The following is a 505,146-nucleotide window of genomic DNA, read 5'->3' as shown; positions in this document are numbered from 1 at the left end:
TGAGCCAAACCAGCTAGGGCTAAAAATATTTTTATTGATTTGCAGAGAGGAACAGAGAGGGAGAGAGTAAGAGAAGGATCGATGTGAGAGTGGAACATAGACCTAGCATGCCCCCTATCAGGGATTAAGCACAACCCAGTCATGTGCCCTGACTGGAGTCAGGTAGAATTGGGTTCAAGACTCAATTCTTGCATCTGTATAATGTGGCCATTTAATGAAAAAGGTAAACTCAGAAGAGTGTCTTAGTGTTGCTGCCTCCTATTAAGGAGAAATGATGATAAGTAGAAGTTTCTATGGTTCTTTTACTTGACAGTGTAATAATAGAAAGTATAATAACATAACAAAAGTGGAATTTTGTAAAATATATAGTTGAAAGTACCTTACTTAAACTTTTTTCGATGTTTTTACATATGCCACATATACTCATAAGGACTCTTGAGTGCCAGTAACAGTAATATTAGTTCAAACTAGCTTAAATAAGAAATGGAATGGCTTGTCCCTCAAAACTGAAAAATACAGATGTAAGGCATGTTTCAAACTCCATTGCTGTGGATTCTCTGCTTCTCCCCCATATTGCCCTAGTACTGGCTTATGACAATATGGCTTCAGCAGATCCAGACCTCTCATCCGTATAGCACATGGACACCCTCTGCCATTGAACCAGAGACCTGAGCTACATTTTGATTAGGCCAATCTCAGATCTTACACCCAGCCCTGAACCAGTCACAGTGGTGAGGAAAACGGGAGTCAGTCGCACCCCAATTTCACCAAATGAAGGCAAGTTGGCTGCTGGGGGAAACCCAAAGTCATTTATAAGATATTATATATAATGTGTTCATAAGAAAACAAGCAGAAAATGTGCTAGTTATTGTTCCATTCTTAACCTCTCTTTGAAACTATTGCCATCTGTGTGTTTTGTTTTGTTTTGTTTTAAATAGCCTTATTTCAAAATATTTGACAAGGATGGTTTGATTCCTGCTTTAAAGATATGAAATTCATCCAGCTGGTGTGGCTCAGTGGTTGAGCATTGACCTATGAACCAGGTCACCTATTGAGATCATAGTTCAATTCCCGATCAGGGCACATGCCTGGGTTTTGGGCTCGATCCTGGTTGGAGGATGGGGGTGGGAGACGAGCCTGCAAGAGGCAGCCAATCAATGATTCTCTGTCATCACTGATGTTTCTATCTCTCTATCCCTCTCCCTTCCTCCCTCTAAAGTCAATAAAAACATTTTTTTTTAAAAAAAAGTTATGAAATCCTAAGGGTTTAGTCATATGATTTGGGTCTTCAGCAACTCACTTCTGTCCTAGCAACATCAAGATCAATGTTTTAAAAACTATGAGTCTGAATTGCAGCATATTAGATCTAGTGATTGTATTTGGAAGTGACATTTGGCCTTCCAGCATTGTTAATGTTGACATCCTTTGAGGGAGTCTTGTACATCAATGCCATACCAAAAATGTTTAAATATGTATTTTCTTACAAGAAAGCTTTGCTGCTTTTCAACTTAATGTAACAACTATCATCTTAAAGTTGATTGATGTTCTTATGTATAATGTAGCCTTCATAATATGATTTAGGCTAATCATAAGGTGTTATAGACGAGTTCAGAAATATAATGACCTCTTTTAACCTGCAAGTCCTTGCAAATAAAGTCTTAATCGCCTAATGAAATAAAACTGAGCTATTAATGCCAGAAAATCTGTCAAGAAGGGTTTTATTTCTATTTTAAGTATACAGATTCTGAAGAGTTGTTATAATTCCTTTTTATAGGTCTTATAGTTGCAATTATATAATTAAACCTTCCTATCATGCTTAACACTTGTTTCCTAAAAAAAACTTTAATTTAGCACTGAAAATAATGCCATGCCTTATTGAGATACACGAGATTTCTAACTCTTCACAGGATCACAGAGATGTAGAAAATATATAAACTTTACAGCTGCAAATTTTGTGTTCCCTTTGTTGAAATTATCACCTCCCCTCCTTTCGTAACCTTTAGTACTGACTTTTCTACCATTAACGTTTATTCTTATTGCATGCAACTTATAGCCAAGTACGAACTAGAAAGGGCAAAGATATTTAAGATCCCCTCCTCAAGCTAAGGTTACTCACTGTAAGAATGTCCTTCATAAATCAAAACTGTGCATTAACTTCCTTGAAACAGCCTGTTTCCATTTCCTTGGGGAAGATGAAGATGACACAGCTAGCTTAGAGACTTTTCATTAGACTAATGCTCTCTAAGTTGGGAAGTGATGCCATCTCTGCCGCTATGAAATAGGGAACAAAGAAAAACTGAGTAAGGAGGGAGGAGAGAGAAACCTGATGACTTTTTGCATTTCCTAAGTGTAGGATGATTTAGTTTAAGTTTCAAGTATTATGAAGTCTCAAATCAGCAGATATTGGGTTGTGCTTTCCAAAGCATCTGTGTTGAATGTTTTGAGCAGAACTTTAGGGAACTTTTTTTTTTTCTTTCAGCCATAACTGCCTGGCTCCTGTTGTGACTTTGTGAAGTGGCCGTGTTAACATCTGGGTGCATTTTGGGGAGGTACACATAACGTTTGAGGTGATGTTGCATCTCGTCAGGGAGAACGTTACCTCATGCTTCTGTACCCTCTGCCTACAGGGAGGGCAGCTGTATTTGGTAATGGGAAGTGGAACTGCAAAATGTGCCCATCTTATCGCTTCTGTCTTCATTCACCATGGGAGGGAGGACTTTCCAGCCTCCCCTAGGAAAATCTCTGCTGCTGGTTACGAAAGTACAAATTTACTGTTTATCCAATTGACATTATTTTTAGGTCTGAAAAAGTAGATATCTTAAAGTTAAACTATTCTGCTTGGAATGAATAATATTTACTTATAAATACTTCTTTGAACTAATGCTGCATTTTTATGAGAGACTTTTTTCTTAGAGGAAAACTGCTTCTTTTTCTTTCCCTCAGGAATGTAATAAGACATCTCTGTTGCTCTGTGAGCAATCAGACATGCAAATAGCCCCTCAAGAATCAAGCTAATTTTAAAGAGGACTTACTTAGAAACACCGGAGAGTGTATCATGAAGTTCAGACTTGAGGGGAAAGAAAAATGCCAACATAGCTTGAATTTACTAAATAAAATTAAGAACATGAGAGAATTAGCAGAAATGGTAGATGTGGTCCTCATAGCAGAAGGAGAGACATTTCCTTGCCACAGATTGGTCCTGGCTGCCTTTAGTCCTTATTTCAAAGCTATGTTCACCTGTGGACTAATTGAATGTACTCAAAGAGAAGTCGTGCTCTATGACACCACAGCAGAAAGTGTGTCAGTGATATTAAATTATATGTACAGCGCGGCGCTGGAGATCAATAATTCCAACGTACAGACTGTAGCTATGGCTGCCTACTTTATGCAGATGGAAGAAGTCTTTAGTGTGTGTCAAAAATATATGATGGACCACATGGACGCCTTCAACTGTGTAGGTATCTATTATTTTGCAAAGCAGATTGGAGCTGAAGATTTATCTGATCAAGCCAAGAAATATTTATATCAGCACTTTGCGGAGGTGAGCTTACATGAAGAAATACTAGAACTTGAAGTGCACCAATTTCTGACGCTTATTAAATCCGATGACCTTAACGTTTCCAGAGAGGAGAGCATTCTGGACTTAGTTCTGAGATGGGTAAATCATAACCAAGAATTGCGCAAAGAGCATCTTGTTGAGCTTTTGAAGCAAGTCAGATTGGAACTTATAAATCCTTCTTTTTTAAGACAAGCCCTAAAGAGGAACACGATGCTCCTATGCGATGCAAATTGCATTGACATCATTCAAAACACATTCAAAGCCTTCAAGACACCCCAACCACACCCTCTAAATCTCCGTTACGGCATGGAGACGACTAGCCTTTTGCTTTGCATTGGCAACAATTCTTCGGGAATCAAGTCAAGACGTAGGAACTATGGGGATGCCAGTTTTTGTTATGATCCCGCGCAACGGAAGACCTACTTTATCTCCTCTCCCAAGTATGGGGAGGGTTTAGGAAGCGTGTGCACTGGTGTTGTCATGGAAAACAATGCTGTAATTGTGGCTGGAGAAGCAAGTGCCTCTAAACTCTCTAGACAAAAGAACAAGAATGTTGAAATCTATAGGTTTGTATCTAGCACTGTAGTTATGTTTGTTTTTATTATCTTGCTTTGACATGAACAACAGTGGCAGAAAATACAACTGAAAGAATGATCATATCTTAAATATCATGTAGTCAAAATTATCCTGTAATTACACATTTTACATATATGTAAAACTCATCATTAAATCACCCATACTTAAAAAACTTTTCTCTCCATTTGTTAAAAACATATAGTTGAATTTGCATTAAGTTAAATGTACGTTGTGATTCCATTGTATATTTTCATTCTTTCCTTATTTATCAATATACAATACTTTGTTTTTGAAGAGCGTGATATAATTTTTAACCAGAAGAAAACTTTATTTCTACTGATTCCTTTGAGCTAATTTATTTTAGTTCCTGCTTCAGAGTACTAATTTTTTTCTCAAACAAAAATTACTAGTTATATGTCACTTTTCATTCTTATATATCATATAAGAATGAAATCCTTCTCATCCTTAATTTGTGGATCTTCCCAAAACCTCCAACAGTATAAAATGTTTGTAGCCCAAGTAAGAGTGCTTCAATCCAAGAACTGTAAGAGGAACAAGAATGTCTGCTAAGAAGTAGCATATCGCTTAGGTCTTGTATGTGAGGACACATACATCGGTTTACTATTCATTTGGCAAGTATTCCGTGAGTATTCAGTTCCTACATCTAACTGGGTAAGTAATAAATATGCACATAGAATACATACTGGACAGTAAAGCTCTCCTTCAATATCTTTCCCCTCTCAATACTCTCTTACCAGGGTTTGTTAAGACTTTTCCATCAGAAAGTAATTCTTCTGGACTGTGAAGTTTCGACAAAGAAAGAATCTTATCTTTCTGTCACCTCTTAGCATCCCATGTCTCAAGCTATAGACCTGCCCCTTTTTCACATTCATCCTTTGGAGATGAGTTCCATCCCCCTTAGTAGAGAGAGGGAAGGGAATGCGGAGCCCTGGATAAGTGGCCTGGGCCTGTGCCCCTTGTGGCAGAGCATGCCACGGAGCAGAAGGAGCAGCCTTCTTCAGAATTACCAGGTAACGACTGGAGAGCCAGGATATCCATTCCTACTGGAGAGGAAGCGTTGGCTTCCCCAGCATGATTCTCATAGTTCCATCCACTTGTTCTATTTGGTCTTGGTTAGGTGCACTTCTTTCCACTTGAGAGCCTCTTGCTAAAAGTGCCTCAGGTTCTTTAAATAGCTCCTTTCTTCCTGATCAAGATAGTCCACAAAACTGCCATGACAATTTTTTTAAAATTTATTGTTGACAGTATTACAGATGCGCCCTTTGCCCAGCCCCAGCTCCACCCCAGGCCTTCCCTTCTGTGTGCATGGGCTATGCATATATGCATATGTGTTCTTTTAATAAATGTCCAATCCTATCAAAATGTGTTTCTGTTTTAGTCCTCAAACATCTTACCTCTTTACTTTTTTGAAAGCCTGCTTTCTTTCTTACAGCATATATCTATCTTATCTCTCTATCTTGAACTCAACCAGGTTCCCATCACTAACCAGTTCCTCCACATGGGTCAGAATTAGGGTAAAAATATCAGTTACCCTCTTCATTTCTTTCAATAATGAAATTGTCAGCAAGGCAAATAATGAAATTATCAGAAGCACTGCTTTGGGTTTAAATGATACTTTCAGCAGTTGTCTGAATAATTAAAATCTTACAGCACTTCTGAAGGTCACTTTAGTGCCAATTTTGTGAGATGTATAAGAAATCAATTGTGATATATTCCTGCTATATTATCCCTGTTTCTTAACCCTTTTATATTTTTTCAGATGCTCTTCAATTTGTTTGCACTCTGTACTTCATAGATTTTCATGCAGATATATATATATATATATATATATATATATATATATATATATATATATTTTTTTTTTTTTTACTAAAAAAGAAAATAGATTCATACTCTAGTCAGTCATTTCTTTTCAAAAACATATACCTTTCCATCTCCTTTACTTATTTTCCATACTTCGATATACAGCTGAGGTTGTGTATTGTTTTTAGACTGCCAACCTCTGAGGACATTGAATGTTTTGTCACTATTATTTTCTTTTTTATGTATTACCCATTTTTTCTTAATAAATTTTAGTGTTTTTTTAATTTTTATGATTTTATTTGAGCCAAAACTGATAATTGCTAGGAAGCAAGATCTCAATCCTCCCAAATTTTAGTTTTTTCTGGGCATTTTTTTCTCTCCATTCCCAGTTCAAAATGTTAAAAATCAAATTAGCAAGTTGCCCAGCAAACATGTACATCCCAACCTTCACGGGATGTTTTCTTGAATCATGTCTCAGCAAACCGAAACGCATTTTTTAGTTCTTCATGTATATTCATTCATTGGCTTTACTTTGGTAGCCCCCCTTTTTCTTATAAAATCCAGTACAATTTAAAATGGTTGGCGGGGGAGGGGGGTGGAGATATCTGTAATACTATCAACAATAAAAAGTATATTAAAAACAATAAAATAAAATAGTGATTCCCCTGTGATGCTAGGGGCTCTGGTTTCCTACCTAAAATTTCATAGAAGTCAGCCATCGTGAGGTTTGATAAATGTCTGTGCTCAGTTTGGACAAGCCAGCCATACTCTCTAGGAAAGGAGTATAAACTTCCAACTTCTTGGTTAAGCTTAAAGTAAAAAGTCATTTCTGGGGGAAAATGAAAGAGTTGACCTTAAACAATAGAGAAAAACTCCTATCAAGTTGACATTTGATCATATTTATATATGATCAAATGCCAATGTTTGAAGCAAAATCAGTAGTCCATACCTTAAAATTGTATTCCAATTCCAACACAAACATAAATTTTTCTTTGTTTCCAAACAGAACAACTTTTTTTCTTATTTTCTATATTTTATACTTTTCGTTGTTTTGTTTTGTTTTAGCTTTGAACACATTCTGGATTTTCTAGGACAGATCTAATATCACACATTTTATCCCACTGTCCCCATAAGTACTTTTGTCCTTAGACTGTCCCAAATCAAGTTTGACTTACCACTATCAAGAGGATTGACAAAGTATAGCCACAAACTCATATATTCAGTGACTATAAAATGCTACACAAGTGCACGCACACACACGTACACACACACAGATAATAATTTAAAGTGTTGGACTTCTGGAGGAATTGAGAGATCATTTATCCTAATGTCCCTATCTCCCAAGATTCTTCTCAGGCTGACATAATTATTCATGGAAAAAATTACTGAAATTATCATATCTAAGGGATTAAAATAGATGTTAAATGCCCAACAGACGCCTGCAGGAGGATTTCCATACACCTCCAGGAGCTCTTGATGCTGTTCTAAGCCAGTTAGAACTGCAAGAACAATCTAAGTCTACACATCCTACATCGTCTCATTAGAAGTCATTAAATGGAGATATTTTCAGATTCTCTGCTCTAAAGCTTATTTCTTTAATGTAGTATTAAACTGAAACTTCCATTCCACAGAAGAGACTTTTTTTGTGTTTATTTTTACTTCTTATTCTCTTATGGCAAAGTTACAAATGATTTGCTGAAAGACAATTTCCTGTTGTCTGTGTGTTAATCCTCATCAGAAGATATTTTTACATTGATTTTTAGAGAGATTTGAAGGTAGGGGAGAGACAGAGAAAGAGAAACACCGATGTGAGAGAGACACACATCGATTGGTTGCCTCCTGCAAGCTCCCCCACCAGGGCCGGGTGTTGAGCCTACAACTGAGGTAGGTGCCCTTGACCAGAATAGAACCCGTGAACCTTCAGTCTGCAGGCCTACACTCTATCCACTGAGCCAGACTGGCGAGGCCTCCTGTTGTTCTTGATTTTCTTCCCCAGTCTTAGGAAATGAAGGCTAGTCCTGGATATTCTGAACTTTTTCAATATATTATTTTTCCTAAAATTCTGCCGGTAGGTGTGGTTGTTTCGATGCACATTATATTTTGTTCATCAGTCCTTGCAAAAAAAAAAAAAAAGCAAAGCAAAAAACACACCAAAAAACCTGTATCACTATCTTAAATTGATTTTTTTCCCCTTTCCAATTAGAAGAACTAAATCATATTATCTTAGTTGGAAAAGAAACTTAAGTGTGTTTCTTGGGTAGTTGTTTTCATGTTGACTCTAATCCTGACTTCTCGCTCTGTTAACTTACAGGTATCACGATCGAGGAAACCAGTTTTGGGAGAAGTTATGCACAGCTGAATTTCGAGAGCTCTATGCTCTGGGCACTGTCCACAATGACCTCTATGTTATAGGAGGACAGATGAAAATTAAAAACCAGTACCTTATCACAAACTGTGTTGATAAGTACTCCGTAGAACGGGACAGTTGGAAAAGGGTGGCTCCCCTTCCACTCCCATTGGCATGTCATGCTGTAGTGACAGTGAACAACAACCTTTATGTGATTGGCGGCTGGACCCCTCAGGTTAAGACATTTCCTATGTCCCAATTGGCATGGCTATGCTGAGTCTGGCTGCTATATTGGAAACTGTTGTGGCTGTTGTATACTAAAGGAGTATGACTTACTTTTTTTTATATATATAAAATATTTTTATTTTTCTAGAAAACTGAACTTAAGATTTTAAGTGTTAAAGCAGTTTAGGAGAGTGAATTTTTAAAATGTGTTATTCAGCCGAAACCGGTTTGGCTCAGCAGTAGAGCGTCGATCTGTGAACTGAAAGGTCCCGGGTTCGATTCCGGTCAAGGGCATGTACATTGGTTGCGGGCACATCCCCAGTGGGGGTTGTGCAGGAGGCAGCTGGTGGATGTTTCTCTCTCATCGATATTTCTCTCTATCTCTCTCACTTCCTCTCTGTGAAAAATCAATAAAATATATTAAAAAACAAAATATGTTATTCATAGACATGACTTAATTCAGTATTCATGCTGTATTCTTTTTTTTAAAAAACATATTTTTATTGATTTCAGAGAAGAAAGGAGAGGGAGAGATAGGAACATCACTGATGATAAAGAATTATTGATTGGTTGTCTTCTGCACATCCCACACTGGGGATCGAGCCCGCAACCCAGGCATGTGCCCTAACTGAGAATCGAACCGTGACCTCCTGGCTTATAGTTCCACACTCAACCACTGAGCCACACTGGCTGGGCTCATGCTGTATTCTTCATGATGCTTCCCATCTTTCTAATAATGAAAGATGCTTATGTTGAGGGATTATCTGTGGGGAGCATCTAAGGAGGAGGCAGAGAAACTGGGTCCTCATCCCAGTACTGTCTGCATAACTGCTGTGTGATATGAGGCAGGAACATTTTAAAGGTCTTTTCCACATTAAAAATTCCTACTCTAAGAGGGAAACCAGAATGCTCATTTCCACCAAATATATTGTGATTTTAAACACTTTGTGCCTTTGCTGGGCATCAGCAGATGGAGAAATCAGAATACTGTTTGTATTGAAGCCCCATGAAATGCTGGCAACCCAAAATTGGAAAGTCAATGGGGTGTGACCGCAGTGGTCGGTCCTTTATCTTCCCTTGGGTGTTCCTCGCAGTGCCGTGGCTCTCACAGGAGTATCATATCACTCCAGCTGCCTTTTACCCTGGCCATCTAGTCTTCCTAATAGAAATAAATCTTACGAACTCCTTGTCCACCCACATAACGTAATTGAATTTATTTTTGCCTATATAATTTATTTCTCCATATTTGCTTCACGATAAAACTGATGCTTTGCATTTATTTCATAAGCTTGGACTTTGCCATGCATATAGAATATCGTGCTCATTTTAAAAACTTAAGCTTTACATTTTAAATTTCACGCTCTGTATCAAAAAGACATACGGGTTTCATCACAAGTTATCTGTAATTACGTTTTTTCATAACTATTCATTACATTGTTAATTTCCCATGAATAAGCTCAAAAAAAGACAACTTAGAAGCTTTTCTTTACTTTTCTTTCACTATATTTGGAGATTAAATACATTAAAGGAAATACATTAGAAGGAAAATTTTAAGAATAAAATTAATATTTAATCATTTATATTATCTTTGAACAAATGGCATGTGAATATTTGTTGCATAACAGAAGCTTTTGCTAGTCTGTACCTAATACTATACATTAAATTGCAAGGTAACAAGGGTTTGTGATTGTAACCATAGTGATCATAACTCTTAATGCATTTAAAGTAATTAAAATTAATTGCACACAACTTTCACAAATATGGCAATTATTTCTGTGTTGAACACCTGCATCCTAAACAAAAAACAGAAAACACTTAGCATCCTTAGCCTGAAGTCATAGAAGTTCCTGACATGTTATAAAAAAAATTACTTCACCTGAAGCTTATGAGAAGACACATCTGTGTAAGAATAAACAGTCATTCAAGTTGTACTATCTCTAGTCAATAAAAAAAATAGATGTAAATAAAATAAAATAAACTGCAAATAATTTATATTAATCTATATATTTTGAAAACTGAATTCAGACCATTCCTATAAAGGTCATAATTATGGCGTTGAAACTATAAAGTTTTTGTAATTTTGTTCAACTTTAGAAATGTATTATTGATATAAGTAAAAATACCTTATAAAGTTTTAAAAATTGGGATCTCACTTATATTAAAATCCACCACTATAAAGTTTGGCAAAATAAAATTATACTTTAAATACTGCTTTAAAAAGCTTGGTTTCATTTTTTAGATGTTGCTTTTTTTAAAAGTGCTGTATTTTATTGTCTTATCTTTTTTAAAATATATTTTTTTATTGATTTCAGAGAGGAAGGGGAAGGGAGAGAGAGATTGAAACATCAATGATAAGAGAGAATCATTGCCTGGCTGCCTCCTGCACACCCACGCCCCTTTACTGGGGATTGAACCCAGGACCCTTCAGTCCACAGGTCGATGTTCTATCCATTTAGCCAAACCAGCTAGGGCTGTCTTATCATTTTTAATGCTGTATTTTATTGTCCTACTCCTAGATCATGGATGATTTGCTGTAACCCAATGCCTTAGCCCCATTGTTACAGAATAGAAATTCCTCTGATATTAACATGTACTTATAACCCCATACATATCATGAGATATGTATCTGTTGGAGAGTTTCAGTCGCTACACTTAACTTCTGTCTTTTGGCTATTTGATTTGATTAATTGCATTTATGTACTCACAGAGATCTTTAAATGGTGTATTATTATATTGGTTGTCATATCTCATGCAGATGGATCTTCCTGATGAAGAACCTGATCGATTAAGCAACAAACTGTTGCAGTATGACCCCAGGCAAGATCAATGGACAGAGCGGGCAACCATGAAGTACTCAAAGTATCGATTCAGTACAGCTGTAGTCAACAGTGAGATTTACGTCTTAGGTAAGAAGAAGCAGATTGCTAAAAGAATGTAACGACTTTTTCCCCCTCAGCAGTTTGCCTCAGTTAAAATATTCTCCCTTCCTTTTGCATTCCAGTTCAAATATGTACCTACTGTAATGAGTCAACATTTTTCTTTTATTTCTTGTTTTCTAGAGCATAGTCAGATAATAGTAAATGAAAATCTATTGACTTATTGAATGCAAAATTATTTTTATGGAATTTTTAAGTCCCTTGGGATGTAAGACTAGTAGTGATACATCCTTATATATATACTATTGATACCAGGAAAAAGGAGAAACAATTGTAATAATCTGAGCAATAAAGATTTATTAAATTAAAAAATACATTTTATTGATTTTTTACAGAGAGAAGGGGAGAGGGATAGAGAGTTAGAAACCATAGATCAGCTGTCTCTTGCACACCCCCTATTGGGGATGTGCCTGCAACCAAGGTACATGCCCTTGACTTGGGACCTTTCAGTCTGCAGTCCCGCAGGCGGCAGGCCGTCACTCTATCCACTGAACCAAACTGCTTAGGGTGAAAATGAGACTTTTAATAACATTCTTGAGAGTTGGCGTCCATGGTAGGCACACACATGAGGCAGGGAACATAGCCTATTTACTTAGTTCCTCCTCCGGTTCCTCATTGGCTGCATCCTATGAGACCACCTGGTTCCTCATACTTCGCCTAGGTCTTGCTCTCTTCTTTGGGCCATTAAAATTTTGGGCTGAGGCCTTTCTAGCTGTCTCCACCTTCCTTTGTTTAGGGGAATCTTTCTGGAAAGTGCGTTATGGGCCTCGTGCACAGCTCTCATGCCCTCTTCCCGCCCCCCACATCCTGTTTGCTCTGGGGAAATTCAGTAACCGCCTTGCCACATGCTGTTTCTTTACCTTTTTGTTTCTTTTCTATGAAGATGAATCAGAGGCATGTTTCTTACACACAGTTAACTAATAATTTAATCTTTGCAACAATTTATGAGATTGGTATTATTATTCTTAACTTATAGATGAGAGCATTGAGGCTTAGAGAAATTATATTGCCCAAAGTTGTCCAGCTAGTAAGTGGTGACACAGGCATATGAACCAGGGACTGTCTGTTTCCAAAAAGCCTGCATGCTTTTCCCGTGACACATGCGAGCCTACAACAGAAAATATATTTGCTAAATCTTGTTTCTAAAGCTTATTTAGCAGTGTAAGCTGCTTTAGGAGCCTGTCAGAATGATTACAAAATCCCCCCCTCTTCTGGATGCTTGCTACCTGAAGCAACCCTCCAGTCAGAAGGGCATCAAAACAGCACCAGAGTCTTCAAGGCACCGTGGATGGCAAGTCCTTGGAGCCAGTCAGAACAGGACAGCTTCTCCCCTACCCTCAGCCAGCTCCCTGCCAGGTTTTTCATGGGGATAGATCTCCCCAACACCTCACAGAAGGGATAGACTCTAAAACAGCCAAACACTAGAAGAGCAGGTCTTTATCTCTGTAGAAATGATAAAGAGAAGGGGGCCTAGTCTCTTTCATAACCCATCACACACACCAGGAAAACACTAAGGTATACATTTAGCATTTGAAGTCAATTTGGGTATGACTTTAAAAGGTAATTTCTATTCATTACTCTGTACTGGAATAAAATCAGGCTCGGGTCCTGATAGCATATTAATTAAAGATGTGGAGTTTCTCATTAAAATTCTAAAGACATACTGATCCTACCCTAGGATTCTTCTCATCAAGAGAGTTCTCTTGTAGTGCTGGTGCTGACTTATTAACAGAGATCATGCTTTTATTTGATTATTTATCTAATCAGGATTCTCCTCCAGTTTTAGCTCATTAAGTCTGCTGTTAATAATCTTGCTGAAAGTGTACTTGACTGTGGAATTACATCCAAGTGAGAGAGAGAATGTGTTCAGATATTAATGGTCAGAACAAGGACAGAACGCCTTATAAGTCCATGTTGCCCTGGAGTAGAGCATGTGAACAATCTACCAACCAAATAAAAAGGGCACATATGTAGCCCTGGCTGGGTGGCTCAGCTGATTGGAACATAGTTCCATATACCAAAAGGTTGCAGGTTCAATTCCTGGTCAGGGTACATATATAGGTTTGATCCCAGTCGATGTGTGTATGGGAGGCAACAGATTGATGTTTCTCTCTCTCTTCCTTCCTCTCTCTCTAAAAAGCAATAAAAACATATCCTCAGGTGAATATTAAAAAAAAAAAAAAAGAAGAAGAAGAAGAAGCCACATATATAAAAGGTTGGTTTTGAAGAGTAAGGGCTGACAATATATTTAAATACACTCAGTAACAGAGAAATAAAATGACAAGCATTCTAATTAGCCAAAAACCAAGAGATTAATGCCCATTCTTTGTATGCATTATGTTGGAGGAGCTTTTCTAATGGGCTTTTATGTGAAGCTTCTGAATGCATTCAGAATGTTGGTGCTCAGTGTTTGTGGCCTAGCTTCCAGGAACTTGTACGGTGGCTGTAATATGAACAGCAGAGCTCTGCAGTTCACCGAGGAAAGCATGTCCCTTCCTTGGAAACACTGCGGCTCAGACTTGGCACTAAAATGCACTAAATTATTTATCCAGCAAGATAAGAGAGAAAGTAGCTAAAAGCTTCCTGAGTTTTTAGCCTCCGTCTCTAAATTCATATTGAGATAGGAAACAGACCACCCTCCATCAGCAAAGAGAAAAAAAAGATTTCCTCCAAAGTCCTCTTCCATCACGGTTTATACCTGGCATAAGTCCCAACCATGGCGACCATCAGCTGTTCCCGGCAGCCTTGGCTTCGTTGAGTACTGAGTGGCAGGCACTGTGAGATCTAAGATGTGTAAAAAGTGGCCTCTGCCTTGAATGAGCTTACAAATACATTGCTTGGACAGACTGAGAGAAAGCATAGGAAAAGTTACGTTCCTCATTCATCACAGGTGTCAGGTACAGAGGATGCAGTACTGAAGTAAGATAAAAAATGCAGATGATGATGCAAATACCATCTGACTAGCGCAATGATAGATGAAAGGTGTTAAGTAACAGTATTCAGTAAGCGCCATGAGATCAGAGCAGCTCTTAGTTTAGCTTTGATACTGCTATAAACAACACAGCTAAGCACCAAGGACTCTTCCAGGACTCTCTCTACAGGAAAGAGAGCTACTTTCACCTGAGGCCAGCACTTTAAAGCCATTTTGTTGTTGTTGTTAATCCTCACCCAAGGATATTCTTCTCCCACTTATTTTCTTAGAAAGAGTGGAAGGGAAGGAGGGAGGAGGATGAGGAAGAGAGAGGCAGACAGACGAGAGACAGACATCACTGTGAGAGAGATACATCCATCGGTTGCCTCCTGCACACACCCCAACAAGGGTGGGGCTCCTGATACATACCCTAGACTGAGCATTGAACCTGCAACCTCCTGCTCCATGGACTGGTGCTCTAACCACTGAACCAAAATGGCCAGGCCCCCTTAAAGTCTTTTGAATTGATCATGCTGATCAGGGATATCAGATTGGGTATGCGTGGAATGAAGTCACTGATGAGAAGAGTGTCTGCAAGTGCAGGAGCAAGGAATTCACCTGTCTCAGGAGCCACATTTCAGGTCAGGAAATATGGTCCTGACATTTAAGAACTTTCACTGTGGGACTTCGGAGGAAAGAACAAAAATGATGGCCTACAAACTTGTATTATTATTACAGTCCATTAGAAATTCTTACACAAATACTTTTCTCAGAGAGGGTTGTACTGAAAGTCATACTTATGTACGTGCTATTTCTGTTACTTGTTATAGTCTCTGGACTTCTGAGTTTAATTGTACCTCTTTTAAGGTACCTGCCATGATAACCTCCATTTATTTGCATACATGGCTCTTTCCAGCCCAATAATTTCCTTTTTTAATATTTTCTTTTTTATTTATGAATGATAACATAAATGGTAACTTTTGTAAAATAAAACATTATTTGGATGAGTTCCTACTAATGATATATAAATTCTAATTGAATAAAAAAGAAGACCTTCACATCAAATCATGTCATGTGAGGGGAGTAATAACAATATTAGTCATTATTATTTAATGAACATGTATCATACTTCTCCATGGTGCTTATTCTTTGCATTTATTTGTTTGCTTTTAAAAAATTTATTCTTCATAGCAACCCTATTAAGTGGGTAGTATGTGTAATTGTTAATGGCTTATAGATAAGAGAAGTGACAGCCCATTAATTTCTTAGTGTCAAGAAAGATGCCTTATTCATCTTTCTAAACTCCTTATCACTTAGCACATTGCTGTTCATATATTAGGCAATTAGAAATTTCTTTTGAATGAACTGTATTATCCAAAAGTGGAAGATACACTGGGCATTTGGGTTTGAACCTTCTTTTTATCCCAAAACTTAAATTTACCAAATAATGGCCCTTTCCTAATAGGGAAATTAAGAGAACTCATGCAACTTAAGAAGAGAGGAAAAGGCTTGCAGTGAGGAATGGAAAAGACACACCCCTAGCCTGCAAGATTGGTGAAATCATTGCTAATGATCAACAGGAAAGCAGATGCCAGTCAAGTCACCCTCACATTCAAACCTGGAGTTCTTTTTTTTTTTTTTTAACATATCTATTTTTATTGATTTTAGAGAGTAAGGGAAGGGAGAGAGAGATAGAAGCATCAATGATGAGAGAGAATCATTCATCGTCTGCCTCCTGCACAAAGCCAATACCCTGAGCATGTGACCCGACCAGGAATGGAACCTTGACTTCCTGGATCATAGGTCGACGCTCATCACTGGAGTTCCTGTTCTAAAGGGAGTGCTCATTGTGTCAACCAATGTTGGATATTGTAGAATATGAAGCCTGCAATATAATCAGCCTCATGCATAAGAACAAGCAGATGGAACACTATGAATAAAAATGACATTAAATTTGGCTATGGAATACCTAGTTGATATCACTATTGCTTAGAAGTAACATCAGGCAACTCACAAATTTCTGATACAAACCATAGCAGGAAGGGAGTGCTATCCATATTGAAGTGTTTGTTCTTAGCTAACTCATTTCTGTGTATCATTCTCTACAGGTGGCATTGGCTGCGTGGGTCGAGACAAGGGCCAGGTTCGAAAGTGTCTGGATGTGGTGGAGATATATAACCCTGATGGGAACTTCTGGAGAGAGGGCCCACCTATGCCAAGTGCCATGCTTTCTCTTCGAACCAATTCCACCAATGCCGGAGCAGTGGATGGGAAGCTCTATGTCTGCGGGGGATTCCATGGAGCAGGTACTGATATATTTTTAAATGTTTTCTAACCTCCTGTGTTGATGATTGAGCTTCTTAACAGACCCAGTCACCAAAGAATAATCCTAAGAGCAATATGAGCACTGGCAAAAGCATGAATTTTAGTGTTCAGTGACCTTGAGCAACTCACTAAACCTTTGAACTTGAGTTTTCATGTCTACAAAACGGAGCTACCACCTCCAAAGGATATTGTAAGAATAAAATGAGATTTAGTTTATAAAGTGAATATGAGGAGAAATGGGGGAGGGAAGGCTAATCTCTGATTATAGGACTGAATAAGAAATCTTTTTTTTCTTTTTCTTTTTTTATTGTTGACACTATTATAGATATTCCCCATTTTCCACCCCTTTTCCCACCTCCACCCAGCCCCTGCACCTCCCAACCCCCCAGCCTTCACCACACAGTTGTCTGTGTCCATGGACTCTGCATATATCGATATATTCTTTGGCTAATCACTACATCTTCCTTATCCTTTAACCAACATCCCCCTCTCCTCTTCTATGTGTCAGTCTGTTTCACATATTCATGCCTCTGGTTCTATTTTATTTGTTAGTAATTTTGTTAATTAGATTCCACATATGAGTGAGATCATATGGTATTTGTCTTTCTCTGATTGGCTTATTTCTCTTAGCATAATTATCTCCATGTCCATCCATGATGTCACAAAGGGTAAGAGTTCCATCTTTTTTACAGCCACATAGTATTTCATTGTGTAAATGGTCTACAGTTTTTTTTTTTTTTTTTTTTTTTTTAATCCACTCGCGTACTGACGGACACTTGGGCTATTTCCAGATCTTGGCTATTATAAATAACACTGGGATGAACATAGGAGTGCATAAATTCTTTCTGATTGTTGTTTTGGGATTCTTAGGATATAGACTCATAAGTAGGATCATTGGGTCAAAAGGCAGTTCCATTTTCCCTTTTATGAGGAAATTTCATACTCTTTTGCACAGTGGCTGCACCAGTCTGCCTTCCCACCAACAGGGTGTCAGTATTGCCATTTCTCCACAACCTCACCAGTACTTGCTTGGCTAATGTCAGGCACTGCCTGTGACAGGCGTGGGGCTGGCTATTTGGAGCTACAAAGTGATCACAGTTTGTGGCTGTCGCTGCTGTGCCTGGGTGTGTGGGGGAGAGGCCAACCTGTGTAATAAGTCTGGCTTCCACCAGCTCCAAGCCTGGAGGCCTCTCAGCAAAAGGCCCACGGCACCCCCATTTCTGCTTTTGCCTGCCAGCTGTCAGTGAGAGCTTCTGGTAGCACATGTCTTGTTTGAGATTGGTTCTCGGTGAGTCACCAGGTAGCGGCAAGTGGTGTTCACCAGACTGATACAGACTCAAATTCGGTGCCCGTGCTGGGTCTGAAGTCACTCAGCAAAAATCCTAGGGACACCTATGCCAGCTGCCACCTGCCACCTGCCAGAAGCCTGGTGACCTTTATGGTGGGACAGAGTCTCCAGGAATCATCAGGATGAGGTCAGCAAAGTCCATTATATTCTAACAGACCAAGATTTGGCCGTGTGAAGGGGAAATGGCTCTCTCCCAAGCAACACAACTCAGTCTCTCCCTGATCCTGCTTGGACCTTTTTAAGAACTTTCCTAGAGCTTTTTTTTTTTTCTTGGTGCACCGGAAAGAGGCGGTCCTCTTTCTTTGCCTAAGGCAGCCATGGCTCGTGGTCCCAAGAAGCATCTGAAGCGTGTAGCAGCTCCAAAGCATTGGATGCTGGGTAAACTGACCGGTGTGTTTGCTCCTCGGCCATCTACCGGTCCCCACAAGCTGAGAGATTGTCTCCCTCTCATCATTTTCTTAAGGAACAGACTTAAGTATGCTCTAGAGGAGATGAAGTAAAGAGGATCTGCATGCAGTGGTTTATTAAGATTGATGGCAAGGTCCAAACCGATATAACCTACCCTGCTGGTTTTATGGATGTCATCAGCATTGACAAGACTGGAGAGAATTTCCGCCTGATCTATGACACTAAGGGCCGCTTTGTTGTTCATCGTATTACACCTGAGGAGGCCAAGTACAAGTTGTGCAAAGTGAGGAAGATCTTTGTGGGCACAAAAGGAATCCCTCATCTGGTAACTCATGATGCTTGCACCATCCGCTACCCTGATCCGCTCATCAAGGTGAACGACACCATTCAGATCGATTTGGAGACTGGCAAAATTACTGATTTCATCAAGTTTGACACTGGTAACTTGTGCATGGTAACCGGAGGTGCTAACCTGGGAAGAATTGGCGTGATCACCAACAGGGAGAGGCACCCTGGTTCTTTTGACATAGTTCATGTGAAAGATGCCAATGGCAATAGCTTTGCCACCTGGCTCTCCAACATTTTTGTAATTGGCAAAGGCAACAAACCATGGATTTCCCTACCCCGTGGAAAGGGTATCCGCCTCACCATTGCTGAAGAGAGAGACAAGAGACTGGCGGCCAAACAGAGCAGTGGGTGAAGTGAGCTCTAGGTAACATGACTGGAAAAGTCTTTGTACTTTATTAAAGATAATACAGCATGAAAAAAAAAAAAAAAAAGAACTTTCCTAGATAGTCTGCATCATGAACTCAGGCTAGCTATAGCCAGTTGACTCCTCTGCAGAGTGTGATGGCAAGGAATCAGGAGGGTGGGGCTAGTGCATTTCCTTCATCAGATGCCTATGGAGGGAATGCTGGATGCAGGAAAAATTGGGCAGTATGAGAGGAGGACTCAGTACAGGGAGCCTGGTGGCTGTCCCTTCAGCTCTCTTCCCAGAGCCACACAACCCAATCTCTCCTTGCATGACTACAATCCACTCTGAGCCACCCTCCCTCTCTTGGCTGCAAATGAGATTTTGTGTGCTGGACCTTTAAGAGGGTGGCTGGGTTTCTTAGCAGACTTGGGTCTCTCTCTGGCAGACAGAATCCCCACTGATGTTTACAGCCAGGTGTTATGTGGGCTCTTCCCAGCGCTGGTACTCCTGGCATGGGTATCTGGTGTGGGCTCAGAGGGGACCTTTGCAGCTGAGCTATCTCTCTGGATTCTCAGCTACCATATTGTGTGTGTGGCCAGCCCTTTTCACATTTCTGCCCTTCCTATCAGTCTCAATTTGTCTTCCTTCTATAAATCCTTGGTTATGAGATTTATGTTCCTCTAGTCTTCAAGTTGATTGTTCTATAATTTAGTTGTAATTCCAGTTTGGTTTTGGGAGGAGGTGATTGTAACTTACACCTACTCTGCTGCCATCTTGTATCCCTGATAAATTTATAAATTATAACAATTTATATTTACCTAATAACAGACTCAAAATGTGTACACTAAAAGTTGATAGGAGAGCCCTAGCCAGTTTGGCTCAATGAATAGAGCATCAGTCTGTGGACTGAAGGGTCTCAGGTTCGATTCCGGTCAAGGGTCTGTGCCTGAGCTGCAAGCTCCATCCCCATTATGGGGCGTGCAAGAGGCAGTCAACTAATGATTCTCTCTCATTGTTGATGTTTCTATCTCTCTCCCTCTCCCTTCCTCTCTGAAATCAGTAAAAATATATTTTTTAAAAGTGGGTAGGAGAAAAAGACAATTCCATAATCTTACTGGGATGTTTTTATTGCAACTCTCTCAGTAACTGACCAAACCAGCCCACAAAAATCAGTGAATGTGAGGAAGAGTAGAATAACATGACCTAATTAACACATATGGATTACTACACCCAACAATTACAAAATACACATCCTTTACAAGCACACATAAGCCATTCATTTTTATATGCCAGGACTGGACACTTTTTGATATATTATGTCCTCTAATCATAACACAGTTGTGAAAAAGACAGCTGGGCTGGAACTCTTTCATTTGCCCCTGCAGACTCACCCTGTCCTTCTCTATCATGCAGTCTGTCTTTCAAAGCTAACCTGTATGGATTCCATTCATGGCTCCTTTCCCCTCTGGCTTCTGGTTAGGTTCAGCCAATTGGAGCCTATGTATTCTCCCCGCCCCCTCCCTGCCGAGGATGGATGCATCCCGTCTTCCCCTCCCTAAATCTGCCCCTGCCAGGCAGCACCCTCCAGACAGCTGCCCTCTGCAAGTCCCAGTACCCATTCTCCCCTGGTGCCTTCCATGTGGCAATGGCCCTTGCTGTTGTTAGTCCTGGGGTGCTGTGCCATGCCCGTGGGTCTTCTCAACATTGCCCACACCTTCCCAACAGGCCCTTTCTAAACTCTTCAAATTACCCAGTTAGAGTGTGCCATGTTTCCTGCAAGGACCCTGGCTGTGTATTAGCATCTCTGTCTGCATTTAAGAAAACATAAGCTCACCCTGGCTGGTTTGGCTTAGTGAATAGAGTTTTGGCCTACAGACTGGAGGGTCTCGGGTTCAATTCCAGTCAAGGGCACATGCCCCAATTGCAGGCTTGATCCCCAGTGGGGGGTGGGCAGGAGGCAGCCAATCAATGATTCTCATCATTGATGTTTCTCTCTCTTTTCCTCTCTGAAACCAATAAAATAATTTTTTTTTTAAAGAAAGAAAATGTAAGCTCAAGGAAGTCAATGACTCACACAGGTCATATGACTCCAGCTATACCTCCTTTCACAGGTGTAGAAATAGAACAGTTTTGTCTCTTGCCCTCAGCATCAATAAATCATTAACATAACAGTGGAACAGCCTTTCAACTTTAGACAATCAGTGTGTCTTCAATAAATTTTTAATGTCAGTTGTAACTTGGCCTTTCTTCGTTTCTTAAATGTCAGGAAAACTGTCTTCCATTTGTACCTTGATTATTTTTGTTGTTGTTGTTGTTAATTTTTAGTCTTTTAGAGAAAGTTATTTAATACAGTGATTATGAATTCTGAATTTAATGCCCCTATAATATTTTATCTTCCCACTTTGCTGTTTTTCAGATCGCCATGAGATTATCTCCAAAGAAATATTGGAGTTGGACCCATGGGAAAACCAGTGGAATGTTGTAGCTGTCAATGTCCTCATGCATGACAACTATGATGTCTGCCTGGTGGCCAGAATGAATCCTCGAGACCTCATCCCCCCACCTTCAGATTTGGTGGAAGAAGGCAAGGACCACTGAGGTCAGCATTGTTACAGATCCTCTGTTGTGTCTGCAAAGGAGATGTTAGGAATGGAGAGAGCTCATGGGCATCCATACATGTGCTTTGCATGCATAGTGGCCCGTGTGCAAAGCAGCTTGTGATGGGCACTGCAAGGAGGAGTGTGCAGAGTCCAACCTCAGGGACCCCCACTTGGTTAGGGTGGACAAGACATTACAAAGACTGAATGTGGTGATGTCACAAGGGGATAGAGGGTGAGTGCCACAGAAGTGCAGGGAATGGAGGACTCTCACTCTGCGGGGGACTCAAGGACAGCATTGCCAAGAAGCAGGCCTTCATCAGCGCCTCGGAGGATGAGGAGGAAGCAGGCCCATGTGTGCAATTGATAGTGAGATCACAGATAGCTGAGTGAAGGCCAGAGGTGGGCCAGGCTGCCTGGACCACTGCCTTTGCTATAAAGGTTAGAAAGTTAGATTATGCTAAATGACCAATATTTGGAAGACCAAGGCCTTTGGTCTCTAAACAGGGAAATGATCTCAAAATAGTGATGTGAAGGAAGACTTGTCTTTGTACTGTGTTCTGGCTTCAGTCTTATAAAGACTGTCTATTCTCATGCAGAATACTCTTCGCTGCAGAAACATTGTCCAAAAAAGGGCTAGCAATGGACTGACTGTAAGTTCCTAAGAGCCCAGGCATTCAATCCAACCACAGTGAGCAGAGGAATTCCACCCTGGGCTGGGTCTGTATCAGTGAAGAAGATACAGGGTTCTATAGCCATGGTCCACTCTTGGGTTGGTACAGAGGGTCCTGGATTGGACCTACTCAAGCTGCCCTTGACTAGTTCTCAGACACACAAGGCTTTCCACAGGCTGGTACTGGCTGAACACAACTGGCCTACACCATCCAAACCAGGCACTGACCAGTCTCTGGAGTAAAGAGAGGAAGCATACCTCTTTGGCAGCCGGCTGCCCTCTTAAGGCCAGTCTTTGCACTAGCTTTCCCAAGGAGGAAAGGGAAGGATGGAACCTCCTGCTTCAGCCCGCAGTTGAGCATAGTTAGAAAATGGCCACTCCCGAAATACATCTTAGGGATGACATTTAAACAACAGCAGGGAAATCCATCTATTTTACTTACCTTCTATACTTCTGGAAGCACGGTGGATTCAAAGGATGCATTTTGATCCCTGATCTTTGACAACTTCTCCAGAGTTTCACCTTACACAGGCTCCCTTTTAAGTAGGAGTGGTTAGTAAATTCCCTAGAACTTGGCTTCAGGCAGATATTCTTAGATGAGGATAGTTCTTCTCTGGTGTAGAGTTGTGTGATTTTTGTGACCTCTCTTCCATGTCCCCAGGTTCTAGCCATTAAACTAGGCAGGAGGGATGGGTCCATGGATATGAGCCAGTTATAAACCTGCTCCTGCCACCATGATGGGGGGGGGGGGTGGAGTGCCCAGTTAGACCCAAGGTAGGTTGTCCTCTAGTAGGCTAGATAGGGCAGGAGCCATGTCTGTTTCTCTACAGTTGTACCCAAGTGCCCACTGCAGTGCCTGGCACAGAGTAGCAATTCTCAGTCTGAGGGCTGGGTCTCTGAGCATTTCCAGGAATCTGAGGTAAATGAGTTGATTCTTCTCCCTGGTGGAAGGTCTTCTAATCCATGGATTATTTTCTCGCTGAAAAGGCAGAGCAGTTCTTCCCCAAGGGCTGTACTGGCTGGTGGTGTTCATGGTGGAGGAGCATCCCCACAGGTCGCTGCTTGCCTAACCTCCTCTTAATGGGACCCCTGCACCTGCTCCTATTTAAACAGAAGCTGTCACATTTCCCTGGATCAAGGAGGCCTTGCTAGCATGTCATGACACATTTCTAGATGCATTGGGTTTCAGATCTAGGCTTTAGTCCCAACTCTACCTAGCTAGCTGTGTGATCTGGGGCAATATAACCTTTCTAATGCCGTATTTTCCTCATATACAAAATGGGAAGAAAAATGCCTTATAGGGTTGGTGTGAGGATTGAGTGAGAAAACGCTGACCAAAGTGTGTGTAAGACACTAAAACGGTAAACATTTATTAGCTGCCATTATTATTATCATCATTACTGTTGCACTCAACATTTCCCAACGCATAGTGCCCAGAACAACCTGGCGCTTGAGTGCAATCTCTTGGGGTTCTAGGGAGAGATGTGGATGTGGTTTGAGACAATTCTTAATTTCCCAGACCCAGCCTTTTGGCTCCTCCATATGGCGTGCTAAACAAACAGGGTTTGCTTTAGTGTTTTCTTAAGCTCTGGTGTTTCTTGACTGACTTTCACATTTGTAATTCAAAACTAGACCCTTCTGCCCTCCTGTTGTTTCATATTGGTAGAGATTCATCTTTGAAACAACATTTTCCTCTCAATCCTTTTTCATTTTAACTGAATGCTGCCCAATATCACATGGAGGGCTCTTGTAAAACTTTGGCTATTTGCTAGTTCTTCTCTTTATGAAGCAGGATTGCTTAACACTGAGCAATGTATCCTAAACGGGAAGTGATTTGGATGCTGAGGCTGATAGAAGGTTGCAGCTGTCAAGCACACCCTGGTTCAGTTTGTGTTCATAAAGAAAGCATCATTATTCTCTCTGATTGACTTTATAATGAGCCAAATGCTTTGAATTTGAACTTACAAAACTTTACCAATAAACGATCACTTTCATCTTATTTTTTCTTATTGCAAATCCATGTCAGTTTCATTTGAAGAAGGGGTTCCTATGCCCAAGATGTGCTGAGCATCTCCAGAGTGGGCTAATGACCAGCCAACAGAGCATCAGGAGCAAGGCAACTGGACAACTCAGGCATAGTTGCAGCATCCTACGGGAGGCCACGCCCACCCTGCAGCATTAAGTAACTCAGCAGTAGATAATCTCCAGTGGCATGAAGCACAGGGAAAATACACATGTTGGAAAGAGTAGTTGAAGCTTCAGATCCCAGCCAAACATGAGGCTTTTCACCAGCAAGGACACTTCCTTCCCATCAGAGGCATGATTTAAGGCCCAGCAGCCTTGCTGAAAGCTCATTTCTCTGCCCTCCCAGTGCTGTGAGTCTTAGAGCAACGTTACCAAAGGGAATAGTGCCAGTCCTGGGTCTGCTTCATCCCAGGGGGTGTGCCATGCGAGAGTGGACCAGGGAGAGGGCAGAGGCCCCCTGGGGCATGGATCTGACAGCACCTGGCTCCAGATAAACGTCACTCTCTCCTCCTTTCCCTATCTCTACTCAATCCATATAGCTGCTCAGCCCCGAACTAGGCACTACCAGGATTCCCAGAATAAAGCTAGAGAACATCTTGCCGCTGCTCAGAGAGAAGACATGCAGGAAGAAGATCAAGAAGCTGGTCAGTTGAGCGCTTCCTCTGAGCCAGGCACTGCTCAGGGCAGAGAGACGTGATACAAGGCCGAGCTCTCACCCAGTTCACATCTGGAGAAGAAAAGAGATGTGCAAATACAGCGACATGGCACCTTGTGAGAGGTTAGAGTCTAAACCCACATCAGGCAAAAATGCAGTGTAATTATCCCTGCATTTGCTTCCTATTGCTGCCAAACAAATCTTTACACACTCCGTGGCTTCATTACAACACACACTTATTCCTACACTTCTGCAACTCAGAAGTCTAACGTGGATCTCTGTGAGCTGAAACTGGAGTGTCTACCAGGCGGCACTCCTTCCAAAGCTCTGGGAAGGGTCTGTCCTTGCCTTTTTTAGGAGGCCGATGGCATTTCTTTTTTTCTTTTTCTTTTTTTAATTATTATCTGTGTACATGTTTTAACATTGCCCTCCCCTCCCATAAATATCCTCCCTCCCCAGAGTTTTACATGCATATAAGTACAACCGATGGCATTTCTTAACTTGCGGCTCCTTCCTCCATTTCCATATCCAGCCATCTTCTTGCCCCGCCCTGCTCCTGCTATCACACTCCCTGTTGGACTCCCTCTCCCACTTTGTTGTTGTTGTTAATCCTCACCTGAGGATATTTTTCCCATTGATTTTCTTTTTTTTTTTTTTAGAGAGAGTGAAAGGGAAGGGGAGAGACAGAGAAAGTAAGATCCTTGAGAGAGAGAGATGCATCAATTGGTTGCCTCCTGAAGGTGCCCGACCGAAGTACGTACCCTTGATCAGAATCAAACCCATGACCCTTCAGTCCACTGAGGAAAAGAGGCTCCTCTCCCACTTTTAAGGAGCCTCTGATTACACTGAGCCCACTCAGATATTCAGGATATCCTTCCGTCTTAAGGTAGGCTGACCAGTAACCTCATTCCCCTCTGTCACAGCGACTGGTTCCAGGACCTCCCCGTACCAAACTCTGCTGATGCTCAAGTCCCTTATTAAAGTAGACAGTAACTGCATATAACCTATGGACAGCCTCTTGTTTACTTTGAAATCATCTCCAGATCACATACATTACCTAATACAGCGTAAATGCTGTGTAAATAGTTGTTATGCTGTATTGTTTAATGACGAGAAAAAAGTCTGTACTTGTTCAGTACAGACACATCATAGACCTAACTACAGAGCACATATCAGTAACAACATAACATTTCTTTTTTAAAATATATCTTATTGATTTTTACAGAGAGGAAGGGAGAAGGATAGAGGGTTAGAAACACCGATGAGAAAGAAGCATCGATCAGCTGCCTCCTGCACACCCCACACGGGGGATGCATAGCAAACAAGGCACATGCCCTTGACAGTAATTGAATGTGGGACCCTTGAGTCTGCAGGCCGAGCCAAACCAGTTTCTGCACAACATAACATTTCTTTTCTTGAATATTGATCCGTGGTTGGTTGACTCCATGGATGTGGAACCCGCAGATATGGAGGAAGGACTGCACATTACAAGTTCCATGGATTAGGATGTTCATTTGGAGAAAACCATTATTCTGCCTAATGTCTAAGACCACCATGATTCTCCTGTGCACAGCCTGTGCAGAACTTCATGTGGACATGGAAGTTTGGGTGCCACCACAGATAACAACGGCAAATGGACATGCAGGTGCTCAGTCAGAGACCATCTCAGAGACCCCTGTGACATCCAGGGGGCGGGCAGTGACGAGGAAAGGCTCCTGCCTACGGGGTGACCTCCAATCTCCTTTAACATGAAGCCGTGCATGCGTTCCCCGGAAGTCAAGGAAGTGTGTGACACTAAACACGAGTCCTCACACAGGTTAGGTGGTTCTCTGGTTCGAGCAAAGTGGCCCAAACAGCGGAAGGATCCAGGGGGGGGGGAGGCTGTAGCCTTAGGGAGCTTTGGTGGGGCTCCCCTCACAAGCAAGTGACCAAGGGCTTGGGTTTGCTGGTCCTCAAACTTTTTAAAGTGGGGGCCAGATCACGGTCCCTCAGAGAGCTGGAGGGCCGGACTATATGAACTACTAATTCCTACTGTAACACCTCGGCTGCGCTCACTGCCCAAAAAACCTGGCGGGCCGGATCAGACTCCTCTGCGGGCCGCATGTGGCCCGCGGGCCGTAGTTTGAAGACGCCTGTAAGATGAACACGAAAGAGTAAGGGCATTCCAGGTGCAGGGGCAGCCTGTGCAAAGGCCCTGGCCTGGAAGAGGCCTGCTGTGCAGGAACGGAGAGCAGCTTTGGGCGGGCGGCTATATCAGCAGCCTGAGCCAGGCGGGGTGGGCCCTCATGGAAGCCAGGGTGGGACTTTATAAAGGTCATGCTGGTGGCCACACCTCAGGGTGGACAGGAGCAGGCAACCTGGTAGGAAGCTGTTGGCAGAATCCAGGTGGAGGCTGAGTGGGACAAAGGAACAAAGAAAATGAACTGTAGTCTGGCCAGTGCTGGAGTGGAGTGGAGTGGAGTGGAGTGGAGTGGAGTGGAGTGGAGTGGAATGGAAAGGACTCAGGACCCCTACACCCTGCTGCCTGACTGTGGGCTGGACCCGGCAGGCGATTCACTGCTGCTTCTGCATTTGCTCACCTGCACCACCTCCTGGCGAAGTGAGGCCAGGCGCTGGAGCTCCTGCACAGCGTCAGGCAGGATGAAGTGTTCTGAAGCCTTCCCGCTGTGGCTGCCAGGCAGGAGGTGAGAGGAATCAGATGCCCCAGCCATCCGTCCGGTAGCTTCATGCTGTGTCCTGAGACCTCCTCTCCCCACACCACCAGGGGACGAAGGTATGCTCCTTGGGGTCCCGCGGCTGCCCCTTTATTTCCCAGGGCCACTACATTAGGAATTTCTTGTCCTTTTGAAAAGCAGGGGACAGACTATAATTTCTCACTTTATAAAAGCAAAACTATAGGGGGGGGGGGGAACCTCAGAAATCACTCTCTGGTTTCTTTGCTTACTCAAAAGCAGAAGGAATCACCTTCCTTTCTGCCTATGTTTCTCGGTCACGTGCATCAAGAGTTCCCCTTGCTCCCGGGAGATATTTACACGTCCAGTAATTAAACCCCAGGAGGAATTTGGAATCTCCTGTGACTTCCCTGCCTCCCTTTGCACAGGCTGATGCTGCACCTGGAATGCCCTCGCACCCTTCCCAGAAGCGTCCCTACCGTGGCCTTTACTCTGTGTAGTGTACCAGCAGGGCTCACTGAGCCCCGTGCACCAGTCCCGGGCACAGAGCTGGCCATGGTGAGGAGGGGAGAGGTGTAGCAGAGAGGGCATCGGGGGTCTTCACGGAGGTGTAGAGGGCATGGATTGGGGGGTGGGAGAGACCAGGAAAAGGTTGGAAAATTCTGGAACTGCGTGGGTGCAGAATTGTGCAAAGAGAAGAATGGAGTGAGTCCCGGCACGACAGTTTGGCCAGCCCCGGTCTCAGCACCTGGGGCACCAGGCTGCCAAGTGTGGACTTCCCCAGGTGTCCAGACTCTAAGACAGGGAATGGCTGACAGGACTGGGATTTGGAGAGATGCATGTATGGAGGGGAGGACAGGGAACCCTGGGCAGAATATCCTCTACGCCCCAGCTTCACTGGGCCCCTTGGCCAGTCTCAGGTGGGGAGAGCGGTCAGGGGAAAGGCTTTATGACATTGAGGTACGGCTCCATCTCAGCCCAGTTTGCTAAGTGACCTAGGGGAAAACACTGGCCCTCGCTGAGCTGCAGCGAATGGCTTCTCTTAAAGGGGCAGATAGACCTAACCCCCTCTCCTCCCCACTCCAGGCCCTACATCTCACTCCAGTGAGAGAAAAGGCAACTGATGCCTAGTATCCAGAGGAGGGAATGAGGACTCAGGCTTGGGCCACATGTGCTGTGGAGAAGAGCCAATCACGGGGCTGAGGGAGAGCCAATGGACCGTCGGTAGATAAAGCAACTGGGCCTGTGCACCTGCCCCAGGTACCACCACCCTCCCCGGAAGGGGAGAAGGACTCCTTGCTGGAGAAGCCAGTGGCTTCAAGAAAAGACACCCCTCTGGCATTTCTTCCCCTTTTGGATGTCCCCCTGCTTCTCTACTGCCAAAGACACCTCAGGTTCCCTCAGGAATTCTGCTGCAGCCCAAGAATTATAAGGCATTGACCACCACCCCCTGTTGAGGGAGCCTGGCTGGATGGAGCTCTCCTGCTGGCTCCTGGGCCCAGCAACACATGGCCAGGGAGGGGAGCGGAGGCTCTGGGACAGCTTCTGCCACCTGGAGGAAATAGAGAAGCATTCAGCCTGGAGCTGGCTGGGGCCAGGAGGGTCAGCCACCGACAAAGCTGGTACCGTGAAGTGGAAATACACAGCATTTTTATACACCAATAATGAACTCTCAGAAAAAGAAACTAAAAAAAAAAAAAAAAAACCCTCCCATTTACCATTGCAACTACAACAACAACGGAGATACGTGAGAATAAACTTAACCAAAAGAGGTTGTAATTCTGTATCTTAAGATTCTTTCTAAATGCCACCGTAAAGTGTCCCCAAAGTGTGCGACTTCCATTTGTTCATGTTACTCGATGCTCAAAGAACCTTGGCAAAGTTCCTTAACCCAAATTACAAAGTTCTTTGCAAAATGGGGTTAATGGTACTGTACTTTCTTCCGAGGATTGAATTAGTGCATGGACTGCTGCACTGCCACCCCTAGGTGGCGCCATCCTCGTTAGATTCCGTGAGATTGGCCGCAGGGGAGCTGGGCAGCACAGTCTGCATAGCCATACCAGGCGCCTAACAGAAGTGGTAACAGGAAATGCTCAGTAAGTGGTAGCTAGTGTAATAATTACATATTCTTATAATAACTTTTTCTTGCAAGAAAGGCCAAATTGCCTCTGGATGCTACAAAGAAGCTTTAGTTAATAACAACAACAAAAATTAGCAAACATTAGACTTTCCGGATCAGGCATTTTCCTAAGGTGTTTTCACATGCGTTATTTCACTTAATCTTCACCACAACTGCATATTATCACCTCTCTTTGATAGATTAAAAAAAACTGAAACTCAGATATTTTAAATAAATCAAGTTGACTATTAAATATTTGAGCCAAAATGGGAATAGAATGGGAATGGAAGTCTGTTGGACTCTATATCCAATGCTCTTTCCACAGTGGCAAGCTGCAAACAGGTGTGTGGGGGGGGGGGGGGGGTGAGGAGAGAGGGGTGGATGGCTGCATTCTTTCTTCTGTAAGTAGCTCCCTGATTTTCCATCATAGATATAACCTCCCCTGGGACATTCTCAGTCCACATGATTTGGATGAGATTAATGGCCAGTCAACTTGTTCTGGCCCCTATGGTCACAGTGATGGTTCAGGAATGAACACTTGGACCAAGTCAATTTGATTAAACTCAATTTCAGAACTTCTGTGAGAATTGTGTGGAAGACAAAAGCTCTCCGTCTGCTAGACTTTAAACTATAAAGCCTGGGACTTTTGAAGGTCACTCTGAGGAGGGGCCTATATTCGAAAGACAACAGCAAATTAAAGGAGAGAAATTGGGTCTGACATTTCCTAAGCCCTTAGAAAATTAGGTCAATCTGTTTAAATCTATGTGAGCTAAATAATTCTAGATTTTTTTTTTCTCAAACCTATTCAAACTGTCGTGTTTTTTTGTTTTGTTTTAATCTTCACCCCAGAATATTTTTTCCATTGATTTTTTTTTTTTTAGAGTGGGAGAGGGGGAGAAAGAGAGAGAAAAACATCAATGTGAGAGAGACACATCAATTGGTTGCCTCATGCAGGCACCTCATTGGGGCTGGGGATTGAATCTGCAACCCAGGTACATGCCCTTGACCAGAAATCAAACACAAGACTCTCAGCTGAGCCAAACCAGTTTCGGCTTTATGTACTTGGTTGTTTTTTTAACTTGATAAAAAAAAAAAAAAGATCAGAAGATGTAAAAAAATATATATATATATGGCATTAAAAAATAAATTAAGCCCTAGCTGGTTTGGCTCAGTGGATGGAGCGTTGGCCTAGGGACTGAAGGGTCCCAGGTTCAATTCCAGTCAGGGACACATGCCCGGGTTGTGGGCTCGATCCTCAGTGGGGGGCGTGCAGGAGGAAGCCAATCAATAATTCTCTCTCGTCATTGATGTCTCTCGATATCTCTCTCTCCCTCTCTCTCTGAAATCAATAGAAATATATATATTTTAAAAATAATTAGCCGAGTCCGGTTTGGCTCAGTGGATAGAGTATCGGCCTGTGGAGTGAAAGGTCCCGAGTTTGATTTGGTCAAGGGCATGTACCTGGTTGTGGGCACATCCCCAATAGGGGGTGTGCAAGAGGCAGCTGATCAATGATTCTCCCTCATTGATGTTTCTAACTCTCTCTCTCTCTCTCTCTTCTTCTATGCAGAAAAAAAAATAATAATAATAATAATAATTAAAATAAAAAGAGCAGTTCCAGCACAGAAAAGGGAAAAAGAATGAAATCTTTTGGGTGCCTCTCAGATCCAGCATCTTATTCCTAGACTTGTATCTGGTGATGTCAACATCCTATGCCCAGGCTTTGGAATTTGGATTAAGCATTATAACAGTGAGTTTTATGTGTCAACGAGGTTAGGATAGAGTACCCAGTTGTTCAAACACTCATCTAGGTGCTGCTGTGAAGTTATTTTGTAGTTGTAGTTAACATCTACAGTCAGTTACTTTAATTTTAAAAGATCATTTTCAATAATGTGAGCCTCATCCAATCCGCAGAAGGCCCTAAGTGCAGAACTGAGGTTTCGCTGAGGGAGAATAAATACTTCCTGAGGACTGCCTCCTTCCTTCATCCAAGAATTTCTAGTCTGCTTGCCCACCTTATGGATTTCAGACTCGCCCAGCCGGACCCCACAATCATATAAGCTAATTCCTTGACCTAATTGCTCTATTAATAGTTAGATGATAGCTATCTAGATAAATGATAGATAGATATCCTACTGGTTCTGTTTCTCAGGTACCCTTGCTGACCTGAGCAGTCATGCCTTGGGTGTCTCTTGGGCATTCTCTGATCTCTGATGCCCAAAGTGGAAAAGCCTCCTGAATTCTTCCCTGAGAGGCCTCCTCCTGCATGCCTTCCTTTTCCTACCTTCTTTCCCTTCCTTCTGAAGAGCTTCTGCCTCAGAAACATAGAATGCCTATATCTGCTGAGAGAACCATGTTTCCTGGTCTGCCCAGTTCAGCATACATCTGTTATATATGGAAACAATATAATCAGAGCCACTTTAAAATGGAGCCAGAGCTGCTATGCCAGAGGAACTGCCTTGCAGGACATACCTCAAATCACTGGAATGCTTTAAAGCAGGGCAAAATATTTACCTTTGGACTGAGCCTAAGCAACCTGGCAAAAAAAATTTGTATAAAGATCACAAAAAAAGTAGACAGTTAACTATTGGACTGGAAGCTTAAAACATTGTTTAGAATTAATATCACTGTTAATTTATCTGCACCAATAGAAATGCCTTCCTTCTGTTGAGAATTTGCCCCCTTCCCCTTCTCATAAATATCCAATGCTTTGTCTCCTGGTTGGAACACTATTTGGGCTTCGCCTGAATCAGTGTGCCCAAATAGCTATTCTTATTTATCTAAATAAATGCTGCTTGCCTCTTGCTTTGAAAGGCCTTTTGTTCTTAGGTTAACGATGTTAACAATCATGAGGAAGCCTGGTTTCTCCAATTATATTTCCATTGCCTCTTTCTCTTCATCTTTGTCCAAGCCCACAAGTTTACTGTATTCCCTCCTCTCCTTTCTTCCAGGGTAATTGTGATTTCTAGCCAGCACATAACTTTCCATAATAAAGCTACATTTCTGAGCCTCATTTCAAATGTGTGGTCATAGGCTAGGTTATAGCCAATGAATGGGACATGAGCAGAAGTAATGTGTTTAACTTCCAGGTTCTGCATTAAAAGGAAAGATGATGAGCCATCCTGGATTTTGTGGATCACAGCACCACCCCTACGGGAGTGGAGCAATAAGATATACTGTCACCTGAACTTCATCTGGTTTATGATATTGATTTTGGGGATTTCTGCGGTAACATACAAATTTTCATCCTAACCAGTATGCCACAAAACTTACCAAAGGAATAAGCTACTTAATTCAATCATCTACTTCTTTTTTTAAAAAAATTTTTTTATTTATTTCAGAGAGGGTAAGATAGCATTAACGATGAGAGAGAATCATTAATTGGCTACTTCCTGCAAGCCCCACACTGAGGCCTGAGTCCACAACGAGGGCATATGCCCTGACCGGGAATCAAACTGTGACTTCCTGGTTCATAGGTCAACGCTCAACCACTGAGCCACGCTAGCCAGGCAACCATCTATTATACTTCTTGAACCATTGAGTGTCCTGTTTCCTGACTGCTTCTCCTCCTTCTCACCCTTAACCATGGGCGACTCCCTTACTCCCAGGGTCTTCCCCTAAACCTGGTTTATTTATTTTCTCCCTTGGAAATCACATCTACACTTATAGACGATAACTTCACACTCTTCTAAGCCTAACTCATCTCTAAGCACCAGGTCTGCTTATGAGATCTCTCCTGCCTGACCAATTGCTAGCAAACTAAATTCTGTATGTTTAAAATCAAACTGACAGCCGAAACCGGTTTGGCTCAGTGGTAGAGCGTCGGTCTGCGGACTGAAAGGTCCCGGGTTTGATTCCGGTCAAGGGCATGTACGTTAGTTGCGGGCACATCCCGGGTGGGGGGTGTGCAAGAGGCAGCTGGTCGATGTTTCTCTCTCATCGACGTTTCTAGCTCTCTATCTCTCTCCCTTCCTCTCTGTAAAAAATCAATAAAATGTATTAAAAAAAATAAAAATAAATAAAAATAAAATCAAACTGACAACTCTCCCACCCCCCCCCCCCCGCTGGAGCGCTCTCTCTCTCTCTCTCTCTCTCTCTCTCTCACACACACACACACACACACACACACACACACACACACACACACCAGGGGTACATGCCTTTGATGGAATTGAACTCTCAACCCTTCAGTCCGTGGGCCCACGATCTAACCACTGAGCAAACCTGCTAGGGCCCGAACTACTTTTGCAGCTCCAGCACTTCAAGCTCTCCATCAAGGTTTACTTTTCATTACTTAAGTTGCAGATGCTTTTTTTTTTTTAATCCTCACCCAAGCACATTTCCACTGATTTTAGAGAGAGGAAGTGAGATGGAGAGAAAGAAACATCAATCAACTGATTCCCTTAAATGCCCCAACCAAGGATCAAACCCACAACCTGGGTATGTGCCCTGACTGGAAATCAAATCCATGATCCTTCGGGACAATGATCCAACCAACTGAGGCACACCAGCCAGGACTAACTTGATATTTGGTATATGACAATAAATAGTTTATTGAGAGAAATATTAACTACTTGACTTAGATCTTGTATTGCTTTATCTAAAATTAATTAAATTTGATAACTTAGTGCCAAATTCAAACAATTTTTTCCCAAACTTTTGGCTAAAACTCCAGATTCTTTCTAGCATTACAATGGCATTTTTGTACAAAATCCAATAATTTTTTTAAAAAACTGTTGTAAAATATCTCAATGACAATATTGTGGAAATATTTTTCAATGAAATATATTTTTGGCCCTCCAACTAAAGTTCAATACATTATATTCAATGTGGTTCTAAGTGCCATAAGTTCAAGAAAAAACAGGTTCTTCAAAATCTTGACATATGTATTTTAAGCAATTTATTTTTTATTAAATATTTTTATTTTTTCCAATTACAGTTTACATTCAATATTATTTTATATTCGTTTCTTTTAATTTACGTTACCCTTGATTGTAAATGCATAGAAAATAAATCCAAACTTCCCATCTAGCATCCTCTGACCTACCCATTGGTGTACGAACACTAAATCTTATTATTTTCCTTCACATGGCCACACAGGGCTTCTTTCCCCATAGATCTTAAGCAGTCACACCATGTCTTCCTCACAACGGGTTCCTCATGTTAACAATCTGAGAGCACCCTCCTTCCTTTCTCCTCGCCAGAATCCGTCTGCGTCTGGCACAGAAGCAACTGGACTACTCAAGCTCTTAGACCAGACCGTTTCCTTAGCTGCCCCCGCTCTTCGCTGACTGTCTGTCTGTCTCTCCGTGCACTCATCCTATTCGTCCCGATGGCAGAGCTGGGCAGAAGTCATTTCTGGCGTCCAGGACAGGCCCCGGAGTTTGCTAAATAACTCTGCCAACGAGGATGTCGGCCGATGAGCCGAGTATCTACTAGGTGCCAGAATGGTTAGCGCTGGGACACAGTCTGCTCAAAGGAGCTTACAGTCTATTCACTAATTCAAAAATTGTAAGTGCTGTGAACAGCAAAGAAGTGGCCCGGACTCGGCCTCGCTCGCAGAGCCGTGGGCGCAGGAAGCGTCTACCGTTGAGCTGCGACCAGTCATTCCTTCCCCTCCAGCTCTCGCGTAACCAAGTCCGTCCAGCCACACACTCCCCGTCCCGGCGTGCCCCGCGCCGCTCTCCGCGGCCCCACCCCGCAGGCTCAGCGTCCTATTCCGGACAGGCTCCGAGGGCCCCGTTGCATGCTGGGAGTTGAAGTCCCCGCGGAGGCGGCGCGGCGCGTGGGCCAGCTCTCAGCGCGTGGCAGGAAGCGGAAGCGGCCTGCGGCCTGCGCCCGGTCCCGGCTCCGCCCCGCTCCACTCATCCCAGGGCTATCACTGACGTGTCTCTCTCGGCGGAGGTGCTGCTCCCGGGCTGCTGGCTGAGCCGCGGGCAGCGTCGCCTCGCGCGGAGCGGAGTGGAGCCTAAGCAGGACCCGGAGTCCGAGCAGCCGCCGCCATGGCGAGTGAGTCCCTAGGGGGCAGCCCTGGTGGCGCCCGGGTGGAACCCAGTCCCCCTTTCCCCTCACCGGTCCGGGCAGGTGCCCGCCCACCGGGCCTGCCCCGATCCCAGGCCCTCGGGGTTCCCATGAGTTCTGGTACTCGGTCTGCTCCCCTGCCCCCTACCTCCTGCCCTACACAAGCTGGGCGGAAGCTTACCCGGGTAGCGCGAAAGGTTCTCCCAGCCCTAATTCTTCTTTTGTGGTTTTGTTTTTTTCCATCAAAGTCAAGTTTCTGGAAGTCATCAAACCCTTCTGTGTCATCTTGCCGGAAATTCAGAAGCCCGAAAGAAAGGTAAGTCCCCAAATCGCTGTCAAAGGAGGCTTTGTGAAACTGGATGCTTGAAGTTTACAGTACAATTAAATATGGCTTCAACATGCCAATGGGAACTCTCTCCCTTCTCTTTCCCCCTAGACTAGAGTATAGTTGTATGTACTCCTGAGCTTTGTCGAAAGGTGACCTCCTTGTGTGGGAATTTCCACCTAACCCATCGTGCTTTATCCAGAGCATCCTTTGTGGATGTTACTCCTGTGAGCAAAGTCTCGATTGTGCTCTGTCCCCAAAATTGACCCTGGCAGTGAATGAGTAAGGCCTCAAAAGCCCTAGGATACTCAGGTTCGGTCACCTTTCCCTCTTCACCTCCAACAGGAGCAGATACAGTTGGGTTTTTCTAGGTTTTTGTAGCCAGCTGCTAAAAAGCTAAAAGCAGTCACTTTATTCCGCTCAAAACTTTTTATGTAGGCTGCCAAATCACCTGTGAGTAAAGGCATTTTGTGAGCCCTGCTTTTTACAGCAGGTACACTAAAACATGGAAAAATAGAAGTGTGGACTTATATTGCATCTTTGTCAGAATTTCTGCTGCTACATGGATAACTACAAGATAGTGAGTGTTGCCCATGTAAGGAAAGCTGTCATTGGGTTCTTAAAGAATAGGAGTATATTTTGTCTTCACATTCTTTTCAGGCTGTTGTTCATGCATTCACATATATGTACTTGACATCAACATGGACACTTGGGTTCTTGGAGTCTTTTCTGTGTGTGGTCTTTGTTTTGTACCCCTTTGATGGGCTAATATGCAAAGCTCTTCCCTTGGCACCCCACCCCCACCCCCAACCCCACCCCCCAGCATGGTAGAAAGGGCTTGGCTCTGGAGACAGGCAAACCTGGGACCCACCCTTCCAACAACCTCTTACTAGCTGTGTGACATTGATTGGCCTTATAGCTTACTAGTAAGTGTGATAGACGGAGTAGTGGAAATATGGGCAAGATACAGCAATGGCTTCAAAAGGGGTTAACTCCGGAAGATGTGATTTCTGATGGTGGTTTTGCGGGAAGAATAGAAATTTTCTGGAAGCAAGGGAGAGGAATTTCAGGCGTAAAGAATGTGTAATGTGCAAAGGCAATGAAGACAAGCAGGTTGGAACTCAGAGGGTAGGTGGGAAGCAATCGGAGCCAGACATTAGAAATTTGCCTTGAAAGCAGGGTAGAGGATTGGAGTGGTTTAGAGGCTTTTGCAATAGAGAGTGATCTATGGGAGTGGGCTAGGAGGTAAGGATAGATTTAGGAGCTGTTTAAAAGATAAAGTAGACAAGACTTGAATAAACAGCTTTTGATGTTTTCCTGTTAAGTTTGGCTGCATTCATGAAAGACTTGGTTATTAACAAAAGAGGAATCTTGTAAAAATTGTCCACTCGTTTTTCCCATAAAAAATCATTTCAGCCCTGGCCAGGTGGCTCAGTTGGTTGGAGTGTTGTCCCATTCACCAAAAGGTTTCAGATTAGATCCTGGTCAGGGAACATATGGGAGGCAACCGATCTGACCCAACCGACTGATTTCTCTCTCCCTCCCTCCTTTCCTCCTTCCCTTCCTCCCTCCCTCCCTTCCTCCTTTCCTCCTTCTTCTCCACTTCCTACTCTCTTTTCCTCTCCCCTCCCTTCCTTCTTCCTTTCCTCCTTTCCTCTCTCTCTAGGAACTAATGGAAACATATTCTCATGTGAGGATTAAAAAAAGAATCATTTCAAAGAACAAGTTTTGTTCACTTAATATTGTAACTCACAAGGCATTTCCGCATAAAGATCCGTATTCTGTACAATATTACTGTGTTTTTAAGCCTTTTAAAGCTATTCTTGCAGTGTAGGCATCAAGTACTAACAAAGACACTGAGTTTTAGAAGCAGAAGACCCAGAAGGATTCCCACTTAGTACCAGAGGCGCCCTGGGCAGGACATCTAAACTTTTCTCATGGTTCTTAGTAGTCATCTGTAAAATGATTCTGAAATGTAAACCTATTCTACTTACATACCTGAAGAGATCCCCCTGTTTGGCATCATGTCTTCTTTCTATTGGATAAGACCCTTTTTATTGGAAAAGTCCTAGATCGATGCTACTAGTAATTAGTGAATGGGTTGAACTTGCAATTCTCCTTGTCCTCCTCCCCATATTGTTTATTACATTGTTTTATCCTTAATTCATAGAAAATATACTGCGTATTAAACAATCACAAATTCCAAATTGGCTGACTCCAAAATAGCAAAATCTCTTTCTATGGCAACATTCTTTGATCTCGAACTTGAACTTGATCCTAAACTGTTAATACTAAGGGTTAAGAGCATATGAAACTCACTTCAGCCTTTCTAAAATCAATTTTCTCATTGTTAAATAAAAATAGGAGCTATGGAGTGCAAGGGTCCACTGAAATGATGCATATGAAGGTCCTTGCATATAGAAAGCCTATATGTATACAAGTACTTGTATTTTGACATGAATATTTGGTACATGGTTTGGCGTATGAGGCTTACTTTTTAAAAATATATATATATTGATTTTTTTATAGAGAGGAAGGGAAAGGGATAGAGAGTTAGAAACAACAATGAGAGAGCAACATCAATCAGCTGCCTCCTGCACACCCCCTATTGGGGATGTGCCCACAACCAAGGTATATGCCCTTGACCGGAATCGAACCTGGGACCATTCAGTCCGCAGGCTGATGCTCTATCCACTGAGCCAAACCGGTTAGGGCACGGCTTACCTTTTTTTTTTTTTTTTTTTCTTCTTTTTTTTTTTTAATATATTTTATTGATTTTGTACAGAGAGGAAGGGAGAGAGATAGAGAGCTAGAAACGTCGATGAGAGAGAGTCATCGATCAGCTGCCTCTTGCACACCCCCTACTGGGGATATGCCCGCAACCAAGGTACATGCCCTTGACCGGAATCGAACCCGGGACCCTTCAGTCCCCAAGCCGACGCTCTATCCATTGAGCCAAACCGGTCTCGGCACGGCTTACCTTTCTGATGAACAGAAAAAGAGCTCTAATCTGAGTTGATTTCTCTTAATTTGCTTATGAAAGTAACTTCTTGCCTTATTTCTTTCTCTTCTACATAGATTCAGTTTAAGGAGAAAGTGCTATGGACCGCTATTACCCTCTTTATTTTCTTGGTGTGCTGCCAGGTAAGCCAGATTTCCCGTTCCTGTATCGAGGCGGGGAGGGGGGAGGTCAGAGAGGGCTGGAGATAAGTGTGCTGACGCCTTTCTGTATGCTTGTTTCCAGATCCCCCTGTTTGGCATCATGTCTTCAGATTCTGCCGACCCTTTCTATTGGATAAGAGTGATCCTCGCCTCTAATAGAGGTGGAACTCTAGCTCTCTGCGCCTCTTTCTGTACAATGTGGGCTTAACTGGCCTTTTTTAGTTAAATTACAGGCTTTGGCTGTATGTGAAACTCAGAGTGTTTGGGAAGAATGTCAGTGTGCTGTGCTGAATAGCCTTAGTACAGTAAATGCCGAATTCAGCATCGAGGCATGTCAACGTATTCAGAATTGCATAGGAATGCAGTGTAAAACCTGTAATAACAAGATTGAGTATGTCGTAGAGAATAGGAAAAACTAGAATGTTTTTTCAACAACTGAAATAATAATATTTCTACCTGACTTTCTTGTGTTTTGATAACCTTTAGAATATATATTTGTTTCTCAGCTGCATCTTTTTCATATCTATAGGTTATATTGCTATATGTATAAAAATATCTAACAGTGTTTTATACACTCTAATTACCCGTGGGGGTGGGGGATTTTGAACGTTTATGTCAGTACCACTTTTAATTAACCTATTTTTTAAATATAATATAGTTCAAATAAAATCAGTTGGATGTATTTAGCCGTAATGAAAGTAGAAGTTTATTCACAACTAGATACAATTGTATAGGCTTCCTTTTCAGACTTGGGGATTATTTGAATGTTATCCTTTTTAATAACTGATGAAGAGACAAACCTTATCTCTGTAAAAACAGAATGAATCTGTTTATGGTGAATTTAATGCAACTATCTGTTTAAAAGCCATGTGACTTCTGATACAGAATAAGATGTGGTCTGGCCAACTGAATAGAATGAATTGAATTACACTGTAATTGTTTATATTTTGGGGTCATTCTCTAAATTAAATGCTGCTAGCAAACTGAAGCACACTAGTTTTGTGTAAGGGTACACAGTCAGATTTTGCTCATTCATTTTCTTAATAAAGTGTTGTTTTTCCAAACTAATGTGGGCTGTTTTGCCTCCCCTGTCCTCAGGCACATTGATGGAGCTGGGTATCTCTCCCATTGTCACCTCCGGCCTCATCATGCAGCTCTTGGCTGGCGCCAAAATAATTGAAGTTGGTGACACCCCAAAAGACCGAGCCCTCTTTAACGGAGCCCAAAAGTGTGAGTGAGATTTTCAGTGATGTTCAAATGTCTAGTGGAGAATTTGAATTTGGGACATCAAAACAGTTTTTCTTTGTACAGTGTAACTTCATTGCCCCACCAACCCTGCAGGTGCTTCGTGGCTTGTGTTAGCAAGAAAACACTTCTCAGGCCGGGCCATTGGCTGGGGCCTGTGATTCGCTGATTCAGTTAGGAGCTCAACTGTGGCCAGTGGCCTGTTATTTTTCTGGGCACCTCTCCTCCAGCTGCCCAACACTGGGTGCCAGTAGTGTGGCCCAATTCCTCTTGTGCGTTTGGGCACTGCTCTGAGCAGTGTGTCATCCTTTAAACCAGAGTATGGGTGGGCTCTATTGAGGGGAGGGGGAACAAAACAAGAAGAAAGTGGAGGAGGTGCTAGAAGAGAAGGAAGAGGACTATAGTGGGCATAGTGCTCAGCCGTTGAAAGGTAATGGCAAAGGTGGGGTACCTGCTAGAGTGGAAGGGGTTCGCAGATGAAGGTAACGCATGGGAGCCAAAAGAGAACCCGGATTGCCCCAACCTCACAGCTGAGTTTGTCTAGTCACAGAAAACAGCATATGAGACAGAGAAGTGAGAGGGAGGCTAACTCTGATTCTGAAGCTAAGAGAGGAGAGCAAACAGAAGAAGAAGGAAGAGTCAAAAGCCCCGAGGCTTTGCCTGGGGTTTGGAGCCAGAGCTGATTATTAGAGCTGCAGAATCCAGTGGAGAACTCATGTTTGATGAGGCTGACCTGGTCCCTGCCAAAGAAGCCACTGTCTAGTGCCCCCAGGTTGTCAAATCCTTCTATGCTGATGTGGTATTCCTACCCCTCAGAAGATCATGACAAAAACTCTGCTGGTACCAGCCCCTGTCACACCTCACTGTGGGTTTCAAGTGGGAAAGGGAAGGAGTTCTACTTGTCTTGAAGCTACAGAGGCGCCTTGAGAAGATGTCCTTTGAAGAGCCAGCCTAGTTTCTGTGCCCTACAGTAGCCCAGTGCTTTATTTTTTTTAAATATATTTTGTTGATTTTTTACAGAGAGAGGGAAAGAGAGAGTTAGAAACATCGTCGAGAGAATCATCCATCAGCTGCCTCTTGCACACCTCCTACTGGGGATGTGCCTGCAACCAAGATACATGTCCTTGACCAGAATCGAACCTGGGACCTTTCAGTCCGCAGGCTGACGCTCTATCCACTGAGCCAAACCAGTTTCGGCTAGCAGCCCAGTGCTTTAAAGCTGTTCCATGCCATAACAGTTTGCACACCCATTTCAGTGGAGGGGAAGAAAGATAAGTGTTTCAAGGCAACACATTCTGCACTTTGGGGAGAAAAGCAAAGGGCCTTCTATGAAGGGAGAAAACTTACAAGCCAAGGGGTTCCCAACAAAGAACTAAACCAGTTGATAAGTTACCAAAACTCCCATGTTGGGGGATGTAAACTGGTTGAGAAGGGAAACCCTTTTCATTGGAGCATATACCTAGATTATTCTTAGAGATGTTAATTCTTTTTTTTATTTTTTTTTTATGAATTCCACAATTTATTGTCACTTCCGTTTACAAAATGAGGGGGAAAGTCTTTTGTATAACTAATATCTACCATTCCTAGTGCTCTTCATGCCATTGTGTGGTTCCAACCTTCTATCTGTAGCCTTCTGCTATAATTTTTCTTTGCCTCATAAACTTTTAGTATTTGAAATGCAGGTTTTCTGTGTAAATTGCCTCAGCTTATTCAAAGTATTTCACTTTCATTCAAAAGGTGCTTTTGCTGCATATAGAATTCTAAGTTGATGGTCTTTTACTATTTAAGATGTTATTTTTTATCTTTTAGTTTTCGAGGGTTTCTGCTATCTATCATTCTTCTTTCCTCTTGTTCTCAACCTTCTTTAAGATTTTTTTTTTTCCTCATTGGTTTTTAGCATTTTGGTATCTAGATGTTTTGGTATGGTTTTCTTTATTATAATTATCCAAATGTTTTGTGTGCATTGAGCTTCTTAAATCTGTAGGCTTTGTCGTTTTTATATTTGGATATTTTCTGACCATGAATCTTCAAATATTTTTGTTCTTTCCTCAGTCCCTCTTTTTTTTCTGAGAGTAATTGTGCAAACTTCATTTTTTCATCTCATTATCTTTAAGTTTTCCTCTTCTTGAACATATGAAAAAAGATGCTAATTCTTGAAATTGACAAGAAGACCTTTTTCTAATTGTGAAATTAGAAATATTAGCTTATCCATCAAAACCATTTGGCTGAGGTATTTGGGGAAGGGAAGAAGGTAGCATAAGAGGTTGAGGTTTTTTCTTACTGATTTTTTGGGAGGGAGCAGGGAAGAAGAGAGAGAAAGAGAAACATCAATTTGTTCCACTTATTTATTCATTTATTGGTTGCTTCTTGAATATGCCCTGACCAGGGATCGAACCCACAATCTTGGCATATCGGGATGACACTCTAACTAACTGAGCTACCTGACCAGAGCGCCTCTCTGTTTTTTAACATTGAACTAGGAAATCATTGGCGGCAGGGTTCAGGTCAACAACTGAGCCACACCAGCCAGGGTGGCAGTATTAGTATTATTCATCTTTGTTCTTAGTGCTTTGTACAGACTAAGTGTTCAGTAACTGTTTCCTCTATGACTGTGTAATATCCCACTTTGAGAACATAGTTTTTTTGTGTTTTTTTTTTCTAGTATTTGGCATGATCATTACCATTGGCCAGTCTATTGTGTATGTGATGACGGGAATGTATGGGGACCCTTCTGAAATGGGTGCTGGAATCTGCCTGTTAATCACCATTCAGGTAATTGTTATGCTGACATTCTTCCCATCTAAGTAGCTCCTCACACTCACTCAGACTTTCCAAATGGCAACCCGGAACCATGCATAAAATAAACTTCTATGGAGAAGGAGCCACAGCACCTGTGTTGGCCTCTTTAAACTCAACAGAGGAAGGCCTTGCTGTCTGTTGTCTACTCAGCCTTCAGCATTTATATCAGAGAAGCCCCTTTTCCAGGGGAGGAAAGGGCCACGCCTGTAGGGAACAGGAATGCAGCCTATTTGGGTTTCTTTACTTTCATTTTTTTATTTACAGCTCTTTGTCGCTGGCTTAATTGTCCTGCTTTTGGATGAACTTCTGCAAAAAGGGTATGGCCTGGGCTCTGGAATCTCCCTCTTTATTGCCACTAACATCTGTGAGACCATCGTGTGGAAAGCATTCAGCCCCACCACTGTCAACACTGGCCGAGGTAAGCGCCCTGGGATCTCCGAGGGACAGGGGTCGGTGAAAAAATGGCCATGTGCAAAGCAGAAGACCAAAGAGCCCGTTCCAAAGAAGCAGCAGCTGCGTTTTAGGTACATTTCTTCTGATTCTTCTGTGTGTATTTTTAAACACGGGCTTCTGCTCCCAATGATACGTAACTTACATATTCCATGTCAGAGTATTTCACAAATGTTTACCTTGCCAGAGTACGGAATCCTGCCTCTTTTTTCTTGGCAAGGATGAGCAGCATTTATTGAAGTAGTCTTCCGATGGACATGTAGGTCATTTCCAGTTTGGGTTGTTACTGCAACAGAAACAGTGAACAGCCTCATGCATTCATGTTTCTGTATTTTGGCGGTTGCTTTCAGTGAATAAGTTTCTACAAATGAAATCACTGAACCAGCCAACTCTCTTGGTCATGCAAGAAGCAACTTTGTGTAAGAGACCTGAACTTGGCCTTCACCTCCTGGCTGTTCCTGTTAGGAGTAGATAGTGGTTTGGGGCAAATCTCTCTACCTCGCAGCCTCGGTTGCCAGGATGAAATGAGAAATAGCATGAAATGGTCCAGGAATAGCGAGCAGGAGGAGCCCAGGTGTTCCACCATCATGTGTTAGAAACATGAGGAAAGTGCCCTCGTGGGGCAGTATGCAGGTGCCCGTCACAGTACTGATATCAGGACCTCCCACCTGCCCACAGAGCACAGCTCTGGACATGGCTCCCTGCAGGAGGCCAGATTTTCATTGTGGGAGAGTTACACTCTCCTCGGGGAACATAGAGCAATACAGTGCTCCTGCTTCTTACTTTAGTTGGGGGTTTAACTTCAGTAAGTTCTTGAAATTTTATAAGCTTTCTAAGCCCAGCTCCCCAACTCCCCCTCACTTGGGTCTGCTGCCTAATCCTCGGGCCATGTACCCATTCTTGCTCTTGATTCCTTCAGTCCCTCAGTAAGCTGCTCTGCTTCCTGGCTCTTTCAGCACCCTTTCCTACGAGTTGTGTACTGACTGAATCAGGCTCTGTGGTAGGCATGCATGTTGTCCTTTCTGCTTGTTCATCAGTGTAAGGAGCAGAGAAGTCAAGCCCATCCCCCCTTGTCAGAGGCAGCCTGAAAGCTGGGGATGCTCTGCTGCCTGGGATTTTCCGCGGAAATGAGTGGGCAGCTCCGAGCCACACTTCAGTGTAGGACCTCTTCAGCTGGTCTTGCTTTGGTGGTTTTATAATTGATCATCATTTCACACGTCTGGTGGCCATTGACTCACATGCTAACAAAGTGAGAACTCAAAAGGGTAGACTAGCGCCTTTCTGCAGGTTGAAATCTCTACTGAGAAATAGAAATGAGGAAGGAGAAAATGCCACTGTACTCCTGTGGTTAAAGGAATAGGCACCATGGATCTCAAAACTAACTCTGTTTTCCTCTCTAAGAAGCTGTTTGTCTCCTTACCACGTGTGTCCCCTCCTTTACCGACAGGGATGGAATTTGAAGGTGCCATCATCGCACTGTTTCATCTGCTGGCCACACGCACTGACAAGGTCCGAGCCCTTCGAGAGGCCTTCTACCGCCAGAACCTCCCCAATCTCATGAATCTGATTGCCACCATCTTTGTCTTTGCAGTGGTCATCTACTTCCAGGTGCGTCCAGACCCACCACAGGGAGACCTGGTGGTCCGGTTTAAGTTTTGGAATGTCTTGGTGTGTGCGCCCTCACCCGCACCCAGGGGGGTGTGCATCACTGTATAGTATTGAAGTGATGGGATGGCATCTGAAAGGAGCAGGCTTCCATGTGAGCTGGGCAAGTGTGTTCCATCGAGTCATGGGGACCTGCCTGAACTGGACAGACTGAGGCAGATGCAACATTTCTGAGATTACATGCTCCTTTGGGTTGGGCACAGCAACAGATAAAGAAGATAAATCTTTTAAGTTCCTAGTTCAAGAGAAGTGAAAAGTCATCAAACTCTAAAGCTTCAGCACCATCTTACCCAAAGCTTATAGTGTATTTGTAGGTCGTGTCATTCTAGAAAAGGCCCTTCCTCTTGAGAGTTCTCAACCTTCAAATTATTAGCTCTGCCACTTGCCTGTGAGTAAGAGACCTGAGCTGTCAGTTGCTCTTCGGTAGTTAGATTAGTCTTTATATTTACTCATCAGCCATTCTGATAATTATTGAAAAGAAGGGATGGCAATGGAAAAGACAGCTTAGTGCTTATAGGAAGGTCATTATACCACCAAGTGCTTTTTCTGAGGACCAGACAGTCTGTTCCTTCAGCTGAGACTTAATCAGATGCCTAATTAATAAGCTTTAGTGCACCATAAGCTTGGTGTGGGTATTTGAAGTTAGGTCATTAAATTTTTATTTTATATATTTTATACTGAATCCTGTTCTAGACACTTGGAGTATATAAAAATAATATAAAAGAAAACCTTTCTATTCTCCAATGGTTTCAGAGGGAGGGGCTGTATTCATAGAAAAGCTTAGCTTTTCTGTTTATGATTTAAAACATCGGAAAAGACTGCTGTGGGGTGTGAGGTGGAGGCCATGGTGGCCGTGTCCTGAGGCCACTGTAAGAGCACAGGAGAGGCGACCACCAAAGAGACCACTGTTAGGACTTACGGGGCACGTGTCCTTCAGGCTCTTCTATGGTCCACATTGGTGCAGATTTAATGTGATGGACTTCGGGTTGCTTGTTTGTTTGTTTGTTTTTGACAAAAATGGGATTATTCCAGTGTACTGGGCTTTGGTGCATTTTGAAGCCTTTCTGGGAACCCTCAGTTAAGTGGCCCTGAGGGTAGTGATGTGTGAGGAAAGGACATGCGAGCCTGGAACCAATGTAGGTCCTGCCATCCCAACCGGGCTGCGTCTGTGCAGACACCGGCATGAGGCATGAGGGTGCTCTGCTTTGTTTGGCTTCTCAGGGCTTCCGAGTGGACCTGCCCATCAAGTCGGCTCGTTACCGCGGCCAGTACAACACCTACCCTATCAAGCTTTTCTACACCTCCAACATCCCCATCATCCTGCAGTCTGCCCTGGTGTCCAACCTGTACGTCATCTCCCAGATGTTGTCAGCCCGCTTCAGTGGCAATCTGCTGGTCAGCCTGCTGGGCACCTGGTCTGTAAGTATGGCTGCTTGAAGAAATGCATTTTAATGCTGTAGCTACTTACGGTGGTGTGCATCCAGGTGCCTGCCTTGTGACCAAACATTTTACCCAAAGATATTTCCTAACCATGCCTTTTACAATTTAATTCAGCACATTAAGTTCTCTTTTCAATAAGAAAATGGCACTGTGGACACTTGAGTAAAATTGTGTCCCTTTTCATCTGCTCAGAACTACTTCTGTCCTTATACTAAGGTATAATGAAACAGCACTCACCAGCTCTCTGTGTGTTCTTCCCAGGATACATCCTCTGGGGGCCCAGCACGAGCTTATCCAGTCGGTGGTCTGTGCTATTACCTGTCCCCCCCAGAATCTTTTGGCTCCGTGTTAGAAGACCCTGTCCATGCCGTTGTATACATAGTGTTCATGCTGGGCTCGTGTGCGTTCTTCTCCAAAACATGGATCGAGGTCTCAGGCTCCTCCGCCAAAGATGTAAGTATAAGTTACAGTTTAATTAAACCAGGAAGCAGTAGCTCTCGCATGTCACTGGTGTAAGTGGTCTGTGAACACCTGCAGCCACTTCCTCCTCATTAGGCCGAAGCGTTTACGGCCATAGACGAGCCCAGGGGTAAATTAATGCTCACCTGGGGAGGTGGAGCCAACTAAAACTAGACTTCTTTGGAGCAGTTTTTAAATTGTCTGTGTAAGTGTTACTAGTATGCTAAAGAAGGAAACCTGTGTTTAGAGCCACTATGGAATGTCTACCTGGCCGTCAATTTCAAACTTAAAACTGAACATTGTCTTCTCTTTGGGCATCATTCAGGTCGCAAAGCAGCTGAAGGAGCAGCAGATGGTGATGAGAGGCCACCGAGAGACTTCCATGGTCCATGAACTCAATCGGTGAGGCTGGCCCTGGGTCCTAGTGGTTTTCTCATAATTGTAGTTTTCTTACACATCAAGCATCTTGATAGGGCTTAGAGATTTCTGGTTAATTAAATCTTATCCCGGGTAGAAAAGATCCTTGTGTCCACAAGAAAACCAGCATTGCCAGTTTCAGATTGTTTTTTTGATTCCTAGCAGGAACAGGAGACAATTTTGTTCATTCTCTTAATGAGAATTCTCTAGATTTACAGCACATTGTTCAGGAGAGATAAAATGCAAGCCGCTTAAGAACTCTTACATTTTCTAGTAATCACATTTTAAAAAGTAAAAATGTGTAATTAATGTAAGGAAAATCATTAGATATTTTATGTTTTTGTCTTCAAAATCTAGTGTGACAACTTTAATATCTCAACTTGGACTAGTCATATTTCACTGGCCACATGTGGCTTGTGTGTCCACTTACTGGACAGCAGTCCTAGTCTAGACCTAATGGTATGTGAGCATTAAAGTTTCAAGAAGGTAGCGTAATGACCTCTACAGGAGTTAGGTTCCTAAATCAGAGGTAAGTAGGCATGTAGGCTGAGTCAGAGGTGGGCCATGCTAAAGGTATTTATGTGGTGGCACCTTGCTGACTCATCTCCTCCTCCCCAGGTACATCCCCACTGCTGCTGCCTTCGGGGGGCTGTGTATTGGGGCCCTCTCCGTTCTGGCTGACTTCCTGGGTGCCATCGGATCTGGAACTGGGATCCTGCTCGCGGTCACAATCATCTACCAGTACTTTGAAATCTTTGTAAAGGAGCAGAGCGAGGTTGGCAGCATGGGGGCCCTTCTGTTCTGAGCCATGTCTCCCCTGGACCAGGAAGAGAAGCCATGCTCTGGAGTTGCCAAGGAAGGGAGCAACGAATCCAGCACGGGGTGCTGCTATGGCATGTGGACCTTTAATTTTTTTTTTTTTTAATTTCATATTCTTTCATTCCACTTTGTAAAGTGCTAGAAATTTCCCATTTGAAATTTTGCTTTCTATTCTGGCATTGGCAAAATAACTATAGAAATGAGGTTTTATTCACCTGAAGGCCAGAGGTTGGGAGGATAAATGACTGTACTCATGTGTCCACGTAACCTTTGTTTTAACCTTTGCACCTTCTCAGTGCCATAGGCGGCTGCAGTGGTCCCAGCTGTTCCCTACAAGGGAATAACTTAGTGGTTAGAAGCACAAACATTGTTGAAAGGACTACATTTCATTGTGGTAGTAGGTGTGAGGCTGGGAGCAGACCATGTGTTTTCTGGCAGATGTGGAAGACTCATTAGCATGTCCCCTCATGGTCAGGGGTAGAAACATCTACTTATAACTGGTTCTCTGGATGACACAATTGTCTTCTCCTTTAAAAGCAGTTTTTAAAGAGGGATGAATTTCCTGGCAGACACTTTTGGGCCATCTTTTTATCCTCACCTGAGGATATGTTTATTGATTTTTAGAGAGAGAGAAACATCGATCTGTTGCCTCTCGTAAATGCTCCAACTGGGGATCAAACCCACAACCTATTTGATGTATGGGACAATGCTCCAACCTACTGAGCCACCAGCTGGGGCGAGTTGGGATTCTTTAGCATATGAAGTTGTGCCTGGCCAAGCTAGGCAAACATTGTGTGGTGAATCCCTGAAGTGATGTCTGTCTAGTTCTTCCAGTTGTCACTGGACCTGCTTCCTCGTGGTTCCTTCACCCCCCACTCAGCCCGAGCAAGGGGAGGCACAGTGGCAGGTGCTCAGACATGGAGAGACAGTGACTTACTTGGTTCACAGGTCACCACTCTCTTCCCTCGGCTTCCCAGAAAAGAAGGGCTTAGACCTGAGATCTGTGAGGCAGTTAGGGTCAGAGAGCTTGTAAGTTGCTTTGATGTTTGATATAAAAGACTTCTATTATGTATAAAATGAATTTTGTTTGCAATAACAGGGGATCTAGATCTTAGGAATTGGAACGTTTTTTAAGAAGTTTAGGGAGGTCCCTCTGAAGGACAAGTGCCTGGCAGTGTCTGGCAGTAAGGCACTGCAGGCCTGTGGCATTCTCACTGGAGGGAGCCCCAGTTCTAAGAAGGGAGCACCAGCCCTGTGGGGAGCAGTGTCCCTCCAGCACAGGTACACACTGGCTTCTGAAGCACAGAGAGGTGGTCCTGAGTCAGTAGACGTGGCAAACTGGACACCTGAGTCAGGAGGCTCCCAGGAGTTCTCACTGGCAGTACAACCAAAACATAGACTGACCAAGGGACAAGAAGTAACTTGCTTAAAACCTCCCGGCAAGTCAGCCACAGAACCACGAGGGGCCTGTCCCCACCCCCAGTCCAGGGCATAACACCATGTCACACGCGGCCTTGTCAGACCCAGTCCTGAGCCGAGACCTCCGCTATACTTGGTCTCCTCGGCCCCACCCATAGGAATCCTGCAGCCTCAAGGCAGGAGCCCCACATCCCTGCCTGCAGCCTGTGGTCATCAGGGGGCCCTATGGGCTCAGGCTCAGGCTCTGGTTAATAACCACAGTGGGTCAGGGCTAACCTCAGCTTCCAGGGACTGTCACTGTGGACGCCAAAATGGCATAACTGAGATAAGGTGAAAAGTAACAAATAAAGCCAACGTTTTTACAAGCCATTTGTTCATGTCTTTTGGTTTTCAATACCCTTTCATTCCCAAGAAGGCCTGTGAGAGAAGACACCTGAGGCTTAGGCTTGGTAGGGTCCTGATTCTTTGCTTTTTTTTTTTTTTTTTTTTTTTTTTTAATACATTTTCATTGATTTCAGAGAGGAAGGTAGAGGGAGAATGATAGAAACATCCATAATGAGAGAGAATCATGGATCGGCTGCCTCTTGCAAGTCCCCCAGTGGGGATCGAGCCCACAACCCAGACATGTGCCCTTGACCGGAATTGAACCTGGAACCTTTCAGTCCGCAGGCTGATGCTCTATCCACTGAGCCAAACTGGCTAGGGTGGGCCCTGATTTTTTACAAGGTGCCCAAGGCCTCCCCTTGGTGCAAGTTCCTCTTCAGAAAGACATTTTGCCTGGAAAACTTTCTTCCGGTGGTAATATCAATCACTTGCTCAGGATTTCGGTAATTTGAAATACAGGTGATAAAGCAGGAATCCTGATTCTTTGTCAGTGTTCAGAAAAGTCTTCCAGTGGTTTTCACTCGGAGCCCAATGGCAGACTATTTCCAGGAGAGAGGGAGAAAAAAATTTCCCACTCACCCAGATTTCAAAGCTGACATGCTTTCCCTGAACCAGGCCTCACCAAGCCTCCTCCACCACTCCGTGATCCATGATGGAGGCCCTGAGGCTGGAGCCTCGCTGAGGAGGAGGATCTGCCCACCTGTCACCATCTCACTCGGGCGGTATTGGCCAGGGCACACTGTCCCTCTGGGGCCACTTGAGGGACAGGTGTTGGGGCCTGGCCTTCCAGAGGCCATGTGCTGTGAGCAGGACAGGATGTGCAGCCAGGCTGCCCAGTGCTCCCTCTACACTTGTCGGACAAAGGGGATGGCTCAGAGATGCAGGCAGGAGCCAACAAGCCAGCACTGCAAATTGTGGAGACAGGCAGGTGTTCTTGTTTGGACCTACAGGAACTCAGAAAACCTGCTCCCAGGGAAGCACCCCATCTCTTGCTTGTGCCTGTGGCCAGACAAACCTCACCTGGGAACAATCAAACAGAACCCACCTGTGAGCAGCCACGAATATGGTTTTGGTTCCAGGCTCTGTCTTGGCTCACTATGACACCAGGCTGGCCCCTCTGCACCTCACTTCCCACCTGTGCACCAGAAGTTGAGCAGTGACTCCTAATCATCTGGGAGTAATGATTCTGTGGGGCAGGCATCGTGATAGCTACAGAAACATGATCTTTCCACCACTCCCGTGCCCCAGCTGCGAGAGGCCTTGGGAGGAAACCTTGTTCTGGTTTTATGGGTGCAGAAATAGAATTTGGCCAGAAGTCCCACAGCCACGTAGCAGCAGAGCCAGGACAAAATACTCAAGGCCGTCTTCCTCTACTCCAAGATCCTGCTTGGCTGCTGGGTCTGTCTGCAGGTCCCTTTGCCATGGGCCTGGCTGGGAAAGGAATGAACGGCTCAGGGAACATGATCCACTCCTAAGGGCCTCCCCATGCTGCCTGTGGCGGGGTCACTGCAGGAAAACTGCCTTAGCGTGGGGGCCCCGCTTCAGTCCCATCACTTCCCTCTATCTGCTGACACCCACTCTCTATGTCCCTCCCAGCAAGGCTGTCATTTAAAATTAAAGGCAAGATTAGGAATTTCCCAGACAATGAAAAGTTTAAGGAATTCATCACCACCAAACCAGTATTAGAAGAAATGTTAAAGAATTGCCAAAACCGGTTTGGCTCAGTGGATAAAGCGTCGGCCTGCAGACTGAAAGGTCCCAGGTTCGATTCAGGTCAAGGGTATGTGCCTTGGTTGTGGGCGGGCACATCTCCGGTGGGGGGTGTGCAGGAGGCAGCAGATGGATGTTTCTCTCTCATCGATGTTTCTGATTCTCCCTATCTCTTCCTCTCTGTAAAAAATTAATAAAAAATATATTTTTTTAAAAAAAAATCTTTAAGCCTGGCTGGCATGGATTGATGATTGAGATCGACCTACGAACCAAGAGGTCAGGGTTTGATTCCCAGTCAGAGCACATGCCTAGCTAGCAGACTGATTCTCAGTGGGGAACGTGCTGGAGGCAGCTGGTCTATGATTCTCTCATCATTGATGTTTCTGTCTCTCCCTCTACTTTCCTTTCTGAAGTCAATAAAAATATATATTTGATAAAAAGAACCTTTAAGAAGAAAAGAAAAAACATAAACATGAATAATAAAATGGCACTAACTATGCACCTAAAAATAATCACTTTAAATATAAATGGATTAAATACACTAATCAAAAGACATAGGGTAGCTGAATAGATAAGAAAACAAGACTCATTCATATGCTGCCTACATGAGATCCTATTCAGATCAAGAGACACACAAACTATAAAGGAATGGAAAAAGGTATTTTGTGCAAACAAAATGAAAAAAAAAAAGACTTCTATTAAAAAATAGACTTTATAGGCTATAATAAAACACAAGCACATTACATAATGATAAGAAATCCAGCAAGAGGATATAATCCTTGTAAACATTTATGCATCCAACATAAGCACCAAATATATAAAGCAGATATTGATGAACATAAAGGGAAAAAGCGACAATAATACTGTCATAGTAAAAAATTTAACACTCCCTTGACATCAGAAAGTCAACAAGGAAACAGCAGTCTTAAATGACACATTAGACCAGGTGAATCTAATATTTTCAGAAAATTTCACCACAAAGCTGCAGAATATACATTCTTTTCAAGTTCACATGGAACATATTCCTGGATAGACTATAAGTTAGGTTACAAAACAAGTCCCAATAATTTTAATAAGGTTGAAATCATATCCAGCATCTTATCTGACCGTAACAGTATAAAACTAGAAATCAATTACAAGAAGAAAATGGAAAAACACACAAACACATGGAGACTAAATAGTATGTTATTAAACAATGAATGGGTTAACAATGAGAAAATAAGAAAATCAAAAGATAACTTGAGACAAATTAAAAACACAACAACCCAAGGTCTATGCGTCACAGTGAAAGCAGTCCTAAGAGGGAAATTCAGAGCAATACGGGCCTATAAACAAGAAAATATCTCAAATAAGCAAGCTAAACTTGAAACTAAAGCAACTAAAAATGAACAACAAACAAAAACCAAAGTAGAAGGAAGGAAATAATAAAGAGCAGAACAGAAATAAGTAAAATAGAATTAAAAAAATACAAAAGAGTCCCGGGTTTGATTCCGGTCAAGGGCATGTACCTTTGTTGCAGGCATATCCCCAGGAGGGGGTGTGCAAGAGGCAGCTGATCGATGACTCTCTCTCATCGCTGTTTCTAACTATCTCTCTCCCTTCCTCTCTGTACAAAATCAATAAAATATATTTTAAAAAAAAAGAAAATACAAAAGAAAGATAAATTAAACAAAGAGCTGTTTCCTTGAAAAAATAGACAATATTAATGAACTTTTAACCAAACTCATCATGAAAAAAAAAAAAAAAGGTGAGGACCCAAATAAAATTAGACATGATAAAGAAGTGACAACTGATACCACAGAAATGCAAACAATTATAAGAAAACTAGAGGCCTAGTGCACGAATTTGTGCACAGGTGGGGTTCCTCGGCCTGGCTGGCAATTGGGGCTGTTTGGGGCCATCTCAACTAGTCCCAATCAGGACCCATTGAGGCCAGGGAAGGGGGGGGGGGGAGGGACCATAGGAGGTTGGCCGACCACAGGAGGTTTATTGATGTCTTCAACTTTGAAATGAATAAAAATGATTGGGTAAAAATGGACTGATGGCTTGAGGAGAAGGATGAGTAGTTTCTAGGTGATAGGTATGCAGATTGTCACCAAGCAATTCCTGCAATGTTGAAAATTTTCATAAATGCCGGGAATGTGTGTGTAATAACACAGGACATCCCTGGAGAGGTGCACCTGCTGTATACTTCAGCTTGCTTCTGGAGAGGGAAACAGGATGAGGGCAAGGGAAAAGGAGATTCATTGTACTTTTACGTTTTGAACCATGATGTAAATTATCCATAACCTTTTTTCTTTTTTTTTAAATTAGAATCCCAGCTCAGGAAGCTTTTCCTGACCGCTCTTTTCCTATAGGCATGTTGGGGCACGTTGGCTCCCCGCCCCTGCCCGCCTTGGCAGTCTGGATTGCAGGGAAGGGAGCCAGGGCTGTGGCTAGGACCCCAGACTGCACTCCAGGATTGGTCACGCCCGGGCCCAGAGGTGTGGCCCAGCAGGTCCCCAGGCACGGGATGGGGCCGAGGTGTACGCCTCTTTCCGCAAGGGGGCGCTGTGGCCCCGCAATCACTGGAGCTGTGCGGCCTCCAGGCCAGTAAGGGATGGGAGTGGGGAGGGGGCGGGGAAGAGACCACGAAGACCTAAGGGTCTGGGCTCTGGAGGAACCGGCGAGGGAGAGGCCGTGGGCCTGCAGCGGATAGCCTTTGATCCCCGCCGCCACCGCATTGACCTTGCCCATGACCCCTCGGCCACTCTAACTCCTCGGGCTCCGCGCCAGCCTGTCCCTCCTGCTCAGCCCCCTGTCCTAGTCCTAGACGGCCGGCCTCCCCGGGCTCCGGTTACCACCCCTGGAAGCCCTCCTGCCCCTCCTGGATCTCCTGGCGCACGGTCTCTCCCGGGCTGTGGGTGATGGGGCCTGTGGCAGGCTCTTCTCCCCGAGGAGAGGCCTGGGGGCGCGTACCACCGCGGCGTCTGTGTGCCTCGGGGCTGGCAGGTCCCACGGCTTCTTTGCAGTCGGCTGGTGTCGCGCAAGCCAAGCCGGCGCATCAGAGGGCACCCGGCGCCGGGGACTGTGAGCTGAAGCCGGGCACTATGCAAGGCGCCCCTCCGGGCCTTGTGATCTGTCCCTTGGGCCATGGGAACCTAGGAAGGGGTTTTGAGCAGAGGCCTGACTTGGGCCGTGCGGAGCGGCCCTGCAGCGGGCGAGCAGAAGCCCGGGCCAAGCAGGTGCCATGGTGGGGAGGTCCTATGAGCTGTTCCCCACCCCAGCGGTGACGGTTCACGGTCGGCCCGGGTCACGCAGGCCCTAGGTGACCGCCCAGGTACACCGGAGACACCTGAGTGACCCCTCTGTGCGCGCTGTCCGGGCACATACTTGCCCTTGCGCCTGTGTCCTGCACACGAGTCCTGGGCACCGCCGGCCCCGGGCACAGGTGCTGTGAGCGCACGGTCCAGACTTGCACCGGCCGCCCGGTGTCTCCTGTGCCGCGCACACCGCGCCCGCTGGCCAGCACGCACCCCGGGGCCTGACGCCACCAGGTCCCCTTGGTGCGGAGTCCGCGCCCGCGCCCCGCCGGCAGCTCCCCGCGTCCCCATTAATCATGCGGCGCAGACGGCGCAGACCCGCGCGCAGGCGGCGTGTCGGTAACTGCGGGTGACGGAGCGGGTAATCGGCGGGCGCTCATCGGCCCATCTTATCGCGCCGGCCCAGCCGCTGCCTGCCGGGTGCTGCCCATTGATCGCGTCGGACAGGGGCCGAGGGTCAGCGCCGGCCGGGCCGGCCTGACAGCCACATCCATCGCCGCCCAGACGCATGCTGATGGCAGAACAGGCAGCGAGGCCTGGCCATTAATCACCGCACCTGCCGCGGAGTGACAGGGAGGGGCGACAGGGTCAGCCTGCTGACAGCCAGCCCCTGCTTCTGGTCCATCCCTACCCCCTCTCCCAGGCCCGCTGCAAGGTTCTCCCGTCCCCGCCCCCTTCCCAGGGGCCCAGTCACCCTGACCAGGCCTATTCTCGTCCCCACAGAGCCTGCTGTCCCAGGAAAAAACGGGAGTGGGAGTGGGTTGGGGAATGGAAGGGTGAGCAGCAGGTGGATTGAGGTGAACACTGTTCCAGCCTCTCAGTAGCGGTTTTCCAGGCCAACTGCTTGGCTGGGCGGAGACAGCCATTTCTCCCTTCTGGCTGCACCAGCTCTGACTACACCAGCTCTGGCTGGGCCTCACTGAGGATGTGATCCCAGGGGCCCAATGAGGGGTCTGTCCATCTCTCCAAAGTTACTTGTAAACCCAGAGGACAAAGCAGGTTCTCTTCTTTCTGCTCCCAAGCTTGTGTGGCCCTGAGCCTGCCCTTGTCCCTCAGCCTAGGGGAAGGGTTAAGCCAAGAGGTATTTCTCTAGGGGCCTTTCCTAGGTCTTTGCAAGGGCCATCTGCCTGGGACAGGGAAGGGTGGAGCCTAGCAGGCCTCTGGCTCCTATTGGACAAATAGTGGCCTCTTCTTCCAAGAGGGACAGGGATTGGGAACTCTTCACTGAATTCCAGTATCTTGAGTACTCTAGACAGCCACACATCCCCTCACCATGTCCTATCTGGATATGTGGGAGAGTGCCCCATCTTAAGGATGAGGAAACCAAAGCTCAGGACCAGAAGGGACTAGCCTCATCAGGACCACGTCCCTACCTGCCATGCCCCCCGGAGCAGGTTGCTCCACTTTACCACCTGTTGCCTCTGCCCAGGGCCCCCGGAGATCAGGGACTGCTCGGGTCCCTCTGTGCTGATACTGGGAGGGAAAGAGGATGTGGGTGACTAATGTCTACTGCTTTCCTGGCAGCAAGAAGCCTGCTGGCCCTGAGGTCTGAGACACGGAGGCCAACAGGGAGTGACTCCCATCATTGTGCAGCTCCGATTATTAGAAAAATGGTTGAAAAAGATCTGCTAACCAAGAAGTGACTTTCTGGTATGATACCACCATCTGTTTAGTCCTAAAAATCAAGATATCCTATGAACCCATCTAGGGGTGTGTCTGTGAGCCCTTCTGGCTTCCACAGTGAGCCATTAGCACAGGCTGGGATTTGCATGCAAACACTCCCTCGGCCCACCCAATCAGCTTGCCCAATCAGTTTGTGGGGAGGCACCTAAGAGCTTGGGCCCAGGGCTTGGAATATCAACCATTTCCTATGATCATCCCCCACCCTGCCTCACTTTAATATTACAACAATTTTTCACGCCAGACCTGAAATAGTGCAAAAAATGGGGCTGCTATAATTGTTGGTAGATTGTGTGTCAGCCTGATAAGATGTAACAAATATTTTCCTCCCCACAGGGTCTGTTTCCCTCTTGGTAATGGATGGAGAAACTTCTCATAGTCAGTGAGGGATCGGTCGTAAAAACTTCGCATGGAAGATTAATGTAATAATCACAGGCCTTGCTGGAAAAAATAGGAGGAAAATTAAAATATCGCAACTGCCCCACTTATCCAGAACCATCTCCCTCACTTTGGAGGCCAGATGAGTGAGGTGGGCCACATCTCTGAGCCCGAAGGAGCAGGATTCCTGAGGAACAGGTACCGGGGCTGTAACCACACACACACACACACACACACCCCTCCCCACCAACTGCTCTGGACATCAGGGCTTCCTGAGCAGCTGGGGGACTCTATCCAAACTGCAGGTTAGCCATCACCGCTGCCTCTCTGCTGCTCCTCAAGTACTGAGGGAGGTTTGGGGACTGGAGGAAGAAGTCCAGGCGGGCAGAGCCTGGTCTTGTCCTCTGGGGTCACACCTTAGGAAAGTCACCTTCCTCATATCTACTCCTGCTTGCATCATCTGCATGGGATGGTTAATCTTGAAGGCCCCTCCCACAACTCAGCACAGGAGGAAGGTGTGATAGCCATAGGGGATTGGTGCACGGACTCCAACCACTGATTCCAAATCCTCCTGGTTCGGTCTCTTACCAGCTTGGCAAGTGACACAACTGGCACCAACATCACAGGGTTGTTGTGAGAATATGAAAAGAAATATGAAGCATTAGCATAAGCCCTAGCCCATAATAAACTCTTGCTACACTGATATCAGAGGTAACACTATTGTTTTTTTGTTTTGTTTTTTTTAATATTTTTGTTGATTTTTCAGAGAGAGGAACATTAAAGATGAAAACCATTGATTGGCTACCTCCTGCATGCCCCCCACTGGGGATTGAGCCCATTACCCAGGCATATGCCCTGACCAGGAATCGAACCGTGACCTCCGGGTTCATAGGTGGACGCTCAACCACTGAGCCATGCTGGCTGGACATGGAAAAGGCATTGTTGAATTCTCAGGGAAACCAGCTGCTCAGAAAGCTCTGGACAGATGCTCTGGAGAGCAAGCTCCTTCCTGCTAACCACATTTCCTCAGTTTGTGACTGTGGAGCCCATGGACCAGTTAGATGATGAAGAGGGACTTCCAGAGAAGCTGGTCATAAGGAACAAGCAATTTCACAAAGAGAGGGAAGCAGCCACATAGATCTGCACAGGTTGGCTCTTTTGAGCATGAGTATGCCATTGAAATGGAGAAACAGCAGCAGGACCACGTGGACTGCATCAAGGAAGCTTGTGAAAAACTGGAGATGGAGATGGAGGCTGCTGCCATGCTAATGAGGCATCAAGAACTTTGGAGGATGGAAGAGCTACACAACCAAGAAGTTCAAAAGCAATCGAAGCTCAGGCAGGAGGAACACAGGCACAGTGACAAAGACACGTGGCAACAATGGAAGGATTCAAGGGAAGGGGACCTTCCCTGATGTGAGAGAGCAGGAAATACAAGATGGGCCAGATGGCTATGAAAGATATAAACAACAGAGGTGCCATGCCCCTTGCTCCTGTGCCTGCTGGCATCACAGCTCCTCCAGGACCTGCCACTATGATGCCAGATGGAACCTTGGGATTGATGCCACCAACTACTGAACACTTTGGCCATGCTGCTCCAATGGAAGGAATAGGGGCAGGCAATTCAACCATGCAGCTCCTGGAGCTGAATTTGCTCCAAACATCAATGAATCTAATAAAATTGCAGTCTTTAGTTTCCCTAAACCCTTAAGAAAAGGACCTTCTGGGACTAGATGGAATTCTACTCTGAAAACGTTTTAGGGATTCCTCCTAATAGTTAGGTCTTCCCTGCCTGTACTACTCTGGGGAGTATGCTGAAGGCAGAGAGCAAAGGAGAGGCAATATTTTACAAATCATTTCTGGGTGGTATACTGTTTAATCATATCTGCATGGTGCATTCCTGAAGTGTCGTGATTATTGAAGGCCTGGGAGGGTGGGAACAATGGCAAAGTGGATCCAGTTAGAGCCCCCATTAATCTTGATCATCCCATCCTTTTGTTTATCCTGTTCTATTTGTGTTCTCATTCTTAAATTCCCCAACCCGAGACACTGCCATATGTACCGCTAACATCCCCCAATGACTTCAGCCCCATCACTTCATGAACTCCCAGGTGGGAATTCAGGCAAATGACTGCAGAGGTCACAGACAACATACATACAGTTTTATTATAGCCCACAGATTATTTCTTCATGTCCTAAAGAAGACACTTTCTCTTAGAAATTTTCATTTTAGTATACCTTTTAAAAAATCTGTGTTAACTTGCCTCCATTTGGTGGGGTGGGGAGGGAAGAGTTAAAGATCACCCAGGAATGGCCCTTCTGTGTCTGATGTTTCTGTTCAGTTTTTCTTTTTCTTTTTTTAAATATATATATATTTATATAAATATCAATTAAAAAAATAAATTTTATATATATATATATATATATATATATATATATAAAATTTATTTTTTTTAATTGATTTTTACAGAAAGAAAGGGAGAGGGATAGAGATTTAGAAACATCGATCAGCTGCTTCCTGCACACCCCCTACTGGAGATGTGCCCACAACCAAGTACATGCCCTTGACCAGAATCGAACCTGGGACCCTTGAATCCGCAGGCTGATGCTCTATTCATTGAGCCAAATCAGTGAGGGCCACAGTTTTTCTCGATTGGCCTAGTAAAACCTTGAGAACGAGGTTGCTATATGCTGAATGTCAGACAGTAGCTCTTAGCCTTGCATACATATCTTAGTTATGCTGTGCTTTTTTTTTTTTTTAATTGGTGTACCATGTTTGATTTGTCCCTGATACCTTTAGAATTTTTCTGGGGGGAAAAATGGAGCAATAATGCAGCATCAATTTATTAAAATATATTTTAATCCTTAAAAAAAAACCCACAAAGGTACGTTTGACAGAACACTACCTGAACAGCATTGTGAAGGTCATTATAAACAGGAAAGTGTAAAGAACTGTCATAGCCACAGGAGTCTAAAGGGAAATTTCAACTAAATGTAATGTGGGATTCTGATGGGATCCTGGGACAGAAAATGTGAATCAAGTATAATAATGCATCAGTATTGGTTCATTAACTGTGACAAATGTATCACATACTACTATCATAGCATGTTAACAGTAGGGAAACCAGGTGTGAAGGATGTGGGAACGTCCTGTACTTCACAACAATGCTGTTTCTAAAACTGTTCTAAAATACAAAGTGTCGGGGTTTGTTTTTCTTTAATTAAAAGAAGAGATATCATCAAAATATTCTATAAGGATTTATTAGAAAACATGCTAGGTGAGGCAGAGCTCCTTCAAAGCAACCATGGGAGAAATTATAACTTAAAAAACAACACAGCACACTGAACTTGCCGTTAGCCACGCCAGAGGGGGAACAGAATCCGAAGGCCAGGGGTGAGCCTTGTATCTGCAGGCTGTACCCAGGCCCAGGCATGCTGGGAGTGTCTCTCTGCAGAAAGACTCACTTCATGTACTTATCCTGCTGGTCAGCCAGGATCTTGGCTGATGACTTGGCATCATAGAAGAGCTCACTGATCTCCTCAACGTGCTCTTTCTCGATGCTGTCCTTCCCGTTGATCTTAGCAAGCAAGTTGGCCGGGGTCAGCAGCTGCACTGAGTACCTAGAGTGGACGGGAGCCAGGGCAGGAGTGAGGTGGTGGCCACAGATGGGAGCCCTTCCACGTGCACAGGAGCACTGGCAGCAGGGGCTGAGCCCATGCTGGGCCGTTAGAGCTGCTGCAGGTACAGCAGATGAGGAGGCACGAGAACTGTCGTTTCTCAAAGACTTGTGGGATCTCACTGAGGGGTCAGAAGTCACCAACATGACCAAGTCCCACTCCCCAAATCTCTGTTAGTCTACAAGTTCTTCGACAGATTCCACTGCTGCTTGAAAGGGAGCGCAAACTTAGTGGCAGGTAATGCCACGGGCCAGATCAGGACTGTGACAATGGCAGGGAAACGAACACCGCCACTATAAGCACACGCCCTCTCCAAGGGTACAAGCATCCAGGAGATTTAAAAAGCACCACTCTACCCAAACAAAACATCTTGCAATTCTGCTTCAACCTTAGGAGGGGGAGAAATGGGGACAGGAGCGACATCCTGATTTCACAGGGAGCCAGGACACAGGCGGGACATCCTTCACAGGCACTGGCTTTGAGCCAATGAACAGTCAGAAAAGCAGTCCATGTCTGCACTCCTCCTCACGCTCGCCTACACACACCATTCCCACCCGAGACACGCCAGGAGGACAGAGCCAGCAGAGCGAGGGGTAAGGAGGTGAGGGAGGGCCCAGCTAATGCACTCCCTGCTCTGGACCCTGGTCTCTAGTCTGTCCTTTTCCTCTACTATAGAGGGAAAAAGGGGACTGCCCTGGCGTCAGAGCCAGCTGTCCATCACAGGAATGCACCTGTTACAGGACAAGGGGACGACACCTGTTACTCTAGCTTTTAAAACACCATCATTTAAATATTCTGCGCTCCACATCACAGTGTCTGGGACAAGACCCATCATACCAGTAAGAACAGACATGGTCCTAAGCCCTGAGAAGGGGCCTGCCTTTAGGTCCCCACAGGCCTTGCTGAGAAGGCACCAGTGGGGTCTTGAGCAGCTTCAGGGGACAAGTGGCTCACCTCAAGGTGGTCTTGGTGCCGATCTCCCCCAGGTGGTTCAGTGCCTCCTCACTGATGTTGATTCCCTCTGTCTGGGCACGGATTTTAATGATCTTTTGAGAAGAAAAACCATGATTAACAGTGAGCAACCTCAAGATTCTCATTTATAAAGTGCTTTAAAAACAACCTGATTAAGTGTTTCTCATCCCTTCATTAGAACAGCAGAGGCCCAATCCTGAGCTGGTGGGGCAGAGAGCCAACCTCTCCCTAGGACTGCACTCACCCGCCTCTGGAGGGCCATCTGCACTGTGCATGGCTTTACAGCCAGGGTGTTACATTCAAAGTGACTGAAAGCAGCTGGTACTCTTGGAGGAGTCAACCAGGGTGGCTCAGCTTCTGCCTCCTGGTCCTTCCCATTCAATCCCCAAAACCAGAAAACAGGCCTCTCCGAAACCTGCCCAGGCTCCCGCACAGGCTCTCCCCTTCCTCTGCAGCATGGACACCACCACCTATAAGCACTCAGGTAAGAAGAATGATTCTTTATTTGCTTGATAAATACGATGGCTGAATAAATCACAAAAAGTTACTTTTAAAGATTTACCAGCCCTCATAACATCACCCAAAGGTATCTAATCTATCAAGAAGAGGCTGAAGCTTGCTGCAGTTTGAAGCTCCAGTAAAGTTGGATGGGAAATAAGCTGGCAGTATGGACGCAGTAACACAAGCGGCACCGGGATCCTGCAGGCGCAGCAGCACTGAGTGATAAGAGGCAGCTGGGATAATGATGTTGTGTGTTGTGAAGCTGAGATAACTCGAAGACTTTGAGCCTCATATAATACAGGAATTTTTCACTTTGGCAGCTTCGTAAACAAGATATCAAGAAGCCCTTGTTTAAATTAAAGCCATAAAAACACACCCGAGTTGAGGCGTAGAAAGTAGGATAGACTGAGCAGGAGCAGAGGTTTAGGATATAGACATTTCAAAACTGGCCTTTCAGCTCTCAGGCAGAGACCCTGAGGACAGGAACTGCAGGGGGAGGCAGTTCAGTGTCTGGTGGCTCTGATAAGGGGCCCAGAATGTTACCTGCTTTGAATGGGAAAGGTACTGCTCAGAAAGAAAGCCAGGCTCAGGGCCAGGGCTGCGGCTGAGGTGGCTAGGCCAGCAGCACACATCAGGGGAGGTGGCCAGGTGCTGTCAGAAAAGACTTTTATTCTGTCAACAGACACTGTACTCAGTTTTGTATGAAATGTCCCAATTTCTAAATGTTGGCAACTTGTACAAATATTTCGCACTGCACCAGCTACATTAAACCTGCCTGTTCAGCCAGGGTATGACCTCCATCAAAAGAATCTAAGCTTGTGAATGAGGGGTTCTACCACCTGGGGTCCAAAGCTAAATGCAGCTGAGCAGGGAAGGTCCTTGATGGACAAAGGGAAGGCAGAACTGGAGCTCCCTGCTCCCTGCTCCCTGCTCTCTGCTCCCTTGCACAGGACTCTCCTCTCACCACACAGTTTGTGCTCCGATATAAAAAAGGGCTTCTCATTGCCAGCTGGGGACCAAGGAAACCTACAGGTCCTGTCAAGAAAAATATCCCCTGCAGTCTTCAGAAACTTGAGGGCGATGCAAATATTTAATCCTTGAGCCTGCTCCAGGGGAAAGCTTCAGCCCCGAGGATTTCATCTTTAGTGAACTGCACTGATTTGGAAGTTGGGCTCCAGGAATGTCAGGGACACTACTCTCACTCTCTCTAGAGCAGGTCAGAGCTATCCCAAGAGCTCCTGTTTCAGACTACTTGGAAATGGACAGTTCATAAATTAGATCTTTAATCATTTAATAACCTGCTGGGATAGTTTATGAGGGTGTCAGCACTGATGGCAGAGTACACAAGTTACATTCGCTCTGCTTTTTAAAAACTTACCCCAGGCTCCATCCAATAAAGATGCTGAGGTTCTCCCTTGAACCCGCAAGAACAAGGCAATGCCCATGCTGGCAGTTAGTCAGTCCTCTGCTAACCCAAGAGGAAGCGTGGCTGAGCCAAGATGGAATCAGGCTGGGAGCCAGCCAGCAGTTACTGCTCTGGAGGCACAGTTGCAGAACATTCCAGGGAGATCAGACTGTGTGCTCCAGGGTCCAATGGAGGAACAAATGTGAACTGGCTCTGAGTGGGTCCTAGCTCTGCAGCTTATTCTCGTGATCACGGGGCCCTATTGTTCCAGAGTCCTAAAACCTGGTTATGGAAAGCTGTTGTAAGGATCCCAGCGGATCTTGTGAAGCACCTGCAAGCTGGTAATAACAGTAATAATTACTGCAGTAGGAAGGGATGGTATGCCCTTCCTATTTCTCCAAATTATTGTCACTATCTCGTTTGGTCTTCACCACAACCTTGAAAGGAGGGAGCAGTTCTTCCAGTGAACCAGGAAGGCCAAGGCTCATAGAGGTGCACCAAATTGCTCATGTCAACTCAGCCAAGAAGTGCTCTGAGTGTGCAGGGCTGCCACTCCCAGCAGGCTCCGGTCCCACAGAAAGGATGGGGAAGGGACCTATTTCTCCTTTGCTTTACTTCTATTCCATGAATGCCTTGACTTCAACCTAGCATTCATCCAAGAACAAAAAACTATTATTTGGTGGCATGGCCTCCAGTCATGGAATTATACAGTTGCTGCCATGAACTACAAATGTTTCAGGTATTCTGTCAATGCTGGGTATGGAGGGAGACCTCTGCTCTATGCACCCTGGCACTCCTGGGTACTGGTCAACAACAAAGCTGGCAGGGCCACGGAGACTAGGCCACACATAAGCTAAAGGGCAGCTGGAGAGAGCCCGGGAGAGGCCCTCAGAGCTCCAAAGGAAAGGCCCGCCGATGAACTGCCAGAGGGACTCCACCCTGAACTGAGGTATTTCCAGCAGATGGGAAGCTGGTGGCACAGTGCTTAGGAACATGGGCTTCATGATTCCAGTTAGTCAGGCCTGTCACCTATTAGCCAGTGACAAGCTTAATAACTTCGGCATTACATTAGCCTAAGTCTCAGAGTCTTCATCTTTAAGAATGATAAGGATAATAGTTCTCCCTGCCTCATGGTTCTGAAATTAAATGGAATCATGTCCATGGGTTTAAAAAATGTCCAAAAAACAGTGCCTGTTCTCTGGTGAGAAGAGAGAGTCGAGGCAGAGCCTGTCAAGATGTCAGTGCTGCCCTGGTCCACTCTATGTCCCAGCCTTGGCCGTATGTGGACCTCAAAGTGACAGACTTATATCTTGACAGCGAGACCATCTGGGGCACCGGGAGCAGAGTAGGGAAAATAGCATAGCTCTTGCTGTCCCAGTGGGTTAGAAACCTATGGCAATGAGTAGATGGCCTGGGCTCTGCAGGGCAGACTGGCTTGAATCCTTGACTTGCCACTTCATGACTCAGCCATCAAAAAGAAAAGAGATTATGACCATAACAACTGCTGAAGTACCAGTAAGGGGACTCGAAATTCTAAGTGAGCAGTGCTTAGGCACACAGTTGGTATTCCAGCTCCAGATCAAGCAAGAGGCCATTCCTGTGGGGAAAACTAAGACCGTGTCCCTTGGGGTAAGGCACAATCTCATACATGTTGGCACCCCCACCTCACCCCCAAACTTAACCCAAATTCAGCTCATGTGGAATTTTGAGCATGCCCTCTGTGTCAGTGACTGAGTTAGATGCTTTTATGTATATTTCCTGCAAGCCTCTCATTATAAGGTTAGTTTTATGACCTCCATTCCACGTGTCCATCTAAGCTCTGTGACTGCTTCACCATCATCTCTACAGCCAAGGCAACAAACCTATACACCACCCCGAAAAACCTGCCACTAGTCAGGCTCTTTACGGCAGCCAGGCTCTGCTAAGACTCAAGTGCTTACCCCCTCCAGCTCCTGTGCCCTGCTGGAGCTGGCTTGCTGTGGGTTCTGATGGGACAGAGTGCCTAGTTTTGCCCACTGAGCAGAGACCTTGGACAGGGCCTGGCCTGGGCCCAAAAGGCTATTGCTAAGTCATATTTCATTGCCTCTCCTAGAGCCAGTGGCCTCCCTAATGACCATCATCAAGTCAGTATTTTTCACCATCCCTTTCCTAAAGTTTAACAGAAGGGATGTAGGCAAATAAAGTTTTGTGACACTTCAGGCAATGTCTAGCTGGCCCATCCGTCCCTCTGATGGGGTATTGAGGCTCTGAAGTGACTTGCCCAGGGCAGCAGCTAAGTGGCAGATGGTGGTAAGAGCCAGGAGCCTTTCTGCACAGCATCAGGGAACACTGGGAGCAAATGAGGGAAGAGAGCGAGGAGGTGGGAAGGCAGACTCACCTGTTTCATTTCCTGTGGAGTGTACAGCATGGTCCGGATGATCATCACTCGGTCCAGAAGGTCGAGAGGGATGCCATGAGGAGAGGTGATATCCTCAGTACCCCTGCAAAAGCCAGAATAAGCACATCACCCCGTGCTCTTTGAGATCAGACTCTGGACACTGAAAACATGGCTGAGGTTCTCATCATGACAAAACAGCTAGTTTATATCCTAAGAGTCAGAGCCAGGGTAAACAGACTAACATTGAGGTATCATCAAAAGCAACTTCACTATTTGAGAAAATATCAATACCATAGGAAATTTGGGAAGGAGGAACAAAACAAAAAAATAAAATAAAAAAATAAAATAAATCACATTTTCATACATATATAATAGATTTTTATAAACTACACTAAGTATATAGGTGTGTTTTTTGTTTGTTTTTGTCTATGTTACGTTAGTTTTAATCTATCAGGCATTTTATAAAACCCAAACTGCTGGGCATTTAGGTAGTCCCAATTGTTATTTTTTACTAATGATGCTTTGATAAACACTTTTATACAGTCAGTCATGAACATTTCCTCAGAAATTCTAGTAGTGCCTGATACAATCCTGAATATCTATTTGAATGGATGAATGAATGTTCTAATTTACAAAGCTACACAAGTGATCTGATCGCACTGCATTATAGCCAGCACTGGGCATTCTAATTTTTAAAATATCTTGCTGCTTTGATAGCAAATAATTTAGAAAACAGAAGGGCAACACTTTGTTTGAATTTGCATTTCCTTTATTCATTTGAATGCTTTCCCTTATATGCATTAGTTATTTTATTTCTTTTGGGAAACTGTCTAGATCCTATTTTCCTCTTGGATCCTTAGCCAATTCCTAGGAAGAACAGTCCAGAAGAGGAGCCCTGTTAAACCCACCAGGCTGCCTGCCTGGCAGGAAGCACGTGGGACAGACCTGGCAGCCCACGGGGCCAGGCTTCAGCCACAGCGTCTGGAAGCCTCAGTCTGGGAGTCACACAGCAGGTCTACCTCTACACCATATCTGGTGTCAGATTAAAATCTATGGTCATCACTTAGCAACATAACAAAGAACAAGAATAGGTCATTTGAATTTAATGGTTAATATCAGAATACTCGGTTTCTAGTATAAGTAATTACTGTAGAAATAAAACTTCAGTAAAAAAATGATCTGTTGAAATTCTATGTGGCCAATTGAAGTGTAATGTATAGTTAGCACTGCAAGAATAAAATGCTACAACAGCATGGACTTCAAAAACATAGTAAAAGAAGCTAATTATAAAGGGGCAAATATTATATGATTCCATTTATAGGAAATATCTAAAAAAGGCAATTCATAAATACAGTAGAATAAAGGTTACTAGGGATGGGGTAAAGGGAATATGGGAATTACTGCTTAAGGGGTACAGAGTTTCTGTTTGGGGTGATGGAGAAGATTTGGAGATGGATGGTGGTGATGACTGTAAAACACTGAATATAATTAATACCACTGAATTGTATACTTAAATGGCAAACTCCATGTTCTATACATTTCACTACAATAAAAATAATCCAAAAAAGAATAAAATGCCACATTAATGAACAACTGTTAAATATAAAAAAAACTAGAGGCCTGACGCACAGAATTTGTGCAAGAGTAGGCCTTTCTTCCCCTGGCTGCTGGCACTGGCTTCCCTCTGCACCGGGAGTCAGGCTTCCCTCCTGCCACCAGGAGGCACCCGGACTTCCCTCGCAGGCCCGGCTTCATATGGAAGGTCATCCAAGAGGACATCTGATCAAATTAGCATATTAAGCTTTTATTATTATAGTTAAGACTTTTCAAAATAAATGGAGGAATAGAATAGCAAATACAAATATTATTATTATTGCTTTAAAAAATATTTTTATTGATTTCAGAGAGGAAGGGAGAGGAAAGAGAGAGAGAAACATCAATGATGAGAATCATTCATCGGCTGCTTCCAGCATGCCTTCTACAGAGGATCGAGCCTGCAACCCGGGCATGTGCCCTTGACCGGAACTGAATCTGGGATCATTCAGTCCGCAGGCCAATGCTCTCTCCACTGAGTCAAATTGGCTAGGGCTCAAATACAAATATTAAGATAACTTTGGAGAAAAACAGATCTCTTCCACCAACAAATAAATTTTAAAATAATAACAAGTAAAAATTATAAAAATTAAATTCTATCATGATTCATATATTGATATTTGGTTTTCCCACAATCTTCATATTAAACAAAATAACCTTTAAAAACTATATTTAATTTTAGTTACGGTATTTAATTATATTTATGCCATAAGTTTGAGGTTTCTTAAGTCCTATTTTGGAATTCTCTTAAGAATTCTTGGAAAATTTTTTAAAAATCTCACCATTACCATGTTAAAATATCCCAAATTCTGTAATGCTCATGATAAATCATCTTTAATTCAGACATAATAACAAAAGCATAGGTATAAAAAAGAATTTTTTATTGTTTAGAGAAAAGTGACTCCCTAATCAAACTTCAAAAATAACAGAATTTCCAAGAATGTATAAGAAAACTTCTTATAGTTTTAAATCCATAAAATTAAAAACTGAAACAAAGGCCTGCTTAAAGACTAAGCGGTTTTCCAGGAATTAAAGATGAAACATTTTTTTAAATTTGTCCAAGCTATAGACCTTAGGTGCAATTTCTTTTAGAAAACATATCAGTGAAAAATGGTTTCTGAAATTCTCTTCTGCATAGAGAAGCAACTGCAGGAGAAGCTCTTAGTGTGGAGCAATCACTGTTTGACAGGGTAGCCATAATAGCCATATTACATTATAAAACTGCTAACAATAAACTGAAGTAATAATTACATTTTGGCTAAAAGTGCAGATTTATTCTTATACCTGGAAGTTCATTACTGACTCTGGCCTCAGCCTAATACTAATTTCATCATTATGCCATTTGACAACTGTTCAAACTATGTTAATGGTGTGCTTCTGCCAGATGGGTGTGAGGCCACAGACAGAATTCTCCTTGGAATCCAATATGGTATATATGTAGGAACAAGAAATTGTGCGTCTAAAAAATTATCCTATAGACACACTTATATGGTGCAAAAATAGTAACTCAAGAGTTCCTCCACTGTCACACTGACATTTTGGACCAAATATATTTTTGTGGAGGACTATCCTGTGCATTGTAGGATGTTCAGCAGTATCCCTGGCCTCTACCCGCTAGATGCCAGCAGCACCTCCAGGCAAGACAAATAAAAATTTCCCTGGCTCTGAATCACTGCCTGACTGGTTGTTTATATAACCTTGTAACTGCAGGGACACAGATAACACAAGGCTTAAAGCTTCTATGATGACAAGAAGCACAGTAAAGTATACTTTTCTGGGTAACATGAAGGGTAACTCCCATAAGTCCACTGAGCCCTAAGAAGAAAGCCATTTGATTTTTTGATGAGGCTGCCAATTCAATAAAGTAAGAACAGTCTTTTCAACAAATGGTCCTGGGACTACTGGGTATCCACATGCAAAAGAATGAAGTTGGACAGACCTATTATTCCTTATGCCACACATAAAAATTAACTCTAAGTGATCAGAAACTTAAATGTCAAAGCTATATTAGAAAAGTCTTATTAAAAAAAAATCATAGAGTATAACTCTTTGTGGCCTTAGATTATGTATGAACTAGAGGCCCAGTGCACAAATTTGTGCAATAGTGGGCTCCCTAGGCCTGGCCTGCGGGATTGGGCCAAAACCGGCTCTTTGACATCCCCCGAGGAGTCCCAGATTTTGAGAGGGTGCAGGCCAGGCCAAGGGGCCCCACTGTTACATGGTCCAGGGCCAGGGAGGAATGCAAGAGGTTGGCCAGCCAGGAAGTGACTGTGGAAGGGCTCCAGGCGATTCTGTCCCATTTTGCTCAGTCCCAATTGGCCAGACTCCAGCAGCAAGCTAATCTACAGGTCAGAGCATCTACCCCCTAGTGGTCAGTGCATGTCATAGCAACTGGTCAACTGTTTGCCCCCCGGGTGGTCAGTGCACATCACAATCATAGTGAGCAGTTGCTCAGCCTTAGCATATCATTAGCATATTACACTTTGATTGGTTGAACAGCTGATCAGTCAACCGGACACCTCGCATATTCGACTTTTATTATATAGGATGATTTTTCTTAGACATGAGACTAAAACACAGGCAACAAAAGAAAAAAACAGATCAACTGGACATCAAAATTTAAAACTTGTGTGTCAAAAAAAAAAGACATTGAGTCCTAGCTAGTTTGACTCAGTGGGTAGAGCACTGCCCTGCAGACTGAAGGGTCCCAGTTTCAATTCTGGTCTAGGACACGTACCTCAGTTGCAGGCTCCATCCCTGGCCCTGGTGGGGATACATATGGGAGGCAATCAATTGATGTGTCTCTCTCACATTAATGTTTCTCTCTGTCTCTCCTCCTCCCTTCCACTCTCTCTAAAAATCAATGAAAAAACCATCCTTAGGTGAGGCTTAACAACAATAAAAAAGACAACTGACAGAATGTGAGAAAAATATTTGCAAATAATATATTTGGTAAGGGTCTAGTACCCAGAATACATAAAGAATAAAAACAATAATAAAAAAATACAGCCAAAACCGATTTGGCTCAGTGGATAGAGCGTCAGCCTGTTGACTGAAAGGTCCCAGGTTCGATTCCAATCAAGGGCATGTACCTTGGTTGCGGGCACATCCCCAATGCTGGGTGTGCAGGAGGCAGCTGATCGATGTTTCTCTTTCATTGATGTTTCTAGCTCTCTATCTCTCTCCTTTCCTCTCTGTAAAAAAAAAAAAAAAAAAAAATATATATATATATATATATATATATATATATATATTTTATATAATATATATATTACACACACACACACACACACACACACACACACACACATACACAAACTACAACCTTCATAAAAAAAAAATGGGCAAAGGATCATAAACAGATAATTTCCCCACAAAGATATACAAATGGCCAACAGGCACATGAAAAGATGTTCAGCGTCACTAGCCATCAGGGAAACGCAAATCAGTATCACAATAATATACCCACTAGATGGCTAGAATAAAAAAGACAGAAAATAATAACAATTGTTGAGAATGTGGAGAAATTGGAACCCTCACACTCTGCTGGTGAGAGTGATGAAGCCACTGTGGAAAACAGTCTGGCAATTCCTTGCAAGGTTAAGTAGAGATACCATTTAATGCAGCAATTCCACTCCCAATGTCTGTCAAATGATGAACAGAAAAATGTGCTACTAAATTTTCCATATTTTAAAATACTATTTATTCAGCCTTAAAAACAAGTAAGTACTGATGCATGCAATAACATGGGTGAACCCTGACATTACAGTAAGTGGAAAAAGCCAGACACAAAAAACACACACACAAGAATGTATGGTAGCTTTCAAACAGGAGGACAGAAAACCAAAACAGCAAAAAAAGTGCCAATTATGGGATACTGACATTGAGGCTTACGAGCTGGGAAGACAGTGTGCCCTCAGGGCTTACAGGCCTACAGAATACTCAGAAGAAAATAGTTTATCAACCAAGTCCCTGTTCCAGCGCTGGGTCCATCTTGGCAGGGAAAGCATCATATGAGCATTTGCCTTCCAGGTGTTAACACCTTCCCTTTTCAAAGGCAGAACTATGGGAAGAGGGGTGAGGAAAGGCACCAGTGTGGCTCCAAAAAGTTTTGGAGAGAAAATTCTGGTTTTGTTGCTGGTCTCACTATGAGAAAGTCGTGGGTTCTCATTCTATCTTTATGACCACGAGCAAGTTAAGCTACCATTCTGTTTTCTCATCTGTAAAATGAAGCCAAAAATATTTACTCCCAGAGCTAGTATAAGATAGAAGGTAACATATATAATATCATCCAAGACCAGCCTGTCTGATCTTATCTTTGCCCACTCTACCTAAATGACCAAATCATACCACACTGTAACCTCAGACACCCACCCCGTAGGAGGCTCTCATATTCAGTAACAAGGTAACTGTTGGCTTTGGTGACCATGACGGATTGAAGTTGACACGTGAACTACCTTTGAAGGCAAACCACTTTGGCATGTTTCTCTCAAAATGAACATAAGTTCCCTCATCTCCAGCCTGACTCATGATTTAATAAAGTTTAAAGAGATCCCAGAGGAACAAGTTAACCAGATGGAAGATGGAAAACACTCGTGGCTGGCAGATAGCCCCCTACCTGATCACACAGTTGCCTCGGTTAGATGCAAAGATGACGATGGGGGCGATAGAAGATTCCAGGGCCCGGTGCAGGTAGGTGAAGCACTCGATGTCCAGCATGTGGACCTCATCAACAAAGAGCACACCTGGAACCAGCTCAGCAATGCCCTGATCGATGTACTTGTTCACCACCTTGTTAATCTCCCCTCGAAGTTTGTCTAGGAGACAGCAAGGGTAGACATGCAAGGTCAGTACCAGGTGGGGAAAACGGTCACCTTTTTCACCTTTTCTCTGCTCCCCACACCTGAATTCAACCCAAACCCAAGTTTAGATCCTGGTTTTCTGTTCGCTATGTGACCGCAGGTAAGTTGTGTCCCTACTCCAGGCTTTGGTTTTATCATCTGAAAGTAGGAATAATCACACCAAAAGTCACAAAATAGGCAACTCCCTAAAGATGTGCTTTAAGTCCCTCTCCCCACCAGATCTTATTACTCACACCCCAAACTTAGCTCCTGCCTGACCCCATAGATCCTGGAGTTTGGGAGCCCTGGATGAAATGAGTTTCCATATGCAAATTCTCCTATGCTGCACTGGTAAATGACCCTTTCTTTTGGCCCTGTATGACAAAGCTTAGGTTAATTAACTTTCATTCAAGTGGCTGGACAAAGAAATGAATAGAAAGCATGTGTAGAATCCTCTGTGGAAGGAAACCTGAGGGGTATGAAAGGTTCTGAGAAAAGGTCCAATCTCAGAGTTCTAAGATGGATGAGTCCCTCAAAAGTTAAAGAACCCATCTAAAGACACAGTTCTCATCTTCCAAACCAGATCCTGTGCTATCATCTGGAGGGAGCTAATCATAAACAGAACATGAAGATTTGATACAGCATCTCCCACCAAAGCCATGATGCAGGGATGGTCAAAATCATGTTAAAATACAGAAACTGCTCTTGGTAACTAACAGAAAGGCCTCAGATCACTCCGCTAGCTGAAATGTTAAAGAAAATAAGATGCTTTAATGTTTAACACTTTAAGGTGACAAAGATATTGGGGGTAAAATAAGTGAAGAGAGAGATGTACCTGTTGGGAAGGAAAACAAGGGAAACTAAAAGTCCATAAGGGACCAGCAACATTCTTACCAAGCTCTAGGAAGTGCTAAGGAGGGTGAGCGAGTGGAATGGGGACCCCTGGCACCCAGACAGCAGAACTTGCTGTGCTCAGGTGTGTTTTGGCCAGAGCTGTCCTACAGAGCTGGGGTGACAAAAATCCACCTTTCTGGATCCGGAACCTCAAAGGACCAGAATCTGTGACAGTTTCCATTCAAAGATGAGTGCCAGGATACTGAGCAGTCAAGAGAGGGTGCTAGCAAGCAGGGTCAGAGGACACGCGATATGCTTTTGGCCCTCTAAACCAGCCACAGACTATTAGCACAGAGTCAGGCTCTTCCTCAGTTTGGGGGAAGAGTCACTCACAGAGCCTCTCACAAGAAGCATATCAGAATGCAGGGCCCTCCAGCTCTGCTTCTGGCTCACGGGCCCTGCTGTTGTTCTTACCTGTGATTTCTGTCTTCTTTGGCTTCATTAACTGGCCCATCATAGACAAGATGTCTTGTCCCCCCTGTGTAAGAGAAGACTTAACAGAGTCAGTCCTGCTTCCTAAGGCAGCTGCAAAAGCATCACCCGTCCCCACTCCCTCATCCCACCAGACCCAACTTGACGGGGTCCTAAGATGTACAGACCCTGAACAACTCCAGTGGAAAGCTTAAGAAGCTTCTAAAACAGGAATTCTTAAGAGGTTTCCCCTGACTGTAAGAATAAAATTAAGTTGCTTCATGGGAAGTACAAGCTCTGTGGGGCTTGGCCCAACTTTCATCTCTGGTCATATCACTTTCCAATCCCATACTCCTTGATTAGCCACATAGGACTCCTAACCATTCCTTGAACATCCAAGTTCTTTTATGACTCAATGCTTTTGTGTATTCTGGTCTATCCGCCAGGAACCACATTCTCTTTCCTGGGAAGCTCCCAGTTATCCATTAAAGTTCAGGTCAAAGGTCCTCTGTGGGGTGTCTGACCCACTCCTGGTGCTCCAGCTCCCTTGGGGACACTGTTCAAGTAGGTATAAGGTGTTCTTAATTATGTCCCTGTATTTCCTTTCATTAGACTCAGCGACACACTCGCATTAACTTAGTCCTAACCTGGAGCTGCTCAGAGGTGGTGAGCCCATCCCTGCGTAACAGTTGGCTCCTAATAGACTCACCCGTGCCTGAACCCTCCCCACTAGCTCCTTGGGGTGCAGTCAGCAAGAAGCTCCTGTTTTGTCATTTACCCAGCAATTCATGATAACCCATTAGTTTCCAGACCCTGGTACACAGAGGCGCTCACTAAATGCTCACTAGTAAAAGGTAACAAATGTTTCCTGAGGACTTACAACATTTGATCCTCAAAACAGCCTTGCAAACAGGAACTATTATACTCTTTTCACAGAGGAAGAAACTCAAAATCAGAGAGCCCTAAGTCACAGAAAACCTGGAGACCCAAAGTGACTAATTAGCAAAGCTCATCAGCATCACAGCAACACTAACCCTAACTTGCAATTCTCAGCTCTGCACTCTCTCCAAGTCAAAGGCTCCTAGAAGGTCGGTTTGGGGACAGCCTTTCCACAAGCAGAGCAAACCTGTTGGTCCACAATGTGATTCTTCAGCAATCTCTTGGCCAAGGCTCCAAGGAACAAAACACCCAAGGATCCAATTTCAATTTCGAAAATCCATCCCCTCTAGAGGAGAGGTGGCCTCTCTTGGGATGAAGAAGAAAAAGCAAACTCAAAGACTACCAGCAGGAAAGAGTTGGGATTTTAAACTGCACATTTCCCAAAGCTGTTATAAAGTCATACTGTATTTTCCCACAAAGTATCCATCTTCTACTCAGCATGAGCAGCACATACAGGTCCCACTCAAAGCTATAAAACTTGGGATTTTGCTAAGCATAGGGAAAGACACTGCCTTCTCGGCCTTTCTAAACTCCTGCAAAGTGCTTCAAGAACACGCCTGTCCCCCCACCATTAACACCCAGAGAATCCCAGGTGGGAGCTGCTGCTGGAGAGAAGCCACAGAAGCTATACAGTCAGGGCCAGAGGCCTGGCTGGGATAGGGAACAATACATGTGAAATCATCTGTGACTAGAGCATTTGAATTGGAACAAAGGAGTCCCTCTTAGCTCATGTCGCTGTTCACTGCTAAACATTACAGACACAAAAGGACTTGTTTCCCTAAGAAAAGGCAGCAGCAAAGACTCTGACAATTCACTCCCAGAGCTTCTGTGCACATGCAAAAGGCTTGTGTGCCAGTTCATGCCCTAGTAAAGGCAGTTACCTGGGGCCGTGCGTTGGCCACGTCTAAGTCGTGCAAGGTCACATCCTGGATGATTTCTTTCTTCTTGTGCACATCCCCCTTTGGCAAGGGGACATACTCTTCAGCTTCAAGGTCGAATTCTGTGGCATAGGTATCACACCTGCCCTGCCTCTGCAAAGGGAGAGAAACCTGAGTGCCTGGTGAGTTTTCACTGCCAAGTCCCCAAATGGCACATTGCTAAGTGAGATTAAAGTCTCAGTTCCCAAGTGTAGGCTTGACAGCCTGATACTCAACTAACTCATACTCGACCAACTCCAAGCATTCCCCACTCTTCTGCTGCCAAGAGAAGGAAGCTATCTGCTCATCTCTGGGCTCCAAAAACCCAGTTGAAATACACCTGATACTTTCTCCAAGAATATTTTTCCTCCTCTCTTTTAACTGTATGCAATTCCCGATAAAGGGCAAATCCAATAGATTAACTGGAGCCGGAGGGAGTTGTTCAGACTCTTTTGTAGGTGGGTGATTTATTGTATGATATGAAGTATTATGCACATCCATTAAACAGTGAGGAACGCTGTACAGGACACTGAAAATCAGATATAAAAGGAATGCCAACTAATGCAGCATTCCCTTCCACACACATATATCTTGAGAAGAAAATACCGAAGAGATAAAAGGAAGATTAAATACACTGCACATTTCAATTTAAAAATGACTACAGTTGTTTTGCTTCCTCACCCTGTACTCCCCCCTCTAAACAGGTTTTAGTATTTTTCTAACAGACTTTTTAGAATGAAGATAAAGGGAAAGCAAACTTTATTAAACACAAAGGGGCAATTGCTGACCTTCCGTCAGCATCGCACCAGACACTCCATACCCACTCCCTAAGAAAGCCACTTCCTGGTCACCCAGATCTCCCCATAGCAGACAAATCATGCATTACATTACCTTCACGGCTCCACTGTTGGCTTCAATGTAAATCACATCTCCAGCCTCTACTCGCTCTTTCTGCAAACTTTCAAAAATGCTGGGGTCCAGCTTAAAATTAAAAAAAAAAAAAAAAAAAAAAAGTGAATCAGAAAGTGTAATACATATTGTATTTATTTCTGACAAACTGTAAGATATCTTTCCATAAGGGATTTGAGATAGCTGATGACTATATGGAGAAAGCGTATTTGTGTGCATGTGTCAGTATTAGAATGTGTGAGGCTGGCTCTGAGGGTTTGAGTGTCCTAGAGAGAAAGCACAGAGTGAATGTACCTGTGTTCCCAGTAGAGAGGGACATAAGGGAAAACCTAGTCTCCTTTCCCCCTTTACTCCTAAAGCTGCAAACTGGCAAATATGGCTCTGCCTACTTTTAGGTGGCCTACACTGTTTTTGGAGGACAGGCCCCAACACCCCTTTAAAGGTTCAATCCCTCACATTCCTCACCTTGGATACTGACAGAACCTTCTGCAACTAAAGCTTTCTTTTTGTAACTAGCATTTTGTGGGCCTATGACTTGGGACAAGGCTACTGTTTCTTCATCTATATAACAGCACCCAGATGTGATCACAGATGTGTAAAATTCAAAGGGAAACATAAACCACGATCTTTCAAGCCTTTTGATTAAAATCTCAGTTTTTGCTCCCTGCTTGCCTACCTGTCTATATCTCCAGGAAAGTAGCATATTTGGGGAACTACTGCTTTTCTCCAGATTGTTCAGATTCAGGCTAACCCTGATGATCAATATTCTAGGACAGCATCTTTTATAAAGAGTTAGCCTTTAGAAATGTTTCTCCCAGTTAAACTTCATTTTATAATGTGAAAAACACTTGAGTTTTGTCTCAAACAATATTAAAGAGTAAAAGCCCAGGATTCAGTGAAAGAACTCAGACACAAAAGAATACATATTGGCTCTAACCAGTTTGGCTCAGCGGATAGAGCGTCTGCCTGCGGACTGAAAGGTCCCAGGTTCAATTTCGGTCAAGGGCATGTACTTTGGTTGTGGGCACATCCCCAGTAGAAGGTGTGCAGGAGGCAACTGATCGATGTTTCTCTCTCATTGATGTTTCTAACTCTATCATTCACTTCCTTTCTGTAAAAAAAAATCAATAAATTATATTAAAAAAAAAAAAAGAACACATAATGTATGATTCCACTAGTATGAAATGTTCAGAAAAGGCAAATAGTATATAGAAACAGAAAGTAGATTAGTAGTTGCCAGGGGCTATGGGTGAGAATGGGAAGCTACTGTAACTGGGCATGAGGTTTCTTGGGGTGATGAAAATGGTCTAAAACTGGTTGGTTGCAATGTTTGTACAACTCTGTAAATAGATCTAAATTCCTTGAGTTGTACTCTTAAAATGGGTGAGTTTGTTTGAAATTATATCTCAATAAAGCTCTTGCTAATGGTAACCATAAAAACAAAGCTCTGCCTCTCTGGCTGGTTTGGGGCCTGATGGCCTCCTGGAGCACTGCCATGGGCAGGAGGGACAGTGGTTGGTCAGCCTCTGACACAGGGTATATGATGAGGGAGGCACTTGATACTGATTGCAAATAAGGTATTCTCCTTCACACTTAAATATCCATGAGTACTTAAGCCCCATCTATCCAAATTCCTTATACTCAAAGCAGCTAGAAGTACTCATTTTAAAAGAAAAAATTCACCTCTCCCCTATGTCATTTTCTAAGGAAACTGTGCAAAGCAGCCTCATGGATAGCTGAAATCTAAGTTGCATGCCTTATTTTATCAATCATACATTGAAGAGCACACACTATGTTTTGCCTTAAGCATTTTTATATCGGTTAATTTCCCAAATGAATTGACTGAAGATGTAATTATTGGAAGGTGGCAGGTCCTACTAAGAAATCTAATTAATACAGAATGGGAGAGATGAGGGGCAGGTTTAAAAGAGATTATTTGCAGAGGCATGTCCCTAAGATGGAAACCCTGTTAGGAAAAAGAAACATGGCCCTTTGAAGAAGAGACATTTTTATGATCTCCATAAAGCAGTGACCAAGAAACCACCTCACAGAATCAAAGAACCATGAAATCACAGATGGGAACAAAGATGGAGAAATTATACTGCAAATTGTGATCATCTATTGCAGTTAACAGATGGGAAAATGAAGGTCCAGAGAGCTCAACTGATTTCAAAAGGTCACATAGTAGGTTGGAGGGTGCTCTACCACTTAACTAGTTGTATGATTCTAAGATAGATAACTACTTAACCTTTTAATGAGACTCAGTTCCTTTATAAGTGGAAAATTATACTAGTACAAAAAAAAAAAATATATATATATATATATATATATATATATATATATATATATAAAATATTTGTTGGAGCACTTAGCACAGGGCCCAGTACCTACAATAAATAAGAGCTATGATGATAATGAGATATATATATATATATATATATATATATATATATAATATTTTGATTTTTTTTTCTTTTATAGAGAGGAAGGGAGAATTAGAGAGATAGTTAGAAACATCGATCAGCTGCCTCCTGCACACCCCCCACCGGGATGTGCCCACAACCAAGGTACATGCCCTTGACTGGAATCGAACCTGGGACTTTCCAGTCCGCAGGCCGAAGCTCTATCCACTGAGCCAAACCAGTTTTGGCATGATGTTAGATTATTAATAATAAAGCCACTCTGGCCAGCGTTTCTAAGTGGTTACAGCATTGGCCCATATACCAAAGGATTGAGGGTTTGATTCCCAGTCGAGGGCACGTACCTGGGTTGCAAATTCAATCTCTGGCCCTGGTTGGGGCACAATGGGAGGCAACCAATCAATGTGTTTTTCTCACATCGATGTTTTTCTCTCATCTCCCCCTCTCCCTCCTTTTCACTCTCTCTAAAAATCAATGGGAAAAAATATCCTCAGGTGAGGATTAACAACAACAATAAAAAAAAATAATAAAGCAAAGCCTACAATCTAAACTGCTCCATTTCTCTAACTGAAAGCTCTGACAATAACATCCAAAGCTACCACTTCTTAGGTAACTAGATGCCACATCCAAAGCTACAACTTTTATCCTTAAAAGAACTCTGTGAGATAGGCAATTTTTTATTCCCATTTAACAGATAAAGTCACTTCCCAAAGGTCATACCATTATCAGCAGCAAAGCCAGAATTCCCTTTCAGACTCTTAACTCCAAATTCCATGCTCTTCCCACCAGGCACCACTGTTGCCAGCATTCTGACATATCCCTGCTATATTTGGTTTCTTGAAGTCAACTCATCATCCATTCTCCAACTCTTACCAAATTATTCAATGCCACTGCTTTTTGTAAGCATGAGCACTGTAACTGAAAATACATGCCCAGGTTCAGAGTAGCTCAGGGCCCTGACAAATGGTCATAACATAAATAGGTGGCAGAAGGTATACTCGAATAGCCACACAGCTCATGTTTTAACATATATAACTTCCTTAGAGTAAATAAGAAAAAGCTATCTTTATTAAGTCCCTTGTGTACTGACCCTATACTTGTTACTACTTTATACACATAGCATCCTCAGATGGCCCCATGATAATCATCACCCACAATGTACAGACATGGAAACTGGAACACAGGTTATACCACTTGCCCAAGGCCACACAGTGCTGAGGGATTCTAAGGCAAGAGAAAGAGTCCACAAACATGTACTCACTTTCAATTGTTTGGTTCCTTTGGCTGTTTTGAGTCCTATGATTACATGACTAATGGTTTTACCATACCCTCCCATGGGGTTCTCTGTCTCACACGGAGTTAGCTCTGTGACTTCACCTTCATAAACCTCCTTGGTTTCCTTTATCCGCAGCCCTGGAAGAGATGGCAGATGAACTCTGGTCAGAGCAGAATTTTCTTACTCCTTAACAACTTCTATTGCCACAAAACTTCCATGTCACAAGAACTGACTAGTCAGCCTTATTGACGTACATTCAAGGGTGTATTCCTGGGTGGAAAAGCACCACAAACACAAATATAACATCGCAGAAAAACAATTGTATATCAGCCTTTCAAAGGGACTTCCTCGATTCTAATCTAGAACTAAACAGACAAGCTATAATTTTCAAAATTGTTCAAGGGGTGATAACAATGAAATACTACTCTACAACCTCCAGAATCACTAAAATTAAAGGCTGATAATCCCAAGAGTTGGTAGAGATGCAGAACAACAGGAAGGTTACACTGCTACTAGAAGTATTTATAAAGTAAACTGGTATAAATAAGAACAAAATGGCATTATTTCTTAAAGTTGAATATCCTAGGATTCTGCAATTCAACTCCTAGGTATATACTCACTAGGCACGAGTGCACATGTGCACCAAGGGATACAATACAGCCAGGAGTAGTCATAAAAGCATTGTTCTTAATTGCCAAACCCTGAGAAAACTCCACTGTCTATAAACAGTGGAAGAGACAACTGAATTGTGGTTTACTCATACAACAGAATATCACAATGCAATGAAAAAGAATTATCACCACATGCAACAACATGGATGAATCTCAAACATAACTTTGTGGGAAAGAAGCCAAATGTGGTAGAATATATACTGCAAAATTGCATTCATTTGAGGTTTAAAAACACGTCCAACTACACTATAATGTTAGATTCAAGGCAGTCATTAATTTGACAAGGAAAGGAAGGATGGAGATAGAGGAGGACACAAACTACCCTTTAGGGTATTGGCAATATTCTTTTTCTTGACTGGGTGGGTTTTCAATTTATGATAATCAACTGAGCTCTATATTTATGATACATGTACTTTTCTGTATGTCTGCACAAAATTACCAAGTCACCTTAAAAATATGTAAATAAATATTATATTAGTGGGACCTAGTAAAGGAAGAACACTGATGGCTTAGGTTTAGGGAACACTGTTCTAAGCCTTAGCTGAAGTCTACAGTCATGGTTATTAGCTTTTAGAATCACCTGACGAGCTTCTACAACTCCTTATGCCTTGGCCACACTCACAGCACTTAGCTCCAAATCTCAGGGGTGGGGACGCTGCCATTACTAGCTCTCTAGATGATCCCAATGTATAGCCACATCTGAGAACCACTTATCTAAAGAATAATGAACTCCATTCTACTCAAATGTGAGCCATAAAGTACTTCTGACGGCAGGAAGCCCTGATATGGTCTGGGTGTCCTCATCATGGAGCCACGTCTGTTCTGATATGGGAATACCCAATGACAAAAAGAAACTCTGCCAATGGTGTCAATCATTTCCCACTTTTAAATGTGGTCATTATCTTAACACTGGGGCGGCTGACTTCTTTCCTCAGAAACCCAATTTGGGCAAAAACTCTCTCTCAGATAGTCAAGTGAAGGAAACGTTTCATTCTACCTTCACTCAATCTGATAGCCTACAAATGGAAGTTTTGGAATAGCCCCAAAATAGAGGTTGCATTTCATTTTTACCTCACCAAATTCTTAGTTCCTGAACATCATGTCAAAATTTTCTAAATAAAATGAATGTATCAGAAGATTGTGACAGGGACTCTTTGAAATTCTTTCCCCCTCCCCATTTGGGAGTCTGTATTTGTGCTTCAATAAATTTCCACCTTTACTAAAAAATAAAAATAAATAAGACTGCGACAAACTTGGAAAATTCTGTACTTTTTAAACAAAATTTTGATTTTTTTTAACCTACATGGCAGACATGATTTCTTTTATTGATTTCAGAGAAAGAGAAAGAGAAAAGAGAGAAGGGGGCAGGGGAGAGAAAGAGAGAGGGGGGTGAGAAATAGTGATTGGTCACCTCCTGTACGTGCACTGACTGGAGATCGAACCTACAACCTTTTGGTGCACTGGATGATGATCTAACCAACTGAGTCACTTCACCAGGGCTCACCTTTGATTTTTTTTTAATTCAACACTTTCATATCCCAAAGATAAATTCCCCCAAATGGAATGTTTCCCTATATTTACTGTTATACAACTATGACATGAAATTCCTCATGTGGGGGAAAAAGGCATTCCCATCTCTCACTAGTTCCATATTTGTTTAGAAGTTGCTATGTGCTGACAAGCTGACAGGGGATATGGTTGACAGACAATGAAACAGGCTGTTAGCCAGGAAAGGGACTGAGCTGGCACTATCTCTGGCAACAACAACGCAAATGACACAGGTTTCATCTGCTGGCTCAGGTTTCTAAATCCTTGACAGGGACCTTCATCACATCAAGGAAATAGCACAGACTCCTTGCTTTTTATTTCTGGTCAGCTTACTGCTTTCTCCCACCCCCACTGTCAACATCACAGAAACTCAAAGGCAGAGAAAGATGGGCAGGGTTCTTTTTTGAAGATTGTCAATGACCTGCCTTTTTATTCGGTGGCAGGATCAAGAAATTTCTCTTCACCTGGCTGCCATCAAAAGAACTGTGCTGCTCCCCCCACCCCTTCATCCCCCAACCCCCACCAAAAAAAAGGGCAAATTACAAAACTGATGCCCGGGAAATTTATCTTTATTTTTTCCCCCTCAAATGTTAAAGCATTTGAATTACCTTTAAGCAACCTAAACACATACACTCACGTAAAGGTCAGTTTTGTCAGATTTTATCAATGTCAGTAAAATATTTTTCAAATTTGTAAAAATGCATTTTATTAGTACACATATTTGAACCAGTTGTAACATCTTACAGGTTATCTCCTTAATTAATGAGTTAAGTAAAATCTATGATACGTGTTCATTAAATTCTTTAAAAGTTCTCAAAAGATTTGAAAACTATGGCATCATAACATTCATTGAATGCCTTTCAACACTTCATGTAATAACACAGGCTAAACCTTACAAATGCAAATGTTGCTAAAAAAAAAAAAAAAAAAAAAAGCAAGACGTGCCCAGCTGGTGTGGCTCAGTGGTTGAGTGTCAATCTATGAACCAGGTGGTTAGGGTTTGATTCCCAGTCAGGGCACATGCCCAAGTTGTGGGCTCAATCCCTAGTTTGGGGCATGCAGGAGGCAGCTGATCAATGATTTTCTCTCATCATTGATGTTTCCTATCTCTCTCTCCCCCTCCCGTCCTCTTTGAAATCAATGAAAAGATATTAAATAAATGAATGAATGAATAAATGATTAAAAAGTCCATATTCCACCCTGGCCACATGGCTCACTTGGTTGGAGCATCATTCTGGGCAACAAAAAGGTTTCAGATTTGATCCCTGGTTGGGGTGCCTATTCAAGGCAACCAATCAATGTTTCTCTCTTACATTGATGTTCTCTCTCCCCCTCTCCCTTCCTTTCTCTCTAAAATCAGTAAAAACATATTCTTGGGTGAGGATTAAAAAAAAAAAAAAAACACAACACAACACAAAGCAGCCTACACACAGTTCACAGTGTGTCTGGTCTAAAGCAAGAGTCCCAAACTCCAGGCTTACTTAGACCTGGCAAGGACCATTGAGAAGCAGAGCAAACCGCACAGAGACTGGAGCAAGCTGGAGTGCAAGCCTGCTCTGAACAGGAGAGAACCACTTAGCTTTGACCGACTGCTGCTAGGTGGAAATGAAAGCTTCTTTCGAGCCAGAAAGAAGAATTTTATATGACATCTCTCAATCTCTAAATACTAGCAACTACATAACTCAAATTTCATTTTTAAAAACTGTTTAAATCAAACAGAATATCTATTGCCAGACACAGACCAAGCGCTATCTTACTTTAGCTAAAGGTTGTTTTCTCTCTGCTTTCCGTCCACCCCCTTCTCTCACTCACAAAAACCTCACTGAGCACCTACTGTGTGTCAGCAACTGGGGCAACCTTCATTGCCCCCATGTCTATAACAGACATTTAATGAATATCCAATCTGCTCCTTCCCATACCTTCCAAACTCCCAAAATGACAAAAGCTGGGAAAAGAGGGTGACATCCTTGCCTCCTTTTCTTTCAGTCCCCAACACCTAATCCTTCAGGAAATCCTGTCAGCTCTATCATCCAGATATATCCCAAACCCATCCATTTATCACCTCTACCATCACCACCCTTGCCAAAAGCTTTCTCCATCTTTTTAAAAAATATATATATTTTATTGATGTTTGACAGAGAGGAAGGAAGAGGGATAGAGTTAAAAACATCGATGAGAGAAAAACATCAATCAGCTGCTTCCTGCACACCCCTACTGGGGATGGGCCCGAAACCAAGATACATGCCCTTGACCAGAATCGAACCCGGGACCCTTCAGTCTGCAGGCTGACACTCTGTCCACTGAGCCAAACTGGTTAGGGCTATCAACATCTCTTTCTCAGATGACTTATGATCTCTCTACTTGTACCCGCCCTCTTTACTGTCTACTCTCTATACCCCAGCCAGAGTCTTATAAAACCAAAACTATTCTCCAATTACTTCTCCTTTCACTCAGCAAAAAAGCCAAAGCCCTAACCATGGCCTAAGACCCTATAGGATCTTACCCCTAAACTAGTTCTGAGGTAAGGATCCTGGGTTAGACAAATCTATTCTTGCTTAAACATTCATATTTTCCTTGAAACTTTAAAAAAACAAACATATTTTTATTAACTTTAGATAGAGGGAGGGATGGGGAGAGAGAACCATCGATATCAGAGAGAAACATCAATCGGTTGCCTCCTATATACACCATTACCAGGGACTGAACCTGCAACCTGGGCAAGTGTGATCATCAATAAAACTGGGGAACTTTAGGTACATGGGAAGACGCTCAGCCAATTGAACCACACCAGCCAGGGCTCCTTGAATTTTTTAGTAAACTTCCTTCTTCAGAATCTCTATCTTTGACAAGCAAAAGGCCTGGAAAATGATGGAGGCACTGACAAGTGTTCATAACCCATGATGACTCAGCAAATAACTATTTCCTAGAGACAGACTCCCACACGTACAGAAGCATTAACTATTTCTTAACAGCTTAAAAGGAATAAACTATTTCTACAAGTAGATGTGAGAGAAGCTGAGATTTTCCCAGAAGTAGGCCAGAAGAAATAAGGACAGGAGCCTGCCCCACAAATCCTAGCTGGCAAGAGGGAAACATTCGGAAGAGGTTATTCTCTTCTCACAGCAGCTCTTCAAAGCATGGGCTGTAGAATCAGACAAATTAGGTTAAAACTAGAGCTCTGCTTCTTACTAGCTGGGTCACTATGGACAAGTTATTGCCCTTTCTGAATCTGTTTTATAAGATGCTAAATGAGACTGAGAGCTTCCTCTCGGCATCAATGGAGGGGCCTGGCACATAACAAACACTCCATATGGTGGCTCCAAGCCCTATGAGATTGCCACTGCCAGCCTCAAAGCTCTGCCAGTGACCAAATAGTATCATCACTCTCTGACAGGCCACAGTTCTTCTGGCTCAATATCCAGAACCAGGGGCTTTCTGGCAGCCTGACACACAATTCTTTTGGCTTAAGTCCAAAACCTTTCCAATGGAAAGTCATCTCTAAAAACATAAAAAGGCATCTAGGAAAATCTGATTTTTTTTAAGTACTTTTTTCTTTAAATATGTTTTTATTGATTTTTTAGAGGAAGAGGGAGAGAGAGAAACATTTATGTAAGAAAGACAGAAACACTGATCGATTGCCTCCCACAAGCACCCCAACCGGGGACCAATGCCACCACCTGGGCTTGTGCCCTGACTGGCAATCAAACTGGCAATCTTTCTGTGTTCGGGACTGTGCTCAACCAACGGAGCCACACCCGCCAGGGCCTGCTTGTTTCTTAAAAATCACTTTATAGCCACATTTATTTTGTCAGGTTAATAACCCCAGCCCCATAGCTAGGGCCCACGTTTGTTGCTTGTTAAAGCACCTCAATTAGAAAGTTGGGTTTTTGTTTTATTTGCAAAGATAACACTAATGGTGTCAAAAGAAAAAGAGCAGTACGACAAATACAAATCATGACGTCTTTTTCACAGCCAGGAGGCTTTAGTGCCCCGCACAAGTGAGCACTCCCCCTCCCACAAACACGACACTCACCAATGGCCCTGCGGAAGTTCTCCATCAGCACTTCTGTCTTCTTGATCTCCGTAGAGTAAACTTCACTGCCCACCATGGGGCAGAAAGGCACCTTACTGCCCAGCTCCTGAGCAATCGCGAGAGCTAGAGCGGTCTACAGAAAACAATGAAAATGTACTTGTTTTACTTCTTGAAAATATGATCAATCAGAGACATATGCTATCAAAAGAAGTTATAACCAGAAACAACTGAAAATCTAGTCCTTTTAGTTTTAACATCAATTGGCATGTTTCACACAATAAATGTTTGATGACTCTTCTGTATTTATAATCTAAATGGCATTTTTAATCATCCCTGTAATTACAAGTTATCATTCATTGAGACCCAGTGCAGGCCCAACTCTAGGGATTCACATGACCTCCCACTCACCCTATGTATCAGATACTACTGCTATCACCACTTTACAAATGAGGAAACTGAAACACAGAGAGATTAAACAACATGTCCTAAGTACCATAATCTAGAAAACGGAGGAGGGGAGACTTAAATACTTGTAGCAGGGTTACAGAGATCATATTCCCATCATAATTAGTATAGTCTTCCAAAACTGTTCCCTCAATATTAAAACAGGGTCCTGACCTAATCACTCAGAACACCACTACTGGGTCTTTGAGATAATTGCTGCCTAAAGACAACTCACAGGAAATGAAAAAATTACATGATGTTCACTTTATATTAAGTGGCCCACACATCATGAATACATGAGGTCAGGTTCTGAAGCTATGAACCGGTCTTAAATTATACTTGAACATGCCTTAATAAAACTACAAGTTGATTTTTAGTAAGATAACCACAGTTGTCAAATGCTAAACAGAAGCAGACTTAACAAATGTATGGTCAAACATCAAGTAGCAAAAGCCAGACTTCTAAAGCTGGTACAGGACTGAGAAGTGCCATGACCTTTTAATGCCATCTCATCTTCCTCAACAAGAGTCTGAGTAAGGTCAGTTCCCAAGGTGTATGGGCTAAGGAAGAAATCAAGCTTGGCTTGGTGTGGAAGAAAAACAAAGTGGCTTGCTCTCTCCTTTTTTTTTTTTTAAATATTTTTTTATTGATTTCAGAGAGGAAGGAAGAGGGAGATAGAAACATCAATGATGAGAGATAATCACTGATTGGCTGCCTGCTGCACGCCTCCTACTGGGGACTGAGCTGCAACGTGGGCATGTGCTCTTGGCTGGAATCAAACCCAGGACCCTTCAGTCTGCAGGCTGATGCTCTATCCACTGAGCCAAACTGGCCAGGACAACAAAGTGGCTCTCTGAGACAGTGTTATAAAATTGGCCCAGTAAAAGTTTGGCTTAGATTTTCTTTTCAATGCTCCTTTGGTGATAGTTTTTGAGACACTAGAATTCTCTAGAGAATCAGCATATAGTGTCCAAAAAGCACTGGCCTGAGCAGCCTATTCTCCTGTACCAAGAGGTCCTTTCAAAGAACCAGGGCTGAGGGGGGACTCTGGGGTGTTTCAAATATCTAGCCAGTCCCTTTACGGATTCCAACAAGATATACATACTGCCTCCTCTGACTGAAAGGCCCCTTTCTTCCTTGCAAAGCCAATTTTCTCCCCACTCTGCAGGGCAAATGTCAAGATCAACCCTTCCAGTTTTACCAGCCCTCAGTGCTGCCTCCTACTCAACTTCCAGCTGCATTTAAGATCAATCAATATCATGCAGCTTAGTGTTCAAATAAAGCATTTTGTGCTGTCATGGTTTCCTCTCTCTGCCCTGAATGCCCCTTGAAGATAAAAATCATGTCTCCAATTCCTATATTCTACCTGCCCTCCTCCCCCCCCACCCCCCAACCTCCCATCTCTCACACAGCCAGAGGAGTACTGGATAAAGTTAGCATTCAGAAAAATGCTTGCTGACTGGTTTTCTTCCCTCCTCAAGTAAGATGTCACTGTGAAGATTTTACGAAGCCCTAGGCAAACAGAAATGTATTTCCAAAGCAAAGGAGCCTCGAAAGAGATAGGAGACAAATTCTAGAGACAATGAGACCTTCACAGACTTCGTTCTCTCTTCTCTGGAGGTGGTCCAGGATAATCTGGATTTTAGAAACTCAATTGTATAATTGCACATTGGTTTTAAAAAACATACACCGACCAATTTAGCTAACAAAGACTAGTTAAGACAAAAACTTAATTTGGCTTAGACACTAAGTTCATTCTCTTGGGTAGATTAAAAAAATGAGAGAAAATGAGTACCTTGCCAGTTCCAGGAGGTCCTGCCAACAAGACAGCTCTTCCAGCCATTTTCTTGCTTTTGATTAATTCTACTATCACGCCACATGCCTAGAAACCACAATGGAAATAATAAATCAGTATTAAAATGTTGCACGTGGGGAAAAGTCCAGTCTCTGGCCCAAACAATTCACATATTCATTCAACCAACACTGAGTGCCAATACACTGCAGGCACTGTTCTAGGTGCTGGAGGCCATGGAGGGCAAGACAGAAAACCCCTGTGCTCATGGAGCTCCTATTCCAGTGGCAGAGACCATCACAAAAACATTGCAGAAGATCACTACCATGAAGAAAAATGGGTAATGACGGAGCCAGTGTCTGAGGCACAGGTTAGTTTAGAAAGAGTGATCTGGGAAGGCCTACTTGACAATATATTTGATATACTGCAAAGTTCTAGCATATCTGGGCAGGAGTCAGTGTTGCAAAGGAAACAGCATGCCCACGGAAAGACTACAGTGACCAAAATACAGGGAATAAGGAGCATGGGTAGATGAGGTTGAAGAGGCAGGCAGGGGCCAGAACTCAGAACAGAATTTTAGTGTCCAAATTAAAGTTTGGATCTTTGTAATGGGAAGCTTCTGAGAAGGTCTTCGGCTATGTGTCATGTTACGATGATTTGTTTTTAAAAGATTTTGATGGCTGCTGTGTAGAGAATAGACAATTGTAGTGCAAATGGGAGCAGTAACATTTAGCCTGGGGACCAGATATAGACTCCAGGAGCCCACACAAGACCTGAAATTGAAAATTAAATTGGAAAGAAAATTATGCTTATATGTTCACATGTGCATATTTTGATTCACAGTGTTTATCAGATTCCCTAATTAACCCACTAAGGGTTAAGAATCAATGACATACACTACTAGTTGGTATCAGTTAACTATCCCAGGATCCTGCAAAAAATGTTGCAGGTGAGGTTAAGCCTGTGGCATCATAAGATTCATTGAATGCCTTTCAAATTCACAAGTTCAAATTTCTTGCCTTAGCTTTACCAGCCCTCAGTGCTGCCTCCTACTCACTGCTGTACACTATTGACGGGTCTTGTGAATACATCTTATCTTCTGTACCACTATTCCCCATAGACTGTGGAGAGTATTTTGGAACCACACTTAAGACAGTCCCTCAAAACTGTGGGTTCAAGGAATGCATGTAGATATACTTTATACCACTTCTGATTCACCTGGAAAAGCACGGTGCTCTTAATACAGCCTAGGAGCTATTCTTCAGATGCTGCATCTCTAAAAGATAACAGAACCATTATGGTCTTTCTACAGAGCCTTATGTAATAATCCTCAGCATTAAAAGTCTTTGGGAAACTCAAAAGAGGTAGAAGAGACTTTCCAAACCTTGGCTATGTACTCTTATTCACAGACCAGGCCTCTTCCATTCACTCTTCCTCAGTTTAATTCCAAGTTCTCCCCAGTAAGGTGTGTTCAGTGAATACTAAAATTTACAAAGTAAAAACTGGAAGGGCCTTTAAAAGATACCTAGTTAAACTCTCTCCTTTTTTCAGATGAAGATATTAAGCACCTGCAAGAAGGCTGATGTGACCAGGCATACAAGGACCTGGTAGCTGAGTTGGGATGCCTATTAATTCAATAAATACTGGACCCCTATAATGAGTATTTAATAATATTACTGGTCTCTATCCTCAGGAAGCTCATAGTTGTACAGAGGCTTAAAGAGTTACCGGGTTGCAACCCGGCTTACAGCATCTAAGTTAAGAGCACGGATTCTAGATTCAATAGACTTGGGTTTAAATTCTGGCTCTACCACTACCAGCGGAGTGACCTTGGACCTACCTACCTAAGCTCTGTGAACCACAACTACCTTATCTGACAACAGAGTTCCTAATAGCGGCACACATGCTAACGGATTTAAGGGTAAAGTGTACTACTGTCTGCAACTTACTTTGAAATGCAAAAGTGGATTGGTAGATTGATAAATTAACAGATATATGATAAAGCAACAGAAAAAAATGTTAATTGTGGCATTTAGGCACACAGGTATTCACTATATAAGTCTTACAACTTTTTTGTATGTCTGAAAAGTGTCATGGTAAAGTGGGGGAGAGACATTAGGGTGGAGGGGGGAAACAAGACAATGGAGATAAAGCTGCTTAGTATAGTGCTTGGCTAACTCGACCAGTGTTGGCTATTTGCAGTAGCAGGTCCTCAGTAAGCAGAAGCTGTATGAAGAGAAATTTGAAAGACACCTCGATCATGTCAACATTGTCTTTTAGAAAAGAGTGCTCACAAAGGAAGCCAGAGGCTTTTCTTTGGCCCTTTCTATCAGCACAATTAGGCTAGGAGGAAACAATCTTAGTCTTGTTATTAGGGTTTCCATAGCTGCTAAACCACAGCAAGGCCCAGGGGCATGGATCTGACCCTGGAGCACAGCCAATGGACAGGTGGATGTAAGGTCATAGACAGTACTGAACTGGGAGTCAGAATGACAGGTAGGTTCAAACTCCAGCATTGCCACTGCTAAACTGAATGGCAAGTGGTAGGTGAAGTGACCTCTCTCACCCTCATTTTTAATCTGCAAAAATAAGACTACAAAGAGCTCAAGTAACTCTGTGATTATAATGTAGGTGAAAGAATTTGACATCACCGCCACTTTAAAAAAAAAAAAAAAAAAGTGGATTGAATTGGAATGGTCAAAAGGATGCTGGGAGAATTGGAATGGTCAAAAAAACAGATTGCTCCTCCCCGTACGGCTCACTTCCCTCCTTCAGCTCCCAGGCCCTGGAAATCACAGTAAGCTTCTTAAGATTGGTCACTCCCCTTCTTTAAAATACTCATAGATAGCATTGACAAATATCCACAGTTCTTATCATAGCCGGCAAAGCCCCGCAAGGAAGTGGCCCCAACAAAATAGGATAATCATTTTCTTTACTGATTCACTAGTAAATGTTTATCGTCTGTCTCACTAAAATGAAAGCTCCGTGAGAACAGAGACCTGATTTATCTTGCTCCCCGCTGGATCCCCGCGAACAGAGCACGGCGGGGGGAGGCGGTTCACTCCAGATTTGTGGTCCAAGAGGTGAAGGAAGCAGTCCACCTCCCCAGTGGGGTCATCACCTGCTCTGCTGGGCCGCCCCACTCCCGTCCCAGCGAGGCGCCTCCCCGCCACCCCCATAGCCAGTTCTCACTGCCCTGAGGAAGGAAACTTCAACGGGACACCCCAGCTCCCCGCCCCTGCGGCCCTGCTCAGCGCCCCGACCCCGGCCGCCCGCCAGCCCACCTCGCGCGCGTTCTCCTGGCCCACGAGCCCCGAGGCCGCCTGCTTGGCCAGGCCGCTCTCGTCCAGCCCCAGCCCCTTCACGTGGCTGTGGGAGGCGATGCGCTGCGTCTTCGTGGTGCTCTTCACTTCCTCGATCTTCATCTTGTACCGGCCAGGAGCCCAGACCAGCGTGGGAAACCAGGAGCGTTAGAGCAACCCACGCCCGGAACCGCGGTTACCATGCGGCCGTAACCAGGCGGTTGGCCAGGGCCCGCCTCATCCAGCGCTCTATTGGCGGAGGCGGAAACGCCTCCGCTCTCCATTGGCTCGTGGCTGGCTCCGCCCCACCTACTTCCGTCTGTGTTCACGGATTTCTATTCCCCCACACCCGGCGTTGGGGCGGGGTAGAGACGCCCGCTGCAGCACCGACTGGCCAGCCAAGCCTGGGGTTGGATCTGGGGCTGAACCATCATTGCCAGGAGGTCAGAGTCATAATCATGCCATCGTAGACATATTTAGTATTGGAACGTCCTATGCTTCAGCGAAGCTCACGTAATTACCTCCGCTTGGATTCGGAGAAACAAATTTAGAGAGTTTAAGCTTTGGCTTTTGCTTCCTTTTCCGACTTCCACGCTTTTGTGTCTCTCCCTAGGGAAGCCCAACTCAACCAGCCAATCACTCTCACCTTGCAACCCGGTAATCAAACTCATGACCTCCTGGTTCAGGGTTGACACTCAACCACTGAGTCACACCTGCCAGGCTGGAAGTATGTTACACACTGGATATGAAGGGATTTGGTAGTGGCTCCGTCAGTGAATGAAACCTTTGGCATTTTTAGAGCCTGAAAAAGCAGAAGCAAGGCCTTGGAAAGTGGAGGTTACTGCTGGCCTATAATTCATTAACTCTATAATTTTTACCTCTAGGTCACTCCAAAAGATCACTTAACATTTCACTGACTTATTCCTGGTCATTCAGAGGCGAATAGTAATCCTTTCACCCTATGGAGGAGGGAGTCTTCCATTAATAGTGAAAGTGAGGCACTCTGAGAAACTAACTTCTTTGCATATTATCCAGTTAGGATATTTATTATTTTAAGCCCCAAACATTGGCACAAAGTAAAGAGAAAGGTTTCCTTTCAGCCAAATGAGCAGGTGGTAGGATGACTTTAGAGCCCAGAGGAATCTGTAGGAGCACTTGGTCCAGTGGTTTTCAAACACATCTCCTAGAGTTATAGAATTCTTTCATGGCCAGTATGAATGGGGAAGGGGGAAGACTGAGAGTATGGGATACTAATTTCAAGCCCCTATCTTCCCTTCCACCAAAACTCTTCCTTTTTTTTTTTTCTTCTTCTTTTTTTTTTTACTGCTAAAGAACAGTTCAAAAATCACTGATTTGGCCCTAGCTGGTTTGTCTCAGTGGATAGAGTGTCAACCTGCAGACTGAAGGGTTCTGGGTTTGATTCCAGTTGGGGACACAGGCCCAGATTGCAGGCTTGATCCCTAGGGGGGGTCGTGCAAGAGGCAACCAATCAATTATTCTCTCTTATCATTGATGTTTCTATCTCTCCTTCTCCCTCTCTAACATCAATAAAAAAAATTTTTTTTTTAAAAACATCACCAATCTGGCTTAGCATTCTCACTTTACAGGTAAGGGAATTGAGGCCACAAAAGGGAATGGAAATTGTCCAATGTCACAAATTGATCAATTGCCTGACAAGAGTCCCAGACCCCAGATCTGGGAGGCAAAGAAGCTGGACCTGGGCAGCCAGTGTGGCTCCATGGTTGAGCGTCCACCTATGAACCAGGAGGTCATGATTTGATTCCCAGTCAGGGCACATGCCTGAATTGCGGGCTTGATCCTGTGTGGGGTGTGCAGAAGGCAGCCAATCAATGATTCTCTCTGAGCATTGATGTTTCTATCTTTCCCTCTCTTCCTCTCTGAAATCAATAAAGAAGGAGGAGGAGGAGGAGGAAGAGGAGGAGAAGAAGAAGAAGAAAAGAAGTTGGACCTGGTTGCAGATCCAGACAGTGCCTTTTACTTAGACTGCTGTCTGTGTGGTAGGCCAGTGTCTGAGATACACAAGCTGAATGAAGGGCAGGTGAGGTCTGCAGTAGTAGACATGGGTTATTTTGCCTACCCAGAATCCAACCAACTTCCTCTGGCTCACATCGCTAATTTTTTTAGAGAACCACACACTTTGAGTCTAAGTGGTTTGGATGGGTTGACTCCACCTCACAGGATTGGTTCAGGAATGGATGCAGAACCCTGGCCTATCAACGTATCCCATACTCCTGGACATGGAGATTGGCTTGAGAATTCGAGTGGGCAATCCAATGACAGTCCCAACAGTTTTATATTTTATATTTTTTATATATTGGTTCGTAGGTGTCCAAGTGATCTTTGCTACTTCATGGGAAGACTGCCTGAAAATGGAGCCAACACAGGAGGAAAGCTGATAAGGGATTCCTGATGAAATCCTTTGCATTCCCTTATCCAGCCTTGCCCACTTGCAATGGAATACAACGCTGAAATTGGGGCTTGAAATAGTTTGAGTTAGGTTTTTATCTGTGGGTACTGAAAAGCCGTATTAGTTGAATGGTGCATATGCAAGTAATGGTGTGGACTGCTACATTCCAGAATTGTGCCGTGTGAAAACCCCAGGACTGCCAACTCTCTCACTCCCATGACCCTTGCTCTTTAACCTCCAGTTTATCTTTCTTTTCTCCAGTCCAAGTAAGTTCATTTCAGCCACTTAATTTCCAACCCTTTGTTCCCTCCTGGACTTGACTTCTTTCACACTTGACCTTTGGAACCCACAATCCCAGGTCAAGCCTACCTCTGCCTTATCCACAGCCTCACGAAGGCTGCTGTGTATGTCAGCAGATAATTATTCAGTGGCCCATTACACCCTTATGGTCTCCAGCTTGGGCTGAGCACTCAGAGCTGCCCAACTAATGATTAGTTAGTTAAGATATTCCCACACATACTAGTACCTTCTGTCCCATGGTCCAAGATGGCTGCTTTAGCTTCTCCTAAAAGACTATGTTTGAGCCAGCAAGGAGAAAAGGGGGAAGGGAAGGTATGCTCCTTCCTTTTAACCTTGACCTTAAGTTACACCATCACTTCTACTTATATCCCAATGGTTAGACTTAATCAAATAGCTGCAAGGGAGTCTGGGAAATAGTCTTTAGCTGAAAAGATATGTGCCCCACTGAAAATTCTTTTCCTGTATAAAAAAGAGGGAGAAACTAGATTGGGAAACAATTCTTAATCTCTATCCTAAATTTCTATTTGCCAAGCATTGCTGGATTATTCTTGTATACTGATTTAAGTACAGATATGATCTTCCTCCTAGTCAAGGTAACTCTACTAACTGGCTTTCAGATAACAATCTGGGCCCCACTTTATCTGTCATTTATTTCTCAGAGGCCTAATACACCCATTATCCTCCTTTTCTTGTATTTCATCTATTTTCCTGGATAATTCCCCACAGGATATAAACATACTAAATTGTTTCCATCTTAAAACACATTATATTCAATGATAAAACACTGATTTTTTCTTCTTCCTAAGATCAGGAACAAGACAAGGATGCCTGCTTTTGCCACTACTATTTAACATAGTAGTGGAAGTTCTAGCCAGAACCATTAGGTAAGATTTAAAAAAAAAATGAAATAAAGGCATCCAAATTGAAAAGCAAGAAGTCAAACCAGCTCTCTTCTTAGATAACATAAATTTTTAAATTTATATTTATTGTTCAAAGTATTACAGATGTTCCCTTATTTTCCCCATTGACCCTTCCGCCCTGCACCTGTTCTCCCAGCCTAACCCCCTGCTGTCCCAGGTTCTACAAGCTGTCCACATTTCTGGGTACATGACCTTACATCTTCGAAAAGAGGAATGGCTGATAGAGTTTTTCTCCATATGTCATTTCTCTGGTTCTGACCTTCCTGTCTTCCTCTTAAAGGACTCTTGTGATTATATCGTAACCAGACAACCCATGAATCTGGGCTCTTTGTCACTACTTGAGCCAATTGAGCAGAGACAGGGTTGAATCAAATATGAGTGCTTATTCCAGTAACCCTGGCTGTATGGAAGAGCAGCAGGTCAACCACAAAAAATCTGCTTTCCAACCCCCCATAAGCCAGCTGGTTATATTGGGTAGGACAAAGATTACCTGGCGAAGTAGGCAAAAGGAATAAGAATGGGTTTGCAAAATGGGTTTTACAGGCACTGGGAAGTAGGCAGTTCATTCTGGGGCAGTACTTTGTTGTTTGGGCAATAAGATTGTTAATCTTTCCATGATAATAGGCAATTCTTGATTGGGAATGAACTGCATTCCAAGGTTGACTCCTAGGTCCTTGGTTGACTGTCAGGTACGACCCCCAGCCAGATTAAAATGCCTTTTCTTTAATCAGAACAAGGCAATCACAGTTAACAGAGCAGGATTAGTATTTCTTATAACTATTGCTAGTTCCCAATATTCTATTTTTGCCCCTAACATTATCAGGCTCACAGGATAGTCTGTCTCCCCATATTAAGATCCTTCACTAAATCACACCTACAAAGTCCCCTTTACTATGTTGGGTATTATACCCACTGAGAGATCCTCCCTTCCCCCAACTGGTGGACAGAGTATGACATAACCTGCATCTGTAGCCTGGACATTTCTGAGCACCTAACCAGGCATCTTATATGGACCAGACATTGAACCACCAATCAGCACTTGCCAAATACCCTAAGCTTTTGATTCCTAAATACCTAAGTGCCTAATCATGTGCCTTATATGAAACCACCAACCAGTGTATGCCGAGTGCCCTAAGCCCCATCCCTTCTCATTCCTCCCCTCAAAAGGCATGTTCACCTCTGCATGTGTGCCTGTTCTCCTCTTGCGAGACAGCTCGACAGGGCCCTTCTCCCCTAATAAAGCTTGTAGTCCTGTTTTTTCAGCCCCTGTCTTATTCTTTCACTCACAAGTGCCAGGATATGGACATCTTTGAAAGGCTTTTATTCTGCCATGGCTAGGCTCCCTTCCAGGGATTCCATTACAACTTATTTACCCAGCTTTCAATCCAGTGTCAGAGGGCACACTTTTGTATTGCTTGCTCTGGACAAAATTCCAGGTTTTTCTCCCATTACGTGAACTTGGGTTACATGCTCACTACCAGTCCAATTGCCAAGACTAGTGGAATGGAGTCTCGGGCTCACGCTTGGGGCTATAGTGGGGTCAACACACACAGTGACACAGAGGAAAGGAAGTGAGATATCTCCTAGGAGAATCTTACAGAAGAAGGGGGAGTGAATGCTGACCATTACAGACCATAATGATCTTGCAAAATATGGTTACATCCATATGGAGATGGAGGAAATGGTGAATAGTTATCATGGAGTAGGGCCATGATTTGAACCTGCATGGAACCAGTTCCTTACAGGACATCTCTTTCTCATCATGTGACCAAGGTGGCATTAGCAGCTCTGTTTAGTGCCGGGAATGCCATGAAACATGGCTGGTGGCTTGGGTGACAATCTCACCCCAGGTTATTGTGGGACATATGGAGGAAGGTAATGGTTAACACAATCACTGGCAAGGTAGATACCCTCAGAGAAAAGGGAAATTTCCATTTCACTCCTAAAAGAATCTTTAAAGGCAAAGCTCAAATCAAAGAGCAAAGTATAATAACTTCCTCTGGGTAAATTTATAATTAATCCTGGATTAATTGGCTTTAATGAAATTGAATTAATTACTAGCTGTTTGTAAAGAACTTTGAACTACGTGAGTACAAAACAGCATTAAAGAAACAGAAAGGAACCAGCATCACATTAAGAACAAATCCCAAATAATCACAGTTCTGCAGACTGTTTCCTGTCAGTCATTTCCCAGGGACTGTGCACAGCCCATGGGACTGTGTGACCCAGGAGTCTACTATAGAGGAGGTATTTTTGAGCGTGAATACTCTTAAGGAAGAGTTATGGAACATTTGCTAGTCCCCAGCTATCAAAGATGTGCAAGGCCCTGGCCAGTGTGGCTCAGTTGCCTGAGGTGAGGGTGGCGGGGGGTGAGGGTTGTGTGTGTGTAAGAGGCAGCCCATTGAAGTTTCCCTCTCACATTGATGTTTTTTCTTTCCCTCTTCCTATTTCTCTAAAAAAATCAATTAAAAATCTTTTTATAATTGTGTAAAGGATCCTCAGCCTAGGGGGAGAGCATCAGAGCCCCAGTCAAGCAATCTTGACTCAGCGTAGTAGATGCCAGGATAGAGATAAAAGACACAATGAAGGGGAGTGGTGTGAGCTGGATTTTGCTGGCAACAGCGCTGTTTCAATAGCGAGTCCCCCCTTTCCTTCTGGCTCTTGGAGTGAGCTTATGACTTATGCCTGGCTAGGGAGAGCATTGTATTTCTCTGCTTAGTGCTGGGCACAGGACTTCATCGAAGACAATGACTTGAAGCGGACGTCATGTGCAATTGCTGAGGATGCAAGCTTGGAGGTCCTGACAGCTATCTTGTCACCATGAGGAGAGAGCCTGCCTAGGAATGAAAGCAATCTAGAGGAAGGAGGAAAAGAGTCACACAGAGAGAAACAAAGTTGGTGCTATTGTGTCATCATCAGAGCCCTAGCTGAGGCTCTGGGTTATCACAAATGAAGCTGCTCTAAACACGTATGCATTGGTTTCTGTGTGAACATGTCATCATTTTACTTGGCTCAATACCTAGGAGTAGGAATGCTGGGTCAATTTTAAAAGAAACTGCTGAACTGTTTTTCCAGAGTGGCTGTGCCATTTTCCGCCCCCACCCCCTCCAGTAATTTAAGAGCTGTTTTGTTTTAATTTTAACCTTTCTAATAGGTATGTAGTGGTAGCTCACTGTGATTTCAATGTACTGAAATCATTTTTCTGCATCATCTCGGCTCTCCTATGGCATATTCTCCATATAGAAACCAGAACAATGCTTTTTACACATAAGCTAGGTGAAGGTGTAAACCAATGATGCAATGATGGTCTGTCCGTACAATGGAATAATAAACAGCGATAAAAAGAAGTATGCACTGCAGTTTCTGGTGGGCGAATCTCAGATGCACTAAGTGAAAGAAGCTGGACTCAAAAGGCTATCCATTGTGTGCTCCTATTTACATCATGTCTGGGAAAGAAAAAGCTTGTAGGAGTAGAGAATATAGATCAGTGGGTTCCAGGGTTTAAAGGTGTACAAGTGTTTGATCACAGAGGGGTTCCTTGGAGGGTTGTGGAACTGTTTTGTATCCTGATTATGGTGGTGGTTACATGACTGTGGATTTGCCAATGCTCATAGAACCATACACCAGAAAGAATCAATTTTTATTGCTGCAGGTACCCAGGTAAGAGATGATGGCTTGGACCAAGTGCTAACAGCGCAAGTGGTGAGATGTGGTTGCTTTCTAAGGGTAAAACCAATGGGATTGGTTGATGAATTGGATGTGGGATATAAAAGGAAGAGAGGACTCATGGATTGAGCCAGGTTTACTGCCTGAGGAACTGAGAATGTAGTTCTCCATAAATGTGATGGGGGCTGTTGGTGGAGTGAGGACACAAAGTTTGAGATACCTATTAGCCATTCAGATTGTATGCAGTTAAGAGAAGCCTGGTTAGAGATATCCATTTAAAAGTTGATGGCTCTTAAAGCCAAGACAGGAAAGATCATGAGGGAAGGAGTGAGGAAGGGAGAGAAAGAGGAAATAAGAGGGCTGAGCCCTGGGTCCAGGGTTTTGATTCTCTGTGTATTCTATGCAGTTCTAGCTTTGCAGTGGATGGCAGGATGGAGTCCCCAATCTCAGGTTCCTCCATGCTTTAGGTGGGAGGTGCCAGGTGAGCAGCACTGTATTCGAGTCCCGTCCTGGGCCACCCTCCTCCTGCGCTGTGTCTGGCGGTGCCCATAGGTGCAGAAGGCGGAAACTTCGGGGCCGGAACTGGAATGTCTGTCGCGCGGGTGACGGCGGGGACAGCTTAGAGGATCGGACTGCAGCGGCGGCCGCGGGAGGGGCGAACCGGCTGGTGTCCCGGGCGGCGGCGGCATGGCAGGGGTGCGGGTGAACGTGAACGTGGGCGTGCTGGGCCACATTGACAGCGGCAAGACGGCGCTTGCGCGGGCGCTGAGCACCACGGCCTCCACCGCCGCCTTCGACAAGCAGCCGCAGAGCCGCGAGCGCGGCATCACGCTGGACCTGGGCTTCTCGTGCTTCTCGGTGCCGCTGCCCGCGCGCCTGCGATCGGCGCTGCCCGCATCCCGCCCCGCGGCGCCGGAGGCCGGGCCCGAGCCGGGCGAGCCGCAGCTGCAGGTCACGCTGGTGGACTGCCCCGGGCACGCCTCCCTCATCCGGACCATCATCGGCGGTGAGCGCGGGCGGGGACGGGAGCCGGCGCCGGCGAGCGCCTCGCTCAGGAGGTGGGGCCAGCGAGGCTTCCCCAAGCCCCGGGCTTCGCTGGCCTTGGAAGCTTTTCCCACCCAGCACAGCTGAGCAGGAAGGTGCTTTAAAAAGTTTTTGAGTTTTCAGAAAGTCAAGATGTGTTTGTAATACTGAGAAAACTGAAAAGAGTTCAAAAATTATATTCGTAAAAAAATGTCACAAATAGGTCACCACTCACCTGTCCTTTGGTCGCCCTGTTCCCATTCCCAGAGGCAACACTGTTCCCAGTCTTGTGTATCATTCAGAAAAACTCATATATAAAGACAGGCATATCTGTGTATACCTACATCCCCCTCCTTTTTTACTTCTTCCTTTTTTTTTTTTTTTTTTTTTTTTTTTTTTTTTACAAATTGGTAACAACATCTACACTATTTTCTAAAATATATTTATTGATTTTTTACAGAGAGGAAGGGAGAGGGATAGAGAGCCAGAAACACTGATGAGAGAGAAACATCAACCAGCTACCTCCTGCACACCCCCTACTGGGGATGTGCCCCCAACCAAGGTGCATGCCCTTGACCAGAATCAAACCTGGGACCTTTCAGTCCGCAGACCCACGCTCTATCCACTGAGCCAAACCGGTTAGGGCAACATATACACTATTTTACTTTAAGGGTTCCATATGTCTCATAAGATTGCGTTGTATACTTGCACCAACATTTCTTAACTTTCTCCTTTTTTTCACAAAAGTGGAAATTTATTGAAAACAAGTACAGACTCCCATATGAGGAGGAGGAAAGAGTCCCTTCTTAACTATCTCTTGATGGATATTTATTCGTTTTAAGTTTTTGCTAATGATGCTTCAGTGAATTTTCTAGAACAGAAATCTCTGATGGATGTGCTGATATATCTGTAGGATAAGCTCCTAGAACTGAACTGGCTGGGGCAAAGGGCATGTGTATATAGATTTTTAGTATTTTTATTTATTTCAGAGAGGAAGGGAGAGGGAGAGATAGAAACATCAATGGTGAGAGGGAATCATTGATCAGTTGCCTTCTGCCTGATTGGGGATTGAGCCCGCAACCTGGGCATATGCCCAACTGGGATTCAAACTGTGACCTGATTCCTAGGTTGACCCTCAACCACTGAGCCACTGCTGGGCCAGATGATTATTTTTTATTGAACATGTTTAACCCGCGGTTCTATAACAACAGTATCTTCAGAGATTTATTAAAAGGGATGACAAACAGTGACATAGGCATAGATTTGAAATATATCAAAGAGCCCAGCTGGTGTGGCTCAGTGGCTGAGTGTCGACCTATGAGCCAGGAGGTTACGGTTTGACTCTCGGTCAGGGCACATGCCTGGGTTTCCGATCCCTAGTGGGGGATATGCAGGAGGCAGCAGATCAGTGATTCTCTCTCATCGTTGATGTTTCTATCTCTCCCTCTCTGAAATCAATAAAAACATAAAACAAGAGAAATCAAAGAATTTTGAAAAGTTCTATGTGGGGAGGAGGATGAGCAGGGGCAACTGGAAGTAGGGCCAGGCAAGCGAAGGGAGTTTCCAGAAGTATGTTCTCGGAAGTATTGATTGGACCCATCAGTGCAAATCCCAACTTGTCTTCCACATGGACTCTGACATGAGCCTAACGTGGTCTGTCTTGGGCTGATGGTTTTATTGGCCTAGTGACGGATGGCCTAATTGGTCGATGGGCATAGTGAGTGTGTTAGTTGCTTTCATCATTATTACTGCTTAACTGTCCTATGCTGTAGGCAGTCTGAGATACTAGTAACTTCCCCCATTTATAGTAGAGGAAATGGAGGCTCAAAGAAGAGAGGGGATCGGCCCAAGATCATGCTGTCTAAAGTCTGCTACTCAAGCCATATGTATATTTCAGTCATAAAGGGGCATGTGACCTCTACCCTTTTCTCCTCCCCTTGTAACTGAACTCTGGTCGCATCCAAATGTATTTTAAGGCATGTACTCTGAGTCAGGCTAGGTTGGAAGTGGAAGAGACAGATTTTAAAAAAGAGAGACAGAAGGAAAATTCTTAGTCTTTTTTAGTATATAATGTAAAGTGGTGAAGGATGTACTTTTGGAGTCAGAACTGGGCTTAGGGCCTGGCTTTCACTCTTACTAACTGTATGACTTTAGAATCTAATTCTGGACCTTCCAGACACTGGCAGATAGGAGTAACTACGAAGCTCTTTATTGGCATTGCTTTTGTGGCATGTTTGCCACTTTCTGGGCAAACCCTACAAAAAGTGTGGTGGTTACCCTTTAGCAGTTGAGGTAATTGGGATTTAGGATGTTGCTAATAAGTGGCAAGCCCAGCTGTGCTTCACTGCAAAGCTTCCCCCACGCTTCCTCAGACCACTTTATACTGCCACTGCCCCCTTCTAACATACACATTTAGAGAGAAGCTTTTGATAGGACACAAAGGTTTCAGATACTGCCCTGATTTTATGTCAGCAATGCCTCAGGAATTAGGCAAGTCCTTGGTCTAGATTATAACATTATAGAAGAAAAGAAGAGGAATGTTTCTCTTATAGGTACATTGTGACTCTTTTTATTTTTCTCTCACCTCCTGAGTGAGACTTTCCTATTCATATTACAGGCATTAAGATGTGACCTGAGCACATTGGAATGGTGAGACCATGGCTGCTAGTATTTATCCATAAATAGGTCAGATTCCTACCCTCCTTTTCAGGGAAATGAGAAAATAAGAGTGTTTACTTTTGAGGGAAGGCTGCTCACATTTGAGGTTCTACTCTGACCCAGGCCCATGCCAAGAATTTGATTCTAGGCAACAACCTCAAGGGGTAGGCATGTAGTGGGAATATTGGTCCTATTTTTCAGATGAGGAAACAAACTTGGAGAGTAAAATACCCAGGGCTGATGTTGGAACCTGACTCTGCTGCCCTCAACCTGGATCTGGTCAATGTCTTTAGTTATCCTCATGATCCATAAGACCTTGGATATCTTCGCCTTCTTGAAATGTCTCCAGAGGCCAAATCCTGGCTTGTGGCAGCTGGACTCTTACAGTTCTGGACTTTGTTCTTCCTCTCCTAACCACTTGCACTCCTCCTCTCTCTAATTTATTCTCCACATAGTAGACATGTACTCGTCTTACAAATGATCATCAGATATTGCCAACCCTTGGCTTCAAGACTTTCCAGTGGCTTCTTATTGTGCTTAGAGTAAAACCCAGCTTCCTTTTTATAGCCCACAGAAAGAGACCCTCTTTATGGTCAGGCCTTTGCTTTCCAATGAGCCTCATCCCTTCCTTTCCCTATTTTCAGCCACACTGGCTTTATTTCTATTATACTTACTGAATGGGCCAGTCTTTGCACCTGCTGTTCCCTCTGTTTAGTCATTTGGCTCCCCATCATTTACGTCTCAGTTTGAATGCCACTTCAGAGAGGCTTCCTCTGATCTTCCTATCTAAAGTGTCTCCACCTCTCTTCTCATACTTTCTCGTGTCCATATTTTGTTTCCATATAGCCCTTTTTATTTTCTGATATTCTCCATCTTTTGACTTGTTAGTTGTCTCTGTCCTCCAGTGTATTCTCACTTTTTGGTCCAGAGCTTGCGGTATAGTAGGCACTTGGTAAGTTCCAAGTGAATGAACCTGTGTACCAGCTCCTGGGCTAGCTGGTTATAGTGAGCAGAGAGCAGTCAGTCTGAAGTAGGCACATCATGCCTGCTGGTTCTTTTTCCTTCCTCTGGGAGCTGACCGCAGAGCCGCTGTCTCATGTGCAGAGTGACCTGTTAAGCTCTTTGCACATAGGACAGTGGTCAGCAAACTCAGCCAACAGAGCCAAATATCAACAGCACAACGATTGAAATTTCTTTTGGGAACAGATAGCTGACTTCTGCGCAGGGGCCACGAAGTTTCAGTTGCACTGTACATGCACGCCCGCATGTGGTATTTTGTGGGAGAGCCACATTCAAGGGGCCAAAGAGCCACATGTGGCTCACAAGCCACAGTTTGCAGACTGCCGACATTTTACAGAAGCAGGAATAATTTAATTTGCTGGGGGCAGGGGTGGGGGAGACATGATAGGGAAAGAAGAACTTTCCTGGTAGAGAAAATACCTGGGCAGGGCTGGGAGGCTTAAATATGCTGTCTTGTTTGTTTAGAATCAGAGATAACAGCTGGCATTTAGGTGCAGCTGGAAATCAGCTTGGTGTGTAGGGAGGTGTGCCAAAGATGAAAATAAAATGTTGATGTGCCAGATCCCATGAGAGTGGTGTTTGGCTTAGATTAGGCCCTTAGTTTAGGTTTCTCCTAGGGGTACTGGGAGGCTTTTAAAGCAGGTTTGTGAAATGTTCAGGCCCAAACATTAGAAAGGCAAGATCGCTGGGCAGGGCCTCCTACTGGCACAAGGCACTGCACCTATCCCTGGGATTGCTGGAAAATTGGGCTTTTGTTAGTGTTCCCAGCCTGTGTGAATGGGTTAGACCCCTTGCTGAATACATTATTCTCAGTAGAAGGAAATTAGAACTATTGACTGAGTTCCATGATGATATCTCTGAAATTTAATGTATCGTAAAGCTGGCTCTCATTAATCCTGTTGCTCCCCTAAATACTTTCATGTACAAAAAGAATTATTTCTTAACTTAGAGAAAATTGGGTTTTATCTCCTTGATCTATGTGGCCATAGATAAAACTCCTAAGTGGAGCTATGGGGTTAATAACAACAGTAGTACTTCCCATTTACTTAATGCTACCCTCGTGTGTTTTTGTTGTTGTTGTTGTTGTTTACCTTCGCAGCAGTTGTGTGAGGGAAGAGATATTCCAATTTTACAGATGAAGAAGCAGAGGCTCAGAGAGATCAGGAAACACAATTCATAAATGGCGGGGCTGACTGAATTGTTTATCTGACCACACAGCCTGTCCTCGGGCATTCTCAGTGTGAATGACGAAGTGCCCATCCTCTCCCATCCCTGTAGCGGTGTTTCAGGGCAGCATTTTTCTCTCATCCATTTGGAGTATTAACCTTTCAGGGTTAGAACTTCGAAAAGATTCAGTAATGTATGTTTTAAAGACTTGGGTGGGGATGAGGGACTTGGACCCATCCTTAATCTAACTCTGGCAGGAAAGAGGAGAGCTGAAAAATGCTGGTATATTGGTTTGGCAATTTATAGTCCTCTAGCGGCTGCTAGGATTAACAGTGTATTGTCTCCCGGTCTTTTGTTCCAGTAGTTAATGAACAGCAGCTCTTCTGCTACCACTTGTTGCCCTGATCTCTTGCCTCCTGTGCCTACCATTTATTTAAGTGGCTCTTCCCGCGTGGCTTGGACCATCTCAGGTCCCCCTGGACACAGCTGATGAAAGCTGCCAAAGCTTTGTAAGTCTCACTCAGGGCTCGCTCTTTGGAGGAAAAACAGTCAGCAGCCCCCGGATTTTTACCTCTGCAGCCCGAGAAAAAGCATTGTTTGTAAAACAAGCTAATTTGCCTTCTGTTTTTCCAGCTTTCTGAGCTCTTGGTGCCAATGTGGAGAAAGTGCTTGTCCCTTTGTCCTGTTTTATCAAGGGGTATGCCTGCAGTCTGTCTGAGTTTTTTCTTTGGCCCCATGAAACAGGGTGTTTGTGTGTGTTACTGAATGTGTGTTTTTAACCAGATTTAAAAAAAATGATTTTAGAGAAAGGAAGAGAGAGAGAGAGAGAGAGAGAGAGAGAGAGAGAGAGAGAGAGAGAGAGAGAGAGAGATTTGTTGTTGCATTTACTTATCCATCTATTGGTTGATTTTTTTATGTACTCTGACTGGGAATGGAACCCTCAACCATGGCACATTGGGATGACACTCTAACGAACTGAGCTACCTGGCCAGGGCTCAATCAGCTTTCTGATATTAATGTGTGGGCATCTGCATCTAATGCCCAGAAAGCCATACAGGACAAGCAGAGAAAACAAACTGGGGGCCTAACTATTTGAGATATTTGGATGTTATTCTAATGCAAAACCAACCAAAGGAAAAAAAACCTACTTTCGGGTTTTCTTGTCCCTAATTCTTCTTATGAATCTGTGTAAAAATACTTTGTGGTATTCATATATGTTTGCCCTAAAATATTGAGGCATATACATATTTATATTTTAATTCTCATTGAGGACATTTTCCCACTGATTTTTAGAGACAGTGGAAGAGAGAGGGAAAGACAAAGAGAAATATCGATGTGAGAGAAGCACATTGATTGGCTGCCTCCTGCCCGAGCCCTGAACTCGGGACCCTTCAGTCCGCAGAATGACGCTCTCTTCACTTAGCCAAACTGGCTAGGGCTACTGAGGCATATTTAAAGGAGCCTATATAAGTGAAAATGTTTCCTTAACCTTAACTTCTTTAATTCCTAGAATCTGCCAGGTATAGGTTCCCCGAACCTTAGTGCTCATCCAGGGAAAGCTGCCTTTTATTTATTTTTTATTCTTTGTTGAAAGATGTGCACCATATCAAAGATTCTTCTCTTTAGTGCCACTTACATTTTAAAAATTTATTTTATTAATTTTTGGAGAGAGTGGGGAAAGGAGAGAGAGAGAAAGAAACATCATTAGGCTGCTTTCTGCACTGAGCCCGCAACCTAGGCTTGTGCCCTGACTGGGGCAGTAACCTTTTGGGGCCGGAATGACACCCAACCAACTGAGCCACACCACCTAGGGCCAGTGCCACTTTTGTGATGTTCTCTGCTGGTGTCTCTTGTTTTAACTTGCTTTAAGCCTCTGTATGTCCAGATTGGAAGTCGGCCTTCCTCAGTGCCAAGTATGTTTCTTTCTATTCAAATACAAGTTTTCCTGTTTTGTCTGCTACCTTTTCACTCTCTGACGCCACCTGATCTCCATCCAAGTTGGAGTGCCTTTAGCCATCTCTAGGAGAGTCTTAAGTTGAGCTGTGTCTGCAGTACTTTCTGCTGGAATTGGACAGCGGGTGACTTTACTTCAGTTTTGATGACAGTGTGGGAGTAGAATAATATCAGAGATGCAGCTCTGAGTTTAAATTAATGCAGAATATTTGAACAGGAACCAACAGGAAAGAAAAATGGAAACAGGTAGTCATATTTCATTCTGTTAGGGTACATTTTTCTTCTCATGGGGCTTGCCCTTGAGAACAAAACATATCAAATGTTAAATCAAAGAATATTTTTGTAGTCATGCTAGGAATAGAAAATAATGCAAAGACTTAGCCTTCTTAAGGCAGATATTTTTGCTGGAAGGTTATAATCAAAGTCAGAAGGAAATCATAGCCATAGCTTTTGGTAAAGCTGTAATCATTTAAAATTAATTGTTTTTAAACTTTTCACTTAGCATCTCTTTTGTTTTCTCTCAGCATGTCTCTTGGGTTTTTCTTCAAAGTCAACCCATCCAGGATGGAATAAGATCTGAACAGGCATCCAAGGAAGCAACTCATAAATTAAGCCCTGGCACATATCCCCATCCCCCTACTCCTCACCTCTATTCCATGATGCTGTCATCCTTTGTTGGCTGGAGCCTCAGCTGACCTTGGACTTATGCTGAATGAAGATGACAGTACAGTGTATGCAGCTCTGATGCTTTAGGTAACCCCAAGGTCTCAGTCCTGATGAGGTGCAGCCTGTCATTTCTGAGGTGGCCTCAGGGTGGAGCTGGAAGTGGGAATGGGCCCATGTTCTACCTCATGCTTCCACTCCTCTGTTGCTGGCTGTCTTCCAACTGTTGTTCCCATTAGCTTCACAAGGGGCATCACAGGACAGAGACATCTGAATTACTTTGTGTGGGCCAGGCACATAGTAGATATTCAATAATGTTTTTAAACATTTTTATTGAGATATAATTCATGTACCATAAATTCACCCACTTTAAGTGTACACTTTACTGTTGTTGTTTTTTTAGTATATTCACAGTACTGTGTAGCTGTTGCATAGTCTAAGTTGAGAATATTTTCATCACTACAAAAAGAAACCCCAGCCCTAGCCAGTTTGGCTCAGTGGATAGCCTGTGGACTGAAGGGTCCTGGGTTTGATTCTGGTCAAGGGCACATTCCCAGGTTGCGGGCTTGATCCCCGGGTGTGCAGGAGGCAGTTAATTTATGATTTTCTCTCTCACCATCATTGATGTTTCTATCTCTCCCTCCCTGTCTCATCCTCTGAAATAAAAAACTTATTTTTAAAAAACAGAACAACAACAACAAAAAACCCCCAAAGAAACCCCATACCCATTAGCAGTCACTTTCCATTCTCTCCCCCAGGTCTAGGCAAACACTAATCTACTTATGTCTCTATAGATTTATCTTTTCTGGACATTTCATATAAATGGAATCATACAATATGTGACCTTTTGTGTCTAGCTTCTTTTACTTAGTGTACTGCTTTCAAGGTTCATCCATGTTGTAGCATTAACTATATATACTTCATTCTTCTTTTGAAAATATTTTTTTATTTTTAATTGTAAAGTATATATTACATGAAATTTACCATCTTGACCATTTTTATGTTTACAATTTGGTGGCATCTATATCTAGAACTCTTTTCATCTTACAAAACTGAAACTCTATACCCATTAAATGATAACTCCCCATTCCCCTTACCCCAGCTCTACTTCATCCCTTTTCATGACTGAATAGTATTCCAGCTAAAACCGGTTTGGCTCAGTGGATTGAGTGTCGGCTTGCAGACTGAAAGGTCCTGGGTTTGATTCTGGTCAAGGGCATATATATACTTTGGATGCGGGCACATCCCTAGTAGGGGATGTGCAGGAGGCAGCTGATCAATGTTTCTCTCTCATTGATGTTTCTAACTCTCTATCCCTCTCCCTTCCTCTCTGTAACAAATCAATAAAGTATATTAAAAATAAAAAAAATAGTATTCCATTATATGCAGAGACCACATTTTTGTTTTTTAAATCCATTTATCAGTTGAAGGACATTTGGATTATTTTCACTTTTTGGCTATTATAAACATGAATGTGAGATGTTTATAATAGCCAAAAAGTGAAAATGGGAGGCAGTGATTAATGTGAGAAACATTGATCATTGCCTCCCATTTGTGTCCTGACCAAGGACTGGACTGTACCTGCAACCTAGGTATGTGCCCTGACCAGGGAATGAAACCTGCAACTTTTTTGGTGTTAAGGATTTTGAATATTTATGATCATCAGGGATATTGGCCCATAATTTTCTTTCTAGTGTCTTTATCTGGTTTTGAAATTAGGATAATGCTGGTCTTGTAAAAAGAGCTTGGAAGTCTTCCCTCCTCCAGAATTTTTTGGAATAGTTTGTGGTTGATAGGTGTTAGTTCTTCTTTGAATGGTTAGTAGAACTTGCTTGTAAATCTGTCTGGTCCAAAAATTTTGTTTGCTGGGATTAAAAAAAAAATGTTTTTATTGACTTTAGAGAGAGAGAAAGGGAGAGGGAAAGAGAGAAACATCAATGAGAGAGAGAAACATTAATCAGCTGCCTCCTATATGCCCCTACTTGGGTTTGAGCCTGCAGCCCTGGCCTGTGCCCTGACTGGGAATCAAGCAGGTGAATTCTCGGTGCAATGGGACAACACTTAACCAGCTCAGCCACATGGGTTAGAGCTGCTGGAAATTTTTAAATTACTCCTTTAATTTCATTAGTTGTTATTGGCCTATTCAGGTTTAGAGATTCCTCCTGATTGAATTTTGGAAGATTATATGTTTCTAAGAATTTGTCTATTTTACCCAGATTGTCCAATTTGTTGGCATATACTTGTTTGTAATATTTTTTTTTATAGTCCTTTTTATTTTTTATTTTTTTAATATATTTTATTGATTTTACACAGAGAGGAATTGAGAGGGACAGAGAGTCAGAAACGTCGATGAGAGAGACATCGACCAGCCGCCTCCTGCACCCCCCCCAACTGGGGACGTGCCTGCAACCAAGGCACATGACCTTGACCGGAATCGAACCCGGGACCCTTCAGTCCGCAGGCCGATGCTCTATCCACTTAGTCAAACTTGTCCCAGCTATAGTCCTTTTTATTAGTTTGGTATCAGTTGTCACTTCATCTCTTTCATTTCTGATTTTATTTATTTGGGTCCTCTCTCTTTGTTTCTTGATGAGTCTGGCTAAAAGATAATCAATCTTGTTTATCTTTTTGAAGAACCAGCTCTTGGTTTCATTCATCTTTTCTATTGTGTGTTATTTATTTATTTTTAGTCTCTATGTCATTTATTTCTGCAATGATCTTTATTACTTCCTTCCTTCTACTTCCTCTGGCCCCTTTACTTATTGTTGTCTTTCTAATTTTTTTTTAGTTGTAGGGTTAGATAATTTATTTTAGCTTTTTTTGTTTCTTGAGGTAGACCTGCAATGCTATGAACTTTTTTCTCAGGAATGCTTTTGCTGAGTCCCATAGATATTATGTTGTTGTACGTTCATTTCACTTGTTTCCAGGAAGTTTTTTTTAATTTAAAAAATATATATATTTTATTGAGTTTGTACAGAGAGGAAGGGAGAGAGGTAGAGAGCTAGAAACATCGATGAGAGAGAGTCATCGATCAGCTACTTCTTGCACACCCCCTACTGGGGATATGCCCGCAACCAAGGTACATGCCCTTGACCGGAATCAAACCCGGGACCCTTCAGTCTCCAAGCCGACGCTCTATCCATTGAGCCAAACCGGCCTGGCTCCAGGAAGTTTTTTATTTCATTTTTTATCTCATTGGTAACCCACTCATTAACATACTATTTAGTGTTCATGTATTTTAAGTTTTTTGAATTGACTTATAGAAGTTGATTTCTTGTTTCATGCCATTGTGATCTGAGAAGATGCTTGATATGATTTCAATCTTGAACTTGTAAAGGCTTGTTTTGTGTCTTAACATGTGGCCTATCTTTGAGAATGTTCCATGTACATTTGAGAAGAAGGTACTATGTTCTACAGCTTTGGGATGAAATATTCTATAAATGTCAATTAAATCCAATTAAGCTTCAAGTGATCCACAGCTTGTGGCTGCCTCCACTGGGCTTAGCTGCCCATGGGAGGGTCCACACTGAGCTCCTAGGCCTTCTTTTTAGCTGCACAGCACCCGAAGGTGGGTCAGCAAACATTCAGACTTTATGGAAGATTGGGTTATTTAGCTTTTTATTAACAAGTTGTGAGAGTTCTTTTTGCATTCTAGAGACCAGTCCCTTATTCGATATGTGATTTGCAAATATTCTGTGGGTTATCTTTATTCAGTAATATTTGAGTTAAAGAAGTAATTTAGTTGAGTTGAATTAAATAAATATATATTGACAAAATTAAATGTTCTCAACACATTATTTGGCCTGTGGTAGGTGTGTAGCAAATGCCATTTGCTTGTTTCTGGAAAGCCTATTGGGTTCTCTCCTGTTCTCTTCCTGGATCTGCCCATTTCTGTCCATTGTGCCTTGCAGGAGATAGTTATCTGACTATTCATCCCTTGGTCTCATCCCACATTAGGGTCTTGTCCAGGTCTGGCCTGCAGATATGTTTTTTGTTTTGTTTTTGTTTTTGTTTTTACAGAGAGGAAGGGAGAGAGATAGAGAGCTAGAAACGTCAATGAGAGAGAAACAGCTGCCTCTTGCACACCTCCTACCGGGGATGTGCCCGCAACCAACGTACATGCCCCTGACCGGAATCGAACCCGGGACCCTTCAGTCCACAGACCGACGCTCTACCATTGAGCCAAACCGGTTTCGGCTGCAGATATGTTTTGATGGCCCATATAACAGTTAAAAAATTTTTTTTAAATCTCATCATTTAAAAGTCAGTATTTCTTTCTTTTTTCCCCCTTTTTTTATTTTATTATTATTAAGGTATTATATGTGTACATATCTTACCATTGCACCCTCCCTCCCCAGGATTTCTTATATAACAAAGATTCCTGGATTGTCTGGAAACAAGGAGACTCTTGTATCTATGGAGCCATGCTCCAGCCTGTTGGCACTGTCCCGAAGCCCAGTAGAAGGAGTGGGTATATGTGCTTCAGAATGCTCTTCTTTGTCTTACATGCCTGGGCCCTGGGGACATTTGGGCTTGTATTCAACCATTTATTCAATGATTATGCATTTGTTTGAAAGTGACGGCAAGTGTCTGTCTTCAAGGAGCTCCTAGTCCTGAGGCTAATGAAGAGTAGGGGCAGTGTCAACAGCCAATTAAGTATGAGATGCAGAGTTGTAAGGGTTTTATGAAAAGGAGCATAAGATATGCACACCCTAGTAGGGTGGTCTGGAAGTTTCCACGCAGAAAAAAAGAAAGGGCAGAGCTGACCCATGGCACACACTGAATGGTCAGCAGCATGAGAGCGTACCTGGCCACAGAAGAATAGTCAGTAGCTGCCACTTTCAAGTGTGGGGGAAGTGGGAGGTGAGGCTAGGGCATCAAAGTAATGGGTGAATGAGAAGGAGGAGTGTCTTATTGACACTTTGAAGGATGGTTGAGATTTGCCAGTGGAGAAGATGGGAGGCTTTCCAGGTACAAGACTAGAAGTAGACAAAGATACAGCCAAGATGAAGGAAGGGCTAGAATGTGATGTTCACAGAGGAACCATTAGGGTGTTAGAGCTGCAGAGGCAGGCGTGGCCCAGAGCTCAGGAATTTGGAGAGCCTCTTGTGTTTACTGGCTTTTGAAGAGTCTGAGGAGCGGGCCTATGACAAGTAGTCTGGAGGTTGGACATCCCTCTCCCCATTGTGACTGCAGCTTTCAGATCTGCTGGAAGAGGGAGAGGGAGAGTGATACCACTGGCAGAAGGGCACCATCAGAAGGAAAGCGTGGCTCCAGGGGTGTGGATATAGGAGACTGCGTAAAGGCTGAAGAGCCATCTGCCACTCAGAGGGAGCGAAGCGGAATGGACATGTTTAAGAACAGCTCCTGTCTGCTGGATACTGTTCTAGACCCTTGATCATCTTACTGCGCCCTGCAATCCAGGCTCTGAGGATGGCGTTTCCCCTCTATATTACGTAGCCCATGAAAACAGGCCAGTGGATGGAGCAGTTTTAACTCAGTCAGATTTCTGAGCCCCTGATTTGTCCATGAGCCACTCTTTTACTTTAGCCCCATCCTTGCTGAGGAGTTTATGGATAAGTTAGTTTGTCAAAAATAGAGATTTCTGTTTCCATTCTCTCCTGGATTATTGGAGTTGTTTTTTGTTAATTGGGTCTTTTATTTTCTTGTGCTGTGTGATTAGGCTTGGCTGCTTTGAAGTAGCCCTAGTTGGGTGGGGAGGGAGCGGGAAGGACTTAGTTAACATGGTGATCCTCTCTTGGCAAGAGAAGAAACAAGTTTTACTGTTGAGAGAGAAGTTGACGTTCTCTCTTTTCATATCTCTTGTGTTGTGATGATGCCTCTCTTGTCTTGGGGCCTTTAGGAAGACTGAAATAATTTCCTTTGTCTCTACTCTGCTTCCTGAGGATATTTATTTGGTGGCATGCACAGGTGCTACCTAAAGATAAACATGAATTATTAAAAAAAATAATTTTTTTTTAAATTAGGGCTTTTTTAAAAATTGCTAGCATTGACCTACTTGGCCTTAGGAATCTGCCCTGGCTCCATCCTTTACCACAGATTTATTTGGGTTGCTTAAAGCTTTGGGAGGATCAATGGCTTGTTCTTGGTCTTCTGACCCTGGGACTAAAGCTCTGTCTTCCCAGTTATATTGTAGTGTGTTGCTTAAAAAATAGTTCTGCTTGTGGTCATTTCCAGGTGAATTTCAGGGCTTGTGCCACAAGCACCAAAGACCCTCTTGTATGTGGGTGTGCGTGCTCAGTGTTCTCTATGCTCTAAAACGATCTAGGACACATTCAGATATGGTCCTCTGAATTTCTGCTCTAGAGAAAAAAGACTTTATCTAAGAAGGATTCTGTTTTTTGAGCACTTGCTGTTTAATGTCCACAGACAGTAGACCATGGAAAGATTGGGAAGGAGAGCTAGTTTTTGCCAGCACATTGTTTACCATTAGTTTTCAGCATGGTCAAGAGAGGGCTGACAGTACTTTCCAACAGATTTTTCTGGGAATATTCTGGGTGGCTCAGTCTGGTATGGTAGCTGTTAGCTATTGGGGCTATCCAGCACTTGTATTCAGGCTAGCACAACTGAGCAACTGAAATTTTAATTAATTTAAGTATGAATAGGTGACTCTAAACCTGAGTTTCTAACTGCTTATTGGGCTGGTTTCCCCACCAGTGAACACCATAGGCCCTCCGACTCCATAACTGTTAGTTCCTTACCTTCTCAATGAAATGGTATCTCCATTCTCAAAAGGTACAACTATTTTTTTTTTTTTTAATCTTCACCCTAGGATATTTTTCTATTTATTTTAGAGAGAGTGGAAGAGAGAGGGGAAGACAGAGAGAAATATCTATGTGAGAGAAACACTTTGATTGGTTGCCTCGTGCATGTGCTCTGACCAGGGTCTGGGCCAGGGAGGAACCTGCAACCATGGTACTTGCCCTGACCAGAATGGAACCCTGGACCCTTTGGTCTGCAGGCTGACTCTGTTCACTGAGCCAAGACAAGGCACAACCTTTGATATGATCCTCAGCATGTCCTCCTTTGCTTTCATATGAATTCATTACCAGGTCTTGTTCCTCCTAAATATCCTTTGACCTATTCAGCATCCCCATCACCATAGCTGCTTCCTTAGAACAGGTCTCTACTAGCTCCTGACTAGATGCATACAACATTTCTTCCCAGTGTCTGATGGCTAATGTAATTATTTTTCTTTCCTGTTTAAAAGTCTTCAGTTGTTCTCCATTGGCATAAATGCCAGATTCTTCAGTATGGCTGACAAGGTCCTTCCAGATGGTTCTGTGTTTCTCTGTCTTGGTCTATCTCTCAGTCTCTGTCTCTGTCAAGACTCCCAAGTTTAATGAACTACTTGCAAATCTCTGGACAGATGCTTCTGGCTACATGCATGTTTTGGGGAGCCCTCACTGCTGGCCCTCCACAGCCTAGATTAGGTGATCATCATTTGAGGGCCAATAACATTCCCTAGGATCTCATTTTCTTTCCATTTGTTGTTATTTTCTGTTTACTGGATTATGTTTTTCACTGGACTTGATCCCTTTGAGGGCAGGGGCCTATTATCATTCAACTCCATCTTTAGGGGCCCAGAGTAAATGTTTGGTACTTGCATACATGAATGAATGAATGAATAAATGAATAGATGAAGAGGTCATTTCCCACTGCCTGCAGCAATTATACACCCTCCTGTGGTACTTTAAACCACTGGCCAAACAGAGTTCACAGTGGAGGAAGCCTGCCTTGAGGTTAGACAAGTTAATCTTTCAGTGGAAATTCAATCCTCATATTTCATTTTCAGGCCACTTTGCGTAGCAAAGTAGTTTAACTCGGAGCAGATTTCTGCTGTGCTGATGGTTAATTTCATGGCCCACAGAGGGTCAGCACACCAGTGCCTGGAACACGGCGACCACAGTGCAGCTCACCGCACACGCTGAGGGCCTGGCGGCCCTGTTATTTTAGAGAAGCAGTTTTCAAACATCCTTCAACAGACTGATTTTGAGTTAACAGGGGTGACCTTTTCAAGAACATTTTAAAAAGCTATAACGTAGATCCCTCCCAGACCGTATATTTTCCTTTCTCCACGTAGTTCAAAGGGATTGAGTTTTCTCATAGGTTTTGCCGGCAATCTTCAGCTTGACCCTGGTTGTTTAAATCTGCTGAAGGAAATTTGAACAAACTTGTTCTTTGGTAATTCTTCTGCCTCTGTGAACCTTTAACCCTGAGGTTTCTTTCAGAGCCAGGGCTGCATTGTCACCAGCCGTCCCTGCTGGGGCTTTCAAAGGGCATTGTCTAGTGTGTCTGTTTTCACTTTGCTACTGGAGTTCTTTTGAGGAAGGGTATTAATTCAGACCTGATTCTGAGACAGGACGAAGATTTTTAAACTCACCCCAGAGCTTGGGGTCGGGGAAATGAGCATAATGCAAGCCTGTGGCTGGTGCCAGTGATTGTTCTACAAATAGTCTGCGAAGGTGAAGCAAGAGGTGGCCTTCCAGAGATTGATTGGGCATATTTGCTGTCCAGTGAGCGACCCCAGATCTGTTCAGGTCTTGTTTGACAACATGACAAAAAGAGATTCCTATCTCTGAGGGCCTCGAGTTCCTTCCAAATATAAACTTCCTTTAGCACCAAGTTCTAATGAACTTGGGAGGCCAGCCATGAACTTGGGGTTCATATACCATTATAAAAATAAACTTGCTGGGGAAAGAGAGGAGATTCTCGGAGGCAAGAGGGTAATAACTCGATGCCACTCCTGTTGTCTTGCTCTGCGACTGACTCACCTCCATCAGGTAGCCAGTTTCACTGTGTTTATGTGTTTTCTCAAGGAAAGTCCAAAGACACCCCAAAATGTGTGACATCACAGTCATAGGCCCCTGTGGGCTTTGGGGCTGGTGTCTTAGGTCTTGACGCCTACAGTCTGTCACTAGACAATTCCTTGTTTGTTAGGGTTAGGGTTAGGGTTAGGGTTAGGGTTAGGGTTTAGGGTTAGGGTTAGGGTTAGGGTTAGGGTTAGGGTTAGGGTGCTCAAATAGCCCCAACCCATCTTTTCAATGGGTTGGGGCTATTTGAGCACCTGGTCTGGCTCTTTGGCTTTCTTTCATTTCTTCTCCCCAGATTCTTAGTGTCCTGAAGATTTGTCTAGGTGACCTTATTCCTGAAGGCCAGACATTATAGAAATAAATGTGTTTCATTACATTAATTAATTCAGTCAACAAACCCTGAGCAACCTACTATTAGGTCTAGTAATAATTAATGTCGGTTTCTAATATTATACTTTTTTAAATCGAATTTATTTAAACAATACAACAAAATTTAATCAACAATATAGTTGCCGTTGTTTTCTACTACTTGTGCCCAACGCTCAGGAAGCATTTTAATCCCTCTGTTGTAAAATTCTTGTGATTTTGATGCAAAAAATTCGGTCAATGCATTTTTGAGGCATTCTTCATTATTAAATTTTTTTCCAAGAAGAAAGTTCTGCAAAGAACGAAACAAATGGTAATCGGAAGGGGCAATATCAGGAGAATATGCAGGTTGAGGGAGAACTTCCCATTCCAACTGGCGCAGTTTTTCAGCAGTGATTCTTGCAGTATGCGGTCGTGCGTTATCGTGGTGAAGAATTACGCCCTTCTGATTAATCAGTGCGGGTTCTTTTTCTCTTAAAGCTTGGGCTAACCTTTCCAATTGGGCACTATACACTGCACTTGTAATGGTTTGGTTAGATGGTAAAAGTTCATAATGAAGAATTCCTTTAAAATTCCACCAAACACACAACATCACTTTTTTCGCATGCAAGTCAGGTTTTGGTGTGGGCTGCGGAGCCTCATTTTTGTCCAACCATTGAGGCCGCCTTTTCAAATTAACAAACAGCACCCATTGTTCATCTCTGGTAACAATTTGCTCTAAAAACGGCAAACGGTTTTGAAGAGAGGAGCGAACTGCAAATTGTGACTCTTTGACTACGGTTGTTGTCGGTCAACTCATGAGGAACCCATTTTCCAAACTTTTGGACTTTGCCAAGTGCACGCAATTGATTGGAAATTGTTTTTTGTGAACAATTTAAAGTTGTCGCAAGCTCTTGTTGGGTAATTTGAGGATTTTGCACCAAAAGAGCTTGAAGAGCTTCTTGATCAAAATTGGACACACGGCCTCGACCACTCTTGTCATCTAACGAAAAATTTCCCTCGCGAAATTTCTCAAACCAACGCTGGCATTTTCTGGCGCTAACTGCATCTTGACCAAGAGCACTACAGATGTTTTTTGCAGCCTCACTTGCTTTTCTTCCTAATTGGAACTCATAAAGCATGCAGCGCCGAATATGCTCTTCATCCGCCATCTTCTTAGCCCTAGTTTTGCAACAAAAACCAAACCAAACACAAACTTTTTCAAGCAAAACTTGTTAATTGCACTTCACACGTTCTGTAGATACCACGTGTTTGAAGGTTATGTCAATACAAGTCAACGCCAAGCAAGATTTTAAACGAATGTTAAAAACGACATTAATTATTACTAGACCCGCCACATTCTAGGAGTTGGGTTTACATTGGTGAACAAGGCAGCAGTGATTCCTACTCTCATGTACCTCACTTCTAGTAGTGTGGGAGGAAGACATTGCAGAAGTAAACAGAAATGTGCAGAATTATAAGTTGTGATAGTGCTATGAAGGACAATACATGATGTGCAGAGAAGGATGAATTGGTGAGGGGAATCTAGTTTGGAGGCCATGGAAGGCCTTTCTGAGGAAATAAAGTTTAATCTAAAGTTTGAAGGAGGAGCAGGAACTGACCACTGGAGTGTTGGGAGGGAGTGATACATGGGAGAGTTTTGAGGCAGAAAACAGGTCGGGCTGTTCTACAAGTAAGAGGTCAATCTGGCAGACTGTTTCATAGACAGTTTCCACAAAGGAGACCTGGTATGAAACCAGTATATGTGGACAAATATGTATACTTGGACTCTATGTCACTCGATTTTGCTGGAAGCAACTGCATGTCTTTTCATTCTGATATGAGGGCAGAGAACAAGAGGGAGGAAGACAGCCAGCCTCTGGTGGCATATTGTCTCAGCACAGCTGTCCTTTAGTTTTCTTCCACCCGTAGTATTGTAGGTTTTTGGCACAGCACTCTCATTTCCGTCTTATAGTTGAGGGAAGGGCTGAAGTGGAAGGTAGGAGCTGGCAGGTAATCAGTGAACCAGAGTTCTTACTACTCTGTGACTATTTGGTCATTTACTATTAGCCCATTGACTACTTAGGATTCACAGTCAGGCAGAGACTAAGGACATACTCTTTTCTTTGACATATCTCTCTCTGTATATAAAAGGCTACGCCACAAGCCTTCTGGTAGGCATGACACACACTGACCACCAGGGGGCAGATGCTCAACACAAGCTGCCGACCAACAGCAACTTTGCAGGGTACCCTCTCGCACTCTGGGACCCCTCAGGGGATGTTGTATGCTGATTTCAGCCTGATTCCCATAGGCCAGGCTGACAGACCCCACCTGCTGGAGGGACCATGCTCATTCTGTAGATGCTCTTCCAGCCCTGGAGCCGCCCCAGGTGCGGCTGGCCATGGAGGGAATATGGGAGGTTTGCTCCAGGGTGTGTCCGGCCCGTCTTGTCCAGTCCCACCCACTGGCCACCTTCTAATTACTTTATTTTCAATGTGCACGAATCCATGCACAGGGTATTTACTATATATATATTTTGTTAATTCTCATCCAAGGATATTTTTCCATTGATTTTTAGGGATAGTAAAAGAGAGAGGAAAAGACAGAGAGAAACATTGGTGTGAGAGAAACACATTGATTGGTTGCCTCCTGCATGAGTCATGAACAGGGCCTGGGCCCGGAAGGAGCCTGCAACCAAGGTATGGGCCCTTGATCGGAATGGAATCTGGGACCCTTTGATCTGCAGGCTGATGCTCTATCCACTGAGCCAAACCAGTTAGGGCCCATAAATATTTTCTTCATCCCCTTTCCTTGTGGAGTTCAAGATAATGCATTGGGAGAAAATTTTGCCGTTTTTCTCTCCCCCAGAAATGAGTTTGACATTAGCCAAGCCTGGATATTGCCCAAAAGGGTAGAGGGGTGGTACAACATTTGGATGGTTTGTAGTTCAGAACTGGAACTGGAGACTCACAGAAGACCAAGGCCTTACCCTGAGCAGGCCTGGCCTGGCTTGGTCTCAGACTTGAGTGGATTTTTTCTGCCTTTGATTTTTCTCAAGTTCTTTAATAAGGGAACAGTAGGTTATATCCTTTAAAGCTCTTGTAATATGTCAGTTTTGGGGACAGAACACCCCAGGTTGGAGAAGAGAATGTTTGCAGGTAATCCTACCAGGAAGGGCTCTTCAGAAAGAACATATTACTGAGCTTAGTGGGTTCCTCAGGGAAAGAGCAACATGGGTTTCCCCTGCCTTTGGCATCAAATGGAATCTCTTTTCTTGGCAGATATTTCCTAGATAAAAAGAAGTACTATATACTTGTTATTGTAGAGTATTAGTTGTTTCTAAAAGTTTTTAAAAGTACATAGTACGAAACTTTCCATGGTAACGAATAGAGTTCCTTTTCGAGGAACGGATATTTTCTAGGAAAGATAAGAGTCAGTTATTTTTGGTTTGATTTCTTCAGCTGAATCTTCCCCTCTTCCTTTTATCTCAAAATCTGTCTTGGAAGGCAATCTGGGGACATTTTAGTAAGCACCACCCTGGTAACAGATGTGTATCATCCTTTCCTTGACACATTTCCAGGCCCTGGAGAGAGAAGCTGTACAGTTACAGGCGCTGGGTGGAAACCTTCTCCATGCTGGCTTCGGCCGTGTTTGGTGCACAAGAGGGCAGTGTTTGCTTACAGTCTTGGATGGAGATAATCAGGTCAGCATAGTTAGAATGACCTGGGATTCTTTCAAGACAAAATAAACTGTAAGCCACAGCCATGATGGTTTCCTATATATGCCTATAAGTGCTTCATTCCTCCACAATATAGTTGCTTGCTATCTTTTTTCCTTAAAAATAAAAATATTGTTTATTTCAGCATTTAAAAAAATTAATGAAAATGTGGTTTGCAGCCGTGTACCTACAATGGCAAAGGTTAGAAAGTGTTGTGAAAGCAGAACAGCTACTTTCTAATTAAAAACCACATAGGAAGTGTATTGTTTGAAGCAAGGGTCAACGTATATGCTCCCCCTTTAACATCGGTGTAAAGATGATCTGACTTCACTCTACAAGCATTTGAAGAAGTGGACTTCAGTCACCAACCCTCCTCCTCCTTCTCCTTCTCCTCCTCCTTCTCTTCCTCCTTCTCCTCCTCCTCTTCCTCCTCCTCCTTCTTCTTTTTTATTTTTTTAATCAACCCGTCTTACATTGTTTTCTTTTCCTGAAAGTTTATGGTATTAACCAAAGCAAAGATTTTCCAGAAGAAAAAAAGGCGATCTCTGCTGAAACTGGTTTGGCTCAGTGAGTAGAGCATCGGCCTTAGGACTGAAAGGTCCCAGGTTCAGTTCCGGTCAGGAGCACGTACCTTGGTTTGCGGGCACATCCCTGGTGGGAGGTGTGCAAGAGGCAGCTGATCCAGGTTTCTCTCTCATCGATGTTTCTAACTCTCTGTCCCTCTTAATCCCTCTCTATGAAGAATCAATAAAATATATATATATATTTTAAAAAGGCTATCTTCTTGCCTCCTGGAGGCACAAAGTGCTACATGAAGTATGCCATGTCTGCTTTTGAATAGGATTTGCCTTTTTTCAACTCTTCTGTGTTGTTTTTTTGTAGAAGCTTTCAAGCCAGAAAGACATATTGGTGAACAACCCAGTCCCACTAGATTCCACTATGCCGCAATTGGAGTCAATTGGGAACTATTGATTTCAGGTCCCTCCAGAATGTTAACACCCAAAAGAGCTTATTGTACAACAACAGCAGGAAGGAGGTCAGCATCCTGAGGCGATACTTAGAGATGATGGTGAGGTGGAAGGAGCTGGTCTCAGGCAGGCCTAGACCTGGCAGAGGGCACTGCAATGTCAATGACACTTCCTGTTTCCTCTCTGGGTCTGTTTGTGCACCACAAGGCAGGTGATTATCCTTCTCAGGGTGGTGGTTTAGAGAAAATGGCTATAAAGGTTGGGGCACACAGTAGGGAGCAGTTCTTGTAATGTTGGTCCCTCTGGCCCAACAATTATAAGCATAGGGGTGGAGGCTGTAGAGACAAATATAGGGTTGTAGTTCTTTTTTTTTTTTTTTTTTTTAAATATATTTTATTGATTTTTTTTACAGAGAGGAAGGGAGAGTGATAGAGAGCCAGAAACATCGATGAGAGAGAAACATCGACCAGCTGCCTCTTGCACACACACCCCCACCCCATTGGGGATGTGCCTGCAACCAATGTACATGCCTTTGACCGGATTCGAACCTGGGACCCTTCAGTCCGCAGACCAACGCTCTACCACTGAACCAAACCGGTTTTGGCGGGTTGTAGTTCTTTTATTCGATTCACTGAGCATGTCTGTTGCTTGGCCCCTGTGAGCATCTGCAGCAAAGTCAAAATGAAATCTATGTATGGGGAGCCGCTTGCTGTCTGATCCTCTGATAGCCATCGAGGAGAAAAGCTGGGTTCCCAGGCTTAGCCCTATATGAAATCAGATGTCTTGTAATCTTTTCTAATCGCAACATAAATCTTCCAAAGTGAAAATGTCTATAAAATAGATGTGCATATGCAGTAGAACATATTAGTATGTGTGACGTCCTCACAGAGTTTAATTGATCACTGGCATTTAATACAGGATTTGAATTTGACAGCCCCGAGTAAGGAGACCCGTGGCTGGCCTTCTCACTTGCTTCCCCACGAAGTTCCTGTCCTGGCTCTTATTAGAAGGGTCTGGGTAGGAACGGAAGGTTTTTGAGCTGCAGGGTTTCAAAAGAGGCTCAAGCTACTATGTTTTTCCAGGAACATAATTTTTGAAAAAATGCTGGAGTCCTCAATTTCTAAAGAAGCCTAATTGGAAGGGGAATGAAAAGTTGTTTTTGCTTGTGGCTTCAGGGTTGTTCTCCATCTTCACTCCCTAAGGCAGGGTTGGTGAACGAGGAATGGGACAGATGTTTCTTGGTAGTAATTTCCAGTCAGATTCTTGAATGCCTTGTATATTCTGGGTCACCATCAGCTCATAATGGAGCAAAATTGAGTGAGAATTCCTGCAATGAAAGATGTGAATGGCACACCGGAGAGAGATGATGGTGGAGATAGAGTGCATTCTGTGAGAAAATATTTCCAGTACTATCTGTAAAATTCAGATTGTATAACTATTCTGAAGTGCTCCCTTTAAAAGAGTTTCCTTCCACAAGCATTGCAGCTGAGTAAATACCAATAATTTTTATTTTCCTTCTTATCAGTCCCTCTACTGAAATGTTTCTGCATAACCTATCTGTTCTTTTTAAGTGGACATCAAATGATTAGTGTCAGCTTCCAGTTTGAATTATGATCCTCATTTCAAAATACAAACTGTTCCTTTGCTTTTGCATTTGGATGGAATTATCAATATTTACCAATACTGAGAAGAGCTGGAAATGGAAGCAATGCTGCTGAAAATGGTGTCCCCAAGTTAGGAGAGCAGGGAGGGGTTATATGTGTCATGTGTGTATAGTAGGGGTAATGGTCAGGGGGCTCGAAGGGCCTGTCCAGACAGTGGATGGCCTGTCTGTTTGGCTCCAGCCTCATCACAGCCTCTCACAGATGGGCGAGGGGGACTGTGAGGACCCAATTGCACAGTCCATTTTGGGAATGGAAACTCAGAAGAGGCTGGGAAAGCTATTCCTGACACCTGTGAGAAATGCTTGATCTGGCCTCTGCTCTCAGAGGCCCTCCCTCTCTGTTTCCTCAGTGTCTGCCATGGGCTTTGGTGAGAAGGGCAAGAGAAACTGAGAGCTGCTCCTAGACCTTTGTGGGCTGAGGTCCCACACCCACAGCCTAGAAAGCAGACGAACATGAATAAAATGTGCTGACATCTCACATGAAAAACAGTTTATACATACGTACGCCTTGAATCCCAAGTTGCTGAGTGACATTCTCTTACATTTCAGTTTTTGCAGTTTTCTTTTTGTAGTTTGGAGCTGATACATTATTTTTAAGTTTATTGACACTGTAAACTTTGGCACTTTGCTTATTGTACCCAATAGATGGCTGCCTTTGAGAAGTCCAGAGGAGATTTTAGACTTTGCCTTATAGAACTTCCCAGAGTTAAGAAGCTGCAGTGCAATAGCTCTGGGTTCTGGTGTCAGAAAGATTTACTAGTAATTTGGAATTTTGCCTCTTCTAACTGCTTATTGTGTGACATTTTGCTTTTCCTTAATTTCTTCACCTATTTCAGAAAAGGAATAATACCTACCCGTGGCGTTTGCTGTTAGGATTAGCAGTGATAACTGTGATACGGTTAGCATGGTTCTGGGTGCAAGGCAGAGATGCAGTAAATGAAGCAGCCCTCATTGTCACTGTCGCCCGCAGCCAGCGCTGCAAAGTTTGACACAGGAATGTCTCTACTTCAGAGGTCACTGGGGAGAGTCAGACACCCGCTCCCCTCAGCATTGTAGACAGCTGGAAGAGCATTGAAATTATGCAAGGGCTATGTTTCAAAGAAAGAAATGAAATTCTTGAATTTTTTAAGGCAAAGAAGGGGAGGGAAAGAAACAGATTCATTGTTTTAGTTGGCTATTCAACAGGATGCAGGACAAAGCTGGCCTCTCTCCTGTCTAATGTCATCACTGGCATTCTTTTTTATTTTATTTTAATTTTCTTCTTTTTTTCTCCTTCTCCTCCCCCTTCCCCCTTCCTCCTTTTTCCTTCCCCCTCCTCCTCCCCTTCCTTCTCCTTCTCCTCCCCCCCCCTCCTTCTCCTCCTCCTCCCCTTTTTCCTCTTCCTATTTTAAAAAAATATATATTTTATTGACTTTTTACAGAGAGGAAGAGAGAGGGATATAGAGTTAGAAAGATTGATGAGAGAATCATCGATCAGCTGCCTCCTGCACACCCCCCACCGGGGATGTGCTCGCAACCAAGGCACATGCCCTTGACCGGAATCGAACCCGGGACCTTTCAGTCCCCAGGCCGACGCTCTATCCACTGAGCCAAACCGGTTTTGGCTCCTCTTCCTACTTTTAAGGCAACAACCCCCAATCCCCCTTTTGCTCCAAGTCATTCTCAGTTTCTGAGCCTGGAATTAAATCTTATGCTCTGGAGATCGTCTAATGCTAGGAATTATTTCCTCTTTTGCAAGTATTTGGTCTCTTCAACATTTCTTGTTGCTTTCAAAGGGTGGTGCCAGTTGCTGGCCCAGAGCTAGTTTTGGGCTTGTAAGAGCTCCTGAAGAGGGGCTGGGACATTTGGGAGCTCTTGGACATGCTCTCACAGTTCCCGAGCAGTGGGCTGGTGACAGGGCGATGTTGGAGTGAGCAAGGTTTGGAGGAAGATGGGTGTGGATGGAAAACTGGACTGACTACTGGATAAAGTTTGCCTGGGGTCTCAGGCCAGGTTGAGACTGGCAGATGCTGGGGGAAATTCTGTGGGAAGGCTGAGAAAATTCAACATCACCTCACCATTTAATGAGTATACCAGCAGCGTGAGCTCTGCTAGCCCAATTTGGGAGTGCTGGTTTTAAAAACCCGAAGAAGCCGAAACCAGTTTGGCTCAATGGATAGAGCGTCGGCCTGCGGATTGAAAGGTCCCAGGTTTGATTCCAGTCAAAGGCATGTAGATTGGTTGTGGGCACATCCTCGGTAGGGGGTGTGCAGGAGGCAGCTGGTCAATGATTCTCTCTCATTGATGTTTCTAGCTATCTATCCCTCTCCTTTCCTCCCTGTGAAAAATCAATTAAAAAATATATATATATAAACCCAAAGAAAAAGTTAGGGTCCTTGCTTTGGGGACACTCAGTGCTGGGAGTAGCTCATTGGGGTTCTTCTTCAGAAAGCAGGAGGACATGCCTTCAGTTGTGAGCCACCTAATTAGGCACCTAGTTATTCTGGTGATGTGCTTGGCCTCCATGGCCTGTATTTGCATCTTATCCTTCTTTCCCTAACAGTGGCTTGCTACACCTGTAGCTACCCTTAGTTATAAGAAGCAGAGGAAAGAGCTGGCCTGGGCATGCTGGCCTAGGTGTAAGCCCTAACTTTGTGCTTAGCTTGTGGTGATGCACTGCTCTGAACTTCAATTTTCTCACATTCAAATAGGGAGAATCACCTTGCAGATTTTTTAAAGCTATGTATAGTGTTTATCTCCGTCCCTGCAACCTATAAAGTACTCAATAAATGCTGTTAGCTATTGTGATATTGTGACAACTAAATAAGATTTGATTTTTAATTTTTAAAAGACTGTTTGTATAAAAACAAATCATTTGTCAGAGTCTTATATTTGGTTGGGAAAGCAGGCTGATGCATGGTGTCTGATAGCGTGTGTACTATATGATTTTTGCCTCTGCTTTTAAATTGGCGATAATGTAGTTGGAGAAACTCCAGAGAACATACTTGAAGTAATCAGAATGTAAGTACTTAATTGCGTTGATTTGGCTGTAAAATTGTGAGTGCAGTTGGAATTGAAAGGAGGAATGCCCATGATGGGGAAAGAGGGTAGAAACCAGAAAAGAAATGTGGATGGTTTATTAGAAAGCAGCGTGTTTTGTCTACCAGGAGAGCTCAGTCTCCAGGAAGCTTTGGCTTGTTTTGTGTTTGGAAGCTGATAGGTGACAATCACTGCTGAATATGTTATGGGAGGAGCTTAACTTTTCTTTAAGTAATTTATTCATCAGTATTAAAGAAAAAAACACACACACAAAACCATATAAAACAGCATAAATGCAAACATGGTATAATTTTAAAAGCTTGAGGCTTGGAGTCTGAGAAACTGAATTTGAATCCTGGCTTCAACATTTGTAGCTGTATGATCTTGGTCAGATAACTTAACTTCTCTACTTCCGGCTTTGCAAAATAGGAAAGAACCATTTCAAGGATTAGAAGAAATGTATCTGGTACACGATAAGCTCTTAGTAAACATGGTTATTGTTATCACCATTACTTTTCTTCCTGATAATAAAGGCTCCCAGTCTCTTGTGATTCTACGTTGTCAGCTATAAATGTGGGCTTCCCTGAAATGCTGTAGTTTTTTCTGAAGTATAACTATATATATACTGGAACATTGGTTCAATGTTGTGGAGAAGTTCATAAATGAATTTATGACTATGTTTTGGAAAGCTTTCTTTCCTTCCTTCTTTCTTTCTTTCTTTCTTTCTTTCTTTCTTTCTTTCTTTCTTTCTTTCTTTCTTTCTTTTCCTCCCTTCCTTCCTTCCTTCCTTCCTTCCTTCCTTCCTTCCTTCCTTCCTTCCTTCCTTCCTTCCTTCCTTCCTTCCTTCCTTCCTTCCTTTTTTGGTTAATGCTTTATTTAAAAACCAGGACAGAAAAAGTTCTTAATAGTTTATTATTTTTAGAGCCTGAACGAGGTATATGTGTATGCCTGGGGAAAAATTCAGAAAACTTTAGTTTTTTTAAAGATGTGTGTGGGGATACCCTCATTTAAATTGCAGAAAGAGATTTTCCCCTTGAACTTACTGTTTATTTTTTAGGCTTATACATTTCCAAATATATAAGATATAAATGATTTTAAGTTTTAAACTAACAATAAACATTAGAACTTAACGGGGGATTTAAAAAGGTTTTGCTGACTTTCAGTTTCCTTCAGATTTGCACTACTATGAAATTTCTGGATGTTTTGCATCTCCAGCTGAGCCAGAAAACACCTTTGTTTTGGGATTGTAAAGAACTCCATATCAAGCCAATTCTTATTATTATATATTAAACTTTAAAGAACCTCCTACATTCTTTTGTTTTGCATGTTGCAGTAGGGCAGGTTGCTTAAACTAAGCGGGAAATTGGCTGTGAATTTTAAAAAATATAGGGAATATGCATTCTTGTGTCATTTGTATTAGAGGAGTGGGCTCAGGTTTGTTTTTATAAATAGGAATATCGATTTGCAAAAACTGAATGAGGAGTAGAAGACAGGAGATGACATGTGGCACACTTAGAATTTGGAGAAACCACAAACTTAAAATATAATAGGAGTAGACATTCCTTATATGAATGGATAGACCAGCCAGTCCTCAAAAAAAAAAAAAAAAAAGTGCTTATTAACACAAACACACTGGACTTTGAGGTGAATTTCAAACTGTTGTGTTTGTTTATATGCACGTTGGTACATGTGTGGAAACTCATGTTAAAGTAGTATACCATAGTACATGCATGTAAGCAGATAAAACAGCTCGGAGTCATGAGTTAAGTACTAAAAATGAGTGGCCTACTTAATTTCCAGTGACATTTTTATTATTTTGGAACTAGGTCTTTTTAATTGTCTTAAAGGAATATCTTTTTGGGGGGGCAAGTTTGAAATATGAAAATTATGTTGTTTTCCTATAAGTGAAACATTTAAGTACCTTTCCCTCCCATAAAGTGTTTCAGCATATAAAGTGAAACTGGAAGTAGTTTTGGTAAGTGATCTATTTTGGGGACTGAGGAGAAGCACTAGAAAATTCAGTTGCTCAAACTCATTCTTTATGAGAAGTCAGCAGCATCCAGACAAATTATCATGTGAATATTTTCTCCAAATTTTGCTTTTTTTATATTCAAACTCAAACTTAGTCTAAAAGTGAAATGTCTAAATAAAACTTTCTAAAGATAGATGAATTTTGGAGAAGGCAAATTGGTAGAAGCAGTACATAAAATCCAAGGACAAAATGACATGTTTTTCCCTATTAAACTCAATATTTGACATTTCAAAATTCATATTGAATTTTTGCAATGGAACATTTGTGATTCTAAAAGCCCAGAATCTGAAATAAATTCAGATTGACATATTGTTTCTTGCACCAATCTGAACCTTTTTACTTTACCACTGACCAAAAACTGTTTCTTACTGTTGCTCAACCTTATTACTTTAAATCTCCAAATCTCTATTATTATTATTATTATTATTATTATTGTGATTGTTATTTTATTGTAATAGTTATTGTTGTTTCTATTATGGACAAGCTTTGGATGTTTGGTTTAAAAAGAGTCAGCCTTGCATCTTGCTTATGGTGGTTATTATGAAGCCATACAGAAGTTTGATATATATTTCTGGAGCATTTTCACTCTGATACCGGGGAGTAAGGTTTTTGTTTTCACAGGCTAGGAAAGTTGCTGGGAATTCTATTACTTGGGAAACACAGTTTTAAATCTGGTTTGTTCAGTAAAGCAAAAATTAGCCTTTGATACTGTTTTAATCTCTTGAATGAAAGGAACCTATTTCTGATTCTGATTTTACTGAAGCAGTCTCTCCGTTTCTTCAAGTGCCACTTCCCAAGGTGGACAAAACATGTTCTGTGCAGGAGAAATGTGAGCTGCTGGCTGTATGGGAGGACGAAGGAGTTTAGGAAGCTATTTGCAAAACAGCTTAAAATAAATTTGAGGGGTCAAACATGAAACACAGTTGCAAAGGAGAAAGGAAAAAATGCTTTAGGTCAGTTCAGCTAAAATAGCGTAGGCATTCACATTGGCTAGAGGTTGTGTATTTCTTGCTAATCAGATAATTTGGTATAGATAATATTTGAGTATCTAAGGCTAGATCTCATTGCCTGCATATCAGGGAAATTAACCTAAAGGGGCATGTCATAAAGGGTTGATTTTGGGGAACAGATACCGTTTGGAAGAGAGACATTAGCTGTTTATCGCAAGTCCAAAGACTGCTCTCAGACTTGAGTCTTGCTCTCCTACTTGCAGCTTGTCCATCAGATGCAGCCCTGGCTTGAGCCTGGGCAGATGGGCTTGCGTTAGCACTTCATTTAAAAGCGATCAGTACTTTTAAATTAAACATGTGAAGTTATCTTGGTGAAGCATTGAATAGGAGGTTGCTGGATCATTGAATTTGTCCCACAGTTTAGCCAGTTCAGCAGGGATTTTGGAGTCTGAAGCAATTAATATGCAAGCATATTTGAGTCAGCAAGGTGGGAGATTACCCTGTCTTATCAGGGTAAGAAAAATTTCTTTCCCCAAGATCCAAACTTTTTAGGAGATAGATAAACCCATTGTTTGAGGCTCATGTTTGAAGCTCAAATAGCCAGATTTTTAACTACTAAAACACACAAGAGGGTATAATTATATTAAAAAAAACCTTTTGATCTATTATTTTGCATTTTGTATTGTGCTTAGCATAGAGGAGATCCCAGTTTCCAGTTTCCTTTCTCACTTTTTTCTTTTCTTTTTTGCTCATGTAGGTTGGTAGAAAACTTAATTTTCTTTGTTGAAAAAAATAATTCATTGAATGATTAAAGCACAGAAGTTGTTTTTGTCATGTCAAATTGAGTACTTAAAAAGACAAAGCTGAAAAGGATTACACATGTAGCTAAACCTTCATGTGTCCTGTAAAGCCAGATGTGCTCCATCCAAAATACCGTTTGATTTTCTGACAAAATGACCTGGCTTAGGGTAACAGTTATTTCTTTGATAAACTCCTTCCCCTTGTATAGAGTAAGAACCCTTCTACCTGTGTGTGTGTGTGTGTGTGTGTGTGTGTGTGTGTGTGTGTGTGTATTTAACCTGGTATGCAGCATTTGGGCATGACACATGTGTGACACAGCTTTTCACACAGTGCCTGTGTAGTCTTGGGTTGGGATATGTTTAATACTTTTCCTTGTCTTTATTATTTTTAAAAATGTATTCATCCATTATCTTTTTTAAATTTAATCCTCACCATTGATTTTTAGAAAGAGTGGAAGGGAAAGAGAGAGACAGAGAAACATCGATGTGAGAAAGACACATTGATTGGTTGCCTTCTACGCGTGCCCCAATCAGGGCCGGGGATCGAGCTTGCAACTGTGGTTGGTACATGCCCTTGACCAGAATTGAACCCTTCAGTCCACAGGCCGATGCTCTATCCACTGAGCCAAACCAGTTTGGCTCCATTTTCTTGTCTATAAAATAGGGAAAGTAAGACCTTAAAGAATTGTGAGGATGGTGTGAAAGGACACATGTGAGATGCTGATGCAATGATAGTCAGTAGCACTAGCTCTGGAGATGCCTCTTCCTCTCCCATATACTCAGTGGGGGGCACTTTGCCTTGCATTAAGGGGTGGGGCAGGTCCCTGAGAGAAGCAAGAGCCTGGACCCAGGGGCTAGCAGAAACTAGGACCTATTGGGTAATTGGGGCTTGGAAATTGTTGTTTTATTCCAGAAGACAGGGATACAGCAGGAAAGTTTAGTCTTTGAAAATTACATGTGACTTAAAATTAGTGAGTTATGCTCTGGCTGGTTTGGCTCAGTGGATTCCAGTCAGGTTCGATTCCAGTCAAGGGCACATGACTCGGTTGTGGGCTCGATCCCCAGTGGGGGACTTGAAGGAGACAGCCAATCCATGATTCTCTCGCATCGTGGATGTTTCTATCTCTCTTTCCCTCTTCCTTCCTCTCTGAAATCAATAAAAGTACATTTAAAAAAATGTCCTTAAAAAAAAGAAATATCTTCCCTTCCTTATTAAAGGACACCTGAAAAAGTAGTCTCACTATTGAAAGGAAGGAAGGAAGGAAGGAAGGAAGGAAGGAAAGAAGGAAAAAAGGAAGAAAGAAAGAAAGAAAGAAAGAAAGAAAGGAAGGAAGAAAGGAAGAAAGAAAGAAGGAAGGAAGGAAGGAAGGAAGGAAGGAAGGAAGGAAGGAAGGAAGGAAGGAAGGAAGGAAGGAAGGAAAGAAAGAAAGAAAAGTGTAAAGCCTAGGGTCCTGGCTGGTGTGGCTCAGTTGGTTACAGTGTCATCCCATACACTGAAAGGGGGGGGTTCGATTCCTGGTCAGGGTACATACCCAGGTTGTGAGTTCAATCCCACATGTGCATGGAAGGCAACTGATCAATGCTGCTCTCACATCAATGTTTTTCTTTCTGTCACTTTCTATTACTTTCTCTCTAAAAATCAATAAAACATATGGTCACATGGGATTTTAAAAATACAAGTGTTACAGCCTTGGCTGCTTGAGGGGCACTTCAGGACATGACCTTGGAATGCCTAGCCAACTGACTGTGTTCTTCACACAGGTGACATAGGGTCCTAGCCTGGGCGTGTGTGGGTGCCTGGTAGCCAGCCCCAGGGTTTCCTAAGGGGCCTTGCCTTTCCTTCCAGTGTAACCGCCTTTCTATTTCAGATGCAGGATAAAATACTTCGGAGAATAACTTTCATTGTTTCCATTCTGAAATCTTTTTCTGTGTGTTGAGAGCATTCTGTATTTGTTTACTGTGTTCCCATCAAGACCCTTAGCCTGTGCCGACATTCTTCTGAGCAGATCACATGTGCTTGGCAAATGGATGGGCATTCTGAGCACTTTTTTGTGTGTTTTCAGCCATGGTCCTTAGTTCTCAAGGGATATTGCCAGCTTCCATCCTTATTCCATATTTAGAGGGGGGGAAAAGACACCAAACAAAACAAAAGAGAAGCCTTGATATAAAATGGAAGTAGAATTTGGCAGTGGCTAGAGGAGATGCGATAAGGAGTTTGAAGTGTCTCTCCTTTGAAAAGTCTTTCTTGTTGGAGAAGAACTTGTCTCCCAGCATGTCTGTTCCTGGCGGACACCCCAGTTGGACTGATAGCGGGTGGGCTCCTCGTTGCTCTGAGGCTGTGTTTCTTTAACTTGAGAAATGTCCTGAGGAATATTCATGAAACAAGCAATGCAATGTTAAATCCTTATTTATTTATTTATTTGGAGAAAGTGTACAGATGAAGTTTATGGCAGCTAAAAATAATAAAGCTGCACATTTGAATCCTTATTAATCGTATCTAATTTAATCCCTTCAAGAATTCTGGGAGGAAATTTAAAAAAAAATATATTTTACTGACTTTTTACAGAGAGGAAGGGAGAGGGATAGAGAGTAGAAACATTGATGAGGGAGAAACATCAATCAGCTGTCTCCTGCACACCCACTCCTGGGGATGTGCCCACAACCAAGGTACATGCCCTTGACCGGAACTGAACCTGGGGCCCTTCAGTCTGCAGGCTGACACTCTATCCACTGAGCCAAACCAGTTAAGGTTGGGAGGAAATTTTTAAAAAATAAATTAAGTAAAGGTAACTCAGAGAAGTTAAGTAATTACCCAAAACTATATAGTAGGAAAGTGACTGACCCATGATTTTTAAAAAAAAAGTATTATGTTTTTGATCAGATAATATATGCATATGGTAGAAAATTCAAACAATACTGAAAGATATACAGTGAAAAGTATCTCTTCCTCCGGTCTCTGTGCTCTGTCTCCTTATTTGCCTTCTTCCCAACATATCAATTTCCTTTTATGAATCTATTTTGGAGATGAGTCCATATCAGTGTGTAATAGCTTCATTTCATTTTTTTAAAATGGAAGCTTACTTCCCACCCCCTCAAGATGACTCTGTGCTATTTCAAACAACATTGAATGGACTTTGTTATTTTATCTTCTACATTTGTGTGCATGATTATAGGATGGATTCCTGGAGACATAATCCTGCGTGGAAATGAGGTTGTCGCACTTGGCAGGCCTGTGTAGACACCACTGACCACTCTCTTAGCTGGGTTTAGGGCTGTTATCCTTGCCTAGAGAGGCCAGAGGCTCCCACCTGCCCTTCTGCCTGCCCACTGAGACCTGCTGACAGCTCCTGCTTTGGCTCTTGGCCTGCTTACTGCTAGCCACTGAGGAGCCTGTGTCCTGAGTAGCTGCCCCTGCTGGAGAGAAGGAGCGGTGAGGGGCTTTTCCATTTTCCCAGTTAGGTGCTCTGTCATCTTGTCCTTTTCTAATCCCGCTGGCCCAGGTTTGAGTTCTAGTTCTACTGTTTTATGAGTTGAGTAACCTTAGCTAACTTATTAACCTTTCTCAGCTTCAGGTTTATAATAAGTAAAGTTGGTGCTCATAATACCTACTTGTGAGATTTACTATGAGAAAACAGAATATTAATACTGGGAATACTACAAGTAATTAGCATTATGGAGCTTCAATTGTGTCAGGCACTGTTACAAATCCTTTAATCTATGTTAATCATATCTTATATTCATTATATTAATCATTTAGCATATCTCATTCCAGAGATGATTATCTTTTTCCAAGGAAGACTCTTGAATTTTGCTTCTTACCATGCTTATTAGAAACTAGAGGCGCAGTGTATGAAATTCCTGCATTGGGCGGGGCCTGTGCCCTCTCACAGTGTGGGAACCCCAGGATCGATCGTCCCACAGAGGTAGGCCCTGTCCACCGGAGCTCCCCAATGGATTGCCTCAAAGAGGTAGGCTGGAGCTACGGGACCCACCTCTGCGCTGTGTGGAGCCATGGGACCCACCCATGGGTGCATGCAGCCTCACCCACCTGCACGTGCTGCTGCACACACAGTCTCCTGGTGACCACTCGTTACGGCATGAGGGCGTCACGACCACATAGGCTTTTATTAATAGGATGTGACTGGAACAAGATCCATTATATTTTTTGTACCTCAGTTTCCATGTCTGTACCATAGAGATGGCAATGCTTTATTTTCTCATGTAATTGTGAAGACTGATCAATGTAGAGCACCCTGCCCAGTGCCTGGCACAAAGTAGGTCCTCAGTTATTGTATTTGTTCCTTTTTCTGCTTAATTTTGCTGATGCCTAGACTACTGGAGGGAATTTGAGGGTTCCTCAAATGTCCTATATAATAAAGAGGTAATATGCAAATTGACCCTCATGCTCTTGCACAAGATGGCCACCCCATGTTGTCAAAGATGGCTACCACAAGATGGCTGGGCAGGGGAAGTTAGTTGTGGGTGATCAGGCCAGCAGGGGAGGGCAGATGGGGGTGACCAGGCGGGCAGAGGAGAGCAGTTAGGGGCGATCAGGCTGGTGGGGGAGCATTTAAGCATCGATCAGGCTGGCAGGGGAGTGGTTAGGGGGTGATCAGGCTGGCAGGCAGGCGAGCAGTTGGGAGCCAAAGTTTGGGATTGTGAGAGGGATGTTGACTGCCGGTTTAGGCCCAATACCACAGGGGATTGGGCCTAAACCGGCAGTCGGACACCCCCTGAAGGGGCCCAGATTGGAGAGGATGCAGGCTGGGCTGAGAGACACCCTGCCAGGCATGAATTTTGTGCTCCGGGCCTCTAGTGTTTATATAATGACTTGCTATAAAGTCCCTTTCTATTTGCTGTCCCTATAAGAAATATGTGAAGTATTAACTTGGGGGAAAGAGGGTGAACGCTGTTTGTATTCTGAAGTTTAAGTTTGACTGTTTTCTGTGTTGCCTGAAAGGATATCGTGCATTGCTAGCAGGAGCAGCAGTGCAATCCACTGGGCTTCTTTTGTCACTCACCACTCCTTTATTGTTTCCCAGAGAGATGGTAAGAATAAGTGGAGAGATATCACAGAAAAAAAAAAAGATGCATTTAAATTGGTGTGGCCTTCCAAACACCCATGAATCACACCAATAACTACTTTAATGTTTTCTTGTATTTTCCTCCAAGTTTTTTTTTTAACAGTGATAAAAAGTACATAATGTACAATTTACTTTTAAACCATTTTTAAGTATTCAGTTCAATTGTATTAAGTATATTCACATTGCTCTGAAACCATTACTACCATCCATCTCTAGAACTTTTTCGTCTTCCTAAACCAAAACTCTGTGCCCATTAAATACTAACTCCCCATTCACTCTCTCCCAGCCCCTGGAAACCACCATTTTATTTTATTTTATTTCTATGAAGTTGATTACTCTATATACCTCATATAATTAGAATCATATAGCATTTGTCTTTTTGTAACTGGCTTATTTCACTTAGCATAATATCTTTCAAGGTTCATCCATGTTATAGCATGTGTCAGAATTTCATTCTTTTCTAAGGCTGAATAATATTCCATTGTATGTATATTCCAAACTTTAAAAGCATGGGTTAAATACATAAACACATATTTATTTATAACCATCTCCATAGTTTTGTATTTTGCTTTGACTTAACACATTTATTTTCCACATTATTACTTGATCTTTGTGAATATTATTGTTAGTGATGACATACTGTTTGATTCTCTTTTTAATTTTTTAAAATGTATTTTTATTGATTTTAGAAAGGAAGGGAGAGGGAGGGAGAAACATCAATGATGAGGTTGAATCATTGGACGACTGCCTCCTGCATGCTCCTCACTGGGGATTGAGCCCAAAACCCAGGCATGTGCCCTGTGACTGGGAATTGAACCATATCCTTCTGGTTCATAGGTCGACACAACCATTGAGTCACACTAGTTGGACTGATTCTCTCTCTTTTTAAAATTTTATTGTAAATATATTTCATTGATTTTTTACAGAGAGGAAGGGAGAGGGATAGAAAGCTAGAAACATCGATGAGAGAGAAACATCGACCAGCTGCCTCCTGCACACCCCCTACTGGGGATGTGCCTGCAACCAATGTACATGCCTTTGACCAGAATCGAACCTGGGAACTTTCAGTCCGCAGGCCGACACTCTATCCACTGAGCCAAACCGGTTTCAGCTGGACTGATTCTCTTTAAAATGAAGGTTATCCATTTCTTTTCTTTATTTTTTATAGAATTAGTAAAATTAAATTATTTGCAAATTTTTGAAATTAATGGTATTTCCCAGTGATACTGAGAAGTTTGTGCTTTGAGTTCTGCTCATTTTCCTTTTGAGATTCCTGATTATATTGCAGACTCTTCGAGATGGGTTAGCAGCAATGAATGGCTGTGTTTTGTCCCTTACTTGGATGTGGTAAACGATACAGGTCTACCATATCTTAAGCATAATTCCAAAATTCAAAAAGCTCTAAAAGTTGAAAGTTTTTTGGGAAAGTTTGGATGTAAACCTGATCTGAACTGACAGGCTATTTATAGCTTTTATTTTTTCCATTTAATGTGACTATTTAAATGTATTATTATGTGGAATGGGTTCATTCCTGCTAGGCTGTTAAATGATTTATGGTATATTCTTATTCTGAATTACCTTATTTAGGGGTAATATATGTTAATTTATTTATAATATCACAATTTAATATAAAGCATTTCATATGTAACTTTTACTTGATAACAGCATCTTTCTATGATATTAATTTATAGTGGAAGGTTGTATGGTAACTATAAAAATTTTAAAACTTTTCAAATAAAAGCTTTATTGAGATACTAGAAGCCTGTTGCACGATATTTGTGCAAGAATAGGCCTTCCTTCCCCTGGCTTCACTCCAGTTGCTCTGTCCCTTGGCTGCCCTGGGAGTCAGCACATTCCTGTTTCTCCACCACCTGGGAGCCAGCAAGTCCTTGCTTCTGTCTGGAGCACCACTCCAGTAGCCCCCTCCACAGTCCCCTTTCCCCTCATAGCAGATGTCACGCCCCTCCCAGCCACTCTGCTCTGCATATGCAAATTAATCTCCATTTTGTCTGGTTAATTTGCATACTCATGCTGATTGGCTGTGGGTGTAGTGGAGTGATGGCTAATTTGCATGTTTCTCTTTTATTAGTTTGCTATACAATTCAGGCATTTAAGGTATTAATGAAATGGTTTTTAGTACTTATTGAGTTGTGTAATCATTAGCACAGTCAATGTAGAACATTTTTATCACCTCCTTAAAGAAACCCCATACCCAGTAGTAGTGACTCCCCATTTCCCCTTTCCCCATACCCTAGGCAACCACTAATCTCCTGTTTGTGTCTATAGATGTACTTGTTCTGGACATTCAATATAAATGGGATCATATACAATATATGGGCTTTTGTATCTGGCTTCTTTCATTTAGCATAATATTTTAATGTTCACTTATGTAGCAGAAGTCTATAATTCATTCTTTTTTGTGACCGAACTATTTTATTGCATGGATATGTCATGTTTTGTTTATTCATCAATTCATGGACATTTGGGTTGTTTTCACTTTTTGACTATTGTGAATAATGCTGCTATGAATATTCTTGTATAAGTCTTCATGTGGGCATCACTCTTTTAGGTATATATCTAGGAGTGGAATTGCTGGCTCATATGCTCACTATTTCTACTTTTTGAGGAACCGCCAGACTGTTTTTCACAGTAGCTGCTCCATTTTACATTACCACCAGCAATGAATGAGGGTCCTAATTTCTCCTGTACAGCATGCCAAACTCAAAGGCTAACACAGGCCAAATAAACAAGGTTTAAGTTTATGTGGGCCACAAAAAAACAAAAGCTTCAATTTTCATAGAAACAGTTTTATTTCAGTAGAGACATGCTGAATACAAAGGGCTGAAATAAATGAGTACTTGTTAACATAAAATAATAGAACATTTTAATAAAAATTAATATTTTTTCTTGAACATTAACTTACCAAGACACTCAATTAATAAGTGTAACGCAAATAAGCCTATTTTTCTTGTCCTTTGAAAGAGAAATATTTCCTGTTGTGCACATCAAACAAGTCAGTCCAAGACTAATGAGGTGGCAATTGGCTACTAAAATATTTGCTGCTAGTATTAGTGGAGAGAAATGGTGTGCCTGCTTGTAAGGCACGTAAGGGAAATGAATGCAACATGATTATAGTAATCAGTCATTAGGGAACGTTGTAGTTTGTTATTATTAATTATGTATAACAGGATATTGTAAAAATTAAGTTATGAAATTTTTATTAGAACATTTCTTACATACGTTATATTAGCTGGGCCACAAAAAATATTTACTGTGGACTGCGAGTTTGACATGCTTACTCTATATCCTCTCCAAAACTCATTATTGTGTGTCTTTTTATTGCACCAATTATAGTGGATGTGATGTGTTAATTTTATTGTGGTTTTAATTTGTATTTCCCTGATGGTCAATGCTGTTGAGCATCTTTCAATGTGGCCATTAATATATCTTATTTGAAGAAACATCTATTCAGTTCTATGCTCATCTTAAAATTGGATTATTTGTGTTGAGCTGTAAGGTTTTCAAAACAATCTCTTATCAAATTTATATTATTTGTAAATATTTTCTCCCATCTTGTGGGTTTTTTTACTTTTTTAATAGTGTTTTTGGGAAGCACAAACATTTTAAATTTTGATGAAGTCCAATTTATTTTTTCTTTTGTTGCTTGTGCTAAGAAACCATTGCTTAATCCCAGATGATAAAAATGTAACTTATTTTTCTTCTAATAGTTTTAGCTTTTACATTTAGGTGTTTGATATATTTGGAGTTAATGTATATGGTGTGAGGTATGGGTCCAAATTCATTCTTTTGCATGTGGATATCCAGTTGTCCCAGTAACATTTGTTGAAAAGACTATTCTTTTCCCCATAGAATTGAGTTGGCACTATTGTTGATAACCAATGGACTGTACTAGGTGTATCGGTTAATAAAGGTGGATTTGTAATAAAAGAAAACACGATAATTTCAAGAGAAACATCAAAAGTGCTTTTTTCAAAGTAATGTCCATCACTAGCTACAGATTTCCCCCATTTTTCAGGTAATTTGTGGATACCATCCCAATAGAACTTTTCTTGTTTTGAGGCAAACCATTCAGAGACCCAATTTTCCACCTCTTCGTATGTTTTGAAGTGCAGCTCAGAAAGTGTGTGTGCCATCGATCAGAACAAGTGATAATCTGAAGGAGCAAGGTCTGGTGAATACGCTGGGTGGGTTAATACTTCCCAGGCAAGATCTTTTAACATGTCTTTAACTCGTTTTGAAGTGTATGATGGTGCGTTATCATGAAGCAAAATTACTTTGCTGTGTCTTCTGGTCCATTCTGGTCGTTTTACGATCAAAGCGTGGTTCAAATTGATTATTTGTTGTCGGTAGCGATCAGTATTAATGGTTTCACCTAGTTTTAGAAGCTCATAATACACCACACCTTCCTGATGCCACCAAATGCAGAGCATTGTCTTCTTTCCAAAGCGATTTTGCCTTGCAGTCGATGTTAATGGTTGACCTGGATCAACCCATGATTTTGTGCATTTGGGATTCTCAAAATAAATCCACTTTTCACCGCCAGTCACAGTTTGATGCAAAAAAGACTTTCTTTTATGTAGTTGAAGTAACATTTTATTGATGACTTTTCAGTTTCCCATTTGTCTTTTGTTCAGTTGATGTGGCACCCATTTTCCTTCCTTTAAAATCTTTCCCATTGCTTGTAAATGATCGAAAATAGTTTGCTGAGCAATCTTTCATCTTTCTGCAAGTTGTTTTTGAGTTTGACATGCATCTTCATCCAAAAATGCTTGCAATTGTTGTTCTTTAAACTTTTTTTGGTTGACCTGGACAATTCTTTGTCTTTCACATCGAAATCATCACTTTTAAAGCATTTAAACCAGCGTTCATAAGTATCTTGAAATGGAACATGTTCACCATAAGCTTCCCGAAGTATATAACTTTTTCTTCAAAATAAAGTAATGAATTAAAACTTCCTGCAAATGCTCTATTTTTGGCACAAAATTTGACATTTTTAAGCGTAAAAATATCTATGTTAACACCTTCAGCAAATTTGACATATGTAGTTTTGAAGCTTACAAAATAGCATACATATCAATTGCATATATATCAACATATGTGTAACTCCATCTATTGAAAAAAATCTGCATTAATTGATACACCTAGTAAATGTGAGACTATTCCTCCACTCTCAACTCTATTCCATTGATCTAAGTGTCTATTCTTTTCTTTTTAAAATATTGTTTTTGATTTTTCACAGAGAGGAAGCGAGAGGGATAGAGAGCTAGAAACATCGATGAGAGAGAAACATTGACCAGCTGCCTCCTGCACACCCCCACCGGGGATGTGCCCACAACCAATGTACATGTCTTTGACTGGAATCGAACCTGGAACCCTTCAGTCCACAGGCTCTATCCATTGAGCCAAACCAGTTTCAGCTCTAAATGTCTATTCTTACTCTGAATTACTTTTTAAAATGTTCTGGATTCTGAACCACATTTTCCCTCAGAGTCTTAGGGATTAGATAATATGTTGCTGCTAACCCATGGGGAGGGCACTGTTTTTCCAGCTCCTCAGACATCACCACATTTCTTGTCTTACCTTGTGATCTCCATGGCGTACACTAGGAAATCCCGAAAACAGAGCTGAGGCTCGTCATAGGTTTCCTGACATTCACACCATCACTGTGTTTCAGCATGGCAATGTAATTATTTTTAGAATCCAAACCTTGAACATGAGATGCTGTATACTAGCTGGAAGCTTGGTAGCCTTCAAGAAGTCCCCAATCTGTGAACTCCTGCTATATGAATGTGAGCACCCAGGAACCATATTTGGGCTTGGTGACTCTGACCATCTCCATGTTTGATTGGTCCTGTGCCAAGATGAACTAAAAATATCTTCTCCCCTGGGAATTTGAAACTTGGAAAGAAGGGGCTGAGGATCTAGGAGCCCTGGAAATCAGCATTTTGATGGAAATAGTGTGTTAGACCAGAAAGAAAGCTGCTGAGATTCTCAGAGCTGTTCTGCTTTGGGGCTTCTTCAGAAATACCCATGATCCTCCTTGTGAATCCTAATTTTTTGCTTAAAATTAATCAGTTTCCATTACTTGTGAGGGAAAACATTCTTTATTAGTATCTTAGTGAATGGGTCCATGTGGTAAAGGATGCCTTCTTTTGTGCAAATGTACATTTTCTATCTGCCATGAGCAGGGCATTCTGAATGCTTAGGCACTGCGAACACCCTGGCAGATAAAGAATTGTCCTGCCTGGTAGGACTCACTATTATGTTGGAGTATAGAGGATAGCAAATGTGCTGAATGTCAGATAGATGTGCCATAGTCAAAGACTAAGAGAGAGCTGAAGGAGTTCTGAGACTCCAGAGAAATCAGGGAAGGCTTCCCAGAGGAGGTGACATGGAGTGCAGTCTATTGGCACATGAAAGATTGTGAATTCTAGGAGAAGGGCACTGTGTGTGCAGGGGCTCAGGCACCTGAAGGATTCAGGGTAGGGTGGAATGTGACATTTGTGGGGTTTTAAGCAGGGAAATGAAAATCCGTGGTTTACAAAGCTCACCCTGGTATAGGTGGGATAGAGGGGTGAGAGACCAGGAGGCAGGACTGCAGATTAGGTGGTAAGGCAGGGACGGAAAGGGAGGAGAAAACCCAAGTTAGGAAGTAGACTGTCCAGATCAGGGGACTAGCTCTCCATTGGGTACAATGCAGTTTAAAGAAGGGGAAGGAAGGAGAGGGGGTGGTTAGAATAGAATGGGTATGGATGGGGTGTGGGAAAGGGGTGAGAACTCTGCTGCAGTGAGGCCTGGCAGTTAAGGCAGGGCTGGGGGCAGTAAGAAGCAACAACCTCAGGGCCCCTCTTTTGTTGGGTAGATGAAAGGGGCTCCATTCGACTTTGTTTTATGCCAATCAGGTGCAGCTTTTGGATTCCTGGCTAGCTGCCATGTTGCCTCCAGCAAAGGTTTGGCGGCCTTGATATTGTTGACCCTTTGTGCTGGATGGTGAACATATCTGCCTTGCAGACCTGGCCCTGGAATCAGGTATTTGGAATGCATAGCTAATGTGTTCCACTCCCGACCTTGGTATTATTATTATTCCACAGTATCACATCTAATTGACTATTTCCAAACGTTCTTGTACATTTTGACTGTACAAGCAAGGGAGGTTGCCAGCAGCCCCTCTTTGCTCAGGCTGCTTCATCTGTGAAGCTTACCGGTACCCCCTCTTCATAGGGACCTGGTTCATCTCCTAGCTTCACCCACCTATCCTTCTGGCCATCCTCAGCAGGGAACTGGATGATGCAATGTTGTGTGCAAAGGACAGTCTTAGTCCCAGGACTGCCCACTGTCTCGCCGTGTGTGGGTCTGTGTGGAGATGGATGGGTGGGTAGGCTAAGGTATCCAATGCCTGGCTTAGAGTTGGTGGTGAGGAGCCGTGTTCTCAAAGTGGGTCACTCCCATCATAGTGGGATCAGCAATGATGTTAGGGGCTATCTAAATCAGGTGGCATTGAATCACCTGTTGAGTGAGTCCTTCTCAGTTCTCTCGTGCTCCCTCTGACAGTGTCAAAGAGAGAGGAGCATAGGCTCTCTGAATACTGCCAATCTTCCTCCCTGACCAGAAGCAAGCAGCTCACAGGAAGTGTAACATCATTTAATATTTATCATTTTTTTATGGTTACCTTCTAATTTTGGCATGTTACTGTTTTCAATTTAAGGCAGCCATATAAGGTTTCCTTTTGGGGGGTATTTTTAAAATTGTGATAAATATACATAACATAAAATTTATAATTTTAACCATTTTAAGTATATAGTTCACTCATTAAGTATACCCACAATGTTGTGCAACCATACCATTATCTATTTCCAAAAATTTCCATCACCTCAAACTGAAACCTCATGCCCATTAAACAATAACTCCCTAGTTTTCCTACCCTAGCTATTGGCAACCACCATTCTACCTCTGTCTCTGAATTTGTCTCTTTTAGGGGCTTCATATAAGTAGAAATATATAGTAATTGTTCTTTTGTGTCTGGCTTATTTCACTAAGCATTAAGTTTTCAAGGTTTATCCACGTAAATAGCATGCAGCATGCAGAATTTCCTTCCTTTTAAGACAGAACAATATTCCATTATATGGATATACCACACTTTGTTTTTCTGTTCATCAGTTGATTGACACTTGAGTTGTTTCTACCTTTTATCTATTGTGAATAATGCTGCTATGAACATGGGCATGAAAGTATCTGTTCAAGTCCCATTTTCAATTCCTTTGAGTATATACCTAAAAGTGGAGTTGTTCGATAAAGTGATAAACTTTCCTTTAAGGGAAAAAAGTGGTTTTAAAAAAGAAGGAAAAATTAATTATTTAGAGAAAAATGTTAACAGTGTGGGTCATTGTAATATAGCGGAAAAGATGGAGCTGACCAGGGTGATGGCTGGTGCAGTAGTGCAATGTAGCTCTCGCAGTAGCTCCCTAAAGGGTGTTCATGCTGGGGTGACCCAACTTTGAGAACCATTTTAATTCTGCCTGTTCTAGCTATCATCTCTGTAGCTTTGGACCATTATTTCACCTCTAAGCCTCATCCTGTAAAATGGGGATATTTCTTTTTTGTTAAAATAAGTATTTTTATTGATTCTTAGAGACAGAGGAAGGGGGAGGGAGAGAGAAAGAAATATTGATGTGAGAGTGGAACATCTATCAGCTGCCTCCTGCACACCCCCTACCGAGGATTGAGTCTGCAACCCAGTCATGTGCCCTAACTGGAAATCAAGCCAGCAACCTTTTGGTGCTTGGGGAACAATGCTCAACCATCCCTGGCCAGAGCAGGGATCTTATTTCATTTCCCTTCAGGTTGCTGTGTGATGCTGATGTGGTCGCATGTGAGAAGCCTTCTCACTGTCGATGCTCCTTACCCCATTCCTCTCCACGTGCTCAGAGACCACAGCACTGCTGCAGGCACTGGACTAGCTCTTCCTCTACAAATTCCTTAAAGGGTGTGCTTGTGGTGTTGTGATCCAGAGTCTTGTCTCCCTAATCACATTCTTCCCCTTGCTGCTATTGCTCTGACCTCTAGAACAGAACCTCAGATGATCAGGGATCTCCCTGAACTTTACAAATGTATTTTTATAAGCGCTTACACTCTTGTGTTAATTTTGTAGCCCGCCCCCCCTTGTTCCTCCTTTTAAATTTATTTTTTTCACTCCTTTCATTTAATTACTTGATTAACACTTCCCATCATGTTTATTGAGCGCCTGTGATGTTGGAAAAGGGAGATGTGAAACATGAGCTTCAACACTAGGAATTCCAGACAGTGTAGGTTTCTTTGGATTTATTCCCAGAAGTAGAATTGCTGGGTATTAGGGCAGTTCCATTTTATACTTTTTTGAGATAACTCCATACTGTTTTCCACGGTGACTGCACCAATTCCCACCAACTGCATGAGGGTTCCCTTTTCTCCACAACCTCACGGACACTTCTTGTTTGTTGATTTATTGATGATAGACATTCTGACAGGTTTGAGGTGAATATATGCACTCTTGTGTTAATTGCACCCCTATGTTCATTGCAGCGTTATTTACAACAGCCAGGATTTGAAAGCAGCCCAAGTGCCCATCAGTAGATGAATGGATAAAAAAGCTGTGGTACACAATGGAATATTACTTAGCCTTAAAAAAAGAAGGAAATCTTACCTTTTGTGACAGCATGGATGGACCTGGAGAGTATTAGGATAAGTGAAATAAGCCAGTCAGAGAAAGATAAATGCCATCTAAAAGAATCTAATGAATAAAATAAAGTAACAAAAAACCCTGATATTTATGAAGAAATTTAATAAAACATAATCACATTAAATATAATGTCAAGTGAAAAAGCAGGAAAGATACCAAAAAGACAGAAATCAAATGTTAATAGCAGCTAACTTTAGGGGATGGGAATATATGTCACTTTTAGTTTCCTTTTATAAAAAAGGTATTTTTCCCCAAGGTTTTTTTTTTTTTTCCTGCCAGTTTTATTTTCCAAAATTTCTGTAATAAACATTATTAGTTTAACTAGAGGCCTAGTGTATGAAATTCATGCAGTCTGTGTGTGTGTGTGTGGGGGGGTGTGTCCCTCAGCCCAGCCTGCACCCTCTCCAATCTGGGACATCCCTCTCACAATCCAGGACTGCTGACACCCAACCACTTGTCTGCCTGCCAGCCTGATTACCCCTTAACCACTCCCCTGCCAGCCTGTTCCCCTGCCAGCCCAATTGCCCCCAACTGCCCTCCCCTGCTGGCCCAGTAACCCCTAAGTGCCTTCCCCTGCCAGCCTGGTTGCCCCCAACTGCTCTCTCCCGCCAGCCTGGTCGCCCATAACTGTCCTCTCCTGCAGGCCAGTAAGGGGTTAATGAGGGACAACCAAATGACTGAACAGCAGGCTGCGTGGGGCGACCAGGCTGGCGGGGGGAGCAGTAAGGGGTGCCCAGACTGGCAGGGAAGGGAGGGGGAAGTTAGGAGTGACCAGACCGGCAGGGAGGGTGCAGTTGGGGGCAACCAGGCTGGCATGGGGAGCAGTAAGGGGTGCCCAGGCCAGCGGGGAGGGGGGGGCAGTTAGGGGTGACCAGGCAGGCAGGCAGCTGAGTGATTAGGAGCCAGCAGTCCAGGATTGTGAGAGGGATGTCCCAGGGATTGGGCTTAAACTGGCAGTTGGACATCCCCCAAGGGGTCCCAGATTGTAAAGAGTGCAGGCTGGGCTGAGAGGACCCTCCCCCATTCACGAATTTTGTGTACTAGGCCTCTAGTCCTATGTAATAAAAGCCTAATATGCTAAGTGTCCGGTTATCTGGTCAGTCATTCAACCAATCAAAGGGTAAGATGCTAATGATATGCTTAGGCCGCTTAACCATTTACTATGACATGCACTGACAACCAGGGCGCAGACAGTTGACCGGTCGACCAGTTGCTATGATATGTACTGACCACCAAGGGGTAGATGTTCCAACTGGTAAGTTAGCTTGCTGCTACGGTGTGGCCAATTGGGACTGAGTGAGACAGGCCAGACATGTCCTGGAGCCATCCTGGAGTCCCTCCCCACCTGGCCAACCTCCCATGTCTCTCATCAGCCCCGATCATACACTGGTGTGGTCCCTCAGCCTGGCCTGCGCCTTTTCGCAATCCGGAGTTCCTCGGGGGATGTTAGAGAGCCGGTTTTGGCCCAATCCTGCAGGTCAGGCTGAGGAACCCCACTGGTGCATAAATTCATGCACCAGGCCTCTAATCTTCTTATCTAATAAAGAGGGAACTTGCTAATTGACCATAACACCCTTCACAAAGATGGCAGTGCCCACAGCCACAAGATGGTGGCACCCAGTCCCCTCAGCTCTACGCGCCTGCCTCTGAAGTCCTCCAGTCTCCTTAGCCCCTTCCCCCAGCTGCCCAGGGCCACCTGAGGCTCAGGTAACCAGGGCCAGCCGAGGCTTGTGCTGCTGGCAGTGGAAGCAGCAGTGGTGTGATGGGGGTGTCACCTTCCCCTGATTGCTGGGTCACCTCCTGCCCCTGAGGGCTCCCAGACTGTGAGAGAGGGCAGGCCGGGCTGAGGGACCCCCCTCCCCCCCACCTCCATTGCATGAATTTTCATGCACTGGGCCTCTAGTCTTTGAATAAAAGTGCCTGCCATTTACATTTTAGTTTTCAAAGATGACTAAACCTTCTCTGTGTCCCTGGATGGTAGGGTGAGGTTTGGGCATGGGTTTAGATTAGGGGTGTCGAACTCAATCAGAGAAGGGGCCAAAATCTAAAATCCAGCCTAAATCGCGGGCCGAATGGTTTACTGAACAGTCATAAACTGTCATTGTGATGGAAACGCAGCGGAGTGCAGTGATGACAGCGCGGTGCGGGCCACATTGCAAGGCCTGGTGGGACGGATTTGGCCCGCGGGCCTTGTGTTTGACACATGTGGTTTAGATGATAAACCATCTAAATGGCCATCAAGGCTTGCTGTGAAGTCTGGGACTGGCAAGTATAGATTAGTGGTTAGAGATCCCTTTGAGAAAAGGGAGAGCTCTGGCCCTTCTCCCCAGCAAAAAGCACGGAACTGTTTCGGGAGGCATTTGGATGCAGGGCCTTTAAGAAGCAGTTGTAGCCCGGCTAGACTTGGGTGATGGGTTGCCCTAGTTGACTTTCTGGAGGGCCCAGAATGTGGGCCTGATACCCATGGGTGGGTCTGTGCTTTAGCCAGGAGGAGGGCCTGAGGAAGTTGATCTGTGTCTCTCTGCTTGTATATATGAGAATCTATATCCAAAGAGAAGAATAAAAAGGAAACCAAACTCATAATAATTGTCTTCTGACATGTATAACCCTATCTGACTTAATAATAAGGTTCTAGCAGAAGAAATTACTCATTTATGATTCATAGAACGATGGACATAAACACAAAGTTTTCCTTGGCTTAGGTCTCAGCATGCATATTTTCTGATTCTACTACATATGTAGAATTTTTATATAAAACAAAACTGAGTTGGTGTACGTATGGGTGGATGTGTGCTATGAAACAAAAAACACAGTGGCCCTTTATATAGTTTTTAAATACAAAGTCATATTTTTTTTTTTCCTGAGTAAAACTAATATAGACCTATTTTGGAAAATTGGAGTAATAGGCAAAACTATAAGGAAGAAAATGATCATCCTGTTTCATGGTCAGAATTATACATTTCATGTAATTATTTTCTGCTTTTAAATGTTTTAAAATATTTTTTAATTGATATTTTTAGATAGAGGAAGGGGGACAGAGAGATAGAAACATCAATGAGAGAGAAACATTGATCCGCTGCCTCCTGCACACCTTCTACTGGGGATTGAGCTCGCAACCCCGGTGTGTGCACTGATGGAATTGAACCAGCAATCTCTTGGTGCATGAGACAGCACGCAACCAACTGAGCCACACCAACTAGGCATTCTGCTGCTTTTTATTATAAACTTTAACATTATATTCTAAGCATTTTTCCCATACCATTAGTCACTTTCTCCAGGTATCATTTTTTCATGCCTGTTGGAGTTCCATTGTATGAATTTACAACTCCTTTAAGCATGTGGTGTTGTGGAAAGCATGTAAGCTTTGACTTAGAGAAAACCTGTCATTTCCTGGTACTGAGTGACCTGTGGAGCCTAGATTTCCTTATTTATAACATGGGAACAGAATAAGCTCCTTGTTGGGTTGCTGAGAGGACCCAGTGAGAATGGACATAACCTGGCACAGTGCGGGCACTCAGCAATAATAGCTTCTGTTACTGTTGGTGGCAATGGCCCTGTTATCTATTGGCCCTCATAGTGTGTGTGTGTGTGTGTGTGTGTGTGTGTGTATGAGAGAGAGAGAGAGAGAGAGAGAGAGAGAGAGAGAGAGAGAGAGAGAGAGAGAGAGAGTGTGTGTGTGTGTGTGTGTGTGTGAAGAAGCATCAGTGCAGCTCTGGCTTAATTTTTAAACAAATTCTTTTTTCTGTTGCTGTAATTTGTTCTTATGCATTTCCCCCTTTTGTTCTGTGTATTTATGTAAGCTGCTTTATATCCTTTTTGCAGCAGGCAGATAGAAATAGACACTTAACTCTTCCCAATAGTGCTGGATGTTTAGGTTGTTTCCAGTTTCTTGTTATTGTAAATAATACTGCACAGAATATCTTTGTGCATCAAGGTCTGTCCTGGGTTAGATTTTTTCCTGGAGCTAGACTCCTAGACATGGAATTACAAGGCCAAAGGACATATGCATTTTTACCCCCTAACCCAAATTTCCAGTTTTCTTCTTAGAACGTTGTACCAGTCTACACTCACAAGAGCAGCCATGTAAGAGAAGCCTGTGTGACTGATATATTTTTCCCAGCTCCCTCTCCTTCCCCCGTGGCTCAGGGTAGCAGGGATGTAATGCTCACCTGGCTGCTATGCTCTGTGCCATCATCAGAAACGGAGCTCCGAGTTGAGGTCTGCTTCAGTCTTACTCCCCCCACCGCTTGGTAAATCTTATTTTTGATAGGAAGGCAGTCCTGTCGCCAGCCAGTCCTGCCTGCATAGACTGCCCCCTCTGCTAAACAATGAGCACATTCAGACTCAACTCGTGTTTTCAGTTATTAAAAAACGGAGCCGTCTGTCTCTGCCTGTGACTTTAATCTTTAAGCCTTTATTCCTTCCCCCCTTCCTCCTTCTCCCAACCCTTTGTTTGTGCACTTCCAATCTCTGGATATGTGGCTCCAAGAGTTTCTGAATGTATTGTGCCTGCCCCTGGCAGCTACAGATGGTCGTAGCCCTGAGCAATGTTATTTCAGGGTAGGCAGGAGGCAGGAGGCCTGCAGATGAGAAGGAAGGAGAAAACAGGAGATTGACCGAGAGAAGGTTATCTTTGCCTCCAGCAGTCATTTGGACTTGCAAAACGTATTTTTATATAGCTCTGGAGTGAGTGCTACAACTCTATTCTCTCCATTTTCAAATTTGTAGAGAACAATTCTCTCTAGGAGTTGCTTAGTCTTAATAAAGTTTATATCTTTCTGTGGTCTCTTAGCATTTCCTCCTGGGAACTAGTTCTTGTGGTTGAATTCAAAGCAAAAATCCCAAGAAAGAATCTTTAGTAAAACCCCAAATCCCTTAAAACATAACCAAAAAATACAGAACATAAAAATGTCTTCAAGTTCAGAAAGGGAACTCTTTTGGCAACAGCTTGGGTCTGTATTATCTTCTTGCTCAGGGAGTTCCAGAAAGTTGGATGTGCAAACCCGAAACAGGGCCTGGAGCTGACCTGTGGGGAGCGTTGGACAAATGTGTGTATTTTTACATGGGAACACTCCCTGTTGGTTTTCGAACTCTTTTCCGAGTACAAAGTTTCTGTATCATTTCAGCATTTCATAACTACTTCCCTACCCTATCTGATGTTAATGAATCTGGCATTTTCTATACAGATGTATAATTATACTCATATTAGTATTAGAATGAGTAGCATTTAAAAATTTATTTTAAAATTTCACAGCAGGGCTACAGTACACCTGTACTTTTGCACTTTGCTCTTTCCCTAATTGACAATGTCTTGGAGATTTTCTATATGCACTCAGATAGCCCAAGATGCACTCTGTTTTTGTGGCTGTAGGATATTGCCTTGTAAGCAAGTATCATTCAGCCAGTCTTTTGATGGTGGCCATTGCGGGTGTCTCTTGTCTTTTGCTAGGTGAGCCTACCTTTTTGCATCCTTGTGGAAGTGTTTCTGTGGATTTCTGTCTTAAAAGTGGAAATTGCTGGGACAATTACATTTTAATAGATCTGTTCCAAACTCGAAAAATTGTACTTGCTATGTTTGTTGTATAAAAGTAATATTTTAAGTGAGTTACCACCAGGGAAAATGAAGGCTTTGTCTAAAATCTCAGGGTTTTGTTTTGTTTTTTCTTTCTGCAAATTTTTCCCCCTGTAAAATTTATGTCTTTATCTGACATTAATTTTTGTGTGCCCTGACACACCATCATACACACCTGGGTTTGCAAACTTGAATTTGAAAAACCCAGCCTCCAAGATTAGTTTCTTTTCTTTTATTCATTGTATATTTGTTGTGTGCCTGCTTTGTGCCAGACCTCCAATTCTGTGGTGATAAATACAAAGGAAATGTTCTCTCTGAGTGCTAATGCGAATTTCTCTTTGTGGTCATGTTTTCATAGCTGTGCCTTGGACAGACCATGGGAGAATTAAGCCTGATGGCATGTATTTGTGCAAAATAAATAGAATTCAGTTTCCTACAAAACAACAACCATGAAACTGTTGGAGAATAACCTCTGTTTGGTGTGGTCAGGGTTTTGGTGTCTATATCACCCACACTGCCCCATTAGGACATCTGGCTCACTGGGGAAATGTGGCACCTTAGAGTGCAGTGGAGGGTCCCTGATAAGAGAAGTTCAAGTTTCTCCTTGCCCTGGGATGGGACAATAATGCTGTTGATTATTTTGTTGACTTCTGGTGACCCATGGTTCTAGTGATCTCAGACTTGAGTTGTTCACAATCCACTCATGCAATTTTCATCTTATCTACACACCACCTCTATTATTGTTAATTTTTTAAACTTTAAATGGACTCATTTCTTTTTTTAACCTTCTCCTAAGTAATATTATCTTTAAGTAAAGTGCTAGTTACATTTTACTCCAATGCATATTAAAATAAGTGCCGAAACCGGTTTGGCTCAGTGGATAGTCGGTCTGCAGACTGAAAGGTCCCAGGTTCGATTCCGGTCAGTCAAGGGTATATACATTGGTTGCGGGCACATCCCCGGTAGGGGGTGTGCAAGAGGCAGCTGGTCGATGTTTCTCTTTCATCGACATTTCTAGCTCTCTATCTCTCTCCCTTCCTCCTCTCTGTAAAATATCAATAAAATATATTTTAAAAAAAGGAAAATGTTATTTAACCTGTTTCCTTTTTTTAAAAAAAGTACATAATTATTACAGTAAAAAGTTTAGATCTATGATCCATCTTGAATTAATTTTTTGTGTATGAGTTTTTCCCCTTATGGCTACCCATTTGTTCCTGTTTATCATTTATTGAGTTTTTCTCCATTGGATTGTTTTGTTGCTTTATTGAAAATCATTTAACTGTGAGTTTATTTCTGGACTCTTTTGTATTTCACTGATCTGTTTGTCTATCCTTACACCAATATCACAATATCTTTATTAAGTAGCTTTATAAAGTAAGTTTTGAAGTCAAGTAGTGAAAGTTCTCCAACTTTTTTCTTTAAAATTGCTTTGAATATTATAGGTCCTATTATAGGGCATCTGTGAACTTGGCATAGCTCTTCATTCATTAGGGTTTTTTAAAGCACTGTTTGTAGTTTTTAGTATAGAGATCTTGTATACATATTTTGTTAAATTTATTCCTAGATATCTTATGTTTTTTGATGCTATTGTAAATGACAAACTTTTTTGTTTCTAATATAATAACAATTAATTTGTGTATATTGATCTTGTTTTGTGAAAATATACTAATCTCTTTTTAAAATATATATGTATTTTATTGATTTTTTTTTACAGAGAAGAAGGAAGAGGGATAGAGAGTTAGAAACATCAATTAGCTGTCTCTGGCACACCTCCTACTGGGGATGTGCCCACAACCAAGGTACATGCCCTTGACCAGAATTGAACCTGGACCCTTCAGTCTGCAGGCCAATGCTCTATCCACCGAGCCAAACCAGTTAGGGCTCTACTAATCTCTTTTAATCCTAGTGGTGGTTTCTTAGATTTCTTAGGATTTTCTGTATAAATAATCAACCATGTTGCCTGGGAATAAAGGTAGTTTTACTTATGCCTTTTAGTTATTTTTCTTGCCTTACTGCATTGGCTAACACTTTCAGTAAAAAGTTTTAAGAATTTTTGAGAGTGGACTTCTGTGTTTTGTCTGATCATGGAAAGGAAAGCATTGAGTATTTCCCCATTAAATATAGTGTTAGCAATGGATTTTTCATAGATGTTCTTTATTGTGTTGAGGAAATTTTCTTTCTCCTTTCTGGTGTGCTGAGCATTTTTATCTCGAGTAATTATTGAATTTTGTCTTGTGTTCTTTTTGCATCTTTTGAAATGAATATAGGGTGTTTTTTTGTTTTTTTGTTTTTTACTATAGTGCTGGTTGACCTTACTTCATCTAGTACTGGGACTTGCGTCCATCCCTTCTTATGCCATCTGCTAATATTCTTCTTCCTCTGCTGAAGGGGAAACAATGGCATAACTAAGAAAACAGCCTATTATGTATGATTCAAGATCATGAATTAGGGCCTATCAAAAAAGAAATATAAATGATATAGCCTTCTCCATAATATAAGCATTACTAAAGGACTAAAAATAAAGTAATACTTCCCCAACAAATTCCACTAGAATGTCAGAGATAGAACAAAGGCCTTGCCACTTCTGCTGTTTCCCTACCTCAAATTTTCACCTTTTGGGCAAACCATTCATTCTTCCCAGCTATAATCTATATTCTGCCTATTGTCTGATCTGTGGGCAAAATAATCATCTTCTGGAAAATAAAAATCTATATCAACCCATTAAAACCATGTTGTAAAGCAGGGGTGGGGAACATCTGGCCCATGAGCCATGTAAGGCCCACAAAATCATTTGGTCTGGCCCTGCCAAGGCAACCACAGGTGGGACTTGAAATTCAATAAATCTAGGAGCTTTTTTCGTAGCAACATAAATTTATATTAAATGGATTATATTAAGTGGATGATGATATAAATATTCAAATGGCCATTGGCAGTAAAAAAATTCCCCACCCCTATTGTAATGCAATGCTTCAAGGGAAATTTGTAGCTTTTATGTTTAATATACAAATAAATTTTAGAAGTAGCTTTAAAATTTTTTATTTTAGAGAAAAGGGAGGGAGAAAAAGAGAGAGAGAGACATTGATCAGTGGCTGGCCCCACCCTGAGGTGCCCCTGCCTTATAGGTACATTTTAAGTATGCTGAGCATTCTTTGCATGAATAAGACACTCCTAACCTCAGTGAGAAATTCATCCAATGGATTTTGCCTAACCAGGTAACAGATGAAAACTGAACTTTAAATATAGTGTTAGCAATGGATTTTTCATAGATGTTCTTTATAGGTGTATTTATTTGGATGACAATGAAAAGAAAGGAATCACAGTTGTTAACACTTATGTTGTCATTAGATACCTCTGTCTGCTTCATTATACTAGTAGACTTCCTTGGAAGATTTTTTCTATTTGAAGTCATAGGTTGTTAGGCGATAGGTTCATTGTTTCCTAATTCTGTATAACTTAATATACAGAAGGTACTCAAGAGGTGCTAGTTGAAGGAATGAGTTAAAATTCAGATGAGGGATAGCAACCCTTCCTTCATTTATCTGTCTATTAAGTCATCTAGTAGTATTGATTTGTTCATTGGTTTGGGCACTTACTAGTATCTGTTCATCCAGATTTTATTGGGTCTTTGCTTCCTCTGGGCCAGAGGGACTCAGATGAATCTGGACAGCTCCCTTCACTGTGGAGAGACAGCTACAGGAGTACCCTCTGCAGTGCCGCTGACCAGCCTGTCAGTGCAGGGAGGGAGATAATACTGAGCCCAGTGAGGAGATGAGGGTGCCATCCAGCAGCACAGTTAATGCCATCACAGTCAGATCTGCCTAATAAAAGGGTCCCCCAGACCCCAGCAGATGGCTTGCTAATTTCATTTGTCTGTTAGGATCCATTGCCTTGTAAACATTTTATTAGACCATTAAGTTGCCTCAGCCTCTCCCACGTTTACTAATGCTAAAGAAGGCTGAGCATCCGCTTCCATTTTTAGGAAACCATTGCTTTTCCAGAGGCTTATTTTTTGACCTAATTTATTCTGAATCCTACAGGTCTGGTTTAATTTGCATGACTTGGATAACTGTCTCGCAAGGAAAGGTTTTCTGGAGCTGGGAGATGAGCTAGATAAGTGCAGGAGGAATTCGGTGGTGTATTATAGTTGGATGCCTTTTAAAAATGATTCTTGTAAGCTATTACTGACAGTGCAGCATTTTGGCAGTGGGGTGTCCAAGTGTACCAACCCGTTTGGATCATGGTTTTTGCCTTTTTTTAAAAAATATATATTTTATTGATTTTGTACAGAGAGGAAGGGAGAGAGATAGAGAGCTAGAAACATCGATGAGAGAGAGTCATCGATCAGCTGCCTCTTGCACACCCCCGACTGGGGATATGCCCGCAACCAAGGTACATGCCCTTGACCAGAATCGAACCCGGGTCCCTTCAGTCCCCAAGCCGACGCTCTATCCATTGAGCCAAACCGGTCTCAGCTTTTTGCCTTCTTTTTTCAAGTTAACATAATGACTCTGAGTGTTTTACAATGCAATGTAATACTGATCTTCAGAACCCACTTTAATGTTGTAGGGATAAATGAAGACCATACACCACTCTGATATTTAGTTTTGTGTCTTATGTTCTCGTAAGGAATATGAAACTGTGAATGATGCAGCTGGATTGTATGAGGCATTGGGAACATTTTCTGGGAGGGAACCGCTGGAGAGCATAGGTTCATTGACTCTAGGCAGCATCTTTTCATTTGGGTCTTCTGGTAGTATTTATAAACCTTGGAGGAGGAAGAAGTTCTTCATTGTGATTGGCTTGCTTGGAGGTATTTAACCTGCCATTAACCTCGAAAAATATTCTTGCCTTTATCTGACACGTTTTGAATGCAGCTTTAGAGGAAGGGATGATGGGAAATGCTTCATCTGGACTGTGGGAGTCCAGTGGCTTGGAGCACACTAGTCACTTCTGTCTGCATACGCACAGAACACAGATCTGTTTTGAAAGTTGAGCATACCTGAAAAAAGGATGATGAGGGTATGACATAGAAACAGTTGTGTAACAACTATTGCTGTTGGTACTTTCTATTAGAAAAGAGGAGGGACAGAGGTAAAATTAGTTCCTCAGCATGTGTTATTTCTGATCTTTTTTATTTTATTATTTTATTTCTGATCTTTATGTAAGGTGGGTGGTATTGTTACCTGACTGAAGTTCACGTGCCTTTTGCTTCAAAAAGTCAAAACTCAAAATGTCAGTTTGTAATAAGGCGAGAGGGTTTCTGGTCAAGAAAGTGCCAACTAAGAAGATAAAAGACTTAGTGGTGCCTCAAATCTATTTTAGGAAAGAAAGTACAGAGTTCAGGCTTCTTTTATATCAAGGGAAGGGAAATGGGAGGAGCAAAAGATGATTGATTATTGTGTTAGGTCTGATCAAATAATTGAATCAACACCCTCTTCCCTGGGAACTGACCTTTAGCCACTTCACAATCAGGTCTCCTGTTGTGACCAAGTCAGTGTGTATATGTTGGTGTGTGCGCACGCCCACACACACACACACACACACACACACACACACACATTGAATACCAAACAGTTGTCAAAATCTAATCTGCTGCAGGCTATGAACTTGAGCCATGATTTTATTAATTTATTAGAGAGATTGAAAGAAAACCAAAAAATTAATAATTTTCTTACACTATAATTCCAGATCATTATGCCACCCAAAATACTGGTTGTCCCTCAAAAATGTATACATATTTTAACAACTGATAGCTCAATTTTGAAAATGAAATGTATTTTAATAAACATTGCCTTTATAATTACCAAAAGTGTTGGGAATACCTTATATTTCCCATTTTGGGAAACACTGCTCTAGGCAATGAGGAAATCACTAAAGGTTTGTAAGCAGTTTATGTTTTAGAAAGTCAGTTTGTGCAATTCTGTGAGTGGTGGTTGGAATAGGCAGAACTGGAGGCGGGAAGGCTATAGTTTAAGGAAAAAAGATGCCCAGGAGAGAAATGCAGAGGAATAGGCTTTGGGGAAATGGCTATAGCAGGGGAAGAGGGACTGTTGCATGATTTAGCAGAGAGAATGGACAGGACTTAGGGGCAAACGATGAGAAAGGGGGTCCCAGAGAAGACTTGGCTTGGTCTCCTGGGTCAACCATAGTGGCCCCAACTGTGACTGAGGAGTGAATGAAGAGGCAGGTTTGGGGATCAAGGAGGCATGTTGACTTTGAGGCTTCTGTAGGAAGTCTTCTTAGAGAAGTCAAGTGAAACACATGTATATCTATTGATATGCATAACTCAAGATCTCTGTTAATGGAAAGAAGAACAGATTGGCCCTGACCAGCATTGCTCAGTGGTTAGAGCATTGGCCTGTGCACCGGAGGATCCTGGGTTCGATTCCCAGTCAAGGGCACATACCTGGGTTGCAGTTTTGATCCCTGACCTTGGTCAGGGCATGTGTGGGAGTCAATCAATTGATCGATCAGTGTGTCTCTTTGACATCGACGTTTCTCTCTCTCTCTTTTCTCTCTCTCCCTTCTTCCCATCCTCCCTCCTTCCTTTTATTCTCTCTAAAAATATCAATGAGAAAAATATCCTCAACTCCTTTAAAGAAAAATAACATATTTTAGAGCTAGATAAACCTGGGTTTGACTCCTGGCTCCACCTCTCATCTGTTGGATCTTGGTTTCCTCTTTTGACTGTGAGATTACAAATCCCAACTTTAAGGATTACTATGAGGGTTGTTGGTGTGCCTGGGCTAGCATGTGGCACAGAGCAGATGCCCAGGAACCAGTAATGATTACTTACGGTCCTACATTCACAGTCATATCTTGATATTTCTGAGAAAGTGAGTTTCAAAATCAGCAGATTGCTGCATGTCTTCCCTAGAATGAAAGAAGCATTATTCCACCTGTATGATGACACTGGACATTCTTGTGTTGGTGGGTTTTTGGGGTAGAAAGAGCAAATTGCTGACCTTCGTTTTCTGGGGGAAAGCTCAAGCCAGCTGAGCATCCTGGAATTCTTCTCTTTCCATTTCTGTCTGCTTTTATATTAGCAACAGTGAACGGGCCCTCTCCATCTGCTTGACTGGCTTTGCTTACTGCCCAGTGACTTAGAGAGGAGTAATTTGGAGGCCAGAGCTTTGCAGTTACACAGACTGCAAAGTAATTAATTTCATATTAATTACTCCCTACTTACTGTCTTTGTGAGCCTGGGCAAGGGCACTACCTGAAGTCTCTGTTTTCATTTGCAAAACAGGATTAATAATACCTACTGTGCAGTTGGGAGGATCAGAGAACTGGTTTAGTTCATGTATAGATGTGTGGTATATATTTTAAATACAGTTGTTCTTAGTTGTGTCATTTGTGAAGCTCCTTATGGTAGACTTCTCACTTCTTTAGGGGGTGTGGGAGGCAGTAATTAATATGAAAGTCTTGACCTAGAGATAACCTTCTGTTACTTGAAAATGTACCATGTGAAGATCTAGATTGATCAAGAAGAGAGACACATTTACTTCCCACTTGGAGAATATTAGTGTGGAATGGGATTGTGGAGGACATCTCTAGTTCTCTTTTGAGGCAGTGGAAGGGCTGCGAGGGTAGGGCTGCCCCAGCTTGTGTCTGAACAGGGGCTGGCCCTTACTTCATCACAGGTGTTCCTCCTTCTGGCCCTCTGCCTTACAGGAAGGACTACATCAAGTTCTTGTTGCACTCAAAGCCCTGCTCTTGAGTGTCACCTCTTACATGCAAAAAATAATAAAATGAATGTCACCCAAGAGAAGGATTTGAAGCTGGTTGAGAGTCACATTCCAAGAGCAATTGTTAAAAGCTCTATGTCAAAAAAAAAAAAAAAAAAAAAAAAAAAAAAAAAAAGCAGCTCTATGTCAACATGGGGAATATTTGGTTTAGAGACATGACTTTGGCTTTGACCTTCTGCTGTAGAGTGTTTTTAAAGAGGCTTATAAAAAGCATATTTAGGGGTAGAGTTTCTACTCTGTTGGAGATAGCAGAATAAAAATTCAGATGACCTCTGTGGACTTGGATGCTGAGCCAATGCCAACACGATGAATGAAACAAGAGTAAGTGAAAAGGGTGTGGGGAGTTCCAGCTAGCTACCAGCTTCCCCAAGCAGTAATAGGCTGGTGCTGCCACGTGAGCTAGCTCCCTCCAGGATTTCCCATGATCACAGGGTCCATGGCCTGGGAAGCGATGTCTAGCCAGCACACCTGTGAAGCACTGCCTTCCACCCTTGAGTTCATGTTTGAAGAGGAACTCTGTCAAACTATCATTGACCCTTAGGAGGGCTTTGGCCACCACACCACATCTTTGTTACTCAGTGGATGGCCTTGAGGGTAGGCCTTGGCTAAGCAGGGTGACTGGGAGACCAAGGATGCTGGAATTAGAGATCTGAGTTATGATACCTGCTCTCTTACTCAGTGGTTGTGTGTTCTTGGCCATATGAACCCTCCTCCTGATTCTTGGTGATACTCCTGGTGAAGGGTCTGGAGATCTTTAGTCAGGGGAAAAGGGAAGTGCTTGGTATGTCCAAGTATATAGGTGGTACAGTGGGAAGTGCTTTTGTAGTCTAGCTGATTTGGAGGGTTTGGGCAAACATTGTAATTTTTGTGAGCCTGTTTTCTCATTTGTACACAGGGAGCATTACACTTACCTCAAAGCAGACACGTGGCCCGTTGCCATTGAAGACTTGTTAGAAGGCACAGGCAGGAGGTCTTGACTCCTGAAAAAGGAAGAGCTCTGCAGCTGTGGCAGAGCTGCCCCATGCAATGCCTGGAGCCCTTAGGGTGCTGAACCAGTGGAAGGGTCAGGCTGAGGCTTGGTGGGGACCCAGGCAGACCAAAGTGGCTTCTCACAGGTGGCACGCAGAATAATTTAAATGGAGTACCATCAAACAGACACTTTTAGTCTTAAACTTACATACTTTAATGTGTAATAGGAAAAAAAAACAAAAACCCAAATAACTAGTATATCCAACCTATAATTTTAATGGAAGTTGTTGCTCTCCTTTGGCTTCATTTTTTTTTTTCAGCATTAAAAAGTGTGTAATTAGTGACTTGGAGCATGTTTTCATGTCTCTTGGCCTTTTGGATGCTTTCTTTCAAAAAGTGTCCATTTAGCTCCTTTGCCCATTTTTTTTATTGGATTGTTTATCTGCCTTTTATTAAATTGTGTGAGTTCCCTATAAATTTTGGAGATTAAACCCTTGTCAGAAATAACATTGGCAAATGTGTTTTCCCATGTAGTGGGCTCTCTTGTTGTTTTGTTGATGGTTTATTTTGCTGTGCAGAAACTTTTTATTTTGTTGTAGACCCATTTGTTTATTTTATCCTTAGTTTCCATTGTCCCAGGAGCTGTCTTGGTAAAGATATTGCTACAACATATGTCTGATATTTTGCTGCCTATGGATTCTTCTAAGACTTTTATGGTTTCCTGTCATACGTTTAAATCATTTACCCATTTTTAGTTTATTTTTGTGTATGGTCTAAGTTGATGATCTAGTTTCATTTTTTTTTGCATGTATCCGTCCAATTTTTCCAACACCATTTATTGAGGAGACTGTCTTGACTCCATTGTATGCTCTTGCCTTCTTTGTCAAATATTAATTGAGCTAATGGCTTGGGTCGATTTCTGGGTTCTCTGTTCTGTTCCATTGGTCTATATATCTATTTTTGTGCCAGTATCAGACAGTTTTGAGAACAGTGGCTTTGTAATATAATGTGATATTTGGTATTGTGATCCCTTGAACTTTGTTCTTCTTTCTCAAGATTGTTCTGGCTATTTGGGGTCTTGACGGGGTGGGGCTGGCCAGGTCTGGATCTTGCCCAATGGGGATGGGGCCCGCTGGGTCTGGGTCTCGTGTGATTTCAAGGTGCATGTGGGTGGGTGGGGACTTGCCTCTGGGTTCTGCAGCATGCTCCAGACTCTGACAGGAGGAAGATTTTCATAAACATTTTACTATTTTTTTTTTCCATCTGATATTTCTATTACAGAGAAAGGCCAAATAGCAATATTAACATATTTCCTCTAATTAATTCCCTTCTAACATGCACAAATTTCATTCACCGGGCCACTAGTCCTATATAATAAAAGGCTAATATGCAAATCGTCAGAATGCCGGAATGACCGTCTGCTATGATGTGCACTGGCCACTAGGGGGCAGATGCTCAATGTAGGAGCTGCCCCCTGGTGGTCAGTGTGCTCCCACAGGGGGAGCGCTGTTCAGCCAGAAGCCAAGCTCAGGGCTGGCAAGCGCAATGTCTGTGGTGGGAGCCTCTCCTGCCTCTACGACAATGCTAACGATGTCTCTGGGGGTGCGGGCCTATGCCATCAGTTGGACATCCTTGAGGGCTCCCAGACTGCGAGAGGGCGCAGGTCAGGCTAAGGAACTCTCCACCCACTGAGTGCCAGAATTTCATGCACTAGGCCTCTAGTTGGTGTATAAAAAGTCATAGATTTCTGGGTGTTAATTTTGTATCCTGGTACATTGCTGAATTCATTTATTAATTCTAATAGTTTTGGGTATGGAGAAAAACTCCTGGTGGGAATGCAGACTGGTACAACTCTGTGGAAAACAGTATGGAATTTCCTTAAAAAATTAAAAATGGAACTCACATTTGACTCAGCAATCCAACTTCTAGAAATATATCCCAAGAAATCAGAAATACCAATCAGAAAGGATATTTGTATCCCTATGTTCATAGCAGCACAATTTACAATAGCTAGGATTTGGAAACAAGCCTAAGTGCCCATCAGCAGATGAGTGGATTAAAAATCTGGTACATCAACACAATGGAATACTATGCAGCTGTAAAAAAAAAAAATAACTCTTACCGTTGGCAACAGCATGGATGGACATGGAGAGCATTACACTAAACTAAATAAGCCAATTGGAGAAAGATAAATATCATAGGATCGCACTCATTTATGGAATATAATGAACAACATAAACTGATGAACAAAAATAGATCCAGAGACAGAGAAGCATCAAAAAGACCATCAAACTTCAGAGGGAAAGGCAGGGGAAGGGGTGGTGGTGGTAAGAGATCAACCAAAGGACTTGCATGCATACATATAGCATAACCAATGGACATAGACAATAGGGGCGTGAGGGCATGTGCTGGGGGTGGGAGTGGCCGGGGAGAGGACAATGGGGGAAATGGGACATATATAATACAATAAATAATTAAAAATCACATTGAAATCTTGAATCTTGATGTTATGAGCAAAATCCAAATAAATCCTTTGTGCTCCAGAAAAAAAAAAGTGTAAATTAAAAGAAAAATATGAAGTAAGTAATAAGCCAGACAAGCCTCTTCATGAATGTTCAGATCATAAAAGGTATTCTCCCACCCTCCACCAAAAAAAGGAGGGGGGAGGCAGGTGATATTTCTAGATTAAAGAAAACTAAAGAGACCAGATATAGAAAAAATAAAGAACACTTCTGAAAGAGATAATGGGAAATGAAAGACACTTGGAGGAAATGTGAACAGAGTTAGAATAGGTAATATAATGGTCTGTGTTAAATTATTGGGTAGGAGAATGTAGACGGTAGGCATTAAGGATTTAAGTACCATTGTGTCTGAACCTACTTTAAAATGGTTAGGGAAACATTTGTGTATATTATCTAAATTATATGTATTATATATATATTTATATAACATATACATATATGTTCAGGAGAAAGAGAATACAAATGTAAAAACTATTAACAGTTGATGGCACAACTAGGTGAGTGATATATTGTGTTCATTATTCTGTTCTTTTATCATAGCTTTTCTATAAGTTTGAAATTTTAAAAAATATAATGCTGGGAAATTAAAGAACTAAAAGCAGCAATAAGCATGATGAAACCTCCTGTAGTTTATCACTATATTCTGAGTCAAGCCGAATCCCTGTGGTGACCTGTGGCACCCACATTGTCACCCTCCTGTCCTTTAGGTACACAGCAGGCTATAGTTGTTTAAATTGTAGGGCCTTTGTACATGCTGCTGTTCCCCTTGCTTGGACCATCGTCTCTGTTTTGTTATTTCATTCTCAGCTCCGACGTATGCCTTTGAGTAAGGGATCCCCAAACCTGCTTTTTTAATGCGATCAGTCCTCATGTTACTGTCATAATATCAAAATTTAATTTCTTTACTGCATTGTCACCATCTGAAGTGACCTTTGTAATTAATTACATAGTATTGTTTATCTGTCCTCTCACTAGAATACAAGCTCCATGAGTATTGAATCCTTAAAGGAAGAAAACAAAGCCAGGAAGAAGCAGTGGATATAGCACAATTTATAAAGGTGGCATAGGAATGACTTCACATTTGAGAACTACTGCATTGTGGGATTTTCCTTCAAGTCTTTTTGGAGTTCTTGCTGACTTTTCATTTCCGGAACATATCTTTAATATTATATTATGATTTGATAAGAAAAATTTTGACCTAAGAAAAATCGTTCAGTGACATGTCACTAGTATAATGTAAGTTGGTTAGGAAATATGATATGAATTTTTAAAAGTTCAGTTTTCTTATGATAGTTACATAAATGTGATGGCTAAATTAAAAACGTTGTCTTGTTCCGTGAGGTAGAATTTATTCAGTAACTATTTGCAGCCACAAGTTAAGATACTCAATAAAAAATAACCTAGTATAGACCCAGAGGCCATCAGTTGATACCAGAATATTGATGATGTAAAGTAGGATTATAGAATTATCTGAGGCTTATTTATTTCTAGGAGGAAAACTGGAAATTATTGTGCATAGTGTCACCTAAAGGCAATTATTCAGATGCTTTTGAAAAAGGCTGTTGGGCAGCAGATCATGGCCTGATTCTGTATTACTCTTAGTGTATAGTTATAAGGAATGCTTTGCAGACTGGAAGAGGACGACAGCAAGATCATATAATATGGGAAAACTTGGTTGAAGATGTGTCTGGGGGAGTTGAGGTGGCCTGTGAAGAACTGAATTAGAAGATGCAGTGTTTCATTGTTGAAGTAGATGTAGCCTTTTTTTTTTTTTTTTTTTTTTTTTTTTCCCCCCTACCTTTCCTTTCTGCCATGTGATTGCTACTTGGACCACACACTTGGACTCTCAATTAAATTATGGCTTTTAACATCCCTAATTGATTTGTGGACTTAAGTCTAGCTTCAATGTGATTGCAAGCCCTTGGACGTTAGGGATGCAGCCTGCTCTCCTTTTGTGTCTGCCTACATTTAGAATGGGATTGCACACAAAGGTGGCAGGGCCTCTACTGGGGAAAGGAACATGGGTTTGGGATTCAGAGGGCCTGGCTCTGGATCCTGGCTCTACTTCCCAATATCTATGAGACATTAGATAAAATGATGATGACTGTGACATTGATCGTAGAAGTTAATGATTTCATTGGGTCTTGTCTGTGAAATAAGGGTAATCATAACATGTTGGTGGGTCAAGTGAGATAATGTGTATAAATAGTTTAGTGGCATGGAAAATGCTATGAGGTATTAAAATCATGATACTCAAAGTGAATTGAATTGTTAAAAGCATGGGCTAATACATTATATTAGTATATAATCTTGGTTGTAAAGGACATAAATTGAACCCAAATTGCTTCTTAAAACCAGCAAGATGATAATGACAGGCTTTAAGCACAGCTGGTTCCAAGGTATCAAATGATATGATCAGGACCCTGCCTCCATTTCCCTCATGTCGGCTTACTTCTCAGGGTGCTGGCTCCCATGGGACTGAGGAGCTGCTCATGGTTCCTCAGTTCAGCTTGCTTTCTGCTGAGCCAGCTCATCTAGAGGAGAGATCTTCCCCAGGAGTCCTAGCAGAAGGCACAGGAGAGACTGTGTAGCTGGATCTAGGTCCCAGCCCTACACCTAGAGTTGGGACTAGAGTTCCTGCCACTTTTATATTAGGAACTGAGATAGGGAAAGAGGTGATCCCAAAGGAAAAGAGAGGCATTGTGACGACTAGTCTCCCTCATCACAGGAGAAGCACAGTTTCTGCATGAGGTTCCAAGTGTCTCACAGCCTAGCAGATTTACCGGCCTTCATTACAATCCAAACATTCTGCTATTTTTCGCTTTGGAAATTGTTGATAAAACTTTTCCTGTTTAGTTGAAACATTGCAAAAGTTACACAGGGAAAATAAACAAGACTCTGGCCAGTTGTGAAATGGAGAACATCAAAGTTTGGCCAGTCACCAAGCATAGCTTCCACTGGAGTGGCTTCATGTCTGTGAACAGGTCTGTAGATACAGGTTTTAGTTTAGGTTCAGTTGATTGCAGAACCTGAAACTAGGTGAGAATGGTCTAGTGAAGGGATGGGTTGGGGAGAGGCAGAGCTGTGCTCGGGCTAGGCATTCTCAGTCCAGGTTGGAGCAGGTGGTTGTCTCTACCATGCACCACAGCTGTGTCCCTGCTTGGCCTTCTATCTGCCCCAGCCAGGGTTCCTGTCCCCACATCCACCTTTTCACCCTTTGACTGGCCCACTCGGCCTTCACACCCCTCACTTCAACGCCAATTTCATGGCTCTGTTTCTCCGTGAATCACACAAGATCCCCAGGGGAATCCGTTAGCTCAGCTTGCTGAAGTCACAGGTCACTAGCCAGTTTCGGGCTAGGCCACTCTTGGGACAAGGCAGTGTAGTCCCATTCATTGTGATTGATTTAGGGCAATGGAGATTATAGATGGGTTGGAATCCTTTAACAAGAGAGGCAGGGGCAGTCTTTACCAACGGCAGTGGACTTGAAAACTGTTTTCAGATATTTGATCTCTGGACCCTGGGATGGATTCATTATAGGTGTGACTCAAGCATTTTTACTCTAATAGCTTAGTAGGTAATAAGGTAACCATTTTTATTATAGAGTACTTATATTTATTGTGAAGTAAACGTTATTTTTCCAATTTTGGCAAGAGAATAGGAAGAAGAAAATAAAAATCAACCATAATTCCACCACCATAGCTAGCAGTTAACACAACTTATGCTTTGTGCCAGCCACCATTATATGTACTCATTGAATTCTTATAGCAACAATATGAGGTAGAATGGAGATATTATTATCCCCATACCTGGTTCTGAAACAGAATTCAGGTCTGTGGTGTGTGTGTGAGGTATGTGTGACAAGGACACCGAGCCTATAGAGGTGCTGACATAATGCCCTGTTCAAGTACTAACCATGTTTGACCAAGTGCTAACCAGAGGTTGTCATCCCAGGTGGAGTGAGTGAGGTTGGGGTAGAAGTGGTATCCTCTTCACTAGCTGATGGTGGCACAAAGACAGGGTGTTACCTCCCTTGTCTCCCAGCAGGAGGTGCTTAAGGATCACCAGGTGAGACAATTAGATATATGCCTTGGTCCTCCAGTTTGGTTCTTAGACCCCTAGGCCTGTGGTTAGAAAACTGCGGCTCTCGAGCCACATGCGGCTCTTTGGCCCCTAGAGTGTGGCTCTTCCACAAAATACCACGTGCAGGCACGCACATACAGTGTGACTGAAACTTCATGGCCCATGTGCAGAAGTTCGTTTTCGGCCTGCGCGAGTCTATTTTGAAGAAGCGACATTAGAACACTCAAGGGGCCCAAGAGCTGCATTTGCCGACCACTTCTCTAGGCCTAGACCCTCTGGGCCTGCTCACCTGCCCCTACAACCTACCTGGATGTGTTTGAATTAAACAAATACATGACAGTCTGGGAGCCAGTGGCACAGCTCCCTTTTCCTCACCTCCCATGTGCATCATTTGTCTCAGTTGTGGTCTTCTTTTCCACTCTTGCCATGATTATTGTCCTGGAGAGAAGACCTCCTGGGAAACCTCAGCGTCTTAGAGGAGGGGTGGTGTGAGTGATTAGAATGAGTCAAATATTAATCACCATCCCGTTTATTGAGCAATGTCTGTATTTCAGGCTCTGTTTGGCACTATAAAATATTTCCACTTTGCTCCACAACTCAGGTTTTATAGAAGAGGAAAGTTGGGGCTAGGGACAGGGGTGAAAAGGCTTGCTCAAGACCACACAGCAGGCCAGTGGAGAGCTGGTGTTGGAATCCAGATCCAAGTAAGGGGCAGAGACCAAGAGTCAAGACCACAGTGTACATATGTTTCTTTTAATCCAAGTCTCTTTTTAGCAAGCTTTTGGCAAATAGCACTGGGAGTACAGAAAGATGCTATCCAAGAGATTGTACTTTGCATGATTCAAGGAACTAAAATGCAAGAGGGGGAAAATGAAAGAAAAAAAAAAAAGACCAAGTGTAACAAGTTTGGGTAGGCCTCCTTAGCTGTCTCTGGCCCTGGCACTGATGTAGACTGTAAGAACCACTCTGGAAATAGCTGGTAACAGGACACCGTACTTTCAACCTTTCTTTTTTCATTGTTGCTGGAAAAATAATCAGCTCTATATCTTAAGTGGGTGATAAAGTGGCTCAGACACCAGCTGTAACTTAAAACAATTTTTGTTTTAGTTGCTTTTAACAAACAGATGCGGCTGGGCCAAGCGCAGTGTTCTACTTACAGTGGGCTACTTGCGCCACTCCACTGTCTTGATTTGTGTTTCCTTCTTTCTTTAGATGTGTCCATGCAGCCATTATTTTGGAATGTTCCAGAGGCTTGGGCTTGGGGTTTAAAAAGAGTGATTCTGGACCGGTATTCATTATAATAGCATTTATTGAATGTGTCCTACATGGCAGGCACTGTGCCGTATAGTGGGTGGTCAGAACAAGGCCCCAGCCCTTCCAGAATTTATAATCTAGTAGAGAAGCCAGACAAGTAAGTAAAAACTGAGCCTCTTTCCTCCCCAAAAGCAACCATTTTCAACTTTTTTAGTGGATATATTTTGTATAATCTTTAAAACATGTTATTATGCAATATATATATATATATATATATTTTCTTTCGGTTTCAGACATTATTTGTAGCCTCCCTCCTAAGGAAGACAATAATTCTTCCCCTTCTATTCTGCTCTTATCAGTTATAGACGGGTATTCTTTCATATCTTCAAAAAGCTTAGAGGCACTGCGGCTTGGGTACACTGAATAAAGCCCAGTGCTTGCTGTCAGGAAGCGTACAGATATTGAGGAGAGGGGCCTGTGAGCAGACAATGTGAGGATTAGTCGTTCTGTATTAGACTTGAAGAAGAGGTGGGGCTGAAGTCCCTGGTCAGCTTGCCACCTCTGTGTCCAAGTGCTCTGGAGCACTCCGTGCTGTCCTGGCCCATCCACCATCCTCTTCCTCTGGCCCACAGCATCAACTTACCAACTGGCTTCTTGCCTTTAATAATCCATTGTCCCCACTGAACTTTTAAAAGGTATCACTCCTTCACCTAAAAACTGCCATTGGCCTTCTGTTACAAGTGAGATAAAACCCAAGCTCCCTTCTTGAGCCTTCAAGGATCCCTGTGATTTGCCCCTCTGCCAGCAACCTCCCTGCAGCTTGTGCAGCCACTCAGACCTGTCCTCTCACTGGGGCCTTCTCACTTGCCATTTCCTCTGCTGGGAACTCTTCACTTTCATCTTCCAATGGAACTTTACTGGCTACTCTTTAGACTATCACCCTGCTGTACCCCACTACTCTATACCACAATCCCGTTTTATTTTTTGCATAGCTTTTTTCTCTATCCAGAAGTGTCTGTGTATCTCCCCCGACAATGTAAACTCCATGAGGACAGGAACCCTGCTTGTTTTGTGAAACTATGGCATCCCCTTTAGAGTAGTGCTTGGCCCATGATATTATAACACACTGAACAGAAATGTACTGATGAAATTGATCTTGGAGTGCTCTTCCATTGAGCACTCGCACTGCCATGCTGCCTGGGGCCATCAGTAAAAACATTGTCCTAGTTAAAGTTGTGTCCAGGAATACAGTATTGTCGGAATACATTTATGAGCATGCTATTTAAAAAGAACGACTACCAGTTATAATAATAGCAAACAAGGACACTTACTATGTGCAAGGCACTGTTCTGTGCAATTTATTAGAGTAATACGTATTTCTCATTCTCACACTAGCAGTGTTTTTCAACCTTTTTTGGGCAAAGGCACACTTGTTTCATGAAAAAAATCACGAGGCACACCACCATTAGAAAATGTTAAAAAATTTAACTCTGTGCCTATATAAAGTAATTCTCTTGAATAGGAATCAAATAAACACAAAGGAAGTATTTTATAATTACTTTATTATGAAATATTAAGTAAACAAAATAGTGAAAAATTATAAAATTCTTGTCTTGTCTGCACCTACGGCACACCAGGCAACATAGTGTGCCGCGGAACAGCGGTTGAAAAACGCTGCACTATAGGATAGGCATTGTTATCACCCCCATATTGTGGATGAGGAAACCAAAGACAGAATGCATAACTTAACAATGTCATTAGCTGTATAAGCATTGGAGCTGAGATTTTAACCCAGATATTCTGGCTCCTGAGTCTGTGTTGTCATTCAGATGTGCCTGAGTTCCATCGAGGGAATATTTCTGAATTAGACACATTACATCTCTAGAAGTGGAACTGGGGATAGTAGGGATCATTCCCACTTATTGAGCACTCTGTAATGGTGTTTCTGGGCTGTTGCAGTGTGGCCAGTGATGGTACACAAGTGCTTGCAGACACAAAGGACATAAATATCTTAAAATGTCAGATGATAGGGGCCTTTTTAGAGACCTCAGTATGTGCTCAGTCAGAGCTGAATGGCCAGGTTCTTCGAAATTCCCCTGGGTATATATGGCTATGGCTATTACTAGCCACACAGTCTGAGGATTTCTCCAGGTGCAGGAAGCTCCCTTTGCCATTCTCATAAGGGTTTTCATGCCCTTCTTGTCTCTGCTTCTAACTCACTACTCTGAAGTTCTAACTCTGTACCTGCCTGAAGTAATTGGTAGAAACAATCCCAGCCTGTCTACTGTGAGAAGAGGGCAAGCAGAGATCAACTTCCCAGGAACATCCAAAGCAGACTAGGCTTCAGGCCTATATTTCCTCTGTTGTACTTCAAGCACAAGATCACCAGTTCTCCCTCCACGATTGCCATGATATCCCTCTTTGTGGGTGGGTGATGGGACAGAACAGCAGCCCAGATTGCCGCACTGGCAGAACCAGCGTTTGGATCCAGGTATTTCTGACTCAGAAAAGACAAATAATTCTGGTTATAGTTCTCTGTTCTCCAAAGTGACTTCCAGTTACTTCTAGTGCATTTAGATTTCCTCAGTGTTTTTGGTGAGAATGGTAAGTGTCCCTTACAGCAAGCTACACCCTGTCCCTTAGAGTTTACGGCATTTTTCAAACATACTCAAGATAGGGAGAACGAACTCTCATATACCCATCATGCAGATTTAATAGTTACTAAGATTTTGTTATGCTTGTTTCAAATATTCTTCCCCCCCCACACACACTTTTTTCTGAAGTATTTTAAAACAAATTCATAAGATTTCAAGTCATTTTACCCCTAATACTTAGGTATATAACTCTAAAAAATAAAATTTCCTTGCATAACTCAATGTAATTTTCACACTAACAATAGTAATATCTTTGATATCTAATTCTTCACTCATATTCAGAAATTTCCAAGTTTTCTAAAAAAAATAGTCTTTAAGAATGATACCTTTCTTTCCCCTCTATCCCCTGCCAAAAAGAGATACAGGGACACTTATATTCCAAGGTCCTGATAATGGTGAAGACCCTGAGGTTCTGATTTGAATCAGCTTCCTCAGGTCAGATGGTAATATTGGGACTTGAGTGTACATCTATCTCTCTTTCTGAGTTTTGTGTTTTATGCCCTATGCTTGGCTGTCTGGGAATGTTTACCCTGAGTAGGATGAAACATTTAACCTCAGCCTAAATCTATAGCCCACAGATGTAGGGGCTACAACTGGGGGAGGAAACAGGAAGATAAGTGCTATCCCAGAAAGCACACCTTGCACAGAGTGGTTTTTCTCTAGAAGATGGAACTGATTGCTAGGGTGAGTCAAACTATCTCCAGTCCTGGGCCAGTGTTGTTTCTTCTTTGGTTTTGTGTTTATTCTTAAGGACCTTTTTCTGTGGTAGGGGCAGTTGCAAGACCCCTAAAATGAGGACACCTCGCAATAGGGAGCTCTGCAGGATTATGGAAGAAAGAGCATGGCCTTTGGGATGTTGTCTCTGCTGCTCACTCACTGTGTGTTTAGGCCTGGGAACTGACCTCTCAGACAGAACTTCTGCCTGTGGAAAAGGGAGTTACAGTGCTTCCCCTGCAAGATTGTTATGAAGATTGTGTGAACGTAGGTGGAAGTGTCCCTAACATGGTGCTGGGCACACAGTAGACTTTTATAAAGGGGAGTGTAATGCCATTTCTCTTTGCTACGGAAGGGGATGGAGCCCTGAATCAGCACCAGCCACTACCCCTCTATCCCCTCTCCAGCCGGAGAAAGACCTTGTACCTTCATTTTCTCTCTCCTCTGCTATTGTAGAAAGGTCTGGTGTCAAGATATCCAGTATTTACAAGACTTCGGAGAGAAGAAGGGAAGGACAGTACTCAGCACTTGTCCTGTGTCTTGTCACACCTTCACCTGGTCTGGTGTGACACCACTTTATAGAGAGGGTGCTGAGCACAGAGAGGGTTGTGCCTCATCTTCTTTTCTACATGCTAAGGGTTATTTCTCATTTTATTTTATTATTATTATTATTTTTAAAAAAATATATTTTATTGATTTTGTACAGAGAGGAAGGGAAAGAGACAGAGAGCAAGAAACATCGATGAGAGAGAGTCATCGATCAGCTGCCTCTTGCACACCCCCTACTGGGGATATGCCCGCAGCCAAGGTACATGCCCTTGACCGGAATCGAACCTGGGTCCCCTCAGTCCCCAAGCCAACGCTCTATCCATTGAGCCAAACCGGTCTCGGCTTATTTCTCATTTTAAATCAAGAAACCCAGTTCATTGATGCAAGAGGGTTAGCAGAGATTGTTCTGACTCTTGGGATATGCACAGGGACAGAATTTTACTTACAGTTGGGGCAGGAGCTCAGGGGTGATGGAAACACTCTGTGCCAGCAAATATGCTGAGAACACAAAGGAAATGTTTGCATCCTTTTATAGTGACTAGAGTAAACATTTATTTCACCTTGGAGGACACAGGGCCCACGGAGCTGGACCAAGTGAGACAGATGTGCTGTGAGCCACACAAAGGAAGGCATAAGAACCTGTTGGGCTAGAGAGGGCTTAATAAATTGTGTCCCTCACAAGGGACAGTGTTTTCTATTCCTTGGGTGGGCTACATATGCTATGCTCTTGAGAAGATTGAAAACAGCTGTCCTGATTTGTTGCAGTTGAGTCCTATCTGGTCCATGGGCCAGCGGTTGGCGCCTCTGGCTATTTCGTCCTTTTTCTTAAAGCTCAAGGTGACTTGGCCCTCTCCACACAGATCTAGGGCCGTGGTCGGCAAACTCATTAGTCAACAGAGTCAAATATCAACAGTACAACAATTGAAATTTCTTTTGAGAGCCAAATTTTTAAAACTTAAACTTCTTCTAATGCCACTTCTTCAAAATAGACTCTTCCAGGCTGTGGTATTTTGTGGAAGAGCCACACTCAAGGGGCCAAAGAGCCGCATGTGGCTCGCGAGTCACAGTTTGCTGACCACGGGTCTAGGGGAACCACAGGCTCAACATCCTCCATGAGGTTTTGACAGCTGGGGCTTTCATAGCCTTCTGCTGTGTCCTCTGCCTAAACAGCCTCTTTCCTCAACTTTCTGCCTCTCCTTTTTCTTCAATTGCTGAATTCCCTCTTGTGTGCTTGTTTAGCAGAAACATCTGAGCTTACTTTGATGTACTGCAGTGTATTGATTTTGCAGGTTTTTGTGTCTTCACACCAGACTGTGAGCTCCTGGAGGGCAGGGACTGGGTCATATTCATTCTGAAGTCTGGGACCCAGCCCAAGGGTAGCATACAGATGTATAGAGTAGAAGGGAGCCAAACTATTATTTCAATGCCTGGGTAGCTGCTTTGCAAGTTCTGTCTGAGGCATTCTGATAAATTAATAGTGGGGAGGGAGAGCCGCTAAGGTGAACATGCCAGCCTGCTCTGCCCTCTGTGCTGTCCCTGTGGTCACCTGCTCAGGCATGCATGGTGGGCCCTACAGGGAAATGGGTTCCTGCTGCTCTTTCTGAAATGTGACTTGCCATGCCTTCTTCAGTCCCCTTTGTCTCCGTCCAGAAAAATGTCTAATTGTATCTTGAACTCATTTACATTGCTCGCTTCAATGGCCTCGCTTGGCAGCTGAAGCCATATGCTAATTCCACCCTTTTCATGAAAGAATTCTGCTGATTTTACTTACTTTTTATGGTAGATTTACCCCATCCTTTTTTTTTTTTTTTTTTTTTTCCTTCTGTTTCCCCAGAAACAGTTTCCTAAGTTCACTCTCTTAGGCTCTGCAACTCTGGCCTTGACTTTCACTTACTTTCTCTCCTTCAAAGGAGACCCATTTCTAGAAGACCTGTTTGTATCTGAGGCTACGGCAAAAACCACTGACCAGTTCTTCGATTTTGGTCAAGTGCTTTAACCTCTCTGTGCCTCTGCAAATTGGGGCTATTGATGTTAGTACTTATATTCTAGGTAAATGAACTAATACATACAAAGCACCCATTTCATGTTAGCTATGAAGATAATGTTCATTTCTGCTGGAAAGTGCTTATACCACGGACTCAGTGAGAACAGATAACTTCTGCTCTAGAGAAAATTCCAGCCTGGTGTCTCTGAGGTTTTCCTGTTTCATTTTTCCAGGAAAATCACTGTCTTAGCTTATTATTGGACTTTCTAGCTACGAGAAATATTTTGAGATTCAACATGGGGATCTGTGCTTGTAACCGTAGGGGAAAAAAAATCCCACCAGAAAGAAGATAACATTGTCGGTCACTGTTTGGAGCTTTTATGTGCATTAACTCCCTTATAGTCCTAGGAATTAGGTACTTTTTTTTTTTTTTTTTTTTGTCACGCTGGTTTTACACAGTATCGCTACACTGTTATTGCTGTACTAGGTGAGGGTCTCGGTTCAGTTCAGTGTGCTGGAGTGGAAAGAGCTGGCATTCTTCTGGAAGAGGCTGAGGCCAGGGAGAAAGAGAGCTCACTGTCCTTTTCCTGCGGGGTGAACTCATCTTAGAAACTACCTTCTCCACCCCCATCAAAACCAAAATATGGGTCATAGGGGCAGCTGGCTAATAGGTCCTTCCGTGCTTTTCTGATTCAAGCAGGTACTGGCCAAAGAAGCTGGATGTTTATTCTGTTTCTTCCAATTTTCCTTTCTAGAGAAAACTCCCTACAGAGACCTCACACTGGCTGGTTTTGGCCCCCGGACATGTTTTGTTTGGGTCATACAGTTTAAACATGTTTTTGAATTGGTTGTCAACATTCAAAAATTGGCAAATTTCACATAATAACCCAGATTTTTGGCTTCTCTTGAGAAATTGGAAGATCTGGCAACTTCAGTTCCACATTCCTGTCTGGCCATGTGGGCTGGAGCTGAGGAGAGACTGTCCCCTACAGTTTGGCACAGGAGTTTCTGTTCCCTCTAGTTTCACTTTTTGTCTTGCATCTTGCCCACCTCATGCAGTTCAGGTGCACCAGGGCCCTGCAGGCTCTTATGTTTGAGAATACTACTCCTCACTGTCCCATTTTAGGACAGGCCTTTGTCCAGCACTAGAATTGGTGAGAACTGGAACTCAGGCCCAAGTATAATGATCACTTCCACTATTAAGCACCTGCTGTGTGCTAGACCCTGGGTCATGAGATTTGCATGCATGGCCCATGAGTCCCATACTATTCTTTGAATAACATATGATCCCTATCTTGTAGATGGACACACTGTGGCTCAAGTGTATAGAGCACTGGGACCAGGTCTCACTAGGCATGCAGGTAGGCGAAGCAGAAGTAGGATCTGGTGTGCTCCCTGCAAAGCCCTGTGTGTCTCCCTTCCCACACATTTGGCCCTCATTCTCATAGTGATCTGCACATCGACAGGTGTTTCTCCTCACACCTCCCCCTAGGAAGGGAAGATGCATGTGCCCTGAAACCCAGATGCCAACCTGCTGTTTGATATGAAAATACTCCTGATGAAATTCCCATTAGAGTTTCCTTTTGGGATTACAGGAGACTTGTCTGCAAGGGAAATCTTCTTTGGTGCCACTTCAAGAGAAGGTCTCAGATCAGGCAGACCCAGCTTTGGCTCCTGGTTCTATCATGTTCTAGCTGTGGGTGCTGTACAGTCTTGAAATGCACTGTCCCCTCTCTTATCTTCCCTCTCTCCCTCTTTCCTCCTCCCTTTCTTGCCACTCCTCTTCTTCTCCTTCTTCCCCTTTCTACCCCCACTCCTTTTTTTTCTATCCCCTCTTCCTTGCCCTCCTCCCTCTCACTTAGTGAGCCCTTCATACTCTTCTGATCCTCGCATTTCTCTTATGTAGATGGGCTGTTGTGTGTCACAGTCGCCGGCAAAATTGTTAATTTGTAGCAACTGTTACGAAGGATGAAACTTTTTTGTTCATTTTCACAATGGAAATCACATTGACAGGGCCCTAGATTTACAGAGCTTTAATGAAAAATATTGACTTAAAAGGTAGCATTTTCCCCAAGGACCTTGATAAAAGCATTGGGAAGACCTGGGATTACACTGAACTCCACAGAACCTTGTAAGGCCTGGCCCTCCTATTTCTATGGATCAGGTATAGTTTTTGTCCCAAGCACCATCTTAGGTGCACCACAGGACTTCCTAAAAGGGTAGTAGTGGTTTTGACTAATTCCCATCTCCATTTTATAGATGAAGAAATGTGTCCATAGACTTAGGAGTTTCATGAAAGACTCAACAGCTGGCAAGTGGAGCAGAGATTCAGACTCCAGTTGACCCTCTCAAAGTTTATGCTCTTTACCCTCTGCTGTGGGGCCTGATTGTGACCTCTGCCCCAGAATGTGAGTGGACCCAGAGGGTCAGTGGCCACTGAACAAAGATTCAGGAATTCTCTGCCCTCCCCAAGTCCTGTTGTTTCTGGTTGATCAGCAAGCCCTCGTGTTTATTGGATAATGTAGGAAGAGCTCCCTGGTTTCATTCCGAGATTCTGAGCTGTCCTTTTGTGTCCACCCCTGGCTGAGAGAACTGTAAGGGACTGGGTGACCCACGGTCAGGGTCTCTTTCCTAGTGTGTTTGTGACTCTCAGACATCCCTGTGAAGTGTACTTAGGCCGCTCTAGGATGGATTTTCTTCATAATTTGCATTCCCATGTCTACCTCTTACTGCTTTGTCCAGAAGTTCTTGCATCCATATTTGGTGATTTGTCTCTGTTTCCCTCCCCCACCCCTGAGGTGTCTGCCAAAATCCTGTACAATTTGTATCATCTCCCAAGCTGTTACAGAATATGAGGGCCCAGGATAATTTAGTTATTTTTGAAAAAAAAAAAAAATTCTTAGCACAAGTAAAAAAGGAGGAGGAAGTTTTTATACTCACTGCATGAAATAGACAATATTTCCTGAAACAGGAGATACGAACCTCAAAGAATTTAAAATAAAACATTCATTTATTATTTTTTTAAAGAAGGTAAATGAGGAAAAAAAAAGTAGAATAGTCAGTCTTTTTATCCTAAGTACAGATGAAATTGATTAAACCTTAAATACTGGCCTCCACACACCCGGTTTATTAATTGAAGAATTTCCTCTTACCCAGAATGGGAAGTTCACATTAAAATCGAGCTTGCCCCTGAGTGGCAGTGACACTTGAGAACTGAACATTTTCCACAATCCTATTTTCTCTTCGGTGCTAGAGGAAATCCTAAAATGGTTAAAAGGGGGGAGGGGGATTGAGGGGAGAGAACAGAAACCGTGCATTTTAAGGAAGCCTTCTTTCATTTCCTTGTAAAGCATGAAATCAAATTACAGCTCATGGCCCACACTTATTTTATTTCTACATTTCAAATTCCATTTTCTGCTCTTTTTCACTGTTCCTGAACAGGAGTTTTACTGTTGTGCAAAGTCAGCTAAAAAGATTACTCCAGATGGACTATCATACAGTAGCTTAAAGAAGCAAAAGACAAACTGGCTGGTGAGGTTGGCAGCCCATAGCCCATGGTGCCGCCTCTGCCTCTACCTGGACAGGAGGCAGTAGTGGCCACCATCCCTTGACCTGAGGAGGCAGGGACACCTCTGCTCTTCCTCTGATGCCTGAGCCTGCCTCTGCTCCTATCCTGAGGAGGGCGCTGGGAGTGGTGTTCATTTCGGTGTCTCCTAAGGGTGGGCCACATGCCTCTGATGAGGGATGGTGTGAGGCAGTGCCTGGTGTGATTAATACTCCTGCTTGACAAGATTGCAAGGTCATGCCTCTTCCAATTCTCATCCAATCTCTCCCATTTTGTTGAAGAGAAAGACTTGATTTAGTGCAAGTGTAGTATCTTTTACAGCCTCTTGCCCTTCTTTAAGAGAGAGAAAGAGAGGGCAGGCCTTAGGCTCAGAGCTTCAGCAGGCAGATCTAGTTAGCATTTTGTAAGATTGTACCACATTGTTTTGTCTTTTTGTTTTATCTTTCCAATTAACTTCTTATGTCAAATTTAATGCATTTATTTTGGTGTAAAGTTATTTTTTTTTTAATATAAGTATACTCGGGTTCAAAAAATGACTTAATTTAAACATATGTAAGTAAATGCTAGTCATGGCTTTGCTACGCCTAGATTTAGGAATTGCTCTCTAGCAAGCCTGACCGTAGCTTGTTATGCTGTGAGGACAAGTCTGTAGTTTCTCCATTGATCTGTGGAAGGATGAAACATCAGTAACAGAATGTCTTAATGACCTTTACACAGACATTATTAGGTGTCTACCTTCATCTCTTTTCTGCTTCCACTGTTGGATTGTCATAACTTGCAGGATCAAATCCACCCTCTTAACAGAGTTTCCTAACAGGAGATGCATACCAAGAATGGTGCCTTAAGTGGTTTTATGGCATTAAAGGATGTTAACCATGGTAAGAAAATTATTCCCTCTTCGAGGTTCTTTAAATTCGTGGATTATGTTAAGGTCGTCTCTGGTGCCTCTAGTTCCCGTGTCTGGCTAGAGCTTAGTACCGGTAGCAGTTTTATTTTTCTTGTACTTAAAAAAAATTCTTTTACTCATGGTAAATAATACTGATTCCCATTGATACTAAGCTTTACTTTAAAAATAAATAGTTATTGAGTCAGTAATATGTGTACATGATTCAAAACTTAAGGGGCACAGAAGTGTGGACAATAAATGGATCTTCCTTATATCCCATCCCTGCTTACTTAGTTTACTGCCCCAGAGTCAAACTGCTATGACCAGTTCTTCTAAAAATTTCAAGGACAGAGATTTCAGGCATATACTTTAACATACAAAATCTGTAGACATGCCAGTATACTGCTCACACACTTTTGGCAGGAGTACCTACTCAGGGGATATAGAGCCACTGTGTGCTTTTTAGCAGCTGTGTAATATTCTGTTATGTGGATAAACTGAAGTGTAGGTAACTGCTTCTCTCCTGACAGGCATTCAGGTTGGCCCCATGTGATTGCTGTTGCAGACACAATACAGTGTGTCTCATTTGCATGTGGGATGTGGTAGGTTACAGATATGTGCATTTGCACATTTGGTGACTATTCCCAAAAATGGCCTTCGAAGAGGTTTTGTCTCTCTCCCCACACCCTAGCGGCAGGGGTTACCAAATGTTTAGAGGGATGACGTGGACTCTGGAGCTGTACAACTTGACTTTGAAATTTAGCCCCTTATCTCAGTCCTTTGACCTCATTTTCTCATTTCTACATGGGGGTCGTTCACAGGGCTGTCTGGAGGGCTTTGGGAGTCGGTGTGTGTAACCGGCAGTGCCTGGCAGCACAAGGACTAACTGCTCCTCAGCTCCTTTTATTATGGTCACAATAATTTTGTCAACCCTCAAGGTAAAATCTAGAATCTCAGTGTAGTTTCAGTATGCATTTTTTCCTTTATATTTATATTTATATTTATATTATTATTGATATTTCACAGAGAGGAGGAAGGGACAGAGATAGAGAGCTAGAAACGTCGATGAGAGAGAAACATCGACCAGCTAGCTGCCTCTTGCACACCCCTTACCGGGGATGTGCCCGCAACCAATGTACATGCCTTTGACCGGAATCGAACCTGGGACCTTTCAGTCCGCAGACCGATGCTCTACCACTGAGCCAAACCGGCTTTGGCATCAGTATGCATTTTTATTGTTATTGGTGAGGTAGGGCATCCTATTATATGTCTGAACTATGAGTATTTCTTTTCTTTGGACCTGCTTCCTGTCTGACTTTCCTTCAGCAACCCTGGCCTCCTTACTGATTGTCTGACACCCTGACATCCATAGGGTCTTTGTACTCACCCCTCTGTCTGCCTGGAATGTTCTTCTTCTGGTTAACTGGCAGGCCCTTCTTCTGTGAGGCCTGGCTCAGATGTCTCTCCTTCTCAGTGAAGCCTGTCCTGATAGTCCGATTTAAAATGTCAGCTTGCCTGCCCCCCATACGTTCCTGAGCCTTCTTCTCCTGCTCTGTTTTATCCCCAGGACACTTACCATCTTCTCCCTTCCGTGAGATTCATGAATTAGGTGTGTTGTGTGCTTTAGGTCATACCTCAGGACCAGTGAGCCCTGCTTGTTAAGGGTAGGGGTTGTTGCTGTTCTCATCACTAGGGTTTTGACAACGAGGAGCTCAGTGAATGTGTTGAGTGTTACCTGTCTATTGGTATTGTTTATATTTTTCAATGGATTGTTGCTCTTTATATTACCAACTGGAAATGTTTTAAATATTAATAGAAGTAGTCTTTTCCAGTATGTGTGTTTTAAGCTTCTTTCCCCAGTCATCTTTGGCCTTCATAATTTTTTTTCTATGCAGAAATATTGATTTATATGCTAAATTTGTTGATCTTCCTCTTTATAAAATGTTTCTGGGTTTTGTGTCTTACTAGGTATCTTTTACTTTTAAGATTATAAAAAATTCTGCCTTGTTTTCTTCCAACACTTTTCCAGTTTTATATATTTTAATGTTTAAAACTTCGATCCATTTGGAATTTATTTTGACGCAATGTGTAAGATAGAGACCCACTTTTAGTTTTATCTAGACAGCTACCCACTGTCCCTCTGTCACTGTTGTATGCTTTTCCCAATGTACAAATGTAGACATTGAGGCTCAAAGAAGGAAGGTTACTACCCAAGGCTTCCCAGCAGCAAACCTCATTCTGCACCGCCGCCCGCTCTCAGCTCTCAGCTCTGTAGTGCTCTGCCCCGAGTCTCCAGCATCCATTGTGCCTTTGCTTTTCTTCTGGCAGGGGTCCAGCACCTCTGTCTGTCAGCTGTCCTGTCCGAGGCTGTTTATTTTTTCTTGGTTCCTTACATCTTTTTGTTTCCTCTATTTCTGCACTACTAACACTGCTCCAATTGTTCTCCTGGGTTTCTTTCTTTTAAAAAAATTTCAATTTATTAGGGTGACATTGGTTAATAAGACTATATATGTTTCAAGTGTAAAGTGCTCATCACTCAAAGTTTAGTCTTCTTCGGTCGCCATATATTTGACTCCTTTACCCTCTTCAGTCTCTCCTTATCCTTTTCCCCTGGTAACGACCATACTGTTGTCTATGTTAATGAGTTTTTCGTTTTTTTTGTTTTGTTACTTTCAGTTTTCTATCCCGCATATGAGTGAAATCATTTGGTTCTTGTCCTTTTTTAAATTTTTAATTTTATTGATTTTTTCAGGGAGGAAGGTGGAGAGGTAGAGAGTTAGCAACATTGATGAGAGAGACATCCATCAGCTGCCTCCTGCACACCCCTCACTGGGGATGTGCCCACAACCAAGGTACATGCCCTTGATTGGAATCGAACCTGGGACCTTTCAGTCTGAAGGCCGATGCTCTATCCACTGAGCCAAACTGGTTTCAGTGGTTCTTGTCCTTTTTTGTGAGACTTATTTCGCATAGCATGATACTCTCAAGATCTATCCATGTGTCACAAATGGCAGAATTCAGTATTTTTTTATGACTGAGTAGTATTCCACTGTATTTATATACTACATCTTTTGTATTAAATAATCCATTGAAGGACATTTGGGTTGTTTCCATGCCTTGGCTACCATGAACAACGCTGCAACAAATATAGGGGTACATACACCTTTACAAATAAATGTTTTTACATTTTTTGGGTATATACCCAGAAGAGGTATTGCTGAGTCATATGGTAGTTCTAGTCTTTATTTATTTATTTATTTATTTATTTATTTATCTTTATTTTTTAAATATATTTTATTGATTTTTTTTTTTTTTTTTTTTTTTTACAGAGAGGAAGAGAGAGGAATAGAGAGTTAGAAACATCGATGAGAGAGAATCATCCATCAGCTGCCTCTTGCACTCCCCCTACTGGGGATGTGCCCACAACCAAGGTATAATACTACATGCCCTTGAATGGAATCGAACCTGGGACCTTTCAGTCCGCAGGCCGATACTCTATCCACTGAGTCAAACCGGTTTCGGCTAGTCTTTATTTTTTGAGGAACCTCCATACTATTTTCTATAGCGGCTGTACCAATATACATTTTTCCACATCGTCTCCAACACTTGTTACTTCTGGTCTTACTGATAATAGCCATTCTAGCAGATTGTATCTCACTGTGGTTTTATTTGCATTTCCCTTATAGCTAGTGAAGTTGAATACCTTTTCATATATCTGTTAGCCATTTGTGTGTTTTCTTGGGAAAAGTGTCTGCTCTGGCCATTTTTAAATTGTTTGTTGTTGAGTTGTACTATATAAATTCTTTGTGTATTTTGGCTATTATCCCTTTGTTGGAGGTATTATTTGCAAATATCTTATACCATTCAGTTGGTTGCTTTTTTGTTTTGTTGATGATTATTTTTTTTTTTTTTTTTTGCTGTGGAGAAACTTTAATTTGGTATAGTCCCATTAATTTATTTTTGCCTTTGCTTTTATTGCCTTTTGGGTCAAATTAATAAAATCCTCTCTGAGTCCATGGTCATAAGTTTAGTACCTATGTTTTCTTCTATGTATTTAATTGTTTTAGGATTTATATTTAGATTCATTTTGAGTTACTTTTTGTGTATGGTATCACAAATAGCTGTTTACTGTCATTCTTTTGCATGTGACTTTCCAGTTTTCCTTCTGGGTTTCTTTAGGTGGTGATAAATGTACATTCTGCTTCTTCTTTAAGGACAGTACCTCTGGTTTTGGATGTGTTTTAGAGGACACTGGCAGTTTGCCTTAGCACCTTTTCGGCTCATCTTCCTCTTCTCATCTTCAGGGCTTTTCCATCTGCTCTTCAGGATGCTGTAGGGTTCCTAGGAGACTCAGGGATGGAGGACTCTGGCAATAGAAAAAGCAGACTTAATATATATATATATATATATATATATATATATATATATATATATATATATATATATATATTATTGATTTTTTACAGAGAGGAAGGGAGAAGGATAGAGAGTTAGAAACTTCGATGTTTCTCTCACATCGATCAGCTGCCTCTTGCACACCCCACACTGGGGATGTGCCCGCAACCAAGGTACATGCCCTTGACTGGAATCGAACCTAGGACCTTTCAGTCCGCAGGCCGACGCTCTATCCACTGAGCCAAACTGGTTTCTGCAAAAGCAGGCGTTTTGAAATCAGACATCCTAGGTTCTAGCTCCGCCTCTGCTATTCACTCTTGTGTGACCAGACCTCAGATCACCCTCTATTAAAATGGGAGAGTCTCCTCTGTATGGGGTTATGGTGAGGGTCAGAGCTAAAGCACATCAGGCAGAAGTCAGAAGCTGATATGCCATCAAGAGCCAGGCTGGCAGTATAAAAGCCAAAATAGCAGGCAATAGAAAGTTGTGTGGATCAGAGTAAAATTGGGAATATATCACTATTCTCAAGGGGCAGCTGCTTCACAGCCATTTTAGAGGCAGACCCAGTGCTGTCATTATCTGCTGTCTCATAAAGATTTTTTTGTGTGTTCTCTCTTGAATTGTAAGTGTTGGTAATATGTCCATATTCTCAGAGGCACTGTGCAGGCTAAAGAATGCTCTTTTCCAATTTTGCAACCTGTGAGTGAAGTCCCGAGCCCAGGGCTGGGCACTAGGCCAGCTCCCAGTCTAGATGGCTGTTGCTTGGAATGTGACAACATCTTCTGGGTCTCTTATTCCTTAAGCAGCACACTGGTTCCACTTGTTGCTAGGTCAGCTCCATTCCTGCTTATTACCTGTGGTATTTGGAGTACTGAAATATGCTCTTCTTTTGGTCCTTTGTGGTGTGGCGTGGTTCTCCTACTCAGGTGTCTCCTGGCCGGTCTGGTGGAATTTAGCAGGATGTTTGTAGAGGAGCATACCTTTGCAGGCCGGGTTAAAACAATAAGGATTTCCTACCTTTTGGTGGACAGTGTTCTAGGCTGTTGGCTGCCACTCACCAAAGATCCCTGCGAGGGGCTCATGGATACCACTGGATTTGGGGGAGGGATTGTTAATATTTGTTTCACGTTGTTAATATTCCTCCTCCTCCTCCTCCTCCTCCTCCTCCTCCTCCTCCTCCTCCTTCTCCTCCTCCTCCTCCTCCTCCTCCTCCTCCTCCTCCTCCTCCTTCTCCTTCTCCCCCATTAAAGGGGTGGGGGCTTTGTGCATATGTGAATCATAGGGAAGGAAATGGCCACTTGTGGGGGCTCTTACTAAGTTGTGCATTATGATAAAATACTAATTCTGTTTTTATTTTTGAAATGTTTAAAATATATAATTACAGAATTGGAAATTTCAAAACTACTGAGAAACTTGAACCCTGTTATAATTACTCTGCAAATCTTTAAAGCAGTGATTTTCAATCACTGTAAGAATTTTAAAACACCTGACCAGCCCGGCGGGCTTGGCTCAGTGGTTGAGCATCGACCTATGAACTAGGAAGGAGGTCGGGGCTTTATTTTTGGTCAGGGCACATGCTCAGGTTGTGGGCTTGATCTCCAGTGGGGAGCGTGCAGGAGGCAACCAGGCAATGATTTTCTCTCATCATTGATGTTTCTGTCTCTTTTTTCCTCTCCCTTCCTTTCTGAAATCAATAAAAATATTTTAAAAATAAAATAAAATAAAAATGAAGTCTCCTGTCTATTAGTTAGGCACTGACGTCTTTTCTCTTACGTTGTCAACTTAAAAAATGACAACAGCCAACATAACCATAGCTAACCAGTGTTAATGAATCAAAATTATACCTATTTTTTGTTGTTGTTGGATTGGCAAAATCTTTATTTGTTGGTATGCCACAGAATATTAGTAATTAGTTTATTTGTGCCATGAGATGAAAAAGGTTGAAAATCACTGCTTTAAAGAATTCTACAGTAAGTAGAACCAGATGAAAAGCTCTGATAGATGGAGAAATATAGAGGGTCATTTGTATACTGCAAGTTTTTGACTTGTGTTTCCCACCCACTCTCTCTGGTCTCAGTATGATTTCCTACCCTGGGTTCGTGGGAATTGGGAAGGACACTGTTTGATTCATTCTGTGGCAATACTAGGGATTTTGAAAAAGACAAGATGGGCCAGTTATGTCACTTCCTGTCGTCTGATCAAAAGTTTGATGAAGAAATGGAGTAACAAAAAGCTGCTTCCAGGCAGCCAGGCGGTTGCCTGATGGTGACCCCAGTTTCCAGTGGTGCCCTGGCTCTCAGTAGGTCCAGTCAAGTCACTGTGACCTTTGGTCTCCTTAGAAATCCCTGATGTTGGCTGTGCTGCACAGTCTGCTTGAGAGTCTGGCCTTTGGAGCAGAGCTGAGTGCTCCCTGCAACAAAGGCGGCTTGTGGATGTTAGAGCGAGGCCACAGAGAAAATCCCGTGGGCCTCGGAGGGTTTGGATCCTGAATGCACTTATCTTTCCGGGTTTGTCAGTTCACTTTTATTTCCCATCCCCAAGTCTCCAACAGGCATCAGATGGGAGGTGGACTAAATACTTATACAGCATCCTTCCGCTCTGGCTACTGGGCCAAGAGAAGGGACTCCTAGATCGTTTTCTAGACCAATAGGAAATTGAATTTCAGAGGAAAGAAACCAATTCCTGGTAAAGAAAGTGGAGGATGTAGGGGGAACTGTTGTTTGCTTAGGCAGTCCAACAAAGATTGATTAAGCTGTGCCTGAGCTGGGTCTTGTGCTGGGTTGCTGTGAATACAAATTGAAATCCAGGCCTTGGTCTGTGAGCTCTCAGTGTGGGGTGGGAAGGAAGGGTCAGGGCAAGTAAGGTTTGGACAGAGAGGAACAGGAGCAAAAGCACGACAGGGAAGGAGTGAGAACCAGCATGGGCTGTGCCTCAGTTCTCAGTGTAAAGTTCGGGCTGGGTGAGGGGGCTAGAGAGGCTCTTGTCCCCATTTGCAAGGGCTTGTTGTGTATGACACATGAGTACACCAGAATTCAGATCTTTTCTCTTTCCCCTATTTGGTGAAGAACCCAGGGCAGTCACCTAACTTCTCTAAGCCCAGTTTTCTCATTTGTAAAATGGGTCAATTATAGTTTGGGTGAGGTAAGGTAATAACACAGTCAGGTCAATGTCTTACTTGACATTTATGTTTTAGAGGGAGCCTGGGTAGTTGAAATTACTGAGTTGGTGATTCAGTAGAAATGAGACATGTGAGCTTGGGGTAGAGTAACCTTAACTCTCTGGGTACAGCTTTGCCCACCGGCATTGGGGCCCACTGAGCCAGTCACTGGGGCCAGACTGCTGTGAAGTCTTTGTTGACAAGTGCACAGAGGCTGAGAACTCAGGATGCATATCCTTACTGCTTATCAGCAGGCTTTGTCCAATCCTGCTGCCTCAAAATCTGGCCACATAGCACTGTACTGGTGACAGGCTGGAGAACATGTGGAGAGACCTGAGGTGGGTGGGGCTCAGGCTAATGTGTGTGTGTGAGGGGGGGGGGGGGCACCCCGGAGCTGAGTGAGGAGCTTAGAGAAAGGCTCTATGAAGTGCAGTGAGATCCTTGGCACCGGGAGAGTGTTCAGCACTGTGAGGTAAAAGGGGGGCTGGCAAAGTCACACCACAGAGATTGGTTTTAATCATAGGACAGTGGGGGCTCTTAGCAGGAGAATAACACAGTCAGGTCAATGTCTTACTTGATATTTATGTATTTAACATTATAATTTTATTTCTTTATGAATGGGTCATATACACTCCTGTTTAAAATGAAAAAGGTACAGAAGACTCTACAGTCAGGATTTTTCCTTCCTGCTCTTGTCCCCTGTCTGTCACTTAGCTCTTTTCCCAACAGACAATCAAAGTTATTTGTTTCTTTTATATTCCTCCAGAGATATTTTATGCATAAAGAAGCAGATACTAATATAACACACACACACACACACACACACACACACACACACACACTTCCTTTTTTTAACACAAGTTACGTTGTTCTTCTCCTTTTCTCACTTTACCCTGGAGATCATTCTATAGTGCTATAGATTATTTTTAATGGCTATATAGTATTCTTTCACTATAGCATGATTTTTACCCTGTCCTCTACTGATGGATATTCTAGGGTTTTCAACTGGAATAAGCTTGCTATAAGGACATTTTACATGTATGTGAGCTTGGTTTTGCCAAAGATTATGTATATGTTTGATAGCTGTTTCCAACTTGATCTTCATAGAGATTGTACTAATTTTACCCCTTCCCACCCTTCCAACAGTGTATGAATCAATTATGTATCTTTAGAAAATTCTTTTTGGGAGCCTGCTTGGAGGATGGTCTTCAGAGGGACAAGTTGAGGTGAAGGGACCCATTAGGTGATATGGGCCTGACATGGGTCATGGGAACTGGAGCTGGAACAGAGCGAGTTGGTGATTCAGTAGAAATGAGACAATCTTTCAGATGAAGTTTTATAGGCCTCAGTTGTTTTTGTGTTTTTGTTGTTAATCCTCACCCAATATTTTTTCCCATTGATTTTTAAAGAGAGTGGAAGGGAGAGGAAGAGACAGTGAGAGAGAAACATCGATGTGAGAGGGACACATTGATTGGTTGCCTCTCTGCACGTGTCCAACCAGAGTTGGGGATTGAGCCTACAACCAAGGTATGTACCCTTGACTGGAATCAAACCCTCAACCCTTCAGTCTGTAGGCTGATGCTCTATCCATTGAGCCAAACCAGCTAGGGCTGAACTCAATGGCTTAAAAAGATGAGTCTGCTGTACATAATTTGTCCTGCTCATGAGATGATAGAATCAGTGTCCCAGCATTGTTCGGCTCAACTGTGGCTGTGTATTTAGGGCATACTCACAATCTGACATGCATACACACACACATACATATGCATGCACACACATATATGCACATACTAGTATATGAACATGTACATATGATGTTTTGTTGATATAGTTGAATGCTCCTGCTCTGCCCCCCACCCCTCGCTCCTCAAAGAACAGGAAGCCCCAGTCAGCACAGAAAGGACAGAAGAAGTGAGTAGATACAGTTCAGTTAAGCATGAGGTGATCATGAGGAAACCACAAGTACTATGAGGAAAAGGCCCAGGAGCCTTAGAGGAGATGCCCTTTACCCACCCAAACTCCTCCTTCACTTTAAAAAAATAAATAAATAAATAAATTTCTCTTGTTTAAACCACCAAGTCTGTGGTTTTTGTTGTTTTTTAATATATTTTTTATTGATTTCAGAGAGGAAGAGAGAGGGCTAGAAACATCAATGATCATAAAGAATCATTGATTGGCTGCCTTCTGCACACCCCTACTGGGGATCAAGCCCGCAACACGGGCATGTGCCCCTGACTGGAATCGAACCTAGGACCCTTCATTCCACAGGCCGATGCTCTATCCGCTGAGCCAAACCAGCTAGGGCTCTTCTTCACTTTTTTAGTCCTCCTCTCCTATCTCTTTGCAGGGGCAAATCTTTAGGCATTTGTCAAGCACTAAGCTATTTCCTGCTTATATTTTCCTATGTAGGATGGAATGAAATGATAGGATTGGTGCAATAGAAAGTCATGGGTTTTAGAGTCACTTAGTCCTGCTCAGGCTAGCTGTGTGGCCTGAGAAAGCTCTCTTTTATAGGCCTCAGTTTTCTGATCTCTAAATGGGGTAACACACCTGCCCTTCATGTTAGTTATGAGGATTCAGTGAAATCTTGTAGGTAAAAGCATGTCACCTGTGGCCTGGTGCTGGGAGGTATGTGATAATTGTTCATTTCCCATTCCGCCCACTATCAATATTAATACTTTAATTGGGCCGGTTTTGCCTGACCTAAGGCATTGGGCAGCTTTCTGAGCTCACCTCTCCCCTTTTCATTTCTAACCTTGTCTTTTCTCCTTCCAGGGGCCCAGATCATTGATCTGATGATGCTGGTCATCGATGTGACCAAGGGGATGCAGACCCAGTCAGCAGAATGCCTTGTGATTGGACAGATTGCCTGCCAGAAGCTGATTGTGGTGTTGAACAAGACGGACCTCTTGGCTGAAGGAAAGAAACAGGCAACCATAGATAAAATGACCAAGAAAATGCAGAAGACCCTGGAGAACACCAAGTAGGTTTGCCAATGAGAGGAAGGTTCACATACACAAGCGGGCTTCAGGGCACACACGGATTGGGAGGCAGCTGTCAACACTGGGTCCTAGTAAGTAGGATATCACCTGGCCCTTGCTTGCATGAAGGGTAAAGGCTAAGATGCTATTGGAAGAGACTCAACAGTACAGAGGCATAAAGAAGCAAGAAGTTGATTTTATAGGTATTTTCCTAACATGAGCACTGTGTGGTTTTGCTCTGCATGATGTTTAGAGAAACCCAGGTTGCCTCCGTCTTGCTGGCCCTCCACTATAGGGTGTGCCCTTGTTCATGTGGTCAGAGTGGGCACAGGCAGTGCTGTGTTCATGTTTGCAGTAAGGTCTAGTGTGTAGGACCTGGACCTAGAAGGGGTAGGTAAAATTCTTTTGGTGAGGACTCCATCCTTCCTGCTCGTTTAGCTAGGGACTGTATTTCCTCACTGTCTGTTTAGCTGCAACTGGAGATAGGAGTTGAAAAGGAGAGATGAGTTCTAGTGGATGACTAGATGTTTTGGTTACAGAGGTTTATAAAATCGGATGGTTATACTGATGAATGGACTGATGGACATTGTTGTGCTGGGGGTACTGTGAAAGGTCAGGTGACAAAAGGACCTTTATTGTATTTTGTGCTAAGGAATTTACAGTTTTATCTTATGGAAAATCAGGAGTTAAAGAATTTTGTGCAGGGGACTGACTGAAAGAGATTTCCCTCCCATATAGAAATGGCTGGCTCTAGGTGGAAGGATGGCATAGCAAGAAGGATCTGGAGGCAACAGAGAGAGGTGGGGGGAGGTTATAGTGGTTTTTCTAGGGAGAGAAGTTTGGCTCAGAATCAAGGTAGTGGAGGGAGGGAAGGGTGAACTAGGGAGATCTAGCAGATCTTGTCAGGCTATTGGCTCTGATTACAATCAGCACATTCTGATAGGAGAGGTCCACGGGGGAAGAAAGGTGACAGTGCTACTAGGCAGGGTGGGGGTGGGGGTGTGTGGAGACTATGAGACAGAAGCCACCTGGTTGCTCAGGTGGCCAAGGAAATGACTAATTCCAATGTTGTCGCGAAAATGAGAAAACATCCTTCTTGAACACACAGTGATGGCAATCTCATTGTTTTATCAATTCCTCTCTTTTCTGGGCCAGCACTTTTTGATCAATACTAAATAGTGGTCACCAGGAGACACTGTGCTTCCTCTATGCTATGCAGCCTGAGACAATGTCCTGCTACTTCCACCTCTCCTCCTGCCTGTGGAGGGCAATCAAGTAAAGTGTTTTTGTTTCCCCATCATAAAGATTGATATGCCTTCCCATTTATGACTTTTTTTTTTTTTTTCTTTCAGATCTAACACCTGCAGTTCTCCCTCAGAATTCTCAAGTTGATTAAATTAAAGCTCCAGGCCTGTGAATGGGCCAAATATGTCATAAAAGATTTCCTAGCGCTGCCTTTTGTTAGCAAAATTCATCAATCTGATAAAATCGACACATTTAGATAAGTGTTGCATAAAAATTCAGACTTTGTTATTCCCAACGGAAGTGGATATGAGACTGTAAGAAGGAAGATAAAAAATTATATCTTCTTTTTTAGTGAGTTATTTGATTCCCTACCGTTTTATTTACTTGTCAGAAAGGGGGGAACAGGTCCTTTGGACCTCTGCATAAAAACCTAGCACAATGTCAGTATCACTTGCTATATAAACAAGACCTTCTGCGATGGGCTTAGAGTACTTTTAAGGGTGAATTAATTTTGATTATTTCGATTAATTAAATTAAAGAAAATTCTTACTTGCAAGTTTAAATTATACTCTATTTTAGTTTATTGGTTGAATGTCAAATTGTGGACTTTATCACTCATCCAGAGGAAATTTTCCATCTGAGGGTCCTTGAAACCTGTCCTCTCCTCATTCAGCACCCAAAGGGCTGAGAGAGAAACTCAGATAAAGGAAAGGATTGATATCCTGATGCGTTGTAGTTAGTGAGCTCAGTGAGCCTGTGGCCAGGTCAAGTGAATCCCTTCCTAAGAAAACATTAGTTCTTACCTCTGCAACAGTGAATTTCTTCAAATCATTTTAAGTGGTGATTTCCTTTTCTTATGGTCTCTTGTTGAGTAAATCCTTTGCAAATGCTGGTCCAAATGTAAAGAAATTTTCTATCAGGAAGGGAAAAATTTGAGCTGGAGAACTATGTTTTATATGTATTAAATCCTGAAGTGTTAAAACATGAAAATATTTTTCTTCCTATCCAAAGAATAATTGAAAGAAAATTTGGAAAATAGAGAAAAGTGATTAAAGACCACCCAAAGATTTCTTATCTCAAAAAAGCCGCTGCTGATGTTTTGGTTTATTTCATTCCTAGCTTTTCACTATACATAGTATTGACCCCCACTTTTTAGTAAAATATACATAACTTAATATTTCTTATTTTAACTGTTTGTAAATGTACAATTCAGTGGCATCAAATACATTCACAAAGCTGCGTACTTACCAAACTCTCTATACTGAAAACTTTTTCATGATTCCCAACATAAACAATAGCTTCCCTTCTCTCGCCCCTCTCCAATCCTCTGATAGCCTTTATTCTGCTTTCTATCTATATGAATTTGCTTATTCTAGGTACCTTATGTAAATGGAACCATACAATACCTGGCCTTCTGTGTTTGGCTTATTTCACTTATTATGATGCTTTCAGGATCCATTTATGTTGTTGCATGTGTCAGAATTTCATTTCTTTTAATAGCTGAATACTATTCTATTGTGTTCAAATACCATATTTTATTTATTCATTCATGTATTGATGGACTCTTGGGTTGTTTCCTTTTGGTTATTGTGGATAATGCTGCTATAAACACTGGTATACAAATATCTATTTGAATACCTGCTATCAATTCCTTTGATCGCTCCTAACCTCTCTGCCTGCCTTCCTGATCGCCCCTAATTTCTCTCCTCTGCGGCCCGATCACTCCTAACTATTCTCCCCTGCCAGCCTGATCTCCCCTAACTGCCTCTGCCTTGGCCCCCACCACTGTGGCTTTGTCTGGAAGGACATCCAGAAAACGTCTGGTCTAATTAGCATATTACCCTTTTATTAGTATAGATAATATTGTAATGACTATGTACGGTGCCATGCGAGTCCTGGAAGTATGGGGGGCGGGGGAGAGAACACTTTATAAACACTGCAATGAACATAGGAGTGCATATATTCTTTTGAATTAGTATTTTGAGTTTCTTCAGATAGATACCCGTAAGTGGAATCACTGGGTCATACGGCAGAGTTCCATTTAAAATAATTTTTTTTTCTACTTGGAATTTATTGTGTAAATACCACATTTAAATGTTACCTGATACAAATTAACTATTTAATCCATGGATAGAGTTCTTATTCCACATGTGGGGTTTGTCATTATTTTTTAAATTAATTTATTTCCTTATCCCCCCCATTGCCTGCCTCACCACACTACTCATGCCCTCACCCCCTTAGTGTCAAGATCCTCCTTACTGTTTTCTGTAGGGGCTGAACCAGTCTGCATTACCACCAACAATGCATGAGGGTTCGCTTTTCTCCACATTCTCTCCAACACTGTTGTTTGCTGATTTATTGATGATAGCCATTCTGATAGGTGTGAGGTGATATCTCATTGTGGTTTTAATGTGCATTTCTCTGATAATTAGTGAGGTTGAGCATCTTTTCATATTTCTATTTTCTATCTTTATGTCCTTTTTGGAAAAGTGTCTATTCAGGTCCTCTGCTCATTTTCAAAATTGAATTTATTTGATTGCGTTGGTTAATGAAATTATATAGGTTTAAGGTATACAATTCTATAATACATCATCTGTATATTGTATTGTGTGTTCCCCACCTCAAGTCATGTATCTTTCTGTCACCATTTTCTCTGCCCGTTTTAAAAATTGGATTGTTTGGGATTACTTTGGTATTTACTTGTCTGAGTTTCTTATAAATTTTGGAGACTAACCCTTGTCAGGTATCATTGGTGAATATCTTCTGCCATTCAATAGGTTGTCTTTACATTTTGCTGATGGTTTCCTTTTCTGTTCAAAAACTTTTTAGTTTGATGTAGTCCCATTTGTCTTTCTTTTTTTGGGGTGAGGGGGATTGTTTATTTGTTTCTCTTGTCTGAGGAGATTTATTAAAAAACAATGCTCAGAGAAAAGTCAGAAATTTTACTGCCTAGAAGTTTTATGGGTTTGAGTCTTATATTTAAGTCTTTAATCCACTTAGAGTCTATTCTTGTGTATGATGTAGGAATGTGGTATAGTTTCATTTTTTTTGGCATGTATTTGTCGAGTTTTCTCAGCACTATTTATTACATAGACTGTCTTTACTCCATTGTATGTTCTTGCCTCCTTTGTCAAATATTAGTTGACTAGATATGGGTTTACTTCTGGGGTCTCTGTTCTGTTCCATTGAGCTATATGTCTGTTTTTATGCCAGTACCATGCTGTTTTGATTACTGTGACCTTGTACTATAGTTTGATATTAGTGTGATATCTCCAACTTCCCCCCTCCCCCACCTCCCCAAGATTGTTATAGCTATTTGGGTTATTTTGTAGTTCCATATAAATTTTTGGATTATTTGTTCTAGATCTGTGAAATACACTGTTGGTGGTTTATTTTTTTATTTCAAATATATATATTTTTATTGATTCAGAGAGGAAGGGAGAGGGATAGAGAAAGATAGAAACATCAATGATGAAAGCATCATTGATTGGCTGTCTCTCGCATGCTCCACATTGGTAATAGAGCCCACAACCTGGGCAAGTGCCCTGACTGGGAATCGAACCATGATTTTCTGGTTGCTAGGTTGACATGCAACAACTGAGCCATGCTGACTGGGCCACCCTTGGTGTTTTGATAGTAATTGTGTTGAATTTATAGATTACTTTGGGCAGTTTGGACATTTTAATTATATTAATTTTTAAAATATATTTTTATTGATTTCAGAGAGGAAGGAAGAGGCAAAGAGATAGAAACATCAATGATGAGAGAAAATCATCAATTTGCCGCCTCCTGTACTCCCCTTTTGGGGATAGAGCCCACACCCCAGGCTTGTGCCCTTGACCAGAATCGTGCCTGGGACCCTTCAATCTGCAGGCTGATGTTCTATCCACTGAGCCAAATCTATATTAATTCTATCTATGAGCATGGTATATGCTTTCATTTATTTGTATGTTCTTCAATTTCTTGGAACAACTTTGTTTTTGTTTTTCAGACTCTTATTTGTTTACTTCTGCTCTTCTTTACTTTTCTTCTACTCATTTTGGGCTTTGTTTGCTATTCTTTGTCTTGACCTCTCCCTCCCCCCCCCCCCTCATATGCCTTCACCTAGTCCCCCCCACCCCCCATGGTTATGTTTGTATGCAGGCGTACAAGTCCTTCAGTTGACCTCTTACAGCCACCCCCCCCCCCAACTCCCTTGCCTTCCCGCTATAGTTTGACAGTCTGTTCAATGGTTCTTTATCTCTATAACTATTCCCCCCCCCATTTTTTTTCTTTGAAAAATCTTGCACTGCAGACTAGAAATAAACATAGAATAACAAAAAACGTTTGAGTCCCAATTTCAGTGTCTATCAGTTCTGAGACCCAGTTTCAATGTCAAATAGTTCCTTATGTGTACATGTCAGCAGTGATATCTGGATGATGGACAAATGGTGGCCATGCAGGTCCAACCCTCTCTGGTTTGGTCCTGGGCAACCTGCAGCAACACATAGCTGCTGACTGCTAGCGTAGCTAGGCGTCATTAGTGTCTTCCATCTCTGAGCTGTTTCTCCTCTTGTCTTCTTGGTTGGAATTTGTTTACATTTTCATTTGTCTCAAATTATCTTTTGATTTCTTCCTTGTTGTCATTGTTAATCCATTTATTGTAAATAACTTTATTTAGCCTCCATGTGTTTGTGTATTTTTTACTATACTTGTAATTGATTTCTGGTTTTATACCATTGTGGTTGGAGAAGATGCTTGATATAATTAAAAAATTTTAAGTTTATTGAGACTTGTTTTGTGTCCTAACATATGGTCTGTCCTGGAAAATGTTCCATGTGCACTGAAAATAATGTATATTCTGTTGCTTTGTAAAATGCTCTGAAAGTATCAATTAAATCCATCTGGTCTAGCTTTCATTTAAGGCCACTTTTTTCTTGTTGATTTTCTGTCTGGAACATCTATCAATTAATGCCAATGGGGTGTTAAGTCCCCTATGACCGCATTACTGTTGCTCTCTCCTTTTATGTCCATCAAGATTCACTTTATATATTTAGGTGCTCCTGTGTTGGATACATGAATGTTAACAGGGGTTATATTCTTTTGTTGAATTGTTCCATTTATCATCATATAATGCCATTTTTTGTCTTTTATTATAGTCATTGTTTTAAAGTCTATTTTGTCTCATATAAGTATTGCTACCCAAGCTTTTATTTTGTTTTCATGTGCATGAAATATCTTTTTCCATCTCTTATAGTCTGTGTGTATCTTTTGTTATGAGGTAGGTCTCTTGTAGAAAGCATATGTTTTAGGTTTTCTATCCTTTCAGCTATCTGTGTGGATAGGAAAGTGTTTTTTCACCTTTACTGAGATATTTATTTATGTTCATTGGCATAAAAGATTATGTAAATTTAAGACCTGGTGTTGATTATAAATATATTATGAAATGATTACTGCTATAGTGTTAGATAACACCTCCATCATATCACATAATTACCATTTCTTTTTGTGGTGAGATCATTTAAAATTTACTGACATTACATGTAGATTTGTTTTTTATTTTTTGTCTCATCGAGGATATGTGGTTTTTTTTAATTGATTTTAGAGAGAGAAAAACATAAATGTAAGAGAAAAACATTGATAGGTTGCTTCCTGTACACACCTTTTATCCCTCCTTAATGTTTTCTTTTTTATTTTCAGGAGTATTTAATATTGATAAAGATATTGTTATCAATTGACCCTTTGCCTATCATTTTTACTACAAGTAAATCTTTAGCATTTATTATATGTCTTTTCACTTTAGTTGCTTTTTTTTTGACATGCAGAAGCTTCTAATTTTTATGTAGTCAAACTTTTGATTGTTTTTCTCTGTGACTTATCTTTGAAAGCATTTAAAATTACTCTTGCATAAGCATTTATGAATGTTAACAGAAATCAAAATAGGAGATAAAAATGTACCCACAATCTTCCCAGCACATCAAATTAAAGTGTTTTTCCCTAGAATTCTTGTCAGTCTTTTCCACATGTACATCATTTGAGGTGGTTGTTATCACTACTTTGACACTGTTCTTGTGTTCTAGGCTTTCTTTCTTTATTTTCCACTAAATGTTATCATCTGACAATATCCTTGATGCATCTTTCTTTCAGACTTCCTCTGTGCTTCCTCTTGCTTTTTAAACATTTTCTATTTCTTTGTTTCTGTGTTAGCCAAGGACATCTGCTTAGAGCCCACTAGGGCTCTTTTGGCCCTTCCTCCCTCACTTGCAAAATCTCAAGTGGTTTGGCTGCTGCCAAGGAGATTCTTATAAGGTGTGCATTCCATACTGGCTATGTGATTGACTAGTTGTTTGGTCTTGGACAGTTTACTTTATCTCTCTGAGTTAATTTTCTTCTGTAAAATGGGAACTGGTAAGATCAGCCTCATAGTATTTGTTACGAGGAGGTATTTGACATGGAGCCTGGTACATAGTAGGTATTTACTGCTTCTCAGGGAGGGTTCTGAAAATGGAAGTTAAAACCCAGGAGCATAATTTTATTTATTTATTTAGTATTGATTTGTGTATTGGGCCATTGTGCCCTTCCCAGCCACCTACCCGCCCAGATTTTCGGGAAAGAAAGGGAATAGAGTCATCCTGCAATGTGACCTCTACCCACAAGCATTTACCCCTGCACTGTAAATGTCACCTCTGCCACAGCTGCTGACCGGGTGATCCCAACATCAGGTCCCGTGGGTGGGGCCTAAGAGCAGAGGCTGAGAGGCCTTAGCACCCAGCTGCCCGGAAAGCTGCACTCTGCAGTGGGAGGGGGGGAGGGCAGAGCTTCCTGAAGGTCCCCCAGGGAAGACCCCCCGCCCCCCTAGCATCACCTGGTCTGGAGAAAGGAGGGCCAGAGCATGAGACTTCCTTGCTTCCAGTACCTCCCCTCTAAGCTCTATCTCTACACGAAAAGCTCCAGAGAGAAGGAACCAGACTCTTCCCCACCACCCTATCTCCAGGCCTCGCTAATTAACTGGCACAATCAGTGTGAAATAATTAACATCAGACCACTGGGCAGTCAAACCCAGGCTCCCTCCTTGTGCCAAAGAAAGCCCACCTTGGAGGCCTTGGCCTTGATATTAAGCAACTCTGTGGTCTGAGGCCAGTCTCCTAACCCACGTGGCCAAAAACGCAGCCACTTTAGCTCCTGCCCCCAGAGGCTGGCTGGAGAAGAGGAGATGGTCTATGCAAGTATGGGACCTTGAGCTTGCCAAGCCGTGCCATGGCTTCCTGGGACCAGCCGTGGGCACCAGGGCTCCCATCTCTGAGATTTGGGGGAGAGCTCATTGGCTGTCACACGCCCATGAATAAGTGGTGCCCCCCAGGCAGCTGGAACCACTATGTACTTCCCCTGCATCGTGAATCCAGGAGCACACTTTTAAATTGTGTTGTTCAATAAATGGAATCCCTCTGGGGACTCCATTTCCTCATCTGCCAGGTGGGGTATGGTGGCACTCTCTTTTTAGGTGCCTCTGAAAGGAGGAAAGGAGGGAACGCCCATAGTGCGGCTGGTCTGTTCTACCAGGTGCTTCACAGGTGTGTTCTGTGTCCATGCTGATGATCACTGAACTATGGTGGGACTTGTTTTTCTGTTCCAGGTTCCGAGGTGCACCAATTATACCTGTGGCGGCCAAGCCTGGGGGACCAGAGGCCCCAGAAACAGAAGCTCCACAGGGCATCTCAGAGCTCATTGAGGTACTGTCAGCTTGAACCAGTTCTGCTCAGGCAGGTTCCTTTGTGTCCTGCTCAGCCTGAGAGGGACAGAGAAACAGGCTCCCCCCCGCCCCCAATCTCCCGTCCCCCAAGAGGATTCTGGGGTGGTTCCTTTAAACTCCACCCCGCCCCCCAAAAGCTTAATGCAATCTCCCTCAGAAAGTTAATCCCAAGCATAACTGGGGGCCTCCACCCTTCTAAGCCTTTTCCCTTCTTTCTCTTGTCAAATACTTCCACACAGACAAAGCAGATCCTCTCAGTCTGGAACTCTGGGGCCATGCCATCTAGTCCTTCAGATTGTACCAGGTCCTCCACCTGGGCTAGTGGGCTGGGGGCCAGTGAGCCAGGGAGAAGGAGATGGGCCCAGCAGCAGGGACAGTACAGCGTAGGTCCTGTGGCCTCTACCAAAACACTGGAGGCTTTCTCTTCTGAAGCCGAGGGCCCAAGGCTCAGGCTGTTCCTCCAGGCTGGGTAGTAGTAGACAGAGGGAGGGAGCATAACCATTCAGAGGGTGGCCCGGGCAGCCAGCAGGCAGAGTGGAGGTGGAGGTGGAGAGGTGGTGATGCTTCTGTGGAAATGACAATGAGACTAGAGACTGTAGTGTCCCTCGCTGGGCACTTGGGGCAGCTCAGAGGCTTGCAGTGCTGGCCCCACTACCTACTCTCTCTTGTGACCTTAGGCCCATGACCTGCTCTCTCTGGCCTCAGTTCCCCCACTTACAAAGTAGAGAAGATAATAGGACCACTTCCCTGAGAATTTGCTGTGAGGGTTAAACGAGTTAATTGTGTATAATGTGCTCAGAACAGTGCTATATCAGTTTACTGAGATGGTGAGACATGATTATCACATACCAAACACTGTACTAAGATCTTCACATACAAGCTCATTAACATTCATAGTGACCCTGAGAGGCTTAAATTATCTGCAAATTACCTCAGAGAGGTTAAGTAACTTGCCCAAGGTCTCATAGAAAGTATGTGGTGAAGCTAGGATTCAAACTCGGGTCAGTTGTGGGGTGGACTTTGGGTTCTGCCTGGGTCCACAGAACCAAGATCAGATGTGACTGTGCTACCACTGTTTCTGTGATTACACGGTGCTGATCTTGCTGAGGTAGCTAAAGCAATATTTTCTGGGTAAAGCTATTGTTACTTTTTCACCAGATCCAGAGAGTACTGGACTGGGAACTTGGAACAGTTGTGTTTGTTAAGGCAAAATCCACATTTATATATTTATATATTCCTTTAAGAAGCCTCCACATACATCTCAGGCCAAGCCTGTTTGAAATCTCTAGTCTTTTTTCAAAAGAATTGTTATCACACGATTAAGAGTTTGAAACATTTATTACCGAATACTTTTTGATAGGAAATAGCAAAATAAAAGGACTAATGTGGTCTTAGTTTTTATTTGTTTAGTGGTAATTAGCTCTAACACCATCTCTGAGCACATAGATGTCATAAAGACAGTGGGCAGGTTAAGGTTGAAGATGTGGAAAGAGTCCACAGAGAAGGAAAAGCAGGACCACTAACTGAGGGAAGCACTGGCCCTTTGCAGGCGGGGCTTGGAGAAGTGGCCCTCACCCCTCCTGTCCTAATAAACTCAGGCAATCACCTCTGGGAACAGCCCTTCTCTCCCCCAATCCTTCAGTTTCCCTTCAGTCACTTGTCCTCTCAGGTGAGAGGCCAACTGCTAGTGACACTTGGAAGTACTCACAGCCCTGGGAGGGGAGACAAATACACAGATTATCACAATAGCACTTAACTGGTGATGAGGAGGAGAAATGCAGTCATACAAAAAGGGTAGCAAAGCCTTTCCAGAGGTGTCGTTGCCACTTTGCCCTCCTGGGAGAATAGTAGGGGTAAGGCTAAAACAGGGTGGTGAACTTCAGGGCCTGCCAGTGGCTGGTGTCTGGTGAGAAAGGACAAGAGGTGGAAGACTAGGCCTCAGCAATACCTAGGCGCTAGATGATGACAAATCTTAAATTCTGCAGGCATCAGGTGGATGGAAAAGCATGGGAAGCCAGGGAGCAATGTGACCAAAGGTGTCCTGTAGGAGGCTGCCCCTGCTGCAGGGTGGGTGAGGACCCGGACGCCTGACCTGTTAGGAGGCTGTTGCAGTAATTAATCCCAATGGGAGAGCGTAGATGAGGCTTCTCCAAGTGCCCTTTGCCTTTGCACTGAGGGAAGGCACGGAGAGCATGGCAGAAGTTTAGAGTGCAGTCAGGAAGTATAATAGTCCGTTTCGGATCCGGGTTGGCCTGCCCTCCTCTGCCCTGTCCCATCCAGTTCTCTCCCAACAGAGTGTGGCACAAGCATCTCTTTTCTAGCTCCTGACGTCCCAGATTTCCATCCCAACGAGAGATCCCTCGGGACCATTCCTCATGTCTGTGGACCACTGTTTCTCCATCAAAGGCCAGGGCACTGTGATGACAGGGACCATCCTCTCAGGCTCCATCGGCCTCGGCGACAATGTGGAGATTCCTGCCCTCAAGGTCAGTCTTACCTTGTCCTTTCTTTTGCCCTCTTTCTCTAGTGGCAAAGGAGAGGAATGATCCCTTTGTCCTCAGCTGGGTCTGCTTCCTGGGACTGGCCAGTGGATGCTGCTCTGCTCCATCTCCTTTCATGCCTTGCCTGGATTCTAGAGCTACCACTCCCCTAATTCTTATAACAGCACCCATTTGGGGAGATCCATGATGTGCCGCGATGGTTCCAGAAGGTGCATTAGGCTCAGGACCGTGTGGTCACAAGTGAGATGTTAGGTGTAAACCTCCTTTCTACAAGCTTTCTGTGTCAGGGGGCAAGTCAAATTAAGCACAATTAGAATCTTGTGTTGTTCAGTCATACAGCCTGGAAGACATCCAGATGAGTTTCATACTCCTAATGACCGCTGGCAGATTCCATGCCATCTCTCTGGAGAACTGTGAGAAGAACGGATAGCTCTGTGTCTTCCCAGCTTCCCCATCTTCTGGGAACTTCTGGCTGGCTCTGAATTAAAAGATGTCCAGTGGCCTTGATATTTCTCTTCTTCATTGGGCTTTTCTTATGGTTTTAGTTTAGAGGAAAAACTTTCAGCTTCCCTGACTGCCCTTTCCTTCTCTTTAGGGGGGATGAAGGTGGAAAACAAGGCTAGTTATAGTAGGAAGAACATAGCAGGAATTCAGGGTCCAGGGCAGTTCTCTGGTTCTAGAAAAATACAGAGTACAGGAAAGTGGTGGCATGCACTTGGCTCTGTATGTACACCCAGGGACAATGCCAGCTGCCGATGTACTGACAGCTGTAGGCAAATGAATTTTGTATGCTAACTAAGAATTCTCCCTGGTGGGCCATTGTCGTGTTAATATGGTTCACTAGCTGTATTAGGGTCCACCAGAGAAACAACCAAAAGCATGTGCATGTATCTATGTACACAGAAAGAGGGATGTATTTTAAGGAATTGGCTCCCAAGATTGTGAGGCCTGGCAAGGCCAAAATCCACAGGGTGAACCAGCAAGATGGAAACCCAGGGAAGAGTTGCAATTTGAGTCTGAAGGCTGGCAGAATTTCCTCTTCTCTGAGGGATGTTAGTCCTTTTCTCTCAGGCCTTCACCTGGTTGGACTGGGTACATCCTCACTGTGGAAGGTCATCTGCTTTACTTAGTCCAGCCTTTTAAATGTTAATCTCAACACCAAACATCCAGGATAATGCTTGACCAAATATCTGGGTACACTGGCACAGCCAGGTTGACATAAAATTCATTATCATATTGTGGCAAGGAGTGCCATGATTGCAGTATCCGCTCTGAGCAAGGGGAGGGCAAGGGAACACGTGTGCCTTGTGTTGGCCATTCCTGATCTAGGATTGCCAGAGAGGATATAGGAAAGGGGCATTTCAGGGTGAGAAGAATGGCCAGGGCTTCTTCAGTAAAGGAAATTTCAGGTTTAAATCTTTCCACTCTACTCATTTTACGGTGGTGTGACTGTTGCTTCTGCTTGCAGAAAGTGGGTGGGGAGTGCAGGTGGATAACAAAGAAGAGTTTCCTGATCAGGGAGGACCAACTAAAGAAGATATATGGGCCTGAGGCTGGCCAGGGCTCCTGGAATGTCAACAAGAGTTGGAGGGTGAGGCCCTGCCCTTTTGAATCCTAGTGCCTTCCCTGACACTGTGAGTCATCATTCCCTCCTCCACTGGCTGTTGTGGATCCTCTTCTGAAGACCATTAGCCTTTGATTACATTAAATCCATGTTGTTCAGGGACTAAAAGTATAAATCTTAAAAAATAAAGCACAAAGTTATGAAAATAAACTGAACTTCATTTTTAACAAAGTTAAGATAATACCAACTGTGTTTTAATTCTTAGCAGGAACAGAAAATAGCTGAAATGCTAAATTTCTTTCCATTCCTTGTGCTCCCTTAGGCATACCCCTTTGGACCACCTTAATCTAATGTTCCTCTGCCCTGGGAGAAGCCTTTTCTGTAGCCTGGGAGGGCAGCTGGGAGTAGGAAGGAGGTATCAGAAGATGGCTCTGTGGGAGACAGACCTTGAATTGAGAATACCTGAGGCTCTAGAGCAGGGGTGGGGAACATCCAGTCCACCGGCCATATAATGCCTGAGAAATTATTTGGTCTGTCTCTGCCAAGGCAACCACAAGTGGAACTCAAAATTCAATAAATTTTAGGAGCTTTTTTCAAAGCAACATACATTTATATTAAGTGAATTATATTAAGCAAATGATGTTATAAATATCCAAATGGCCCCTGGCAGAAAAAAGGTTCCCCATCCATGCTCTACAGGGAGGAAAAGGTTTGTGATGATAAGATCAGGAGCTGCAATGCTAGGACTACGGGTATGGGGGAAGGCTGACAGTCGGCCATGTTAAGTAGACAGCGATGTTTGAATGGGGACTTGTTCTGAGGTCTTTATAAAAGTGGAACTTGCCTATTTGGTATGTGGAAGGTGCTTGGCAAACATAAATTTAAAGCTCTTCTTTGCTTTTGTGTACCCATTTTCCCACAACCTACTTTTCAGACCTCTTGGTATCACTGTCTGTATGATTTTCTGATTTACTAGTCAAAGAAAACAAGACTGTAGCATTGAACTTGGGAATTTGGCTGAGGAGTTTTCCAAGCAAAATATGGAGGTTGCAGCCTTTTTCTCTTTTGCTGCTTATAGTAAATGTGAGAGGAAGGGGATGTTTTGAAGAAGGAACTGTTAGTAAAAAGGAACCAGCACTTGATTTGGGAGGACCTTGGTATGTCCAGATTCCAAAGGATGCTACAGGTAGGAAATTCTCTTTGAGAAAGCTTGCTCTGGTGAAAGACCAAGGGCAAGGCTGGATAGCCTTTGCTGATGAGATGCGGTATGCATCTCAAGGATCTAATCAAACATCTCACCAGAAGCCAGGAAGAGAGCCAGGTGGGCTTATCCTGAAAGGATCTGAGAGAACCCTTTGGTTTATTGGCATAGGTCCCCTTGATATATATGAGAGACCCACAAGGTTTTGAGAATGTGATTATTAGCAAAAACACTGCCAGCCTGGACTGAAGAAATGGAGGAAAAAAGCAGTTGGACTTTTGGTATTCTATGTGAAGGAATTGCACTGATAGAACTACTCAGCTATAAACACACATTATCCTTCAAGAAAAGGAAGAATGATTTCAAAGGCAGAGCTGTGAGAGGCAGGCCCATAAGCAGGGGCCCCTGGAGTCTCTGTGGGTCCAGAGAGCAGAGGAGTAAGCCACAGAGGGCTGTTTTCAGACCTGGAAACATAATGGGATTTGCCTTGCTGGATTTCAAACTTGCTTGGGGCCAGTGACCTTCCATTTTCTTCTTATGCCTGTATTTTAAAAGCAGATAACTTGTTTTTTAGTTTCATAGGTCCACAGATGGATCATACTAGTATCATCCATGCCTAATTAGGTGACTTAGATTATGAGATTTTTTTTAGCTAATGATAAGGATGAGATTTTGGATTTAGAGTTAATGCTATAATGGGGCGAGAATTTAGGGATGTTGGAATGGGATAAAAGTATTATGAACATGCGATGGGTGTTAAGTTTGGGGATCAAAGGACTATAGTGGGCTGAGTTGTGGCTCGCAAAAGATGTGTCCACTCAGAACCTAAGAATATGACCTTATTTGGAATAAGTCTTTGTAGATGTAATTAATGTAAGGGTCTCAAGATGAGATCACCTTGATTAGGGTGGGCTCTTTATCCAATGATGAGTGTCCAATGACCCAGCGACTCAAAGAGAAGATCAGTGAAGTTGGAGGTCAAGACTGGACTTATGCAGTCCTAAGCCAAGGAACATCAGTGATTGCCACAGCCACCAGAAGCTAGGAGAGAGGTATGTATGGAAGGCATTCTCTCTTAGGGACTCTACAAGGAACCAGCCCCATTGACACATTAATGTTGGATTTCTAGTCATCAGAAGTTCAAGAAAATAAATTTCTGTTGCTTTAAGCTACCAAGTTTATGGTAATTTGTTATGGCAGCCTTGGGAAACTAATACAGATTTTGGACGGAAGTACTAAAGTAAAAAAAAAAAAAAAAAAAAAAAAAAAAAAGCCATAAGTCCTTTGTAATTTTAGACAGGTCCCTGAATTCCTTTGCACTTTGACTTTCTGGTGAATAATCACAACCCCCAGCTCACTGTCTAGGTTTGCTGTGAGGGTGACATGAGCTGAGTGCTCATTAGCATTAAAAGGCTTCACACGTTAGTGGTAGTCAGAACCTTTGCATACTGATGGCCAGCTCTGCTCATCTCTTCCTTTCCTGTGATTCCCACACCATAGGAGAATAGGTAGGCTCAGGAGGGTTAAGCAGCTACACAGCAGAGTCAGTGTTTGAAGTCATTCATCCAGCTCCAAAGACCAGGCTCTGTCCACTTTACCTGCTGCTTCTGTAGCCCCAAGGAGCCCTTAGGGCCAGTGGTATTTTATCTTCTCTGGACAAGGACCCTCCAACCTCCTGAGCAGCTTTGTAAGTGACCCAGTGTGCTCTTCTGAGGCCTCTCCCTGGTCATGAGGTTTCGAGGTCCTGAGGTTTCAAGGTCCTCACTTTCTCTCACCCTTGCCCTCCATGAACCAAATAGTGCCTGTTGTGCACTGGGGACATTGCAGGGTAGGACTTTATACTGGATGGCCCTCCTCCTAAACCCAGTGACATCCCTGTTAGATTTTACTAATTGACTTGGACACATCCGACCACTTGAACTCCCTCAGTGGCAGAGCACAGCCATTCCAAATAAATGGTTGCATTCCCCTCCTGGCCAGGGCTTTCCTGCCAAAGCTTGTCAGACCCTGGCCCCTATTTCTGCTGCCCATGTTTGTTCCCAGCTGGGGCCCATTAGCTGACTGAGGGAACAGGGAATGAAGGAGGAAAACCAGATTCCATTTAGACCTCAGAATGGCGTAAACCCCAGACATCCTGAGATTCACCAGCCTCTCAGGCTTTTTGGCTCCCTCGATCCTCAGCCTGAGAAATCCCTCTGGTAAGATTTGTTGTTGGGATTTAAGCTAGTGATCTTTCCAGTGATGACTGGCTATCAGTGTTGTAACATCCAAAACTCAGAGCCACAGGCCATGAAGAAAGAGAGCAAGGAGAAATTGAGAGAGGTCTGGGAGTTCAGAGGGACCACAGGCAAGTTATTCAGGTTTCCTGTGTTTCACTAATTCCTCAGAACTTCAAGACCCCTATGTGTTGGCCAATGTCTGGGACCTCTGAAAGAGGGATGGAGAGGTGTGGTGACCCCTTGAGATGATGGATGGCAAGTCCCTAGCATATAGGAGGCTGATACTCTTGCCATCTTTATTGTTGCCATTCAGTATGACTTTCATGTGGAATTTCTGTTTGGGGTTCCAGATGTATTGAATAGCAGGGTTCTTTCCTGGCAGTAAGGAAATAGTTCTTCTCAGGGTTCCTCAGTGAGTTATTAAAATGGAAACATGCTTCTGTATAGCCCTCTGGTCCACTGACTCCACCTGTTTTTCCTCAACCTACTCTTTGAACCTCTTGGTATCAGTGGCTATATGATTTTCTGATTTACTAGTTATAAGCAATGAACTTAGATATTTGGCTGAGGAGAGCCTTGCCATCAGGCTCTTTTCCTCCTATTCTGCGAACACCACTTGCATCCAGCCTCCCCTGGCTCACACTGGGACCACTCCAGATCCCGTTCCTTTCCCTGTCTTGTGCACCAGCCTTTCTAACTCAGCTTCAATTTGCTTGTGGGTCACCCTCATCTTCAGGATAAAATCTAAAGTGATTTGTGTGATTTAGTGTTGCTTTTGTTACCTCTCTACCCTCTTTCTTAATTCCAAAGCCACACAAGATCACTTCTGCTTAGTGGATTAGTCAGGACTCTGGTTGTAAGTGATAGAACTCCAACTTAGACTGGCCTAACATGATAGGGTGTGCACTAGCTCAGTTTCTGAGAAGCCAGGGTTACTGGTGCCTCCCTCCAAATGTGTTTAGTACAGGCTGCTCTTTGTGTACTGGCTTCCCCAAAGAAACCAGCACTGGCTTCCCATTTCTTCCCCATCAAGTCCAGGCACAGTGGGCTATATCCTAGTGGTTAGCTACCCAGAGGATTGACCCAATCAGTGGGGTTGCCCTTCCTCTGCTAACTGATTACCCAGTTCTGGCCAGCTTGAGAGGGAGGTGAGCAAAAAGAGGCCAGAGGAAAATGACCCAAAAGCAGTGCTTGAGCTCTGATAGACTTGCTGATGGGGCAGAAGTTACGTTTCCTTACTGTTCAGTCAGGCTTGTCTGCTCTTTAGGGTAGAATGAAAAGGCTTCTTTCCCCAAGGGTTATAAGCACAGTTATGGAATGGGATGTCATTGGCCTGGCGGGACTAGGAGCTCATCCCTGTGGTCAGGATGAGTGTCACACTCCCAACTGGGTCAGACTGATTACATGTGTGATCCTGAAGCTGGGGCCGGGGTTGGGAGGAAAGGTTCCCAGAGGGAGATGGGGTACTATCACTAGAGAATAGATGTTGGGCAGGCAAAAATGTGTTATTCATGCACTTTGTGGTTTCATGTGGCCATGTCTCAGTAGCCTGGGCCTTGGTCACAGAGGCTGAACTTAATTAAGTCCCTCCCTATCACTTACTTGCTGGGTCAGTTTCTTCACCTCCTAGAGCCTGTTTTTGCGTGAACTACTCTTGAAGATTCAAGGACATTCACATAATATGCTTGCAATGGGACCTGCACATGAGCACTGCTATCTTTATCATTTTTATTATCAAATGTCACTCTGAGTCTTATCTTTTCCCCATTTACTGTGCCTTTTTACCTAGCCAACAGAATGCAGTGACTTAGGGGTGTGGTGGCCTAAGCCCGGCATGCCCTGCATCCCTGAGCACCAGGGCTCCGTGAGACCTTTGTCTCTCCCTCACTGCTCTGCTGGCTTAGGCATTTGAATTACATCAGCAGCCAAACTGTAATATCCTCTTGTCTCCTTAACAAGGTCTAGCAAAGGAAGAACAGGTGATAGATAAGGAGAGAGATTGATCTCAGAGCAGGCAGGGAAACCAGGATGATGTCTCTGTAGGTGCTGCTGTCAAAGACATGAGTTTGGTATTCTGAAGATGTGGCAGGCTGCAGCAAGCTGCCTCTATGCAGGCCTTTGCCTATGGAATTCCTCCAACTTGTCCTTAGCTCTCAATCCCAAATGAGTGGTGTGCCCTTTGACATCAGTCCCTAAGAATTTGCCCTAGTTTCCACTTCCAGAAGACTTGTTTCTCTTTGTTCTTTGTGTGTGTCTTTATTTCTGAGAATGGTTTTTCATGCTGACGTGTCTATCCACAGAGATTGTGTTGATATGCTGATACTCACAGCCCGGCTGAGCTGCTGTTGGCTGGATGAAGCAGGCTGCATGTCCAGCTTAGCTGGGGTCCAGCATTCTCTTAGTTTAGTGTCAGATGGCTTTTAGAAGCATAAGCTCAGAAATGTAGAGGGGTATTGGTATAGCACAGGGAAGGATGGCTTGTTGGATATGTGCCAAGTAGTGCTGTGTGCTGGGCTCTAATATTAGACCTTCTCAGGATCTCATCCTCTGTTTTCAACAGCTCTGTGGGAGCTCTGCTGTCCCACCTTTTAATCTTTATTTTATCTTTTCCTCATAACCATTTATCCCCCCCATACCCTCTACCATCTCCACTCACTGACCTCTGCCCCACACTACTACACTGATGTCCATGACCATGAGTTCTTTCTATTTTTTTCTTTTTTTGCTCAATCCTGCTAACACACCCACCCACCCAGAGTTGTCTGCCTATTCTCTATGAGTGTGTCTATATTTTGTTGTTAGTTCAGTTTGTTCATTAAATTCCACTTATGAGTGAAATCATATGGTACTTGTCTTTCTCTGATTCGCTTATTTCACTTAATGTTCCCCAGATCCACCCATGCTGTTGCCGAGGATAAAATTTTCTTTTATGGCTGCATAGTATTCCATTGTGTAAATATACCATAGCTGTTTTATTCCTTCATCTATTAATGGAAACTTGGGCTGCTTTTTTGTTGTTCCTATACATGTAAAGTTAGATTGTTTACTTGAACTTTTTTTTGTTTTGTTTCTTGAGATAGTCTTGTAATGCTATGAATTTCCCTTTTAGGACTGCTTCCCCTATGTCCCACAGATTTGGGGTTGTTGTGTTCTCATTTTCATTAATTTCAAGGTATTGTTTAATTTCTTTCTTCATTTCATTATTAAGGAATTAATTGTTTAGTAAAAGATTACCTAGCCTCCATATCTTTGTGTGTTTTCCAGTTTTCTTCTTGTGATTGGTTTCAAGTCTCATAGCATTATGGCCATTCTTGAGAAGATGCTTGATATGATTTCAATCTTCCTAAATTTACTGAGACTTGTTTTGGTCCTAGCATGTGGTTTACCCTAGAAAATATTCCACGTGCCCTTGAAAAGAATGTATATTCTTCTGCTTTGTGGTGAAATGCTATGAAGATATCAATTAAATCTGCTTGATTTATTGATTTATTATGTCATTTAAAGCCATCTCTTTATTAATTTTCTGTCTGGAAGATCTATTTATTGATGTCAATGGAGTGTTAAAATCCCCTACAAAGACTGTATTACTGACAGTCTCTCCCTTTATATTAATCAAGATTTGCTTTACATATTTAGGTACTCCTGTGCTGGATTCATAAATATTTTAAAGGGTTATATCTTCTTGTTGGATTGCTTTCTTTATTATTATATGTGTCCTTTTTGTTTCTTACTAAAGCCTTAGTTTTAAAGTCTATTTTGTCAAATATAAGTATTGCTACACCAGCTTTCTTTTCCTTTCCTTTTGTATGAAATATCTTTGTCCACGCCTTTTAGTCTGTGTATAGTCAATGTCGTTCTGAGGTGGGTCTCTTGAAAATAGCATATATATATATATATATATATATATATATATATATATAACTTTTTCCCTTATCCATTCAGCAACATATGTCTTTTGATTGGAACATTTAAGTCATTTGTATTTAAAATGATTTATGGACATTTTATTTTTCCTTTGATTTTTTTTCTTTTTCTTCTCCTCCTCCTCCTCTTCCTTCTCTTCCTCCTCTTCCTCTTCTTCCTCCCCCTGTAATATTTCTTGTAATACTGGTTTGGTGGTAACAAATGCCTTTAGCTTTTTCTTGTCTGGGAAGCTCTTTATTTTTTCCTTCAATTTTAAATGACAGCCTTGCTGGATAAGTAGCCTTGGCTGTTAGTCCTTGCTTTTCATCACTTTGAATATTTGATGCCAATCTCTTCTGGCCTGAAATATTTCTGATGAGAAATCAGCTGATAGTCTTATGGGAGCTCCCTTATAGGTATCTGACTGCCTTTCTCTTATGGCTTTTAAGATTCTTCTTTGTCTTTAACTTTTGCCATTTTAATTATGATGTGTCTTTGTATAGGCCTCTATGAGTCTATCTTGTTTGATATTCTCTGCTTCTTGGGCTTGTATGTGTTTTTTTTTTCTTCACCAGGTTAGGGGAGTTTTTAGACATTATTTCTTTAAATAGGTTCTTGATCTCTTGCTCTCTCTCTTCTTCTGGTAACCCTTTGATGCGGATGCTATAATGCTTCATGTTGTCCTAAAGGCCTCTCAAACTATCCTCATTTTTTAAAATTATTTTTTCTTCTTGCTGCTGTGATGTGTTTATTTTTGTTTGTTTGTTTGTTTGTTTTTCTACCTTGTCTTCTAAGTCACTGATTCAATCCTGTGCTTCATTGAGCCTATTGTATATTCCTTCAGTCTAGCCTTTATTTCAGATATGGCATTTTTCATTTTTGACTTGTCATTTTTTATGGCTCCTATGTCATTTTTCATGCTGTTGACAATTCCTATAATTATTACTCTGAACTCTATATCTGATAAATTGCTTACCTCCATTTCACTTAGCTCTTCTGGAAATTTCTCTTGTTCTTTCATTTAGGGCTTATTTCTTTGTCTCCCCATTTAGGCTGCCTGCTTGTGTTTGTTTCTATGTGTTAGGTAGATGTGCTACAATTCCCAAACTTGATAAGTGGCCTTATGGAGTAGGTGACCTGTGATACCCAGTAGCACAGTCTTCCTGATCACCTGAGCTCGGTGCTCTAAGAATGTCCCTTAAGCATGTTATGTGAGCTCTCCTGTTGTAATTGTGTTTTCATTGCTATTAGCCCTTTCATGCATGGATTCAGTTCTCAGGCTGGCTGACAGTGATCAACCCCCAATACAGTGTACAGGCTGCTGTGCTGGTGGTGATCACACAAAGCAGAATTCACCTCAGCAGTGTTTGGTGACCGTCTATATCACATGTGTCAAACACAAGGCCCGCGGGCCAAATCCGTCCCGCCAGGCCTTGCAATGTGGCCCGCACCGCGCTGTCCTCACTGCACTCCGCTGCGTTTCCATCACAATGACAGTTTATGACTGTTCAGTAAACCATTCGGCCCGCGATTTAGGCTGGATTTTAGATTTTGGCCCCTTCTCTGATTGAGTTCGACACCCCTAGTCTATATCATCCTGTTATTATGCTGCTTGTGAAGCTTATTGGATTCTGCTCTATTATTTTCTGAAGCTGGCCATTGAGTGTTTTGGTTCTGGGCCTCTTTGGAGGAACTCTGCAGAGATGACCTTTGGCTCTCCTGGGCTAAGATTGGAGTGAGAGAGAAATGGCTACTACAACCCAAGAGATGACTTTTGAGAAATTGGTGACAGCAGGAGCAACTGTGGCCCCACTGCTGAGTAGAGTCATCTTCTAAGGCAATAATTCATCTGGGTGTATGTGCTGGGTATTTGTTTCAAGCCTTGTGCCCATCATGTGGTGGGTAGGCAGAGTCTCGTTTTGGCCCAGATTGATCTACAGCACTCCCAACCCTTTTATAGAACTCTGGTGCCTGACACCACAAATAGAACACTACCCTAGCCTAGCCAGCTGCTTTCCCTGAGGGAAGGACCAGGCACTGCTCTTGTACAGTTGCCTGAAGTCCTTGGTAGGCTAGATTGACATCTTAGGATCTAGCCTTTCCCCTGCCCACTCTGAAGCCTAAGTGAATGCCCTCCTCAAGCCCCCACTGCTCAGATGCTCCCTGCCCTCTATAGTAAGGAGCAGTCTAGCATGGAGGTGAAGAACAGGGCCTTGAGAGTCACTCTACCTGCATTAGTATTCCACATATCAGCCCTGTGAACTTCAGCACATTCCTTCACCTCTCTATATTTTAGCTTCCTCATCTGTAAAGTGGGGATACTAATACTGCCTTCATTAGAGAGTTAGTGTGAGGATTAAATGGGTTAAGCATCTTATAGTAGTGCTCAGGTAAGAGTTAGTGCTCAGTAACCATTTCTGTCCTTACCACAACATGAAGCCTATGGCCCTCCTCTGCACCCCTTCAGGAGGAGCCTAGGGGACAGGAGATAAGCAGTCATGGAGGTGTGACCACTTCCTGAGTAAAGTGTGGACCCCACAGCAGCTGTGGCACCCTGCCATATCCCTGCAAGCCATGTGGAAACCCCGCTAACAAATAAAAGCTTCTGTGAGAAAATAAATCAGCTTGTTTTTAGGAAGAGATAGTGATTTGATTAAAAATAACACATATGAGTGCTGGGGCATGGCCTAGCAGTCCCTGGGGTCTGGGGTCCCAAGTTTGAATGCCCAGCTTTGTGATTAAATGCTGACTACCAGGCCACCTTCATGGAGAAATAAGAACAGTCCTCACTTGGCAGAGGTTCTACTGAGGGCCTTAGGCAGTTGCTGTTCACCCCACAGCAGTCAAATAACCCACAAGGAAGCTCTCACTCAGCCCCAGTGCAATTGACACAGAGTTTGGAGCAGTGGACCTAGATGAGTGTGGGCTTACCAAGACTTCTGGGGATGCTGTATTTTTCTCCATTGTGGGTTACAACCAGCATGGGGAGCACGGCATTGAGGGAAATGGGAAAGCTAGGCTGAGAACTGCAGAACTTAGAATATTATGGCAGGGCGGGAGTGGAGATGCGTGTCTGTCAGGAAATGGGAACCCAGCCAGTTTCAGAGTTCCAGCTGAAGTGGCCTTGCTGCAGAAAATCAGAATATGCTCAGTCAGCATATTCAGGGTGTGCCCGTGTGAGCACGGGTGCCTCTTGGCCCATGGAGTCATGTTTGGCTTTGGCCTGCCTGAGGTCCATTGCCATCTTTCTGCTTGGAAGACAGTTCTGGTTTCAACAGAAAGGGTGGCACACTGGCCCTATGTAATCATGCAGGCTGCACCCCCGCAAAGCCAGCCTTTCCTATAGTTTTTGCAGAATGCCATGGTGTGTCTCATGTGGGGACAGCCCAGCACAGAGCCTGGGCTGTGCTTGAGCCTGCTATGGCAGTGGGTGATGTAGGGCTGCTGAGCAGGCAGGCAGCAGTCCCTTCATGTGGGGAAGATGCTGGGTGAGGTTGTACCTAGACATGGGTCCTGAAGCTGAGTTTTAGGATGGCAGAGGGTGTTGTTAGGGCATGCCAAGCAAAGGAATAGTATGTGGTAAAGCCCAGAGGAGAAAGAATGCCTTGTGCATGTGAGGGAAGCATTAAGCTCTGGGGTCTGGGAAGAGGAGTGGTGAGATCAACAAGAGGGCTGGCTTTGGGCAATAGGAGAATGTTCTGAAGGCTGAGTCTAGAAGAGGAGACTCCAGCTGGAGTCACATCCATGGTCACATCCTGTGTGGCTTGGGAACACTCCTTGTTCTACTGGGAGGCACGGCTGCACCAGGAAATAGGCTTGGGAGAGCTCTTCCAGGGGTCACCACACCCTCTGTCACTCCTTCTTGCCGACCAGCTGTGTGTCCTGGAGCCCTGCTCATCTGCTCTGGGCCTGTCATCGGCTTGCCCCAGGTCCTTTCCTGGGCTCAGTATCCAGGGTTGGTCCCTGCCTCTTGCCCAGTGATTGGAATAAATCCCTCATGCAGCCTGTACTTCTGGATTTCCACTTCTTGATAGTGAAATTCAAGGCCTAGCAGGATCTAATCCATTATTTTTTAAACTCGGGGTGAGAGTGAGAATTACCTGGGATGCTCATTACAAATTCTTGATCCCAGCCCATGTCCCTAAATCCCATTCAGCAGGAACCTAGAAATTAATATTTGCCCCAATTATTTTGAGGGCATTCTTATCAGGTAATTCGGGAGAAACCTTGGGCTGGGGTTTGGGCTCTGGAGTTGGGTATGTAGGCCTAGTTCACATCCCTGATTTGCCATGTGCTCTGTGGCCCTGCTGTCCCCTCCCTGGACCTCAGCTCCTCACCTGCACAGTGAGGAGATGCTTTGCAGGGGATAGGAGGAGGTAAAGACTTCCCATAAAGTGGCCAGCATATTCATTCAGCGAGGCACTAGGTCAGGTTGTAGGGTTACATTTCTGTCCTCCCAGAATTTACCTTCTGTTAGTGGGGGTATCAGCAAACAAATGACCTGATTTCCCTTACAGTAAAGTGATTAGGAAAAACAGGGGCTGGGGGCTCTTTAAGTCAGGAAAACTCTCTTTGAGAAGTGATACTCCCTGGACAAAAAAGATCCATACTGCCGAGCTATAGAGGGGAGTGTGGGGGCATGCGGGGTGTGTGCAGCTGTGACAGAGGGGCGGGAGTGGAGGGGATAGGCAACAGCTTGGGGTGTCTAGGGGCTTGGAGGCCATGGCTAGTGTCTGGGTTTTGAACACAATCAGAGCTCAGCAAATTTGAGCTTCCTTTCCCTTCGCCTGAAGGATGCAATGTGAGGCTGGCTGGGTACCTCTCCCAGCCCCCGCCAGCTCTGATTTGGCACCTGAGGGAGATCCTGGCCAACCTGCAGCTTGTGGTGAGCACTTGTGGCCCTGCCATCCTTCTGGAGCTCTGCTGTGACCTTTTTGTTTATATTTTTCTTGTTAAAAGAAAATTGAGTGTTTCCTGAGTGTGCATAAAGCCAATGCACCACTTAAACTGAATATTTATAATTCTTTCCTTTAAGAAATAAAACAATAATAAAAATACCATAAACATTGTTTTAATTGTTCACAGGCTTCAACTTGTAGTAATCATGGGGAAAGGGCAAGTGAGATGTCTTTTAAAATAAAGACACTTGCCTGCTTTTGTTTGGAGTTTTGCTAAAATGCCTTATTATAACATGTTCTTGTTTAAAAATAAATTCCAGCCATTCAAAGTTTTTTGTGTGTGTGTGGTTTTTTATTCCTTTTCTGAAGTATTTAAATGAGATGAGGCAGGAGTAATTCAGATCTGAGCCAGCCTCTGTGCGACGGAGCTGTCTGTGACACAGTTGTAGGCTCTGCCCCCATCAGCCCGCACAGCCCCCTCCTTGGCTTGCTGTTAGTGACCAGAGTTTGGGAAGACATAAACAGTGTAGATGAGGATGAGTCCCAGTCTACACAGTTGCATCAGCCTGCCTGCCAGCCTCAGTGCCTGGCATCCTCCTTCCCTGCACACTTGTACATGTATAGTTAAATCCTTCCCCAGCCAGAGTAGAGTTCTCTGAGAGCAGATAACCAAAGAAATGACCTAGGCTGAGGGTTAGAGCAGGCTTCTGGGTTCTGAAGGAGAAGGAGGTGAGCTGACATGTGGGTATAGAAAGTGTGCCAGGCAGAGAGAACAGCAGATACAAAGGCCCTGTGCTGGGAGATAGCTTAGAGAATTTGAAGATCTAAAAAAAAAAAAAAAAAAAAAAAAAAAAAAAAAAAAAAGGCATGTTGGCTAGAGACCAGAAATTGAGCTGGAGTGGGAGATGCTATGAGAGGTAGCCGGGAGACCACATAATTAATACATTTTAATAATGTAGGTGGTTTAGAAGGATGCTATGGAATAGTATATGTGGGCAGTGTGTGTATATGTATTTCTTTGTGTCTTGGGGAGGCAGATGGTATGGGGAATGGATTTGAGAGAGGGCAGAGTACCTTTCCAAGGCCCAGTGAGGAAGCTGATGGAGTAGCTCTGGCAGGTTGAGGTGGCAGTGCAGTGGGACTTGGAGGTCTTCAGGAGGTGGGGTTAACAAGGCTTGGTGATGGCATTGACCTGGGGAAGGTGGAGGGGGAGGCATGTCCAAGATGTCTTCCAGATCTCTAGCTGGAGTAGCAGGCTGGTGGAGGGAGAGGGGCATTACTGTGAGGGGGAGGCCTGAAAGGTGGAGTGTGGAGGCAGAGGGGAGCATGGGTTGGATTTTACTAAGTTAGAAATATTTGGGGATTATCCTGCTGGAGAGGAGCTCTAGATGGAAAACTGGTATTCGGGTTTAAATCTCAGAAGTTTGGGGGAAGACATGAGTTTTTGAGCTGTTGATGTATCCAGCCTTTGCAATTGGGGCCTCTGGCGAGGAAAGATAAGAGAATTTAAAAAGCAAACTTCAGCTGTTTCGTCTAAGGTTTACTTTTGATGCTTAAAGGCTCCCAAACCTCCTCTTGTTCTTGGCTTGGGAGCCTTCCCAGTTCTGAAAGGTGAGGGTCCAAGTAGCTCAGACTCTGGCATTTTAGGAAACGGGGGGGGGGGGGGGGGGGGGGGGGGGGTGTTTCTGGAGACGTTTGTGTTCTTTAAGATCACAGACTCCGGGGCCGGCCCGGAGAGGAGCTGCCCTGCCTGCCCCCTGCCTGTGCCCGGCCGGTCTGTGAAGCCTCTGTGAAGCTGTCGCTGCTGGGATGCAAATGGGGCCACTGGGCGGAAGGTCAGGAGTTTAAGAGCTTATTTTATTCAAGACAGGGGTAAGAGACAAGAGGGGAGTGAACGGGTTTTATATGTGGATCCTGGTATTTTCCTTTGAGTCGGGGCGGAGAGTAGTTGGGGCAGGGAGGGAAGGCAGCTTGCCAGAGGGAATGTTGCCAAGCAGAGCTCTGCTAATGTGAACCAGACGCAGGGCCCATCTCCTGGCCGCTTAATGTAGTCCTTGCAGGCAGGGCAGAAAGGCAGCCTGGTCAGTGTGCCGCTTAACTCTTTGGGTTCTGGGTGCCAGCAGGCCTCCAACCTCAGCACATTGACGTTTGGGCCCGATGGTTCTCTGTCCTGTGCACTGTAAGAGTTTTAGCAGCATCCCTGGCCTCTTACCCACTAGATGACAGAAGAACACTTCCCAGTTGCGATGGCCAAAACTGTCTCCAGACATTCTAAACGTCCATGATAGAGAACCAGGTGGCCTCATGAAGCTGCCTAGCCCTGTCCTGGGCTCTGTACCCTTCAGGGGCTCTCCCTGGACTCACCACTTCTGCCGTGAGGCACTAAGCAGGGCTGAGTGTGTGGGAGACATTTTTCTTAGGAAGGAGGTGGCCACAGGGTCAGAGGGGAGGTGTGACTTGCCCAGGGTCTCACGACTAGTAGGAGACAGAGCTGGGATGTAAATTCGAGTTCCAGGTTCAGAACTCATTGTGCACTGCCCCCCTCAGGTACAGTCTGCTGGGGGACAGGGTGCCCTCTGCCAGAGTGTGTCTGGCTGAGAGTTTGGTCGTGAAACGTGTGTCTTTCTTGCTTCCTGGGAGGACTGATTACTGAGTCTGTTTTCTCTGCCTGTCCCTTGGCTATTTCACGAAGATGAGCATGGGGTGTCTGCCGCAGTGTTGTTTATGCTTGAACAAATGGAGACAAGCTCCCTGTGCAGTGCCAGGGGCTGGCTATATAAATTATAGCACCATGCAGCTGTTGAAAAGGATGATGTAGATATAGGTGGAAAGACTACCGCTAGGATCGCCAGATTCATGAGGGCAGAGATTCTTCTTGTCAATCTCTTTCCTAGGCCCTTAGTAAATATTTTCTGAATAAATGGGATACATACTAGTATGTTGTTAAGCACAAAAGCAAGTCTCAGGATGACATGCATGATTTGGTCACCTTTATGTAGGAAAACTGTGAGCATATATTTGTATATAGATGTGTCAGTAAAGATCGGAAGGGAGACACAGCAAACTGCACTGTGGTCCCATCCTGGGGAACTGAAGGAAAGTGGAACTTAGGGGCTGAAACAGCTTTCATGTTTTAGTCCGTGGAATTGGTATGCAGATCTTTCACAACAAGTTTGTATTCATCTGTTCCTTGTGTGGCTTGAAAAAATTATGATGGAAAAAATGCAAAGAACCAGAGAAAGAGCAACTTTTGTTTTACCCTTTCCTGCTTCTCTCCCCCCTCCCTTGTGCTCTAGGAAGTGGTTCTCTGCTGGGGAGGCCTCTGTGTGGGGAGTTTCAGGTCTGGCCTGGCCACTGCGGTGCTGCAGGGCCACCTCCTCTTCAGAAAGCTGGAGCGGGCCCTGCTCCCGCCCTCAGAGGAGCCCTGGCACCGCTGCCCTTTGCCTGTTGTCTCTGCCCAGCCCTTTCCTCTGGCCTGCTGTGCATGCTCTCTGCCTTTCATTCTCTTAGCAGCTATTTTTACTCATTTTTCTCAAGTTTCAACCCTCTTTCTCTCTCCTCACTCTTCTCTCTCCACACTTAACCTCACAGAGAAGCATATGAGGCCTGTTGTTGGGGAATCTTTTCTTCTTGCTGCTCCATTGCCTTCTACACTATAGCTTATATGAATACTCTTGCCCTTTTTATAGAGGCTGCCATCTTTCCTGATAATATTCTGGGAAGACAGATACACTACTTTCGTTCACCAACTCAGCCTCAGCTTTGACAAACTGGCCTTTGCACGGTGATAAATAACAATGATAAGCTTCTGTTTATCAAAAGCCTGCTCTCTCTCGGTTCCATAGCAGGTTCTTTTCTGTTTCTTCTTCATGACCCATGAAAGATGCACTTCCTCACTTAACAGGTGAGGAGAAACCAAGGCCCAGAGAAGTAAAGTTCTTTGTCCAGGTTCACATATTTTAGATGTAGATCTGGCTCCAAAATGTGTATACCCTCCACCTGGCCTGTGTGCCTCTTCTGTGAGCCTGTAACAGTTTACAACGTCCTTGGAGCCATCCCCTGATTCGAGCCCTCCATGTCCCAGCTTTCTTCACTGCTCTGGGAGTCCCTAGGAGTTACCCTGTTCCTTCCAGCCATGCTTGAACACTGTAGACCTCCTAGGTCATCCTTGCCCTTAGCTGAACCTGTGAGGCCCTGAGAGAGGGAGGGGTTTGGTATAATGTGGCCTGCGTTCTCTGGTAACTCCAGCCCAGTTCTGGTAAGAGTTCCCAAACTGTACTTTGTGGACAGATGTGAATTGTGTGTGGAGTGGGTTAGCATGGGTGAGACAATGAAGGGCCCAGCCTCTTTGGAGCTTCCAGACCTCAGGAAGCCAGGCATGGGGGGTTTGGACCAGACGGCTGGAAGCTCTCATACTGTGGAAATATCTGGATGGAAAGGAGTGGGCACGGGTGGGTCTGTGTCTTCTAGAATGGAAAGACAGAGCTGGTGGCTCGGAGTCTGACACCAGCATGTTCCCTCTGGAGCCCCCTTCTGATTAGTGATGCGGTGCTCTTGGTGGCTTGGCTTGTGAAACTGTTTAGGGACAAGTAAGTAGCCTCCACAAATGGCAGTTGCCTATTCTGAGGGCCCAGCTGGGGCTTTGTGCCTTATCACTTGCAGTGGGGCCCTGGGCTGCAACTTCAGCTCTGTGATCTTCAGCACCCTGTAGTTCAGGATGGGGTAGGAAGCACACGAATTCCTTTGGATTAGTGGTGGCAGTGGGTCCATAGCAGGCAGGTGCAGATCTGGCTCTGTCTTGGCCTTTGGGCTCGGATGGGTTTTTGTAGGAATGTCTTGGAAACTTGGCTATTTCACCGAGCAGAAACTCTGACACTCTCCCAAGACACAGAGCCCCTTGCTGCCCACTTACCCTCACTGCCACCTGCCCAGCAGAGCCCATTGAAGGGAACTTTCTGGAACAAGAGCACCTGGCTGGAGGGGAGGGAAAGGGTCCTGCCTTCTCTTGCTGTGAGCAGTTCTGGCCTCTTGGCCCTGACTGGTGGTTTGATCCTATAACCTGAATGAAATGCCAGCAACTAATGGCGGGAAGTGGGTGGCCTGTCCCGTTTTAGGCCAGGAGTGCATCGGCTTCACCCTCCTCCCCATTGCTGGCCTCGGTTCACAAGGAGCCCTCTAACGGGCTTTTGATGTGCATAATGGATGTTTGGCTGGACCCAGTTTGTTTGCTTAAGCATTTACTCTTGCCAGTTCATTCGGACCTTCTCTTTCTTTTAAAAATATGCTGCTTGCCAAAGGTTATTTTGGATCTGTTTTTGTTTATCAGGTAGGATTGTTCCAGCACAATTGAAAGCAGACCCACATGTTGACACGCGTTTGAGCTGCTTGCCAGAGCACGCGCACACATGCACATGCAGAATCTGTGGAGAATAGTCCAGAGCCCTAAAAGCACATGGCTCATGAGTGGAGTCTGGGGAAGCTGCCTCTTTCACTGGGACTTGTAGCTTGATGATTTCATCCTCTAGGTGTTAGCAGTGGTAGGATTTCAGGTAGGAAGAAACAAAGGGTTGTTACCTCTTGGGAGCAGCAACCTGGTGGGTTTGATGGAGCTTTGGGATTAGGCTGGCTGGAGTGGAATCGTGGCTCTGCCACGGTGTCTATGGACCTGTTGCTCTGGGACAAGGCTTCCTATGCTGGGGCCGGCTCATCCACCTCACAAGCTGCTGTGAGGGCTCCATGCCAGAAGTGGGAGGTGGCTCTGGGAGGCAAGCCATGCTGTCTGCTGTTAGCACAGAAGGGAATAGAATGTGGGCCTTTACCCATGGCTCCTGTTTGAGTGGTGACCCTCTTTTATGGGTGCACTTGGGTACTTTCTGCCAGAAGACCTGCAGTGAATTTCCTTTGAATTTCTTCTGCGTGTACACAGGGCTGCTCAGAAAGCTTTCTGGGGCTGACTCTTGTAACGCTTCCTTACCCCCTGGGCCCATTGCAACTGAGAGGCACTCAGAGGGGCAGTGGTGAAGGTTACTCTCTTTTCTATCTATCCCAGGCCACAGCTTGGAGGTACTGGTCTAGCTCAGCATCTCCCTAAAGAGGACACTATATCCAGAGGGACAGGAATGTTAGCTCATTGATATTTGACCAACTCAGGTAAAAATATGTAACAAAAGGGTATTTATTTGCTTCATATAAGTGCAGGTCAGGGTCCTACTGCTTTTAGCGTGATTGGTTGATTCTAGAGTTCGAAGGCTGTCAGAACGGTCTTCTTCCATTTCCTCACTTAGCTCTGCCCCAAGTGGCTTCACCCTCAGGCAGTCTTTCTCCTTGTGGGGGCTAGTTCTAAGTCACCATCCTTTGAGCTTATATCCAGTCCCTCTTTCCTGGCAATGCTACACAAATTGTAGGACTCAGGGGCCACTGTAGAAACCTGGCCAGGCAGCAAGCTGGGTACCCTGGGCTGATGACATCTATGTGATGCTGCCATCACCCCTGGCCTGCTGGAACCCCTATTCTATTTCTAGTCCTAGACCAACAGTGTCCATATCTGGAGATTTGGAGAAAGTGTCAGTCCTCCCCAGATAGGAAAGGGGAGATTCACATTTTAACATTTTTTTCTGATTAAAAAAATTTCGTATAATTAAAAATTCAATACTACTGAAAAGGATGCATAATGACCCCCAGTCCTGCCTCCTGGAGAGCAGCACTAACATGCTTTGTCATACACACACACACACACACACACACACACACACCTCCTCCTCCCCGTCACAGACAGCTCTAGTGAGTGCACAGACAGACACATACCCTGGGACATTAGTGGCATCATGTTGTGTATGTTGTGGTGTGCTCTTCACCCTTCACTCCCACGCAGCCCAGACATCGTTCCTTTTCAATAAATAGAGATTATATAGTCAGGAAGCTGATTGTAAACACAGAGGTAATTGTTTTATCTGAGTTTGGGAATTATTCTAAAATATATTTTATACTCCTCTCTTTCTCTGAAATACACAATTCTTCCTAGAATACTGCATATAATTTCATCTTTTCTTGATGACTCAGCTTATTTTGATGAACCATTTGATATTGTAGGATTGGAGCTGACTGAGTGTATGGTTTGCTTGCTCTTCTAAATAGCTTTATGCCAGCAGGGCCTAGAGGGCTGTGGTCGCCTGCCCAGAGGCAGGATTCCCTGGCACTGTGTAGGCCATCAGGGCTCCTCCCTAGTTACAGGAACCTCAAAGGACCAGGATGTGAGCAAAGGGTCCAAGTGGGCCCCTGGGCACTCTTAGTGTTGCCTAATGAATGGGAAACCTCTTCTCATTTGCCTTTACTCCCAGGACAAGGGGAAGCACTGAAAGGCTTTAAACAAGGGTGGGGGGATGAAGGGAAAGTAGGGGAATAATCACCCTGGCCAGGTAGAGATATAACTAGAGGGGGCCAGAGTGAGTGCAGGGAGCTCACTGGGTCCAGGCATGGGAGGTGACCTTTCGGTCTAGGGTGTCATTGGGAGAGAACAGCCAGGTCTGAGGTAACCTAGCTATAAGATTATGTGATGTATGGGCACGGGGAGAGAGGAAGGAGTAAGGGTGAGAGTGACTCCTGGATTTTGGGTTTGCATGACAGAAGTGTGGAGGATGCAACAAGAGCAGGTGTGCAGGGAAGGGGGTGCACCTGGTCCAGGGGCTATGATGCCCATGAAACAGGGTGGAGAGCACAGGGCTCCGTAGACAATGTCCAGAGTGGGACATCATCTACTGATTGCTGCTTACTGAAATTGTGGGGCAGGATGATATCAGCTGGCAAGTTTTTTTTTTAAATATTTTTTATTGATTTTATACATAGAGGAAGGGAGAGAGAGAGAGTTAGAGACATCGATGAGAGAGAGTCATCGATCAGCTACCTCTTGCACACCCCCCACTGGGGATATGCCCACAACGAAGGTACATGCCCTTGACTGGAATCGAACCCGGGACCCTTCAGTCCCCAAGCCAACGCTCTATCCATTGAGCCAAACCGGTCCCGGCATCAGCTGGCAAGCTTAAAAAGAGGAAAAGGCCTTGCTTTTTAAAGAACTGTGACAAAGAATGATTGGGCAGAGGGGGACAAGCCTGAAAAGAGGAGGACTGGCCAGAGAGGTGGGAGAGAGTGGGAGACCAAAACCTTAAATGCTGGCTCTCATGTCCCCCCCCCCCCCTCTTCCTCTTCCTCACTGTCTACTTTCCCTGTCCCGCCCTCTCCCCACCCTATGTGCTCACCTATTCCTTCCTAACCTGCAGCTTATTCTAAAAAGTTATCATGGTTTCCTCAACCATGTGGACACCAGCCCAGCTACCCCAGCACACACACACTGACCCAGCTTCTGTCCAACCTCAGCATCAATTCACATTGTCCTGAAAAGTACCCTGTATTTGGCCATTCACCCATTCCTTTCATAACCCTTCCCAAACTTGTGTAGTACCTCTTTCTATCACCTGTACTGTCCTGTACTACATATTAGTTTAGCAGCACACTTCAAATTTTTAAAAAATTATTTAAAAAGAAAACTTAAAGTAAACAAATGGGACTACATCAAAATAAAAAGCTTTTTTACAGCAAAAGAAACCATCAACAAAACAACAAGAAAGCCCACTGTGTGGGAGAACATATTTGCAAATGATACCACTGATAAAGGTTTAATCTCCAACATCTACAAACAGCTTATACAACTAAATAAAAGGAAGATGAATAATCCAATTAAAAAATGGGCAATGGACCTAAATACTGTAGAACATTTTCAAAAGAAGACAGAAGGAAGGCCAAAAGGCACATGAAAACATGCTCAGAGTCACTAATTGTCCGAGAGATGCAAATCAAAACAACAATGCGGTACCATCTCACACCTGTCAGAATGGCCAACATCAACAAGTCAACAAACAACAAGTGTTGGCGAGGTTGCGGAGAAAAAGGAACCCTCGTGCACTGCTGGTGGGAATGCAGACTGGTGCAACTACTGTGGAGAACAGTATGGAGTTTCCTCAAAAAACTGAAAATGGAACTCCCATTTGACCCACTAATCCCACTTCTAGGAATATATCCCAAGAAACTAGAAACACCAATCAGAAAGGATATATGCACCCCTATGTTCATAGCAGCACAATCTACAATAGCCAGATTTTGGAAACAGCCTAGGTGCCAGTAAGCAGATGATTGGATCCAAAAACTATTGTACATCTACACAATGGAATACTATGCTGCCATAAAAAAGAAGGAATTCTCATCATTTGCAGCAACCTGGATGGAATTGGAGAACATCATGCTGAGTGAAATAAGCCAATCAATGAAAGAGAAACACCACATGACCTCACTCATTTGTGGATGATAAAGAACATTATAAACTGATGAACCAAAAGATAGATATAGAGACAGTATATCAACAAGTAGACTGTCAAATTACAGCGGGGAGGGGAGGAAGATCTGGGAGAGATAATAGATCAACCGAAGGACTTTTATACATGCATATAAGTACAACCAATGGACACAAAACTCTGGGGAGGGAGGGGATGTGTGGGAGGGAAGGAGGGGGGCAAAAAAAATCAATAAAATATATTAAAAAAATAAATAAATAAAAAATAAAAAGAAAACTTAATAGTATCTATGAACTCACCAGCTTGTTTTGCTAGTTTTCCCCCCCATCTGGAATTTGATATAAGATAGGTCCCACATCCGTTTGTATTCACAAATAATATATACCATTGTTTTACATGTTTGAAAGCTGTGTGTAATGTAACATCTTCTATACCTCCAACTCCAAGCTTGTTCTTTTCATTCAACATTGTGATTTGAGGTTTACTTTTGCTGATGTGGGCAGTTTTCATTCATGAATTCTTACTGCAGTGTGGTTTCCATTAGGACTCGATTACAGTGCATTTATCCTTTATTTTCTTGATGGACATTCCCATGGCCATTTTACACCCTTGCCTTATGCTCTTGCTCACACACTAGCTGTCTCCTTTGGGACAGACAAAGGAGGAGGGAGTGAAGCTGCACCTCCTTGAGAGAGGAGTATTTACACAAATTATTTGGGATTCTCCCTTACTGGAGATTTATCTCTTCTCCCTGTTGATTTATTCAGTCATTTATGTTTGCAAGTGTGGACCGTAGGTATGTATCTTACACTGTGGGTTATAATCCAGCACTACTAGTATTTTCTGACTCAAATTGTTCTAGCCTTATCTACCAGGAGCTCTTTCAGGCTGGTCCTATGTCCCCTTGGCATGCCCCATCCTTTTGCCTTTTGAGCTCTTTTCTACTTTCCTTCTTGTGTTGTATTTTGTTAATCCTCACCTGAGGATATTTTTTTCCAGTGAAAGAGTAAGTGGAAGGGAGAGGCTCTTGTGAATGATGTTTTGCTTAAGATCATAGAGGTGCTAAACAGGAACTTGAATCTGGGTGTCCTGACTACCCACCAGTGTCCTTTTTATTATTTTCTAATCCTGGGAGACATAAGTCATTCATTCATACATATTCATATATATATATATATATATATATATATATATATATATATATATATATATATATATATCATTTCAGAGCAATAGACCGCCTCTATTTAACGGTGATTGGCTCATCAGTGGGCTATGGTTGGGTTTATCCCTGAGGTGACTCATTTCTGGGACCACAGCATGGAGCCAGGCCCAGAGCAGGGATTAGGATCCCCTTGTAGAATAATATGTACCCCTGAGCCCCAGGATTTGGGGTATACTGTGGCCACTGGCTTCAGGAAGTGCTCACAGGATATGGCGATCTGCCGGTGCATTGAGGTTGGAGTGGAAGGTCTTTATGTTATACTTCTCTGGTGCAGGTATTTATTTCACCAACAGAAGTTTCCAGATGAAAGTGTTCTGCCCCATCATACAAAGAGTTTCTGTAAGAAGAGCAGCTTAGTTGTCAGATCCTAAGGTCTGTGTTTTTGGACTAGGTCATCGCAGACAGCTCAGTCATTTCCCAGAGGTTTAAGAAGTTATTTGCAATAAAAGATTTCCTATTTGAAACATTTGCAGTTTTTCTTGGGTCCATTTGTACCTGAGTGCATGGGGCTATTCAGGGAAGGTGGTTGTGATTGTCCTTGAAATGTGGCATATTCAATTGTTGTAACAACCTGCAGAAGTCAGAGGTCAGAGTGTGGTAATGGGAATGGGTGGCGGGGATGTGGCTGGCTTCCTTGCCAGTGCTCCTCAGTACTTGCCTGCACATTTTCCCCGAGGCAGCTGTGCTGTGGCCATTTGGGCACTCTGGCTGCCATTTTCTCTTGGCAACACCAGTCAGCCTATGGAATTTTTCCTGAATGGCCCAAATGGTGACCCCTGCAGCAGTTCGAGAGTGGATGTTTTCCCTGTATAAGAACTACTTCATAGAGACCTAGAGGCCACCATCACATCCCCGCCTTTCTTTCTGCATTCTGCACATTCTCCATGCCTTCCAGAGTCTTTCCCAGATACACATCTAGAGTTAGATCACAAACTCAGGTGCCTTTTGGAGGGACAGAGCATGTAGGAAGGATTATACTTCTGTGCCCTGTGTAAGTAGTGGAGACCTAGATGTACCAAAGAAGCACTATGCTCACCTCAGCTATGTAGGGAGATGCAGAGCCGGCACATCTCAATAAAAGCAGAAAAAACATTTTAGAAAATTTGTCTTGTTCCTGATGTTCCTGGAAAAGTGTGTGTGTGTGTGTGTGTGTGTGTCTCAGCCCAGCCTGCACCCTCTCCAATCTGGGACCCTTAGAGGGATGTCCAACTGCCCATTTAGGCCTAATATAGGCCTAAATGGGCAGTTGGACATTCCTCTCACAATCCAGGATTGCTGGCTCCCAACTACTCGCCTGCCTGCCTTCCTGATTGCCCCTAACCACTTCTGCCTGCCAGCCTGATCACCTGCTAATCTCTCCCCTGCCAGCTTTATTGATGCCTAACTGCTCCCCTGCCAGCCTGTGTGTCCCTAACTGCCCTCCCCTGCAGGACCGGTTGCCCTCAGCTGCCCTCCCTTGCAGACCTGATCCCTCCCAACTGCCTTTTCCTGGTGGTCTAATCGCCCACAACTGCCCTCCCTTGCAGACCTGGTCCATCCCAACTGCCCTCCCCTGCTGGCCATCTTGTGGCAGCCATCTTGTGTCCAATTGGAGGAAATCATCTTTGGCCACATGGGGGCAGCCATCTTGTGTATTGGAGTGATGGTCAATTTGCATATTACTTTTTATTAGATAAAATGTTTTTTGGAATCTGTAGTGATGTTCATTTATTTCTGAAATTGATCATTTTTATTTTTTTAAAATATATTTTTATTGATTTTACACAGAGAGGAATTGAGAGGGACAGAGTTAGAAACGTCAGTGAGAGAGAAACATCGACCAGCTGTCTCTTGCACACACACACACACACACACACACCCCCACTGGGGATGTGCCCGCAACCAAGGTACATGCCCTTGACCGGAATCGAACCTGGGACCTTTCAGTCCGCAGGCCGATGCTCTATCCACTGAGCCAAACTGGTCCCGGCTCATTTTTATTTTTTTAATCTCTATTTCTTGATCAGTTTTGCTAGGTGTTTATCAATTTTATTAATCTTTTAAAAGGACTACCTTTGTTGATTTTCATTATTGTTCAATTGTGTCTATTCCACTGATTTCTCCTCTTTATTTAAAAAGTAATAATTCTATTTTCTTTGGGTTTACTCTGCTGTTCTTTATTTAGCTTCTTGAGATGGAAGCTTAGATCCTTAATTATCAACCCAATAGAACTACAAATTTTCCTCTAAGTGCTACTTTAGTTTTATCTAATTATGTTATATATTTAAATTGTCATTTGGTTAAAACTATTTAAGAAATTTTATTGTCATTTCTTATTTGACATATGAGTTATTTATAAATGTGTTGCTTCATTTTCAAATATTTGATAATTTTCTAACTAACTTTTTGTTGTTGACTTATGCTTTCATTCGGCTGTGGTGAGAACAAACCTTTTATGGTTTAGTCCTCTGAAATGTGTTGATAATTTCTTTATGGCCTATGCAGTGACTAGGAATGTAGAGAGGCAGGCAAAGAATGGCAGGTGCTGGTGGCCTAGGAAAGGGGAGTAGTGGTTGTATAGGGGACCAGCTCAGTAGAGAAGGTTCCTGTGAGGACATCTCTCCTTCCTTCTCTAGTTCTGTGTCTGTCTGCTTTTAGTAGGCATTTGTATTTGCGTAGCCTTTTCAAACCTCTCTCATAGAATCATAGGGTCTCAGAGTCAGAAAGTGGTGCTTTAAAATACCACCTCTGACACCTCCTGGCTCTATGACCTTGGACAAGTGACCCTACATTCCTGAGCCTCAGTTAACTTCTTTAAATGATGAATGGCATAACTTCCCCGAGGGATTGTTGGAAGAGTTATTAAATGAGATAGGTATAAATGCCTTTTTTCATAGCCTTGGCTTTGTAAATGGTAGATATTTTTAGTTGTAGTACTCAGAGAATTTAGGAACACTTACCTGCACAGGTAGCTGCTTCCATTTGGGCTAGAGACAGAATATGTGTTCTGCTACTGGTGAGAAGGTTGCTGTGGCTGTGCCCTTGGCCTCAGGATCAGTCCGTGCAGAGCCAGGACTCCTGTAGACTGGCTGTGCCAGTGCTCGCAGGAGATGCTGGGAATGGAGAGCCATCAGTGGTCCCTGCCAGGGTGCTTTAGCAGGACAGTCAGTCCTTTCAAGAGCGTTCCCCTAGGCCCAGGCAGGAGGACATTCTCTCCATTCTGCCCCTTCACATTGCCAGGAATAGAGTTTGCTGGCGTCACTGAGGCCTGACATTTGAAGTGCACAAAGGAAGACCTGCATCTTCCTGAAAGTTTGTTCTAGGAAGAGGAACTTAGGAGGGAAAAGTGAATTCAGTCCAGTCATATCTGAACATTAAAAAATGTCAGGTGCACCCTAAGTGGTTCAGTTGATTGGAGAGTTGTCCTATGCTTCAAAAGGTTGTGGGTTTGATTCCCAGTCAGGGCACATACCTAAGTTGTGGGTTCAATCCCTGTCAGGTTGCATATGGGAGGCAACCACTCGATGTTTCTCTTTCTCTCCCCTTATCTCTCCCCCCCCGGATTAAAAAAAAGTCCAAGTGTTGGGCCTCTAGAAATGATAAGTCAATTCTCTGCTAGGCAAAGAGGGTGAGTCTTTAGCAGTCGCCGAGTACCTCCCCTGTGCTGAATGGTAGGGGCCCAAATGTAAGTTAGATACTGGCTCTGTCACATGATCAGAGCACATGATCTGTGGAGAGAGAGCACCTGGGAGGATAGCACCTGAACGTTGGGAGCATACTCAGGAGAGGGAGGGCTGAGAGGAAAGGACTGCGTGGCTTTCTTGGAGATGTGGAGGGTCCTGAGAGGAAATGAACATATGACCGGTACCTAAAAGACAAACAGGAGTTACTAGGTGGAAAAGTGAGGGAAGGGCATTCCTATCAGAGGCAACAGCATATGCAAAGACCCAGAATAATGGGATAGCAAAGACTATTCTGTATATTTGACCTTTTTGTTTGAATCACAATTGTTATAAAACAAAAGCAAAAACAATCACACCATTGCTTATTGCTGCCATTTTTGACCAACAAATAGCTCTCATGTGTCCCTCTAGGCCTCTTTTGTGCCCATAATGGAGAGCTGTCCCTGTGTTGCCAGGGAGGATGTCTGTGGTCGTGCCAGCAGAGAGCGATGCAGAGTGTTTGCTGGCTAGAGCCTGTGTGTGTTGTCCAGCACTGGAATGTGCTCAGTCAGGGGGATTTGTTTTATTTGGTCATCCAGACTCAAGTGACACAAAAGGGGACTGATTCATAAAGCTGCAACAGAGTCCAGGCCCCCAAGATGCTTTCTGCTTGGCACTTGGAAGTGAGCAGCCCTCCGTGCTGCCTGTGGTGATGGCAGAGCACTTGCCAACTCCAAGAGCTGGAGGGCCCCCAGGCTACCTCCTGGGTTCTGGGCTGCAAAGGAAGCAAATTTGAATCTGTCACCTGTTTGTAGTTTCCTTAATTTTTGATTTGGCATTTTGATCAGTCTGTTTTTGGTCAAGGAAATGCATCCGTATCTCATAACAGGAAACCCTTTTTGTGATCTTTACTTCAAGGCATTTTTCTCTCTCTTTCTGTATTTCCTCCTACCTTTTTTTTTTTTTCTTTTTTGGCAAAAATGTAGACCTAATACGATGTGCATCTTATTAAAAGTTCAGCATAAATTATTGCCATTGGTTTGTTTACAAAGTAAACAATTCCAAACCACTTAATATGGCCTTTCTAAAGTCACTAGTCTTTTTAAAAAATATTCCTTGGGGCTGAGATTGGGTTGGGAAGATGAAGTCAGATGGTCCCAGGTTGCTCCCTGTCAGAGTAGATTCGAAGGCAACAATCCAGCAGGCACCCCAGGATGCAGCAAAAAATCACCCTGCAGTGGAGCCTGCCTTCTCAATTGGTGCACGGTCTCAGTGGGGTGGTAGGAACCCCAGAAGATCTCAGATCTTTCCCAGCCCAGCAATTCTCCTGCCCAGAGTCCCCAGGGAAAGTGTGAAAGTGGAGAATAGGAGGAAAGCAAGCCAAAAGCAGGCTGCAGCACTTGCTTCTCAGCTCTTAGGGGTACATGGGTCTGTGGGGCAGGCTCTGCCTTTCCCACCTAATGGAGCACCACTATCAGCTCAGAAGAGGAGGAAAGACAGGCATGTGGAAGGTGAGGTGGCTCTGGTCCCTAGGGCTGAGCTATCCTGGCTGCCTCTGGCAGGGCATCAGATGGCTATGCCTCTTCTGAGGGGCAGGCCTTGTGGGCACACTGGGATGGCTGGCCTCACCCCTGGAAAGTGTAGTCTACATAAGAATCTTGAAATATAACCAGCTGGATCAGGCCTCCCACTCCTCTGTAGGGAGAAAGGTAGGGCAGAGGCAAGGTGAGGGAGGGAGCTGAACAACCCTTGTGGCCATTATTATAGAGTTCCCCTCTGACCTTGGCCATGGCATCCAGAAAACCCCCTGGTCTTCTCTGTACAACACCCCAAAGTTTAGCATTCAAGGCCATCCTGATGTCCTCTGCCTTATTCCGCTGCCCCAGCAAATGGAATTTTCATGTTTCCTCAGACACCTTTGCCTCCTGCTGGCCATCCATGACCTGTGGATCCTGAACTCCCTCTTCTGTCAGGAGCATTTGTGTAGGCACTTCGTCTTCTGCCTCTCCACCTACACACATCCACCCCTTTCTTCCCCTGGCCTCTCACCACCAGCTGACACTGCTACCTTGCAGGCAGCACTCTGGAGTGTGCATTGGCTAAAAGTCCTCCTCAGTGCCTCTGGTCACGAAAGCTGCACCTCATGTTCTGCATCGCCCAGGTGAGGGGATCTCCTAGAGCCCCAGAGATTTGGAAAAGTGTCTGCAGTCTTTTCTGTAAAAGAAATAAGGCAAGCATGCTACCCAGGTGATGGTGACCCCCTTGCTGAGTTGGTAGCATGGCGCTGGCCTCTGTGCGCCAACCTCTGTGAGCTCATTCTTCCCGGAAGACCAGAGGTGAGCACCAGGGAGGGGCAACACGGTGAAATAAGGACAGGCAGCTTGGGCCTTACTATGGGATCCTGAGTCTGGAAGGAGTGGTCAGGGACTGGGGCTAGGGGAGAAACATGTAGTAAAGGCACTTGATCCCCAAGGGAGGGATAGCTTGGGTTAAATTGGAAATCTAGCATATAGTAGCTGCTTAGGATATATGCTTTTCCTTCTCTTGATTACCACTAGGTTTGATGATAGCTTTCTGAGAATTATTTTTTTTTTGGGGGGGGGGGGACTCTTCCTGGAGCTACTTTCTGGAGACTTGGTTTTACTAATGCCTCCATCTTTGTTTTGGATTGAGGACTGTGCTCTGGTTTCATTCATGGGAAGAGAGAGTGGTAAAGAGCCTTCCAAACTTCAGGTGGATGGAGGCTGCATCAGGGAGGAAAGCAGCTGATGTTGGGAAACTTGGCGTGATAGCCGCCATGACCTCAAGGTAATCTTGAGTTCATAATTACTCAATGTTTCCTGCCTCATTTTTATTCCTCTAATGGCCTCATAGGAGGATTTCATATGTATGACCACCCTATTTTCTGTGCTCAGATTGTAAGTCTCATTCCCTATGACTCATTCATGCTGTAAAATAATGCGTTTTTAAAGAATTGAAACTGCAAGTCTATAAAACAGCATATAACACATAAACATAACATATAAAGTTATAAAATCGTTTTTTTTCTAGCTAGCTCTGTGAAGCTAATCCTATCACATTCCCAGATTTGGGTTTAAACGAAGTGCTTGCCTCAATTTTGCTGAAAAGACTTATCGATTAGCTCTTGGTCAACCCAGCTGACTTCTCCAAATACTTGGTAGATTCAGGTGGGACATGTCTCACTGGAATCCAGTAACTGCAGTGGTCAGAAGAACCTGGGGCAGGAGAGGGGTACATCCTGTGTACTCTCATGCAGGGAGTGGGGATCCTGCAGTTTAGGGCAATGTGTGGCCAGATGTGGTGATGAAGGGTTCTAGAAACCATCTACTACCCTCGTGGCAGAGGGGGCATGTCCCTGGATCAGCTCCTCTTGCTCTCTTGTGCCCATCTGAGTCACCACTGTTTTCTGGCACATTGAGAAGACAAAACGTTATGATATTCATGGGGCACATGACACACTGGCAGGCTTGGAAAAGGGCATTGGGAACCCAAAGTACAGCCATGGTTCAAATCTAGGCCTGGCTGCTGCTTGCTGTGTGGTCACGGTCCTTTCACTTCTATGACCTTTACTTTCCTCGTCTCTCAGAGGGAGTAGAGATGACAGTCCTTTCTTTTTTTTCATGGAGTCATTGTGAGGATTAAGTCAGAAATGACAAAAATATCGGGATCCCCTGTGGAGATACGATCTGAACACCCTGTGGTTCCTGTTGGGGTGGGGCCTGGACCATGGCTCTGCTCCCTTTCCCACCACGCAAGTGCCATCCATGGCTTTCTGTGGCTTCACGGGTTGTCTTTCCCAAATGACATTCACTGGTGTGGTTAGCTCTTCGGAAGAGCAGTCCCAGCTCTTGTTACTGCCCTGAGTCTGAGTGTGCTAGAGCTGGTCTTGAGACCCCTGGACTACTCTTCTGGCCACTTCCTAGCTGCCTTTCTCCCTGTGCCAGGATTTCTCTCTTAATTTTTTTCTTTTTTAAAAATATATATATCCTATTTTTTACTCCAATACTGTATACTAGAATATGGCCTTTTATCTTATTACTGGATCTTGATAGGTTAGAATGATGGTAAGAACCTTAATGAAATAAACTACATTATTATGGCAATTATATTCCCTATTCCTGTTCCTATTGATTGTATAACAATTACCACTAAGTTTGTGATGCTACTGACTTAGTAGCTTAAAGCAACATACATTTATTCTGTTATCATTCTGGAGGTCAGAACTCTGAAATGAGTCTCACTGGGCTAAAATCAAGGTGTCCCAGGGCCCAGTTCCTCCTGGAGCTGTGAGGGAGAATTCCTTTTTTGCCTTTTCCAGCTCCTAGAAGCTGCCTGCATGCTTTGGCAGGTGTCCCCTTCCTCCATCTTCAAGATCAGCAGTGGCTAATCAAGTCTTTTTCTTGATGCTCTCTCTGATTCTGACTCTTCTGCTGCCTCTTTCCTATTTAAGGACCCTTGTAGTAACATTGGGCCCACCCAGATAATACAAACTATTTCCACTTTTAAGGTTAGCTGATAAGAAACTTAAATGCTATCTACAACTTTAATCCCCCTCGTGTATCATAACATACCACAGGTTCCAGGGCTGAGGTCCTGTATACTTCTCAAGGACCATTGCTCAGCCTGCCACAGCAACAAAATCACAGAAACAGCTGTTATAACTGGAGTGCTTGCTATATATTAGATAATGTGCATAAATTCACACAAATCCACACCACTGCCCTATAGGGAATGGACAGTACCCTGTTTTGGGAGATGAAATAGGGGGGTTCATAGTGCTGGCCTGGAGCTTTCACTAGTGGATGATTGGGGCTGGGATTTAAAGCTGTGTGTGCCTTAGAGTGCTGGAAGTGTGTGTGTATGTGTGTGTGTGTGTGTGTACCTACATAATGTGTGCATCGAAGAAATAATCCTAGTGCTATATAAAACATACAAGCCCCTTCAGTACCTTTTCCAAGAAGTTGGAAATTTTGCTCTTCTAGATATTTCCTATGTATATATAAACATAAATATATATGTAATGGTTTTTTAAACAACTAGGACTACATTATATTTATTGTTTGATGCTTAGGCATCCCCCCACACACACACACACACATACACATTAATGTTATTCCTCCTCCTTCCTAAAAGCAGTAAAGTATATTGCATGCACTATAAATTATTTTCTCTTATTGGGTATTTAATCTGATTCCAAGTATTTGCACTTGATTGTAAAAGTTAAATAGGGATAAATGCAAAATTCTGTAGTTGATTTTCCCAAACCAACTCCACGAAACCAGAGACACAACTTTCTGTCAGCAAAGGTGATGATGTGATTGTCTGTCCCAAGGAAGGATTGCAGTAGATGCGCCAAAGAGCCTATTTGCTGGCTCCCAGATTAGACCATGTCACGTGTGGTGTCCCATACTGGCGCCATAATTTAAAGGAGACTTTACCAAGTTGGAGCAGCCAGAGGAAGCCTTGGAGACTTGGTAGCAATGGTGAAAGGATATGTAGATAGGCAGTCTCCAGTTCCCATCTCTGATAGTACTCTGGCAGATTCTTAGGTGTGCACACTTGTTCCTGCTCTCTTCTGCCCAGTGAGCTCCCACACTTCCATAAGGGCTTGACTCCAGAGTGCTGACTTCTGTGAGCTCTCCTGTGGTTTGAACTCAGCATACAGCAGGCCTTGGGGTCATCTGCAGAACTGAAACGTAAGGTGGTGAATTGGTTGGACTTCACAGTGCAAGGAAGCCCCCTGTGGCCCTTGGGAGATGCTTCCCAGGATGTTGTTAAAATGTAAGGGACAGGTGTTGGATTCCAGACCTGTCAATTCAGACTCCCTGCTCTTCTCCTTCCTCTTTACTCTGCTTCTCCAGTGTCTTCTATGAGCCCCTTTCCTTTCTCTGCCTGTCCTTTATTCCCCTCAGGGCAAGTTGTTTCTCTTCTTTAGCTATAACAGCACTCCTGCCAGGCTGGAGGGGAGAGGATCTCTGTGGGGTGGGAGTGGGAGGAGGGCCTGGTGCCCAGAGAGACTTACAAATGTTTAGTCATTTCATGAGGTGGGCATGAGCAGAGAGGCTGTATGGTCCTGAGAGAAAGGCCCATGGGTGGAAGGGCATGAGATTTGGTAGAGGATCCCACTGGGAAGGTGGGCCTGCGGGCCTGTGTGGAGTGGCCACTGAAGAGCCTGGGTGGCTGTTAGCATGTATGTGGTAGGGTGAAGATGAATTTTTCTCATCTAAGTGGAAAAACAGCCCGATTTTTATCAGGGCAAGTTGGTTTGAGTGTTAGTTAAGTCATTTGTCAAAGCTCATTTAGTTGTCAAAATTAAATCATTCTCCTCCATTTCCTAGTGGATTGGTTATAATGATAACTTTCTTGGCATGACATTTATCATCCTGGTCCAAAAAAGGGACAGGGAGTGGGGGAGATATACACAGAGATATATGCTGTTCCTTTTGTGGTAGAAAGATGCTATTTTAATAGTGTTTAATTTTTATTCTCACTTACAATATTACCAGTAGTGTTCATTTAGCTGTAAGTGTGTGCCTGGTTTCAAATCAGAACACCTCCAGTGGTCATATTCTCCCAGGAGGGAGACAGGATGAGGTGGGCATTACCTCATCTGTCAATGCTGACAATAGCAGAGAGCAACCCTGCAGACAGACTGACTCAATGCCTTCATTTCCAGCCATGACATTAAAAAATAAAAATTTTAAAATAATTATTTAAAATGTTTGGCTTATAAGCAAAATTATCTAAAAACACGTATTTTATTTTTTAATGCAGAAGAGAAAATGGTTCAATATCTCATTTTTCAGGAAACCCTTGATTTTTCTTTCATGTACAAGGTTTGAAACTTTGAATAGCACAAAAGTTAGAGGATGAAAGCTGAAACCCCTTCTCCAACCCATGCCAACTCGTATAACTAGTATTAACTTTTCTAAAATTTTCCTAGAAAAAAATGTATGCTTCTACATAGCTGGGTATGTGTGTATGCATATATATATATACATATATAGATATAAATATATGTAAAATTCTTTTAGTACTAAGAAGAAATGCTTTTTATTATTTTTACTACCTTTGAGATATTAATTAGCATGTCTATTCCATCTACTCACTTTTAAATGTTTCATATGTATTCTGTTGTATGAATGCACCATCTTTTATTTAACCAGCATTTAAATGGCTCTATTGATGGATTGTTGCCTTTTTAAAACATTACATTTGATTCTGCATAAACATAGTTTTGATAAATATTTCTTAACTAGAGGCCCAGTGCATGAAATTTGTGCATGGGTGTAGGGTGGAGTGTGTGTCCCTCAGCTCAGCCTGCACCCTCTCCATTCTGGGACATCCCTCTCATAATCCAGGACTGCTGGCTCCCAACTGCTCGCCTGCCCACCTTCCTGATTGCCCCTAACCATTTCTGCCTGCCAGCCCACCTCCTAACCACTCCCCTGCCATCCTGATTGATGCCTAACTGCTCCCCTGCCAGCCTGATTGCCCCTAACTGCCCTCCCCTGCAGGCCTGGTCACCACTAACTGCCCTCCCCTGCAGGCCTGGTCACCCCTAACTGCCCTCCCCTGCAGGCCTGGTCCCCCCTAACTGCTCTTCCCTGCAGGCCTGGGTCCCTCCACCAACTGTCCTCCCCTGCAGGCCTGTTCCCCCCAACTGCCGTTCCCTGCAGGCCTGGTCACCCCCAGCTTCCCTCCTCTGCCGACCTGGTCATCCCTAACTTCTCTTTTCTGCAGGCCCGGTCACCCCCAACTGCCCTCCCTTGCAGGCCTGGTCCCTCCCAACTGCCCTCCCCTGCTGGCCATCTTGTAGTGGCCATCTTGTGTTCACATGGGGACAGTCATCTTTGACCACATGGGAGCAGCCATCTTGTGTGTTGCAGTGATGGTCAATTTGCATATTACTCTTTTATTAGATAGGATAGAGGCCTGGTGTGTGGGTGAGGTCCAGCTGATTGGCTTTGAAGGGTTCCTGGATTAGGGTGGGGTTTCCTTGGGGCATGGGGCAGCCTGGGTGAGGGGCTTGTGGTGGTTTGCAGGCCATGCCCCCTGGTGACCCAAGCAGAGGCCCTGGTATCTGGGATTTATTTATCTTCTATAATTGAAACTTTATAGCCTTGAGTGGAGGCCAGGGTCGGCCAGGCTGGGCAGTAAGCTTGGCTTCCTCCATCACTGGGGGAAACCCAAGCCTCCTGCTCTCTCCAGCTCTGTGGCTGCCACCATTTGTTGGGATTTATTTATCTTCTATAATTGAAACTTTGTAGCTTTGAGCGGAGGCCAGGGCAGGTCAGGCTGGGTGGGAAGCTTGTCTTCCTCCATTGCCAGGGAAAGCCAAGCCTCCTGCTCTCTCTGTGGCTGCAGCCATCTTGGTTGGGTTAATTTGAATACTCGCTCCTAATTGGCTGGTGGGCATGGCTGGTGGGACTAGAGGAAGTACTGTACAGTCAATTTGCATGCTTCTTTTTTATTAGTGTAGATTTCCCTTCAGGAATGTGGTGTCAAGACTTCTTCCCCAAAAAGTATTGTCAATCATTTTAATTTTTGCCTGACTTGGCATGGTAGTGTATTCCTTTGCTACTCTATTTGTGTTTCTTTAATTTATGAATGAAGTTATCCATACATATGTCTATTGGCCATTTGTGTTTCAATGTCAATAAATTACCTGTTTATAGGCCTTGCCTATTTTTATACTGGACTGCCTTTTTTTTAGTAATTTGTATAAATTAGTAAAGAAACTAGGCCTATGTCTGTAGTGTTGTAAGTAACTACTGCCCACCTCTTGGTTGAGATTTTGACTTGGTTTACTTATTTTTTTCCATGTAGATATTTTATATATTTATGCAGTCTAATTTGTCAGTCTTTCATGACATCTGTGTTTTTCTTCTTTCTTAAAATTATAAATTTACCCATTCTGCTGAAAATTTTTGGTCTCGTCATTTATTTGCACTTAATCCTTCTCTGTATTTTGGTACAAGTAGAAAGGTGGTATTTAACTGTATTTCCCCCACCAGTTAGCCTGCAGTACCAGCACCATTTGATGGTGATCCTTCTTTTATCCTAATCTGAAGTATCAACCCGTATCAGCAGTTATTTAAATTCATCTCTGAGCTTGTTGTTTCATTGATCTGTTCATTTTTTCCTTCTGTGCAAAATTGTCTCTTTTCTTTTCTCTGTGATTATTATAGCTCCATAATAATGTAGTTTTAGCTGGTGAGACTAGTCTCTGCCTCCCATTTCCCATTTCTCCTTTTGTTTTGTTTTTTGTTTTTTTAAATATATTTTATTGATTTTATACAGAGAGCAAGGGAGAGAGATAGAGAGTTAGAAACATTGATGAGAGAGTCATCGATCAGCTGCCTCTTGCACACCTCCTACTGGGGATATGCCCGCAGCCAAGGTACATGCCCTTGACCGGAATCGAACCCGGGACCCTTCAGTCCCCAAGCCGACGCTCTATCCATTGAGCCAAACCGGTCCTGGCTCTCCTTTTGTTTTTTTAAGTATCTTTTTTGGAGGGAGGGGTTAATCCTTATCTGAAGATATTTTTCCATTGATTTTAGAGAAAGTGGAAGGGAGGGAGGGACTGAGGGAGGCGTGGAGGGGGTGGGGGTGGGGAAAGACATCTATGTGAGAGACATATCGATTGGGTGGCTCCCACAAGCACCCAGACCAGAGCTGGGGATCGAGCTTGCAACCAAGATATGTGCCCTTGACTGGAATCAAACCCATGATCCTTCAGTCAAGACACTGATGCTCTATCCATTGAGCCAAACCAACTAGGGTTTGTCTTAGTATCTTCGCAGCTATTTTTCATGTTTACTTTTTAGATGAACTTTTTTAATTGCCAAAAAGGACTTTCTGATATTATGATTAGAATTTAGTTGACTATAGATTAATTTAAAGAGTGTTTAGATCTTTATAATCTCTATTCTTCCTGAGAACACTATATGTCTTTCTGTTTACTCAGAGTTTTGGGGTTTTCTTCAAATAGATCCTATGTATTTCTTCCATTTTTACTAAGCATTTCATCTTTTGGGTTTGCTTATTATCAATAGCCTTGTTTTTTCATTGTAATTTTTAATTTGTCTTTGTATGGAAAAGCTATTAATTTTTAAAATATTAATGCTAAAACCCTCCACTTTACTGAAACAGACTTCAATATTGTTTCTTTTTTTAAAAAGAATTTTGATTCTCTTGAGTTTTCTGTGTATAATTACTTTCTTTGCAAATAGTGATGATTTCCATACTTACTTTTCAATGTTTAGGTCTCCAATTTCCTTTACTTGTCTTATTACATTGTTCTGGAACTACTAAGTTTCATTCCAAATAGCAGGCATCTTTTTGTTTATATGTAATTTTAATGAGAATGCGGTCTCATATATCTTTTCCCTCAAAGTAAGAAAATAGACATTTATTCCTATTTTTTAAAATCAAGAATTGCTGTTAGTTTAAAAGCCATTTTTAGACTCTTTTGGAGTGATTTATGGTTTTTGCCTTTTGACCGGTTTTATATTAATAGATTTTCTAATATTACATTCCAGCATGTATCCTCCTTAGTTGTAGTATATTTTTCTTTTACTGTATTATTGAACTATATTTGCATGTATTTTGGATAAGATGCTTACATTAATATTCATAATTGAAATATCTGTTTGACTATTTTTATCATGCTAACTTTGGGGATCAGTATGCTAGTTTCACAGCAGGCATTTGGGTGCTTTTCTTCTTTATTCTTTTGAACAGTTTAGTTATCAATTTCTTAGAATATTGAAGGAGTTGATCTCTGAAAACACCTGAACTTACTTTTGGAGGATAGCACTTTAATAACTTTAATTTTTCTCCCCTTTGCAATGCCATCTTTCTTATTCCCATCTCTTCTAGAGATAATTTTGATAATATATTTTCCTAGCAAATTATCTATTTAAGTTATATTTTCAAATTTATTTGCATTGAGTTTTGCCAGTAAATCTTCTCATTTTTATGAATATTCATTTCCTATTTTTCAACTTCTAATTTTGTATATTTATGCTTTACCATTTTTAAAGAACTTGCTTTTGTATTTATCAATTCTACTATTCTCTTTTCTAATTAAATAACTTACACTGTTCTCTTTGTTCCATACTTTCCCCTTGGCTTAATTTTGTTCTTTCTCTGGCTTCCTGACTTAGAAACTAGATGTGTTGATCTTATGAAGTTATTTAGGTAGTAAGGTTGTAAATGTGCTCTGAGCGCTGTTTTAGATGTATTCTACTATGTATTTTATTGTTATTTTCTAGATATTTGCAACTTCCATTTTAAGTCCTCTGACTCAAGAGTTACTTAATGAGAAAATCTTCTTTATTTCCAAATTGGGGGTTTTTTCCTATTAGTTTTGTTATGCATTTAGAGTTTTTATTACACTGTGGGGGAGAATGTGGACTGTGTCATGTCAGCTGTTTGGAGTTTATTGAGTTTTTTTCTTCATGCCTAATATACAATTTTGTAAATATTCTAGGAGCTTTTAAAAAGACTTTTCAGTTATCAGAATATAAAGTTTTAGATATAAATACTCACACACCTTATATTTCACATATATTTGGATCTTTAAGCTAATCACTTATTTTGTTCAGATCTTCTGATATTACTTTTTCTTTCTCACGAGTGAAAATTGATGGTTTTTTGTTTTTCTTTCCTTGTCTGCAATTTATGTATTACATATTTTGTTGCTCTTTTTGTTATGTGAATATTTTGATTCATATTCTCATTGCAAATTAAGACTTTCATTAATCATTAGTAGCCCCTTTGACTCATTTAACCTTTTCAACCTAGAATTTAGGCTTGTTAGATTTAAATGATGTAATCTAGTTTTGTTTGTTAGCATAGTAATCTTTATCTTTTTTATTTTTAGTTTGTGTGAATCCTGTTATTTTATATGTGATTCTTATTTACAATACATAGTTGCCTTTTTAAAATCAAAATGAATTTTAAAAGTCCCACAAAGCTCTTTGAATTTCACTTTCTCCATCTATAAAATGAGTAATTTTTAAGTACAAAATGTTTGAATAAGACAAGGTTTGTGCTATTCACTCTACATACATTATCTTACTTAATTTACATAATGCTATCCTTTCTAGATACTTCTTATTTCCTTTGACAGAGGAGAAAAGTAAGACTCAGGATGGCGACTTTTTCAAGGTTGCACAGTTTATCAGTATTTGAGCTGTGATTCATCCCCAATCCAGGATTTTCTAATTCCCAAATCCGAACTTTCTACTCAGCCTATATAGCAACTATAGCACCAGGGATGAAGCCCCAGGTCACCCTACGTGGAATGATTCCTGGCTTTTCAGACGAGTTGTGGCAAGTAGGGTAACCTAGTAACTAGACTCATTTTTGTACTTAATTAAAACCAGACTGCAGTGGGCTCAAGGGTCAAGCAAACAGTAACTCTCTTCCCCACCCCATCCTCCGAGGATGAGGGCAGCTTTGCTGCTGGGTGTGGGGGTCTGCCACACACAGGGCCTTTCTTGATCCTGATCTGGCTCTCACCAAACCTTCCCGAAACTTAGAGTTACCCTCTTTACACTTTTTCCGGTGACACACAGAGACAGCAGATGGAGCCAGAGACTTGGAGAAAAATGACAGCCAGTTAAGAGGGCCAAAGCTACAGTGCTGAATGTGGAGGAAAGGGCTGGTTCTTGGAGGTGAGGGGAGATTTTTCTAGATTCTTTCCTGGTGGTGATTTATATTTCAGGCTATCAGCAAGAAGGAAGGACTTGGGGCCTGGCTTCCACAGCCATTTTTTGTGCCTGGAAGGTCTTTACAAAGTGCCCTGAGGCATAGCTCACACTCATTTTGTCTCTGTCCCTCCAGGGCCTGATTCTAGTTGGTCTTCAGAGAATGTTGAATGTTGGCTGGGCGAACTAGGTAAGGAACTGACTAAGCTGCTTTAATGCAAAAGGACAGGCAGAGAGGTGTATTTAGACAGAATCACGGAGCATGTGGCACTCGCTCTAAGATGAGCACTAGGCCAGTGTTCACACCAAGCAGGACATGGGTCCAGCTTCACCACTTCCAGCTGCATGAACGTGGTCCTCATTGAGTTTCTTAGGTTTCATCAGCTGCAAAGCAGAGATGATGGTGTTTGCAGAGTTGGGCCCTTATCTTGTTCCATTTTGGGGAATGATAAAGATGGTTTAGTTGTGCTCCCTGTATGAGAGAGAAGAGAGCCTATTTGTTGGCACTTCGTGAGACCAGCATTTCTCTTCAGTCTCTAAACTGTGATGCCCATCCAGTGTGTGGTCCCAATGGTGCCCTGACATCACCATTAGTCTGTCTTGTCAGTTCGGCTGTGTGGCTGGGCCAAGAAGTTTGAATTGTCCTGCACACACAGATAAGCGCAGTTGGAAAAGTGGAGCTGTCAACAGGGAGCTCAGGTCTCTGCAGTGCAAGCCCTGGAGCTGGCCTCAGGAGAGAATGGGGCTCCATGCCAAGCTCAGTCATGGCTCTGTCTTGGGCAGGGGCCATGGCTCGAACTTCAATCCTTCCAGGACCAGATTCACTTTGGGCTTAATGTGTGTTGGGCGTAAGGGACGGAGCATGAATTGGGAGAAGAATAGTTTTTACTGAGTTCCTACTGTATGATATATGCTGAACTAGGCTTTCTACATACTAATCCTCAAAAGAATCTTCCAAAACTGGTATTCTTTCTCCCTTGTTGCAGGTTACTAAAAAACCCACACAAATAAACAAGCCAGTGCCACAGATTGTAAAACCAATCTTCTCAAAATCCAATGTCAGTTTGCCCCTCATGCCAGTTCTGTCCTTTTGAGCAGGAAAGTTCCGTTTCAATTAACACATACACTTTGTGCAGCTTAATGAAGTCCTAATGGAACCAAAGGCAGTGCAGTATCTGCACTTCTCAGGGGGAGAAGCAGGTGTCACCATTATCATCTGCGTGGCCTTCGGCCACATGAGTCTAGACCAGTGGTCACCAACCTTTCAGACCACGTGGACCACCGGTTGGCAACAGCTGGTTTAGACCATCTGAGGCACAGTTGAGAATGGTCCTGTGATGTGTTTTACAAGGAGCCTTTTGGCAAGGCTAGGAATTATGGCTCACCAGAGATGTGTATTTATAATAATTAAAGCCAGGAGAAAGTCGCAAGATTTCCTATGTTTTTCCTTCTTTCCCCCTGTAAGGAAGGGGCCATGGAGAACCATTTCCTGCCCTCTCTAGCTAAAGCCTTTGCCTGTGCTTGGAGGTTCAGGGCTGACCTGGAGGCCGACGGGGTGCTGCTGCCACTCCCGCTGACCACATTGGGGTTGTGGCTCTCACCTCAACCTTGTAGTTAGACTCCTTGAGAATCCCTAACGTTGTACAGGGTCAGAGCTGGTAGACTGCCTCTCAACACATCACCTCTGTTCCCAGTTCCCCTATGACATGGCTACAATTGGGACTAAAGCCCAAGGGCCAAGGAACACTGCTGTTTTCTTAGCAAGCACACACTAAAAACTGCTTTTCCCCACAATCCATAGCAGAAACAGATTTTTACATCATGACCCAAATATATATACAGATAGAGAAAATGGAAGTTTTTACACGGTAACAAATACATTAACCCTGGATCCTTTTGCATTGCACTTTATTCTACTTGTTCTGTTCCTTTTCACTGAAAACAAGAACATTTGGTTTTGACTCCCTGAATTGTCAACTCAGCTTTTGAATACAGACAGTTTGCTGCCTCGACCCATCCACATGGGGTCTTGGTCTGCCCCTGGCTTTGACCTTGGCTGTCCGTGTGTCCTGGCATGGCATTGGCAGGACGCTTTCTGTTAAAGCAACGCACTGGGGAGGAGAGGGGGAGCCCACTTGGTAAAGCCTTTTATTTATTTTTTTAACAGAGTCTAGGTAAATAAACAAATAAAACTGGAAAAATAAGTTAACAAAGATTGTTTATAATGTGGGATATATCCCTCTAAGAAAATTTTAAAAATTAAAATTTAGATTTGACCAAGTCTCATGGAGAGAATGGTAATGTGTTTTAGAAAAGGATTAACTGTGGTATCTTCTTTAATTGCTTGGCCCCTTCATTTATTGAAAATACATAATTTTACAGAAATTTGATCTATTTGTAGTTTTCAAAAGAGGGCCATTGGGCAATGTTTAGTAGGTGGTAAGTGCAAGGAGTTCTTCCCTGGTATCCATGCATTCAAGGTCACCTCTTTGGGAGTCCCAAGCCATTTTACTGCAGAGAATCAAAAGGTAGTCGGAAAAGGAGCCAGAATAGTCAAAGAGTGGGAAACCAGGCTCCTGCAGGAAATGAACTCACAGTGGTCCCATGACCTTCAGGACACAAGCTGAAGCCTCCGGTGGCACAGCTGGCAGCCCTGGCCTGTGCCTCTCCCCTGGGAAGTTTCAGGCCCACAGAGCTAGTTTAGTTAAATAAAATGCTGCCACTTCCTAGCTGTGTGACTTTAGATAGAACATTTGCCTCTTCTTGAACTAATTTTTCTCAGCTGAAAATTGGACATAATAGTAGCTACCTTATTAGTGTGGGGTTAATGTCTTTGTTCCTGTATAGAGAGCATCTACTTATTAGGATAGTGCCAGGTGTGTGGTATATCTTCTTGTCTATAAGATAATTCATGGCTATTTTCTACAGAAAAACAAACAAAATTATTGCTTTGCCTTATCTTTGAACTGATGGTTGCAGTTAGATTTACTTATAGTCATGAGTAGTAGGGATATTCATCCCGTTTACATTCAGGAATGGAGATCCTTGCTCCATTTTAGGGTTGCAGGGGTGGTAAGTCATTGGGAGCAGAGCCGGGGCGAGGGCTAGACTGCTCTGATGTAGCCCTCTGCTTTCATTCATCTGGAAGGCATGGCTCGGCTCCGGCTCTGGAGGAGGGAAGGGAGCCAGAGTCTGCTATTGGTACCGTGTGTTGTAGCCAATTAAACATTTGGCAGAAGTACTCCTTGGCCCATGGTCTGTGCAATGTTGGTGGTATGGAAGGTGAGGCCCTATTACCAGAAGCCTGCACACTTGCCAGGGGCTTGCTGAGCCACCCTGATCAGCCAGTACCCTACCTTTGGATCCTGGCCCTCTCCTCCACTGCCAGGGCAGCTGGGATTATGGGCCCTGGCGTGGACACACGTTTTTGACTTTTTCTTTTTCTTAGTGATGACATCTTCCCCACCCCCCTAATTATAAAAGCAATATAGAAAAGTATAAGGAAGAAATTCTATCTAATAAAAGAGTAATATGCAAATTGACCATCACACCAAGACACAAGATGGCTGCCCCCATGTGGACACAAGATGGTTGCCACAAGATGGCCTGCATGGGGAGGGCAATTGTGGGAAGTTAGGGGTAACCAGGCCAGCAAGGGAGGGCAGTTGGGGGGAGGGAGGGGGACCCAGGCCTTCAGGGGAGGGCATTTGGGGGGGTCCAGGCCTGTAGGGGAGAGCAGTTGGGGGAAACCAGGCCTGCAATGGAAGGCATTTGGGGTGGGGGGAAACCAGGCCTGCAGTGGAGGGCAGTTGGGGGGGGACCCAGGCCTGCAGTGGATGGCAGTTGTGTGTGGGGTTACTAGGCCTGCAGGGGAGGGCAGTTGGGGGAAGACAAGGCCTGTAGGGGAGGACAGTTGGGAGCCAGCAGTCCTGGATTGTGAGAGGGATGTCCGACTATCCATTTAGGCCCGATCTGGGTGGTCAGACATCCCTCAAGGGGTCCCAGATTGGAGAGGGTGCAGGCTGGGCTGAGGGGGACCCCTTCCCCCTGCCTCCCGTGCATCAATTTCGTGCACTGGGCCTCTGTTGATTATAATTCTAGTGGTCCTTTTTATATTATTTTCCTTTAATTCACTTGCCTCTGATTATATGGTATATATTTGCACAGTGGAAATCACTGTATTTAATTTTTACTTAATATCATATCAATATTTTTTATGCATTTTGGCAACACTGTTTCACAGATACAGTCCTATATATTTGAAAACTCTTGGTTAGTTGTCAGTTTATTGCTTGCATAATATTATTTTTTCTTTTAGTTTTGTTGAGATATGTAGCACTGTATAAATTTAAGTTGCACAATATATGCATAATATAATTTTTATGTTAAATGTTTTCTTAAATTTTTCTAAATAATCTTAATTATGCAAGTAATGTGTGAAGGACACTTTTATTGTGCTCTTTATGTGTTGCCAAAAGAGGTAAAGTCCTTTTTAATCACCTTCTTAGCTTTTGTCTCTGGCACAGGGGTTCTGCTGCTTGTTTGTGTATTTTTTGAAGAATGATATTTATTTATTGCTTTATTCAATTACTATAGAAATGCTTGCTTACTGTGAAAAATTAACACACTATCCCCTAAAGTTGACAGTTAAAGTTTCCTAAAACTCTTCTCTCCAGAAAGAACCAATCTAAAGAACATGGTACATATCTTTTTAGACTTTTTTAGTGCACAGAAATGCAACACATAGATACTCGCATGTATATGTATGCATAATAAAAAAACAAAGTGGGCTTCCTTATATACACTATTGGTTATGTTAATTTTTTCATTTAATATATAGTGGAATCTTCACACATCACTCATTTTTCTTCACATATTCTATTCTGATCCACAGAAGGGAGGTATCACACTATTTCGCTTCCCTCACGATTGACATGAGGACTGTTCCTGGAATTTCTGGCTGTGGGGAGGGTATTACACAGTATCTCTGTGTGTGCAGTGTTGTTGAACTATTTCTCACTTTCTAGATGGCTCTCAGCTTGGCTGGGTTTGCCTGTGCACCATGTCATGTGGACCTCAATCTAGGTCTAGGGACTAAGGAGACGCAGGAGATGAGGAGCAAGCACTGAGCCTGCCTGGAGCTTGGGTGCAGAGAAACCAGGGCTGGGAGCCAGAAAGCTGGGGCCCTCTGCCCTCCACACACCGCCCAGCTCGGTGCCGCCAGCATTCATGAACCAGGGCACAGCCCTCCCTCAGTGCTGCTCGGTGCCATCATTTTCCCCTTCCATGACATACGACAGCAGGGAGTTGAGTGGTTTGTTTCATCTCTTCTTAAGAAAAAGTTAAATTTATAATCCCAGCCCCGACCTTCCTTGTAACTCATGTGCTCATCCTGTTAACTGGTTTAATATATGGCACCACTATTTCATTAAACAACATACAGGAATAATTAGTTCAGCAACGATGCCTCAGAACAAAAGCTCTTGATTTAGTTTAACTTTCTAAGTTGCTCTCTTTTGATGTGCAAGAACACATCTGGGGTCTTAAAGAAAGCAGAAAGAAAAATAGAAGACATTTAGTCAGGCTGGGGGTTAGGGTTTTCTGAGTGCAGCAAGTAACCCTTTGGTCTCGGGCCTTACCAGCACAGGGCAGGCCCTGCAGACCCGGTGTGTGCCACTAACTTAGGATACAAGGGCCAGGCTGCCAGCAGTGGTTTCCAGCTGCCTGTTGCCAGGCTCAAGAAGCAGTGCTTCTTTTGTTTTGTTAACCCTCACCCGAGGATATTGTTTTCCCATTGCTTTTTAGAGAGTGTGGGGGAAAGTGGCCTTTTGTGCCCAGAAAATGAAGGGAGGGAGGGGGAGAAAGTGAAAGAGAGAAACATTGATGGGAGAGACACATCAATTGGTTGCCTCGCAACACATGTGCCCTGACCGGGGCCAGGGATCAAACTTGCAATCCAGGTACATGCCCTTGACTGGGACTCAAACCTATGCTCCTTCGGTGTGTGGGCCAACACTCTAACCATTGAGCCACTGGCCAGGGCAAGAGCCAGTGCTTCTTACTCATCAGACATGTTGTCCAAGTGTCCTCTCATTCCCCAGACTGTGGCCCTTGCATTTTCTCATACATGCTTTTCTGAGTTCAGACTCTCATTCTGCTGTTTTGTTCACTCAACAAACATTTATTTGGTGCTTATTGTGTGTCAGACAAATCACAGTACTCTGTTGTTATTGTGAACAAGACAAAGGCCCAGCCTCTGGAGCCAGCGTGCTGCCTGCTTGTTCCAGCTTCTCCCCTCGGCTTTGTTTGTCTTCAGTTTTTTTCCCCATCAGCCCTTTTTTTTACATGGCCTACTGTGGGGGGTCTTTCTGTCTTTTACCCTTCCTCACCCTCACCTTCTGCCACAATGTCCTATGAACGTCTCCTGCCAGCAGGGAGAAACTGCAGGGCGTTAGCCTGACCTCTGGGACTTTGAGAACAGCCAACTCCAGCCTCAGCTGCAGCCATCCATACTCACATGCTAAGCTCTCACTGTCTCCTGACCCAGGTACATCCTTTCTGTATCTTCTTTAGCCAGCTGGGCTTTACTCCTCTTCTGCCTGGGCTGCCCTCTCATCCTCAAGGCCCAGCACAAACATCACCTCCCCTCTGGATTTCTGCCTCAAGTTTCCTGCATAGGAGCAGGTTGGCAGGTGGCTGCAAGCTCCTGGCATTTGGGGTAGTTGTGTCTGATTCATCTGTATCTTCTTAGACCTGGCTTATAGTGTAGGGTAGGGGTGTCGAACTCAATCAGAGAAGGGGCCAAAATCTAAAATCCAGCCTAAATCGCGGGCCGAATGGTTTACTGAACAGTCATAAACTGTCATTGTGATGGAAACGCAGCGGAGTGCAGTGATGACAGCGCGGTGCGGGCCACATTGCAAGGCCTGGCAGGACGGATTTGGCCCGCGGGCCTTGTGTTTGACACATGTGGTGTAGGGCATGCACCAAGCTCTGTGCACAGGCGGCCCCCTGGCCAGGTGTGCCCACCCTGGTGTCAGCACTGTGTGGTTCTGTGACTAGCTACATGAGTTCAGGAGCCTCAGACTCCTGAGCTGTAAAGCCTGCCTGGGAATCCCTCCCCAGACTGTTGTGGGTACCGAGCATTCTTAGGAAGGGCCTCATCTGATATCTGGCAGCATCACAGGTGCTCATAAAGTTGTAGTGCTGTCCTTGGTTTGTTGGACTAAATTTCACACAAATTTTCTCGAACAGGCTTTAAACCCAGGTCTATCTGGTTTTGAAGTGCCCACTCTTATGGCTACTTGGAAACTTCTCAGCCAGGAAAGGGAGAAACCTTGGCTATTTTCACAGCTTTCCCACCACGAACGTTTGAGTTTTTTAGAGCCCTGAGATTCGCTGAGGCAGATTAAGTGATCCTATCCATCTCTGGCTTTTGGTTTCTAGGGAACCAGGTCTTGTCGTAGACAGACAGATGACCTGAGTTTGTTGGAGGCCAGCAGTTTTCCTGGGCTGCCTGACATAGCACCCCCATCCCTACTCTGCCACTTGATTTTCTTTTCTCTTTGCCCTTCTCACCCAGGAGAGCAAAAGGGCAGAGTGTGCTTTGTGCTTGCTCCCTTCTACCAGCAAGACCCAGTTGGAAATGTTGGCATCTTTCTCGGCCTCATGACAGGCATTTAGTAAATCCATGTAGACTGCTGCCAGGCTGCTGGTTGGATACCATGCCAGGATTGCCTTGGGAAAAGGCTAGTCTCAATCCACAAGTCAGAGCTTCCTCATTGGCCAGCATCACTGCTTCTGCCATTCTGGTTTATGACCAAATTTCATGTTCCTTCCTGCATAATATGTATGCCAACAAACAGCAGATGTGGGAGAGATGGTCGCTGAATGAGTGTTCTGGGCCAAGCACCTGTGTATAGAATCTTCTTGATTCTCATACCAGCAATTTTTATCTCCCGTTTACAGATGAAGAAACTGAGGCCCAGAGAGGTGAAATGGCATGCCCAGGTTCAAGACCGAACAAGCTTTAAACCCAGGTCTATCTGGTTTTAAAGTGCCTACTCTTATGGCTACTGGGAAACTCTCCTCAGCCAAGAGAGGGTATTTTCACAGCTTTCCCACTGCAAACATTTTAGATGCCACTTTATTCCCACTCTGTGAACTTTCCAAAGTCCTGACCTTCCTGCATCCCGTTTTCTGTTGCTTCTAAACCCTCAAGACAGAAGTCCTAGGCCACTGGGAAGGAGCCAGCTTACCCTAACTGGCTCCCTGACCGGGGACAGCAGGCTTCAGGAGGCTCTTCTGTAATCTCTCGATCCACACAGCCCTCATTTTAATTTGCAAAATTGAACCGAGATGGAGACCAGTAAAGCCAGAGGATGGTAAATATTCATGGCTTGGTGAGGGAGGGTGGCTCTATTACTGCTATGAGATTGGGAGATTTATCTTGGGGATTATGGATATTCATGGGCCGATTGTGATTTGCGATATAACATGACTCACATTGGCCTGTGAGTTACCCCAAACAGACTTTGCACAAGCTTATGCCATTAAGCTTCCGAAAGTCATCTCAAGTGAATTGCCCTGTCCCTCTGCTTCCTAGGAGACCAGTGAAAATAACAATCACTCCAGCCGCCACCATGGCTTCTGAGCATTGTTCTCATTCTGCTTCACAACATGTGGTATTATTCTATGTCCAGGTTACAGATGAGGAGACTGAACTGAATGTCCCTGTAATGTCCATTTCCAGTGCTGCCTCCCCTCGTGGGCCGCTGGTCCCTCAGATGCAGGAACTGTGCCTTATTCTGCCTGTTGTGCCCAGTAAATGCTCAGAAAATGATGCACCTTGGGAAAAGACTCCTGAGTGGGTTTTCACTCTCGGTGCTCTGCCCTTGATCTGACCAGGTGTGTCTGGCTGCTGCAGCACGGGGTTGGTGTTTCTCATCTGGGTGGTTCAGCTCACAATGGCCTGACCCCCAGTGCATGGCAGTGGGCAGCACATGAGGCCAGCTGCCTGTTCCTCTAAATAGAGCTTTCTCTTCGGTGGTTTCTGTGGTGGCCAAGTTGAGGAATTGCAACAGGACTGTGTTTGCCCCGCAGAGCCTAAAATATTTACCACCTGGTAAAGTTTGCAACTCTAGTTTATGGGCTTCAATAAAACTGGCAAAGGGCCCCTTTTCACCTGGGCATCCCACATATCTTAATGTCATTGTCACAGTAATCCAAATAAAGTTGGAATGCTCATCGCCACTCTATGGATGACGAACTAGGTGATAGCAATAGTGTTAGTCACTAATTTTTATTGAACAACTTACATCTTTTACAATGCCACCTAATTATTTCACATGTATTACCTCAATGTGATCCTCACAACTGCTTAGGAAGGGAGGTACATTGTCCATTTAAGGGAGCAGAGAGGTGAAATCCCTTGCCCAGGGTCACATAGGTAATACGTAGGATTTGAACCCAGGAAATCTGATTCCAAAACCTGCTTGTAATTGCTGCATTGTGCAGGAGTTTGTTCACTTGCCCTGAATTGCAGGTTCATGCAGCAGTCACTACCAGCATCAGTGGAGGAAAACACACAAAGGGTCTGTGGGACCATTTGCTCAGGAGGGTCCTATGGGCTGGGCAAGCAGGGCAGCAGCAACCACTACATACCTGCTAGGGACAGCTGCCAGGCTTCCAAGGCAGGGTCTGCAGCCAGGCCTCTGGGTTTTGTACCCTGGTTCCACCACTGCTAAGCCAAGTTGGCCTTGGGCCCCATTTTGATCCCCTGTATAGTGTGGGTGACAGTAGAACCCACCTCTTAGGAGTTTGTGAAGACTGAGTAGGAAGATACATGTGAGCTTGCTAGAACACTGCTTCTGATATAGGAAAGCACTCTACATGTTGGCAGCGGTGAGGGTGGAAGCAGGGGTGGGGGTGATAGGGACAATGACAGGAATTGGTACAGGAGCCTGGGAACCTGGCGTAGTCTTGGAAGGCTGCCTACAGTCAGTAGAGCTTCAGCCAAGACTAAGGAGCCAGGCCGAGGAAGGTGGAGGATCCTAAAGACACTAAGAGGAGGGCCACTCATCAGCTTCATGGGGCAGGTCACCAGTTGCCCAAATAACTAACCTTGGCCATCGGTTAGTCATTTGATTAGTGTGTTATCAGAATGTCTGCAGATCAGGAGCCATTCAAACCCTGTAGCTGAGCTGATAGGGCAGAAACTTGGTGTGGAACGTAACTGCTGTCACCTTACCCAGGCCTTTGAGGTGGGCAGTTTGGAGCCAGGGAGGAAGGTGCTGGGCCAGGGAGGCAGGGAGTGTTGGGGAAGCCTAATAGGGGTGGTTTAGATTCTGCTTCTGCCCATCCCCCACCTTTGCCTGTGCTGTTCCTCTTGTCCTACTTTATTTTGCTGACATAGAGCCATCCGCTCCATGGAAAGCTCCCTCTGACTCTCCAGGCTGGTAGAGTGCAGCTTTTCAACCCCAGCCGGTGGCAGCTTATTTCCTTGATGTTCTGCCATTCAAGCATTTCCCATTTACTTGTTTAAAGTGTCAACTCATGGTGCCAATTCAACATGAACAGGAATCCCAAATTTGAATGCGGTGAAGAAGGAAACTTTAATCAGTGCAAAATAGCTCAATTGTGATACAGCATGGATCCATGGCTGTGAGGCAGCCTGGGTCAGACCCCTCTCCAGCTAGACATCTTTTCTCTGCCCTCTGCTTGCCTGCTCTGCTCCTTGCTGATCTTCTTTGCCTGCACTGGCCTTCTCCACTCTGTCTGGCCTGCTCTGTTCTGTTCTGTGCCTGTTGCCTGCCTGTACTAGTCTGCTCTGCTCCAATGAGACATCGGTATTCCAGCTCCAGTGAGCTCCAGTGGGAGAAACACAGTTTGTTGGAAAGGGAAAGTACCTTCTCAGAGTCAGAGAGGAGCTGACTCATATAGAAAGGAGTTCCCCCACAGGTCCCTGATTGATTTGTCCTTATGCAAAGGAAGGCTCCAAATCCTCACAGCTTGATTGGTCCAAAAGGCACTGTTCTGATTGGTCAGAATGGAGCTACTCTGATTGGTCATTGAAGAAGCTTATGGGAATATAGCTGTGCAGCTCTGAATGGATGAGGAAAGCCTCAGTCCCATTCAGTCATATTGGTTAAAAAAGGATTCCAGGAACTCCTTAATAAGGACTGGCTCACATGGTAGAAACAATGCCAGCATGCAGTGCAATGCAGAGGCAGGCAGTTAAGTGCAGGCTTCTCCCTGAAGTACAGTTTTGTTTTGTTTTGTTTTGTTTTGTTTTTTATTTTATTTTATTTTATTTTTAAAATATATTTTATTGATTTTTTACAGAGAGGAAGGGAGAGAGAGAGCCAGAAACGTCGATGAGGGAGAAACATCGACCAGCTGCCTCTTGCACACCCCCCACCAGGGATGTGCCCGCAACCAAGGTACATGCCCTTGACCGGAATCAAACCCGGGACCTTTCAGTCCCCAGACCGATGCGCTACCACTGAGTCAAACAGGTTTCGGCTTGTTTTGTTTTTTAATTTGAAGTTAGTCACCAGGAGCCGTTTTTAGTAGTAATCTTCCTTCAGTAGGTGTCAGGGTCCACAAAAGTAATTTTCATTGTCCTTAACTAAACTCAACCTACTTTCTGAGCAAGTACTTATAAATTCATAATTAGAAGTCAGCTTCATGACAAAAAAAGAGACAAAGGCCATTCAGAGGCAGCTTCGCTTACCACAGGCAGAGCCAAGTTCCTAGACCCTTCTCGGAGTCCTTGCTTTCTCCTGGAGGGGAGGGGGGCGTAATCTTCTGTCTCCCTATTGGGCCTGGGTCCCACAGCTTCTGCTGGCCCATACCCTATGGTTTCTGCAGTTTCATTCCTAGGGAAGAGAGGTGACACCCTCTTTCTTCTCTCTGGGGGCAGAGGTGATAAGCCTTGCTGACAACACCCAAGTCATCTTCGAGACCACTTCCTCACTTTGCTTCAGATTTGGGGCTAGACCTCTGTGCCAGCCATAGCCATTGCTGTCGGCAACTGAACTTGCACTTCAGGGCCAGTCCGTGCTGGATTTGTGTCCACTTTCACTGTTTATCAGCTAAGTGACCTTGGGCAGTTGCTGACTCTGTTTCCTCATCTGTCAAGTGGTGATGACAGTACCTACTTCCAAGGATGGAGGGGAATTGTGAGGAACGGAGAGAATGACATTCAGAGCCTGGCAGGATGCCCACCCAACAAGCAATTTAGGCAAGGACATTTAGTTCTGGGGAGAATCTATCTGATGCTCTTTCTGCAGGGACAACACATTGCAGCCGGGTGGGAGAGTCTTTCTTTTTCTTTTAATTTAGTTTTTAAAAAGCTTTCCTCCATAAATCAAAGCAATACATGATTACTTTAGAAATTTCTATGAACTATAAAGAAACTAGGGAGAATAAACCTTACCAAGAAGCTCATTACCCAGAAGCAACTGCTATATATATTATAGTTAGGATAATATTTTAAATTTGTTTTCATGCCTTGATTGTTTGTTCAGTATTGTAGAAGTATCCATTTTCAAGCTGCTAAAATTACTTCATATATTTGATTATTTACATGATGTCTTATCCATGATTTATTTATTTATTCATTTATGTGTTTATTTATTTTTCTATCATTTTTTATCCCCTCTATGCTCTCTTCCATCTCCACCTATTCCCCTCTCTACCAGCAATTACCACATTGTTGTCCATTTCCATGAGTTCTCTCTCTCTCTCTTTTTTTTTTTTTTTTGTTCGATCCCCCCACCACTCCACCCCACCCCAAGCTGTCTGCTTGCTCTCTGTGAGTCTGTCTCTTATTATGCTTTCATCCATGGTTTATTTAGTCATTTCTCTACTGTTGGACAGCTAGGTTGTTGCTATCTTTGGCTATCATAAGTAAGAGTGAGGTGAATATTTGAGTGATTCATCTTTGCCATTTGGAGACTTTCTTAGAGGTGGGATTCTTGGACATAAAATGTAGCAGCAATTAGCCCTTTAATAAAGGCTGGACCAACATGATCTTGAGTGCCAGTAGGGATGGTAGCTATAGGGGCTTGTCGTTGTCTCCGGGTAACTACGTGAAGAACAGGTCCTTGCCTTTGGGCACTGAGGTGGAGTTGGGATCTGCTTAAGTTTGGGACAGAATATTTTAGCGTTTTAGAGCACCTGGCTATTGGGCCTGGCCTGGGGCTGCACCTCCTGCTAGCCAGCTGCTGTTCTAGTCACTACTGGGAATGTTCAGAACAGCTGAGACTTGCGCCATCTCTTTTGTCCTCACCTTGGCTATGGCATGGCTGTTTCCATAGGTTTCAGGAGGAGTAAGAGACAGTCTCCCATCCTGTGTCAGCTGCTTCAGCCAGAGGTGCTTCAACTTCCCCATGTGGAGAGTGTGAATTAGACCAGACTCACACTCTGACTCCTTGTCCTGTGCTATGACTTCAGGGTGTTGCTGGGGAAGGAGGCTCAAGTCCACAGTTGGGACACTGGGCTGACAGAGTAGGAAGTCTCCAGCTTTCCTGCCTGCCTCGTACACTTCCATCTTCCACTTTTCTTAGCCAAGAGTCTGTCTCAGAGTAGGCTGTCAGTCTTTATTGCATGCATTTATTGTAATATTATTCTATTAAATTTAATTGACCAAATGCCAATATCTTTTTCATTTTTTATCACACAACTAATTCATGAATGCCTTCTTGTAACAAAAGTGAAACTTTTCAGCTAAGGGGAAAGGGATCATTGCATCCCACCCCATTCTGCCACCTATGTAGAGGAGACACCACTGTTAGCTCTTTTGAGCAGCGGTCGCCAACCGTTGATCTGCAGACCACTGGTGGTTTGTGAGGTCCAAAAGGTTGGCGACCACTGCTTTTGAGTGTATCAGTTTGAACCCTCTCTAAAAATACATAATGTTCCCTGGCTGGTGTGGCTCAGTTGGTTGAAGCATTGTCCTGTGCACCAAAAGGTTACCGGTTCAATTCCTGGTCAGGGCACAGGTTGCAGGTTCAATCCCTGGTAGAGCATGTACAGGAGGCAACCAATGATGTTTTTCTCATACATTAATACTTCTCTCCCTATCTCCCTTTACCTCTCTCTAAGGTTAGTAAAACATATCCTCAGGTTAGGATTCAGAAAACAACAACATAATGCCATTTTATAAATGTTTGACATCCTATCATATGATTTTTACATTTTTCTGTTTTCCCCCAGTATTTATTTATTTGTTTGTTTGTTTGTTTATTTATTTATTTATTTTTATTGATTTTTTACAGAGAGGAAGGGAGAGAGATAGAGAGCTAGAAACGTCGATGAGAGAGAAACATCGACCAGTTGCCTCTTGCACACTCCTTACCGGGGATGTGCCTGCAACCAAGGTACATGCCCTCAACCGGAATCGAACCCGGGATCCTTCAGTCCGCAGACCGACGCTCTACCACTGAGCCAAACTGGTTTCGGCTTGCCCAGTATTGATCTTAGATATCTCACCTCGTCCCTACATACAGAGCTCCTATGCTGCTTGGCCCCTGCCTGTGTGGACATTTCATATGGCACATAGCTTGTCCCACTGATAAGCCCTCAGACTGTTGTCCAGTATCTGTGGTTATTACCTGTGTTGCAGTGATCGTCTTATCTGGCAAAGAGGTGTGCATGCTTCTCCATGGTAGGTATCAAGGAGTGAAAATCCCACCCTTGGAATTCAGTTTCATGAGCTATTCCTGGGTCCCTTCTCTATTGGCAGGCCCTGCCTCATCAGGGCAAGATGCAAAGATGGACAAGATGGGACTCTTGCCCCCTCAGAGCCCTGCCCCACCCCATAGATCTCTGCCCACACCTGCCTGGCACCTTTTGGCTCTTCCTCTCCTTACTCTCTTGATCTTATTTGCATGGCATCATCCTTCTAAACCCAATTCTGATGTTGTCTCCTCTCTCCTGGCTCTCTGAACCCCTCCGTCATGGCATTCAACTTGCCATGTTCTCGCATAGCTACTGCACCCAATGAGTGAGTGGAGAGTGAGAGCCATAGCTTCCCACATCCCCAGTGTCAGAGTGTAGGGCCTATCTCATAGCAGGTGCTACTTGAACATGTTGAGTTAAACCCAGTTAAAGGAATTCTGGTGATGACAGTAGAGATGGGCCTTGAAGAGATGCATGCTGTGAAAGGTGAGCAGGGGGGTACTCAGTGTGAGTACGCAAGTGGGAACAGAAACATGGAGCATGCTGGGGGCCCAGCTGATAGCTCCAGAGAGCCCTCCACAGATGCGAAAGTGGTCGGGCTGGAGAGGAAGTCCAGCTGAGTGCTAGTGGGGAGTGAGCACCAAGGACATTGAGTGACATGGTCTCTATACTTGGCAGGCAGTCTAAGAGAAACATGGGGAAGAGGTGGCTATTGTGGGAAATGAGGCCCTTTGAATGGGAAGAGATGGTATGAGTCAGGTAAACTCCAGGATTTTATTGGCTATGAAAACTTGAAGGATGAGGAGGAAGCCAGAGGCTGCAGTGTGGACGGGAGTGGGACTGGAGCCACCACATTCAGTGGGCCTGGCACTCATCAAGTGCTTTGTTAGTTACTAGACACAGGCCTCCTTATTTTCACAGAATCCCTATGGCCTAGGACATATTAGCCCCATTTTACTAGTGAAGAAACAGGCTTGGAAACGTTACAAAACTGGCCCAAATTTTAGAGCTAGAGTGAAGGGCCCAGTGTGCCCACCTGGGAACAGGGGATCGTGGGGACGGGTGTGTTCATGTAAGGGCAACGTAGCTTTGATAAACCCTACTGAATGACAGGGGAGCCTCAGCGCTGTGGCCCCTTTTCTCTCCGCCTGGACCTGACCCTTTGAGATCCACGCTGCCTGGCTTCTTTGCACAGACTCGGGGCTCTCAGATCTGCTGTGGTTGGCTCACTGCTCCACAGTGATAGTTTTTCTGGGCCTAGCCCTGAAGACAAAGCTAGTTCCTTTGGATTGTCTCCCAAAGATTCCTTTACCCCTAAAAAGTCCAGGGATATCATTAAAAACAAAACCCCAGTCATATAGAAAAAAGGAGAATCAAACATTGGTGTAATTCAATTTAAAGTTTTATGGGATGACAAATGTGTGGAGGGTGGCTGGGAGGAGGAGCATAAAGCTTCCTGGCAGGCAGGCCCCTTGTCACTTTTATGGTTCTTCATTGTTGCAGCGACTGGGAGGTTAATCACCACACTTTGTTTGTGAGGTCGCTGTGGAAGGGCAGGGCCCTTCAGCAGGCCGTGTGGTAGGAAACCAAATCCATTCCTTTTCTCCTTGTGAGCCCACCATGTGGCAGGCACTGTGCAGGGCCCATCAGTGAGCAGAATAAACCCAGCCTGCCCACAGTGGCTGTTCATCCACCTGCAGTGGGAGCCCCACAGAAAACAGCTAAGCACATAGGCACCTATTGGAAATCATGGTAAGGTGCGGTGAGGAGCATTGTAGGGTGCTCCAAGCCTCTGAGCAGATGACCTGAGCTGACCTGGGGCCGAGGGGCTTAGGGAGAGTGGGAGAGGTGTGTATGTGGGGAAAATGCACGTGGCATCTTCTGGGTTCAGGAACCTGGCCTGGGTGCTTGGGCAGGGAAGAGGGATCAGAGCAGATAGACATATAGACAGACAAAGCTCTGCCCCATCTGTGAGCCTGGAATTGGGTCCTTGGGTGTCTGTCTGAGTGTCTGTGGGTCCACAGGCTTCTGAAGATCATCATTTTCTTTTCATAGGAGCATTTCTCATTGCTAAGCAGGGACCTCTAAGAGAAAGGTCTCCCCATCTCTTTTCCTCTCTCTCCCCATGTGTCAATTGGTCTTTTGTTGAGGCATCAATGGAGTTTTTGCATAGAACACATCCCACCTCTAGTCAGTCTGCACAATTCCCTGGAAACAAGACTAGGTGGAAGGGAAAGTGTCTCAAGTGCTGCCTGGACCACATTTATTGGCACTGGCCCCCAGAGAGCTATGAGCCCAGGAGGAGGGCTGGACATCAGGGAGAGACCTATGCAGATCTCCATCTCATTGCTTCCCTGCCCCACCATGTCTCACCCCTTCCACCAAGTGCTGAGTGGGGCCTGGCAAGGTCACAGTAGGTGGGGAGCTTTGTCTCTGGGGTCAATTTTATAGAGCCCTTCCCTAATAATTGAGGGAAAACAGCAGTGGAACACCATGCCTAATCTGTCAGCCTAGCAACACTAGAAAACCTGCAAAAATCAAATGCTAGTGAGAGTCTGAGCAGAGGCCTTCTCTTGCACTAATGGTGGGGGTGTAAGCCACTTCACAGAGTAATCAGTAAGACCTAGTGAAACCGAAAATGTGTCCCCCACACCAGTTTTCCATCCAGATACCTATACTAGAAAAGTTTTGTGCACGTGTACAAGTTGTTTAATACAAGAATAGTCATTGCAACATTACTTATAGTAGTGAAGAATAGCAGCCAAGGTGGCTATCAATAAGGGCATGGATAAATAAAAGGTGGAGTTGTCATAGAAAGGAATACTAACCCTGGCTGGTGTGGCTCAGTTTGTTGGAGCATCGTCCTGTACACGGACAGGTTGTGAGTTCAGTTCCTGGTCAGGGCACATACCTATTGTAGTTTGTGGGTTTGAGCCCCTCTCTCTAAAATCATTAAGCATGCCCTTAAGTGAGGATTTTTAAAAAGGAATATTATATAGCAGTAAAAAAAAGAATAGCCTAGATTGATTGATAGGTAGAGCTATATCTAGATCTATATAAACATATAAATAGATCTATAAATGTATATCTCTTTCAATATAAATAGATGTCAAAAACATAATATAGAGGTAAGTAGTAGACTTAAGTGATGATATGGTACCATTTGTATAAATTAACAAATATACTATTAGGGACACATATATAGATGTAAATATATAACTAGGACATAAAGAATTCATGAAGGTAACTGCTACAGTGGATTTTGAAGGAGAGGAATAGGACAGGGGGACTTCTTTCTCATCAAGACTTAAAGTATGAGTGACAATATCTTGGTCAATTCTGGGTGGTAGGAACAAAGGTGGTTATTATATCATTTGATTTCCTTTCTGAATGAATTTCATTCCTTGAAAAAGTAAGTGGGTGAGAATTGAGTCCCTAAGTCCCATCTGACATTCCATTCTTGCATCCCCAGAGGTGGTGCCAGGGAAGTTGGGGTCTGAACAACAAGGGAAAAGCTGGCATCCCCCAGGGGCCCGCGCTGCTCTCTCAGTTAATGCATTATGTGGGGGATGTCTTATCTGTACATAGCTCGAAGAAGAGCAGCCACATTGAAACCTTATTAGGTCTGATGGAGCCAAACCTAGACTGATCTTTAAAAGCTTATTTCATTTTCCCCCGCTCCGGTCTGAACCTCTTTGAATTGAAGTAACTGATCCTGCTGTAAGGTTATTAGTGTCAAATCTTGTGTGTTTCTTCTCCTCTTCGATTTACATTTGATTAAGTAAGATGAAGTTGCAAGGCCCCGACCCTTGCCTTTGGCACAGCCAGGAGCTCCCAGGCTCATTAATGGAACAATAATGGATAATAGAAGTCCAATCTCATTACAGCCAATACCATTATTACAAAAATTTCTGCACATCATAAAGACTCCTAGGCAGAGGCTTTTGCCCATTTCTTTCAAGCATGTTAATTCTCTAGAATGCCAGGAGGATCCCAAACTCTGCTGTTCCCTTAGTTTGTGTGATGGTGTTGGGTCTGTCCATTTCGTATTCTATAGAAGGAATGCTGCCAAAGACCTCCTTGTGGACAAGTGAAATTCACAGCGGTGATTGTGTATCATTTTGGTTTTCTGTAGTGGAGTAGACTTGTATTTTGGTTTGACAGAGTAATAGAGTACAGACTTGACAGGCAGATCTGGATGCTACAGATATGTGTCCTAAACTCTGGGGCCTCAGTTTTCTTGTCTTTAGACAAGAGATCATGGCTGAGATTATGGTCAGCCACCTCAGAGGTTGTTAGAAGAATTATATGGACCATGACCTGTAAAGCTTCCTCACAGGGTGTAGGTATCCAACAGACGTGGAGTGTGTGTCTTTTTTATTTCTCTGTGGGTTACGTGGTGACATGCTGAAGTCCATTGGAACATTCATTGGGTGCTTGCTATTCCATGCAATATGCTGAGTAGAACGGGTGAACTCAATGATGATTTCCACCTGGAATTGCTTCCATTGGAGGTTTTCAGTAGTCTCAGAAAGAGAAACCAGATCCTTCTGGACACAGTATCCTGCAAAATCCTCAGAATGCTGGAAAACCAAATTGCAGATACTCAGAAGACCATAAAGAGTATATGATTATGTCACGTCTGCCAGCAATCAGAAGGGGTTCATGTGCTCAAACAGCAAACGTTTACTGACTGTCCTGTGCTAGGGATGACCATGCTACCCAAAGACAGACACCAGGAAAGTCAGGTTTGAAACCAATCACTGTGCTCGGCCAGCAGGAGGTGTTGCTGACCTTGGTCAGGGCAGCTGCAGCAGCTGATGGCAAGAGGCAAGGGAGCTGGACTGCTCCTGCCTCCACAGCCTGGGTCTCATGGCAGACCTGACTTTCCTGGCTTTATTCCATGCCTGTGAAGGGCGCCTATCAGTGGCTGGTGAGGGATCTTCCCTCCGCTCCTTCTCCAGAGCCATCTTTCTGGGTTCATCCCTTGTGGGCACTACATTGTCCATCATCGGGCCCCAAAGACCCTGGCAGGGCAGAGCTACTCTGCCCCCAGCTCCAGCCAGCCCATGGCACAGATTCTGCTCAGCTGGTCAGGAGATAGGGCCTGTCTTTTGTCTCAGAGTTGATTGTTCCAAGTCTTAGCCTATTTGCTTTGTGACCTTGGAGACATCAAAACCTCTGTTTCTTCATCCATAAAATTGAATGTAAAAATATTGACTTGCCCAATGGGGTTTTTCTGAAGAATAACTGACCCAGATGATGGTAAAGCTTCTTTGTTCATTAGAAAGGGCCAAACTGCTTAGCAAGCATGAACTTAGGTTTTAAAAATGGGTTCTTGCTTGATGTATTCTTCCTCCCTCCCTGAGTCTATTCCTCTCTTCCTCAGAAGTGCTTGATGCCAGACATTTGGCAAGGACAAGAAGAGACAGCCATACCCTGTGGGGAGCCAGACTCAGGAGCTGGCCCAGACTGGTGGTCCTTTCCTGTCTCACTCAGACGGGTGTCCGGCAGCAGTAACCTTCCTGCTCTGTCACCCATCTTCCTCTGCTGCCATTCTAACTACACTCCGCCAAGAAAACATGGGGCCCTGGTGGGCCTCAGCCATGCTTATCCTCTGCTTAGAAGGCTCCTTACCCAGGAGGTTGAATGGAACCTCTAAGTGCCCAGCCAGTCCTGCTCCCATAGCAAGGAGATGTATCTCCACGGACCTTTATGGATATGTAGATGCTAGGCTTGGACTGGAATTCTCCAAGGACAGGGACAGTGTTGTACCTATCTATCACTCCATTCACAAATATATATTGAGATCTCCTGTTTGTCAGGTAGTGTGCTCAACACTAAAGATAAAATGGAAAAAAACAAAGCCATCATTGTCATAAAGGCTACATTCCAGAAAAGAGAGACAGTCAGTAAACAAATATGTCAGGTGGTGGTAGTGAGGGCTATGAAGAAAATAAAACAAGAAAAAGAATATGGTAGTCCTATCTCTTATTGGGGAGTCAAGGATGGACTTTAATAAAGAGACATGAAGTGAAGGAGGAAAGGGAAAGAAGGATATTTAGAGTAAGAACATCCCAGTCAGAGGCAAATGCAAAGGCCCTAGATAAACGCATACTTGGCGTGTTTAGGGAGCAAAAAGCAAGAAGGCTTATGTTACTGAAGTGACATGAACCGGTTGGAGGGCAGGGGAATCACAGCAAATAAAGTCAAGGGAGTAACGGACTGACTTTAGGGCCTTGTGATCAGAGTAAGGACATTAGCTTTTTAGGAGCGAGATGATAAGCTGGTAGAGAACTTGGAGGCTCTACCAATGTCATGTCATCTTACATTTAAGCTATGCTGTGGAGAATGGACTGCAGGGGGGAAAGTCAATAATCAAAGCCCAGTGGGTCAGTGACCAGTGTGGGCAGTGGATGTAGTCAGAAGGGCTGGCCTGTTTTGAAGATAAAGCCCATTAGATCACCTGATGACTGGCTTTGGGTGCAGAAGAGCCAAAATGAAACCACATTTCTCCCAAGTGTCTGGAAATGTGGAACTATCATTTTTGAAAACGATTGGTCTGAAGGAGATAGGTCTTAGACATAACAAGCCGAAGACGCCTCCAGACATCCAAGGGGAAATGCCCGGAGACCGTTAGGCTTGCCTTCTCCCAGCTCCCGAACTTCACCTCTCCTGGAGCTGCCAGGTGCATTTTCTTGTGCTGTTTCTGAGACATCTGTTAACAGAACTCACAGCTGCCCTGCCGAAACCTCATCCGCATTCTCTCCCATTTAGTGTAAGGGGGTCCTTCAGACTGGAAGTCGGGGAATTCTTCTATATGTGCCCATCTCTCTGCAGTCCACATCCAGTCTGTTACACTGTCTCACTCTTTTACTGTAGAAAGAATCCTCTGAGTCTCTTCCTTGCTGATTTCCTTCTTTCCTTTCTTATTTCTATTCTGCACACCCTGTGTCCAAAGTGATCTTTTTAAAGTGCACATTAAAAGGTGTCATTCCTTTGCTCAACTCATTACCACTAGTGGCTTTCTGTTATCCTTCACATAGTGAAGGTGGCTGGCCTGTGTCTCCAGCCTCACTCCACTCCCCCCAGCCAGCCTCACTGTCTTTCAGTTCCTTAAATAAACTACATTCTTTCCCATCTCCACCCTGCCCTTTCCTCTGCCTGCAGACCCTGTGGGTGGTTCCTTCTCATGCAGCTGGTCAATTTCAGTTCCACCTCCTCAGGGAAGCCCTCCCTGACCACCCAGGAGAAATTAGGTACTCCAATTATTTGTCTAATAGCACCTCCCCTGGTTTTGCAATCCTGAATTTATTAATTGATTATTTAATTCACACACACACACACACACACACACACACACCCCACACACACACAAGCATAGGACTAAAACTGTTTTTGTTCTACTCAGCCCTGTATCATTCCAGGGCCTGGTGCATGAGAGAAACTTAATAGGTATGTGTTGAGTGAATGCATGTACAGTTCCTCAGCCACTTGACATAGATATTATATTAGTAAATATAGGAGTGAGCAAAAGTAGGTTTCCAGTTGTATGTGAAACACCACTTATTCTTATATTATTTCTTCACTAGTGTATTATTTATTTGTATTACAACTGTAATCCTACTTTTACCTACCCCTATATTGGATGAGTGAGTTGTTAAGAAGATGGGTAGAAAATAAATGATTGAAAGACAAGCCTGTTTTTTCCATTCTTAAGTTGGTAAAACTATCTACTTTTCTATATTTTTGGTGTCCTAAATGGAATTTTATATTCTTGAAATGTGTCTTGGTGGAATGAAGACTTGCCAATGACTCCATGTGGCAATACTGTCTGCATGCACACAGTGAGAGCCCACAGTAGTGTCACACTACCCTGTCCCAATCCTTATCTGTTTCACAATTTCCTGTCTAGGCCCTTAAAATCTTGATTTGCACAGTTATTAGTCTTTCTGCTCTTCACGGTGCCCTCTTACGGCATTCTTTATTATTTTAGTCCTAAGAACATGAGCCCTGTTGAAAAGAGAACATGCTTTGAATAAAGCCTGCTAGGCAGTCAGCTCGGTGGTGGGGGTGGGGCTGTCTGATGGCAAAAGCTCTGGCTGCCCTCTCTCACAGGAAGGCTCTTAAACACAAGGGTCTCTCAGGCCCCTGCAGGACTGGAATCTCAGCTCTATGCTCTGCCAGGTGTGTTTTTGCCACAAGGGGAATTTATCTTCCAGAATCAGGGGCAATCATTCTCTTCAGAGGTACTGGATTTTTCAGCAGCCTCCTGTGCTTGACACTGAGGTTGTAGCAGTAGGTAGACCATGGCCCCTGTCTTAAGGATTTAGAAGTAACCATCTATAGGAGACTGGATCATGGTACCACGTGCTGTACCACATCAGCAATGAGGGAGCCACAGGTGCTTCCAGCATAGGCACCAAGGCAAAGTTCAACAACTCACAAAACAAAGCAAATTATTGGTTAGGCATATGTCCTACATATGTAATCAGCCTCTATAAAACTATATACATGTGTGTATAAAATGAAAAGGAATGCGACACACCAAATCCAATGAGTGGTTATGTCCGCTGGGGATATGGAGTTCTTGGTAATGTTGAGTGTTAGGTGGATCATAGGTTGTGGATATTCTTAATAAAAGGCTAATATGCATATAGACCTAAGGGCGAATTAACCGGTTGCTATGATGTGCACTGATAACCAGGGGTCAGACACTCAATGCAGGAGCAGGCCCCTGGTGGTCAGTGCGCTCCCACAGGGGAAACATTGCTCAGCCAGAAGCCCTGAGCCAGGCTCACGGGCGCAGCAGCAGTGGCCAGAGCCTCTCCTGCCTCCGAGGCAGAGCTAAGGATATCCAGCCACCGGCTTAGACAGGAGCAGGCCTAAGCCGTTGGTCGGACATGCCCTGGGGGCTCCCGGACTGTGAGAGGATGCAAGCAGGGTGAGGAACCCCCCACACACACACTGTACAAATTTCATGCACCGGGCCTCTTGTTTATTATATTACCATTTAAATCATTTAGTATATAGAGGTGGGACTGACAGGGCCATCAGCCAGCAATGACAAGTCAGGTTCAGAGTCACAGAGGATAGTCAGCAGCTCTGTTCAGAGGAGTTTCTCCCAGGAGGTACCCTGGATGAATGAGAATTTGCCAGGTGAAAGAAGTCCCATGGAGAAGGAGCCTCAGGGACCCAGGGCAGAGACATACAGAACTACAGTGTGTGTAATGAATCATGAAAGCTTCCATAGGCTGTGGTTAAAGGGGTGGGAGAACATGGGTCAGGAAGAGCTGTAAGATGGGCCTGATGGTGGGAGGCTTCAGTGAAGGCAGAGGAGTCTAACAAGCAGAGAGCGTGTCACTCACTGGGAAGGACTGGTTCCCCTTAGAAATTCAGTTGACCAAAGCATTTTTCTGTTAATAACAGTTTCACCCAAAGGATTTGAAAGTCATGATGTAGAAGATAGGAGCCCATGTACATGTTGGTGCCAAAGGATTGCATCATCAGACTTGTGTTTTAGAAAGCTGGCTGGGAGGAGGGAGAGCAGGGTTTCAGGCCAGAGAACATCACACTGGGCTGTTGCAGTTCTTGTGGGAAGAGTTGTGATTTGAGTTTCTACCTCACTGAGCAGACACTTAGTGTAAGATAATATTCAAATTCTCCAGTTACTCTGAGATGCATTCCTAAAAATCTAAGTTTCCCATTGCCCTTATAGACCATTTCAGAGATGTTTTATGTTTCTCTTTGATTGATCTTGGCTGTGGCTTTTGACACGGTGCTTCTCACTTTCTCTGCCCCCTGACCTCTTGGGTAGGTAGTTAATGATCTTTAAACAAACACTTGAGTATTATGGCTCTCCAGGAAGGGACCTGGGCCTGATGTCAGCACAGCATTCTCCCTTTATCCAGGGAGAAAATGAGTGTGCCCCACACCCCACTTTGTGGTCTAAAGTTCAAAATTGTCTTTAGTTTAACAGTTTTTGATGGTAGGTTTTCTGAAATATATTATATGTTTCTCTCTGCTTTGCTAAGCAGGAATCCATGAATATGATTTCATCTCACCTCTGAGACAGTGGATCTTTGTAGGAGCATTCATTTATTTTGTGGCCATTTGTTAGAGCCTATCCCATGTCTGTTCCTGATTTACAAACTGTGGGTATAGAAATCTGCCCGGTATAGAGTCAGTGTAATGGTTTAGAAGCAGAGATAAAATCAAGTTTGCCTAAACTCCTGGGTGATTTCCGCCTGCCTGCCCTCCCCTCCCGCGCCCTCCTCCCTCCTGCTGCTGAAGCCCTCCTACCTCTTTGTTTATTTCTCAAATTCACCAAACCTCTTTCAGGCCACTGCACTCATTGGTTCCACTGTTTAGAACTTTTTCTGGACCTTCACACAGCTTCTTCCTCTGATCAGGTCTTGGTTCAGAAATCACCTCTACAAGAGATCTTTCCTGACCACTTATCTAAAAAAGCCAAACCCTCCCTCAGCCCAGGCCTTCTCTATAACATGTTATATATAATATGCATATTATATCATTATATTAGTTATATACACTTAAACAAAAAATTTTGTATTTTGTTTTTATTAATATAAATTTAGTTAATCTACACTAATAAAAGAGAAAAATGCAAACTGACTTTACCTCCACTATGCCCACAAGCCAATTAGGAGTGGGTATGCAAGTTAACCCAACCAAGATGGCTGCAGCCACAGAGCAAGCAGGAGGATTGGGTTTCCCTGGCAATGGAGGAAGACAAGCTTCCCGCCCAGCCTGGCCTGCCCTGGCCTCTGCTCAAGGCTACAAAGTTTCAATTATGGAAGATAAATAAATCCCAGATACCAGGGCTTCCACTTGGGTTACCAGGGGGCGTGGCCAACCTGCACACCACCATAGGCCTCTTGCCCAGGCTTCCCCATGCCCCAAAGGAACACCGACCCTGATCTGGGACACCCTTTAGGGCAGCCGGCCCCCACCTGTGCACCAGGCCTCTATACTGTCTAATAAAAGAGTGATATGCAAATTGACTGTCACTCCAACACACAATATGGCTGCCCCCATGTGGTCAAAGATGGCTGCCCCCATGTGGACACAAGATGGCTGCCACAAGATGGCCAGCAGGGGAGGGCAGTTGTGAGGGACCACAATTGGAAGCACAGTATCAAAAGCCACAGCCAAGCCACAGGCCTGCAAGGGAGGGCAGTTGGGGGCGATCAAGACTTCAAGAGAGGGCAGTTAGGGTGACCAGGCTGGCAGAGGAGGGAAATTGGGGGCAACCAGGCCTGCAGGGAAGGGCAGTTGGGGAGAACCCAGGGGAGAGCATTGGGGGGGGAGCGCGGACCAGGGGAGAGCAGTTGGGGGGACTAGGCCTACAGGAGAGGGTAGTGGGAGGGAACAGGGGAGAATAGTTGGGGGGGACCAGGCCTGTAGGGGAGGGCAGTTGGGGGGGATCAGGTCTGCAGGGAAGGGCAGTTAGGGGTGGCCAGGCCTGCAGAGGATGGCAGTTAGGAATGACCAGGCCTGTAGGGGAAGGACAGATAGGGGCAATCAGGCTGGCAGGAGAGCAATTAGGCATCAATCAGGCTGGCAGGGGAGTAGTTAGGGGGTGATCAGGCTGGCAGGAAGAAGTGGTCAGGGCAATCAGGAAGGCAGGCAGGCAAGCAGTTGGGAGCCATCAGTCCTGGATTGTGAGAGGGATGTCCGACTGCCTGTTTAGGCCCAGTCCTCCTGGATCAGGCAGTCGGACATCCCTCAAGGGATCTCAGATTGGAGAGGTTGCAGGCTGGGCTGAGGGACTCACACATACCCCCTGCACGAATTTTGTGCACCAGGCCTCTAGTATTAATATATTAATATATTTGTGTGTGTTTTTCTGGATATTAACTTTTTTAGAAACATACCTCATTCTATTCCTATCCTTAGAACAGTGCCTGGCACACACCCAGGGTCTGTGTGTCGATGAATGAAGAGGGCCCTACCCAGGAGAAGCCCACAGACTAGGAGGCAGGCAGGCACAGATTAAGCAGTGATTGCACAGCAGGCTGAGTGTCATTCAGAGGGGCTGAGGTGGCACCACAGAGAAAGAGACAGATCCTACCCACTGGAGTCTAGGCAGACTTCCCAGAGCAGTGATGTTTGGCCTTGGCTTTCAAGAACAGATAAGCATAAGTTGGCAGGCTGAGGAAATGGAAGACTGTTCTTCATGGGGCGGCAAACCTATACAAGAGGGCTTAAAGCAAAAAAGTATAGGAATGGAGCTTGGGGTAGAGCAGGGACTAGAAGGTTGGAGGAAACTAAGATAGAGCAAGATTTGGTTGCTGTGACCACTGCCCACATCTTAGACTAGGTGCCCTGTGGACCTAGGCCTGTATTTGCAGGGTGGAGCCTTCTCTGTCCAAGAGGAGTCTGCCAGCCCCAGATTTCCCTTTGGCTGGCACGCCAGGTGCCAGATGAGTATTGGTAGCACTGGGACAGGGATGTCTCCAACTGGTGCCCCTCACCTCAACCTCCCAGCTTGTGGGTTTCATGAGCTTTATCTCTTGCTCCTGACCAGGTGGTGAAGAAGGTGAAGTCCATGCAGATGTTCCACATGCCTGTCACCTCGGCCATGCAGGGAGACCGGCTGGGCATCTGTGTCACTCAGTTTGATCCCAAGCTGCTAGAGCGCGGCCTGGTGTGTGCCCCTGAGTCCCTGCACACTGTCTATGCAGCCATCATCTCCGTGGAGAAAATCTCATATTTCCGGGGGCCTCTGCAGACCAAGGCCAAGTTCCACATCACGGTGGGCCACGAGACGGTTATGGGCCGGTTGATGTTCTTCAGCCCTGCTCCGGACAACTTTGACCACGAGCCTGTGCTGAACACCTTTGATTTCTCCCAAGAATACCTCTTCCAGGAACAGTACCTCTGTAAGGATCTTGAGCCAGGGGCAACAGGAAGTGACCAGGCCACCGAAAAGGCAGGCCAGGCCACAGAAGGACTCTGTCCCCGACAGCAGTGGGCCCTCGTGGAGTTTGAAAAGCCTGTCACCTGCCCTCGGCTATGCCTGGTGATCGGCTCCAGGCTAGATGCGGACATTCACACCAACATGTGCCGGCTGGCCTTCCACGGCGTCCTGCTGCATGGGCTAGAGGACAAGAACTACACTGAGAGCCTCCTGCCCAAGCTGAGAGTGTACAAGTTGAAGCACAAGCATGGCTTTGTAGAGCGGGTAAGCAACTCTTCCCTGCCCATTGCCTTTCTGCTGAGCTCTGGTGGCTGGGATGGGCACAGTTTGGCATCTGAGATGAGAGCCAGGAAGGCATCAGAGACCTTATCTTAACTTCTTTAGCTTTTAGGCAAGGAAACTGAGGCCTTCAGGGGTCAAATGGCCTAAGTTCTGTCATTAGTCACTGTGCCAGGGCCTACACCCAGGCAGGGAACCCTCAGAGAGTAGAGGTGCCCCAACAGGGCGAGAAGGCCTGGCTCTCACACAGACCAGTTTCAGGCAGCAGCATTTCACCTGGGCCAGAAACCAGTGGTATCAGTGGCCTTTCTGAGCCTGGAGGAGAGGCTGGGCCCTGCCTGGCACCCTGATGCCAGGCCCTGACTCTCAGGGCCAGGGGGTGGGGGGGGAAGCTGAGATTTCATCAGGCAGGGTGTCTGCCGTGTCTTCCCTAAGCCAGTTATGTCAAGGGGAGGAAGTATGACTGGTATTGCAGGCCATACTGGGTCAAGTCTGTCCTTAGTCTGTAGGGTGGGGGAGTAGGGGCTAATGGTAGCAGGGGGTTCCAGAGAGCAAGAGGTGGGAAGGTACAGGAAGATGATAGGGAGGGTCCAGGTTGCTGGCTTTCTGGGGTATCTGATGTCACTGGAGGCGGTTTTTAAATGTTTGGGTAAGCCAGTCTAGTTTATAGGCCTATCATTAGGGTGAATGGGTATGATGGCCTGAGAGAGCCTACACAGGGTCCCAAAGTCCTGGAATCCCCTTCTTCCCTTAGGTGGACCTGCTAATCCTTAACACACATCCATATAGGTCTGAGTAGGAATTCATGCCTACTGGGCCTCAAATGAATGGGTGGACAAATATGCAAATCTCACTGTCCCTGGGGCTGGCTGCCTGAATGTGGGTCTGTGCAAGTAAGGGGTGACCCACGGCCCTGGGATTGGCTGTAACTGACTGAGCATGGCAGTGCTGCAACCCTAGTGTTGGGGAACTCAGGCTCTAGTGAGATGTGCCCTGAGGCTCTCAGCAGGCCTTATAGTTCTGCTCCTCAGACAGCGGGATGAGGTCACCCCTCTGATTCAGCCCTGCTCATGTCAGCACAGGCTCTAGCACAGTGCTGAGCAGATGCTCAGGAAAAGGTCCCCAGAGCCTTGTGCATTAGACAGTGTTGGAGCTACCATTGCCTCCCAACTTCCTGTCTCCCCTTCTTCTTCCAGATCCCCACGTTTTCTCCTCTGGAACTCTGGCATTGCATACCCTTCCCCTTCCCTCCTCATCTCACAATGTTTCCTAGGTACTCTTCCTCTCCTACCCATACCCCTAATCCACCCTTCAGTGGAAAAATGAGAGTAGCCCTTTCCTTACCCTCTCACAGATCCAAAACTCAGGATTCCTAAATTGATGAACACAGCCCTTCAACTCAGCCAGGCACAGCTTGTTCACTCAGTGTGTGGGTCCTGCAGCTGGTTCTACATCCCACCTCTGCTGTTCTCCGGGCAGGGGACTGTCCTCTGTGAATGTTGGTTTTCTCATCTGCAGAGCAGTGGCATATGCTAAGCTCCTAAGGTCACTGGAAAGTGTTGAAGGCTGACAATAGGGGCCTGTTCCAGGGCCCCGTCAGCCCTAGGCCAGCCCCAAAAAGCTGTTGACGATGAAGGTGATAAGGCGCACATCACTCATTTGTCTAGCTTAATTTGTTAGCAGTGTTATGGAGTATAATTATTTTGTGGTGAAATATCTACCGTGGAGTAATGCCCCACTTGGTGTATTCATGGATCTGATTGCCCCCACACAAGCCTATCAGTGGCAGGCAGCAGTCACCTCCTTTGAAGACAGGAGCCTGGGTTTGTGAGGAGCAAATAACACATTGCTAAAATGAATCAAGCTGGAGTGTCCTTGATGGGAGACTTTCCCTCCTGGTAAGGTTGGTAAGGCACTGAACTTGGGCATCAGATGGATAGGGCTCAAACCCTGGCTGTGCTGTGCAGCACATACCTCGGACAGCCATTTTATTTCAGCATCCTCATTCATTCAGGGCAAACTACAACCTCATGGAGTTGGATTGAAGGAGCCACCATAGCACAGGGCATCACATGTAAGAGTTCTAGTGCAGGTGCAGTCAGAAGGCTGGACTGTTTGTGAGGGGTGGCCTTTTTGCTTTAAAAAGGGACCAGAGTGCCCAGAGATTTTCACATTGCTTGGTCAGCCATAGTCTGGACCATGTGGCAGACTGGTCAGATGTGCAGGACGAAGGCTCGGCAGACCTTGGCTTCAGTTCCACCCTCAGCACTTCCTAAGGTGCAAATGGGATAGTTATGAGACTTCCCTGCACCTCATGTATGTTGCAGTGCTGCCCTGTGAAATCACAGGAAGACGAGATGGGAGAATACACCAAGGGCCAAGATCAGTACTTGGCTCCTAACTCTGTGCTTGCTGTTTTCATGATTATCAATTTTTAAGCTCTTAGAGTCATAACAATAAATCCTGGAGCTTGGGGCCAAGATGGTATTTCACTCTTTACCCCAGGACATCATTATCCCTCTCTGAAGCACAGAGACCAGTTCCCTGACCCCTGTCAGGAACCACCTAGGGCTGGTGGAAGTGGCATGTTTTGGGAGGGAGCTAGGAATCAGTTTGGCCCGTGGTTGTGGTTGTCCAGGGCAGGGAAAGCCCCCTGCTGATCTTTCCCTGGCCATGCTTGGCTACCTCCAAAACTTCTTGGACACATCACAGCTACCTCCTAGCATACCGGGCATGCCTCCATTCAAAGAAGTCTCCAAGAGGCCAAGGCATCTTAAAAAGGTTAAATTAAATCTTTCAGTATGGATCTTTACCACCATAGCAAGCCAACTCCCAGCCTTTAATCTGTCCTGGGGTAAGGACAGAGCACAATGGGCAGGCTCATTGTGTGCTCTGTAGGCACAGTCAGTTTTCTGGGAGGTCTTCCATTCATAGAGAAGGAAGGCCCAGTTCTTGATAGATATGTGTTGAATGAACATTTTTCACCTGGAGGGCTTAAGGTATATAGGCCTTCTGAACCTATCACCTAAAATGTATTCATTCACTAGAGGCTCAGTGCATGAATTTGTGCACAGGTGAGGTCCCTCAGCCTAGCTGGCGATCAGGGCTGATCAGGGCGGCTGGCTGAAAGGAGGGACTGCTGGAGGTTGGCTATTGGACCACTAGGAGGAAGCTCCTGCATTGAGCATCTACCCCCTGGTGGTCAGTGTGCATCATAGCAACCGGTCGTTTGGTCAACTGGTTGTACAGTCACAAAGATTCATGCAAGAATGGGCCTTCCTTCCCCTGGCTGCTGGCAGTGCCTTTGCTCTGGCGGAGCTGCCTTTCCACTCTGGCCTGGAGCTGCCTTTCTGCCTTGCCATGCTGCCTAGAAGCCCGGAGCAGCTGGGGTGGTATGGAATGCCTGTGTTGTGGCCATGGTGACTACGCAAGTGTCCCATCCTGCCCCTAGACGCTCAGCACCTGTGTATCCAAATTAACCTGCCATCTTCATTGGGTTAATTTGCATACTCGCTCCTGATTGGCTGTGGGTGTCAATTAGCATGCTACTCTTTTATTAGGTAGATAGATATGTTCAGATGTTTTCTGAGCTCCTGTGTGTGACACTTGGGATATAAGATGGACAAAGTTCTTGTCCTCACAAGGGGGACTGGCAGAGAATAATAGATTAGACACTTTAAGGTAGTAGTAAGTTCTAGAAAGAAAATAATTGAGGTAGGTAACTGGGAAATGATGAAGACCATGCATGGCCAGCTTTCAGGCCTCCCCAGCCTTTCCTCTTCCTGTGCTAGTTTTCTCTGGATCTCTTTCTGAGCTGCTGCAATCTAATATAACATAATCAACTCACCCCTGGAAGTGGCTTTCCTTGCTCAGCAACAAATGAGTCACTTGAGAACTGACTTTGAATGCAGCCTCATTCTCATTTTTCATATTTGTGAAGAAATGCTGTGATGACTTATACTATTTGAAATTTTCTCAGTTTTCTGACCATTGTTTTTCTGTGAACTGGGACTGTGAGTGATGTCAGTGTATACTGTATTCTGTCAGCAGAGCCAGTAACAAACACAACACTTTGCCATGTGATTCAACTAAATAATATCCACACCCCACAGAGCCTTAGAAGTATGACATTCGAAGTTCACTTTTTCTGTTTTGAATATGCTCTGGTGGGTGTGCACTGATAATACAAGTAAATAACTAAAGTGTGAGGTTGGATGTGACACTGTTAGCTCTCCCTGTATCACTGCGATTTGTTGTGCACTTGGCACCTCCTAGGTTTGTGTTGCAACTGTTCAGCTCTCCTGCTGTGAACAAGATGGAAAGGAGTCAGTGTGGCTGAGTGCCAGTAAACTTTACTTATAGATGCTGACATTTGAATTTCCTATAGTGTTCACCCTTCATAAAATAGTCGTCTTCTTTTGATATTTTCAACCAACTGGAACATGTAAAATCTATTCTTAGCTAAAGGTCATACAGAAACAGATAGTGGACAGGATTTGGGCTTCTAGCTATAGTTTCCAACCCCTGATCTAAATGGTAAATAGGAGTCTTGAAATAGAATACACATACTGCAAGGAAAAGTCTGATGTCACCTATGCTACAAGTTGTCTCTCTCTCTCTCTGCATTCCCTAGGAGTCAGGTTCTGTGGTGGGGCTTGGTTAATAGAGCTGGTCCAGAGCTCTCACCCCCGCAGGATAAAGGGAAGAGAAAGTGTTCTAAAGAGCTGTCTTTCTAAGGAGAGGGCTTGGTGAAGGGAATTAGATCATATGATAATGAGGGAAATCGTTAGTATCCCATTTTTAAGTAAAAATATAGAAATGTAAGTATACAGATAAAGGAAAAGAAACTATGAATGGCATAAAAAGTGTAGTAGGATTTCTACATTAACTAAGGAAAAACTGGAATGAATTTAATTAAACCAATAAAAATAAGAAAAACAAGAACACTGCTCATAAATAATAACAAAAACAGAAGGAACAAAATTAAGTTTTAGCCACACTAAATGTGACTAGCTGAATTCTTCTGTTTAAATACAAAGACTACGACATCTGGTTATATGCTGTTTATAAGAAACACACTTAAAGTGATAAACAAAGGTTAAAAATAGAAAGATGTTAGGTGACTATAAACAAAAAGAAAGCATGAGTAATAATATTAATTTCAGACCATGTAGAATCTAAGATTAAGAATACTAACCAAGATAAAGAGGACATCATGATAAAAGGCACAGTTACAAACTTGTATACACAAAACATATAAAAACAACATCTTTTAGAAATCCAAGAACTTGGTAAAAAATGGAATGATAATTGCAGTGGGATACTTGCAAGTGCATATTTCAGAATTGCACAGGGCCACTAGACAGCAGATAAAAGACAAAGAGACATAATACAGTTACTATGCTTGATTTCTAGATAGGCAGTGGAAATTCTTACATCCCATGAATAGAGAATATATACTTCTTCCTATATGTATGCCACATTTACAGAAACTAAGCATTCAGCAGTAATCATTTAAAAATATTTATAGAACACTCACTATGTGCTGTTTATAACAATGGCTGGAGATATAACAATGAATAAGAAAAGAAAAATCACTTCTCTCATGGAATTTGAGTTTTAGTTGTACTTGCACCAACAGGGGGGGGAAAAGGATTTTTTAAAGTGGAAATCATAAACCATTGAAATTAAAAATGAAGAATTTATATATAGATTTGGCTATAGATATATAGTTTATGTGTTCATTCTTTCATCTATTTTCTGCTTGGAAATTAGCAAACAGTAAATTGCCCATTTGATTAAGGCCATTTCTCATACTATTATATAATGTTGAGTCCCTTAGTAATAACTTTTTTCTCTTTTTGAGTTTTCTTGTAGTCCTTCTATTACATTGCAGAGAGCCTTAAGTTCCCTTGAAGATGACTTTCACAGAGTGTCAAGATTCAGACCCTTCCATAGCAGCAGTATTGAACTTGGATTCAGTGCATTTTCTTCGTGGTATTTCCTTTTACCATCAGGTTCCTTTTATGACAAGCCATTTTAGTTTTCTCTTTAGGGTACCATGTGAAGTTTTCCTTTTAACATATATATTTAAAGAAACCTATTAAGTAAATAATAGTACAGGTGTGCGAAGATCTGGTGAAAATAATGAGGGGTGAAGTATGTGTCACAGCCAAGGCTGGGAGATGCTGGGCCACGTCCCCAGAGGTCTCTGCACCTTAGCCAGCAGCTCCTCTCTTAGGGCGCTCAGGACAGAATCTTACAGGAAATGGGGTCTTCCTAGTGCAGAACAGACTCATGCCCATGCCAGAGGGACATTCAGAGGGCTACAGAGGCCAGGAGAGAAGCAAGAACTGCTGAGGTGAGAGGAAGTGGTCTGGTCAGGGAAAAGCACGGAAGAGCTGATGACCTTTGAGGTGTGCCTCATCACTGTTCAGATATTGGGGCCAGGGGTGGTGGAGGAGGATATGGAAGAGGGGCTTCCCAGGTCCAGGAACTGTTTCCACAGAGGCCCAGAGCTGCCATCACAGGCCCTGACCATTTGGAAAAGAACCCGAGCCCAGGGTCTCCAGCAGCTGGAGGGGAGGGGACAGGAGCTCCAAGAGGTAGACCAGGCCAGGTACTGAAGCCAAGCTCGTTATCCTCGACCAGGGGAAACACTGCGGACTGGGGATTGGGAGGGGCTTATTCAACTTGTAGTAGAGAAATCCTCTGAGCAGGGCCATCGGAGCAGCCTACAGGGAGGCTGTCCACTCGATGTCCCCAGCCTCGCCCCCCTCACCCAGCCTTCTAGTTTATTTGAATCATCTAGCCATCACTAAAGTCACCTGTTTTCTTACTTGCAACAATTGCATGAAAAGAAGTGGGCAAATGAGGGCTCAATGCCAAGGACTGTGAGTGCTCTGTACCCCTGCCTGCTCCATTTTATACCTTCTGTTGCCAACTACAGGAGGCCTTCCTCACCTCCCCACCCATCTGCCTCCCTGCCTGCCCTGGCATCTTGCACAGCTCCACCCCAATAATTTTCTACAAAACAAAGGTAGTCCTGCCAGCTCCTACTAAAAAATCTCTTTTTGGCCCACCTCACCACCAGGACAAAGACAATGCTCACAGCTTAACACACCACGGCTGGCCTGCCACTAATTGTGAAACCAGTGGCAAGCAGACTGTGGGTGCTAGGGAGTGGCAGGCCGGGGAGGCAGGCAGTGGGCCAAGTGAATGCTTCCTTGAGACCAGGACTGGAGGAGAGAAGAGGGCCAAGCAGGCTGTGGCTACGGGCAGCCCAGGAAGCTCACGCTCCAGCCTGCAAGAGTCCCAGGGCCTGCTAGGTGAACCTCCTGAAGATGTAGGACTTTAGGCAATTCTCTTCCCCTAAGTTTCCTTACTAGAGAAATGGGGGCTTTGCCTCTAATTTTTGTGGGGTGGGTATTAGAGAAGGAGATCAGTCCATGTAAGATGCTGTAACTGGCCCAGGTAGGCTTTTGTGGAGCAGAGGCATCCTCATTGCTGTTTACTCAGACTTGCCTCATGGCATACATGCCTGGGTCTCCAGCTTGGGTGGTGGCAAGAAGCCGTCACCCTTTGCTCCTGTGGCGGGATCGGACCAGGCTTGCTGGTCATCCTGGGTCTGGCACCCACTGGCGCCAGGTAGGAAGGCCTTAGGGCTGGGCCAGAGGAGCCTGTGGCATCCACCCAACCAAATGTAAATAGGCAAACATCACCAGGAGCACTGGCTGGCTTTGAAGTAGGAAGAAGTGCTGCCTCCCGGCTCCTGGCTTGCCCCCTTCACAGCTGATGGTTGTTAATGTGCCTGGCTGGGGTTCAGGCCAGTCTGTGACTACCGCCGGTAAGCAGGGGCTATACTTCCTGACCAGGGGCCATCTGGCGGGCTTGGTGGCCCAGGTGGGCAACTCCAGAACCCCATCCCCTGGAGGAAGCAGCACTTGGCCCACCTGGCTGTCCCTTGTTCCCCAGTCCCTGTGAGCAGACTGAAGGCTGTGTCAGCTCCCAGACCGCTGGAGAAGACAGGTGCTCCCAAAGCAGAGGTCTAGAAGGCGCCCTCCTTCAGGATAAGATCAGATGGCTGTCTGGCCCCCGGCCCAAATCCTCAGCCTCTTTACAGATATCAGCATCGATAGCTGAGAGTCTGGCTTGGCAGCTTAAGGGCCTGTTAGCCTACCTTGAAAATTGCTTTTTTATTTGCATACAGAGTTGAGGCAGATTGACGTGGTGGAAAGAGCTAGTTCTGGAGACCAGTGCCCTGAGTACCTGGGCGATGGCTTGGGCTGACTGTGAACAAGTCTCCTCCTATCACCTACTTCTGCCAAGAATCTGCTTCTTTAAAAAAATAATAAATTGATTAATTGATTTTAAAGAGTGAGAAAGGGAGGAGAGAGAGAGAATAACATCAATTGGCTGCCTTACATATGCCCCCTGACCCCTTTTGTTTTCCCTGGGGACCAAACCTGCAACCTGGGCACATACCCTAATTGGGAATCAAACCAGCAACCTTTTGGTGCAGTGGATGATACTCAACCAACTGAGCCACACCAGCCAGGACAGAACCTGTTTCTTCTTTAAAGGACCTGTGGTAGGAAGTATAATAGATAAGACCCTATGTGCAAAGGGCCAAGCAAGGAGCCTGGTATGTATCGATAGTTAAGTCCTCAGTAAAATGTCAATTTCATTTTTTCTCCATGAAAAAGCATCTGCCTTTGGGAGCCATGCCTTGGTACCTTCTGATCAGCCACTGACAGGAACTTTACCTGCATGGGTGCCTGGGCGATGGAAAACAGAAACAAGGGGGGATTCAGTGCAGATAAGAGGTTGTGAGGGAGGAGGGAGCTAGCAGTCAGGGCTTGTCACCAAAGGGCAGCGCTGGCTAGTCTTTAGAGCTGGTTGTGGGGAGTGTTGGACAGATTCCTCCCGGGGTGGCTGCCCTCTGTGATGTGCAGATCCTGGCCCACCCTAGGTCTTCCTAGCCTGGGCCTCTGGAACTCAGTTGACAAAATGAGATAAATTGAAGGCTAATTTCCTTGTCTGAGTTAACCCTAAGGGGTTACAATGAGGCTGATCTTCATTGACTGCATACTTTCATGTCAGAAATCTCATTTCTTCCTCACAACAATCTTGGAGGTGGATATGTTTGCCCTGATTCACAGGAGAGAACACTGAGGCTCATAGGAATGACTTGGCTTGCCATGGCCCTGTACTGGGAGGAGGTAAATGTCAGTCTTGGTGAAATATTTCCTTTGCTAAACAAAAATGGATGATACAAGAGTGTCATCATTAACCCAGGGACTCTTGGCAAAGTTGTCAATTCTGGTGGCCTTCAAGTGCCCTGGAAGAATTGATACCCTATTTGTAGGGAGCCTCTGAGAAGACTTTGATTGGGAGGCAGGGGATTGGGTTCTGAGGACAGGACCTGGCAGGTAGTCTGTGCTGAGTATGTATTAGCAACCTTGCTTTTCTTCAGCAGGTTTGATGTCTCTATATCTTGTGCTTTCTGCATATATTAGAAGATCCCTTGACCTAAATGGCGCTTCACTTTAGCTTTTCCCATTTTGACATTGTACCAGTCTTTTCTCTGGGTGGAGATCCTGCTACCAAGTCTTAGGTGTTCTTGTCCACATCAGTGCCCCGAATCCTAACACCAACTTTTTTTCAGAGGAAGAAACTGAGGTTCAGAGAATTCCCTTGCCCAAGATTGTAGCACTGGAGGAGGCAGAGGCAGGACTCGAGCCTTCCTAGCTCCTTTTCTCTCTTTAGTCCTCTTCACAGCAGACCTGGCTCCGAGCTCCATCTCACAGCCTGCTGACCTTCTTTCCTTGGTGCCACTTCTCCAATTTTAATTAGAATACCAGCTTCAGAACTTGGGCAGTTCCCAAGCCTCATCATGGGAGCCGGGCTCTGAGAGAGACACACACATGTAATGACATAATTATGTGCACAGGCAGCCAAGTCCCCACTCAAAAGCTGGGGACAGTAGGGACTCACCTGGCATGTGAGCGAGGACCTGGCTTCATGTGTAGCCAATGACTGCTCCAATGACTGAAAGCTAATAAACAAAGCAAATTATTCATGCAAACAGTGAAAGTCCCTTCTTAGAGTTATTGTAACTGTGCTGGCCCCATTTCAGCATTGTTTCCTAGGAGCAAGTCCCACTGAGCAAATCCCACATGCATTGCCTTTGGTTTGATGTTACAATGATTGATTTCAAGATGAAAACCTCCAATTGTCCTCTGGGAGCTTTTCCTTGTTGGATGTGCTGGTGTCTGATCTCTGAGGTCTCTCCTTCAGTGTGAAGAGTCTGTGATTGGAGAGGAGTCCAACTATTGCACATTTCCCAATCTTCCGCCTTTTACATCCAGGACAGATGCCGACTCCTGGTCTTCCTGAAGCTCTCCAGAGATGTAGGCCTCAGTGCCTGTAGCAAGAGGGCTGTCGCCTTTCCTCCAACCAGACTTCTAATTCAATGAGGTTTCATGCAGCAGACATTTGATGAGTCCCCTCTTAGCACCCACTCCAGCCCCAGTAATTTCTGGAAAGGGTTAGCTCAAAGATGCAGAAATGTGCTTAGGCCAGCTCCTACCTTTCAGCACACACACACACACACACACACACACTTCCAACAGGGCCAACCTGTACAGGCCAGCTACGGCTGTACTGGGAGACCCATACACAGGTTTTGTCCTGGCTGCTCCCGCCACAGCCTTTGAATAGGGATATTGTGCCTGGCAGGGTGCTGTGGAAGAGTGCTGTGTCAACTAACAAGCTTTGCTCATGTCTGCAGGGCAATGGCCAGTGGTGCTGGGTGCATAGAACCCTACCGACGACCCTGTGGTCCTGTATGGCACAACTCGGGGAGTCCTGAGGGGTCATGGGGCAACAGAGGCTTCATGTGACCCTGCAGCAACTCTCTTTCCCCACTTTGCTGACTAGAGCTGAGGCCCACACAATTAGGAGAGGCCGGAGTTCTTCAGGCCACCAGACTGGGGCTTTGAGCTCTGGCTCCAACCCACGATGCAAGAGGTAGCTCACCATGCTCCCTAGACCCCCCCTCTCTGCTGTGAAATCTTAAAATCTGGTTGGATGCAGCACTCCAGCTGCTCTTAGCTCCTTTCGTCGTTCCTCACACCTGGCCCCATCCTCATAACCTTTGCCCTGGGTGTTGTCTTGACTCTGGTGTGCCACATTTTTCCAAGTTCAGAAGCCTGTGCTAGAGCTGGTTACTTGGAATTCACCAGTACCACAGAAGGGGACAGCTCACCTTCTCTCCAACCTCATTTTGTGGGTGAGGAAACTGGAGGCCTGGGGAATCAGTTGCCTTTCATGCGTTCTGTGTCTGGCCTGAGCGCTCCACAGTAGTGCGTCTGGGCTGGCATATCTGCCTTTGGAGGTAAGGGGCTTGTGCCCACCACAGTTCCTGCTCCTGTGGCCACCCTCCATCCGTCCTCCCTCCCTGTCTCCTTCGCTGTAGACAGCCCCGTAGACTGCGCTTGGGGATCAGTTCCTCCAGGAACTTGGGGTTTCAGGAGCTGGGACTGGGAAGATGGGGCAGCCTCGTGCCTGGGCCAGACTTGCAGGCCATCTTGGGTTCAGCAGTTACGGCCTGGTTCCAGGGAGCCCAAGGGATGGAAAATGCCATTGCTGGGCTCCTTCACTGCTGCCAAACCTAACCTCCTCTTGGCTCTTGTTCCCCTGGGTCACCACGAGGCAGGAAAAGCTGGAGTGTGACTTTGGGCAAATCCTTTCACCTGCCGAGTCCCTGCAGGGCTTTTCTAAAGATTAATTAATGGTGTGGAGACACCTCTCCAAGAGCATGGCTGAGGACCACTTGTGGCTTTCACCGGCTGCAGGCATGTGGGCGGCTGGGGCAAGGGCTGGGAGTCTGAGAGAGGAGGGGTTTGCGGCTGGCTCCTAGAAGAATCCGCTCTGGTTGCTGTAACATGACAGCACGACTGTCAGTGGGCAGGGCATCCCAGAGTTCCTGAGTCCAGGCTCCTGGTGGGGTGCTGAAGGCCAGCTTCCCCCCCTCACCACCTGACTTACAAATGGAAGCAAAGACACAGTGGGTAGCGGGAGCACCCAGTCAGCACTGTTGTGTCAGCACTATTATATCTTCTGGCCACATGCTAAGACAAGCGAGCAGGGGCTCCCTTGGAACCTGAAGTCCTTTCTAAACTGCCACTCCACCACCAGTGAGACTATGAGGCCAGCTGCAAGAGGAGCCCCTCAGGCCTCCTCAAAGGGTGGAAGAAGCCTGTTCACTCCAACCTTATCCCGGAGGCTTACACAAATATTGTGGTAATGTAGGTCAGTGAACTGCACGGCATCGCACACCAGCGGGATTACAGGCCCTGCCCGCCCACCGGCCCGCTCTGTCAGAGGAGAATGTAAACAAGGAATGCTGAGAGCCCTCCGCTTCCTGGCCCGGGACCTGTCTATGCAGCACTTAAGCCAGCGTCGGGGGTCTTCACCATCTGCCATGGAAGCCCTGAAGCTTTTTGAAGTTCCCAGAAGTTAATAAAATTAGTCTGCCCTCATTGCATGACCCTGGCTTAGGGAATGGTAGATCCTTTGCTGTCTCTGTGGCATTAAGCTTTTTAGGTTAATATTTTATAACCAAAAGAAAGGAGGGGCACCCTGTCTCTGCCAGTGCATAGTCCACAGGCAGTGGGACAAAGGACATGCTTGCATCCCTTGCGGCAGGAGCTTAGGTTTGCTGTTAACTACATGCCAGGTGCGTGGCACACTCTCGGTGGAAGAAGAGCAGACGGTCCTGTGAATGTGGTGAGGACCTGCAGTCGGAGAGGACACCTGCCTAGGTGGCTTGCTTGGTTCCGCCGGTGCCTTTAAAAGATGGTTCTCTGTATGGGACGGAAGCTCCTCATGCAAGCACTGTCCTTTTTTGTTTCTCAGCTAGCCTCGGCATCAGGGCAGGTCCGTGTCTCAGCCATATCTGTCTCAGTATAGTCAAGGCCAGTAGGACCAGGACATCCTGGCAGCATTACCTACCGCTTCTCCAGCTTGGCGTGAGTCAGCCGTGGTGCTGCTCTGCTTTGCCAGAGGCCCTGCAGACTCGGGTTTGCATTTCTGCTGTGCCACTGCCTCGGGTGACCGCAGCCCACTCAGGTCTTGTTCTGGCCTCGCTCTGCCCGCTCTGAAATAGGAATGAAAACTCTTGTAGACAAAGGTGCTCAAGGGCCCCCTAACGTCTCAGTGAGCGAAGCTAAGGGACTCTGGGGCTGGAGGGCTGAGGAGCTCTGAGGATTGAAGGACTCTGAGGGGCCAAGGGACTCTAGGAGTTGAGGGACTCTGGGGCACTCCTCTTTAGCAGCAGTGGCTGAGCTGGGGACAGGAGCCAGCAGTGAGCCCTTCAGTCATGGGGAATGGAGAATGGCTAGCGCAGAGCCATTGGTTCTGGATACCTACTGCACCTGGCTGGGCTGCCGAACGTGAATAGAGGGCCCTCTCATGGGACTGGAGTCCTGGGATCTGGAAGTATGGGAAAGCACTTGGGGCTGGTGACATCTGTTCGTGTTGACTCTGCTGTCCTGCAGGTCTGAGGAACCATGTGCATTCAGTTCACCCGGCAGCCTTGTTGGACGCCTGCTGCAGTGGGAACAGCATCACCCACAGTCAGGGTAGAGCCGGAGGGGAGTGGGGGAGAGGGGAGAGCAGAGCCACAGCAGCCACAGCCTGCAAAGGTTGCTCTGCTGAAGCCAAGTCCAGAAGAATGAGGAGGAGTTCGTGTGTGGGGATGAGATTTGTGAATTATAAAGGGCTGTGCAAGTGGAAATGATTATTCTTATCATTATTTGTATCCGATTCATCCATCACCCTGGAGAGGAGGAATGCAAGTACCTTTTATCTGGTGCTATGAATCAAATAGAATAGGATATGTTTTTCCGAAAGGTTTTTAGGGTAAATGGGACAGTTTCTCCTTTTCAAAACAATCTGTCTGGGGCTCTTGGATGAAGCTTGGGCAGAAGTGCGATGTTTCTGAGGCTGAGGACAGCCCAACCCTCAGGGGTCCCCAGGAGTTCCCTAAGAGAGCCCAGTGAAGGCAGTAAGTCCTACCACTGGCAGCACCCCTGGCCTTCATGCTGCTCCCCGTGCCAGTGCTTGCTCAGACCAGACTCTGTCCCCAGAAAGAACCCATCCCATGCCAGGGGCTTGGACAACAGAAGGAACCCCCCAATTTCTCCGTGGCCCCTGTACAGGACCTAGTGCAACAGAGACCAGGTGGAGCATAGGCCTTGCTCCAAAGAGCAGCAGAGCTCAGGGAGAAATTGTGTCAGCCCTGCTGCGGTCATCTGAGAGAGGGTCTGGTCTTTAACATGCATGCATGCACACAGGCACATCCTGCTCTTTACACAGAAGCCCAGCAGCTTTCTGCACAGGCCCTGGAGATGAGCTGGGCAGGACAGGGAGGCCATCTGGTGGGGGTCTCCTGGCTATGCCATCTTCCCCAAAGGAGAATCTGAGCTTTGAGAGGCCTCAGGAAGGGGAGAGTAACACTTCAGTTTTTCCCTTAAGGAGAAGGTTCAAGATTAACATAGCTTGTCATGAAACCAAGGCTGCACTCAGCTGACTTTCATACACATGTATGTTCCTCCTCTCAGCCCAGGCCTCCACCAGGAGGTGAAGGGGTGCAAGCTCTACAGCACAGGGCCTGGCACAAACTCTAGGGAGCTGAGGGAAATTGGACTTTTGCAGGGATAGAGACAGGAGGGCGTCACAGAGGAGGGGGCAGTGGAACTGTGGAGTACATGTAGGCCGGGCCAGGAAGGGGGCTCTGGGCAGAAATGTGTGTGCATGTGGCAGGATGGGGCGGTAGAGGGCAGGTTCTCAGAGATTCCTCATGGGAGTGGAAGCCAGGAAGAGGGTGAGGAGGGTTCAGGCTCAGGAGTGGACATCATCCTCTCAGCCTTCCTATCCAGGAAAGCTTTCATGAGAAGAGTACCTCTAGCTATCATTCGACTAGTGCTGGGGGCAAGTGGGGCATGGTAGCCACTCAGAGGCAGGTGTAGGCAGGGCAGTTTTGCATTCTCAGCTACCTCTGCCCTAGGAGCTCTGTGACCTTGGACAGATGACCTAACTCTGCTGTGCCTCTGTTTCCACATCTATAAAGTGGAGAAAGTGCCTCCCTCATGTTGCTGCCCTGGGGCTAAGCTTATGTGTTCACTTGAAGCCTTCACAGCCACCTGGCACATAGCCTGGGCTCTGTAGGTGTTCGTGGTTGTGGGTGATGACGACAAGGGGCCAGTCATCATAATGGTTCCAGTGCTTTCCATTATCTTTAAGATGGACTGATTACCAGGGAGGGTGTGACGGGCCTTGGCCTTCACCAGCACACACTGATGCTTTCTCTCTCCGGGGCTGGGTGTGGGAACAGGTAATAGATGACTACAGTGTGATCGGCCGCTCCCTGTTCAAAAAGGAGACCAACATCCAGCTCTTTGTGGGGCTCAAGGTACACCTGTCCACTGGGGAGCTGGGCATCATTGACAGCTCCTTCGGCCAGAGTGGCAAGTTTAAGATCAACATCCCTGGTGAGTATGGTTATTTCCTCTTGCTCTCGGGGGTTGGCAGGCCATGGAGAAACAGCAGTGACTATGCCCTGACAGTGTGTGGGCTTGCTGTGCCACCGTGCAGAGCTCAGTCCATCATGGCCTCTGGTCCCACGTTTGTGGCTGGAAAGCCAGTTTGGGTCCTGGAGGAGCCTGGTGTGGAGTTAGCATCTGGTTTGAGCAGGAGCCAAGGTCTGAATATGAGTTCTCACTTCACTGTGACCATTGGGGTGACTGTGGATATGTCACTCATGTGCTCTGCCCACACCCGTTTTCCTGTCATCCTACTGTGTACCAGACATAGAGGTGTGGGGATGGGAGGGGACAGGTGTGAGCACACTGAGTGAAAATAGGCTGGGGCAGAGAAATAAATCGGGAGGACTGGCGAGTGTGCTCTCGGGACGGGACAGTCAGGAAAAGCCTCTCTGAAGAGGTCACGGTGGAGTGGAGTCCTGACCAAAGAAAGGAGGGAGCCACACAAATCCCCAGGGAAGAACTTACTGCAGACAGTGGGAGAGACCAGTGAGAAGGTCCTGAGGGGAGGATGCCGGGCAGGAGTGGCCTGAGAATGGAGGTGTGTGGGTAGATTTGTTAGTAAAATACCCAGACAGGGGGGTGCCCTGGCCCCCGCTAGGCAGTAGCGCTCCCAGGGCCCTGGCAACTCGCCAGTGAAGCCAGCACCTCCGCTCTCCCTCGGGCCTGGCTGGAGCCCTGCCTCCTGAACCTTCCTGAAGCCCAGAGACCATGTGTAGCACTTGCCCTGTCATGAGGGAGAGGGTGCTTCCCTGCACACTTATCTGTGCTGTCTGTGCCCTGAGACCCTGCCAAGGTGGGCCTGAGCCTCATCACCCTAAGGAGAGACTCCCTATGGCAGGTGAGAGGCAGCACATGCTGGGGAGCCTCCAGCCCCGACACAGCTTCAAGGGCCTGAGTGCTCAGCTGCTCAGGTCCTCAGCCAACCTGGGAGCCCAGTGCCCTGCTCTGGGCTCCGGGAACATGCACAGGGCGTGATCCAGGCAGTGTCCAGGCCTCAGTCCCAGGCCCTGGGCCAGTACCTGTGGAGCTCTCTGGGAAGGAGGGTGAGGTGCTGGGAGCAGAGCTGCCTGAGGGAGGGCTGCACCACAGCACTGCCCCTTCCCCAGGCTGCTCGGGACTCTGCTGGTGCAGACAGGGGAGGGCACGTCTGTTTGCTTCTTTGGGAGTGGATAGGTTCGTGCTGACCTCCCCTCAGCTCCCTTTCGTCTAGCCCAAGGCAAACTCCGAGTTGGGGGTGTTCCCAGAATAGGCCAGACGCAGGAGGAGGCTTGTTTGGGGGCCCTGGGTGCTGGGTGGGAGTGGAGGGAGGGGAGACATGGTGACGCTGCTTCAGTCAACCCGAGTTCACATTCCTTTGTTAGATCAATGTTGTCTATTTAATAGGTCTGCTTCCTGTTTGTGGCTTTTAAGCTTTTTATTAAATATAACTGGTCAGATTCCTTCAGGCCGTCCACCCCCACTGCCCACCCCCACCTCCTGCTTGTCTTTTCCTGCCGATTCCTTCCATAGAGAATTACTTTTAACCATTTTTAAGTGCCTTATTGTGAAAGACTCTTCAGGAAACCCAAGCCATCCAATGTCAGGTGGAGGAGGACAGCATTGCAGGCTGCACATGGGGAATGCCAGGTAGAGGAGCCGGGGTTGTGCTGCTGCACAGTGTAAGGCTCTCCGGAGCAGCTCAGGGGCTGCTCAGGGGCTGCCTCAGCTCTTGGCTCGTGGATGCAGCTGGTTCAAACGCAGCTACCAGCCTCCCTGCTGGCTCTGTAGGGTGATCCCCCTGAGAAAGGCAGACTGGAGAGCCTCTGGGTGTCCTCCTATCTGCCCCTGACCTCAAGGCCAGATGCTGACAGGGCCAAGCAGGTGTTGAAGAGGCTAGGTGTAGGCAATAGTGAGTGGTGGGGACTGTGGGGACCTAGAGAACTACTTGGATCTAGCCAACGCCTGTTATATGGAATATAGGCCCAGGGATGAAATTTTACCTGATTTAACTTTTATGTAAAATTTCCTTATTAATAACTGAAGTTCTCTGAACCAAACAAAACATGCCTTTGGCTGGGTTTGGCCTGTAGGGACTCAGGCCTCAGATTCAGGAGAGGAAACTGACATGTATGATGCAAACAGTGTTTTATGACACTGCAGATGCCAGCCTAAGAGATGGGGTCTTGACACTCAGGCCCTCTGCTCCCCAGAAGACACTCCTGGAAATAAGAGTGGCTTAACGGATGGCTCATTCTGTCACCCCAGGAGCCTTCCCAGGGAGTCTTAGGGGACCTCACGGTTGAAAAGCCCCACGTTTATATAACTGCTCCCTTCAAAGTTGCCTCCGTGAGGTGGGAGGCCTGTGAGATGAGTTAGGAGCCCTCTGGGTAACACTGCAGGTGGAGAGAATAGTCGGAGGACTTTGCCAGGTGGGGGTGAGGTTCCTCCAGACAAGCCTTACTTCTGCCGTGTCATCACATCTCTGTGCTTCCTGAGTGCTGCTTCGGTGCCGGTGCTTCATATCAAAGCTGGGTCTTCTTATCTACATCTCCAGGTGGGGCCTGGGGAGCTGCGGGGAGGCACCTTGCCCAGGGTCTTTTGGGTGTGCAGCATCTGCCTCCCCCAGTTGGCCCTTAGAGAGCCATCAGGGCTTCAGAGGCTCAGCACCATGGAGCACACACATGGAGGGAGACGCCCCTTGCCTGGCGGTTGATAAAGCACAGTGGCCTGGGCTTCTGTGGCTCATCTGGCCAGCGCTGTCCTGCTGCTCCCACCCTCCATTCCGTGTCAGTGCCTCAGGCACCAGCTCCCACCATGAGAGGCAGCCTGGATGGTGGGCTGGACAACAGCTCCTGCCAGCCCTGCACATCCACTGTGCAGGGGAGAGAACCTCTTAGACAACATCCAGCCAGAGAAGGGCCAAGTGAGTGGATGAATGGACTTGTCACTGGAGACAGCTATGAGTCACTGCTTATTGACTCTAGGAGTGAAGACAAACATATGCATGCACTTTCATCTTCCGAAACAGTCTCCTAACCCTGAAATGACCCAGAAGGCTGTTATGTGTGCCTTGGTAGGATGCAGCAAGCTTTTTGAGGAGCCCAGATTTGTGCAGGGGATCCATCTTGACCTAATGGGCAGTTACCACTCACTTCCATTGTGGGTGTTTCAGGAAGCAAGATGATGATGGTGTGATCAGATCTCCAGTTTTTCAAGAGAGACTAGGAAACTGGATTTTTCCATGAAATCTTCCAGTTCTCAAAAGTGGGTCATTGTGCCTGATCTGCTGGTGCCAGGTCCTTGACGTGCTACCTCCTCCTGTTGCTGCAGCCCTCTTCCTATTGCCCCGAAGGGCACCCCAAGACTCTGAGGAGCAGATGGCTGGTCCAGTGGACCCAGAGACCCCAGGGGAGAGTGGGTCTCTCTCATGGGCATCATTCAGCTTCTGGAAAACCCAGCAAAGAGAATTAAGACTCATCTTGGTGCCATGGTGAGAGCCCACAGGAGCCCTGAGGTTGTGGGTGGTGGTGTTATCCCATAAACAGGCCCTGGGCATGTTCCCTCCAGGGTTAGACATAAAAGTGATTTTCTTAAAATGTGTTCTCTGCACCCACCCACCCACCCAGTCACAACTGTAGACTCTGTTTGGAGAGGATTCTTGGGCAGCCGGTCCTCAGGATTTCATCGGAATTCTTAGCCCGCTGCAAATTGACTTTTATTGAAAGATGTTGGCAGGGCTGGGGTTGTGCTGCTCGGCATTTTCTGGGAGACTGAAAGCAGGGTACCTCCAAAGAACGAGAGCTTCAGAGTCAGCCAGACCTGGGCTGGAATCCTGGCTAGAATTTTAACCTTTGTGAACCTCGGTTTCCTTGTCTGTAAGATGAGTTATTTTGAGGATTTTTCCTCCCAACTTTTTGAAGATCTTCAAAGGTACAGAAAAGTTGAAAGAATAGTTTATTGAACCTAGATTTCACATTGTCAATATCTTATCACATTTGCTTTCTGTGTATGTGCTGAGCTATTTAAATGTTAGCTGTGGAACTCGGTTAGGTCTGTATACTTCAGCATATGTCCCCTAAGGTTTAAGGCATTCTCCTCTAGGACCACCATACCATTATCATTTGAGAAATTTAACATCCATGATATGACCTAAGGTACAGTCCATTTTTATTTCCCCAATTGTCCCTGCATATGGTTGTCATGTCACTTAGTTTCATGATGATGACATCTTTGGGTTCTCGGTGGGTTGTTTTCCAGACGTGCTCTTGGGATCTGTCTGGTATTTCCTCAGGACTAGGTTCTGGTGTGCATATGTAGAAGGAATCCCACAGCGGCAATCTCGTGTCTTTAGTGCATCACTTGGGATGCATACAATGTCCATTTGCCCATGTGGTCATGTAAGTGTGAGCCCTGGTTAAGGTGATTGTTAGGAGGGTCAATGAGGAGATGGAGGCAACTTGTGAACTAAAGATAGCTGGTGTGAAGGGAGTGCAGGGCAGCTGTGCCCATGCATGAAGCAGGTGTGCTCACATGTGAGACCTCTGTGGCCTACTTGGGGGAGGGCACTGTGAGGTCACTTTGCAACTCATGGTTAAGGCCCTGGTTTGGCAGCAGTGTGGTAGGGCTGGCTCTATTGGCCCCAGTTCAGGGGTCCATCCCCTCCCCAAAGCTGCATGGGGCTAAGCCAGGGTCTGGAAGGAAGAGCTACTATTTCCCAAAATCTTATGAATCCTCTCTATCCCTTTGTCTGTCTCCTTTCCAATCCTCCTCCCCCTTGCTCAAGTCAGACCTGAACACACAGAGAATTGGTGCCCACCCCTTCCCAGGGGGCACAGTCTGTTGGAGATGACTACAAAAAGTAACCAACATCATGGTAGCGTGCTATGAGCCATGTGAACAGGGAGGATGCGTGACCACTCCCTTCTAGAGTGGAGTAGGGCACAGTAAGGCTTGAGCTGACCTTGAAGGTGAGGGGTTTTTCAGGTAAAGGAAGGGAAGGACATTCAGGACAGGGAAAACAGCCTTCTAACACAGAGGCTAGAAAGGGTGGCATATTTATTGCTTATAATATGTGTGACATTGTTCTAAATGTTCTTTATGTTACTAACTTAGTTTGGGGTGTTTAAAATGGTGGTTTTGAAACTTTATTTTAAAGCAGTGGAACTTTTTCTTCTAAATAAAGCTTACATGGAATCAACCACAGTTGAGTCCCTAGGGATCCTCCTCTGTTCATCTTCAATCCCAGGCCTCAGGCCTGAGGCCCTGAACCCCATGCTTGGCATCGGCCTTTGTCAGGTCAGTTCATCAGCCTTGGCCCCACCGACATTTGGGGCTGGGTCATTCCTTGTGCACTGCGGGTCGGCCTCTGCTCTCTGGGTGCCAGTAACACACCCCGGACCCCCTTCCCAATTGTGATAACAAAAGACTTCTCTGGACGTTCTCCTGGAAGGCTGAATGGCCGCAGTTGAGAACCACCAGTCTAAGCAGAGGGAGGAAGCTGCAGAGCCTGTATGCAGGGAGGGGCCTGGTCAGAAAGCTCTACCTGGCAGCTGATAGGAGGTAGTGAAGCTGAGGCCCGGAGACTGGAGCAGTGGGCACTGGAGAGCAGGCCAGGAGGGGCCGCGGTGAGGAAGGGGCTTCTCAAAGAGCCTCCCCCTGAGGCCTCCTCTGGGTGCCTCATGGTCAGCAGGGCAGGTCCCACGGAGGCCTCAGGTTTCTCAGCGCGCCCTGGGACAGCGATGCACAGCAGTGTGCCTGCTCCATCCCGAGGCCTCGTGTCCTGGGAGCTCTCTAGGCACTGCGGTGGTGGGAGGGCCCCGAGATCTGGCCCAGCAGCCTTAGGGGTGCAAGAGGCTTTTTGCAGCCTGACGTGTGCTAGGAGCACAGCACCATTACCTGGATTCTTACAAGCTGAGTGAAACGTCTTTGGGAAATACTTCTCTTTGTTTATAAATCTCCTAAGCTTTCCAATTCTTTACCAGTTTGTGATTCTAGAGAAAATTTTTATTTTTCATATAATTTATGCTGCCTAAAGTCATCAGAGCAAACTGAGTATTTGTTTTAATGTTTCAGGCAGTGGTGACACTTTTGTGATTAGCTAAGTACTCTCTCCAAAAAGCCTTGATGTATAACCACTGACCAGCAGCAGTCTTAAATATCTGAAAGCAAGTCCCAGAAACCAGAGCCATCCACATCCTCTTGCAGAATGGCTGTGCCAGCTCTTGTGTCTTAATACCTAGTGCCCTGGACTGCAGCTAGCCACGCGCCCCCAAACCTCCAGGCCACCAAAGGCATGGGCGAGGAGCAAGAACCTCGCGTGCATCAGTTTTCCACACAAATGAATCCGCCTCATTAACAGAAACAGGTCACGTGTTCATAAAGCCTTGTTGTTATACTTATTAACAAGGGGTAGGATGGCTCGCCAAGGAAAATCTCTCCCCAGCCAAATGCTGGAACGCAGGAGAGCCTGAAGCAGGAGGGCAAGGTCAAGCACGGACTGCTTCAGCCCTTGCTGCTGGCCAGTGTTCAGCCCTTGCTGCGTGCCAGACTCTCCTCAATGCCTTCCCTAAATTACATTATAGAGTTCTCCCACAGCCCTCGGAGCTGGGAACTGTCCACATGTTACTAGTAAATCACTTGCTCAGGTCTTACCCGCTGACTCCAGGGCCACACTGCACAGCAGCCATTCTGGATGAGACAAGTTATCCACACAGGCACCTAAAATTGTACCTGGTGAGGTCAGTGCTCACCAGAGTTTGCTGCTGCTGCTGCTGCTGCTGCTGCTGCTGCTGCTGCTGCTGCCTTAGGTTCTGCTGCATCCACCTGAGTTTCCCCTGTACTTCTTCCCCTCATGGGGTACACTGCAAAAGATGAGGTGAGAAAGTGATAACCACAGCAATAACACTGGTCACCGCCCCCATAGGAGCCATGATAGAGCCACCCCAAGGCAGAGGATTTTGTAACCAGTGCCTCCCATGGTCTCCACTGAACAGATGTCTCAGTGAGGCCCTGCACAGGTCACGTAGCTAGGCAATGGAGGCATGTAGGTTTGGACCCCAGCAGAATGTAGAAGTTGAAGATACCTGGAGGCAGGCAGGACAGGCTGGTAGAGAGAACCTGGTATTCCAATGGCGAGGTCAGTGCTTACCCAGGATTTGCTGCTGCTGCTCTAGGTAGGGTCTGGGCTCACCTTACTCTTGCTCTCCCCCTTCTCACCAGGCCACAGACCCTGCTGAGTTTAGATGGCACTTGGTGAGCTGTGGGTGGCCATTGTCTTACTCATGCAGCTCCTGTCCATGGCTCACAGAGGCCCTGGCCCTTTGCTAAGTGTGCTGTTGCTGCCGCCTGCTAGTAAGTTAGGGACCAGGGCTTCTGTGGCCTGATGTTTGTTTACTTAGGGCTCAACAGTCTGAGTTGCTGCCTGCACAGCCCCAGGGAGCTCTCCTGTAGAGTGGTCTGACTACTGGCTGCTCATTCAGCTGCCTATCTGTGGGGCCAGTCACTTCTGGATGGAGGTAGGGAACCAGAAAGACCCATGTGTCATGTATTTATCTTAACCCACTTCTCACTCATTATAAAAGTTGCTTGGTTACATTAGAGAGAAAGCTTACAAATAGTGGGGTAAAGGGGAGCCACCCACAGGCTCCCCACTTCTGTGACACTACAGTGGACCTTCCAGGACTTCTTCAGGTGTCACTTTGTGTGGACAGAAAGCTCAGCGTAAGGAGTAACAGGTTGAATCTGCTCCATTCAATAGCAGCCCTGACCCCTGGAGCCATGCTGCCTCTCTGGGCTTCAGTGTGGTCTATAGGAGGGGATCAGCGCTCTCTCCTCATGAGGTGCTGAGAGAACAGCCGCTTGGAGCATGTGCGAAGGGCCTGGCACAGAGAAGACATTTAGTCAGTGGCGGCATTGTTTATGTGAGTCTCTCAGACGTGGCACACTGCACACTCAGTTTATGCTGCGTCTTCCCTGAGAGTCACCTGACTCACACTGGCCCTTCTCTAGGGCCACACAGCTCAGGAAGTCATCTTTGCACTTTCACATGCCTTTCTCATGCTTCAGGCTTTGAATTTGAACCATTCCCTCGGTAGGTACTTCTGTAGTTTCACTAGCAGATTGGGGGGGAAGGTACTCAGGGAGACCCAACCCCATGCCTGATAGTACCTGTTTCCCCGAAAATAAGACAGTGTCTTATATTAATTTTTGCTCCCAAAGATGAGCTAGGTCTTATTTTCAGGGGATATCTTATTTTTCCATGAAGAAGAATACGGTACACATTTATTGTTAAATGAAAATAAAGGAATTTTATTACCTGTATACGGTACGGTAGTACGGTAGTTGTCAACACAAACCAGACAAACTGTGAATCCTACAGTATCAAGAATTTACTCATTTATTCAATGACAATCATGTCATCATCTTCTGGAACATCATCATAACAATCCAATTCCTGAATTTCCTGGTGAATTTCTTGTGACTCCATTTCTTTCAGAATCAGTGGATCAAATCTCTCATGTTTAGCCTGGGCGGGGCGGGGGGGGGGGGCTTATTTTCAGGGGATGCCTTATATTTCACTCAGAAGGAAACCTGTAAGTAGGTCTTATTTTCGGAGGATGTCTTATTTTCGGGGAAACACAATAGTAGGGACTCAATAAATACATAATGACAAAAGTTGGTCAAAACCAGGTGGATTTTTTTAGTGTTTGTGACTCAGTGATCAGTGTTAGGAATAAATGTGTGAAAAAAAAATTATATAATTTTTAGTGTGTGCCATGTACTATTCTGTATTTTCATTTTCACAACAAACTTGACAGAAGATGCCACCATAATTAGAATTACTGAAATTGCCATTTTACAATTGAGGAACAGAAGCACAGAGAGGCAAAGGAACATGCCCAAAGTCACACAGCTGTTGAGTTCTAGCATTGAGATCGGAACCCAGGCTATCTGGCTGTAGTCCTTGCTCTTACCCCTCTGCTCCCCACTCTGACAGGTTACCCTCTGTCCATCTGCTCTATGTGGCCTGAGCTTGGGGCCCAACAACTGGAAATTCCAGAAGTTCCAATTTCGTCTTAACCCCACTGCTGGGGGTGTTATGATAATGCCCTGGATCTCAGTTTTTCTGTATGAAAAAGGGGAGCATTTATTGCCTTCAGGGCTGAGATGGGTGAGAAAATGTACATAAAGTGCCTAGATCCTTATAAATGTTCAGTAAGTGTGAGTTTCTTTCCTTTCCTGAGCATGGAGGTTGCAGGCTGTCACTTGGGAATGAAGTATAGGATGAGACCAGAAGTTCGTGTCTATGTGTCTCTGGGGACTGGTAAATGTCCAGACTCTCAGATGACCCTTGCCAGCACCTGACTGTAAACACATATTTCTGCCAGTCCTCATAGTTCCTGCTTTACTAGTCCTGTCGGCCAGTGACCTCCAGGCTCAGCCCTTCCCTCCTCAGTGGCTGCCCCTAGCCAGGCTCTCCCACGGATGGCCTTGCCAGCTGCAAACGTAGTGAGAAAGAGTCTCTCTCCTAGTAGTCCCACCAAAGTGCTGGAGCTCCATACCCATCCCAAAACAGTGCCAGGGCTAGGTGCATGCACAAGAGAGCTGAGGTCATGGCTGTTCCCGGCCTCAAAGGTGGACCCTGCTTCTACCTCTGCTCCCCAAGGAAAGCCAGGGGCTGTTGCACGAAGTAGCAGAAGTGACAGATGTTTGCTACCAGCAGATGTGCCAAATGATTGTGCCAGGCTGTTCTCACTCCTGGAATGGCCTTCCTTTCACCCTCAGCCTTAATAGAGTGCACGGTACCTCTGCAGGACCCCTTAGCATCCTGGGCCAGCCTCTTCCTGAATCCTCTGAACTGCTGTGGCCTCTCACCTGTCTCCCTAGGAGCCTCCCCCAGAAGTGAGCTTCTCTAGGCTGAGATTCTGGCTGAGTCTCCCTGTGTCTTAGGTCCCTCACAGGAAGCCCCATGGTGCACACATGGCGGGCTAGGAAGGAGCCCTGCCCCTTCAGCTATACAACCTACCTTTTCCGGATCATGGTGCTTGATCTGATGGCAAGGATTAGATCCTTCATTCTCATCAGCCCTAGCCCACTCACGTGTGAAGGCAAAGCATTGAGGATATCAGGATTTTCCAGTGGCCTGCTCAGGTCTCAGAAGTCTCAGCAGAGTTGGCATAGCCATGGTCCTCAGGAGATGGGAGAGAATTCCCCTGAGAACCTGTAGTAGGAACAGGTGATTGTTCTGGACCCAAGGACTTGATGGGACCCTCATCCTGCAGGCTAACAAGTGTTTGCTGTCACTTGGGGAAAGAAGGCTTCTTCCCGTCCCAGCAGGGGCACCTTCCCACACAGGGGTCAAGGCCTGACGCCAGGCATCTCCTTCCAAATGTCATGTTCTATGTGGTTTGAAAAAATCACAAACTCTCTTTATAATCAGAAGTAATATAATCTCATTCAATGAAATTTGCATGTTACAGAAAAATAAAAAGGACAAGTCTCCTCAAATCCCATTATTAATATTTTTCCTTTCCTCTTTCTTCTCTCTTCGTGGGCTTCTTTTTACGTAGCCTAGAGGTTATGGTATACATAATTTTGTGTTTGATTCTTTTCAATTACTATAACTATACAACTTTTTTTCTCCTTTTCTATGATACACTGTAGTCCTCAGGGGAGACTGAATGGTGTAGTGTTGAGAGCTTGGGCACAGACCTCAGGCAGAGCTTGGTTCAAACCCCAGTCCACTACTTACCAGATCAATAACCTTGGGTGAGTGGCCGGACCCCTCCAGGCCTTAGTTCCTCATCTGGAGAGAAGAGTGTGCCCTGCCTGGGGGCTGTGAGACCTGCATGTGCAGTGAGATGTGAAGGCACCTACACTAGCACGGTCCCAGCACACAGCTGGTGCACAGCATCCTGACTTGTGTTGTCATCCCCCATGGCTGTACCACAGCACCTGTTGCTTAGGTGTTTCCAGCTTCTCTGTCATAAATGGCATTGCTGCGAACATCTTTCTGTATCAGCCTCTATCTAAATGTTATCAGAAGTTGAGTTCTTATTTTTAAAAAGAAAATACTCTAAACATTTAAAAAGTTCAAGTTTTTGAAAGCTCCTGGAAAATTGATTTCCGAAAGTATCACATCATTTCATACGTACTTCCATCAGCACTCTCTGAAGGCATCTGTTTTCCACCACGTCACTGGCATAGGCTGACCCTCTGCTATTTATTCTGGCTAAGTTGATGCGTGGAAAATGGCATCTTGATATTTTTATTGCATTTCTTTGATAACTAGTGATGTCAACCATTTTTGCCATATTCAGGTTTCTTGAAAGAAATTTAAAAGAAGCAGGTATGTGGAGAAGAGGGTGTAGTTTACTGTCAGGCATGTATATGGATGCCTACCAGAATCCCCCACCTGGGCTCCCAGCCTGGGATCTGAGTACCTCTTGGATTCTGAACTTCGAATACCCCTGCTATAAACTTCATGTCCCCCAGCCCCGTGCAAGTAGGAAGACCTGCAAAGATGGCCGTTTGTCCACCTCAGATTCACAGCTCTCGTCCCAAGGCATCAAGACACTCTCTTTCACCCAATGCACATGGCCCTGTGTTAAGTCCTGAACCCAGAGCCCAAACTCAGGGCCTGTCCTCAGCCACTCAGTCCCCAGGCGGGATGGCTATATCACAAGTAGGCAGCTCCATCACCCACCACTGGCCAGGGCTATGGAGGAGGTCTGTCTGAGACACTTCAGGAGAAAACTAAGAATTGGAGGACTTCTTAAAGCCTGAAGGATGAATCACCCTTTGCTAAACTCAGTGACCACCTGGGAGCCTGCTAAGGACAGGGCACTCACAGGTCTGTGCACCCCTGCATCCCAAGGGCCTGGCACCACCCAAGGAAAGCAAGCAGGTTGGCACACCTAGCTACCTGGAGGCACAGAGTGAGGCAAGGGGACTTGGGGTGAGGCTGGGGAGATGGCCTGGCCGGGGTTCACTGCCAGGTACTGGGAACCCCCTGAGGGTGTTTGGTCAAAGGAGGCCAGGATCTGGAGTGTGTTTGAAGAGGAAGCTGGTGCTGGTGTCTAGACGGGCTGGCCTATTGCCCCCAGGAGCCCTGAGAATGCACAGTGAGCACAGGAAAGCAGGCACAGGGGCAGAAGCCTCCAGTAGCCCTCCCTCTGTTCCTCCAAACAACAGGCCAGCTGCTGCCCAACTGCAGGCCGGCTTTTCTCCGACAGCTGACTTCTACCACGAGCTGGCTCTCCCTGGACCAAGAGGACTGAAGCTGGCTTTATCAGGATAGCCCCAGTGACCCCGAGGCAAGGTTGGACTCTCCCCAGGCAGCCATGGGCATTTCACTGGGCTCTGACCCACACAGCACAACAGCCAGCCAAGGAGACTCTAGAAAACAGAGTTAGAAGAAAAGAGTTTAAAAGAGGTGAGGGGTGAAAGTTGAGGTTTCAGAAAATCCCAATAAAAATTAAAACAAGCCATCCGTCTTTCTCACTGGCATGTTACCCTGACAGTGGCCTTTGTGGATCTTGCCCCAGTGTCTATGGGGAAGGCGACTGAAACCTAATCCAGCAGCCAGCTAGCTGCTGCCAAACCCCGATCCCGCAAGGCTGCCCCGCTTTCTGGGAGGGACCACCCCTGACAAGGCCAACCTCTCCCGGAAGCCACCCTGACAGAGGAGGACCTTTCAGCAGGGGCAGAGAGCACTTTGGGGTGTATTTTTCCATAACAAATGACCAAACTCCTCCCCCTTTGGCTATTGAAGCATTTCAAAGCAATTGTAAAAATTATATGAACCCCATCGAAGAACTGTTACAACAATGTTTATACCGAGTGTTTGAAACAAAGACAATGATATTATAAATAATTGCAGATGATGAAGCTAGGCAAGAAAAAATAACATCATCAAAAGAATTTTACAAGACGGACCGTTCACAAAGATGGATGGAGTAACACAATACATTAGAAATATCTGCAATTAACATAAACACAGAGCAGTGGACGGGAACCATCTGCCCACCAGCCTTCCCTGGGCATGGTCCCATGTCATCCATACGGGGCGGTGCCAGGGGCATCTCACTGTGGCCAGGTGACAAGGTGGCCCCTGGGTGAGGCTGTCTGGAGGTATGGCCCTGGCAGCCAGTGCAGGCCCGTGGGCTGAGACCTATTTAGAAGGGATGCTGAGGACTGAAGAGTATCTTTGGGGTCACAGCTTCCTCCAGGAACCTTTCCCTGACCCTACAGGGGTTAAGCCAGGTCAGTTGTCCTCAGGCACCCGCCGCTTCTCTGTCACAGTACTTGGATTCTGCATTGTTTCCATGGGTATCCGGTGAGCGAGTCCACGTCTTCCTGCACCTCCCAGGCCCGTGTGCGTAAGGAGCACGAGGTGTGGGGGAACTGGCCTCGTGGTAGAAGTGCCGAAGTCCTGACCAGCGGATTCTCTGTCACACATTACAGCTCTGGGGCTCACGTAGCCCGGCCAGCTCTCACGGCTGTCCGAGACGGGGGTCATTGTCCCCAGTGGCTCCGAGTGCACGTGTGTAGACAGGGACTGCCCAGAGCTCAGCTGGGCTGCATGCTCTGTCCCTGGCATCTTTTTCTCCTTTTATCATAATTAGTACTCGATTTTCTAAAAAAAAGATAAAAATTATTTTTAACCATGAAAACTTTTGGCGATACCGAACATAATCGACAACCCTGATGCCAGCAAGATTAAAACAACGTGCCATGTGCTTCCAGTCTCTCACCCTTTCTCTCTCTTCTCTCTGTCTTTAAGAAATAGAATGTTACTGATAAAGCGAACCCCCCACACTTCCCTGTGGGTAGCATCCACTCCCCTAAGTCGGGCCTCGTGCCCATGATGTGTTTTTGTGTTCTCCCTACATAAGATTGCAACCCAGACAGCTTTGATGGTTTATGTGTCTTTTAAGTTCCTACATACTTGGTCTCACACTGAACCAAGTGATTTTGGGACACTTGCTGTTTTTGTTTTAGAACTTGCAATTCTAGCCAACAGTTCTAATGGGCTCATTTCACTGCTACCAATGCATTATCCCATGGTCTGCATGCACCCATTCCCCACTGCTTTGCAGAGCAGTGTCAGCATTTCTCTAGGTCACATGTGTCAAACACAAGGCCCGCGGGCCAAATCCGTCCCGCCAAGCCTTGCAATGTGGCCCGCACCGCGCTGTCATCACTGCACTCCGCTGCGTTTCCATCACAATGACAGTTTATGACTGTTCAGTAAACCATTCGGCCCGCGATTTAGGCTGGATTTTAGATTTTGGCCCCTTCTCTGATTGAGTTCGACACCCCTACTCTAGGTGGACACTGGGAGTGTGGTTGTCTGACCCTAAAGTGCGTGTCCGCGGACAGAACGAGGGCTGGCCAGGTGGCAATGCCCACTTACACATCTGCCAGCCTCTCCTCTGCCCTCTCTCACCAACCCCTGCCTCACCCCACTTACCATGTCTTGCCAATTGAGAGATGCCATTGCCAGGTTTGCTAGAAGCTTGTTCTCAGCCTGGTTTCTTGGAGGATCAGGCATGACCCTAAATACCAGGACGTTGTAGGAATCCTTCCAGCCTCCCAGGCGGAGTAGAGCTGGAGGCTCTTGCTGGCTCTTACCAAAGGTGAAGGGAAACCTGGGCGTTTCGTCAGGAATTGGGCTCCTGATTTGCTCTGTCGAGTTTCTGTTAGAGGCCACTTCCCATTCATAACGGAGAGTCTGACAGCTGTAGGTTCAGATGGGCACCCTCCTCACGGTGGTCATTCCACACATCTAGAGCTGGGACCTGGGAGCACCTGGTGGTGCCTGCTGTGTAGTTCCTCTACCTGAGCTTGAGTCCTTACTGTTGTTAGAAAGGGGATTGCTGTTTGCTAGAAACTGGCCTGTGGGGCGGGGCCTCTCCCAGGTGAGGATGATTTGATCTTGGAGGCAAGGGTGAGCTGGCAGGCAAGGCTGAGTTACAGCAGCCTGAGCAATGGCAGCCTTGGCCTTTAGAAACCAGCCTGTGACCAGTGGGGATCTTGGAGAAGTCACCCACATATCTAGGTTCTGGAACCTGATGCTTGCTCATTCATTTATTTTCACCTCCCTGTGGCTCAGGCTGCCTCTGCATGACCCCCCTCCCAGAGCTCTCCAGGGGAAGCCAGGCAGTCACAGCATTTGTGCTTCTGGACAGATGGGTGCGAAGAGCAAGAAGGCAGGGCTCACAGGGCCTGGAGGGGACCTGGAGCAGGTTAGGAAGCAGCATGGCAGCGAGTTCAGAGGGGGCCAGGAGGAAGAAGTCTGTACGAAGACCCTGTGGCTGGGCCCAGGGGTGGAGTGAGTGGTGGGATAGGTCTGTGGTGCTCACTCACACCTGGTCCCGGTATTGGACTTCGTTCACAGTCTTAGGACAGGAGAAGTCACCAGAGATGGCCTGAGCATGCATCTCTGTGAGACAGTTTCTTCCTCTAAGACAGGGTCCTACCACTCTCCCAGGTTGTTACCAAGAATAAAGCCTTGGCAGTCTGGGCTGCTAGAGGAGAGGAATTCAAGGCCTCGAATCAAAGCCACCTTCAGACTCCTAGACCTTGAGGTGACTCTCCTGGGACAGTGGGGTGCCAGCTGGCCCGCTGTGAACACAGACAACAGGAGGACCTGGGGCCTTGTGCCAACCAAGGGGAGACTGCAGCCAAGAGCCAGGCGCATGGCAGAGGAGAAGGAAGCATGCCCAGAGCTGAGGCCCTGCCACTTTTGGCTGGCCATGGGGTGCAGGTCTCTGAAGACTGTACAAGCTCAGAGAGGCAGCACTGCTCCGCCTCCTCTCCCAGCTGCCCGTGCTCACCCAGAGAACAAGGCACCAGGAGGAGCTTATGTAGGCAGATGTCTCTGCAGGTGCGTTTCAGTCTGCATGTGTCCACACTTGTGACTCTGTGTATGCCAGTGAGTGTGTATCTGTGCCATTGAGTGTGTGTGTCTGCATCAGTGAGTGTGAGTGTCTGTGCCAGTGACCGCGTGTGTTTGTGTGTTGTTTTTTTTCACAGGAGGGAGGTGAGTGAGAGGCCAGCTTCCTGACAGGGCAGTTGTAAAACATTCATAAAACTTTTATTGGACTTGCCACCCTTCCAGATAAATATTTTTCGATTTTATGGGCTTCTTTTAGGGCTTTGAGCTTAATCATGGCTTTGTAGCTGCCTTTTAAAAAAATTGAATATTGTTTTGGCAAAAGGAGCCCTCTTCCCCTCACCCTCACCAAAGGCATGCTGCACTCTGAGCTCATAAATTCCTGCCACTCTCAACTCTTGCCCTTTCTCCCTCCACATCCTCACAACCATACTAGGATGAACCTGAAAAAAAGAGAAAAGAGGGAGAGAAGAATGTGCTGGGGGCACATTGGATTCAGCTTCTCGTTGGATGTTGGTGGAGGGTCCAGACTGGGGCTCCACCTGCTGCCTCCCTGAGAAGTAGACCCCCTGGCTGATCAGAATGAGGTTTGCACAGCCCCGCCTTCCCAAACCTCCCCCCCCCCCCCAGCCTTCTGCCTGCCTCCCAGAGGTCCTGAGTGAAGCCCCTCTTTGCTCCCCCCTCCAATCTTTGCAGACAACTCTTTCTTGTCTGTGAGGCCTCAGACTGGCCTCCCTGACCACCCCATCCAAAACAGCATCCCCGAGCTCTGGACTCGGGACCATCACTGAGTTGCTCTGTGGTACTTCCTTCATAGTACTTATCACTCTCGGAAACTTTCTTCTTGATTTATTTATTGGTTGTAAGTCTGTCCCCCTTGCAAAGAACACAGTTTTTCTTAACCCTTGCACTGCTGTATCCTCCACACCTGGAACAGGTGCCTTGTAAGTGCTCAGTAGATGTGTGTAAGGTATCTACTGAGCACTTACATAGTAGCTGCCCATAGATGGATGTGATGAAGTATAATAATAAAAACGGATCCTATCGTTCCATTAGATTAACTCACTCAGGCCTCAGAAACAGCCTGTAAAATGCTATGGTCATTTGTAGTTTTTGATGAGGAGACTCAGGCACAGAGTCAGATATCTTATATGAAGCCACACTGCTGATCCAGAGCGTAAGCCAGGGTCTGGGTCCTGGCAGTCTGGTGCTCAGCCCGAGCTCTTGGCCGCTACACTTGATTCCCCAGGGAGAACAACAGGGAGACAGTGTGTGCCCTTTCAAGCTGCCGCTACCTGGACTGAACCCTGCCCAACAGACGCTAGCCAGCGCTTGGCGGGCGCCACCACTCCTGGCCTTTTGCCAGACCCCAGGCCAGAGGCACTGGAGCTGTCGGGCTGGAGGACGGGACTCAGGTGCCTTCATGGAGGGGCAGGGGACCTGAGAGAGGGAGCAATCTCAGATAAAAGAAGCAGTGCATGGCAGTGGTACAAAGTGGCTGACGGCCCCGGGCACAGCACAGGCCGTGCAGGGGCGGCCGCAGCCTGTCCCACCCACTGGTGCAGGCAGGGGATGTGAAGATAGGTTTTTCAAGACAAACTAGAAATCCAGAATTGTACATTTAATGTCCTGAGTTTGAAGGTTAGTGAGTCATTCAAATATTTCAGAAATGCAGCAAGGCTGGTGTCCGCTCCGGGCTGGCATTTTTCTCTTCTGTCTGATGAGAATGGTAGATCTCAGGAAGGAGGGCCAGGCACCTCTGCCTGTGGGCGCAGTGAGAAGCAGCAGCTGCACTTAGGGACGAGGCCTTCTCAGAAGAGGTGACACTGGCTCAGCCCGGCAGGGTGTGGGAGACCGCCTGGGGGAGGGTGTTTCAGGCTGGAGGGCTTCGGCATTGCTCAGGAGAGAGGGCCCTCCCACTGCCCAGAGTGGTTGAGCTCTGGGGGACCCAGGGCACCTTGGCTCCTGATGAGGTCAGGGTTCCCTCTGGAGAATGGCAGGTCTGTGAAGGCTTCTGGCAGGAGCCTAGGGAGCCAGCCTCCAGAAGGTCTCATGGGCCGCTTTGTGAGGTGCAGGGTTAGGGTGATTGGGGCTCCAGGCTCTAAGGGCAGAACGAGATAAGAAGACCAGATACAGTGATTGAGTGGTTGCTTAGGACCCAACCCAGCCTAACTCACATAGGCCTCACAGCAACCATGTTAAGGGGACACGGTTGTCACCCCATCTCCCCTCTGCATGCACAGATATGTGCACACCTGCATGCACACATACACACATGCACACATACACCAGTTGCTAGGGAGAGGGAGAGGGTACAGACCTGAGTTGGCTCTGTTGTCACTCACCTACGTGAATGCTACCAAGGCTAGAGAGGAGTGGTGTGGAGCAGAGCTTCCACTCCCCTTCAGCGGTGTTTCTGATCCCTGCTGGACCAAGTGCCCCGGGGTTTTCTTACTCCTCCTCCCACGGCTGTGAGGGGCAGTCTGGGAGGGAGGGCAGTGTTGCTGCCCAGTTTTACAGAGGACATAACTGAGTCTAGAAAGGTGCAGGGCTGGCCCAGGGTTGCCCTCACAGCAGCAGCAACAGCAAGGCAGGGCCCCAGGTCTCCCTGGGGTTTTGTGTGAATGTGGGGAGGAGCAGTACTGAATGTCCTCCTATATGTGACTTCGCCACACCCCACAGTGCTCAGAAATCAGAAAAGGGCACCAGGTGGCAGAGGCACCGCTCCCAGGCTCTCCACCCCAGCCCGGTTCCCTCCTCCTCCGGCATCTCCCTGGGCCATCCCAAGGTGTAGCAGGCAGTCTGGATTCTTCTAGGACAGTGGTTGGCATACTGCAGCTCTCGAGCCACATGAGGCTCTTTGGCCCCTGGAGTGTGGCTCTTCCACAAAATATCATGGGCAGGTATGCACCTACAGTGCGATTGAAACTTAGTGGCCCATGCGCAGAAGTTGGTTTTCGGCTCTCAAAAGAAATTTCAATCACCGTGCTGTTCATATTTGACTCTGTTGACTAATGAGTTTGTTCTAGGCTCCCCAACAGCCACCAAGGTCCCCCAGTCAGTGGCTGCTATAGCTCAGACAGCTTTTAGAGTGGGCCTAGCAAACTAGAATGCCACTAGGGCCAAGCAAGCAGCATAGGTGAGTGGCCCTGCGGAGGACTACAGTGGGAGCACTGACCACAGTGCTGGGGACCGAGCACTGTCTGAAGGAGTGGCCCTTGCTCTCCTTAGACCACATGTTGCCCTGGGAGTGCAGGTCCACATTTTTCAATATTGGCAACTGACCCACTGTTTTTAAAGAACCTTTAGGGACGTAACCTGACTCAGACAGCCAGATTATGACGGCAGCTATAGAGTTTACAGGGTATCCTCCCACAAGCTCAGTGAGCCTGCTACAAGTCAGCTCCCATGACACTTGTTTACCACGTGCTGTGCACGCACTGACTGTTTCACATGCACTGCCTCGTTGACTCTTGAGCCCCTTTCCACCCTCATGCAGGGCCCCAGCTGGGCTCTGAGGCTGACATTGAGCTCAGCATCCCCATCTCTCTGGCCCGTGGTCTGGGAGATGTCATCCAACAGGCAGGCTGGTCTGAGAGCCCACTAGGGAGGAAAGAGCAGGACAGACAGTAAGGCCACCATGTCACATGGCCTGGCATTCAGACCAGACCAAGGGCTCAGAGCTCCAGCTGCACCACATCACCTGTTCCTTGCCAGCCCCTGCCCTCACAGCTCTCACTGAGGCCTGGTCCCTAGCCTGTAACAATGATCTAAGACTGGCTCAGTGGCCACTGTGTTCCAGGAGCTGAGCAGGACCTACTGAAGGCATGACCCTGCCCTTTAGATCTCTTGTTTGAGAGGCGTGTGTGTGTTTGCGTGCACATGTTATATATGCTTACATGTGTATGCATGCACATGTTCGTGTTTCCCTGGCAGCATTGGGCTCACCATCAGTCAGGCACAAAGCGGCCTGTGCAGTGCTGTCTGAAAGGAGATAGTTCTTTCCCCAGTTACCTGGAAAAGAACTTGGGTCTTTCCAGATAGTAATGAGGACATGTGATGACTTCTCTACCTCTAACTCTGACCGTGGGAGAGTCACTTTGTGTCCCTGGGCCTCAGTTTCCCTCTCAGTGAGAGAGTAGATAGTGTGCCCTCCTCGTGTGAGTTGAGGAAAAGTACTTTTCCGATCCTTCCTGGGCCAGGCCTTGTGTCAGGCTCCAGGATCTAGTCTCTGCCCTCAGAGAGCCGCGGTGGGTTAGAGAAGTGAGCTCCTTTTGGGTACACCTGTGACGGAGGTCGTGCAGGGTCAGGACCAGTGCCAGAGGGTGACCCTGTAGTTGCCGGGCCTTGGTGCCGCAGAAAGGAGTCCAGCTCTGAAGGCCATTCCCTTACCCTGGGGGCCTCAGTTCCCTTGTATGTCAGTAGACCCCCAGAGGGTGGTTGTGGAATTTGGAGCACTGTTATGTAGGCTCTGAACAGGGCCTGGCATATGGCAAAGGCATCGCCAATGCTGGCTGGCATTCATGTTAGTGTTTTTGTGATTGTGGGGAACTGGCTGGTGAGCAGTATGGGTCAGGCCTGCTGCATACAAGACAGTCTTTCCACTTCAGCCTTCCTCTCTGTTGTTCAGGCCACTTCAGCATTTCTTTGGGCAGTGGCCAAGGCCATTGGTTTCCCATCCCACACCCACTGTTAGGACCCAGAGCATAGCGGCCCCCTGGGCCCATCCCGGGGAATTGTTGGAGATGAGGTACCTACCCCTCACTGCCAGAGTTGGGGTTGCCCCAGCCATGTCACACCCTTGCTTTTTGCCATCTTCTCCCCCCTCAAAGGCAGCTTAAGTGCCTTGCCCCACCCCCACTCCAACCCACATCATTGCTCCCAGAGAGAGAGAAGGGTTTGAACCCTTCCTGGGCGTCCAGACTGCACACCAGGAATGGCTTCAGTGACCTGCCTTCAAGCGGGCTTGGCCCCATCCCAAGTGAATGGCATGCCTGCCCTGGGCCTCCACCAAGAGGGATGGACAAGAGCCAATGTTGAGTGGTGTCGAGTAATTCAAAACCACTACCAGCCCCTCACCAACTGTGGCTGTCCCCCACCATCCACCCTCTCCCGTCGTGTGAAGCAAATTTTCCTTTGCTTCAGCTGCTCCTCTAATAACTAAGCCTCTGTCTGGTTCTCTAGATCAAGTCATTTTCTATATCAGAACGGTTCTGTTCCTGCCTTAAAACAAAATAATTCTTCCACACAATGCACTGGTTTTCCCTCCCCATGCATCCCCAATCTCCAAAGCCTTGACTACATTTTAATTTTAATTTACATGGTGTGGAAAAGATTTCTGCAAAGCATCCTTTTTTGTTTTAGAAGAATTCATCATTGCTGCTAAGAAGCTTAATATAAATTAAAGGAGGAATTAAGCAACATTAAGACATCAAATGGAGGTGCAGATGCTTACTGCCTCACCTCCTCCCAAGCAGAGGGGCCGCGTGGAGCCTGTTGAGTGTGCGCTAGAGCTAGAGCTTCAGAGCACGTGCCTGTTCTGTCTCCTACCTTCCCCTAATTCCCTTTGCTGCAGGGTCAGCGGAGTGCACGTCTGATAGAAACGTAATCACCTGATCTTTCTAAAGCAAGTTGCATCTTTGTTTATATACGGGATCCATAGCAAAAAGAGAAAGAAGGGAAACCAGGAAGCCCTCCACTCCAGCCAGATGCTGAAAGGTTTCAGCTCCCAAAGATAAATTCAGAAAACCAGACCTGACCAGGAGATGGCAGAGGATGTCAGTCTCCGGGAGCTCAAGGATTCAGCAGGAAGTGAGCCCCCTTTCTCTCCCAAGGGGCACTCACATTGGCCCCTGCCACCCACCCAGCTCTCCTAAACACGTGGCAATCCCAGCACTGCACGGCCATCTCCCTCCCAGGGCTAAGCTTTTACAGAGCCAACACTGCCCTGGCCGGCTGGCAGGCAGAGGGAGCTGGGTTCAAACCTCAGTTCGCCACTGACTGCTATGGGCCGTGGCAAGTCCTCGCACTTCGATGCACCTCAGCTGGTCACCTGCAGGATGGGGCGGCAACAGCAGCCCTGTGCTTATCAGACATGACCGGGTCCTGCCCTGTCTCATTTCTGCCCCCTAGGTCCCCTCCCAGCCAGGCCCACCTCCGTCCTCACCCCCAGCAGCACATCCTGCACAGATTGCCACGTAAACCACATGGGAGGGGTCTTGTCAGGCCCTGTGTTGCCAAACTTCCTGTGATCCCCTGTGACCTATTCGGGTGGCATCATAACCAGGGCATGTGGGCAGAGACCCTCTCTTTAAGTGTAGTGTGACACTGGCTCTCACCCGCTGGGTTGCAGCTTGTTTCAGGGACCTCAACCATAGTGCTCAGGACAACCCCACTCCTTTGGGCAGCCCCACCTGCTCACAGGTCAGGCATCCAATCTAGACTCAAGGCCTGGCTGAATTCAAGGTTTTCTGTCCACCCCAGCCAGGCCACTCCATATGTCACTCTGTCCAGCTGCCAGGCATGTCCCTCTGAGGCCCACAGACCATCTCGTCATCACCACAGCAAGGGCCCTGCCCCTTGCCCTGGATCTCCCTCTGCCCTGTCATTTCAGCTCTCTCCAAAGCTGCTTTTTCCGGGAGGGGGAAGTGTGGAGTGGCTGGAGTCAGCTACAACCCCATCAGCCCACCAAGGGGGCCCGTGACCCCTAGCTACTTGCAAGGGTTCAGTTCTCACTGGGAAGATACAAGCCACCCACCAGCATGGAGACCCCTTTTCTAGTCTGGCCCCCAACATGAAAGCGACACCAGCAATTGGAGGCAATTTGCCGGCCTTTGATGGCCATGTCAGGGCGGCACCCTCAGCCAGGGCTTGGGAAACAGTTGTGCTTCCCACATTCTTCCCTGATTACCCCCGGCCTGAGCCAAGACCCAGCAGCCTCCAGCCCATTGTGCCTTTGTGTGGAGCTGGCACTCAGTGAGAAAGGCCAGCCGGGCCCTGGGAGAGTGTCCCCAAGAAAAGCCACGGGCAGCACCGTCACCCCAGGGTCACGTCAGCCCGCCCCCACTGCCTTCTTGGTTTGGGCTCATCCAGAGGAGAGCAGGACCGTGGCTGCAAGAATCCTTGGTTTGGGAGGAAAGAGCAGAGGATGTCTGCTGAGGCCCCGTGGAATAATGGCCACCATGTGAACTCCATACACGGGGAGCACTTCCCCTCGTGCCCTCCCTGCAAAGTGGGGAGCCAGGCTCCAGACCACATGGGCGGGGGGGGGGGGGGGGGGGGCTGCTTTCTGAGCCTGGGCTTCTCCCTGGGCCACAGCTTCCGGATTGGTATCCCTAGTTCTGGAGGCACAGGCTGTGTGGGAGCACTTCTCTTCCCTCCATGCCCTGCACTCCTGAAGGAAACTGTGCTCATCCCCTTTGTTTCCATCCCACACACCTGCCCTGAGCCCTGTGCCCTCCATGGAGATAGTGGCCGAGCAGGAGCTGGCCATACAGGAAAGGCAAGAAGGGTGTTCCAGATAAAGGGAGTGTGTGTTAGGAGGCCCTGCTTAATTTCCTTTGCTTGGAGCTGGAAGCGTGGTTGGAGATAAGGGTGAGAAGTGAGCAGCGGTGAGGCACATGGTAGATGATGCAGGGCCCCGGCCACCAAATAAGAGGACTCTACTGCTGGTGGTGGAGCCAAGCCCAGATGGTGATTAGAGCAGCGTGTCTCCTCTCTCTTCCCCCCACCCCGCCCCCCAAGTTGGGGAGAGATCAGAGAGAGGCAAAGGTGGGGAACAGAGGTTGGGCCTGCAGGAGGCTGTGGAGGGCGAATTCCTGAGCCTGTGCCTCTCAGTTGCTGATCTTGATGCAGCAACAATGTCAGAAACACAGACTTCTAAGGCCAGAAAGTGGTTCTGTGCCCTGGGGTTCTGCTCGGGCCCCATCTTTCACTGAGCAGAGCCAGAGGGCTGCAGGGACCATACCATGGCCTGGAGATGGCAGTGGGCTTCCTGGCCCGCGGAGCTCTGAGAGCCTTCACCGCCTGCCCTCCCTCCCATCCCTGGGGGAACTTCTCCCCATCCTCGCTTCCTCCCCAAGTGCCCATGGACTCAGCAGCCAGACTGTACTGGGTGGGCACTGCCTCCTCTGGGCTCGGACGTGTGTGCGGGAGGACATGCCAGGAGCCCTGTAGTAGATGGCCCTGTGGGGACCCGGGGTGATGATGGAAACCTTGGGAAATAGAGAAAAGTAGAAAGAAAAAGAAAGGGTTGCTTGTAACTGTACTACTGACCCCAGCTGGCCTTCTAGTCTCTTCTTTCTGCATCTAGAGCTGCAACAGAACTCTTGCAACATTTTTTATTTCTGCATTTTTTGAATTAACGTTATAGCATCAGTCTTTGTGTTACTTTAAACTCTTGTCAGGTACCACTTTTCATCTCCCAGGACATCTTGCCACAGCAGATGCATGCTGGTCCTGTCCTGACTGCCCTCCTCTTAGTCTCCCTGGTGGGCACACTCCGTGGTGGGCACACAGACCTGGGTCAGGTGCCGCGCTGAGTCAGCCCATCGCCGAACTCCAGAGCTGAGAGCCTGTGAGCAGTTACTGTTCTCCTGGGCCTGTTGCTTCCACGCTGCGTTGTGAAGATAAAGTGCCTCAGTGTGTGGTGACACAAATCTCAGGTTGCTTGATAGACCTGGACTCCTAGAGGTGGGCTGCTGGGTCCTTGCTGTGACCATCTGGGGAGCGTAGCAGCTAGTTTATGCCCAGTGGGACCTCGTCCAGTTCTGATTCATTCAGCACTATTCTTGGAGCACCTACTACAGATGATTGTTCTAGGCACTGGGCTTATAGCGTGAAGGGAGAGACAAAAATCCCTGCCAGGAGGGATTTATATTTTAGCAGAGGCAGATGACCAACATCAAATGAGGAAATACTAGCATGTGTTTGAAGGTGATCATAGCTGCGGGAAATAGAGCAGGAGGGTGGTTAGGGCAGCAGGGAGGTGACAGTGACGGTGATGGGGAAGGCCTCACCAGGAGGTAACATGTGCTCGGTGATTCCAAGGTGAACCTGAGAGCCACTGGAGCTCCCGAGGAAAAGTCTTCAACTGTACAGGCCCAGGTTGGGAGTGTGCCTGGTGTGTTGGAGCATGGGGGTGAGGGGGGCAGTTTAAGATGCAGTATGGGCCAAGTCACATGGGAAAAGGGGGGTGCAGAAGCCAGAGGCCAGGAGCCATCCAGTAGGGGCCACACACTGCTGCTCAGCCCACATGGCCTCCCAGGGGGAGTCCCTGAGAGAGGATGGCAGCGCCATGAGAACGGGACACCCTGCTTGCCTCTGTGTCCCCATGCCTACAGGAAACACTTAGGAACCCCTGGGCAGGCGGGCAGTTGGCACTCAGCCACCACCCTCTCCACTGTGACCCCCAAGTTGGCCAGAACCCTCTCTGTTTTGGGTTCCTGCAGAGGGGGCACATGAGGCGCCTTGTGGATGTGGTTTGCTGTGGCCACACACCTTTTTCCACCCTAGAGCGTCCCACTCATTCCCACCGAGCCCTTGGCACTCGACCCTTGCCCAAGATCTCGGTGTGGCTGGCCCCGGACACCTAGTCCCGGTTCCAGCATTCTTCCTCAGAGACGTCTGCCTCGGCACATGGGACCTGGCTGCCCTCTGCTCCCCGGGACACAGTGGTTTTGTTTCCTTGATTGTCGGTGGCTCTCTGGGCTGTCTTGCTGGCTTGATTGCTATCTGCCCCTTCTCAGGTTAATGAACTTTGTGGGTTTGGGGCCCTGGTGTGCATGTTCACCACCAGTGTTTGCCAGTCCTGGAGCGTCCGTAAGTCCTTTCAAATGAAAGGCGGGGGGAGGGGGCAGGTGGGGCGAAGCTGGACATGGCTCAGGACTGAGTGCTCATGAGCTCCAGCACCCAACACTCTGGCCTGCCCTTTACTTCCTTCCATTTGCCACTGGTTAAGGGGAAAAGGCCACGGTGAACAAAGCAGTTCCCAGTGACATTTGCCATGAATGCAAACAGCCCGGTAGCCCAGCGGACAGGTCTGTATGGGTCAGGCTTCCTGGGCATTGTGTCCAGGCCACTCTGGAATGGAGCAGAGCTAACAGGCCTTGCCATCTTAGAAGAGCAATTAAATGGCCACGTCTTTCCCAGTGCCAGATTGATTTTCTGGCTCGGCCTTCTCTGGGCAGGGGAGGTATGCACTGCATGTAACGAGAGCCATCTCAGGCAAGGTGGGCCGCCAATTGGGCCACGCCTGTCTCTTAGCCAGACGCAGACACCGGGGAGCCCCCTTCCTCTTCAGCCATCAGACCTCCTGGCACCAGAGGGAGACAGGCCGCCCATGTCATTTGTCAGCGTCTGGTGCCGGCCACCTTCTCTGTTTGCAGAGGAAGGCCGGATACCTGCAGGCCTGGCATTTGCTCATAGGGGCTGGCCCGGGGCCATTCCAGAGGTGCGCAGACCAGCCGGGCGTGGAGCCTGTGATTAGATACCTTGCCGCCTGGCAGGAGGGAACCTTGCTCCGTACAGGCCCCCAAGGCCTGTGGCGACCTGGAGCCGCATTAGCATCAGCTGTGTGCCCGGCCTTCCTGGGTGAGGCAGCTTCGCATGGCGGCAGTCTCCTGTGAAGAGGAAGGCCGAGTCCCTCCTGCAGTGGGTAGGGCTGTTCCGTACCCACTCTGTGGGTGTCCCTGGAACCAGTCTCCTGGGAGCCTTTTAGATGTCAGAGCTGCAGGGCCGGGAGAAGAGGTTCTCGCAGAACCATTTCTGGGAGTCTGCTTAAGGTGGACTCCTCCTGGAGTGGTGGGCTAGCGGGCAGTGGCCTGCATTTGCCATTGGATGCTGGTCCAGGGATCAAATCCTGGCTCTTCGCGCTTACATGGGGCCTTGAGTACGACCCTGCCCTCCTGAGGCCCCGCTTTCCCCTCTGCAAACGGGAAGGGTCGCTGACAGCATGGAGTGCCTGGTTTAAGCAAGAGCTAGCCTGCCCGTCCGCCCCTGCCACCAGCCCTCCCTCCCTGGTCAAGACGCAGGCCGGTCCTCTCGGCACTGAAGCTTGATGCCTGAGTTCCACCGCTGGCTTCTCTTTGGAGCTAACCAAGCAAGACCCAGCCAGCAGACAGAGCAGTGTGTGCAGGGAGGGGAGCCCTCAGCCTGTGCTTATCCCCAGCTTTGCCAGTTCTGGGCACCCAGCCTCTAAAACCACCTGCTGATGCAGCCCCTGTGAGCAAGTCAGACGTGGTTGCCATCTCTGGGGGACGCAGAAGCCTAGCAGGGGAAGCAGGTTGTAGGCTTGTGCCCACCAGATTATGAAGGCTTCATACCCAGCTCCCCCAGCAGAAGTCCCAAGCACTGCCACCTGCTGGACCTCCCTGCCCCATGCCCATCTCACAGTGCCCCCTCAGCTCAGCCTTGCCACAGCCCTGCCAGCCTGCTGCCACCAGGACCCCCTCTTGCGGATTGGTGCTCTCAGAGGGTGAGGGTTGCTCGAGGGCCCTCCACTGATTCGAGCTACGATGGGACCGGACCCTGTGCTCAGGGCCAGGCAGGTGGTCTTGTCCGGGCCAGCAGCCCACAAGGAGGCTACATGGTACTGCCACCAAGCTGATGCCTCAGAAAGACAAGCCCCTGAGCCCTGTCCAGTGTGCTCAATGGTTAGAGCATTGGCCTGTGCACAGGAGGGTCATGGGTTCGATTCCCAGTCAAGGGCAGGGACTTGGGTGGTAGATTTAATCCCTGCCCCCGGTTGAAGCATGTGTGGGAGGCAACCAATTGATGTGTCTCTCTTACATCTATGTTTCTCTCTCTGTCTCTCACTCTCTCTCCCTTTCCCCTCCCTTCCACTCTCTTTTTTAAAAAAGATCCATGGGGGAAAATGAGCGAGGATTTTTTAAAAAGATAAACACCTGAGAAAGAGTACGCAGCCTGGTGTTTCAGGATTATTGCGGAGGAAGGGAAGGATGTTTAAGGCAGAGGGAACAGTCCGTGCAGAGGCCCGGGTGGGACCGGAGCCAGGAGCAGCCCTGCGTCCTCGCGACTGTAGGGGAAGCACCAGGGTGGTGGTGGGGGCCGGAGGAGTCAGGTGGACACCCGTCAGGTGTCAGCAGGAAACAGCTGTCTGCACAGTAGCCTGGCCGGAGGGAGCGGAGGTCTGTGCCGAGGCGTGGGCAGGGAAAGGAGCTGGTAAGACATGGAAAGCAAGGACGCTGCAGGGCACAGGGACAGCATCTTCCAACAGAAGTTCTGGCCAAAAGAGGGGGGTCCACACCCCACTGTTCTCTCCTCCACCCTCCGATATGCTAGGGCGCCATAAACCAGAGATAAACCAGGGGGCACAGGGGCCCAAGATGTTGGAGAAGCCAGCCTCCCAGGCTGAGGGAGGGCGAGAGTGGAGAACCCTTGTGCCAATGGGCCTTGGTGTCGGGCTGTGGGTCTCAGCATGAGTGTGTTGGAAAGAAACAGAACCCGTCAGTGCAGTGGAAGGACGTGGCCACTGGGCATGGAGTTGATCCCCAGGAGACCGGAGTGCAGGGCGGGTGGATGGGCAAGAAACCCAGAGACCAAGGAGGGAGCCCTGCTGAGCTCCAAGCTGGATGGACTGGGGCACGGACCAGCACAGGGGAGGGCTGGCAGGTAAGGATGTAGGGGGTAAAGAGGACCGCAGGCCACAAGGGTCCATTAGCTGGGGAGGGAAGCAGAGGGACCTTGGATCCTGGCTCAGCCTAAGGGAGTGAGAGGCTGGGCCAGTCCAGGTGCCCATCCGGTGGCAAGTGGGCCGGCTGAGGAGTGGCAGATGGCAGACTTTCCCTCTGTGCCTTGCAGGTGGCCTCGGCCCGGAGTCCAAGAAGATCCTGACACCCGCACTCAAGAAGCGGAGTCGGGCCAGCAAAGGGGAGATGGCCAAGCAGGAGGAGGGTGCGGAGCGGCAGGAGCCTGCGCAGCATGTGTCCCTCAGCCTGAGTTTCAAGCGTTATGTCTTCGACACCCACAAGCATATGGTCCAGTCTCCCTGAGCGACCCTGGGCCAACTCGCCTAGGCCCAGGCTGGACCACAGTGCCAAATGCCCAACCAGACGTGCCTCGACCTCCTGCGGTCTCCCCACAGCTCCACAGACAGCAGGCTCCCAGGCCCGGCGTCCAGCAGGCAGCAGTGCCCCCACCCTGCACCCTCTTCTGGAGGACAGCACCCAGGAGGAAGGGGACCCAGACATCGGGCCACTGGGTGCTTGCTGGCTGCAAATAAATGTCTCGTGGTGGCCTCTCACAGCTCATCTCTGTTTTTATCTGGGGGTTCCCCTACCACCCAGGAATTTCAGGGAACCACCAGGGCTCCTGCGGAGGGACCCAGCTCAGAGTCCAGTGGGCTAAGACTCAGGTTCACAGGATGCAGGGCCCCTAGACAAGACTGGGTGGCCCAGGATCTCCTGGGTCTTCAGGGGGAATGGGGGCACTGGGCCAGGGCATTGGCTGGTGGGGTTGCTCATTCATCCCCACTCCAGGAGCCCCCACACTTTCCCCAGTGTGTGGAGTGAGGGCCCATAACAGCCCTGCACAGAAGCATGCTGCTGGCCAGGGTGTGAGCGTTGCCCAGCTCCTGTCCCTGCACCCACAGGCCACCCCACCTGGAGGCCAAGCTGCTGCCACTCAGCAGAGGGAGCATGGCGACCTGGCTGAGGGGAATCGAAGCTTTTAGAGACATCCGTAGGATGAACAGATGTTCCAGCGTTCCTTTATTTGGCCTCCAGACAGACGCGGAGGCCACCCTTTTATCCTGGTAATCAGTGCATTATGCTTTCATTTGCAAAAATGACATTAACTATACGAACAGGGACAGGTTTCGATCAAATGGCTTGGCGGTAGTAAGCCCTGGAGCTCTGGCAGGGAGGAAGGGGGTGGTGCTGCAGAATGCGCTGTCCTGTGTGCGGTGACGGCAGGCAGCCCTCGTCACACCCAGCGGCAGGGCAGGGCCCCTCGAGTGGGTGCAGGTGAAGGTGCAGGCCTGTGCCCTCACTGACCTCAGAGGGACCCCGACCTCAGTCAGGGGCAGCAGCAGTGGAGGTGGCGTGAGTAGAAAGTGTCCAGGTCCGGCCCCCTCTTCCCTCTGCGCTGGGAATGAACCCGAGGAGCTTGGGGGAGCGAAGCAGTGCCCTGAGCACAGCTCCTGCTGCTGCTGAGCTCCCCAGGGATTCGACCTCCAGCTCCTGGGAGCTCGCTGCTGCCACCTAAGGGGACGCCTCCAATAACATCAGCGGTCCTTTTGTGTGGCCCTCTCCCCCTCCCCGCTGCGGGCCAGGCTCTGGTCCTCCGTGTGTAACCCCCACACCGCAGACCAGGTCCTGGGCTGGCCCTCCCCATGGCCACGCAGATGGTCGGAGCTGGGTCCCTCGGGTGAGGAAACCTCTATCCACAGCGTGGGAAAGGCTCAGGCCAGAGCCTCTAGGAGCCCCGCCCCAGTCAGGCCAAGTCCTCCCTGACCAAGGGTGTGAGGCCCAGCCCTCCATCCAGGCTCCCTCTAGGGACCCCTGCAAGTTAGGACGAAGAGTAGCTGGAGTTCAGCTAAAGGTTCCTGTCCTGCGCAGGGTATATGACCTTGGCCACGTCACTGTCCCTCTTTCTAAGTGAGGGGTCATGTACCCAGTGGAGCGACCCTTCCCAGTGGGCATGGAGGGGTGCTTAGCAAGCAGGAGACAGATCTATGGGGGTGGGGATATGAGCAGACAGGGTGGATTCGAGTCACTGCTTGGGTTAGCCCTGGCCCCATTGCTTACCAGCCCTGTGACCTTGGGCCAGCCCCAGACCTCTGTGCCCGTGCGCCCCATGTACAAAGTGAGAATAAAGGCAGCTGCTCTGCTCAGTGGTTAGAGAGCACGACGATCGAAGTGTCTCAGGGTCCATTCCTGGTCAAGAGCACATACCTCGTACCTTGATTGCAGGTTCCCAGCCAGGAAGGGCCTGTGAGGGAGGCAGCCAATCGATGTGTCTCTCTCACATCGATATTTCTCTCTCCCTTTCCCTCCTCACTGCCTTCCACTCTAGAAATCAATGGGGAAAATATCCTCAGGTGAGGATTAAAAAGCAGCTGTTCAGTGTGGTTGGTTAGTCACCTGGGCACAGTGCTGGCCTTCACATTACCCACAGGCCTGGGAGTGGGGCCAGCAGACACAGTCTTCTGAGAGCTGCGGGACCTGCAGACCCCTTAGGAGTGGGGCAGGCAGCTCCAGACCCAGCACTGCCATTTTTCCAGGATCTCTGTGTGGGTCCCCATACTCACACACCTTTCGCCCCACCTCACACCTCCCCTGAAGACAGCACTACTCCAAGCCCAGAGAGGGAGGGAGCTCAGGCAGAGGAAACAAGGTAGGAGGGGAAGAGACGGCAGCCCTGGCTGTGCCGCAGGGAGAGGCCGCCCAGCGTGCGTGTGCAGAGAGGCCTCTATGGGGCCTGGGATCCACTGAACCTGAGCGCAGGGGCGGGAGCGGGGGGAGGAGCGGCAGGTCACAGCCTGTGCGCCCCAGCCTTCTGAGCACTGTGTCCCCTTCCCCTGGCTCTGCTGTCCCCCTTCTGAGCACTGTGTCCCCCGTCCACAGCCACCGCCATACACATGAACTCGCTGAACGTGCTTATAGGGGTGCCTGGGAGGTGTCACTCCATTTTACAGGTGGGGTGGGGGCAGAGGACTGGACTCTCTGGCCCAGACATTGCCTCGGGTGGAACTGGGATTTGAATCGAAGTTCTGCATGACCCTAGACTTCCCCCTGACTGTAGTGCCTTGCGTGTGCCCTTAGAACAGGGGCCCCTGGAGCCCTGCTTTGGACCCAGGCGCCCATTGCTGCCCCAGGCCCTGCTCGCCCACTGCCCGCCATCCAGAATGAAGTCATGGGCAGGCATCCTGCCACAGGCAGGGGCAGGAGGGGCAGCTGTGATTGGCAGGCCCCGGACCAGCCAGGCTAATGCACCAGCAATGCGATAAGGCTTATCTGGAAATGTCCCTGGAATCGAGACTCTGATGGAAACAGGCTTCTGGGTTAATATCGTTTTGATAAATAAAGTCTTGTAAAAGGGAAGTCCTAGGGGCCAGGCAGGAGCAGAGCAGCCTCTGTTTTCTTTGCAGTTTATGTGTGTGAGAGGGAGGAGGGTTGGGGGGGGGGGGGTGTCCGTGTCGGGGGTGAGGGGTGAGGGTGAGGGGGTTGTCCCCGTGTCTGGGTGTCTGTCCATGTCTGTTATATGTGTGTGTGTGGACCTTGTTGTGTCTGGGTGTGTGTGCATCTGTGTGTACCAGTGAGGGTTTGTCAGGCAGTGTGAATGTATCTGTGAGGGAGGAGGGTGAAAAGGGGATGTTGGGTCCGGTGTGTATAGGCAGGTGACCCAGTGTCCAGGGCCAATTTGTTATTTGGGCTGCAGGGGCTTGCAGGGAAGTGGGGCCTCTTCCTCAGTCTTGGTAGGATAGGAGGGGCCCCTCACCCCTTCCACAGACCCTGAGCCCGCCTGTGGTCCTGGACCCTCTCCGTGCCAGCTCTCCCCTGGGTTGGCCCAGCCTTCTCTGCCTGGGCGGCCTCCACCTGGGACTCAGCTTGTCAGGTTCCTTCCAGAGACCAAGGCCACCACTGATGGCCTGCAGGAGAGATGCAGCCATGGCTCCCCAGTCTCCCCCAGCCCCTGCTGGGCCTACTGGGGCCTCCACGCAGGTGGCTCTGGTTAAAAAGAGCAGGTGCCGCCGAAGCCAGTTTGGCTCAGTGGATAGAGCATGGGCCTGCAGACTGAAAGGTCCCAGGTTCGATTCTGGTCAAGGGTGTGTACATTGGTTACGGGCACATCCCCAGTAGGGGGTGTGCAAGAGGCAGCTGGTCGATGTTTCTCTCTCGTCAACATTTCTAACTCTCTATCCCTCTCAATTCCTCTCTGTGTAAAATCAATAAAAAATATATTAAAAAAAAAAAAAACACCTGAAAATCATAGGAAAAAAAATAGAACATAATTTAAAAAAAAAAAAGAGCAGGTGCCACCTGGCTGGTAATGGAGCCCCGCTCGCCAGTTCAGCCAGTGCTGGGAGGCAGCACAGCAGGTGGGGCGCGCTGGGTGCTCCCTCGTGGCTGATCCCAGCTCCGGGCTTGCAGGGCTCTGCGTGGGAGCCTGTGCTTCCACTGAGTGCCAGTGGTACAGGCAGCTGTGGCTGCAGGCTGGGCAGGAGGAGGCCTCGAAGCTGTTTCAGTCCTGAGGGCACAGATGGGGAGACTGTCAGTCAGGGTTTCAAGAGACCCTCTGGCCCCCAACTTCCGCTTGCTCTAGACACTCAACACTGACTCCCCACCAGAGGGCAGAGACGGGGTTTGGAGGCGACCACCAGGATCAGTTGATTGGCTGAAGGAGCCTGGGGGAGGGCGCCGTTCAGGCGAAGGCCCTGGAGGAGGAAGGGGACATCTGGGAAGGTTCGGGGTTCAGCACCGGAGAGGAACATGGGAGCTGGATGGACTGGGGAAGAGGCCCAAAATGGGTTACTCCACAGAAAGCAGTGCCTCCTGTGCCGGGGCCCAGGGTCACAGCCAGTGCTCGCTGATGTGGCCGGGCAGGAGCAGCCTGGACGCCATGCCCCCACAGTCCCGCGAAGCAGCCTGCAGCCATGTCCAGAGGACGGTGCTGCTTCAGGCAGGATGGGCGAGCCCCACCCCACGCTGCCCGGGCCAGCAGGTCAGAGCTCGTGCCTGGAGTCTCCCCTGCGCCCCACCACAAGGTGTTGCTCAATCCCCGCACGCCTCCAGGTTATCACTGGGTCTGGTGGGGAGGCAGCACAGCACAGAGAAACGGCCACTTCCTGCGGCCATCGCTGCGGCTCCAGATAAAGGCCAAGCAGAAGCCCAGGCCGACCTGAGAAGGCTGGGATAAGGGGCCAGCTCCAGCCACCTGTCTCACCCCCTGAGGGACATCCCGCTGGCTCAGCCCTCAGCCGCTCGGCTTTCCACAGATCACCTCACCTCTGGGCAGGGCAGGCCGGGCTGCTAACTGCCACCTCACTCCCATGGACCAGAGTCTCTGCTCTCCTCACTGAGCCCCCTGCTGAGGGCGGTGACCAGTGCGGGTGCCTGTGTCTCCTCTGTCACAGCCATGCTCACTGACTGGGCTGACCAAGGGCCCATCTGGTTCTTTGGTGAGGCCTGTGCACTCTACCTTCCACCACACCCTCCTTCCATTCCTCCTTCCAGCCGCTGCCTCTGCCCCCACACCCATTTCTGTCTTATCCTTCATGGTGAGCCTGGCTCCAACCATAGGTCATTCACCTGCCAGCCCCTGAGGCCAGGGCCTGGCCCTGGGCAGCAAGCCACAGTGGGGCAGGCTGGAGGTGGAGCTGGGGGCACGAGTCTGCGGCCTGAGACCTGCAAAAGCACCTGTGGAGCCCACTGCACTCTCTCCTTGCCTCTTCCACCTGGCACCCGCCCTCCCCCTCGGGGCCATCCTGCAGCCTCTGCCAGGCCCCTCCTCCTCCCACTCCCTTCTAGAGGGTGAGAGGGACTGAGAGGCTTTCGGCTGGGGATAGAAAGGAGGGGACAGACCCAGTGGGGTGCAAGAGCCACGCCTTCCCTTGGAGCTAGGAGAAGCTTTGGAAGCCCAAATTTCCCAAGGGTCCAGAGGTGGGCTCAGACCCGGCCACGGAAGCCAGCGTCCTGGCCCTTCATCTGCCCTTTCGGTTCAGTACCCAAGCAGGACCTGCTGAGCCAAGTCCCTCACCCTGTCCCTGTACTGTCGCCATCATCACCATGGCTAACCTCGCCAGCACCCTGAGACCACCCCCTCCTCCTTCACCACCAGCACCGGGGACCTGCTGGCATTCCGTGGGAGGCCTGTGGAGGACAGGCCAGCGGGAAGAAGCATGAGGCAGTTGGCCAGCAGGGAGGGGAGGTGTGAGGTGTGGGCTCAGTGAAGAGAGGGAGGAGGGGCAGATGGGAATGACCGGAGGTAAGATCCCTGGCCATGGCACTCATGGGGCAGGCGGGGAGCAGGAGGGGAGGGGTCCAGGGTGCTTGGTAAGCCCTCAGGCCCACAGATGGAGCCCAGTGGAGGGTGGGGTTGGGCAGGACACCTGGACAACTCCATGTGGGACTCCTGAGCTACCTCTTGGGGCCTTTGGGGAGCAGTCTGGCTGGAGACTGAGAGGGGCCATGGCACTTTCATACAAGGCCAAGGGACATGTGAAACTAAGGAGGCCCAAGACAAGTTGGGGGGGAGGAGGGGGGTTTGGGAGCTCAAACAGACTCAGGCAGCAGCAGTGAGCCCAGAAAGAAGACAGAGAAGGGGGCTGGGGGAGCCAAGGGATGCTCAGAGGTGCCTGGGGTGGTAGACGTTGCATGAAAGATGCGCCAGGCCGGACCAGGGGCAGGCAGGGTCTGGCAGAAAGGGGTTGGCACCTCGGGCAGCGGGGGGGGGGGGGGGGGGGGGGGGGGACCTGGCAGGACTGTTGTGCAATGGGTGTGGTGTGAGATGAATCCATTTGCTTTCTAATCAGATGTGGTGCTGGGCGATCGGCGGGCGATAGCCCCAATCTCACGGGTTCTGTGTTCAGCGGGGGAAGGAAGTGCACCTCCGTCCAGGCCGGGGCCTCAAAGAAGCCCCCTCCCCCCGTTAGCCCAGACTGATCAAGGCCCACCACCTGCCCTGCCCCTGAGGGGACCCCGCGCTCCCTGGCCTTGGCTCTCGCTGCTCCTTCTGCCTCCTTGTGGGACCTCTCTGAGAGATGGCCCCTGGTGGCCAGAGGAGGAGGAGGAACCCAGGACAGGGGTGCTCAGACAGGAGCAGGGACTCACTGCCCCGGCCCCCCAGCACTGCTGCCCCTGGTGCAGGAGTGGGCAGGAAGGCCCGTCCTAGGGGGCATTTCGGGGGAACTCCCTCACAGAAGGGAAATGAAGGAGGAGGGAGGCTTGGTCCTCGGCCCCCGCACCCCTAGCACAGGGTGGACTAGCCTGGCCCTGGGAACTGGGAGCCTGGGTGCGTGTAGACTCACTGGCCCGCTGGAGCCACTCCCAGCCCACGGACAGCTGGTGGGCTGCTGATAAGGAGAGACAGTTGTCAGAGTCACAGCCTGCCACTGATAACACAGACAAGCATCTCCAGTGGCCGGAAGAGGGCAGAGGAGGGTGCCCACATCTCGGGTGGAAACACTGAGGCTGCTGGCTCGGAAGGACCTCCTCTCTCCCCCTCCCCCAGCGGAGGCCCTGGCCTAGCGTCTGGGCGGCTGCTGTGCACCAAGCTGGGCGGGAAGGCCACGTCCGAGGCCACCTTGCAAGACTTTCCACAGGCTGGAGCCCCACCTCGCCTCCAGCTCTGCCCACTCCCCAGTCCCACCTCGGCCACAGACCACCCCCAAACAAGGCTTCTTAGGGCCCCTCCAATGCCAGACTCTTCCCTCTATCACACCCTTCTCATGCAGTGCCCCCACCTGGCACCCTCTCCATCAGGCCTGTCATCTGCTCATCGTTCTAGGCACAGCTTGCTCCTAAAAGGGTGACTATCGGCCAAGAAGAATGACTCAGGGCAGGGACATTGCAAGTGTTACGGAGGAAGGGTGGGGAGGTGGGGACCCTCACTTACATGTGACGGGCCGGACTCGGCATGTGCCACGTGCTCTCTATCGGGTCACACGGCCTGGTGGCAGGCGTTTGGGCACTGGAGGCCAGGGCCTGGCTTGGAGCTCAGGGGTGGACAGGCAAGAGGTTATTCAGGAGCTGTGGGGAGCTGGGCACAGCAACAGGAGCGAGGTTTGTCATCGCTGAGGACCCGAAGCCCCACACGCAGCTCCCCTTCCAGCTTCAAGGCTGCAGGCTCAGGACTCCTTAGGGACCCACACAAGGTGACCGGGAGCAGGTGGGGGTGGGGACTGGACACCAGGCCTGAAAGGATCCAGGGCCTACACCTTCCCCAGATGTTGCCATCAGCCCCCAGGATACTTTCTGCCTCTCGTCATCCTTACTCTGCATGCATTATGCTTGGTCCGCTTCACAGGAGCAGGGGACAGTCCCTCAGCAGGCCACAGGTGCAGAAGCCAGGTCTCTGTGGCTCCAGAACCATCCCCCTCCAGAATCCTAGGTCAGCAGGTTCCTCCTGACCTGCTCCACCCCTCCCAGTATGGGTCCGGCACATCACTGGGTTCTTTGGCTGGAGCCGTCGGCAACAAAGCCCTATCTTCCGGCCAGGGTTATTGAGTTGGTGGATGTGAACCTGAATCTGCTCTGGCCATCTTGTCACCATGAAGAGACTGGAGTTTGTACCACAAAGGAATGATGTCTGCACTGGGGGAGATTGATAGGGCGATAGAAGGAGGCAGATTCCTGAGGTATCAGCTGAGCACTAGACCCAGCTACGCCCCGAAGCCAGATCCCTCATTACGTGAAGCAGTAAATTCCCTTTGTTGTTGAAGCCTGTTGGAGTGGGCTCCTGCGTTGTGATCCACGGAGTGCACACGGGCAGAGCAGTGAGCTGTGTCTCTCAAGGGTGGACCAGTGTGGACCTTGCCCTGGGTCCTGGGTACATTTGCACAGACCTCCAGAGCCCATATATACCACTGTGTACCCGTGGATCCTCAGTCCTGCCAGTCCTCTCCCGTGACCAGCATTCACATCCAGCTGTGGGGCCTTGGACAGATCCCTCGCCCTTCCTTACCAAGCACACCACTGCCCGCTGGCCTGGGGGGTGCTCAGCCTGCCACCTCTGCCTGGTCTCCCAGCAGCCCAGCAGGCTTGGGCACAGATCAGCATCTCAAGGCTGCCCACCTGCCTCTGCCCGAAGACCAGGCTGTGCTTCAGAGTGCACCGCCACACAGCTCAGGCAGGTGTGCTCCGCAGGGCAGCATCCTCACGTGGTAGATTTCATGTAAAAATACCAATTTTTTCCACTTACTGACTTTAAGGACTTTAAGCTCCTCGCTCATGACTCAGTGTTTCCTTCTGAAAGCTGGTGATACCAGTATCGGTGCCCGTGGCCCCCTCCATCTCGTCTGACCCACCAGCAGGGCACACTGTCACCCTCAGAACCTACCCAAGCCCATCTCTCCTTATCCCACTGCCTCCAGCCTGGCCAGACCTCGTGTCTCTTGCTCAGCAGATTGCAGTCCTTCTGCTCCATCTTACTCCTACAGATTCTCACAGCAACCCCTGTTCACACCTGTCACATCTCCCTTCTGTCAGAGCCCCTCCCAGGGACCTCTCCTCTCTTAGGGTAAAATCCAACATCCTCACTGTGATCCCCAAGGCCCTGTACTACAATATCTGCCCTGGGACCTCCTCACCTCCTATCCTACCACCCTCCCCTCACCCACCTGCTCCAGCCCCACTGGTCTCCTACTTCAAAACCTTTGCACCCACTGACTTACCCACCAACAGTCCCCAGCCTGCCCCTCACTCTCTTCAGTGAGCCCTGCCTGGGCATCTCAAAGTCTCCCCCATGATACTTGTCCTTCTCTTCTGTGTTAGTTTTCTTCCTAACACGTATTACCATCTAAATCGTTTGCTTATTTACCTTGCTCATTGTCAGTGTTTCCCCTGTGAATGTGATCTCCAGAGGTAGTCTTATGGGAGCTCTTTTGCAGGTAACTATTTGCCTTTCTCTTGGCCTTTCAAAGATTCTCTCTATCTTTAACCTTTGCTATTTTAATTATGCTGTGTCTTGGTGGTCTTCCTTGAGTTCATTTTGTTTGGATATCTCTGTGTTTCCTGAACTTATATGTCTATTTCCTTCACCAGGTTAGGGAAGTTTTCAGTCTTTGTTTTTTTCAAGTGGGGTTTCAGTGCCTTGCTGTTACTCTTCTCCTTCTGGTATCCCTATGGTACAGAAGTTGTTATGCTTGATGTTCCAGAAGTATCAAACTATCTTCATTTTTTAAATTCTTTTTTCTAGTTGTTCTTGTGCTTGGGTGTTTTCTACTACCTTATCTTCCAAATCACTGGTTCAGTCATCTGCGTCATTCAGTCTGCTGTTGATTCCATGTCATGTATTCTTCATTTCAGTTATTGTAGTCTTCACTTCTGACTGGTTCTTTTTTGTTTTCTATCTTTTTAAAAATATATATTTTTATTGACTTCAGAGAGGAAGGGAGAGGGAGAGATAGAAACATCAATGATGAGAAAGAATCATTTATCAGCTGTCTTCTGCATGCCCCACACTGTTGATCGAACCTGCAACCTAGGCATGTTCCCTGACCGAGAATAGAACCGTGACCTCCTGGCTCATAGGTTGACACTCAAATACTGAACCACATAGCCAACCTCTATCTTTTTTATACTTACTATTTATTTATTGAATTTCTCACTGAGTTTATCTCTTCTTCCCCTCAGTTTATTGAGCATTCTTATAACCATGGGTTTGATTTCTGTATCTGGTAGACTGCTTGCTTCCATTTTATTTATTTCTTTTTCATCAGATTTCTCCTGTTCTTTCATTTGGCACATGTTTCTTCGTCTCCTCATTTTTGCTGTCTCTCTTTTTATTTGTATGTATTAGGTAAATCTGCTACATCTCCCAGTCTTGGCAGGGTGGCCTTATGTTAGAAGGTATCCTAAGTTATCCAAGTGCTCCAGGGGTGTCCCTTGTTTGGGTTGTGTAGTTGAGCCTTGATTGGAGGGACTCTCAAGTTGTCTGGCTGTGAAGATTGACCATGACCACAGCTTACAAGTTGCTGTGGGAGAAGTAACCCCATGGAGCTAGATTCACCCCAGCAGGGTTGGTGTCTACCAAGACTACCTTTTGGGAGTGCCACATGTGGAGCTACTCAGGTGATGCTCTTTTGTGATATAAAGCCAGCTGCCAGCCTTAACTGGTTTGGCTCAGTGGATAGAGCCTTCAAGCCTATTGACTGAAGGGTCCTGGGTCCGATTCCGGTCAAGGGCACCTTCTGGGTTTGTTGGGCTCAATCCCCAGTGGGAGGCATGCAGGAGGCAGCCGATCAATGATTTTTCTCTCATCATTGATGTTTCTACCTCTCTCTCCTTCTCCCTTCCTCTCTGAGATCAATAAAAATATATTTTAAAATAATAAATAAAATTAAAGTAAAGTAAAGTAAAGCCAGCTATCAGAGCAGGCCAGTGTCAGACTCTGACTGTGACTGGCCCTACACTATCTGTCAAGAGCTAAAAGTGAGCCCTTGCTGGTTTGGCTCAGTGAATAGAGTGTTGGCCTGTGGACCAAAGGGTCCCAGGTTCGGTTCTGGCCAAGGGCACATGTTTCTCTCACATCAATGTTTTTTTCTGTTTTTCCCTCTCTCTTCCACTCTCTCTAAAAATAAATGGGGAAATATCCTTAGGTGAGGTTTAAAAAAGAAAAAGAGAGATAGAGATAAAAGTGATCCATGTTTGGTAGCTGTCTGAGCTGGACCTGGATGCATGTGGGAGAGGCCACGGGTTGAATGAAGCTGGTTGCTACCAGTACTGGGCCTGGAGCAGGTCAGTGAAATAAACAGATCTGCCACCAGATCTTCCTGGCTGCCTATAAGGTTCAACCACTGAGTCTTGAGTGTTACATGAGTTGGTTGGGTGAGGCGAGTAGTGTTTACCAAGTTAATGCAGATTCCAATTTGGTGCCAGTGCTGAGCCTGAGGCCACTCAGCAAAAGTCTCAGGGTAACCAAGGGTAGCTGCCACTCACCTGGAACCTGGGAACCTTTGTAGTAGAGCAGGGTCTCGGGAAGTTGTCAGGTGGAACTAGTAAAGTCCACCAGGGTTAATGCAAATTCAGATTTGGTTGGGGGGGTGGGGGGGTGGCTTAACACAGGAAAGATGAAGCCCATCAGCTGTGGCAGCCCTCACCCTGAAGCCACACAACTCAGTTTTGCCTTGTATGTCCCTGGCAACCCCTGAGTTTGAGGGGAATTTCTTGAGAGCTTTATAAGACTGCAATAGGCCCAGGCTGGCTGTCCCCAAAAAAGCCGTGGGCAATAAGCTAGTTGGGTGGGGCAGAGTCTCGGGATTTGTAAGGGTAGAAGTAGTGAGTTCACCAGCTAATGCAGATTTGTATTTGGCTATGCGTGGGGAGGGATGGTTCAACACAGAAAAGATAGTACCCAACACAGGGATAATGGCAGCCTCCCATCCCTCTAGCCCTCACCCTGAATTCACACAACACAGTTTCTCCCTGTTCTTCTCTGGCACCCTTTGAGCTGCTGTCCATCTGTTTGTTGTAGGCACCAGGTATTAGACCCCTAGGGTCTGACTGGACCTGGGTTCAGCAACCTCAGTACTTGAGTTCTGGCTAGGAAAGAATTCAGAGCCAAGACTCACACTAGAAGAGAACATTTATTTGGAAAATCACAGAGATTGAAGAAATAATTCGTAGAAGAAATAGGCTGAGGAGACAAGTTACAGAGGCAAAGGAAGGGCCCTTGGAGTTAAGAAATGTGGAAGGTCAAGATGACATGCCTTGGGGGGATAAAAAGGGGGGAAAGAAAGGCTCTGGGTCCTCCATCCTAAGGGTTTTAAGGTGGAGGTTTTAGGGGAGGGCCCAAGGGAAGATCTTAATAGAATATTCCACAGCTTCCCAGATCTGTCCTTTCCAGGGTCTAGGTCTCCACTGATTGGCTGGCGCCAGGGCAGGGGGTCATTATCCAATGCCGCTGGTTCTGAGGTCAGTTATGGCTTGCTGGTCTGGTTTTGCTGCTTTTTTCTGGGCCTGGAGCTGAAATACAACTGACGCCTAGATGCTATCTCTAGGGAAGAAAGGTCAGAGGGTCCAAACCTCGTGATCAGTGACATGCTAGGGGAGGAAAGGTCGCTCCGAGGGCAAGGTTCCACCCTACAATTGTCCTTTGCTAGGCACCCAGGGCTTTCCACCCTGATGACCTTCTTTACCTGCCCCATCATCCTTGCTCTACTCATGTCTGTCTAACTGACTACCACATCTTTTTTTTTATTTTGTTTTGCACATCCACTGGAGTCCACGTGAGTGCCTGCAAGTGAGAGATTGTGTGCGTGCTCTTTAAAAGTACTGGGTTTCCCACAGCCTTCTGTCTCACCTGGACAGTTGGAATTCCCACATCTTTTCACAAACAGATGTTATGTGGGCTCCTCTTCCTGGCACTAGTGTTTTGGGCTGGGGGAGTGTGATGCTGGGCTGAGACCTCCTTGATATTCAGGGGAACCTCTGCAGCTGAGAGATCCCTCTGGATTCTCAACCGCCACATGTGGGTGTGGGGCCAGCCTGCCTTGCGGCTCCGCACCTCTTACCAGTCTCAACATGGCTTCTTCTCTATATCCTTAGTCACAGGACTTCTGTTCAGGTAGTCTTCAGCTGGTTGTGTGGTTGGCAGTTAGACAGACATGAGCAGAGTAAGGCTGACGGGCTAAGTACAGAAGGTCACCAGGGTGAAAGCCCTGGATGCCTAGCAAAGGACAATTGCAGGGTGGGACTTCACCCCCAGGGTGACCTTTCCTCCCCTAGCATACGACTGATCATGAGGTTTGGACCCTCTGACCTTTCTTCCCTAGAGATAGCATCTAGGCGTCAGTTGTATTTCAGCTCCAGGCCCAGAAAAAAGCAGCAAAACCAGAGAAGCAATCCATACCTGACCTCAGAGCCAGCTGCATTGGATAATGACCCCGCCCTGGCGCCAACCAATCAGTGGAGACCTAGACCCAGGAAAGGACACATGTGGAAAGCTGCTGAATATTCCATTGAAATCTTCCCTTGGGCCCTCCCCTAAAATCTCCACCCTTAAACCCCTTAGGACAAAGGACTCAGAGCCTTTCCCTTCCCCCTCCTCATCCTCCCTAGGCAGGTCACCTTTACCTTCCTCCAAGGGCCCTTCCTTTGCCTCTGTAACTTGTCTCCTCAGCCCATTTCTTCTACAAATTACTTCTTCTACCTCTGTGATTTTCCAAATAAATGCCCTCTTGTACTTTCAGTCTTGGCTCTGAATCCTTGCCTAGTCAGAACTCAAATACTGAGGTTTCTGAACCCAGATCCGTTCTGACTCCACAGGTCTAACACCTGGTGCCGTTCCCATCACCCCCAACAGTTATGCACGTTGGCGGTTCTGTGATTTTGTTGTAATTTTGATGTGGTTATGGGAGGGAGGGAGTACAGTGTCTACCTAATCTGCCATCTTGAGTGGAACCCCTCGATACCTTTTACACTTAAAAGAAATTCCATAAAGGATACAACTTGTACTCTGTGAATACAGGTATAGACGTATTTAAATAAGAAGGAAAAAGCATGCAAGGATGTGCTGCAAACCAATGAGCCGTGACTGCCCTAAGAAGGAACTAGAAAGGGCAGCCAGCGCTGGGCAAAGGGCACGCTAGGCTTATCTTTTGTTTTAATTTTGTTCAGAGACTGTATTTGTACATTAGCCATGAATTAAAAATGAACAAGGAGCCCAAACCGGTTTAACTCAGTGGATAGAGCATCGGCCTGCGGACTGAAAGGTCCCGGGTTCGATTCTGGTCAGGGGCACGTACCTTGGTTGAGGGCACATCCCCAGTGGGAGGTGTGCAAGAGGCAACTGGTAGATGTTTCTCTCTCATCGATGTTTCTAACTCTCTATCCCTCTCAATTCCTCTCTGTGTAAAATCAATAAAATATTTTTTTTTAAATGAGCAAGGAACAATGTTACATGAAGCACAGAAGCACGGGTGATAATGGGGGTCATGCAGGCACTTTGTTGCTCACAGCCCCCTGACCCTCTTTTCCTGAAGACCAGCAGTCTGGTCATTGCCAAGTTGGTTGACAAAAGGCTGGTCCTGAGGAGTGAGACGTGGCACTCCTCTGGCTGCTCAGAATCCTTTCCTGGACCCCACTCAGCACAGTTCCTGCCCTAAAGGCCCAGGAGTCCCGTGGGCTCCACCCCATTTCATGACCCCCACCCAAATCCCCAGGCACAGAGCTCAACGGTGACTCTGGCTTGGAAGGGCAGCCTGAGAGATGTTGATGACCGGGTGGGACCAGGGACAGCAGGCTCTGCCTGGGTAAGGATGGGTCAGCAAGAGAGTGACTCCACAGAGACCCAAGGGGATAGGGACAGGCCAATAATCCACCCCAGTCTCAGCTTCCACCCTCAAAGCTGCAGCTCAGGGCTAGAGATAGATTGGAAAGGAAGACTAGGGCCCACCCAGTCCCCGGGAGGCTTGTCAGGCCTGGCGGGTTGTGCCTGAGCCCTGTGCTTGCAGGGAAGAGTGCAACCAAGACACAAACACACAGTGAGAGAGGGAGGAGACATACAGAGGGAAAGAAAGAATGAAGGAGTCAGACGCCGAGACAGAAAGAGACAAAGAGATATGGAGTTCCAGAGAGCTAGAAGCAGGGGGGAGAGAGAGAGAGAGAGAGAGAGAGAGAGAGAGAGAGAGAGAGAGAGAGAGAGAGAGAGAGAGAGAGAGAGAGAGGGAGGGAGGGAGGGAGGGAGAGAGAGAGAGAGAGAGAGAGAGGGGCCTGGGCGGGCTGCTCGGCTCTGATTGGCCAAGACTGACTGCAATTAAAGCCTGTAATTGATTCCCTGGGATGACGAGGATCATTTCAATGCAGAGAATTAAGGTTTTCTTCCAAGATGGAAATAAAGATTAATTTGCAATTTCCTTCCTCACTGCACACTTGAGAGCAGCTCCTGGCAGGTGGGCTGGGGGTGGGGTGGCGTTAGGGCTGGGCCCACAGCCTCAGAAGAGGGACCTGCACAGCCCGGGGATAACATCCTTCCTTCTGGTGCTCCTGGCTGATGGATGGTCCCACGAAGCTTGGCGGGCATTAGCCCACCTCTAAGGGCCCCTCCACGCCCTGTCGGCACAGCAGAGTGTGAGGCCAAGGCAGAGTTGACTCATCCGTCTCTCCCATGGTCTGAATTCTGGGCAGCCACAGTGAGAGATGGTAGGAGAGTTCTCTAGGGGAGAAATGGGGAGCCCCCTGAGCCTCCCTTCCCCCTTTTAATGGCTTGTCTTCAGGGCCCCGGCCTCCTCTGTCCATCCCAGACTGCTACCGGAGCCTGGCTGAGACTGCCAGGATTTCCCAGCAGGGAAACACTTGCTGGAGCTCAAGACCCCCGCGGATCCCTCCTTTCGTCGTGCCCTTTGTTGGGGGTACCCCAGGGGCGGCCTTGTCTCTGCCGCCAGCTCCTCTAGGCCCACATCCTACGTGGGGCCAGGCATAGGCAGGGTGGCCCAGTTGAGCTCAGAGTCCTGGCCTGTCCAACCTCTAAGCAAGCATAGCCCACCCACAGCCCGGCTCCGACAGGCTCAGCCTCATCCTGAGCTGGGCAACTCCTCACTCCAAGGAGCCCATGTGGACACTCCATGGCAAGACCTGGGAAGACGCCTGCTGTCCGTGCCTGTGTCTTCTGAGATCTTCTCTTTGCAATCCCTGAGCACTCAGGGGCTGTATTCTATACAACTTCTGAGTGGGGCTTCCATGATCCCCAAGAATTTGAACTTGGGCTCACAGCTGGGTGTGCGTCTGAGACCCACCTCACTGTGCTGTGGGCCTCACCCTGAGGCCCTGCCTCTGCACCCACCCCCTCCCTGCCCGGGTCAGCTGTGGGCCTGTGGTATCCCCCTGGTTCTGAACAGCCTAGAGCTGGCCATGGTGCCTCTTGTGCCAACTTTTCCTGAGGGTGACCTCCAAATGACCTCCCGGCACACAGGGAGGGGGAGAGGGAGGAGGAAGAGCAGGTTTACGAGCAGGGGGCTGGCGCATTCCTCCTGGGCGGCCTGCAGCCTAGGCCTATCTCACCATCACCACAGGATTGAGGTCCGGGCTGCCCTCGGGCTTTAGACCCCCTCCCTCCCGCCACCACCAATCCAATGCCACTGCTGCTGCCACCACCACCACCACTGCCGCCACCACTGCCACCCACCATCCCACCACTCCCCCCCTCCACCTGCTGACATCATGCACAGTCAGGACCCTGGACTTCATTCAGTCTTTGAGCCTGAGTCACCTGGAGCTTGGCTGGGCCCCACCGCTGCCCCATCTCTCAGAGTTCAGCCTCCTTTACACATTCTCAGGCATGAGAAGCTCCTCACGCTCCCCAGGCCCACTGACAGCTGATAGCAGCTGATAGGAGACATAAAGACAAGATGTCCAGCACAGTGCCCAGTGCTCAGGGCTGTGGGGGACTCTCAGAACCAGGTTGGGTCCCAGTTCTGCCCTCTGACCTGCAGCTTTGCTCATCCCCGAAGCCCTGGACAACTAATCTCAGTGCCCTGACTAAAAGGTATACGTTTTCTTTGGGGGTTGATGAAAATGTTCTAAAATTGATTGTGCTGATGGATGTAGGCCCTGTATATATGCCAAAAGCCATTGAATTGCACACTTTAAATGAGGAATTGTATGGTATGTTATGTAAATTATATCTCAGTAAAGATGTTAAAAAACAAAACAGTGAAGTTAATCTATGAGCCAACAATTCCACTCTTAGGTCTATAACCAAGAGAACTAAATGCATATGCCCTCACAAACACTTGGACATGAATGTTCATAGCATCGGGATTCAGATTAGCCAAAAAAAAAGTGGAAACGACCCAAATGTCCATCAGTTGGCGAATGGGTAAATACAACGTGATTGACGCATACAATGGAATAACCATTACCAGCCATCAACAGGAGATACTGGCACATGCTACACCACCGAAGAACCCTGAAAACATTGTGCTCAGTGAAAGAAGCTAGCCCCCCAAGGTCACGTGTTATATCATTCCATTTCTATAAAATACCCAGAATAGGTGAATCCGTAGATGCAGAAAGTAGATTTGTGGTTGCCAGGAGCTGGGGGGCATGAGGAGGATGGGAGTGTCTAGCAGGGGATATGGCATTCCTTTTTGGGGGGGACAACATGCTGTAAACGAGGATTGTGGTGATGGTTGCACAACTCTGTAAACACACTAAACCCATTTACAGCTCTGACTGTTTTTTAAAAATATATGTTATTGATTTTTCACAGAGAGGAAGGGAGAGAAGCAGAGAGTTAGAAACATCGATGAGAGAGAAACATTGATCAGCTGCCTCCTGCACACCTCCTACTGTGTGATGTGCCCAAAACCAAGATACATGCCCTTGACCAGAACCAAACCTGGGACCCTTCAGTCCGCAGGCTGACGCTCTACCCACTGAGCCAAATCGGTTTCGGCTCTGACTGTTTTTAATAAGTGTTGCATGTTTATTACACACAGTAAAAAGCACCCTTGGACATATACAGTTCTGTGAGTTCTGAAAAACACATACAGTTGTGTGACCCCCACCCCAGTCAAAACACCATGGAGCAGTTTCCCTCTCTCGGGTCCTCTATGCCCCTGTCGTGCACATCCCGTCCCCTCCGCTCCTGGCAAACACTGGTCTGCTTTATGTCCCTACGGTTTTGCATCATCTAAAATGTCATATTATACCTTGCCTTTTTTTTTAATTAAAAATTTTTGCTATGTTTTTACTGATTTTAGAAAGAGAGGAAGTGAGGAAGGAGAAAGAGAAACATCCATCAGTTTTGCCTCCTGCTGGCACCCTAACCACGGATGGAACCCGAAACCTGGGTATGTGCCCTGACCGGGACTTGAACTGGCTACCTTTATGGTGTGCGAGACGACGCCCAACCAACTGAGCCACCGGAGCCAGGGCAGGCATTGCCTTTGGAGTGAGGCTTCTTTTGCTTGGTAGTATAGCGTGCCTTAGGGACTCACCCGTGTCCTGTGTGTATCCGTGTTGGTTCCTTCTGTTGCTGCATCGTATTACACTGTGGGAATATACTGCTATTTTTTATCTCACCAGCGGAGGGGCATTTGGGTGGTTTTCAGTTTGAGAGATTGTGAATAACGCTGCCCTAAACATTTGTTTGTGGGTTTTGGTGTGAGCCTGAGTTTTTGTGTGGGCCGTGTGATGCATGTACCGTATTTTTCGGACCATAAGACGCTCCGGACCATAAGACACACCAGTTTTTAGAGAAGGGAAATGAAGAAAAAAAGATTCTGAAACAAATAGTGTCCTAAAATATTTTATGTGCATTAAAACCCAACATCACAGTCATAAACACATGTAATCAACCCTGTAAAGTAAACAGCAGGATTTAGAACCATTTTAGAGCCGGGCAAGCACACAGAGACCACACAGAGCTGGGCAAGTAAAAAAACTTTTTTTTTAAAGTATATGTGTAGGCTATATTTGGACCATAAGACGCAGGGACTTTTCCCCCCCACTTCTGGGGGGAAAAAAGTGCGTCTTATGGTCCGAAAAATATGGTACATTTAACGTTATATAATAAGTAACTGCCAAACTGCTTTCCAATGTGGCCATACCATTTTGCGTTCTTATCAGGCACAGCGGAAGGTCGGGGGTGAAAGTGGCCAAGAGGAGCAAGGCCTGCCCTCTTGGGGCTGACAATCCAGCATGAAAAGCGGATAAGAAACACGATAGCCAGGAGCACACAGGGTCACGGCAAAGGGGGATCAGGGCTCTGAGGACGCACAGTAGGGTGACATGGAGAAAGGGGGCGGTCAGGTGAATGAGGAGGAGCCATGGATCCAGGATCCAAGATCCAGGTCAAAGGGCTCCAGGCGGGGCCCTGACTGGTGCAAAGGCCCTGAGGTGGGCATGTCACACTTACTGTGATGGTGGCTGTGATGAATTTGTTGGGGACTTTCTCTGTGCCGGGGATATGCGGTAACCCTTAGAGACATCGAACTGTTGGATCCCCAGAGCACCCCTTAACAGAGGGATCAGGGTCACCCCCAGCTTACAGCTGAGGAACTATGAGGTTTATTGTTACCTGCTGGAGGCACACAGCCAGGTGGGACTCAGAACTGTGCTTACACCTGGGCCCCAGCCTCAGCTGGGAGCCCTCCCTGCAGTCCTGATGGTGCCTTCCCATTAGCAAAACGGGGTTGGTGGTGCCTGCCCTGCAGCCCTCCGAGAATTTTGGCAGGGCGTCCTGGCAGTAGGTCGTGGACTCATGGCGATACTGCGGGGCGGGGTTCCCACCAGCCAGGACCCTGGGGGTGCGGGAGCGCTGCGCTGCCACCGGGGGCCGACAGAGGGCAGGAGCCGCCCGCACCTCGCCGCCGCCGGAGCGGGGGCAGCAGCTCGGGCGCAGGATGGGAGCTTAAGGTCCGCTCCTGAGCCACGTCCCCAAGTGAGGTCTGGACGAGGGCACCCCTGTGTGTGTGAGACTGTGTCGGGGGACGCACGACCCAGGGACAGGAGCCCAGTTCCGGACGCGGGGGAGGGGCGCAGAGTGCCTGACAGACCTTGGTCATCTCCCCGCGCCCCCAGCTCCCCGCCCCCATTCCCGCGCCCCTCGGGGATTTGGATAACCCGTCACCCTTCCTCCGCAGCAGAACCCCTGAGACCCGGCATCATCATCTTCCTCAAGAAAGCCGCCTGCGGAGCCCGGGAGCATTGGCTCCACTCACAGGGCCTCTCCCGGGGCCGGAGCTGCGGAGTCCGCACTGAGAGGTGCTGAGCGCCCGCACCCACCGCAGTTCGAAGACATGGTATGGAAAACAGAATCTGGACCATCACACGAGTCATTTTTGGTGTTGATCACATATTTTGGGTATACTCAAAATATGATCACATATTTTGGGTATACATAAAAGAAATTTCACTTTTATTTTTCAAGCGCAGCTGTTTAGAATTCAAAAGTGACATGCCCGACTCTCCTTTGTGGCTATCTCCTATTTGTACAGGACACTGCTTGCCTGCTTACACTAGCCTGTTCGCCCGCTTCATCTTCACCCGATCTTCTCTCTGAAGCCTGTACCATTATCGCCCCCATTTCATAGATAGAGAAACTGAGGCCCTGAGTGTGGGCATGACGTGCACACACCCAACAGTGCTGCCCCATGCCCAGGGTCACACATGCATACGCAAACACGCAGGCGAGTGCCCGAATATGTGTGGTGTGCAAGGGTCCACGTGTCACAGATCGATGGACCTGTGCCCAAATGCCCAGCAGGGACATGTACAAATGTCACCTGCTTACTTACACCCAGTCTGGTGATGACCTCATGGGCACAGGTGTCCACACTCCTGCGCACGGCCCCCTGCTCACACCCAGGCACACAGAGCTGCAGACGTGCTGGCCTTCAAGGCCCAGGGGTGCCGCCAGCATCCCCCGCAGGCCCCAAGTGCCGTTTGGAGGACTTTTGGAGGCCCTGCCGCTGGCTGAGAGGCCCGGGATCAGCCTGATGGTCTCCCTCCTCACCCAGGGCCTGGGCACAGGGATCTGGCTACAACTTTAACTGTGTCGCGAAGAGCCAGGCCCGAGGTGAGGCGTGGGCCTGCCCTGGCCAGCCTGCCCCTCGTGCTGTGGGTCCTTTCTCTTGGCTGCAGAGCATTTGCATACAGCTCCCCGAGCCCCCAGATCACATTACATGGAGGCCCGATGAAAATCTTTGTTGAAATAATATTTAACACATGCTGCACTTTTAATTAACTATCTGAATAATCTCAAATTAATACCAGAGCTTTAAATATAAGTTTTCATTTTCACATTTGGTAACATAATAGCAGCCCGCCTGGTCTGTTTCCCCCTCCTTTGATTTAATTAAAAGCCCTTTTGTGTGTCTCTTGTCACTTCAGAAACGGACAAAAGCCCAGGGGTGGGGGGAGGGTGGGGGCGGAGGCAGGCAGGAGCTCCTGGCTTGGGCTGCTTAGGGCCTCTGGGCCGGCTCTGGTGTGGCCATCACAAACATTTGCACAGGGAGACGCAGACACAGTCACACATGCCCACAGGTCGCCTCACATACACCCGGACACACACCAGAGACACCGCACGCCCTGACGTGCTTATGCACTGCTCACGTGGCCAGGCCCTGACGACAGACCAGCCGCACCGACACTTCCTGCACCTGCAGGCACACATGCACACATGCACACAGGACGCCTGGGGTTGGGTTCTGATTTGTATTCTGTGTCCAGATCTGAGAAGGCCACAAGCCACTGGGCCCATGTACTGTCTCCAGCTGACTCTTGTGTGATGCGCGCGCGCACGCGCACGCTCGTGTGTGTGTGTGTGTGTGTGTGTGTGTGTGTCACAGTTGGTCTCTCTGCCTCTGTGCCTCTATCCCAGGTTTGACACTCCAGAAACAGGGCCAGGCAGGCAGCCTGTAGGCCAGTTGGCTCCCCTGGCTGATGCGGCTTACGCTGAGCCAACGCCCCGCTCTCCCTCTGAGTCTGCTCATGGCCCCTGAGGAGCAGGCAGGGAAGGACGGCTTTCACTGGGGTCTTCCCCTTGTCCCCACCAGCAATCCACGTCCACCTCTGGACGAACAACAGGCTGAGGGAGGCTCTCCTTGGGCAAGTAGCAATGCGGGGAAACTGAGTCTGGTGGAGTCAGGTTTCTCTGACAGGTCCTTTCTGCTCCATGGACCTGAGGCCCTCCAGAATTAGGGCAGATCTCACCAGCAGAGCTTGGATTTTTCTTTTCTTTTCTTTTCTTTTTTTTTTTTTTTTAAGACATTTTTTAAAGCGGAGCTTGGATTTTTGGAGGGGATTCATTTGGTCCTGAGACTGAAAGTCAGAAATGGCTTCAGACATGGGAAGCAGCTCCTGAGTGGAGGCTCTGTGCCTCCCAAAGAACCCTCAGAAATTGGGGAGGGGTGGGGCAGGAAGCCAGATCCTGCCCTGGGGCCCAGGGGCAAGCCCTGGGGCAGCCCCAGCAGGGGCAGAAGTAGCTGTGCATCTACTTGATTCAGCAGTTAGGATGGATGCCTGTGGAATGACTGTATTGAGCCCTGTGGCCCCATGGCAGCGACTATGAGAGGGTCCCTGCTCTTGCCAGGTGTCCCCTCCCGGGGGCGGGGAGGGGAGGGAATAATGATGTGGATACAGGTGTGGGGAGCAGGAAAGCCAGGTTCGGGCCCTCATGCTGGAGGACAAGGGAGGAGGGGGCTAGTATGCAGGCTTTAGGCCCTCCCAGTCATGGGACCTCATTATTTCAAAAGTTAAAAGGACACACTACCAGGGCCACAGTGACCAGCATTAAGGTCCAGCCTCCAACCCTGTGCCCTGGTCCTGGGACCTAGAGAATGAGTGCCAGGGCCAGTCTTAGGCATGGACTGCTCCGGGTATAGGTCTCCCTCTCCAACACACACCAGTTCCTTTTGGCGCAGGCTGACCAGCCAGCCCTGGTTAGCTGGGACCCAGTGCACAGCTGTCCCCTGGGCTGCCTGGAGGGGCTGGCCAGTGAGGTCTCTCCGGGCCCCTCTCCCCCCACTGTCACACACATGCACATGTCACTGGCAGCCACACTGTCACACACTCTTACTTGTGTTCACTCACACACACATAGACATACAGTCGCCCAAGACCACAGCCATAAGTGAGCACAAGGGTCCCAGACACCCTCCTGGCCCATGCAGGGGGCATCACTGGGTGAGCTCCAGCAGCCCCATCCGCTGGCTCTTCCGCCTGGCATCCTGGTGGAGAGGCCGCCTGGGGGCTGGAGCTGCTGTTGTCCTGAGGACCTCCTACCCTCGAGGGGCCGTGCACACGCTCCAGGAGCTCTCTCCAGTCTCAAGGAGGGGCAGGGGTCCCAGTTTACGGAGGGGAGGATGGGCTCAGAGAAACTAGCGAAGTGGTCAAGGTCACCCAGGGAGAACTGGATAGAGCCAGACATGAACTGGAGCCTGTACGCCATCAGCCCACCTGCTGCCCCTTCTGGTCCTGAAAGGCTCGCCTGAGGAGGCCTGTTGGGGATCAAGGCCAACGGGCGGGTAGGGGCAGGGCTGCCTCTGGCACGCTGGAAGGAGGACCTGGTGCAGAACAGCTCTGCTGACCCAGAGGACTCAGGGCTCCAGGTCTGTGGTGAGAACCCAGGGAGCTGGGGAGCTGGGAGTTGGAGTGGAGAGAACCAGAAACCACTGTGGTTTGTTCCCCCAGCAGGGGACCTGTGTGTGGATCTTACCCCATAGATCCTTTGAGCTCCTGCAGACGGCTGTTGTACCCAAGTTTGAGGATTTCATACCCGGAAAGTGCTTAGAATAGACAACCCCTTCATTCATTCGTTCGCTCATTTATTCTGTCAGTCAACAAGTATGGACCCTGTGTCTGCAGGCACGGGCACTGTCTTGGTGGGGGGTGGCCAGACTGACCTGGGTCCTGCCCTTCTGGCTTCCATCCTACTTGGGAGACGGACAGGGAGCACACCCGGAAGAGATTAATGAAATAATTTCAGATAACGACGATTAGCCAGAGTAATCAGGGAGGACTTCTCTGAGAAAGTGACATTTTGGCTGAAACCTGAGTGACTAAGAAGCATGGGGAGAGCATTCTGGGCAGGAGGCCAAGGCCCATAGGAGTGAAAATTCACAAGAGGGAGGCCTGGGCAGGGGGAAGGTTTGCAGGGCCTGGTGGGAAGCAGCCTGATGGTGACTGGGGCAAATGGGACAGCTCATTCCCTATTTGAGGGGCGACTACTGTTCAGCTCAAGCCCACCATTGCCTGTGGGAAGGAGGACCCAGTGCGGCCAGCAGTCCCTTCAGCAATAGGATTACACATAAAACCTCCCGGCTTTTACAATGGCCACAAATGATTCAAGTCACACAAAACCTTCCTGGGAGCCAAGCCCAGCCTGTGGGCCTCTAGTTGGAGACCTCACTAGGAAGTGAGGGCCCGGATTCAAATCCTGCCTCCCAGACTTTCTGGCTGGTGGCCTTGGGCAAGTTGCTTGTGCAATCTGGGCCTCCATCTGTAAAGTGGAGATAACAGTGCCTACTCACAGGGCTGCTGCAGAGGACTGAGTGCGTTAATTTATCCATTCAGCAGCGTTTACTGAACCTCTACTGAGCATCAGGGACGGTGCGAGGCCTGGGGTGAGGGCACAACCATGAGCACAAAGTCAGAACTCTCTGCCCTGGTACAGCTCATCGCCCACAGGAGATGGAAGATGAGCAGCGTGAGTAAGCCCTCGTGTAGAAATGCCATGTAGCAAGACGTGCTGGGGGGAGAAAATGGGGCAGAGAGCGGGGCAGAGGGAGCTGAGGGGGTAGGGCTGACGTTGTAGACGGCATGACTAAGGAGGGTCTCACGGGGAAGTGGGTCTGAGTAAACGCCTGAAGGGAAGTGTGGAGAGGCAGGATGCTGTGTTCCCAGCAGAGGGATGGCCAGCGGAAGGCCCTGAGGCCTGGAAGCAAGGAGACTGGTGTGACTGGAGTGGAAAGAATGAGGCCGGAGAGGTGGGGAGGTGGGGTCAGCAGATCAGGCCCTGGGAGAACTTGGGCTTTTCCTCTGAGTGAGGTGAGAGCCATGGAGGGCGCAAGGCAAGCATGTCAAACTCGTGGCCCACAGGCCACACGCAGTCCACAACAAACATTTTCACGGCCCAGCCAATGTAACTATCTAGTAATAATTAATGTCGTTTTTTAACATCCGTTTAAAATCTTGCTTGGCGTTGACTTGTATTGACATAACCTTCAAACGCGTGGTATCTACAAAACGTGTGAAGTGCAATTAACAAGTTTTGCTTGAAAAAGTTTGTGTTTGGTTTGGTTTTTGTTGCAAAACTAGGGCTAAGAAGATGGCGGATGAAGAGCATATTTGGCACTGCATGCTTTACGAGTTCCAATTAGGAAGAAAAGCAAGTGAGGCTGCAAAAAACATCTGTAGTGCTCTTGGTCAAGATGCAGTTAGCGCCAGAAAATGCCAGAGTTGGTTTGAGAAATTTCGCGAGGGAAATTTTTCGTTAGATGACAAGAGTGGTCGAGGCCATGTGTCCAATTTTGCTCAAGAAGCTCTTCAAGCTCTTTTGGTGCAAAATCCTCAAATTACCCAACAAGAGCTTGCGACAACTTTAAATTGTTCACAAAAAACAATTTCCAATCAATTGCGTGCACTTGGCAAAGTCCAAAAGTTTGGAAAATGGGTTCCTCATGAGTTGACCGACAACAATCGTAATCAAAGAGTCACAATTTGCGGTTCGCTCCTCTCTCGTCAAAACCGTTAGCCGTTTTTAGAGCAAATTGTTACCGGAGATGAACAATGGGTGCTGTATGTTAATTTGAAAAGGCGGCCTCAATGGTTGGACAAAAATGAGGCTCCGCAGCCCACGCCAAAACCTGACTTGCATGCGAAAAAAGTGATGTTGTGTGTTTGGTGGAATTTTAAAGGAATTCTTCATTATGAACTTTTACCATCTAACCAAACCATTACAAGTGCAGTGTATAGTGCCCAATTGGAAAGGTTAGCCCAAGCTTTAAGAGAAAAAGAACCCATGCTGATTAATCGGAAGGGCGTAATTCTTCACCACGATAACGCACGACCGCATACTGCAAGAATCACTGCTGAAAAACTGCGCCAGTTGGAATGGGAAGTTCTCCCTCAACCTGCATATTCTCCTGATATTGCCCCTTCCGATTACCATTTGTTTCATTCTTTGCAAAACTTTCTTCTTGGAAAAAAATTTAATAATGAAGAATGCCTCAAAAATGCATTGACCGAATTTTTTGCATCAAAATCACAAGAATTTTACAACAGAGGGTTTAAAATGCTTCCTGAGCGTTGGGCACAAGTAATAGAAAACAACGGCAACTATATTGTTGATTAAATTTTGTTGTATTGTTTAAATAAATTTGATTTTAAAAAGTATAATATTAGAAAACGACATTAATTATTACTAGACCTAATACAATGTTCCCTAATGACTGATTTCTATAATCCCGTTGCATTCATTTCCCTTACATGACTTACGGGCAGGCACACTGTTTCTCTCCACCAATACTAGCAGCGAATATTTTAGCAGCCGATGGCCATCTCATTAGTCTTGGACTGACTTGTTTGATTGGCTGGTAAGTTAATATTCAATTTAAAAAATGTTAATTTTTATTAAAATGCTCTATGATTTTATGTTAACAATTACTCATTTATTTCAGCCCTTTGTATTCAGCGTGTCCCCATCGAAATAAACCTATGTTTCTATGAAAATTGAAGCTGTTGTTTTTTTGCAGCCCACATACACTTAAACCTTGTTCTTTGGCCCGGGGCAGCCTTTGAGTTTGACGTGCTTGTAGGGCAAAGAGGGGGTGAGGTCTGACTGGTTTTGACTGTGTGGGGCGGAAGCAGGGAGAACAGGGAGGAGGCTACTGGGACGGCCCAGCCAGAGATGATGGGGACTGGGCCCTGCCGGGAGAAGTGGCTTAGATTCTGGATAGATGTTGAAGGTGGCGCCAGCAGCAGGGGCGAGGGAAAGAGCAAGAGCACGGGTCTTGTCTTGTTTTTTGTTCCTGCATCTGGAAGATGGAAGTGCCATTTCCTGGGATGGGGAAGGCGGAGAGAGCTGGTTTGGGTGGTTGTGAAGCGGAGGTGGCAGGCCGGCCGGGAGCGGGAGGCGGCTGGGAGCAGAGGGCCCGCCAGGGACAGGACGTTGGGCATCACCCAGAACCAAATGCGGGTGGACGTGAGGACATACAGACTGGCCCCAGGCCAGCTAAGATGGATGCTAATATCACTTGTCCTTTCGGATCCGGGATGGGGAGGGCGAGGTGGGGGTTGAAGCAGCCCGGGCACGCGGACTCAGGCAAGTGACGCCGGTGATGGGGCCCCCGGACCCCGGGCCAGGTAGCGGGGACACCCGGCAGCCGTGGCTCCGGTCGCCGCGCCGCCTGGGCGCTCCCCTCCCCCTGGCGCTCACTCCTCAGCGCTCCCCTCCCCCGCGCCACCTGCGGGGTCGGCAGATCCGGCCCTTTGTCCCGCGCCCCGGCCCCGCCGCCGCCGCCCGCCGCCCCGCGCGGCGTCCCGGAGCAAACACAGCTGAGCGCCGGCGCTCGCGTGCCGCCCCCGCCCCCCAGATCTCGGGCCGCGGGGCGGAGGCTTAGCGGGCAGCTGCGGGCCTGGGCCGGGCGGGGCGGCTCCGCCAGGAGCATCGCCCCCCCCTCCCACCCGACGGCCGCGCCTTTGTCATGCAGATGACCCGCTGGCGGCCGGGCGCCGCAGCCCCAACAGCTGACCTGGGGGCGAGGGGCGGGGGGCGGGGGGCTGTCTTAGCTCCCAGATCTGGCCGGGCCCGCAGCAAAGACCCGCTTTATCCTCCCGCCCGGTAGGAATCCCGATCTCCTTTTTGCTGGGCGACCTGCTCCAGCCGCTGGGCTTCTCTGGGACTGTCTGCTCTTCTTGGCTCTCACTAAGAGGACCCTGGCCTCCGTCTTCCCTTTTGCGCTCTGAGGGTGGGGCCCAGGAGGCAGGGGGAGCCACCCGGGTGATGCTTGGCTTGCAGGCTGATTGGCATCAGGGTGTCAATGAAAGGTGGGTGTGCTTGGTGAGGGAGCAGATGTTCACCACGCCAGGGTTCCCACCCTCTGAGAGCTTGCCCCCTCTTCCCACCCATCCAAGCCCCCCTCCTAGGGTAGTTGAGGTGGGGCCTTGATTGGGGACACGCCCATTCCCCACCACCACCACCACCACCCTTCCCCAGAGCAAAAGATTCGCCAAAATGGGGATAAAAGTTATTTATTGCCTGCAGTGAGGAATCAGACCTGGGCAAGACCTGGGGGGAGGAAGGGGGGACCCGGCAGATCTGGTAGCCCCTGTTAGGTCGCCTGGTCCCACCCCCCACCCCCAGCACTTTCTCTCCCCATTTTGCTGATGAGGAGCCTGAGGCCAGAGAGCAGTGGCCCCTCAGCCCTTATCTTTGCCTGCAAAGAATGGAGGGCTGGAATTCATGCCCAAACGTGGCCTAGATGGTTAGACAAGATGCTTGGAGTCCAGGCTGTGGGAATGGGGTAACAGATAGCATTGCCCATCCCTCAGGGGCAGAGCAGGACCGCGGACACAAGCGCTGGGCACTGCCACGTGTCCTCTACTCCGCGAGGACCCGGCCTTCCCACCGCCCAGACTGCTTGTCCATACGAATCACGCTCCTGGTTTGCATGAACTTTGGTCCAGTGGTTTCACATCCAGGAACTCATCTTTATCTTTAAAAGGAACGGGCGGGCTGAGTGAGCCAGCATGTTTATTTCCGTGAAGCCTAGAAGTCTCTCCGAAAGTAGAGGTTTGTAGTCCCAGCTTGGCCTGCAGGACCTCGGCCTGCGTAACCTTGGACAGTTGGCCTGCCTCAGTTTCCTCATTGAGAAGGTGGGGACAGTCGTGACATCTACCCCTCCACAGGCAGAGTGCCCCCAGGGGCGCCTTAGGCACACGATTTACATGAAGGAAAAGCAGAGGGGTTTTTTTTGTTTGTTTTTTCATTTTTTATTAAGGTATTATTTGTAAAGCAGAGGTTGTGAGATGATGGATTAGGAGCAGTCCACAAATGGAGATGAGAACCTCTCTGGGCCTCAGTTTTCCTTCTAAACAGAGAAAACTTGGTCATGGAGCTCACTGGGTGGCTCCTAGGCTCTTCCCAGTGACACCAGCTGCTGGCCCCCACCTCCCTGAAGCTGGCTCTGAAAGCTGAGCCTGGGGGTCCCCGGCTCAGGCTGAGGTGGTTGGCGGGGACACCAGTCAGTCTGTCTGTTGGACAGTGTGTCAATCCCAGACCAGACTCACCCTGGCCTGTTACAGGAGAAGTAGGAGCGGGGAGGAAAGACCAGCTTCCACCACCTCCACCCCTGGGCCCTGGCCGGCGGCTCTGGTAAGCCGGAAAGGCCAGTGGAAGGTGGGGTTTATCACGCACACACCTCTCCAGGGAGGGGCCTTTATGGCCAGATCCAGTTTCTGGCAGGACTGGTTAGTCCAGGTGGCCCTTGATGGATGGCCGAGATATAAAGTCTGTACAAATTGGTTTGCTGGGCAGGAGACCCAAGCTGGGCAGACTGGGGGGTGGCCCAGGCCCAGCCTGAATCAGAGGTAGGATGGGTCTCCCCTGTCTTGTCCCAGCGGCTGACACCAGCTTTGGGGGGCCACCTGAGTGCACTCTCTGAACCTCATTTCCCTGCTTGCAGAGAGGTGGCACAGAAAGAGGTGGTTCTGGGGAAGTCGCACAGGCCTGGGGTTGCCCACACAGGAGGTGCACCCCCTGGTTGTGCTCCAGTTACAGACACCCGCACCACATACTGGTCTGGGCTCAATGCCTGCGCTGCATCCTGGAGGACAAGCCCAGCCCTCTGATGTCCCAGGCCGGCACCAGCGCGAAGCCTTCCCTTTAGACGGGCTGCTTCTGAAGGGTGTGAAATGGAGCGTGGCCAGTGACCCCATGGTCATATTCACATTGTCCCCTCCTTACCTGAAGCAGTAGTGTGCAGGACATCAGAGATCCTTGAGAGAATGAAGCTCTAACACCCCGAGTCACCTTTACTTAACAAATTAACTTCTCTCCTTTGCATCTGGAATGGTACTAAGGATGAGCCCTCCTGGGGCAAACTGAGAACGTAATCACTGGAGTCATTTTCCCCGTGCTTGGTTCAGATGGGAAACTGATGGAGAAGCCACCTACCCCTGTTCAAAAATCTACAACCATCAGAGCCCCCGTGAGCTCCCGGATGGGGATACTGGTGGAGGCAACCCAGAGGGGTTAGTTCCAGGAGAGAGAAGGTGCTGGCCTTGACAAGGTTGAAAGGGTTCATGTAACCAACCTGCCATCAGGTAGCTGATCAGTGTCCTCGAGGGCCAGCCCATCAGGGGCTCAGAACTGGTCTCTGCTGCTGGAAAGCAGGCAATTCCTCGCAGCAGTGCCTGGATGCTATTGGCTGTGTGTATGGTGTCTGTCGGCACCCACAGCTGCTCTGTTCACAGACCCATCATGCCAACACGGGAGTGGCCACTAGGCAGGTCAGTCTACCCCAGGTGGCATCTCTCTTCTGTCTCCACCCTGTAACTTAGTTCCCAGATGGCCTTCTCTCCTGTCATCCATTCTTGCTTTTTTTTCAGGCCAAAACCCACCAGCCAAGCCATTGCTTGCTGCCCAGGAGTCTACACACCCTTCCCTCTGGCTGTTTCTTCCTCCCTATTCTGTCATCACCTAGTGCACAGCTCATCACACTGCCCCTGGGGTTATCTCTCAATCCTGCTGTCCTTTAGGGATGCTCTGTAAGACGGCAGAGATCCACATTTGGTCGCAGACCCATCGGTAAACCAGGCTTTCATCTTTTCCTCCTGCATCAGTTGACTATAGGGAACCTCCCATGACGCTAAAGGTGGGAGAGGAACAACAGAGGTAACAGTGCGGCTGTCTGGGCACCTCCTTAACAGACCTGTGCTATGGACCTGCCCAGCCACATCCCGAGTGTTCCGCTTTCATCACACACGATCGCCCCTGGACAAGCAGTCTTGTGATTCGGTGGATCTGATGACTAGCTCCAGTCACAAGGTCACGTGCTGTCCCGTCATGAGATGCTCGAGCCCTGCAGAGCCCCTGTGGCATTCCAGAAGCTGCTTCTAGAAGAGCAGGGCCTTGCTGCAGGATTCCGAGCATGGCACTGCAACTCCCACTAGGGCTGGCCAGAGGCTCCACCGGGGGCTATGTCACCGCTATCAGATAGCTAGATCTGCAGGTCCTGTGAGCCACGTCTGAGTAGCTTAGCCATGGTCTGAGCCTTCCGCAGAGACTTCTCTTGCTCTGGGCCTTACTTGGAGCAGGCAGTCACCTGATGAGTGGGCTGGGGCAGAATTCCTGAGTGTGATATTTGTGCATCCAACATCCTGGATACTGTGGTCAGAGGCATGAAGAAAAAGAGCTTGACCTTTTCCCCAGGAGGGATTTCCCAGCATGCCCCAGACCTTGGAATCCCTAAAATCTTCACTAATTTGGCAAACCACTCATTGCCTCACGAGGATAATGAGGATACTTGCACACCTGCCCCAGGTCCAAGCAGTGTGACATTTGGTGGCATATGGACACTTAGTAGTTCATTTGTTGGTACATCGAGCTTTTTTTCTCCTCAATTGAATGAAAATGAAGTTAAATGCAGTCCTTTAACATGGTTAAACTGCCAGCATAATATGATCATTTCCATACCGGTGACCCAGCTTCGTACTTCCTCGCCTCTCCTCCGGTGCATGCCCATGTAGGAGGCATCTGAAATTATGCTCCCTCCAAGGTTGATGGTGATTATTTGGGGTGATGAGATTATTTAATTTTGCTTCTTAATAGTTCTGTTGTTCGACTTTTAAATTAAGTATGTTAATGCTTTTTTTAAATAGCATTTTAAAGCTTCGCTAATACTGCTAAATGCAACCCATATGCCACAATGTGCAGCCCAGGCAACAGGGACCAACACTGAGCATGGCAAGGGGTGCCCCAGAGGAGGGTTGGAGAGTAAACTCAGCTGTTCTTTGAGCCAAGGTTCACAGAGAGGAGGCATGATCAAGCAGGGAGGGCCCTGGGACAGTCTGAGCCTGCCAGAAGCTGCAATGCAGGGAGCAGGTCCAGACCCCAGGGGAAGGGTAACAACTAGTCATGCTGCCTGGACGTGAGAGGGCTCCAGAGCCATTAAAGCAGACGCCAAGGGCAGGAGGAGCGAGAACAGTCATCGTGAACATTGATGCGGCCCCTAGTGTGTGCTATGTTCGAAATGCTTTACCTGTATTAGCTCATTCCATTTTCCAAACAATCCTATGAAGTGGGGTCTGTTGTAGTACCGTCTTTCAGGTGAGAAAACCGAGACAAGAGGCCATTTAATAACTTGCCTGAAGGAAACTGAAGCAGGAGTCTACATCTAGAGATGGAGCCAGCATTAATGCACTCATGCATTTATTATTTTCAACAACTACTTCCATGTGCTCAGTGCTATTTCTGGCTTTGAGGAAATAGAAGTTAGCAAACACATACCCCTCCATGTATCCCTGCCCTCAAGGATATGAGGGGAGGTACACATTAAACATGTGAGCACACGAATACTGGTATATTGTCATAAGCAATGATACCAGCCATGAAGCAAGGATATAAAAAACCTGACATGGCTGGGTGGGAGGAGGGTGAGGAGGTCAGAGCAGGGGTCCTGGTACAAAAGATATTTTAGCTGAATGCTGAAGAATAATACATAGAAGTTAGGGCTTGAAGAACATCTGGGAGAGGAAACAGCATATTCTAGGGCTCTGCAGCGAGCAGAAGATTAATTCATTAGATACTCCAGAAGGGGTGCAGCAGAGTTAGAGAATAGTAAGCAAGAGAGAGTCTGGTGGGAGATGGGAATGAAGAGTTGGGTAGAGACTCCATCTTTTAGAACCTTATCAGCCAGGAAAAAGAGTTTGAATTTTATCCTAGATTCCTTGGGAGGCTATTGGAAGAGTTTGTTTTGTTTTTTTAAACCTAGCCCAAGGATATGTGTGTGTGTTTTAATTGATTTTTAGAGAGAGAGGAAGGGAGAGAGATAAATATTGATTGGTTGCCTTCCTTATGTGCCTCTAGCAGGGATCAAACCCACAACCTTGCTCTTTAATTTCCTTTCTGGCTAGTACTCTTCCTCCTCATGCCAAAACAAATCCTCAAAGTCCAACCTTCCCTCTGAGGGCCAAACCATCAGGCTTCCAGATTCTTGATGTTGCATCTCTTCGTTTCCTGGTAACTCCTCACTCACTGAAGAATTTGTAAACTGGCCCACAGACTTTTCTTAGATCTCAAACTGCTCTATCTTCCTGGAGGACTTTATGTCCACCTGGACAATCTGTTCCATGTCTGGCCTTTCAGTTCCTGATTGCCTCATCTTCAAGGACCTCCTCCTGATGGTCCCTTCTCCAGGATCACTAATTCAAACACCACACACCCTGACCACTATCTCCTCCTGGCCCACTGACTTTTTGGGTCACAATCATGATATTAATTGTCTATTGCTGTGTAATAAATTATCCCCAAAAGTTAGCAGTGTTTAACTACAACAAATGTATTCTTCCACAGTTTCTGTGGGTCAGGAACACAAGGTGAATGGTTCTGCCTCACGATCTCTCCTAAGGTTGTGATCAAGATGTTGACTCTCCTCAATTGAAGGCCTGACTGGAGATGGAGGATTCCCTGCCAAGCTAACACTGGTTCCTGAGAGGTGGTTTGGTTCCTCACCTTTTTGCACCTCTCGTGACATGGCAGCTAACTTCCACCCAGAGTGAGTGACCCAAGAACAGACGATAAAAGCCACAATACCTTTTATGATCTGACCTCAAAGGTCACTTCTAAAATATCCTATTAGTTCCATGCATGAGCCCATCTAGGGTGGGAGGGGACCACACAGGGGCCTGAATACCAGGTCAGCTTGGATGCTAGCTCCCACAACTATCTACCTTCTTTTTGCCTGCTCCACAGCAACTGAGCCCAGAAGGGAAAGCCACACACCAAGGTAAATTGGTTTCAGTGTGGATTCAGGCCCTCCACCCTGCCCAGCAATGTGCCACTCATCATACTTCTTTGGCCAACCTATCCTCCAACTTTCTATACAGCCATTTCAAAACTTCACCCTCACCAAACCCTACCCTCTCCCTTGCTCTCCTCTCTCACGATATTCTTAGAAAATGACCTCACCTTCAATTTTACAAAAGAAGGAGAAGGAGGAAGAAGAGGAGGAGGAGGAGGAGGAGAAGAAGGAAGAGGAGGAGGAGGAGGGGAAGGTGAAGAAGAAGAAGTCATCACAGGAAGTCTCTCATCTTCCTGTGACGAAGCACACCTGTATCATCTTCCCTCTCTACTGTTGCTATAGAGCACATGTGTCAAACACAAGGCCCGCGGGCCAAATCTGTCCCGCCAGGCCTTGCAATGTGGCCCGCCCCGCGCTGTCATCACTGCACTCCGCTGCGTTTCCATCACAATGACAGTTTATGACTGTTCAGTAAACCATTCGGCTCACAATTTAGGCTGGATTTTAGATTTTGGCCCCTTCTCTGATTGAGTTCGACACCCCTACTATAGAGGAATTGTTGCTTCCACCGAAACTTAATCTATTCAGCTATGCTTTGGTCCCATTATCAGCCATTCTCTCTCTCTCTCTCTCTCTCTCTCTCTCTCTCTCTCTCTCTCTCTCTCTCTCTCTCTCTCTCCACATACACACACATACACCATTTTGTTTTGTTTTTTAATCCATGCAACTGTTTTCTTCACAATGAATCTGAAGCATCCTCAGGCCTCCATAGCCAAATACTTCATATTTCTCCTCTACATTGTAGGCCCCCTGCAGTCCTACATCCTCATGGTTTTTAAGTACCATTTCCTACAAAAAGGAGCCAGGGCTCATTGGATACATGTCTGGTTCCAGATCTGGAGCAGAGAATATTCGAGATGAGCATGCAATAGTTTATACAGAATGCAAGGGGAGAGCTCAAAGATTCTGGGGTCATGAAAAGAGGACTCAAGTGCTAACTTGCCCAGGCTCCCACCCTGACTAGAGGTAGGACAATTTTAACATCAGAAACCACTGCAGGAGACTAAAATACTACAAAGATGTTTAAAATCCACATGTACAAAAGGATAGCTGAAAACTTTATTGGTCAATGTTGGGTCTTCTAGGAACTAATTTGTTCCAAAAATTTTTTTGAAATAAAAGGAAACAATAACCATTTATCCTCCATTTTCTAAATAAACTATTCCTCTGAATAACTATTTGATGGGGGAAGTTCTCTTTAGGAAAATTATAGAAAAGGAAATGAGAGAATATCACCACTTTCACCCCTATAAACGAAGCAAGGGATGATCATCAGTGGTTACTAAAATAATTAGTGAGAAGCAGATGGGACACCTTATGAAGTAGGGGTGGGAAACTTAATTCTGCCAGAGACTATTTGAATATTTGTGACATCATTCGTGGGCCATACAGAATTATCAACTTTAAAATCAGCCTGCTATATTTGGTCAAACATTTCATTAACTCACCCCTAATGTGTTGGCAGGGCCAGATCAAATGATTTCATGGGCCTTACATGGCCCATAGGCCAGTCATTCCCTATCCCTATTATAAAGGATGAGCCAGGCTAGGAACTCCCGAACCATTTGTCAATCTCAACCTCACAAAAAGGAAGTGATGAGACATTTGTGATACCATAGGAAGTACACAATGCCATCTATGCAATATCCTTGACAAAATCTCTTGCTTAAAACCAATCAAGCCTCAATTCCTATTTCAAGCCTATAGACCTTCAGGAAAACACAGAGCTTATAGGAACATGTTCAATGACACCATAGGGATACAATTGGCAAATATAAAATGCTTCTTCAACAAATAAGTTGAAAAGAAAAACCAAGGGATGGGAAATGACAAACCTAAGAGCTTAAAAAGACATAGTCAAATACAATTTATGGGTCTTGTTTGAAAGCTGTTTTGGGCAAATCAAAAATAATCAGTGAAATTTGAATAATGACTAGATATTAGATGGCGATATTAAGATTTATTGCTTTTTATGTATGATAAAGGTATTGCGATTGTGTTTTTAAGTCTTTATTGTATTTTTATGAATGAACTATGATGGCATGGGGTTGCTTAGAAGTAGTCCAAGGTTGGGGGACTGGTACGGGGTATGAATGAAATGAGATTGTCCATGGGCTGTTAATTGTTAAAGGTAGGCGATGGGTGAGAGGAGGCTGATGCCACCACTCCCTTTGATTTCCAGACTTTTGACACTTTCAATTAGGGGTGTCGAACTCAATCAGAGAAGGGGCCAAAATCTAAAATCCAGCCTAAATCTCGGGCCGAATGGTTTACTGAACAGTCATAAACTGTCATTGTGATGGACACGCAGCGGAGTGCAGTGATGACAGCGCGGGGCGGGCCACATTGCAAGGCCTGGCGGGACGGATTTGGCCCGCGGGCCTTGTGTTTGACACATGTGCTTTAAATAGTAAATATTTTTTAAAAGAAGGGAGTCCAGCCTCTTTTTCTGTGCCATGGCAACTAAGAAAGCAGCTGCTCTAGATGGTGCCACTCCAAATTGATGGTTGACTATTGGCCTGCATCTCTGAGTGACTGTGTGGAGCAGAGCCCCCATGGACCAGAATGAGGCATACAGCATGAGCTTGAAATACACAATTACTGGGTTAAACCATGAAAATTTGGGAATTGCTACCTCAACATAATTTAGATCTCGATTTTCCAGTCTGGTCCTGACCTTCCTCCCAAGCCCCAGATCATGTATCCAAGTGGTTACTGGGAATCTCCTCCTTAGCTGTCTACAACAAGAAAGGGAATCAGTCTCTGCAATAAATGTCCTTGCTTTCTTTTCCTAAATTAGGGACTCTGTCAAAGAGCCGGGCTGCAGGAGGGCCATGCAGGGCCCAGCAGAGTGGAGAAGAGGTAAGGCCCAGCTCCATCCTGTGCTGTCTCTTTTAGCCATGCACGGAAAAGCTTTCTCTACTCAGCAGTTACCCGAGAGCCCCCACCGCTGGGTTTCCTCTGGTTCCGGAGGCGAGCGGAGAATGTCCCTACACTCAAGGCATTGGTCAGCACGCATGACAGGTGGGTGATATGCAGGAATGTCACGTGGAGAGACACTGATTCCCATGGTCCCAAAAGAGGGAGAAATGGGATAGGGAGACCATGGGCCATAAGAAGGCCTAGGCTCCACTTGGCCTTGATGGAGAGGAGTTGGGAGGATGCTGGGAGTGGAGCTACATGGCCAGAGGTGTGGAGGTGGAAAGGCTGTGCGGGTGTGGTGAGAATTCAAGGGGTACAGGGCAGCCCAAGCATCTGGAGAGAAGATGGCTTGTACATACCCTTGCTGCCATCCAGAGCTCCACGACCCCAGGGGTTTCCTGACTGGCTGCTCCGGTGACCGCAGGCGTAACCACGGCGCCTGGGGGCTCAAGTGGCTGGTGGTGCCAGGTTCCTGCTTTGGGGGTGTGACAGCATAGTGTGGTTGATGGCCCTACCCCACCGCTGCTCAGCTCCCATGCCTCCCAGGACTCGTGGAGGGGAGGCTCATTCCGCCGGCCACACCCACAAGCCAGGGAGTGTCAGGTGCGAGGAACATGGGCCAGGCAGCCCTGGTGGGAGAGTGGGAGATGGGGAGCTCAGAGATGTCATCTGAGGTCATGCTCACCCTTGGGCGGGCCCCTCTGAGATGCTGATAGAAGCTATAATCAAACCTTTTCTTAGATCTAAACTACCCTTGCGGATGCCCTAGTGTCTGTTGGCATCCTAGGACAGCCTCCCAGGACAGCTCTGCACTGGGATCCTGGGCTTTACCAGGCACTCGTGTCTAGACTATTCATTGGGTCCAATGGAGAGTGACTCATGCCTGTGGACGAACAAGATGTCAGGGGTTCTGGGGCAGGCAGCACAGCCTTGGGGAGAACTTTGACAGATGGAGAAGCAAGTCCCAGACAGGGGAAGCGACATGCCTTGGGGTCTCTAGCAAGTGGGGCTGAGTTTATCCAGGACCCCAATAGCTGCCTCTTGGCCTCACCACACACTCACGGATGCTTGCTCCAGCCCCACCTTGCAGGTACTTCCTAGTCTGGCTCCCAGCTGTGGCCTCCTGATTTCTTCTTTGTTCTGATGCCAGATTTAGCCTTCTTCCACTAGGCTCCCTTCAGGGAATGGGAGTTGGGACCAGGTCCTGCCCCAGGGATCCATATATTCAAGTCCCCTCTCAGGCAGGAGGTCATTGGAGATGTAGGTGGCCATGAGCTGTTCTCATATCAGCTCCACTGACCTTCATACTCTCCAAACGCTCTGTGTTGAGCTGAATCATGGCTCCCAAAGATGTCCACTTTCTGCTGACACTGGTTTAGCTCAGTGGATAGAGCGTCGGTCTGCGGACTGAAAGGTCCCAGGTTCGATTCTGGTCAAGGGCAAGTACATTAGTTGCGGGCACATCCCCAGTAGGGGGTATGCAAGGGGCAGCTGGTCGATGTTTCTCTCTCATCGATGTTTCTAGCTCTCTATCCCTCTCCCTTCCTCTCTGTAAAAAAAAATCACTAAAATAAAAATTAAAAAAAGATGTCCACTTTCAATCCCCCAAATATGTATGTTACCTTAGATGGCAAAATGGACTTTGAAGATGTGATTAAGTTAAGGGCATGAGATGCAGAGATCATATGGAATTATTCAGGAGAGCCCAAAGTAATAACAGAGTCTTTATAAGAGGGAAAGAAGATCAGCATTAGAGACATTGAAGATGTTACACTGCTGGCTCTGAAGCTGGAGGGTGGGTCCACTAGCCAAGGACTGCAGGAAGTCTCTAGAGGCACAGAGACAGATTTCCCCCCAGAGTCTCCAGATGGAACACAGCTCTATCAACACCTTGATTCTAGCCTAATCAGACCCATTTTGTAATTCTGGCCTCCAGGACTGTAGGAGAATAAATGTGTGTGTTTTAAGCCACTAAATTTGGTAATTTGTTACACTGGCAATAAGAAACAAATATAGGTTCCTACCCAGAGAAATCCTAAAGAATGTGAAAGTCTGAATTATAAAATAAAGGATAGTCTAGAGGTGAGGAACAGTGTGAGCAAAGGCTCAAGGGGGCTGGGAGGGTGGCCTGCAGGGCAGCAGGAAGCAAGCTCGATGCCCCTACCATCATCCTAACCACAGGGACACTGAAGGGAGAAAGGGCACATGAGCACGGAAAACATTACCTACATGCCATTACTCAACACACTCCCCCCCCCCCCCCCCGCACTGGTGTGAGGGGCACCGTGTAGTGGTAGAAACGCCTTATTTGGTAAATAGAAAACCGAGGCTTGGAGGGGTGATGTAACTTGCCCAGTGACTGGACCCTCCTCTCTCTGACTCTAAACCTCATCCCTCCTATCAGACCTGAGTGGGCATCTCACCTAAGGCTAGAGATCTGTATACCCTGCTCCCCACAGCTCCCTAAGGCAGGCATCCACTTGAGTTCTGACAGGCCTGATGACAGAAATAGCCCAACAGAGATGAAGCCGAGGCCTCCGCTCCCATCAAGGGCCACTGGGCATCTGTCTCCAGGAGAGAAGACTCAGCTGGAGGCAGCAGGAGGCTGCTTGTCACTTAGTGACCTGGGATCTGGACACACCCCTCCACTTCCTGCTGGGTGAACTCAAACAACTCTTTCCCCCAGGAGGCCTCAGCTTCCCCTTCTGTGAAATGGGGCCACATAGAGAGCAGCTACTGTCCACAATATATTGCTATGTGGACAAAGCAAGAGGCATTATGACACATGTGGAATTATGCCCATTTTGGCTAGAATACTTTGCAAATTGCACCAGTTAAGCCTCTGGGGAGCCAAGTGTTGGGTGTGTCTGTGAGGGTATTTTTATTTTATATTCTTTTATTATACATTTTAAATTTGTTACAATAAGCACAAGCTGCAAAATAAATCTCAAATTTGTCATACAAACTTTATCCATGTATGTAAAGGGTAGTGGAAGTTTTCAAGACCGTTCCCAGATACTGCTTCTCCCTCCCTCTCTCCTCCTCTGGGTGGGGTCAGCCTTGCCCAAAATCACCCACGGCCACTCCACCCACTGCGGGTGACAATGTCTGCCCGCTTAAGTTCAGAGAGAACAGGGCAAGTCCAAGCAGAAAATAGAAGCCTATAGAAGGGCAAATACGGTATAATTCCACTTACATGAGGTCCCTAGAGGAGTCAAGTGCATAGAAGCAGAAATTAGAATGCTAGGGGCCAGGGGCCAGCGGAGGGGGAGTGAAGAGTTGGTGTTTAACGGGGACAGAGTTTCAGTTTGGGAAGAAGAAAAAGTTCTCAAGATGGACGAGGGTGATAATTGCTCAATAATGTGAACATACTTGATGTCACTGAATGGAAACCTAAAAATGGCAAAGTCTATGTTACATGTAGGTTACATGCTGTAGAGTTAGCTAGGATTCCTGGCAGTCCTATGAATGGGTGATGTCCACAGCGTCCTGCCCTCAACAGCCCTGCTCAGCTCCTGTAGACGCACATCTATGGCTTCTTTTATGGAGTCAATTCCCTCACATTTGGTCTTCTTTTCCTGCTGCCTTCCATTTCCCCCAGCACTGCTTTCTTTTCCAAGGAGCTCTGGCTTCTCGTGATGTGCTTGAAGAGGACAGCTTCCATTTTGCCAGTTTTGCCCTCAATGATATTTCAGGCTCAATTTGCTCTAAGACCCATTTGTTCATCTTTCTGGAGGTTCCATAGAGCCCTCCTCCAACCCCATATTTCAAATAGATTCGTTTCCTTCCCATCAGCCTCTTCACTGTCCAACTTTTGCATCTATACATAATAACTGGGAATGTGAGGGTGTGGATGACCTTAGCCTTGGTCTCTAATGACACATTTTTGCTCTTGGTGATCTTTTCTAGTTCTTCCATGGCTGCCCTTATCTGTATATTTCACATGTGTTACTGTTATGTGTATTCTACCACACTCAATCAATCAATCAGTCGCCCATTGCAAGATAAAAGGGAGGCAAGTGGTGGTGAAAGGTGAGACTGGGAGCCTAGGGTCTTGGTGGGTGTTGGGACTTTGTCCTGGGTCTTTCAGAGAAGTTTGGAGGCTTCTACCTGAGGGCATAGTAGAGTGTTCCAATTTGTTTGAATACAAAGGGGAGTTTAATGTTTTTCCTGTGAGCCACTTTGGAGAGTTTGGACTTTGGATTACTAGCAACCAATGACTTTAGAACAAATCACCTCAAAAGCAAAGTGCCTCGGTGTTTTTCTGAGGGCAGAACCAGGGAGTGACACAGTCCGAGGGGCATTAGGTTGTCCCTAGGGAGCTGCTTTGGGTAGCTGGTGCTGGCAGCCTGGAGCCCAGGGAGACCGTAGAGTAGTAGTCAGGTTTCTGGAGTTCAGAGTGGGAGCTTTCTGGGTCATTGTGAGATATCTGGGGTGGCCAGAGGTGTTCAGCACACAGTGGGTGTACAGATCTGAAGCCTGAGCCTGACGCTGCTGGGGTGGACATGTCAGCATTCCTGAGGCCCCAGTGTGGACCCCTTCTGAGCTGGGCACTGGGCAGCAATGCACAGCACACCCCTCAGTGGCCTGGTGCAGAGGCAGGACCAGACAGTAGCAGACAGTATGGACAATCATGGGGTCCATACAGGTGGTTGACTGGGACCAGGGAGATGTGGGGTGCCCCCAGAAGCAGCAGTCTTAAAATTGCTGAGTCAGTGCTCCATCTCCACATCTGCTTGGAACAGGACAGCATCTGCAAAGGCTCACAGACCAATGGTGAGATGTGGTAGGGCTTCGGCTGTGAGAGCAGGACTAGCGCACCTTGAGGAAGGGGCAGAGGCAAGCCAGGCCCTGACCTCGGGGAAGGTAGGGCATGGGTAGGTGGGGCTGGCAGTAGGGAGCCACTCTACGCTGTCCCAGCACCTTCCCAATATTAACATCACAAGAAGGGATGGGTAATATCTATTACAGTGGGGGCTCTCTTTTCAAGTTTCGGACCTGTAAAATGGGCAGGGCTGTCTGGAGGCATGGATGACGTTTGGTGGGCAAAATGCAGAGTAGGTGCTCAGCACCTTCCCTCCATTGGCAAGCTGAGCCACTGTTGTCTTGACAGGTTTTGATGACGTGATTGTCCTAAAAGCCTGACACAGGGTGCTGGAAGCTGTTGTACAGAATCAGCTGGTGTCCCCACTCTGAGCTGAGCTTGGGACCCTGGCCGCCCAGGGAGAAACACTGGGGTCTGTGAAACCTTTTGCGGCAGAGGAGCCAGGTGGGAGGAGCCAGGTCCCCCACGGCCCTTTCCCAGGAGGAGCACAGTTTTGGGAGACCAGGGCTCTGCAAGGGCCCTGCGGTTGGTGTGGGGGTCTGTGGAAGAGAGAGCAGTGGGCAGGCAAGTCATCCCTGTTGCCCCTTGCTGCTCTGAGACTGTGCTTGGCATCCATTCCACAGTTGTCTCCAGGTGTCTTTCTGTCTCTCCATGTCTCTCTCTATTTGGCACGTTTGAGCTGTCTCCCTGGCCCTCTTCTCTGTGCCCTTGTGTCTCTGTGTCCCAGCCTCTCTTTCTGGGTCTTTCCTTCCTTCCATGTCTCTCCCTGCTCCCCCATCTTCCCACTCATCCCCACCCCAGCCATGCAGTCCCCTCCAGTCCACTCGGTGCCCTTATCTAGGTCCAGCCCCTGCACAATTGCTGGGAGCCCATCCCCATGACAACAGGGCAGATGGCTTCGAGTAGTTGCTCTCCCTCCCACCACAGCTCAATCCGTCTTTGAAATTAAATCAGCTGTGATAACATCATAACATCGACTGGCCAGCAGGAGGGAGGGCAGGCAGGAGGCTGTCTGAACCCCACCCACCCAGTCCCAGGCCTTGGATGCAAGGGGAAAGGACGAGGAGGGCCAGCTTTCAATGTGTCTGTAATCTTGACCAAGTCTCCTACCCTCTGAGCCCCCGTTTCCCCATCTGTAAAATGGGGCAAACAGGCATTCTTCTTCTTGGGACCAGTGCAAGTCTCAGGCAAAGTGCCTCAGGTGTGCTCAGTAGGGCCGAGAACCTTGCATCCTGCCCCCAGTTCACAAAGAAACCAGACCCTAGTGGAAAATTTCACTATGGGGGTAGCTGTCTGGCTAGTTTCAGGGACCAAGTGTTCACTCAGCCACTCCTAGTGGAGAAGGTGCAGACCTGGCCCTCTGCCTGCTCTGTGAGCTGAGGTGCACCTTCCCTCTCCAGGGTTTCAGTGCCTGATCTTGTAAAAGGCTCCAGTGTCTTGAATCCTACTGCCAGGAGAACACACGAGGATGCCATCTTGTGTACCCTTCAATGGGGAGACTACTCCCTCTCCACGGGATTCGGGTCCCATTAGACATCCGGGGCCTGTCAGGATGTGAGAGCCCAGGAGTGGTGAGTGGAGGAGGTGGGACCCTACAGATCTGAGGCCTCCCTGGGGAAGTGGCACCTGAGGCCTGAGCTTGGTAGGAGTTTTAAGCAGGGAGGTCATTATGTGCCTAAGTGCTGAGCCAAGAAGGGGCTGGGGAGCTGCTGCAGAATAGAGGGTGAGGGAGACCACAGGATGATTAGCAAAGACCTGTCAGGAGGCAAAGGAGGAAGGGGCTGCGTGAAGATCTGGGAAAAGGCAGGAGTGTGCCAGGAGTGTGGGCAGGACAGCGAGGAAGCCAGGGAGGACATGGGGGCCAGATGGCGCAGGGCCTTGTGAGCCACGGTGAAGACTTTGGCTTTTAGTTTGAGTGTCTTGCATAACTCTTAGGTTTTTACAAGATCCTTTTGGCTGCTGGGATGAGAACAGGGTGGAAGGGGGGAGGGAGCAGGCAGGGAGGTCAGGGAGGAGGCTGGGGCTATGTCCAGGAGACAGTGTGGGGCAGCATCTATGCTGGGGCTGGACCAATAGAGGGGCCACAGTGTAACCCACACCCGCAGGGCCTTCCTGTGTGGAAGGCTGGACTGTGCTGGGCCTGACCAGCAGGTCCCAGGCCAGGACATGGGCGCAGGGTTGTGGAATTCTGCGGAGGACCACCAGGCTTCCTCATGGCTGCGGTCCCAGCATCCTGAACACAGGCCCAGAGGGGGCTCCTGGTGACGTTTCCTTGGCCAGAATGGCCTGCTCCGGTGCAGCTTGGTCACGGAGGCGATATGGACCAAGGCCTCCAAAAAAAATTGAATAGGCCGAAAGGAGATGAGAAGCGTGGCCCAGATGAGGCCAACAGCACGCACAAGATGTGGACACTCAGAGGGCCTGGGGCAGGCGGGGCCTGGAAACGCAGCAGGGGCCTTGAATGACAGTTTGGGGAGTTGGACTCTGTCTTGGGTGAGCAACTCTACTTGCTCCTCAGCCTGTTTCTCCATCTGTCACATGGGTCTCAGGGGTGAGACAAGGATTTAGGGAGGTAGTTGAGGACATGTCGGATGCTTAGCCAGGTACGCCAGCCGCCATGTTAGTAACTGCACCATGAGTTGAAGCAGGGGAATGCCCAGATGGTCTGTGTAGAGGGGGAAGGCCCAGCTTCAGGTGGGAGGCTTGGTGAAAGAAAGGCAGAGCAGGCAGTGGGCCCTGACCCTGAAGTCCCTGGAGGGGTCAGGAACACCAGTGCCTTCCAAGCACCCGGATCTCTGCTGGGCACCCAACCCCAGGAACACGCAACCACCTGGGCTGCTGTGCTGTAACTGGATTTTTCCAGCAGCTGTCAGAGCTAAGCAGGCCCACTTGATACAAGCTCGGCTGGCCAGTAATTGGCGAAATTAGCAGGTCGGCAGGGGCAGAGGTCAGGTGGTTAATGCTGTAGTAGGGGTTTTGATGAAGTTAAGTCCCTGCAGAATTGGAAGCTGGGGTTCGGCCTTCTGTTCATCTCGGGACTCTCCTGCCCTTTGAGTAATGTGGTTAGGGGACCTCCAGCTGCCGGCCTGTCCCAGAGGCTCCTGGAGGTAGGACCCAGCCAGAGCCTGGGCTGAGGTTGGAGGTGCAGCTGAGCATCCAGGTCACCTATTATGTTCTCCTGACCAGGGCACCTGCAGCACCAAAGGGCTTTGCAACCCCAAAAGATGTTGGGGTGATGCCCTTTGGCTTCCTAGAAGAAGCCTTTAACAAGCTCGCCTGGGAGAACCAACACCTGGCCCACCTCTGGGCCACCATAGGTGTTCATCCCAGCTCTACATTCCTCCCCAGGTCTCTCTGGGTCAAGCTTCAGCCTCCCCCCGGGTTCAAGGCCTTCCAGCATCTTCTCCCATCTGAGCTCCAGATGTTGTCCTCTGAGCATGCCCCCCGCTTTTTGTCATTCCCTAAAACAGTCTGCTCCTATTTTCTTTCACTTCCCATTACTTATTGGACACCTACTACATGCCAGACACTGGGCTAGGAGCTGCCGTGCATGGTTGAGCAAAATCTGATTAGGTCCCCGCCCAATGGCACTCCCATCATCTTTTCTGGTCGTGCCCACACGCCTCTCTTCCCAGCCTGAGAAGCTAAGGAGTGACAGAGACCCTGTCACAATCAGCTTCAACCCGGAAACCTGGAATCACCTCCTTTTCTGACTCCACTCCAGCCCCTAAGAAACAAGGACTTGCCAGCATACTGATCCTTCACACACACACACACACACACACACACCACACACACACACACACACACACTCCCATGGGCACACCTACCTCAGCTGTTGCTGCAGTTATTTATTATTATTATTAACATTTTGAAGACAAATCCTTTGGAGTTGATAAATTGGATGAAATTCTGGCTCAGCCACTTGCCTCCATTTCTAGTTGTGTAACACGAGCCAATGACCCCACACTGGGAGAGTTGTGGGCATTACATTGAACTGTGTGTATCTACCTCACTGGCCTCTTTTCTTTTCCTCAAAAAGGGCAGGCCTTTTCCTGCCTCAGGGTCTTCACACTTGCTGTTCCCTCTGCCCGGATTGCTTTCCCCCCAGATAGCTACGTGGTCCGCGGCATCACATTCACTGCAGATTCTGATAAATGCCACCCTCTCAGAGAAGCCTTCTGGAACCACCTGACTTGAAACTCCCCTGCCCATCCCCAGTCCCATCCTTCTCCATCAGCTCACCTGACTGCATTTCCTATCTCACATTCCCTGCTACTGGAGACAATAGTCTGCACACCTGCTTGTTATCTGCTTCCCAACAGTGTCAGCTCCACAACAGGAATCTAACTTTGCCCATTGCTGTGTCCCCAGGGTCAATACATAGTTCCTAAATTGCATTGAGTTAAAAGTGCCTGACACATATGTGAGTTTGAGATTGTTTCAAGATAAAAATGAGCTTTAAGCCCTGGCTGGTGTGGCTCAGTTGGTTGAGTGTTGTGCTGTTGCATGGAGAGGTTGCCGGTTCCCTTCCTTGTCAGGGCACATACCCAGGTTGTGGGTTCAATCCCTGGTTGGGGTGCATATAGGAGGCAACTGATTGATGTTTCTCTATCACATTGATGTTTCTCTCTCAAAAAAAAATTAGTAAAAACATTTAAATATACATACGTATATACTTTAAAATATAGTTTTAAAAGACTGTCACTCAGTAGGCTCACAGGTAATCAGAACACAGCTTCCCCATCTTCAGCACCAGCATCCTTCCCTACAAGAAGCTCACTTGCCCTCGGGGAGTCTGCCTTGCTCTGACTCGGAGAAAGCTCTGCTTCCACAGGACCTGTGACACCCACCCCTCCTAGGGGTCCTCAGTCTGATCTCTGAGCCTCAGACCCATCTGCTCTTCTGGCCTGAGACAGCCCTGCAGAGACTTAGGGACAGCAACTGGAGTCCACCAGGCTGCCTTTCTCCAAGCTCTCTCCCCATCCCAGGCTGCCCACACCCCCGCCCCTCCCCCCGGGGCAGGACCTGTAGCCCAACACAAAAGTGGGAGCAGAAGTTCTGAACAGCTAGCCTTCCCTCTTCCCTGAGGTCACGTGAGACTTCCCTGGTGCTTTTTCATTGCACCTTGTAGTCACACAAAGCTTGGGCCCAGCCAGGGCTCCCAGCCTAACTTCCTTCATCTCCTTAAAGCAAAATTACTTACAGGTTTCCAGGACAGGGCATCTTCTTATGTCTAATTGGGCAACAGCTCTTGGATCTGCTCCCCTCCCAACTGAGTGTGTCAGAGAGTGAGGGCTGTGCCTTTGGTGGCTCCTTCAATGAGGATACAATGCTGAGGACAGGCCCTGGGCCCGGGTATAAGACCTCACCCAGACTCATAGGCATGTCTACAAGCAGGCCCCCACCACCACCACCACACACACACACACACACACACACACACACACCTTCTCACAACCGCTGAGCCAGGTGCTGGGGTCAGCAATGAGGAAAACAGAACTTCTGTTTTTGAAGAGTTTATGGTTTTCGGGGACTGCAGACTATAATCAAACTGCCCTCCACTGCTCCATGCTGCACATACACTGTCAGATGTGTGCATAGTGCTCACACACATGACACAGGCCCCCGCCCATATAGGGTCATGTGGGCATTATCAGGGAAGTCACATAAGAGGGTCCCAGTCCTCAGAATACCCACCAGAAGTTCTCCCAGGTGCCCACCGTCTGTCTGCCCACAGCAGCCCATGTACCTGTGAACTCTCCCGTGTACCTGTGTCCCCTGCCACAGCCCGACAACTGCTCAAAGGATGCCCACCACTGCCTCAGCGCCCACACTAAAGGGTCAGAGCCCACCCTGACTCTGAGGGCTGCCCTCCCTTAGGCCCCAGATGCCACAGAGGCAGCGCGAGCCTCCACCCCACACTGTGTCTGGGGCCTGAGCTCCTGACCCGTCTCCTGCTCTGGCACCGACTTTCTCCCAACAGGAGGCCTTTATTTGTCCTGCCTGCAGTCATCACATGTGCCCCAGCACCCAATACTCACACACATGGACCCCCACATACCACACCACACTCACACATACCCACACCACATCACACAACCTCACCACATACATGCCATACCCATGCACACACTGTGCACACATCACATACACACAGACACACACCACACTCACACACACCACTTCACACACCAAACCCCCATACCACATCACACACACGCCACTCATGCATCCCACACTCCAGCTCATACCACATCACACACACAAGACACACACTACATCAAACATATCGCCACCCCACATATCACATCACACATACTCGCACACACCACACTACACTCACACCCCCACCGCACACCCAGAAACGTTTATTCTCCCAAAAAATATGTGCCAGCCCCTCGGTGCCAGGCATTGCCCGAGAGGCTGGGGACACAGTGAGGGACAGCAGGTGCAGGCCCTGCCCCCGAGTTCCTCAGAGTGGCCGAGAGGCGCAGTCTAACACAGAGGAATACGTGAGGGCCATGGAGAAGCAGGTGAGGGGCTGTGGAAAGCAGAGCAGGCAGGAGGGAGCTCATTCAGAACAGGGGTGTCAGGGCAGGACTCCTCAAAGAAGCGGTGCTTGAGCAAAGGCCTGAGGATGAGTGGACGTTCACGTGGGCGAGCAGGCCCTGAGGCTCTCAGGGGTGGGGTGCGATGAAGGGACAGAGGCAAGGCCGGGATGGGTGCGGTTCAGAGAGTGAGGGGTGATGGGAGGTGAGACCAGGAAGGTGGGCCAGGCCAGGTCCCCAGGGCCTCGTGATGAGGATGAGGCCTGAGGTCTTCATGCTTAGAGTCAAGGGTGCCACTGAAGGCTTAAAGCAAGGCAGGTAACCTGATGCTGTGTGGGTATTAGCACAACGACCACACCGGGAAGAATCCCTGTGAGGAGCAGGGGCCGGAAGTCGGGGCCAAACCCCGGTGAGGATGATGTGGCCACACTGGTGTTTATAGTAGGCGTGGAGCCCGGCCAACGTGGCTCAATGGTTGAGCATCGATCTATGAACCAGGAGGTCACAGTTCGATTCACCGTCAGGGCACATGCCTGGGTTGCAGGCTGGATCCCCAGTGTGGGGCGTGCAGGAGGCAGCCGATCAATGATTCTTCTCATCATTGATGTTTCTATCTCTCTCTTCCTCTCCCTTCCTCTCTGAAATCAATACGAACATTTTTTTTTTTTAAATAGTAGGTGTGGAACACAAGATTGGATTGAGATGGATCGATGGTCATGGCATTTGCCAACTGACACAATACAGATGAGAGATCCCAAATCACCTGCAGAGCCACCCCTGCATCCTCCCCTCACTGCCCCCAGCAATGGGCTTTGGGAGGCAGTGCCCGCAGCTCTGAGGCCCAGGCCCCTCTACACATCCGTTTGTGCTGAAGCCCGCGCTGGGCAGGTCCACAATGGATGCCCACCACCCCCGAAGCCAGGCCAGCTCATTCGGTGCACTCACTTAGGACATTTATTAACCATGAGCCTGCGGGTGCGGTCAGGCGGTGGGTGCGGTCAGGCGGTGGGTGCAGGGTCTGGGGGGCCACGGTTACTTGCTGTCCACTCGCTTAAGCTGCTCCTTGCCGTTGATGGTCAACGACTTGAGCTGCCCATCCTCTTGCACTTCCACACGCTCCTGCCCGTTCTCCACGATGCGCTTGGTGGTGACCCTGTGTCCATTCACCAACTCGGTGGATGACATCACTGACTTGAACCCTGAGCTGCCAGAGCCCCCAAAGGAGGTGGATGAGAAGGTGGTGCGGCTAGCGGTCCCCCCGCGGCCCAGATTGTCGAAGGCGGAGAAGGCCTCCATGAAGGCGGGAAACTCACCGAAGCCGTTGGAGAAGGCGCCTCTCAGGCCATGGCCCTGGCCTCCACGGTCACTGTTGAAGGGGGCGACCCAGAAGTCAAAGGAGAAAGGATCCATGCCACCAAAAAACTCGCGGAAGATGTCCTCGGGATTCCGGAAGGTGTAGCCGCTGTCAAAGGGGCTGTTGTAAGGGGTGCTGGCCCCGCCACCGCCACCGGCCCCACAGCTGTCACAGCCCGCCCGGTCGTATAGAGAGCGCTTCTTGGAGTCGGACAGGACCTCGTAGGCCTGGGACACCTGCTTGAACTTCTTCTCAGCCTCCTCCTTGTTGTTGGGGTTCTTGTCGGGGTGCCAGCGCAAGGCCAGCTTTCGGTAGGCCTTCTTGATGTCCTCCGGGCTGGCACTGGACTGTACCCCCAGCACGTCGTAGTAGTTAACCATGCTGAAGGGAGAGTTGGGGCTGAGGTGGGTGAGAAGGTGACGTGGGCCCAGGGGCCCAGGGGATTAGGGTGGGTGCGGAGGAGGAGACAGCTGGCGTGTGTGTTCCTCAGCAGGGGTCTTGCTGGCTCTGGGCGTGGCTCTGCCCAGCGAGTTTACCCTTTCATAGTACCAGTTTTCAAGGACAGGTGGACACCTCCACTGAAAGGGGCGGGGGAAGGGGAGGGACACTGCCAATGTGGGGCCAGGCAGGGGCAGGGTCCCCAGCAGAGCTGAGACCAGACTCTTTGTGACATCAGCCCCTGGGCGGGGCAGATCCACCCCCAGCTCTGGACCCAGTGACACCGGGTATGTTGGCTGAGCCCGGAATCAGCCACATGGATTCTGGGCCCACGTGGGCAGCAAAGGTCAGTGATGTTGGTCAAGGGAAGGGAGTGAGGGCTTCCTGGGACAGGGTCAATGGCTGGGTTGTTGGTATGGGTTGAGGGGTCCCAAGGTGGAGGTTCAGGCAGGATAGGGGCAGGAGTTCACGCTTCTTGGGCCCCATTATCCTATCAGATCCTCAAAGGTAAGCTCCACAAAGGCAGGGATGTTTGCCTGGCAATCAGTTCAACTTATTGAATGACTGAAGCTCAGAGACATGCAGCAACATACTCAAGGTCACAGAGTATGTCTGTGAGAGAAAGGGAGATGCAAACTCAGGGCTTTCTGAGGCTAGTGGACAGCAAATCAAAAGAAGCATTTCACCCTGGCTAGTTTTTCTCAGGAGTTAGAGCCTCAGCCTGCAGACTAAAAGGTCAAGGGTATGATTCCCTATCAAGAACATGCACCTGGGTTGCAATTTCCCAGCCCCAGTAGAGGCACATACAGGAATGAAAGTAGGATCTGGAAACACTTTGCAAACATGTTCTCACCAATTCCAGATGCCAGGAGGAATGAAAGTAGAATCTGGAGACACTTTGCAAACGAGATAAACTATCACCCCACATACCTTACCATCTGCCCACACTGACAACTAACACACGTAGTCATGTCGCTTGGTAGAGGAAATGAATGACAGAATAACTTCACTGGGCTTAGAAGAAAATATTTCTACATTTTTGTAACTATATTTCTGCCACTATAGTTAGAATCTGTTCTTGACCAGCTTGTCTATTGAAACTGGAGAAAGATACCAACCCACATAATTCTCCATGACAATGACATTGGGAGTGGTGCAGCTGTTGACTATAGTGACTGTAGGGAGAGGACAAAGTGAGGTATGCATGGTGACAGATAAGGCATCATTGAAACAGAAGAAGTCATTAGAGTAGTGGCTGTGGTGATAGTGGAGTTGACAATGGCAAAAGTGGTGCTAGTGAAGGTAATGGTGACACTGGTGGTGAGGATGTTGATGGAGACAGTAACTTATGGTGGCAGTGGTAATAGTGATCATGTCCATGTGTCATAAAGACAGTTGCTCAGATGAAAATGGTGCGAGTGGTGGACATAGACATGGTGATAATGATGATGATGATGCAGGTGGTAATAGTCTGATGTCAAAGGTGGTGTTGGAGGTGGAGATGATGGTTGTCATGGTTGAGCTAGAGGTAATGGTTAGCTGGCTGAGGTAGATGTAGTGGTGGTGGTGGTGGTGATAGAGGAGATGATGATGGTAGTCATAAGAAAGGTGGTGTAATGAAAATGATGGTGGTGGTAATGATGACAGTGATGGGTGTATTTCTGCTCATAGTAATATGAATACTAGTAGAGGTAGACATGGTGATGATAATGACAGAAATGCAACCAGTAGTAGAGTGGTAAAGATGGTGGTAATAATGGAGGTAATATCAGAGGTGGGATGGTGGTAGCAGTGATAGAAGTGCTGGTGATTGTGGTTATGATGATGGTCCTAGTAATGGTGATACTAGTTGAGGTAATGAAGATGATGTCCGTGGCAGGATGTGACGGTGTGATGGGATTGATAGTGAGATAATAGTGATATAAGCAATGTGATGGTGATACCATAGTAATGGTGATGGTAATAGTAATGATGGTGCCGAAACTGGTTTGGCTCAATGGATAGAGCATCGGCCTGCAGACTGAAAGGTCCCGGGTTTGATTCCGGTCAAGGGCATGCACATTGGTTGCGGGCACATCCCCAGTAGGGGGTGTGCAAGAGGCAGCTGATCAATGATTCTCATCGATGTTTCTAACTCTATCCCTCTCTCTTCCTCTCCGTAAAAAATCAATAAAATATATTTTTTTAAATAGTAAAAGGCGAAAGATTTATGCGGTCTGAAGAGAAACCAGAGCATTATTTTTTTAAATAGTAATGGTGGTGATGATGGAGGTAGGGATGATGGTATGGTGATGGTGATGGTGATAGGGTGATGTGATATTGGTAAGAGGGTTGATGACAACAGCATCACTACAAGTGAAGCCTGAGGGTGCCATAGCAGTGTAATTAGGACAGTATGTGGGTGGCTACAGCAATGTTAATAGACAAGGAACCCAGAATGATGAGGTGCCCAAGTAACCTACAGATGCTTCCTCCTACCCAGGCTCCCCCTCTTGCCTCCTTGCCTGAGACACCAGTGCTGACCACCTCTGTCTTTCCAATGAGGCATTTTCTTCTGGTCCCTGCTGTTCCAGAGCCCATTGGCAGGTTCCCTGTCCTGCTCTATGCCCAGGCCCTGAGCCTAGCCTGAGGCTTTGTCCTGGGGTGGATCTGTAGGAAGCAGCTGGGGTGAAGACAGGGCTGGAGGCCCCATCATAAATCCCTTGGGTCAGCGCTGTCCCAGAGCCCAGCTCCTCACTGCTAAAGGTGCCCTGGAGACAGAAAGCCCTCCCAGTTCCCCAGATGGGCGTGGGGCAAGAAAGGTGTGGAGCCTGGTGATTTTGCCTGTTACAAAGATGGAGGAATAGGCGGACCAGGAATGAGCATTAGCTCAGGCCCCCACAGTCTTGTCTCTCACATGCTGATAGGCCAACTTCCCTCTCCAACTCTCTGTCCTCATTTGTCAATGGGATAGTGAAACTCCTCCTCTTCAGGACTTCCTCTGCTCTGGGGAGCCAGCCTAGCCTCCTAGGTCTCTGACCTTTGATGTCCCTAAAGCCAGCCCCTGAGCCAGGCCTGAGGAGAGAGAAGACCTTGAGTGACCAGGTGATCTCAGGCAGAGCCTGGCCTGCACGGGGAGGACCAGAGAGGGTAGGGCACAGCCAAGATCACACAGCAGTCCCAGGAACCCTCCCCCAGGGTGAGCTGATAGAGGCCAATTAGGCCACCAATTGGTATTCTGAGCAGCCAGAGGCCCCTCTCTGTCTTTGTAATTAATGGAGTGGCTTTTTAAAAGGATTCTAATCACCCCGGATTCCTATCTGCTTATCACTAGCATTCCTAATTAGATGATCCTGGCAGTCACTGGGCTAATTCTCTCCAGCCCCGTGCAGCCCTGCCCAGCCTAGGGCAGCCCACCCTACCCCCCTTTCAGCCCCCACCCCCAGCCAGATGGGCAGTTCAGGCCTTCTCTCCCCTCAGGGCCCCTGGTTCTCTAACTGCATTACCTTCAGGATGGATGGGCGACAGCAATGGATGGATGGGTCACTTGATGGACAGTGACAGGTGAGTGAAGGGATTGAATGAACAACCATGAGAGTGCATAGATGGATAGACAGACAGACTGAGAGGTTAAGAGCTCGTCTTGTCGAGTCTGACAGCTCTGTTACTTATTAGCTGTGTGTTCTTAGTGAAGTCACTTAAGCTCTCTGTGCCATTTCCTCATCTCATCTGTGAAATGGGGGTAGTAATAGTATTTTCCTCAGAGGGTAGCTATGAGGACAGCTTACTTGCTAGTATAATGATGACAATATTGATAAGGATGCATAGATGGAAAGACAGACTGACAGATGAGGGAAGAAATAGTAGATGAACAGGTCCACCGAGAAATGGTACAAGGATAAATATACATACAATTGGTGAGCTTATGGGAAGCTGGTCACATGGTGGGTTATGAAACAGGCAGAAGGGACAGTGTGTGCTCAGCGCAGACAGGGAGGTATGGGAAGTGGAGGGCAGCCCTTCTCCTTCTCCAGAAGTGACAGGACCATCTCAGCTCAAGTCTCTACACAGACCTGGCTCAGGTTTGCTTTCCCTCCCTAGCTTCCTGCTCAACCCTCAAGCTAGGGGGTATGGTTGCCCACTGGGTCCCCAGGATGTGATAGGGGTCTTAACACCCCTCCTAGAAGAGACCCATATGGTCTCTGGCAGCTCAGATCTGGCCTCAAGTAGGGCTTTACTACTAAGTCATCAGCTGTGGGGCCCCCCGTCCCTGAGTTCCAAAGTGTACCATCCTGTTAGGGCAGCCTCTCCCCTCCTCACTCCCAGTTCCCTAGTCCTCAGCCCACCACCCCTGCATGGGGTGACCCTGGGCAGGACTCTGATCGCAGGTCCAACAGCTGGTCCCAGGTTTCTACAATAGAAGGATTCAACTCCCAGAGCTTTCCCTCATACCCATGGGCTCTGCAGCTTCTGGTGTATGGGGTTTCCTAGATCTTTCTGGAAAGAGTGTACAACAAAGAAGCCTGACATGTCTTCCAGAATCAAGACCTGCATGCATGCATTTGTCAGCAGACATCCATTTATTCATCCGTCTACCCAGCTAATTCACTCATCCATCCATCCATCCATCCATCCATCCACCAACCACTCACCCATCTATCCATCCCACAGGTTTCTCGATCTCCTGTCCACACATGTGCTGTGTGCCAGGCACTCCTCTGGGTGTTGCGGGTACATATATACCAGTGAACATACTACACAGGGCCTTGTCCTCATAGAGCTGACATCTAGTGGTGGAGATTCAATAAACTGATAACTTATGAACGTTCAATATAATGGCAGGTGGTGAAAGGTGTCTCGGAGAAAAACAAAGCAAAAAAGACTTAGAGAGTGATAGCACTTCTCTTTCAGACAGAGTAGTCAGATAGAGCATCTCCACATGCACACCCAGGCACTGATGACCCCATATCTATACCCGTATAGACAAATACACATTCATACATGTGCACGCAAGCGCACACATACACACACAAGGCCTGCAGCCCTACTGTGTGCCTGGGCAGTGTCTCCAAAGGCACCCCTATTGGCTCTAGCTGGGGAGGTCCAGGACTGTTTACCCTTTCTCCCCTCAGGCTTCTCCGTGCCCGGGAGGGTGGGAAGGACCTGAGACTTGGTAGAACTACCAGGATGTGGAGTGTTATTCCCGAGTGCAGGACATTATATCAGACTCCTGCCAAGCTGCCAAGAATCCTGAAGCTGCAAGCAAACCTCAGCTAGAGCCCTACTTTGGTCAGCATGTGACTGCAGCTTGATGGGACCCTAAGTGAGGACCCAGCTACACGGTGGTGTTATCATTCGTAGGTATTTATTACACACCATGGGCTCCTGACCCACAGAGACTGTGAAATCATAAGAGGGTGTGGTTTTAAGCCACTCAGTTTGTGGCCATTTGTTATGCATGGTACTTGCTATATTAGTAACTGTATTTTTAGATTTCTGAAATGTTCATAATTGAAATTAAAAGGTTAAGAAAGATCTCTATGATATGAAACAGAAAACAACAAAAATGAACAAAACACACACACAAAACTCACTGACACAGACAACAGTGTGGTGGTTATCGGAGGGAAAGGGGGGTGGAGGGAGAGTGAAGAGAGGAAAGAATATGATGACAGGAGGAGACTAAACTTTGGGTAATAAACACATAATGCAGTATACCGATGACATATGATAGTACTGTGTTTGAAACGTATATAATGGTAGTAACCAATATCACCCCAATAATTTTCATAAAGAAATCTTTAATGAAAAAAAAAAAGATCTCTATAGAAGAAGAGACAGGTTGCAGGGCAAGAGCCTGAGACTGAGGGTTGGGGCAGGTGAGGATGACTCTAGGCAGTGGACGGTGGAAGGGAGCAAAGACAATAATGTCAGGATGGTGTCAGTGGTGGTGTGCTCTGATATGTGTGTATAAGAGTCCACTTCATCCCTACATTTTGAGGAAAGGAAGCCCATTCTAGCATCACCTCAAAGCTGATGCACCTCCCAGATCAGCCCAGGCAAACCTAGGGAAGGGACAGGGAGAAGGAGCAAGGGGTCCCTAGGGAGCCCCAAGTGAGGCAGAGGCACTGGGAGGGACAGATGGGTCAGTGGAAGAAGGCAGCTGCAAAGCGCCCGCTAAGTCCCCTCTCCAAGGAGGAGATCCCTATTACTCCAGCCTGCATGCCCGTGTGGAGAGATCCTAGGGCCTGGGACCTCAATCCGGCCCCCACTGGTCCTCAGTTTCCCCTGCTGGACAGGAGGGGCCAGGGGAACAGGGTGAGGGGAAACACTGAAAGCACCTACTAAATAGTCAGAGGCATCCCGACGCCACTCCCAGAGACCTTGAGAGTCTTAGATGCTGCGGAAGAAGGAGAAATGGAAGGGTGAGCAGCTTGTCCTGGATCCCAAACACCCTGTGCTTCTAGGAGTTGACAAGTTTTTATGTGGGGGCTCAGTCTGAAGACCAATGGGCTGAAATGGCATTAGAAGGGGGTCTCCTGGCGAGGTGAGCTCTCTTAGGTCTGAGGACCTTTGTCTTTCTCATATTATCCTTACAACAATGCTGCAAGGTGCGGTCTGGTTCTACTGGTGAGGAGTCAGGATTCAGAGAGGTTAAGCCATTCGCTCAGGCTGTGCAGAAAAAGAGAAGCAGGTCTGTCTGCTCCACAGCGAGGTCTTGCCCCTGAGTGATAGTGGTTGGGGCCTGGGAATCCCTGAAGAGCTCAGAGAGGGAGAACTCAGATAAGGCTTCCCCTGGAATCTTTGCCTCGGGTTTTAAAGGATGAAGAGGAGTGCTCCAGGCAGATCTGAGGAAGAGAACATCACAGGGAGAGAGACCAGTCAGCACAAGGTAAAAGGGGGGGGGGGGGGGGGGGGGGAGGAACCATATTTTTCTTAATAATTCTTAATAATTTAAATTACAAAGTGGGCACATAGTTATAAGACATTAAAATACTAGCATAAGTGTACAAAATAAAAAGGCCCTCTAACTCATTTTTGTGTGTGTGTGTGGGTGTGTGTATTCATTCTCAGACATTTTCCTATCTCTACATAAGCATTTTTTAAAACAACCAAAAAAAGTGTCATGTTTTGCCGAGACCGGTTTGGCTCAATGGATAGAGCGTCGGCTTGGGGACTGAAGGGACCCGGGTTCGATTCCGGTCAGGGGCATGTACCTTGGTTGCGGGCATATCCCCAGTGGGGGGTGTGCAAGAGGCAGCTGATCGATGACTCTCTCTCATCGATGTTTCTAACTCTCTATCTCTCTCACTTCCTCTCTGAACAAAGTCAATAAAATATATATATATTTTTTAAAAGTGTCATGTTTTATATATTATTAGAGGCCTGGTACATGAAATTTGTGCATGGGAGGGGGGGGGGCCCCCCTCAGCCCAGCCTGCACCCTCTCCAATCTAGGACCCCTCAGGGGATATCCAACTGCCAGTTTAGGCCCGATCATGGGGATCAGGCCGAAACCAGCAGTTGAACATCCTCTCACAATTCCAGACTGCTGGTTCCTAACTGCTCACCTGCCTGCCAGCCTGATCACCCCTAACTGTGTCACTTCCCCCTCCCCCTTCCTGCCAGCCTGGTCACTTCTTACTGTCCCCCCTGCTGGCCTGGTCACCTCTTACTGCACCCTCCTGCTGACCTGGTTGCCCCTCACTGCCCCCTCCCCCACTGGTTTTGTCACCCCCAATTGCCCTTCTGCCAGCCTGGTCACCCCACACAGCCTGGGTTTGGTATCTGTCCAGATGTTTCAGTCATGACAGCCCCTGGCTTTTTATATACTAGGGTTCTGCAATATACTTTTTTTTCCCCCAAAAAAACCTGCAATTTTGCCTTTTCCCCCTAGGACTTCTGTGAGGTGAACCCGAAGAGTGCTCATGGGGCCAGAGAGCATGTGGAATTTTGGTCAACACTCCCACCAACATCATGCACTAGGCCTGATTCCACATTTGTCTGGCCTCTTCCATTTTTTATAAGATGAGCGGTAGAAAGTGGTACCTTCCTTTTCCATTTGCATATATTGCATCATTTCTAAGGGTGAGCGCCTGTCTCAATGTTTACTGGCTGTTTGTTTACATTTCTGTTGGGAAGGACCTCTTTGTGTACCCTTGCCTGATATTCTTTTTGGAAGGATGGGGGGTTAGTACATATTTTGACTGCATATTTTGCAAAATTATCTCCCATTCTTCCATGATTATTTCTAAAAATTTTAAATCATTAAAGCTATTAAATCTCATTATTTGAAAAAAGGAAGAAAACAAAAGAAAAGTAACCTATCACATAGCTGTTGCCATTTGTTAACATTTGGGGAAAATTCTTTCCTCTTAGATGCTAGTTATTGTCACGATTGTGTTACCCATTTCTATTCCATGACTTGCCTCTAAAAGCATAACCTTCAGGAGGGATTCTAAAGGCTTTCTAGCGGATGTCCTATAGTTCCCTCTCCTTTTTTCCTCTACACCAGTGTTTCCTAAACTTTTGACATATGTGTACCCCTTCTATAATTTTTGTAACACTGAGTACCCCTCGTACTCATGAGAACATAGAATTAGGCGCAGCTAAGCACAGTGCAGTGCATATCCCCACCAAACTCTTCCAGTACCCTGGGGGTACACGTACCACACTTTGGGAAACACTGCTCTACACATAACATAGAATTGACCATCTTGAAATTCTGTACCCATTAAACACTAATTCTCCATTTCCCCTCCCCTAGCCCCTGCCACCAACCATTCTACTTTCTGTCTCTATGAATTTGACCCCTCCTCTAAGAGCCTCATATAAGTGGAATCATATTGTATTTGTCCTATTGTGACTGGCTTAATTCACTTACCATAATGTCCTCACAGTTCATCCATGTTGTAGCATGTGTCAGAATTTCCTCCTCTTAGGGTTGCATAATATTCCATTGCACGGATTGACAACATTTTGTTTACCCATTCATTCTCAGATAGACACTTGGATTATTGCCACCTTTGGACTACTGTGAATAATGCTGCTACGGATATGGGTATGCAAATATATTTTCAAGTACCTATTCTCAATTCTTTTGTGACTATTTTCTTATCGTGCCTTTTTTTTTTTTTTTTTTTTTTTTTTTTTTTTTTTTTTTTTACAATTTAGGTTGTATACAATCTCTCCGTTTTATAAATAATGATGTCCTGAGCATCTTTATAGGGGAGCTTCTTGTTAAAGGCATTGGATGATCACTCAACATTCAAGTCTTGAAAATGGAATTATCTCAGAGTTCGTTACAAAAGCACTATTTCAAATTATCCCACCATTCCCTCCCCACTGCAAAAGCTTTTACATCTTACGTGTTCAATACTTTTTCTTTCTTTCTTTTTTTTCTCTTTGATTTCTAAAAGGCTGAACTTAACCTTGAGTTTTGCAGTGTACTTCTGTGGAGGAACCAACCTGAGAGATTCAGCTGGGTGGGTTGGTATTTGGTTTCAAGACTAACTCCTTAATAAATCTCAAACAGGTAATAGGAGATGTGTGATGATGCCAGCACTCAAACTTAGTGTCCCCAAGACCCAGCAGGCACAGGCATAGGGTGGAGAGAGATGGAGGCAGAGCTTCCTGAGGGGGGAGAGGCAAAAAAGCTCTGCAGACACGCAGTTCCTGGGGCCTGACCTTCTGCCTACCTTTAAGAGAATCTCCTCGTTTAAGACCATTTGCAACTCATTTATATTTTTACAAAACATGGTGCAGCACCAACAAAACCTGTCTGCTGGCTGGATAAGGCCACAGCTGCAGGTTTTTAATCTCTGAGTAAGTGTTCACCCTGCGAGATGCTAGTTGTTCCAACTCCGCTTGATTGAATAACCCTCCACCCTTGCATTGATTCAGGATACCTCTTTTATCATCCATTATCTTGTAAATAATAGGCTGTGCTTTGGGCTTACCCAGATCTGTGCCATTGATCTACCGATTCTTACGGTAGAACCTCAGGCTTGAATGATTCTGATCATAGAATCTTGTTTAGTATTAAAAAGCATTTTACACACACATGCACGCCTCACTTTATTTTCCCTAATTTTCTGACTTGTTCCACTAGTCTTGTCAGTTTCTTCTATAATAGATAAGTTTGGAACCACTTTGCCTAAAACAACAACGACAAGTCCCAAAGGATTACTTATTTCCTGTCTCACATTATAAGCTCAGTTAGGACAGCCTACTGACTTGGGGGGCAGCCTACTGTTTGCCTTCTTTCCTGCCTCTCAGGTGAGTTTGTCTTTCCCTTCCATCAAGTGAATGGCAGGCATTCCTCCCAAACCCTATTCACGAGAAGCAGGGTCCATTCCAGTCCTCACCTAGGGGTGAGTTACCAGGAGCCAGCACAGCAGGGACTTTTGAAGAAGGATGAGCTGGTTTCTAAGAATTACAAAGAGGGTTTGGTTTCTTCCTACAAAAAAAAAAAAAAAAAAAAAAAAAAGTGGGGGAAAGAAGCAGGGCCTGGAGGGTCCTGGTAGGAAGAAGCGGGAAGAGGCCTTGAGCCAGCCAGCCCCACTTTGATGCAAACGGATAGAACAAAGGTCAGCCCACCCCAGGCATCCTGGCACCAGGCCCCGAGAATCATAAAGGCACCCATTGCCTTGCTAACGACGGCCATTTATTTGCAGTGCTTGGCCTGCCTGGCCTGCCCTGCCTGAGCGCCCTGAAGCCACAAAAATCAAAACTGTTCATCGGTACAAGAACTCTGGGCAGCGGGAGTCATTGTTATGAGTTGATTTTTATAGAGGAAGTAGCAGAAGTCTCTGAGCTTGGTCCTACTGCTTTCCAGTAAATTTGGATCCGGGACCTGCCAGAGCCAGCATGCTTTCCCCGCTCCTAGAGATCATCCCTCTCCACTCAACACCACCCCACAATCTCCCCCCACCCAGCCTTCCCCAGCTCTTTGTCAGACACAGCTCCAGCTGGTTCACCAGAGCAAGATCTTGGTGTGTTTTATCTCCAACCCAAATGCCAAGAACTAATAGGGCCAATAAATATTAGTAGGGTAAATGAGTCTATTCTACAGACATTTGGGAAGCACCTACCACAAGCCCACAAAAGACAACGATGCAAGAATGACAAAGACGGACACAGTTCCTGCCCTCTTGGATCTCACTCTGCAGAGACAGGGCATCCACTCTGTTTGTCTCCTGCTGGCTGCCTCTCGGCACCTTTGACAGTGCTTGGTGCTAGGTGCTCTAAAAATGCTGGTTGACAGAAGGAAGGCAATAAAACTGGAGGAGGTATTCAACAGGCCTGTGTATAGTACACACTTGATTATGTATCAATAGACGCACACAACCCTGCAGTTATAAGCTGGGATACAGGAAAGACATCCTGCCTCACTGTGGCTACAGGTGGTGGAAGGGAGGCAAAATGCTCTGAGCTGGGAAAGGAACAGAAGGGAGCTTCTAGAAGGCTTGAGAGAGCCCAGGCATTCAAATGGGCAGATACGTGGCCACCCAGCTTCACAGGTGGGTTCCTGTATGCTCTAGGTTTCTCTTCTATGGGGAAAGGGAATGGGGAAACAAGTGGTGGCATACCAGGAGCAGACATGCTCCCCCAACTCTAACCTGCAGGCTAGGGCATCTGGAGCTTCACAGAAGGCATGCATGCTGTTATAGCTTTCACAGGACCAGTGTTTCTCTGGCCCCAAGCAAGTGTCCTGCCACCACCAGCAATCTGGGATAGGAAGAATGAAAAGAAAGCTTCCTGGACCACTGAACATCAAGGCTGACAAGGAACAAGGAATTTGGCAATTAGAAACACTAGTAATCAGGGACTAGAGATGACGATGGCTAGGGTCAAAAGGTGTCATTGATCAGGGACACATGGCTAGAGTGACTTGTAATTAGAGTGGTGGAATCATAGGAAAATGATGTCATTTATGATCAGAGGGTAATGGTCATACATAAAGGATCAGGAGGCAGTGCTCAGAGATCTTGGTGATCAGAATGGATTGTTAATTGGCTATGTCAATCATTGATGAAGAACATAAAGGACCAAGGATGTGGGTGACGGGAGCATTAGGATGAAAGCATTTAGTGCTCATGGTCTTGATGACCAATGGTAGAGGAGCTATTGGATCTTGGTGGTGTGTGAGCTATTGGGGATCAACAGCATCAATGACTAGAGAATTTGATAACCAGAGACACAGGTTACTGGTGATTCCAATGACAAGGAAGGTTGGTGATCAGTACTACAGGTGATCAGTGGTATAACAAACATTGATCCTGGGGGCCTTGGAAGATAAATAAATTCAGCAATCACTGATTTGAACACAGAGACTGTGGTAATCAGCATTGACCAGTCAAGGATACTGGTAACCAGAGTGACTCAGGATCACATTGGTAGTCAGAAAATTTGATAGTAAGAGGCTTCAATAGTCAGGGACATTGTTGGTGATTGGAAACAAGTGACCAAATACTTTGTTAAAGTGACATTGGTGATGAGAAACAGTATGACCAGAGATCATATAAGTGTTCTCATCGATCATTGATTAGAAAAATATTGATCAATGACAATGGTGATCATACTTCTTATTGACCTAGAGCATTCATGACAGAGTAAGCAATACCTTGATGCTTACTTAGGTGGTAAGACACAGTGGTGATCACAGACATGGTAGATAGAAATACGAGGACACAGACAGTGGTCATCAGAGACATTGGCAAACAGACACATTGAATAGAAATAATGTTGAACAGATATGCTGATCAGAAACATTGGTGATAAGAGATATTCATGATCACACATATACTGGTGAGCAAGCAGTAACGGTAGACACTGGTGATCACCTTTTGTGTTGTCAGTGTTCAGACACAGCATCCATCAGAGGCATTGATGAAGTACTGGTAATTAAGTAATGGTGATCAATTGTTAGTAATTCGATGTCTATGATCATAGGCTCTGGTGTGATTGTCATTGATTCACTGACATTATCATTGACCATTGAATATTAGTCATGGCTATTTCTGTTGACCAACAAAATTGATTAAAGAAGACAGAAATCAATGACATCAGTGATCAAATACATTAGTAATCAGGTTTGTCAATGAATGGGAATATTGGTGACCAGGTAGCTCAGAAACAAAAACTGATCAGTACCTGAGAGGAAGTGAATGTGAGGTCAGTTCTTGGTCCACACACTGACCACAGCCACCCCGAGCCTCTCCAGTATCCACCCAGCCACCAGGACCCCCACGCAGGTAATAATGAGGATATTCACAAGGAAGCAATTCAGAAGACTATCCGAGTCCCAGCCAGATAGGGCCCGAGCTCCCATTCCAGCTTTTCCCTCTAGATTACTGGGCAACAGACGCAGTTCAGCTTGACTGCTAGTTTCCATGCCTGGGACTCGGTTGCTCCAGGAGTCCGTTAGACAGGACAGAGGCATTCACAAAAAAGTATTTTATTATTAACAGGAATAGAAGGATAGCATATAATTTTTACAGACAACATATAAATGTTGTACATAATTAACAATAACTTAGTTCACTAATCCAAAATAAAACAAGCCAAATGAAACATAAAAACAGAAAATACTGCCGATTCTTCTTGTGTGGATGCTAGTCCAAAATAAGTTACTTCTGGTGGTGGTGCCCCCAGCAGCAATCAACGGCCCATATTGCACTTGGTCAACTACATCAGCACAATCCTCTTCCTGGGCACGGCCCTCTCGAGCTGCCACACCCCACCACCACCCCAGACAGAATCTAAGCTCAGGCCGGGTTATGTACAGCTGTACCTTGGGAAGGATCCAGCCAGCCACAGCAAAGCAGAGCAGAACCCTGGGACCCCAGCAGGTTCATGGCCTCTCCTTGGTCCCTGGCCCTGACTCACCCCCGGCTCCTGCCTTTGCCACCTGCCAGACCTGCCTCCAGAAGCCAAGAGCAGCTAAGGCCCCATCCCTGGCCCCCCGCTCCCCATTCTAGGGCTATGGGATCCAGGAACTTTTCCAAAAATAATTGCGGAGCTACAGCTTGGATTTGTAGGTTTTACTCCTTTCCATAAGAAAGGCTTCTGTGGCAAAGTACGTTTGGCTGGACCCAAAAAGAGTTTAAAGATAAAAACAACTAACTCATCAGCGAGTTAAGCTTATGCAGTCTTTTAAAATATTTTTTCTTTTGTCTCATAGTGGGAGGGAAGGGGTTCAGGGGTTAGCAGAAAAAGGATGTATATACAGGGGTCTACCTGGCAGAGGCGGCAGGCGCAGCTCGACTGTGAAGGGGACACAGGCCACACCGGCTTCAGCCTCAGAGCCAGGGGAGCGTGCTGGGAGACATTTCCCCTCTCAAGAAAACGTGGTTTCCTTCCTGTGACCCAGCCCTGGCCTGGGAATCTGTGTAGGACTGTGATTGTCTCTGCCCTCCAGGGCCCGTCAGCAGGGCACGCACTGGCTCAGCCTCCCATAGGCCACGACCCCTCTAGAGTGGCGAGGCCCGGCCTGGGGTTCAGCATTCCAGAGCCGGGAGCCCCAGGAGAAGGTGTGGGCTAAGTCCCTCACAGATCTGCCCTCGGAGCCCTGGCAAGTGGGTGACAGGCCGAGCTGAGCAAGACCAGGAGCATTTCTCCCAGTCCTCGTGAGAAACAAGAGCGAAATAAATTACTTCTGCCTACTCCCTTTTCCTTCTAAAAATGGTTTCCTTTGTTTGTCCCCTCCCCCCTCCTCCTCTCTTAAGACATGAAGTTGTCCTTTCTGCTCTCCAAACAATGGTCCGTGATGGAAACCCCACCTGGGTAGCAGCTGGGCTGAGGCCACCTCTCAGCCCCAGTAAGAATCTTCATGGTGACCGGCGACTGCTGAGCAGAGCACCCGCAGGTAGGGCGGCCTGGGGATCGGGCTGGGCTGACAGGAGAGGCATCAGTCTTTGGAGAAGGGCAGGCAAGCGAGGTTCTGGCTCACCCAGCCTTGAGCTGCAGGCCGCCTTCCTCTGCATCCATCTGTCCATTCACGGAGGGCTGTCCCTAGCCCATGGCGGTCACCATGCTGGATGGGTGGGGGTGGCCGAAGGAGAGGCTGGAGGAGGGATGGATGGGTGTTGGGGTGGGCAGGATGTGTCCCGAGTGGCTGAAAGGCGGGAGGTGGCCCACGGGGGCCATGTGTCCGGCCAGGGTGGCAGCGCTGAAGGGGGAGGCCTTCTCTTGCATGCACTTGGACAGCTCCTCGAAGCACTCCGCCCCCTTCTTGTTCTTCTTGGACTTGTTGGACATCTTCCGGTTCCGGGTCTGGATCCCTTCCTTCTTCATGGTCAGTGGCCTATTCACCTGGGGGCAACCACAACGCCTTCAGGGAGTCACGTTCCCTTCCCAGAGCAAGACCCTCACCCTCTCCTCTCCTCGAGCTTGGGGCAGAGGCAGGCCTGGGCTGGGACCCCCCACCTCCAGAAGCCCACGCAGTCCTGTCACCAGCATGGCCACAGTTTCAGGAAGGGCACTTAGCACTGTGTGAGGCTGACCTGTACCCTGATGGACACTGAGCCCCCTCAATTCCAGCACTGCCTCCCCAACTACACAGCCCAAATACCCCCCCACTTTTGTTTCAAACAGAGAGCATTACTGGGCCTGCTGTGGAGAACACACCTCCGGAGCCCAGGGCTTTCCCAAGCCACGCCAAGCTGCCGAGAGGCTGGGGCCTCGGCCTGGCAGCACAAAGAGCGGCGGTCCCTGGGGAGGGGTGGGGCAGGGCGGCGGGGCGGACTCACATTGTGCAGCTTGTAGTAGAGGCCACAGGCATTGCAGACAGGGTCCCCGTTGGCGTTTCGGCGCCATAAGGTGGTGGTTGTCGTCTGACAATTTGCACAACAGGTGCCGGCTCTCCTAGCAGCAGACTGGGAGGGGAGGGGCAGCGTCAGCAGTCAGCAGGCTGGGCTCCCACGCCCCACCTCTGCCAGCCTCCCTGACCCCTGCCCCACCCCGACCCTGCCCCCACTGACTTAGCCGAGAGTTGAGGCACCTCAGAGCTGTGGACGTGGAGAATGTGAGATCGCAATAATAATCACAGAGCTTTACAATAAAGAGCAGCTCAGAAGGCTGATCTACCAACGGGGTTTCAAGAGCTGGAAGGGAAAATCAACTAGCTCCTGGATTCACCAAACAATCTGACTATCAATGGGGAAATGGAGGCCCCCCAGAAGTGCTCTTTATTTTTGGTCCTCCTGGAGTCCCTGGGTCTGGAGCTGCTTCTGTCTCCTCCCACAGGACACCTCTCAAAATCCATAATTCTGAGAGGTCAGTGTCCTGCCTGAGGGCAAAGCAGGGCAGGGGTGGGGGGAGGGTGTGCGGACCCTGTGGCTGCCCAGGGTGGGATGTAAAATGTGCCGGGTGCCTCACTCAAGCCGAGCTGTCCGACACAGTAGCTACTAGCCACATGTGACTACTAGATTACATTTCCATTTCAGACAAGTACTGTAGAAACCCTGTTTCTCCCATCGCACTGGCTTCACGGAGTCCACAGTCACAACATGGGCTGGAGGGTTACCCTAGTGGACTGGGCAGACCTAGAACATTTCCATCCTTGTAGGTTTACGGGACAATGCTGGTCTTTCTATTCAACTCTTGGACCCCAAACCTCAAAGTCCTAACCGCCCCCAGGCCCTCAAGGAATGCAGGACAGAGGTGGTCGGGCAATGAGTGTCTGATTTCTGGAGAAGGGAGTGAAAGGCTTGCAAGAGAAGGCCACACAGTCTTTATCCAAGAAAGCAGATTCCTTCTCCCGGTTCAACCAGTGCCAGCCCCACAGTCACAGAGAACGGCAGGCAGCAGGGGTGGGGGTGGGGGGCCAGGGCCAGCAGCGGCTGGAATGGCCGCAGGGGGGCCTGCGGACGGCCGTCTCAGAGCGGGGAGGGGTGAGGGTGAGTAAGCAGCCTGAAGCTGGAATTCTGACTCAGGGGCCAACCCTTTAGCCTCCATCCCTCCCCGGGCCCTCACCCCGCCCTCCCTGCAGGGGGAAAAGGGGGCCCCCAAAGCGGCGCGAGTGATTTAAGCCTCATAAATCACTTCGCCCTGAAAAAATATATTTATTATTCTTAGCATTTTACACATTATTTGCAAAGTGGAGCGCATTAGAAATTTCAAAACAGCCCAGCGAGAGGCAGGACTGAGCCGAGGAGAGACTCTAAAAACTCGCCGAGTCCGGAAACAGATACACGAAGTTTCCTTATCTTCAGGCTGCAGATGTCCGGATAGGAAACTCCGGCAGGAGATCCGAAAGGGCATTTTTTTTTTTAAATCGCTCAAATGAAAATACACAGTATAGGTGTCTCCATGGAAAAATAATAAAGGGCAGGTTTTTTTGGTGGCTTGTGTGTTTTATTTAAATAGGCATGAGGGGATTGTGAGAGAGCTGCCCTCAGCCGCAGGGAAAATTACTTCATGGCCCTATTTTTAAAAAAAGAGTTAAACAGAGGCCAGGGCCCTTGGACACTCAACGCCTGGGATCCCTGAGCGGGGGTGGGGTGAGGGTCCCCGATGAGCCGCTGAGGAGGAAATCTGGCCAGAAAAAAAAAAAATCTGGCCGGAGAGAAGGGCAACCCCAACGGACATCCAAGTGATTTCAATGATAAAAGATTTGAAGTGGCAATCATCTGCGTCTGAAGGCTCCTGTTGTTGTTCTTTTTTTTTTTTCTTTCTTTCTTTTTTTAAATTAACTGTTAGCCCCTGCCCAGGTTAGCTACTAGGGTGCCACCCACCAGCCTTCTCCCCCGCACCGGCTCCCGCCTCGCCCGCTGCCTACCAGTCTCCGCTTGGGCTTGATGAGCGGCCGGTTCTGCCCGTTCATCTTGTGGTAGAGCCCGCAGGCATTGCACAGGTAGTGGCCGGTGCCGTCTCGCCGCCAGAGAGGAGTGGCTGTGGCCCCACAGTTGACACACTCCCGGCCTTCTGGAGGGGAACAGGGGGAGACACCAGCCTGCTTAAGCAACGAGGTCACAGAAGGCTGCCGATCCGCAGCCGTCCCCTCGGCCAGGCTGCTTCAGGGGAGGTGACTTTTCGTCCCAGTCTGGACGGGGAAAGGGGCCAGGCGGTCTCCCCCGAGAAGCTGGGTTCAGAGAACAGTGTAAGACCTAATCTCCCTCTTCAAATCCCTCTCCGGGAGAAAGGGAAACTAGGCTGAGGGGAAGCGGGCCAGGGCCCCAGGGGTTCCCAGCGGGGACGACCAGGAGAGGGGGTTTACCACAAACTTTGTCAATGGCGGGGCCGTGGCTGGAATCACCTGGCTGGCCAGGCGGGCTCCGGCCCCCTTTCCAGTTCTGTTGTCTCTCTCCCATCCCCACCACCGCACCCGCTCTCTGCTGAGTCTGCCCACGTCGATGCCCTCCGCTTTACTCTGGCTTTCTGCTCTCAGTCCGGGGTAACAGCCTTCTTTCTTTCCAAACCCCCTTCTCTCCTCTGCGGAGGCCCTACATTTCGGCCCAGGACACAGATCGAAAGTTGTGCTTTAAAATAAATAACACGCCCTTTCGTTTTTTTAGGCCGAGTTGTTTTTGGTTCTTGGTTTTGTTTTGTGCGCTGTTGTTCACTGCTTGTTTTTGTTTGTTTTGGTTTTGTTAGAGGACCATCTGGAATTCAAACAGAACGTAAAACAAACTTGGGAGAAAGGACTAATTAGAGGCCGGCTCGCTGGTCTGAGCAGAACAGGGACCCCGAAGGGACACTCAGATGGGTGCAGGTGGCGGCTTCCGCAATCAGACAGGGTGACTGCTTTAGCGTCATGCTGCCCAGGAAATTTTTCCACATTTAGTTTAACTAAATGGTCGAGATATATGGGCGAGGAAAGGTGTGTCCTGGGCGTAGGAGTGTGTTTTTTAAAATCTTCCTTTTCCCAGCTTAAAAGAATTGGGAAGGATGCACCGACAGGACTCCCATGTTAGCCACGGTTTCTGCTCTACCAAAGGCCAGATTCTCGGACAAATCCAACATGGCCCCAGCAGCTCCTCCTGCAAAGGGGCAGAGGCACCTACAGCTTCATCCCTTCGCTCCAGCCCTCAGGGAGGGAGAGTGAGGGACACGCCAGGGGCGGGAAGCAGGAACAGGTTCTGGAATTTTGCTTTGGGGAAATCTCCCAAGGAGATCAGGAGCCACAGAAATCCCAAGACCGGACTGAATGGGTTGGGTAACCGGATTCCTTAAAAACCTGGAGCCTTTGGGGTGCCCAAGCTCACAAACACAAGTCTACACACACAAACATGGCCCCTCCGCTCTCCCCTGCATGTTGCATTCTCTCACACTGAATTTCCCCTTAAGATCCAGGGAGGGGAAGGGGGAATTCCCTTTCTGTGGTCCAGTCTGGCATTGGCCGGCCTTGGAGGGAAAGGTAAGGAATGAGGAAAAAAAGTGAACTTTGGGGGGCTACTAGGAACACTTAAAGGCAAATATTTTAGGACCCCCCCCTCCCCTATTCTGGACTCTCAGACATCTCTTGGGGCTCTTAGAGAGGGACATCATGCATCCCCAGACCTGGGAGACTGACACCGACCCCCTCTCCTATACCACAGCCTACACCGCCCCACCCCAACCATCACCCCCACTCCCACTAGGTCCCTAGCGCCTGCTTTTACCTGAGCAGGAGCGCGCCTTGCTGCGCTGCTTAGGGGTGAAGCTGGAGGCAGGGCCACCCAGGAAGCCTCCCGGGTGGAAGAGCCCGCTGCTGTAGTCGTGGGTGGCGGCAGGCACATAGGAGGGGTAGGTGGGGATGGGGTGATGTGTGGCGGGCTGGGTGCCCATGGCGGCCAGGCCTGGGCGCAGGGGACTGCCGCTCTCCATCTTCATGCTCTCGGCCAGCGACACTTGGTACTTGACGCCGTCCTTGTCCTCCCCTCGGGCAGCACTACCCCCCGCGGAGGAGGAGGCAGGGGAGGCCGCCCCGGGGGCGCTGCTGGGGTCCGGAGACACTTCCTTGGGCGGCGTGGGAGGGAAGCCGAAGAGGTGGGAGCCAGAGTGGGCGGCCGTGGGGGTGAGGGAGGCCACGGAGCCCCCGCTGCCTGCCCCGCTCGCGCCCCCCGCCCCCGGGTACACGGAGAGGGGCCCTCCGGGGCCGCCGGCGGCGGAGGGGTGCAGCGGGGTCTTGGAGAAGGGGCTCACGGTCCAGGGGTTGTGGTGGTGGGCCGCGGCCGCGGACAGGGCCGCTTTGCCCCCGTCCAGCCACGGCAGCCCCGGGCTGTGCAACAAGTGTGGGCGGCACATCTGGCCTCCGGTGAGCCGCGCTGGAGGAAGAGGTAGAGGGGTTAGGACGCAGAGATGCGGGGCCCAGCCGGGACACACAGGGTGCCCAGGGCCGCAGCACACACAGCCGCCAGCAGCAACCCCCGCCCCAAAGAAAATGAGAAATGCAACCACCGGCAAAAATCAGGAATGTCAGTCCGGCGTGGAAGGACAGGGGATACAGAAGGACCCCGCCCTGGACCAGGCCTGGAGCGAACCCCCACGGGCCCGCTGGGAAATGGGCAGAAAAAGCCCGCGGGACCCAAGAGGCCCCGCTGCCTCCACCTTTCCCGCCCCGATGTCTCAGCCGCTGCGATGCCTGCGGATCCCACATCCGGGAAGCAGGCGGCCGGCCCGCCTCCCCTTCCGCGCCCGCCGCGCCGCCCGGAGCCGCGGGCGCCCACCCCCCGCCCGGGCTCACCGCCCCCCGCCCGGGCTCACCGTGCGCTGGGCCGTAGGAGACGCGCGCCCGCGCGTGGGCCGGGTTGGCGTAGTAGGGGTTGCCCTGCGAGTCGAGGTGGTTGAAGAAGACGTCCACCTCGTCCGGGGGCAGCAGCTGCGCCGGCTCCATGTAGTTGTGCGGCGCCAGGCCCGGGTGGTGCGAGTCGGGGTGCTGCGCGTTCAGCACCGCCGGGTGCGCCATCCAGCGCGGCTGCTCCGGCGCCACCTCCATCGCGGGCGGCGGGCGGCCGAGGCTCGGGGCGGGGCGGAGGCGGCAGCGGCCCTGCGCGACGACGGAAGGGGCGTGAGGGACGCGGCCACGGGCGGCCCGACGCCCCCAAAGTCCCGTCGTCGCGCCGTGCCCCGTGGCGCGCGCTGCTCACCCCACCCGGCGGAGCTCAGCCGCCGGCCGGCCGGCCTCGGGCGGGTGGAAAGCTCCAACCCAGCTCACTCAAAATGAAAGGAAGGTGAGCAAGAGGGGGCAGCCACGCACACTCACACACACCCGTGCACACGGGTCCCCCACGGAGGCGGGTCCCGGCACGAGGTACCCCCACGAAGACGCACACGGTCGCACTTTGGACCCACTCACCCTGTACCCCCCACCACCTTCCTTGGACGCGAACACAGACACAGACTCAAAGTTGGAGATCACGACTTGGGCGCATGATCCCGGCGACCCGCACACACCTACCCTTGGCGCCACACACACTCGCTGACTTTGTCCCCCGCCCCCAGCGCGCACACGCAGCCCCGGCGGCGGGGAGCCAGCCAGCCCTCCTCCCGCGCGCATTCCCCGGCAGCACCCTCAGCACCTCTCCGGGGCGCCCTGGGGCGGCCCCCCGCAGCCCCGCCCCGGCCTCCAGATCCCGCAGAGACCTCCCCGAGCTTGGCGCGCCCCAGACCCCCAGCCAGCCTTCGCACCCCAAAACTTACACAAGCAGCGCCGCGGGGAGAGGGCAGCGGCCTGAGGAAGGACGGGGTGGCACCGCGGGAGCCCGGGGTGGAGGGCGCGGAGGCAGAGCTCGGACGGCCAGTTGGCGTGGCTCACTGGGCAGGAGCGGGGGACAGCGCGAGCCTCGGCCCTCGGCCCGCCCGGCTGCGGCCCCTCGGCATCCTCCGGCCGCCCTGGCGCCAGCTCCGACTCCGGCACAGACATGAAGCGGGGGCCGCGCACGCCTAAGAAGCCCGCGCCAGCCAATCAGCGCCGCCCGCCGCCCAGCCTCCGCCCCCCATTGGCTGCGCCTGCAGCCGGGCCTGCCGGACTCCCGGACTGACCCGCCGGCGGGCCCCCTCCTCCCGCAGGTCCCCTCCCCGCGCCCGCCCTCCCCGCGGTCCCTGCAGCCACCCACCTCCCCATCCCCAGCCCGCGCACCCCTGCCAGGACCCTCACCCCGCAGCTGACTGACCGGGCTGCTGCGCTCCTAGTGCGGACACTCCCGAAACCCCCGAACCTCTGGGACCCCCTCCAGGAACTAGCCTCCAGCGGGGGCCCCCTCCACGGAGCCCCGCGGTGCGCGCTCTGGGTGTCCGGGTGTCCTCCTCCCCAGGAGCCCAGCCCCTCCACATGCTCGGATCCCACCTCCTTGGCCGCCCAACTGTGGCCAGTCCAAGTCCAACTACCTACCCAAGCCGTTCAGTCCCCCAACTCTGGTGCTGGGGCAGGGCGGGGTGGGGGGCAGGGGGAGACAGCTGCGGGACAGCAGGAGCGCCGAGGGGCATGAATATGAATTGTGGGGTCCCAGTGGGCACCTGGGCTTCGGATACGAGGCCACTTGGGGCTGTGCTTGACCCGGTGGAGGTGGCCTGGCCAGCGGCTCCAGGGAGCGGGAGGAGGAGGGGTCCGCTTCCCTTCCCGGGCGTGGCCTTCGGAGACCAACAGGCCGGACTGCCTGGGGCGAGGCCGTGGCGACTGGGCCTGGCGCCGGCGCCGGCTCGCAGGAGGCGCCTCGGGCAGGAGCGGCATTTTTCTCCCCGGGTCCCCTAGGGCGGCCCCTGGGGAGAGGGAGAGCTCCGCGCCCCGCGTCACCTGGGGCCGCTCCCCACACACCTCCAGCCCGGACACCCAGTTCTGCGGGCCGAGGGGGCCCGGGGCACAGATCCCCCGGCTTTCTCCCGTGGCACAGGAGAGATCCAGGCTCCCCAGGAGCCTACGGCCGAGGAGGGGGTTGGGAACAAAGAAATTTGGGGGAACTTCAGTGCGAGGGTCATGGGGAGCATTCCACGTCCTCTCCGGCTCCTTTCCCCTCGCCGGGCCCACGGCTCCCACGGGAGATGCCCGGAGGGATACCAGGTGGGTCCCGGCAGGGGGAGGGCGGGGTCCGGGGCACCCCCGGGCAGGGGGGAGGGGCGGCGGGATTGACAGTCGGTAATTGGGTAACTGGAGGCGGCTTCTCCGGCCGGGCGGCCCCGCCACCGCGACGCCGGGCCCCTGACGTCACCCGATTCGCCAGGAAATGAACTTTTTAATAATCCGAGAGGGAGGAAAAGCCCTCGGTCCCCTCGGTTCGGGGGGCGCCCGGCCCGGCCCAGATCCACGCGCGCGCGCCTCCGTCTCCCTCCCGGGCTCACGGTGGGCAGCGCCCAAGGGTCGGGGGCCTCCTCCCGCCTCTGGGTCTCGCCATGGGCGCAGGTAAAGGGACGGGAGGGGGGCGAGACCCATCCGGCTGGGAAGCGGCGCGTCTCAGCCCCGGGAGACCCTGCCCCGACCGGCCGCTGAGCCTTCCGCTCCCATCCATCCACTGCGGCGCGCGGGGCCGGCTTCTCGGAACGTGGCTCCGCGGGAGAGGAAGCCGGCGCCCGCCCGCCGGGGGAGCAGCACCGGGGCCGAGAGCAGGACGTCTGCGGGCACCGGGCCTCCACGGCCGCGGCCGGCAGGTGAGTGGCCTCCCTGCAAACGCGCGAGGCCGGACCCGGACCCGCTGCCTCTCCTCCTTATCTGTAGTTTACGGTTCTCCATCGACGCGTAAAAGGCCGCGGAGCCTCCAGCCTGGTTTGTGAGCCTGGAGCCCAGCGGGAGCTCCTGGAAGACCACGCAACCCCGGGGGTCCCCGCCCGTGTCCGGCTAGCTGCCCCCCCTGGAGCTCCATTCCGGGGCTCGGCGTGGGAGGACGCGGCCCCTTGGCCGGCTCCGGGGCCATTGACGCCGGAGGGGAACGGAAGCTTCCCTCGGGGCCGGGATCGGCGCCTCGGGTCGCTGGGAGGTGGCCGCTCGGAGCGTTTGAAAAAAGCAGGTAATTCGACTTTTCCTCCCAAAGGCGCCCTTCGGATTGCCCCCCAGCTGGGTGGGTCTGCAGTGTTCACTCCGCCGCGAGCTCCGCTCCCAGCTCCTCCGGGGCAGCGTCCCGGACCCGGCGGGGTGGAGGTGACCGCCGGGCGGCCGCCTGCCAGAGCGGCTCCCCGCCGCCGAGCGCAGACCGGAGCGCGGGGGGATTTAATTACGCTGCTCGGCGGCTCAGAAAATCGCCTTCAGAGGAGCTGAGCAGGGCGGTTAAGCGATGCTTGAGCAGGGGCCTCAGGAGATCGCCAGCCTCCCTTCCCGCTATCCCGGCCTAAAGCAAAAAAAAAAAAAAAAAAAAAAAAAAAGGAAAAGGTAGCCCCGCCGGGTTTCCTGAGGCCCAGGGTTGCCGGCCCCAAAGGCAGGGAGGCGGGCCGCCGAGGCCTCCCCGGGCACCGGGCACCGGGCACCGGAGCGCCTGCGTTGGACGCGGGACGGCTGTGTCCTCCCGCCGGAGCGAACCCGCCTGGGAGAGACCGGCGCCCGCAGCGGAGCCCAGCGGACCTACAGCGGGGACTGCTCTGCGCGTCTGCCCGGGCCGGCCAGACGCCTGGCTCCCGAGGTAGCGGAGACCATCCATTCTCTTCTGCCCAAACAAACGTCTCAGGAGGGTCAGGGCCGGCCGGAGGAGGGCAGATTTATTTCCGTCCAGGGCCTCGGAAGCTCGGGCACCTTCAGAGGGACACGCTCCCGTTTTTTTGCTTTTTGGGGGTTTGTTTATTGGTTTGGTTTGGTTGGGGTTTTTTGTTGTTCGTTCTCAAGAGTTGTTGAGAATGCGAGGTGCCTACCTTTTGGTCGCTCATGGATGCTGCATGGAAACAAGATTTTGCGAAGGACCGGGGAAAGGGCAACAACAGAACTGAATTTTCTGACGCCTTTCCACGTGACCCGAGTTGCCCCCAGCGAAGTGCTGGTGGGCACAACCTGAGATGCTTTCTCGGGAGAGCTGGGGACATGGGGTCCGAAGCCTCGCCTGCCTGGGCCCGGCTGCGGCTGCCCCGGTTGGGCTGCGGCTGCCCCGTTTTACCGGCCCCGTGGAGCCCTTTTCCTGGGCGCCCTTTGTTTAAACTTCACTCATCGGAGGCGGCCCCTCTGGGACCATAAGTTTGCCCTCTTTGTAACCCAATTCTCGCCTTTTCCTCCGAACACCTAATTCGCTATCAGTGAGAGGGGCTGGGGGTTGGGGGGAGGGGAATCAAAGAAATCCGTTTGCTTAGGACTGCCTTCTACAGGGATATTTAATTTGCCACGCAGCGACCACCCAGCCCCACACCAGCGATGCGTCTTGAGGGGTACTGTGAAGAAAGTGGGGACCTCTGTCGCCAGAAGGGTTCAGACGTCTCTAGGGCAAGGCCTCAGACCTGTTCAGGTCACTGCTGTCCCTCCAATAGGGGAATCGGGGCTCCAGCAGCCCCTACTGTTCTCCGAGCTTCACTCCCAGCCCCCAAATCTGATGGCTCCCTCTGCTCTGGCCTCCACGCTGGCTCTCCTCCTCTCGGTCTTCTTGAATCCTACGGATAAGGGCTGATGTCCTAGGGCTCCGCACCTGGGGTAGGGCACCTGGGGAATCCTGTATCTCTTCTCTAGGGTCTAACCCTCCATCGAAGCCGAAGCCGCGGCTTCCCCAGGAGGTCCTGCTGAGCCAGTCCGGCCACGGACAACTGGTAAATCCGTTTCGTTAGACTCAATTTGTCTGCAATTTGTCAGCCCGGCTGGGAAACGCTCTCCTGACACCTGGGCAGCCTCCGGCCCACCTCCTTCTCGCAGCCTGCGGACTCGCGAACGAATCCCGGCGCGGAGAGCCTGCGTAGACCCAGCGCTTCCCGCCAGATGTGCCCGACCCCGGCCGAGAGACGTGGCTTTTTCCAAAACAACGGATTTCCTTCCGTGTTTTCAGGGAAAGGAGCGGTGGCCACACCCGGGGGCCCTGGACCTCCGACCTTTCCCCTCGCGGTAGAGGCAACCTGGAGTTCACGCTGAGCCTCCAAGCAAGGATTCTAAATCCGGTGGGTCGTCCAGACCCCTTCTACACCCCCCGGCGGCGGCGGATTCCCGAGCCCCCCGGTGGCCCATTCTCATTGAAATCCCACTAAACGGATTCTGACTTTGGCTTGTGGCAGGGCGGGGAGGCGGGGGGGGGGGGGGGGGGGGGGGGGGGGGAGATTTCAGACCCCGAGATCTCCCCCACCCGAACCCCAACCACACAGGATAAAGGGCCGCGGGGCGCGTACGGGAGAGCAAGCCGGGTTAAGCCTCGCAAAGCCGGTGCACGGGACCGGCGGGCAGGTGCAGCGGCGGCTCCGCGGCCCGGCTTGGGCGCTCCGCGGCCCTGAGGTGGGGGTGGGGGGGGGGCGGGACCGAGACAAAGGCCCCAGCTGGGGGGCCGGGAGGGCGCTTTGGGAGGCTCCGGGAAGGAAATAACGGGGCCCGAGGCCTGTGGCTCCGTCTGAGAACCGGGAAGGCCGGAGGCCCGCGGTGGGCCTGCGGTGTCCCGCTCCCCAAAGGCGTGCTGAGGTCCGGAGCCCTGTGACCTGGGCAGGCAGGACCGCTGGTGGGGCGATCCCGGAGGACCACGTGTCAGGGGCCGCGGGGCCAGGAAGGCCGTGCGATTCCGGGCCGGTGGGTCGAGCCTGGGAGGCTGGAAGGGCCCTGGTCAGGCTGCGGCGGGGGACTTACCGGGCGAGGTGCGGCTGACGGCGCCCCCGGGCGGACGGGGTCACAGCGGAGCCGGGCGCACAGCGGGGTGCGGGGTTGGTGGGGCCCCGGGCCCGGGCGCGGTCACGGGCAGGGCCTGGGCCAGGCGCCGAGCGGCCGCGTGGTGCCGGCGGGCCGCTTTGTCCCGCGGGGGCCCGCCCGGGCCGGCTGCGATGGAGGCGACAGGGAGACGGACTTGGGCGGCGAGCCCCGGCCGCGCAGGCCTCCCTGCCTCTCCTCCCGCCGCCTCTCCTCCCCGCGCCGCAGCGACCGCCGCTTTTTATTTCGACAGCACTTTGAGGGGCGGGGGCACCGCGGGGGGTAGGAGGGTGCTGGGTCTGCTCCCCGTCTCCCTGTCTCCCTAGTGCAGAGACCTGCCGGGAGGAGGGCTGGCTGGCACTCTGGGCGCACTACCTGCTCGCCCAAACTCCAGACCGCTTCCAGCGCAGGGACAAGCATCCTCGCACCCCTGGGATGCTGCTCAGAGAGCCCCCACATCTCTCTTCAGAGACTCTACCCCGGGGCCCTCTAGGACCCTGGCCTCACGCAATCGTACACAGATGCCTGCTCCCCTTTCTCCAACCCACTGCCAGTCGTGTTTTAAAAGACACACACACACACACACACACACACACATTTGTGCACGCGTGTGAGCTCACACAGCTGTGGCTTCGTGGACATCTCAGCCAGGAGATCTGGGTCACGCCGACATGCACACACGTGCTCACACTCGCCTCCCTTACATCCAGGCCAATTTGGCTCTGCTTTATAGTCCTTTTCCCTCTCCCTACCCCACCCACCTACACCCCTCCCCAGGGCCCCCACTCCAGAGCAGACAAAAGCCTTTTGGAAATGGAGTTTGAGGCGTCTCCTCGCACAGGAGGGGGAGGAGGAAGGGAGTAGAGGGCTTGGTGTGGAGTTAGGGTGTGGGGAGTCTTCACCCTGTGAGCTCTAGTCCTTTAACTTTCAAAGCCCCTACCATGAAATGGAACCTCAAATCCCTCCCTGCTCACTCCAGCTGCCCAGGAGAGAAAGTGGTGTAGGGATCTTGGGCCCAAAGAGAAAGTGTTTGGCCTTGGTAGGACTGAGAAGGCTGTGGTCCTGGGAAAGCGAGGCTGTGCCTCAGAGAGGGGTGTCTCTGCCTCCCCTTACCCCGCCCCCCCCCCAGCTGTCTGAGGCCGGTGGTGACTGTTGCATGTGTCTGTGCTCATGCCTGTGGGAGAATATCTGTCCTGAGTGCCCGTAGGTAGCTGACATTTGTGAGCACATGGGAAGTCTGCAAAACTGAGTATATTTGCACATCCATTTTTTTCCCTGGGTCCCCAAGAGCTTGTGCATTGAGTCTGGGTAATGTGGGTCCCTGGGAGGCCATGTGGGGTCCCTGAGAGTTTGCGCATTGTGTGTGGCTATTTCAGAGCGTGTCCTCACATGTGCACACGGGAGAGCCAGTCTGTGGAGCTGGATATATGTTCCTGTCGCTGTTTCTGTGAGACCATTGTGCCCATGAATCATGTAATAGGAAGTGGATATTTCCAAGTGTTTGTCTATAAACTGGTATGTGTTCTTGTGTGGGTCACTGGTATCCTGTGTCTGTGAACCAGGGAGTGTGTGTGTGTGTGTGTGTGTGTGTGTGCGTTTAACAGTATAGGTATGGGTATGTATAATTGTACCTTTTAACTGATGGTGGGAGGATGGATAGTGTATCCAGGGAGGAGAGAGAGTATATCCAAGTTGTCTTCATATCTGTTATAGCTCCATGTATGAACTGATGTGTGTTGGGGTGGATGTGTGTGTATCTGGGGTATGGGGATCTATGTGTATGAATAAATCTTTCAACTATGAGTGTTTTTCTACCTAGTGTTACCCTGTGTCTGTGTGTGTGTCTGTGTCTTTCTGTGTCAGTGTCTGTGTCTGTCTGTGTCTGTGTCTGTGTCTGTCTGTCTGTGTCTGTCTGTCTGTGTCTGTGTCTGTCTGTGTCTGTCTGTGTCTATCTGTGTCTGTGTCTGTCTGTGTCTGTGTCTGTGTGTGTCTGTGTGTGTGTCTGTGTGTCTGTGTCTGTGTCTGTCTATGTGTCTGTCTGTGTCTGTGTCTGTCTGTCTGTGTCTGTGTCTGTCTGTGTCTGTGTCTGTGTGTGTCTGTGTGTTTGTCTGTGTGTCTGTGTCTGTGTCTGTATCTGTCTGTGTGTGTGTCTGTGTGTCTGTGTGTCTGTGTCTGTAGAGGAGTGTGTCCCTGGGTGACTCATAGGATGTGTGTCTTCAGATCCCCCGCCATCCGCACCTTCCCTAACCAGCAGGGCAGGCAGCCAGGGGAGCTCCCGGGTGTCATTTGCCAGGGCACTTTCTGTCTGTCTGTGGGAGGGGGAGATGAGTTGATAAGGCTTATCTCCTAACGCCAGCGCCATGCTGAATAACTGCTCTAATGAGGCGGCCTCCCGGAGACCACCCTCTCCCAGGCATCCAGCCCCACCAGGGAAGAGCACAGGGGAGATGGTCCTGGGGTAGGGGCACAACCCGCCCTCCTCCCACGAATCCAGCAGGGCCTGTGTCCATAGGGCCTGCTGTAGTTCTGTTTTGTTTCCTCAGGGGTGGTGGTTCCAGGTCTCACAGCACCCACACAGCCAGCTCCCTGCTGCACCCGACTGGCCCAAACTGGCTGGAGCCTCCCAGGCTCCAATCTGTGGTCAGGAACACGGCTCTGAGAGGGCGGGCGGCGAGAGGCCTGGAGGTGGGGGCCGTAGGAGTGCGGGTGGATCGAGAGACATGGAGACCCAGGAAGAGGGATGAGACTGGAAGACCAAAGGGCAGGTTTTAAAACTCCACAGGGATAAGGGCCACAGACACTGGGGAGGCGGGAGGAGGTAGAGGGAGCACTCAGGGACAGACAGAAACAAACAACTAAAAAGTGGCAAAAAAGGGTTAGCGAGAGAGGAACAAAAGCAGCTAGAGTGTTAACTAGAAAAGAACATGGACGGAGAGAGGAGACAGAGGGAAACAAGACAATAGGGCATGCGGAGGAGAAAGGGCCCCAGAAAGAAGAGTGAAAGTGGGGACTGCGGGAGACGGTCTGGGCTGGAAGGACACACTGAGATGGAGAGCCGGCCAGGGCCTCAGCAGAGCGAGCGCCAACGCTAGCAGGGGAGACGGAGTGCCAGGTGGCGGGCGGCCGGGAGGGCACGGGTGCAGAGCCGGCGGGCCGGGCGGGGTTGCGGAGGTGAGGACGGCGGGCGGGCGGGGGTCCGCGCGGGGCTGCGCCGCTGTCCCGGGTAATTTTTCATCTCGGCCGGCTAATCTTTGTTCCCAGCGAAGATAATGAATAGCCAATCGTTATCTGCCCGGCTGCTGGAGGCTGCCCGAGAATGGGGTTGTACAGGGCTGGGAATTGTTTCCAAAGTGCCGCGGAATAAATGGTGTTCCTTATCTCTGCCTTCCAGATTATCGGAGCCCTTTCAGAGCGCGCACAACAAATGCGCCCGCCATCGAATGCATCATTTACCACCGCAGATCCGCGTGCTGATGGGCAGGCAGATAGCGGTCCACGGGGGGCACGCCAGGCGCCCGGCGGCGGCGGCGGCGGCGGCGGCGGCGGCGGCGGCACTACTGCTAGGCTGCAAGGTGGAAGTGGGGGGAGAGGGAGATCCGAATGTGCTCCCCAGCGTGCCCGCCTCTTTGGTTGGGCATGGGGGTGTGCCCGTGGATGGGCACTGAGCAAGCAAGGGTGCTGATGTGCACGCGGGTGTGTCAAACAAGTGTGCCGCAAGAAGTGCACGTGTGCAAGCCCATGCACACACAGGTGATGGGCGCGTGTGCTGGGAGTGCCTGGAGGTGGGGCTCTGTGAGGGTGCACAGAGGCAGAGGTATTGCACAGGAGTGTGTGAGCATGTGTGTCCCTGGGGGGAGGGGAGGGAACCACGTGTGTGAAGGCGTGGAGGTGCAAGCCCCTGTGTGTAAGGGTAATGGATGTGTGGATTGTGAGTGACCCAAATGGATCTGCCTCCAAGAAGCCCCTTCCCACTCTGTGTTAGGAGCTTGCATGCTTATAAGCGTGTGCATCCATGCACACCTGTGACTGCCAGGAGCGAAGGGGAAGATGTCGGAGTTGGCCCCAGCGTGTGCCCTGGTGTGTGTGTGTGTGCACGGATCTGCGTGAGGATGGCGGTTTCCTCGAGAATCTCTCTGCCCAGCTGTGCCCTCGTGGGTGCCTGGGGGGCTGTCCCCGCGCCTGCATGTGTGAGCTCGAGGGGGAGCACACGAGCTGGGGCCCCTTGGAGCTTGGGAAAGAAATGGCAAAGCAGAGAGAATGGTGCGTGTGGGTGTGATAGACGTCACAATGGAGTGGGATGTGCCCTGGGACATGCCTGCTTGTGACAGAAAAAGGGCTGTGTAAGGGAGAGGGTTCTCCTGAGAAGTTTGGGAGCCCCCAGAGATCCGAACCCGCCTCAGTGGCACCTCCTGCCAGGGGTCCCAGAGCCTCCCCAGCTCTAGGCTGGGGTGAGGGAGGCCGAGCTCTGCGGCCCGGGGAGCCGCGCGGTGAGTGACACGCGCCGCCGACAAAGGCTGTATTTTTCCAGGCGCGCGCCCCGCCCGCGATGGTCCCCATGGCGACGCAGATAGCGCTGCAGCCATTTTTCCTATCTCCCCGGAGCCTATTATATCGCGGGATTAGCTCATCTCCAGGCAGGTCAAACCCAAAGTCACACAACCTGCGCTGCGGGCCGCGCCCGGGACCCGCTGCCTCTCCCGGCGGGGGTCTCGTCGCCGCTCCGCGACCTCCGGCGGCGGCCCATACGCAGGCGCAGAGCGCCACCTGGCGGCCGCGGGGGCCAGGCGCGGGGGCTCCGAGGGCCGGCGGCAGGAATGGGTCTCCCAGGGAGAAGAGATGGGAAGGGGGTCTCCCCCCTCCAGAAGCAGGCTTTGTTTTGTCTCTGCTGTGTCGCTAGGGCCAGACTGGCACTCAGTAGATGCTCAAACATGTTTGTTAGAAGGATAGATGGATGGGCAAGAAATTAAGGATGAGGCAAACTTAGTTGGCAACAGGAAATCATTTATTGGAAGTTCGCACTGAATTTAGAATAAATGCCAAACTCCTTTGGGTCCTATACAATCGCCACTCAGACCTGGTTCCCCCCACTCGGGCTCCGGCCACAGAGGCCCTCTTTTTGTTCTTTGAGCAGGGACTTTGCTTGCTGTCCTCTCTACCCGAGTGTATTCTGCCTCTGCTCAGCTGTCACCCCTCAGAGAGCAAAGTCACTCTTTGCCCGACTTTTTTCAGTCTATACTATATAGGGTGTCTCCCCAAAAATGTATACACACACTTTGAGTAATGATAAAGGCAGTGTTTATTAAAATCCATTTCATTTTCAACATTGAGCTGTCAGCTATTAAAGTGTGTGTGTGCATTATTTTGGGACACCCTATATATTTCTTGTATAGCACTAGCACCTTGGAAAATTGTTTTTGCCGCTCTCTGTCTTTGCTTATTGTCAACTCCCCTGGAATGAATGCCAGGCTCCCTGGGCAGAGGGCTCTGCTTGGGGGAGGGGGAGTAATCCAGCGGCTGGAATGTGTCTGACAATCGATTGACATCAGTTACAACTTTGGGAATGAGTAAATGAGGGAGGAGGAGGCCAGACGAGAAAGGGGACCAGGCCCTTGCCCTTTATCATTATCACCAGGGGCCTGGCACACGAATTCATGCACAGGTGGCGTCCCTCGGCATGGCCTGTGGGGGATTGGGCTGAAACCAGCAGTCCCACGCCACCTGCTGCTCCTGCCTGCCACTCCTGCTCATCCCAGCCCCTCTGCGCCTGCCACTCAGTCAATCCTGACCCAGAGAGGCTCGCCAGCCATGGGCCCTGCATCTGGTGCCCATCCCAAGGGGTAAGAGGGTCCAGGATGCAACTGGTCCTCTGGGCAGGTGGTCAGATGCCCTTGCCTGCCGGGATCTGGATCCATCCTGCTTACTTAGCACAGGTTGTCAGGAGCCACCCGGCAGCTCTTTTTTATCTGGTTTCTTCTTTGCGGAGCGTCTAGGGAGGGGAAGCAGCCCTGGTGGCCGAGGCCGACTTCCAGGAGGCCATCAGCTCTGTCGGGATCCTGCAGGTGGCACCGGTCCATGAGTGCCTCCTTCGCCCTTCTCTGGACATTGGACAGGACTACTGAGGGAGGGAGTGACTGCTGCTGGACTGGTGGGCCTCCGGGATGGGTCAGTCAGCTGAACAGCATTGCCTCTGTGGGAACACGCTGACCACCAGGGGTCAACTCCTGTTAAGCGTCTTCCCCCTGGTGGTCAGTGCAAGTCATAGTGACCGGTCATTTGGTCACTTAGGCTTTTATGTATATAGATTTCTCTTAATTGTTATTCCATTCCCCATCCACACCCATGTTTTGCTCATTCTAGCCCTGAGGTGCCTAGCTCCACTGACCTGTTCCAGCCTATAAGTTCAGAGAGGCCTAGGATTGGGGGAGAGAAAAGCATAGAGGCCCCTCTACAGCTTGTGCCTGCCTTGCCTCTTAGGACAGAGGACAGTTCTCACCCCTCTTCCCTAGGGACTGGGAAGGACTGGGCTGCCGAGTGAGACTTCACTCATAATGCAAGATAATTATACCAGGGTTACCATGGCGTGGCGATGATTAATTACTGTGCATGGAGCAAGAACAGCAAGGTATCTACCCTGTTTCCCCGAAAATAAGACAGTGTCTTATATTAATTTTTTCTCCCAAAGTTGTGCTAGGTCTTATTTTCAGGGGATGTCTTATCTTTCCATGCGCTAGGTCTTATTTTTGGAGGATGTCTTATTTTCGGGGAAACACGGTAGAACAGAAAAGGCCACAGCCCACCTGGACTTCCTGCCTACCTCCGTGCTGGAGGAGACTAATTAGGCACCAGTCCAAGCTTCACCCTGGATGAGGAGCTGTGGGGTAGCTGAGGCTGTCTGCCAATCTCCATCACACACACACACACAAACACACACACACAGCCTGGCTGGGTGACCTTGGGCAAGTCATTTTCCTAATGAGCCTCAGGTCTGCCTCTGCAAACCCCCCTCCAGGGTTGTCATTAGAGTTACCAATAAACGTGTATTTAAAAAGAATGTTGTAACCCAGGCCTCGTAAATTGGCAGTTCAAGTCTCAGGAGCCAATACAATGACTCCTGGTTGCCAATATTTTGAAGTGGGGGATTTCACACACAGAGCCTCATTTCCAGCTTCTCTTGAAAATTAGAAGGCTGGTTACCTCTAGCCTACTTTCCTGCCTGGTAACATAATGCTGTGGTTCTGTTTTGCCAAGCACGTGGGCCATTGCGCCAGGGTCCCCATCCACCCGCTAAAGGCCCCTGGGCCAGGGATGTGTCCCTCACAGAAATACTGGGTGCTTAGCTGTGTGGCTTTTGGCCCTTCTTCATATCCTTTGGTGGAATTTCCAATATCTTTCCCCCTCCAGGTACCATAAACCACCTACTATTTAATTAGTTAACTAATAAGGCCAATCAGGACTTTAAAAAATACATGCTAAGCTACACTGTTTTGGACCCTGAGTGTACAATATTGAACAAAGCAACAGTGGTGCCTACCCTCAGGGAGCCATCAGACAAGACTCAGCACACAGATTAATGCATCATCACAAACGGTGATAGAAACTCTAAAGGGGGAAGAGCACATATTCACAAATATGGAACCCAAGCTTTTTTGCAGAGACTTCTCTGGACCAGCCTGTACTGAGAGGTAAGGAACATGGAATGAAACCAGATATGGTCACTGTGTGCAGCCAGCTCCGAGGGTGTCAGAAATGTGGGCACATCAGGAGGTCCTGATAACTTCAGCCTGCGAATTGAAAGCCCAGGGTACTCGTTAGAGGAGAGGCACTTACCTTACTCTAGGAGCATAATATATAAAGAATGCCTGCAAATCAATAAGAAAAAAAATACAATAGGCAAAAATAGGCAAAGAGTATGATCAGGAAAGTCATGAAAAAGGAAATAGAAATGAAGCTTTATAAATGAAAACATACTCAATCTCAGATAAATAAAAGTTTAAAACACATTGAGATATTTGGGATGAGTAAAATTAGATTATGATGATGGTTGTGACTCCCATAACTTTATTAAAACTCGTTGAAATGTAACATTTAAATTAACTTTGTGGTATGTAAATTATCCCACAATAAAGCTGTTTGAAAATAAACTAAAAACCACTTTATGATACCATTTTATACTCTCAGTATTACCAAATATCAAAACATTTTATTACAGCTGAAACCGGTTTGGCTCAGTGGCTAGAGCGTCAGCCTGTGGACTCAAGGGTCCCAGGTTCGATTCCAGTCAAGGGCATGTACCTTGGTTGCAGGCACATCCCCAGAAGGGAGTGTGCAGGAGGCAGCTGATCAATGTTTCTCTCTCATCGATGCTTCTAACTCTCTATCCCTCTCCCTTCCTCTCTGTAAAAAAATTAATAAAATATTTTTTAAAAACACACATTTGATTACATACTATGTTCCTAATGGGGTGGAGGAGACAAGTTGGTGGGAGTGTCAATGGATGAACTCTTGGGAGTGACACTATCAAATTTACAAAAGCTCTTATGCTTTAAGCCAAGAATTCCATTTATAGGACTTTACATGATAGATCTGCTCTTACTCTTGTGAATGTTTAAGGAAATTCACTGCAGTTTTGTATATTGTGGCAAATGATTAGAAGCAAAAGATGCTTATCTAAAAGAAATTGTTAAAAAGTATTGTTATACAGACAAACAGTGGTTGTCATGCTGCTGTCACAAAAGAGAGAGGAATAAGAAAAAGCGGGTCTTTATGTACAGGCACTGGATGATCCCAAGGTAGACTTGGTAGAAAAATAAGTGTAGAAGGTAAGTGTGGACGCCACTGTTTGGTTAACAATAGAGGTAAAGAGAGAAGATATACACATATTTGTTCACATATTCATAGAATTTTCCTCGATAGAAAACAAGAGAAACTGTTAACAATAGTTGGCACTTACAAAAGGATGTAGGTTTGGGTGGCTGGGGATGGGGAGAGGAGAAAGGGTTAACTGTGTAAGCTTTGATTATTACTGAAATTACATAGATAGATGGTAGGTAGGTAGATAGATATTGAAATAGAGATAAATACACACACACACACACACATATATCCTATACATATATAGGATATATATCCTTTACAAAAAAAATAAAGATTAAAAACAAAAATGAAAAAAATATATTAAAAATAAAGATGGAGAAGAACAGAAGTTTACCAAGAAGAGAAGTCAGGGGATAAAATTTCCTGCTGGCTAGAACATAGGGGAACAAGCTCTCCTGCCCTATTGGCCGGGTGAGTTGCTACAAGGACTTTGCAGAATAATCCAGCTGTATCTAGTGCAGTGGGAATACTGATGCCACGTGACCTGAAAATCCCTCTTCTAGGTGTATGAGAAATCCCCACATGAATAAGAGAGATGTAGGCACTATCCGTGTTACTTTATTTTCCATCTCCATTTATCCCCCCGATACCCTCTTCTACCTCCAAGCACCCCCCTCCCCCTGCAATCACTCATGGGGCATCATTTGTAAAATAAAAAATTTTAAAGAAACTTTGGAGTCAAGCTAGTAGCCCATCTCAAAGGCGCTGCATATACAGTAGTGGGGCATTCTTCACATGGAATGCCATGCAGTAATTACATTGTATGGAGACTTCTGAGGCAACTAAGGTTTCAGTCAAAGAACTGGCACTTTTTAAAAACATATTTTTATTGATTTCAGGAAGGAGGGGAGAGGGAGAGGGAGAGAGAGATAGGAAGATCAATGATGAGAATCTTTGATTGGTTGCCTCCTGCATGCCCCACACAAGGGATCAAGTCCACAAGCTGGGCATGTGTCCTGACTGGGAATCAAACCGGGACCTCCTGGTTCATAGGTCAACGCTCAACCACTGAGCCACACCAGCTGTGCTTGGCAGAATTTCTAACACAAAAATAGTACTGTACATTGTTTATGGAAATGAAGCATATGAAGTAAAAGTATAAAAACATAAATGGGATTAAATATTCTGGGAGATTTAAAACTAAGATCTGGAAAACAGCAAGCCATGCCATGTTCTTGGATGGGAAATTTTAATACCATAAAAATGTCAATTCTCATATATTTTTGTATAAATTTAATATAACTCAAATTAGAATACTAACAGGGTGGTATTTTAAAACCTGGATTAAATGTCCTGAAAGGTCAAGTGGCAGAATAAATGCCCAAGAATAACTAAGGAAAATTGCAAAAAGAATAAATAACATAAGATTTTTCACCTTACTGGAATTAAGCACATATTATAAAGCCACTACAAGCAAATCGATATGGCATTGGCAGAGGAATAAACCATTTAAAATAATAGAGAATCTAAAAGTAGATTCCAGTCTATATTAGAATGTAGCATATGACAAAGATAGTATTTCCATTCAATGGGAAGGGGTAGATTATAAAATAAATGGTGTTTCCTCCCAGGTGGAAGGAAATAACATTCAGCCCCTCTTGTGTGTCTAAATAAACTCCAGATGAATTAAAATTTAAATGTGAAAAATAAATAACTGCTGAAACCGGATTGGCTCAGTGGATAGAGAATTGGCCTGCGGACTGAAGGGCCCCAGGTTCGATTCCGGTCAAGGGCATGTACCTTGGTTGTGGGCACATTCCCAGGGGGGGGTGTGCAAGAGGCAGCTGATGGATGATTCTCTCTCATCGATGTTTCTAACTCTCTGTCCCTCTCTCTTCCTCTCTGTAAAAAAATCAATAAAATATTTTTAAATAAATAAATAAATACCGATCTTGCAAACCTCTCTGAGGAGACATGCAGTCTAGACAGAGGCGACAGTATGTTTGAAGGGCAGTGGGTGAGAGGGCTAAGCATGCTCTGGAAAAGGCAGAAGCTCTGTGCGACTGGAATGAGGGGAGCGGCCAGGTGTGCCGGGAGGCTAACCAGCAGTCTCTGACACAAATACATGTGTCCGGAGTTCTTGTAAAGACTGCCATTGTTTAAACTGGCACACAGTAGGTGCTCAATAAACGCTGGCTTCTTTCTTTGCTCTTCTGGTCTGCACACCTTGCTTCTCTCTTCTATGGCCTTTCTCTGTCCCCAGACTCCAAGGATGAGCTCCACTCCCAAAGACAGACCCCGTGTGTGTGTGTGTGGGGGGGGGGGGGGGTTCCGTAGCATTTACTACCACTCCCAAAGACAGACCCCGTGTGTGTGTGTGGGGGGGGGGGGGTTCCGTAGCATTTACTACAACTATTTGTTTATTGTTCGTTGTCTATCACTCTCTCCATTCTAATATAAACAACATAAAAAGAGGGACCATATCCTTATTATCCACCCAGGAAAATAGAAACCACTTGGAAAGATTAAAACTTAATGTCAAACTTTATAAGCAAGGACTTGATGGTGTAAGCAATGAAACTGCTAAGAACAGGGGACAGTGAGGCAAGCCAGAAAGAAGCAGCAGGAAGCTGACACCTCCCCCAGGGATGGAGAGAAAGAAAGGGAGAGTGTTTTCCAAGTTCAGGGCCTGGGGAGACCCAGAGGATGTTCAACAGGCCTGTTCTGCGAGAGACGGAGCCACAGAAGAGACGGAGCCACAACCAGAGTGGCCACCCAAGACAGGGCTGGGGAGAAACACTCTGCCTCTCCTTTTCTCTGCTCTTCTGTCTAAGCCTCCAGAGCCTCCATAGGTTGAATCCAGCAGGGAGCCACCTGCAAGAGTGGGCTCCCCACCACCACCACCACCACCCCCCCCCCACACACACACACACACATACATAACACAGAACAGAGCAAGGGATCGCTCTGAAGAAAAACTAGCTGGAGGAGGCACTGGGACCTTGTTTGTCTTGTCTATCTGTATATCAGAGCTCCAAAGACATAGCCTGGCACATAGTAGGACCTCATTAAACAGTGAAAGAATAGATGGGTTCTCAACTCATCACATGCAGAAAGCTGCTTAGAGTCTCAAAACAACGCTTGTCCCAGGAGGGCATCCCGGTTGCCAGGTCCGCAGAGGCAGTTTGTCCCAGGCGGGCAGTATGGCCACCAAGTTCTGCTCGGCCAGCATCTGCGATGATCCCTCCAATTCCAGGATTCAGCTTAACCTGCTCAACTCCTACCCGGAGGGGGCTGTCCTCTTCTCAGGCTCCATGAGCTCCCAGCAGCCTCCACAATGAGTGTCAAGTAGGACATCCTCACCTGAGAGACAGAGACAGTGAAACAAAGAGACTGAGAGATAGAAACAGAAAGAAAAACAAAGACAGACAGGGGGAGAGGGAAGCAGCCCTGTGGACAGCTGCTTTCTGCCCGCCTGGCCCTGCATACACTAACACTGGGTACAGCCTCCATGAACATGTCGGGCAAGACCTGTGGGGAGTGCGTGGATGCTACTAGACGGGCTTCCAACCATCAGAGGAGCCACAGCACGTCCTGTGGTCCAGCACGAGAATGGGCAGCTCCATCCACAGCCTGCAGAAGACTCGGAAGGACTGGCTGAAGGGTCCAAACGCTGGTGGGAAGGTGGCGACGAAGCATTCGATGAGCCGCTGGTGGGAGCGAGCCTGCATCCGTGCCCCTCGGCGAGGATTCTGGCGATTCTAATAAAGAGATGCACACGCGTCAACTCGGCGGCTCCCCGCGCAGGAGCAGCTCTCGGCAGCACCGATTGAAACGTCCACAACCACGGGTACAACACTCCTGGAAACAACCCAAACATCTGTTCGCAGGGAGAGGGTAACACAGCAACGCCGTTCATCCGTGTGGCGACGGAATCTCACCAGCAAGACTCTGAGGAGAAAGCAAGTCACAGAGCACAGGTAGATTCCATTTACATAATGTCTAAAAACAAATAAATGGCCAAAACCCGGTTGGCTCAGTGGATAGAGCGTCGGACTGTGGACTGAAAGGTCCTAGGTTCGATTCCGGTCAAGAGCATGTGCCTTGGTTGCAGGTACATCCCTAGTGAGGCAGCTGATCGATGATTCTCTCTCATCATTGTTTCTAACTCTTTATCCTTCTCTCTTCCTCTCTGTAAAAAAAAATAATAATAATAATTAATAAAATATAAAAATAAATAAATAAAGTAAAAGCATTGTTAAAATAAATAAATATATATATATAAATGTTTTTATACATTCTGTGGGTTTTGCATACCCATTTGTGCACAAGGCTGTAAAGACAAAACTGGGGTACACAGCACCTCGTGGTTGACCTGAGGCAGCTTCAAGAGTGGTGTGGATGCAAAAGGTTTTCACCTCGGAGGCAGGCGTGAGAGTGAGCATGGGTCCTGAGCCAGCCTGACGCGCTACCCTGGCCAGCAGCCGGGAGGAAATGGCAGTGCCCAACCTGACCATGAATTTGTGCTCAATAAATGGTAGCTGTTATTATCATTTATGTCATTCATATATCACTCTTATTTCATAGGTGGATGGAGACCCAGGGAGGGAGGCCAATTGTCCTGGGACACACAGTCTGCAGGTCACAAAGTTGGGACTTGAGCCAGACCTCCTGGTCATTTCCACCCCTCAAAGGTGCCACTTAATATTCCGTGCTTTTCAAGTCTGCCTAAGTTAAGGTGACCAGACGTCCAGCTTTTGGCGGAACAGTCCCAATTTTTAACAATTTGTCCCGCGTCCCACAGCTTTAAAAAAAAAAAAAAAAAAAAAAAAAAAAAAAAAAAAGTCACCTTAGCCTAGAACTTCTGGGGGAAGTTTTTGTTTTGGACAAGAGAGAAACATGAGAAGGATTGTCTCTGGCCTCCGGTTGGTCTAACCTGTGTCCACTATGTTGAAGTGCTAACCCCCAGTGCCTCAGAATGTGACTGTATTTGAAGATAGGTCTTTTAAAGAGGTAATCAAGGTGAAATGAGTTCATAGGAGTGGGCCCTAATCCAATAGGATTAGTGCCCTTATAAGAACAGGATTTAGGTAGGACACAGGCACACACAGAGAGACAACCAAGTGAACACACAGGGTGAAGACAGTCATCTGCAAGCCAAGGAGAGAGGCCTCAATGAAACTAACCCTACCAACACCTTGATCTCTGACTTCCAGCCTTCAGGGCAGCAAGGGAATAAGTGTCTGGTTGATGGTACCCATGATGGCAGCTGTAGGGAATGAATATGCATTCTTTGAACAAACTAGGGCTAGCACCTGTGTTTTGTGGGTGTGAGGCAGCTCCCTGGGGAGCATGCAGTGGGATAAACTAGCACTCCAAGGATGCTGAGCAGAAAGAAGAAAGAACCTGTGTCCCTGAGAACATAACTGGAGCTGCCACACTGTTACTACGGCGAGTATCAGCTGCTGTGAGTGTTGATTACTAAAGACTCACATCTGCCCCTCCCATGCTGCCTTCAGAAGCAGCCTCTTCTGATTACAGCCTTCTCCGTGAGGCAGCCTGAGAGACAAAAGGCCCCAAGCCCTTGCCTCCAGGAGAACTAACTCTGTGATGCCATTTATTCCCCCAGAGCTCCCAGCAGGATCGGGCTGAGAGCACATTCTGACTAAGCTCCTTCCCACTTCCTGGCTCTGCTCTCCTTCCCCTCCAGGGTTCTCCGGAGAGCACTCTATAAACCAGCCGACATACACTCAAACCTTTGTCTCAGGCTCTGCTTTCAGGAAACCTGATCTGAGACAGAGGTGAAGGGTCTGTGGTACCATGTGACAATTGGAGGCAGAGTTCACGCGGCTGTTGGACACATAGAAGCCAGGAAAGAGGCCAGGGCTAGACAGAGCTATTAGGAAGCAATCTGCATCCTCACACTTCATTCTTCCTGTGACACGGTGAGGGGGGCCATATCTAAATGCTAATGTGTTTATGAAATCACTGAACTGGTATTTCTCTGCCTTCAACAGTGAAAAAGCCAAGGACCCAAGGAGACCTCTAAAAGGGCAGAGAAGAGAAACACCCTGCTGGTCTTTGCCAGGACAATGCCTCTCAGAAGCAGGCCAGTCTTACACACACACACACACACACACACACACACACACGCACAAGCACTTTTTAAAAAGGCTTCAAGAGAGCGGAGGGCAACACAATCTCTCCTCCTCTCTACCTCCCTCCCCATCCCTTCCACTAAAAAAAAAAAAAAAAAAAAAAAATCAATGGAAACAATATCCTCACCTGAGGAGTAAGGATTGCACACAAACACAAAAAAAATACTCTCTGAGGAGTGAGGGGTCTCAACCCACCGCTGGGCTCCCCAACTGGTCTGCACCGAAAAGGCCCAAAAGCAGCACATTCCGTGGCCAGCTTCAGACAACATCAGAGCGGGATTTGATAAGTTTCACAGACAGCGTGTCCAAAAGGAGATTGCGGCCTCCCAGACCCCGCTGAGACAAACTCTACTATGTGTGGTCAGCACAGCAGTTGCATGCCTCAATTCAGGTTGAGTCTCAGAGTCAGCAAGCCTGAGGATTTATCCCACACACGAATGCGTCAGTAGCAATCAAGACTCAATTAAAACAGGAGCACAACATAACCCACACAAGGGACATTACTGGAGCACCTAGCTCAGATGATCAAGGAAACTGTACCCACTGGACTCTCCAGAACATATACTCCATAAAGCTACCCACTAAGATTGGGAGTCATATCAGATCTAGCGAATACATAGAAACAAACACAAAGGCAGCCAAAATAGAGAGACAATGAAACTGTCCCTAAATGAAAAACAGGAGAAATGTGATCCTCTTTGGCTTCATCTTGTTTGGGAACCAATTTTAAGAAATGATGACTGAAAATTTCCCTAACCTGCTGAAGAAAAAATATATACAAGTCCAGGAAGGACAGAGGGTCCTAAACTAAAGAGCTTCTGCACAGCAAAAGAAACCAGCATCAGAACTCACTCTATGGCCCTAGCCAGTTTGGCTCAGTGGATAGAGCACCGACCTGCAAACTGAAGGGTCCCAAGTTCGATTCTGGTCAAGGACACATACCCAGGTTGTTGGCTCGATTCCCCCATAGGGGTTGTGCATGAAGCAGCGGATCAATGATTCATTCTCATCATTGATGTTTCTGTCTCTCTCTTCCTCTCCCTTCCTTTCTGAAATCAATTTTAAAAAAAGTTTAAAAATCACTATATAGGAGAACATACCCACCAATGATATATCTGATAAGGGATTAATTTCCAAAATGTACCAAAAACTTATACAATTCGACAAAAGAAAGACAGACAATCCAATTGACAAAATTCAGGGCAAAGGACCTGAATAGACACTTCTCCAAAAAGGACATACAAATGGCCAAGAGACATGAAAAAATGCTCAACATCACTAATCATCAGAGAGTTGCAAATTAAAATGACAATGAGTTATCTCCTCAATTCAGCCAGAATGGCTACCATAAAAAAATTGACAAACAAGTGCTGGAAGGATGTAGAGAAAAAGGAAACCTAGTGCCCTGCTGGTAGGAATGAAGACTGGTGCAGCCGCTATGGGAAATAGCATGGAGTTTCCTCAAAAAATTATAAAAGGAACTGCCATTTGACCCAGTGATCCCACTTCTAGAAATATATCCTAAGAAACCCAAAACACTAATCACAAAGAATATATGCACAAGTGTTCATAGCAGTGCAATTTACAATAGCCAAGATTTGAAAACAGCCTAAGTGCCCATTAACAGATTAGTGGATAAAAAAACAAAAACAAAAATAAACAACAAAAAAACTGATACATTTACACAATGGAATAAAAAAGAAAGAACTCTTACCATTTGGAACAGCATGGATGGACCTGGAGAGTATTATGCTAAAGTGAAATAAGCCAGTAGAGAAAGATAAGTATCACATGATTTCACTCATATGTGGTGATCAAAAATAAAATGGTGATCAAAAATAGACCCAATATCATAGAAACATGAACAGACTGTTGAACCAACACTACTTATTGAAGAGACTGTCTTTATTCCATCACAAGTTCTTGCCTCATTTGTCAAATATTAATTGGGCATAGTGGTTTGGGTCAATTTCTGGGTTCTCTGTTCTATTTCATTGATCTATATATGTTTGTTCTTGTGCCAGTACCAGGCAGTTTTGAGAACAGTGGCTTTGTAGTAAAACTTGATATCTGATATTGTAATCCCTCCAACTTTTTTCTTCTTTCTCAAAATTGCTGCAGCTATTTGGAGTCTTTTTAGATTCCATATACATTTTTGGAATATTTGTTCTAGATCTGTGAAATATGCTATTGGTATTTTAATAGGGACTACATTGAATTTATTAAGTGCTTTGGATAGTACAGACACTTTAATGATGTTAATTCTTCCAGTCCATGAACATGGTATATTCTTTCACTCATTTTCCTTTTCCTCTGTCTCTTTTTTCAACATCACAGTTTTCCCAGTACGGGTCTTTTACCTCCTTCATTAAGTTTATTCCTAAGTATCTTAATTTTTTATTGCAATGGTAAAGGGATTTTTTTTTTTTTTTTTTTTTTTTTTTTAGTTTCTCTTTCTGAGAATACATTATTATTGTGTAAAATTTTCATTGATTTCTGGGTGTTAATTTTGTATTCTGCTGCATTGCTAAATTTACTTACTAAATCTAGTAATGTTTTGGTGGGATCTTTAGGGTTTTCTATATACAATATAATGTCATGTATGAATAATGGCAGTTTTACTTCCTTCTTTCCAATTTGGATGCTTTTTATTTTTTCTTCTTTTCTAATCACTTGGCTAGAACTTCCAGTGCTACGTTGAATAAGAGTGGTAAAAGGGGATATCCCTGTCTTGTTCCTGTTCTTAGGGCACATGGTTTTAGTTTTTGCTCAGTGAGTATGATGTTGGCTATAGGTTTGTCATATCGATATATGGCCTTTATTATCTTGAGGTATGATTCCTGTATTCCCACTTTGCTGAGAGTTTTTATCAAAAACTAGAGTCTCTATGTTATTTATTTCCACTCTCATTTATTATTTCCTTACTTCTACTCCTCTGGGGATTTCTTACTGTCTGTTCTCTTTATAATTCTTTTAGTTGTATGGTTGGATTGTTTATTTGAGCTTTTACTTGTTTCTGGAGGTAAACCTATAATGCTATGAGCTTCCCTCTCAGAACTGCTTTGGCTGTGTTCCATTGATTTTAGGTTATTTTGTGTTCATTTTTATTTATTTCCAGGAGGATTTTTATTTCTGCATTGATCTCATTGGTAACCCATTCATAGTTTAATAATATGCTATTTAGCCTCCATGTGTTTAAATGTTTTTTAGTGTTTTTATTGTAGTTTATTTCTAGTTTTATGCCATTGTGATCCAAGATGATGCTTGATATGATTTAAATCTTTTTGAACTCACAGAGACTTAGTTTGTGTCCTAAAATGCGGTCTATCTTTGAGAATGGCACCCTCGCACTTGATAAGAATGTATATTCTGTAGCTGTGGAGTAAAATGTTCTGTAAATGTAAATTAATTACATCTGATCCAGTGTGTCATTTAGGATTGCTATCTCCTTGGTGATTTTTTGTCTAGAAGATCTACCCAGTGATGTCAGTGGGCAGTTAAATTCCCTTACTATGATTGTATTACTATTGATCTCCCCCTTAAAGTCCTCTGGAAATTTTGTTGGCTTTTTTTTATGTGGGTGCTTCTATATTGGGCGCACAGATATTTACCAGGTTTGTATTATCTATCTGTATTGATTCCTTTATTATTATGTAGTGACCTTCATAGTTTCTTGTTATGGTGTTTGTTTGAATATCTATTCTGTCAGATATGAGTATTGCTACCTCAGCTTTTTTTTTTTTTTTTTTTTTTTTTTTTTTTTTTGCATTTGCATTTGCATTTGCATGGAAAATTTTTTCATCCCTTCACTTTCATCATGTATGAGTTTTATTCTGAGGTGGGTCTCATGTAGATAACATATATGTGGTTTTCGTTTTCTTACCATTCAGCTACCCTATGTCTTTTGATTGGAGCACTTAAGACATTTACATTTAAGGTTATTGATAAATTTTTATTGCCATTTTTCTTTATGTCTATGTTCCTCTCTTTCTATTTTTTTCTTTTTCTTACACCAATTCCTTTAGCATTTTTTTGCAGTACTGGTTTGGTGATAATAAACTCCTTTAGCCTTTTCTTGTCTACAAAGCTCTTTATTTCACCTACAATTTTGAATGATAGTCTTGCTGAATAGAATAGTCTTATATTCCGTCCCCTGTTTTTCATTACTTTGAATATTTCATGCCACTCCTTTATGGTCTGAAGTGTTTCTTTTGAGAAATCGACTGACAGTCTGATGGGAACTCCCTTGTAGGTAACTTTCTGCCACACTCTTGCAGCTTTTAAGATTCTTTCTTTGTCTTTGACAATTGACATTTTAATTATGATATGTCTAGTATGGGTCTTTTAGGGTTCATCTTGATTGGGACTCTGTGTGTTTCCCGAACTGGAGTGACTTTTTCCTTCACCAAGTCAGGGAAGTTTTCTGCCATTATTTCTTCAAACAGGTTCTCTATTCCTTACTCAGGTTTTTCTCCTTCTGGTACCCCTTTTTTGGTTTAAGGCACTCCGAAGACTGCCCTGACAAGGATGGCCAGGAGAATAGAGTTGGCTAGAATAGACTAACATTAACAAGCAGAAACTACTTGTTCACATAGTAAATATTTGAATTAGTTTGGTCTACACCCTTGAGTTCAGCAGGACTCCTCTGTGACTTATGGTAACATACTCTCCTACAGTAGGTCCCCAGGGAACAAATGTCAAAATGTTTATTGGGAAGCCTTAAAAATCACTAATTTGCAAGGGAACAAGGGAAATAGGATTGGACAGAAAAAGAAGTTGAACTGTGATGCAGTCACTACAAACAACGACTCAGCCAATCTCACAGAAAGCTTTAGGCCTGGAGTGGCCCCCAGAGTTGTCTGGAGTTGGAGTAATGAGGCTGGGTCTTTTATAGATTGATTGGTTAATTGATTTTGGAGAGGGAAGAAGGGAGAGAGAGATAGAAACATCAATGGTGAGAATCATTGATTGGCTGCCTCCTACATGCCCCCTACTGGGGATGAAGCCCACAACTGGGGCATGTGCCCTTGACCAGAATCAAACCTGGGACCCTTCAGTCAGGAGGTCGATGCTTTATCCACTGGCCAAGCCAGCTATGGTGGGACTGGGTCTTTAGACTCATACACTGACAAGTCTTGGGAGAGGCAGCCTTTGAAGAGCAACTCAGCTAGGAGCCATCAGCAATCAGCATCCCCTAGCAGTTAGGGGATATGTTGGGGGTCTGTGGAGACACATTAGTGTCCAATGCACTTCCTGACTCCGCCAAAAACCTTTTCAGGAAGTGAAAGTGTCCCAAGTCCTCTCTCCATACTTAGCTCCACTTTCCCGAAAATCCCTGGCTTTTGTTTTGGGAGCACCATAAAGCCATCTGGATCATCCCCAAACTATGGGATGCTGGCACCCAAAGAACTGTGGGCAAATGGCCAATCCTCAAGCCCCTTGGTCAACTTCTCACAGCTGCCCTTGGCAAGAAGTGCATAGACTAATGGGATGCACTTTCTCTTCCTTTGCCAGCCAGCGGACCGCTCCCCCACCCCACCCGCCCTCTAAGAATGGCCAAAGAATCCACCCCATCCCTCAGAATTCACTCCTGCCATGCCTGCTCTGAATGGTGCTGAACTTCACTGCATGCACTTGTGGGTCATTTCCTGGCACAGGGTCTAGTGGGGTTCTGACCATGGGGTCTCCTCCAATGGAATTTTGGGGGTAGATCTTCACTTGAACACCAAGAAGAGCTCTTGGCATAGGATGGTGGCTTCTCAGAAGTGAACAACTCCTTCTGGCTTCTCTGTATACTTAACAGCTCCTTTTTCTGACCAGAGGACGGGGGGACCCCGGGAGCCTACTGCTCAAAGGCATGACCTAGAGAAAAAGGAGTGTGTGTTGTGGCTGACAGGTTTCTGGGAGATGCTGTCAGTTGTGTTTCATTCTCAGACTTCCTTCGGCCTCTGTGGGAGGACTAGCCATGCCAGCGGGCACATGTGGCACAGCAGGCTGGATTGCAAAATATATCCGGCATGGCAGTTGGTGAAAGAGTTATGCAATAGCCGCCAACTTACGGAAACCACTGCGAGACGCTCCCAGGAGTAGAGGCTCCTAGCTTTGCCAACCTGGGCTTGGGTTCCACATCAGCAGTCTAAAGAGTGGCCCAGGCTGTGGGGTATCAAGAAAGATCTTCCCTGCCAAAACTGGTTTGGCTCAGTGGATAGAGCATCAGCCTGAGGACTGAAGGGTCCCAGGTTCAATTCTGGTCAAAGGCATGTACACTAGTTGTGAGCACATCCCCAGTAGGAGTTGTGCAGGAGGCAGCTGATCGATGTTTCTCTCTCATCAATGTTTCTATCTCTATCCTTCTCTCTTCCTCTCTGTAAAAAAAATCAATAAAATATATATTTTTAAAAAAGAAAGATCTTCCCTGAAGTCACCCTGGTAACACATGACCCACAAGACCCAACATTGCTGATATCTTCTCCTCTGAAGGTCTCCAGGGCTAATCTTTCTTTCAGAATTTAGGAACTCCAGAAAACAGTCAAAGTTGGTTATCAACTGCCCCTCAGACCCCCAGATCTCCTAGATAGGAGGTCCCCCTTAGAAAGGGACAGGGCCAACCTGGAGAAGGGTCTGGAATGGGCACTGAATGGGGAGGAGGCTAGAGGTCCCATCCTGTAAGGAATTGACTAAGTAGCCTTGAGAAGAGCAGTGTGAGGGGACTCACTCATTGACCTTCTAAGTCTCTGTCCCAATATGGAGAAAGCAGGTGGCATTCTGGGGCACAGGTGACAAAGCTGGGACCTGAAGGAAGTCAGAGGGTGGCAGATCCCAGTCCCATATCAGAAAGAGCTTCCTCCATGAGCTCTCCATGGTGGGATGGATGAAAAAAAGGGAATGAGCTCATTATCATGGAAGCAACTAGACAACCACAAAGATAATCTAAGCAGTATCAGTGCCCTGTCCTGTAAGAGCCACTCACCTGCACAGAGAAATAATCGGAATTCCTGAAAAGGAGAGTGAAGGGAGGAATTTTGCAAATCAAGCAGGAAGGCAGGTGTCTTTGGGGAACAGACCTGCCAAGCCCCTCCTGCCCCCTGAGCTCCACATCTCCCTCCAACGGTGGGGAAGGAATGGAGAATGGACTTGGAAATCAAATCCACCTGAATATGAATCCCAGCTGATATTCATTCTCTGCGTAATCCAGGGTCAGTCATTTGCCTTCTCTCAGCCCGTGGTTTCTCCTCTGAGGATTACTTGAGATGAAGGATGCCAAACAGTTAATGGTCAAGAGAAGAAAAATTGGTTTTATTTCAATCCCATCACCCGGCCACATTGAATCCTCAAACCGAAACCTTACCACCTGGAGTGACAAAAATTGACATCAAGTTAGAATGCATCCTTATAGACATTCTCATGTGCCTTATGTACGAACTAGAGACCCAGTGCATGAAATTGTGCGGGTAGGGTTCCTAGGCCTAGCCTCCTGAGAACAGGGCTGTCCTCGGACCGTTCGCCAGTCCCCAGGCGGAACGCTGCCTTCGCCGCTGGACTGTCAGGCCATTGGGATCACCAGCTCATCCCTGGGTGCTCCGGGCTCAGGCCTGCGGGAAAGCAGGCTCTGGTGACTTCACCTCCATGTGTGTGCGCCGAGCTACTGCTGATGGAACACATTGCCTGCTCAGGGCGCTCACTCAGGAGCCGCCAACACTGCCGCTGGTGCTGGAGCTTGAGGTGCTGACAGAAGCTGTAGGGCACATCCATGACCTACCCACCCCAGCATGAGCGGCCCCGAGCGGGCAGCGCGTTCCAGCAGCAGCAGCCCGGCGCAAGTGCATGGAGGTGAAGTCGCCGGTGCCTGCTTTCCTGCAGGCCTGAGCCCCGTTGGTGATCCCAACGACCTAACAGCCAGCCCAATTCTCCCACCACCCACCCCAATTTCCCTGTTCACCATTGCTGATTTATCAGAGCCTGGGGGCTGGGGGCAGCGACCGAGATGTGCTCAATGCACCTCATGGTGACCAGTCTTTTGGTCTTCCTGGTCGTCATGGACACTGGCTTTTTATTTATATAGATACGTGCATATGCATTGAGAAGAGGTTATTTATGAAATGTTATCATTTGCATTTTACTCTGTACTATGCTTCTTTTTTCATTCAAGAATATATGTTGGAGACTTCTTCATGCTAATAAATATAGAAAACTTCATTCTCTTTAACTATGGCTTTATTTAAAGGATGATTACACTATGGTTTATTTAGTTCTTCCTCTATGAATGGACACTGAGTTTACTTCTATTTTTTTACTCTTATAAACAATGAGCATCTTTATTGATGTTTTCTATCATATATAAACAAAGGTTCCACTTCCACAAAAGTGGAATCCTATATCAGAGAGAATGTGCATTTATGATTTTAATATATACAAGTGATAAAAAAAAATCACTAATAATTAAATGCAATTTTCAATTCAGTTACTTTAATCCCAGAGGCAAGTTTTAGGTCTTGTGATTTTTCTTATATGTTTAAATTGCAACAAAAAGAATGTATGCTCTTTGTAAAAAATAGATACCTATGTGTTTTTTAAAGTGCAAGATGCTTCCCTTCCTATCCCAGTTATTCTGCCAATGGTGAATAGTTGGCATGGATGCTTACAGACTATTTACTCTACCTTTACAAACACACAAATAGCATATAAAGACAGACTTCTCCTCCAGAGACATAGAAGTGTGGAACACACTGACAAATTTCAGAGGGAAGTTTGGGGTGGGGGTGGGGATGCGTGGGGAGTGAGTAACTGGGGAACTTGTATACATAAATGCTTACCCATGGACACAGACAATAGTGTGGTGAAGGCCTGGAAGGGGCGGGTGCAGGGTGGAGGGGGTCAATGGGGAAAAAAAACAAAGGGGACACCTGTAATACTTTCAACAATAAAGATAACTTTAAAAAAAAAAACACATAGATTTTTCCTTTTTACATAAATACAGATAGATAAGCAAATAGACATAAAACCTGATTTTCCACTTTACCGATATATCTTGTATATCTTTCCATGTCAATATTTTCATATCTGGATCTTTACATTTAATGGTTGCATAAAAAAATTTTAATCCTCATCTGATGATATGTTTCTACTGATGGTTAGAGAGAGGGAAGAAGGTAGAGAGAAAGAGAGAGAGAAGCATCTATGTGAGAGAGAAACATCAATCTGTTGCCTTCCACACAAGTCCCAACTAGGGTTCGAACCTACAACTTAGGTATGTGCCCTGATGGGAATCAAACACACAAGCTTTTGGTGTGCAGAATGATGCTCCAACCAACTGAGCCGCCCAGCCATGGCATGGTTGCATAAAACTTTATTATAAATAATAGAGAGAACATAATAAATTTACTCCGTCCCCAATTGATGGACATTTTATGTTGTTTTCAATCCTTTGCTATCATAAATGAAGCTGCAGTGAATATTTGGGCACATGCATCCTGTTGAGCTTGAAAATACATTGAACTAAAATAAAATAAGCAAAGTTAATCTTAGAAGTGTTTGTTGGAAGACAGAAAATCAGTTACCCTTGGGAAAGGTTAGTGACTAGAAGGAGACACAAGAAGGGGTTCTGGGGTGCTGTTAATGTACTGCTTCTTGATGTGGGTGCTAATTACATGGGTGTGTTTAGTTTATAAAAATTCATCAAGATGTGTACTTATGAATTGTAAATTTGTAAGTTATACTAAAACAAAACTTTACTTTAAAATGTAGATGAAAAAAAACAGCAGTTTTTTTTTTCAGTTTCCTTAGGATAAGCTAGATTTGACAGGAGCTCTATAGCAAGTTAAATTCTAATTTGTGCAAAACATATACTATAAACAGTTAAGTAATTTTCTCATAGATATTGGACAAGTAATTAGGGAAAGCATAGGGTTAAATGAGATTAAATTTACTCAGGGATTTAATAGGTCCAGAAGGTTGAGAAAAAGTTTCCTGAGAAAGTGATGTTTCAGCTGAAATTTGAAAGGTAATGAGATCTGTTTCTGTTTTTTTCTCTTAGGTTTTCATGTGCCTGGTGATTTTTAATTAAGTGCCAGGTATTGCATCTGAAAAAATCATAGTGACAATAACAATCATAGAGATAATGTTTGGTGTTATCTTTCTTCAGAAAGGATTCACATTTGCTTCTAGAGGACATTTGTTAGGGCAGTTGCCAAACTAAGAAGTCTTACAATTCAAGAACATATAAATCCAAACATGGAGATGTTCAATACAAAGCTAGAAGGGATAGCCTATTTCCAGTTCACTTTCGTTTTGCTTTAATAGTAAGTCAGTTGAAATATAATTCAGCCTGGCCGGCGTGGTTCAGTGGTTGAGCATAGACCTATGAACCAGGAGGTCACAGTTCAATTCCCAGATGGGGTACATGCCCAGTTGCATGCTTGATCCCCTGTGGAGAGTACAGGAGGCAGCTGATCAATGATTCTCTCTCATCATTGATGTTTCTATCTCTGTCTCCCTCTCCCTTTCTCTCTGAAATCAATAAAAAGTATTTTAAATAAATGTAAATTTTAAAAATGTAACTCACATACATGTAAGTCACCTATTCGGAGTGTAAAATTCAATTGTTTTTAGAATATTCATAGATATGTGCAATCATTACTCATCAATTTTAGAAACTCCATGCCAATTATGCCTCTTTTATCACCTCTATCCCCCTCCCTAACCCTAAGCAACCATTAATCTACTTTTTCTCTGTATATATTTGTGTATCTGGACATTTCATATAAAAGGAATCATATTTTATGTGGTCTTTGTGACTGCCTTCTGCCACTTAGCAAAATATTTTCAAGATTCATCTCTGTTGCAACATGTATCAGTACTTTCTTCCTTTTTTATGGAAGACTAATATTCTATTGTATGGATCAACCACACTTTATCCATTCATCAGTTGATAAATAGTTGGCTTGTTTCTACCTTTTGGCTATTATGAATCATACTTCTATAAATATTTGTATACAAGTTATTGTGTAAACATGTATTTTTATTTCTTGGGTAGGAACCTACCAGTGGAATTGCTGAGTCATATGGTAACTCTTTGTTTAACCATTTGAAGAACTGCTAGACTCTTTTCCAAAGTGGCTGTACCCTTTTACAGTATAAGGGTTCCAATTTCTCCACATGTCATTGCCTGACTTTTTTATTATAGCCATCCTAGTGGGCAAGAAGTGTTATTTTTACTATAAAAGGGTGCTGCATTTTGTCAAATGCTTTCTCTTCATCTATTGAAATCATCATGTGTATTTTGTCCCTCATCCTATGAGATGGTATATTACATTGATTGATTTTTTTCAGATGTTAAGCTAAATTTGCCTTCTTGTGATATATCCCACTTGGTCATGATGTATAATTCCTTTATATGTTTCTGAATTCGGTTTGCTAGCATTTTGTTTAGGATTTTTGCACCCATATTCTTAAGAGATATTAGTCTGTATTTTCCTTTTCATATGATACTAGAGGCCCAGTGCATGAAATTTGTGCATGGGAGGTGTCCCTCAACCCAGTCTGCACCCTCTCCAATCTGGGACCCTTAGAGGGATGTCCGTTTGCCCATTTAGTCAGACAGTCGGACATCCCTTTCACAATCCAGGACTGCTGACTCCCAATTGCTCGCTTGCCTGCCTTCCTGATTGCCCCTAACAGCTTCTGCCTGCCAGCCTGATCACCTCCTAACCACTCCCTGCCAGCCTGATTGATGCCTAACTGCTCCCCTCCCAGCCTGATTGCCCCTAACTGCCCTCCCCTGCAGGCCTGGTCACCCCTAGCTGCCCTGCCCTGTAGGCCTGGGTCCCTCCCAACTGCCCTCCCCTGCTGACCTGATCCCTCCCAACTGCCCTCCCCTGGCTACCATCTTGTGGCAGCCATCTTGTGTCCACATGGGGGAAGCCATCTTTGATCACATGGGGGCAGCCATATTGTGTGTTGAATATTGCTCTTTTATTAGATAGGATAAAGGCCTGGTGCACGAGTGGGGGCCAGCTTGTTTGCCCTGGAGGATGTCCTGGATCAGGGTGGGGGTTTCCTTGGGACATGGGGTGACCTGGGCGAGGAGCCTGTGGTGGTTTGCAGGCCAGCCATGCCCCCCGGAGACCCAAACGGAGGCCCTGGTATCTGGGATTTATTTATTTTCTATAATTGAAATTTTGCAGCCTTGAGCGAAGGCCTGGGCCAGCCCAGTTGTGCAGGAAGCTTGGCTTCCTCCATTGCCAGGGAAACTCAAGCCTCCTGTTTGCTCCATGGTTGCAGCCATCTTGGTTGGATTAATTTGCATACTCACTCCTGATTGGCTGGTGAGTGTAGCTTGTGGTGTGGCGAATATATGGTCAATTTGCATATTACTCTTTTATTAGATAGGATATGTGGTATTTGCCTGGTTTTAGTATCAGAGTAATTCTGGCCAAATATAATGAGTTTGGAAGTGTTTTCTTTGCCAATAGTTTATTTTTATTGATAATTCAATCTCTTCACTTATTACATGTGTTTTCAGATTGTCTATTTCTTCTTTAGTTTTCATACTTTGTTCATTTCCTCTAAGTCTTCTAACTTATTGGTATGCAATTGTATATGGTATGTTTTTATGAATTTTATATATATATATATGTGTGTGTGTGTGTGTGTGTGTGTATCATATTTTTTTAGGTTAGTAGTAACGTCTCTTTCATTTCTGATTCTAATCATTTGAATCTTCTTTCATTTTTTCATAATCAATCCAGCTAAAAGTTCACCAATTTTCTTTATCTTTTCAAAGAATCAGCTTTTGGGTTTGATGATTTTCTCTATTGTTTTTCTATTTATATTTTCTTAATTTCCACTCTAATCTTTATTATTTATGACCTTTTTTTTTCTTTTCCTTTGGATTTAATTTGCTCTTATTTTTCCAGTGTCTTAAATTAAAAGTTAAATTGCTGATTTGAAATCTTTTCTTTTTTTTTCTGATAGCATTGATCAGCTCTCACTTTCCCTCTAAGGCTTAGCACTGCTTCAGTTATATCCCATAAGTTTTGATATGGTGTTATTTTTATTTTCATTCACTTCGAAGTATTTTCTAATTTCTCTTTAATTTCTTCTTAGTCCCATGGATTATTTAAAAGTGTTGTTTAAATTCCACATATTTATGAATGTCCTACATTAATTTTTTATTGATTTCTAACTTCATTCCACTGTGGCCAGAGAACTTAGTTTGTATTATTTATATCTTTTAAAATTTATTTAAATTTGTTTTATGGCCTAGCATATGGTTTTTCCTGGAGAACATCTCATTCACACTTGAAAAGAATGTGTATTCTTCTATATTGGATGGAGTGTTCTATAGGTGTCGGCTAGCTCCAATTGATTTATAAAATTCTTCAAGTCTTCTTGTTTTTATCTCCTGCCTAGTTGTTTCATTGATTATTGATAGTGGGCTATTGACATTGCCAACCATTTTGTTGAATTGTTTATATCTTCCTTCATTTATGTCAGTGCCTGCTTCATGCAGTGTGGTGCTCTGTTATTAAGTGCATATACATTTACAATAATTATATCTTCCTGAAGAATTGATTCTTTTATCATTGTAAAAATGTTCCCTTATATCACTAGAACTTTTTTATCTTAAAATCCATTTTGTCTGCTATTAGTATAGCCAGTCCAGATTTCTTGTGGTTGCTGTCTGCATAATATATCTTTTTTTATCATTTTACTTTCAATTTATCTGTATCTTTTAATGTAAAGTGTGTCTTCATTAGCCAGTATGGATTTAGAGCTTTTTAAAATTTAATTTGATAACCTCGGCCTTTTACTAGATGGCTTATTCATTTACATTTAATGTTACTATTGATATAACTGGATTTACATCTATCATTTTACACTTTGTAGTTAATATAGTAGATGTGTGAGCTGAATTCAGTCTTGGGCAGTTTGGCTCTAGGACACTTGCTCTTGACTTCTATGTATCTATCTGTATATACTCAAAGTGTCAGAGTGAGAAACACTAGCAGGGCCTGGGGCTTGGGAGAAGTAAATGAAATTTTGAAAGGTCAAAGGGCTGTGGCTGTGTAGATGAAGATGAGATGCTGTGATCAGGAGAGGGTTGGTAGGGACTTGCTCATGGCAGCATTATTTGTAATGGCTAAGATCTGGAACAGCCCAAGTGCCCATCAGTAGATAAGTGGATAAAAAAAACTGTGGTACATTTACACAATGGAATACTATGTAGCAGTAAAAAAAAAAGAAGGATCTATTACTCTTTGAGATATCATGGAGGGACCTGGAGATTATTATGCTAAATGAAATAAGCCAGTCAGTGAAAGACAAATATCACATGATCTCACTTATATGTGGATTCTAATGAACAAAATAAACTAACAAACAAAATAGATAGAGACAATGAAGCGTGCAACAGATTGATAAATCTCAGAGGGGAGATGGTGGCAGGGTGGAAAGAAATTAACCAGAGAACTTATATACATATATGCATAACCCATGGACACAGGCAATAGTGCTGTGAAAGCCTGGGGGGGGGGGGGCAGGAGCAAGAAGGAAGGGGTTAAGAGGGGGAGGGGGTACATATGTAATACTTTCAACAATAAAGATAAAAGTAAAATCATTTTTTTTTTTAAAGGAAAGAAAAAGCCCAGTCTAGCCTGCTGGATGATGAGAGTCTTGTGGCTGGCTCCCTTGTTCCTGTCACTCTGGCCAACAGCCAGCCAATTGCCTGGTATGTAAGTGAGTAAGGCTGTCTGTCCTAGCTCATCAGCCACTCGCTGACTACAGACACATGAAAGAGCTCAGTGAACCCACCAAGACCACAAGAACTACTCAGCTGAGCAAAACGAAAGGTTGGTGTTTCACCCACTCATTTTGGGGAAGTTAACTGATTCAAGGAAGCAGGAGAGTATGGGTGGTGGCACCTAACCACCATAGATAAGATGGGCAGCTGGGCCAGAGCAGTAATCGGGATGGCTGGAGCCACAGAAATCATTCATGATGGCTAATTGATCATGGTGTCCCTAAAATAAAATACACAGGCAGCCAGTAAACCTCACTTGATCTACATGCCTCAAATACGACTTTGAGATGTTGTATTTTTATTTCTGTTGTTCAAATATTTTCCATTTTCCCTTTTAATTTCTTCTTTGACTATGTAGAAGTGTGTTGTTTAGTTAGTTATTAACTTCTAATTTAATTTTATTGTGGTCAGAGAAAATCAGAGTTAAGAGAATTTTGCAGGATTTGAAACCTTTTAAATGTATTAAGACTTGTGTTATCGTGCAAAATACAATGTGTTTTGGCAAATATTCTCTGTGTACTTGAGAAAAATGTGTATTCAGATGTCATTAAGTGAAATGTTCTATTAAAGATGAATTAGGTCAAGTTGGTTGGTAATGTGGTTCAAATCTTCTATAGCAGGAATTGGCAAATTTTTTTCTGTAAAGAACCAGATAATATTTTTGGCCTTGCAGGCTATACCATCTTCGTTGCAACTCTTCATCTCCACCATCACATCATGAAGGCAGTCGTCAACAATATGTGCATAAATGTGGGTGGCTGTATTCCAATGAGACTTGGTTGATAAACACGATGCTGATCTGTTCGCTGACCCCTGCACCATATTGTTTCTCATTTCGGTTTATTTGTTCTATCAATTAATAACAAAAGTATGTTGAAATCTCTGATCATAACTGGATTTGTCTATTTCTAGGAATTTATCCATTTCATTCACATTTTCCCATTTGTTGGCATATAGTTGTTTGTAATATTTTCTTACAATCTTTTGTAATTCTTTGGTGTCAGTTGTTACTTTTCTTTCTTTCCTGATTTTATTTATTTGGGTCATCTCTCTTCTTTTCTTGAAGAGTCTGGTTAAAGGTTTATCTTTTCAAAGAACCAGCTCCTGGTCTCATTGATCTTCTGAATTGTTTTTTTTTGTTTTGTTTTGTTTTTTTACATATTTTATTGATTTTACAGAGGAAGGGAGAGGAATAGAGAGTTAGAAACATCCATGAGAGGGAAACATTGATTGGCTGCCTCCTGCAGGTCCCCCTCTGGGGAACTGAGCGCACAACCCAAACATGTGCCCTGACCAGGAATTGAACCTGGTTCTTAGGTTGATGCTCAACCACTGAGCCACGCTGCTGGGCTAGAGGACATGTTCTGGACCAGAGCTTTAAGTAATACATTGGTGATGGGGACATCAGAGTTTTGAAAGGCTGTGTGTTGACTATTCTTTCCTCTGGGCTATTCTGATCAGATGTCCCCATTGAAATGAGCTCCCTGGCCGAAACCAGTTTGGCTCAGTGGTAGAGCGTCGGTCTGCGGACTGAAAGGTCCCAAGTTCGATTTCGGTCAAGGGCATGTACCTGGGTTGCGGGCACATCCCCAGTAGGGGGTGTGCAAGAGGCAGCTGGTTGATGTTTCTCTCTCATCGACGTTTCTAGCTCTCTATCTCTCTCCCTTCCTCTCTGTGAAAAATCAATAAAATACATATAAAAAAAAAAAAAAAGAAAAGAAATGAGCTCCCTGGATAGGTTTTAGAAATAACCATGGATTCTTTTTCTCCTTGTATCTACAGCATTTTGCAGCTTATCCAAGGAAGTGGTTGAGGAGAATATAAGGGGGATAAATAGTGATGAACGAGACTTGACTTGGGGTGTGAATACACAATACAGTGTACAGGTGATGTGCTATAGAATTGTGCACCTGCCAAAACCGGTTTGGCTCAGTGGTAGAGCGTCGGTCTTCGGACTGAAAGGTCCCAGGTTCGATTCCGGTCAAGGGCATGTACATTGGTTGCGGGCACATCCCCTGTAGGGGGTGTGCAAGAGGCAGCTGGTCGATGTTTCTCTCTCATTGACATTTCTAGCTCTCTATCTCTCTTCCTTCCTCTCTGCAAAATATCAATAAAATATATTTTTTTAAAAATGAATTGTGCACCTGAAGCCTATATAATTTTGTTAACCAGTGTCACCCCCAATAAAGTCAATAAATATGTAATTGTTGGAATTATGCTGCAACAACCAGACATCCCTAAAGTCAACCATGTAAATGTGGAAGCCATTGCCCCAATTCTATTTTCTCTTCCTCAGAGAATAGAACTTTCTAAGGAAAATCCCTTAGGATGTATTGGGGAGTTGACATCACCCTTCACACAGGCACCAAGAGTATATCATGTGATGCATGCCAGGCCAGAGTCACTGTGATTGGTTCAGGGATGAGTATATGTCTCAATCTGAACCAATGGTCAATTATCCTTGTAAATATTTTTCTAGAACTAATGGGAAAGAGAAGTTGCCATTTCACTGAAATTGCTAAGCTGGTAAACCATCAGTCTGAAGCCACTGGAACTATCTGGATAGCACAAGGAGAAAGCCTTCAGAGAGAGAACCCAATACAGAGGCCCACGGGCCAGCCATTCCTAAATCGGTAGTTTTCAATTACATAAGCCAATAGTTTCTCTTTTTGCCTTAAGACATTGAGTTGGGTTCCTGTTACATACAATTATATGACGCTGTTGGACCCAATAAATTGTGAAGGTCAAGTGAGGGTTCCATTTGTTTTACAAGGCATAAACTTTGTTCCTCTCTAATCAAGTAAGAAAGTAAAATCACACAAATCCTCATTCCAGTCATTCTGTTGCCCTTAGTGGCCTTTCCGGCCTTCTCTTGATCTGAACACACACACACAGGCACACACATACCAGGACCATTCCCCAGCAGCCAATTCCCCTCCTTCCCAGAGGCCCCTCCGACCTTCGTTGATATTCACAGTCTGGTCCTCTGGTCTGTTCTCCCTCCCTGGAGCCCAGGTCCCCTCTCCACAACAGAGGAACACAGAATCAAGATACAGGGCTGAGCAGTAGTAGACTTAAGCTGATGGCCACCAAAGTATTGATCATGCACCTTACCAGTAAAAACCTTTGAGCAAGCACTTCAACCCCATGTATTTATTTTTAACTTACATACTTTGCAATTTTATTAGCATTTTATGTACTAATAAAGCTTTATTAATTGCTTTTTTAGATAAACATCTAAAGAGAAATTTAGATTTGTTTCTTTCATCTTTCATGCCCTCTTTGAAAACCTCTGGATCAAGTGGAAATAGAGATGAGGCTAAAGGTGGGGCCTTGGCCTGGGCTCTCCCTCCCATCCCCAAGTTATTTTTTAAACTTTTAATGTCATGAGTAAAAGGAGGGGGCCTGCCCAGGGTAGGCTGGCTGAACCACCTCTGAATAGTGGAAACATTGGCGGCCTGGGCTGGGGGCAGGGTGGGCCCAGTTTCCAGGAAGGGCTTTGGCAGGAAGCCAAGCAGGAAGTAGCTGGGAGTTTCTGAAAGGGCAGCCAGGCCTCCCCTCCACAGCAACACAACTGACCTATCCTTTCAGAGATGAGGAATCCTTGGCACTTCCCAGCACGTGCGTGCGGGTTGGGGAGAGCAGGGGAACTCCTGAGCTGAGAACAGGGGGTGGAGGTGGTGGGCAGCTCCTCGGTGAGCCACCAGGAAGGGTGGCGGTGGACAGAGGGAAGGCGGTGAATTTGGAGGGGCAGTAACTAGGAACACTCACTGGGGTCTTACTCCGGGCCTGACCCCACCACTCATTCCTCATGCCTCAGTGCAGAAGAGGGAGCCGTCCCACGGTACTTCCAGCCAGAAACGTGTTTGGGGGAGAGGGGGGCAATGTGGGGGGCCACCGGGGCTTTCATTGGTTCAGGTTTAGCCGCAGGTTAGGAAGATCCCGGGCACAGGATTCCCTGGTGGACTGGATAGGAGCTGCTCCCTGGGGTCCCCTCTGACTTCTGTGGTCCCTCATGACATCTGGCCTGGGAGGGGCCTCCTCCCTCTCTTAGTTCAATTGTAGAACAGAAATCCAAAATAAGAGTAGCCTAGGCAATACAATAGTTTGTTTCTCTCTCCCCACTGGTATGGGCATAAGCCCTTCAGGGCTGATATAATGTCTCCAGGGTGTCGGAGCCCCTGGGTTTCTCTGCCTTGTTGCTCTATCATCCCTGCGAGGTCCAAGATGGCCCATCCCCATGACCCTTTTCCAGGCAGCACGGTGGAGGGAGGACAGACAATGGTTCAGAACTGTGTGGCCTCACCTAACTGAAAGGATGTGGGGATATAACCTTAGAAAGTGGGCATGGGCCTTGCTGCGAGCTCCCTGCCCGTGGAAAGAGGAGAGCAGATATCGAGGAGTGAGGGGGCAGCTGGCAATCTACCCACATTCCTCCCACACTCGAACTCACACAGAAACCAAACTGTTCCCGCGGGTGTCCTCCAAAGAAGAACTTTGCTGACTATGATGGGGAGGCGAGAACGGGTGGTTACTACAGGGCTGGTGCATGGTGCAGCAACAGCCCAGGGGCCCAGCTCAGGCCTCTCACACAAGAGAGGGAGCACCTCCAAGCAGCCCCTTCATGTGGCCTGTGACTTCTCATCCCCCGGCCTGTCCCTATGCCCCCGCATGCCAGCCCCAAACACAGGATCCCCAAGTACTGACCTTGGCAATCCATATCCTCTAAGCATCCCAGGCTTAACTACAATGAGCATGATTGACATAAGTAGCTGAAACACCCAGATGTGGGCCAGGTTCATATTAAACGGGCTCTGCACACCATCCCTATTGCCCAGCTCTTTCAGCTCAACCCACCTTCTCTGATGGCTTCACTCTCCTCCTGTTGGAGAGATGGTTGCAGCAGTTCCAGCCCTTCCTTCTGCTCAGCCTTGAGGCCTTTAGAAACAGGAATGGCTCTGGTAGACTTTGGATCAGACCCATCTCTGAGCCCATTGCTATGGGCAAGGGAATGCAGGGCACTGACGAGCGATGACTGAGGTGGCCCACTCCAGAGCCAGATGGGGCCCGGAGGGAAATGGAGTGAGTTATCAAAGAAGATCCATCAAGGTCTTCCAACAAAGAGCCTACAATACTACCCTAGCTGGTTTGGCTCAGTGGATAGAGCATCGGCCTATGGACTAAAGGACCCCAGGTTCAATTCTGATCAAGGGCACATGCCCAGGTTATGAGCTCGATCCCCAGTAGTGGGCATGCAGGAGGCAGCCGACCAATTATTCTCTCTCATCATTGATGTTTCTATCTCTCCCTCTCCCTTCCTCCCTGAAATCAATAAAAATGTGTTTTTTAAAGCTACAATACTACTCACAAGTATCATCCACCAAGCATTGCTCCATGTCAGAACCATCTGAGGACTTGACAAGCATTACCTCTGTCTCTTCTCGTTACAGCCTGCTAAGGCAGGTGCCCTTCACTCCCTCCAGCAGCAGTTATTAGAGGCGCCCTCTACAGACTAGTCCTTAGGTGTCATGACTTAGCAGTGATCCAAGCAGCAAGCCTTGCCACCTTCTACCTTCACACTGGCATTCCAGCTAAATAAGCCACGTCCATGCCGATGGGAAACGCCTGGGAGACAGCGAAGCAGGGATGGGGAGAGCAGAGAGCTTAAAAGGGGAAGGTGACTTCCGAGTAGAACTGCAAAGAACATAAGAAAGCAAAGCTTTGGTCGGACCTGAGGTGAGTGCCCTTCCGGAAGAAAGAACAGCCACTGCAAAAGGCCTGGGGCGGGTGTGTGCCTGTGGGGCGGGTGCAAGGAGGAGCGTGAGGGAGCCATTGCGGCTGGGGAACAGGTGGCGACGCTGGAGGAAGGAGAGAGGAAGGGGAGGACTTCCTTTTGAATGACTTGGGAGCCTTGGGAGGATTTTGAACAAAGGGGTGGCGTTGGTTTGAATAGGTTCCTGCTGCCTGCCATGCAGAGATGAGGTTGTTTTGGGGCAAAAGGAGCCTAGACGGGGTTGGGTGGCTCAGGGCAGGCTGGGACCAAGGGACCAGCTTCTGGAGGCTTTGTGAAGGTAGAGCTGAGCTGACAGGATTTGCAGACACAGTAGATGAGCTGGTGAGGAAAAGAGATTCTGAGATACTGATAAGAAAACAGGGGCTCGGGAGCTTAAGAAACTTGCTCTGGACTCGGAGTCAGCCTCAGCAGGCTGTGTGCAGTCACCGAGCCTGCTTGGCGGTGGGGGCACCCAGAGGGAGGGACTGCTGCTTTCTAACTCACAGGTGGCTGCCCTGCCTGTGTGAGAGCCAGGGTCCTGCAGCCTGACCTCACCAAGGACAGGTCACCTGCCCCCAGTGACGGCAGACTCCCCCTGTGTCCCTGGGGCTGGCTGTCCAGGTGGTCTGGGCCCACAGCTGGGGATAAGGAGCACAGGCCGCCCGGGCTTTCTCTGAAGAGAAACACAGAGGGACAGAAAGCAGAGGCTGGTGTGTTTTTCAGGAAGGAAATCTTCGCTGCTGCAACAGTCTGGGAGTCTCTGCTCAGCCCAGCAGTCAGGCCCGGCCAGGAAGCACCCCCCTCCCACTGCCCTCTCTGGTCAGAGGCAAACACTTTTGAGGACCGGAAGGGGAGAGGTGAGGTGAGCATCAAAGCAGCTGTGGAATTTCGGAGGTGGGCCCACTAAGGGGGTCCTTGCCATCTTAAGTGCCGGTGGTGACTTCTGAGCTCCCAAACTGTGAGCAACAGTGGGGTGGGGCTGGGTGGGTTGGCCTGGCAGGTTGCCCAGCTCCACAATGCATCATATTACCCGGCCGGAATTCCTGCAGGACGCTTTGTTCTCAGACGGCAGACCTGCTAGGGCCATCAGGCCTGTGCGGCAGCCAGGGCAGCAGACCAAAACAAGGCCTGGGAGAGCCTCCGCCAGCCACGGGGCCGGCCACTGCCCCACAGAGCCGCCTGCCCTCTTCCAGGCACCCTCCACCCGCTGGCGCCAGAGCCCCTCCTGGGCCACTTGCCCTTGAGCAACCTGGAAATCAGGCCTCGTCCGGCTGGACGGGCTGTGGTAACTCTAGCCGGTGGGCTTCGTTGTACACAGTGTAGGCCACTGTCTACCACAGAGACCACCCAACCTGCTTCCTCTCACCAAGACCCACCTCCAACTGCCAGGGCCCAGCCTCCACAGGGCAACCTGCTGCGCACTGCGGGGGAAAGGGGGGACATTCCCTGGACAGTTAACAATGGGAACTGTCAACATAAGAAACAGTCAAACCTGCAGAGAATTTTTATGAGCTTATTTGAGCCAAACTGATGACAATTGCTGGGAAGCAGAATCTCAATGGATTGAGAAAAATGTTTGAATGGCAGTTCTTGCAGTTTATTTTATACATCACAATCAAAAGAGGGGGCTCCATGAATTCCCTTAGTAATACGAGTAGATTAGGGAGGCAGGAGAAAGCAAATCAGGAAAACTGCTAGGATTGGATAAAAACATAAAATGTGAGCCTGGCCAGTGTGGCTCAATGGTTGAGTGTTGACCTATGAACCAGGAGGTCATGGTTTGATTCCTGATTTTGGTACATGCCTAGGTAGAGGGCTCGATCCTCAGTGTGGGGTGTGCAGGAGGCAGCCTATCAATGATTCTCTCTCGTCATTGATGTTTCTATCTCTCTCTTCCTCCCCCTTCCTTTCTGAAATCAATAAAAAAAAAATTTAAGTAAAATGATAGATATAGACATCTTTTACATAGGTGGGTACCGGGGCGTTAACAATCAGCAATGAACATTCTAACAATAATAAGAGGGGACTTGTTGTCTGTGCACTGGTGCAGTGGTTGTGTCTGGGAAAAGGGAAGTTTACCTTGACATTGTTATCGTAGATGCAAAAAAGACAATAGGCTCAGTTAAGGTAAAGACTGACTTTTGTCAGGGAAAATCCTAGCCTAGGATTTTAGTTAATTGCTTTTAGTTAAAAGGTTTCCTTTTCAGACCATCCTATGTGGTTACGGAGGTCTCTGAGTTCGTAAGGCCTCCACACAGGCCTCCCCTGAGTTGATCAGGTTTGGTATGTGGCCCCTTTTCGTCCACAAAACTCTGCAGACCTGCCCAGGCTCCAGCAGGCTGAGTGCATCAGGAATGAGACTTACGCTCTCTGTGCTGCAGCTCCCTCTGTTTAAAGGAGACCTCAGTTTCCCACATAGGTGCAACCAGGCAAGGACAGCCACGAGAGGAAAAACATTAAACTTCAGGGAAATGATTCATAATCATGCAATCAGAAAAACGTGGAGGGAAATTGTGTTAATATCAGCACTGAATTTGGCATTACTTTGATTTGTTGGAATTTTTTAAAACAAACACATACAGCATTTACCCTGTGCTAGGCGCTTTCCTAAGCATTTCCCCTGTTTGAAGGTGCTGGCGGCAGCAGCATTCTCACTCTAGCAGAGGAGGAGACGGAAGCCTGGCAGATGAACGAGGAGCAGGATGTGACTCGAGCCTGACTCCGGGGTCTGTGCTTACAAACCCTGCTCCACAGGCCACCTTCTTAGGCCCTCTGGTGCCTTAAGCTGACCCTTCCCCGCCAACCGCAAGGAGTAAGTAGGTTGTTAGAGAAATGTGTGTGAATGTGTGTATGCAGAGTATGTGTGGATGCGCATATGTGAGTGTGTGTTGAGTATGTGACTTGTAACTGTGCCTGTGTGTAGATGTGTGTTTGCATGTAAGAGTGTGTATATATGAGGGAGTGTGAATGTGTGTTTGTGAATGTGTGTAGTGGATGCATGTGTGAGTGTATGAGTAGATGTGTGGGTGCGAGTGTTTATATAGGTAAGTGTGTGCATGTGTGAGTGGTGTGTGTGCGTGTATTATGTGTGTTTATGTGTGTGTGGCAGTGTGTGTGATGTATGTCTGAATGTGTGGTGTTATGTCTGAGTGTGTGGTGTGTATATACATGAATGTATGTGGTGAGTGTGTGTATGTGGTGAGTGTATGTGTGTATGGCTGTGTGAGGTGTATGGGTAAATGTGTGTAGGGGCAGGCATGGAGTGACTGCATGTATAGGTGGGTGTGTGCATGTGTGAATGCTTTATGTGTGTGTGTGGCAGTCTAGAGAACTCCTCAGTCGAGCTAGAAGGAAAGAGGGAGTGGGGCGGGGGTGAGACTTCAGGGCGCGCCTGAAAAAAATTAAAAAGCGATTAATCAAAGTTGAATTGTTTTGCTAAACTCCTAATGCAAACAACATGTGGGGCAGCGCCCAGATGGTGCCCGGGAGCCCGACAGAGCCTTCAGGAAACAGGTGCTCCTGGAATGCTTCCTGCCGCTGGGCTGTGGCAGGCGAGCGAGCTCTTTATTGCTTTCCAGCAGGGCCAGCTGCAACCCGGGGCAACTGCGTGGAGACCCACCGCCACCGGTCACAGCAGCCCGGGCTCTGCCAGGCCGGCCGCAGCCTCCCTGCGCGGTGCGTCCCGGGGCTGGGGCCAGGGGATGGAGGACGCGGCGCTGTCGACTCGGCGGCGTTGTTACCGTAGTTAGCTAAATATTAATACGAAGGAAGCAAAAGGAATCGGACATTGTTGAGCCAAACAGGCTGGGAGCATGAGATGTTTGCTCCACCAGGAAGATACAGCTTAACCATCCTCCCTTCCCCCGTGGAGGGAGCCGGCCCGCCTCCCCAACAGGACTGGGGGGCGGGGCCAGGGGTACACACATGCGCAATGGAAGTCAAAATGGTCCAGGGGAGGTGCTTGACCATAGAGGCCTGTCCATCTAATCTAGGAAAGGGATCTCTGACTAAGGAAGGGACCCATCAGAAGCCCGGGAAAGCTTGGAAAATTAATTGGTTATTTTTTTTTTTTTTTTAATTCCTGGTTAAAACCCCAGTGGAGCAAAGAGTCCCTCTTGCCCCTGTCCCTTACTCTTTCCCCCACCCCCACACACACACACAAACACACACACACACACACTCGCCACTCGCAGGTTCATTTGCCTGTTCTCTCTCACCCAGGAGCACACAACCATGCAGGTCTAGCAGCAACGTGGGCCTGCAGACCACGAGCTCCAAAGGACTACACTGGAACATGAAGCAGAAACACGGGACACTGGCCTTGATTAAAACAGAGATGGGCCTTTGGGAACCCAGAAGGGGGAACCCCTTTGATTTTGCATCACAGAATAAACCTTGCCACACCTCAGTCTTCTGTGCATGGGCCCGAGAAATGCTTTTCTCACTGTCCCACGGAAGAGCCTAATTTCCACCGACAACTGGATTGCAGGCAAGAAGGCTATGAGCGTCGTTAACTCGGAGAGCTAGTGCCATTAGTCTCCCAGAATCCTGCAGGAATGTGCAGCATCATCCACGGTGGGAGCTGTGAATTGTGTCCCTACACTGTTCACAAGCACTGGGTATGCGCCATCTTTTTGTGTGTTACTGGTCTGAGGGAGGAAAACGGTATCTCCCAAGGGAAGGATCTCGAGCAGAAGAGGGACACGATCACGCCTGTGTTTTAGGAAGACCATGATGGAAGCTACGTGTATGACAGCCTGGGGGACCGTTGGGATTGTGTTCAGTCACAAAAAAAACAAACAAAAAATTTTCAGTGAGTTGAACAAATAGGGATTTTACTTTTCTCACTAAAGGAGAAATCCAAAATGGTGTTCAAAGGCCTTCCTCAAAGCCACCCCCTGCCGATATCTGCTAATATGTCATAGGCAAAAATAGTCACATGCCACTTCTGGCTATAGTGGAGTCTGCAGAAGCATTCGATTTTCCAGCCTCCACAGAGGAGGGTCCCCAGGGAACAGAGGTTGCGCATGGATGGTGATGTTAGTCAGTTTCCACCACCCCACTGTCTTCCGGTTTTGATATGTTTGATTCCTGCATCATAACGTTCTCAAACATCAGTCACTCCCATAGCAGCTTCACAGTGTTCCTTTGTCTAGCACTTGTGTTATCATCTACTTACTATTTATCTTTTCAATTGACTTGTTTTTTAAAAAATGAAAGTATTTTAAGAAAAAGCTTTTATGTCACTATCATTTTATGATCTTTTTTTTCTTTTCATTTTATGATCTTATGCTGAAACACGTTTAAACCAATATCCATGCCCAGTGGCATACCACCGAAACTTTCTCTCCCATATCTCAGGGTACTCTTTCCATCTATTCATCTTTCATGTTCTGAAAAACTTAATTCTTCCTAAACCTATTTTAACAGCTCTTGGTGGCAGCCACTTCACTCTCCTCCCTTTCTTTCTTTCTTTTTTTTTTTAATATATATTATTGATTTTGTACAGAGAGGAAGGGAGAGAGATAGAGAGTTAGAAACATCGATGAGAGAGAGTAATTGATCAGCTGCCTCTTGCACACCCCCTACTGGGGATATGCCCGCAACCAAGGTACATGCCCTTGACCGGAATTGAACCCGGGACCCTTCAGTCCCCAAGCCGACGCTCTATCCATTGAGCCAAACCGGTCTCGGCTCTCCTCCCTTTCTAATCTGTTTCTCCCTCAGATTTCCTATCCTGGTTGACAACAACGCCTCCTTCCCATTGTTCTGGAAAGCCGTTACTCAGGAGAGTCACCCCACCTCCACCTAGCTGTCTAAATGGACACTGCAAATATAATCTGCCCCAAAGTGTAGAGCCAGCAGTGGGATGTATGAGTCTGGAGCCAGAGGAGAAATTAGGACAGGAGATAATCCATTTGGAAGTCATCAGTGTGCAGATGGTGCTTAAAGACATCAGACCAGGTGAGGTCACCAAGAGAATGAGTAGATGGAGGAGACAAGGTCTGGGGACTGTGTCCTGGGGCACTCTGAAGTTTAGCATTCCAGAGAAGAACTCAGCTCTGGCACTGAGCAGCCAGTGAAGGTGAAGAGAAGCAGGAGAGAGTGGTGCTCCAGGGGGATGCCAAGACTGAAGGTAGGTAGGTGGATAGATAGATGACTGGTGATTCGCTGATGAATGAATAGGTAGATGAGAAGTAGATGCACTGATTTGTATTGTTCTCCAATTTCCATGGTCCATTTCAAGACGCCATCTGATGTTACTGAACAGGTTGTTGGCACACGTTCAGCTCTCACAAACTGATATGAGCTGGCTCCTACTCACCACTGCCTCGAAACCAAGTGAAGAAAGAGTTACAAGAAAGAATTAGAAGAATGGACAAGTGATCAACCATATTAAATGCTGTTGACAAGTGAGATTAGATGAGGACTTCTGTGGTGATGTATATAACATTTTACCACATAAAAATGTTAAACTTGATATAAGCAAGATGCAAAAATAACATGACCTCATTTTACCTGTTTGTAAAGCCAAGCTCTCCCAATGCATTTTAAAAACAAGAGAGTGAAAAACAAACAACTGCTTAGTTCATTTATTTTCAGCCTTTCCTTTTTCTTAGTACATGTGTTAAGGCTATGACTTTCCCTCAAGTATGACTTTTACTGCATTCCACATGTTTTTTATTAATTGAATTTTAGAGAGAGAGGAAGGGAGAGGGGGAGAGAGAGAGAAACATCGATGTGAGAGTGGAACATAGTTCCGCTGCCTCTTGCACACCCCTGGATTGAGCCTGCAACTGGGAATCAAATGTGACCTGACTGGGAATCAAATGGGCAAGCTTTTACCATGTTTCCCCGAAAATAAGACATCCTCCAAAAATAAGACCTACTTACAGGTTTCCTTCTGAGTGAAATATAAGGCATCCCCCGAAAATAAGGCCCCCCTAAGCTAAACATGAGAGATTTGGTCCACTGATTCTGAAAGAAATGGAGTCACAAGAAATTCACCAGGAAATTCAGGAATTAGATTGTTATGATGATGTTCCAGAAGATGATGACATGATTGTCATTGAATAAATAAGTAAATTCTTGATACTGTAGGATTCACAGTTTATCTGGTTTGTGTTGACAACTACCGTACTATCATACCGTATACAGGTAATAAATTTCCTTTATTTTCATTTAACAATAAATGTGTACCGTATTCTTCTTCATGGAAAAATAAGACATCCCCTGAAAATAAGACCTAGCGCATCTTTGGGAGCAAAAATTAACATAAGATACTGTCTTATTTTCGGGGAAACAGAATAGTGCTTGGGACAAAGCCTAACCAACTGACCCACACGTGTCAAGGTCACAGATTTTTGTATGTAGTACTTTAAATATCATCCATTTGAAATATATTTTGAATTGTAATCATGTTTTTTCCTTTGGCTCTCAGGGTTTTTGTTTTTATTTAGTATTGCTTAATACTTTTTTAAATTGAGAGACCAGAGGAGAGAAAGTTTTGAAAAGATGATGATCTGACCCCAGGCTGATTCATTTTTACCTTGTTCCTCCTTTTTCTTCAGTTTTTTTAATGAGACAGAGACAAGTTCACATGAATGAAAACCAGAAGAAACAACAGCAGAAACAGACAAGGAGAAATGGTCAAATACACATATTAATACACTCTTACCTTTCTCAGCAACTTATAGAATATGCTTTTTCTTTTTGATAAAATTTCTCTTAGAAACTCATGCTTAGTTAACATCTGGAATTTTTGTCAGATTGGAAGTTACACACTCAAATATTTCTCTATAATCTTTAAGTTGTTTTAGGATGTCCTAGTTTAGTATTGCAAAGACTCTAAACTTCTCTACTGTACACACTGATAAAATTTTAGTCACATATGTATCTACGTAATACGTGTATAACATTTCATATTTTAAGTGGCTTTTTTAAGTTATCTTTTAAGTCATTATTTCTAAATTATATTGTGGACAGGGAACATATCTATATTATTTCATTTTTCTGAAACCTCCTGAGACTTGCTTCCCAGGTTGGCATAACTCACTAAGTCATCTTTACAAAAAATCAAATCTCTTACCTTATTTTTTAAAGGAAAAATCCATGACTTCCTATTCCACAGAAGAAAAAGTACCTTATTTTAGTTCTCAAAGCATTCTTTTCTGTGATTTAATATCCCCAATTGATGAGAATTGCTATTAAGAACTCTTAAAGGCAAACAGTATTAAGAACAGAGTTGTCAACTCCCAGCCACAATGCTAAGGCAGAATTCTGTTTCCACAGATTCCAGCAAACCACAGCTACCATTAAGCCCCTGAGCCTGGAGGCCAGATGGAAACAGCACTGCCCCTGACTGACAGCATATCCTAACGGCAGGCAATGCACCTAAATAAAAGGCAAAGGTGCAAAACCAAGACACAGGTTAGGACAGCATCACTATAGAAGGTTTGGTTGCCAAGCCTCTGTCTCAAAATATAAGAGAGAAGGATTGATACAGATTCTGGAGACCCGTGCACAGCCCCTGGTCAGCACCTCCTCTTCCTGACACCCTAGGCCTAAGTTCAACCCATTTGCCCACTATCCTCACCCCTTAGTTCTCACCCAAGGGAACAATTTACTTGCAGTTGGAACTCTAGCATCTCAGGAGAAATATTAGTCAATGTCTTAGCCAGTTCTTTACATTCAACCTCATTCAAGGTCTCTATTCTTGACTGTATTGCCCTAACCCACATTCCCGCCAAAATAAATACTAGTTCTTGTCCTAACAATTCGAGAAATGTGGTATTGGAAGCTATTGGGAGATCTCCAGGGACTCTCATGTTAAAAAGGGAGGAAGGGGGAATTCAGAGAGCTTAACCAATGTGTCCAAAGTCACAGCCATTGGAAGATGGGCCAGGGTAGAACTGCTGCCTCTTAACATCCTGCCACTCTCTTGCTTCTTGGTCACACCAATGTGCATTGTCCAGGGCTCTCGTACCCTGATCTGTGGGTGTGGAGTTGGGGAATGGACTTCCCAAGGTCTGCAGAGACTTAGGGCATGCTGCTGACAAGAATAAAGAGGAGGTTTCAAATTCTTCCTGAGCCAGTGGGTACCTTCCATTCCCAGGCAGACTGAAGCCCAATATCCTGGTGCCACCTGCAACGGGGATGCAGCCAAGCAAACTGCAAGTCTACAGATTGATTCTCTCTTGAGCAAGACCACTGCAGTCAGAGAGACCTGGATTCCAACCCTGGCTCTGCCATTTAACCAGTTGTGTGACTCTGGGCAAGCCATTCACCTCTCCAAGAGTCTCTCCCCTCCTCCATGTTACAGAGATAATACACTGCCCATCCATAGCGTTGTGGTGAAAGTCATAGGAGTTATTATATGTAAGTCATTTAGAACTAAATGTTAGCTGTTAGCAGAAAAGGAAAGTTAAGGAAGGTTTAATTGCACGTGGGGAGGATTTGGCTAAGCCTGGAATACTCGCTTGTCAAGGGCCTGCCCTGTGCCAGGTATTTCTCATAGTGGCTGCCAGTGTCACAATGACCATGACCTTGTGCTACGTATCATCCCCCAATTTCAGAGTTGAAGACACGGACACTCAGAATTTAGATAGTGACACTCAGAGGGGTTGTGACTTTCTCAACCAGCAAGTGACACAACTGGAGTCATGTTCCAAACTGTACACTTTTACATATTTTATCCCATTTCACCCTCTCAACTACCCCAGCTGATTGATACTGCCAGTTCCATTTGACAGGAATGGAAAATCTAAGTACCGAGCCTAGGGTTAAACTCCTGGCCGGAGGTAAAGCCAGGATTCAAACACAGAATGTGCTGGCCCCGAATTCCTCTCTCTGCTACCTGGACAAGTCCCCCGACAGTGCCACGAAGCATTTTGCAGAAGAAAGCAGAGATGTGTGCTAGCTGAGGTAGAAAGTCAGTATGACTCAACCCAGAGTCTGCAGGGGAGAGTGAGAGAGGCTAGAACCTGACATTTGGGTGGAACCTCAGAGGACCTGTGGCCTAAGCCTCTTTTCATCCTGTACATCCTCTTCTTCACCCACCTCTGCTTGCACACTCTCAACGATAGGGGGGAATCACTACCAGTTTTGAACAGCTTTGATGGATCCAGGAAGCCTTTATTTTAGGAGAAATGTACCACCTGTAATTAACTCACTGGTCCCAGTCCTGCCATTCTGAGCCACTCAGATGTTGCCTTCGCGTGAAATAACGATAACAATACGAATTTAACAGCGACTGCTTTTCTGAGTGGGCCCAATGCACTAATCACTGTGCTCCAGGCCTATGTGTGTATTATCTCATTCAGCGTTTGAAACTGGCTGTTGTGCCCATCCCTCCCGCACCCTAGCAAAGACAGGAAGTTCCCAATTTATAAACTAATTGTGTTCCTAACATTCCTCTATAAGGCTGTTGTTTGAATGGTGAAACCACTTTCCCACATACACAATGTTATGAGTGGCTGTGGGTGGCCCGTGTGCCCCTCCCTCGAAGCGTTGTTTACCATCTCACCCAGATGGACCACCAGGGATTTACAGTGAGAAAGAATAGGTTTGGTCAGGTTATACTATAGACGCAGACACTACACATGCAGGGAAAACTGATGTCAGGGAAAAGATGTCTGCTCACCTTCAATGCCAGCTGCCTGAGAAAGTGCTGGCCTGGAAGGGTACGGCTCACTTTCCACGCTGGGGCAGGCAGGCCTGGGAACTGGCTCCCACGCCAGCTCTCTCCTACTGATGGAGCCAGACAGTGATGGCCCAAAAATCTGACCCAAAGAATCGCTCCCACTGGTGGGGATAGTATGGAGTCCTAGAGAAGTCAGTCAGGCCCGGCTTTGCCACTTTCTGCATGTGTGGTCCTGGGCAAATCTACCTGACGTCTATGAATGTCCCATGTGAAAAGTGGGGACACCACAGCCCTTCCTGGATGGCAGCGATGACTCAAAAAGGCAATGTATGCCAAGAACGTGGCTTGAGCCTGTGACACATAGTAGGTGTTCAATAAGCGGCTACTTGTATCATTAAAAATAATCAAAGTTCCACAAGGTCTATGCCTGGGGGAGAAAAGAAGAAAGATATGGGGGAAGAAGAGGTCCAGATGCACAGGGCATGGGCAGAGTCTATGATCTAAAGAGGTGGATTTCTCCCATCTCTTGCCAAGCAATGAACTGACCATTAAAAGTAGAGAAGCAGCCGAAACTGGTTTAGCTCAGTGGATAGAGAGTCGGCCTGCGGACTGAAAGGTCCCAGGTTCGATTCCAGTCAAGGGCATGTACATTGGTTGTGAGCACATCCCCAATAGGGGGGGTGCAAGAACCAGTGTTTGTCAAACTGGGGCCCTCGGGCATGGTTTCCAGACTCTGCTAGTTCACCAAGAGCTTTTAACTTTGGAAAGTCATTTTCCATAATCATTTGCATGGCTTCCTTCTAACCAAGGGTAATCACAGAATTCCGGTTCCAGCATTCAATCCGTCATCACCTGACAGCCATCAGGTACTCCTCTAACGGCCATAGGACACTAAGGAAAGAACAAAGGTGGGCAGAAGATGGAAAGGATACTTTTGTGACAAGAGAAGGGCAAACAGCATTTGTATGTGATATAAAAACTAAGGATTTGCAATAGGTCAAATAGAGAAAAATGTAGGAAATTTGTGTCGTCACAGTGGTTAAAGAATGTGCCAGATTCCACAGAGTTCTGTACCAAGATCACCAGCACCCTCTTCCTGGTTTAATAAGGTCTCTGTAAGACAACCTCATCCACTGATGTACAATACATTTATGTTGTTCATTTAAGTTTAATTAGTGTTATCATTTTTATGGTATTTATTTTGCACATTTATTTTGGTTTTATTGCTGTGGAAGGAGATAGTGCAGATTCTTAGTTTTAGGTGTACACAAATGTATATAATGTTAAAATAAAGCTAACGTCACAAAATAGCCAAAAGCTGAAGCAACTCAAGTGTCCATCAAACAATGAATGATAAACAAAATGTGGTCTACACGTACAATGGAATAGTATTCAGCCTTACAAAGGAAATCGTGACACATGTGACAATCTGGATAAACCTTGAAGACACTATGCTAAGCAAAATAAGCCAGTCATAATAGGACAAATACTAAATGACTCCACTTATATGAAGCCCCTAAATAGTCCAGTTCATAGAGATAGAAAGTGGAATGGTGTTTGTCGAGGGCGGGAGGCGGGAGGGCATGGGATTTAGAGTTTAATGGGCACAGACTTCCAGTGTGGGAAGATGAAAGAGTCTGGAGATGGAAAGTGGTGATGATGGCACAACAGTGTGAATGTACTGAGTGCCACAAACTGAACACCTTCACATGGTTAAGATGGCAAATTCTATATTATGTATGTTAAAACAAATAAATAAAGTTAAGCCAAAGTCACACTGAGAGTGGGTGAGATTTTTTTTTTTTTTTTAATTAAGCAAGATTTTTTTGTTTACCTCAGGGTAAGATAGCCTGGGCACATCCTTTTGGGTAGAATTTTGGGGATTAGAGAACAGATTGCTTTTCCACCAGCATCATTATCTCAGCCAGACCATGGCCAGTACTGAGAGGGAGAGGAGAAGTGAGGAAATGTCTGAGGTGGCCGAGCAGAGTCCTGGGCCATGGGGGGCACTCAAGAAAGGGCAGTTTCCATTTCCAATGTTGTCCTCTCTCCCTTTATATCTCTCTCTCTAACTCTCTCGCGCTCTCTTTCTCTCAGAGAAGAGGGTCCATTTTAAATGTTAGGGGGATTGGCAAGGGCTGTGGGGACAGGGGTCAGACTCAGCCTGGACCCCTGTGTCTCTCAGTGGGCAGAGCCTTTGCCCGTCCTGACTGAGGGTGCCCTGGGGCTGCAAGTCTGAGGGTCACTGTGGGGTGGCGACACGTTGACTCTGGGCGCACTCATGTTGGAAGCCGATTCACTGCAGCAGCCAATTATCTGATGGAACGCTTCCTTCATCAGTGCTAATATCCATGTAGCGAAACAATGAAAGGGTTTCCTATCAGTTCCAAATAGGACGTGAAAAACTCTCAGCGCTAAGAGTAGAGGATGCTGGAATAGGGCAATGGGAAACGCCTGAGTCACCGGAGGGCCTCTTTGATTCCAACCACCCAATCATTGGAAAGGAAAAAGAGAGAGAAAGAGATTCATTACTGGTCAGACAGAGGAGACAGGAAGGACTGGCCCTTCAGATGGGACCTCCCCGGAGTGCTGAGAGTAGGAGACACCTGGCTGTAGGGACACTACCCACAGAATGAAACAGAGCCCACAGCTTCTTCTGCCCCCACCCAGCCTCAGCCTATCTGGAGGCCACGCTCTACAGGCCATCCCAGTATCAACAAATAAAAGCTGCTTCGGAGGAGGAATTTTCTGGATGTATTTGTCTCAAAGCACCTGCTCACCCACGAGCTGGACAAGCTGCAGGCCTGGCCCAGGACAAGGAGGCTGCTCACCCCTGTCCTTGGCCTCACCAGCAGCTCAGATTTTGTGGAGGAAAAGTGAGCGAGTCACACATGCAGAGAGTTCCTCAGGCCTGGATCCTACCAAAAGCCTTTCTGAAGGGATCTCCCAGCCCCCCTCTGGTTGAACACAAGCCCACTCTCCTTTCCCCTTCTCTGAGAATGTTCTAGTCTGTTATTCTTATAAGTCAAAGTGGGAGCATGCCCCAGGCAAGGCAGAATGGCTAATAACTCCGTGGCCAGCACATGCACTCATGCTTGAATTCCCAAAGCTAATTGTCTGTTACAGTCAAACCACATGACCCTCCCAGAAGTGGGATTGCTGGGCCAAACGGCAGTTCCGTTTTTAATTATCAGCCTCAGGACTTAAAAAGGAGCCCCCCAGCCCTCCAGCCTGTGCTTGCACTCAAGAAGCCAGCCTCCACCAGTGCTTGCACTGGCCCAAGAAAACAACTCAAGCCAGTGTTGCTTACATAATGATTATCATTGGAGTCAAAAAAAAACTATTGCAATTTTTAAAAAATGAAACTAGACCACCAACTTATACCATACACAAGAATAAACTCAGAATAGACAAAAGATTTAAACGTAAGTCACAAAACTATAAATATCTTAGAAGAAAATATAGGCAGTAAAATCTCAGACTTCTCAGGTAGCAGAATTTTTGCTGATACATCTCCTAGGGCAAGAGAAACAAAGGAAGAAATAAACAAGTGAACTACATTAAACTAAACAGATTCTGCACAGCAGAAGAAACTATCATCAACATGGGAGCACACTGTATGAGAGAACATGTATGCCAAGACACCAGGGTTAGTTTCCAAAATATATGAAGAACTCATACATCTCAACAAAAGGAAGACAAACAATCCAATTTAGAAATGGGCAAAGGGCCTGAATAGACACTTCTCCAAAAAGGATATATGGATGGCCAATAGACGTATGAAAAAACGCTCAATGTTACTAATCATCAGAGAAATTCAAATTAAAAGTACCTGCCAGAATGGCTACCATGAATAAAGCAACAACAACAAGTGCTGGAGAGGATGTGGAGAAAGGGGAACCCCAGTGCACTGCTGGTGGGAATGCAGGTTGATGCAGCCACTGTGGAGGTTCCTGCAAAAATTAAAAATGGAATTGCAATTTGACCCACCAATCCCACTTCTGGGACTATGTCCTAAGAATCCTGAAACACCAATCAGAAAGATGTATGCACCCCTATGTTCAAAGCAGCATTATTTATAACGAGGGCCTGGTGCACAAAATTCATGCAGGGGCAGGGTCCCTAGGCCTGGCCAGCGAGCAGGGCTGATGGGGCCTTCTGGCTGATAGCTGATGCCTTCCTTTGTTTCAGCACCACCCCCTGGTGGTCAGCACATGTCATAGCGAGTAATTGAACTCCCATTCTCCCAGTCAAACTCCCAAGGAAACACTTTGCATATTAGCCTTTTATATAGATAGATAAGATTTGGAAACAGCCCAAGTGGATAAAAAAGCTGTGGTACCTTGGAATACTATATAGCTAAAAAAAAAAAAATAAGGGTTTCTTACTCTTTGCAACAACATGGATATATGTGGAGATTATTATACTAAATGAAATAAGCCAGTCAGAGATCGACAAATATCACATGATCTCACTTTTATATGGAATCTAATGAACAAAATAAACCAACAAGCAAAATAAGTCCAGACACATGGATGCATGCAACAAATGACAGATCTCAGAGGGGAATGAGCTGGGTGGAGGGGGGCAGAGAGGGAAGAAATGGAAGACATCTGTAATATTGTCGATTTTAAAAATATATATATTTTATTGATTTTTTTCAGAGAGGAAGGGAGAGGGATAGAGAGCCAGAAACATCAATGGAAGAGAAATACCAATCAGCTGCCTCCAGTATGCCCCCTACTGGGGATATGCCAGCAACCAAGGTACATGACCTTGACTAGGATCGAACCTGGGACCCTTGAGTCCTCAAGCCGATGATCTATCCACTGGTTAAGACAATATTGTCAATTGAAAAAAATTAATTTGTAAACTAAAAAGAAATTATTGTAAGTAATAGGTAGCTTTCTTAATTGTTCTTACTTGCTGGTAATATAAGACAGTACCCATGTTTAAACTTCCCAAGTAAGATGAGAATACTTGAGCTTGTCCATGTCCATGTCACTTGAGGATAAGCAGCCTTTTGGTGATGTGCTGAGAAATATACAGGTCCTGTGCATAGTAGGGGCTTTACGAATGCATCAAATGAAACTGAACCCAAGGAGGTTCGTTCAATGCACGTCAGGTAGGGGTCTGCTTCCCAGGAAACATGTGTCCTGGGGGAAGAGTGAAGGCTTTCTTGGGCTCAATTCTCAAGTGAGCTGGAGACTCCTGAGAGAAAGGGGCCCAGCTCAGCTCCGAGTTTAGAACAATGTTGAGTGCTCAATGCACCGCAGGTGCGTGTGTGCTGGGAAATTCTTCCTGAAGCCTCTGAGGTCAGGGGGCGGAGTCCGGAGGGCTGGCTGTGTTTATTGTCCATTGTCCGGAACCAGACAGGAAGCGCTGGGTTGGGTGGATTCATTTACAGCAGGGAGCTCCGAGTTGGCACCCAGCACCGTTTTCCCCTCTGAGAGGCCAGCTTCCGGGAACAGGGGGGGTTTCAGGAGGGTCCCTTCTACATGGACAACAGCCTCCTGCAGAACCGCTCTGGCTGCCCTCAGCTATGTTTTCCTGGGAGCCCAAGGGCTGCCTGACTCAGTGCTCTCCTGCCCTCTGATCCACCATGGGGGCGGGGGGGGGGGGAGCAGTCTAGCCCCTTGGGGTACACACCCCACCATACTGGTCCCATAACAATGACAACCAAACCTCAGCAACAGCATGTTTCTTTTTGTTAAGGACCCACTCTCTGTGCCAGGTGCAGAGTTAGGTGACATACACACACACACTCCTTCTGTTTTCCTTCGATTGGGGATGTGAGCCCCATTTCACAGACAAAGAAACCGAGGCTCAGAGAGGCTACACAGTCCACAGATAGCAGTGGTGGGTCTTTTCTAAGTCCAGAGCTCAGCTCCCTCAACTTCAAATGCCTCCAGGGGCCCCTCAAAGCACAAAACTGGTGATGCTGGCGGGGTGTGCAACAATAGAGAACAGTGAGGGCTGAGGAGAGCTGGGGGCCCCGGTGCCACTTCCAGGGGCCAGGCGCTGCTCAACTCCAGCCTGCTGTTCCCTTGCAGTGAGGTGGGGCATGAGTGGCCAGATGTCCATCTGTACTCTATACATTTTTCCACGTTGGTAGCTTGTACAGTAAGTTCCTAAACACTTTATTGGTCAAAGAACGCCTTTCTGCAGGCTCTGCTTTCCACTTCTGCCCTGTGCCATGTCCAGTAACAGTGAGCGCCTACTGTGTGCAGGTGCTGCCACACTATGTTCCCCTTTGGCAGATAAGGATCTGGGGAGAAAAAGGCACACTAGCTAGCCCAGCACCCAGCCAGTCCCAGTTGGCTCACTGCGTTCCTGCCTCCATTATAGGTTCCTCTCCATCCATCCAGAAGGCCAGGGAGGAGCTGGGGACCTGGTGGAGGATGGAACCGCCGACCCTATTTCTGTAGGTCATTTCACTTCCTACAGTGGCCCTGAGACCATCCCCTGATGCCCCCAACACTAACCACTCGCTCACAGGGCTGGGATTTCACTGGGTGCGCCGTGTCTTCGCATTTTTCCAGCATAAGCTTGGTCCCATGGCTCTAGTAGCCCAGGGTGGCTCCATATTCCCTCTCTCTGCCCAGGGCCCCTGCTCCCTCCCCCAGCAGCCCCTGCTTTGGAGGACTGCTAGCCTCGCTTCCGCTACCTGGAGGGTGGATGGCAGTCCCCCTGAGTGACAGGGCTGTTCTTTGTGGAGGGGGGGATTAGAGGCGGGCCGGGGGCCGCACAGCCCCCTCCTGGATGACAGGAGACATCAGCCTGCACTCGGCACAGCCCAGAACGAGGAAAGCCTTGACAGGCCTGGAGGGGATCCAAGAGGGAACGGAGGGAGGGGGACACACTTTGCACACACAAAGGCAGGACCTGTCTTCACACCTGCAGGATGAATGAGCAGGGCTGAGGGAGCAGTAGGGGCTGAGGGGACATGAATAATTCGCTCTGAAAGAAGCATGTCACGAGGAGATAGCTCAGCCAGACACTTCAAATAAAGGCAAGCAGCCACGGTGACAGGGGACATTCTTTGCCAGCAATGCTCTGCGGGAACCTAAGTGCCGAGATCCCTTAAAGAAAGGCATCTTGAACCCTTCACAGCTATTTTTATTTTTTTTAAAGTTGAGAGAGAAAGTGGGGGAAATTTACCACCACAGAAGGGTGAGTAAGTGAGCCCTGAGAAAGGCTGGATGATGAGTTCTGGTACCTTCATTTTACCTTTGTTGGAAAGAATGATGCTTCCCGGACACCCTGGGAGGGGCCTGGAAAACCACTTCTCCCTCCTTCTTTCCGCCTCTGCCCCTTTGCCCACCCTGCTATCCCGCGTAGGCGCCCTGCCTGCCACTTACCCAACCTTCCAGAATCAGCTCTGACAACTTCTCTTCATTGAGGACCACCTCCGCCAACCATCCGTTCTCACTCCGTCCACCCTAACACACTCATCAGGTGTGACCTTACCTTCTGGCACTGGCGCAGCCAAGTCCTCAGAACGAGGATCCTGTCCTGTTCTGGCCTGTGCCCCCCAGCAGAGCACAGTGCTCCGTATACAGTGACCGGCCGCCAAATGCCAGCTTCTGGGGACAATGCTATGTTCTTGGAAAATGTTCAATGTTCTTGAAAACACAAGCAATGACTAAATAACGAAATAAATGGTGACAGAGCCCACCATGGGACTGCCCCGGAGCTACTTGAAAGAATGAGGCTGCCGAGGTGTGTGCATGGGCATGGAGGCCATGGACCTCAGCAGGACAAGTTTCCGCAGAGCATATAGAGCCCAGGAAAGGGCTTCTCCCCAAACTGTTAGCCGGGCTCCCTCTGCAGAGTCAGGATTGGGGGAAGAAGCGGGGCTGAGGGGCTTTCACTTTTTATTATACGTACCTGGGTATTATTTTAATTTTTTATATTGGGTATGTATTACTTTTATAATTAAAACTATATTCTTAATCCATGTGGGTTAGGGAGAGCTAAACCCTTTCCCAAGCTGGGACTCCACGGCGTGTCTTCACTCGAGGAAGAAAAAAGAAGGGTCAGCAGAGGGCCGCCATGGCTCCAGGGGTCAAGGGAGGAGGGCAGGGGAAGAGCCAGTACTGGCTGTGGCTGCCACAGCCCTTTCCAAGGACAGACAAAGCTTTGCCTGAAATCCTCCAAGCAGACAGCTGCTCAGGTCTCGTTGACCAGAGCAGGCCACATGGTCCCCCTAGCTGCAAGGAAAGCTGGGGAAATGAAGGCAAGTCTCATGCAAGACTTAGACCAAGAACAAAATTCATCTCAGGGAAGCCTCTTCTAGCCCAAAGGGCCTCTGCCCACTTACTTTTCTTCTTGCCTCAACTCTACTGCAACTTTTTCTCTTCTCTCGCAACAGAGGTCTATCTCCAAAGGCAGAGGCTCACAGCTAACCCCTGTCCCTGCTCACAGAAACTCCCTCCACCTACACCCTGCCAACGGGTTTCTGTTGGCATTATTCAATTTTTATTTTCTTGCTTGCTTTTTTCTTTCTTTCTTTCTTTCTTTTTTTTTAATTTCCCACAAACACTTCGAAATCCTGCATTTTGGTCTTGCCACCAGCAGGGGGACTCCTGCCTCTGACGAACGCAGTACAGCCAACAGCAAAGAAACCTGAAGCCAGGAGCTGGGGCAGCGCCAGTCCTGTGGTCACTGAATCACCTCCCAAAATTCGGGCCCATGTGCCTGAGTCATTAGGAAGCCAAACACTTTATCTCTGGCGCTCGGAGATAAAGGAAAGCAGATCTCACATCTATCTTCCAAAGAAAGCCAAGGAGGGAGTTTTTATGTCGTTGGCGCGTAAGAGGGGGCAGGTTTCAGGGGAAAAGCTTCTTCAGTCACAGGTCACGTGTGTGCAATCAGACTTTCTTACAGGCATGTATTTCTCCTGCCAAGCAAACTTAGAAATTCTCCCGTGGCCTTGGAGTTATCTCCTCCTGCTTGACAAAGAAGCAGCACATCAACAACACAAAGTTATCGTAAGGACAAGGGTGCTGGGTTGAAGAACCAAGATTTCACAGAATGTCTCATAATTGTGTGTCAGTGATGTTACCTTTTTTTCAAAGAATAGTTTATTGATTTTTAGAGAGAGAGAGAGGTGAGAAGGACACATAGATTGGTTGCTTCCTATATGGCCCCTGCTAAGGATGGAGCCCCAAACCTGAACCCTGGGCATGTGACCTGACTGGGAATTGAACTGGCAACCTCTCAGTGCACTGGACAATGCCCAAGCAATTGAGCTACATTGGCCACGGCTTTTTTTTTTTTAGAGAGAGAGGGAGGGAGGGAGAGAGGAAGAGAGAGAGAGAGAGAGAGAGAGAGAGAGAGAGAGAGAGAGAGAGAGAGAATGTCCCTTCAAAGGCCATGCGGCCTGCCCTTGGGTGTAGAAGATGAGCCCAGGGCAATGCCTCCCACCCCTCACGCCCATCCCCCGCTGAGCTCCCAGCCTGTTGTTGCACGGAGCTGCGGCATCTCTTCCCTGAGCAGTGGCTGCCCCCAAGAGGGCAAAGACTGCAGCCAGGCGTTTTCCTGTGCAAGGAGAGCTGACTGAGGGGAAGGTACCACATAGGAGGGGAGGGGAGGAAGTTTTAGGGGGGGAGCAGCTGTGTGCAGCCCACCAGGATGTGTGGGCTCCAGAGGTTCCCGGAGAACTCATGAGAGAGGTCCCAGCCAGACTGCCCATAAGAGGGGACTCTTGCAGTAGGAGAAGGTGGGCCTGTGGGGGACCCTCTATGGGGCATAAGGATGGGGCCAAGTCAGTTATGTGGGAAGTTTTTCATTTTTGTTGTTTGTTATTCATATTTTTTTTATTTTACCAAAAACTTCAAACTTGTGTAATAGCAAAAAGAATACTTAATGGCCCCTCATACACCCAAGTTCAACAATTAACTCAGAGCCAACGTAGCTTCATCTATCGCTGCCATGTATTACCCCATAATTATTCCCACGTTGTTGTGTACACCACAGAATTTCATCTGTAACTATTTTAGTATGTTTCTCTAAAGGAAAAAAATAAACTCTTAAAACATAATTACATCATTATGACACCTTTTCAAAAATTAACATTATTTCCTTAATATTATCCAATACCTAATGTTGTGGGTTGAATTGTATCTCCCCACCCAAAAAAAAAAAAAAAAAAAAAAAGACACGTTGAAACCCTAACCCCCTGTACTTCAGAATGTGACCTTATTTGGCAATAGGATCTTTATAGAGGTGATCAAGCTAAAAGAAAGCCATTAAGGTAGACCCTAATCTGATCTGACTGGTGTCCTAAGAAGAAGAAGGATGCTTGGACACCAAGACAGACGCACACAGAGGGCATGTTGTGGGAAGAGATGCAGGGACAAGGCCATGTAAAACTGGAGCTGTGCTGTCACGAGGCAAAGAACACCTGGGGCCACCAGAGGCCAGTCAGGATCCTCCCCAGGTGCCTTCAGAGGGAGCACAGCCCTGCCGGTACCAGCTTGATTTTGGACTTCCAGCCTGCAGCCTATCAGACAGTAAGTTTCTGTTAAGCCATCCAGTCTGCAGTACTTTGTTAAGACAGCCCTAGGAAACAAATCTTGTCAATGTTTAAATTTCTAATTATTTAACAAATGTCACTTTTTTTTTTTTACAGTTTGTCTATTAAAATCAAGATCCAAACAAAGGCTTCTGATATGATTGGTTAATACATCTCTTAAGACTCTTTTAATCTCCTTTTCTTTCTTACAATTTACTTGTTGCGAAAAATATCTTGTTGTTTGTCCTGTGGGGTTCACCACGGGGTGGCATTTGCTGTTTGCATCTCCATGGAGTCATCGGACCCCCCTCCCCTGCTCAGCGTACACGTGCTCAGGGGGCACAGCACTCTCCAGGGCCTGTATGTCAGGCTCGCCCCCACCTGCTGGATCAGAACTTCATTCTCACAAATGCCCCAGTGATTCCTGAACATGCTGGAGTTTGAGAAGCACAGGTGATACATGTTTCTCTCTGCATTTTCTAAAATTGGTAGTTGGAGGTAGAGGTTTGATCAGAGCCAGGTTTGTTTTGGGGTTTTTTTGTTTTGTTTTTTTGCCAAGACTATGTCATAGGTGGTGATTGTTCTTTCATCAGGAGGCATGTCATGCCTTGTGGGCTCTCTGTTATAACGCTAGCAGAAGTTGATCATCAATGCCTACCTTTATTAGGGTTGCAAAATGGTGGTATTCTTTTTCCAGGATGCCTCTTCATTCAGTAGTAGAAATACATCTTTGTAAAGAAAAATTCCTCTTATCTACTATAATATTTGATTACCCAGTGGTAGTGTTGATATGGGGAGGGGGGGAGAGAATAAATGCTCAGTTCTTTTCCTCTTAGGTAACACTTTTCAAAACAGTAAGCCCCAATGGTGACCGTGAGTTTATTTTGTGTTTGTTTATAACATCAGTAGAGGCCCAGTGCACAGATTCCTGCATGGGTGGGCCCGCTGTGGGAGTACCATTCATCCCGGTCAGCCGAGTGGCTGTGGACTCACCCTCTGAGCAGCTGTTCTCACTGTGGGAGCACACTGGCCATCAGGGGGCAGCTCCTGCATTGAGCACCTGCCCCCTGGTGGTCCGTGCACATCATAGTGGCCGGTCGACCAGTCATTCTGGTGCTTCCACCGTTTAGTTGCTAGGCTTTTATATAGAGAGATATGAACTCATGGATTTATGCAGACTTGATGTGTTTGCAATCTATTACAGTTCTTATTTTAATTGATGCCCAGGTGATTGCTCCATCTTTAGTCAGCTTAACAATAACCCACAACCTTCGGACCAACTAGTCAGTGGAAATCATTCAAGTTGTCTCCTGAGTCCTTTGGACATGGCCCTGGTAGCCTTGAGTAGCTATCTTGCCATCTCATAGGACCAGATGTTCCAAAATTCATCTTGTGCATCTCCCAGAATCAGCATTTCTCCGTGAACCTCTGGAGAAGATTGGTTAGAGAGCACAATTTCAGTATAAGTGTGCTTACTGCTATCAGTTGGCCTTGTTTTGTGGCCTTTCATTGAATAATACATTTAACATTTTAACATAAAATGCATGAGCTCACACTACCAATCTAATACTATGAGATTCTTTTTTTTTTTTTTTTTTTTTTTTTTTTACAGAGAGGAAGAGAGAGGGATAGAGAGTTAGAAACATCGATCAGCTGCCTCTTGCACACCCCCCACTGGGGATATGCCCACAACCAAGGTACATGTCCTTGACCGGAATCGAATCCAGGACCTTTCAGTCCACAGGCTGATGCTCTATCCACTGAGCCAAACCAGTTTCGGCAAATACTATGAGATTCTTAACCTTTTCAGCTTCACCTGCTTATCTCCTTTCTCCCAGGCATCAAATCCAAGCTTTCAGTGACACCAGGAATAGTGCATTTGCCCTATGGGCCTTGGGGGTTGTAGAAGCTCCAGCCAGGGTGGCAGCTTGGGTGCATGAGGAGAAAGCTTGTGTGCATGAGATTGGCTGTGGCTCTGAGGGAGGTGGGCCTACAGGCTGACAGAGCCAGCTGAGTTGGGGCAAAATGACATGAGGCCTTGAAGATCGCAAAGGGGAATGATAGGAAGGAGGGCCGGCCCATCTCGGGATTACTCATGGAATAGGAGGCTTGGATAGAAGACTACAGGAGGAAGAAAAAGGGCCTGAGGGGCAAGACATTGCCAGCCTGTGAGAGAGACTGAAGGTGGACACCCCATTTTGAGAGGGGCACTGATTACCTTAATGTGTGGCCGTCCACTGGTATACAAAAAAATTAAATATTGCCAAAACTTGGTTATATAAATCACAAGGTATTTTAAGTGTTTCCTTTAACAAACTAGATCTTTTATTTATTTTTAATGCTACAATGTAATTATGCTCACATAAAGTTAGGAAATTTATTTTTAAAATCTATATAATAATCTGGAGTCATTATAAGGAGTGAGTCTAATTGTGGAACATGAATTTAAAGCTGAATGAAAAACGTTGTCTTATTTCAACCTTATCAATGGTTTTCTGCAATTATATATGTTTGACCTTTTTTTAAATAGACTTTATTTTTTAGAAAAGTTTTAGGTTCATAGTAAAATTGAGTGGAGCCTGGCCAGTGTGGCTCAGTGATCCCATGCACCAAGAGGTCCCCAATTCAATTCCCATGCTCCCTCCTGGGGATGGAACCCGCAAAGCTTTCAGTGACACCAGGAATAGTGCATTTGCCCTATGGGCCTTGGGGGTTGTAGAAGCTCCAGCCAGGGTGGCAGCTTGGGTGCATGAGGAGAAAGCTTGTGTGCATGAGATTGGCTGTGGCTCTGAGGGAGGTGGGCCTGGTTTGCGGGTTCCATCCCCAGGAGGGAGCATGGAGGAGGCAGGTGATCTCATCAATGTTTTTATCTCTCCTTCTCTCTTCCTCTCTCTCTAAAAGTCAATAAAACATATTTTTACAAAATAAATTTAAAAATAAATAAAATTGGCTGGGATCAGTTTGGCTCAATGGATAGAGCGTCAGCTTGGGGACTGAAAGGTCCCGGGTTCAATTCCGGTCAAGGGCATGTACCTTGGTTGTGGGCATATCCCCAGTAGGAGGTGTGCAAGAGGCAGCTGATTGATGACTCTCTCATCGATGTTTCTAACTCTCTATCTCTCTTCCTTCCTCTCTGTACAAAATCAATAAAATAAAAAATAAAAATAAAAATAATAAAAATAAAAATAAATAAAATTGAGTAGAAAGTACAGAGAATTCCCATACATTCCCTGCCCCCACACATGCACAGCCTCCCCATCATCAGCAACCCCCTTCAGAGTGGTGCATTTGTTACAATCAATGAACCTACTACAGTGGCACATCACAACCACCCAAAGTCCACTGTTTACATTAGGGCTCACTCTTGATGTTGTACAGTCTATGGGTTTTGACAAATGTACAGCAGATCCTCAATTAATATTTTGTTTGATGTTATTTCATTGTAACGTTGATAAGATGCCATAGAAACTTAACTGCTGTTTATACCAGTTAGCCTATGGAAAAATTGGTTTCATTATACATCTTCTTGTTTAAAGTTGCAGAACCTATCAAGACTTTAAGCGAGGACTTACTGTTTAATGATGTGTATCCATTACAGTGTAATATAGAATAATTTTGTTACCCTAAAAATCCTCTGTGCTCTGCCTAGTCATCCTTCCCTCCCCCAAATCCCTTGGCAATCAATGATCTTTTTATTATTTCCACTAGAGGCCCAGTGCACAAATTTATGTACTAGTGGGATCCCTTACCCTGACCTCCAGGATCAGGCCAAAACCAGCTCTCCGACATCATCAGAGGGGTCCCGAATTGTGAGAGGGCACAGGCCAGGCCATGGGGCCCCACTGGTGCACAAGCAGGGCCAGGAAGGGACACGGGAGGTTGGCCAGCCAGGGAGGAGCCTCAGGAGGGCTCAAGGGGATGTCTGGCCCTTCTCACTCAGTCCCAATCGGCCAGACCCCAGCAGCAAGCTAACCTACTGGATGGAATGTCTGCCCCCTTTTGGTCAATTCACATCATAGCAAGATGTTGAGCATCCTTAGCATATCATTAGCATATTATACTTTGATTGGTTTCACAGTAGATGGGTCGACTAGACACCTAGCATATTAGGCTGTTATTATATAGGATGGTTTCACCTTTTCCAGATGTCATATAGTTGGAATCATACAGTATGTAGCCTTTTCAGATTGGCTTTTTTCACTTAGCAATATGCACTTAAGTTTCTTCCATGTCTTTTCATGACTTAATAGCTGATTTCTTTTTAGTGCTGAATAGCATTTCATCGGCTGGAAGTGTCACCAGTTACCTGTATGTATCCATTCTCCTACTGAAAGGACATCTTGGTAGGTGTACCATTTTGCATTCCCACCATCAGTGAATGGTAATTCCTGTTGGTCCACCTCACCAGGGCTTGGTGTTGCCAAAGTTCTGGATTTCTGGTCATCCTAGTAGCTATGTAGTGGTATCTTGTTTTAATTTGCAATTCCCTGGCATATGATGTGAGCATCTTTCCATATGTTTATTTGCCATGTGTATATCTCCACTGGTGAGGTGTCTGCTCGGGTCTTTGGCCATTTTTTTTTAATATATTTTGTTGATTTTTTACAGAGAGGAAGGGAGAGAGATAGAGAGCTAGAAACATCGATGAGAGAGAAACATCAACCAGCTGCCTTCTGCACACTCCCTACCGGGGATGTGCCTGCAACCAAGGTACAAGCCCTTGACCGGAATCGAACCTGGGACCTTTCAGTCCACAGACCGACGCTCTACCACTGAGCCAAACCGGTTTCGGCCTTTAGCCATTTTTAAATAGGTTGCTTGTTTTGTTTTTTTTATTATTAGCTTTAAGAGTTCTTTGTGTGTTATAGACAATATTCTTTATCAGATAAGTCGTTTGCAAAGATTTTCTCTCAGTCTGTGGCATGTCTTTTCATTCCCTTGTTGTTAGAACTCTTTTGGAGAAAATAGTGACGATCTGAGTTTGAGGCTCACCCATGTGCAATACGGGTGGGACCCCTCCTCCTTGTGCCACATGGTCCCCACGTGGAGAGGAAGGGCCTGTGAAAGAGAGAACTAGACCTCACGGGGAAGGACGAACAGGGAGGCCTGTGGCTGGCAGAGCCTGAGGGAACTTCCTCCCTCAGGGGGAGATGTAGACGTGGGTGAAGCATGGAGGGGAGAGTCTTAGCTTTCCCCCTGAGGACATCACGGGGAAAGCTAAGTGTGAGGGAAGGGGAGGTTTAAAGAATGGGAGAAATTGAGGAAATGCTTGAAGGCAACTTGCTCATGAGCACGGAAGCCTGTTAGGAACTGAGACCACTGTCCCTGAGACTGCGGTGACACTGCTGGGATCTGTGGGTGGAGGGAGCACAGCCCCAGTGTTGTCACTAGGGGTCCTACTTGAGCTACTACAAAAGCTTGTCATGATTCCTCACACAAAGAGGGAGTGCACATGTCGCCTCTGGCACGTTCCAGGGTCAGATCCTCATGCAGAAACCACATGCCAAATATCAAGTTTTGCTATGTTCACCTATGCCGGGCACCCAGAAACAGCGAAACTTTTAAAACCCACAATCCAGGTTCAAACAGTTCCTAGAGCCTCCACATAGGGAAGTTGAATTCCAGGGAAAACTTGCAGTGAAAAATTCCCTCACTTAACAAAATGAGCTGCTTGAAGGCTATGTTAGTGAAATTGTTGGTGCCTGATTTCCCTTTTCAAAACCCACATCACCAAAAATAATCAAAGAGGTAAACATGACACCAGGCTGGGGCCCAGCTGGTCTCTTCTGGCCTGAGCTGTTGCCAAGTACACACAAATTCATCAACTGTCAAAGCAGAAGTGTGGCCCTCTCCTCCTCCCCAGGAACAGAAGTTGCCGCTGTGTCCCTCATCATAAGATCTCAAACCAGACGTCTTAGCCAAATTTTCTTAACCACCCATCTAGCTAGAAATAAACCCAATCGGGAACCTGAAGTCTAACCGTTCTGGTTTGTGATGACCTTTTTGACTCATTAATTCCTGGAGGTCCTCACAGGATTTAGATCTGCCTGTTCATTGGGTAGGAGGACAGAGGAGGAGAACCTAGAAAAAGTGAAGGGCAGAAAGGAAGTAAGATAAATATCAAACAGCACTCTGAGTCTCAGATCTGTAACTATCACTGGCAGGAAACTTGCTGACACTCATGGCCCCATGACATCTGGGTTGAGGGGCTCCTGTGCCTCTAGGACACCTGACCTCTGGTGATCACAAGTGCTCCAAGAGCGCTCAAGAACTCCTGCCCAGATTCCTTTCCTGCACCTGTTCCTGTGCCTGGAATTCTATCATTAATGACTCTTACCTCCTGTTGTACAGATACAGACAAATTGGAATCAGTCCAAAAACACGATAAAAATTTTTTCATGATAAAAACAAAAGTCAACTTAAATAAGTGACAGTATACTATATAGAGTATCCCAAAAATATGTATATGATAAAGCTTACGGTACAAAACCGACAACAGTAGACTGAGGGCACTCAAATACTGAATGAAATTATTCTCAATGTTTGTGATTCCATTGCTTCGCGTTATCAGTAGTGCCTGGACCAGAACAGTCATCAGTTTGAAAACAGCCACTGACCATAACAAATTATTCATTTCTGTAGATTCTTGTAAATTTTGAAAATGAACTGTATGTTAATAAACACTGGGTTTATAATCATTCCAAGTGTGTATACTTTTTTGGGGACACCGTGTATTAGGTCTAGTAATAATTAATGTCGTTTTCTAATACCTTTTTTTAAATCGAATTTATTTAAACAATACAACAAAATTTAATCAACAATATAGTTGCCGTTGTTTTCTACTACTTGTGCCCAACGCTCAGGAAGCATTTTAATCCCTCTGTTGTAAAATTCTTGTGATTTTGATGCAAAAAATTCGGTCAATGCATTTTTGAGGCATTCTTCATTATTAAATTTTTTTCCAAGAAGAAAGTTTTGCAAAGAACGAAACAAATGGTAATCGGAAGGGGCAATATCAGGAGAATATGCAGGTTGAGGGAGAACTTCCCATTCCAACTGGCGCAGTTTTTCAGCAGTGATTCTTGCAGTATGCGGTCGTGCGTTATCGTGGTGAAGAATTACGCCCTTCCGATTAATCAGCGTGGGTTCTTTTTCTCTTAAAGCTTGGGCTAACCTTTCCAATTGGGCACTATACACTGCACTTGTAATGGTTTGGTTAGATGGTAAAAGTTCATAATGAAGAATTCCTTTAAAATTCCACCAAACACACAACATCACTTTTTTCGCATGCAAGTCAGGTTTTGGCGTGGGCTGCGGAGCCTCATTTTTGTCCAACCATTGAGGCCGCCTTTTCAAATTAACATACAGCACCCATTGTTCATCTCCGGTAACAATTTGCTCTAAAAACGGCAAACAGTTTTGACGAGAGAGGAGCGAACCGCAAATTGTGACTCTTTGATTACGGTTGTTGTCGGTCAACTCATGAGGAACCCATTTTCCAAACTTTTGGACTTTGCCAAGTGCACACAATTGATTGGAAATTGTTTTTTGTGAACAATTTAATGTTGTCGCAAGCTCTTGTTGGGTAATTTGAGGATTTTGCACCAAAAGAGCTTGAAGAGCTTCTTGATCAAAATTGGACACACGGCCTCGACCACTCTTGTCATCTAACGAAAAATTTCCCTCGCGAAATTTCTCAAACCAACGTTGGCATTTTCTGGCGCTAACTACATCTTGACCAAGAGCACTACAAATGTTTTTCAGCCTCACTTGCTTTTCTTCCTAATTGGAACTCGTAAAGCATGCAGTGCCGAATATGCTCTTCATCCGCCATCTTCTTAGCCCTAGTTTTGCAACAAAAACCAAACCAAACACAAACTTTTTCAAGCAAAACTTGTTAATTGCACTTCACACGTTCTGTAGATACCACGTGTTTGAAGGTTATGTCAATACAAGTCAACGCCAAGCAAGATTTTAAACGAATGTTTAAAAACGACATTAATTATTACTAGACCCGATATATTACAATGGAATATTGTTCAGCTATAAAAGAGAGGAGAGAAACTATTTATCAGTGGGTCTCCAAAAGACATTGTTCAAGGAGAAAAATCAAGATGCAGAACCCTGGTATAAGGAGGGGAAGAGGAATATTATTCAACCATTAAAAAAGGAAAGCCTGCCGAAACCGGTTTGGCTCAATGGATAGAGCGTCGGCTTGGGGACTGAAGGGACCCAGGTTCGATTCCGGTCAAGGGCATGTACCTTGGTTGCTGACATATCCCCAGTAGGGGGTGTGCAAGAGGCAGCTGATCGATGACTCTCTCTCATTGATGTTTCGAACTCTCTATCTCTCTCCCTTCCTCTCTGTACAAAATAAATAAAATACATTTTTTTAAAAAAATAAAAAGAAAAGAAAAAAGAAAAAAGGAAAGCCTGCCATTTGGCAACATGAATGGACCTTGAAAGAGATCTGCTCAGTGAAATAAATCACACAGAAAAAGGCAAACACTGTATGATCTCACTTATGCTGTATGTAGAATCCAAAACAAAACAAAACAAAAAAGAACAAACCAAGCTCACAAAGACAGAGAACAGAGGTGAGAAGGGGGCGTGGGTGAAATGGGTGAAGGGGATCAAAAGGTACAAACTACCAGCTATAAAAGAAGTAAGTCATGGGATGTAATGTACAGCACGGTGCCTATAGGTAATCACAGCACTTACTGCATATTTGAAGTGCTAAGAGCGTAGATCTTAAATGTTCTCATCATAAGAAAGGAAATTTTGTAAGTATGCGTGTTGTGGGTGTTGATTAGATTTACTGCAGTGACCACTTCACAATATATACAAATGTCAAATCATTATGTTGTATACCTGATGCTAATATAATGTTATATGCAGCTTAGTAAAATAAAGGAAGGGAACTTGTATACAGAGATGCTTGTATACGGGAAGGCTGTGTGCAGGAGAACTCACAGGAACCAATAATACTGGCTGCCTCCACAGCACGTAACTGAGGGGCAAGTGGGAGGAGGGGGCTCTCACTGTGTGTCCTTCTGTACCTTTTAAATTTTAAATGATATAAATGTGTTATCTTTTAAAATACATTTAGATTTTAAAAGGAAGGAAATGAAGGAAGATCTATATGTAGAGCCATGAGGAGACATGAAGAGATTCATGATTAAATAAAAATGAATTGCTAACAAGAAGTCCAGTATGAGTCCATCTTAAAAAAAAAAAAAAAAAGAATATTCACACTCACCTATAGACTTGGAAATGCACAGAAAATGACTAGAGGGATACAGCAGAAGACAGGTGTTCCCTTGGGAAAGGGTGGAAAAACAGAGAGGTCTTGTATTTTCCATGGTATCCCCTTCTGTCCTGTTTGCTTTTTAAAAAAATAAACGTGTGTTACTGTTTTAATAATGATAATAATCGTAGTAATAGTAACAATGGATGGTTAAGGCAAAGGGATGTGACCTGGTCCTGGCTCCTGCCATCCCAGCTGTGCCATTATGGGCAAAGTAACTCCACAAAGGGAGGCCTGTGCCAACCTCCAGCGCTGCTGGAAAGCTCAGCTCTGCAGATCAGGGTGGGCAACTGCAGGTCTCCATCTGCCAGAGCCCCTCATTGAAATCCACGTGAAAGAGCCACAGGAGGGAGCTCACCATGAGGGGACTATTTGCTATCTTCCCTGTAAGTGGTGAATACGTAAAATTGCATAGAACTAAACACAGTGTGCACACACACGCACATGCACACATACACTTGCACACGCACACCATGGGTGCAGATAAAACAGGGGCATCAGATCAAGATTAGTGGGCGGCATCAGTGTCCATGTCCTAATGGTGATGTCGTACGGTCGTTTTACAAGATGTCACTGTTGGGGAAACTGGGTCAAGGGTTCAGAAGTTCTCTCATTGTTCTGTCTTATAACAACAAGGGACTCCACAATCATCTCAATAAAGACTTCCATTTTTATAAGTGTATGAGCTTAGCCTTGATTGAAGAGTTGTTGTGAGCATCGAGGATGCAGCAAAGATGGAATAAAGGAGGCAAGCCGCTGGGAGAGGAGACGGAAGGCTTCAAGGGCCCTTTGACTTACCCGGTGTCCTCTGAGGGCATCACACGGGAACCATGGCGGTGCCTTCCCTGCGGCCACACAGGGAGCTGGGCCCACAGGAGGACTCAGTCCTGGGAGGCAGGGTCCCGGAGAACAGAGGGCAGCAGGAAGCAACGTCTGCCCCGGAGTTCTTTCTCCGCCCTCTGGAGTCTCCCATCTGGCTGTGCCTTCGGGCAAGTGGTGGCTCCAGCTCTCTGCACCCTGGCCTCCTCACCTGTCCAAAGGGGCCTGCCCTAAGACCTGGAAATTCGCCTGGGGGGGGGGGGTGCTAAAAACACACAGGCCTGAATATTTTGACAGTGTTTGGCATGTGTGGGTGCTCAGGAGATGTGGTTGCCTTCCCCTCGGAGAACCAAGTTCACAGAGCAGAGTTCTGGAGTTTTCTTAGGGGCATCCCTCCCACCTTTGCCTGCAGACAAAACCATGCTCCCCTGAAGCATCACCTGCACATGCCTTCATAAGAGAGAATTTCCTTTTTTTGGGGGGGGAAATTTTTTGTTAATCCTCACCCAAGGATATTTTTTCCATTGAACCTTAGGGAGCATGGAAGAAAGGGAGGGTGGGAGGGAGAGAAAGAAACATCGATGTGAGACAGACACATCAATTAGTTGCCTCCAACAAGGGCCAGAGATCTCAAACTTGCCACCCAGGTATATGCCCTTGACTGGAAATCAGACCTCAGACCCTTTGGCGTGAGGGCAAATACTCTAACCATTGAGCACACCGGCCAGGGCAAGAAATTATTTCTTTAAAAAGCAATCCTTTCACTCCTAAGAACACTCTCCAGCCTATTCAGCACAGGCCCCAAGCCCTGGGCTGGAAACAATAGCACCCTGGCCTCAGCCCCCTCCAGGCTACGTGACCGTGGGCAAAGCACATAACCCCTTTGTGCCTCAAGTTTCCTCACTGTAGCTTAGAGTCAAGAACCCCAGGATGGTTGTGAGGATTAAATTAAGTGATATAATATCGAAGAAAAGGGCCTTGCACACTGTGATCGCTTTTTGCTGTTACTATTATCCACCTTCCATTTGCTTAAAGAACGCCTCTCCCTTCCTCTGTTGCCTGCAGGCGTGGGCCAACGCCACGTGGATGGCCAGGAAGTCCTCACCGGAACTCACACAGCCAGGCACGGCTCCCCGCGCTGGGCTTCGTCCTTGCGTGACCATCTGCAGACGTTTCTGCTGTTATTCCCATTTCCAGCCGGGGACAATGAGACACACAGCGGTTATGCTGCTGAAATAGCTACACCCCACTCAGCCCCAATCCGCTGGATCTGAGCAGCAGCCACCCCTTCACCAGCTTACTGCATCCCCACCACTCCTGACTGCCACTGCCACTGAAGCCACGTCCTTACTGTCCTCATTTCTAAAGGCCCTTACACGGTTGCTCTTCCTGTGGTGGAGACATCGTTCTTAGTACCATGTCTACCAAAAATGGGAAAAAATAGAAATTGGATCAAGGAGCCATGAGTTTTACTTTGTAGGAAGTAAAGAATGTTTACATGGAGTCAATCTGCAGACACCTGTCCTGTCCACTCAGGTGCATTACAAGCTCGGAGCTGCCTATCAGGCCGTCAGGGATGTGCGCTGCTTGTCGCGAGGGGCCCGGTTCACTCACAGGCCACGTGAATGGCACCTCTGGTCGTCCACAGCCTGCACAGCCCAACACAGCCGTGTCCCCAGGAAGTCTGCCATTGCAATCTCAGGTCTCGGGGCCCTCAGCCCCTGCCCTCAAGTCCTGCATTCAAGGTGGCCCATCTGTGTGTCCTCAACTTGCCTTCTCTCTGTGGTGTGCCCCTGTCTGTCTGACGAGGGAAAACCTCAAGGCAAAGCTGAGTGTGAGACGGTGTTGCTGTCAGACCCTGTGTGAGACAGACCCTGGCACTTCCTGAAAGTGCTTTAGATAAAACAATGAAGATGTGAGATAGTGAGGCCTGGATGTCAGCACTTCCCATAAGCCTCTGAGAAGGGATCTAAGATCCCTCTGACCTGTGAAACCCCCATACTCAGCCTCCACAGATGGGAATTCCCTGTTTAAGACTGGGCCTCACACATAGCTGCCAAAAACCACGTGGGGGGGAAAAACACAAAAAACTAGGAAAGACTTATTCCACTTGCCCCATTCATCTATTTCTGGAAATCTAGCCTAAAGTCACAGAAAGAAAGAGGGAAGGAGCAAGGGAGGGAGGGAGGGAAAGAAAAAAGCTGGGAGGAGAGACAAAGTAGTATTCATAAAAATGTCCATCGGGCAAAAACACATCCAATTAATCACGGTGGGTACTGCTGTGGTGAAAGATTGTTTGTTCATTTTCATTTTATTTTGAAAATTTTCTTCAATGTTACGTAAGTTGGATAATTCAGAACTAAATCAATGCAACCTTAACATGTGATATGTCTTAAAGACACCAGGCTACTGACACCCCCTGAAGCACGCAGCTGGTGGTCAAGAGCAAGACTCCGGAGCTGGCACCCGGTTTCCGAGGGTGGCTCCTCCGCTCGCCCACTGAGTGTCTCTGCAGACTGTGACTGAGCAGGGCCCCGGGACAAGCAGCACATATTCTTGGCAACCTTGTAAGTACCCACCATGATTAATTGGATGTATTGTATTTGGCTCAGTTTCCCTATTTTTAAAATGAGCACTATAATAGCACCCAGCTCCTAAGTTGCTATTAGCAATGATAACAGTGGGCTGTGCCATCATTTCTGACTCAGCAGCTCATTCAAATCCCCATCACTCTCCATCTTCCAATCCCAAATGCATCCCCAACTCAACTCTTCTATGAAATGCCTCCAGCTCCAGACCACAGGCAGAGCAGGAAAGATGGGGTGCCGCCTATGCCTCCCAGGGGACCCTTTGGCCCCTTTCCCACTCCTGAAGCCCCCTCCTCAGCTTTACTTCATTTCAATTTTTTTATGCTGACCATTTTAAAGTAAATCACAGACTTTATGTCATCTCTCTCCTGCTTGCTCCAGTACATGTCTTAAAGAAATAAGAACCTTTTTCTATAGTCAAAATACATTATAATCACTAACAACGTGACATTTTATTAATGCCATATAACAATTGGCTCGTAGATAAACTCAGAGACATTTTAAAATTCATAATTTTTTCCTTTTTTTTTTAACTTGGTCAGACATGATGGGCACTGAAGAGGTACAAAAATGCACAAAGACACTGTGCAGGTGAGGCTGGGGCAGTGGCATGTCCTGCCCTCCCGGAAGGATAAGTCAGAGGGCAATGTGGCAGACATGGGCCTTTTGACCCGGCAAACCCACACCTAGGATGTAACTGTATGGCGGGTATGTTAGAGTGCTCTGTAGGAACGTCTAAAACATCCATCCCTAGGAAAGTTAGGGTGATGACATGCTCTGGGACTTCTAACAAGACCCAGAAAAACTGAATGCAGTCTCTGACCCTCGGCTGGGTCTGTGTCTGAAAGGACATTATTGGGTTAATGAGCAGAATAGGATTACAGACAAACGAGAGAAAAGTGCTGTGCTGAGACAATTCACTGTGTTGTGTATAGATATCTTATTTTAAAAAAGTAATCTTTATTCTTAGGAAATGTATCTGTAAAGAACCCTGATGCATGCAACTTACCCTCAAATGGCTCAACAATGTACATGATATTTGGACAATATACTAATGCTGTGTGCTTACATATACTTACAGGAAGAGAGGGGAGAAGAGAAGAAAGGAGAGCAAAGAGACAAAGATCAGTAACATGTAAATACTGGATGAATTGGGATAGATGATATACAGGTGATTTTTATAGGTACTATTCTTATTCTTAACTTTTTATAAGTTTACATTTAACCCAGAATAAAAACTAAAAATAAAAGAATGAGGCAGATAAATAAAATCAATATTCACCACCTCCAGGAAGAAGACCCTCCTTTTGGACGTCTTTTGCAGGCAGTGTGGTGGCATTTGCCGTTGTTTACGGAAGAACACAGGTGCCTGGATCTGAGCCCACAGATGCACAGACCACCTAGCGAAGCACCCAGAAGGGGTGAGGGTGGAACAATCATCCCCATTCAAAGAGCAAGGAAACAATAAATGGGTGTGGGCACTAATTTAGTTAGCCCCTCAGATCTGCCATACAGACAGAAGTCCTGGGTTTGCTGGGACCACTCCAATTTCAAAGACTCCCTCCATCACCTTACTAGTGCCCTCAGGAGGGACATGGGCCTGCTTCCTCATAGGCAGGGCTGGCACTGGGCTTGGCTCAGGGCCTTTACAGCAACCCCCCTGGGTGCTGTGGCCCAGCCTGGCCAGCGTCACCGGGGAGCATCTGGCTGAGCAGACAGCCCGGAATCTTGGGCCCTTGTGAGAAGTAAATACTGTGCCAGCCACGCCCAGGCCTCTTCATCAAGTCTTCCCACCCCACACGGAGGCCAAGGTGACCCTGCCCCGGTCTGAGGGAAGCCTGCAGAGGAGATGGGATTGGCCCTTTCCATCCTTGCCCTGCTCGGACCTCTGAGAAGGCAGCCCTCCAGAAAGGGGCCAAGCCCTTTCAGAGGATTAGGAAACATGAAGCAGAGTGCGGACCTCTGGCCCTGCCAGTTTTCACCACTCCCATCAGTCGGGGCCAGAATAACAAAGAAGCTTCCTCTCATGGGCCTACTCTGGTTGGTGGATAGTGCTGCCCAGGAAGCGTGAGGACAAGGATTCTGAGGTACCTACCGTCCCAGCTTGAAAGAGAGCATGTGCTGATGGTCTCCTGGCCGTGTCTGCGTGATGTGGAATGAGACTTGCAGTGTACAGACCATATGTTTGCCTCCCAGAGTTATAAGCATGACCCCAAGAGGAGAGAGATAGCCAAAACCGGTTTGGCTCAGTGTATAGAGCATCAGCCTGCGGACTTAAGGGTCCCAGGTTCGATTCCAGTCAAGGGCATGTACCTTGGTTGCGGGCACATCCCCAGTAGGGGGTGTGCAGGAGGCAGCTAATCGATGATTCTCTCTCATCGATGTTTCTAACTCTTTATCCCTCTCTCTTCCTCTCTGTGAAAAATTAATAAAATATATTTTAAAGAAGAAGAAGATGAAGAAGAAGAAGAAGGAGAAGAAGAAGGAGAAGAAGAAGAAGAAGAAGAAGAAGAAGAAGAAGAAGAAGAAGAAGAAGAAGAAGAAGAAGAAGAAGAAGAAGAGAGACAGGGAGAGGTCATTAGCAGAATCACCGCTATTCCTACTGCAGCTCCTCTGATTACAGCTAGAGTTACTGAGCACCTACTATTGGCCAGGCATTGACAGATGCATCCCATAGCAGTCCTAAAGGTGTTGGCATTAGCAAGACGGGAGTCTTACTGATCTCTGAATGTCTGTTGAACTAGGAGTGGGTAGCACAACCTCGTTTTACAGTTGAGGTGACTGAGGCTCACAAAGCGCTCGCCAAGGTCCCACTGCTCGTAGGTGGTGGAGTCGGAGGGGCACCCCTAAATCTGGGTGTTTTCCATCCCCCACTCTGCCTCTCTCCCATTCACCCTTCCCACCCAAGGGCCCGCCCCTGGCTGTCTTTCCTGAAACCACCCTCCCCCGACCCTAAGTCCCTCGTAGACATCATGTCCACTGCCTACAAAGCCATAGGTGCCCCCGGGAGGCACAGCAAGGCTGCCCGGGGCTCACTGCCCCCACACTCAGTGGACAGGGGCCTCCCTGTATCCGTTACTTGTCCCCAACCCAGGTTCTTCCCACCACACAGCAGTGATAGATAGTTTGTGAAATACCCCGAGCTTGCGGTTGACCAGAATTCTGAAATAATTCCATTGAGACCGGAATTCATGCAATGGTCTGTATCCTGATGTGGTAAAGAAGGCAGCCCGCAGGGGTGGGGGGGAGTGGGGGTGGTGGTGGTAAGAGGATGTGAAGGCCCAAGCATGGTGAGGCAGCCTCCAGGCCCTGCAGAGCAAGGGCTCCTGCTGCCACCCCTCCCCTGGCCCACGGGCTCCGGAAGGCCCATCTGACAGGAGCGGAACCCTGATAAGCACCACCTGACCAGGAGGCCCCGGGCAGAGAGATTAATGCACAAATTGTCAACAACCTCCCAATGCTGCACCCCCACGAGGGAGCAGGGGGTAAGGAGGCACATTGGGAAAGGAAAGACAGAGAGGCCTCAGCCAGGCACAGGCGAGAGAACCGATGGCCTGCCCCGACCCCTCAGCCTCAGCCTTGCCCCTAAACCCTCAGGGCCTGGGGCTGGGCAGCCTGAGTGGGAAGAGGCTGATGTGTGGGGCTGAGAGATCATCATGGCGGCGGGGTTTATCGCTGAGCGGGGCCTGGGCCTGAGCAGGCCCTTGATGTGCAGGGGGGTAGGGGAGAGCCTTCAGAGGCCCTCTCGGTCTGGAAGCCTCCCACAGCCGGTTGACTCCTGAGTCTCCTGGGGCCTCAGGCCCTGGAGTCTCCAGCAGACCTGGCCGGCCGCCATGACCCGTGAGGAGGCCAGGTGGCTTTGGAGTCGCCATGCTCAGGGGCTTCCCTCACACGTTTCCTCACCCGGAACCCGGAACCCTGAGGGCAGTCCCGTGGGATTCCCACAGAGCAAAACGCACCCAGGGGAAGGACTGCCCTGTACTCCGAGGTTATGAGATTCCCTTTTTGGGGAAAAAAGTAAAAAATAAAACCTTTTCTCTGAAGAAATGACGGTACTACCAATCGGACATAGTGTACTGAAGACCCACTGGTATATTTCATTTGCTACCTAGGGAATTCATTGGGCTTCCATCTTTTAATCTTTAAGTCTATTTTTTTAAGTTGTATTTCCAGCTTTGTTTGGGAAGCTCTGGGCCCCAGGTCCCACGTGCCCCTGGCCCCATCTCCTCCCATCAACCCCTGCCCCGCTCTTCCCTGCAGCAAGCACCCTGAACCACGCTGCTCACTTATGTCCTTGGCCATGTGGAGTCAGCTACGCCCCCACATGTTGTCCACCTGCCCCTAGCTCATGCACTCCAAGCCAGGGCACCTGAGTCCAAGTCCCATCTACCACCCTCAAACAGCTGCCCCTAGTGTCTGCACCCACTGGCCGGGGCCACTGGCACCTACAGCAGGTTCAGGCACTGCCCCAGGCTGCACCATCTTTGTGCAGCCGAGGTTTCACCCACAGAATCTAGAGTGCTATCCTGGGTGGCACAGTCCCAGGAGTCTGTAGATGACATCCGGTTCCTTCTCAATCACTCCTCCAGCCCCACTCGGCACTCAGCTGGCACAGACCCCCGTCCCTGCTGAGTTCCCTGCAAGCCTGTCTTCCTCAGTCAGCGGCCAGGTATGGCCACACAGGCAGGGCCCGGTTACTCCAGCGCAGGGACCAGAGCCGTAGTGGCTGTGGGAGCACTGGGTGCTGTTTGAACTGGGCAGCGCACAGGCCCCCAGGGGCCCGGTCATCTGAATTTCTTCAAGAGGTGAAGAAAATTCAAAATGTTAGGGGGTCTCTCCTGACTTTTAAGTGTTGACCATGAATTCAACTTTTCCTAACGATAATAACATTCTGCAGGAAGAGAAAATCCATCTGCTGGCCAGCTGGTGCAGCCTGCAGTCCACAGCCAGGCCTCCCTGGGTCCTGCATTACATATGGCCGGGGCTGGGAAGGTGCAAACCAGCGAGGCAATGTCCTCTGAGCGTCTCTTCTGAGACCAGCCCAGGACTGGTGCGGGGCAGCCACCTAAGTCAGACCCGGTCAGATCCAGGCCTCAGGGGGCTGGGCTTAGAGCGGTGCAGAGACAAATCATGGCAGCACAACGAAACAGTGTGACCTCCTGGACAGGCCCGGGGAGTTTCCCGGGGTTTCCCCGGGCCTTGCTGACAAGCTTTCCCCTGGGAGAGGGAGGTTGGTAACTGGGGGATCGAAAAAAGGGGGAGGGACTTCTACTCTTCTCTTTATACTCTTCTGGTCTGCTTGAATATGTATCATTAGCATGCATGACTTTCACTGAGTTTACAACACGTGATACAAATGTAAACCAATGCAGTGACACTGTTAGGACATTGTAACTTGAATGCCCAGAAAGCCCAACAAAGGAGTGACCGTCTCCATCTGGGAGAGGGGAGGAGAGTGGCAGTAAGCCTTCTCAGGGGTGATCCTGGGGGCTGGGTTTTAGAGAAGGAGTAGGAGTTTTTCAGGCAGACAGGAAGGGAAGCTTCCTTGTAAAACATGGAAATCAGTGGCTATTGGGGTCACTGGGGAAGGTTTCACGAGGTTATGGAGGGACATACTTCAACTGGACTTAGGATACAGAGGATTTGAACAGGAAATGGGGGTTAAGGTAGCAGGCACAGCACAAGCGCCGAGATGAGGGAGAAATGAGCCTGGCACAGGACCAGGACCATGGGATTGAGCTGGGATTCCTCGGGGTGGTTCCAGAGCAGGGACTGCAGCCTGAGAATGTCCCTGGTCCCCAGAGGACCTGAGTCAGAGCTACCTCTCAGAGGCCCAGGAGGCCCAAGGTCTATCCCGGCAAGACAAACAACCACTTCAGGCACGCTGCACGTTCTGAGCAACGTGGCATGGCTTGCCCCCAACTGGGAGCTGATCGATCAATTACTATATTAAAAAAAAAAAAAAAAAAAACTGCTGGGCCCTTTACTCACCTCGGTGGGACCTTTAGCTGTCGTCCTCTAAACTCCCATTTTTTTAGGCACCTCTACCTGCGAGGTAATTGTGAGGAGCCAATGGTAGGAGGATGTCAGTTACACCACGGGGCCTGGCTTGGACCAGGAACACCATGATCATTGCTGGCATTGACCTGGTACCCACTTGCTTAAGTGCTCTACCACCGGCACTTTGTTTGCCACCAGCAATTTGTTTGGTCTTCACAAGAACCCCATGTGGCAGTTCCAGGATAAGCCTTTGTAACAGACAAGGGAACTGAGGCAAGCACAGCTACACACAGCCTGTGAGTGTGGGAGCAGGAATCTAAGCCCCAGCTGGCTGGCTCCGGCACGGACACTGTCACCTACCACACCCTTCATGCAGACACCACACTTCTTCAGCCTTCCAAAGTAAAATTTGGCCACCAGCATCAACAGAGACTCTCCATGCCAGAACACCAGCCATCGACTGACAGAAGTGACTGCAGCCAGCAGGGAACGCCCAGCCTCTGTGCTCTGGGCACTGCCCAGCCAACCCTTGGAGAAAGGAGTGGATTTCCTGGGCAGGGGTCGCCCTCTGGTGGTGATGGGCACAGAGTCACCACTGACCCCAGGTCTTTGGAATGAGGCAGCGAGGTGAGGTGGGCCCAGCTCATACCCGGACCTCTCTTACCACTCAGGGGCCAGGGCCCAGATGCCCCACATGGTTAAGGAGAAACCAAGGCCCTGAAAAAGGAGCAGAAACTGTGTCAGGGCCATAGAACATGTCCATGGAAGAACTGGAAGAAGCCATACTTGATGCCCAGTGGCTGGCCTGTGGGATGAGGGGGGACAACAGCATTTATTGAGTGAGTATCCTATATGCATGGTCTTCCATGACCCCTATTAAATAAAAAAGTATTCATGGTACTTGTTAAAGACAGTAAACATGCTTTATTCAAGGGGGACCATTACAACGGGGTCTTTTTTTTAGAGAGAGAGAGGGAGGAAGGGAGAAAAAGAGAGAGAAACCGCGATGTGAGAGTGAAATATCAATCTGCTGCCTCCTGCATGCTGCCTGCCGGAGATCAAGCCCACAACCCGGGCATGAGCCCTGACCAGGAATCAAACCTGCAACCTTCTGGTGCACAGACTAATGCCCAACCAACTGAGCCACACTGGCCGGGGCTAATGGGGTCTTGTGGGGAAGAGTGATGGGAGCTCACCCTGAATACAAGAAAGAGGGAATTTATAACCACAGAGCAGGGTGAGGTCCGTGGATAGAAAATGACTAAGAGGAAAAATCGGGGGAAAGGGAGGATTCTGGCTCAGTCAACCTAACAGGATTCTTGTTGAAGGTTAGCCAGGTGATCAGCCATCACTTGGTAGATGATGGTGGGTAAGGAACCTGATCACATGTAACGTGTGAGATTCTGGCTAAACTGACTTACCAGGGTTCTTGCTGAAATTGGACAATGATTGTAGCGATGAATACAGAAGCCCAAAAGTCAGGGCCTAGTTGAGAGAGAGTTCAGAGGAGCCTAGTAGAGTTTGTCAAAGAGAGTCTTTGCCCCCCTCCCTGCAATCATCCCATTCTACAATGAGACCCAGGGGCTCAGACACCCTGCTGATTCCAGAGCCATCCCGAAGACCGGCCTCCCAAAGAGCCACCTCTTAACTGCCCTGTGTCCCATTGGGTCCAGTGAGGTGTGGCTTAAAGCAAGACTCAGTTTTCCCTTTAAAATGGGACCTGAATTAGATATGTGTTTTGCCAGCATTCAAGTTCCACCTTCACACCCTGTGCCATATGCTCCCATAACAACCACAGACCCCTACCTAGTGTTTACTGGCTCCTATCACTTCATTTGAGCCTCACACCAACAACGACTCTCTCAGTTAGAAATTAGTATTATGCCCATTTTATGGATGGGAATATTGAGGCACAGGGCAGTGGAGTACCTTGTCCATGGTCACACAGCTAGAAAGCAGCAAAGCTAGCCATCCACTGCAGGAAGCTTGCCCAGAGCCAGGGAGGCTGAATTCCCTCTGTATACCACCTCCTCCCTTATCAGGTCAGTCTCATGGTCTAACTTAGTTTTAAGTGAAACTTTATCACCACCATAAGTGGAAAACCAGTTGCACTTGCCTGAGTAAAAGGTCACACACACACAAAGAATGTAAACCAAGTAAAGGGATTCCATTCCCCACAAAGAGCCAAGTGATCGGAGAGCCTGGGGTTCCGGAGCAGCTGTTTTTGCGAAGAGATTATGTGTTAAGCAGAGTGCTAGACCAGCACAGGGTCTAACCTGTTCCAGATTCATAACCTGGGCCTCCACTTCTAGCAGTGGACCCTGGGTAAGGTCATCTCTCTGGGTACCCGTAGCTGTGTCTGTCAGATGTAGGAAGGACCATTATCTGTGCCCAGCCCACGGGAGGCAACTCTGGGTCCTAAGTTATAGGTGGGCAATGCCCCTAAGTCACAGGATGGCCACGTTGGCAATTAATTCAAAAGACTTTACAGGGCCCTGAAATCCTACACACACACACACACACACACACACACACACACACACACACACATATACCTAAATCACACTGCTATGTATTAAGCACATATACTCTGTGCCAGGATATTTACTTACATATTTTTGTCCTTATAACACAGGTATCATTTGGCCCATTGGTTGGGTTGGAAAACATGCAAAAAAACCTGAGCTCTCTGGGAGAGATCTGGGTACCAGTGGGCGAGAGGCTGTGTCTTGGTCATTTTCATCCAGTACTTCCTCACTACAGGCACAGACCCACCTCCCTGACGCCTTCTGCTGGGCAGCAAATCCAAGGCCTGCCCCTGGGTTCCCAGCCTGGTGGAGGGAAGTGCCAGGCCCCAAGAGGGATGGATCAGAGAGACGAGAGCCAGGGCTGACTCGGAAGAGAAGCCCATGAGGGAGGCAGGGCACAGCAGCAGGGAGTGGGCAAGCTGTGTGACGAGATGGTGGTGTGAGAGCACCATGTGGAGGGCGTGAGGGTGCACAGAGGTGTTTCTGCAGTGAAGGTGCCCCTGGAGCACCCTGCATGCTCTGCTTGCTCCTGGAGGAAGCCTGTGGGTGAGGAAAGGTGCCCCAGAATGCCAGGTCTACCTGCTGTGCAAGCTCCCTCAGCTGCAAAGTGGGAAAACAGTATCTGCTGAAGGAATGGCTTTGCAAACAGCCAGATGCATAGGTGACCAGAGCGGTGACTGGCAACCAGTAAGTGCTGAGTATAGGCTATTATTATGACAGTGTCTGGGGGCTTCCAAGGTCCATGCGGGTGGGAACTGTGTCCACTCCCATATCCCCAGGCCAAGGGCCAAGGGCAGCGCCCAGCACACAGTGGGCACTTGGTGAACATCTGACGTATGAGTCAGCACAGCAGTGGGTGTACCCCTGCCTATGAGTCTGAGAAGAGCCATGGGTATGTGAGGAGCACATACACCCAGACACTGAAATGGCTGCTCCCCTGTGGCAGTGTGCATTCGCTGTCCTTTAAGAGGATATACAGGAACTAGAGACAGAGAGGCCATCCTCCTCTGCTACTTTTCAGGTCATGCCAGGGCAGGAAGTTTCCGCTGCATATCATAGTGCCCCCAGCGCTCACAGACAGGGCAGCAAGAAACCAAGATGGGCCCCACCTCGTAGAGACCAGGCTCAGCTCTCCCCATGGAGAGCCCGGCCAGCACTGGGGGAAAGCCAGAATTTGGCAAAACAGAAAAAAATCCCTGTGCCTCCTTCCTCTTCAGCTGAGGCTGCTCCTGGGCTCTTCCCACAATGACTGGCCCCAGTACCGAACGTATCAATCCTAGAAGGGCCCTCAGCTATCTCATTGTGCAGGGAGACTCTAGGCCTGGAGAGAGAAGGGACTTGCCCACGACCACCCAGGGGCTGGCTGCAGAGTTGGACCTCAACCCAATGTATCGTGAGACCATCTGCCACTAGAAACGTGAGAAATGGACACCTCTAAAGGCACTTTGTAAACAGCTGCATAGTTCCAACAAAAGGGTTATGCACATCATTCTCAGAGCTGTTGAGGGAAGAAACTACGTTTCTTGAGCCAGCACCGTTGGAAGACTTTACTTGCATCCTACTAATGAGTTATTTCAGGCCTCAGATCATATTCCCCCCAGTTCCAGGCGAGCAGTGTGAAGCATGAGTCTCGAGTGGGTGGCACACCCAGTCAGAAGCCATGAGGGTGCCAGGGCCAGGCCTGGGGAGGGGAAGATGGGGCCACCCTGGAGAGAAGGTGTGCCATGAAACCTGACTTGCAGCCACCAGGGCCTGAAGGGGGCAGGACAGGGAAGAGACCAGAGGGAAAGAACAGCATTCACTCACCTTTATTTATTTAATTTTTTTTAATATATTTTATTGATTTTTTACATAGAGGAAGGGAGAGAGAGATAGAGAGCCAGAAACATCGATGAGAGAGAAACATCGACCAGCTGCCTCTTGCACACCCCCCACCAGGGATGTGTCCGCAACCAATGTACATGCCCTTGACCAGAATCGAACCTGGGACCTTTCAGTCTGCAGACCGACGCTCTACCACTGAGCCAAGCTGGTTTCAGCCATTCACTCACCTTTATAGCCAAAACTCTGCTGTGCTGTCCTCCTTCCGAGCTTTCTCTTCCCAAGGATGTCTCCCAATCCTTCAGACTAAATCCATTGATCACATCACCCTATTTTATTTCTTTTATAGTATTCATCTCTACCTGCAAGAACTTATTTTCTAGTTTCTTATCTTTCTAAAAATCACACAAGTTGGGGGGGATGAGGACAAATATGTGATACCTTAATCAATAAAGAAATTTAAAAATAAAATAAAAATCACACAAGACTTTGTCCCACTTACAGCACTTACTGTAACTCAGTGCCTGATACATAGTGAAGATATTTCTTAAATGAATCACAGGCATTGATATGCTGCCTCCTTAACTCCGCTGAGTGAGCTCCCACTCTAGGAAGGCAGTACTTCAAAGAGCAGAGCAAAATAGTGTAAGGTAGGAACCCCCAGAGGATTAGGGAAGGCCACCCAGGAGGCTTGTAGATTCTCTGCCAGTTTCCTGCAGGTGCTCAGAGATCATCCTTGAAATTCCTCCCTTCAATCCCATCCCAGGACTCTCAACTGGACCCTTCTCACCCAGATCCATAACCTTTTCCCTCCCTATACCCTCCTCACTTCCCAACAGAATTTGAATTGGCTATCTTTCTCGTCCTAAAACAAATCTTTTCGGATTCCATCTCTGAATGAAAGACAAAAAAGGGGGCCAGAATCAAGACTCTTCCCTCCCCATCATCACCCACAAGTAAATCTAAAGACCCTTTGAATATTCCTAATTCTGTCTGCTTTTCCCAATACCTATTTTGTTTATTTCTGTGCTCCCTGCGTTTAGTTCAGGGCCTGCTATGGTAAATATGGAACCAGCCACTAGATGGAAACTGAGGATTTAAAGGGCGTGGTTGGGGGCACCATGAAGGCATGGCGATGGTAGGGGAGAGGCTCCACTCCACTCTGGTTCTTGGCTAGTCCAGTCTGGAGGTCCCATCTTCCCTCCCTGTCACTTCCCAAGCCTGTGCAGACAGCTAACAGACCAGTTCCCAGATACCCAGGCCAGAGCCCCAGAATCCAGCCCAACTTCAAAATGGCGCCAGGCCTAAGTCCAGGGCAGCAAGCCTGTGCCGAGGCCATGGGCCCTGGGGTTCGCCGGGGGCGTTTCCTGTCTGAGCCTGCCGCCCCCAACTGCTGGCAGCATGGTTTCCGCAGGGCTGCGGCCGGGGCCTGCACTATCAGCTCGGCACCAGATGCCCGGTCAGGATACTTGTGGTGAAACTGTGAGGGTGCATTCAGCCCTTTGGGGTTTTCTCCCGTGTCAGCCTCCAAGACAAATGGAGGAGGAAAAGTGACACCCAGCCCTCCTTCTTCAGCTGTGTTTTCCCCCCTTCTAAGCCAGGAACAGGGCTGCAGACAGCTGCTCCAGGCCAGGGGCCTGCTGAACTACCACCTATTGCTACAGGGGCACTTGAAAGCTGCGGCCATGATGGATGCTGGGGTCAGGCCACTGGGATTGGGCATTTTGGTCAAGGCTGGACAGATGGGTCTGGCCTGGGGGTATGAACCCTGGGGAGATGGGAAAGTGCTCCTCTCCAGGCACACACCATATTAGAGCCACAGATAGGGTAGACTGGGTCTGAGACCAAATAAGAGGTGTCAGGTATCTGGGACACCTCACTTTGCCTTGGTCAAGGGTTTATACACAGGGCCTCACTTCACCCCTACCCTAGGAGTTACTGAGGCCACGTTTGCCACTGAGAAATCAAGGATTAGGGAGGTGCAGGATTACCCATGGCCAAAGATGCTACAACTAGAGCTAAGGATGAGAGGAGGCTGGGGGAGAAGCTGGGCGCGGGATGCTTCACTGTAGCCCCCAGCCCAGGGCACTGGGTGAGCCACGGACTGGGTGCCATCCAGCTAGCCCACAGCCAGCACAGGGAATCGGGGACTTGGAATCGGGGAGCCCAAGTCCCCATCGCAGACATCTGTGCTGCAGCCCAGCTCCCACGTTGACCGCAGACCCAGTTCTAGTCTAGGTGGGGGTGGCAGTTCCCAGACCTGCACCCTTAGGTGGTGCCACAGCCAGAGCACCTAATCCTGCCTTTAACACAGCTGCAGCATCGCACATGCGCCGCTCTTCTAGCCCAGCTGGCCATCTGCACCTTCACACTTGGCCTCACTTCAGTGACGTGTCCACAGGGTTGAGAGACATGAGGGCACAGTGCAGCTCCCTGCCCAGGCCTGCAGGAGGCCCACCAGCACGAACCCTTGCCAACTTTCCTTTCTCTTCCAGGCTGGTGAAGTAACTAGCCAATGGGCCGAGGGGGTGCCTGGCCAGGGTGACCAGGGCCCCAGCCCTAAAGCAAATACTGCACCTGGGTCTCCTTAGAGCTGCAGGGCTGCTGGGCCAGTCAGTTGGGCAATTCTAGGGGAACAGGGGGAAGCCTGGCTTGGTCCTACCTAGGGGCACCAGAAACTAGGTGTGAGTGTGCCAGGCCTATAAGGAGAACGCCATGTAAACACTGGTCAAGTGCAGCCTCGTTTCCAGCCCTTGAGGACAGGATACCCCAAAGACTCAGGCTCAGGCCAGAGACTGGTTGGAGAAATGGAAAGAGATAAAATGAGAGAAAATGGAAACAATTGCTGATTCTTAACAAGCAGTTGCAATATGCCACTTTATAATTACCTCATGTGATCCTTAAAGCCATCCTACCAAGTGGCTAGTATAACACTGCTTCATTTTATTGTACAAAGTCACTTCCTTCAATGGATCTTTCCCCAGCTCCCTTGCAGATTAAGTATCCAGTACTATCCAGTATATAACATCAGAGGACCTTGCCCCTTTCCTCACAGGTTTTGTTTGTAATTATGAATTTGTGTTTGATCATTTTACTATGTCTTCCATAGAATCATTCTGCTTTGTTCATCATTTTTTTAAAAATATATTTTATTGATTCTTTACAAAGGAAGAGAGAGGGATAGAGAGCTAGAAATATTGATGAGAGAGAATCATCGATCAGCTGCCTCTTGCACACCCCCTACTGGTACATGCCCTTGATCGGAATCGAACCCGGGACCCTTCAGTCCGCAGGCCAATGCTCTATCCACTGAATCAAACCAGTTTCGGCTATTCATCATTTCTTTAGTGCCTAGCAGAGCATGTGATGAAGAATAGGTAATCAAAAACTGTAAGAACAGAGCCCTCACTTCCTCCACTCTGTTCTGTAAACTTTTTTAAAAATACATTTTATTGATTTTTCACAGAGAGAAAGGGAGAGGGATAGTTAGAAACATCAATGAGAGAAACATCGATCAGCAAACTCCTGCACACCCATGGGGATGTGGTCGCAACAAAGGTACATGCCGTTGACTGAAATCGAACCCAGGACCCTTCAGTCCGCAGGCCGACGCTCTATCCACTGAGCCAAACCGGCCGGGGCTATTCTGCATCTTATGAAGCCAAATCACCTTTGTGGCCTCAGTGTTCTAATACATAACCATTAACCTGGTGCAGATTCATGAACATTGAATGGAAAATGATAAAATTCGTGCGGTAATTTTGTTACTGCAAAAAAATCACATGTCAAAATATGTAATATCCATAATAATCTATAATAAAAGCATAATATGCTAATTAGACCAGACGTCCTTCCTTCTGGACAAAGCCACAGCAGGCAGGGGCCGTGGTGGAGGCAACCGCAGTGGCAGTGGGGGTCAAGGCCCCTGCACAAATTTCAGGCACCAGGCCTCTAGTAGTATTATAAAATTAAAACACACATGCGATTGGCACCAGTGAGAGCTTTGTATGTATCGCACAATGGTGTGCTCCAAGTGGCCACTACTTTATTTTTAAATTGCCAGTGCGCATATGTACTGGTCTCTTCTTGGTCGGATGGTCGATGAATAAATTGCAATGTGGTTCACATTGAATGTCAACCAAAAAACAACCCAATTCACAATTGACAATGACAGATCAAAACAACATTCTCAGCCGAAGCTGGTTTGGCTCAGCGGTAGAGCATTGGTCTGCGGACTGAAAGGTCCCAGGTTCGACTCCGGTCAAGGGCATGTACATTGGTTGCAGGCACATCCCCGGTAGGTGGTGTGCAAGAGGCAGCTGGTTGATGTTTCTCTCTCATCAACGTTTCTAGCTCTCTATCTTTCTCCCTTCCTCTCTGTAAGAAAAATCAATAAAATATATTTTAAAAAAAAAATTCTCAGCCCTTTACATCTGACCTTTGTGATTGTCATCAGCAAGAGCTTTACATGTATCGTGCAGGTAAAATAAGTCAGCACTTATTTTTAAATTGCCAGTGCACATCATATGCACTAGGTAGTCAGTCAGTCAGTCAAAGGTCGGTCACCTTGCCTTTTATATGTATAGATAGATACTTGTATGCACACTTGCTCTAAGGAGTAAGTCCATTATTTAATGAATAAAAATCACTTGATAAAAGCATTATTAAGTTATGAGAGATTGTCAACAGGACAAAACAAACGTTTCACAGTCCCTGTTTTATTTTATTCTGTTCGCACATTTTAAAAAACATGCATACACTTGCAAAATACTCAAACATCAGGAATATAAGGGCATAAAACAAGGAGCTTACAGGCTTAAAAGAATATCGTAGGCTTTAGAATAAAACAAAACCAATCAAATATTAAAAATTTATTTGTTCAAAAACACAAAGATATTTTATTTTTAATGGAATTTAAGTTTTTGGTGTGTGTGTGTGTGTTTAGTTGTTTGTTTTTAAAGTAACAGTTTAGGGGAAAAAATTAGGCTTCTTATTTTGTCTAAGGCAAGGCTTGGCTTCTCTTCCTTGAAGGCCTTTTATAAAATAGATGCCAGCATTCACTGGCCTCAAAGTTCACCCCCCCACCCACACATACACACACACACCTGCCATCTGTAAGTGCAGCACCCTGGGCCCACCCAGCAGACAACTGGCAGAACCTACAGAGCATCCATGATGTGGTCAATCTTGGTGACCAGCTCCTGTCGCTTTCCTGAGATGAGCTTTTCGTTCTCGATATAAGTGTCTTTCTTGAGCTTGCCAACCACCAGCCGATCAGCTTCCACTGCCGACTTCAGCACCAGCTCCTTCACCTGTGCATCCAGCTTCTGCATTTCGCTCACCTGGCCAAGGCGAGAGCAGGGCAGGGTTAGAGAGTGGTCCCCTCACCCTCATTAGAAAGGCCCACCGCCTCCCGTTCCTGCAGATCCCAGAACTCCCAGGCCACAGGGGCTGGCTATGAAGGGAGATAGGCTGGCTCAAATGCCAGCCTCACACTCCCCAGCAACCCTGTTCCTTTAAGCTCTGACCTTTGTGAACAAAACCCTTCATCATCCCTGGGCCTTAGCTGCAGAAGAGAATTGCAAGAAATAAATGGGAAAATATGTAAAAATCACTTAAACACGGTGCCAGGCACACAATAGGTACTCAAGGAACATTTATTCTCTTCCCTTTGGCTTATCAAATTAGGTGCAGAAATTCACATAGGTAAAGGACTACTGGCAGGGGTGTAGTATTAGGTCTGAATGACTCCCATGTTATCACCAACTCGATGTCAGTCTGAGCACTTTTATAGCCACATTCACTCAACATTCAACAAATATTTAGTGAGCCATAGTGCTAGGCATGATTCTAGGTTCTGGAAAAAGCACTAAAGACAGATAAGGCATCTGCCCCACAAGAAGCTGACATATTATAAATACTTAAGACATAAATAAAGTTTCAGAAAATGGTAGATGCTATAAAGAAGACAGCACAGGATAAGGAGAATGCTCGGGCGAGGCACATGGAGCGTGTGGTCAGGAACTCTAAAGGATACCTCCAGGGGGAGGGGAGGTTCCCATCCTCCTTTATAAGCCACAAGAACTCACACAGCACATCCCAGGCAGGATTCTCAGCCCTTTACATCAAGCATGTCAAACTTACTTTACATTCACAACCACTATGAGGTAATACTAATAGCATTCGTTTTGAGATAACATGCCTAGGTTTACGAAGTCTGAATCAGAGCCTGGACTTAACCCCTTCTTCTAAGCTTGGTTCTCCTCACGCGGTTCAGTCTGGCTTCCAAGGAGGAAGCAGCTGCTGTCAGTACTGGCCGTGAGGATAGACAGTGCTATGTAATCCAGCAGAGCTTTCTCCACACACAGCTCAGATCCAAGACACCGAAACTTCCTGTCCCACCACAAGGATGCCACTGGGTGAGAATCACACTACAAGCCAGCAGTGAGCAAGAGTGCCTGGTGACTGACCCAGACAGGGCCACCATATGATGCTTTAGTTAGTGGGATACAACTATCTAGCAACGAGCCAAGCGACTTAGTGCTGACAAACACTCACCTTATCGCACAGGTCAGAGCCCTCCGTCTTCAGCCTGGACTGCAGCAGTGCAATCTCACTGGTCAAGGCTTTGTGTTCCATCTCCAGGTTCTTCTTGCCGCTGTTGAGGATGGACATATCCCGGGACTGCTTAAACCTATTGACAGTCTCGTCAAAGTGACGGTAGAGACCTAGTCTCTTATTGACCAGGGTCAAGACCTGCTCTGTAATGCAAGCCACCTTCATCTTGGCTTCCGCAGCCGGATCCTGGAGGAGAGAGAGTATGAGACGAAACCAGGCCTGAACCCACTCCAACCTTCACCTCCCAAAGATCACTCACTACCAGCTGTATAAAAAAAAAAAAGCCACCATCTTCTTGGAAAGTCAGAGAATCAAACCTGTACTAACACTGAATCTGGGCCAGTTAGTTCAGCAAAGGGAAAGACTGGGGTCATGAAAATGAAACAGATGTTCACTTCAAAGTCCAGCAGGGCGGACAAACGGATGTACGAATGCCAGAGTGCACCATGAAACACATAAGGTGCTGAGGAAAGAGAAATCTCAGCTCAGGTAAGGGCAAGATTCCAGGATGTTCATTATGTCTCTCCTTAAAATACTTCAAGGAAGAACTAGCCGGTTTGACTCAGTGCATAGTGTCAGCCATGGAGTGAAGGGTCCCAGGTTCGATTCTGGCCCAGGATACATGTACCTCAGTTGCAGGCTCAATCCCTGGTCCTCTGGTCAGGTGCGTGCTGGAAGCAACCAATCAATGTCTCTCCCACATCGATGTTTCTCTCTTCGTCTCTCCCCTTCCCTTCCACTCTCTCCAAAAATCAATAAAGTCCTAGCTGGTTTGGCTCTGTGGATAGAGTCTGCCTGTGACTGAAGGGTCCCAGGTTTGATTCCAGTCAAGGGCACATGCCCTGGTTGTGAGCGTGATCCCCAGTAGGGGGTCTGCAGGAGGCAGCCAATCAGTGATACTCTTTCATCCGCAATGTTTCTCTCTCTCTCTCCTCGTCTCCCTTCCTCTTTGAAATCAATAAAAATGTATTTAAAAAGTTAATATCACCAACACTAGGAACTCCTGATAAGACACTGCAAATGCAACATCACTTTACAGTGTTCTTACCAAAAATGCATAAATGCATAATCTGAATTTAATCAGGAAGAAACATAAGATAAGTGTAAACTAAGGACAGTCTACAAACTTCAAAAGGTCTCTAAACTTCAAATATGTCAAGGTCAGCCGAAACCGGTTTGGCTCAGTGGTAGAGTGTCGGTCTGCGGACTGAAAGGTCCCAGGTTCAATTCCGGTCAGGGGCATGTGCATTGGTTGCGGGCATATCCCCGGTGGGGGGTGTGCAGGAGGCAGCTGGTCGATGTTTCTCTCTCATCGATGTTTCCAGCTCTATCTCTCTCCCTTCCTCTCTGTAAAAAATCAATAAAATATTAAAAAAAAAAAAAAAAAAAAAAAGAGAATCTAAAAAAATAAATAAAAATAAAAACCACAAAAAAAAAAAAAAATATGTCAAGGTCATTGAAGACAAAGAAAGGCCAAGAAACTGTGCCAGATTAAAGGAGACTAGGGAGCTATGATAATTATTCTGAAGTATGAAAAATAATTGCTATAAAAGTTATCACTGGGATAGTCAGCAGCATTTGAACATGGACTGAATTACATTTCCTGAATTTGATTGTTACATGGTGGTTATTTAAGATAATATCCTTGGTTCTCAGGGTGCATACACACTTAAGTGTTCAACGGTCAAGGAGCACAAATGTCTGCAAACTCTCAAAGGGTTCAGGAAAAATAATGATGTATAGAGATCAAATGTTAACTGTTATGTCTAGGTGATGAGTATACAAGAGTTATTTTTATCTTTCTTGTAATGTTTCTATAAATGTGAAATTTTTTAAATCAATAAAACAAAAGCAATTTTTATAGCTGAAAAGATAGGGCTATTTCATAATAAAACCTAGACTCAACCCTTTTGCTTAACAAAGTTAGCAGCTGACCCAACTGCACTATCTTGAGCCTTGGGCAGCCTTACTGGTTTATGGAACCAGCTAGATCAACTTTTTTGCTTACATTTACACTTCTGCTACCCATAGGTCCGTGAGCCCTCTCTGCTGTCCCACAAACTGTTCTCTCTGGCTGAATGCCCTTCCCACCTTTTCTGCACCTCACCTACTCAAGGTACCCTTTTCGGGCCCTCAAAAGTACACATTATGCCTGCTGCCCTGTTCCCACAGTACTCACCCACCATTAGCAACCCATGCGTGCTCCATGATCACAGCTACAAAGACAAGGTATCTTTACAGAAAGGATTAGCAGAAGCCACAGGCAGCAGAGAATCTTCTGGGCCACAAGGAGTTACCTTGGTCTACTGTGACGACCAATGCTCAGTAAGGCTAGTGAAACACATTATCAAGGGTGCAACATGACAAACTGACAAGAAGAAAAACACAAGGGTACCTTTGTGATAGAAAAATCCAATCTGACATAGATGATGACTGTGAAGAACAAGATGTAGAAAGCAGCCACTACCAGCAGGGGCTCCTGCAGCATGAGCACCTTGTTGAATGTGTAGTGCACCTGGGGGAGAAGCAAGAAGATGGGCTTTGACAGGCTTTCATGGACTCGGAAACCTGGGAGCCAAAGGGCTTCACCTAGCCAACCATCATCCAGGCTGCCCCACCCCACCTGCCCAGCCCTACCCCTGAGGATGTTGTGTTCAAACCACTCCAGCCCAAGGAGGGAAAGAGGGGTAAGACCTGGCCCCCACCACCCACTCTCTGTGAATGGAGGCATGGGAGACAGAACAGTGGAGTCACGTACCACAATGTCCTGAATGTGCTGTTCTACCAGATTTTTTTTGTAGGCAACAATCACAGGGCGGCCAAATGTGTCCAGGTAGGTGTAGTGCAGCTCATCTGGGGCACGGCTGATTTCATAGGGACTGTCAACCTGGATGTTCCTGGAGGCAGATGGGAATAAAATATAGCCTCAGACAAACTGCACTGACCAACTAGGCTTATTTAGAATTGGAAAATTCCAAGGCTCAATCCAGGCGGCTTTCAAAGTCATTAAGTTCACACTCCACTATGCTCCCCTTCCAGCACCAGGAACATCTGACCACCTGACCCACTGCCAGAATCCTGAGTATGTTGCTGAGGCAACAACTGTCTGTCTCCCTGCAACCTGCACTCATAAGGCTCACCAGTACTGGCCTACCCCTTGGATTCACACAGCTCTCAGAACTTTGTGTGCATTCTACCCAACAAGAGCCTCTCAGGGTCTTGAAGAGGCTCCTGAAAAGTTACTTCAAATGTTCTGTCTCTTCACAGCCTGAAACTTTGTTATAGGGTACAGCTGGACATGTCCTGTTTTTGCCTGCACAGACTCATTCTCCCTTCTCCCAGTCAACAGCACTCTAGTTTTACTTGGAGGAACTACCCATTCCTCAACTGAATGCCTTCCACAGGAAGATCAATCAAGGTGCCTCTCCTTCCGGTGATAACTGAAGGAGGCCAAGTAGATGTTTCCTTTTAAAATGAATCAAGATTAAAATGACAAACAGGTATTTGTGGCTCACACCAAGGGCAGGTGCCCGTGTGTGTCCATCATTTTCAGCCAACTGGAGTCCTGGAGATGCTCTGGCTCTGGCTTTCCTCAGCCTATGCTGTCATTTTAGGATTTCTCTTACTCTTCCAAGTTCATTTCTTTCCATTTAAATTGACCAATTACTACAGCTTGTAACCACAGAACCCTAATACACCATTTGAGATTCTCTCCTCTCCCTCCCATGCCCACCTTTCTAAACCTGGTCTATAGAACCCAGGATAAAATGGAGGCACTGCTCCATTATCCTTCTTCATTCTTCTTTTTTTTTTTTTTTTTTTTTTTACTTTAGAGAGGAAGGGAGAGGGAGAGAGATAAATATCAATGAGAATCAGCCGAAACCGGTTTGGCTCAGTGGTAGAGTGTCGGTCTGCATACTGAAAGGTCCTGGGTTCGATTCCAGTCAAGGGCATGTACGTTGGTTGCAGGCACATCCCCAGTGGGGGGTGTGCAGGAGGCAGCTGGTCGATGTTTCTCTCTCATCGACGTTTCTGGCTCTCTATCTCTCTCCCTTCCTCTCTGTAAAAAATCAATAAAATATATTTTTAAAAAATGATGAGAATCATCAATTTGCTGCCTCCTGCACGCCCCCTACTGGGGATCGAACCTGCCACCCAGTATGTGCCCTTGACTGAAATGGACTCTAGGACCCTTCAGTCTGCAGGCTGGTGCTCTATCCACTGAGTCAAACCAGCCAGGGCTCTTCATTCCACTAATATAGCACAAGGGCTGCCTGACTGTCCTGACTCGGAGTTATTTCCTACTGCAGATCATCCCATCAAATTCAGGCCATCACTGTGGCCTCCTAAGGTGACTTTACTTAGGATACTGCTCCTGTCACACAAAAGCACTGTATTTGAGGAGTATTTCCTAAATAAATCTTATTCCCTCATCTGAATCTAACTTTTCTATTTAAACTCCAGTTAAAAGATCCCTGCAGGATCTGTCAAAGCTATATACTGACACCCAGCTGGCATGGCTCAGTGGTTGAGCTATAAACCAGGAGGTCACAGTTCGATGAGCTATAAACCAGGAGGTCACAGTTCGATTCCGGTCAGGGCACATGCCTGGGTTGTGGACTCAATTCTCAGTGTGGGAGGCAGCCAATCAATGATTCTCTTAAATCAATGATTTTTTTTTTTTCTTTCTCTCCCCTCCCCCTTCCTCTCTAAAATCAATTTTAAACTATATACTGAGCACTTTAAACTATTGTAAATACTGCCTCTTCCACACAGAATTTCTTTGAGTAACCAAGGGAACCACCAGAGAAATGGGAACAGAGGAAAGGAGCAGTCACACTCACCTGGCTCCTTCGGGCAAGATGATCTTCACAGTCAGAGAATCTATCACTTGCTCATCAAATACATGGTCCACAAACCTCATTTTCAGTGCATATTGGTCACCTGAAGGATCAAGCAAACACATGCAATGATGTGAAAAATTGAGAAAATAGGACAGGAGACAGGGGGAGTACATCCCACCTCACACAGAGAGGAGTAAAGATACTATCTGAAGTTAATGCACTAGGAGCCTCTGGAAGACAGAGATGGTGGCAGCAGCATAGATTTTGGATCTTCCCCAATTTCCACATAAAGACATAGCACTACATAACAAAATAAAAAACCCATGGACCATGTTCAAAACAAAACTAGGTAATATGACATCTCCAAAGCTCCAAAATACAAGGGGTGTAGTCCACAAAACACCAACAGCCACACGACCTACACATTATTAGTGTCTGTAAATGCTCAAGCAGAAGGAAGCAACAGGGCAACCGATAGACCTGAGAAAAGAGCCCCTGACAGACAATAGGGTTCACTTGAGAGAATGGCAGGCCAGCTGGAGAAGGGCAACTAAAGCTCCAGAGTCCTCACCCTGCACGGCGGGTAAGTAAAAGGGGCCGCAGGACGTTTGTAAGTCTAGAGCAGTCTAGTCCCTGAGCACTTTGAAAAGTCCACCAGAGCTCCCCTTCCAGGACAGCACTCTACACGGATGAAAAACTGGGGTAGAATAAAAAGCATAACGGGAACAACAGAGCTTTAGGAAAACAAAGCCAGAGACAGCTCAGAAAGCAAGCCACCATATTTTTTAATACTACACTAAAACAACAGAGAATTGGGCAGCTACAATTATTCCTCCTAGAAGTTCACGTTAAAAATGAGCAACAGGCTCTAGCCGGTTTGGCTCGATGGATAGAGTGTTGGCCTGCGGACTGAAAAGTCCCAGGTTCAATTCCGGTCACGGGTATTATGAAAATGACACAAGTTATGAAAAAGCAATATAAATCAAACTTATTCAGAAAAAAAATTCAGAAAAGTTTCAGAATTCAGAAAAAATTTTAGAAATAAAAGAAAAAAATCATTTTATAAATGAAGGCTAACTTAAAAGGAATGTGAATGAATAAACAGATAATGCCTTATAATAATAAAAAGGTAAAAAGAAGTTTTATTTTTTAATGTATTTTTATTGATTTTAGAGGAAGGAAACATCAATGATGAGAATCATTGATTGGCTGCCTCCTGCACGCCCCCTACTGGGGATGAGCCCACAACCTGGGCATGTGTCCCTGACCAGAATCGAACCCAGGACCTCTCAGTCTGCAGGCTGACATTCTATCCACTGAGCCAAACCAGCTAAGGCAAGAAGAAAAGCTTTATTTATTTATTTTTTTAATATATTTTATTGATTTTTTAGAGAGGAAGGGAGAGAGATAGAGAGCCAGAAACGTCGATGAGAGAGAAACATCGACCAGCTGCCTCCTGCACACCCTCTACTGGGGATGTGCCCACAACCAATGTACATGCCCTTGACCAGAATCGAACCTGGGACCTTTAAGTCCGCAGACCAACGCTCCACCACTGAGCCAAACCGGCTTCAGCAGAAGAAAAGCTTTAAATGAAGAAAAGATTCGCCGAGACCGGTTTGGCTCAATGAACAGAGCGTCAGCTTGGGGACCAAAGGGACCCGGGTTCGATTCCGGTCAAGGGCATGTACCTTGGTTGTGGGCATATTCCCGGTAAGGGGTGTGCAGGAGGCAGCTGATTGATGACTCTCTCATCGATGTTTCTAGCTCTCTATCTCTCTCCCTTCCTCTCTGTACAAAATCAGTAAAATATATTGAAAAGAAAGAAAGAAAGAGAGAGAGAGAGAGAGAGAGAGAGAGAGAGAGAGAGAGAGAGAAAGAAAGAAGAGAAAAGAGAAGAAAAGAAAGAAAGAAAGAAAGATTGATTCAAGAGAAAATGCCAAATACTGAAGACTGGCAAAGATTCAACCCCCACTGAGCCAGGCATAATACCTCAGCCTTTTTAAGAATGATAAAAAAAATATTCTTTCTCCCCATCTAGAAGAACTGGCAATTGTGAAATAATAACTGCAAGACGCCCTGGCTGGAGGGCTCAGTGGATAGAGCTTTGGACTGCAGACTGGAGAGTCCCAGGTTCGATTCCGGTCAAGGGCACATGCTCATGTTGTGGGTTCGATCCATAGAAGGGGGTGTGCAGGAGGCAGCCAATCAATAATTCTCTCTCATCATTGATATTTCTATCTCTCTCTCTCTTTTCCTTCCTCTCCGAAATCAATAAAAATGCATTTTTAAATAATAAATGCAAAAAATTAAAGAAAAAGATGGTGTCTCCATTTTCTACTCCCTTACTAAGACTGACCCAAATTATAGAGGTACTCATAGCTTGGGAGGTTGTAGCCAACGATGTAATGGGTCTTCCACCCTCCAAAAAGAGGGAAACGAGGCCGGATTTCCATCTCTACAGAGTCATCTAAAATAAGGAGGTGGCTGGTGGAAACATTGCCAATCTCATCCCGGTAATAAACATCCTGGGCAGCAGCGGGAAGAATGGTCTGCAAGAAAATGAACATACATTTTTCAGAGGAATTAATCTAAATAGAGAAAATACTTCTGCACCAAAATCTTCATCCTAGTACTACTCGATTAAAATAACCCCCAAACTGTAAACAATCTAGAGGCTAACTTTTCCCCCAAGGCTTCAAAATGTCTAGATATTAAATCTACTTCTCAAAAAGGTCGATAGTCAAATTCTTCTACAAGCAAATAATAAAGAGAATCATAATTACCTTTGCAAATAAGAACAAAGGTAAAAACAACCTGAAAGTTATTTTACAGAGAGAAACTAAAGATGGAAGAAATTACATCAAATAACTAGTGACAGACAAAGTTATAGAAAGGTTTTCTCCACATAATATATATTCTTTATTGTAGCTTCCAAATCTGGAAGTATATTTTGATAATCAGGGGGGAAAATGTAATATATTTTTCATACAGCAAACCCTTCTATAATATGTAAGTACATGAAAATGCTTATAAGATTTCATTTATAAGGCAAAAAAGATAAACTATATATAAAGTATGATCAATTGCTTTTTTTAAAAGTGTAAAAGAAAAAATATTAAAATGTCAGCAATTTTAATTATGAAGGGTGGAATTATTTTTTCCTTTTTCTATTACTTAAATTTTCTTTAAAAAAATGATCTAGTTATATAAATGAGGGCCTTTTTATATGCATATGTGAATAGTATATTTTTTCTTGTATATGTACCACTATATATTTTTCTTATATATATGTATACATATACACATTTTTTTAAATTGTATTTCAGAGATGAAGGGAGAGGGGAAAGAGAGATAGAAATATCAATGGTAAGAGAATCATTGATTGGTTGCCTCCTGCACGCCCATACTAGGAGTCAAGCCTGTAACCCAGGCATGTACCCTTGACAGAAATTGTACCCAGGACCTTTTAGTCCATGGACTGACATTCTATCCACTGAGCCAAACAGGCTAAGGTAATGAGGGCATTTTTTTTAAGGATTCTTCCTCTTGGTTCTAACCCTGTCATCCAACCACAGAAACAGCAATTAATCTTAAACAACTGCCCATATTTAGCTATTTTCAAAAAGTAAACGAAAGAACAAATATATTTAATAAAGTCATAGTTTTTACCAATGTCCAAGCTTAACACTCCATACCTTAAAAGAACGGATGGAGGATATACCACTATCGGGTTGCCTCTGGTAATCATAGCGTGAAAAAGGTCCCTTAAGCACAGCCCCTGTGTGCTTCAAGTCCACATTTTCTTCCACAGCAATATTACCCCAGTGAGAGACCTCGATGACTCGGGTCATGCTGGTGATAGTAAGAAAAGGGCTGTTGTTCTCATAATGTACTTTAAAAGTATCCTGTAGAAGAAAACAAGTAATTAAAAGTTCAAATCAAACTAATTAGAAGCTACATATAAGCAACAGAATGATTTTTATTGATTTCAGAGAGGACAGGAGAGGGAGATAGAAACATCAATGAGAGAGAATCATTGATTGGCTGCCTCCTGCATGCCCCTTACTGGGAATTAATCCTGCTACCCAGGCATGTACCCTTGACCGATTATCAAACCTGGGATCCTTCAATCTGCAGGCTAACACTCTAACCACTGAACCAAACCAACTAGGGCCTTTGACCTTCTTATTGCCTCTGCCTAGAATGCCTTGTTTCCTTCTCCCCCAACTTCTACTCCAACTCTCCAAATGCTATCTGCTTTAAAAAGTGTTCCTAGGACATATTTATACTTTCAACCATAACATTTTTTTAATTATAAATAAATAAAATTCTTCCTAAACTCACAGCCTCTATCTGTACTCCCAAAAGAACAATGACCCCATGGAGTCATTCCACAGCAGGTTAAAAAACTGATCTTGGATTTCCACCTACTCTACACCACCCAATCCTATCAACTAACTAGTTGCCGCTCCAGAAGACCTCTGAAGTAGACAGGGATGAATAAGACTCCTTTGAGCCTACCTGACTATAGGCAGGGATATCTCTGAAAGGTCCATAATCCAGGAGGTCCTCAGATCGCGTGGGGTTTCCCAACTTGGTGTAGCTCTCCACATTTCGAGAGGCAAGCTTCACACGCATAGTTTGTGTCTTTGTGGGATAGGGGGAGTAGAAATAATGGTTGCCCTCAAACACCACAAACTGTTTCTCTGATTGAGTGATCTGGGTTGGATATGGCTGAAGCACATGTGTATAGACTGTTTCCAAAATAACTGAAATCTTCATCCCAGGATCAAGAGCAACTGGTAACTTGACCATGAAGAATCTACCACTGCAGGAAAAATGAGGCAAGAGAATTAAGGAAATAAAAAACAGCTAGGAACTCAGTCACAGCAAAATTTTGTACCCAAGATAAAAGCACAAAATAAGCCAGTTGGAGAAAGATAAATATCACATGATCTCACTCATATGTAGGATATAATGATCAACATAATTTGATGAACAAGAATAGATCCAGAGACAAATGGGGCGGGAGGGAGTTAGAGAGCAACCAAAGGACTTGTATGCATGCATATTAGCATAACCAATGGACACAGACACTGGGGCAGTAGGGGCTTGCCCTGACTGGGAATGACTGGGATCATTGGGGAAAAGGAGACATGTAAAACTTTAGATAATAAAGAGAGAAAATAACAACAAAAAGATAAAAGCAGTTATATTTAAGACATCACCTTTACCTATTAATTAAAACCTTTTAAGATAAATATCTGGATATTCATCTCAAGATTGTTTATAATAGAAAAAGAGTATAAAACAACATAAATGTCCAACAATAGAATAACAGTTTAAAAAATTCTAGTAGAGGGCCACACAATAGGATTTTGGCAGCCACTAAAGAAGATACTTAGATCTATATTAAACATATCCATGTACAATGTAAATAACAAATTAGTTTACAAAAGAAACAGTGTGTTGCTGCAACAGGTTTGGCTCGGTGGATGGAGCGTTGGCCTGCAGACTGAAAGGTCCGTTTCGATTCCGGTCAAGGGCATGTACCCTGGTTGCAGGCACATCCCCGGGTGGGAGGCCCTGCAGGAGGCAGCTGATCGATTTTTCTCTCTTATCAATGTTTCTAACTCTCTATCCCTCACCTTTCCTCTCTGTAAAAACTCAATAAAATATTTTTTTTAAAAGAAAAAGAAAAAGAAACAGAGTGATTCCTTTTAAAAACATACATATATACAAATGTATGTGAAGAAAGTGTCTCAATGAATGTTCCACACAATGGTAACCGTCTCAGGATAGGAAGATAAGCTTCATTTTGTTGTTTTTCCAATTTGTTTCATAATGAGCTTATACTCTCATAACCAGAAGGAAATAAAGCTGTTAGCATTTTAAAGAAAAAGAGATGCCTGAAAACTACTATAATTCATATAGATAATTAACTCAAAAAATTAATGAATTTATTATGCTATGAGACTAATTCCTTACAGACCCAGAAACCATTTGTGGAAAACTGAAGACTTTTTAACATGCTGCCATGGTATTTAGAGTCCTTAAAGGTCTTCACCAGGCACATCTTTATACTTCATAACACTACTCTAAAGTACCTACTCAAAATATAATAAGCCCTACTAGAAACAGTCTTAACCAATTCTTGGTTTCAAGTCCCAATTCTGCTTCTTGTCCCATTCTCTGTCCTGAGATCTAAACTCAAATTTTCAAATGTTCATTACTAGACAATTCCACTGACTACCCCACAAGCAATTCAAAATATCCAATATCTAATACCATTCATGATCCTAATTTCCCACCTCTATTAATATTGCGCTGCCACAGAGGTGGGAGAGGCTCACAGGCTACAGCTGTCTCACCAGCCATGAGCCCAGCGTCTGGCGCCCACTGGTTAGCTGAACAGCACTCCCGCTGTGGGAGCACACTGGCCACAAGGGGTAGCTCCTGCATTGAGCATGTCACTTGGTGGTCAGTGTGTATCAGAGACCAGTCAACTGGTCGCTTAGGCTTTTATATATATAGAAGATGAACCAAGATTTTTTTCTTGCCCTGGCAGGCTGGCCCAGTTAGTTAAATAGTCCCATACACCAAAAGTTTACGGGTTCAATTCCTAGTTAGGGCACATAACCTGGGTTTAGGGTTTGAATCCTAGTCAGGGCATATACAGAAGGCAACCAATGGATGTTTTTTTTTTCTCTCTCTCTCTCTAAAATCAATGAAAAAAAATAAATCCTCATTCTGGCCACTGTGTCTCAGTTGATTGAAGTGTCATCCTGTGCAATGCAGGGTCACAGGTTCAATTTTTGTTCAGGACACATACCAGGTTTGGGGGTTCTCTAGTCAGAGCATATAACTCCCAATCGACATCTTTCTCGCACAACAATGTTTCTCTCTTTCTTCCTCTCTCTCTAAAAATCAATAAAAATTGCACTAGCCAGTTTGCCCAGTGGATAGAGCATCGGCCTGCAGACTGAAAGGTCCCAGGTTTGATTCTGGTCAAGGGTACATGCCTGGGTTGTGGGCTCAATCCCCAGTAGGGGGAATGCAGAAGGCAGCCAATCAATGATTCTCATCATTGATGTTTCTCTCCCTCTCCCTTCTTCTCTGAAGTCAATAAAAATATATTTTAAAAAGTAAAAGTATCCTCTTAGTCGGTTCTCAATGGTTAGATTGTCAACCCTTCAGACTGAAGGGTCCTGGGTTCAATTCTGGTCAAGAGCACGAAACTCGGTTGCAGGCTCCTTAATAAAATGTTTTAATATAAATAACTAATAAGTGCAAGTCCCCTGAAGTTAAAGCTGAGAACTAGGCCAACCCCAGCATTTAAATAGCTCAGTCTACTTCCTGCAAAGAGGCATCACTTTCCATGCCCCGAAGTCTTGAAAGTGAGGGTGCTGTCTGCCCTGGAAAACAGGATAGTAGCTAGCCATTGATGAGAGGATATGTGCTGAGACAAACAGCTTGGAGTTCTCATCTATTGGATCGGGATCCCTAGGGCTACATAGATGAGAGACCTGGGATAGAAAACAACTGCTTTCCTCTTGTAAAATAAACTGCCACTGTTAGGGGAATCTAATTTTAGCAAGTTATCAGAAAAGATATCAAAATATGTTAGAGTCTGTTGTTTGCTACCACACACTATATTAATTGAAGCAGCTTTTAATATGCCAGGTATTTTCTAAGCGAACCTTCTATCTTATGATTCTAATGCTGACAGGATAAATTATAACAAGAGGCAAATACAGATATAGATATGCTGACTATTAGCTTACCTTTTACCCTTAATTTTTGTTTCTCGTACTTCCAGATGGTTCTCTTCCTCATCTTCTCCCTTCACCTATAAAAAGACCAAAAAAAGTCATTCCTTTCTATGTCTTTTGGCCTCTAAATTTTGAGTCAGCAATTAACCAACAGCCTCAGAATGTTCACTAAAATATTAAAACTACCAGAACTTTTTACAGATTGAATTCTGGTTTCAGTAACAATTTAAAGGTGGCAGCACATATTTAAATGAAGTGTTAAACTATCTTTCCACAAACCTGAGTAGAAATGAGCAAATGCTCACGATAGACAATGTGAATAGGAGTCGTCGTTTCAGAAGTATAATCTCCATGTCGATACTGATTTGGCTCAGTGGATAGAGCATCGGCTTGCGGACTGAAGGGTCCCAGGTTCGATTCCAGTCAAGGGCATGTACATGGGTTGCGGGCACATCCCCAGTAGGGGTTGTGCAAGAGGCAGCTGATTGATGTATCTCTCTCATCGATGTTTCTATCTGTCCCTCTCTCTTCCTCTCTGTGAAAAATCAATAATATATATATATATATTTTTTAAAAAGTATAACCTCCGTAAAGTCCAGTTTATAGCTCCAGATTCAGTCAGAAAGTAAGGTGTGCTTAGAAGAAATATGATTCCGTAATGACTCTTAATAACTGGGTAATCACTTAATGGATTGCTGCTGTCTAATGAAAACAGCAATAAAAAGCAAAGCTCCGGCCCTGGCCACTGTGGCTCGGTTGGTTGGAGCATCCTCCCATACACGGAAGGTTTCAGGTTTGGTCCCGTCAGGGCGCCTGCAGGAGGCAACCAATCCATGTCTCTCTCATTGACGTTTCTCTCTTTCTCATTCTCTGCCCTCCCCCCCCCCTCCTCTCTGTCTAAAATTAATAAACATATCCTCGGGTGAGGATTTTTTTTTTTAATCTTAAAAAAAAAAAAAAAGCAAAGCTCTGTAGCTGTATATCCCCAAAGCCAACATTTCCTTTCCTTGAGAGTCTTAAAAGTGTACGGTGAAATACCTGGGAAGTACACAAGCAGACTTGTGAACTGCAAGTGTGAATGGGAACCAGAAAGGGAAGGTAGAGAACTGGACTTTGCCTTTCTGTACAGTTTAAATGGGCTTATAGTATTTGCATGATTTTTAAAACTTGCCAAAACCGGTTTGGCTCAGTGGACTGAAGGGTCCCAGGTTAGATTCCGGTCAAGGGAATGTATCTTGGTTGTGGGCACATCCCCTGGTGAGGGGTGTGCAGGAGGCAGCTGATCGATGATTCTCTCATCGATGTTTCTAACTCTCTAACCCTTTCTCTTCCTCTCTGTAAAATATTTTTTAAAAACTTAAGAATAAAATTTTAATTAAAAAGCCTTCAACAGCAACCTTATGAAGCGTGTCACATTAACAACGGTTTCAAACGATTACAAAGTTAAACACGGAACCTACCCCTGACTTTTTTGGTTGTATTCAATGGTATCTAGAAAGAAGCCCTGCCCACATAGAGCCAGATACTGAACTAAAGACATTAAATTTTAACTCATTCATTCGTGCTCCGGTCGGACTCCTGCACTGGGTCGTGAGGATCGCAGAGCCAGTCCGGTGCGCAGCGGCAGCCGAACATGCCCTCCCCGGGGGCTGCTGTCTGTGTCTGACCGGCGAGGGGGGTCGCCCGGCCCGCGCTCCCCGGCGCCGGCCGCGGGGGCCGCCGAAGGGAGGCCGCCGAGCGGCCGCGAGCCGCGCCGCCGGGCGGGCTAACGCTGACGTGTCCGTCGCCCGGCGCCACCGCCCCCCACGCCCGGGCCCGCTTCTCCCGAGGCCGAGAGCGGCGCGGAGTCCACCGACCAATGCTCCGAGGGGCGAGGGCCCGCCCCGCTCACCTGCGCGCCGAGGTGCGCCAGCCGGGCCTCGAGCTCCGGCTCTAGGGCCAGCAGGAAGGAGGTGGCGCGGGCCGTGGAGCCGCCGCCCGGGTGCGCCAGGACCACCTCGGCCGTCACCTTGGCCAGGTGGCTGCTCAGGTCCACCGTGCGCTTCACGTCCTCGTTGACCAGCGGCGGCGCATCGGGAGAGGTGCGGCCGGGCGCCGGGGCGCAGGCCCCGAGCAGGAGGAGCACGAGCAGCCGGGAGGCAGGGACCTCCATGGCAGAGACCGAGCGGAGCTGCAGGCCGCGCGCGCGCCGCCGCCCCGCCTCCGGCCACCGCGCAGCCGCTCATTGGGCGCGGGCTGGCGCCACGCGCTGGCGGCACAGCGGAGGGAAGGACCCCGTCTCCAGGGCAACGGGCGGCCCCGGGCGCCTGACTGCACGGCCCCGCAGTTATTCCATTCTTAGGGGAACTAGCCACAGCCGATCCACTCTCTCTCACCATCCTTCCCCTGCAGTCAGCCTGGCCTTTCTGCTCCTCGAGACAGTAAAACTTAACTCAAACGGAGGAAGTAAGAGCCTAGGCAGAAGTTTAAGCAGAAACAGGGTGTCTGCACAGTCTCAGGATCTGAGTAATTACAAAGGGGTGAGTTTACATTGGAAAATCCTGGCAGCCGCCCCATGAACCACGTGATCAAGGTTAACATCCATGGTTGCGGGCACATCCCCAGTAGGGGTTGTGCAAGAGGCAGCTGATCAACGATTCTCTTTCATCGATGTTTCTAACTCTCTATCCCTCTCTCTTCCTTTCTGTAAAAAATCAATAAAATATATTTTTTTTTAAATCTGAAAGAAAGAAAGAAAAAACATCGATGAGAGAGAAACATCATCGATTAGCTGCTTCCTCCGTGCCTCCTTCTAGGGGTCGAGCCTGCAATCTGGGCATGTGCTCTGACTGTAAATTGAACTGGTGACCTCATAGTTCCTGGGTCAATGCTCAACCACTGAACCACACGGGCTGGGCTACGGGTGACCTTTTGACATGACCAGTGCTGGTAAGCCTGAGGCAGCCTGGGCAGAACAGATGGCATATCACTTCTGTGTTGTGTTCACTCTGCGGTGCCAATGGTTGGTTTTAGTTGGTGCAAACAAGCAGCCTCTCAAAAAATAAGAACTAACAGGAGCAAAAGGAGAAACCATCTTTGTATCCAGCACAGGGAACTTTGCATCATCTACAAGGAGGAGCTTGCTATCATCGAAGCCTTCAGAAACATCCCTGGAATTACTCTTCTTTTTTTTTTTTTTAATACACTTTATTGATTTTCTACAGAGAGGAAGGGAGAGGGATAGAGAGTTAGAAACATCGCGGAGAGAGAAACATCCACCAGCTTCCTCCTGCACACCCCCAACTGGGGACGTGCCCAGAACCAAGGTACATGCCCTTGACCAAATCTTCCTCTTTCTCTAAAACCAATAAAAACAGCCGAGACCAGTTTGGCTCAGTGGATAGAGCATCAGACCACGAACTGAAAGTTCCCAGGTTCGATTCCGGTCAAGGGCATGTACCTTGGTTGCGGGCACATCTTAATTTCACTGGGGGGTGTGCAGGAGGCAGCTGATCGATGATTCTCTCATCGATGTTTCTAACTCTGTCCCTCTCTCTTCCTCTCTGTAAAAAATAAATAAAATATGTATTTAAAAAAACATAAAATAAAAAATAAATAAAAACAGCGGAGACCGGTTTGCTCAGTGGATAGAGCATCGGCCTGTGGACTGAAAAGTCCCGAGTTCGGTTTCGCTCAAGGGCATGTACCTTGGTTGTGGGCACATCCCCGCTGGGGGGTGTGCAGGAGGCGGCTGATAGATGTTTCTCTCTCATCGATGTTTCTAACTCTCTCTCTCCCTTCCTCTCTGTAAAAAATCAATAAAATATATTTTAAAAAATAAATAAAACCAATAAAAACATTTTACAAAAGAGAGAAAACTACAGACCAATATATTTTATGAATATGTATGTATTGGAGGGTACAGGGAGTCCTAATATATGGTGAGAGGGGAAGATTTAATTTTGGGTGGTGGGCACACAGTGCAATATATAGATCTTATAACATAGAAATCAACACCTGAGCCAAAGCCGGTTTAGCTCAGTGGATAGAACGTTGGCCTGCGGACTGGGGGTCCCGGGTTCGATTCCAGTCAAGGGCATGTGCATTGGTTGCGGGCACGTCCCCAGAGGGGGGGGGTGTGTAGAAGGCGGCTGATCGATGTTTCTCTCATTGATGTTTCTAGCTCTCTATTTCTCTCTCCCTTCCTCTCTGTAAAGAATCAATAAAATATTAAAAAAAAGAGAGAGAGAGAGAAATCAACACCTGAAACCTATATGTTCATGTTGACCAATAAATTTAATTTTAAAAAAATGTATGTATTAATAGATGTTCCCAACCACATATTAGCAAAGAGAATCCAGCAACATTTAAACATAATTATACAGAATGGTCAAGTGGGCTTTTTCCCAAGAATGTGAGGTTGGTTTAACATCCAAAATAAATTAATGTAGCATAGCATAATAATAGAATAAAAATAAGAGTGAAATTAAGACTTTCCCAGATAAACAAAAATTGAGAGGATGTATTACTAGCAGACCTGCACTATAAGAAATGCAAAAGGGAATCTTTCAGGCTAAAATGAAATGACTACACAGTAACTCAATTACACATCACACCGGTTGACTGCTCAACCAGTTGACTGACCAGGCACTATGAAGCACACTGACCACCAGGGGGCAGACACTCAGGGCAGGAGCTGCCCCCTGGTGGTCAGTGCACTCCCACAGAGGGAGCGCCGCTCAACTGACCATTGGGCACCAGACGCAGGGTTCAGGGCTGGCTAGCGCGGCAGCTGCGGTGGTGGAGAAACTCTACGGAACAGCTACTGAGCAGCAGCGGAGCAGGCACAGTGAGGCAGGGATAAGTGGGTGTGGTGCCCAGCCAGGGTGCCTGCCGCTTCAAGCACTGCTACATCTCTTGGGGATTGGGCTGAAACCAGCAGTCAAAAATCCCTCCAGGGATCCCAGATTATAAGAGGGCGCAGGCCAGGCTGAGGGATCCCACCGGTGTGCAAATCAATGCACTGGGCCTCTAGTGAAAAAATAAAAAGCACAAATATATGCAACTACTTAGATAAATCCAAAAGACAACATAAATGTACTTTTGTTTGTAGCTCTTTTTTCCCTTCTACATGATTTAAAAGACAACTGCTGAGCATCGTCCAATGAATAGAGATGAGGGGGAGGAGGGGCAAAGGAGAGGCACAGATCAATGTTTCTCTTATACATTCTTGTTTCTCCCTCTCTCTCAAGTCGGGGGAGGGGGGGGAGAAGACAATTGCATAAAGCATTAGCATCAATTATACATATTATGTGGATAAAATGCAAAGGCATAATGTTCCCATTTGTTTTTGGTTTGTGTTGTCTAATGTCATTCATAACTTTAAGGATAATATTGTAGAATTAAAATGTTAGCCGCAGAAAAAATACATTTCCTTACTTCGTTTCTTCCATTTGTACACCTAGGTTAACAAACTTGGTGTATTTCCCAAAGGCAGAAACAGAATCTCCCTTAGAACCTGGATTTCTCACCCAGGATTGTGACAATGGTGAAAATTGTGTGGCTCATACTTGCCTTTAATGAATTTTTAAACATAGCACGGTTGAAGTGCTAATAACCAGTGTGGAAACTGTTAACAGATATGAAGGTATTTTTGCACTTTAATGAAAAGGTTTCCTGAAGCCATAATGGATTTGGCTCAGTGGATAGAGAATCAGTCTGCAGACTGAAGGGTCCCAGGTTTGATTCTGGTCAAGGGTATGTACCTTGGTTTCAGGCACTTCCCCAGTAGGCATCTGATGCAGCTGGTCGATGTTTCTCTCTCATCGATGTTTCTAATTCTCTATCTTTCTCCCTTTCTCTCTGTAAAAAAATCAATAAAATATATTTTAAAAAAAGAAAAAAGAAAAGGTCTCCTGAAGACCTGGATGGAATGCATTCAATTTCCAGAAACAGGAGACTTTTCTGATGAAATTGAAGGTGGCCTGATTGATGGATTGAAGCAGGTAATGTTATCTGGATTCCTCAAATCACTGTTTGCAACTTCTTATTTAAGAAATTGGTGTTATGGGGAGTCCATTCTGTGGGACTCTTTCCTTCTCCCTATGTGGGAGTCTGTACTTGTTCTTCAATAAATCTCCACCTTTGCTATAAAAAAGAAGGAAAGAAATTGGTGCTAAGGATCTTGGATGTGTGAATACAAAAGACATTTTATAGTCCCTCTCCTTCTTATGAAGGAAGACCCTAACAAATAGCAACCTTTTAGCGGAGGCCAAGCTGTCAGACTCCTGAGATACAGATCTTGTAACTGGGACTGCCCGACCTCAGCAGGCAGGCATGGTACTGGCTGAGACAGCTGACAGCCAGGAGGTACCAGAGACACCATCACCATGGCAACCCATCACCAGCCACAAGTTGGGTACCAGACTGGCAGTGTGGCTTCTTTGGAGAAGAAATTAATGTAATTAACAACCTGGCACTGTAACCTGAAATCTCAATCCTCGCTGCAAATCTCCCAGATTTTACAGAAATCAGGGAGGGGGTTCTTCTATTAATCCCATCTCTGCCAGGGTTTAGCTGAGTGGGCGAGGAGGGCTGGCCTGCCTAAATGATAACAATATGTGCCTCCCCGCGTGGTGGAGACTTGAACAGGCCCTTAACAAACATGGGTTTCTCTCCCAGCTTCTCCTCCGCTCAGTGCGCAGGCTCCCATCCCACCCTGGCCGCGCCCCAGCCGACGGTTCCCCGCCGGGGCCCGCCCAGGTCCACCCAGAAGCAGAATCCTCCAACGGGTCCGAGCGGACGCCGCTGCTCCGGCCCGGCCGCCAGAGGGCGACAGAGTCGCACGTGTGCGCTCGCCCCGCCCCTTTCACGTCAGCAGGCCAGTCCCGGAAGTGACGGGGCGCCGTACAAGATGGCTGTTCCCTTTGGGGTGGTGAGGGGCGCGGAGACGCTTCTCCGTTTATGGGAAACGCGGTGATCTGAGCTCAGGTATTGGAGCGCAGGCTTCTCGTGAAAGATGGCTGCCGCGGAGTTAACCGGCGTCTCTCTTGACCGAGTCGGTGGCAAAAAGGACAAGATGGCGGCGCGGACGCGGACGGGAAAATGGCAGCGCGAGTGCCGCCGGCGCGCCCGCCCCTCGGCCGGCCCGCCCACAGCCGGGCTGCAGGGTCCCGGCGGGAAGGCGTGTCCGGCGCTGGTTGGGGTGAATGAGACCCCATTGTACCTAGTGAAGGGGTTTTTCCTCCCAGCGATTTAGAGATGGCAGAAAGGGGATTCCGAGCCTTCAAACTAACTCGGTACACAAAAACACTTCCTCGTATCTTTATTTACGAAACCAGAGAATAAGGTAAAACCAACAAGAGTCCACCTTTTTGGTTGTTTTTTTTTTTAATTTTTAAAAAGTGTTTCTATTGATTTTTATTTTTAAATATATTTTATTTTTTTACAGAGAGGAAGAGAGAGGGATACAGAGCTAGAAATATCTATGAGAGAGAATCATCGACCAGCTGCCTCCTGCACACCCCTCACTGGGGATGTGCCCGCAACCAAGGTACATGCCCTTGACCGGAATCAAACCTGGAACCCTTCAGTCCGCAGGCCGAGGCTCTATCCACTGAGCCAAACCGGCCTCGGTGAGAGTCCGCCTTTTTAGAGGAATAATTTGCCATGGCTAGAAAAAGAGCAAAGCTGCAATTTTTATAATAATAATAACCAACTCCAAGATGGATTAAGTGAAAGAAAGCAAAACGCAGAAAGACGTTATCCACAGGCCGCTATTGGCTTTGTTTTTGTTAAAGACTCATGTAAGAAAAGGTATATACGAGCTTGTATAGGCATAGGATAGCTACAGAAAGAATAACTGGTGACAGCGATGGCCCAATCCAACCAAAGAAATAGAAGGAAAAAGATGGGGAGCAAGCCGAACCCTGTGTTCAGGGGTTGAGCGTCCGCCGAGGTCACGGTGCAGGGCACACGCCCAGGTTGCAGGCTCTCTCCCTCTCCCTTCCTCTCTGAAGAAAAGATTTCTGTCCTCCATTAAATGGCCCTGGTATCCTTGTTGAAAATCAATTGACCATAAATTCTCAATTATAGTCCCTTAATCTGTATGCCTAACCTTTTTAAAAATATAATTTTATATTGATTTCAGAGAGGAAGGGAGAGGGAGAGGAACAAAAATTATGAGAAAAAGCCCTAGCTGGTTCGGCTCAGTGGATAGAGCGAGGGCCTGAGGACTAAAGGGTCGCAGGTTCCTTTGTGGCCAAGGGCACATGCAGGGGGGCAGGCTTGATCCCGCCCCCCAGTAGGGGGCGTGCAGGAGGCAGCCAGTCAATGATTCTGTCATTGATGTTTCTATCTATTGCACATGTGTCAAACACAAGGCCCTTGGGCCAAATCCGTCCCGCCAGGCCTTGCAATGTGGCCCGCACCGCGCTGTCATCACTGCACTCCGCTGCGTTTCCATCACAATGACAGTTTATGACTGTTCAGTAAACCATTCGCCCGCGATTTAGGCTGAATTTTAGATTTTGGCCCCTTCTCTGATTGAGTTCGACACCCCTAATCTATTGCTTTCTCTTCCTCTCTGAAATCAATAAAAATATTTCAATAAAATGATGATAAAGAATCATCTGCTGCCTCCTGCATGCCCCACAATGGGGATCAAGCCCGGCAACCCCACCACTGAGTGACACCAGCAGGGCAATAAATATATATATATCAAGTGATTTAAAATTATATATATATACACACACACACACACACACACACACACAGATAGGAAGGAAAAGGGACAGACACCTAGAAACATCGATGTGAGAGAAACATCGATCAGCTGCCTCCTGCACACTCCCCACTAGGGATGTGCTCGCAACCAATGTACATGCCCTTGACAGGAATCGAGCCTGGGGCCTTTCAGTCCGCAGACCTATGCTCTACCACTGAGCCAAACCGGTTTCAGCTAAAAATATATTTTAAAAACAAAGATGGGGCCGAGACCGGTTTGGCTCAATGGATAGGGCGTCGGCTTGGGGACTGAAGGGTCCCGGGTTCGATTCCAGTCAAGGGCATGTACCTTGGTTGCGGGCATATCCCCAGTAGGGGGTGTGCAAGAGGCAGCTGATCGATGACTCTCTCTCATCGACGTTTCTAGCTCTCTATCTCTCTCCCTCTCTGTACAAAATCAATAAAATATATTAAAAAACAAACAAACAAACAAAAAACACAAAGATGGGGAACAGGGATGGGAGGGAAAATATATTTTGCAAATATTAGTTAACTGAATAAAGATGCAAAGTTCTCCCGAGGCCAGTTTGACTCAGTGGATAGAGCGTCAGCCTGCAGACTGAAGGGTCCTGTGTTCGATTCCCATCAAGGGCATGTGCCTTGGTTGCAGGCACATCACCAGTGGGGGGGGGGGGGGGGGGTGCAGGAGGCAACTGATTGATGTTTCTCATCGATGTTTCTAACTATCCCTCCCCCTTTCTCTCTGTAAAAAATCAATAAAAATATTTTTTTAAAAGATGCAAAGTTCTTTTATAAGGTTATATCAAAGCAAGAACAGCACATTGTTGTATGAATAAATGCATTTATGCATGCCTTTCTGCTACAAGCATTCATATTCCCTGTGGCTTCTTCTGTTGCTGGTATATCTTCCTGTGTGTGTAGGGTTAGTATCATAGAAAACAATGGTGGCATTTAGTGAGAATTCAAACCAAGCTCTGTCTTTAAATCATCCAGAAATGTGTTTCCAATGCTTAAAAAATACAGTAACAGTTTCAGAATTGGTATTATCATGGGAATTACATATGTGAATGGGAAATGAGTATCAACCCTCCATCCCAAAACAACTGATCATTACTGAGTCTTTACCTGTGTGCCATGCCCTGACAACAGGACACTCCTACGCATACCACTCTGGGTTATTGGATGCATTGCATATGGTAATGTATTATAATTAGAGTTCAGCCAAGTCTCTAACCTGTACTAAGTGCTCAATAAATATTAGCAATTATTATTTTGGGTCAACCCTGAGTTGCTTGATACAGTACATCTTTGCCCCTGACACTTTGGTGGGGGTAGCTTTAAAAAATACACCAGTTGCCGAAGCCTGTTTGGCTCAGTGGTAGAGCATCAGCCTGCGGACTGAAAGGTCCCAGGTTCGATTCTGGTCAAGGGCATTTACATTGGTTGCGGACACATCTCCAGTAGGGGGTGTGCAAGAGGCAGCTGGTCGATGTTTCTCTTTCATCAATGTTTCTAGCTATCTCTCTCTCCCTTCCTCTCTGTAAAAAATCAATAAAATATATATTTTTAAAAATGCACTAGTTGTTGGAGAAGTCAATTGGGGAAAAGGAGACTCATCCAATACTTCAAACAATAAAGAATTACATTTAAAAAAAGTACACTAGTTGTTGTGAAATGTTATTCTTTTTATTGTCTTAGATGCCATATGGAAAAATGGAAGACATTGAGCTTTTAAAAACATTTTTTAAATTTATTGGGATGACAAAGGTTAATAAAATTATATAGGTTTCAGATGTACAGTTCTATAATACATCATATATATTGTCTAGTAATAATTAATGTCGTTTTTAAATATCCGTTTAAAATCTTGCATGGCGTTGACTTGTATTGACATAACCTTCAAACACGTGGTATCTACAGAATGTGTGAAGTGCAATTAACAAGTTTTGCTTGAAAAAGTTTGTGTTTGGTTTGGTTTTTGTTGCAAAACTAGGGCTAAGAAGATGGCGGATGAAGAGCATATTCGGCACTGCATGCTTTATGAGTTCCAATTAGGAAGAAAAGCAAGTGAGGCTGCAAAAAACATCTGTAGTGCTCTTGGTCAAGATGCAGTTAGCGCCAGAAAACGCCAGCGTTGGTTTGAGAAATTTCGCGAGGGAAATTTTTCGTTAGATGACAAGAGTGGTCGAGGCCGTGTGTCCAATTTTGATCAAGAAGCTCTTCAAGCTCTTTTGGTGCAAAATCCTCAAATTACCCAACAAGAGCTTGCGACAACTTTAAATTGTTCACAAAAAACAATTTCCAATCAATTGCGTGCACTTGGCAAAGTCCAAAAGTTTGGAAAATTGGTTCCTCATGAGTTGACCGACAACAACCGTAATCAAAGAGTCACAATTTGCAGTTCGCTCCTCTCTCGTCAAAACCGTTTGCCGTTTTTAGAGCAAATTGTTACCGGAGATGAAAAATGGGTGCTGTATGTTAATGTGAAAAGGCGGCCTCAATGGTTGGACAAAAATGAGGCTCCGCAGCCCACGCCAAAACCTGACTTGCATGCGAAAAAAGTGATGTTGTGTGTTTGGTGGAATTTTAAAGGAATTCTTCATTATGAACTTTTACCATCTAACCAAACCATTACAAGTGCAGTGTATAGTGCCCAATTGGAAAGGTTAGCCCAAGCTTTAAGAGAAAAAGAACCCGCGCTGATTAATCGGAAGGGCGTAATTCTTCACCACGATAACGCACGACCGCATACTGCAAGAATCACTGCTGAAAAACTGCGCCAGTTGGAATGGGAAGTTCTCCCTCAACCTGCATATTCTCCTGATATTGCCCCTTCTGATTACCATTTGTTTCGTTCTTTGCAAAACTTTCTTCTTGGAAAAAAATTTAATAATGAAGAATGCCTCAAAAATGCATTGACCGAATTTTTTGCATCAAAATCACAAGAATTTTACAACAGAGGGATTAAAATGCTTCCTGAGCATTGGGCACAAGTAGTAGAAAACAACGGCAACTATATTGTTGATTAAATTTTGTTGTATTGTTTAAATAAATTAGATTTTAAAAAGTATTAGAAAACGACATTAATTGTTACTAGACCTAATATATTGTGTGTTCACTACCCCAAGTCTGTTCTTCCATTACCATTTATCTCTCCTTTCCCCTCTTCTACCATTCCCCACTGTTCACCATACTGTTGTCTGTGTCTATTAGTTATTCTTTTTTGCTTAATCCTTTCTCTTTTTCTACCCGGCTCCTAAAGTCTCCTCCCCTCTGACACTTCTGACAGCTGCCAGTCTGTTCTCTGTATCTAAATCTATTTCTTTTTGCTTGTTAGTTTATTTTGTTCTTTAGATGCCACATATCAGTGAAATCATATGGTACTTGACTTTCTCTGACTAGCTTATTTCACTTAACATAATACTTTCCAGGTCCATCCATGCAGTTACAAAGGGTAAGATTTCCTTTTTTATGACTGAGTAGTATTGTGTAAGTGTACCACAGGTTTTTTGGTTGTTTTTTTTTATCTACACATCTATTGTTGGACACTTGGGCTGCTTCCAAATCTTGGCTATTTTAAATAACGCTGCAATGAACATAGAAGGTGATTTGGTTTCAGTTTTTTTGCATGTATCTGCCCAATTTTTCCAACACCACTTATTGAATATACTGTCTTCACCCCATTGTTTTTGCCTCCTATGTCAAATATTAATTGACCCTAAAGGCATAGGTTTATTTATGGGTTCTTAACTCTGTTCCATTGATTTATATATCTGTTTTTATCCCAGTACTATGCTATTTTGATTACTATGGCCTTGTAATGTAGTATGATATCAAGTCTTTCACAAGATTGCTATGGTTATTCAGGGTCTTTTGTAGTTCCAAATAAATTTTGGAATACTTGTTCTAGTTCTGTGAAATATGCCATTGGTATGTTGATAGAAATCACATTGAATCTATAAATTGCTTTGAGTAGTAGGGACATTTAAAAAAAATTTATTGTTTATAATATTACAGTTATCTCCCATTCCCATTCCCTCTCTCCCAACCTCTTACCCCCTGCCCCCCAGGTAAATGCTAAGGACATTTAAAGATGTTAATTCTTCCTATCCATGAACACAGTACTGTATATGCTTCCACTTCTATAAATCTTCTTCAATTTCTGTCTTCAGAGACTTATAATATTCTGAGCACAGGTAGGAATTTAGCTTTTTATTGTGTATTTTTGAGTAAGTTACTTAATCTTTCAGGACTTCAGTCTCCTTATTCACAAAACCTCATTCAGGGGTCACCGTGAAAATAGTAATTAGAAATAATGTATGCAGCCGAAACTGGTTTGGCTCAGTGGATAGAGCGTCGGCTTGCGTACTGAAAGATCCCAGGTTCGATTCCGGTCAAGGGCATGTACCTTGGTTGCGGGTATATCCCCAGTAGTGGGTGTGGAGGCAGCTGAACGATGATTCTCATCGAAGTTTCTAACTCTCTATCCCTCTCTCCTCCTCTCTGTAAAAAATCAATAAAATATATATTTTTAAAAATAATGTATGCAAAGTACTTTATGCAGGGCATACAGTAGGCATTCAATAAATGATCTCTAATTCAGTAATATTTCAACCTCAGAATTAAGGAACTAATACTGCACTCAGAGGCAGGAAAACTTATCTGGTCAAGAGGCAGGAGCAGGCGGCCACAGGGTGACAGTTAGCACAGGAAGCCTACAAGGAGAAGTTAGAGGGATGGAAGGTCCACTGGCTTCACGGCCTAGGTTTCCTGTCTCCATTGGGAAAATGGCGAGGCCTCCACTCCAGGCGGATATGGTCTGCAGGCCGTTTGCAGAGATACTCCCTTGCCAACAGCCGCTTGCACAGTTTCAGGCACAGTTACCTCTGCAGCACCTTTCAGAGATCTCAGCCGATGTTTCTGAGGCTCAGTCCTCAGCCTTTAGTATTTAATATTAAGTGCCTATGCATATGTTTAATTTTCTTTTTCCCCCCTAGTATTAAAAAACACATAACATAAAATTTACCATCTTAATTTATGTAAGTGTGCAGTTAAGTACTTTCACGTTATTGTGTAACCATGTCTTTCATCTTACAGAAGGTTGAAACTCTACCCATTAAACAATACCTTTCATTCTGCCCTTCCCCCAGTCCCTGACAACCACTTTTCTACTTTCTGTCTCTGAATTTAACTGCTCTAGAGATTTCATATAAGTTTGATGGTGTTTTATTTTACTTAGCATAATATCCTCAAGATTCATCCATATTGTAGCATGTTATGATTTTCTTACTTTTAGAAGCTGCTGAATATTTTATTGTATGGGTAGACCACATTTTGTTTATCTAGTCATCTGTCAATGAACTCTTGGGTTGCTTCTATCTTTTGGCTATTGTAAATATTTTAAAATCATATCTACATCCTTGAATTATCATGTTTATTTAAAAAAAATAGAAGACTTCTAACATACTGTTAAGAATTTTTAAAAAAGATAATTTTAACAAGAAGAAGAAGAAGAAAAACTTGAACACAAGGAAAATCAAAGGCTGCCCAAGAAAGGAAATTTAACCATAGTATACTGGTTGTACAGGTAATATTTATATAGTACTAAACATATGAGCAATATTTATTGAGTTTTCAATGTTTAGAATCCACATATAGAATCAGTAAGGAAGACAATTATGGTTACAGAACAAAACATAAATATTTCCAAGTTTGGTGGTGTAAAATTACAGTTAACAGAAGTACAGAGATGAAGGTGAAGAAATGAGTAGGTGCCAAAATAGCTATATCTTACAAAATTGGAACTCAGATACTGTCTAGAGTTGATAGAACAATAAATAATAAAACCTGAGGTTACAAAACTAAAAACAGTGAAAAAACTGTAAGAAAGAGTGGAGTAAGAGCAGGATACAAATGATTTAAATCCTTCATATCTATATATTGGAAAGGCTAATATGCTAAGTGTCCACCCAACCAGTAGCTATGATGCACACTGACCACAGCGCCACCCAGGTGTGGCAGGCCAGGGGCGGGACTGCAGGAGGTTGGCTCCAGGGCATGTCTGGCCCATCTCGCCCAGCCCTGCCCCACTAGCCATCTTCTAATTAATTTCCTTTCAATGTGCACAGAATCCGTGCACTGGGTCACTAGTATCCATATAAGTATTCACATATGCAGAAACAGCAGGATAAGCATATTATTTACAGCATAGGAGTAACTGCCAGAAAACAAACAGTTAAAGAGTGATCTCTCTGAGAAGCAACCTTAGGGTCAAGAAGGGATAATGCAGTTAGCTTTTATTAAAATACTTTAGTACTGCCCTAGCCGGTTTGGCTCAGTTGATAGAGCATCGGCTTGCGGACTGAAAGGTCCCAGGTTCAATTCCAGTCAAGGGCATGTACCTTGGATGCGGGCACATCCCCGGTGGGGAGTGTGCAAGAGGCAGCTGATCAATGATTCTCTCTCATCGATGTTTCTAACTCTTTGTTCCTCTCTCTTCCTCTCTGTAAAAAATCAATAAAATATATTTAAAAATAAAATTAAAAAAATACTTCAGTACTATTTCTTAAATTCACTTGAGAGAAAAATATTGATTTGTTGTTCCACTTATTTATGCATTCATTGGTTGATTCTTACATGTGTCCTGACCAGCTTTGTCACTGACCACTAAGAGCCATGTGGCCCTGACAGAGCATTTTAGTTTTCTGACTCTCACTTTCCATTGTGAAAGTGAGGGCAAAAAAAAAAAGTAACTCCTACAATTGTCACAAAGACTAGATGTGATCTTGTGATGGACTTTGCAAATCTTAGGAATTGGCATGCCACTTACATGGTTTGGGCCTTATCTTCATGCCAGTTCTCTTACTTACCTAATAAGTCCCCCTAATTGCTTTTGCTTTGCAAATGTGACCATGATCTGAAGATATGCTGCCTACACCATTGGGTTTATTTTACATATTGTTTTCCTACTCAAAATAATGAGAAAAATTACTGAAATTAAAAGTGGTTTGTGTGTGTACCACTGTGTGATAACTCATGCAGAGTGACCATTGCCTCCTCCTGCATCAGCACTGTCACCAACACCCCTCCACTACTCCACCCTCACAGTCTCTGATTTAATATCCATGGCTTTGTTAGCAGAGAATGAAAGAAGACTCATCTCTCTTTTTTTTTTTTAATATATTTTATTGATTTTTCTTACAGAGAGGAAGGGAGATAGATAGAGAGCTAGAAATGTCAATGAGAGAGAAACATCGACCAGGGGATGTGTCCGCAATCAATGTACATGCCCTTGACCGGAATTGAACATGGGACCTTTCAGTTCGCAGACCAATGTTCTACCGCTGAGCCAAACCGGTTCC

General features: G+C 46.3%; 7 protein-coding genes and 3 pseudogenes across 11 annotated transcripts; 6 read left to right on the top strand and 4 right to left on the bottom strand.

The window, feature by feature from the left end:
- Positions 1–2,645: 2,645 nt before the first annotated feature.
- On the top strand, positions 2,646–24,439 carry KBTBD12 (kelch repeat and BTB domain containing 12). Its single transcript, XM_036418031.2, has 6 exons — positions 2,646–4,125; positions 8,271–8,541; positions 11,287–11,437; positions 16,487–16,684; positions 21,570–21,752; positions 23,085–24,439. The coding sequence occupies exons 1-5, from the start codon at positions 3,056–3,058 to the stop codon at positions 21,749–21,751; spliced, it is 1,872 nt and encodes a 623-aa protein (XP_036273924.1). The 5' UTR covers positions 2,646–3,055; the 3' UTR covers position 21,752; positions 23,085–24,439.
- LOC118707570 lies at positions 18,315–19,172 on the top strand (annotated as a pseudogene).
- Positions 24,440–35,732: 11,293 nt separating the features above from the next.
- SEC61A1 (SEC61 translocon subunit alpha 1) lies at positions 35,733–50,484 on the top strand. Its single transcript, XM_036418032.2, has 12 exons — positions 35,733–35,903; positions 36,164–36,231; positions 39,319–39,384; positions 39,485–39,563; positions 40,501–40,632; positions 43,310–43,419; positions 43,711–43,864; positions 45,344–45,504; positions 46,783–46,980; positions 47,263–47,454; positions 47,786–47,862; positions 48,496–50,484. Exons 1-12 carry the CDS (start codon positions 35,897–35,899, stop codon positions 48,680–48,682), a joined length of 1,431 nt encoding a protein of 476 aa, XP_036273925.1. The 5' UTR covers positions 35,733–35,896; the 3' UTR covers positions 48,683–50,484.
- LOC118707800 lies at positions 40,660–41,660 on the top strand (annotated as a pseudogene).
- Positions 50,485–58,473: 7,989 nt separating the features above from the next.
- LOC118707835 lies at positions 58,474–59,801 on the top strand (annotated as a pseudogene).
- A 1,004-nt stretch (positions 59,802–60,805) lies between these two features.
- Positions 60,806–92,720, bottom strand: RUVBL1 (RuvB like AAA ATPase 1). Its single transcript, XM_036418664.2, has 11 exons — positions 92,475–92,720; positions 89,194–89,280; positions 86,955–87,087; positions 80,688–80,839; positions 76,989–77,078; positions 76,062–76,211; positions 74,245–74,308; positions 72,714–72,912; positions 66,503–66,605; positions 62,202–62,293; positions 60,806–61,190 (listed from the first exon to the last, which is right to left on the bottom strand). The coding sequence occupies exons 1-11, from the start codon at positions 92,613–92,615 to the stop codon at positions 61,031–61,033; spliced, it is 1,371 nt and encodes a 456-aa protein (XP_036274557.1). The 5' UTR covers positions 92,616–92,720; the 3' UTR covers positions 60,806–61,030.
- Positions 92,721–100,422: 7,702 nt separating this feature from the next.
- On the top strand, positions 100,423–313,339 carry EEFSEC (eukaryotic elongation factor, selenocysteine-tRNA specific). 2 transcript variants are annotated; one of them, XM_036418616.2, is made up of 7 exons: positions 100,425–100,812; positions 188,269–188,476; positions 197,332–197,428; positions 199,770–199,934; positions 267,923–268,579; positions 283,995–284,151; positions 312,902–313,339. In XM_036418616.2, the coding sequence occupies exons 1-7, from the start codon at positions 100,494–100,496 to the stop codon at positions 313,090–313,092; spliced, it is 1,794 nt and encodes a 597-aa protein (XP_036274509.1). In that variant the 5' UTR covers positions 100,425–100,493; the 3' UTR covers positions 313,093–313,339. The 2 variants fall into 2 exon arrangements, with proteins under 2 accessions (XP_036274510.1, XP_036274509.1); XM_036418617.2 differs by lacking the exon at positions 199,770–199,934 and having other exon boundaries at positions 100,423–100,812.
- Positions 313,340–362,618: 49,279 nt separating this feature from the next.
- DNAJB8 (DnaJ heat shock protein family (Hsp40) member B8) lies at positions 362,619–363,320 on the bottom strand. The gene has a single exon (XM_036419526.1). The coding sequence runs from the start codon at positions 363,318–363,320 to the stop codon at positions 362,619–362,621; it is 702 nt and encodes a 233-aa protein (XP_036275419.1).
- Positions 363,321–376,806: 13,486 nt separating this feature from the next.
- On the bottom strand, positions 376,807–390,249 carry GATA2 (GATA binding protein 2). Of its 4 annotated transcripts, none has more exons than XM_036418887.2 (6): positions 389,999–390,249; positions 384,046–384,328; positions 382,962–383,606; positions 381,140–381,285; positions 379,110–379,235; positions 376,807–378,672 (listed from the first exon to the last, which is right to left on the bottom strand). In XM_036418887.2, the coding sequence occupies exons 2-6, from the start codon at positions 384,275–384,277 to the stop codon at positions 378,373–378,375; spliced, it is 1,449 nt and encodes a 482-aa protein (XP_036274780.1). In that variant the 5' UTR covers positions 384,278–384,328; positions 389,999–390,249; the 3' UTR covers positions 376,807–378,372. The 4 variants fall into 4 exon arrangements, with proteins under 4 accessions (XP_036274780.1, XP_036274779.1, XP_036274781.1 ...); XM_036418886.2 differs by lacking the exon at positions 389,999–390,249 and adding an exon at positions 384,982–385,210; XM_036418888.2 differs by lacking the exon at positions 389,999–390,249 and adding an exon at positions 384,434–384,530.
- Positions 390,250–474,522: 84,273 nt separating this feature from the next.
- RPN1 (ribophorin I) lies at positions 474,523–491,269 on the bottom strand. Its single transcript, XM_036419472.2, has 10 exons — positions 490,953–491,269; positions 489,074–489,138; positions 485,811–486,117; positions 484,985–485,194; positions 483,646–483,838; positions 481,287–481,386; positions 479,201–479,339; positions 478,838–478,957; positions 476,383–476,628; positions 474,523–475,166 (listed from the first exon to the last, which is right to left on the bottom strand). Exons 1-10 carry the CDS (start codon positions 491,211–491,213, stop codon positions 474,984–474,986), a joined length of 1,824 nt encoding a protein of 607 aa, XP_036275365.1. The 5' UTR covers positions 491,214–491,269; the 3' UTR covers positions 474,523–474,983.
- Between the last annotated feature and the right edge of the window lie 13,877 nt (positions 491,270–505,146).

Source organism: Pipistrellus kuhlii, unplaced genomic scaffold, assembly GCF_014108245.1.
Source record: "Pipistrellus kuhlii isolate mPipKuh1 unplaced genomic scaffold, mPipKuh1.p scaffold_m20_p_6, whole genome shotgun sequence".
NCBI classification, from domain to species: Eukaryota; Metazoa; Chordata; class Mammalia; order Chiroptera; family Vespertilionidae; genus Pipistrellus; species Pipistrellus kuhlii.
This window is presented reverse-complemented; position numbering and strand designations above follow the sequence as displayed.

Coding starts and splice junctions, on each gene's coding strand:
- KBTBD12 (XM_036418031.2), top strand. CDS start 3,056: ATGAAGTTCAGACTTGAGGGGAAAGAAAAATGCCAACATAGCTTGAAT. Junction 4,126..8,270: donor AAGAATGTTGAAATCTATAG/GTTTGTATCTAG, acceptor GTTAACTTACAG/GTATCACGATCGAGGAAACC. Junction 11,438..16,486: donor CAGTGAGATTTACGTCTTAG/GTAAGAAGAAGC, acceptor CATTCTCTACAG/GTGGCATTGGCTGCGTGGGT.
- SEC61A1 (XM_036418032.2), top strand. Junction 39,564..40,500: donor GATCCTCGCCTCTAATAGAG/GTGGAACTCTAG, acceptor CCCTGTCCTCAG/GCACATTGATGGAGCTGGGT. Junction 40,633..43,309: donor CTTTAACGGAGCCCAAAAGT/GTGAGTGAGATT, acceptor TTTTTTTTCTAG/TATTTGGCATGATCATTACC.
- RUVBL1 (XM_036418664.2), bottom strand. CDS start 92,615: ATGAAGATCGAGGAAGTGAAGAGCACCACGAAGACGCAGCGCATCGCC. Junction 77,079..80,687: donor AAGGAACCAAACAATTGAAA/GTGAGTACATGT, acceptor TTTAATTTTAAG/CTGGACCCCAGCATTTTTGA. Junction 74,309..76,061: donor TGGCCAACGCACGGCCCCAG/GTAACTGCCTTT, acceptor TCTCTTACACAG/GGGGGACAAGACATCTTGTC.
- EEFSEC (XM_036418616.2), top strand. CDS start 100,494: ATGGCAGGGGTGCGGGTGAACGTGAACGTGGGCGTGCTGGGCCACATT. Junction 197,429..199,769: donor GCATCTCAGAGCTCATTGAG/GTACTGTCAGCT, acceptor TCTCTTTTCTAG/CTCCTGACGTCCCAGATTTC. Junction 268,580..283,994: donor AGCATGGCTTTGTAGAGCGG/GTAAGCAACTCT, acceptor GTGTGGGAACAG/GTAATAGATGACTACAGTGT.
- DNAJB8 (XM_036419526.1), bottom strand. CDS start 363,320: ATGGTTAACTACTACGACGTGCTGGGGGTACAGTCCAGTGCCAGCCCG.
- GATA2 (XM_036418887.2), bottom strand. CDS start 384,277: ATGGAGGTGGCGCCGGAGCAGCCGCGCTGGATGGCGCACCCGGCGGTG. Junction 383,607..384,045: donor CTCCTACGGCCCAGCGCACG/GTGAGCCCGGGC, acceptor CTCTTCCTCCAG/CGCGGCTCACCGGAGGCCAG. Junction 379,236..381,139: donor TCAAGCCCAAGCGGAGACTG/GTAGGCAGCGGG, acceptor CTCCCCTCCCAG/TCTGCTGCTAGGAGAGCCGG.
- RPN1 (XM_036419472.2), bottom strand. CDS start 491,213: ATGGAGGTCCCTGCCTCCCGGCTGCTCGTGCTCCTCCTGCTCGGGGCC. Junction 489,139..490,952: donor TGGCGCACCTCGGCGCGCAG/GTGAGCGGGGCG, acceptor GTCTTTTTATAG/GTGAAGGGAGAAGATGAGGA. Junction 481,387..483,645: donor TGAGTACCTCTATAATTTGG/GTCAGTCTTAGT, acceptor TTGATCCTTCAG/GTGACCAATATGCACTGAAA.